This window comes from Hypanus sabinus, chromosome 2 (assembly GCF_030144855.1).
Source record: "Hypanus sabinus isolate sHypSab1 chromosome 2, sHypSab1.hap1, whole genome shotgun sequence".
Classification (NCBI taxonomy): domain Eukaryota; kingdom Metazoa; phylum Chordata; class Chondrichthyes; order Myliobatiformes; family Dasyatidae; genus Hypanus; species Hypanus sabinus.
In genome coordinates, this window is record NC_082707.1 from 43008585 (window position 1) to 43525264 (window position 516680).

Sequence of the window (516680 nt, forward strand, 5' to 3'; positions counted from 1 at the left end):
CAAATGCAACACATCCATTTGGGATCTCATGTATGTCTTTCACTCCATGTAGAGATTACCATTCTGATCTTCCAGAGGATCAATTTTGTTCCTTACTTTACTATTGCTCTGAATGTATCTGTAGGCCTTAGGATTCTCCTTTACCTTGTCTTCTGGAGCAACCACTTTCTTTTAGCCCTCTTGATTTCCCTCTTAAGTGTTCTCTTGCATTTCTAATACTCCAAGTACCTCATTTGTTCCTTCCTGCCTATAAATGATATGCACCTCCTTCTTCTTCTTAGCAAGGGTCTCAATATCCCCTGAACACCAACCTTCCCTAAACCTGTTGTTATTTATTCTGACAAGAACATAAAAACCCCGTACTCTCAGAACTTCACTTTTGAAGGCCTCCCACTTACCAAGTGCACCTTTGCCAGAAAACAGCCTGTCCCAATCCACACTTACCAGATCCTTTCTGATACCATCAAAATTGGCCTTTCTCCAATTTAGAATCCCAACTCCTGGACCAGATCCACCCTTTTCCATAATTATGTTGAAACAAATGCCATTGTGATCACTGGATGCAAAGAGTTCCCCTACACAAACTTCCCTATCCTGTCTCATTCCAGTAGTTATCACACTCTCTCTAACTGGGAAACTGATTAAGAAAACTTTCCTGAACTCATCTGACAAATTCTTTCCCACCCAGCCCTTTCACATCACGGGAGTGCCAATTAATACGTGGAAAGTTAAAATCACCTACTATCAGAACCTCATGTTTCTTGCAATAGTCTGCAATCTCTCTACAAATTTGCTCCTCTGAATACCGCGGACTGTTGGGTGATTTATAATATAATTCTATTAACATGGTCATACCTTTCTTTCTCCTCAGTTCTACCCTCTAATCACAAGCTCTCTAGTCTGTTCTGTCGTATCATTTTCCCTGACTTGCAACACCATCCCTCCCCCTTTAATCCCTCCCGCTCTATCACATCCAAAACAATGGAATCCCAGAACATTGAGCTGCCAGTCCTGCTCCTCCTGCAAACAAGTCTTACTAACTGCTAAATATCATAATTCCGCCTTCTGATCCATTTCATAAGCTCATCCGCCTTTCCTACAATACTCCTTGCATTGAAATACGTAGGTCCAGCTAGGAACATTAGCTCCATGACGCTGAACCTTTTGATCCCTAACTTTGATGTAGGTTTAAAAACATCATTCTTCACAACCACTCTGCTATCTTTCCTGGCACTTTGGTTCCCATTCCCCTGCAACTCTGGTTTAGCTCTCCCCCCACCCCCCACTTTCTGTGCAGCACTAGCAGACCTTCCTGAGAGGATATTAGTTCCCCCCCCCCCCCATTTCAGCTGCAAACAGCCCCTTATGTACAGGTCCCACCTTCACTGGAAAGGAGCCCAATGATCCAAATATCTGAAGCTCTCCCTCCTGCACCATCTCCTTATCAACGTGTTTAACTGTGTAATCTTCCTATTTCGGGCCTCACTATCAAGTGGCACAGGTAGCAATCCTGAGATCATAACCCGAGGCCCTGTCCTTTTATTTAGCACCTAACTCCCTGAACTCACTTTGTAGGACCTCATCACCTCGCCTACCCATGTCAATGGTACTAACGTGGGCCATGACCTCTGGCTGCTCACCCTCTCACTTAAGAATGCTGTTTACTTGATCTGAGATATCCCAGACCCTGGCACCCAGGAGGCAACATACCATCTGGGAACCTCAGTCTCGTCCACAGAACCTCCTTTCTGTTTCCCCTAACCAATGCATCCCCTATCACTACAGTTTGCCTCTTCCCTTCTGAGCCACACAGCCAGACACAGTGCCAGAGACTTGACCAGTTGTGCTTTCCTCTGCTAGGTTATTTCCTTCCAAGCAGTATACCTTCTGTTAAGGGGAACAGCTCTGGGGCACTCTTCACTGGACGCCCATCAGCATTCCCCCTCCTGATGGACCCTGCAGTAAAGCATAACATATATGATACCTTCCCCTTTACCAATACAAATCTTTATTTTCCATCTTTCTCCATCCCCTCCCTCCAAATTTTGATGGATATTTTGAGCAAATGCAACAATTTCTTGCCACGTCAGGTTAATCTTTCAGAATTGTTTGTTCTTCTTTGCCTTATTATTAAATTTCTCTTTATTAAAAATGCAGGCCCAATCCAAGGCAATGTCATGAGGATTAATAATAATAAAGGTTGACCAACAGAATGTCACATAGAGCACCGCAGCACATTGCAGGCCCTTCAGCATAACTAGGCCATGATGACCTGATAGTCTGCCTAGTCCATAGGTGTCAAACTCAAGGCCTGTGGGCCATATCCGGCCCGGCGTACAATTATATCCGGCATGAGAGATCATTTTAGATAGATCTATTATTTTAATTATTAATGGCCCGGCGATATGAAGCCTATGATTGTAAGTTAATACCAATCATAAAAATAATGCTTGCTCAGCAGTCTTCTTCATAAGAAACGGAATTTGTGAAGTGAAACACTTTGTAGTTATAACAGAGACTGAGACACATGAGAACAGGCTGAAAAAACGGTAGCAATGAAAACTGCGTTCGCACACGCCCGACTGATCCGGCCCGCATGAAGCTGCATTTTGCCCAATCCGGCCCATGACCTAAAATGAGTTTGACACCCCTGGCCTAGTCCCATCGACTTGCATCTAGACCACAGCTCTTCATACCCTTCCCATCCATGTACTTAACCAAACTTCTCTTAAATATTACAATTGATCCTACTTCCACCACTTCCGCTGGCAGCTCCTTCTACATTCACACTACTCTTGGAGTGAAGAAATTCCCCCCTCAGTTTCCTCTGAAATATTTCACATTTTACCTTACCCTCTAGTTGTAGTCTCACTGGAAAAAGCCTGCTTGCATTTACCTTATCTTAACCCCTTGTAATTTTGTATACATCTTCAAATATCTCCTCATTTCCCCTTGCTGCAAGGGATAAAATCCAGTCCACACAATCTTTCCCTATAGCTGAAGTCCTGACAACATCCTTGTAAATTTTCTCCCTATGCTTTCAATCTTATTGATATTGTTCTTGTACATTACTGACCAAGACTTTACCAGTACACCAAATTAGGTCTCACCAGTCACTTATACAGCTTGAACTTAACATCCCCACTCCTGGACTCAATACTCTGAAGGCCAATGTGCCCAAAGCTCTTTGTATGACCCCGTCTACCTGCTATACTTCCAAGGAATCTTGAAATTGGCTCTGTATTCCTAGGTCCATTCGTTCTACCACTCAACACCCCTCCATTCACTGTGTAATCTTTACATTGTGTATTTGTGTCACACATCTTTACACAAACAGTTTAACCAAAACAACTTCAAAGAAAACTCTTCATGCTTATTCAGAATCACAATCAGGCTTAATATCACTGGCATATATCATGACATTTGTTAACTTCATAGCAGCAGTACAATGAAACGTGATAAATATAGAGAAATAAAACAGAATTACTGTAAGTATATATAAAATATGTCATTAAATGGTTACGTTAAAGTAAGTAGTTAAAAAAAAAAGAAATAAAAAAGTAGTGAGGTAGAGTTCATGGGTTCAATGTTCGTTTAGAGATCAGATGGCGAAAGGGATCTTTTCCCGAATCACTGAGTGTGTGCCTTCAGGCTTCCATACCTCCTTATCGTAGGGTTCTGTTTTCTGACCAATTCAATTTGACAGACAACCTGGTGCAACTCAAGGAGCAGACTTCTTTAATTGCTTGACTTGTGATGAGAATGCTCCACAATGCTAATGGATGCCTTAAAATGGAGCTTGAGACTAACAAACTCACATTGATTCTTAAATACTTTGAGACATGCATCAACAAAAAGTACTATAAAAAATACAACTCCAAATGTCCCCAAGATATTTATAGAGCACTGACTCAATCAGCAAATTATGTAGTGATTACAATGCTTGAAGTGAACTGTTACCTAACATCAAAGAAATGCATTGCATTAGGACCTGCGGAGAAAATTTAAAATGCTCACGAACCTGTCTGCCACTGGATAAAAAAATGCTTCCATAAACGGCTGAGATATTGGTTAAAAAAGAAAAAAGAGATTTCTGCTGACTTCTTTCAAGTGCCAAGGCTTACCACAGCATTTCAGATGACTGTATAACCACAAGAGTGCTTAAGCCCTTTAGTTTACTTTAAGCATCCAGTAAGGCAATTTGGATAGAAATGACTCTATAACAGAGTTTGGCACCATTTGTTTCTCAACAACTACTTTTGCTACATTAATAAACAGGATTGAGGAATTGGCTCGCCAGCAATCCGCAGAGAATCAATGGAATTGGTGGTACTACGTGCATCAGTGTGTTCCGGGCTTTTGAGCTTGTGCACTGGACTATGCAATAGAGATCAGACACAGGTGCATATGGCATCCCACTCCAGTACTGGGCTCAGTAATGCTGTCAGAATGCTGGAGGGGAGGGGAAGAGCTTGCCTTCTGTCACTTACAGCTGAGTTCTCCTAGTATAACCCAGGCAGCAAAGTTGGCAACTCCGTGAGGGACATGAAGCTGAAAACCCTTAGCACATCCACGAAGTATGAGCTGGGTTGACTATTGTCTGGTTCATCACTTTTAGGATATAAAAATCAGTTCAGCCCAAGCATTACTAGTTAGTATACCATTCTGACCACTGATCCTCACATGTCAGGTTCTTTCAAAAAATGGCTTGAGTTTGAAATTTTGAAATTTAGACACATATTCAATGCCCCTCTTCTGGCAGAACTTGAAGATGTCTCCTGAAGATGGCATGGCATGGCAGGAGAGTTCAGATTGCTGAGGTTGCAAAACGTTTTCTAAAATGATATCAGAAATGGCATTGGATGTTTCTCAGAGTGAGTAGATGATGGTGACATTACTCCAACCACAGAAATTAAAGTGTTTTGGTCATAGGAATGTAAAACAGCTAGAGTGTGTGCCTTCTCCTTCATGTGCCCCTGCCCAATTCTTTCCCCACAGCTTCAAATGGAGGCATTGCACTTGTAACTGAGATCCATAGACCAAAAATAAGCAAATAAATACAAAACTGAAGAAACCTCTAAAAGGCATATCATTTTCCCCCAATCATTAAACTGTTATAGTTAATATAAAGAAGTATACTGCATCAGTTAGAAAGAGAAATCTCCACATCCTGGAAAGCAGCTGGTGTTGTGCTTCTCCCAGCCCCTAGTTACATCATTACACCAAAATCAATTCTGCAAACATACAGTTGCAAAAGTATATACAGAAACAAATCTATCCAATTCAGATCCTGAATATGACCTCTGAACAAAAGAAAGCTGAAAAATGTCAAAAAAGGTGAAATAATTCCATTTAAGTGAGTAAAGCACAATAAAAGACACAATTTTGAAACAGAGCAAGGTAGCAAATGTACAATCACCCTGGTTGTTCATATTAGAAATTTTATGCAGGTGCAGATTCAAAAGATAAAAGAGTCTGATGAAAACCCTTTGACCTGATTGCTCTTTTCATAGATGTTGCCTGACCTGCTGAGTGTTTCCAGCATTTTCTATTTTTATTTCAGGTTTCCAGCACTAGCAGTTTTTGATTTTCAAAAGGAGAAATGGCAGTCTCGACTACTTGTGGAGACTTAAATCAATCTTCTTGTTTAGATGCTGTCTAAATTGTGACGTTGATTGTACAGTTGCCACATTGGTCTCAGCAAGCTTTGCTTCTCACAAATGAAATTTTGCAGAACTTTAATTCTCATTTGCATTGAAAGAATCCATCTTACAACCAAGTTAAAATATTCCATGAAAATTTATCTGAATATATTTTGTTCAGAATCATCTAGTTGTTGAATACACAAAAGGTTATCTGTTAATTTAAAACTATCAGGTTCCGTAATAAAAATAAAGAAACAATGAGCAGTTCCAATTTTCACCTTCAGAGCAGTAGACATGTATCGACATAGGCTAGGTTGTGCTGTGTAACTTGACCTTGTATGGTACATGGATCAAGAAGAGGGAAGAACAGGTATGTTTCAGGGATGAGGGAAGTAAAGTACAATAAAAGCCATGTTTTCCTCTCTAAATAGTTGAACTGAAATACATGTAGGGAGCATGCTTAAGGTTGCTGCGGTAGAATCAGACATAACCAGCGTGCTTTACATAAGATCAGCCACATCTGGCAGCAACTTCATCAAGACTCTCAGATTGTGGACAGGCTCTGGAGAATGGGCTGATGCAGAAATGAATGATTTTGAAAGAGTGGAAGAAGAAAGAATCGATGGAAAATAAAAACTAACAAATCCAAGCACAGTAATGAAAAAAATGAAGCGATGACAAAAGGTGTCACCTTTGAATGCTTCATAAGAGCAAAATACTAGAAGACACATTCCTTTTATTTAACATTTACTCCCACCTATTAACTCTTGTGCAGCACTTTTGACAATATTCATTTGTACATCTTAGTTTAATAAATGTCTGAAAAATTAATAAACAATCTATTCATTGGTGAGAACTTCTGCCATTCATTTAAATATACAGTATCAATTTTATCTAACAAGAATTTCTGAATTAAGACTCGAATGTGGCCATTCGTGAAAAGGAAAAGGCGACTCACTGTGAAATTAGATAGATAGATGCTTTATTGATTTCAAAGGAAATTACAGTGTCACAGTAGCATTACAAGTGTAGGGATATAAATATTCAAAGGAAAGTAGAAAGAATAAAAATTAGTTACCACAAACAGTCTATTGGGGGGGGGGGGGTATAGGTTGACTCATTACAGAGCCTAATGGCTCAGGGGTAAGAACAACATCATTCAGTGCTCTTCAGAGCAGTGCAGTTGTCTTAGTCCATTACCAAAAGTGTTCAGCCAAGGTGGCTTGCAGAGGGTGAGAAACAGAATTGCCAGGATTTTCCGGATTGCCTTTGTTCTACCACAGCCTCCAGTGTGACCAGTTTGACTCCTATAACAGTGCCAGGCTTTCTAATCAGTTTATTGGGCCTATTGGCATCTCCAGGGTTGCTGGTACTGTCCCAACACCTAACCGGATAGAAGATTGTACTGACAACAACAGACAGGTAGAACATGTGAAGGAGATGACTGCATACTCCAAAGGACCTCAGTCTCCCCAGGAGTTAGAGGGAGCTCTGGGCCTTCTTATTGGTGCTCCTCTCATCCAGGTGCACCCCCAGGTACTTGTGGGTCTTCACCACATCCACGTCCTCACTATCAAGAGGAATAGGGAGCAGTGCAGGCTTAGTCTTCCGAAAGACTAAATTAGAGAGACAATGGGATGCACGGCAGCTGTGGCAGGGTATGTGTGCTATTACTTCCTACTTGGTGAAACACCAGCAAAACAGACAGTGATGCTTCACTCCTCGATAAGCACAATGTGTCTCATGCACGCATTGAAAGGGAGGATAGCACTATATCTGTGTAAATCCCCACTGTCAAGTCGTCACTTTTATTGTCATTTCAACCATAATTGCTGTGTACAGTACATAATAAGAATGAAACAACATTTTTCAGGACCATGGTGTTAAATGACACAGTACAAAAACTAGACTGAACTATGTAAAAAACAACACAGAGAGAAAAAAAACAACTACGCTAGACTACAGACCTACCCAGGACTGCATAAAGTGAACAAAACAGCGCAGGCATTACAATAAATAATAAACAGGACAATAAGGCAGTAAGGTGTCAGTCCAGGCTCTGGGAATTGAGGAGTCTGATAGTTTGGGGGAAGAAACTGTTACATAGTCTGGTCGTGAGAGCCCGAATGCTTTGGTGCCTTATCCCAGATGGCAGGAGGGAGAAGAGTTTGTATGAGGGGTGCGTGGGGTCCTTCATAATGCTGTCTCCTTTGCGGATGCAGCGTGTAGTGTAAATGTCCGTGATGGTGGGAAGAGAGACCCCGATGATCTTCTTAGCTGACCTCACTATCTGCTGCAGGGTCTTGCGATCCAAGATGATGCAATTTCTGAACCAGGCAGTGATGCAGCCACTCAGGATGCTCTCAATACAACCCCTATAGAATGTGATGAGGATGCGGGGGTGGGAGATGGACTTTCCCCAGCCTTCGCAGAAAGTAGAGACGCTGCTGGCCTTTCTTTGCTATGAAGCTGGTGTTGAGGGACCAGGTGAGATTCTCCGTCAGGTGAACATCAAGAAGTTTGGTGCTCTTAACAACAGTCGGTGACCCTATGATCTCCATCTCAGAGGCCAATGTCAGGACATCTTTCAGGAGGGTGAATTCTCTCAAGGTGTCAGGCCCTGATGGTCTACCTGGCCAGGCACTGAAAACCTATGCTGACCAACTGGCTAGGAGGGTTCAAGGACATATTCAACCTCTCATTGGTGCTGCCTGAGCTTCCACCTGTTTCAAAAGAAGAGCAGTCATATTGGTGCCGAAGAACAGCAGGTGAGCCACCTCAACAACTGTCAGCAGTAGCACATCGGTTGGCAAGAATTAACTCCTGCCTGAGCAAGGACCTGGGTGCACTACAATTCACCTATCACCACAACAGGTCCACAGGGATGCAATCTCACAGGTTCTCCACTCTGCAAGGATCTGTTCTGGGACTTCTGTTTGTTGTGATTTTTTAAAACGACTTGGATGAGGACGTGGAAGGGTGGGTTAGTAAGTCTGCAGATGACACAAAGGTTGGTTATATTGTGGAGCATGTGGAAGGTTGTTGAGGGTTAAACTGACATATTGGCAGGATGCAGAACTGGGTTGAGAAATGGCCGATGGAGTTCCACCTTGAAAAATATGAAGTGATTCACTTTGAAAGGCAGAATTTGAAGGCAGATTACAGAGTTAGTGACAGAATTATTAACAGTGTAGAGAAATAGAAGGTTTTGGGGGTCCACGTCAAGATTCCTCAAAGGTGCAGCACAAATTGATAGACCATAAGATATAGGAACAGAATTAGGCCATTTGACCCATCTATTCTGCTCCATCATTTCATCAGGGCTGAGCCATTTCCTTCTCAGCCCCAATCTCCTACCTTCTCCCCATAACCCTTCATGCCCTGAATAATCAAGAGCCTATCAGTCTCTGCCATAAATATATCCAATTATTTGGCTTCCACAGCTGCCTGTGGCAACTGATTCCACAGATTCACAACTTTCTGGCTAAAGAAATTCCTGCTCATCTCTGTTCAAATAGACACCCCTGTACTCTGAGGCTGTGTCCTTTGGTCCTAGACTCCCCCACCATAGGAAACATTCTCTCCACATCTATTCTACTGAAGCCTTTTGACATTCGATAGGTTTCAATGAGATTTCCCCCCCCCCCCCCATTCCTCTGAATTCCAGTGACTACAGACCCAGCACAATTAATCAGTCCTCATATGATAATCCTTTCATTCCTGGAATTACCATTGTGAACCTCCTCTGCACCTTCTCCAATGTCATCACATCCTTTCTTAGATGCGGCCCAAAACTGCTCACAATACTCCAAGTGAGACCTCACCAGTGCCTTGAAAAGCATCAGCATTACATGCTTGTTTGTATATTTTAATCCTCTCAAAATGAATGCTAACATTGCATTTGCCTTCCTCACCACCAACTCAACCTGTACATTAACTTTCAGGGAATCCTGCAAGAGGACTCCCAGGTCCCCTTGCACCTCAGATTTTTGAATTTTCACTCCATTTAGAGAATATTCTATGCTTTTATTTCTTCTACCATACCCTTCTTGACAGTGTATTTCACCTGTCACTTCTTTGCCCATTCTCCTAATCTGTTTAAGTCCTTCTGCAGTCTGTCTGTTTCATCAACAGTAGCTGTCTTTCCACCTACCTTCGTATCATCAATTTCATCAAGCCATCAATTTCATCAACTAACTCATTGATACATAACATAAAAACAAGCGGTCTGAACACTGGTCCCTGTGGAATGCCACTATTTAATGGCAGCCAACCAGAAAAGGCTCCCTTATTTCCTGCTCTTTGCCTCCTGCCAACCAGCCAATGCTCTATCCATGCTAGCGTCTTTCCTTGTAATTCCATGGGCTCATAGCTTGTTAAACAGCTTCATGTGTGGCACCTTGTCAAAGGCCTTCTGAAAATCCAAGTACACAATATCCACTGATTCTCTTTTGTCTATCCTACACATTATTTCCTCAAAGAAATTTAACAGATATATCAGGCAAGATTTTTCCTTAAGGAAACCATGCTGACTTCAGCCTATTTTATCATGTGCCTTCAAGTAGCTCGATCCTTAATAATCAACTCCAACATCTTCCCAACCACTGTGGTCAGACTAACTGGCCTATAACTTCCTTTCTTCTGCCTCTCTCCCTTCTTGAAGACTAGAATGATATTTGCAATTTTGTAGTCCTTTGGAACCATGCCAGAACCTATTGATTTTTGACAGATCATTACTAATGCCTCCACAATCTCTTCAGCTACCACTGTCAGAACCCTGGGGCGTAGTCCATCTTGCCCAGGTGATTTATCCACCTTCAGACTTTTAAGTTTTCTAAGAACCTTCTCCCTAGAAATGGGAATTTCACTCATTTCTGCCCCCTGAAACTCTCAAACTTCCGGTATATTGCCAGTGTCGTCCATAGTGAAGACTGACGCAAAATGCTTATTTAATTCATCCATCATTTCCTTGTCTCCCATTACTACTTTTCCAGCATCATTTTCCAGTGGTCCAATATCCACACTCGACTCTTGTTTGCCCTTTATATATCTGAAGAAACTTTTGGTACCCTCTTTAATACCATTGGCTGACTTAGCTTCATATTTCATCTTTTCCCTTCATGTGGGTTTGTTAATTGCATTCTGGTGGCTTTTAAAAGGTTCCCAATCCTCCAACTTCCCACTAATTTTTGTGCTATTATATGCTCCCTTCTTTGCTTTTATGTTGGCTTTGACTTTCCTTGTCAGCCACAGTTACATCATCCTGCCTTTAGAATACTTATTTTTCTTTGGGATCCATCTATGCTGTGTCTTCCAAATTGCTCCCAAATCTCCAGCTCTGCCGTCATCCCTGCTAGTGTCCCATTCCAATCAACTTTGGCCAGCTACTCACTCATGCCTCTTTAGTCCACTGTAATCAGAATCAGAATCAGACTTTAATCGCCAAGTACCTGTGCACATACAAGGAATTTACTTCCGGCAGATGTTGTCTCTCTGCTCATAACAATACTGATACATCTGACTTTATCATCTCAAATTGTAGAGTCAGTTCTATTCTATTATGATCGCCCCCTAAGGGTTTCTTTACCTTAAACTCTCTAATCAATTCTGGTCATTGCACAACACCCTATCCAGAATAGCAGATACCATAGTGGGCTCAACCACAAGCAGCTCTAAAAAGCCATCTTTTAGGCATTTTACAAATTACCCTATCTTGCGATCCAGCATCAAGCTGATTTTCCCAATTTACCTGCATTTTGAAATCACCCCATGACTGTCAATAGATAATAGGTGCAGGAGTAGGCCATTCAGCCCTTTGAGCCAGTACCGCCATTCAATGTGATCATGGCTGATCATTCACAATCAGTACCCCGTTCCTGCCTTCTCCCCATATCCCTTGACTCCACTATTTTTAAGAGCTCTATCTAACACTTTCTTAAAAGCATCCAGAGAATTGGCCTCCAATGCCTTCTGAGGCAGAGCATTCCACATATCCACAACTCTCTGGGTGAAAAAGTTTTTCCTCAACTCTGTTCTAAATGGCCTACCCCTTATTCTTAAACTGTGGCCTCTGGTTCTGGATTCCCCAACATCAGGAACATGTTTCCTGCCTCTAGTGTGTCCAATCCCTTAATAATCTTATATTTTTCAATCAGATCCCCTCTCATCCTTCTAAATTTCAGTGTATACAAGCCCAGTCGCTCCAATCTTTCAACATATGACATTCCCGCCTTCCCGGGAATTAACTTGTATCATTGCCCTGTCATCTATCATTGTAATTTGGAGCCCACATCCTGGCAATTGTTTGGAGGCCTGTATATAACACACATCAGGTTCTTTTTACTCTTGCAGTTTCTTAACGCTACCCACAAGGATTCTACACCTTCCAGTCACTTTTCTAAGGATTTGGTTTTTCTTTACCAGAGGAGCCATCCCAACCCCCTCTGCCTACCTCCCTGTCCTTTTGATACAATCTGTATCCATCCTTGGGTGTTGACCTCCCAACTATAATCTTCACAACCATAACTTGGTGATACCCACAAAGTCATACCTGCCAATTTTTATCTGTGCTACATGTTCATCTTCCTTATTCCGTGTACTGCGTGCATTTCAAAATAATACCTGCAGTCCTGTATTTATCACTTTTCGATTTTGTCTCCCCTTTTAGTCATAGAAAAGTACAGCACAGAAACAAGCCATTTGGCCCATCTAACCTAAGCCAAAACCCTTTAAAGTTAACAAACCTCACGACCCAAGTCAGTAATAATAAACCTGATTCTGATTCTAAACTGCTTACTTCCATTAACCTGCACTGGGACCATAGCCCTCCATATCCCTACCATCCATGTACCTATCCAAACTTCTCCTAAACATTGAAATTGAGCTTGCATGCACTACTTGTGCTGGCAACTCATTCTATGCTCTTTACGTCTCTTCTCACTGACTACAATTTTGCCCTATCATTAGCCTCTGCTTGCTAGCAGTCTCACTACACAGTGCTTTGGTTTGTAAACTAACAGCCCCATCCTCTGCCCTACCACTCCAGTTTCCACCCCCCTGCCCAATTAGTTTAAACCCCCCTGAACAGTTCTAGCAAACCTACTTGCAAGAATAGTAGTCCTCCCAGGTTCAAACGTAACCCATCCCTTTTGTATAGGTTATATCTTCCCCAGAAGAGATCCCAATGGCCCAGAAATTGGAACCTCTGCCCCCTGCACCAGTTCCTCAGCCACACATTATCTGCCAAATGCTCCTAGTCTTACCCTCACTGGGCAGCCAACCAGAGGTGTCTATCCTGGAAGTCCTGCTTTTCAGCTTTCTACCTAGCTCCATAAAATCTCTCTTCAGGACCACCTCCCCTTTCCTACCTATGTCATTGGTGCCAATATGTAACACGACTTCTAGGCCTGCTCACCATCTCCCTTTAGAATGTTGTGGACCCAATCCAAGACATCCCTGACCCTGGCACCTGGGAGGCAACATACCATCTGGGTGTCTTTATCATTTCCACAGATTCTCATCTCTATTCCTCTAACTATGGAATCTCCTACCACGACTGCAGTCCTCATCACCTCTCGTTTTCCGAGCCACTGCGCCAGACTCAGTGCCATAGACCCAGTCATTGCAGCTCCTCCCTGGTAGGTCATCCCCCTCAACACTGTCTAAAACAATATATTCATGATTCAGGGGAATGGCTACTCTTTACTGTCTGCCCATTTCCCTTCCTTCTTCTGACAGTCACCCAGTTAACTGCCTCCTCCTACTGCTGCCCCTGCCTCATTTTTGTTCATCCTTGCTAATGAATCTGATTCACTGACTGGCCACGATTCAAACTGCTGTGAAGCACTACTTTTTCAATCTTCAATCGTGGACCTGCGTAAAGTTGTCTCTTCTTCGCATGCTCCCATTCACTGATTAGCTGTGGTTCAAACTCCAAAAACTGCCACGAGGCGCTGCTTTTTAAAAAATCTTCGTTCACAGACCTGTGTGAAGTCGCCTCTTCTCATGCTCCCATCCAGTGTCTGGCCACAGTTCGCAATTGATAGGGTGGTTAAGGTGTTTTGGCCTTCAATAGTTGGCGGATTGCATTCTGGAGGTAATGCTGCAGCCCTATAACAAGTTGGTTCAACCACACAAGCACTGTGTTCAGTTCCAGTTGCATCATTAAAGGAAGGATGTGGAAGCTTTTGAGAGGGTACAGAGGAGATTTAACTGGATACTGCCTGGATTGGAGGATATGTGATAGGCTGAGTGAGCTAGGGCTTTTTTCTTTGGAGCAAAGAATGACAGGTGGCTTGATGGAAGAATTACTAACCCACCCCACCACATCTCCTTTACCATTTCCTGTCAGTCACTTTATGTAAGACACATCTGTACTTAGTGTCACTTTATGTACATATGATCGATCTATGTATATAGCTATCTTATATATTTATATTTATTCTATTTTTTTTATGCTGCATTGTATCAAGTGTAACAATGCTTGGATTTACATTTGTGTACTGGAAATGACATGAAACAACCCTGAATTTTGAAGAGGTGTACAGGAAGTTAAGAGACACAGATCCAGTGGGCAGCCAGCGACTTTTTCCCCAGTGCAGAAATGGCTAAGATATGAAGACATAATTTTAAGGTGATTGGAAAAAAATATAGGGGGAATGTTAGAGGCAAGTGATTTTTTTTTTTACACAGAGGATGATGGCTGCATGGAACGCACCGCCAGGGGTGATGGTTGAGGTAGATACATTAAGGATAGATAAGAGACTCTTAGACAGGCACATGGATGATAGAAAAATGAAGGAACGTGGGAGGAGAGGGTTAAAAGGTTGGCACAACATCAAGTCCGAAGAGCTTGCTCTGTGCTCTAATATCTTTATGCTCTATGAATAAATTTCATGTTAAATAACTCTCATCTTGCATTTGCTTCTATTCCCAACTTACAAAAAAGTAGCTTCATTCGTTACTTAGAGAGTCAAGATCAATGAGGAAAAAATGAGTTTAATTTCAACATAACTTGTAAACATACAGAATAGCAAAACCTAATTCACTAATGCTGGCGGAACCGGGGATTTGATTGTGGACTTCGAGAGGGGCAAGTCGGGAGCACACTAGGTTGGCATGGTGGTACAGTGGATAGCATAATGCTATTACAACATTGGCAAACCGGTTCAATTCCACCTCTGTCTATAAGGAATTTGTGACCATGTGTGTTTAGTCCAGGTTCTCTGCTTTCCTCCCAAATTCCAAAGATGCACAAGTTAGTAGGTTCACAAACACGAGAAAATCTTCAGATGCTGGAAATCCAAAGCAGTACACACAAAATGCTGGAGGAACTCAGCAGGCCCGGCTGAATCTATGGAAAAGAGTCGACGTTTCGGGCCATAACCCTTTCCCATAGATGCTGCCTGGTCTGTTGAGTTCCTCCAGCATTTTGTGTGTGTAGCTCTGAAGTTAGGAGGTTAATTGGTCACACGGGTGGAATTGGATGGCATGGGCTCATTTACCCAGAAGGGTCATGCCATACCTCGAAATAAAAATATTTAAAAATAAATCTACACCTATTCCTGTTACTGAATAACGCCCATGAATATTTTTCTATGACTAGTTAGCTTTATTTTTTAAATAAGTCCCTCTAGCAGCTTCCCCTTTCCAGGCTGTTGCTTTCACCTCTTTAATTGTTGGCTGCATTGGAAATCACTAACTTGACTTCTGACTCATCCAAGCAGCCAAAGAACTTCCCTGAATTCCTTGATGAATGTTCCATCGGATTCTCTCTACATTATGGATCTGAATAGCCCAGAGGAAATGAGCAGCATTCAATTCAACGTTATCTATATAGGTAGTGCTAATGGCATAAAATATCACTATCGTAAGTAGTTCAATTAATTTCTAAGAGCATGCAAACTCTTTAATGATAACTTGACTCTCTGGGGCATTTTTTTCTGTCTCTAGCACTTTGTGCTGAACCAATCAAATAAAAATCAAAAGGTTTTTATAATGGTCAGATGCTCTGGTCATAGAATGTATTAAACATATGCAACAAAGATAAAAATCATCCCCTTACCTCAAGTTAAAGTGGAGTACAAGTAGTAACATTGAGAAAAGAAGTTTTTGTACATATTTCCAAAGTTAAAGATTTAAGATTAAATTTAGCATGGTAACATTTACATCGATTCAAAAAATTACTAACAGTTAGAAATCCTGTAGTGTGACAAGCCAATTAACATAATATATAATGGCTATTATAAATACGTTTTCTGTCAGAAGTTAAAGGCAGTCATCAGATCACAATAGAACACTATTTTCCCAGGTATCCAAGATTCAGTTGATCAAGTATTTTTATTATCAAAATCCATTGTCAAATTACCATGCAACTAACAAATGCTACCTACTGTTGCAATCTGGGTATTATTGTAGATTGTTCTGACTACGGCTTATAAATTTTGCTTATTGGAAATGGTCCAAATAACATATGGAATAAAACAAACTACAAACATACTCCAGGCACAGGAAACAGAAGGTATTTGTAAAACACAGTTTTTGCAGCATATTAATCAAAAGAAACCGAGCTGAATTCATTGAGAGTCGACTTCTTCCATAAATTTTACCAGTGGGGCATGTCGGTTAGCTTGAGAGCCTTCTTTGTACAGGATTTTCTCAATCACGCCAGCCTTTGGTGCTTTTATTGTATGCTGCAAAAATAAAATGAAACAATTCATTATCGCCATTCTCTGAAATTTGCAGAGTAAAAATGCCTTTCATCCTGCCCACGATCATCCACCCAGGTACATTACACTTTTAACTGTGTTCCAGATGCTCATTTCCACTACTCCATTCACAATACACCTGTCTGTCTAAATGATGACACGTTGGTGTGAATCCTCAATGAGCTACCCATTAGGCTGAGCTTGTGCCTTCTCATCTGCTGCTGTAATTTGGCCCTAACTGTATTGTAGCTTTGCTATTTCCATTAAATTTACTATCCTTTATACCAGTAAACACTTTAAATACCGATACATTTCACACTTGTTCACTAGTGTTGTCATACAATTTATCATTCTATTTGCCTCAATTGCTGCTTTGTAGTCAGAAAGACTGAAATAGTAAGTAGCAATCTCAATTTAATCTATTTCCATTTCAAAACAAATACGTATGTCACCTATTTTCTTTTTAAATGCAGTCACTTTCGTTTGTTCTGTTGCTTCTATAAATATGTTAAAATGCTTATTTTGTAAAGTATGCTTTCCCCAATGTTAAAAAAAAACAGTAATGTGGCAAGACAGATGAATGACTACAACTTAGACCCAGCATATCATACTTTAGAAATATCCAGGTTATGTTTGCTATCATGACCATAAAACTTTTTTGTTGTTATTCTTTCCTTGATTTTTCTTAGGAAAGTTTTGCAAAAACAGAAAACTGAGGGGGTGGTTTGGAGAATTTATAAAACTTATAGAATTTATCATGATGTAACCAGATGTTGTTGAAACTCAAGATGTTTCAATTAATTCATGATTAAACTTTGTACGTGTTGACTTAAACATCCAATTCCTTCATTGCACCTCTAAAGATCTGATTTATGTTACTGGGCTTCTCCCAAGGAAGAAAAAGTATTCAAAGAGTAAATAGACAGCATCTATTTCTGTAGGTTGCACAGACTGTTGGGCAGTTTTAGAATTGGAGACACATCTTTCAGCAGTGGATGGAGGAAACATACAGGGTTGCAGACATTAAACTCCAGAACTGTGGTTGATGCAGGATAATTTATTAATCTGATATCTGAGATTTGGAAATTATGTTATCTAAAGCATTAAACAAATGTGTACAGACCTGAGGGGACAAATGGGCTACTGCAATTCTTATGCTCCTAACCCCAGATATAGTCTGGATGTAAACCCTCCATCACAGCATACAAGATAATATTTGCTTGCAATGTAACCAATTATAGAATTACATGCAGTAATCAGTAACAATTAAGGAATTAACATTCCAAAGTCTGAATACAATGAAATACTACTGAGGAAATAGGTACTGTTTGGGAACTCAGAATCTCCCCTTGGAACTGGATGCTTGGCTTCCTATTCAACAAACTAGCAAGAAGGTTGATGAAGGAAAGGCAGTGGACATTGTCAACATTGACTTTAGCAAAGCCTTTGAGAAAGCTCCAGGTGGGAAGCAGGTCCAGAAGGTTAGGTTACTTGGCATTTAGGATGAAGTCATCAATTGGATTCATAAATGACATAGCAGGTTAAGCTTGAAAATGGTAGTGGATTGTTGTCTCTCTAACTTAACTGATAATGTAATAAACTGAATCAGCAAATCTGAGGGTGACACCACAGTGAGGAAGGCTATCAAAGCTTGCAAAGTGATCTGGACCAGCTGGGAAAGTGGGCTGAAAATGGCAGATGAAATTTAATGCAGACAAGCGTGAAGTTTTTCATTCTGGCAGGACAAACCAGGGTAAGACTTACAGTGGATGGTAAGGCACTGAGGTATGCAGTGGAACAAAGGGATCTGGGAATACAGATCCAAAGTGGCATCACAGGTAGATAGAGCTGTAAAGAGAATGTTTGGCATATTGGCTTTCATAAATCAGGGCATTAAGTTGGTTATTATGCTAAAGTTGTATAAAATGTTGGTGAGGTCAAATTTGAAGCATTGTATGTAGTTTTGGTCATATACCTACAGGAAAGATATCAACAAGCTTGACAGTGTGTAGAGAAAACGTGATCAGTAAGGACAGGCGGCAACACCTCCATCATGATTATCCTCAACACTAGTCCCTTAGTTTATCCCCGATATACTGTGTGGCAAGATTCTGCTCTAACTCCATCTGAGTTTACAGATGTCACAGCCGTAGTGAACCAGATCTCAAACAATGATGACCCAGAGTACAGGAAGGAGACAGAAGCCTAGCATTATGTCAAGACAACTTTACACACAATGTCAAAACAAAAGAACTGGTCATTGACTTTAGGAAGCAGGGCAGAGTACATGCCCCAGTGTATTTCAATGATGCTTAGGTAGAAATTATTGAGAGTTTCAAGTTCCTAGATGAAAATATCTCCAATAGCTTGTTCTGATCCAACCATGGCCAAGAAAACACACCAGCACCTCGACATTCACAGAAAGCTGAAGAAATATGGCAGGTCCTTGGTGACCTTCATTAATTTTTACAGATGCACCTTAGAAAGTATCCTCCTGGATGCTTCACAGCTTGGTATAGCAACTGCTCTGCCCAGGACCACAAGAGTTATGGTCACAGCCCAGTCAATGGCAAAAACCAACCTCCCCTCTAATGACCACATCCACACTTCCAGTTGCCCCAGGTCGGTAACCAACATAATCCAGGAACCTGCCCACTTGCATCATTCTCTTTTCTCTCCCCTGCCATCTGGCAGAAGATACAAAAATTTGAAAACCAATATCTCCAGGCTTAAGGACGACTTCCATCCCACTGTTATAAGAACACTTGAATAGACCTCTTGTACAGTGTCTCTTGTGTGGTGGAGAGTATATTGTCAAGTTTGCATCATGGCCTGGTTGGAAACACCAGTGCCCTTGAACAGAAAATCCTATAAAAAGTAGTAGACATGGCCCAGGTCATCATTGGTAACACAGATAACTGTTGCTGAAAAGCAGCATCCACCATCAAAGATCCACACCACCCACCCATGCTCTACTCTTGCTGCTGCCACCAGTAAAATAGTACAGGAGCCTCAGGACCATCTTCACCAGGTTCAAGAACAGTTATTAATGCTCAGTCATCAGGCTCTTAAACCAGTGGGTATAACTTCACTCTCCCCATCAATGAACTGTTCCCATAATGAATGGACTCACTTTCATCTCATGTTCTCAATATTTATTGCATATTTATTATTATTTCTTATGTAGGTGCACAGTTAGTTGTCTTTTTCACATTGTTTGTTTATCCGTTCCGTTGGGTGTGGTCTTCCATTGATTCTATTATATTTCTTGAATTTACTGTACATGCCCGCAAGAAAATGAGTCTCAGGGTTGTATATGGTGACATGCATATGTACTTTAAGAATAAATTTACTTTTAACCTTGAAGTTTGTATAATAAAGTTGAACTCTCGATCTGTCAATCTCACCATAGCTTTTGCACTTCATTTGTCTACAGGTAGACAATGCACTGCACTTCCTCTGTAACTGTACTACCATATTCTGTGTTGTTATTGTTCTTCCCTTTCTCCAATCTCAATGCACCTTTGTTTGGAATGATTTACAGGAATAGCATGCAAAACCAAGTTCTTAACCGTGTCTCAGTACAGGTGACAATAATAAACGGAAACAAAGATGGCAGGATTCCTCACCTCCATTTTCATGGCTATCATTACCATTAACGGATCTCCAGCTTGCACATGGTCACCTTCTTTAACAAGTACCTGTAAAACACGAACAGCGATTTAGCCAGAAGTGTCTGTGTCCACAGCGCAGAATGCAACTGGAGGACCAGTTTGAAATGTGTTATTTGTTCTTCCACTCAGTATATCCACAGATGTTATATTGCATTCCAAAAGTCTGAATCTTTCAGAGGTCTCTTACCAAAGCATGAAACCTTACCAGGACCATAATACTGTTGTGAGCTAATCTAAGACATTGTGAGTACTCACCCAGAAATGCCATTGTCTTATGCAGACTGATAAAGTCTGTACATCTCTCTATGAAGTTGCAGGATATGATACATTGTGCCAGTCTGTTATTATCTTTGTTAAAATGAAACACAACATCACCCCATCCTCATTCCCTGAGGGAATTAACCATATAACCATATAACAATTACAGCATGGAAACAGGTCATCTCGGCCCTTCAAACACACCTCCCCCCCCCCCCCCCCCGTTCAAAAAAGAAAGGCACCCCGATCATCAAACCCCTGAAACAAACCTTCCTTCCCCTGCATAAAACTGAACAGGAACATCGACCACCCAAAAAAATCCCTCCCCCGCACAAAACTAACAGAATACCAACCCCAAATGCCTTCCCCTCGCACAACAAAACTGATTTGATCACAGTTTACAAAGTGTGACGGTAGAACCTGAAGAAAATCCAACACAATGGTAATCTTTCTTCATAATATATTTATTTTTTTACAGATTGGAGTGAACATGTTTCACTATAGCACTCATTACAATAGGACAAATCTGCAAATACACAATAGCAGTCAACAAACAAGGCAATTATTCTTTCATATCTGTTAACAATTATAATGTTTTGAGATGAATGTCAGGAATTAGCCTGTCATTTAATCTCAATTGGAAACAACAACCACTACATGTACAAAATCAACAAACTAATTCACTCATTAACAACTACTATTTGCATAGAACTTTTCCCTTTATGATATGTTGCTAGGCATTTTATAGGATAGGTGGTGAATAAACAGGACCAAAAATAGCTGGCCATAAAAACTACTGGACCATTGCAAAAGCTAATTATTTCCCAATAACTTCCTCCTGAGAAGTAAGGCTGCAAATTTCATGACCTTTGCATGACTTTTATTCATATAAAGTAGCTGACTAACACTCCACAAGCACTTAGGAAGGATGGGGGATGGGAAATGTAGTCATGCTAAGTGTTAATCAAATGCTGAAGACAAATAAAAAGAGTGAAGATCAAGGTAGAGAATTAATCAAAGGAAATATCACAAGAAATTGTGGTAAAATTAGTTCAAGTTACGGCACAGGAATAGAATTATCAGAAGTTTCTATGGAAGGGCAACCAACCCACCTTTTCCCAACACCCCTTCATTTCTAAAGTTCACATAACTGAAAGTGAGTTTAAACCCACTTTTGGCAAATGCTGGGAATGCTAAAAAGACTCAATAGCTAACTTCACTTACGGACCTTGGACACAATTTGTCACCTTGACCAAAATTAAAGATGTTTAGTATTTTTATCAAATTCTTTTAAAAACACACAGTTCTGCCCATGTGACTCTAATAACTGCATTTTATCTGATTCCAGTATAAGCAACTAATCATAAATTAATTTTTATTTTATTAAGTCTAGCTACTTCCACCACCGCAATGTCTAGTTCAAGTATTACTCCTCAACTTTAATATTTGCACTCTTGTTTTCAAATCACTTCATTCCCTCATCTTTCACAATGACCCTCTGCACTTCTATCTACCTTCCTCCAACTTCAGCCTCAAGCTCATCCCTGATTTTGGACATTGCACTGAAAGTGGGTGTGCATCCGGCTGCAAAGGGATATAAACCATAATGTTCACTACCTTTAGCTAATGCTTTCTTGAAATTGCTCCTTAAAACCTACTATTTTGATTTAGTCATTTGCCTTAATAGCTCATTATGTGATTTGATATAAAATTCTGTTACCATTCTTATAAAATATTTAGGTCATTTTGCTCTGTTAAAGAGTTCAAAAGGCTCTCAGATGGACACGTAAGTATGCAGAGGTTTTACTGACTTGTATAGGCAGAAGGGACTCTTTTAGTTAGGGTTTTAACTAGCTTGGCACAACATCCTGGGTTAGAGGGTCTTTTCCAGAGTTGCATATATAGTACACTACGTTCTATATAGAATCATAGAGTCATTTAACACTACAGTACAGAAACAGGCCATTTGGCCAGTCCAGACCGTGCCAAACTATTAATCTGCCTAATCCCATCAACCTGCACCCAGGCCATAGACATCCATACCCTTCCCAACCATGTACTTATCCAAATTTCTCTTAAATGTTGAAATTGAACCCAGATCCACCATTTCCGCTGGCAGCTTGTTCCACACTCTCACCATCCTGTGAGCGAAGCTTTAAACATTGTACCTTTCACTCTTAACCTATAACCTCTAGTTCTAGTCTCACCCAATCTCAGTGGAAAAAGCCTTCTAGCATTTACCCTGTCTATACCCCTCAAAATTTTGTATACCTCTATCAAATATACCCCCCACCGCCCCCATTCTCCTAAGCTCCAGGCAATTAAGATTTAAACTATTCAACCCTTCTCGAAAACTCAGGTCCTCAAGTCGTAGCAACAACTTTGTAAATTTTCTATGGACTTTCAATCTTATTGATATCTTTCTAGAACAGCACACAATACTCCAAATTATGGCCTCACCAATGTCTTATTCAACTAAACATAACATCTCAACTCCTGTACTCAATACATTGATCTGTGAAAGCCAATGTGCCAAAAGCTGTCTTCCTGACCATATCTGCCTGTGGCGCCACTTCCAAGGAATTATGGATCTGTATTCCCAGATCCCTCTGTTCTAACACACACCTCAGCTGCCTCCATCCACTGTGTAAATCTTACCCTGCTCTTATTCCTGCTAAAGTGCAACACCTCAACATTTGCCTGCATTAAAATCTGCCATTTTTCAGCCCATTTTGCCAGCAGATCCAGATCACTTTGAAAGCTTTGACAGCCTTCCTTACTGTCACTATGGCCCCAGTCTTGGTTGAATCCTCAAATTTGGTGATCCAGTTCACCACATGATCATCTAAGTCATTAATACCGATAACAAAAAACAACACACCCAGCACTGATCCCAGTGGCACACTACTTGTCACAAGCCTCCAGTCAGGGAGGTAACTATCTACTACCACTCTCTGGCTAATCCTGATAAGCCAATGTCTAATCCAATTTACTAGTCCATCTGAATGCCAAGTGACTGAAACTTCCTTACCAACCTCCCATGAAGCACCTTGTCAAAGGCCTTGCTAAAGTCCATGCAGACAACATCCACTGCCTTGCCTTTATACACTTTCCTGGTAACTTACTCGAAAGGCTTCCCAAGGTTGTTAGACACGACCCACAAAGCCATGTTGACTACCGCTGATCAGTCCATGTCTATCCAAATACTTACATATCTGTTCCCTCAGAATACTTCCCAATATATTATAGAAATTGCTTGCTTCATACCTTGCAGTTTCTAGAGGAACCAATTCATAAAGGGAATTAGTTTCAGGAGCCAACAGCTCTTCATAATAACTTTGTGGCCAGTTCTGGAAACTAGTCTAGAAAATATATTTTTCCTGGCAGTTCGGTATGGAAAGTAATGTAGATCATCCTAACCCTGTTCTCACCCAAACATCTAACTTTTCTTAAATGATAGTCAGAGAACAACTTTATCAATTCAAAGTCATAACATTACCTTTTCAATAGTTCCAGTCATTGGTGCCACTGCTGCTCCCTCGGCTCCAGAGGCATCAATTCCAACTAAATATTTGGGCACAGGTCTACTGAACTCTGCAGTCCCTTCCTAAAATAAAGATCAAAAATGATCAAACATACGTTGCAATAATTATATCTGGAATACAGAATTGGAACTTGGCAAGTTGTGCTCTCTCTCTCTCTCTCGTTGGTGGGTGAGAGACTGTTGCTGATTCTCAAATCACGAAACTCGGGGAAAAAAAGTGGCACGACAGATTTTTAACACAATAAATCAGCGAGTTGTTTTGTTATATCTCCCCACTCACTGTGAAAGGGGTCATCTCATTTTCTCATTGTTAGGGAGAGCCTGTAGCATGTAGAATTGTCAGGAGAATGATTAGTTTTTGTTATACTGCAGATCATGATCTTTATTGGAGGTCTTACTATTGCTCGCTTGGCAGGTGGACGGTGCGGATGCTTTTTAGCGGAAGTGGGTGGGGGAGGATTGTTGCTTTACTGCTGCTTGTGCGTAGGTGGGGGGGGGTGTAGAGGCATTTGGGGTTCTAACATTTTTACTGTCACTCAATCTTTGGGAAACTCTTCTGTTTTCATGGATGTCTGCAAAGAAAAAGAATTTCAGGATGCATATTGTATACATTTCTCTGATATTAAATGGAACTATTGAACTATTAAATCAGAACCAGAATCAAGTTTAATATCACTGATATATGTCATAAAATGTATTAACGTGCAGCAGCAATACAATACAATACATGATAATATCGAAAAACAAAAATAAGTAAATCAATTACACAGTAGATATATTATATATACACATAAATAATTAGAGAGGAGAGAGGGAAGGGGAGAGAGGGGGAGAGAGGGAGAGAAAGAGAGACTGTAGCATGTTGAATTGTCGGGTGAATGATTAGTTTTTGTTGTACTACAAATCATGGTCTTTATTGGGGGCTTTGCTAATCTACGCTTGGTAGGTGGAGGGTGCTGATGCCTTTTTGTGGAGTTGGGTGGGCTGGGAGAATATTTAGACTAGAATTGAAAGAAATAGCTCTTACCATTGAAAACAAGTGAATGCTGTTGTTTGTGATCACCACTTTAGATCTTGAAAGAATCCCATTTACTGAAGACTCCAAATATGTGGCAACTTCCTCTGTGTTAAGTTTCCCAAATACATGGAAAACCTGTCCATCAATCTGAGGTACAAGCAAAATTTCAAACTTAAATCTAACCTCTTATGTTTCAAGAGAATGATACAACAAACCATTTAACAATTCCAATTTTATCTTGAATTAATCCACAAATCTCATTTGTTCTTACATTTTGATAGTGATTCATTCGCTCACAGAATCAGAAGAGTCTGAGTTTGAATTATTCTAGCAAAGAGTCATCACATTTAAAGCATGACAAATGGTTCTTTCTACAATATGTGATTACATGGCTGCTACTGGATCCCAATGCTGCATTCTTCAGTACTTCCCTATCCATCTAAAATCATAAGTATAAAAATAAAATCATTTTCTAATTCTAAAAGGAAGGTTAATGCACTTATCAAAAATAATGATTACATTAGGATAATGGATGGTTGAACAGTTGCCAAAACTCTTAGCAAAATATTGCTGTTTCTTGCTGGTATGTTTAACTATACAACTGGCAATCTAACTTTAGATAGATAACAAACAACTTTAACTAAAACCCCAAATTCCATTACAATTTTAAAATTATTAATTTTAGATTTAAAAGATTTTGGGAGAGGAGATCAAAGTGAAGATTCTCTAATATCTAAAAATGACACCAATTAACTTTGGCCCCAGATTTGACATCAATTCTACAAGGAAAGTCATAATCACTACATAAAGAATTAAAGTAAACAACAAAAATATAATCAACTTAATTCTCGGAATAATTATTCAACGACAAATTGCAGCTCCAAAACCTCAAAGCTGCTTTAAGTTGTCCCATTGGGTAAATTCAACACTTGTATTATCATAATCTTAAATAGCAGGAAGATTCAAAATCTACACTTCATTTGTACTATATTGATTAGTCAGTGCTAACACTGTATAACTTGACTTATTTGAAAGTTCATTTATGTATGCCGTATTAATGGCTCCCAGGGTGGGGCAGATCATTCCACCAATGCTCATTGTCTATCTATACACTAAAAAATAACTACACAAGTGTGGCTCGAGAATTAGCCTTGACCACTCTCAGAATGGGAAGAATGAGAAAACTATAAGGCCTCTCCGGAAGATAGAGAAATGGAATGGGTAAATGCAAAGTGAAAGAAGCACTTTATACCCATCAACTGTACCAACTGAAGAAAAATCTGTCTAACTTGACACTGCTTTTCAAAAACTCTCAATTATAAGCTCACCTGAATACTATAAGTCCCATCATTGTTATATGCAACTTCAATATTCATCTCTTGTTTAGGATGTTGGGGGGAAGAAAGCCAGAAGAAACAAACACAAATATTAAACTCTGCAATGGTAATGCATTTTAAAATTATATATGTCAGGCTAATGCTCATTGAATCAAAGCTATCTTTTCTAATAAAGTACTGCACTTTTAGATTCAGCTATATGGAGTTGTAATATTTGTACATTGTAGGTAATGTGATTACAACTACTAGGGTGTGTATTTTATCTTCATCCTGTAGCATGTATTGTATGTACAAACCCCATTTCCAGAAAAGTTGTGATATTTTCCAAAAAGCAATAAAAACAAAAATCTGTGATATGTTAATTCACGTGAACCCTTACTTAACTGACAAAAGTACAAAGAAAAGATTTTCAATAATTTTACTGACCAACTTAATTGTATTTTGTAAATATACACAAATTTAGAATTTGATGGCTGCAACACACTCAACAAAAGTTGGGATAGAGGCATGTTTACCATTGTGTTACATCACCTTTCCTTTTAATAACACTTTTTAATCGTTTTGGAACTGAGGATACTAATTGTAGTAGATTTGCAATTGGAAATTTTGTCCATTCTTGCTTGATATAAGACTTCAGCTGCTCAACAGTCAGTGGTCTGATTCTCCTCTTCATGATACGCCATACATTTTCAATAGGAGATAGATCTGGACTGGCAGCAGGCCAGTCAAGCACACGCACTCTGTGTCTACAAAGCCACGTTGTTGTAGCCCGTGCAGAATGTGGTCCGGCATTGTCCTGCTGAAATAAGCATGGACGTCCCAGGAAGAGACGTCACCTTGATGGCAACATATGTCTCTCTAAAATCCTAATATACGCCTCAGAGTCAATGGTACCTTCACATACATGCAACTCACCCATGCCGTGGGCACTGAAGCACCCCCATACCCTCACAGTTGCTGGCTTTTGCACCTTTCGCTGATAACGATCAGGATGGTCGTTTTCATCTTTGGCACGGAGAACTCAATGCCCGTTTTTTCCGAAAACTAGCTGAAATGTGGACTCATCTGACCACAGCACATGGTTCCACAGTCTTTCAGTCCATCTGAGATGAGCTCAGGCCCAGAGAACTCACCGGCGTTTCTACATAGAGTTGATGTATGGCTTCCCCCTTGCATAATACAGTTTCAAGTTGCACTTCTGGATGCAGCGACGGACTGTGTTAAGTGACAATGGTTTTCCGAAGTACTCCCGAGCCCGGGTGGCTATAATTGTCACAGTAGCAAGACGGTTTCTTAGGCAGTGCCGCCTGAGGGCTCGAAGATCATGCGCATTCAACAGTGGTTTCCGACCTTGCCCTTTATGCACTGAGATGTCTCTGAATTCTCTGAATCTTTTCACAATATTATGTACTGTAGATGTTGAAAGACCAAAATTCTCTGCAATCTTGCGTTGGGAAATGTTCCTTTTGAACTGACTAATAATTCTCTCATGAATTTTGGTACAAAGGGGTGAGCCACGACCCATCCTTGCTTGCAAAGACTGAGCCTTTGATGGACGCTACTTTTATACCCAGTCATGATACCTCACCTGCTACCAATTAGCCTGCTTAATGTGGAGTCTTCCAAACCGGTGTTACTTGAATATTCTGTGCACTTTTCAATCTTATTTTAACTCTGTCCCAACTTTTGTTGAGTGTGTTGCAGCCATCAAATTCTAATTTTGTGTATATTTACAAAATACAATTAAGTTGGTCAGTAAAACTATTGAAAATCTTTTCTTTGTACTTTTGTCAGTTAAGTAAGGGTTCACGTGAATTAACTTATCACAGATTTTTGTTTTTATTGCATTTTGGAAAATATCCCAACTTTTCTGGAAATGGGCTTTGTAGTTTAAACTTGTTTTTATATCCCAGAGTTTTGAAACAGATGACTTATTATACTGATAGTGGAGGTCATTTTACATAATCCAAGATTCTGGAATTGCAGATTAGAAAGTAGTGAATATGACTCCCCTATTTATGAAAAGAAGGAAAAATAAACAGTGAGCTATTGACCTGTTAGTCAAATCTCATAGTAGGGAAAATAATGTAATCTATAAGAAACACATAGAAAACACTGGAGGAATGGCAGGTCAGGAAGTATCTGTGGAAATGAATAAACTATAAATGTTTTGGGCCGAGACCGTTCATCGCGACCTGATGTCAGTGTAATCTCAGTGTAATTCATACCCAAGGATGTAACAGCAAATACCATGAGAAGTAGGTCTGGACAGAGTCAACATGTGTTTATGAAAGGAAAATCATGTCAGATTATTGAGAATGCGAATAGTAGGATTGCTGATGAGGAAACGAGCAGACATGGTGCATTTAACGTTTCAAAAGGTTTTTAATAAAGTCCCAACAGGAGGTTGGTCAATAAGGTTCGAGCAGGCGGAATTAGGGAAGTATATAAGAAACAAGAAAGCCAAGACTGGGAATGCATATTTCTCCGTGTTGTATGCTGCGACTCCTGAAGTACTGCTGGAATTGTTAAGTGGACTCCAGTACTCCAGTAGTAACAGCATATGACTAAAATCAATGAGCGGACCAAATGGTTTACTTATAAGTTTTCCAATAATATTAAACTAGATGGGAATGTCAGTATGGAGGATGGAAAGGTGCTTGGGAATGTAGGGAAGCCGAATGATTGGACGAGAATGTAGAAGATGTAATATAATGTGGAAAGATGTAAATTAATATGGAAATATGTAAGATCATCTACCCCAGAGCATAAAACAGTATTTTTCAAATGGTGAAAGACTGAGTAATGTTGATATTCAAAGAGCCCAGATATGTTTGGACACATTCACGGAAAGCAAACAAGCAGGAAAGTAAATGATGTCTTAGCCTTCGTTGTGAGAGTATTTGAGGAAAGGTGACCACTGTGCTGGGAGAACATGGGCGGTGTGCATTCCCAGATAAGTGGTTAGATTGAATTTTTTCCAATATGTGAAGCCTAATCATCTGCATATGCTCCAAGTTTTGGGTCAAAGATCCTGTTGATTTTTTTTACCTGTTTTTTGTGACAGCAAATTTTATTCTGTGCCTCAAATTTTTGGGTAGTGATTTGTGAATTCTATAATCCTAAATTTCCATAACTGTATCAAAATCAGCATCAGGTTTATTATCACTATCTTACATGGTGAGAATGCACAGGATTGGAAAAAGCTGCAGAGGGCTATAAGCTTAGCCAGCTCCATCGTCCCCACCAACAAGGACAGCTTTAAAAGGCAAGGGCTCAAGAAGATGGCATCTGACATCTATCGTTAAAGACCCTCATCATCAGGAATGTGCCCTCTTCTCATTACTACAGGATCGTGAAGGTGATGAGCAGGTACAGGATCCTGAAGACCCACACTCAATGAAACAGGAACAGCTTCTTTCCCTTTGTCATCAGATTTCCAGACAGTCCATGAACACTACTTCATTATTCCTTTTCGTTTGCACTATGTATTTATTTTGTAATTTATAGTAATAGTTTATCTTTGCACTCTACAGCTGCTGCAAACAAAAAATTTCATGCAACACACACAAAATGCTGGAGAAAATCAGCAGGGCAGGCAGCATCTACAGAAATGAATAAAGTATCGAAGTATTGGGCTGAGACCCTTCTTCAGGGTGAAATGGAAGGGGGAAGATGCCAGAATGAAAAAAATATAAGGGGGATGGCAAGAAGGATAGTTAGAAGGTAACAGGTGAAGTCAGGTGGGTAGGAAAGGTAAAGGGCTGTAGCAGAAGGAATCTGATAAGAGGAGAGTAAAGCATTGGAGAAAAGGAAGGAGGAGTGGAAGGTGGAAGGACTGTTTAAGGCTCTGGAGGAGGTGAATGCAGGTGTTACACTTCAGCTGTTTGCAGGGTTAAGTGTAGGGAAGGAGATGAATAGACAAGGGAATCACAGAGAGGGACCGATCCCTGGGGAAAGTGGGGGTGGGGAGGGAAGGTAAAGACAGGTTTAGTGTCAGGACTCCTTTGCAGATGGTGGAAGTTGCGAAGGATGTTTTGGATGCGGAGATTCATGGACTGGACCAAGAGGAACTCTATCAGCCAGAAGATGGGATGAGCACGGATGTTTAGGAAATGGAGGAGATCCGAGTGGGGGTAGCATCAATGGTGGAGGAAGGAAAACTTCATTTGTTGAAGAAGGAAGAGATCGCTGATGTCCTGGAAAGGAAGGGGGCATCCTGGGAATAGATAAAGTGGAGATAAAGGAAGATAGAAAAGGGAATAGTATTTTTACAGGAGATAGGGTTGAAATTGGTAGGTTTATAAAAGACGTTGGTTGACAGCTTGTCTCCAGAGATGGAGTCAGAGATATCGAGACGGGAAGGAAGTGTCAGAAATGGGCCAAGTGAATTTAAGGAAGTTAGTGGCAATGTTGATCAAATTGACGAGCTCAGTATGGGTGCATGAAGCAGCACCAATGCAGTCGCCACTGTAGGGCAGGAAGAGTTGGGGAGTATTGCTGTTTAAAACAGTGACAATAAAACTGATTCTGATTTTACACTCTAATTGAACTACCAAAGATTTTGACAGTACAATGTGCCCACTAAACCTATGTCTAGCCAGACATTTCAGATAAATGGACAGGAATGGCTCTACACTGCTATGGTGCCCATTTCTGAGCACAAGCAATTGTATCAGGATTATTTCTTATAATGCTGTTTTGAACCTTGACTAACTCTAATACAATAAAGTATTATTTTATTACGTCCTTTAGGGTCTTCTACCCTTAGGGAGCAGACAATCTGAAAATTATCTGCAAAAATGATAACTAATGATCTGACAGTAAAGAATCTACACCCCACAGTTATGCTGGCCAGATATTACTTACTGTTCTGTTCTTCAAGCAATGTAAGATTTCGTCTGTGCACAATATTTAACCTTCTTCCACTGCTGTGTGCAAATGGTGAAAACGGATCTGTAAAATTATTCAGAAAATAGTATCTGTAAGCATGATAAAATTTTATCTAAGTTTCAACATGCAAATTACAAGATGCTCTTACCATGTGAAAGTGCTCTGAAAGTATTTGTTTGAATCCTTTCTTGTAGTATTAGAGCAAGTGTTGCTTGACAGAGAGCAGTTTTACTTGTAGCTCCCTTTGCTGGGAACAGTCCATCATAATGTTGAGGGATAAAATTTGTGTGTACATTTCCCGCCTCAAATTCCGGATGAGCAGCCAGGTTGAACAAGAAATCTATATTTGTGTTTAAGCCCACGATCTGTCAAAAACAGAATCAATCAACACTCACTGGACTTGTGCATCCAGAACTTCCAGTCATTCATAAACAGGAAAATTTGAAATGACTGAATTCTCTGATGGAGTTTCAATCTGAATGACAAATAGAATTAAAACACAGCAGCAATAGTTCAGTGAATAAAATCAGTATAGTTGTAGATCCAACCTTGGTTTAAAAAGAGAAATTAAAATATAACGTAAAAATATAAATTCCATAAAATATAGAGCAAAGTATAAACAAAATGCTGCAGGAACTCAGGTCATAAAAACACAACAAGTGACAATCATCCAACTTCTAAATAAATTCAAAAAGAGATGAATTATAACTTTTGTACTAATTCTTCAGATTATAGATTTTCATGCTAATATGAACTCCAAAATTCAGATACAATGCTACTTAAAAACAGAACTTCGGTCTGTAGAGTACAGGGGGCAGAATGAGTCCTTTCAGTCTGCTCTGCCATTTGATTATGGCTAATTTATGTTTCCTTCTTAATTCCATTCTCTGATCTTCACCGCATAACTTTGTTACACTTACTAACTTATCAAACTCCACTTTAAATATACCTATTCACCTGGCTTCCACAGTGGCCGTGGCAATTAATTCAACACCCTCTGGCTAAAGACATTTCTCCTCATTACCATTCTGAAGGGACATCCTTTTATTCTGAGGTTGTGTGCTCTGGTGCTAGACTCTCCCACAAATGGAAACATCCTGTTCACATCCACTATATCCAGGCCTTCCGGTGTTTGGTAGGATTCGCTAGGATAACCTCTCAACCTTCTAAGTTCCGGTACGTACTGGCCTAAAGCCATCAAGCACTCCTCACATTATGAGGTTCTTCATCTTTGGGATCATTCTTGTAAACTGCCTCTGGACTCTCTCCAACGTCAATAAATCGTCCCTTAGATATAGGGCACAACACTGCTCACAATATTTTAAAGCCTGTGTCATTCTATTAACCCAAGAAACATGGCTTATTATTTACGTCATATTTAAGCCAAATTCAGAGAACAAAAATATCCACGTTTTTCTCTAGGTCCTTTCGCACAGGTCTAAGTTATACATTTGGAGCATGTTACCCCAAATCTAGTTTTTTGTAGAGTAGTTCATCAAGATAAACAAAATTATTTACTAACATTTGTTAAATCCACACAATGTCAAGGCCCAGTATTTCTTTTAAAGTGATATTTGTTTATACTAGTACAACCAAATTAATAGACAGATTGAGCTGAAAATCAGCTGAAGAATTCATTGGGAACCATCTATCAGCCATTCAGACCTTTTCACCTTTAAGATTTCTGCACAATATCAAAATCTGAGACAAGCCGGAAGTCACTTGCCTTTGCCTCCACCATTGACTCATCAATACACTTTGCATCTTGGTCCTCAGTTTTCCACCAATCATACAGATGTAGAAATATAAAACTGGTGACTATTCTACACCATCATCCTAAGCCATAAAATTCAATCACTTCAGAATTTTTAAAATCCAGGATTTGCTATGTTTTGATAACTAAATTTAAAAGCTGTGAAGAGATTTGTCATTGCTAAATTATGCATCAAACTGTACACTGACTTACAGCTCTACCGTACTTTCTGGCAATTACACAGAATTCATACTTTGACGCTGCTGTGAAGTGAAATGGGGAAATGATGTGAACCACTGGTAAAAAGATAGGGATTGCAATTAAGTCTTTGTCTAAAAGTTATTCCTCTTTCTCTTTTTAAAACCATAGTATGAACAAGTGGGTTTGTATAATTGAGATCTCACACCAAATTATCTTCCCCTAGCAGTGATCAAAGCATACCAATGATCACGGTGGTCTCTCACAGCAAAAACTGCCAGAATACTTACGTTGTACTGACGCAAACAATACTTTAATTTATGTAGTGCTGCTGTGCGGTCATGTCCCCAAACCACCAGTTTAGCAATCATTGGATCATAATGCACAGAAACCTCATCACCTGAAAAAAGACATGAATAAAAACACCTATCACTTTCAAAACAGACTTACAAGATTCTGTAATAAAGACAGTGCTTGGAATATTCAAGTCGGCCAGTATTTGTGTACAAATATATTATATCATCTGTGTATTTCCAATACCTTGTCGGACTCCAGTCTCAATTCTTGTAAAAGCATCTGGTACAGGTGTGGACAGATGCAGCAAAGGGCCTGCTCCTGGCATGAAGTTGTTGTTTGGATCTTCAGCATAGATTCTTGCTTCAAATGAATGACCTCTGACAGAGAGTTCTTCCTGTGACATAGGAAGCTTTTCACCAGCAGCAACCTGAAGATAAATCAATGGATTGTTATTCCATTATTAATTTCACTACATACAACTATCCATTACAAGTAAGCTAAAGGCTCTGGCATCATGCAATGCCTCTGTGCAAACTGAAGCACATATTAAAGATCACATGTCAGACTGAATTCCTTACATCAATTTCTCTCACATTTTTCAAGATCCAGTGGTATAGTACTCTATTCATTGTGTCATCCTGCAATCTAGATAATCTTGTCAATTCAATTTAAGTGTGGTGGTTTGTATAAATTACATCATCACTATTCTAAAATCCAAAAATTTCATTCTATAAATGCACTATAGGGAAGTGGACTTGCCTCCTTTATCTGGTCTGGGTTACCAGTGCCCCCAAATGTACAGAGCAATGTTTCTCACTCAATGAATTCTGAATTGGCTTAAAGTGACGCAGTTTTAAACAACTGAAATCAAAATGTGGAACTGAATACCCATCGTTTTTACATTTTCTATCAAGACATGCTAATTTGAATACAAAATTTTATCTTGCAATTTCAGCCCTACAGTTAACTTGAATTAAACTTGTAGCAGAGATTCACAGAAATTCAAATCAACAAGTTAAAATTCAACACAGAGTACGAAGATCACAATATGAGAATGAGATAAACTGGATTTTGCAGTTCGGACTTATATTTCACATTACATGGTTAAAATAATAACATTTCAGACCATAAGACATCGGAGCAGAATTGGCCATTCAGCCCACTGAGTCTGCCCCAGCATTCCATCATGGTCTATTTTATTACCCCGTTCTCCTGCCTTTGCTGCACAGTTTCTGACATCCTTAAATAATCAAGAACCTATAAACTTCCATTTTAAATATCACCCAATGGCTCGTCCTCTACAGATGTCCTTGACAACGAGTTTCACAGATTCACTGTCCTCTGGCTAAAGGAATCCCTCCTCATCTCTGTTCTAAAGGGACGTCCTTAGGTCATGCCACTCTGGTCCCAGAATCCCTCACTACAAGAAACATCCTCTCCATGTCCACTCTGTGTGGCCTTTCAATATCCAATAGATTTCAATGAGATCCCACTCCCCATTCTTCTTTCATTCCAGTCAGTAAAGGCCTGGAGCCATTGGATAGTCTTCATATATTAAATCTTTCATTCCCAGAAACATTCTCGTGATCCTCCTGTAGACCCTCTCCAATGCCAGCACATACTTCTTAGATAGGAGCCCATAACTGCTCACGATGTTATTTAAGGCTATTTTACATCAATTTAATAGTTGCCTTTAAAGTGGGGTTAAAAAAAAGTAAACTTTTTTTCTTGTTGGATGATATACAGAAATTGCTACTTTGGAATTTCTTATAAAATGCTAGTTTACATCCACACAGAACTATTTTACTTGAATCCACAAGTAAAAAGGGTTTTTGTTTGTAATTGACAGGATTGGAGAGTTATGAAAGCTATTCCCTTAGTGAAACAAATACAGAATAAAAAAAACTTGAGATACTTCGAAAGGTTTCGTGATGAGAGACTAATGTTGAAAAAGTACATTCTAAAGCAATCTGCAGTGGAGAGTTATCATTATCAACTATTGTTGAACATGTTAGCAAAAATGGTTCCTGGAGAAAAGTATTATTGCTTGATATTACAAACATGTAATTGCTTGAATTGCAAACATGTAATTAACAAATTCAGTCTCTTTCTTACAAGTCTGAATCTTCAAGGTGTTATAACTTCTTTGAATACTTGATACCACCATATCAATGGCTGATTACGTGAGACAAATGTGTGTGCGTGACACTGTATTGAATAGACAAAGCACTTTGACTGCAAAACAACAATGAAACCAGAAACCTTTGGATATTTAGAGCATGTCCAGTTCATTGATATAGCCATGCTTTAAGACCAAAACATTTAACTATCATTCCTCTCAGCTCTACTGTAGTCTTGACCTTTAGGTTTAAGCCCAACAGAATGTTGACCAAGAGACCAACTGTTCTCACCTACCCGGAGCTGCCATTCAACAAGGTCAGTTCCTGTTATCATCTCAGTGACCGGATGCTCCACCTGTAGTCTCGTGTTCATCTCCATGAAATAAAAATTATGCTGAGAATCCATAATGAATTCCACTGTCCCTGTAAACCAAAAATAAGGATTAAAATGCATTTCCAGACAATTCAGTATCTGATGTTGACCACTGCTTGCAAAAGAAGCACATGACTCTCATTAGCACTTACTCATTATGCTAATAAATATTTTGTAAATAATGCACTTTGATCTAAAAAGTAACACAGTATCTTCAGTTTACTTAGATTCATATTTGCATTAGCAATAGCAATAATCATTATTTTCCACAATTAATATCACACCAGCTTGCAGAAATGTGTAAGCAGGCAGAATAATATTTATGAAGATGAAATAAGGCTGAAGAGCAGCAGACAAATGGAGGATTTTTTAAGGAATACGTTGAGATATTGTAAATTAGGAGTAGATTGCATGTGCTTGTTTTGCAATATTTTAACTTCTCGTTTTTGTATTCAACAAAAACTTATCAAATAACAAATGGCAAAGAGAAGATCCATCAAAGGGAACAACGTTGACTAATATAACCCCATGTCATCAATTGATCTAATTGTTGAACGCAGGCTCACACAGAGAAATGTATAAATGAAGTTAATTGAACATAATTTTATCTGACTCATTCAGTGTGCTTGTTATTTAACTGCATAACTAAATAAAGTATGTTTTCCTGCCTGTGAAGTGCTGTTAAACATGTACAGCAAATCTCAGCAAAGTGTTTTTGTTGGGAACTATCCAAGAGTTGTGAGACGTGAGATCCTTTGGCGTGATTTCACTGTTGTGTAGAATACCATGTATAATCCAGTCCGTCAAAAGGGGCAGTGCATGCATAAAACTTTAACATCAAAGCAGATATTGCTGGAATATTCAACATCAGGTTTAATATCACAAGCATATGTCGTGAAATTTGATTAAAATGTCTTCAACTTGAAATATTAACTCATACTTCTCTTTCCACAGTTGTTTTTAACTTGCTGAATGTTTCCAACATTCTGTTTTACTTGCAGATTTTCAGTGTCTGTTGCTTTTTGACTTTAACCTCCTGTACCCCTGTTCAGTCAGTCAAAATTCATTTTGCAGGTCATATTTTCATATCAATGAAATATTTCAATTTCCCCTCAGCGCAGAATTTAATGCAAAACATTCACCCTTATACCTTAAGATTTTTAATTTAATTTTCTGTACTATATCTCATAAAGAAACAGCAGATGAATTTTTTTTAAATAAATGAACAAAATTTTATTTCAGTCAGTACAAACATAACAAAAAGCATAATTTTCAAAGATGATTTCATAAGACAAAATTAAATAATAAAAATCTTTAAAACAGACCGAAAGTGTGTAAGCTAAAGCTACATCATAATGGAATAAGCCTCAAGAAAAAAATGAACCACAGTTTCACCATTCCAATTTGTTAGCTAAGAATCCCCATCTCTGGAACAGTTAGAAAACATTTCTGTTCCCTCTATTAGATTTTCATGCAGCGGAATTGTAATTATATTCCCGCCATTACCTCATTATTTTACAGGTTAGCACATCTGTGCTTTTCTACCCTGATTCTATTTATAAATCTGAGATCCTATATGCATTAGCAACCACTCTGAACATGCCATTCCATAGACCACAAAACATAGCAGAATTAAGCCATTCAGCCCATCGATTCTGCTCCACTATTTCATCGTGGCTGATCCATTTCCTCTCAACCCCATTCTTCTGCCTTCTCCCCAAAACCTTTCATGCCCTGAATAAGACCATAAGATAAAGGGGTAATTTCAACTTACAAAAATTACAGCACATGTGCTCCCAATTACTTCTACACCTGCCTTTGACCTCCAAGGTACACTGCTCTCTATTGTACTACAATACGGGGAAAAAAACCCTAATCCTAATCCTAATATCCCTAATCCACACTTTCTGTCCTTGAGCCAATTTGCTACCCTTGCATATCCTGTGATGTGATTGGTGGGATGGACTGTACTCTCCAAAGCAGATTAATTTTGAAAATAGGTACAATTTGAGTCCCAACATTCAAAAGCTAACATAAATTCATCAGCAGTTGTATATTCGTGATCCACTTTACAAATATAACTGATAAACAGGTATAATCTTTAAAAGATACAAGAGTCTATTAATTTTCAAGTTTAAAAGTGCCATAATTTCAACACTAGTTTGCCACAAATGTGTCTTCCATGGAAATTATATAATGGGGTGCGTTACTGACCTGGACAGGAAGAATTAATTAATGGAAGCAGTGTAAATTCTAAATTATTTTCCCCAGTTACCAGATATGCATTATATAGATGAAATTCCCTGCTAATACTATATCATTGTTGAAAAATTATTATAAAGTCAAGCTTTTGTGCACGATAATGTGCACTTCATTCTTACAAAAGTAAAAGTGAAAAGATACTACATTGGGTGCAATTGATTGAATGATCAACCTCAGACCTCTCAGCAGAGTGATGAGTCCAGAAGGAAGAAAAACCTACTTGAGTTACCACAGTTGTAAAGTACCGGAGAAAGTACAAAACGGTTTAATCTTAATTTCAACACACTTAATGACATCCAATAGTATATTTGTAAGTCGGATCATTAAGGGTAGAGATTTCAAGGAGCAGTAAACACAGCCGTCACGTTAACTGGAGGACTTCAGCTGGTGATGGAACTTGGATGCCAATTTAAGATTGTTCATCAGAAGGTGAAACTTCACGAGAATTTTAGCCAAGAGAGTGAGAAAAAGGCAGCAGAGGTTCCAAGACGTGGAAAAATATTCCACTGGGTGGCTCAGTGGTATAAACAGAAAGTTAGTTACTGGTACTTAAATTTATATGGGTCACTGGTTTTCTAGACTGGATTTCAAAGTTATTTATCTTCATCTTTGAATTTGATGCCCCTACTTATGTCTTGTTTAAATACTCTGTCATAAAAACAATGCTGACTAAACATTTAAACAGAAGGGAATTCCAGAGCTACATTTATTTCTCAAGCCTTTCATTTTTGCATGAATATTACACAAGCAATGCAGTCAGAACAAAATCTCTCGTTTATCCAGTAACCTTAAGGTAGTCAACCTGTCAGATAATTAATGATATCTAATACCTCACAAAGACAACTCCCCACAAGCAACAATAGGAGTCCCCTTGTCCTTGTTTTCCATACCAATAGCCTTTACATTCAGTAATGTTCGAACATCTTTACCTCCTACAATGAGATGCCATCAGATATCCTTTCATTTTTTGTCCTTTCCTAGTGCCAAAGCCTCCTCCAGCTCTACATCTCTGGAAAAGAGCTGCCATTCTTCAGCCCCTGTCTCTTGCTCATCCTGACTTTGCTGTCCTCAGCTGTCCACACCTTTAGCTGCCTAGTGTCCAAGTTAAGGAATACCCTTCCCTAACCTTCCCTCTGTTTTCTTCTTGATCTATAACCTCTTTATTTAGCTTAGAGTCATATGTTCATTGATAATGTCCCCGAGAAGCCACATGGAATGTAAAAGGCATTACCTAAACGCGAGCTGAAATTGTTCATATTCATCTCTGCTCAGTTCCTAAACAGAGTTGTATGAACAGGAAATTTAACTGAATGATGCAGAAGGATACCAGCAAGGTTTGGGGCGCAGACTTTTGATTACATCTATGTTGGCTCTACATTCCTTCTAGTTAAGCAACAGACTGGTCAGCATTGTAAACTTTGATGTTTACTTACCAGCTCCAACGTAATTAACAGCTTTAGCTGCCTGGACTGCAGCTTCACCAAGTCTTCTCCTCACTTCAGGACTAATTCCAGGCTACAATTTTAAAACAGCAAATGCCAGAAAATGTCTTTATATTTTTCTATCCATAGAGACTCTTAAAGAGAAACTTTATACTCGTAGACTTTGCCTAAACAAAAGTTCACACACAGGTACAATAGTACAATAGAAAAACATAAAGCTGCAGAAGCTGTTTCCCCGAAACATTATTTCTCTTTTCTCAAATTGTGTTGTCTGCCAAGTATTTTTGATATGTTTTTATTTTAAGATAAAGTAATACTATTCTTCTGAGCTAGTAATGCAGAAGACCCATCTAACAACTCAGTGGAACTGAGGCCAAATCACATGGGGAGCTTGAGAATTTGAACAGCATTTAAAAAGAAACTTGACAATAAATAATTAAGTACTGCCAGTAGAGCTGACCATTAAAGAATTACATTGAATTTCATGTGTTTGCAGTGCCACATTAACAAAGTTGACCTAATTCTGAAAAGGATTAATAACCAACTGTGCTGAAGGACACCATTCAGGAGTTCAAGAAATTACCTTCTCCAGAAGCAATGCAATCTTCCTGCATGTAGGGATAGACCTTTGCTGGACTTTCCAGCATTGGTAACAGTGTAAAAATATAGATTAGAACTATAATGAATTACTTCAAAACACATTACAATGCAGAATCTCATGGAGTTTGAGTACATGAATAATTTCTCTGCAAAACATCCATAATAAAACATTGTACTTAAAAACAACTTAGAGAACTAGTATTGTCATTTTTAAAACATTCTTTTGTGAGGATGCAGTTCCTTTAATAGGTATTTTTTTCTTAACTGACTTTATTTTCCACACCCAGGATTTGTAGAGTAAGGAATGCAGATTGACCGATCACAAGCCTGCAGTTGAGACTATTCCATGGCAAGTGAACCGTAAAGATTGTACCTTCCACTTCGCTTTCCTTTAATGGGACAGAAACTGGTTTCCCCCGAGGGCACAACAACATTCTGTGGAATTTTTGTTACTTGTAAGAATTCTGCAGAAATTATTCTGCAGTTCTGAGAAGTGTGCTTTTGCCCTCAAGTTTCTGGTCACAAAGCAGCAGCTTGTTGAACAGAAAATCCAGCAATAATATCAGGGCAACGCGATAAAAGATAAAATATGCATTCAAAAATATTTCTTGATATATTTAAGAGTGATAGTTTAAATAACAGAGCAGAATTTGAATTTATCATAATAAAATTATAGACAGTATGAATAACTTGTTTCTAAAGAATTGAAAATATGTAAAATCTAGTAGGTACAATATTTGAGTTTTAATGTGTTCTTTTCCATATTTTAAATAATCTGAAACAGCTCTTTAAGTGCCTCTGTGCCTAAAACAAAATTGCTTTCTCTAATGCTGCAAAGGGGTGTAGTTAATGGAAACTCCCAATGGTGATTACCTCAACCGAGGCTGGCTACTTCCACAGGCTGGGCCACATTAATCTGTGATTTAATGATTGAGAAAGATTCCAGCAACTCTATTTTATTTAATATAAACTGTGCTTAAAACTTAGTGAACATGTTCCATTGGTCTGGCTGATTTTCAATGTAATTCCACTGAAAAATACAATGTAATCTAACTAAAGTGTCACCCTGTGATTAGTAAACTGCTTAGAGAGAAATTTCCATTTACAGAAATAATTTACCCCAGGTGCTTCTTCAATGATTTTTTGATGCCTCCTTTGTACACTGCAGTCTCTTTCAAACAAATAAACAGCGTTGCCGTACTGGTCCCCAAACACCTGTACTTCTACGTGTCTACAGCAAACAGAAAACCAAAATCTTATCAGCCACAAGAACACAATACATGAATCACATACATCCACTGTACGTTTCCACAGATGTTATACTAGTTTTGAATATTTGCTAGATTTAACTCCATTTTTTTACAAGAATGCTAACGATGTCTAATATTTAAAATCTAAACTGAACAGTACTGAACAAAGGTAGCACACAAATATATTATTTCTAAATGAAAGCCACATACCTTGGATTTTCTACAAACTTTTCTAGCAACATAATATCATCGTTGAAGGATTTCTGTGCTTCTCTTCGTGCAGATTCCAGTTGCTCAAGGAATTCAGCCTTTGTCTGAGCAATGCGCATACCCTGAACATAAATATCAAACGAACATTCAAAGAATAAATCTGGTATTTATTCAGATTACTTAAAAAGTAACACATTTCACTAGTGACAGAGTGTATTTTCATTTTTACTTGTATAATGTCCCTTAAATGAGGTACAAGGAGGTAATTTCCCATCAATAAATCACAAATAACATGAATGAAAGAACCAGCTGCAACATTAATCCAAAGAGAACATGACTTATGCCACAGTAAGACTAGACAACTCAGCGATACTTCACTGTACAAAAATGATTTTCACTTTGTGCAATAAACATTGCAGACCTTAAATGTATCTAGTGTCAAGAAGTGGAGCAGAGGACTTCTTATAGATTTAATGCTCAGTATTGCAACTTGTGATGGGTACAGATGAATTAGTTTCAGAATATGAAATCACAGCTCTATTGAAACTTATACATGATTCTTTACAATCTACCTAGGATTACCAAGATAAAGATAAAGCAAACTGCACCTCTCAGCTAACTCATTATTCCACAGAGACCCTCACTGAAGTCTCCATCAAAGAAATGTTGTCTCTGCTCTTCAGATTAACATATGCACAAAACTCCTTATGTACAGAATTGCTTCAATGTACAAGTCCTAACTTGCCTTTACTGGGTTTATATCTATGTTCTGTTGTCTTGCAGTTGCATCTTAATTCAAAGTGCTACTGAAGAATAATTTCTATTCAGCATCTTACAAGGTAACTTTTCCAGGACAGGAAGGGTCCTGTTTAATGTCATTATTCACCTTTCACATGCTTGGGGACTCAGAGAGTGACTGAAACTGAATGCAATATTCAGATTCAGCTCCGCTAGATTAGATTTTTATATCTGTACCTAAAAATCCTGCCTGATCCTTTCCAATGATCAAAAACAGTTAAGTGCTGACTTTTAGACTCTACGAGATTGTTTTCTCCGCTCCATCGTTCCAGCACCATACGTTCCATTTCTAATTTATACCTTCAAAACAATGGCATATTGGACTTCTTGGATCATAATTCTAATCAAATGAAAACATTGTCTAAGAAATCAAGCACATGATCTAAATGATGCCTTAACTAGAATTCTATGGAGTCTTGTGCATAAGCATGAGTTTAAAACTCACGATGAATTAATAGCATTTGGTTTCTGCAGAACCTAACTATTAGGCGTACAAAGAATAAATAGAAATGGCACACTCTTGCTTTCTTATGTAACCAATACTTCATTTCCAAAGAAAACACAATATGACAGCTAAATATAGAGATAAATATTCGCTTGGTTTTCAGTTAATCAATCCCCCTTCTTTTGCAGTTTATAAGTTCTGAAGCTCGTCCAATTTAAGGATTTTTAAAAAATCTAGATACTACATTACAGGTAATCGATGCAAATACGTTTATAACTTAAACCTGTCTGATATCAGTTGGTGCTTTTGCAACAATGGGACAGATGACAGTTATACCAGACAGGCTCGTTTACAACTTCACAACTGGAATACAAACAACAGAGAGCAGCAGATTACTCCAAACGCAAATAGTGACCCTGAGCTTGCTCTGCAGACAAATTAACTAACATTTAATGAACAACTTTGCTACACTAAATATAACATTTTTAATAAATTATCATTGAATGTAACTATAGGGGTATGGCAGCATATTGGTTAAGTTATTGGAGGTCTAGATGAATGTTCCAGAGGCACGTGTTCATAGCATTAGAAATTAAGTAAATCTGAAGTAAAAAAAACTACGTATCTTCACTGACAGCATGAATGAAATTGACACACTGTCATAAAAACCTATCTACTGTCACAGAGAATACCTGCAACCGTATTCCAGTGTGGTCCATGTGTCGCTGCAGACTTACCAACATAGATGACCCTGAATTGCCCTCTGGAGCTGTCCAGAAAGCCCTTTGGTTCCTGAACAAACTAAAACATTCCAGCCAATGACAAGCATATTCTCTTCATAAATGCATTTTAAAATTGTATTTATTGCACTTCCAACATTTGCAGATCTAAATGATCAGGCCTGAAACATTAGTAAGGTTATTCCATTCATGCAAGTTGCAAACGTCTTACCTTGCCACCTCCTCCCCGGACTGCTTTTATCATCACAGGGTAGCCAATACGACTGGCCTCTTCCATTAACTGTTGATCCGATTGATTATCACCATGATAACCTTCAACTATAGGCACTCCTGCAGCTGACATTATGGCCTTTGATGTACTAAATTAAAATTATTAAAAGGAAAATTAGATTATGCATTATATCTCAATAAAGACTTCCCAGATCATTTTAATGTGAAGGCAATCGTAAATAATGGAACATTATATGATGAATTTGTGCAATTCATTGCCACAGTTGGCTGCAGAGGCCAAATCTTTGGTTATATTTAAAGCAGAGGTTGATAGGTTCTTGTCAAAGGCTACGGGGAGAAGGCAGCAGGATGGGTTGAGAGGAATAATAAATCAGCCATGATGGAACGGCGGAGAAGACTCAACAGACCAAAAGGCCTAATTCAGCTCCTCCGTACTGTGAACTTAGTACATTGTGCTTTCACTGTGAGGTTACAGAAATGAGGTAGCCCTACCTCAAAATTTTCTTTCAGCTTTTCATTAGATTCATACATTTTATTTTTCCAGACAAAAAATATTATTGTTAGAGAAATAAAACCTTTCTCATTAAACTCACCCCAAATCAGCAACAAGCATTTTTAGGTCAGAGCTATTCTTTCTAACTCCAAAACCATCTCCTCATTCCCATATCTGAAGAGTGTCCTGATGGTATCAAGGAACATTTTCTACCTCTTCATCTGGATATTAATTGCTTGCTTATTTGTTTGTTTATTTATTCATTCATTAGTCTGTCAGTCCATCTATTTATTTATTATCCATTTCCCCATTTATTTATTTATTCTTTTGTATTGTTCCGAACCCCGTAACTGGGTCACTTACCAGCAAAGATAGAGAGGTCCGTTGAAGTCTGATGATACGATTTTTAACAGTATTTATTAGTAAAAATACACAAAAATAATATCAATGCAAACATACAGATAATATACGTCGTCAATACTAAATCTAAAAGTGCAGGTATAATGATAATCAATAAGAAATAAGCTCTATCGTTGTCTGGGGATAATGCATTATCCGATGGAAATACAAAGTTCACTCAGTTCATGCAGGCTGCAGCCTTTGGGGACCGCTGTGTGGCAATGGTTGGGGAGAGAGAGAGAGAGAGAGAGAGATTTTGAGAAACTTGCCAGTTTTCCTTTTATGATTTCGATCCATCAGGAGTCCCGTTGGTGTGGCCATTCACTTGTGGCCTCTCCTTTAGCTAAGCCGTTCTTCCATGATGAGCCCGCCAACCCAGGCAAGGGAGGACACACACGAGCTCTCACCGGCGTTCGCTATAAAACGCTGTCACTGGATTTCCAGTGTTTCTCCTGGTGCGTCTAAAGGGGTTGTTCCCCAGACCCTCTTTTATCCTTACTCACGGGGTCTCAGATGTCAATCAGGTTGGGACAATGCAATCTCTCAACCAGCCCACTCTGGTCGTCCCCTGAGGGCTTCAATGAATAGTACAGTACTCAATACACAATTCCATCTCCAAGAGACAATAGCCGTTATCAATGGTTCCATTTTCGCTAAGGCCAGGACACATTCCAAACCTTGTGGATTCTGCGTGTCTCTCTCTCATTTCCTGGGTCCCAGATCCAAACTAATAGCGATTTTGCGATTCTCAAAAAGGAGGGGGCGACTTTGTACCCTTCGGCCCCTCAGAGTTGTGGCACATTCGTAACACCCCCTTCCTTCTAAGATTTTCACCACCGGTAAAAATGAATTAATACAGAGTCTTACAGGATTTTCAGAATCTAACACAATACAAAAGAGTTTTTTTTTCACTACAGAGTAATGCAGTTATACATTCAATTCAGCATCTAAACAGTTAGCGTTTACATTTTCACTTCCTTTAATATCTTAACATCTTGTACCTTAATAAATTCTTGTAGCATCAGACTCTTCTTTTTTATTCCTTTCCTTCAGCAAACAAAAACTAAAGAGTTGTGATCTTAGCTTATGTGTATACTACAAAAGTTCATGCAAATACTAATCTTTGTTACTTTCAAACTTAACAATCTTCCATGGGGTTGTCTTTATTATTCACATGCTTTTTCAAAATCCCTTAAAACCGGATCCTGTTATTTAAAGTGGCATCCCGTCAACCCTCGCCCCTTTTCCAGTTAACTCTCACGGGTTTAACTTGTATACTAATGTGGAATAGGCTTTTGCATGCTCCTTTCATAGGAGTTATTTTATCAACAATGTGTTCCAAACAGACCATTTTCCGAATTTCCACACAATTCTTTGATTTTAAGCAAGTTGTTAGTTTTATCTTCAGGAGCCTTTATGCTATTAGTTTTCAGTTTAAACTCTGCAAGCGATCCCTCTTTGTCCAAACAGCATTTCAAATTCTGCCTCTTCACAGCACTCTCTTGAATAACAATAGCGTGTGGGGCACCTTTACATTCCAAATCAACATGTAATTGATTCGCAGGCACCATGTTACCAAGCATTTGTCTCTGTAGCCTGGTTGCTGCTTCTGACATCAATCCAGACTTTAAATTTTATTCATTCAATTTAGGAACTACACTTTTCCCTTTTCCTTCAATAATAATATTCACCTCATCACCTTTTATCTCCTCACTAACTTTTAACACACCTTCAAACACAAACGACTAGGAATTCTCACTTCCCACTATTACCAAGGTTAACCCTTTCTTCACTGAACCAAGTCCATCTGACCCACAAGGACTGCAGTCCTTTTCAACTGAATCAAATACCTCAGACTTTTTCTGAGCTCCAGTACCACGTGCATCCACATCTTGAACACACTCAAATGGGACATCTGCCTCTTCCAGGCTTTCAATACCTGTACCCTTTACAAATTCTAAGTTCCCCTGATCCTCCCAGTTACTCTGTGGGCAACTCCCTTCCGGAGTAAACTCAACCCCGCGGGCTGAAACAACCTCATCTGCCAACCCAGCATACTTCTTCAAGGTAATAGCATCCTTTTCATCTAGGACTGCCTTCATTTCATTATCAGGAACACATTTAAAATTTTCAACTTCTTCAAACAGTTCTGCCAAACCAGACAGATCATCCATGTCCAACCCTGGACCTTCTAACAGCCTTATCTGTTTCTCATCTTTACTCCGTGCCTCTATAAATTTCCTCCTGGTTAAGGGCAGGTCTACTTCCTTTCCCTTACTCTCGTTCACTTTCCTATTCTCCGTTTTTCCACCCTCTAACCCCTCGTGGTACAGGGTCGGTAAAAACATCTCAGCCAAATCGATACTGGCCGGATTTAAACTGGTCTCGTTCTCAGCTGCCTTTCTCGACACGCTGCGAGTGATCGCGCATTCGGGATATATCTTGGAATCTAGGGGCGGGTCCTCAACACTTACAGGCTGGCTTGTCAGCTCCATGGCCGACCAAATGTCACCACCAGCTAAATCGTTACCCAGAAGGATGTCTACATCAGTTCTCGGAAATTCTGATCGCACCCCTATTTCAACTGGTCCAGATACCAGGTCACAATTTATAATGATCCTATGCAAGGGCACCGCTTCTGTCCCTTTTCCTATCAAAGCTACCTCTCCAGTCTCACAACCCAAAATCTAGTACCGTACTGCGAATCAATGACAGCTCAGCTCCCGTGTCTCTTCAGATCCGCACTGGAACTGGTGTGTCTCCCTCTCTCACAGACACGGTTCCTTCTGAAATACATTTCTCAGACCCCTCTCGTATTCTGTCTACCTGGGGCTTTCTCATCGATCTACTGATCACCACAATACATCCTGTAGGGATTGCTGCTTTCCCTTTTCCTGTCTCCTTCCTCGGAGCAAGGCACTTAGATGCAATATGACCCACCTTTCCACAATTAAAACAGGTCAAGCCAGGACCTCTCCTGCCATCTTGCCTTTCCTCCTCCTTAATTTTACCGCTAGCTCCTGGCTGAATCTCTGCCTCAGCCGGCGAGCTTTCTCTGCCGTTCCCATGGTCTGTCTGGTAACTTTTATTCGAGGAAAACTTTGTCTTGTGGGTTAGGGCATATTCATCTGCCAACCTAGCAAATTCGGATATGGACTTATTCGGCTTCTCGTTCAAATACATCTGGATATCATCCGAAACACAACCTTTAAATTCCTCAATCAGAATTAACTCCCTGAGACGCCAAAAATCTTCTTCCACCATTTCTGCTGCACACCAACGATCCAAGAGCACACCCTTCTCATAGGCAAACTCTGCATACGTCTGATTCCACCCTTTCTTTAAATTTCTGAACTTTTATCGATACGCTTCAGGTACCAATTCATATGTCCAAAGAATGGCCTCCTTTACTTTCTCATAATTCTCAGACTCCTTCTACTCCATGGACAAAGCCGCATATGCCCGTTGTGCCTTCCCTTTTAACGCACTTTGTAACAATGCCACCCACTGATCTTTGGGCCACTTCCGACTCACTGCCACCTTTTCAAAATGCAAGAACTAACTATCAACATCCATCTCCTCAAACGGAGGTACTAACCTAAACTCCCTGCTAACATTAAATCTCTCCTCTCGGTCTGACCCTTGAGCTCTTCGCTCTTGCCTTAACTTCTCCATCTCCAAGTCATGTTGCCTCTGTTTCTCTTTCTCCTCATACGCCCTCTCCTTTTCGGCCCTTTCCTTCTCTTTTTCAGCTGCTTCCAGCTTTTTAACATAATTTCATGTTCCAAACTTAATTTTTCCAACTCTAACTGAACCGTCCCACTAGCGGGTCCCTTTTCAGGGATATTTTCCAATACCTCAGCTGAAAACACATTCTTCACAATATAATACTGAGTTATGGCCCTCCGCACCTCCCGCTTTTTCATCGACAACCTCACCTCTGCGAGATTTAGTCCTTTCACAATATTTATCAAGTCCGACTTTGTGGCAGCTTCTATTACCTCCAGAGTTGGGTTTTCTATAAATTCGTCAACGTCCATCTTTGCTGGTTTCCCGTCTGGTTACCCGGGCAACCAGACCCACGTTTGGACTTAAAAGCCTGATTCACTGGCCCTTCAATTTGGTATCAAATCTCAAGACGAAGCCTCACGTTGTTACAAACCCCGTAACTGGGTCACTTACCAGCAAAGATAGAGAGGTCTGTTGAAGTCTGATGATATGATTTTTAACAGTATTTATTAGTAAAAATACACAAAAATAATATCAATGCAAACATACAGATAATATACGTCGTCAATACTAAATCTAAAAGTGCTGGTATAATAATAATCAATAAGAAATAAGCTCTATCGTTGTCTGGGGATAATGCATTGTCCGATGGAAATACAAAGTTCACTCAGTTCATGCAGGCTGCAGCCTTTGGGGACCGCTGTGTGGCAATGGTTGGAGAGAGAGAGAGAGAGAGATTTTGAGAAACTTGCCGGCTTTCCTTTTATGATTTCGATTCATCAGGAGTCTTGTTGGTGTGGCCGTTCACTTGTGGCCTCTCCTTTCGCTAAGCCGTTCTTCCATGATGAGCCCGCCACCCTGGCAAGGGAGGACGCACACGAGCCCCCCACCGGCGTTCGCTATAAAATGCTGTCAGTGGATTTCCAGCGTTTCTCCTGGTGCGTCTAAAGGGGTTGTTCCCCAGACCCTCTTTTATCCTTACTCACGAGGTCTCAGATGTCAATCAGGTTGGGATGATGCAATCCCTCAACCAGCCCACTCTGGTCGTCTCCTGAGGGGCTTTAATGAATAGTACAGTACTCAATACACAATTCCTTCTCCAAGAGACAATAGCCGTTATCAATGGTTCCGTTTTCGCCGAGGCCAGGACACATTCCAAACCTTGTGGATTCTGCGTGTCTCTCTCTCATTTCCTGGGTCCCAGACCCGAATTAATAGCGATCTTGCGATTCTCAAAAAGGAGGGGGCGACTTTGTACCCTTCGGCCCCTCAGAGCTGTGGCACATTCGTAACAGTATTTGCACAGTTTGTTATCTTATGCACATTGGTTGTTTGTAAATCCCATAATGTGTGGTCTTTCATTGATTCTGTTGTGTTTCCTGCATGAAAATTAATCTCAGGGTTGTATATGGTGACACACGCACACACACACACGTAATAAAGTTACTTCGAACTTTCACACCAGTACAAGCTGCAGTATCTCTTCTAAATAACGAGTCGGGGAAAAATTGGTTTGGGTTTACAGTTGCTTTTTCTCTGCAATCATTCATGGGTTATCTGCACCTTAGGGAGGTGACAGTGCATCACTCTTTGAACTGCTGCAGCCTTTGTACTGAACGTGTTCCCAAGTTGTGGCTTGGGTCAGGAGTTTTAGAATTTTGATCCAGCAACAGGGAAAAATTATACATTTCCAAATTGAGATGATGTACAACCTAGAAGTAGGAATTGTTTCGACATGACTGCTGCCCATGTCCTTCTAGGTAGGAGAAATCTCAAGCAGCCAATAAAGCTAATAATTAAATTGAGGACTCCAGTTGTTAGCAAGCATCCCCATCCATGTTTGATCATATGTTGAAGGGAAGGTCATTGATGAGTTACTGGGCCTATCAGATTCCCTTGAGGAATTCATACAGAAATACCCTTTGGCAGAGAGGAGAGGACAATCCTCCAGAAACCATTACCATTTAGTTTTGTGCATGGTACGGCTTTGGCGAGTGGATTTCTACTGATTTTCAACTTTAATAAAGCTAATTGATGCAACACTCAATAAATTCACCTCAGGTCACTTCCTCTCTGGAACTTAGAGGTTTGAACTAAATCCAAATTACGAGTGTTTTGATTGACCTAAGAATGGTTACTCTCCCAGTTTACTGTAACAGTGGAATTGTGAGGTGCTAATTAGACAGATCAGATTTGTTGCACAATTTGCCATTCGGGCATATGTTGGCAATTTTTGATTTTATCTGCTTGGCTTGTATTTCAGCTAATGAGCAAACCTTCTGCATCACGGAAGAAATTAGTCAGTGACTTTGCAGTGCAGTTAGTCGTTTCATGTGAAGAGAATCCAGTTGACTGAAGGATAACCTCTGTGATTGCAATAACCTCAGGAGGAATACAAGATCGATAATCTACTCAACACTTCTGGCTGAAGATGATTGCAAATACATTTTCTTTGATATTCATGCTGGGTTCACTGAGAAGGGTAAAGTTCATGTAGTGCCCCCAGGTAGTTGTTCAATTATCTACTATCAGTTATGAGTGAACTTGGGACGACAACGGAGCTCTGCACTGATTGATCATTTGTGACATGGCTTAGTCTACATCCAGTCCTGTGTTGTAGCTTCAACAAACTAGTAACCTTATTCATAGAAGTGCCTGGTATGCTCCCAGCACTCCTTTTTACATACTTCATCAACAGAAAATTGATCTCCTGTTTAGAAAGAGGTGCCTTATATTACACATTGAAATATAATTCTAGTACTGCTACTGTGTCTGAGTACTCAATGGTACGCACGTTCTGAGCTGCTAGTTTGGGTCCGAATGTCTCATTTCCTAAAATTAAATGGTGTCTAATTCCCTGAACACATTGAGTTCAATATCGTTCTATTCAGTTCAATGGTCTTGATCTGAATCCAGCTTTTATCAATAATAATGAAAATCTCTGTTTGCTGAAAGAGATTTCATGCAGAATTACTTTATGCACCCACAATACAAAGCTTCAGAATGACGGAGATCTCACCCAATTTTATTTTGCTGGTTTTATGTTTCAGATGATTATCTTCTCCAACCTGTACGCCCTTCTGTTCTTCTCTCTCAGAGACTTACCCAGTTCACCCTAATTACATCCATGTTATTTGCTTCAACTATTCCCTGTTCCAAGTTCTCATAACTCTGTCAGCGAAGGAAAGTTTCATCTAAATTTCTTACAAGATGTTTGCAGGATTATCTTTGACTTATGACTCCTCTTTTTGGATTGACCATCACAGAAACCTAGAAATGGGAACTTTTGTAGCCAATTATTAACTGTTTTGGCACAAACAACAATGAGTGAACTTCTGTTATCTCCATTAGGGTGGCTGAATTCATTTGGAAAATTATCAACTGTTGCAGCAGGTGGCGCTCTTCTATACCCAAGGAACTAAGTTGCCTTTGGGCACCAGTGCTTAAAGGGTATGGAAGTAGAATGCTTTCTGTTCCGCAGAAAACATATCATCCATCTTCATAAACATGAGAAAGTCTGCAAATGCGGGAAATCCAAACAACACACTGGAGGAACCTAGCAGATCAGGCAGCATCAATGGAAATGAATAAACAGTCGATACTTTGGGCTGAGTCACTTCTTCAGGACTGGGGGGGAAGGGGAAAGATGCCAGAGTAAAAAGGTGAGTGAGGGAAAGGAGGATAGCCACTATAAGGTGATAGGTGAAGCCAAGTGGGTGGGAAAAGCAAAGGGCTGGAAAAAAAGGAATCTGACCAGAGGGGAGAGTGGGCCATAGCAGAAAGGAAAGGAGGGCTGGACCAGGGGGAGGTGATAGGCAGGTGAAAAGTGGTAAAGGGCCAGATTGGGGAATAGAAGGAGAGAGGAGGGGGAGGGAAATAATTTCACTGGAAGGAGAAATTGATATTCATGGCATCATGTTGAAGGCTACCCTGATGTAATATAAGGTGTCGCTCATCCAACCTGAGGAAGGCTTCATTGTGGCAGAAGAGGAGGCCATGGACTGACATGCCGGAATGGGAATCGGAGTTAAAATATTTGGCCACCAGGAAATTCCACTTTTGGCGGATGAGGCAGAGGTGCTTGATGATGTGGTCCCCGAATTTACAACGGGTCTCACTGATGTAGAGGAGGCTGCATCGCAACCACTGAACACAATGGTGACCCCAGGAGATTCACAGGTGAAGTGTTGCCTCACCTGGAAGGGCTGTTTGGGGCAAATGAGGAAGTGAATGGTCAGGTGTAGTACTTGAGCTGCCTGCAAGGTTAAGTGCTGGGTGGGAGATTAGTGGGGAGGGATGAATGGATAAGGGAATAACAGAGGGAGCAGAGGGAGAAGAGTAGGTAAACATATGTTTGATGGTAGAGTCCCTTTGGAGATGGTGGAAATTGTGGAGAATGGTGTGTTGGATGTGGAGGCTCATGGGGTGGTAGGTAAGGACAAGTGGAATTTTACCACAATTAAGGTAGCGGGAAGTCGGGGTGAGCTCAAATGTATGAGGAATGGAAGGGATTCGGGAGAGCAACATCAATGGTGGAGGAAGGGAACCCCCATTCTTTGAAATCCATCTTCATTATCTCAAAAGTTATTGTTAAATGTATTAATACTAAATGGAGATGATTATTGACTTCAGGAGGAAGAAGACGGTGGTCCATGAGCCAGTCCTCATTGGGGGATCAGGAGAGGGTCAGAAACTTTAAATTCCTTGGTGTAATAATCTCGTGTTGTCTTTGGCCCAGGATGTAAGTGCAATTATGAAGAAAACATAGCAGCACCTCTACTTCCTTGTAAGTTTGCAAAGATTCAGCATGACATCTAAAACTTTGACAAACTTCTATAGATGTGTGGTGGAGAGGATATTGACTGGTTGCATTACAGCCTGGTATAGAAACACCAATGTTCTTGAATGGAGAACCATATAAGAGGTAGTGGATACGGCCCATTCCATCATGGGTAAAGCCCTCCTCACTACTGAGCACATTGACACAGAGTGCAGTTGCTGGAAAGCAGCACCCATCATCAAGGATCCCCATCATCCTGGTCATGTTCTCTTCTCATCAGGAAGAAGGTGCAGGAGCCGCAGGACTCAGACCACCAGGTTCAGGAACAATTCTTACCCCTCAACCATCAGGCTCTTGAACCAGAGGGAATAACTTCATTCAACTATGGACTATGGACTCACTTTTAAGGACTCTTCATCTCATGTTTTTGTCACAATATGTTTATTTGCATTTTAATACCACGAAATACAGCTTTTACCTTCCTATACTTTCTTATATTATTCAGAAAATACAGAAGTTGCTGTATTAACACAACAAACACACACAAAAAAAACACAAAAAAATGCTTCTCCTATTTCAACAAGTGGTAATCTATATACATAAAAAAGTGTAAAATTTAACAGGTATTTATAATACAATTCAAAAATCAATAAGTAAATAATATAACTTTTCTACAAATTTTGGAAGCTGCATTGTCTACAGAAGGTAATACTCTTTTAGTCCAAATCCTTGACATAGTTAATGAAGGGTCACCATATATTCTCAAATATCTGCTGTTTAGACCTTAATATCCTTTCCAATGGGAGACTTCATAACATCTGCCTTATCCATTGAGTAGCGCTTGGTCTATAAGTACTTTTCCATAATTGTGCAATACATTTTTTAGCATGAAGTAAGCTGAGATCTATAAATGCTTGTTAATTTTTACTGTAATTATATTTCTCTAGGTACAAACCCAACAGAAAGAGTTTAGGGTCCAACGAAACTTGTTTTGAAATAATTTTCTCGATTATAGCTCGTACCTCTTCCCAGAATGCTCCAGTCTCTCTACATTGCCACATACAATGAAACAATGTACCTCTAGCTTCTGTACATTTTGTGCATATGTCTGATATGTTTTTGATGTATCGGTTTAATTCCACTGGTGTGACATATGTCAACATTAACCATTTGTACTGTATCAATATAAGGCGAGTGTTTATTGACTTAGTATGAGCATTGGTCCAAGTTGTTTTCCACTCTTCGTCCGAAATTTTAAGCTGCAAATTTTCCTCCCAAGTTTTCAACTTGTATTGTGAATTTTCAGATGAGCAAGATACCAGCAAATTATAAAATTCCGAAATGATACCCTCTCTCAAACTGTCCTTCATCATGATTTTTTCCCCCCTAGTGTGAATGTAGGGGTGTGGTAAGTGTGTGTAGTTTTGGTTTACCTTAACAAAACTTCTTAACTGGAGGTATTTGTAGAAATGTTTACTATTGAGGTCAAAGGTACACCTCAGCTCCTCAAAAGGCATCATAATGTCTCCGAGTCTGCTAAATAAAGGTTTTGAATCATTTGAAGTCCCTTGGATTTCCATTCTTTAAATGTCACATCTGTTCTTCCTGGTACTTGATTGCCCCATATTGGACTATGTTGTGAATATAAAGAAGATCTGGAATTAGCCAGCAACAAAGAAGAAGTTGGGCATCCCATTGATAATTTGAAATCAGGGAAAAGGGCAGGACCAGATGGCCTTCCAATTGATCTGTATAAAAAATTCAAGAATAAATTGCTAACTCCACTTTGGAAATGTTTCTAGAGGGATTTCAGAATGGTAGTCTTCCACCCTCTATGAATAACGCTTTGATTACCTTACTGCCAAAACCAGATAAACCTCCAAACAGGTGTGAGAACATGAGACCCATTAGTTTGTTAAATTCTGATCTTAAGATAATCTGTAAACTTTTAGCAAAACATCTACAAAACTTGCTGCCTAATATCATAAGTAGAGATCAAAATGGATTTATAATGGGAAGGCAAGGTTTCCATTATGTAAGAAGGGTATTGAATATTATCCACAATAACAAAGAAGCATCAGATGCAGCACTTCTATCATTGGATGCCAAAAAGGCCTTTGCTAGGGTTGAATGGCCTTATCTTTTCAATGTCTTAGAAAGACTTGGGTGTGGAAATAACTTCATAAAATGGGTTCGGGTAATATACAAAAAATCTACACCAGAAATCTTAACAAATAGAAACATTTCAAAACCAATAACAATCAGTAAAGGTTGCCGACAAGGTTGTCCATTCTCGCCCTTATTATTTACAATGGCAATTGAACCTTTAGCAATAGCAATGCGTTCACACCTTCAGTTCTGTGGAATAACAACAGGACAGATAGAACACAGAATTGCCTTGTATGCTGATGATATAATTTTATTTATATCCAATTTAAATAACTCAATCCCAACCTTGCTACAGCTAATTAAATCACTTGGTGAGATTTCAGGATATAAAGTGAATAATACTAAATCCTCTATATTACTGCTCAATGCTAATGAAAGAAGGGATTCAATTTCGGAGGTAATCCAACTTAATGTTGTACAACAATTTAAGTATTTGGGAGTAGAGATTCTGCCAAGGTTGGAACATATTGTTAATGCTAAATATGACCCCTTAATGTTAGATATTAATAAGTCAATTGAAAGATGGGTGGCTCTACCAATAACTGCAATTGGGAGAATCAACATTCTAAAAATGAATATACTACCAAAGCTGCTCTAGCTATTCCAAAATATTCCTTTGCCACCACCTTTAGACCTGTTCTCAAAAATCAAAACGATATTTCTGAGATTTATATGGAACAATAGGAGAGCAAGACTTTGTTTATCTTTATTGTATTTGCCATTTGATCGAGGGGGGGGGGGGGTCTAAAATGTCCAAACATCATGTGGTATTATTGGGCTGTACAGCTGAGAACTATTATGTTCTAGTTTTCAACAGATGATTCTCCTCATTGGATAGAAATGGAATCTCATGGTCTAAAATTACCTCTTCCTTTATACATATACTCAGATACAGTTAAAACATTACAGAAGCAAACTAAAAATCCAATTGTAAAGCACATGATAAAGGTATGGTATGATATTTAAAGGAACCATCTCATGTTTTTGATATTTATTATTATTCTTTTTTCTTTAGTATTTGCACAATTTGTCATCTTTTGCACTTTAGTTGTTTGTCCATTCTCTGTTGGATGTGGTCTTTCATTAATTCTATTATGCCTCGGATTTACTGAATACGTTTGTAAGAAAACAAATCTCAGTACAAAATATGTACTTTGAACTTTGAAGAGAAAATATGGTGAATGTTAAGCAATCAATTTATTTTTTGGAAAATAGTTAGATTTTTTAAAATCTTTCCAATATCAAAACAATTGTGTCAAACAACAATTACCTACTGACCATTTTACATTCATTTCATTTGCTATAAAAGGCAAAGCAATAAACACAAATTCCTGTTCCCTTGTTACAGAAATTTAATTGCATCTTGTTCTTACTTTTAATCAACATTGTTACTATAAGCTTCTAAAATAAAATTGTACAGGTATCACTTAGCCACCAAAGTTTTTGTCCTAATAACTTAAAGAAACACGAAGAAATTAATTCATTACCTCTTGATTCCCATGTCTCTAATAGCTGTGGAAGGAGGGCCAATAAAAATGATGCCTTCTTTTTTACACCATTCTGCAAACTCTGTGTTTTCTGAAAGGAATCCGTAGCCTGGGTGGATGGCCTTCAAGAAACAGTCAGATCACAACACAACATTGTGTAAAAATTCAAAACTGGCGATATTAAAAAACATCATTAAACAAATAATGAAGATCAAAATGAATGGGCATTTTTACATAATTAAGATTTTATGAGCTTGAAGCTAGCAGAACAGAGGGATCATTGCAATGAAGAGTGCCATTCAATACAGAATGGCTAATACATAAGGCAATTCCATTCATCTAAGCCTGTTGATCTACTATAAATCTATTGCAATTACAAAGACACAGGGGCCATAGAATGGCAGGACTGAAAACAATAACAGATGATAAAGTATTACAAGTACAGAGCCAGCACAGTGCAGACAGACAAAAAAGGTGCAAGGCAATGAAGAGGTAGGCTAGAGGTCAAGCGTCCATTTTACTTTACAAGGGAACCATTCAAAAGTCTCATAACAGTGGGATAGAAGCTGTCCTTGAACATGACAGTACACACTTTTACACTTTTGTATCTTCTGCCTGATTTGGGAGGGGTGAAGGCGAGAGAAGAGAGAAAGGCCGGGGTAGGAGGATCTTTGATTATGATGACTGCTTTACCGGAATACCAAGAAGTAGAGATGGAGGGGTGGCTCATTTCTGTGATACTTTGCGCTGTGTCCACAACTCTATCGACAGCACAGTTTTTGGCAGTTTTGGACATAGCTGTTGCCATACCAAGCTCTGATGCATCTGCTTAGGATGATTTCTATGTTGCATCTATAAACAAGTGGAGACAGTCAATAGGATCGTGTCAAATTTCTTTAGCCTCCTGAGAAAGAAGAGGTGTCTGGAATGCACTGCCAGGGTGGTGAAGAGTCAGATATGATAACAATGCTTGAGGCGTAGCTAGGGACAGAATACTATGAACCATGTGCAAGCAGATAGGATTAATTAGATTGGCATCATAATACGTCAAAAGGACTGGTCATGTGCTGAACTCTTCAATGTTCTACATTTTAAAGCAAGGAATACATGAATTTCAAACATTCCTTCTCAATGGTAACCAAACCATAATTTAACAAGATTACCTGTGCTTCTGTTAGCTTGGCGACTTGGATGATCTTTTCCATATTTAGATAGCTCTGCTGTGATGCTGCAGGACCTATATGGTATGCTTCATCAGCCTAAACAATCATAAAAGATCATACAGTCAAATATCTGTAGTGTATTCTATTGTAACCACTAGTACTTCTGAGTTGTCCAAACATGTTTGCTCAGCAGTTTCTATGTCATTCCCTAACACTTGGTTGTAAATCATTCTGGCAAAAATAGTTTCCTTTTTCTTTGCTTAATAGCTTCATTGAAGCAGAAATGACCAATAGTCAATTTACACGAACTCTTAAAAACACAGTTGTCCAAAACTTCAAAAAAATTAAAATTAATTAAAACTATTGGTGCTTTCTAAGGTTTTAGTTTCTTCAGAAGCTCGCTTGCCTCAATCAAAGAAAGAACATCTAGTAACAATAACACGTACTGCAGAATTAGGAAATAAAAGAGCATAAGATATAGGAGCAGAATTCGGCCAGTCGACCTGTCAATTCTGCTCCACCAAATACATGTATGGATTTCGGTCCAATATTTCTTTACATCATGTGCAAAGCCAAAGGCACTCAAACAAGGAGATGACTTTTTTTTTTAATACTGTGGCGACCCACTTCTTAGCACACTCGAACAGGCTCACAAATAGCCAGTGCGCCGGCACAAAGGCCAGTCCCAAAAGGGCACCAGGTCTGCTTCACCAACAAGGGGAAAAGCCTGCGGGGGATTGTGAGTACGTGCCCCTACAGCATCCGCGCCCGGGGATCTGGGATCAGGGAGGCTTTAAAGCAAGGCTGTGAAGTTCGAATAAAATCTTTCTTTAACTGCAGTTTACTGACTCCGTGTCGTTATTTTAGCGCTGCGTGTAGCACACCGCTACAATCGGTGACCTCGACGATCCAAATGATATTTGGACCGGAGATGACCGACGCCACATCTGTTCATGCGGTTTTGTTGAAACTGCCAAGCTTCTGGACGCTGCGACCTCACCTATGGTTCCAGCAAACAGAAGCCCAATTCCACATTCGGCAGATAACCTCAGAGGACACACGTTACTACTACGTGGTGAGCTCCCTCAACCAGGACACAGCAGCCCAGGTTGAGGAGTTCTTACAGTCTCCCCCAGCGGACGGCAAGTACACGGAATTCAAAGCCCTGCTCATAAGGACTTTCGGACTCTCACAGCACGAGCGGGCTGCCCGTTTATTGCACCTGGATGGCTTGGGAGACAGACCTCCATCGGCTTTAATGAATGAGATGTTGTCTCTGGCCGGCGGACACAAACCCTGCCTCATGTTTGAGCAGGCATTCCTGGAGCAGCTGCCCGAGGACATACGACTGCTGCTGTCCGACGCGGACATTACCTCTGACAGAGGCACCCAGTTCACCTCCAGCCTGTGGTCAGCTATGGCCAGCCTTTTGGGGACACAGCTGCACCACACCACTGCCTACCACCCACAGTCGAACGGCCTGGTGGAGCGTTTCCACCGTCACCTAAAGTCGGCTCTCATGGCCCGCCTGAAAGGAGCTAACTGGGTTGTCATGCTTCCCTGGGACCTACTCAGCATCCGCACGGCGCCCAAAGACGACCTGCATGCCTCGTCGGCCGAGTTGGTATACAGCGCACCCCTGGTCGTCCCCGGGGAGTTCATACCAGCCCCAAGGGGGCAAGAGGAAGAACCCGCAGCAGTCCTGGGCAGACTACGCGAGAGGCTCGGTGACCTGGCCCCCATACCCACTTCGCAGCATGGGCAGAACCCGACCTGCGTACCCAAAGACCTGCAGAACTGTAAATTTGTGTTTGTACGAAGGGGCGGGCATCGGCCACTGCTGCAACGGCCCTACGAGGGGCCATTTACGGTGCTCAGGAACAATGGGTCCACGTTCGTGCTGGACGTTGGGGGGAGAGAGGAGGTTTTCACGGTGGTCCGACTCAAACCGGCCCATGTGGACTTGGCGCAACCAGTCGAGTTTCCGGCACTGCGGCGCAGAGGCCAACCTCCCAAACAGGTTCCGGCCCAGACTGTGGACATGGGGGTGTGTATCGCCAGTTCTGGGGGGAGGGGGGGGGGTTATGTGGCAACCCACTTCCTAGCACACTCGAGCTGGCTCACAAATAGCCAGCGCGCCGGCACAAAGGCCAGTCCCAAAAGGGCACCAGGTCTGCTTCACCAACAAAGGGAAAAGCCTGCGGGGGATTGTGAGTACGTGCCCCTACAGCATCCGCGCCCGGGGAGGGCGGGATCAGGGAGGCTTTAAAGCAAGGCTGTGAAGTTCGAATAAAATCTTTCTCTAACTGCAGTTTACCAACTCCATGTCGTTATTTTAGCGCTGCGTGTAGCACACCGCTACAATACTTTATTTTCAAAATTTTCAAAAAACAATATAATCAACAAGAACATAAAAGCTCAGACATGTATGAAAACAAAATGAGCTAAAAAAAAAGGACATAACATTAGAGTGATGCCTGCTGTACAAAGTGCTCAAAAGTGCTAAACATTAAGTCTCAAATGAGGGCCATGAAAGATTAGCTGAGAGGAAATTGTTCATCTGCCCCCAGCCTTGTCTAGGTAGGCAGAAATGGATCCCAGATAGCCGAAAATGTTTTAATTGAATTGTTTCTCAAGAACCTGAGTCTCTCCATCTGTATGACTGAGATCATGTCAGCCATCCATCTCTGGAAAGATGGGGGAGAGGGTGATTTCCATTCCCTCAGGATAAGTTGTTTAGTGACAGTCATCCCCAGCATTCGAGACTGTTGTATGGCTGTAGGGAAGTGTAGAGTTGGTTGCGAACAGCCAAAGATGACGAGACCAGCTTCCAAGGGGAAGGATCTTTTATAGGCCTTTGAGTACCAGTCAAATATTTTGGACCAAAATCCAGTCAGTGAAGGGCAAAACCAAGAGGTGTGTGATGATGTGCCCTCCATCCCTTGATTGTTAAAACTCGAACTATTGTAATGAGAATTTTAAATAAAATTTAAGATTATTAATCTCTTTGTTTGCTAAGTGAAAATCTACAATGGCAGAATTAAATGTATCGTTCACACCAACTGCATAATCAAAGGAGACACGGAGCAAATGAAATTCTGAATGACCTATCTAATGAGGTATATTATTTACAAAATTTTATTTTATACTCACACGTCTGACTCATTAAAAGGAACATGTACTAATAGAAAATGTTAATTTGTTCTCACTGATGACCAGATTAGATATTCAAAATAATTTTGAATAGTCTATTATAAGATTATGAGAAAAAAATGAAAAATAATTTGAAAGGCAGCATTCTGAATCAGTAAGGGGTTCCAATATATAATTTCTCACCAGAAACTAAAAGTCAATAAATCCCAAAAGCCCAAAAATCCATGTCCCCAAGTTCTGAAACAGTTGTCTATGGAGATAGTGAATGCTCTGGTTATAACCTTCCCAAACTCTATAGGTGCTAGAATTATTCTTGATGTAACCCCTCTAATAAAGAAAGGAGTGGGAGAAAGCAGACAACTGCCTTGTCAGTCTAACATTAGTAGCAGGTTGAATGCTGGAATCTACCATGTGAACACTGAAAAAATAGGACCGAGCACAATCAGTGTGATTTATGTAAGAAAAATCATGTTTGACTAACTTAGAGTTCTTTTGAGAACATGACTCGTACTGAAAAAGGGGAAGCAGCAGATGTGGTGCATTTGGGAGGTCCCAGCCAAAAGATTGGTCAATAAATTTAGAGACAAAAAGCTGGGAGGTAACATAATGACAGGAATTTAGAATGGGTTATTGGAGAGAGGGAATAAAAGGATCTTTCTCAGGTTGCTGGCTGTGATTGATAGGATATTGCAGCTATTCACAATCTACATCCATGATATAGCTGAGGGGACCTAATGTTACTATATATATATATCCATGTTTGCAGAATTTGGGATTGTAAATAGAGCAGATGATGTATATAGACAAGCTGAGTGAGTTAACATGAACATGACAGATGCAATATAACGTGCCAAAAGTGAAATTATATGCTCTGCTGCACAAACAGAAAAGCAAAATATTTTTTATAATGATGAAATCAAAATGACCTTGTACAAAGAAGTCTCTGAAAGCCAATATGCAGATACAGATAGTCACCGAGTTACGAACGTCCGACTTAAGGACAACTCGTACTTACGAACAGAGGACGGAGAACGCCATCCGCCATTTTAAGTCATTGCTGTTGACACTGTGTTGAGTGTTTAAACTTTGCATTTGGCTTAAATTTTTCTTAGTAAGACTCACCCTGACCCCGACCCTGACCCTGACCCCCCCCCCATCCCCGTTCCGGTTGGCTGGTAGCGCAGTCAGATCAGCACCGGGCTAGAGAATGGAGGTTCCCGAGTTCGATTTAGTGACAGACCGCTCCTGTGCCAGTTTGATGTTGATCCAGTGACCCCCAGACCATCTGTGCCAGGTTGATGCTGAGCTCACAACTCGACCTCGTTAAAAAAAACACTGCCACCTCCAGTTTAAATTCCCACGTGGAATATTGTGGAGGATCAAATACCCAAACCCAGCACAGCCTCCACTTGTCCCATTTAACCTGTCTCAGTGCAGTGGTCCTTAGGACCCAGGGAATTCAGTGCGGTGGTCCTTAGGACCCAGCGGACCTCGGGAGCTGGTGGAGCTTGGGACCCGCCGCCCGCTCTGTTTCTGTTCCAGTGACGGGAAGCGATCGCGATTGAAAATAAAGTGGAAATAATAAAGCATTTGGAAAGAGGTGAAACACCATCGGTCATTGGAAAAGCGTTAGTCTACAGTCGGTCAACGATTGGAACAATTTTAAAGAATAACGGATAAAGTGAGAATAATGGAGCATGTGAAAGGCCCTGTCCTGATGAAAACTACAATTATTACTAAGCAGCACAGTGGTTTAATTTTTGGAATACATACGTTTCTTAAGTGTTTTATGTGCATAGAAAGGTAAAATATATACTATATACTAAGACAAACATTTGACTAACTGACGCTAAATAATACCGGATGTACTTACGTACAAATCCAATTTAAAGACGGACTCAGGAACAGAACTTGTACGAACATTAGGAGATTGTTGAATATTGTTTATACTCCCTCACATAACACTTCAGAATGCATGATTTCATTAGATGTGGAGAAAGCATTTGATAGAGTTGAATGGCCTTACTTATTTAATGTGTTGGAGAAGTTTAATTTTAGTCCGATATTTATATCATGGATTAAATTGATTTATCATACTCCAGTAGCCTCAGTGTTTACCAATAATCAAAGATCTCCCTTTTTTCGCCTATTTTGGGGCACTAGACAAGGATGTCCTCTTAGTCCATTACTATTTAACATTGCCTTAGAACCTTTGGCAATTGCCATCAGACAATCACAGGATATTTTGGGTATTAATCGTGGGACAGACATTCATAAGTTATCTTTGTATGCAGATGATTTATTACTATTCATTTCTAACCCGGTGAAATCCATCCCAGCAGTTTTATCACTAAACGGGTCCCAATTTATGGAAATTTACCTTTTAAATTAGTTAATGATTCTTTTACTTATTTAGGAATCAAAATCACAAAAAACCATAAAGATTTATTTAGATTTAATTTTTTACCCTTAATTGATCAGATTAAAGGTTTGTTTACTAAATGGTCACCTTTATCTTTATCCCTAATAGGTAGGATTAATGCTATTAAGATGGTTATTTTACCTAAGTTTTTATATATTTTTCAAGCGATACCAATTTTTATCCCGAAATCTTTTTTTACTAATGTTGAATCTAAAATTTCTTCATATATATGGCAGAATAAAAATCCCAGGTTAGGTAAAATATATTAACAGAAGACAAAAAAGGAAGGCGGGTTAGCATTACCTAATTTCAGATTTTACTATTGGGCAGTTAATATTAGATATTTGTTATGTTGGTTGAAAGATGGGGGTGGATCTTTCGGCCCTCGGGTGAGTTTAGAAACTAAATCTGTATCAGCTTATGCTCTGGGTTCTATTTTAGGGACTTCTTTCCCTTTTGCTCTTTCTAAATTGCCGAAACGAATTGACAACCCGATAGTTAAACATACTTTGCGTATATGGTTTCAATTTCGGAGATTTTTTGGGTTGACTCAATTTGTTTTAAATAGTCCTATTGTATCTAATTGTTTTTTCCACCCTTCCATTATAGATCAAGCTTATTCGGCTTGGAAAACTAAGGGATTACTAAGATTTTCTGATTTATTTTTGGACAATTGTTTCATGTCTTTTGAGCAATTATCCAACAAATATAACTTGCCTAGATTTCATTTTTTTAGATATTTACAGATTAGACATTTTTTAAGTTCTGTACTCCCTACGTTTCCAAATTTTGTGCCTTCAGATATTTTGGAGAGTTTATTTGAATTAGACCCTTTTCAAAAAGGGCTTATTTCAAAACTTTATAATATAATTATGAAGATACGTTCAGAGCCACTTTATAAGATTAAAAAGGATTGGGAAAGAGAGCTTAGTCTTATTATTTCTAGTGAGAATTGGGATAGAATTCCTCAATCAGTTAATACATCATCGTTATGTGCCAAACATTCATTAATACAATTTAAGGTCGTACATAGGGCCCATATGTCCAAGGATAAATTAGCTCATTTTTACTCTCACATTAGTCCTATTTGTGATAGATGTCAATCTGAAATTGCGTCTTTAACTCATATGTTTTGGTCTTGTTCATTTTTGGAGAAAGATTGGAAAGATATTTTTGATATTATTTCTGCGGTTTTGAATATTGATTTACAACCTCATCCTATTACCACAATTTTTGGTTTACCAATGTTAGACTCACTGCATTTATCTTCTTCTGCCCGTCGAATGATCGCATTTCTAACTCTGATGGCTAGAAGATCTATATTGTTGAATTGGAAGGAAATTAATCCTCCCACTGTATTTAATTGGTTCTCTCAAACAACGTTATGTTTAAATTTAGAAAAAATTAGAAGTGGTGCTTTTGAGACCTATTAAATTTGAAAAGTTATGGAGACCATTTATTCAACATTTTCATATGATGTAATATGACCCTGTGCCAAGTTCATTTGATTTCCCAGCTTTTAGTTTATGTATGTTGAGAGGACCGGAAGTGACGGCATTGATGAATATTTATTTTTGTTGCTTCTTTTTTCTTCTATATTAGTTATTAGATTAGTAGATTAGCTAGTTTTGCATAATATATATATTTTTTATTTTTTTTCTTTCTTTTTTCTTTTTTTTATATCATATATTATGAAATATTTAAGACTTACCATGTTCATACATATATTTTAAGGCTTATGTCTTGGTAAACTCATTTATATTGTAACTATTATGTATATTTTTTTTCATATGTAATGGAATTTGTATGTTGGTAATTTCTTTATCAATATATCATTTGTATTCTGTCCATATTACTAATAATAATAAAAAGATTTAGAAAGAAAGAAAGAATAGAACTTGTACGTAACCCGGGGACAGCCTGTATAACAAGCAGGTAGGGATGTTGGACTTCCTACTGAAAGATTTTGAGTACAGGATAAAGATGCCTCTCTGCAATAACATAAAGTGGGAATCCACCTGCAGTACCTATAAACTTTTGGCCACCTTACCTAAAGGAAGTTATATTTGCCATAGAGGGGAATGGGCACAAAAGAGGCACTGAAGACAGTGTTGATTAGTGGTGGTCTTATGCTGAATGGCAGCGAAGCTGAGGGCATGGCGACCTACGGCTGCTCCTATCTTCTTGTGAATTTGTGAGAGAGATTGTAGCAGAAGTTTCTCTGGACTGGTTCTGTTTAGTCGTGGTAGTGTGAGCACTCGAGTCGAGTAAGATCTTCTCCTATTGTTGAGTCCTCAGGTGGCTCTAGAGGCTGATCCAGGATCCACATGTTCTGGTGCAGTGTGGACACGAGCAAGTGGTGGCTGTGGTCAGTGGTTGGGTCTTTTGGTTGTTCATTCCCTCCTTTCACAGCTCCTGCTTCTTCTCTGAGGCACAGTGGAGGTCGCTCTCAAGTAGCGCTGCTCCCTCTTGAACAGATTTCTTCCTATTGAGTGCAATGTCTTCTCAGCAATGTAATGTTGAATTTCTTCAGGCTGATTTTTACATTATCTTTCAAGCATTTCCTTTCCCCACCAGGGGCTCACAGACCTTCCTTCTACAGGGGGTAAAGGATCTGTTTAGGAAGATGTAAGTTAGGCACCTGAATTACACGACCTATCCAACAGAGTTGGTAAGCACAAAGTACACTGCAGATGCTGTGGTCAAATCAAGACGTACAAAAAAGCTGGCTGAACTCAGCAGGTCGGGCAGCATCCATTGAAATGAGCAGTCAACGTTTCGGGCCGAGACCCTTCGACAGGACTTGAGTTGGTGTTGCTTTATCATGGTGGAAATACTGTTCATGTTGGCCTCTTCCAGTACGTTGGTGTCAGCGTGTTTGTCCTTCCAGATGATCCTCAAAATTTTTCATAAGGTTCTTTGGTAGTATTGTTCTAGGCCTTTCACATGTCTACTGTAATTGGTCCATGATTCAGCTCCGTACAGTAATGTATGGTTCTGATTATGGTGAATAACTGAATAGACCAGGCATGTGTTGTCTGGACATCAGTTGGATGAGAGGAGATTTAACTGAAACTTACATAATTATTACACTTGATAGGCTAAATATAAGGAGCATGGCTCTACTGGTGGAGAGGCCCAGAACCAGGGGTCCATTACAGTTTGAGATGAGGAGAAATTTCTTCACACAGAGTACAATGAACCTTTGGAATTTTTACCCTGTAAGGTGATGCACCATCAATAACTCTCGGAGACGTAAGGCGAGATATAGGCTTTTATTGGCTGTGTTACGAAATCCCATAACTGGATCACTTACCAGCAAAGATAGAGAAGTCCGTTGAAGTCTAATGGTACTATTTTTAAAAGTTTTTATTTATAAAGAGGCACAAAAGTAAGATTAATACAAACAGTCAGATAATATACGTCGTCACTACTCAATCTAAAAGCGCGGGTCTAATAATAACTATTAATAAGAAACAGCTCGATCGTTTGTCTAGGGAATAGTATATTGTCCGATGGAAATATAAAAGTCACTCAGTTCCTGCAGGCTTCAGCCTTTGGGGACCGCTGGGTTTTCACTTGTTGGAGAGAGAGAGAGATTGGTGAGAAAAGAAACTTGCCCGGGTCTTTTATGAAGTGAATCCGTTGAATCAGGGGAGCGGGCTTCCCCGTTGTTAGCTAAAAACTGGTTTCTGTGGTACCAGCGACCGATTCCAGCTGCGGAATCGAACGCACGTGGCTACCTTCAAATGGCTTCCCGCTACTACGGCATCGTTAGTGTTTCTTCTGGTGCGTCTGAAGGGGTTGTTCCCCCAGACCCTCTTTTATACTTCCTCACGGGGTCTCAGACGTCAATCAGGTTGGGATGATGCAATCTCTCTCTCAACCAGTCCACTTTGCCCGAGGGCTTGCACGTAGCATAGTCCCCAATCCCCAAACGTGGTCTCCAGGAGACAATGGTCAATGTCGCGTTATTTTGCATCGCTGTGGAACGAGGAATTCGGCACGTCTCTCTCCCCCATTTCCTGGGTCTACTGACCGCCCCCCCCCCCCCCCTTCAACTAGTGCTCTTGCGATCCTCACAAAGGAGAAGGCTGCGGGCATAACAGCTGGAAGAAAGAACAAGCATGCGAAATGACCACCACACTACATCCTGGAGACTGAGCCCGGGGCTGTGTCTCCAATCGCCTTTATATCGGGGTTCGTGGGAGGAGCCACAGGAGCAGTCAGCAGGGGGGCGTGTCCAGACAGGTACATGTAGTTCACTACATAAGGTTGTGGTCTCAATCATAGAATTAATTTAAAACACAGACTCCTGGATTTTTGCATATTAAGGTAATCAAGAGATACATGGATGATAGGGAAATGGTACTGGACTAGAAGACCTGTCATGTTCTTGATAAATGACATAGTAGGTTTGAAGGCGGAATAGCCTATTCCTACTATTGCTTATTAATTTCAACATCAGAATAAGCGCAAGTGCTTTACCCGTTACTAATAGAATCAGAGAGTCATAGAGTACTACAACACAAAAACAGGCCTTCCACCATGCCGAGCTGTTATTCTATCTAGTCTCATAGACCCATACTTGGACCAGAGATATCCATACCCCTCCTATCTCCAAACCTATCCAAGCTTCTCTTAAATGTTGCAATCACACCCACATCCACCACTTCCCTCCACACTTGCAAAACTCTCTGTGAAAAAGTTTTCCCTCAGGATCTTAAATATGTCACCTTTCATCCTGAGACCCCTAGTTCCAGTCTTCCTCAACCTCTGTGGGAAAAAGTCCGCTGGCATTTACGCTGTCTATATCCCTCTTGGTTTTATATACCGCTGTTGAATCTCCCCTCATTCTCCTACACACCAGGAAGTAAATTCCTCACCTCTAACCTTTCCCTATAACTCAGGTCCTCAAGTCCCAGCAAAATCCTGGTAAATTTTCTCTGTACTCTTTCAATCTTATTGACGTCTTTAGGTAAGTGACCAGCAACAGTATACAATACTCCAAATCAGGCCTCGCCAGCATCTTACAAAACTTCAACATAACAACCCAACTCCTGTACTCAGTACTTTGTTTAATGAAGGCAATGTGCCAAAAGCTCGTTTTACAACCCCATATACCTGTGACACCACATTCAAGGGATTATGGATCTCAATTCCCAGATCCCTTTATTCTACTGCACCCCTCTGTGCCCTCCTTTTCACTGGTTTGTCCTCCCAAAGTGCAACACCTCACACTTGTCTGCATTAAATTCCATCTGCTATTTTTCAAGCTCATCCAGATCCCTCTGCTTCAATAGACTTCCTAACTGTCCACTACTACCCCAATCTTGGTGTCAACCATAAATTTGCTGATCCAGTTAACCACATTTATCATCCAGATTATTTATATAGATGACAAACAAATCAGACCCAGCACCAGTCCCTGTGGAACTCCACTAGTCACAGGCTTCCAGTCAGACAGGCAACAATCTACAACCACTCTCATGTAGACAACATCCACTGCCTTTCCTCATCAACTTTCCTGATAACCTCCTTAAAAAAACTCTAAAGATCAGTTTGACATAACCTACCACACAGACTATCCCTAATCAGGCCCTATTTACTTACATATACTGTCCTTTAGAATACATTGCAATAATTTACCCATTACTGGTGTCAGGCTTACCAGTCTATAATTTCACAGCTTATTCTTTGAGCCTAGCTTAAACAACAGAACAATATTAGCTATTATCCAGCCCTCCAGCAACTTATCCGTGGCTAAGGGCATTCTAAATACCTCTGCCAGGGCTCCCACACATTCAATAGTTCAATTTAATATCAGAGAAATGTATGCAATATACATCCTGAAATTCTTTTTCTTTGTAGACATCCATGAAACAGAAGGGAGCCACAAAGAATGAATGACAGTTAAACATTATAACCCCAAAGCCCCCCCACTCCCCCTTCCCACGCACAAGCAGCAGAAATCAACGGCCCTCCTTCAGCCCCACCCACTTCCGCAAAAAAGCATCTGTATCGTCCACCCGCCAAGCAAGCAACAACATAGCCCTCAATAAAGACTGTGATCTGCAGTACAACAAAAACTAATCATTCACCAGGCTCTCTCTCCCTTCCTAATAAAGGGAAAAGGAAGTGTCTCCTTTCACAGCGAGAGGGGAGACGTAACAAAACAACTCACAGATTTACAGTGCTAAAAGACTGTCACGCCACTTTCTCTCCCAAGTTCAGTGACCCGAAAATCGGCAACGTCTCACCCACCGAGAGAGAGAGAGCGAGAGCACAACTTGCCGAGTACACAGCCTCCGATGTTCTGTTTTCTCCTGTGATGCTTCAGGCGGTGGCACCAGTACAAAATCAGCCTGTCCTCGGGGCCACAAAAGCTCAGAACCCCGAAGATGCACTCATCGTCCAGGCTGTGTCCTCGGGGTATCGAAAAGCCGGCTGTGAGTCTTCGGGAGCGGTCCCACCACCACAAAGAACCAAAAAGTGAGTGTAACTCCAAGTCAGGGTCTTCCGAACTAGCCTCCTCCAAGATCCAACAGGACATCTTTTCTGGCCCCTGGTGCTAATTTGTCTGAAGACAGCAACCACGTCCTCTTTTGCAGTCCAGGTATAGTCCGTGGTCTCATTATTCTTTTGCCTTAGCTCTATAGATTCTGTGTCAGTCTCCAGAATAAATACAAATGCAAAACATCCACTGAAGATCTCCATCACCTCCTTCAGCTCCATGAATAGCTGATAACGCAGATCTTCAAGTGGACCAATTTTGTTCCTTACTATCCTTTTGCTCTTAATATCTCCAAGTAGGATATAAATTAATATATCCATGGGATTCTCCTTCACCTTGTCTGCCAAACTATCATCATGCTTCTTTTAGCCCTCCTGACCTCCCTCTTATGTTCTCTCGTATTTCTCGTATTGAAGTGCCTCAATTGTCCCTTGCTGCCTATACTTGCTATACACCTCCTTCTCTACTTAACCACTACCCACAACTCACCTCTTCTCCCCTCTTCCCTTCCAAGTCACAGAACCAGAAACCTGACTACTGTGGTTTTCCTCTGCTAGGTCAGTACTCATCATGTTTTAATTTCTCCTGTTTATAGTTGACTGTTTATATCACAAGGTACCGGGCATTAGGGATAACGGAGTAGAGGGCAGACTATTCAGGCGAGGTACATTGTTAACTAACATATGATATGTTTCTTTGGATGGGTTCAGTATAGGAATACAGGGATTCAGACCTGAAATTATCCTAGGTAATTTCTAAAGTAAGTACATGTTCTGAAGGGCCTGCGTTGTGCTCTAGGTTTTCTATGTTTCTATCATTCCAACTCATGAATGCAGCAGCTAATATCATTACTGTAAATACCTTATACCATCAGCTGTCAAAATAATTTGCAAATAATTCTGACTAGAATATTCGTCTTCTGTGTTACTGCACGGTCATAGTGGCTAATCATTAAACACCTTTTAGTATTAACTAGATTAAAAGTGAATCGTGCAATGGACTGATTGAAAGAGTCCATTTTGTAACTCCAGTACTGTGAATTTTAAGTCCTTCTTTCTCCCAGCAATAGGATCCTACATTCTGACGAGCAGATGTAACTCTGGTTTACTGGATTCATGCAAAATAAGCATAAGTGGCTGCGTGAAGCATCCTCATGCTCTGTGTGGTCTAATATCATGCCTTACCATTGAGACGTGCATGGAATTTTTGTCCGCTTCACTGTAAACCGCCACAGAACGCACACCCATCTTCTTCGCTGTCCTCATGACCCTGCAGGCAATCTCGCCTCGATTTGCAATGAGGACTTTCTCTATTCTGCAACAGCCTATTTAACAGATTAAGAATCAGTTTAGTTTTAAGGGGCTTTCTTGTATAATATATTTAAATATAGAGTAGATAGATGTCACACTATTAAGAAAAAGATCATTTTGGGTCACTAGGCATTATCTTGAATCCGAATGTCTATGAATGACAATGTGACAGGTTAGACTTCAACCTCAGAGATTATTTCACAACAATCACTTACAATTTCTATGAAGAAAGCAACACATGCTGTCATCAAAAGAAAATTGAAATCACTTAATTTTGGTAATTACTGTGAATTGAAACCGACTGGCTGATCTCAGGGCTGTTATCTAGTGTTACCTGATAGCTACAAACAATAACTAGGTATTTACACAGTGGATAGTGCCACTCCAGTCACAACAATGCTGAATGTTCAGATTAGATACTAATAATACATTTCATTTCAGCTCCACACAATTCCTTCCCCAACATCTGACAAAGAAATGCAATACTTGACGGGATTGACACTACTAACAAGACTTAATTGAAAAAAGATGTGAAAGTGAATTCTGTTAAAGTCAGACATGAGTGATAATGTTACATCAGCAAGCAGATATTAAAATACTGTTGGAACTGCCATGTGGCAATCAGGTTCTTACAAGGGTCCACTGCACTTGAACGTAAATCTGTTTGCCCTAAAGAGATTTCTAGAATGTACCCAAAATTCTCATGATATCTATTCACAATGCTTATAATAAAATCTATCAACTGTTGCAATACCTTTTATCAACATTTCTAACAATTTCTCATTTTGCTCATTCATCGACACAATGAATGTTTACACCTTTTACTATTGACTACATTAACTGTGAATCATGCAATGGGCTGAGTTGAAAGAGTCCATTTCGTACCTCCATTAATGTGAATTTCTTCTGCATAATACGGAGTTGACATTGATAACTGAAATATGAGCTACGTATTATTCAGGAAGACAGACATAAACTACAAATGGGTGTAAACTTGAATTAGCAGTGATGGAGGTGAGCACAAAAGAAAAAAGATACCTGTTGCAGCATTCCTTACACATGTTCGTGCACAAGACCATTGCCTGCAAAATTTCAAGGAGAAAAGTTAATAGACTTACTTAAAGTTACAGCTTCTTAAATTGTCTGACTAATTAAAATCCTTTATTTAGAAAGTTATATGACTGCATTTAACCAATAACAAAACAACAAATTCACGAGTACAATAATGGAAAAAATTGTTGATTTGCACAAACTCTTCATACAAGCAGTCAGTTTGACTAGATATCGTAAAAATATAAGCTTCTTCAATCTACCTAATTTCATTATAAATGATTGTTAAAAGTATTGCTACTACAGAAAACCAGCAAAGTAATACAAAAAAAAGTTGTGCAAGAGATTCTGCAGATGCTGGAAATCCTGAGAACACACACAAAGTGCTGGAGGAAGGGCAGAGTCTTGGAACATTACAAAAGTGAAAATAAGCTGAATTGTTTATGGTAGGATTATGATCATGGACTTTATGGAAAAGCCTATAAAAAGTAGCAGATAATGTACAGTCCATTCATGGGTAAAGCCTTCCCCAATATTGAACACATCTACAAGACGCACGCTGTCGTAGGAAAGCAGCATCGATCAACAAGCAACCCCACCATCCAGGCTATGCTCTCGTCTCAATAATGCCATCAGGAAGGAGGGACAGGGGCCTCAGGTCCCACACTACCAGGTTCAATCCTCAGGCTCTGGAACTAAAGGCGATAACTTCACTCACCCCAGCACGGAACTGTTTCCACAACCTATGGACTCACTTTCATGGACTCTATAAATCACATTCTTGATATTTATTGATTTATTTATTTATTATTATTATTATTATTATTTTGTGTTTTATTCTTTTTTATATTTGCACAGTTTGTTGTCTTTTGCAGATTGGTTGTTTGTCTTTGCTGTGTGTGGTTTCCATTGATTCTATTGTGTTTCTTTGTATTTACTGTGAATGCCTGGAAGAAAATTAATCTCAGGGTTGTATATGGTGACATTTGAACATTGGCTGGTCTGGAGTACTCGATGTTCCAAACACGTGATCCCTGTCCAAGCAGAATTCACCAAAAGATAGTAGGGCATTGGACTTTTCGCCTTTTGTTAAACGTTTTACTAAATACTTTTCTTTTGTTGGTAACTTAGTTATAATTACTATGTGAGCCATTTCTCTTATTTAACATCTTCCCTGATCTAAAACAGCCTCTGAATCAGGATATTTTGGTAGAGTTTCAGTAGGAGAAAGGCTAATTTTGATGGCATCAGAAAGGGTCTGGCAGGCATGGACTGAGACAGGTTTTCGACAAAAGGAATGCTTGGTAAGTGGAAGGCCTTCGAAAGTGAAATTTTGAGAGTACAGAGCTTGTAGGTCCCTGTTAGAATAAAAGGCAAGTTTAACTGGCTTAGGAAACTTTGGTTTTCGAGGTATGTTGAGGCAATAATTACGAAGAAGGAGGTGTATAGGCAGCAAGGAACAAATGAGGTACTTGAGAAGTATAAGAAATGCAAAAGAACACTTACAAGGGAAATCAGGACTAAAAGAGGTTGTTCTGACAGACATGGTGAAGGAGAAGCTCAAGGGCTTTTTATATTAAGAGCAGAAGGATAGTAGGTGACAAAATTGGTCCACTTGAAGATTAGCGTGGTCATCTATGCATTGATCCAAAAGAGGGTGGGGAGATCTTAAATGGAATTTTTTGCATCAGGGGATGGACACAGAGACGATAGAACTGTGGCAAACCAGCAGTGAGTTCATGGACCAAACACGGACTACAGAAGAGGAGGTGTTGCTGTCTTGAGCCAAATTATAGTGCAAAAATCCCTGACGAGGTGTCCCCACGGACCCTGTGGGAGGCTAATGCAGAAATTACAGGGGCCTTGGCATGGATATTTAAAATGCCCTTAGCCACAGGAAAGGTGCTGGAGGACAGCTAAAATTGTTCCATTGTTCAAGAAAAGCTCGAAGAATAAGTGAGGAAATAATAGGCTGGTGAGCCTGATATCAGTACTGAGTAACTTAATGGAAGGTATTTAAGGGACAGACTGGACACCTGTGGACACCTGGGACTGTTGCTTCTTCCATTGCTTGTCATCCATATCAATGGTCAGGATGATAATGCAAGTGAGACTAAAATTCAATCAGCAAATATGCAGATGACACTAAGATTGGGGATATAGTGGACAGCGAGGAAGGCTATCAAAACTTACGGGGATATAACGGGGATGTGGGAATACAAATCCATAATTCCTTGCAAGTGGCATAACAGGTAGATAGAGCCTAAGGAGAGCTTTTCAGACCAGATTCATTTATTTGTCACGTGTACATTGAAACATACAGTTGCTTGTGTTAACAGCCAACAGAACCTAAAGACGCGCTGGGGGCAGCCCACAAGTGGTGCCAAGATGGCAAAGCTACAATGTTCAACGGAACAACACAAGCAACACAACAAAGACACCAGCACTCCCTCACTTCTCGCTGCTGCCATCAGGAAGGAGGTACAGGAGCCTCAGGATCCGTACCACCAGATTCAGGAACAGAGATTACCCCTCAAGCATCAGACTCTTGAATCAGAAGGAATAACTTCACTCACCAAGACACTTTGAAGCTGTATAAGTTATTGGTGAGGCCTAATTTGGAGAGTTATGTGCAGTTCTGGTCACTCACCTACAGGAAAGATGTAAATAAGATTGAAAGAGTGCAGAGAAAGGATGTTGCCAGGACTTGAGGATCTGAGTTTTAGGGAAAGGTTGAATGGGGCGAGATTTGATAGAGATATACAAAACTATGAGGGTATAGATAGGGTAAATATGAGCAGGCTTTTTTCACTGAGGTTGGGTGAGACTAGAACCAGAGGTCATAGGTTAAGGACAAAAGATGAAATATTTAAAAGGAACCTGAGAGATAACTTCTTCACTCATTAACAGAAGAGGAGCGGAGCTACGATGGTGCCAGACAGCAGACCCTTCGAGCTCATCTGCGGAAACAGTTTGATGTCTACCTTTAACATCTCTCTTTCTCCTTTGCAAGGTGGATGGGACTCTTTGGTTCTTCATGACGCAGGTTCCCGCTCTTGGGGCTCACCGACCGGCTGTTGCTCAATATCTTAAAGTCATGGCCTAGAAGACAAATGCGCCTTCAGGGCTCTGAGGCTTTGCGGCCCTGGGGACGAACCGCTTCTCTGCTGGCACTGCCAACCAAAGCATTGCAGGAGAAAACGGAGTACCAACAACATCGGATCAGCTGTCGGAGGGGTTTGTACTCAGATTGCTCTTTCTCTTGCAGGTGGCAGAGAGTTTGTCGCCAATTCTCAAGTTGGAGAACTTGGGGAAAGAAACGTGTTGCAGCAGACTTTAACACCGCAAATCAGTAATTTTCATTGTCTTGCTGGTCTCCCCTCACATTGTGTGACACCTCTTTGTTCCTTCGTTAGGCAGGGGGGAGAGATGGGGAGGGGGTAGGGAGGGGAGGGGAGAAGAGAGGGGGGAGAAGAGAGGGGGAGAAGAGAGGGGGAGAAGAGAGGGGGGAGAAGAGAGGGGGGAGAAGAGAGGGGGGAGAAGAGAGGGGGGAGAAGAGAGGGGGGAGAAGAGAGGGGGGAGAAGAGAGGGGGGAGAAGAGAGGGGGGAGAAGAGAGGGGGGAGAAGAGAGGGGGGAGAAGAGAGGGGGGAGAAGAGAGGGGGGAGAAGAGAGGGGGGAGAAGAGAGGGGGGAGAAGAGAGGGGGGAGAAGAGAGGGGGGAGAAGAGAGGGGGGAGAAGAGAGGGGGGAGAAGAGAGGGGGGAGAAGAGAGGGGGGAGAAGAGAGGGGGGAGAAGAGAGGGGGGAGAAGAGAGGGGGGAGAAGAGAGGGGGGAGAAGAGAGGGGGGAGAAGAGAGGGGGGAGAAGAGAGGGGGGAGAAGAGAGGGGGGAGAAGAGAGGGGGGAGAAGAGAGGGGGGAGGGGGGAGAAGAGAGGGGGGAGAAGAGAGGGGGGAGAAGAGAGGGGGGAGAAGAGAGGGGGGAGAAGAGAGGGGGGAGAAGAGAGGGGGGAGAAGAGAGGGGGGAGAAGAGAGGGGGGAGAAGAGAGGGGGGAGAAGAGAGGGGGGAGAAGAGAGGGGGGAGAAGAGAGGGGGAAGAGAGGGGGAAGAGAGGGGGGAGAAGAGAGGGGGAGAAGAGAGGGGGGAGAAGAGAGGGGGGAGAAGAGAGGGGGGAGAAGAGAGGGGGGAGAAGAGAGGGGGGAGAAGAGAGGGGGGAGAAGAGAGGGGGGAGAAGAGAGGGGGGAGAAGAGAGGGGGGAGAAGAGAGGGGGGAGAAGAGAGGGGGGAGAAGAGAGGGGGGAGAAGAGAGGGGGGAGAAGAGAGGGGGGAGAAGAGAGGGGGGAGAAGAGAGGGGGGAGAAGAGAGGGGGGAGAAGAGAGGGGGGAGAAGAGAGGGGGGAGAAGAGAGGGGGGAGAAGAGAGGGGGGAGAAGAGAGGGGGGAGAAGAGAGGGGGGAGAAGAGAGGGGGGAGAAGAGAGGGGGAGAAGAGAGGGGGGAGAAGAGAGGGGGAAGAGAGGGGGGAGAAGAGAGGGGGGAGAAGAGAGGGGGGAGAAGAGAGGGGGGAGAAGAGAGGGGGGAGAAGAGAGGGGGGAGAAGAGAGGGGGGAGAAGAGAGGGGGGAGAAGAGAGGGGGGAGAAGAGAGGGGGGAGAAGAGAGGGGGGAGAAGAGAGGGGGGAGAAGAGAGGGGGGAGAAGAGAGGGGGAGAAGAGAGGGGGAGAAGAGAGGGGGAGAAGAGAGGGGGAGAAGAGAGGGGGAGAAGAGAGGGGGAGAAGAGAGGGGGAGAAGAGAGGGGGAGAAGAGAGGGGGAGAAGAGAGGGGGAGAAGAGAGGGGGAGAAGAGAGGGGGAGAAGAGAGGGGGAGAAGAGAGGGGAAAGGGGAGAATGAGGGCGCGCGCCTGTGGTACGTCAAATTGTCAGGTGAATGATTAGTTTGTTGTACTGCAGAACATAATCTTTATCAGGGGCTTTCCTATTGCATGCTTGGTGGGCGGCGGGTGCTGATGCGTTTTGCTGAAGTAAGTGGGGGAGGGGTAGGGTTGAAGCTTTGCTGTTGCTTGTGTGTATGGGGGTAAGGGGCTTTGGGGTTCTGACATTTTTACTGTCACTCATTCCTTCTGTTTTCCTGGTTGTCTATGAAGAACAAGGATTTCAGGTTGTATATTGATTACATTCTCAGGTATTAGATGGAGCTATTGAACTCAGAGGGTGGTGAGCGTGTGGCACGAGCTGCTCGTGCATTCAATTTCAACATTTCTAAGATCGCATTGGATAAGTACATGCACGGGAGGTGTATGGAGGGATATGGTCCAGGTGCTGGTTGATGGGACTAAGCAGAATAGCAGTTCAGCATGGACTAGAAGGGCCGAAGGGTTGTTTCTCTGGTGTAGAGCTCTGCGACTGTAAGTCAAGAGAAGTGATGCTGTGGTAAAGTTTGCTGCTTTCAGCATACTGTACATAAGGAAACCAGCTCCTGGTGCGGGTGTGATGCTTCTGACGACAAGCACATTGATGTGAAATAGGAGAGACAAGGCTGTGTTTCTGCATGACACTAAATATATCACAGCAATCCCAGGAAGAGATGCCCCAGAGTCACAGAGTCGTAGGGAAATGCCAGAGAGAAACAGGTCCTTCAGCCCACAACAATTGTCATCCGTCCATTTACATTAATTCCACATTAAACCCATTCTTTATTCTCCCCACATTATCAACTAACTCACCCACACACTGGAGACAATTTAGAATGGCCAACTAACATACTCCAGATGCATGAGGAAAGTGGATCCCCTGAAGGAAACTCACGTGAACACAGGGAGAAAAGGCAAATTCAACACTTGGCAAAGAGATGCAAAGACTCTACCAGCTACATCGCTGTACCACACAAATGACAATTCTGTAGGTGGGACTGGGTAGCTAGGGAAAGAACCAAGCAAATGCAGTGTGATCCAGTGCAGAGAATAACATTGGGCAGTATGACCGGTTTTAAAAGGCAAGAAAGCCAAAGAGTAATAGATTATCTTTGTTAAAGATCACTGTGGATGCCATTAGTAACTTTGATCAAAGTAGCTCTGATAATGTTACTGGCACAGAAGTTCAGTTTGTGAGGTTCAAGTATCTCCCCGGTATAATAATTGGGATGTCACTTATTCCTGAGAACTCAGCAAGGAACAGGAGATGTTATAATAGTCACAAAGGAATGCATAGGACAGAGAGATCAAATGAATTTTCTTTGCTGAGGACAGGTAATGATAATAGGCTCTAAGAATATAGCACAATCCACAGTTTTTTTAATATGTGTTAATGTTCAATATTTCATGCTTTTGAATGCTAAAATGCCAATTAATTTTGCCCTAGACTGTTTTAGGCTCAATGCCCATCTTTGTCAGATTTATCCTCACTCTTTCTTTAAACGAATGGTATAACTTTAGTGATCTTGCAGGTCTCTGGCACCTGAAGGGTAAGATATTGGCCCGAGTCTCCGCAACATCTACACTTTCAAGGTTTAGAATGCATCCAATCTGAGCCAGGTCATCTTTCTACTTTAAAGACTGTCAAGTTTTTTTTTAAGAACCTTCCTATTATCTATTTCTGTCCTATAAAATTATTATAAATTTTTTTAAATTGTCATGACTCTTAATATAAGTAAAATATCAGAGATTGATAAGGAATAGTCTTTTTTGGTACAAATAACCACTTGTAATTAAGGATTATATTCTCTCCTATTTTAGAGCAAAATTATACCATACATTTACAGATAATCCACATTTATTTAGAATACATTATTGACCCCTTTCAGTTGAAGGTACTTCTGTGGATTTTTACTTTCATAAATAACAATCTCTTTAACTACGTAAGGTCTATTTGTTCTTTCACATAATCAAAGTACAATTATTATTAAAGTATGTAAACTATACAACCTTGAGATTCATCTCCCTACAGGCAGCCACAAAACAAAGAAACCCAATAGAACTTATTAAAAGAAAAGAAGAATGTCAAACACCTGACGTCCAGAGAGAAAAACACAAATTGCGCAAACAATAAAAGCAAATAGTATTAGACTTGAAGTTCACGAAAGTGAGTTGGCAATCAGTCAGTTGCAGCCTCTGTTTAATGCAGATGAATAAATCTCACAGAGCAGCAAGAATCAAGTTTCTTTACAAATCCTAAAGATTCTGCATTTGCAACACTCTGTATTTCACACAGCATACTATAAGTACATTTAGATAGCTATTTGAAGAAATTATAGGTAACCTGCTTTGACAGTCACAGGATTGTTCCAGCTGTCAAAAATCTTATGATTGGTAAAAGTAAAGCATATTTCCAGTAACTTACACATAATAAAACTATCAGAAATGGCAAGAGACTGTCCCAGTCCAAAGTCAAGTTGCAACCAGCTGTCAGTTGTTGCAGGGATTACGTTCTATAATGAGCTACATAACTAAGTCAGGCAGCATCGCTGATAACAACACATCCCGATGATCTTGCATGCTCTGAACATAACAGGATTGGCATGTCACCACCCACCCTGACAGCCTCCAGTGCAACTGAACCCACAGCAACCATTGTGGATGCAAGATCAGTCTGCTGGAGAGTCTGCTGCATGGAAAGCATCCGGCCCAGATGACGTTCCTGGCCAAGTCCTTAGATCCTGTGCAGATGCTGATTATTTGCAGACATCTTTAATCCCTCCGCTTCAGTATGAGGTTGCCCCCTGTTTTTAGAAGGCCACTACCATCCCGGTGCCTAAGAAAAACAAGAAAAACACCCTAATGACTTCTGCCCAGTGGCTCTTGCATCTACCATCATGAAGTGCTTCGAGAGGCTGGTTATGGCATGCATTCCAGCCTTCTAGACAATTAGACAACCGCTTCCAGAGTGGCATGGTAGTGTGGTGGTTAGCACAACACTTTACAGTACAGGTGACCCAGGTTCAATTCCCACCACTACCTGTAACGACCGCATGGGTTTCCTCGGGTTCTCCGGTTTCCTCCCACAGTCCGAAGACGTACCGGTTGGTCGGTTAAGTGGTCATTATAAATTGTCCTGTGATTATGCCAGGGATTAAATTGGGGACTGCTGGGTGGCACAGCTTGAGAGGCCGAAGGGTAGACGCCATCTCCCTGGCCCTACACTCAGCTCTGGAGCAGGTATCTCTGTAGACCTACTGCCAAAACAGGTCTACAGCAGATGCCATCTCCCTGGCCCTACACTCAGCTCTGGAGCAGGTATCTCTGTAGACCTACTGCCAAAACAGGTCTACAGCAGATGCCATCTCCCTGGCCCTACACTCAGCTCTGGAGCAGGTATCTCTGTAGACCTACTGCCAAAACAGGTCTACAGCAGATGCCATCTCCCTGGCCCTACACTCAGCTCTGGAGCAGGTATCTCTGTAGACCTACTGCCAAAACAAGTCTACAGCAGATGCCATCTCCCTGGCCCTACACTCAGCTCTGGAGCAGGTGGACAATAAAGACACCTATATCAGACTATAGTTTACCGACAACTGCTCTGCCCTCAATTCTATAATTCAACCCCAAACTCCAAGACCTGGAAGTGAATAATTCACTCTGTAACTGGATCCTCGATTTCCTGACCAATAGTCTGCAAACTGTAAGGAATATCTCCACCACAATTATTCTCAACAATGGTGCCCTACAAGACTGCATCCTGAGCCCTCTACTCTACTCTCAGCACATTCATGACTGCGTGGCTAGATTCTGCTTTAAGTCTATCTATGAGTTTACAGATAATACACCATAGTAGGCCAGCTTCAAGTTGTAACAGTCAGAGTACAGTAAAGGTATAGAGAGCTTAGTGACATGGTGTCATGATAACAAACTTTCTATCAATGTCAGCAAAAAATAAATGCTGGTCATTGACTTCAGGAAGAAGGGGATTTCACATGCTCCTGTTTCCATCAACAGGTCGAGAGCTTAAAGTTCCTAGGAGTGAACATCATCAATAATATATCCCGGTTCAACCATGTAGACACCAAAAGCAGGAAAGTTCACCAATGCCTCTGCATCCTCAGGAGGGTAAGAAACGTGGCAAGTCCCCGCTGACCCTTACCAACTTTTATCAAACCACCACAGAAAGCATCCCAACTTGACATGGCAACTGCCCGTGACTGCAGAGAGTTGTGGATGCAGCTCACCACGTTACAGAAACCATGCTTTCTATTGCTGCCTCAGTGCAGCATAATCAAAGACTCCTCTCACCCCAGACATTCCCTCTTCCCCCATCGGGCAAAAGATACAAAAGCCTGAAGGGAAGTATGTATCTCTAAGCTGGAGGAGAACTTCCACCCCACTTTTATAAGAGATTGAAAGGTGTCCTTGTACAATCAACCTTGTTATGACCTTGCACATTACTGTCTACCTGCACTGCACTTTATCCTGCATTCCGTTATTTCTTTACCTTGATCTGCTTCAATGTACGGTGCAATGAATTAATCTGTGTGAACAGGGTGCAAGACAAGCTTTTCACTGTACCTCAGTGCATGAGACAATAATAAACTCCTTTCAATTCGAGAGAGCGAGTTCACTTGCTTAACTTTACTGAATGATGCAACTTTGACTAATGTGATCCCCATAGCTCTGATTTATTGGGTGCCCCCACACTGCCAACACAAACTTGACAACATCAACTAGACAAATAGCTTGGTCCAGTATTAATACCATACTACGATGGCCCATTGCTCTACTGGCTAATTTACTGCTAATATTGTGAGGAAACATTAAACCAGATTTCCACCAACCCTATTATATGAATATATTTGGAAAAAAGCAAGAAATTCTCCATTACTATTACCTAGTCTATTTTTCTGGCATAATGTAAGACCAGCAGAAGAAGATACTTGCCCATGATGTGGTGAACCCACAGATCTCAGCAAAAACCTCCAGTTAGGGAAACTTAAAAGTTCCCGAGGTGTCTTGACCGGAAAGGGGAATTTTTAAAACCCCCCTCTAAAAACCATGTCTTTGAAATTTCCTTCCCCAGAGGGAACAGAAACTTTTGAATATGAAGGCAGAAGTTGAAAGATTATTGATAAATCTGAAGCGAAAGATTACCATAGCTAAGTTTGAAATGTAGAGTTGAGGTCATTAAATGATAAAGCAGGTTTAAGGGGTTGAATAGTTTACCCCATTTCCATTACATTTGTTTTTATGTATACACCAATGATTTTAGTTTTTTTTATTTTAATAAAAACAAAATACAGTAAACAAGAAACAGTCTTAAAACCAATGCCTCAATGTCACCGAAGACACTTACAAATTTCTACAGCTGAATGGTAGTGAGCATTCTGACAGGGTGCTTCACAGCCTGGATCACAAGAGTCCACAGAACTCCGTACTGCGTATTCAGAAAGTCCATTATGGACACAACACACTCAACCACTGAGGGCATCCTCAATGGGCAGTGCCTCAAAAAGGCAGCATCCATCACTAAGGGCCCTTATCTCACTACTACCATCAAGAAAGTACAGGAGCATGAAAACCCACACTCAAAAGATTCAGAAAGAGCTTCCTCCATCTGCCATCAGATTTCTGAATAGTCCACGACACCCTGCACAGGCCCAGCTAATTCTCCCCACCCCTCAATCAGGGCAAGGAAGCTTTAGTGTTTGTTTCACTGCCATGCACCAATGTTAACCAATGCAAACCCACCATATTGCAATGAAAATCAGAGGCAGCGCCCAAGAATCCTGAAGACCTGGAGGCTTACGGTGTGGTATATTGAGAACCTGCAGTACAGCACCCAGAGCCTGGGAACCCCACAGCCTAGTACTGAGGCTAATCCAAAGCCTGACACTTCAGCAACTTGGGGAAGTTACAACTTAGACCCCAAGATATAGGAGCAGAATAAGGCCATTCAGCCCATCGAGTCTGTTCTGCCATATCACCATGGCTGATCCAATTTTCTCTCTCAGCCCCAATCTCCTGCCCTCCCCCTGTATCCCTTCATGTCCTGACCAATCAAGAATCAATCAATCTCTGCCTTAAATATACATAAAGACTTGGCTCCACAGCTGCTGTGGCAGCGAATTCCAGAGATTCACCACTGTCTAGCTAAAGAAGTTCCTCCTCATCTTCATTCTAAAGTGACGCCCCACTATTCTGAGGCTGTGTCCTCTAGTCTTAGACTCTCCCATCATAGGGAACATCCTCTCTACATCCACTTTATCCTTTCTCCATTCGATATGTTTCAATGAGGTCACCCCTCATTCTTCTGAATTCTAGTGAATACAGGCCCAGAGCCATCAAACACTCTTCACATGACAAGCCGCTTAGTCCTGGAATATTTTTGTGAACCGCCTTTGAAACCACTCCAGCTTCAGCACATCCTTTCTAAAGGTGCCCAAAACTGCTCACAATATTCCACGTGAGGCCTCACCAGTGCTTTATAAAGCTTCAACATTACATCCTTGCTTTTATATTCTGGTCCTCTTGAAACGAATGCTGACATTGCATTTGCTTTCCTTACCACTGACTCAACCTGCAAATTAACCTTTAGGGAATCCTGCAGAAGGACCCCCAAGTCCCTTTGCATCTCAGGTTTTTGCATTTTTTCTCTTTTTAGAAAACAGTAAACCCTTTCATTTCTTCTACCAAAGTGCATGACCATACACTTCCCAACACTGTATTACATGTCACTTCTTTGCCCGTCCTCCTAATCTAGTCCTTCTGTAGCCGCTCTACTTCCTCAAAATTACCTGCTCCTCCACGTCTTTGTTATCATTGCAAAATTTGCAACAAAACCATCAATTCCATCATCCAAATTGTTGATATATAATGTAAAAAAGATTCAGTCCCAACACTGACCCCTCTGGAACATCAATAGTCACCAGCAGCCAACCAGGAAAGGCTCCCTTTATTCCCACTCTTGCCTCCTGCTAATCAGCCACTGCTTTATCCATGCTAGAATCTTTCCTGTAATACCATGGGCTTGTAGCTTGTTAAGCCACCTCATGTGTGGCACCTTGTCAAAGGTCTTCTGAAAATCCAAGTACGCAACATCAACTGATTTTCCTTTGTCTATCCTGCTTGTTATTCCAGCAGATTTGTCAGACAAGATTTTCCCTGAGGAAACCAATGCAGACTACAGCCTATTTTATCATATACCTCCAAGTACCCTGAAACCATATCCTTAACAATTGACTCAATATCTTCCCAACCACTGCGGTCAGACTAACTGATCTATAATTTCCTTTCTTCAGACTTGGCCCAAGGCAAGTCCCAACCAAACATCTGGGCAAGCCGCAGCCTAGCATCTAAGAAACCCAGAACCAACACTAGGTTGACCTGCAACCTGGTACCCAAGCACATGAGAGCAATGGTAAGGAAATCTGCAGCTCACACAAAATGCTGGGCAACAACTTTGCAGAGAAACAAAACAAGACCTCATGACCTACCCAGAACCTCCCTCTGGTTTCCCACCCCCTTCTCTTTATTCCACGATCCACTGTCCTCTCCTATCAAAAACAAGAGATTCTGTAGCTGCTAGAAATCTTGATCAACACACACAAAATGCTGGAGGAACTCAGCAGATCAGGCAGCATCTATGGAGGGGAATAAACAGACTACACTTCAGTTTGAGGTCCTTCATCAGGACCGGAAAGGAAATGGGAAGAAGTTGAAAGGAGGGGAAGAAGTGCAAGCCAGCAGGTGATAGGTGAAGCCAGGTGAGTGGGCTGGGGGAAGGGGGGGGGAATGAAGTAAGAAGGTGAGAGATGATAGGTAGAAAAGGCTGAAGAAGAAGTAATTTTATAGGAGAGGAGAGTGAATCATGGGAGATAGTGAAGGAGAAGGGGAACCAGAGGGAGGTAATGGACAGGTGAGAAGAGGGGATGTAAAAGGGGAGCCAGAATGGGGAATGGAAAGAAGCAGGAACAATTACTGGAAGTTATACAAATTGATGTTCCTGCTGTCAGGTTGTAGGCTACCCAGACGGTGAGACTTTCCTCCTCCAACTTGAGAGTGGCCTCTTCATGGTAGTAGAGGCGGCCATGGGCTGACATGTCAGAAAGGGAATGGGAGGTAGAATTAAAAAGGCTGGCCACCAGGAAACCCTGCCTGCTGTGGCAGACAGAGTGAAATTGCTTGACAAAGTGCCCCCCACCAATCTACATCAGGTTGCAACAATGTTGAGAAGGCTGCACCAGGAGCACCCAGTACAGGAGAAAACCCTGCCAGATTTGCAGGTGAGGTGTCACCTTACCTGGAAGGGCTGTTTGTAGCCTGAATGATGGTGAGGGAGGAGGTGAAATGTGTTTCCCCATGGCCACACATTTTAATTGTACATCCCAATATCACTGCCATTCTCAGGTTGGAGGAACTACAGCTCATAATCGATCTGGGTAACTTCCAAACTGACAGCATCAACATTAATCTATCTAACTTCCAGTAAATGCTTCAGCCTCATCTTCTCTCCTTTTCTATTTCCTCATTCTGTCTCCCTTTGTACACCTTCTTCTCTCCTTACCTGCCCATCATTTCCCTTTAGTACCCCTCCTCCTTCCCTTTCTCCAATGGTCACTCTCCTATCCTACCAGATTTCTACTTCACCCCTTTACCTTTTCCACCTATCATCTCTCAGCTTCCACTTCATTCCTCCACTTTCCCCCTTACCTGGTTCTCCCCCTCCCTCCATCTTCTTATTCTGGCTCCTTCGCCCTTCCAGATGAAGGGTCTCGGCCCGAGATGTCGCCTGTTTATTCCCCTCCGCAGATACTGCCTGGCCTGCTGAGCACCTCCAGCACTTTTGTGTTGCTCAGGATTAAATTCCAACATCTGCAGAATCTCTGACCTGCAGCTGTGTCAGTCACTCATACTGCGGCTGGAGCCTCTCCCAGCTCCGCTGGCCGATCACACCCCTCAGCGAGCCCCGGACACTCACTTTTTCAGGTTCCTCCTCAGCCAGCGCAGCAGTAGCTCATTCACTAGCACCGCCGCCATGCTCGAAACTTGATAGGGAGGGACAAAGAGAAGAGGACCTCCTGTTGCAATCCCAAATTAAAGATATCTGAAACCAAATTGCTCCGTGCTTATGATGCTGTGGTTATCAAGAGTTGATTATTGTCTGAAACCGAAAAATAAATGTACGAATTTGTGCTTATTTTACACTCAAACTTCCCGACGGTGTTCTAGTCCCTCTAGCCGACCCGTAGCGCGGTCACTGGGAACGAGCCAATCGCTTTCCAACAACAGAAACCATGCAGCCAATCGGATTTGGAGGGACTCGCTTAAAGGGCCGAAAGCCCGCCTGGTTTGACGTCAGCAGGTAACGCGACCTTCAGTTGGCGCGGCGGAGGTGACCGAGCGAGGAGGGAGGAGGAGGAGCGAGGGAGGAGGAGGAGCGAGGGAGGTGGGGGGGGAGGAGGAGCGAGGGGGAGGGGGAGGGAGGAGGAGCGAGGGGGAGGGGGAGGGAGGAGGAGCGAGGGAGGAGGAGAGAGGGAGGTGGGGGAGGAGGAGAGAGGGAGGTGGGGGAGGAGGAGCGAGGGGGGAGGAGGAGCGAGGGGGGAGGGAGGAGGAGGAGAGAGGGAGGTGGGGGAGGAGAGAGGGAGGTGGGGGAGGAGGAGGAGGAGCAGCGAGGGGAGGAGGGAGGGAGGAGGAGGAGAGAGAGGAGGAGGGGGGAGTGGCGAGCAGGGAAGAGTGCGCAGTGTCTAATACCCGAGGACAGGTATTTAAGGTGAGGGGGGATGATTTCAAAGGCGATGTACTTTACACCAACTGGAGTGGCGGTGGAGACCGATACTTCAGGTGCTTTCAAGAGACGTTTATATAGGCTACGAATGTGAGGACAGAGATATTGTGTTGGCATGAGGGGTTAGTGTACCATTTGATTAATTTATTTTGACGTGTATATTCTTCTCAGGTTCGATTTTAACAACATTTCGATGAGAAGTCCGCCATCCTCATCAGGGATGATGCCTGGACGTCTAGTCCGATGGTATATATACTCCCTAAGGCTAGAGAATAAGAATTTTAACAGATTAAGGTCTCGCTCTAATTAAGAACTACAATATGATTTTAAACAACGTCGGACAGTGGGAATCTCACTGATTGAGGACTAAGCATCGGGAGGAATGGACGACGGGAGTTGTGTATATAACTACCACCGGACTAGACGTGCCCAGGCATCATCCCTGATGAAGATGGGGGAGTTTGTCATGAAAACGGCGGCTAAAATCTAAACCTAGAAGCCAGAGAAGAGTTGTACGTCATATATGCACTAGATCCTTTTCCATTAATTTATTGGGATCGATCTTTGTGGACCGAAGGGCTTTTCCCTGTGCTCTACTGGTCTATGTAAAAGCGTATTGTAGCAGCATCACAGGCACACAACATCATTAAGCAACATTCATAAGAAAAAATCTGATGTGAAAATTGTACACAGCACGATGACCTCCACGAGGGACAGCTGGGCATATATGGTGGCAGAGCCCAAATCTGATCAGAAGTTGTCAAGCAGAAACTTTTATGACAAAAGCAAACTCTTGAATGTATGGAGTCATAGAGCACAACAGCACAGAAACAGCCCCTTTGGCTGCTCTAGTCCATTCCAATCCAATCCACCTACTTGCACCTGGACCATATCCATCCAAACACCTCTCATCCATGTACCTACCTAAACTTACACTTGAACCCACAACTATGACTTCTGTTTGCAGCTCATTCCAAACTTGTGGCATCTTCTGAGTGAAGAGGTTTACCCCAGATTTCCCTTCAATTTTTCACCTTTCACCCTACTTCTAGTCTCACCCAATTTAAGGGGAAAAAGCTTGCATATCTTAACAACTTCATTTTGTATACCTCTATAAGATCTTCCCTCATTCTCCAGTGATCCAGGGAATAAAGTCCTAACCTTATCAGCTTTTTCTTATAACTCACTCCCTCAAGTCCTGGCAACATCCTTGTTAATTTTCTCTGCACTCTTTCAAGCTTATTTACATCTTTTCTGTAGGTGTGACTAGGACTGCACACAGTACTCTAAATTTGGCTCAATAATGTCGTGTACGACTTCAAAATAAAGGCTGATTTATACTTCTGTGTAGTAGGCCACGCCTTAGCCTCTGTAAGTGGCCTGTGCCATTGTGAGCATTTATACCTATGTGTTAGTGTGTCTGCGTCACTCTGCAATTCATCGCCAAAACGCTAGTTGGTGGTGGGGTTTCTATGCCACTGTGTAGAGTTCCTTTGTATACTTCAAACAATGGTGACTGAGCACATCATGTTGGAGCTAATAAATGTTGAATAAGGGTTACTTTTATTGAAATTACTGCAACGAAGAAAAGAGAGAAGATGTCACAGGAGATGCTGTATACAACCATTGAACGGATTGAGGCAAAAGGAGGGTGAATTTTCTTTGCTTGTCCTGCCACTGAGAGACATGGACGAGGAAGTGCATTTCAGCAGATAGATTTGATGATTTGGTTCATTGTCTCCAACCATTTATTTTGCATCAGTGTATGCACAGTATGCCTGTAGACAGGAGGAAATGCGATGCTGCCATGCTGACCAATTACAGTTGTTGCAGTCTACGTCGCTGTGATGCACAGTTACATTTTTGGAGAGGTGTGCGTCAGGCTATGGCGTAGGGTACAGCGTAGGTTATGTGGCTACGTCATACCTACGCCGTTCATTTGATGCAGAAGTATAAATCAGCCTTAACACCCTGTACTAAATGGCCTCATTTGTGAAGGTCATTGTGCTAAAAGCTCTCTTTACTAACCCATCTAAGTGATACCTCTTTCAAGGAATTATGGAACTGATTTCCCAGGTCCATGGGTTTTACCACACATCCCAGAGCCCTACCATTCACTATATAAGTCTTACCTTAGTTTCTCCTCCGAAAGTTCAACAACTCACACTTCCATCTTTCAGCCTATTTTCCCTTGTGGTCAAGAACACACTGCAAGCTTTAATAGTTTTCCTTGTTTTCCAATATGCTTCCAATTTTGGTTACCATAGTTTACCATATTAACATCTAAATTATTAATTATAGATGAGCAACAGCAGGCCCACCACCAATCTCTGTGGCAGCCACTGGTCATTCATGTGTCTCCAGTCAAAGACAACCATCTACTACCAGTGTCATATCCAATTGATTACTTCAATCTGAATGCTAAATGACTTAACTTCTGGTCCCAAATGGGATTTGTAAAAGGCCTTGTAGACAATATCTGCCCACTTTCCTTCATCTGCCTTATTGGTAACCTCTTTGTATAAAGTTTGGTTAGACATGATGTATTGCCTTACTGACTGTTGTGAAGTCACCAGAGGCAAGTACTGTTAGATGTAAAGCAGCCTAATTATTTGACAGAACAAGATACAGCAGGCATTCTGTACCAGGAAAGACCAACCTTAAGCAGATTGTACTGAAATAGGACAGCAGAAATTCCCAGTTCCAGAATCCTCCAAGTTACTCTATGTGCATCTACATCTACCCTATCATTCATAATGACTTCCTGCGAAATGCTAACCAGTGATTGCTCCAGAAATTTGAACAACACTTTTTAGAAATGCAGCTTCATTTGTATAGCTGTTGGCTCTTCCTGTGCCGGCCAATTGCTGCTTTAAGTACATTCTTTGTCTTTACCCCTTTGTTCTCTCGTAGCTAAAACTCTCTTTCCAGGGGCACCAGCAAGGTAAATGTATTAGGCTCACAGGCCTTCTCATCGATCTACAGGAAGGGGTTGGTGACTGCAAGGATGTCTCCCATTGGCACCCCATCCAAACTGTCCAGTCGATGACTGTCGGCCACCACTGTAAGGGCCCAGCTCACTTGTATTCACTCACCATTCAGGCTGGGGTGACTCTTCAGATGCCATGTGTAATCTTTCTCGATCTGCCATGCTATTGAAATTGTGGAACCTGCTCTCTCTATCTTAAACCCCTCCCCATCTATTTTCCCCAGTATCTGTTCTTTTACCATTACACTTCAGCATGCTTTTCACAGGTTTCTGTCATGCTCTTGATGTCTGCTGCCCTTATGTTTGCTGTGGGTGTGTTTTCATCAACTATGGTCAGGTCTGGTGTGGCCAGCTGGTGTTCATCTCTTAGGTTCTCTATACTTACATGGTTACTGGGTACACTTGATCCCACGTTCTGTCTGTGGGAGCAACAGGAAGGTGAGTTGTATGGTTTTCACCGGCTGCCTTGCCAAGTCTGCACACAAAGAGTCACTTGTTAAGAGCACTGTCTGTGGTCCTATCCATCTGGGAACAAACCCTGCCCTTTCAGGTAGCACCCTCACCATGACTTGGTCACCCGGCTTTGGGAGCACTATCTCCTTTCCCTCAGGCTCCCTCTGATCAGCAATATGCTTTTGTTGTTTTGCTAAGTCCTTCAACACTTTAAGTTGGTTATCAAGGTCTTTCACGTACTATGTCATTCTATCCTTTTAAGTCCTAGGCTCACCACAACCTGTAATTACCCCATAAGGGAATCACATTCCTTGTTGCATCAATAATTAATAAAGGCTGAGACCCAGTGTGCAGTTTGAGGTTGTTTGCAATCCCATCAGGATTCCTGGTAATGCATCAACCCATGTCTTTCCTGTCTCAGCTAGAGCTTTGGTTAAGACATTTTTATTTGTTCAGTTCACCTTTTCTACCACTGCTTCTGGCGGTGCAGTCCCTTGTTGGGAAAGCCTCTACCCACCGTGTGAAGTGATCCACAATTACTAGACTGTAGCTTTTCCTCCTGTTTTTGGCAGGGGCCCCATGAAGTCCATCTAGATGTTTACTCAGGATCTTCTGGCTGGGTTTGCCAGCTGTAGCTTTATGCCCTTACCAGGGTTATGCCTGGCACAGATGATACAGGGACAGTAGGATTTCTCAATGTCCCTGGCCGTCACCAGTCCTGCTGAAGGGACACAGTCATGCTCTGCCTTCCCTGATGCATCACTCCATGATGTTTCTGTTTTCACCATTTTTCCTACTACACCTGTAACATAAATAGCCTGTCTGGATGTTGGCAAGGATAGGTCAGTTATCAATAACAATGCCCATGTCCACTAATATATTGCATTACCAGCTCCCAAACAATGCTGTTGCTGCCATATATTTTCCTGACCTAGAAGCTATCTTTACCTGCTCTGTGATATGACTGAGTCAGATTGGTCAAACTAGGCAATAATGGAGTGAGAGATTATGTGTCTGCCATGACTTTCACTTGTTTTTCTTTCCTTTTTATCGGACATTGCCTCCAACTATGTTCTGATAGGCCACAGCTGTAGCATATCAACTCCTTTACTGTTTTATGCCTGGTCTGGCAGTCCTTTGCTAGTTGTACTGGTTGCTGGCACACAAAGCATACCCTCTGTGAGGTCTTAACAGCTGCACCCACTACAGTCACTTTACGATTTCTCTTGCACACCTAGTTTCCATGAAACTATCGCAGAGTAGGTCGACCCCACCGCTGTCTCTAAATCTAAAACTTCCTGGTGGGCTGAGCTCAGGCCTTCCTTCATCATTTTCAGGAAGACTTGGTCATCCCTCCCTGGATTATCCAATCCTGAATACTGAATATTTATGTTCTGCATAATCCATGGCTGTCTCATCAGCTCTTTGAATCACTGCCATTATTATTCCCCAGTCACTCTCCCCTCCCACCCAGGCACTGCCTCACTTCCTCTTTAAAAGCGTGATATCTATCTCCATTGCTGACATTCCCAGTAGTTGCTCATGTACCATCCTGCACCCCCTGGACTATACTGTCCCACATATTGGGGAGATCTAATGAATTTCAACCATTTCCTCGAGCTTGCACCAGAATTCCAAATTCCAACATGTGACTTTAAGTGAGGGCAACTCTGACAAAATACTCTATTTCTCCCTGGGGGTGAAGAGCTTATGAATATTTATAACTAGAGTCAAGGGCTGGCTTGGATCATCAGGGTTCTCAACCTGACATTGCCTGACTTTAGTGGGTGGCATCTTGACAGATATATCTGGGTAAACTTCTCCCTGAAATGTCTGCACACAATGCAAAACATAAATGACAGATACAAGTTAAACAGTACCCGCCTAGAACCGCAGAGTATGTACTCTGCAATCTGCCACTTAAGTGCACCTAATTTCATATTCCTTTGCATCACACTTGCAAAACGCATATGCTAAAATGTAACTCTCCAAATGAGTATGCACACCTCCACTCTGGCATCCCGAACCATCAGTAACCACCCTTTGCAACTGGTGGCTTCATCTCACCAAATTAACAGAGTTTTGTCTCTTACACGAGACTTGCACACTACTTTTATACCTACCAGTTCAGCTCTCCGCGTTTGTGTTACCTTGTGTTCCCATGGACCACCGACCTGAGCAGACCCAAGTGTGAGTGTTAATTTTTAAAATACTCGCCCACTTAGACTGCGAAGATTGCTGGCCACATGGTGGGTTGCAAGAAGGTATCCCACTTCTGACGCAATTGTTGCGTGAATGAAGTCACTGGAGAAAAGTACTGGTAGAATTGAAGCAGCCTCTTTATTTGACAAAACAAGATACAGCAGGCATCATATTGAGACCCTTTTGAATGTTAAAATTGTACAAGGCCAAATTTGGAATATTGCGTCCAGTTCTGGTCACCGAATTATAGGAAAGATATCAATAAATTAGAGAGAGTGCAGAGACAATTTACTAGGATGTTACCTGGGTTTCAGCAATTAAGTTACAGAGAAAGGTTGAACAAGTTAGGTCTCTATTCATTGGAGTGTAGAAGGTTGAGGGGGGATTTGATCAAGGTATTTAAAATTTTGAGAGGGATAGATAGAGTTGACGTGAATAGGCTGTTTCCATTGAGAGTAGGGGGGATTCAAACGAGAGGACATGATTTGAGAGTTAGGGGGCAAAAGTTTAAGGGAAACACGAGGGGGTATTTCTTTACTCAGAGAGTGATAGCTGTGTGGAATGAGCTTCCTGTAGAAGTGGTAGAGGCCAGTTCAGTTGTGTCATTTAAGGTAAAATTGGATAGGTATATGGACAGGAAAGGAGTGGAGGGTTATGGGCTGAGTGCGGGTAGGTGGGACTAGGTGAGATTAAGAGTTCGGCACAGACTAGGAGGGCCAAGATGGCCTGTTTCCGTGCTGTGATTGTTATATGGTTTTGAGGGTAAAGATTTGGCTGGCCCAATGCTACCTGACATTTATGTGCATGACATCAAGGGACAATTCCATATTTACAATGCATCCATAATGCTTTCTTTGAAACTACACACAATCATCACACATCCTGATTCGCACCCAGACCACAGACTTCTAAATTAATTGTAATCAGCATTGTCTGGTCTGTGATTCATGTCTTTTAGGAATCTATTGTTCAGAACTACATTTTTAATGTAATCTACAATCTATATTTAGATTTGAAGGGTTGTGGCTAAAGTTATTTGCTATATGTGCTAAGCCTAAAAATCATTCTAACACTGACATCCCCTAATCAGGCCCTGTCTATCTTGTCCTTTGGAATGCCTTTCAATCATTTATCCAGGATTGCTGTCAAGCTCACTGACCTATAATTTCCTGGCTTAGAGCCTTTCCTAAACAGTGGAATAACAGTAGCTAGCCTCCAGTCCTCCAGCACTTCATCCATGGCTAATATCTGTGCCAGAGCCCCTGCAATTTCCACACTAGCCTCCATCAAAGACTGTCAGGACATGTTGTCAGACCCTGGCAACATCCTAATTTGCCTCTAGACAGCAAGCACCTCTTCTGCTGTCATCTAGAAATGGTTCATGACCTCATTACTCTTTTGCCTCAGTTGTATAATCTTTGTTTTTATCCCCCAAGTAAGAACAGTTGCAAAAGTGATATTAGATCTTCATTTCTTTTGGCCCCATCCAGCGGTAATCTTCAAGAGGATTAATTTTGTCATTTGCTGTTAATCTACCTGTAGAAACTGTTGGGAGGTCAGGCTACACCTATGGAGAGAGAAAAAGCTAATGTTTCAGGTCTGAGATCCTCAGTTGGGGAGGAGAGAAATCAATTTTCAGTTGTAGAGAAGGTGGGTGAGGGATAGGTGGAGCCAAGTGATTTAGAATCAGATTGAAAAATTGAGCTTAAATTACACTGATGTGTTAATTACAGAAACAGCTAGTTCTGACATGGATAGGGTAGAAAATGTCAAATTATCTGATCAAAGAACATTTGATATAAAACAGTACAGCACAGGAACAGACCCTTCAGTCTACATGGTCTGTGGTAAACATGATACTGAATTAAACTAATTACCCTCTGCCTGTTCAGGATTCGTATCTCTCCATATTCATGGGTCTAAGGGCTTCTTGAGCACTACTATCATACCTGCTACCACCATTCCACCAGGAAGCCAGTTCCAGTCACCTAATATTCTCTGGCAAAAAATAAAATCGATTCTCACGTCAATTTCCCTTTTTGTCCTGTAGATTAACACTACTCCAGCAGTGGAACAGATGAGAAAGATAGAAAGCAATATTCAGAGATGATGCAGCCGTATTTGATACCAGGATTCTTCCACTAAATCATGGCTTGCATCTCATTGTGTGGCAGATGGAAATGAGTTTCTGCAGCCAACAGAATTGAAAAGATATTCTATTGTGAATCTCACTTTTCAGTGTTAAAGATTTGGGGAGCAGCACCACCACTTTTGCCATCAAGAGGAGGACCTTGGTGATGACTTCCCCTTTGAATGTTAGTAGGGTGATACCTCAGTAGTCGCCATGATGAGATTTGCCTCATTTTTCTGAAAATCTTTGGGATTCAAGTCTCTTAACATGTCTACCTCCTCGTAGACTTATCAAATTGTAAATTTGTGTCTGGCATCCATTTTTTTCCCAGTTTTATAACAAATGTAAGATTTTCTGGTCCAGAGTCTTCTTGTCTTTTGGTTGTTACCAGCATCTCAGATGACTTGTCTGTCTGGGGTGGCAGTGACTGGACCAGATATTTTGCTCTGGGTTGAAGACAAGGTGCTCCCAAGTCCAGAATCCTTCTCCAGTTTATCAAAGTTTTACCCACACCTCATGCAGTAGCACTTACAAAATGCTGAGCAAAGTCATCAAGTCAAGCACCATCAATGGAAGGGAATAAAGAGTCAGTGTTTTGGCTTCCTGAGTCCTGCATTTGACCAACTCAGTGTCTTTTATGAGGTAACCTCACTCTTGGACCTCAGCAGAATAAGACTTTAGGTCATAGGTGGCACTGAAGAACTTGAGAATGTTGTGTTTATCAGAGAGCTTCCAGACCTCTTGCATTGTTCCCAGCCTCTATCTTGTCTGCAGCTCACAGGTTTTCTGTTGGACATTATACACCCATGCACCTGTTACTTACACCTCCATCCACATTGGGGTGGACTTTCTAAACCAAGGACACTTGTGTTTCCAGTTAATTAAGAGGTTCCCAGTTATTATGAGTGAACAAATCATGGTTCTTTGGACAGAGAGGCCAGGGTTCATTATTGCCAATAACAGCCGGTATTAGGGTAGTCCAGGTGTTGAAGAGACTCTGCAGCCTCTTTTGGATGAAGGTTGTCAGCTTGTCAGTGAGGTGCTGCTTTAACAGATCCTCATAGCCTCAGGTATGTGTTTTTCTGTGTCAGTATCTTCATTTTGAGACCAGCCTGACTGAAAATGAGGAACCTTACCAGGCTGCAAGGCACGGAATGAGGGAATGACGTCCAGAAGCCAAATGACACCTTACCCCGAGTTTCGGTATCCATCATCAGGGGGCCAGATGAAAGCTTGAGGAATTGAAGCACGGTGGACTCCCCGCCCCCCTCCCCCCCAATGCTTCGGCAGCAGAGGGCCTGGTTGCCAGTGATGAAATGAGTAAAAGGGATGTTCAAGAGGCAGAATTAGAGATTCTATCCCTCATTGTTGAAGGCTGACTTGCTGAGTAATTTTTAACAATTTATTTTTTAAAATTTGAGATTGTTTTCCAGCTTCTACATTCAAGCAATTCCGAAACAAACAAGCTAAAGAGTTTCAATCAGCAATTTTAAACAACAACAGCAAACTGACTGAAACATGGCCATTTCAAAATGCATAAAATAATTACTGAAGTTTGACATTTTTGATAGATCTGAATTCAATATTATTTACAATGCATTTTTCTAAAAGAAATTTTGTATTGAAACATAAGACAGTTTGATCAGTTATTAATTTTAACATTTTAGCAATTAGTACATGAAAATTTTCAAAATGCATATTAATAAAATTGGTTTCAAACAGAGAAAGACCAAGTTGCAACAAACAAAGGCATTAAGCTACATGATATTAATTACTAATCATCTCTGAAGCTAGAAATGCAGAAAGTATAAAGCACAACAGTTGAAAATCCCAGCCAATATTTCTGTATGCACATCTATGGCAATCACCAGGTGCACTGAATGGGGCAAAAATCTGTTTTTTGGCCAAGATGCACACCATCTATGTTAATGAGAGGCAAAGTAAACCAAAAAGCATCATTTCTCTCTTCAGATTCGCTGATAGCCTGCAGCTTGAATCCGTCGATTGATCAAATACACAGCGATCATAATAACGATCAGCACAGCAAGAACTACTCCAAAGACGATAGGAAGTACACTCTTATAGTCCACGAAACATTCCTCTGCTATAAAAAGAAAAGGGACAAGTAAAGCACCATTCTATTATTTCTTTAAAACACAAGTGATTTATGAAGTAAACACAAAGTATACTGCAGATACTGTGGTCAAATCAAGACGTGCAAACAAGCTGGATGAACTCAGCAGGTCAGGCAGCATCCGTTGAAATGAGTAGTCAACGTTTCGGGCCGATACCCTTCGTCAGGACTGAAGAAGGAGGGGGCAGGGGCCCTATAAAGAAGGTGGGGGGAGGGTGGAAGGTGCCAGGTGAAAGATCAATCGGGGAAAGATCAAGGGGTGGGGGAGGGGAAGCAGGGCGGGGGTAGGCTGGAGAGGTGAAGAAGGAATGAAAGGGGAAAGCACTGGGTAGTAAAAGAAGGCAGAATCATGAGAGGTGATAAGCAGTTAGAAGAGGAGGCAGAGTGAAAGTTGGATGGTGGAAGGGAGAGGGAGGGAATTACCGGAAGTTGGAGAATTCGATGTTCATACCAAGGGGCTGGAGACTACCCAGACGGTATATGAGGTGTTGCTCCTCCAACCTGAGTTTGGCCTCATCATGGCAGTAGAGGAGGCCATGTATGGACATACCCAAATGGGAATGTGAAGCAGAGTTGAAGTGGGTGGCAACCGGGAGATCCTGTCTGTTGTGGTGGACTGAGCAGAGGTGCTCGACGAAGCGGTCCCCCATACTCTGTCGGGTCTCGCTAATGCAGAGGAGGCTGCACCGGGAGCACCGGATGCAATAGATTACCCCAACAGACACACAAGTGTTGCCTCACCTGGAAGGATTGTTTGGGATCCTGAATGGTGGTAAGAGAGGAGGTGTAAGGACAGGTGTAGCACTTACACTTGCAGGGATAAGTACCAAGTGGGAGATCTGTGGGGAGGGATGTGTGGACCAGGCAGTCCCCGAGGGAATGATTTATGAAGTATATGTGTTGGTTTAAGGGACCTTCGCAAATGCACCAACCTGATACACTGGGCCTAGATATCGCTGAGTAGGATACTCATCACATGGGTTGTCCATAAGCCAGGCAAGCTAATCCTTGAGGCGAACTACTACTTACTGTGTTGCAATGAGCTTCAGTATCCCAAAACGCTCTTGCAGTAGACTTATAATTCATTTTCAAACCTTTGATCTTTGGCTAAACCCTGGACCTTGTCTGCAGCCTGCTTTACATCTCTCGAAACAAAAACAGAACTCATGAGAACTCCCTGAATTGAAAATATTCTCTATTTCTCTCTCCACAGATACTGCCTGATATTCTGAGTGTCTCCAGCTTTTTTTGTTTTTTATTCTTAGTAGAATTTTCAGTCTTTTGATTCCTTTTCTTTCAAAGATTTATAACCATGAAAATCAAATAGTACGTACCTTTCCAAAAAATGAAGAAAATACACACGCTTTAAAACATTGAAAATATTAAAGCAAAGCCCCAAATTTAAAACTTATACCATTTTTCTGCTCTTTTCCCATGGGGCTTACATACTGTGCCAGATTCCAATCAGAAGCTAGCATGCACACTGATGAATCTCAACAAGCTCCTCCACTAACCAGATTGTGACTTCTGCATTTATACTGGAGTCCCAAATTTCCTGGTGCTCAAGCTAGAATGGGTCCACCGTGTAAAAAAGTTTGGGAACTCATGATGTAGAATTCCAGAAAATGAGAAATATCCTTGCTTCACAGCCACTGCCTAATGGACAGAACATTTCCAGCATTTTCTGCTTTTACTTAAGATTTCCAGTATCTGGAGTATTTTACTTTTGAACTTTCGTGTAATTGCATATTTAATTCATCAGAAATGCAATGTTTGGGGAAAAAGAACATCTGGAAAATGCTATAACCTGAAGTTTTATAATTGATTAATCTGCATACCATTCCCCCCCCCCAACAAAATTACAGATGTAATTTCAGCCAGAGTGATTAGATCTGAATGTGAACTTAAATTTCCTGATACCCCATATTACCTATGCTGTAATTTGACTTCAAGTAATGGGGAATAACTCTCAAGTCAAACTCACTGTATCTTTTTGTTTAAGGTTATGACATTTATTCTTTATAGTATTAATTTCCTCTATTTTTCCCTTTTAGCTGGAATCCTTTGCATCCATTTATTTTTAGAAGCCTTAATTCATCCCAAAGTTAGCCCATAAGAGGTCCAGCCTGGTTTTTAATCGGTCTGCTGGGAAGCTTCATGGTAACATTGTAGTTAGCGCAATACTTTACAGTGCCAGAATTAGGGTTCAATTTCCCACCACTTCAGAGGGTTTGCACATTCTCCCTGTGACCACACGGATTTCTTTGGGTGCTCCAGCTTCCTCCCATATTCTAAAGATGTTCTGGTTAGTGTGAGTCAGCTGGGAACATGTTATTGTTGGTATCAGGACTGTCGGATACTTGCAGACTTTGATGCCCCCCCCCCCCCCAAGCACATTCTCAGACTGTATTAGTGGTTGTTTTTTACATATAGGACATATGACGAATAAAGCAAATCTCTTTCTCCCTATGAACATGTGATTTAGGAACAGGCATAGACCACTTAGCCCGCTGTACTTGCTCCAGCATTTACTAAGATCGTGGCTGATCTGACGAAAGCTTCACTGCCATTCAATCTTAAACCTTCATCCATAGCTTATCAAAACTCCATCTACAATAGCCTTAAAAATATTCTAAAACTTTTTCCTTTGAGAAGGATCTTCAACACACACAATTCTCAGGAATAAAATTGTCCTTTTTGCCTTGAATGAATGCGTGCCATTCTTAAAGAGCAACTCAGGGTAACCCATGCATTACGGACAGGCTGTGTTCCTTGAAAACTGTCTGTCTTGTACCAACACTTTCCCCCACCCCCACCCCTTTCAATCCCAGGAACAGACCTCTTCCTACAGGAACCTCCCTCAAAAATGATGTTCTTGAAGGTGGCGAGTCTACAGACAAGATAATCCTAATTTTATCATAGGCAGGAAAGAAATGGTTATTGTTCAAATTAACCAGAAACATATCAATTAATAAATGTAACATTATACAAGAATCAATACAAGAGACTTTCATCAGATTCCAAATCAAAATTCTTTAAGTAGTCTCCCACAATGAGCTGATCGTTTGGAATCACTGTAAACAAGTTTAATTCTCTCTACATTTGTGTCCCCAGATTTGGAATACCTGACTGTGGACACTCTGCATATGAATGCTACTAAATTCATAAATCCTGCACATGTATAAACAGCAGAACTCACTTCCTGTCTCCATTTTATTAAGGATATTGTAGGTTAATTGATCATTTAGTTCAACCTATCCATCACCCACCTTCTCTGCAACTGAAAATTGTTTTCTTTCTTCCACAACTGAGGGTCTCAGACCTGAAACATCAGCTTTTTCTCTTTCCATAGGTGACACCTTGCCCTACTGTCCTGTTTATTATTTATTGTAATGCCTGCACTGTTTTTGTGCACTTTATGCAGTCCAGTGTAGGACTGTAGTCTAGTGTAGCTTTCACTCTGTTGATTTTTTTTTTACGTCTTTCAGTCTAGTTTTTTTGTACTGTGCCATGTAACAGCATGGTCCTGAGAAACGTTGTCTCATTTTTACTATGCACTGTACCAGAAGTTATGGTCGAAATGACAATAAAAGGTGACTTGACGATGACGATATGCCGGGGGTGGTGATGATATGCCGGGGGGTGATGATGATATGCCAGGTGTGTGAAGATGATATGCCAGGTGGGGGGTGATGAAGATATGCCGGGGGCCTTGCTGGGGTCAATATAGACAATGTCCACTACCTTTCCATCATCTAGCTTGTGGTAACCTCCTTAAAAAAATTTGGTTAGACACAACATGTTTCCTTACTGACTGCCAGTAATCAAGTCCTGTCCATCTGGATACCTATATATCTTGTCCCTTGTATTACATTCGAATAACACTGATGAATGATGTAAAGCTCACTGACCTGTAATTTCCTGGTTTATTCTTAACAGCCTTTGAGCAAATCTCCATCACCTCATCCATGGCTAGTATCTCTGCCAGAGCCCCTGAAATTTCCACACTAGCCTCCCACGAGGACTGACAGGACACGTTGTCAGGCCCTGGGGGTTTTTTCACCTTAATTTGCCCCTAGAAAGTGAGCACCGTTTCTTTGGCAAAAACAAGGAAAACCCCCCAGACATATCATCAGCCCCCCCCCCCCGACATATCATCCCAATGGAGAAAATTAGGGATAGCCTTTTTTTTGATGAAAAGAGTATTAAGGCCTTTTTGTGCTGAGGCCCTTCATCAAAGTGTTGTTTCCTATGTTACAATACCATCTTAAAAATATGGAGGGTAACAGTACATCATTATTTACATAAATTGGCCTTAAGTAGAAATACTTTTAATTTCTGTATTCCAAAGTTGTCAGTAGTTACCTCTGCTCTCAGTTCTACGAAATGTCAAGGTGCTAATTTAATTGTATTGACCCAATCAAAAATTGGGATATAATTGGACAAGTTTTTAGTCAAGTTGGTTTCTGGGAAATTAGTATGTGGAGTATCTGATTCATATAGGATTTTGCTTTTCAACAAGATCTTTGTTAATGGATTACAGTAACTTTGCTAAAGTGTGCAGCCACGTGCAAATCAAATGTGCTTAGCAGTGTGCTAGTTGGAGCTACTACCTCTGCTCCAGGGTCCCAGGTTTGATCTGTCTGAGGGCCAGTGGACTTTGCAAATATGACCAAGGAAAAGGTAAGGCAAGAAAGAATTAGCTGAATATCAAAATACCCTGATCCTGGAAACTTGAAATAGAAACAATAATGGAACCCTTCAGCATATACAACAACATCTGTGGAAAGAGTATTCCTCAGCATTGTGGGTCAAAAATGTCTATGCTTTGAAGTACATGAGAAATAAAGCTAGTCTTTACCTCTTTAACTCAACCTTGGAATTTGATCAGAATTTATCAAAATTATATTTTGTTACAATCTACAACCTGCTATTCCAGTATATCTCTCACTGTAAAATCACCATCAAGGCAAAGAAATGCAGCAGAACTTGCCAGGAGCAGCAGCAGGCACATCTGAGGGACTATTATGGATGCTACAATGTAAAATATGGTGGAGAAACTCAGCAGAAATGGCAGCATCTATGGAAAAGAGCAAAGAGTCAATGTTTTGGGCCGAGACCCTTCATCAGGAATGGGAAGGAAGTGAAGTCAGAGTATGAAGGTGGAGGAAGTGAAGAGCTGTTGGCAAAAGAAATAAAGGGCTAGAGATGATGGAATCTGACAGGAGAGGATGGAAAGCCATGGAAGAAAGGGAAGGGGGAGGAGCATCAGACAGAGGTGATGGACAGGTAAGGAGATAAGGTGAGAGAGGGAAACAGAAATAGGGAAAGGTGGGGAGGGCAATTACCGGAAATCCAAGAAATCGATGTTCATGCCATCAGGTTAGAGCCTACCCAGATGGTATATAAGGTGTTGCCTTGAGGCGGTAGAGGCGGCTTTTACATGTCGGAATGGGAATTAGAATTGAAATGGGTGGCCACTGAGAGATCCTGTTCTTTGTGGCAGGCAGAGTGAATGTGTTCTGCCAAGTTTTCTCCCAGGTCTACACTGGGGATCACCAATGTACAGGAGGCACTCCCTCTCCCTTTCTGTCCCCCTTCTCTACCCCTTTATCTCTTTCACTAATCAACTTCCCAGCTCTTTACTTCACCCCTACCTCTGCTGGTTTAACCTGTCACCTGCCACACTGTACTTCTTTCCTCTCCCCCCCCCCCCCCCCCCAACCACTTTCTTAGTCTGACTTTTCCTCTCTTTCCGGTCCTGATGAAGGGTCCTTGTCCAAAATGTCGAAAGTCTACTCTTTTCCATAAATGCTGCCTGGCTTGTTGAATTCCTCCAGCATTTTGGGTGTATTACTTTGGATTTCCAGCATTCACCAGTTTTCTTGTGTTTGCTATGTAAAATAAGTGCTTGTTAAACAGGAAAAGCATCATGCTTCAGCTAGATGTAAACAATTCCAGAACCAAGATATCAGATTAAAACTCGTTAGTCTTGTCATGTTCAGTCATGATTAGTGCTGAGCAGACAAGACAGTTGTAAAGCCCTGATTAAAATTTCTACTGTTATGCTGTAGGTATTTCAGTTTAGCAGCTTGTGCAAAAGCAGTGTGTCCTGCTGCTAAAGTGTTTTGGTTTCAGCTAGAAATAAGAAGCCCTGCTGCTCAACTTAAGAATGTTGTGTTAGCCAATCAGGATGGCGGAATCAAGAGAAAGTTTGAGAGCTGGGTGGAGAGAGATTTGTGACAGACCTTAGGGTGGTTCGAAGTTTTCTGGCGGGAGCTGTGGAGAGGACAGGAGGGAAGATGGCTGCAAATGCACTGGAAAGGAGCATCCCCATTGCACAAAGTGCTTTCTGCAGATAAATGGCTTTAAGGACCAATACTACTGAGAGTATTACTCAAGGGGCCGAATGGTCTACTTCTGCTCCTATTGTCTATTGAGAGAGAGCCCGTTTGTTCAAGATGGCTTTTGAGGTTCAGAATGTGGTGTGTACTTTCATGCAGACCATGTTAGTAAAAAGACAACTCCAGAATAAACACCAACTTTATGTGCATATTTGGACTGGTGTATTATAATGGACCCTTTTAATCTTTTTCTTTTCGTTTGCCTACTTACTGTTCGATAAAGCTGAAATTTGTAATTACTCTTTTTTTGTCATTTTATGTAGTGTATGATGTTATTTCTTGCTGACTGGCAATTGTGTTTTTGCAGTATTTTCACAGCATTTACTGAAATCAAGGTTTCTTTAACTTTAAGAACATCATGATGGTCCTGTTTGGTTGAACCCCAAATCACGTTGACCCGAAACATATATTGTTTATGAAAGCTGGCCTTCTCACTGAGTCCCGCGGCTGTTAGTGGAGCCAGCTGATGAGTGAAGGGGGTGATGATGAAGTTACTCTGTCCAAGACCATCACTATGCATGACAACTAGAAGCCATGGATGACCGCAGAGGTGTGTGCGCTGCTGAGGTCCCGCGACTCCGCCTTCAGAGCAGGCGACAAGGCAGCTCTAACAACAGCAAGGGCCAAACTGCCCTGAGCCATCAGAGGGGCAAAGCGTGCACATGCCCAGCTAAACCACAGTCACTTCCAGGACATCAGTGACAAGTGGTGCATGTGGAAGGGCATCCAGGACATCACCAATTACAAGACAACATCACCTGACTGTGCAGGTGATGCCTCCCTCCCAAATGCGCTGAACAACTTCTACGCCCGGTTTCAGGCGGAAAATGACATGGCAGCGAGGAAGTCCACCCCTCCTACAAATGACCAGGTGCTGTGTCTCTCTGTAGCCGACGTGAGAAGAACCCTGTGCAGGGTCAACCCACGGAAGGCTGCTGAACCAGACAATATCCCCAGTAGAGTGCTCAGAGGATGTGCAGACCAGCTAGCAGATGTTCTCACTGACACTTTCAACATCTCCCTGAGCAGTGCCACCATTCCAACGTGCTTCAAGGCCGCCACCATCGTCCCCATGCCGAAGAAGTCTTCAGTGTCCTGCCTAAATGACTACCGTCCCATTGCACTTACATCCATCATCATGAAGTGTTTTGAGAGGCTCGTCATGAGGCACATCAAGACCCTGCTGCCCCCCTCACTGGACCCCCTGCAGTTTGTGTACCATCCCAACTGCTCAACAGATGACGCCATTGCCACCACCTGGACAAAAAAGACACATGCGTTCAGATGCTGTTCATAGACTTCAGTTCAGCATTCAACACAATCATCCCTCAGAAACTGATTGGAAAACTGAGCCTACTGGGCCTGAACACCTCCCTCTGCAACTGGATCCTAGACTTCCTGACTGGGAGCCCTCAGTCAGTCCGGATCGGGAGCAGCAATTCCAACACCACCACATTGGGCACGGGGGCTCCCCAGGGTTGCGTGCTCAGTCCACTGCTGTTCACTCTGCTGACCCACGACTGTGCTGCAACACACAGCTCAAACCACATCATCGTTCGCCGATGACACGACCGTGGTGGGTCTCATCAGCAAGAACGACGAGTCAGCTTACAGAGGATATGCAGCGGCTAACGGACTGGTGCAGAGCCAACAACCTGTCTCAATGTGAACAAAAGAGATGGTTGTTGACTTCAGGAGGGCACAGAGTGACCACTCCCCACTGAACATCGACGGCTCTTCGGTGGAGATCATTAAGAGCACTAAATTTCTTGGTGTTCACCAGACAGAGAATCTCACCTGGTCCCTCAACACCAGCTCCATTGCAAAGAAAGCCCAGCAGCATCTCTACTTTCTGTGAAAGCTGAGGAAAGTCCATCTCCCACCCCCCAACCTCATCTCATTCTACAGGGGTTGTATTGAGAGCATCCTGAGCAACTGCATCACTGCCTGGTTCGGAAATTGCAACATCTCAGATCGCAAGACCCTGCAGCGGATAGTGAGGTCAGCTGAGATGATCATTGGGGTCTCTCTTCCTGCCATCACGGACACTTACACTACACGCTGCATCCACAAAGGAAACAGCCTTATGAAGGACCCCATGCACCCCTCATACAATCTCTTCTCCCTCCTGCCGTCTGAGAAAAGTCTCCGAAGCATTTGGGCTCCCACGATCAGACTATGTAACAGTTTCTTCCCCCAAGCGATCAGTCTCCTCAATAACCGAAGCCTGGACTGACACCTTGCCCTATTGTCCTGTTTATTATTTATTGTAATGCCTGCACTGTTTTTGTGCACTTTATGCAGTCCAGTGTAGCGATGAGTCAGCTTACAGAGAGGAGGTGCAGCGGCTAACGGACTGGTGCAGAGCCAACAACCTGTCTCTTAATGTGAACAAAACAAAAGAGATGATCGTTGACTTCAGGAGGGCACAGAGTGACCACTCCCCACTGAACATCGACGGCTCCTTGATAGAGATCGTTAAGAGTACCATATTTCTGGTTTTCACCTTGCCCATCATCAGGGGGCCAAATGAAAGCTTGAGGAATTGAGGCACAGTGGGCAACAGTGCCCTCCAGCCACCCCTCCCCCCCCAACACTTTGGCAGCAGAAGGCCTGGGTTGCCAGTAAAAGGGATGTTCAAGCGGCAGAATTAGAGATTCTATCCCTCATAGTTAAAGGCTGACTTGCTAAGTATTTTTCAACAATTCATTTTTTTTTTAAATTTGAGATTGTTTTCCAGCTTCTACATTCAAGCAATTCCGAAACAAACAAGCTAAAGAGTTTCAATCAGCAATTTTAAACAACAAACAGCAAACTGACTGAAACATGGCCATTTCAAAATGCATAAAATAATTACTGGAGTTTGACATTTCTGATAGTTCTGGATTCAATATTATTTACAATGCATTTTTCTAAAAGAAATTTTTTGATCAGTTATTAATTTTAACATTTTAGCAATTATACATGAAAATGTTCAAAATGCATACCAATGCAACAAAGGCATTAAGCTACATGATATTAATTACTAATCATTTCTGAAGCTAGAAATGCAGTAAGTATAAAGCACAACAGTTGAAAATCTCAGCCAATATTTCTGTATGCACATCTATGGCAATCTCCAGGTGCACTGAATGGGGCAAAAATCTGTTTTTTGGCCACGACGCACACCATCTATGTTAATGAGAGGCAAAGTAAACCAAAAAGCATCATTTCTCTCTTCAGATTCGCTGATAGCCTGCAGCTTGAATCCGTCGACCGATCAAATACACAGCAATCGTAATAACGATCAGCACAGCAAGAACTACTCCAAAGATGATAGGAAGTACACTCTTATAGTCCACGAAACATTCCTCTGCTATAAAAAGAAAAGGGACAAGTAAAGCACTACAAGTAAAGAAAGGAGCTAGAAGCCAGCAGCTAGAAGAGGAGGCAGAGTGGAAGTGGGTGGTGAGAGGGAGGGAATTACCAGAAGTTGGAGAATTCGATGTTCATACCAAGGGGCTGGAGGCTACCCAGACAGTATATGAGGTGTTGCTCCTCCAACCCGAGTTTGGCCGCAACATGGTAGTATGGACATATCCAAATGGGAATGTGAAGCAGAGCTGAAGTGGGTGGCAACCGGGCGATCCTGTCTGTTGTTGCGGACGGAGCGGAGGTGCTCAGCAAAGCAGTCCCCCAATCCCGCCGATGTAGAGGAGGCTGCACCGGGAGCACCGAATGCAACAGATTACCCCAACAGACACACAAGTGAAGTGTTGCCTCATCTGGAAGGACTGTTTGGGATCCTGAGAGTAAGAGAGGAGATGTAGGGACAGGTGAAGCACTTACGCTTGCAGCGATAAGTATCAACTTGACTAAAAGCTCGTCCCAATTAATGATCAGGTCAACACAATCAAATTAGCACCTTGACATTTTGTAGAACTGAGAACAGAGATAACTACTGACAACTTTGGAATACAGAAGTTAAAGTATTTCAACTTAAAGCCAATTTCTGTAAATAATGACACACTGTTACCCTTGATTTTTTAAGATGTTTTTTTTTGAAGAAGGCTTTTTTTGTACTGAGGCCCTTCATTAGAATGTTGTTTCCTATGTTATAATAGCCTTTCTTTTCAGCACAAAAAAGCCTTAATACTTTCTTTTCTTCAAAAAAATAATAGGATATCCCCAATTTTCCCCAATGAGATATGTCTTGGGGGGGGGGGGGGGGGTGAGATGGTGATAATGTCCTGGGGGTGAGGGAGGAAAGGGGGTTTAAACCATGAAAACTGCAATGCAGGAAATGTTCAAGTTTCTTACCTTTACCAAAGGTTCCTCCAGAGATGTTGAACGCCTGGACTTGAGTATTAACCATTAAAATCTGCAAAGAATCAGTTGAAAAATGTACAACCCTCTTGCTTTTGCACTTGTAGGAGTGTCCAAGTTCAGCATTAAACAACTCCATATTCTTTGCAATACCATGGTAAGTTTTGTCTGTAAAACAAGAACAAAAATAGCATAAAATGGCCTAATACTGGCAACAATATAATGTAGCTACAGTATTACAGAAATCCAGATGAGAAAATTCATGTTATGTCTACTAAATGTGCCATGCTTTAATATCAATTCTGCCATTAACTTTAAAATTGACCCAAAAATTCAGTGTATTTAACTACTTAATAGAGAATGTCTGCATCCTATACATTCCCTTAAGCCAGGTGTTCCCAACCTGGGGAACACGGACCTCTTGCTTAGTGGTAGGGGTCCACGGCATTTAAAAAAATTAGGAACCCCTAACATACGTTTAAAGAGAATATTAAACCAAATCCAAAATCAAGCTCAGTGAAGCTAGCTGAATTCAGTTGATTAATTTTCAAGTTTTTACAAAACAATTTAGAAAAATATTCTATACTTTACTGCCTTAGCTAAGATGCCAACATAATTAATCTCCCCCCACCAAAGAGATTCACTCTCCTCCCCTCAGGCAAAAGATACAAAAGCCTGAAAGTACGTTTTACCAGGTTCAAGGTCTGCTTCTACACCACTGCTATAAGACTATTGAATTGTTCTCTAGTACAATAATACACCCCATCTACCTCATCATGATCATGCATCTTTTTGCTTACCTGCAGTTCCTGTTCTTTTGCACTTTATTCTGATTATTGTTTCCCCGTTTTGCCTGAATGCACTTTGTAATTATTTGATCTGAATGCAGTTTGCAAGATACACTTTCACAGCATCTTGTAGTTCAAACTAACTGCGGTTCACATTCAGTTCTATTTTTGTGTTCATGCCAATTTGTTCTTTTTGCCGATTGGCAGGATGGGGATTAGGAGATCTGTTAGTTTGTGTGCGAGGAAGGGGTTGGGGTTTGCAAGTTTTTGTTTCTTTTTTGGGGGGGTTGATGTTTTTCAACTGCTTCTATGATTTTCTGTATTCTATGGCTGTCTGGAGAAGACAAATTTCAGAGTTGTATTCTGCATACATTAAAATGAACCTTTTCATGTTGGCAATAAATTATATTCAAGTATAAAGAGCTGAAGCAAAACGCTCTACCAAAGCTACAAAATATGAAATCTGAATGAATTTCTGAGACCACTTGGCTCTGACAGGCACTTGACAGGTTCAGCTGGGATTATTGTTGGATCGACAGCTACTCCTTCAGTTGGAGAGCTTAAACCATTTGCAAGTGATTTTTTTAAAAAATGGATGAGATTATAATCAAACATTTCCTTTCCTAGCTGGAATTCAGTCAACTACCTACCCTACTTGAACCTTCCAGCCATCCTAATGTCAGGGCAAATTCAAAGCAGAGGATGAAGACTCAGTGTAACAAAACAGTGCAATTTACAAAGAATTAACTTTACATTATAAACAAAATCTTATTTCAAATATTCAAGTTTCACAGTAATTAAAACAGCTAGTTACCCATGTTATTCGCTGAATGCAGAGTAACTCTTATTTCACTGATGTAATACTGCTTCCCATCCTGCAAGCAGATGATAGTTATTGAAAGGTTTAAAACAATACAGTTAGCACACGTATCTCTACATACAGGGACAATTAGGCCTATAGAACCAATACCATCAGTCATTGGTCAGTCCAGGTCTGTCTTCTACGTGGAGTTAAGCCTCACCCAATTCATTCAACCATTTGTGTGGCGGGAGGGGGAGGGGGAGGATATATATATATATATATAAATAAATATAAGAGTACACAGGGAAATCTTTTCTATGTAATGGATTTGTTCACTGACTTTTATGAATACTGCACAGTGGGGGCCCTCAACTCACAAGTAGGATGGGTTATCCCCCACAGCTAGACATTTCCTCTAGCTCAACACAGAGTCATCTACTAGAGACCTCAACCTTGGAATCACACGTTCATTGCCATTTTTGTTATTATTTGGGTTTCTTGGTTCTTATTTGTTCAGGGAGTAGATCAATTAAGTTTTATTCTAATTTCAATGATACATTGACAGATAAATACAGAGAATTTTATCAAAAATGAAAAAAGAATGAGCCCATGTAGTATATTTACAGGAAACTCATTTAAGTGATAATGAGCATAAAAAACTAAAGAGAATGGGCTTCACTAATCTGTTTTTCTCCTCATAAATCAGGACATAGGAGAGGAGTTGCTATTCTTATCTCTTTTCAATCTCTTTATTGAATTTCATATATATATATATATATAAAAACATAACATAATAATGAATAGGTTATGAATACAATAGACTTGAAATTACATTGGTAATAAGATAATATCCTACTAAACATCAACAGAAAAGAGTACATTAATCAATCAAGTCTATATAACTATATATGAAAAAAACAAAAAAAAATCATCAAAAGAAAAAAAATTGAAAATATGTAAAAGAAAATATATATTGAGAAAAAAAACTAAACTAAAACTAACATGGGCAATAATAACAGTTTATAAGTATATGATAGTGTCAAAGAACTCCGGAACTCCATACCTGAACAAGAACAAGCAGAAAGAAGGTCTGGAAAAGGCCAAATTAATTCATATGAAAATGTCGAATAAACGGTCCCCAAGTTTCTTCAAATTTAATTGATGAGTCAAAAATAGTGCTTCTAATTTTTTCCAAACTCAGATATGAAATAGTTTGGGAAAACCACTGAGACGTGGTAGGAGGATTTACTTCTTTCCAGTTTTGTAATATAGACCTTCTGGCCATTAATGTTACAAAAGCAATCATTCGGCTGATTGAAGGGGAGAACTGGTTACCATCCTCAATTGGTATACCAAAAATTGCAGTAATAAAATGAGGTTGTAAATCGATATTCCAAATTGAGGAAATGGTAACAAATATGTCCTTCCAATAGTTATGTAAAGTGGGACATGACCAAAACATGTGGGTCAATGAAGCCACTTCTAAATGACACCTGTCACATTGAGGGTTAATATGAGAGTAGAATCGAGCAAGCTTATCTTTAGACATATAAGCTCTGTGTACAATTTTAAATTGTATTAAAGCATGTTTAGCACATATAGAAGAGGAATTAACCATTTGTAAAATTTTTTCCCATTTATCTGTTGATATATATCGAAGTTCTTTTTCCCATTCTTGTTTAATTCTATCTGTTTAATTGTTTAATTCTATTCTTCATCAGATTCAACAACTTACTACAAGATGGTCTCCCTTATTCCTATCATTAATTGGTCAGATTAATGCTATTAAAATGATGATTTTACTGAAATTTTTATATTTATTTCAAGCCTTACCAATTTTTATTCCTAAATCTTTTTTTGACAACATTGACTCAAAAATTTCCTCATTTGTGTGGCAAAATAAAAACCCCAGGTTAAGTAAAAGGCAATTACAAAAATCTAAAAAAGATGGTGGTTTAGCTTTACCTAACTTTAGATTTTACTATTGGGCAAATAATATTCGTAACCTAATGTATTGGAAATTAGATTTGGATTCACCATTGTGCCCGCAATGGGTAAATTTGGAATGCAGTGAGGTAAAGGGATATTCTCTATTCTCTGTTCTTGGTTCTTTTCTTCCTGCTGATTTAGTTAAATCCAATAAACAGATATCTAATCCTGTTATCAAACATACATTACGAATTTGGTTTCAATTTCGTAAGTTTTTTACTCTGAAAAACTTTGTTCTTGATAGCCCTATCTTATTTAATTTTTTTTTTCAAACCTTCCTTGACAGATCAAGCTTTTAGCATATGGAAAAGGAAAGGTATAAAATGTTTTCGTGATCTTTTTTTTGAAGATACTTTGATGTCTTTTGACCAACTTTCCAACAAATTTAAATTACCTAAATCTAATTTTTTCAGATATCTACAAATCAGAAATTTCTTACATGAAGTTCTACCATCTTTTCCCAATTCAACTTCAATAGATTTCCCAGATTTGATTTTTACCTTAAATCCTTGTCAGAAGGGATTAGTAGCTTTTATTTATAATATGATTATGAAGATACAACCAGAAATATCAGATAGAATTAAACAAGTATTCTTATCTCAAGTAAGCTAAATTTTCAGAAGTATTCAAAATGGGAGATAAAGAGGGCAGATATATTCTGGTAAGGGGAATATAGACATGAATTCAGTTACTCTATTGAATATATATACACACCCCCGGGAAGTGATACTGGTTTCTTGCAGAAAATTACTGATATTATGGTAACAGAAACAGAAGGTCTCCTGATATGTGGGGGAGACTTAACTTTACAATTACAACCGAACTTAGACTCTTCCAATAGAAAAACCTATGAAACAAAATCTTTACATAAGATAGTTAATACACTTTTTGAGGATGTTGGTTTAATTGATATATGGAGGGACTTTTTCCCTGACAGAAGGGATTACACTCATTATTCTGCTCCCCATTCTGTATATACAGGAATAGACTATTTCATAACATTTGGAAAAGACAAAGACAAAATAAACACCTGTGGAATTGGGACAATAGATGCAAGTGACCATGCACCTATATATTTATCTGTTGATTTTGACCTACAACCAAAGAATACTATTTGGAAACTAAATTCAAGTCTACTCAATGATCTGTAATTTAAGGAACAAATTAAAAAAGCAATTGGTCTCTACTTAGAATTTAATGATAATGGAGAGGTTTCACCTCCCATTTTAAGGGATACTCTGAAGGCAGTCTTAAGGAGGAAAATTATAGCGATATCTTCATATAAGAAAGAAATAAAGAATAAAACAGTACAGGAATTACAAAATAGGCTGAAGGAACTAGAGAAAAGACACAAATTGAATTTGGCACAGGATGCATTAGAGGAAATTAAAAGAATTAGGAATTAAATAAATAGTTTGGCTATGCAAGAAATCAGGAAAAACTTAATGTTTCTGAAACAGACACATTATGAAAGTAGATCTAAATCTATGAAAATACTGGCATGGAAACTGAAAAAAAAAATAGCAGAAAATACAATTCATAGAATTAGGGATCCAAGAACAAAAATGATTAAAAAAAATAAGCTAAGTGAAATTCAAGAAGCTTTTGAAGTGTTTTACAAAAGTCGATATTCCAAAGTGCCGGGGGAAGCATAACCCAAATTGACACCTTCTTGAATTCTCTAGTTACCTACTTAAGCGAAGAACAAAATAGAACGATGACTGCTGACATAACTGAAGTTGAATTAAAAGCTGCAATTAAATTAAGCAAGTCACCAGGATCAGATGGGTATATGGCAGAGTGGTACAAAGAATTTTAAAATGAGTTAACTCCTGTTTTACTCCCCACACTGAACACCTAAAAAAAGGCACAAATGCCACCCAGTTGGAAGGAAGCGATAATCTCAGCTATACCAAAAGAAGGCCAGGATAAAATGGAATGCAGGTCATTTAGACAAATATCCGTTCTTAATGTAGATTATAGGTTATTTACCTCCATCATGGCCAGACAATTAGAGGAGTTTCTACCCATATACTGATACATAACGATGAGACAGGTTTTATACAACAATGAAGGACACTTCACATTATGGGTCATATACAAAAAAATTAAATCAAAGCAATAGTGATAAGCGTGGATGCTGAAAAAGCATTTGATTTGGTTAATTGGAATTTTCTTTACAGACTTTTACATAGATTTAGTTTCCAAGACACAATTATTAAAACTATACAGACACTATATGACAATCCTACTGCTAGGATTAAAATCAATGGATATTTATCAAATAGTCTTAACCTAGAAAGGGGCATGAGACAGGGTTGTGCATGGTCACCACTTCGTGTTATATCTGGAACCATTAGCTCAATACATCAGACAAAATGAAGATATCAGGGAATTACTATTAAAGGGACAGAGCATAAATTGGCTTGTTATGGTATGACATTTTGATCTATCTAGGGCAACCAACATACTCTTTACCTAAGTTGATGCAATCCTTTGAACAATATGGTCAATTATCAGGATACAAGATCAAAATAGATAAAATCCAATTAGTTTCATATTACTATAGCCCACCAAGAGAAATTGAAAGTCAGTATCCCTGGGCATGGCACACAGTCTTTCAAATATTTGGGCATCATTATGCCAAAAGACTTGACAAAATTAGTAGCCTTTATATTAAAAAAATTAAGGAAGATGTGGCAAGATGGAACCTGATTCCTTCTTTCAGTCTCAGTTCAAGGATTGAGTCTATTAAAATGAATATACTGCCCAGACTGTTATATCTCTTTCAGACCCTACCAATACAGATTAATCAAAATCAACTCAATGAATGGAACAAGATGCTAGCAAGGTATATTTGACAGGGTAAAAGGCCTAGAATTTGTCTCAAAACTTTGCAATTAGCAAAGGAAAAGGGGGGATGGGGCTTGCCTTCTCTTAGAGATTATTATTTTGCAGCACAGTTGAGAGCTGTGATATGTTGGTGCAACCCATCATATGACGCTCAATGGAAAAACATTGAGGAGGGGGTACTTCCCATCCCCATACAAGCAATTTTAGCTGATGATAACCTGCAAAGGTACCAATATACCAAAGTTATCAACATACTATTGATAACCCATGGGTGATATTGACTATTAAGATATGGAAAACTACTATAAAAGAATACAATCTAGAGGGAGATATTGCAATTCTTAAATGGTGTGCATATGACTCGGATTTTACACCAAATAAATTGGATGCTAGATTTAAGGACAGGGCAGCTAAAGGAATAACAGTTCTTTGTAACATAATGAAAGAAGGAACACTGTTCAGTTTTGAAATGCTTAAAGAGAAACACTTATTAGAAAAACAAGATTTTTATTGGTATTTACAGATGTGACAATGTCAATAATATGCTTAAAAATGTAAGCGAGGCAAGTACATGCCTGAGAGCTCTTTAGAAAAGCATATAATTCAGATAATGGTAGCAGAATCATTTCAAGCATGTATAAGGGGTTGTCAAATCTTAAAACACATTCAACTTCATACATTAAAACAAAATGGGAGAAGGAAGGAGGGATAATTATATCTGAGGAAGAATGGACAATAATATGGAGGTATCAATGGAAGTGTACCAGTTCACAGAAATGGAGGGAGTTTGGATAGAAAAACTTGATATTTTATTACACCTTCTCAGAAATCCCATTATGATAGTAACCTCCCTGTTTGCTGGAGAAATTGTGGAAATCAAAATGCAAATCATTATCATATTTTTTGGGACTGCCCTGTTATCAAAACTATTGGAGGGGGATACACAATGCCCTACAAGACATCTTTAAATGTGAAATACCCTTAGAGAGTGTAAAGGGGGTTTGTTCTTTTTTCTTTGTTACTGTTAATGTAATCAAAAGGGTTTTTTTTTGTTTTGTTAACTAGCAGGAATGTTTCTTTGTTGTGAGAGAGTGCTGGAAGCTTGTTTGGGTTAAAATTTACTGATAACGAGAATTGTATTTCTTTGTAAACCAAATGGGGATTAATGTTCTTTCTTCTGAGTCTGCAAGCTTTTGTTGACGGGCTTTTGGGCAGATCGGCGCGAGGGGGTGGAGAGAGAGGATGCAATGCTGTAAGCTGGGCGAGGAACGGACCCCAAGCGGGGGTCCGAGGCCAGGAGGTACTCCGAGGAGAGGAGATGAAGCTAGATGTGCTTTGTTGACCACTCGGAGGGTCCTGAGCTGCGAGTTGAGGAGTTCGGAGGGGATCGAATGGTGGCCAGAAGACTTCAGTAATTGAGCTCCAACGGTTGTGCACGAAGTGGTTTGGACTTTGATAAGTTTGGCGCCTTTTCTTTATTTTTTTCTTCATATATACTGTATCATTATTAATCACTTAGTTATAGTAACCTTTATAAATTGTACTCATTTAATCACATATGGTGTACTGTCTGTTTCTGGGCGAGGCGGGACATCACACAGCATCCACACCAGCTGATTACCCAGTTTGGCGGGGCCGAAGGCTGCTCCCCCTAGACAAGAACGAGCTGAGCGAGCCTGAGGCGACCCAGGGGGTTACAAGAGTAAGACCATATATTTTAGATATATACCTCAAGAATGGTTGAAAAGAGATAAATATTTAATGAATATACTGTTGGTGGCTGGTAAAAAGACTCCTACTAGGTAATGGTTATCACAGGAGAGCCCAACTTTAAATACATGGATGGAAATTACAACGGACATTTACAAAATGGAGAAGATAACAGCATCTGTTAATCATAAGCTGGAACAATTTGATTCATACTGGGAAAAATGGTTTAACTACATAATGCCTCATAGGCCTGATTTTATTCTCACAAATCAATGAATCTGTTGTAAAAAAAAATCACTCCCTACTTGTACATAGTTCTTTCCTTTTGCTTGTTTTTTCTTTCCACTCTTTTCTACAAGTGTATACCTCAGATAAACAATTTGTGGAGATTTGTGATATATGATTATATGACATATATGTACAATATCTGAAATACATCTTATGGAAATGTTTGCTTCATGAACTTCAATTAAAAAATGACATTACAAAAAAAACAGTGAGATGTGGTTTCCGCTTTTGCTATTGCTGGGGCAAACTCTCTTTTGCCCCCTTGTGGGGGGAGGGTGTGGGGAGCCTGACATACCAAAATGCTGGGTTATGGACTAGTTGATGATTGACTCTAGATCAAGGTCTGGTGGGGGGTGAAGAAGGGGGGTGCTTTTGCTATTGCTTGCATTGTGAGGATTGAGCAAGAGAAGGAGTGCTTTGGGATTCTGATGTTTATCTTCATTCTATGGAGTTTCTTGTTTTGAGGATGCCTGTGCAGACTAAGAATTTCAGGGTTATGCTGTATACATTCTAATATTAAATTGAACCATTTGTAAGACCATTGCTATCACAAGACATACTATGCAAGCCCATCACTTGAACTGCTAAAGCCATGACCTACAATACCTCTTAGACTAGAATCTAGGAGTCACAAAATTAATTAAAGCTTGCACTTCAACTCTTCCATGGCCTTTCTGGAACATACCTGCAAATAAATTCAGAAGTTTAACATTCAGAAATATTCTCACATCCTTCAATGGACCACCATCTCTCCTTGGCCCACTAAAGTCAGAGGGATTCAATTACATTAACTTACCTTCCTAAAGGTGAAGTTTACAAATCCATAATTAAACTGCAAATTAATCCAAGTAGTAGTATTTCCACACTTCCCTGAAACTGTTGTTCTGCTTGGCGGAACATTGAAGTACAAATTCTGTGACAAAAAGACAATTATTGCAGTTTGGCATTGTTTCATTGGCATTTCTGTTCAAAAAAAAATTGAAGTTAACATACCAGGATACTATAGAGATAAATACAGACTAGGGTAACAATGTGAAAATATTTTGTATTGTTAGTTTAATTAGAACTATATTCATATAAACCAACTGGAATTATACAGAAACTTCTATTTTAGATTAGTGCCATGGTTGCTCAGCCTTTCATTGGACTTGGAACACTCTCTTAAGCTTTTTAGGAGGGTTTTTAAATTGTAGCAATAAATTTCAGTGAGCACCCTTTGCAATTCTGTTAATTTATCATTAGCTTTGTGATATTGCAATTACAAAATTTCATGGGTGCACTGCTGTAGAGTTAAGTGAGCACTACAAAATAATGCAGTGGTAAAAAGACCCTAATGGGTGTTGTGTACAGGCCCCCAAACAGTAGGGTGGATATTGGGTACAAGTTGATTAGGGAGTTAACATTGGCATGTGCTAAAGGTAATGTAGTCGTTATGGGAGATTTCAACATGCAGGTGAACTGGGAGAATCAGGTAGGTGCTGGACCCCAGGATTGGGAGTTTGTGGAGTGTCTAAGGGATGTATTTTTGGAACAGCTTGTGCTTGAGCCAACCAGGAACGAGGCTATTTTGGACTTGGTGATGTGTAATGAACAGGAATTGATAAGTGATCTTGAAGTAAAGGAGCCATTAGGAAGTAGTGATCATAACATGATAAGTTTTTATCTACAACTTGAGAGGGATAAGGGCAGATCAGAGGTGTCAGTGTTGCAATTAAATAAAGGAGACTATGGAGCCATGAGGGAAGAGCTGGCCAAAGTTAAATGGGCGGATGCCCTGGCAGGAAAGACAATGGATCAGCAGTGGCAGATATTCTTGGGCATAATACAAAAGATGCAAAAGCAGTTCATTCCAATGAGAAGGAAGGATTCAAAGAGGGGGAAGGGGCCACAGTGGTTGACAAAGGAAGTCAGAGATTGTATAGCATTAAAGAAAAAGAAGTATGACAGGGCTAAGATGAGTGGGAATACAGATGATTGGGAAAGTTTTAAGGAGCAGCAGATCTTAACTAAAAAAGCAATACGGAGAGAAAAAAATCAGGTATGAGCTCAGTCTAGCCAGGAATATAAAAGGGGATAGCAAAAGCTTTTTTAGCTATGTGAAGAGAAAGAAGATAGTTAAGAACAATGTTGGCCCCTTGAAGAATGAATTGGGAGAAATTGTTATGGGAAACAGGGAAATGGCAACAGAATTTAATGCGTACTTTAGATCTGTCTTCACCAGGGAGGACACAAGCAATCTCCCAGATGTATGGATGGGCCAGGGTCATAAGATATCAGAGGAATTGAGACAGATTGACATTAGGAAAGAAACTGTGATGAGTAGACTGGTAGGACTGAAGGCTAATAAATCCCCGGGTCCAGATGGTCTGCATCCGAGGGTTCTAAAAGAGGTGGCTCAGGAAATTGCGGATACATTGGTAATCATTTTCCAATGTTCCTTAGATTCAGGATCAGTTCCTGAAGGTTGGAGAGTGGCTAATGTTATCCCACTTTTCAAGAAGGGAGGGAAGGAGAAAACAGAACTATCGCCCTGTTAGCCTAACGTCAGTCGTGGGGAAGATGCTTGAGTCCATTATTAAGGACGAAATAGTGGCACATCTAGATGGCAGAAATAGGATTAGGCCGAGCCAGCATGGATTTACCAAGGGCAAATCATGCTTGACTAATCTGTTGGAGTTTTTTGAGGGTGTAACAAGGATGTTAGACGAGGGTAAGCCAGTGGATGTTGTATACCTAGATTTTCAGAAGGCATTCGATAAGGTGCCACATAGGAGATTGGTGAGTAAAATCAGAGCTCATGGCATTGGGGGCAGGGTTTTAACATGGATAGAAAACTGGTTGGCAGATAGAAAGCAAAGGGTAGCAGTGAATGGGTGTTTCTCGGACTGGCTGGAGGTGACTAGTGGGGTACCACAGGGCTCTGTATTGGGACCACAGCTCTTTACGATTTATGTCAATGATTTAGATGAGGGCATTGAAAACTATATCAGCAAGTTTGCTGACGATACTAAACTGGGTGGCAGTGTGACATGCGAAGAGGATGTTAGGAGAATACAGGGAGACTTGGATAGGCTGGGTGAGTGGGCAGATACTTGGCAGATGTCATTCAATGTGAATAAATGTGAAGTTATCCACTTTGGAAGCAGGAACAAGAGGGCAGAGTATTGTCTGAACGGAGTAGAGTTAGGTAAGGGAGAAATGCAAAGAGACCTAGGAGTCCTAGTTCACCAGTCAATGAAGGTGAATGAGCAAGTGCAACAGGCAGTGAAGAGGGCAAATGGAATGTTGGCCTTTGTTACAAGGGGAATTGAATACAAGAGCAAGGATGTCCTTTTGCATTTGTACAGGGCCCTGGTGAGACCACACCTGGAATATTGTGTACAGTTTTGGTCTCCAGGTTTAAGGAAGGACATTCTGGCAGTTGAGGAAGTGCAGCGTAGATTCACCAGGTTGATTCCTGGGATGGCAGGGCTGTCTTACGCAGAGAGATTGGAGAGATTGGGCTTGTACACGCTGGAATTGAGGAGATTGAGAGGGGATCTGATTGAAACGTTTAAGATAATTAAAGGATTTGATAGGATTGAGGCAGGAAATATGTTCCAGATGTTGGGAGAGTCCAGTACCAGAGGGCATGGATTGAGAATAAGAGGTCAGTTATTTAAAACAGAGTTGAGGAAGAGCTTCTTCTCCCAGAGAGTTGTGCAGGTGTGGAATGCACTACCTCGGAAGACGGTGGAGGCCAATTCTCTGGATGCTTTCAAGAAGGAGCTAGATAGATATCTGATGGATAGGGGAATCAAGGGATATGGGGACAAGGCAGGGACTGGGTATTGATCGTGAATGATCAGCCATGATCTCAGAATGGCGGTGCAGACTCGAGGGGCCGAATGGTCTACTTCTGCACCTATTGTCTATTGACAAGATAATCAGCTCCTTGCAGAGACCAGGTTGGCACACAGAGCTATGGTTACCCGCATCCAGAGCCAACTCAAACTGCAAAGTTCAACGAAGGAGTCTGCACAAAGTGGATCTGAGCATCTTATTCATGATGTTAGCATGATTTAAAAACCACAGTAATTTCAGGGGACATACAAACTTTACGATTGATTTTTGACATGCTTGTCATGGGAAAAATAACAAGTATCAAGAAAATTAGCATTTTAGTCTTTATCAAATGTGAATTTGCAAAATTTTTTCCCATTGAACAGTTTAACCACAGGCCTTTAAAACAGAAGCATAAAACACTCCCTAACTAGGAGACCACAATCTGTGTGGATGAGAAATATCACCATCTCGCTGATAATCAACACTGGCGCACCTCAAGGATGCGCTTAGCCCACTGCGCTACTCTCTACATCCATGACTCAGCTCAAATGCCATCTACAGTTGCTGTTAACACATCTATTGGCACAATTCCAGATGATGAGAAGGCATGCCGGAGCAAGAAATCAGCTAGCTGAGTGGTGTCACAGCAACAATCTTGCACTCGGTGTCAGTAAGACCAAACAATTGACTGTGGACCATAGAAGGGCAAGCCGAGGAACACATGCCAGTCCTCCAAGGGAACAGAACTCAAAGAAGTCAGCAGTTTCCTGGGTGTCAACATGGAGGATTTGTCTTGGGCCTAACTTATCAAGGTAGGTACAAAGGCACGATAGCAGCAATACTTCATTTTGAGTTGAGCAGATTTGGTATGTCACTAAAGGCTTGTGGTAAACTATGTATATCTATCTGGACACACCCCTCGGCTGACTGCTCCTGTGGCTCCTCCCATAGAGCCCTGTATAAAGGCGATTGGGGCACTGCTCCTCCCTCAGTCTCCGAGATGTCGTGCTCTCTTTTGCTGTTATTAAAAGCCTATTGTTCACTTCCTGTCTCTGAGAGTTATTGATGGTACATCAAGGCTCTCACACATTTCTACAGAAAGTCGAAATTGTGGAGAGTATTCCAACTGGTTGCATCACCACCTGATACAAAGGAAGAGGGCACCGCACAGGATCAAAGTAAGCCACAGAAAGTTGCAAATTCAGTTAGCGCCGTCATGGGCACTCGCCTTCCAGCATCCTGGACATCAACGAGCAATGAGCAGACTCAAAAAGTCACCCAAGACATGCCCACTTCTTATTGTTACCACCAGGGAGGAGGCACAGAAGCCTGAAGACACTCAATGATTCAGGAACAGCTTCTTCCCCTCTGCAATTGGACACTGAATCCATGAATGTTACCTTTCTTGCACTACTTTAATATAATTTTAATGTATACTTATTGTAATTCAGTTTTTATGTATTGCAATGTGCAACAAATTTCACAACACATGCTGATGATGTTGAACCTGATACTGATTCTAACACAGCAGCCGACTCTTCCAGGAGACAAAGAGCTCCTTCTGAGTATGTTAGGCTCAGAACCAATATTCCTTGCTCAGTGTCTTGGTGTAAACAAGAATCAAATTAAAGGACAACTCTGCAAGCAAAGAGCACAGTCTATAGAGCATACACTACTGGCCCACAGCACAGGGTTAGGCTACTCTGAAGATGGAGTGCAGGACAATGGTGTTTTGTTAATTGGGTTTACATCAAACCAGACAACACTGGCTAAGTTATTTAGCTCAAGGAAGCTTACAGACCAGACTAATACTATCACTTAGCACATCAAATAGCTGATCTATCAATAATTGGGAGATCTGTGTACTTAGTCAGCCCTCAAAAAGCATTAATGTTGGGTGTTTAGGATCTGTTCTCAGAAGCTTTTGGACCATGTGTGGGAATTTCCCCCAAAGGTATCTGAAAAATATGTGTGAAGTCACCAAGTAGCAAAAACAGTACAAATGTAAGAGCAAACAGGGTTGTTAGGAATGGTCAAGGGATAAGAAGAATGACAGAAAGATGGGGTGATCAGAATCTATTCTTCTGCCTTCCATTTCTGCGATAGACAACACATTCTTCTGCAAATGTTGACATGTCTTTAGCTTAAAGGAATTGTACCCATGTTTGGGAAATAATTTGCTTTAGAAATTGTTTGTAGCACAAGATTGAAGACCTGAGCTTTAAATGTGTTTTAAGAATTTTATCTAAATTTAAATGTATCACACAAAATAAATGAACCGTATGTTTAAGCTATTTTGTTAGCTGGAAGTGTCTCCTTGTTGGTGGTTGGGGGGGGGGGGGGGAAGGAGAGAGAAAGAGAGAACCACTCAAATAGTGGGTATTGACTGCTGAGCTTGCCGAAGAAAATAAACAGGGAAATGATCTAGCCTGGATGCAGAATAACCTCTTTACTGAGGGTACATGCAACAACCGGCATCAGATAGAGGCTTAAAATCTTCATTTAAGTTTAGAGCTTCACAAACAGCAAACCTGACACCACCACAATAAAAGAACGCTATTGGAGACAACTAATACCAATCAATAAATTCACCAATATCAGCCTTGTTGGTTCAATTCACCTTCAGCATACTCCATTTAAAAGGAAGCAGGCAACTACATGTGCTAAACAGGCAATCAGCCAAGTGAGAAACTAGTCTCATTTCCTGCTTCATTATCACTGCTACAATTGGTATTGAAATCTGCTGCAGTACAAAGTTGGGAAAACCATTACCAACCCATAAAACTAGTTAAGTTGTCCCTTCCAACTGGATTTTCAACAGCCTGATTATGGGAGGTATATGTTAGAATTATGTATTTGAACTTGCAGTAGTTTGACTTGTAGAGCAACTCGATTTCAGATGCAATTACTTTTCTCATTGTCTCAGCAAATTCCAGCTCTTGGTCTTTATGGAATTTGGTTCTAACTTGTAGTTAGACAGATGATCTCGGGAAGGATCTCAATTCATTAGGTTGAAGAAAGGTAGCATTGCTTACACCGTCTACACTCCACTGGGCGCGGGGGGGGGGGGGGGGGGAGCAAAAATGTATGTGGAAAGGTGAAGGAAGATGACAAGTTCCTCTGCAAGTTGCAAGGATTCACAAGGATTTTACCAGAACTGTAGGGCTCAAGATTGAGTAGCAGGATAGGTCTTTAGCAGACTTATTTCCCCAGAGTGTAGGGGAAGTGTTATTGAGGTATAAAGTTGTGAGGGCATCAGTAAGGTGAATGGTCAGCCTTTTTCCTAGTACAAAGGAGTTGAAAACTAGAAGGCATGGTCTCAAAATGAGGAAACAATTTTAAAGGGAATACATGGCCAAAACATCTCACACACAGCGTGATAGATGGAACAAGCTGCCAATGGAAGTGGTAGAGGCAGGTACAATTATAAAGGTTAAGAGACAAGCAAGTACACAGATATAAAAGATTTGGATGTGGATAAACAGAACCAGCTCAGATAGGCAAACTTGCTTCACATGGATGTTGTGGGCCCATTACTGTACTAAACCATGATTAGTCTGTTAAGAACTTAAGCAGCGTTGACTGGCTAACTCCTCTGCTTAACACATCCAATCTGCACTAATCATTTGTTTCAAGGAACTCCTTTCAACTTCTGGTAAAAGAATAGAGGCATTAAATGAATGGAACTTACTTTAGACTTTGTGCCAACAATTAATTGAATTCCAATAGCCATCTTGATGCAAAGAGTGTTCTTCAAAGAAACATTGTAGAATCCAGTTACTGGGAATGTAACAGTCGGTGATAGTGTAGGGAGTTCAGTTGGTGTACTTGTTATATTATGCTTTGCAGCAGTTGTGTTGGTCACAGGTGCCATCGTCGTATGGTTTGCAGAGGTCGCATTGGTCACAGGCACAGTTGTCGTATGGTTTGCAAAGGTTGTGTTGGTCACAGATGCGATCGTCGTATGGTTTGCAGAGGTCGCATTGGTCACAGGCACAGTTGTCGTATGGTTTGCAAAGGTTGTGTTGGTCACAGATGCGATCGTCGTATGCCTTGCAGAGGTCGCATTGGTCACAGGCACAGTTGTCGTATGCTTTGCAGTGGTTGTGTTGGTCACAGATGCGATCGTCGTATGGTTTGCAGCGGTCAAACTGGTCACAGGCATAGCTGTTGTATAAAATTAACTTTGGTTAAATGTTGTCTGAACCGGATTTGTCACAAACATCACTTTCTGCACAACTTATAAATGGCACTGCAAGAGGAAACAAAAATTAATCGCTGTTGTACACAAGTTTGTTGTTACAGAACTGCTCCCAAACTGGAAGCTTCAGAATGTTATGTAACACTTACCCACAGGCTGGTATATGTCTAGGGGAAAAAGGGATCCAGCCACTCTCCAATCCACCTCCCGTACACGCAGGTGCTGTGAGAATCGAGTTTACGCCTCGAGCCCGCCAACAGTATCAAATCCACAACAAATACCGTTATGAAATACACTTTAAAGAGTTTACTAAAATTAAAAAGAGTAGTAAGCAATACAATATATATACACAAGGAAAAAAACAAAAGGCGCCACTTATCAAAGTTCAGTCTGTTTAGTGCACTCGTTGGAGCTCAATCAACGAACCAATCGACCCATCCGGCCATCGCACCTGGGACCACCCCGGTGGTCTTACGAGCAGTCCAGCACACGTCCACCTTCTTCCATGTCTTCCTCGGCCTCTCCCAAAAAACCCGCGAAAACCCCTCCCCCAAGTTCCCAGCATCACAAGACACAATGACATTCCCCATTGATTAACAAATGAATACAATTACCATATCAGCCATTCTAAAGTGAAACAACGGCTAGAGAAACACTTATCTGACAAAGAAACATTCCTACTTGTAACAAACCAAAGAGGCCATTTTGAGTAACATACCCAGGACATTGTACATTCTCTCCCCACCAGCAAATGTCATGCCCTCATGGCATTACTAGAGGTCCCCAAAGCTTCTTGCAACACACAAAACCCAACCCAGGTGCAGAAGGCAATGACATAACTACCCAGAGCAGTAGAAATCACACTCGGTTCTCCCGGTACCACATATGTCAACCGCTCCGGGGGGCGCCTAATCCTCTGAGATCTCCATACCCCTTCTGCCCCACTGGGCTCCCTCGTCACCTGCGAACCCACTGTCTCGGACACCCCAGGTCTACCTGACAGACCCGCACCCCCTTCCTCACAGGGGTCCTCCCTCACCCGAGATCTCTCCGGCTCACGCTCAGATTCCACCCTCTCTCCCACCAATGTAGGCTGCCTCTCCATCTGACCCTCAAGACCTTCCCTCCTCTCACCCAATTCAGTATGGGAAGGGCCAGGAGCCTCCTCTCCTGGTACTGGAGCACTAGCGAATGGGAACAGGACCCACTCATCTGAGTCGTCCTCCTCTGAATTGGTAGCCATTCCCGAGTGAGGGACCCGTCCCCGCTCTTCAGCAGCGGGCTCTTCCCGTTCTCCGCTCCCTCGCAGAGTCCTTGTACTGGGCGTAACCTCCCACTCGGGCTCCTTATCCACCTGCACCGCTTGACCCAGTGGCAGCAGGTGATTCCTATGGAGTACCTTGATAGGCCCTTTTCCATCCTCGGGTTTCACCCGGTAAACTGGCAGGTTCGGCATCTGGCTCTCTATTACATAGGGGCTGGCCGCCCATCGATCTGCCAACTTGTGCTTACCAGGGAGTCCCAAATTCCGTAAAAGGACCCGGTCGCCCGGTAATAATTGTACAGTTATCTAGCAATTCCTGCTGGGCAAGGACTGAATTCACCCCCAAGCTGATAAAAACCTCAGCAGTTGAGTAGTACACCAACACTACAACCCAAAACAGTTCAAAAACCTTCCTAAATATTGGTGTAGCATAGACATTTTACGAACCAGCAGAGTACAGGTTGAAATTCTTCTGGCTGGCAAACTTGTGACCCATTGATGCCAGACCAGAAATTGTTCCTCTAATTATAAGACCACAAGACATAGGAGAAGAATTAGGCCATTGGCCCATTGAGTCTGCTCCGCCATTCAATTTTGGCTGATCCTTTTATCCCCTCCTCAGTGCCAATCACCCTCTTTTGAAAAGCACTTAAAAAAAAATTAAGTACACAAATAGTACATTGGTTGGTGAAGATTCCACTCCTGAGGAATGTCACTAACCCAAAGTTTCCAGCAAAAAGCTGTACTGGTGCTTTAACTCATACTTTGTTCATTTACAATGAAATTGCTACAGTTTGAAAATTAGATGTTTAAAAATTTTATTGCAGTCTGATTAAGCCCTTATTAATAATATGGAGCCTAAAATATTGGGATGGTCATAGACCAAGTAATTTGAAGGCCAAGCATCCAGTTTCTAGTCTTGTGTACTGCAGTCACAATTTAACCATTTGCTTTTTCCAACCACCGGCAGTCAATGATCTGCTCTGCCAAAGCACTGAAAGGTGTTACAAGATGTTACTCTAATTCCTAAAACCCTAAAGGTCTTCAAAACAGATTCATTTCCAGACAGATTTAGTGTAATTCACAGCAATTAATCTTCCTTGCTACACAACTCTCGAGAAAAAGGTTCGGTGAGTACTAAGCAAGAATGAGACCTTTGATACAATGGCTGCTGTCTATAGCCAAGGGCTAAAGTTTACAACAGCTAGATCATTGGGAGTATCCTTATTCGGGGAACAGAGGGCAACAAGAGGCAAGTCCTTGTGCACATTACTATGATCATACTGAGAGGTCTATGTCCGCTCCCACCATGAATTATTAGTTATAGTTTTCTCTTAAGAAACAGACACACAGATGGTCAGAAAAGAAAGAAATGAAAGGAAGACATAAAGAGCACCAAATAGGAAAGTGAATGCAAGAAAGCATTAGGAAAGTAGCTGCATCTCAAATTTATTACAGAAAACTGAGATGGCAAATCTTTAAAGCAGAGGAAAATGAAACCTGCATTTAATGTCAGATAAATATGGGATTACAATTCTGTTAAATCTACCCTATAAATCCAAAAATTGCTGTACCACATATTACTGAACCAGTTGTTAACCCATTTTATAATGAAATTACTTCTGTTCCAAAAAATTAGATGATTAGACAATGTCATCCTGGGTTAAGGGTTTAAACAGACAATCTGTTGAAGTTATACTAAATGCTACTGAATTGCAATTATCTTTAAGATTACAGAGGGAAAGCAGCAGCAAGGGAATAGAAATGGGTAGCTGCATCTGTGTTAAAAAAATAACCATCTTACACAATGAGTATGCAGTCAAGGTTATGTAAATACAAATGTACTGTTGATTAAAATAAAGGTTTGCACAAGCAGAGAAAAAGGTCACGAGCTGCAGAGAAAGGACGGATCACAAGCTACAAGGAGTGTGGTAGGAAACAAAATTTCACAACCAAATCAGGACGGTGCAGTTAGCATCTGTTCCCTTAGCAGCTATCATGGTATAATGAGCAGAAGCAATTGTACAGATGGTGGATATCCAGAGCAACACACATAAAATGCTGGAGGAACTGTGCAGGACAGGCAGCATCTGCGGAGAAGAATAAACTGTTGATGTTTCAGTCCAAGATTTTTCATCAGGACTGGATAAGTTGGGGGGGAGGGGAGAGAGAGAGAAGAGAAGGTAAGCCTGAAATCAGTGCGATATAAACTGGCAGGTAATGGATGAAATCAGGTGAGGGAGAAGGTGGGTAGGTAGTTAGGTCAGGAAAGGGAGTGGGGGAAGAAGAGATGAAGTAGAAAACCTGGAGATGATAGGTGGCAGTAGTAAGGGCTGAAGAAGGAATCTGACAGGAGAGGGGAGTGGACAGTGGGAGAAAGGGAAGGAAGAAGGGCACTGCAGAGAGGTGATAGGCGAGAGGAGGCAGCAATGGGGCAAGAGGGGAACCAGAATGGGGAATGGAATCAAGGGAGGAGGCAGAAATGAACATAAATTAGCTTGTACTCCTCCCCCAATCTTCTCATTCTGGTATTACCCCCACCCCTTCTTTTTCAGTCCGAAACATTTATTTTGCCCCTCTTCACAGGTACCGCCTGATCTGCTGAGTTCCTCCAGCAATTTGTGTGTTTCATAGTACAATTAATTAGGAAAAGTGGCTTTGTCAGGGAAGTAAAAGTAAAAGTGCTGCCATGGATGCTGATTCAGTAAATACTATTTCAAACTTTAAAATAGTTCCTTGGTAAAGAGGAAATTACTTTTGCCCCTAAATGTGCAGGGGTGGAGAATTAAAAACACTCAACCAAGATAAAATTGGAAGTTAATTCAAGATCTTATGTAAACGTTACAGATACAAGTACAATACACTGAACCTGTTCATAAACAAAGACTGAACAGCAGATTACTTCTAAATCATTATTGTAATTGACTAAATTGAACAAGGGATTTAACTTCTGGAAGCGACTGTGAAGACGACCTTGACCGAATTGAACAGACTTGTATTTCTATAAACAGAAGGATGAAGTGTGTTTATTATTAATTTGTTCACCTAGAACCACACCACCGACCCACCGTCTAGACGAAGACTTGAGTCTGGAAAAAGGCTGCCGGGTTCGTGGAAATAATTTTCGGCAGCGATACGTTAACGGCTCCTTCACCACACAAAAATACATTACTTTCTTAGAAGGTTTTTCGGTGACTCATAAAATGTCGTGCAGACCAATTTGAGGGAGGTGAGGAGCCTCCAAAGGTTGGTGGTTTCCGCATTCCTTCACTAAAACTGGCCCAAGTCCTCCCTGGCGCTACGACTTCAGTCCAGCAGACAATGAACAAGTTGCACCTTTCGGGATTTTCACCTCGAGCCGCTGCTGCCGCCACCCCACCCCAATCACCAAAGAAATCGAGCAACCTGTTTACCCCGGCGAGGGCCGCCTCTACCGATCCCACGGCCACAGTACTCAAAAAAATAAGAGGGAACTTAAAGCAGCTCGAATCGACTCACCTAACAGAGCCAAGGCGGCAATTGCAACCAAGTTCTTCATAATGTTCAGGTACAAGTTAGTTGTATCAAAAACTCCCGTTTGCAACCCACTCTCTCTTAACTACTTGCGTAGCAATAAGTCACGAGGTAATGAAAGGGTGGGGACAGGTAGGAAATGAGGTCGAATACGAGCCAGCCAATTCTCACTTGCTGTGGTTGCATCACTGAAATAAACAAGCAACTGGTCGACAACGAATTTATCCAATTTACCTACTATCTTTAACTGTGTCTTACTAAACCTACTTCCTTCCAGCGTTATTTTACATTAGTTTCTTGTCATGTACGCCAGGGTATATTAACATGGAATTGGTTTATCGCTGTGTGTACTGGGACCCAGTGAAAAGTTTGTCATGCATACTGTTCATACGATCAGATTATTACACAGTGCATTGACGTAGAACAAGGTAAAACAAAAACAATGCAGAATAAAGTGTCACAGCTACAGAGAAATTGCGGTGCGGATAAACAATAAGGTGCAAGATCACAACCAGGTAGATGGTGAAGTCTTATACCAGGGAATTATTCAATAGTCTTATATCATTAGGGTGGAAACAGTTCTTGAACCTGTGTTTTTACTCTAATTAAATAAAGGCATAATTTTATTTGGAGCTTTAAAGAGATATGAATAATTCTTGCAATTATTTGTCACTTTTTAATTTGCATTTCCTATTTTCTTTCTTTGTGCATCATAAATAAAAAATCTTTATAGCTTCTATGCAATGGCCAGATGGGGACCTGGTCTGGAATCCAAGATGGTATCCCAAAAAAATTTGGACCTACTGCCGAGACGGAGTCCATAGAAGCTCAAACAAATTCTTTGTTTACATGAAGCTCACAGGAGTAGCATGTATACATGGTAGTAATAAGTAGTAGCAATAAATATAATAACAAGCTCAAAACAAAATGATGGACAGCTTGCAATTGCAATTTGAAACAATTCAAAACAAAATGCTAGAGTGTCAATAACAGAATAACCAGGAAAGGTAGAGTTAAGAGGATGGATAGGTGGTGGCACCTCATGGAAGAGTGTGTGAAAGAGGTGATTATTTCAGAAGTCTGAAAGCAGTGGGGACTTAACTCTTCTTAATTGTGGGTGGGCAGGCTCTCAAACTAATAGGAACCAAATAAGTCGAGGGATTGAGAAGCTAGATGTTATGTCCTGTAAATATATAAAGAAGGACAGACAGGAACATGGGATAGATAGGGTGACGTGTATTTATTTTAAGGAGATTAAGAGTAAGGGAAATAAACTTCAAGCATTGATCAGTTCCTGGAACTATGATGTTGAGGCCAAGACAGAGACATGGTTGAGAGAGGGAAAGGTTTAGATGATTAATATCACAAACAAGAGAATATCTGCAGATGCTGAAATGATTAATATTCCCAGTTTCAAATGTTTTGGAAGAGAGAGGGAGATTTTAAGAAAAGACCATAAGATATAGCAGCAGAATTTGGCCATTTGGCCGATCGAGTCTGCTGATCCATTTTCCCTCTCAGCCCCAATTTCCTGTCTTCTCCACATATCACTTCATGCCCTGACTATTCAAGTATTTATCAACCTCTGCCTTCCATATACCCAACGACTTGGCCTGCACAGCCACCTGTGGCAATAAGTCACAGGTGACATCATGGAGGGCTTTTCTGCTGAGTATAATGAAGGGTATAATCGCTCAAAAGCACTTTAGAGCTTCCAGAAGCCACTGCAACATTGAGCACTGGATATACCAGCAAATCTGGGGAAACGTGCAAAACGAACAGGGCTGCCGTTGGGCAAGACTTCAGCTTCCTTAGATAGACATTATATGACATCCTTCAGAAAGAAGGACAAGAATTGCAAAGTAAGGAAAACGGATGCTGAGATTGGCAATAAGCCGAATCAAGAAGAGAAGGGAGAAGAGAGTTAGGAATGCTGTAGGTACTTACAGAGCAAATAGGACCACTCAAGGCAATAGGAGAGAACATCTGCTAGGAAGCAGAGGATATGGACGAGGTCTTAACTGAGTACTTTGTAGCAGTATTCACTAAGGACAACAGCATGGATGATAATGGGATCAGCATGGAGAGAGCTAATATGCCTGGGCATCTTGAAATAAAGAGAGGTAGTGTTGGGTCTCTTGAAAACTTTGCAGTGGATATGTTCCTGAAGTCTGGTGGGGTATACTGCCTGTTATTGAGTGAGGAAAAAGAGATAACATTGCAGGGTCTTTGACAAAGAAAATATGGAGCTTCTGTGAAAATGCAGACGGGAAAATCATGCCTTAATCTCTCAATCAAGCATATAACCTGTTCTTAAGACTTCATCCAAAGATAGTGTAAATACAACTTGAAATCCATTCATATGGTGCAGTGAATTACCTACCTGTTGTCAAAAATTTACTTGTCTTGCTGTAAGGAATAGAACAGAATAAAAGATTATAGTTTGGGGTAAACGGAATGCTCCTATTAACACTGAAAACAGGACACAGAATGACATCATCAAATGTCCTATCCTAGGACATTCATATTGAGAAGTGACTTCAATCAAAAGTTGCATCCTTGTTCATATGATGAGGCTGATAGAGTTCAAATGAATGTGGACAAATGAGTGTTTTTTTGATCAGATATCTTTATTCAGTGGAGATCCACAAGGAACCACACTTGGCGCCTTGCTTTATGTGGAGCATATGAGTGACGTGGATTTAAATACAATGGCTACCATTACCATTTTTCTGTGATAAAAGTTTGATAGTTGAGGGAGAGCAGGTTCTTGTCTGCAAGCTGATATCAAACAACTGCTATGAGTAGTCACACAAAATATGACTCGTGATAGAATATTAAGACACACATTCATAGAATCACAGAGACAATTCTGCACAGAAACTATATTGAAAGTGGCAGGTGGAGTTCAATCCAGAAAAGTGTGAAGTGATACATTCTGGAAGGTCAAACTTGATGGCAGAGTACAAGGTTCATGGAAGGATTCTTAGCAGTGTGGAGAAACAGAAGGATTTGGGGTCCACACCCATAATTCCCTCAGAGTTGCTCTGCAATTTGATAGGGTAATAAATAATGCACAGGGTGTGTTGGTCTTCATTAGTTGGGGGGATTGAATTCAAGAGCCACAAAGTTATTTTGCAGCCCTACTGGTTAGATTACTCCTAGAATATTGTGTTAATTTCTAGGAAGGATGTGGAAGTTTTCGAGAGGGTGCTGAAGAGATTTGCCAGGATGCTCCCTGGATCAGAGAATATGTCTTATGAAGAAAGGCTGAGTAAGCTAGGGCTTTTCTATTTGGAGTGAAAGAGGATGAGAGGCAATTTGATATAGACATAGAAGATGATAGGAGGCAAAGATCAGTAAACAGCAAACACCTTTTCTCCAGGAGGGCAATGACTAATATGACTTACTTTTAAGGTGATTAAAAGATATCAGAGTTTTTTTATATATATACATAGAATATAATGTCAGGGGTGTTGGTAGAAGCAAATATATTTGGCCCATTTAAGAAACTCTTAGATAGGCATATGGATGAAAGAAAATTGGAGGGCTATTTGAGAGGGATGGTTAGATTGATTCTAGAGTAGTTTAAAAGGTCAACACCACACAGTGAGCTGGAGGACCTGTGTTGTGCTGCACTGCTCAATGTTCTATGTTCTCCCAGAAGATAGAAGTGAGAAAAGGGAGACTTGCAGGCACCTTTGATGATACCAACACATGAAATCCTCAATCTCAACAGAAGAGCTTCAGTCACAAAGCTGCAATCCTATTGTCCATATCTGGGAAATGGAGGAGATACCACAGACCTCAGAGCTACATAATCCTGACCACCTTCCAGAAAGGTGATAAATCTGAATGGTAACATCACCAACATTGAAGCTCAAGAAGCTTAATCTGCTCTTTGACACTCTCCCACTGCTCTCCCTCCGTGGTCTTTGCTGCACTCCATGTGCTCATGCAGACTCGCTTTCACATCATTCCTCATCCCCTACCCTCCCCCATGCACCTTCAGTTGGCTTCATCACCTGCTAGAACTCCTTCCCTTCACCTTATTCTGGATTCTTCAGCCTTCCTTTCCAGTCCTGAAGAAGTGTCTTAGCCTGACATATCAACTGTTTATTCCTCTCCATAGATGCTACCTGACCTGCCGAGTTCTTCCAGGATTTTAAGTGTGTTGCTCAGGAATTCCATCATCTGCAGAATCTCTTGTTTTCCTGAGGTAGATATTGTGTTCTAGGCTCTCTCATGGCAGATTACCTAATGGCAGAATAAATACCCATGGGTGTGCTCAAAGCTGCTTTCTCAGGGACCTGAGAATCTTCGGTCTCTGTTCAAGCAGAATGGTATTGAGAAACTTGAGGCCATGTATCAGAATCACACAGAAGTGCTTTGTCAAAGAAGGAAGGAGTGCTCCAGCTCCTAACCTACCCACCCATCTGCCACCTTTGCTAGCCACCAGCTGCCCTCATGTAGAAGAAGCAACGGCCTCATTAGAACTGAAAAATCAGATTAGAAGCACATTATCGTCAAACCTGAGGGACTGTCTTAAAAGTAGAAGGACGTAATGCATTGGCCTGTTCATTGCGTAGATTTGAAAAGAGCATATGATGAAAATATGAGTAGAAAAATGTTGGTATTTTTCAGTAGGCCAGGCAGCGTTTATGGAGAGTGAAATAATTAGCATTTTATGAAAAGTTGTCTACAAGTGAAGTCCACCTTTAGTGTATGTGGAGCATTTGCAGCATTTTCTGCTGTTATTTAAGATTTCCAGTATCTGTAAGGCTTTCTCATGAATAAGTTTGCAGGGAGCCAAAGACAAATTTGTGCTTATTTTGATATTAATTTGACCAACACATTTAAGGATGACGAGAAATACAATGGTGTAGTAAGTGTTGTCCTGAGATTAGGCCTTTATACTTATCTTGGCAAAGATATACCTGCATCAGGTAGATAGAATGTAAAGTATTCCATTCACTAGATATTTTCTCCAAGACATCGGGCCAATTTAATGAGTTTTAAATTCATATATTTCTATGAGCATGTTTTCACCAGTTTTATGGTTTTGCTTGTGTGATTTCTTGAATATGAGGTAGTCTTTATGTGGCAGCTACTAGGAAAATTTGCGGAAGTGAGGTTTTGATCCATTGACAGGGAGAATTCAGACTATAGGATTAAACTCTACAACACACACACACACACCTGCAAGTGGCTCACAGGACTGATGCCAAGGAACACACTACTTCACAAGCGGTTTCCTTATCAGTCCCATTGCCCACCATATTCTTCCTCTTCCATTTGTGGTAGAGCCTGTGGTTCCAACTTGCCCTCATCAATCACTTCTCATTTCACAGAACTGGAGTGTAACCAAGTCATTTTGATTGTGAAGGACCACCTAAGATATGAAGTATTTTGATAATGAATTAGGCGATGCATTAGCAGTATTACCTGCTCTTGGATACTTTGGAATATATTGATGTCAGCTGGGTATTTGTTGATGTGTTCATGAGTAATGTCCCTGGGAACTCACCATCAAATAACATGTATTTTATGAGCTAAATTTAATCACTATTTTTATAATTGTTCTTAGAACTTATCAGCAAATTGCCTGATGCAGATGAATAAGTAATAAACAAACCATCTTCTGCCATCATACATGATCATTTATCAAAGGATGTATCCCAATTATTTGACTAGTTTGAACACATTCTGTTGTGACTCAGCATTCTTATTTGGAAGCTTGAAAGACAAATACGCCCATCCTTGTTTTTTACCCTTTCAATGCACATCACATGCATAAGCTAAAAATTGCAAACCAAGAATTAAATTATAACTAAAGTACGTTCACAAGAGCTCATATCAGCTTTTGAAATCTATTAATAAAACACAGTAAGATATTCTGGAATAATACCTCAAACTAATTAAAACCTAATGGCTGATATGAAAACAGCGCATGGCTTTACCATTGTTCTCCAGGATAAGAGATCCATTACCATTTCTATTTACAATTTTTTGGGAGCTTTGAAAATCTGCAAAGATGTAAACTGAACCTCATTGCTACAATTTCATTGACTTATCCATCTTACATTTGCACTAAGGAAAATGATGGGCCAAGGTTCAATTCACTGTTTTATCAGTGACACTTGATTGCTGTAATCTTAAACCTTGTTCACTTTGCTGAATAAACATGCTTCAGTTTTGATTATGTCACACTGAATTAGTTGGTCACAAAATAAGGTACCTGGCAAGTTAAATGTGAGTCTTTTGTTATGATGCTACTGCATTTCAATGGTGATTTTATAAGGTCAGCATTTGCATGGTGCATGCACAAACCCAGGAGGTGAATAGAATAAGGGAAGTACTTACTTATTTTCTACTGTAGCTGTAATATTTAAGCCTGATTATTATACAAAAGCAGAGCTGTAAGGCCTAATTACGGATCTTCTAGGAAACAATATTCTGGGAACTCTTTTACACCAGTTACTTATCATGGGTCTGCAGCAACATCAGAAAAGTAAGGACTTTGAAGATTGGTGGCAAGGTGCTTATTTCAGATACCAAATACTTAATGTGTAAACCCAGCAGCAATGAAAATTTTTAATGGAAATACAGTCAGCGGCTACTTTATTAGGTACCCCCTGTAGTTAATAAAGTGGCCATTGAGTGTATGTTTGTGGCCTTCTGGTGCTGTAGCCCATCCACTTCACGGTTCCACTTGTAGTGTGTACAGAGATGCTGTTTCATATGTCTCTGTTATAATGTGTGGTTATTTGAGTTGCCGTCGCCCCTGTTAGCTCGAACCAGTCTGGCCTTTCTCCTCTGTCCTCTCTCATTAGCAAGGAGTTCTTGCCCCCAGAAATGCCACTCACTGGATTTTTGATTTTTGGGTTTTCTGCAAGCTCTGGGGACTGTTGTGTGTGCAAATCCCAGGAGATCAGCAGTTTCTGAGATACTCAAACCACTCCATGTGACACCAACAATCAATACACGGTCAAAGTCACTTAGATAACTTTTCTTCTTCATTCTGATGTTCGGTTGGTACGGCAGCTGAACCTCTTCACTATATCTGCATGCTTTTATGCATTGATTTGCTGCTTCATGATTGGCTGATGAGATATTTGCATTAATAAGCAGGTGTACAGTTGTACCAGATAAAGTGGTCACTGAGTGTATTTAGGCTTCAAACATCCAAATATCAATAACTGTTGGAACCAATTTCTTTCACTGACATTTTTCAGAGTGGAAATCATGCATTTTAGAGAATTTCAGCTTTGGCTCTAGATGTTGTCACAGAAAGGGAGAACTGCACTTTTACAAAATAAATTTGCATAAATGTTGCCTTTTGCAAAGGTTTCTTGTAGCTGGAAAATTAGAATCGAAGCCACTTACACTAGATCACTACTCATAAACATTGGTTCAGATATTCTAGGATAGTACTCATGAAGAATGCCAACCATGAAAAGTACTCAGCTTTGTGGAATAAATTATGACTTCTCAAATATAGTCATGGCATCAAAATTTGCCATCACAATTTGACACATCCTGCAATCTTCCCATTGCTATGTGCAGCTGATTTTACTGTATGCAATTTCCAGCCACCGATACTGGAGAAAAGAGAAGCCAGTGAGCAGCAGCAGTTAAGAAGTTTTGAGCCTGAAGATTTGTATCGAGTTTTGTTTTCTTCAATTTGGAATTTTAATTCAATTTTAATCTTTCAAGGCGATTGGCAAAAGAAACAGGATCTGTACTGGATCCAGGCTCTGCATTCAATTCATTGTACCAATGCCAGCCTTACATCAGGCATGGAACACACCAGTTTCATCGTCATAACATGGAGTCTGCACTGGGTTCCTTGCACTGCCCTCTGATGCACCATCTTCAGTTAATGCTTAATGCATGGGTGTCGGGCACTCTGTGTGTAAATTTGCAAATGACATGAAACCATGTGCTCAGTTAGGACTGCGGGGGATGCTTATCTATGTCAAACAGATTTTGATGTTTTTGTGAAATGCATCTGTATCTTGGAAATTATATTTTATTTGAATAAGTATGTTGTTATTGGACAGAAGGAAAACTATGGCTACGGTTAAAAGCTTGCAAGAAGCAGAATTATAGTCTTCTACGAATGGAAAAGAATTGATTAATGTGGCGAAAAAGTAAGACACATAGGGCTGAAACAGAAGATATTGTAAGAGGAATCATGAAAATCATCATCATAGTAAAAGTGGATGACGTCTTCTTTTTTGTTTTATGGGTATATTATCTCAATGCTTAGTGCTTTTCATATCATCTGCCTTCTGTGTTGCAAGATATAGTAAAATAAGAGGGAAGAAGTAAAAATAAACATAACCTTCTAGGAATAGAAACTACAGAAATAATTATAGTGTTCCTTCAAAATATTCCCATGTCACCAAGTATAACACCTCCGATGACGGCGACAGTGCATCATCTCCAACTCCAAAGCCTGCACCTTTTACTGGTCGTTGAGCATTAGAGATCTATCTGTTTCTCTGCATTGCAGACACACTCAGACAAATCAAGGCTACAAGGAAAGCATGTAAGTGGTGAGCTGGGAATGCGATATCTTCTCACATTAAATGACTTTCTCGATTGTCGTTACTCCCATTTTCTGTGACTCTGAGATCACCAACCCTAGATCCACACACTTACCTGCCAGCTTCCTGCTGCAATCTTCTCAATGCAACTCCCTGCCCTCCATCTACCAATGATTCACTCTGACACCACACTGAGCCCCACTGAATGAAATAAAACTGTTACTGTTTTGTATGGCGGGTGTTTTTCTCTTAGTGGATCACCCATGCTGAGTTCATTCATTTCATCAACTTTGCCTCTGACTTCCACTCTGAAATTCACTTGGTCCACCTCTGGCACCTTCCCCCCTTTCTCGATCTCTCTGTCTCCATCACTGGAGACAAACTGTCTACCGATATCTTTTATCAACCCACTAATTCCCACAGCTATCTCGACTCTTGCTCTGTTTCCTGTAAAAATGAAGTACTGCACCTGCCCATTCTCCATCTCCCTCATCTCCATTCAGGGCCCCAAACAGTCCTTCCAAGTGAGAGAGCAATTCATATGTAATTCTGTTGGGGTTGTCTACTGTACCCAGTTTTCCCCATGCCCCCTCCTCTACATTGATGGGACTCGACGTAAATTGGGGGAACCACTATGCTGAGCACCTCAGCTCCATCCACAAAAAGCAGAATTTCTTGGTGGCCATCCATTTCAATTCCCATCCCTGTTCCCATTCCAACATGTCAGTTCCATGGCCTCCCCTTCTGCCACTCACAGGGTGGAGGAGCAAACCTCATATTCAGCCTTAGTAATCTTAAACCTGATGGCCTGAACATCAACTCCCCAGCTTCTAATCATTTTCCCCCTCCCTCTTCCCTCTTTTCCATTTCCCTACTCTGGCCTCTTACCTCTTATCCTCATCTGTCTATCAGCACCCCTGGTGCCCCTTCTCCTTCCCTTTCTCCTGTTACACCTGTGCCCAACTCTGAGGGGCCGAAGGGTCCCAAAGTAGCCCCCTCCTTTTTGAGAATTGCAAGATCGCTATTAATTCAGGTCAGGAGACCCAGGAAATGAGAGAGAGACGTTTGGAATGTCCTGGCCCCTCAGCGATACAAAGACGGGAAACGGCCATTGTCTCTTGGAGACGGAATTGTGTATTGAGTACTGTACTATTTATTTGAAGCCCTCAGGGAATGACCAAAAGTGGGCTGGTTGAGGGGAGGCATCCCTCCACCCTGATTGACACCTGAGACCCTGTGAGTCAGGGTAAAAGAGGGTCTGGGGAACAGCCCCTTGAGAGGCACCCGGAGAAACGCTAGAAATCCTGTGACAGCATTTAATAGCGACAGCCGGTGGGGCCCGCGTGCGTCCTTTTCCTTGGCCTAGGAATTGGCGGGCTTCCATGGAACGGCTTAGCTAAAGGACCGACTACAAAAACGGAACTCTCGAAGGATCGATATCGTAAAAAGGAAAAGCTGGCAAGTTTAAACATCTGTCTCTCTTGACTCCAACCAAAGGCCGCAGCCTGAATGAGCTAATGACTTTTATATTTCCATCGGACAATACATTACCCCTAGACAACGATAGAGCTATTTCTTATTGATTATTATCATACCCGCACTGTTAGAGTTAGTATTGACGATGTATATTATCTGTATGTTTGCATTAATATTATTTTTGTGTATTTTTACCAATAAATACTGTTAAAAATAGTACCATCAGACTTCAACGGACCTCTCTATCTTTGCTGGTAAGTGACCCAGTTACGGGGTACGTAACAATTGGGGTTCTCATCTCGGGATTTGACACCAAATTGGGAGGCCAGTGAATCGGGCTTGTAAGTCCAAACTTGAATCTGGTTGCGCGGGTAACCAGACGGGAAACCAATAAAGATGGACGTGGATGAATTTATAGAAAGCCCGACTCTGGAGGCGCTAGAGGCGGCCACCAAATCAGACTTGATAAATATGGCGAAGGGGCTAAACCTCGCAGAGGTGAGGTTGTCAATGAAAAAGTGGGAGGTGCGAAGGGCAATAACTCAGTATTATATTGGGAAGAATGTGTTTGCAGCTGAGGTATTGGAAAATATCCCTAAAAGGGTACCAGCTAGTGGGACGGCTCAGTTAGAGTTGGAGAAATTAAGGTTGGAACATGAAATTAAGTTAAAGCAGCTGGAAGCGGCTGAGAAAGAAAAGGAAAGGGTCGACAAGCAAAGGGAGCATGAGCTCCAGCTAAAGCAGCTGGAAGCAGCTGAAAAAGAGAGGGAGAGAACTGAGAAAGAAAAGGAAAGAGCTGAGGAGAGAAACAGAGGAAACATGACTTGGAGATGGAGAAGTTAAGGCAAGAGCAAAGAGCTCAAGGGCCAGACTGAGAGGAGCGGTTTAATGTTAGTCGGGAGTTGAGGTTAGTACCTCCGTTCGAGGAGACGGATGTTGATAGTTATTTCTTGCTTTTTGAAAAGGTGGCAGTGAATCAGAAGTGGCCCAAAGAGCAGTGGGTGGCGTTGTTACAAAGTGTGTTAAAAGGGAAGGCACAGTGGGCATATATAGCATTTTCCATGGAGGAGGAAGAGGAGGAGAGTTATGACAAAGTAAAGGCGGCCATTCTCCGGAGTTATGAGTTAGTACCTGAAGCGTATAAGTCAAAAGTTCAGAACTTTAAAAAATGGGTGGAATCAGATGTATACCGAGTTTGCCAATGAGAAGGGTGTGCTCTTGGACCGTTGGTGCACAGCAGAGATAGTGGAAGAGGATTATTGGCGTCTCAGGGAGTTAATTCTGATTGAGGAATTTAAAGGTTGTGTTTTGGAGGATATCCGGATGTATTTGAATGAGAAGCCGAATAAGTCCATCTCCGAATTTGCTAGGTTCGCAGATGAATATGCCCTAACCCACAAGACAAAGTTTTTCTCGAATAAAGGTTCCCAGAGAGACCGTGAGAACGATAGAGAAAGCCCGCCGGCTGAGGCAGAGGTCCAGCTGGGAGCTAGAGGTAAGATTGAGGGGGAGAGGCAAGACGGCCAGAGATTTCCAGGCTTGACCTGTTTTAATTGTGGAAAGGGGGGACATATTGCATCTAGGTGCTTTGCTCCGAGGAAGGAGACAGGAAAAGGGAAAGCAGCAGACCCTATCGGATGTGCCGTGGTAATCGGTAAATCGACAAGAGATCCCCGGATAGACAGAGTACGAGAAGGGTCTGAGACTTGTATGTCAAATGGAACCGTGTCTGTGAGGGAGGGAGACCCACCAGTTCGTGTGGATCTGGAGAGACACGGGAGCTGAACTGTCATTGATCAGCAGTAAGGTGCTGGATTTTGGTCGCAAGACGGGAATGGTAGCTGTGAAAGGAATAGGAAACGGGACGGAAATGGTGTTCTTGCATAGGATCATTATGAATTGTGAGCTGGTATCTGGACCAGTTGAAATGGGGGTGCGATCAGAATTCCCGAGAACTGACGCGGACGTCCTTCTGGGCAATGATTTAGCCGGTGGTGAGGTTTGGGCATCAATGACGCTGGAGCCGGCCGGTGAGCGTTGCGGTTCCGCCCCTAGATTCCAAGATCTATCCCGCATGCGCGGTCACTCGCAGCATGTCGAGAAAGACAGCTGAGAACGAGAGCAGTTTAAATCCGGCCACTATCGATTTGGCCAAGACGTTTTTACCGACCCTGTACCACGAGGGTTTAGAGGGTGGAAAAACGGAGAATAGGAAAGTGAAAGAGAGTAAGGGAGAGGAGGTAGACCTGCCCTTAGCGAGGAGAAAAGTTCTAGAGGCACGAAATAAAGATGAGAAACAGATAAAGCTGTTAAAAGGTCCAGAGTTGGACATGGATGATCTGTCTGGTTTGGCAGAACTGTTTGAAGAAGTTGAAAATTCTAAAGGTGTTCCCGATAATGAAATGAGGGCAGTCCTAGATGAAAAGGATGCCATTACCTTGAAGAAGTCTGCTGGGTTGGCAGATGAGTTTGTTTCAGCCCGCGGGGTTGAGTTTACTCCGGAAGGGAGTTGCCCAGAGAGTAGCTGGGAGGATCAGAGGAATTTAGAATTTGAACCGGGTATGGGTATTGAAAGCCTGGAAGAGGCAAATGTCCCGTTTGAGTGTGTCCCAGATGTGGATGCACGTGGTACTGAACCTAGTAATGGAACTCAGAAAAAGTCTGAGGTATTTGATTCAGTTGAAAAGGAATGCAGTCCTTGGGTCAGATGGACTTGGTTCAGTGAAGAAAGGGTTAACCTTGATTATAGTGGGAAGTGAGAGTTCCCAGGTGTTTGTGCTCTAAGGTGTGTTAAAAGTTAGTGAGGAGATAACAGGTGGGGCAGTGAATATTATTATTGAAGGAAAAGGGAAATATGTAGTTCCCAAATTGAATGAAGGAAATTTAAAGGCTGGACTGATGTCCGAAGCAGCAACCAGACTACAGAGACAATGGCGTGGTACCCCAAAGCCTGTGAATCAAGTACAGGTTGAGTTGGAAGGTAAAGGGGCCCCACATGCTATTGTTATTCCAGAGTGTGGTGTGAAACCGCAGAATTCGAAATGCTGTTTGAACAAAGAGGGATCGCTGGCATTAAGACCTAATAGCCTGAAGGGTCCTGAAGAGAAAACTAGCACCTTGTATAAAATTAAAGAATTGTGTGGAAATTCGGAAAATGGTCTAAGTTTGGAACACATTGTTGATAAAATAACTCCTACGAAAGGAGCAGGCGAAAGCCTATTTCGCCAGGGTGCACAAGCTCCCCACGTGGGAATTAACCGGAAAAGCGGCGAGGGTTAAGGGGACGCCATTTTTAAATAGCAGAAGCCGGTTTTACGGGATTTCGACAAAGCATGTGAATAATAAAGACAACCCCATGGAAGCTTGACTGTTAAGTTTGAAAGTAACATAAGGATTAGTATTTTGCCTGAACTTTTGTAGTATACACGTAAGCTAAGATCACGACTCTTTAGTTTTTGTTGGCTGAAGGGAAAAAAAAGTGGTTATTAAATTGGTGTCTGATGCTACAAGACTTTAGTAAGGTACAAGATGTTAAGGTATTAAAGGAAGTGACAATGTAATCATTAACTGTTTAGATGCTGAATTGAATGTATATCTGTATTACTCTGTAGTGAAAAAAAACTTTCTATTGTGTTAGATTCTAAAATCCTGTAAGACTCTGTATTACTTCTTTTTTACTGATGATAAAAACGCATTGAAGAAAGGGGGTGTTACGCCTGTGCCCAACTCTGAGGGGCCGAAGGGTCCCAAAGTAGCCCCCTCCTTTTTGAGAATTGCAAGATCGCTATTAATTCAGGTCAGGAGACCCAGGAAATGAGAGAGAGAGACGTTTGGAATATCCTGGCCCCTCAGCGATACAAAGACGGGAAACAGCCATTGTCTCTTGGAGACGGAATTGTGTATTGAGTACTGTACGATTTATTTGAAGCCCTCAGGGAATGACCAAAAGTGGGCTGGTTGAGGGGAGGCATCCCTCCACCCTGATTGACACCTGAGACCCTGTGAGTCAGGGTAAAAGAGGGTCTGGGGAACAGCCCCTTGAGAGGCACCTGGAGAAACGCTAGAAATCCCGTGACAGCATTTAATAGCGACAGCCGGTGGGGCCCGCGTGCGTCCTTTTCCTTGGCCTAGGAATTGGCGGGCGTCCACGGAACGGCTTAGCTAAAAGGACCGACTACAAAAACGGAACTCTCGAAGGATCGACATCGTAAAAAGGAAAAGCTGGCAAGTTTAAACATCTGTCTCTCTCGACTCCAACCAAAGGCTGAAGCCTGAATGAGCTAATGACTTTTATATTTCCATCGGACAATACATTACCCCTAGACAACGAAAGAGCTTATTTCTTATTGATTATTATCATACCCGCACTGTTAGATTTAGTAGTGATGACGTATATTATCTGTATGTTTGCATTGATATTATTTTTGTGTACTTTTACCAATAAATACCGTTAAAAATAGCACCATCAGACTTCAACGGACCTCTCTATCTTTGCTGGTAAGTGACCCAGTTACGGGGTACATAACACTCCCATGATGCACTCTCCTCTTCTATCGGACTCTTTCCTCTCCTGTCCTTTGCCTTTTCCACTTATAACCTCCTGGCTTCTTATGTCATCCCCCTCCGCCTCCCGCTTGTCTTCACCTATTACTTTCTAGCTTGTCCTCCTCCCTCTCCCCCCGGCTTCTTACTGCCGCTTCTTCTCCCTTTCTTTCCAGTCCTGGTGAAGATGTCAGCTTAAAATGTCAACTGTATATCGATTTCCATTGATGAAGACTGGCCCACTGAGTGCTGACACTATTTTGTGTGTGTTTCTCCATGCTCTGTGCACAAACAGAGAATCTGGAGTTTATTCTGATAATAAATGTAATAATTTAATACTATAATGTGTAATGTAATCATATTAAAATTAACAAGGGAAGAGAATTGTGTGTGAAGCTCGGTCTGCTTTGAAGTAGGATCTGTAAAGAGATTCTGTTCCATGGAAACTTAAACAGTATAATCATAAAACTCTTTCCATCTTTCCTGCTGCTCTACCTGGATCAACACGTTGACATCGTGTGGAGGCTTGTGTGCTTCAAGGGCTCCATCAGGCTTTGGCAGCTCAAGACCACCCATGTCGGGAAGGCTGTGGACGAGATGCCAGTCCAAGATTGATGCAACCCTGGCTCCCGAACAGCCAGACTTGCACCTGCCCCTCCCTGGCCATACTCCACCGTGTGCCCTCTCACCAAGATCCGAGATGGCTGTGCCGCGGTCCATCAATGGGGCCACGAGCTGGAGGAGTGGCTTGACGCAAAACAAGTAGGAGAGTGCAGGTGAAGGTGCAGGACAGTCCTTCCAGATGAGGGAAACTTCAGCTGAGGGTTTGCTGGGGCAATCTACTGTACCCAATGCTCCTGGTGCAGTCCCCTCAGCATTGGTGAGACCTGATGTAGATTGGGGGACCCGTTCATCGAGCATCTAAGCTCCATCTGCATCCCTGTGGCCAGCCATTTCAATTTCTACCCCCATTCCCAATCCTCGGCCTCCCCTTCTGCCACGATGAGACCACACTCAGGCTGGTGGAGCAACTCCTCATACCTTGTCTAGGTAACTTCCATCCTGATGGCACGCACATCAATTTCTCCAACTTCTGCTAATTTGTTTCCCCTCCCACTTCTTGATTTTCTCTCTCTGGCCTCTTACCTCTTCTCCTTAACTGCCTATCACCTCATTCACTTCCTCCATGATCCACTCTCCTGTCCTATCAGACTCCTTCTTCTCCATCCTTTTGTCCTTTCCACTTACCAATTCCCAGCTTCTTACTTCATCCCCCCCACCCCACAATCCCTGGCTTCACCTATGACCTTTCGGCTTGTCCTCCTCCCTCTCCCCCCTTATTCTGGCTTCATCCCTTTTCCTTTCTGTTGTATATTTAATATTTAGGTAATGTTTGACTAATCTGGTATATATATATATTGGTTGATTAAGTATTCTTAATAGTTTAAACAATTCATTACAGGTTTTATATATATAAACGTGGGAATTGCATTGTCATCACATTACATGCACCTTGATTAATGTAAACCTGCGGCTAGACTGACGTTTCAGACTCCTGTGTCTTCCTTTGAATTAGTTTAGTGCTTTGAAGTTACAACACATGACGCTGGAGTCAAGGTATTGTTAAAAGGGAAATGGAAGTGTTGGCTCAAAGCTTTGTCCGGTGGCCTGGGACAGATCAGCAGATAGAGTAGCTTGCCTTGCCAACATAAGCGGCACCCCTCCATCCCCAGGAATGGCCTGCTTTTCCCTGATAAATGTGTTCATGTGCATTCTGCCGGACCATTCACAAGCACAAATCTCTCAGTAGTAGTGGATGCAGCTAGAGTGGCCAGAAGTGTTCCCAATGGCCTCCATTCCAGACTCACACACTGCTGATGTGTTGAGCAGCCTCTTCTCAAGGACTGGTGTTCCAGAACACTCAGTCTGTGACAATGGACCACAGTTTGCTGCGGAACAGTTTCAGTCATTCCTGACAATGAATGGAATAAGACATATTATATCCGCGCAGTACCACCCAGCTACAAATGGCTTTGTTGAAAGGTTTTTCCAGAGGCTGAAGAACGCACTGTGAGCAATGTCAACAGGACACACTGAATCAGAAGCTCACCACTTTCCTCCTTGCATATCACAATACAGCACGCTCCACAACCAGCCACTCTCCAGATTTGCTGTTGCTGGGTCATCTCTTACACTCGTTCTTGGATCTCCTCAAATCCAATCTAAGGAGTATACAGGGCAAACAGCTGAGACAAATTGTGGGCTCCTCAGACATGGAGGTTCGATCAGAAGTGGGTAATTGGAAAGATTAAGGACAGAACAGGACCACCCTCCGGCACAGTGGAGACTGTGCTTGATGTCATCCGGAGACAACCCATCGATCATCGATCAGTTGAGAAGAGCAGAGTGAATTGCTGAAAAAGCAAGTTGGATACCGCTATCAGAACCACTATAGTGGTGTCAGAGTCGACTCCTACAACTACAGTAGAGCAGGCCTCAGAACCTGAGATTGTTTCACAGCCGCAAGTCTCAGCTGCCGAGCAGAGCATGCCCCACCCCCACCCTTGTCAGGAAAGATACTATCCCACAAGAGTAAGAAAATCTCCACTGCGATTAACCATTGGACCGGAATGGGGCAATTTAAATTTACTATATAGTATGTAGTCTGAATATAGTAGCATAATATATACAGACTATATATTGTAATCTATTATATAGCTTATGTCTATATAGTTGAAATGTCAACTGTTTAATTATTTCCATAGCTGCTGCCTGATCTGCTGAATTATGCCAGAATTTTGTGTTTGTTACTCTGGATTTCCAGCATCTGCAGGATCTCTTGTTCACAAAGTTTGGAGAAAACATTAACGGTGTACCTACAGATCATCCCTGCTGAACAGTAAGTTTCTTTTTTTATAGATGTCCATAAGTCAATTTTGTTCATTAGTTGGAAAGTACATAAATTCACTTGAGGTGGTCACCACATCTCCACAGTCTTGTAATGAATGACATCGAAAGCACGGGAGAGTGATAAGAAAGACCAAATACTAAAAGTGGAGAGAGACAAGGAAAGATGATGTTCATAGGTACCAAAGTACTGTATGGTGGACCTTTTAATTTAATGACATTATGGAAGGTCATTCGTTTTTAAAGGGACTCATGTCATGTGCTCATAACCTGGGACAGTCTGTATTGATATAATACCCATTTGTATTGTCTGTTTTAACCTGGATGCAAGCAGTGAAGTTCTAGTTTGTGGGTAAGTGATGACATGACTCCAGGATCCAAGAAGTTAATCAGATTGAAATTCTGCTTCTCATTCCATAGATGCATCTCACTGAGTGTATTCATCATTTTTTGGTTTTATTTTCTTTGTTTTAGATTTCCAGCTAAAACTAAGATTTTTTTAATCTTCATTAACCAGGTCCACCTGGGCCTTGGTTTCATTAAATCTGGAACACTGATACAAACATTGGAACAATGAAATTCCCTATTAATATTCCCTACATGACTCCCTTGTCCATTCATCCTTCCCTACTGATCTCCCTCCTAGCACTTATTCATGCAAGTGGAACAAGTTCTCCCTGTCCTCCCTCACTGCCAGTCAGGGCCCCAAACTGTCTTTCCAGGTGGGTGACACTTCACCTGTGAGTCTGCTGGGGTCAGTACTGTATCCAGTGCTCCTGGTGTGGCCTCCTGTATATCGGTGAGATCCAATGTGGATTGGGAGATTGTGTCACCAAGCACCTACACTCTGTCTACCAGAAAAAGCAGGATCTCCTAGCAGCCATCCATTTCAATTCTACTTCCCATTCTGCAGGTGCAGGTCAGTCCATGGCCTGCTCTACTTATGCAGTGAGGCCACACTCTGGTTGGAGGAGCAACACCTTATCTTCTGTCTGTATAGCTTCCAACCTGATGGCATGAGCATCAATTTTTCAAACTACTGGTAACTCCCCCCCTCCTTTCCTTCCCCATTCCCCATTCCCATTTCCTTCACTCACCTTATCTCCTTACCTGCCCATCACCTCCCTCTGGTGCTCCTCCGTCTTCCCTTTCTTCCATGGACTTCTGTCTTCCCCTATCAGATTCTTCTTTCTCCAGCCCTTTACCTCTTTCACCAACTGATCCCAGCTCTTTACTTCCTCCCTCCCCCCCAAAACCTAGTTTCACCTATCACCTACCACCTTGTACTTCTTCCTCGCCCCCCCCCCCCTCACCTTCCTACTCTAACTTCTGATCTCTTTTTTCCAATTTTGATGAAGGGGCTGCTTTGGATTTCCAGCAACTGTAGATTTTCTTGAGTTTAAAATTAGCACTTGCCCTTTCCAAGCTATTTTGAATTGCTTCATGCTTTTCTTCCCTTCAATTTCTACCCGATGGTGGGACATTGCAATATTCCCCCACACAGCTTTTAATAAATTGCTGAAGAGATATGTTTCTATTGTAGGGGTGTATTTGTTGTATCAGAATTATACAAAGCATATCAATAGATTTTTTTTGTTCTCGTTTGGCTTTGTTTTAAATTGAGTCACAAGCAAGCTAAATAATCAGAATTTATTTACTATTAATGTTACAATGTTTGGCTTAAAAATGTAGACATGTAAATTCTTTAACAATGATTTGTATTTGGTGTCAATATAGATTAGATATACAAAAAAACAGATTGTACGACTTGAAGATTGCAAAGAAAACCTTGAGATTGTCAAGGTGATAAACACGTCACCATTTCGACAGCAGGATTCCAGGCTGTCAAAGTATTACATCCAATTCAGAAAGTATTAAAGTATCTAATAACATACAAATGCTTAAACATACATGTACAAATGTTGTGGAAAATGGTGCAGTTTTCAGTTTAAGATGAATAACAGAGGTATTAAATGCACAAATAAACATCAACAAACATGGGTTCTCTTCATATCATGAGATCCCTTTTGAAAAATTATTGATCACCAATATCTTTAATAAATCTGGTTGACATATAAACATCTCATTAGTTTAATACATTTGAATCAGACAGACAACACAAGAAATTGTTGCATAATAATATAACTGAACTAGTAAAAATCTCAGAGACACAAGAGACTGCAGATACTGGAGTCAGAAGTTCTGCAGAACATTTTGAGCCTAAATTACTCTGAATGATATAGCATAAAAAAACTTGTGCAAAGTTGAGTGAAGTGGTGATATTTGCATAATTAAACATTTATCATATAAATAAAGGATGATAGTAAATGCTGCGGATGTTTAATAACATTTTCTGACGGTCAGAAGTATTGTAATAACTAATAAGCAGGGAAAGCATTGGGCACTGTTGATTTTATGCTGTAAGGATGAACTTGGTTTAAAAAAATGGCAGTACTTTGGTCAGAGCCAGTTGGTCGGCATTTTTATTTGGAAATGAGTGACAAGTTGTAACATAGCAACCAGATCTATAAAATTTCATTGAGTTTAGGGCTACACTTTGGGATAATTCCATGCTGGGACATTTGGATTATGTGGAGACTCGAGCCCGTTTCATAAAGTGAAACCAAAAAGCATCCATGTTTCTGCCACCCACAGCTGCATGTAGCAAATGCTTCCCAAACTGTCAATACCTTGATCAGATTGGAATACACTCAAAAATGCCAACAGATGTTACAGCGTTTGTGTGCTACTGTATCATTTCATGCAAATAAATAAGGCATCTAACCAATTAAATATTCTTATTATGTAGTGTAAAATTAGCTCTTAACCATTTCCTTATAGTTTTATTTGTTTCACACATTCCTTCCTTTCACTTTGCCCCTAGTGGTGGGATTTCTCCGTATTCTCCCACCTAGCCTCTATGAGATCACTACAGGGACAGAATTGTCCAGGCATTCATGGTAAAGGTTAATTTGTTGGTCAAACGTATATAGAGGATGAGGTAGAAATTCACCCTTGATTGGTCACACTTACTAAGAACCAGAGTATTGATTACCTATCGTCCTCTCCTCAATGAATTTGGTTTTCCTGACAAAAAATAGAATCAGGTTTGTAAAGGAAATAAAGTAAGATGCCAACTGTACCATAACTGATACTGACACAGTGTCTGTGCCAAAATGACACAGGCAAATCTACAGTTTTCTTTTCTCTCTAGGTGCTGATTAACTGCCTTTAAAATGTTTCCTACTGTGTTCCTTGCTGTCTTGGATGAAAGATCAAGATGCAAACTATCACCACTGCGCAGCCTGTTCAAGTAAGACATTTCAACAGGGCATTTCAAGGCCTAAGGTGGCAATCAGGGAAACTTGAAAGGTCACAATGACATGTTACTAGGTGTCATTAGTACTCACCTTGGATTTAAAGAGACCAAGTATCAGTAGGTGGCCAATTGCTTCATATTGCTGTCCTGTAAGCAATCAAAACCATATTTCTCATCCACTTCTCCTGGATACTGTAGGACCTGCAATTACTCACCTGGTTACAAGTGAAAGAAAAATTTATGCAGAAGTTGGAATATTGCCAGTCAAACATGCAAAGTATCTGTGGCATAGGACCAAATCATTTGGAGTAATCAATTCATACAAAATGCTGGAGGAACTCAGCAGGCCAGGCAGCATCTATGGGAAATCTCTTCCGTAAACACTGCCGGGCCTGCTGAGTTCCTCCAGCATTTTGTGAGTGTTACTTGGATTTCCAGCATCTGCAGATTTTCTGTTTGTGTTTGAGTAATCAACACTCTTTCCAGGATAAACGATAATGGAAATACTATATGTATCTTGGAGAAAACACATGAAAGCAAACTGAAAATTATTTTAATTGCAAGTAAGTTGCACAAGTTAGTCTGCTTGTTAATGGGTGACATTCCTGAAAGGTACATAAATTATTCATTTGTTCAGATCACGCACGAGGCTGCTCCAGATCGCATCACAGTTAGATTAATATTCATCATTCAATCACCATTAAAGGCAGAATCCCTCCAACAAGATTATACAACATTTTAATCCATGAGGGAGAGCATTCCCTTAGCAGAGATGCCAATATGGGGATGCAAGAGACTGTAGATGGTGGAATCTGAGCAAAAAAAACCCCAATCTCCTGGACGGACACTGGATTGAGCAGTATCTGTGGGAGGAAAGGAATTGTTGTTTCACATCAAACCCTGCATTAGGAGGTCATTTCCCGAAATCTCCACTCCTCACCACAAACTATATTCCCTAGTCCATCAGCTCCCTCTACCTTATAGTCACTTGACTAAGGATGGACCATATTGATTGGACCCCTGCACCAAATTTCATTTTGAGCTTCACTTACAACTATAAACCCAAGCCATCAGTTTTGATCTCCATAACTTCAGCTGACTCTGCCCTCTTCATTTCATCTGTTGCTGAAATCCTCATCCATACCTTATTACTCCAATGTTGCCTGGCGGACTTTATAGTGATGCCTGAGGCTGTCAAGAAGCCAATTCCCCTTGCCCTGGTTTATGCTCATCCTTCATCCCTTTGCTTCCCAATCTGCACCAGCTCTGAGAAGCAATCCCTACAACTTCAAAAGCTCATTCCTTTTTAAAATCCCTCTGTTACCTTGGTTCTTCTTACCTCCTCCAGCCCTTTAATTCTCTCATCTGTTCTTATGCAACTGGAAACACTTATAAGTCCTGATTTTAATTGCTGCATTATTCAACTTTCAATTCAACTGCCAAAGTCTAAAATTGTGGAATTTCCCACCTAATCCTCTGAGCTTCCTAAAGACAAGACTTTGTTTTGACCTCTGATTATCCCTGTATGGCTCAGTGTCACTTGAAGCTTTGTTTAATCTCCCAGGTTTAGTGATGTTAAATACCATTTCAATACAAAAGAAAACTTCATTCTAATCAAAGCATTTAACAAAAAGGATGCATGTGTTTTAAATTATTTATTTACTCCATTCTTCATTATTATCCTGACTTTTCCAAATGATTCTAGAAACAAACTTCTATTTTTATTTGGAGGAGATATTTGAGATATGTCAAATATAAGAGAGATCAGTGCCTATTAGGAAAGTGGAGCTTTAAGTAGATTTTATTTTATCTTTAAAATTATGGAATTCTAGTGATATGATAGGATTAAAATCTAAAAATGAAACTTTTTAACTTTGCAGCAATGATAAATATCCACTCTAAATGTTGGCACTTGTGTGAGTTAACAGCCCAGTGACATGAAGACACAGGTGTAAGAAATCTCATCCAGTTTGGATTTTGTTGTAGTTCTTATGTTTAGAAAAAATGGTTGGCAGCATCTGCGGGGTACTTCTTTAAAATTAGATTGTTGATTTAAATGTTTATGAAATGCAGATATTCCATTCACGTTCTGAAGTTATATAAAAATGTGAATGCTGTGTTTCAAGGCACATGGTAGAACCAAAATACCAGAAGGTCTGGAAACTTCTGATCACAGACTGCAGGATGAGATGGTTCTGTGTCAAGGAGCTTTCACTGAAAATTGTCATGATTTTGCAATTTTTCACAATAAAATGTGTATACGTTCAAAAGTTATATTTATAAATGAAGCATGATTGCACCTTACAAACACCTGAAAAAATGGAGAAAGCCATGTGAGGTCATGTGCAAATTGAATAATAGGTTGATCGACTACGGGTTAATACTGTTTGATACTCAGTAGTAAGCGTGGACTGATAAATGCAAGAGATAGAGTTGTTGCCTTTGTAAAAGTAGCACGTACTGAATCTAAAAGAGAACCTAAGGCAATCCCTAAATTAATTACAGTAGGTGTTAGTTATATATATGTGAGCATTAGATGAGAAGAAGCACTGTCCATCTTAATTTATGATCCAAACAATTACTATGAAAAATTGTAATAAAATTGCATAAATATTTTAGCAAGTTCTGATGCAGTATGAACTTAATGTGTAAAAATTGGAAATGAAAATAGGGAAACATTTTAAAGTGGTTAGACTTTTAAAAGGTGTAAAACAGCATTAGCTTGGAGGAGGATTGCACAGCATTTCAAAACGCTGTGATAAGAGTGATTAGCAAGCAAAACAAATATTAGTACAAAATCAAAATGCTGTTGAGTGTAGCTTTTCAAATGCAAACCAAATGATTAGCAGTGTAGGCTATTAAATGGAAACTGAAGATATTGTTCAAATGCGTGGAGCTGTGCTAGATGAACTAGAAATTGTTATGTACTAAAAATTGTGCAAGGCAACTGTGTTTTAGAAACGTCCTTTCCTTCATATCTCCCATCATGATTGGGAGATCAAGATTTTCCAGAGTTGAGATAATGGAATAATGTATGGGAGGATGGTGGTGGTGTAGAGTGAGCGCATAGGATTGATTGCAGGGAATAGTGAAATTGGAGGGAAGACCATGAAGAGTCAGGAAGATCATTGGAACTGGATTTGGGTGAGCACATGAATGGTGAATGGAAATTACAGGCACTTTGGGAAAAATACCAAGATTTCCCGTGGACATTGGAAGTGCGGAATGTGGGACAATCAGTGATAAGCACACACATCAAGAAGAAAATTGACACCTGAGATTTTATGAGCCCGCTAGAGTTCAGGTCTTTCAACTAAAGCCAAAGCAGGGCTTGGCCTTCTAGCTAACACCATTTCCAGTGCTTGAAATCCATGCCCATCACATGCAGCAAAGTTAAACAAATGAATTCACATTTCCAGAGGCCCTGCTGTCTATATGTACAACGGACTTGCATTAACCTTTTGGATCACAGAACTGGCAAATGATACTGTTGTGCTTAACAACAGAGCTTTTGAAATATATAAAAACACAATTATATAGAAGCAAATTGTATGAGGCATAGGGTTTTGTTTTCCCTACAATTTTATATTTCAACAGCAGATGGCTCCAAACTCTGTCATACACTCAGAAACAATGGGCTCCTGGGACCTCGCTGTTTTAATTGATCACATGAAGGAAGCCAAGAGTAAGCGCGCAAATACCTTGTGTGAAACCGTTAAAGCCCCAGGAGGCCAGAGAACTAAGTGAGGCAACAAACATGCAGTTTGAATGCTGGCCTTTTAACTAGGTGGTTAAAGAAAGCTGACTTTCAGTGAATAACTAAGAGCTATTCATTTTGAAGTAAGATAAGAAATGTCTCAATGCATACAAGCCTAATGTATTGTTATATTGCTGATGTTCTTTACCAGTTGAGGGAGAATAAGAATCCTACAGAAAAAAAATGAGGAAGTGAATTTCCTTCCCAATAGTGAGTAACACATCACTCATTTACAATAATGCAGGCAACCACATTTGTGTGTCAACATTAACAGCAGTGCAGAGCTTTGTTGGAGGTCTGTAAAATAATTTACTTCTACAGAGCCAGTTAAACTTTCAATCCCTCACAAGAAGACATGGAGCAGATTAAGTCAGTTTCCACTATGAGTAATATTAATGTGTATAAACAGAGAATGAAAAACCGTGGCAGTGCTTTTCTTTCATGTTTTTATATTCAAATTCCTGTTGGCAAACTCAAATGTACATGTGGATATCAGATCACTAAAAACAAAGAAAATGCTGTTTAGCTTAATATGTCACTATTAAAGAATGATAAAAATACCTCCTGCAGCACCACCTGCAAATGAACAAGTGAAACCACAGAGAAGAATTGTTGTTGGCCATGCTTTAGAACTGTTGTGACAGTTACTGTCTTTGAAAGTGTGTGAAATTGGACTGTGTGATAACTTGCCTATCCCTACACACGATTAGATTAAACTATTCCAAATTAATTACATATATCTATATATGATGCCTTGAGAATGTGATGTTATGATTCAAGTAAAGCATTATCATAACTGAATATGTATAAAGGATCATTGGAAAATTCCTTAATATTTGCTGACGATCATAGTTGATGTTGGCAAGCCTAACATAACTTCTGTTAGCAATCCAGACACAATCTCTTGAACCAGCGATGTTGACTTAAACTCTTTAGCAGTCCAGACTTAATACAATAGCTTCCATATTCAAATTCATGAAATTTCAGCTCTGATGTTTACTACACTTAGTATGGAGATACTTGATGTAACCATAATATATTAGACATTTCTCTCATGGGCAAATGGTTTCCTGTTAATGCTAATGTAACCCAGGTTAATTTAACCCAAATATGTAATGTTAGAAAGCTCCACCTGTGCAGGGATGAAAATTAGGTTTACCGAACTTTTAAAAAAAGATAATTTGGAGGGGAGAAAGTTATGCAAGTACGAGGTGTGGTTGACACAGGGATGGACAAGCAAGAAAAATGCAGCAAACTATCAGAAACTAAAGATATAAACTGTTAAAAGTGGAATTAATGGTGTGTATTTACTTGAAAACCTCAGGGTGAAATCCCTGGAGGAGAGATGATATTGATAAAAGATATATTGAAGCTACAGCTATTACAAGCAGCAGCTGTAATGAGACAATTTCGTTACATGGTGTGTGTCCAAGATCTCTACCGTGTAACCAGGTATTAATTCTGTTAAATCATACCAAGGGATTTGGTCAGGATTTTTCCTGTATAAGTTTGTGAATCAACTTTCCATGGATGATCAACTATTTCATCAAACGGATCAAGAAACAAAACGGCAAGCAACACACACAAAATGCTGGTGGAATGCAGCAGGCCAGGCAGCAACTACAGGGAGAAGCACTGTCGACGCTTCGGGCCGAGACCCTTCGTCTGGACTAACTGAAAAGAAAGATACTAAGAGATTTGAAAGTAGGAGGGGGAGGGTGGAATGTGAAATGATAGGAGAAGACCAGAGGCACTACCTAGCCGAGGCACGGCGACAGCTCTCTGATACCTCTTCTTATTTACCCCTTGATCATGACCCCACTAAGGAGCACCAGGCCACTGTCTCCTATTCCATCACCAACCTTATCAGCTCTGGGGATCTCCCATCCACTGCCACCAACCTCATAGTTCCTACACCCCGCACTTCCTGTTTCTAGCTCCTACCCAAGATCCACAAACCTGGCTGTCCAGGGAGACCCATTGTCTCAGCTTGCTCCTGCCCCACCGAACTCATTTCTCCATACCTTGACACTGTTTTATCCCCCCTGGTTCAATCCCTTCCCACCTATTTTCATGACACTTCTCACACTTTGAATTTTTTCAATAATTTTAAGTTCCCTGGCCCCCACCGCATTATTTTCCCCATGGATGTCCAGTCTCTATATACCTCCATACCCCACCTGGACAGTATCAAAGCTCTTCGCTTCTTTTTGGATTCCAGACCTAGCCAATTCCCCTCTACCACCACTCTCCTCCGTCTAGCGGAATTAGTTCTTACTCTCAATAATTTCTCCTTTGGTTCCTCCCACTTCCTTCAAACCAAGGGTGTAGCCATGGGCACCCGTATGGATCCCAGTTATGCCTGCCTTTTTGTTGGCTTTGTGAAACAGTCCACGTTCCAAGTCTATACGGGTTTCCGTCACCTCTTTTCCTTCGCTACATCGACAACTGCATTGGCGCTGCCTCCTGCACGCATGCTGAGCTCATTGACTTCATTAACTTTGCCTCCAACTTTCACCCTGCCCTCAAATTTACCTGGTCCACTTCCAACACCTCCCTCCCCTTTCTTGATCTTTCTGTCTCCATCTTTGGAGACGACTTATCTACTGTTATCTATTATAAGCCTACAGACTCTCACAGCTACCTGGACTATTCCTCTTCCCACCCTGTCTCTTGCAAAAATGCTATCTCCCTCTCACAATTCCTCCATCTCTGCCGCATCTTCTCCCAGGATGAGGCTTTTCATTCCAGGACGAAGTGATGTCTTCCTTTCTTTAAACAAAGGGGCTTCCCTTCTTCCACCATCAACTCTGCTCTCAAACGCATCTCTCCCATTTCCCGCACATGTGCCCTCATCCCATCTGCCCACGACCCCACTTGGGATAGGGTTCCCCTTGTCCTCACCTACCATCCCACCAGCCTCCAGGTCCAACGTATAATTCTCTGTAACTTCCGCTCCCTCCTACGGGATCCCACTACCAAACACATCTTCCCCCCCCCCCCTTTCTGCTTTCTGCAGGGATCGCTCCCTATGCAACTCCCTTGTCCATTCGTCCCCCTCATCCCTTCCCACCAATCTCCTTCCTGGCACTTATCCTTGTAAACAGAACAAGTGCTACACCTGCCCTTACTCTTCCTCCCTCACCACCATTCAGGGCCCCAGACAGTCCTTTCAGGTGAGGTGACACTTCACCTGTGAGTCGGCTGGTGTGGTATACTGCGTCCGGTGCTCCCGGTGTGGCCTTTTATATACTGGTGAGACCCAGCGCAGACTGGGAGACTGTTTCGCTGAACACCTACACTCTGTCCGCCAGAGAAAGCAGGATCTCCCAGTGGCCACACATTTTAATTCCACGTCCCATTCCCATTCTGATATGTCTATCCATGGCCTCCTCTACTGTCAAGATGAAGCCACAGTCAGATTGGAGGAACAACACCTTATATACCATTTGGGTAGCATCCAACCTGATGGCATGAACATTGACTTCTCTAACTTCCGTTAATGCCCCTCCTCCCCTTCTTAACCCATCCCTGACACATTTAGTTTTTTTCTCTCTCTGCCCATCACTCTGCTTGTTCTCCATCTCCTTCTGGTGCTCCCCTCCCCCTTTCTTTCTCCCGAGGCCTCCTGTCCCATCATCCTTTCCCTTCTCCAGCTCTGTATCACTTTTGCCAATCACCTTTCCAGCTCTTAGCTTCATCCCACCCCTCTGGTCTTCTCCTGTCATTTCGCATTTCCTCCTCCCCCTCTACTTTCAAATCTCTTAGTATCTTTCCTCTCGGTTAGTCCTGACGAAGGGTCTCGGCCCGAAACATCGACAGTGCTTCTCCTATAGTTGCTGCCTGGCCTGCTGTGTTCCACAGCATTTTGTGTGTGTTGCTTGAATTACCAGCATCTTGCAGATTTCCTTGTGTTTGCCTAACAAGATGGCAAGCCACCCAGGATCAAAGAACCATCATGGGAAGGAAATGTTTAATGACATAGAGGATTTAATACGGTTGAATGAACAAATTCTTTTCATTTGAAGGATCTGAATTTGATTTTCAGCAAGAACTGATTATTTTTGCAAAGAATTTAATGAGATTAAGTTTGTTTAAAAGTTGTGATGTTGGGGAATTGTCATGAAAGGAGTAAAGATATATGCTTAATTTAGATTTGTGGACATACTAACTGGAACTGAAGTTAACAATAATACTTTAGAATAGGAATTCAATTTGTTTTGTAACATACTGGAGATAAGTAAAAAGGAAAGGTTAGTCTGTAAACCTTTAAATATGGAATAACTAGATCTAATTAGAGAAATTGGAGTAATAAAGGTTATTCTAATGAATCTCACTGATTCTAACTAAAAAGGAATTTGGTTTTTCTTTGATAGCAGACTTGGAATCCAAACAGAACGATTCAATTTTGAAATGCTCATACTCATATAAATATTCTGTATTTATTATTTTTTTAAAATATAAACAGAACTTACCTCCAGAAGTGTGTGTTTTCTATTCACTGACTCCTTCCAATACCTAGAGTTTTTGACGGCCTGCTAGCACCTAGTGTAGTACCATGTAATTTGATTTTCTCGTAAAGAGTTTGACGACCAGTCACACAAGATAGGACAAACGCTACACAGGTATTAAACATACTTTCTTCCTTACTTTAGAAATCACAATACAGGGACCACATTTGCTAGTGAGAAAAATTCACTTATTACAATCATAGAAATATTATACCCCTGGAATTATTAGCGGTTGCTTCACTTCCACTTTTATCTTTGAGGACCAGGTGGATATCTGTTTTTTTTCCGAATTTCTACTGTTTAGCACACTGCTGGGTTGAGTACAACAGCTTCTAAGCTAAAGAAAGACAGGAGAAGTGGCTAATGTTATGAAGCCTTATGAAGCTACACTAGGTAAGGATTGCAGAGTTCCTTCTTTTATCAAGGTAAGTGCAGAAACTTAATCGCGAACATACTTGTTTCTCGCTTTGAGTTTATGTACTTGAATTTCACTGTAGTGGAATTTGACAGCTTACTTCCAGACATTTAATTCAGCTTTCTGGGTTACTGGTTTGGTAACATGATTACATGCACTTGTAAAATTCAGCATTTTTATAAATAAAATGCTGAACTTACTGAAATTAAAAAAATAATTCCACTTGCAAGCTAATCACTTCAATTTCAACTGAAACTAAATGCTCTTTATTCTTATCTTAAAGCTGTCAATGCAAAGAAATGTGTTTTTCTAACCTGCCCATAATCAGAGGTTATTTTTGGACAAATAGCCCATAATATGTGTTGAAATATTTCCCTTAAAATGGCGGTAAATGTGACCAATATATAATACAGTACAGCCCGGATATAGCGACCTTGGGTATTCACAGCCTAATGGGTTAAGTGCTCAAAGCAGCTCATCCTCATCAGCACTTTCATTCCTTATTTCTCCATCACAGTCATGCTGAACAGATGTTTAAACTACACAAAAAGCAGACTTACTGAAAGCCTGACCCTTTGTTACACGAGGTTTATATGCATCTTTAATGGAACGCCAATTCATTCTGACAGCTTAACAAACTATGTGGCATTAAAAACACCTGATTTTATATGTTCCTTAAATGAACATTCCAAAACATATAGGTTTTTAATCGTTGGTTGTCAGAAGTCTGTTTGAGAATTCAAGAGTTAGGAGCATGCAGCCAACATTTCTGCCTGTTCTTCATAATGGGTGTCACAGTAGCATAGCAGTTAGCACAATGCTGTTCTAGTTCAGGGTGTCAGTGTTCACATTTCAATACCAGTGCCTTCTGTAAGGAGTTTGTATGTTCTCCACGTGAACACGTGGGTTTCCTCCAGGTGCTCCAGTTTCCTCCCACAGTCCAAAGACATACGGGTTAGTAGATTAATTGGTCCTGTGATTAGGCTAGAGTTAAATAGGCTGGGTGCTTCTGTGCTGTATCTCTAAATAAATAAATAAAACTTGATCTTTCAAAATTTCATCTTAACCAGAGGTGATACAAGCCAGTATGGTACAACGGTGGGAAGCTTGCAGGAAAAGCTGAATTTCTGATGTTATCTCAGCCTTGGCCATATTTAATGCTTTAGCCTGAGAAGACATTCATCCTCAACTGCCTCATAAATTGCTCAGTTATTTTGAGTAAATGACCCTTAATTTTAGACTTTGTCATTTGCCAAAACAGCCGCTCAGCATCTATCCTATCTTCACGAGGTTTTAATTTTAATTGCATGTGTGCATTCCAAACTTTAACTGGTTCTCTGCATAATGTCTTAAAGCTAACTAGTTCATGTGGAATGTTAATATGTCTGTCTTCGCAGCTAGCTTCGTAGATAGCGACACTAGCCAAAAAAGGGGATGTGTCAAAAGAGTGCTCCTGTGATAGAGTAGGAAGTACCGTGTGAATGTAATTCTGGAGGGTTTGCCAAGCAGTCAATATGATTTATTATTCCATCAAAATGCATTAAAAATCCTACCTATCAAAAGTCGGGATACTTTCAGGTAAAACTAATCTGTATTGCAATTTAAATTTTATCAGCATCCATTTGCTTGCTGAGTAAGAGACAACCTACAGCAGCGAACTCCCCCACTGGTACATTTTCAACAGGTGCAACGTGGCCAGAGCATGCAGGGGAAATCCACACTATCGAGAGGAGAAGGTATATTGTTGGCAGCATTGGAAAGCGGAATCAAATCTAGTCACGGACCAGTGAGACAGCCGGGCAGGTTGCTGCTCATGCTACCGACTACTCACGGCTTTCGCTTGTGACCAGAGCTTGGATCAATATCACCAGAAGTTATAAACAAAACAAAAAATTCCAGCAGATTGAGTTGATGCATCAACATGCTGCCCGTGAGCTGACGAGAGTCCAGGCTGCGTTTGCACTGGGTTTGTTAGTGAACAGTGAGTGACCCAAGCACAAACAGGTGGAGAAGATATTCACACACTGCTGCTTCTACATTGCCTCATCTCATCTAATATGATATTAGAGCTGATATTTTAGGTTGAAAATTCTGTAGCAGAATCGGGGAAGAACACAAGTTAAAGGTGCCGAGAAGATGGGGAGAGGGGAGGAGGGGGCGAATAGAACAAACAGAATATCTCTGCTAGGGTTGGGCCTATCAAATCTCCCAACCCCCTACTCCTGTCCAAATTCCATAAATAGGACAGTCTAGGAAAACCCACTGTTATTGCCTGGTCCTACCCACCAAACTTCTTTGTTTTCATCCTTCCTACTTGATCCATTTTCTTCCCACTCATCTCAGTGACATTTTGCCTGCCCTCTGACAATTTGAAAGTTTCCTGTCTCTTAACTATAAATGTCTTATCTTCACCATGGATGAACAATCCCTCAGTACCTCCATCCCAAAATAGGATAATGTGAGTTCCTTGAGCTGAGGTCTAACACATTTATTTCCACCGATGCACTCATTCATCTTTCAGAAATATTCCTTTTCTCCCATCTGTCCATCCCTCGTCCTCTCTCTAACCTAAAATTGACTTTCTTCCCCCCTCTCATTTCCTATTCTGATCAAAGGGTTTCAGCCTGAAACATGTACTTTATTTCTCTTTCTACACACGCTGTTCAGACTACGGAGTATTTCTAGCACTTTGTTTTTTTATTTCAGAGTTCCAGGTTCATGATCTTCATCATCTTTCAGAGGTCACTGCATGTTTTCTAGATTTAACTCCCATGTTAACCTTGCTTCAAAGAAGCTTTTCAATGTATGCTGTTGACATGGGCCGCTCTGAAATATTGAGAATAAACTGCAGAGTGTGACCACAAACGGCAAACTGGAAGGGAAATACTATCTACTGATTAAAAACGTAAGTGTTTCCATTGCAAAACAGCACTTCCTTGTAATGAAAATTATAACTGCCTACCTTTCTGGACACAACATCCTCAATAAACACCAACTGCAGTCTCTTATGCTCTGGTATTTTTATTATTGAGATTCTGTGTGGAGTAGGCCCTTCTGGCGCTTCGATATACACTGCTCAGCAATCCCACAACTAAGTGCTAACCTAATCAGAGGACAATCTTACAACGACCAATGAATCTATCAACTGGTGAGCCTTTGCAATGTGGGAGCACCCGGAGGAAACCCACACAGCCATGGGGAGAACGTACAGGTCATGGTGAGAATTGAGCCCCCCCCCAGTTTGCCTGTATTGGAAAGCGTCATGCTAATCACTATGCTCCTGTGCCAATTTATGGCGGAGATGTGATGAAATTTCATCTTTTCTCCATACTTTATCTCAACAAGATCAAATAATCTGGTTATTTCATTGTCTGAACTTTATAGTAAACCAATGCTCCCTTCTTTTTATTCACGTTTAGTCATAATCAAACATTAGCCTCCAATCCTGCAAATCATACAGTAAGCAAAAACATCCCTCACATAAATTTACACCTGTCTCTGATAAAGGTACACAAAACATTTCACATTGATCAATCTTTAGAAGATTCATTATACCTTTCAAATTAAGTAAGTTTGCCTTAAAGTATAAGGATCCTGTTGAAATATTCAATAAAATACAATTACAGCATGCAGCATGGACCATCCTACTGCTTTCATACAGTACCTTTAAATGAAGTATCATCAGCAGTTTGAACATCTTTTACTGGCTGTATTGTGTCACTTTTCATGCAAATCTTTAGGTTTTCTTTCTCACCACAGTGGTTGTCTCAAAGGTGTAGCTAAAGGCCACTATTAGTTGAGCAGAAGTTGCACGACAGCACAGCCATCTAACAAAGTACAGACCAGCACACATCCTCTGAGGAGTGGAAACTATTTCCTGAGAAAATTCTTTTCACTTGCGTCATCAGTGTACCCACCTATGATGATGTTTAGCCCCTTGATACCTCTGTACTTGCTCACATCATGTAACTTGAAATACCACAGGGCTCAGATCAAACAGATTATCTGTGTGCTTGTGGAAGCACTGTAACAAAAGTTAAAGCATGAAGTACTGGCTTGGTTTATCATGACATGTCAAAAGCCTCCAAATTGGATTTATTAACTGCATTTGAACTGCATTTAATTTAGTTTGTTCCATCAAGCAATATAGATTAGTGGAAGGCCAAAACATTAACTGCATAAAACAGATTTGCATATGTCTTCAGAACATGATCCCTGCTAACACTCATCCTGTTATACCACTGAGGAGCACTTGTCATGAACAAATGAATTCATTACAAACAAAGCAACTCAATTCTTTACACACAGCTATGCAATTCTTCAGCAGTAACACGGTACTTTCTCACTTCATGTGCCCAGCGACTGAGGTATTCCAAGAACCTTCATTGTTGTAGGCCTGACAGAAGCCCGAAGTTTGAGGGACAAAGTAAGGTTACAGCAAGATCAGCTTTCGGTCCTGGTCCCTGAAGTATAGCTTTCGAGGTGCACACTCTCCTTGTCTTCACTATCAGCGAGTGCTGCTGTACACATGTCACTGTAAAAATCTAAAAAAGGAAGATGTCAGTTAATGCTTCATCGAAAGGACTTTTGTTGCCATTTACATTGCCTGTACTGTAGCAGCTGGGCCGCAGCTCCTCTGACCAAACACAGGGTAGGGTGTGTCGAGAGGGGATGTAGTGGAGGAGTTCAAGGAAGTTGTAAGCAATCAAAAATTAAAGCGATCTTATGAAAAAAGAACGTGTTTTTCTATTCTTAATCAGCACACACTAAGGTATGGAGGAATTCAGCAGGCCAGGCAGCACTTATGGATGAAAATAAAAAGTCAATGTTTTGGGCTGAGAACCTGATCAGGACTGAAAAGGAAGAGGGCAGAAACTAGAATAATGGGTAAAGGGAGGGGGAGAAGCACGAGTTGGCAGATGGTAGGTGATTGCAGGTGAGAGGAGGAAGGCAGGAAGGTGCTAGAAGGGGAAAAGGAAACATTACAACCTATCACCTCCCAGTTTCTCACATTATCACCTTCTCCAGATTCACCTACAACTGCCAGCTCATGCTCCGTCCCCTTCCCCACCTTTGGAATTGCTGAAAGATAGAGAACGCCGTTAAGAAAATTGCAGCAGGGGCCAGACAGGATGTTGGGGGCAGAAACCACCACAGTGTTTAAAACATATGCAGATGAACACCGGAAGAGTTATAACCTGCAGGGCAATGGGTTAACCTCACTTTCATTCTTCCAAAATGTAGAATTTCTATGACTATCAGTGCACATCTCCTGGACACTGCCTATCCAATCTCCTGCCATCTGGTAGGAGATACAGAAACACCTTAACCAAGACAGTAAGGCTGAGAAACAGCCTCTTCCCAAGGGCTGTTGTGCAGCTGAATAATGCTACACACTGGTTTGCCAGTGGCCTTTGAGTGTTTGGGACGAACGAAGTCACGTTGCATGTAAATATGGGGCTTTTTAAAAATTACAAATGTCTTCTTCTCACAGACTGAAGTAGTATTGCAAACTTGTTGTCTTGAGCAATGACAATGAAGTTCTATTCTATTCTAAACTGAAATTAGATAGTAAAGCAGGGAAATGTGGTATACATTTCTTATAGTCTCTGGATTTATTCCCCTTTGCCCCTCATATAATGTACATTTTCATGAATGCGTAGTATTGTTGCACCCAATGATATTCTCACCTAACGTCTGTAGTGAGAGATTCTTAGAACAGTAATTATATTTTCCCCACATGCAGCATCAGCTAAAGTATCTCAACAGGAGTTCCAGTGGTAACTATCTGATTTAGGACAGACCTGTGACGAAACCTGGGACTAAGTGGGTTGACTGGGAAGGTAACTAGGATGGTACTTTTACTTACTATGCTACTGGAAGAGGGGAAAGTGCAAAGAAGTTGGATGTGTGCCAATCCCATTGAATTTCCAGGGTCATGTAAACAATTTTAACGTGTTCACTTCCTTCTGCCTGCAATGCTGTCTTGGCACAGCCAGAGAATGGCATATTGCCACTTAGCTTGGCTTGTTCAATAGCTTATTAATTAGGCACTCATCAATTAAATAGGTCTCCTGACTCTTGGTCCCTCACAGGAACCATTGCAGGAGAGGAAAACAAGAACACACTAGCTTTCCTTTGATCCACATAGCAAGGGTCCATTAACAAGAATAAAACCCACATCTAATGCTAATTCTGGATCTAGACAACAAGGAGATGGTTGGGCAACTCCTTCATTAATCAAGTTTGATGCTTATATAGTGGCAAATAACTTGGACTGATTTCATGCACCCAATTCATACTTTTCTGCAGAATCTTATCCTGTTTTTTTTTTAGGGGGTTGTAGTTCCTGGGCCTTCTGCTCATTACATAAACTCTCCTTCTTAAGCGAGTTAACTTTGCTTGCTTTTAATAAACTTTATGTATCAATCATTGTCTTTGGTCTATCCCCAACCCATTGACAGTGAAGTCAATAAATTGGGGAAAAATCTTGCAATATACAGTATTTCAGTTAGTTGCCACTGTCGGGTGGAATGTGGCAAATGATATAACTCCAAAAGAATTGCCAAACCTTTTCCAGTGAAATCATTCAAGCAGAAAATGAAGATACAGGAATTTCTTTGTCACCTCTTCTGTTTATGGTAAAATTTCAGAAGCAACATAAGCGGGGGAGGGGGAGGGCTGTTGCTTCTGGTGTGATGGGGGGAGTGGTTCTGATGTTTCTAGCATTAAATCCATAGGGTTTCTTGTTTTGTGGATGTCGGCAAAAAGTAAGAATTTCAGGTTGTATACTATATACATTCTCTGATATTAAATTGAACCATTTCAAATTTGAATTTGAAGATAATCTCAAGGAAGTTTTCAACCTAGATCTAAGTTAAATACACAAGCCTTACCTGATACAAATAATCCAGTGCACAATATCAAAGTCAGCACCATGGAACCCTGTTAGTCACCATAAAGTTAATATATTAACTTGTTTTAACATTACATTTGATCATTAAGTGAATTAACTCCCTAAACATTATTAACTGTATTCTGAAGGCATGATCCCCCTAACAAATTAAATAAGAACTCTGGTTCTGACCTGAATTATTATCAGTCTGATCCGGGTTTAGTTCTGAGCCAACTGGCTGTAGAAAGCTGGAAGCAATCCACCCTGCTTTATAAGTTACCAGACTTCTTACTTGACTGAAACACACAAAACACAGAGACAATTGCTGCAACCTATTTGGAAATACTTTGAAACAAAGTAAATAATTTTGGTTACTTGATTGTACCTGCTATTTACTTATTTTGCAGCAGAATTTTATTTTCAATCACTGGCCTGGCTAATCATTGTCACTCGCTTTCCCGGTTCTCTTTTGAGCTCCAGATAATGCATCTGAATGAGACTGTACTAGAGGCCTCGGACACAAAGAGCATTTGTCATTTATCTCACTCCAGAGAGAGCACTTGGAAGAGTTAGTGGTGTTCTCTTGCCTCCTCTGCCCCTGTCCACTTTGGTGAGGTAGAGAGTTTGGGAGAGGCTGTCAGTGCGCTGTAACAAGGGTGTATTCTGTAGGCGATGGAGGGAAGGAATGTTTAGGGCGATGGGTGGGTGCTAGTCAAGAATGCTGCATTGCCTGAATATGACACCGAGCTACCTGAAATGCTTTAGTAATGCACTCGTCCTGGTATGTGAAAGTATTCCATCAAATGATGCAGCTGTGGCTGACAAGTGAAGTGTAAGTCAGCAGAGATGCAAAAGGACGGGATATAAAACAGCAAAAATTAGTGGGAAGCTAGAGGAATGGGAACCTTTTAAAACCAACAAGCCAATTAACAAAACCATGAGGAAGGAAAAAATGAAATATGAAAGTAAGCTAGCCAATAATAGCAAGAGGATAATCACAATTTTTTTTCAGATACATAACGAGTAAGAGAGAGACTGGAGTAGATATTCAACTGCTGGAAAATGATGCTGGAGAGGCAGAAATGAGGGAACAAGGAAATGGTGAATGAATTGAATACGTATTTTGCATCAGTCTTCACTATGCAAGATGCTAGCAGTATCCTGGAAGTTTGAGAGTGTCAGGGGGCAGAAGAGAGTGTAGTTGCTATTACTAGGGAGAAGGTTCTTGGGAAGCTGAAAGGTCTGAAAGTTGATAAATGACCTGGAGCAAATGGACTACACTCCAGGGTTCTGAAAGAGGTGGCTGAAGTGATCATGGAGGCATTAGTAATGATCTTTCAAGAATTGCTAGATTCAGGCGTGCTTCTGGAGGACTGGAAAATTGCAAATGCCACTCCACTCTTCAAGAAGGGAGGAAGGCAGAAGAAATGAAATTATAGGCCAGTTATCCTGGCCTCAGTGGTTGGGAAGATGTTGGAGTTGATTGTTAAGGATGAGGTTTTAGGGTACAGAGGCACATGATAAAATAGGCCAAAGTCAGCATTGTTTCCTTAAGGGAAAACCTTACCTGACAAATTTGTTGGAATACTTTGAGAAAGTAACAAGCAGGATAGACAAAGGAAAATTGGTGGATGTTGTGTACTTGATTTTCAGAAGGCCTTTGACAAGGTGCCGCAAGTGATGCTGCTTAGCAAGGTAAGAGCCCGTGGTATTAAAGGAAAGATACTAGCATGGATGGAGTATTTGCTAAATGGCAGGAGGCAAAGAGTGGGAATAAAGGAGCTTTCTCTGATTGGCTGCCAGTGACTAGTGGTGTTCAGCAGGGATTAATGTTGTAACTGCTTCTTTTCAAGTGTTATGTTAATGATCTGGATGGTGGAATTGTGGGTTTGTGGCCAAGTCTGCAGATGGTATGAAGATAGGTGGAGGGGCAGTTAGTGGTGAGAAAGCAGGGAGTCTGCAGAAGGACAGGTAGATCAGGAGAATGGGAAAAGTAGTGGCAGATGGAATAAAGTGTCTGGAAGTTTATGATCATCCACTTTGGTAGAAGGAATATAAGTGTAGACTATTTTCTATATGATGAGAAAATTCAAAAATCTGAGATGCAAAGGGACTTGGGAGTTCTCATGCAGGAGTTTCTAAAAATTAACCTGTAGATTAAGTCAGTGGTGAGGAAAGCAAACGCAATGTTAGCACTCATTTTGAGAGAACTAGAATATAAAAGCAAGGATGTAATGCAAAGGCTTTATAAGGCATTGGTGAGGCCTAACTTGGAGTATTGTGAGGGGTTTTGGACCTCTTATTTTAGAAAAGATGTGCTGACATTGGAGAGGGTTCAAAGGCAGTTCATAAAAATGATTCTGGGCATGAAAGGCTTATCATATGAGGAGTGTTTGATGGGTCTGGGTCTGTACTTGCTGGAATTTAGAAGAATGGGGGGGGGCAGGTGTCTCACTGAAGTCTATCAAATGTTGAAAGGCCTAGATAGAGTGAATGTGGAGAGGAGGTTTCCTATAGTGGAGGAGTCTAGAATCAGAGGGCACAGAAAGGAGGGTCGTCCTTTTACAGTGGAGATGAGTAGGGATTTCATTAACCAGAGAATGGTGAATCTGAGGAATTAATCGCAACAGGCACCCGTGGAGGTCAGGTCCTTGGCTGTACTGAAGGTGGAGGTTGATATATTCTCAATATGTCAGGCGATGAAAGGTTATGGGGAAAAGGCAGGAGACAAGGGTTGAGAGGGAAATGGATCAGCCATGATCAAATGGCAGAGCAGATTCGATGGGCCAAATGGCCTAATTCTGCTCCTGTGTCTTACGGCCTTATGGTCTGATGTTCTGGGTAAGTTACTTCATAAGGATAGTTAAGTGACCACTTTCAGTTAACTGCTCTTCAGTGTAAACGTAGCTGGCCTCAGGATTTCTTTCTCCTCTCCACCTCCTCCAATAAGATCTCAAAGTTCAATTCCACTCTTCATCCCTTTTGCTCTCTAACTGTCTAGCCCTTCAGAATCAGAATCACTTTATTGCCGGTATGTGAAACATACCAGAATTGATCATGGTTTGGTGCCAAGCATAAAACGACAGGACAATACCATAACAGACAACACTATAGCAACCAATTATTTACAAGACAATAGTGCAAACAGCCGTAAGCAATCAGCAAAATGGTCACATGCACAAATGTTAATAATCAAACTTAAATAAACATGAACACATGAACAGACTCAATAATCATCAACAGAACAAGGAGAGCAGGAAAGAACACTTAATGGATGTTGTGTGGGGACAGTTAGGGTATTACACCAGAGTTAGTTTTGTTGAGAAGCTGAATAGCTACAGGAAGGTAGCTTTGGAGATTCTGAGTAGTCCTGGTGGTGATGGACTTGTCGCATCTCCCCGATGGCAATTTGGTGAACTTCTAGGGTGGATGGAGTGAGCAGTATTTTTTTCAGCCAGCAATGAACTGGTCTTTTAACATCAGTAGCTGACAGCCAATGATCTTCTCCACTGAATGAACCACTCACTGTAACATGGATCTGGAGAGGGAAACGAGGTGGCTACACCACTCTTAGTGATGGCCAAGTAACAGTTCATCAGGATAGGCCCTGAGATGTTAAATTTCCCAAGCTGGTGCAAGAAGAACAGTCTCTGCTGGATTTCCTAGTGAAGAGCGTAATGCGTTTTCCCCACTTAAACGTATAGTCCCCATGAATTTGAATGACTCGACCCACAGACACAGCCTGGGCATTAATTTCCAAAGGGGAGCAGGTAGGGGTTGTTGTTAGAAGTCAATCCTCATTTCCACTCTTGATAGCATTAAGCTCCAAGTTGTTATGAGCACACCAGCCTGCAAGACACTCTACCTCTGTATGATAACAGGTCACATCATTATTAGAGATGAGACCAACTACAGCCGCATCATCCACAAGCTTTTGGATTTTAATGGATTTGCCTGTGGAGGTATGGTCACTTGTAGGAAGTGAGAACAGGAGGGGTGACAGAACTCAGCCCTGGGAAAAGCTTGTGATTATTGACATTAGTTTGGACAAGTAGGACTCCAGCCTTACACGCTGCTCCCTTCTTGTCAGGAGCTTCATAATCCACTGACAGCTACTGTAGGGTACAGCTAGCTGTGGAGCAACCCCAGAACAATAGTGTCAAAGATGGAGCTAAAATCCACAAACAAGGTCCTCACGTAGGTGTTGGGGGAGTCCAAATGTTCAAGAAGGCACAGATTAACTACATTCTTAACTGAGTGATTTGCTTTATAACCAAACTGTAGTTGGTCACGAACAGGATCAGTAACACACCTGAGGTAGACCAACATCAGACATTCAAAGGCTTTCATAACTACTGAAATCAGAGCGACTGGCCTATAATCATAAAGTCCAGTGATTTTCTATTTCTTGGGAACTGGAATGATTGCAGCAACTTTAAAGCAATTCGGAATGCTACATAATTTCAGGGAGGAGCAGGAAAGTGCCAGCAGGTATATTGAACTTAATTTTTAATTGCTATGACTGATGCTGCTATGTATATTGTAGCACTGTCCAGTGAAATCTGTTTGGATAAATGCACAGAAAAGAACCACGGGGTGCTAAATGAGTGCTCTATTCAGAGGACCATAGGAAATCAAAACAGGAAAATTATTCTACCATTCTATAATACCATAGCTGATCTTTTACCATGCTTCTGCACTAATTCTACTTTTCTTGTTTTCCTTTATATCGAAAAACATACCAGTCTCCACCTTGAACATATTCAGCTTCAAAACCTCCATGGTTTCCCTTGCATAAGTGATTTCAAAGATTGGTGACCCTTTGTGGGAAGATATCCATTCCCATTTTTGTCCTGACGTGCCGGCTCATTTTACTGAGACTGTAATCTTTGGTTCTAAACAGCCCTGCCAGGGTATGTATCAAAAGTATATCCACCCTGCCAAAACCTATTAGAATTTTGTATGCTTCGATGAGGCTGACCCTTTTAAACTCAAGAAGGGATAGGCCCAGTATGTAAAACATATCCTGAGGTTTAACAGAATCTCTAGTCACTGCACAGCATCCATTCCTTCTTCTAGTTCTGGTTGAACTCACCACTGTCCCTCTTCTCCCTCTTGCAGCATCTCAACCACTTCACCATTCTGTACTGCAAGTTCCTCAGTGGAATTGGATTCACAGATGCCCTCTACCCGGAATAGACTTGGAATCTGAAACAAAAAAATATATAAACAGGCAAATAGAACCCAAACTGTCAGATTTAAAAACTTCAAATCTAATGTGTAACATCAAGAAAATAGAATGGAATTTTATAAACGGTTACACAAACTATTCAGCTTAATAACAGAAAATAATGCTAGCCATTCAAGAACATTTCAAATGAAGTCATTAAAAAATGACATTTTTTCCAATAAATGCCACAATAAGTAAACTATTCAACCTTGCTTTCTACTGAGTTAAAAGATTCTTACAGTTTTACTTGATATTTCTTCATCTATATCTGACGAGTTGGAAAGTTCATCCATACTTGAAGGAATCGTTTCAAAATCCTCTGTGGTGTCCAATGATGGGATTGTTTTACATGGCCAGCCTGAAGTTACAAGCAAAATTAAAATCCAAATTCTTGTTTGTCGATACAGTCAATAATGACTTGCACTTTATAAACATCTTTATAATATAAAATACATATTTCTGAGAACTTGCCATTTGAGGCCCATGCAGATCCTGCACTTCCTTTGGCTCACACAGTTTCCTGAACCTTTCTTTCCTCCTCAAGTTTTATGTTATTTATTCATTTATGGGATGGTGGTACCAGTAGTTGGGCCAACAATTATTCCCTATCCCTAAATCAGCTGAACATAGAATGCTGGACCATTTAAGAGGACAGTTAAGAGACTGTTGTTTGGGAATCACAATCTAAAAAGGACCGCTGGGGATCCCACATTTCCAACCCCAAACTAATGACAGACTGGTAGTTCTCATTATCATCATTAATTACACCAGTATTTTATTTCAGATGGATTTAATTAAAATCTTTAGTTGCTATGATGGGGATTTTAAATGTCTCAAGATAAACAGTCCAGGTCTTTTGAAACTAATTTAGTAATTTAACTCTCAGCTGCCACACCCATAAAGCTTTAATGTTTGACAAAGCAATTGGTCTCCTACCGTTCTCCTTAGTTACAAGTTTTGGAGACAATTCACCTGTGAAATTCCCTTGTTATATCACAATACGAAAGAGGCAACATAAATGCATTTTGCTGAATTGCTGACAGTCCCAATACTACAGAGGAACTCCCAAAAACTGTAAAACTTAATTTGAATTGAGGTTTTAGGATTGAGGATGTACTATTTATAGCCATCAACAATACAGCAAGGGCCAACTTACTAATTTATTTTTGAAGCCGAGTTTAAAGTGTTCACACTGAGTCCAAAAATGTGGTCAATTTCCTTGGCATACAATGCTCTATCAAAGGAGTTCTGCGAATTGAGTGTGGGAGAAAGGAAGCAAAACCAAAAAAACACAGAACAGTTGAGATGGAATGTAAAATAATCAGAGAGAGTAACAGTCTGTACCTAGCCAATTGATGTCATTACTCCATTCCTCAGCTTTGTAAATTGATTTTAAAATGTTAAAACCAAATGTAACAGAGCCTTGTAAGAGTATTCAACCTCCAACCCTTTGTTCTCATAAATGAGTATTATAACCAGGGATCCTGATCAATTTAACTGAGAACTTTTATTGGTTAATCACATGCTCCTTTTTTCGCAGTACAGCCCCAAAACAGGGAAAGTTATAAAACATGAACAGTTAAGAATTCAAAAACCGAATGTCAGCAGATCAAAAGTATTCATCCCCTCCTTTACTTAGCTGAAACACTTCTCACAGCTATTACAGCCAGTAGTCTTTTTGGCCAAGTCTCTTTTAGCTTTGCACAATACGATGCAACAATATTTGCCCGTTCCTCCTTGCAAAATGCTCAGACTGTGCCAAGTTAGTTGGGAAGTGGTGGTGAGCTCTTGGCAGAGATATTCGATTGGGTTAAGGTCGGGACTCCTGACTAAGCCACATCAATTTTCTTCATTTGATGATGATTATAAATATTTTATTGATCCTGAGTGGGAAATTCCTTCGTTATTGCAGCAACATTTAAAAACACACTGAGCAGTGTGCAGACTTAATTAATGATAAAGTACAGAATAATAATATGCACAATAATAATTTACCAATGTGCAATAATAATGTACAAAACAATAAAACAGAGACCATTGTACTATGATGTGTGTTCTCCTGGTGCACAGAGATGAACTATTGCATATGTTTATTGCATTTGGTAGGAAGGATCTTCTGTAATGATATTTGTTCTGGTAGTATGAGTTTCATTGTCCTGCTGAAAGACAGACTTCACAGTTTAAATTTTCTGGCAGAGGCTAGCAGGTTTTTAAATCAAAGAGCTCTGTATTTAACAACATTCATCTTCTCATCAATCCACACCAGGTTTCCAGTCCCTGCTACTGAAAAGCACCCCCACAGCACGATGCTATCTCCTCCATACTTTACAGTAGGGATGATTTTACTTGGCTGATGTGCAGTATGAGATTTATATCACACATACCGCTTAGTCTTGAGGCTCCAAAGTTCCACTTTAGTCTCATCCGACCTCAAGACCTGACCCTATTGTTAGGTCTTTAAGGGGGGGGGGGGGGTTACTCTTTTTTTTAGCTAGAGATTCTCTTCTTCTTGCCACTCTTCCATAAAAACCCTTTTTGTTCAAGGCCTTGGAGATTGTGGAGCCATGAACTTCATCTCCAGTTGCAGCCACTGATCCCTGCAGCTCACTCAGTGTGATTGTTGGCATCACAGTAGCCTCTCCTACAAGTGCCATTCTTCTCTGGCGACTAAGTTTAGAGGGGTGGCTGTGGTTTTGTATTTTTTTCGCTTTTTCTTGATGGACTGCACTGAGCTCTGAGGTATGTTTAGCGTCTTTGAGCCTGTCTTGTACCTGCCCCAGATTTGAGCTTCTCCATTATAATTTCCTTGACTTGTCTTGAATGCTCTTTCATCTTCATTTTGGTTTGGACTGTTGAAAATCTACCATACTGTTGGACCTTACAGAGAAATCAATTCTTTCGATTTGACATGATACAAACTGTTTTGTAGATTAGTTCAAAAATCTAACTTCAATATATTTAAAATTTATTCTTAAGAATTAATTGAAACCAGGTGATCCTATTTTCTACATCACCAAATTGGGTGAGTTGGTAAGGTAATATACAGTATTACACCTGAGGAAAGTTAGCATAGTAATTACAAAGGGGACAAATACTACTTCAGCCTCACAATTTTAGTTTTTAATTTTTAATAAATTGTTGACAGCATTTAGAACTTTTCTTTTGATTTGAAGTAATGCATAATTAGCTCAACTTCAATATATTTTAAATTTAGAAAGTGAGACTGTAAAATGTGGGGCTGAATATTTTTTCAAGGCACTGTATTCGTACTGAGATCCATGATGCTTGTAATGAGTGAGTAGGTCGAATCACTTCCAGTGATTGACAAGGATGAGATAAACCGATGGAGCAGCAACTTACAAAAATGGGAATCATAGGCAACAGCTCAGCATAGCACCCAGCCAAACATACTTACACAAGGCAATGGATTTTTAGTGAAGGCAACACGTACAACAAGCTGGGGGAACTCAGCAGGTCGGGCAGCATCCGTGGAAACAAACAGTCAACGTTTCGGGCCGAGACCCTTTGTCAGGACTGAAGAAGGAGGGGGCAGGGGCCCTATAAAGAAGTTGGGGGGAGGGTGGAAGGTGCCAGGTGAAAAACCAATCAGAGGAAAGATCAAGGGGTGGGGGAGGGGAAACAGAGAGGGGGTAGGCCGGAGAGGTGAAGAAGGAATGAAAGGGGAAAGCACTATGGGTAATAGAAGAAGGCAGAGTCATGAGAGGTGATAGGCAGCTAGAAGAGGAGGCAGAGTGAAACTGGGATGGGGGAGGGGAGAGGAGAGGGAGGGAATTACCAGAAGTTGGAGAATTCGATGTTCATACCAAGGGGCTGGAGACTACCCAGACGGTATATGAGATGTTGCTCCTCCAACCTGAGTTTGGCCTCATCATGGCAGTAGAGGAGGCCATGTATGGACATATCCGAATGGGAATGTGAAGCAGAGTTGAAGTGGGTGGCAACCGGGAGATCCTGTCTGTTGTGGTGGACGGAGCGGAGGTGCTCGACGAAGCTGTCCCCCCAATTTGCGTCGGGTCTCGCTGATGTAGAGGAGGCCGCACCGGGAGCACCGGATGCAATAGATGACTGCAACAGACTCACAATTGAAGTGTTGCCTCACCTGGAGGGACTGTTTGGGGCCCTGAATGGTGGTAAGAGAAGAGGTGTAGGGACAGGTGTAGCACTTACACTTGCAGGGATAAGTGCCAGGTGGGAGATCTGTGAGGAGGGGTGTGTGGACAAGGCAGTCGCGGAGGGAACTGTCCCTGTGAAAAGTGGAGAGGGGTAGAGAGGGAAAGATATGCTTAGTGGTGGGGTCCTGTTGAAGGTGGCAGAAGTTGCGGAGGATAATATGCTGGATCCAGAGGCTGGTGAGGTGGTAGGTGAGGACAAGGGGAACACGGTCCCTGTTGTGGTGACGGGAGGATGGGGTGAGGGTCAAAGTGGGGGAAATGGAGGAGATGCAGGTGAGGGCATCGTTGATGACGGCAGAAGGGAAACCATGATCCTTAAAGAAAGAGGACATTTGAGATGTCCCAGAATGGAAAGCCTCATCCTGGGAGCAGATGTGGCAGAGACAGTGGAACTGGGAATAGGGAATAGCATTTTTGCACTTGGCAGGGTGGGAAGAGGTATAGTCAAGGTAGTTATGGGAGTCAGTGGGTTTATAGAAGATGTCAATGAAGATGTCTCCAAAGATGGAGACTGAGAGATCGAGAAAGGGGAGAGAAGTGTCCGAGATGAACCAAGAGAATTTGAGGGCTGGGCGGAAGTTAGAGGCAAAGTTGATGAAATTGACGAGCTCAGCATGGGCAAAGGAAGCAGCACCAATGCAGTCGTCAATGTAGCTAAGGAAAAGTTGGGGAGCAGTACCAGTATAGATTTGGAGCATAGACTGTTCCACATAACCCACGAAGAGGCAGGCATAGCTGGGGCCCATGCAAGTGCCCATAGCTACACCCTTGGTCTGAAGAAAGTGGGAAGAGCCAAAAGAGAAGTTATTAAGTGTGAGTACCAGTTCCGCCAACCGGAGGAGTGTGGTGGTGTTGGGGAACTGGTGAGGTCTACTGTCAAGAAAGTAGTGGAGGGCTTTGAGGCCTTCTTGATGGGGAATGGAGGTGTATAAGGATTGGACATCCATAGTGAAAGTGAAGTGGTCGGGACCAGGGAACTGGAAGTTATTGAAAAGGTGGATGGCATGGGATGTATCCCGGATGTAGGTGGGGAGGCACTGAACTATGGGTGACAAAATGGCGTCCAGGTAGGCAGATTCAAGTTCGATTGGGCAGGAGCAGGCCGAAACTATAGGACTACCGGGATAGTCAGGCTTGTGGATCTTGGGGAGGAGGCAAAACTGAGCAGTGCGGGGTGTGTGAATTATGAGTTTTTTGGCTGAGGATGGAGGGTCTCTGGAGTTGATAAAGGCAGTGATGATACGGGAGACAATGGTTTGATGTTTTTGGTGGGGTCCTGTTCCAGGGGTAAGTAAGAGGAGGTGTCTTCATGGACACCCCGCTCTGGTCTTCTGCCTGCTCTGGATCTCTTTATTGCTAATTGCTGATGGGACATCAACCATCTCAACTTCACCACACCGTGTTCCAATTCCAACCTTACTCCTTCCGAATGCTCTGCTCTCTGCTCCCTCCGCACCAATCCCAACCTCACTATAAAACCTGCTGATAAGGGGGGAAGCTGTAGTAGTCTGGTGTACTGAACTCTACCTGGCCGAGGCACAGCGACAACTCTCTGATACCTCCTCTTATTTACCCCTTGATCATGACCCCACTAAGGAGCACCAGGCCACTGTCTCCTATACTATCACCAACCTTATCAGCTCTGGGGATCTCCCATCCACTGCCACCAACCTCATCGTTCCCACACCCCGCACTTCCTGTTTCTACCTCCTACCCAAGATCCACAAACCTGCCTGTCCAGGGAGACCCATTGTCTCAGCTTGCTCCTGCCCCACCAAACTCATTTCTGCATACCTTGACACTGTTTTATCCCCCCTGGTTCAATCCCTTCCCACCTATTTTCATGACACTTCTCACACTTTGAATTTTTTCAATCATTTTAAGTTCCCTGGCCCCCACTGCCTTATTTTCACCATGGACATCCAGTCCCTGTATACCTCCATCCCCCACCAGGAAGGTCTCAAAGCTCTTCGCTTCATTTTGGATTCCAGACCTAACCAATTCCCCTCTACCACCACTCTCTTCCATCTAGTGGAATTAGTTCTTACTCTCAATAATTTCTCCTTTGGCTCCTCCCACTTCCTTCAAACCAAAGGTTTGGCCATGGGCATCTGCATGGGTCCCAGTTATGCCTGCCTTTTTGTTGGCTTTGTGGAACAGTCCATGTTCCAAGCCTATTCGGGTATCCGTGCCCCTCTTTTCCTTCGCTACATCGACGACTGCATTGGCGCTGCCTCCTGCACGTATGCTGAGCTCGTTGACTTCATTAACTTTGCCTTCAACTTTCACCCTGCCCTCAAATTTACCTGGTCCATTTCCGTCACCTCCCTCCCCTTTCTTGATCTTTCTGTCTCCATCTCTGGAGTCGGCTTATCTACTGATATCTACTATAAGCCTACAGACTCTCACAGCTACCTGGACTATTCCTCTTCCCACCCTGTCTCTTGTAAAAATGCTATCCCCCTTCTTGCAATTCCTCCGTCTCCGCCGCATCTGCTCTCAGAATGAGGCTTTTCATTCTAGGACAAAGGAGATGTCTTCCTTTTTTAAACAAAGTGTCTTCCCTTCTTCCACCACCAAATCTGCTCTCAAACGCATCTCTCCTATTTCCCGCACATCTGTCCTCACCCCATCTGCCCGCCACCCCACTCGGGATAGGGTTCCCCTTGTCCTCACCTACCACCCCACCAGCCACCGGGTCCAATGTATGATTCTCTGTAACTTCCGCCACCTCCAACGGGATCCCACTACCAAGTACATCTTTCCCTTCCCCCCTTTCTGCTTTCTGCAGGGATCGCTCCCTACGCAACTCCCTTGTCCGTTCGTCCCCCCCATCCCTTCCCACCGATCTCCCTCCTGGCACTTATCCTTGTTAGCGGAACAAGTGCTACACCTGCCCTTACACTTCCTCCCTCACCACCATTCAGGGCCCCAGACAGTCCTTCCAGGTGAGGCGACACTTCACTTGTGAGTTGGCTGGTGTGGTATACTGCATCCGGTGCTCCCGGTGTGGCCTTTTATGTATTGGTGAGACCCGACGCAGACTGGGAGACCGTTTCGCTGAACACCTACGCTCTGTCCACCAGAGAAAGCAGGATCTCCCAGTGGCCACACATTTTAATTCCATGTCCCATTCCCATTCTGATATGTCTATCCATGGCCTCCTCTACTGTCAAGATGAAGCCACAGTCAGATTGGAGGAACAACACCTTATATACCGGCTGGGTAGCCTCCAACCTGATGGCATGAATATTGACTTCTCTAACTTCCGTTAATGCCCCTCCTCCCCTTCTTAACCCATCCTGATATATTTAGTCCCCCCCCCTCTTTTTTTTTCTCTCTTTCTGCCCATCACTGCCTGTTCTCCATCTCCCTCTGGTGCTCCCCTCCCTCTTTCTTTCTCCCTAGGCCTCCTATCCCATGATCCTTTCCCTTCTCCAGCTCTGTATCCCTTGCCAATCACCTTTCTGGCTCTCCCCTTCACCACCACCCCCCCCCCCCCCCCCAGGTCTTCTCCTATCATTTCACATTTCCCCCTCCCCCACTTACTATCAAATCTCTATCTTTCCTTTCAGTTAGCCCTGATGAAGGGTCTCAGCCTGAAACGTCAACAGCCCTTCTCCCTGTAGATGCTGCCTGGCCTGCTGTGTTCCAGCATTTTGCGTGTGTTGCTAGGTGTCAGAGAGCTGTTGTTCGGCCTCAGTGAGGTAGAGGTTCGTCTGCCAGACTACTACGGCACCACCTTTGTCTGCGGGTTTGATGGTGAGGTTAGGATTAGTGCGGAGAGAGTGGAGAGCAGTGCGGTCAGAGGGAGTGAGGTTGGAACAGGTTCTTCACCTTTCCTGCCTATCCCCTTCCTGCTTCCCCTCCCCTACCCCTTGATCTTTCCTCTGATTGGTTTTTCACCTGGCACCTACCAGCCTTCTTCCCACCCTGCCCCTCCCTCTTCAGCTCTGACGAAGGGTCTCGGCCTGAAACGTTGACTGCTCGTTTCCACGGATGCTGCCCGACCTGCTGAGTTCCTCCAGAATGTTGTACGTGTTACTTTGACCACAGCACCTGCAGAGTATTTTGTGTTTAATATTCTTAGTGAAGTCTTTAATGCTTTGCTGCATGGAGCATTTAAGCATTAATGTGTGGCAGATTCTTTACAATGCCCTCCAATGCATCAATCTTGACCTATCCTGCAAATAGTCACCATAAGTCATTGCATTAACACAGCTCACTTTAAATATTGTCAGAAATTGGTTACATATTACAGAACAGGTATATTGTTCATTCAATATACATTGAACTATGTAATTTATATTACATCAGCAGATCAATGTGTGTGTATTCCATGAAGTTGCATCCACCAGTACTGAAGCCTTTAGAACATAGAACAATACAGCACAGTACAGGCCCTTTGGCCCACAATGCTGTGCCGACCCTCCCATATAACCCTCCACCTTAAATTCCTCCATATACCCATCTAGTAGTCTCTTAAATTTCACTGGTGTATCTGCCTCCACCACTGACTCAGGCAGTGCATTCCATGCACCAACCATTCTCTGAGTAAAAAACCTTCCTCTAATATCCCCCTTGAACTTCCCTCCCCTTACCTTAAAGCCATGTCCTCCTGTACTGAGCAGTGGTGCCCTGGGGAAGAGGCGCTGGCTGTCCACTCAATTTATTCCTGTTAATATCTTGTATACCTCTATTATGTTTCCTCTCATCCTTCTCTCCAAAGAGTAAAGCCCTAGCTCCCTTAATCTCTGATCATAATGCACACTCTCTAAACCAGGCAGCTTCCTGGTAAATCTCCTCTGTACCCTTTCCAGTGCTTCCCCATCCTTCCTATAGTGAGGCGACCAGAACAGGACACTGTACTCCAAGTGTGGCCTAACCAGAGTTTTATAGAGCTGCATCATTACCCCAAGACTCTTAATCTCTATCCCTCGACTTATAAAAGCTAACACTCCATAAGATTTCTTAACTACCCTGTCTATCTGTGAGGCAACTTTCAGGGATCTGTGGACATGTACCCCCAGATCCCTCTGCTCCTCCACACTTCCAGTATTCTGCCATTTACTTTGTACTCTGCCTTGGAGTTCGTCCTTCCAAAGTGTACCACCTCACATTTCTCCAGGTTGAACTCCATCTACCACTTCTGAGCCCACTCCTGCATCCTATCAATGTCTCTCTACAATCTTTGACAATCTTCAACACTATCCACAACAACACCAACCTTTGTGTCATCTGCAAACTTTCCAACCCACCTTTCTACCCCCAGATCCAGGTCGTTAATAAAAATCACGAAAAGTAGAGGTCCCAGAACCGATCCTTGTGGGACACCACTAGTCACAACCCTCCAATCTGAATGTATTCCCTCCACCACAACCCTCTGCTTTCTGCAGGCAAGCCAATTCTGAATCCACCTGGCCAAACTTCCCTGGATCCCATGCCTTCTGACTTTCTGAATAAGCCTACTGTGTGGAACCTTGTCAAATGCCTTACTAAAATCCATGTAGATCACATCCACTGCACTACCCTCATCTATATGCCTGCTCACCTCCTCAAAGAACTCTATCAGGCTCGCTAGACACGATCTGCCCTTCACAAAGCCATGCTGACTGTCCCTGATCAGACCATGATTGTCTGAATGCCCATAGATCCTGTCTCTAAGAATCTTTTCCAACAGCTTTCCCACCACAGATGTAAGGCTCACTGATCTATAATTACCCGGACTATCCCTACTACCGTTTTTGAACAAGGAGACAACATTCGCCTCCCTCCAATCCTCCGGTACCATTCCGTGGACAACGAGGACATAAAGATCCTAGCCAGAGGCTCAGTAATCTCTTCCCTTGCCTCGTAGAACAACCTGGGGAATATTACGTCAGGCCGCGGGGAGTTATCCGTCCAAATGTATTTTAACAACTCCAACACCTCCTTTCCCTTAATATCAACATGCTCCAGAAGATCAACCTCACTCATATTGTCCTCACCATCTCAAGTTCCCTCTCATTGGTGAATACCGAAGAAAAGTATTCATTGAGGACCTCGCTCACTTCCACAGCCTCCAGGCACATCTTCCCACCATTATCTCTAATCAGTCCTATCTTCATTCCTGTCAACCTTTTGTTCTTCATATAATTGAAGAATGCCTTGGGGTTTTCTTTACCCTACTCACCAAGGCCTTCTCATGCCCCCTTCTTTCTCTTCAGCCCCTTCTTAAGTTCCTTTCTTGCTACCCTATATTCCTCAATAGACCCATCTGGTCCTTGCTTCCTAAACTTCATTTATGCTGCCTTCTTCCACCTGACTAGATTTTCCACCTCACTTGTCACCCATGGTTCCTTCACCCTACCATTCTTTATCTTCCTTACCAGGACAAATTTATCCCTAACATCCTACAAGAGATCCTTAAACATCGACCATATGTCCATAGTACATTTCCCTGCAAAAAACATCTCAATTCACACCCGCAAATTCTAGCCTTATAGCCTCAAAATTTGCCCTTCCCCAATTAAAATTTTTCCTTTCCTCTCTGATTCTATCCTTTTCCATGATAATGTTAAAGGCCAGGGAGTGGTGATCACTGTTCCCCCAGATGCTCACCCACTGAGAGATCTGTGACCTGACCTGGTTCATTACCTAATACTAGATCTAGTATGGCATTCCCCTAGTCGGCCTGTCAACAAACTGTGACAGGGATCCATCCTGGACACACTTAACAAATTCTGCCCCGTCTAAACCATTGGAACTAATCAGGTGCCAATCAATATTAGGGAAGTTAAAGTCACCCATGATAACAACCCTATTATTTTTGCACTTTTCCAAAATCTGCCTCCCAATCTGCTCCTCGGTATCTCTGCTGCTACCAGGGGGCCTATAGAATACCCCCAATAGAGTAACTGCTCTCTTCCTGTTCCTGACTTCCACCCATACTGACTCAAAAGAGGATCCTGCTATATTATCCCTGACCAGTAATGCCACCCCTCCTCGACTTTACCCCCCCCCCCCCCTAAATCCCTTTTAAAACACTGAAATCCAGGAATATTGAGAATCCATTCCTGCCCTGGTACCAGCCAAGTCTCTGTAATGGCCACTATGTCATAATTCCATGTATGTATCCAAGCTCTCAGTTCATCACCTTTGTTCCTGATGCTTCTTGCATTGAAGTACACACACTTTACCCCTTCTACCTTACTACCTTTACACCCTTTATTCTGCTTCTCTTTCCTCAAAGCCTCTCTATATGTTAGATCTGGCTTTACTCCATGCACTATACTTGCAACTCTCTCATGACCTTTATCCTCCTCCACCTCACTATCTGCTCTAATACTCTGGTTCCCCTCCCCCTGCAAATCTAGATTAAACGCCCTCCCCCCCCTCCCCCAGAGCAGCACTAGCAAACCTTTCCTCAAGGATGTTAGTCCCCCTCCAGTTCAGGTGCAACCCATCCTGTCGGAACAGGTCCCACCTTCCCTGGAACAAAGCCCAATTGTCCAGAAACATGAAGCCTTCCCTCCTGCACCAACTCCTTAGCCACTTATTTAGCTGCATTATCTTTCTGAGATTGCAACCCTGGAGGTCCTGTCCTTCAACTTTGCACCTAACTCCCTAAATTCTCTTTGAAGGACCTCCTCCTTCTTTCTATCCACGTCATTGGTCCCTACGTGGACTTCGTGTGTGTGCTGCAACACACAGCTCGAACCACATCATCAAGTTCGCCGATGACACGACCGTGGTGAGTCTCATCAGCAAGAACGACGAGTCAGCTTACAGAGAGGAGATACAGTGGCTAACGGACTGGTGAAGAGCCAACAACTTGTCTCTTAATGTGAACAAAACAAAAGAGATGGTTGTTGTCTTCAGGAGGGCACGGAGCAACCACTCCCCGCTGAACATTGATGGCTCCTCGGTAGAGACTATAAAGAGCACCAAATTTCTTGGTGTTCACCTGACAGAGAATCTCACCTGGTCCCTCAGCACCAGCTCCATTGCAAAGAAAGCCCAGCAGCATCTCTACTTTCTGCGAAGGCTGAGGAAAGTCCATCTCCCACCCCACATCCTCATCACATTCTACAGGGGTTGTATTGAGAGCATCCTGAGCAGCTGCATCACTGCCTGGTTCGGAAATTGCACCATCTCGGATCGCAAGACCCTGCAGCGGATAGTGAGGTCAGCTGAGAAGATCATCGGGGTCTCTCTTCCCGCCATCATGGACATTTACACTACATGCTGCATCCGCAAAGGAAACAGCATTATGAAGGACCCCATGAACCCCTCATACAATCTCTTCTCCCTCCTGCCATCTGGGAAAAGGCACTGAAGCATTCGGGCTCTCATGGCCTGACTATGTAACAGTTTCTTCCCCCAAGCTATCAGACTCCTCAATACCCGAAGCCTGGACTGACACCTTGCCCTACTGTCCTGTTTATTATTTATTTTAATGCCTGCAGTTTTTGTGCACTTTATGTAGTCCTGTGTAGGTCTGTAGTCTAGTGTAGCTTTCTCTGTGTTTTTTGTACGTAGTTCAGTCTAGTTTTTGTACTGTGTCATGTAACATCATGGTCCTGAAAAATGTCTCACTGTACCAGCAGTTATGGTCGAAATGACAATAAAAGTGACTTGACTTGACTTGACGACATCTGGCTGCTCACCCTCCCTCTTGAGAATACTAAAATCTCGATCTGAGATATCTCTTTCTCTTGAGCAACAGTATCTGATTGTCTGAGAACAAATATGCCTCACTGGCTTCTCTTCTAGCTCTCTGTAGTTCAAAAGTGACAAGATTAATGTGCCAAAACATCCTCAAAACTGCTGACTGCGAGCAGCAAACTGTGAAATGCTTGTCTACACCATTTTGAGGAAGAGGCAAAACAGCAACGGTGGAGAAAGGAGGAAGTGACTATTTTTCTACAGTAGCAAGTTTAATTGCACCAGTTACTGTGGTAACATTTTCAGTAATAATGTTAATTACTACTTCATTAGTACATTTGCAAGAGTTGACATCCAAATTTTAAAATAAAAAGGAAAAAAGAAAATAATGAGCTTCTGAAACACACTTCTATATGATCATGTGCAGAAACTAGCTGCCCACTCATGTTCCTGGGTCTGCTTTACCTGTTTGTGAAACTGATCTTGTTACAGAGCTGGTTGTGCTGTGACGCTTTGCTGCCGTCATGAAAGGGTCGGACAGTGGATCTGCAAGAGGAGCAGATGCATTGTTATAAAGCTAATGTTTATCGTAAGTTACTATAACAGCATCAGAGTAATAGGTAAACTGGCACAGAGAGATAAGTCTGTCACATAACTTGAACAGTGAATTTATGCCACCTTGATACTGAAACAAAGCATTTAGATTGAAGCAGATGCACATGCTAATTTAAAATGAATCGACATTTTATCCAGTTGACATTTATATTAGTGGGTTGATCATTTTTACACATTTTAAAATACTGCTAAACTTTCAGAGACTAGATTCAGATTTTACTCGTTGAAGTTGGCAGCTAATTGCTGGATACACTACAACAATTCTGAAGACCATATCAATTATATTGTCCAGGAAGTTTTCTAAAATCTTCTATTTTTTTAAGCAAGAAGTTTAAAGCAGTTCACAGTTGTCAGGATGGAGTTGAAACTTGTTTTTTAAATATTTTTATCTGTTCTATGCATCACCCAATAGGATACGAGGAGTGAAACTGAACACTTTTGGTAGCTGTAGTTTACATGAATGGAGAAATTGGTTCCACAGGAGCTCATGAAATCACAGTTGTTGGAAAAATAAAACTGTTAACTATTTAGTATCTGCAGAGATGCATTGGATGGTACAATGCAAAAGAAGGAATACACTACGTTTTCATGACTTTCATGACACAAGACATTAGGGCCACTGTAAGGAGTGGCACTGGGACAAATGAAACATCAAAAATAGCCCAGAGGATGTGTGAATTGGGTTTTGTCATGCTAATTTTCCTCTTTGATCTACCTGAGATTATCCTTTGACACTCTTGCCAAGAAGTTTGATGAAAACATTTCGAATAGTAGTTAATTGTGCAGCTGGACACACTGTAGCCCTACAATCTCAACTGTGTAAATTTCTACCATTCCATTTGTCCTGCTGTTCACTAACTGCACGTAAGTGTAATTATGAGGAAAGCAGGGCAGCGCCTCTACTTCTTTAGAGTTTGCAAAGGTTCAGCACGACATCTAAAACGTTGACAAACCTATATAGATGAGTTGTGGAGAGTATTTTGACTTGCTGCATCACAGCCTGGTAGGGAAACACCAAAGCCCTTGAACTGAAAATTCTACAAAAAGTAGTGGATACATTCCAGTCCATCACCGGTAAAGCCCTCCCCACTACTAAGCACATCTACATGAAATGTTACACGAAAGCAGCTTCCATCAACAGGGACCCCCACCATCCATGACAAGTTCCCTTCCCACTGCTGCCATCAGAAAGAAGGTATAGGAGCCTCTGGACTCACACCACCAGGATCAGGAACAGTTACAGCTTCTTGAGCCAAAGTGAATAACTTCATTCAACTTCACTTGCCCCATCTTTGAGATATTCCCACAATCTCTGAATTCACTTTCAAGGATGCTTCATCTCATGTTCTCAATATTTATTGTTTATTTATTTATGATTTTTACTTCTTTCTTTTTGTATTTGCACAGCTTGTTGTCTCTTGCACACTGGTTAAATGCCCAAGTTGCCGTGTATTTATCTTACACTGATTCCACTATAGTTATTTTTCTATTACAGATTTATTTAGTATGTCCATAAGAAAATTAATCTCAGGATGATATATAAATACTTTGAGAATAAATTCACTTTGAACTTTGAAAAAAATAAACAAAATATTTGTTGCTCCTGTTTGACTCTTTTAAAAAATCTCTAAAGGTAATAATATATCTAACCTTATTTTTGCAAAAATTAATTCACCAGGTCTCTGGAAATTTTTGTTATCATGTTATCTTTAAACTGTAAGGGCATGCTGTGGAATTCAAACCAAGCAGAGTCAAGTTTAGAGCAACTTCATCATTTTTCAACAGAGTATGCATTTCAGCAGGGTTTGTTTTCCTCAGCATGTATGAAAAATTTCCAGACTCTTGTATGTAATTATGTGTCTCAGTGAAATAGATATACAATAAATGTTGTCCGGTAAGATCTTCTGAAGATGATTTATTCATCCAAATAAATGATTAACTGCATGTTTAAACTGCAAGTGAGAGACTATAAACTGTTTTAGAATTTGAACAATGTAGTTAAAGTAGTTCACCATGCTTTTCAAAATATTTTTTTCTGCTGATAGTATGATTAAGCTGGAATTACTTATGTAAATGAGACTCACATACAGCAAATTCGGCTGATTAAACCACCCAATTCAAGAACTGAGAGAGACAGTCATAAGAAAATGGCACAAACACCCAAAACACAACATAGCATGCAAAAGTTAACTCTTCCATGATCACGACACAAACGAAATGGAGAACTCCGACCAAAATAAGAACATAAGCTCAATATGCAGCATGCACTTCCCCACATTAAATGCAGCTGTACCTTCAAACCCCAGTGGGGTTGGATCACTCTTTATTTCATATCTTTTAGCTTTAACATCTGGGCCAGAAAGTGATCCTGTTGCAGAGGCATGAAAACATGTTAAAAACAGTCTAAAATAATCACTCCAGAGTCTATTCCATTATTATTTATTCCTTCAAACAAATAAATCAACAATATGTATTTAAGTTGGTTGACATAGAACTAAGAGAGATATCCGTTTGAATGCCTGTGCATTATGTTTGAAATTTATTTCTTCATGAAGATTTTTCAAACGTTAAAAGGTCTAGATGTGGAAAGAATGTTTCCCATGGTGGGGGAGTCTAGGACAAGAGGGCACAGCCTCAGGGTAGAGGGGCGTCCATTTAAAACAGAGAGGTGAGGAAATTTCTTTAGCCAGAGAGTGGTGTATTTGTGAAATTTATTATCACATGCAGCTGGGGAGGCCAGGTCATTGGGTATATTTAAGGCAGAGCTTGATAGGTTCTTGATTGGAAAGGTTATGGGGAGAAGGCTGGGGAGAGGGGCTGAGGAGGGTAAAAAAGGATCAACCATGATTGAATGGTGGAGCAGACCCAGTGGACCGATGGCCTAATTCTGCTCCAATGTCTTAAGATCTTAATTTTCAGTCAAGATTGACAGCAGTGGCAAATTACATCTTCTCACCTCAGTTACATAGCTGTAAAAGCAGGCATAGTATCATCTGCTGCAGCAAAAAATGTCTTTTAAATTTGCATACTGTTCATATTCATGCACTGTTCAGCTGTTGTAGCTTAATACAGGCACCTAGTAGGAAAAGTTCATGGGAGATTTGGAGACCATTTATTATCTCAGCTGTAAAAATCTTCTGCAATCGAAGACGTACTTTATGGCTATCTGGAGAAGTTGAATCTCAGAGTTATATTCTGCGTGCATAAATTATAAAATGAACCTATGAACCAATGTAATTGTTCACAAATACATTCCTATCTCCAACTCTTTGTTACTTTTATTGTTCAAAGAATAACTCAGCAAATCAAATAAATGGCAAATCCCTGTCATCGTTTCTAATGCTCCACCAAGAGTTAAGAAATTGGTAGCACGGTAGAAGCAGTTATCAGAAAAGTCACATACCCACAACTCAAGCTCACTGGAAACTAAACCTTGGACACCAACCACAATACAGATGAATTGTGACGTTGGTACACTGATAATATCAGTGAAACAAGGGTAAACCACCAATGCCAATATTATAAAGAGAAAATGTGTTCCTGTTGATCCTGGCTCCTCAGTGTTAAGAACATAGGCTGACCATGCTTGACAATCAATGATTCGATAAAAATCAGAAATATCAGAAAATACACTGTATTTAGTATCAAAATCTTATAGTAGATGAGGAGGCACACCTCTGGTTTGTATATTCAAGGCACTTAATTCCTGTTTTAAGTGGATGTCTTTAGCTTAGGAATGGGTTAGGTACAGACATTTGTGAACTCATGACAATTTTTTGGCATGGATGTGAGAAGGGTACTTCCAGAACTTCACCCAACTCTCACATCCAGACTAAAAGGAATGGCAGAATTAAGAGAGCTTTTTTAAACATTGTTTTATCTTTTTTATATTTTGAATCTCTTCTGCTTCAATACTGAGGATCATAAAACTATGGAAATCTCTTCCTCATTGGGTGCTGACATGAGAACCTTTGAAGTTGTTTGATTCCTGATACACAAGGAAATGAAAGGTTTTTGTAGGTCAACATGAATGAGGTCCTGTTATAACAATGAGAGTTATTACATGTTTAAATAAGCCTGTGGGGACCAGTTGGCCTACCCTTGTTACAAATTAATTTGCAAACAATAATTAAGGGCACCTGTTTGGATAATCCGGCATTGAGATTTAAATGTTTATGTTTTGGCTGGTCACCAGCTACAGGCTATTTAATTCAAATATCAGACTCAGATGATAAATAGTATAGCTTTACAGAAGTGTATTTGACCATAACAGCCAGATAATGTTGAGGCAAAGCTCGGGTTAAGCTTTATGGTAGGTCAAGCCTTAGAGATAAAAATAGGGCATTAATATTGCATCAAATCTTGTATGAGTAGAACAGGAATAAAATTCACGATGCCAGTTGACCTGAGATGTGCAAATTTGGGTGACAGAAGTTGGCTTCAATCTTGACTTATGCGTTTTAACACTGGATTCTGTGCAGTTACTAAGTGTACAGCTCATACAACAGTGTTGTGAATGCCTGTATTTAGTTCCACAAATTACTGCCAACAGTAATGTTCGAAATGTAATGCATATTGTCACAGAACAATACAGCACAGCCAGACCCTTCTGCCCACAATGTTGTGCTGAACCAATTCAATTAGAAATCAAATGGCTCACTAAACTAGCTCATGTCTGCCTACACAATGCCCATATCCTTCTATTTTCCCTCACATTCATGTGCCTATCTAAATATCTCTTAAAAGCCTCAAATGTTTCTGCCCCTAGCACCACCCCATACTGTGCATTGCAGGCACTCAATATTCTCTTTGCGAAGAAATGCCCCTTACATCTCCTTTGAAATTACCCCCTCACCTTAAATGCATGCCCTCTGGTATTAGACATTTCAAAACTTGGAAAAGATATTGTCTCTCTACTCTATCTATGCTTCTTATAAACTTATAATCCTCCAATCTCCAGCACTCCAGAGAAAACAACTCATATTTGTCCAACCTCTGCTTAAAGCACAAGCTGCAGATAAAGCCCCTGACATAACAAGACTCTAGCACAGTTTATACCAGTCTTATTAACAACTTTATGTGTGAAATTCTGAATTCAAATTTGGATACATTTAAAACCCAAATAAAAGAGCATCTGGTTTAGCTGATCTAAAATAGAATAACAATTGGAATTGAATATTTAAATTCAAAGTTGAGTGTGAATGTAGAAAGCGGGTGAAATCCCTCTCGGATCCGTGATGCCTGTGATGAGCAAGGAGAGGAGATAATCTAATGGCAAAATTACTAAATTCACAGTCTTAATTCTGGAGTGTTGATCCAGAGGAACAAACTTAACTGTATAATGGAATAAATCAAGTATCTCACTAAGAGATAAAAAAGCTGGTGATGAAAATAATTTGATTCATAATCCCCTTTTGGAAAGGAAATGTGCATTCCCTTAGCAAGTCTAGTCTACATGTGACTCCAGACTCACCCGGTTGGTTGACACATAGTTGTTGGGTCGGAAGCAAATAAACTTGGCCAATAAATGCCACCATTGCCAGTAACATAAGACCATAAGATATAGGAACAGAATTAGGCTATTTGGCCCATTGAGTTTGCTCCTTTTCATCATAGCTGATCTATTTCCCTCTCAGCCCCAATCTCTTACCTTTTCCCCATATCCCTTCATGCCTTGTCTAATTAGGAATCTACCAGTCTCTGCTTTAAATATACCCACTGACTTGGCCTTCACAGTGTGTACATCCTTTAAATGAAAAAAGGAAAAAGGAAAAAACCCAGAAAGTGGTTTATTGATTATAGCCGTAAGGTGTTAATTTTATTTAGGCAATGTGTTCAGGATTCTTGTAGTCATTACATTGGAGAAGGCTCACAGGAGATAGCCATGAATTTGTCTATGGTTTGACTATATGGAACGTGTATCCATGAGTAAATAACTGTGAGCATTTAATGACTTAAATCTAATTTCCAATTCTTCTTCATCTATGTTATCTGACCCAAACAGTTGTTGCTGCAACTGATTTGATTGTCAAAGTGAAGAAAGCGCTAAACTGAGCAAAAATCTGATGTGTATTTTAAAATTCTATTTGTGAAAAGGTAAAGACACAAGTTCATTAAGAGTGTATGAGACTGGGTTAATGAATACAATCTGGGTCTTTGTATCAAATGTATTTATATTTTCCCGACACTGTAGGTCACTCAGTTCATTATTAAACTGCAGGTGACTGGACTGAGGAACTAGACAACATATTTGATAACAATTTTCTTCAACTGACAGGTTGATTTGATTGATTAAGGTTCAATTCAGTTTTAGCAAACAGACAAATCATATTGCACTTTCTCAATCTGACCAACAGCCACTCATTCAAAGTCTCAGCTAACACACACTGAGAGACTGGTTTCCGGCATTTGAACTTTACAACAGGAACTGGATTTTAATATAAGCAAACTTGTGTTCTGCTCAGGGGATTGTCCTACCGATTATACATTGATCTAGTAAGACAGAGCAAGATACACGAAGACATAGAAAACATGTTATGGCAAAAGTAAGAAACAGTTTAGCATTCGCTTGTAAAGTTTATACTGGATTTTAGAAGTCATTATAAATTAATATATTCTAAATCTCGGAATACAAGTACGCAATGGTAATTATAACATACCTTTGCTTTGTGAAGCACTGATGGAGGAAGCTAAGGAAATACGACGGATTACTGTTGGTTCCTTAGACTGTGATTCTGGGAACACAGAACATCAATGCATGTTGAAATTAGAAGAGAATCAGGTTAGAAACAGCAGCAGGAATATAATTATAAAACAGTGTTTGGATACACCATGTCAAATTGCAAAACTTGGTCTGGACTCTTTCCAGTTGATCAACAAAAGGCATTTCGTCTTCCCCGCTAGTTTTAGAATCCTGCTTGAAATTTCAAAACCCATATTTTACAAAATTTTCCTTTGCCACAATAGATTTATTTCTCTCAAATACAGTTGTTTCTTTTAACATTTTACTTTGACAAAGGAGAACTTGATCGAGCTAAATCTTTTCACAGAAATTAATAATATAATTGCTACTTTCTAGCATTAGACTCTTCACACAACGTAGACTCAACATTTGAAAGATATAATTTCAAACCAAAGAAAACAATAGATAGATCTATTAAATGAGGGTTCACATTGAGAAAATCCTTGTGAGCTATAGAACTAACTGCTTTTCCTGGAGTTCGCTAATGAACTTTCTTTTTGACCTTGACAGTGAAGATAATGAAATGATTGTACATCTATTAATACTCATCAAGGTTTAAATAACAAAGTAAATTGATAACTAAACAAAGAATGATTCTGATGAAATGCTGAAGAAATCCTGGAAATGGCAAATACATTGTTAAGATAACCCAATATGATAGGTAGGTCTCAGGACTTGCTAACGTGTTTCACTAAGAGGAGCCAGGACTTGGAGCAATAGGCACAGGAGTTTAAAAGAGGGAGGTCTTGGAACTTGCTGGCCAGTTTCATTTCGAAAAACTCTAAAAGAGACACTTGTAAATTGTTTGTTAGTAATTGAATGTCTAATGAGCTAATTAACAACAGCCAATAGAAAGAAATCTGGGTCAGGCACAGCACCCATTGTTGTAGTAGGCCAGTGTAATTGTGAGGAGATGCGGTTTTGATGTGAAGAGGTGGAGCAAGTCATCTGGATGTGGGGAGTGAGAGCAGTTCCTTATAAAATGCTTCTGTGAGCAGGAATAGGTAAGGTTTTATTCTGTTGTTTATACTTAGTCCTTGATTCAACGTAGGCAGAATGGTAGTTGAGACAATGGAATATTCCTCCTGAAAGTTGTGGGAAGTCAGGGAACCTCATGGTCTCCCTGATGACTACACCTGTGGTCAAGGAACTAGAGCTGGACCTTGAGATATTCGGGGTTATCCAGGAAGCTGAGGGATTCATGGATGAGAATTTTACTGCTGTGGTCACTCCCAGGGTTCAAGCTTCAGATGGTCACCATCGGGAGAGGTGTGGGAAGTAGGTATTAGTGTGGGATCCTTCTGTGGCCACAAGTATGTCCTGTTGGATACTGCAGGGGGGAAGCTAACCTAGCGGGGCAGAGTAGTAACAACCAGGTCTGATGTCTCTGAAACTCAGCAGGAAAGGGTGAAGTTGGGCAGAGCCATCGTGATGGGAGACTTGTTGGGTTAGGGGGACAGACAGGAAAGACACACAAGAATGGTGTGTTGCTTTCCATGTGGTGGTGGCAAATACAATAGGGCTTTCAAGAGACTCTTAGGCACATAAATGTGAAGGAAATGAAATAAAGTGGACTGCAAAAGTTTGGGCACCCCTAGTCAAAATTTCTGTTACTGCGAATAGTTAAGCGAGTAAACTGTGACTTGATTTCCAAAAGGCATAAAGTTAAAGATGACACATTTCTTTGATATTTTAAGCAAGATTACTTTTTTATTTCCATCTTTTACAGTTTCAAAATAACAAAAAGGAAAAGGGCCCAAAACAAATGTTTGAGCACCCTGCATGGTCAGTACTTAGTAACACCACTTGTAAATGCTTCCTGCAGCCAGCTAAGGTTCTTTCAATTCTTGTTTGGGGGATTTTTGCCCATTCTTCCTTGCAAAAGGCTTCTAGTTCTGTGAGATTCTTGGGCCGTCTTGCACGTACTGCTCTTCTGAGGTCTATCCAGATTTCCGATGATGTTTAGGCCAGGGAACCGTGAGGGCCATGGCAAAACCTTCAGCTTGCCCCTCTTGAGGTAGTCCACTGTGGATTTTGAGGTGTGTTTAGGATCATTATCCTGTTGTAGAAGCCATCCTCTTTTCATCTTCAGCTCTTTTTTTTTTACAGACGGTGTGATGTTTGCTTCCAAAATTTGCTGGTATTTAATTGAATTCATTCTTCCCTCTACCAGTGAAATGTTCCCTGTGCCACTGGCTGCAACACAAGCCCAAAGCATGATCGATCCACCCCTGTGCTTACTAGTTGGAGAGGTATTCTTTTCAAGAAATTCTGCACCCTTTTTCCTCCAAACATACCTTTGTTCATTGCGGCCATAAAGTTCTATTTTAACTTCATCAGTCCACAGACCACAACCTGTTAACTGCCATTTCTTAATTACATTATGAATAGAGGAAATAACTACCTGAAAATACTTTGCTATCTTCTTACAGCCTTCTCCTGCTTTGTGAGCATCATTTATTTTAATTTTCAGAGTGTTAGGCAGCTCAGAGGAGCCCATGGCTGCTGATTGTTGGGACAAGGTTTGAGGAGTCAGGGTATTTATAAAGCTTTGAAATTTGCATCACCTGGCCTTTCCTCATGATGAATGTGAACAAGCCATAGCCCTAACAAGCTAATTAAGGTCTGAGACCTTGGTTAAAGTTATCTGAGAACCCAAATCTTTTGGGGTGCCCCAACTTCTGCATGGTGCTCCTTTCCTTTTTTCCCCCACTCTAAAATTGTACAGAACAAAAATAATACACTAATCTTGCTTAAAATGTTGAAAAGACTGTTTCATCTTTAACTTTATGACTTTTGGAGATCAGTTCATCTTCTATTCACTTACCTATGCACAGTAACAGAAATTTTGACCAGGGGTGCCCAAACTTTTGCATACCACTGTTATATGGACAATATGTAGGTGAAGAGATTAGCTTAGTTGGCATTCGATGACCAATTTAATTAGTTTAATATAAAATCATGGGCTGATGAATCTATTCCCGTGCGGTAATGTTCTACGTTCTTGTCAAGTGGAGAATGACAGACAAGAATATTTTCCAGTCAAGAATCACAGATGATGAGGAACACATACGGATTTGGTTTCAGTCCTACCACTTAATCTTGCACAGCTGAACATACAGTATGTAGTCAATGCTCATGTTTTACTTAAACACCATGCCCCTTGCCACATGCATCAGTTCAAACTAACCACTGCAATGGACTTCCATTGATGAAATGCTATATGACTCTGGTGCACAACATGTGTTCATCTGCACATGATACATACAATGAGAACAAAGATGTCACAAGATCTTTAAAAGAGCACTCCTTGATGTTGTGAATCCATACTTCTCTACCTAGACTGTTTCAGAAAATCTTTTGCATCTTCAACACGCCCGAAGTATATTATTGCATGACTTGCACTATCATGAGGTGAAAAAGAACTTGTAAACACGAATAAGCAGAGGCCCAGGAGAGAAGAACAGAAGCAGGGGAAGGCGAGGAATGAAGGAAGAAAAGTAGACAGCTGTAACCCAAGTCAAATGCAACCCAGTAACCATATCTTAAATTCCTCAATAATCTGTATCCTACCACCACTGTATCCTATAACTTACAATCCTTGTCCCTAAAAATAAAAGCTGCCATAAAATAAATATTTCAAGCTAAATTATAAAAATATAAAATGAACACTGGGGATTTATTTTCTAAATGTGAAATAATTAAGAACATATGTGGCACTTTGTTTTAAGTTTACATTTTTCTGGAGATAAAATCATGTTCCTAAAGCCTAACATGTAAATTAACAAGTAGGATGTGTCCTTCATCCAGCTCTGAAGCAGATGATTGTACATGTAATCAAAGAGTAAATCCTCTGTCAGGTCTGATTTGAAAAATGCTGTGTCTGAGTTAATTAATACAAAGTGTGGCTTAAATCAATGAAAAGTAATGAAAGCCTAGAAAATATCTTAACAAATGCATTTTCCAGCTTGTGACGTTGGTTAATATTACCCTTTCAAATTAAATTGCAGAAAATTATTATCAGATAAGCAGCTGTATCCAACCAGACCTTGAGCGATCACTTCTATATAATAGCAAGAGTTCAAAGGTTTCCTTTGTTATTCAAGAATGCTTTATCTATTGTTTTTGTCAAATTATCTTCAAGAGTATTTTTGGAATGTGTATTTTCTTCCAAAGCTATAATTTTTAAAAAGAAACGTGAATAAATAAAATTGCATTTATAAAGTGCCTGTTGTGGAAAATATTTATCATTATTCCATCATACCTATTGACTATGAAGAGAATTACTTAATAGACTTTTCAAAAAAATTTGTACTGTGAAATATACGGTAGTTCTGAGATGACGACAACTACTGATGTAAGACAAAATCACAACTACCATTAAACTAACTTTTTAATATGCAAAGGTGATGTGAAAATGCAAATATGAGAATAAGGCAGGAGGGGCATACACAAAAATATGAATGATCCTTTAGGCAGGAAATAAAAGGATCTGAAAAATCACAATCTATCTAGAGATCTCCTATGTCTTGGGGATTATCAATGATTCGCAATTCAGTATTGGAGGGTTATCCAGGTATCTCCATTTTCCCTTCCATTTGCCAACATCTGCATCCCTTGTTTGTCTTATCTATCTATTCCATACACCCAAAGGCCACTACCTCTGAGAATAGCAAGGGCTGCTATTGTAACATGTACTCCATTAGTAAATCTGAGTCAGGCAGGGCCAATTTTTAAATATTTTATCAACTTTTTACAAATGGCTCATAGCCATGGTATTTTTATACCATGAAAATTGAATTGTTAATATTAACATACTGACTGATTTGTGAATTGGCTCTGAGACAAAATGCGAAAGAGTATTTTGTTCTTTCTAAAAAAACAACATGAAAAATGTAATAAAGTACCATAATTGTGCTTTTTCTCTAAAAAAAAATACACAGGTGTCTATATCTGAATTTAAGTTTTAAAGCAGAGCACAAATAAATAAAGCCCACAGACATACCAGTAGCTGAAAGTTAATTTAGCTGCATACTAAATTGGTTGTTGTATAAGGAACTATCCGGTCTCAAAATATTTAGGCAGGACAATGGGCTGATTCACAAAGACTGTTCGTATTGGAACTGGCAGCCTGGTTTGTCATCAACAGGAGACTTGCCAGATGAGCTCCCAAGTCCACAATTTAAGACTTTTGGCTTTGGCTCTTCGATCATCATCATCATATTTTGACACAACAACACTTTGTCATGCCTCATTGCTGCCAGTGGAAATGATAGGACTATTGGAATGCTTAAGTAAGGAGTGTGGATGTAATATTTAAATATTTGACCTGCCTCATTGGCATTGGGCAGATTGTGCAATTCATAAACGTTTTCATATCTTTAGTGTTTTTCTAATGCTATAATCCTTCATTTACTTAGTCTTGTGATTCACAACTAACTTTCACGGAGGTTCAATTCACCGTTTGGTTCTGTTGTGTGACCACCCATGGAAAGACATGAGCCACCAGCCCCAATTTAAAAAGGGAAAGATTTGTTTGTTTTTAGCATATACCCTGCAGCTGAATAGAATGGACGTTTGTTACTTTGAGTTAAAATGAAGAACACCACCTAGATTGCATAAATTACATGGTAGATGTTGAAATATTCAACCAACTGATACATGCCTCCCAGAGGAAATGGCTTTCAACATCCAGACTATTTTCTAAATGACTGAAATTGAATTGTCTTCAAAATTGCTCTGAAATTTCAAAAAATGGTACTTTGTAAATAAGTGAAAATCTGGAAAAGATGGAAAGGTGCTGCAAACACTTGCAGGATAGAAAGTCCCGAAGAGCCCGGGGAGGAAGAGGCCTGTTGGCCCTTCAAGCTCCACTGCCCAGCAACGTTCAACAGCACCCGATTTAACCCCCTACCCTGATCACAATTTGCAATGACCAATTAACCTACTAAATGGTACAACTTTGGATGGTGTGTGGGGCGGGGAGGAACCAGAGCATCCCACGGGGAGGGTGTACAGACAACACCAGAATTGAACTCAAAACTCGGACACCCTGAGCCATCATAGTATTACGCTAACTGCTACGTTACTGTGATGCCCCAATGTAGATTGCCTGGCTTTTTGTACTTTAATGAGATAGTATTTCTACATCTGCTTTTGCCTCAGTCTATCTTCCTAGATCAGTGCTTCCAGTAGCAGAGAGCCTGGTTGCAATCAATGAGGAACTGCAAGGGACACAGCACCAGAAGATCAGCAAATGGTTGAGGAGTAGGAGTGACCAAATAGCCTGAACAAGGCTGAATAAATGTGGCAGAGAGAAATGAATTGTGTAATGCTTCAATCCCACCTCATGCAGTGTGACAGGAAAGGTTTGATCTTTGACAGTCCAGCTGGTTTGCTTTGTGAAAAGAGAGATGTCTACTTTGTTAGCAAGGCATTAGCATCCACACATTCCATCATTCTGCACAACTATCTCAACTTATTTTGAAAATTTCTTCCATAAATGTTCATCAACTAAAGCAAAACAAAAGATTGCTGAGAAATCTGTACACACAACACTACTTTTGCATTGTTCCATTTAGCTAGTATCAATGGAGAGAAAGTACCAAGATTAACAGTCAATTGTTTAATGTTTAGAACACACAGTAGCAATGCTCACTGTGGAGATATTTGAAAACAATCAATAGAAGTCGGATGGAAATTGGATGACAAAATTAAGCACACACACACCTTAGACACGAAACACAATTCAATATTTCAGAAACTACACATGGAGATAGCATGGAATAAGAACAAGTTGTTTGCTTGGAATGACGGAGAACCATGAAAAATAGGATGGACAGTGAAGTTAAACTGGTTGCACTTATTTGTTTTACCTGGCTGCAGAGATCTGCGATTGGAAAGGCCCTGCAATGTAAATCTCTTTTTAGCAAGAGATGAACGGTCAAGGTTATGACCAGAAGGGACATCAGCTAGGAAAGAGGAAGAGGAAGAGATAAGGTGGAAAACTGAATTATCCGTAAGTGCACAATACAAGTCTTTTCCTAGTTGAGTAATTCTTATACATTTCTCAAGCATTTCTTAGTCCCTTCCAGATCAGTAAATCAGCAGCAGCACATGAACAAAAAAAAAGTTAAGTTTGCTTTGAAAGTAACTGCCGAAAGTACAGGTCACAGGTCAGTATGGCTCATATTTTGTGCTGTGTGTTGTTTTATCTAGCATATCAATTCATATTTTAAAAATGGGGATGAACATATAAATTGTAAGTGAGCTGTGAATAAATAGAGGAGATTAATTTTTTAAGATACTAATATTAATGTGGATTTCTGATTTAAGTCACAAGAAAATATCACTAGTTGAAGGAATTATGAACTTTTAATAAAAAATAAACCCATCTTTTTACAGTCAAGAATTCAATTTGAATTGCTCTAATATTTTTTGTAATTGCATGGTAACAATTCACCTACCAGTCAACTACAAATGTATACTTTTTAAAAATCACAACAGAAGACAGAATGGATTGAAAAGTTCACAAAAAGGAAGCTTCACTCTTTCCACCCTACTCCTATTCAATTTTTTTTTAGCTGGATATGAATGTGTGTTCTTTGCAGTGCAAGGTGCTTTGGCAGAATCGTCATGTAGATCATGAGGCATAGGAGTAGAATTAGGCCTTTGGGCCCATCCAGTCTGCCTCACCATCCATCATGCCTTACTTATATCCTTCTCAACCCTGTTCTCCTGCCTTCTCTCTGGAAACCTTTGACGTCCTGACTAATCAAGAACCTATCAACCTCTGCTTTAAGTATACCCGATGACTTGGCCTGCAACATATCCCACAGATTCATCACACTCTGGCTAAAGAAATCCTTCCTCATCTCTGTTCAAAATGGATGTCCCTCTATTCTGAGACTGTGCCTTATGATCCTAGATTCCCTAACTATAGGAAACATCTCTTCACATTCAAATTATCTAGGCCTTTCAATATTCGATAGGTTTCTCAATGAGATGCCATCTCATTCTTCTAAACACCAGTAAGTACTGGTCCAGACCTCCTCATACATTAACCCTTTCATTCCTGGAATCATTCTTGTGAGCCTCCTCTGGACTCTCCAATGCCTGCACATCTATTCTTAGATAAGGAGCCCAAAACTGCTCAGAATACTCCAATAACTGACCAGTGCCTTATCAAGACTCAGCAATACATCCTTGCTTTTATATTCTAATCCACTTGAAATGAAAGCTACCATTGCATTTGCCTTCCTCATCACTGACTCAACCTGCAAGTTAACCTTCAAGGAATCCTGCATGAGGACTCCCAAGTCCATTTGCACCTCTGAGTTTTGAATTTGTTCCCCATTTTGAAAGTAATCTGCACCGTTATTGCTTCTATCAAAGTGCATGACCATACACCTCCCTACACTGTATTCCCTCTGACACTTCTTTGCCCATTCTCCTAATCTTTCTAAATAGTTTTGCAGTCCCCTGTTTCCTCAACATTATCTGCCCCGCAACCAGTCTTTGTATCATCTTTAATTTTGGCTCCAAAGTCATCAATTCCATCATACAAATTGTTGATATATAACATGAAAAGAAACAATCCCAGCACAGACCCCTGTGGTACAACACTCGTCACCGACGGACAACCAGAATACATGTCTTTATTCTGACTTTTTCCCTCCTGCAGTCAGCCAATCTTCTATCCATGCTAGTATCTTTCCTGTAATACCACGGGCTCTTATCTTGTTAAGCACCCTCGTGTGCTAACTTATCAAAGGCCTTCTGTAAATCTATGTAAATTATCATCCACTGACTCTTCTTTGTTTATCCTGACTGCTATTTCCTCAAAGAATTCCAAGACATTTGTCAGGCAAGATTTCCCCTTATGGAAATCATGCTGACTTTAGTCTACTCATGTACAGCTAAGTGCCCTGAAACCTCATCCCGAATAAAAAGAATCTCCAACATCTTCCCAACTACTGAAGTCAGGCTAACAGGCCTAAAATTTCCTTTCTTCTACTTTCCTCCCTTCTTGAGGAGTGGAGTGACATTTTCAATTTTCCAGTCTTCTAGAACCATTCCAGAATCTAGTACTTTTTGAAAGATCAGTATTAATGCCTTCGTTATCTTCAGCTACCTCTTTCAGGGCCCTGGGGTGTAGCTCACCTGGTTCAACTGACTTGTCCATCTTCAGACCTTTCAGCTTCCCAAGCACCCTCCTGATGAAGGGTTTCGGCCCAAAACGTCGTCACTACCTCCTCCCATAGATTCAGTCTGGCCTGCTGAGTTCTGCCAGCATTTTGTGTTTTTATCTATTTCCAGCATCTGCCGATTCACTCGTGTTGCCTTCTTTATGAAGATGGTTCACCAACCGGCAGTTTTTTGATAGCCCAAGCATGCAGCCAAGGAAACGCACACTTTTGGGGTGGGGCCCTGCGACCCTGTGGATAGGCAGATTCCAGGGCAGTGCACTGGCTGAAACATCGCAGGAGAAACAGCAGATCAGCTGTTGGAGGCCTTTGTACCTGGGTGATCTCGGTCTCTCTCTCTCTCGATGGCGAGGAAGAGTTCGCTGCTGACTCTCAAGTCGGAGAACTTGGAACAAAAGCGACACAGCAGACTGTAACATCATAACAGCAGCTCTTTTTGTTGGTCTCCTCTGTCACTGTGGTGATACCTCCATTTTTTGTTTGTGGGAGAGAGAGCAAGCCTGTGGATGTTGAATTGTCGGGCGAACAATAGTTTTAATTGGACTGCAGCTCATGGTCTCTTGTTTGGGGCTTTAATATTGTCTGCTTGGTGGGTGGTGTGTGCTGATCCTTCCTGGGGGAGGGCTGATGTTTTCCTGCTGCTTGTGTGTGGGAGGGGGCTTTGTGGTTCAAATATTTTTCTGTCATTCATTCTTTCGGGTTCTCTTCTGTTTTCGTGGATGTCGGTGAAGAGTATGAATTTCAGTTGTATACGGCATACATTCTCTGATATTAAATGGAAACATTGAACCAGTGACTACAGTCAAGGTTCTGCTGTCCCATCTTGCTTACAATCTAATTCCAGTTCTGAGAGCAAGACATGTGCCTTTGTTAAAGTCCTTTTCCTCTAGTTTTATTTCAATATTGGTCCCAGATGGTCCCAAAAACCACTGGCAAGGCACAGTAGTTTTGTGCTGTTGAAGTCAATCCTATGACCATTGCGAATGCAGTGTTCTGACACTGCCAACTTTCTCCAGGTAATCCAAACTGATATACCTCTTGTGTTCCTTGATGCAGGTTTCCACTGTATGTATGTATCATCCTACTATTTCTGGCCTCATCAGCACGTGACATAGGTAGCAATCCTGAGATCACAACCCCACAGGTCCTGCCCTTTAAATTAGCACCTAACTCCCTGAACTCATTCTTTCTACCCATGTCACTGGTACCTACATGGACCATGCCCTCTCGCCATTCACCCTCCCACTTACAAATGCTGAGGACTCGACCTGAGATGTTCCAGACTTAAAACCTGGGAGGCAACATGCCATCTTGTTCTTGCCCACAGAATCTGCTTTCTGTTCCCCTAACTAATGAATCTCCTATCACTACAGTATGCCTCTTCTCTTTTCTTACCCCCCTCCCCCACTTCCCTTCTGAGTCAGAGAGCCAGGTTCAGTGGCAGAAAATTTGGAATGAAATTGAAAAATCACAGACTTTTCATTTTATTGTTAATTGAAAGGTATAATAAAATATGGTACAACAAAAGTTTTTCAGCAGGCTGGCCAATGAGCTAAGGGTTTCCATTCCGAGTTTATTATCACTATTGTAACAGTATTATAACTTGAAACACTGACAATATCAATACAGTTAAGCTCTAAAGTGTTTCAAAGTAAAGGTTGTGGTATATTTATTATTCAGAAAATTTATGGTTCATATTCATTAACATAATTACAGGATACTTCATAATTATATTAACATTGATTTCAAATTATATTAACAATTTCAAAATTATATAAACATTACATAAAAGATAATTCCAGCTGCACAGCAACAATGTCTATGTGTGTGGGAGCGTTTCAGTTATTGTGCAGACATGCATTTTAAAGAGAACAGTGGCGACAATCCAGTTGTACTGCCAACATCTTACTTACCAATTTCTAACTGCGCTTCAAAATAATTTGCCGTATTGTGTATACTGTGTGCATTCAAATATAATGCCTTCAGTCCTGTATTCATTACTCTTTTCTGCATTGCTTCCACGTTACACTTCAACTGATTGCAATTTTGCCCTATCATCTGCCTGTCTTTCCTTACAGTCTCAGTACACACTGTATCTACTGTCTCACACTCAGCCTATCACTCCGGTTCCCACCTGCCTGCCAAAATAGTTTGAACCTTCCCCAATAATATATTGATGCATTACATTACACTACTGTGATCCAAATGGATACCAAGCAAGGCTTAAGTGACAAAACCAGTTCAGAATCTTGTGATCCAGGCCCCCAAAGTAAGTGAAAATTTCTACTTTGTGGAGCTAAAATGAGATATGTGGAGAGGTGAAGAATCACCGATTTCTCCTTCCCCCACTTCTGCTTGCTTGCCCACTGCCAACAACAGCTTTCTGCCAACTGTAGACCACAAGCTGAGCGCCAACATCCAAAACAGAAAAGAAAATGGCACGCACCTCAGGGCTGTGTGCTTGGCCCACTACTCTACTCTCTGTATACACATGACTGTGTGGCTAGGCATTGCTCAAATACCATCCACAAATTTGCTCACAATACAACCATTGTTGATAGAATCTCAGGTGGTGATGAGAGGGTGTACAGGAGTGAGATATGCCAACTAGTGGAATGCTGTCGCAGCAACAACCTGGCACTCAACATCAGAAAGACGAAAGAGCTGATTGTGTACTTCAGGAAGGGTAAGACAAAGGAACACATACCAATCCTCATGGAGGGATCAGAAGTGGAGAGAGTGAGCAGCTTCAAGTTCCTGGGTGTCAAGATCTCTGAGGATCTAACCTGGTCTCAATATATTGATGTAGTCATAAAGAAGGCAAGACTACAACTATACTTTATTGGGAGTTTGAAGACATTTGGCATGTCAACAAATACACTCAAAAACTTCTATAGTTGTACCGTGAGAGTATTCTGAGAGGCTGCATCACTGTCTGGTATGGTGGGGGGGGGGGGGGTGGTGTGGGGCTTCTGCACAGGACCGAAAAAAGCTGCAGAAGATTGTAAATCTAGTCAGCTTCATCTTGGGCACTAGCCTACAAAGTACCCGACATCTTTAGGGAGTGGTGGCTCAGAAAGGCAGCATCCATTATTAAGGACCTCCAGTACCCAGGGCATGCCCTTTTCTCACTGTTACCATCAGGTAGGAGGTACAGAAGCCTGGAGGCACACACTTAGTGACTCAGGAACAGCTTCTTCCCCTCTGTCATCCGATTCCTAAATGGACACTGAACCCTTGCACACTACCTCATTTTTAAAAAAATATACAGTATTTCTGTTTTTGCACATTTTTAATAATCTATTCAATATACATAATTGACTTACTTGTTTATTTATTATGTTATTTTATTTATTTTATTTTTTTCTCTCTCTCTCTGCTAGATTATGTATTGCATTGAACTGTTGCTGCTAAGTTAACAAATTTCACATCACGTGCCGGTGATAATAAACCTGATTCTGATGTTTCTCCCTCCTAGAATGCTGCCAGACCTGCTGAGTGCTTTCACAATTTTATATTTCTGCTTTATGGAATTTACAACAGCAGCTGGACACAAGCTCAAATCTTTGGGCAAATATTATTAAGCAATTCAATCTTTGTTCTTGCGTTGCATGCAGAATGAACATCTCATCCCACTAATTCTGATTTAAGAAGTATAGATATTTAAGGAAATATCAATCCTCAAACCCAAGATCTTCATTCGCACTGGTTAGCAAGATCACTGTTCTGTGAGAATATACTACATCCTGAAAAAATCAACCTGTATGGAGGTTTGCAGGTTGGAAACTGTCTATTCTGTTCACTACTGTCATTGGAATTTCTATCTTTAATCCCATAGAGGGAAACACCAGGTTATTCCAATAAGATTTCCTTAATACTAGTTTGCCAATATTCAGGTGATCGTTGAAAAGGGAAAAAGATCTCTGCTGCTCCAAATACAAAATGTCATGACAACTTGCTCACGATTCACAGCTTGCCTTTGGGTGCTCTGGTTCACCCATGGTGGCAAATGAAGAGCTGCCCCATCAGCAATATAGCCTGTTCCTCCTGTCAACACCCCATTTTTATGCTTTGTCTCTGAGAATCATTGGGCACAAAGTTATTCCTTTTTGTGAGATGGAATGAAGCGGTTCAAACCAAGCAAGTGAAGGACTGATATCAAAAATGTGACTTCATTTTAACAAAAGGGAGGAAGGAGTTTAACAATTCTGCAAATGACACAGCTGCTTTCTATTTTCTCCAGTTCTGATGAAGCACCCTTGACATAAACATCAGCTTAATTTCTCTTCCCACATATGCTACCGAACTTGCTAAGCATTTCCACCATTTTTCTATTCTTGTTTTGGGTAAGTAAGGTAGGTAGGTAATGCCCATGAAAGACATTAGTGAACTTGATGGGTTTTTACAGCAATCCAAGCGTTTCTCTGTTGCTAGCTTTAATTTCAGATTTCTTTTAATCATTTAAATGTTTAATTTGTATGCTCATTGATTTCTTAGAGAGCCTTGACTTACATTCATCGAACTGACTGAGTCATCTCATAGTTTCACAATGATTCATTAATATGTTTTTATTTTATTTCGAGATACAGCACGGTAACAGACCCTTTTGCTCCTACAAGCCATGTGACCAATTCACCTGTACATCTTTGCAGTGTGGGCGGAAACCAGAGAACCTGAAGGAAAGCACGCAGTCACAGGGAGAACATACTAATTCCCTACGGACAGCGATGGAATTGTACTTGGGTTACAGGTGCTATGACGGCGTTATGCTAACTTCTACTCTACTGTGCCACCTCTTTATTATATTTTGTTACTGATCTCATTCTCCATTTGGATTGATATAATTCTTTTGTTTATTTTACACTTAGCTTCTTGCTTTCTAATATCGTCAAAGATCTTGCTGATGCACGGCAAATAAAAGAATGGCAATAAATCCAGTGCTGTCGGCAAACAAAGCTTACTGGAGACCGTCAGTACTGAATACATTGCCATCAGCATATTCTCCATGTAGGTGCATTGAAGCAGACTTAATGAACAACATAGCAACTCAATATAAGCTTCCAATCAACTGTAGCAAGCCAAATTTGAATACAGGAAGGGAGATAATCAAAGTTAGATTCATCCACAATGCACATTTGAATTTGAATTCTGTACTCTTCCGGATATCCACTCTAGTTTCATAAGCACGTTATCTGATTTTCAATAACATAACTTAATCCTTAAAACATAGGAACAATAGTGGGTTTGCTATTAACTGTGGAAAAATACTAGTGCACGATTAGTTAACAGTTAGAAATAGTTCTTCACATCTTGTAAGAGAAAATAACTACATGGAAATATATTTTAGATGTGCAAATAATATTCATAAACCTCTCTGAAGTCTCTCCCAATTTATTTAATTAGTTTGAATTTCTCTTCTTGTGCAAACTTAAATCATTCATTGTTTTTGCACTGGAACCAAGATTGGGGGCCCATATAACTTTACCTGATATCATTAGTTATATAACATCGACAGACCGAAACACTTAACAACAGGTTCATCAAGAAGCGCTTAAGTATTATATGATCTCAGAATTACAAGCCAATGCAGATGCCCAAGGATCATGAGTTTAATGACAAACAGTCTGCAGTGATCAGGAGTGGAAGGGGTGAGCAGTTTCAAGTTGTTGGTGTTAACATCTCGGAGAATTTATCTGGGCTCAACATACTGATACAATTACAAAGAAGGCACGACAGCATCTATATTTCATTAGGAGTTTGAGGAGACCTGGTACGTTGCCAAAGACTCTTGCAAATTTCTATAGATGGACCGAAGAGAGTATTCTACCTGGGTGCATCACCATCTAGTATGGAGGGGCCACTGCACAGGATTGGGAAAAGCTGCTGCAAGTTGCCAACTCATCCAGCTCAGTCATGGGCACTTGCCTGCCAGCATCGAGGACCCCTTCAAAAGATGCCTCAAAATATAGCAACCCATGAAGGGCCCCCATCACCCAGAACATGCCTTGTTCTCATTTATAACCATATAACAATCACAGCATGGAAACAGGCCATCTCGGCCCTCCTAGTCCATGCCAAACTCTTAATCTCACCTAGTCCCACCTACCTGCACTCAGCCCATAACCCTCCACTCCTTTCCTGTCCATATACCTATCCAATTTTACCTTAAATGTCACAACTGAACTGGCCTCTACTACTTCTACAGGAAGCTCATTCCACACAGAAATACCCCCTCGTGTTTCCCTTAAACTTCTGCCCCCTAACTCTCAAATCATGTCCTCTCGTTTGAATCTCCCCTACTCTCAATGGAAACAGCCTGTTCACGTCAACTCTATCTATCCCTCTCAAAATTTTAAATACCTTGATCAAATCCCCCCTCAACCTTCTACGCTCCAATGAATAGAGACCTAACTTGTTCAACCTTTCTCTGTAACTTAAGTGCTGAAACCCAGGTAACATCCTAGTAAATCGTCTCTGCACTCTCTCTAATTTATTGATATCTTTCCTATAATTCGGTGACCAGAACTGTACACAATTTCTATCATCAAGAAAACGGTACAGGAGCTTGAAGACGCACACTCAGTGTTTTAGGAACAGCTTCTTCCTCTCTGTTATCAGATTTCTGAATGGACAATGAACCAATGTACACTACCTCATTTTTCTCTTTTTTTGCTCTTTTGCACTACTTAATTATACATGCATTTCATTTTCTTATTGTAATTTGTAGTTTTTTTATGTATTGCTTTGTTCTGCTGCCTAAAAACAACAAATTTCATGACACATGCTCATGATATTAAACCTGATTCAATAAGTCTGATTGCATTAATTGTTCAAGAAGAGCAAGAATAAAATTCTGTGGAACTGGTTGACCTCTGAAGGACTTTTATTTGAAGTTGAAAACTCCCAGTTACTGGGTTTATCTAGAACTTCCACTTGCAGACCTGCAGTGAGAAACATTAATCAGATTTCCTGCTCCTCCCCACCCAGTGCTTAATGACAGTTAGTCCCTGATAAAATCTGCAGTGGGAAATTGGATTGAAGTGGGGCCAAAAAAAAGAGAGAAGCAACTGAGATGAAGTAAGAGGCCGTAAGTCATCAGTGGGAGATCTGTCCCTGAACACTGTGTCTGATCACTGAAGATCTGCACTCCAGAATGACTTTTCCTATATGGTTATAAAACAGGCATTTAATCATCAATGTGGAAAATTTGCCAGGTCACTTAATAACTGGGACAAGCCTGATTAGTTTGTTCTCAGTCATTGGCAAAGTGATGGAAACCACAACAGCCTCATAGGTATACCACTACCTCCTAGTTCTCTTTGAAGTTCCTCTGCCCTGACTTGAAACAATCTCTGCTCCTACGTCATCATTGGCTCTTAATTCAGCATCGGAGCACACAGGTACATTCACCATCAGACAGGATATGCCTAGTAGCCACTTTCTTGAGGGCCAGGCAGTAATGCTGGCTTTGCCAATAACATCCAGATCTTGAAAGTTTATGTAGGAGGGATGGGTTAGATTGGCCTTAGAGCAGGTTGAAAGGTTGGCACAGTATCGTGAGTTGAAGGGCCTGTATTATGCTATACTGTTTTCTGTCCTATGTGAAGCACATTTGAAGTACAGTCAGCCCTCCTTATCCGCAGGGGATTGGTTCCGGGACCCTCCCGTGGAGACCCAAGTCCCTTATTAAACCTGTCTCAGTGTGGTGGTTTGCAGCTCTGAATCCTCAGTGTTTCTGTTCACGAAAATAATCACGATCGCGATTAAAAATAAAGTGGAAGTAATAAAGCGATCGGAAAGAGGTGAAACACCATTGGTCACTGGAAAAGCGTTAGGCTACAGTCAGTCAATGATCGGAACAGTTTTAATGGAGCATGTGTGATGCACCATCAATAACTCACACTGAGACGTAGGCGAGATATCGGCTTTTATTGACTGGAAGAAGGAACCAGGAGTGAGTGTCTATCATACAAGGTCCTGGAGACTGAGGCCGATCTTCAGGCCGCAGGTCTCCTTTATACAGGGGCCTGTGGGAGGAGCCACAGGAGCAGTCAGCAGGGGCGTGTCCCGACAGGCACATAGTTCACCACAATGTGAAAGGCCCTGCCCCGCTGAAAGCTACAATTATTACTGAGCAACACAGTGGTTTAATTATTGAAATACGTATGTTTCTTAAGTGTTTTATATGCATAGAAAGATAAAATATATACTACATACTAAGAAAAACGTTTTACTAGCTGACGCTAAATAATACCGGATGTACCTGTTCCGACCTCAGATCCAACTTAAAGACGGACTCAGGAATGGAACTTCTTCATAACCCGGGGACTGCCTGTACTTTTAATTCATCTCTAGATTACTTATAATACCTAATACAATGTAAATGCTATGTAAATAGTTGTTATACTGTACTGTTTAGGGAATAATGACAAGAAAGAATAGTCTGTACATGCTCAAACAACGAGTGCTGGAGAGAACTTCCGGGTTTTCCTGATCTGTGGTTGGTGGAGCCCGCGGATAAGGAGGGCCGACTGTACAGTGGAACGGCATCTTATCTGCTAGCTGATCAGAGAGAGGGGGGTGGGGAGGTCAGAAGAGCATGCATGTTGAACAGCACTGTAATGTGAGTCGAACATCAGGGTCTGGTCACTGATGGGGGGAATACCGGCTGGATTTTTCAAAAAATCATTTTTCAATTGCAAGGATGGAACTAGCTGAACTTTGTGATCAGGTACGGGGCAAAAACTTCTGGATGTATGCACAAACTGTGCTGCAGTACTTCCCTGAAGGATCCAGTTCTTCTCAGCTCTCTTCAGCTGCCAGCTATTATAAAGTCTAGAATAACTCTAATCCCTCCAGGCCAGTTAACACATTATTAAAATACTTCAACATTGAATTTTATCCTGAAGACAGATCATTTGTTAGTTCACCAAACCAAGGAAGTACTGCAGGACAGTGAGCTTCTTCACAAATTGCCAGACAACCTTGATGGTTACAACCCCTCCCCTCAAATACTGCTCATGTTTCAAAGATTTTAGCTACACTGAGACACTTAATACAATATCAAAAATCATTGTTTGAAGCAGTCTGTCCTGTATGTCTTTCTGAAAAAAGGACGGTTTTTACAAAAGTGTATTTTCTTACGTTCAGATGCAGTTCACATTCAGAAATCGGTCCACGTGTGAGAGAAATTCCAAGTGACTGCTCTAAGCAGGCAAACTTCAATTGTAATGCTGCAGAGCCTGTACATGAAACTACAGGTTTCCGGTCAAGCTAAATATCAGCAGAAACTGTGGTCTAATATCAAATCACTATGTAAAATGTTTTTTTTTACAAAGTCTATAAAACACTATAAGTAACTACAGTTCAATAAATACTTGCAGATGTGTACTACTTTTTTATATGTAGGATTACAATGAACTCAGAGAAGTAGAAAGGCTATTAACCAAACTAAAATCCAGCTGTAGAAACATTATTTGATATTCATGACCCCAGGTTACAATACAGAGAATTATCAGTCATTATAATCTTAAAAAGCACTGAGATCAGAAAATGTGGTCTCTTTTAGTGAATGCTGACTAATACATAAACTTACAATGCAAATGTAACTCTCCATTTGGCTAGCGGCTTATACACACATACTGTTCAGAGACTGTTTCTTGGTTGTGGGGTTTTCGTTTTGTTCTTTCTGTCTAGTGCGCATGCGCACAGCTCCCCCCCCCCCCCCCCGTACTACGCACTGTACTTCAGTGGTCCCCAACCACCGGGCCGCGAGGAAACGATATGAATCAGTTGCACCTTTCCTCATTCCCTGTCACGACCACTGTTGAACTTGAAACCACTCGAGGTCATCAGTCGCCTAAGCGCAGTGACACCCTCGCGCGGCCGGCGGGAACTGCCGATGCTACTGGCTGGGAGCACGGCCGGCGGGAAGTGCCGATGCTACTGGCCCGGAGCGCGGCTGGCGGGAAGTGCTGTTGGTACCAGCCGGGAGCGCAGACAGATGGGCGCTGCCTCTGAGCCTGTTTAGCACACCTAATGTTCATGGGCAACCTGGTGCTAAAATATTCACAGATGACCTAATTCGGGCTCAAGGTTTCGAAAGTAGCAGAGCAGCTACCACACTGCGATCTGCTGAAACAAATATTTGTCGGCCGATAGATCCTACAAGGGGTCGGATGGGCGGGCGTCCTGTCACACTCCTCGCTCGGTCGGTCACTCTCTCTGGACTGTGGCTGCCGCAGCCCTGGCACCGGAACCTCAGGCCCTTACCTTGTCCTCTCACCCCACCCACGACCAGCCGCATTTGGCCAGGGTGTCTGGCGGTGGGTGGGCGGAGGCTGGAGTTCAGGCCCGGAGGCTGTCTAATGAGGCAATGAAGCCCTCAAAACTGCTTCGGTACCCTGAGTCCAAGCACCCTGCACTTAAAGATGAACCCACTGAGTTTTTCCAGCGGAGAAAATGTGAGCAGCGTGGGACAGCAGCTAAGTGCTGAGAGCTGTGAAAACTAAATTGCAGAATAGACTGGACATAAGGAACCTGCTTCGAGTATCGCTGTATTCCTGTCGTGTTTAACACCACCCCCTCCCCCCATCGGCCGGTCCGCAAGAATATTGTCAATATTAAGCCGGTCCGCGGTGCAAAAAAACTGGTGGGTACCCCTGGTGTTTATGCATTATTTCTACTTCCGGGTTGTGGGGTATTACTTCCGGTCTTTTCTGGCCCAGTGCACATGCGCGTAACTAATCGCACGGCGTCTTCGGGCAAGACGAGGGGAGGTGGAGTCTGCCTATGATCAACACTACATGGTGCTTGGACACAGTGGCACTGACAAGCTCCTGCAGTCCGGACCTGGAACACCTGTCGGTGAAGTGTCGTCCCTATTATCTGCCACGGGAATTCACCTCGGTCATACTGACAGCGGCCTACATTCCCCCCCCCAGGCGGACGTGGAGTGGGCTGTGAATACACTGGATGCCAGCATCAGTGAACTTGAGACCAGGTATCCGGAGGCTTTGCTCATTACAGCCAGGGACTTTAACCAGGCCAACCTCAGAAAAACACTGCCGAAGTTATACCAACATGTCTCCTGCTCCACTAGAGGTCCGGATATACTTGACCACTGCTACACAGCGGTCAAGGATGCCTACCGTTCAGTCCAAAGACCTTACTTTGGAAAATCGGACCATCAGACCGTACTCCTCCTCCCGGCTTACAAACAGAAACTGAAGCAGGAGGCCACGGTGTCAAAAGTGGTGTCGTGTTGGACAGAGGAAACGGATGAGGTCCTCCGTGACTGCTTTGAATCGGTGAACTGGTTAGTATTCAAGGACTCAGCAGCTAACCTCTGAGTATGCCTCAGCTGTCACGGACTTTACCTGGAAATGCACAGAGGACTGTGTGTCTCGCAAGACGATCTGGGTATTCCCTAACCGGAAACCTTGGATGAATGATGAGATCCAGTCCCTTTTGAAGGCTAGATCTGCGGCTTTTAGGTCCGGGGATATCAGTCGCTACTTGGAATCCAGGCCTGAACTCTGGAAAGCCATTAAGGGCGCCAAGAGGCAATATCAAGCCAAGTTGGAAGCCCAGGCTAACCAGAGGGATGCCAGTAGACTATGGCAAGGTCTAAATGAGATCACTGGGCGCAAAGAAAAGGCTGGGAATATCAATAACTGTAGCGCTTCTCCTCCTGATGAACTTAATGTATTCTACGCAAGATTCCAACAGAAGAGGAATGTCTCGTCCCCACTGGATGAACTGGACCTGGTGGCATCGAGATTCATCGTCACCGAGGAAGACGTTAGAAGAGCCTCCCTGAAGATAAATCCAAGAAAGGCAACGGGCCAAGATGGCATCCTGGGACGGGTTCTCCGGGCCTGTGCAAGCGAGCTAGCTGGAGTGTTTACTGACATCTTCAACTGCTCCCTGCTTCAGTCTAAGATCCCATCGTGTTTTAAGAAGGCAATGATAATCCCGGTGCTGAAGAAAAGCAAGGTGGCATGCCTGAATGACTATCGACCTGTGGCTCTAACATCAATTGCTATGAAGTGCTTCGAGCGATTAGTTATGGCACACATCAACCATAACCTATCAGTCAAACTCGACGTTTTGCAATTCGCCTACCGGAGCAATAGGTCAACAGCAGATGCCATCTCTCTGGCACTACATTCTTCCTTAGAACACCTGAAGAATAAAGACGCATATGTAAGGCTCCTTTTCATCGACTACAGCTCTGCCTTTAATACCATCATTCTAAATAAACTGATTCCTAAGCTCCGGAACCTTGGTCTTAGTACTCAGATCTGCAGCTGGATCTTCAACTTCCTCACAGACAGGACCCAGGCTGTAAAGATAGGGGACAAGCTCTCCTCTACAATCACTCTGAGCACCGGTGCCCCACAAGGCTGTGTACTCAGCCCCCTGCTGTACTCACTGTACACCCATGATTGTGTAGCCAAATTTCCATCGAACTCAATATATAAGTTTGCTGATGACACCACAATTGTAGGCCGCATCTTGGGTAATGATGAGTCTGAGTACAGAGAGGAAATTAAGAACCTGGTGGCATGGTGCAAAGACAATAACCTATCCCTCAACGTCAGCAAAACGAAGGAATTGGTTGTTGACTTCAGAAGGAGTAGCGGACTGCATGACCCCATCTACATTGGTGGTGCACAGGTGGAACAGGTCAAAAGCTTTAAGTTCCTCAGGGTGAATATCATCCATGACCTGACTTGATCTAACCAAGCAGAGTCCACTGCCAAGAAGGCCCACCAGCGCCTTTACTTCCTGAGAAAGCTGAAGAAATTTGGCCTGTACCCTAAGACTCACACTAATTTTTATAGATGCACCGTAGAAAGCAATCTTCTAGGGTGCATCACAACCTGGTATGGAAGTTGTCCTGTCCAAGACCGGAAGAAACTGCAGAAGATTGTGAGCACAGCCCAGCACATCACACAAACCAATCTTCCATCCTTGGACTCACTTTACACCACACGCTGTCGGAGCAGTGCTGCCAGGTTAATCAAGGATAAGTCCCACCCAGCCAGCACACTTTTGTCCCACTTCCCTCCGGGAGAAGGTTCAGGAGCATGAAGATACATACGGCCAGATTTGGGAACAGCTTCTTTCCGACTGCGATAAGACTGCTGAACAGATCCTGACCCGGATCTGGGCCGTACCTTCCAAATATCCGGACCTGACTCGCACTACCGTACTTTCCCTTTTCTATTTTCTAATTATGATTTATAATTTAAATTTTTATTATATTTACTTTGATTTGTACTTCATGGAGCGTGAAGCGTAGAAACAAATATCACTATGATGATTGTACGCTCTAGTATCAATTGTTTGGTGACAATAAGGTATTTGTATATACCACACATTTAGATCTTCAATCTCCCTCTCAGGGTTGGGAACCAGCCTAACCTCTCCTGCTGTGGGCCCTGCAGTCGCTCTGTATTTCTGCAGGGTCCTCTTACTAGGTGTAGGCTCCAAGTTGTGCTCTGGGCTTACCTGCACCTTTTGTCCTAGGCTGGAAAAAGTTCCGATGGAGAATCTTAACAGGCCCGTTCCCATTGTCTGCTTTCACCCGGAAAACTGGTAGGTTTGGCATTTGACTCTCCACCACATAGGGCTTAGCCGTCCAACGGTCTGCCAACTTATGTTTCCCAGGTAGCCCCAAATTCCTTATGAGGACCCAATCATAGCTCCTCTTATTTCCTTGATTCTGCTTGGCAGCCGCGACCCCAGCTAATTCATAAGCCCTTTTCAGCTCTCTTCTCATCTCAGACACATACCTCAGATAAGTCTTCGGTGGTAAGTCACACTCATCAGTCCTGAAATAAAGGTCAATGGGCAACTTCGCCTCGCGCCCAAACATCAGATAGTATGGCGAGTACCCGGTAGCTTCATTTTGGATACAGTTGTAACTGTGAACCAGATGCCCAATATGTCAACCACCTGCTCTTCTTGCTGATCTCCAACGTCCCGAGCATGTCTAGCAAGGTCCGATTAAACTTCTTGGGCTGGGGATCACCCTGTGGATGATGGGGTGTGGTCCTTGACTTCTCGACTCCAAGCATGCCCAGTAACTCATGGATGAGCCTGCTCAGGAAATCCCATCCCTGATCCCTATGTATCTGCCAGGGGAGGCCATAATAAATGAAGTGCTTCTCCCATAGGAAAAGCCTGTGCATATCTGGTGTAGTGGTCCGTGATGATTAAGACATTTGCTGTATTGCTGGCATCAGGTTGTATTGACAGGAAATCCACGCACACCAGGTCTGGGGTTCACTCTGCAAGTGGGACAATGGAGCTGCCCGCAGCATCTTCCGCCGTATGCATCGAATACACGACTTGCAGTATTCATCGACTTCTGACTTCATCTGAGGGCAGTAAAACCGGTCTCTGAGCAATCCATAGGTCTTTTCCACCCCCTAATCCAGAATCATCATGATGTGACTTCAATGCCATCCTCCGATACTTCTCAGACAGAACCAACTGGCAACGCCGGGGTCGGTCAGGGGGTGACGTGACCCGGTATAAGATCTGGTTCCGCAATGCCAACCGAGGCCATTCTCTCAGTAATGGAGGCACCACTGCGTGTTTTGTCTTCTCTGCCTGAGCCACGTCTCCCTTTTAGACCACTGACCAAATGATACCAATGGCTGGGCCAACTCGCTGAGCAGCTGCCACTTTCCCAGAACTCAGTTCTGGCAGCTGATTTGTCTTCACAGCAGTCAGGTTACAGTAAACTTGGGGGGGATGGCATCATCAGAAGCTGCCAATTGATCCACCGCTCAGTCCTGCCCCTGCTTTCCCTCTGCCTTCACAGTGATGGCAAACTGACACTTGGCCTTCACCCCAGGGGCAGGAACGTTCTCCCACACCTCATCTCTGACCAGTCCCTCATGCACCCGTCCGGACAAAGCATCAGCATCAATGTTCCGGCTCCCCGGCTGGTACTTCGGGCTGAAATCATAGGCAGACAACGCTGCCAACCACCAGTGGCCTGTGGCATCCAGTTTCGCTGAGGTCAGGATATAATTTAGGGGGCTGTTGTCCATTCTCACCTCAAACTTGGCCCCCTAGAGGTCGTCACTCAGCTTATCCACCACCGCCCATTGCAATGCCAGAAATTCCAACTTGTGCGTGGGATAGCTTTCTCGGAGGGCGACGGACTCCGGCTGACAAAAGCAACAGGCCTCAACCCAGTGCCCTGATTCTGAAACAGGATGCCCCCTAAACCCTCTCAGCTGGCATCCGTGTGCAGTACGTACGGCAATCGGGATTCCGCAAAAGCCAGGGTCAGCAGCTCCTTCAGTGACTGAAAGACCTCCTCACATTTCCCATCCCACCTCGGCTAAGATACTCTCCACCCTCCTGCCCCTTTCTCACTCTCCCTTTCTTCCCCAAGGGAGAGTAACCACACAGAAGCTGATTCAATGGGTGATTCACTTACACGTAGCCTTTTCCTGTTATGAATGTACCAGAGCTCTGAGGGGCTGAAGGATGCGGGGTAGCCCCCTTCTTTGTGAGAATCGCAAGATCAGGAGACCCAGGAAATGAGAGAAAGACATGCAGAATTCACAAAGATTGGAATGTGACCTGGCCTCCGAGAGGGGACCCATTGATACCGGCTATGGTCTCTTGGAGATGGACTTGGGTATTGCATCCTGTACGATGCATCGAAGCCCCAGGCAATGAACCGAGGGGGAGGTTGGTGGAGAGGTTGCATCATCTCAACCTGATTGACATCTGAAACCCTATGAGTCAGGATAAAAGAGGGTCTTTGGGAACAGCCCCTCCAGACGCACCAGAAGAAACGCTAGCGATCCCGTAATAGCAAAAGCCAGTGGGAAGGCCACGTGCGTTCGTTTCTATTTGCCCCGGAATCGGTGTGCCTTTACCACGGAAGAATGGTTTTTAGCTAACAACGGGAAAATCAACTCCCAATGACTCTCGAAGGATTGACATCATAAAAGGACTGGGCAAGTTTAACCCGTCTTTCTCTCAAACCAAAAACACTGCAGCTTGAACGAACTAACAGTGACTTTTATATTTCCATCGGACAATACATTATCCCCTAGACAACGATAGAGCTATTTCTTATCGATTATTATTATACCCGCGCTTTTAGATTTAGTATTGATGACGTATATTATCTGTATGTTTGCATTGATATTATTTTGTGCATTTTTATCAATAAATACTGTTAAAAATAGTACCATCAGACTTCAACGGACCTCTCTATCTTTGCTGGTAAGTGATCCAGTTACGGGGTTCGTAACATTACAAACCTCCAAAAGTAACCACAGAACCTGAGGAACGAGCGCAGAGCACTCATAGTCTGGGGTTTTGGACAAGTGGTTACCACCTCTATCTTAACCAGATATGTAGCTACTGCAAACAATGAGACTACGTGCCCAACATAGCTAACAGACATTTGGCAGAACTAGTTTTAACCCGTCAGCTTTCAGGCGGCCCAGCACCTTCAGCAGCCTCACTTCATGTTCTTCCAAGGTGAATCCAGACACTATGAGGTCATCCAGATATACCAATACCTCAAGCAAGTTCATATACCCCACCATCTCCTCCATGACCCACTGGAAGGTTGCAGGGGCTCCTGACATGTCCTGGGGCATCCTTTCTCTTTGTTGGCCTCACTCATGGGGATCTGGTCATATCCACCCCTGAAGTCCAGAACACTGAACACTTCACACCACTCAGACGGGCCAGCGTGTCTTTGATCCTTGGGACAGTATACTGGTCAGGGACGGTACGCCTGTTCAGAGCCCTGTAGTCCACACAGATCCGTACCTTCCCATTCTTCTTTCAGGCCACTGCTATTGGGGACACAAAGGGGCTTCGGGACTCAGTGATGATCCCAGCTTCCTTCAACTTACACAAATGCTGCCGAGCGTCCTCCACCTCTGCAGTGACCTCTCTCTGTACTATGTGTCCTCGGTCACCCGGATAGTGTGACGAGTGCTCTTGGAACAACCCACATCAAACTCGTCAGTGGAAAAGACACATTCCAGTTTCAACATCTTCTCTACCAGCCTCCTCTTCCAACCCGCAGGAACCAGGGAGTCCCCGAAGTTGAATGACTCAGCAGTCAACTTACCCCCTTTTTCCAGTAGTTTCTTCCCAGCTTGTCCCACTGGGACACTAGACATTACCGTCACTGGAAACAGATAAACCACAGGCACCCCTGCTTGAAGGTGACCTCCCTCTTCACAGTGTTCCTGACAATCACTGCCATGCTGCTCTCCTGTACAACCGAGGGCTTCTGCAATTCAGGCCTCACCAGTACCCCAGCAGGAAATCCTGACTCGCCCTTGTGGTCTTCCAGAGCATCCACTAAAAGGCCTTGCCTTCAGGCACTCCAGAAAATTTACGGGACTCCATTACTGTTGGTACTTCCCCGGGCCTTAATACAATTGGCTTCGACTGGGTGAACCACACAGTCCCTCGTCTAAACTCATTATCTGGCCCAATGCTGCCACACTCTTCCTCAAAAGCAGCTCAAAACACAGGGTGTCCCCAGAAAGCTCTCCCCAGCCTTCTTGCAGCCCCCATGAGCCTCCTCACCAGAGGGGTGTTGGTCCCCACCAGGATTGAAACACTACCCTTCTCAATGGGGTCCGGACAAACCTGCACTAATGTATCAAGGACCTCAGACACTCCCATATCGGCCTCCGAGAGCTCCAACTTCACTGACAAATTACCATTGTATGGATAATCACCAGGACTAAGCCCCCAGATCTCCAGTGCACTTAATGGGGTCAATGGTAAATGCTTCAGATACCAGTTGTAAAACAAACAGTACAACAACGTGACCTGCGACCTGGTGTTGAGTATGGCTTTAGCATAAATACCCTCTGTTTGTAGCGACACACTAGAGTATGGACCCACTAAGCCTTCAGGAACAGGGTCTTTCACTTTCGGGGAGAGTGGGGGGGGGGTCCTTGGTACATTGCTGGGAACGTGCTCCCCCAGAGACACCAGGCCACTCCCTCACTGGGTCCCCTCTAAGTCTTCCCAGCGACTCTCTCTGCTGAGGTACCCAGGAGCTCACTCTCCTTCTGGCGTGACACTTGCTGCCAGCAGCCCTCCGCATTGTTCGTCCCCTTGGGGAATCCGCCCCCCCTCCCAACAGCTCCATCATATGGGGGGGGGTGTCACACCCACGTATCTCAGTTCTCAACTCTGCCACGATCTTTACTGCTCCCCGGGGTCACCTCACCGCAGGGGACCACTACCGAGGACTGTACCCTGCTGACTGAGTCCTCCCGTGCTTCTGCCACGTTCTCCTCTTCCTTCAACAAAAGATGGAGTGGGCACACCTTACGAGACTGTTGGAGACCCCAAGCAATCAGGTCATGGGACTGGGCGCCCCTGACTATTTGGCCCACTCTTAACTGACCCACCTCAGCCACCTGAATGACCCCTCTGCACCGCAGGCTATTTAGCTGCCTCTCTGGCCAAAAAATAAAAGCAGAAAGCTTCTCCTCCTGCTTCTGACGCACGTTCTGAAACCCCATCCTGAGCTCCACTGGGCTTCCTGTCGTGCCAAAGGCATTGTCCAGTGCTTGCATTTATTTGACAGATGTCGCTACGGGATACCACAACCTGACGGCTCTCATGCCCGCCCACTCAAACTCTCAACCAATCCCTGTCACTTTACGTCATCAGAGCACTGCCACTCATCTAACCACTGAGCTCCGCCCAAGTCTCATACTGCTCTTTCCTTTTAGGGGTGGGCGTTGTTCCAGAGAACAGGCAGAGCCTACCACAGCTGGGACTTTGAACCTGAGCATTTCCATTTATTTGCCAGAGTGGTAAGGACGGATACTAACTCAGAATTCTCACTCTTCACTGGGGGACAGGGTCTAATTAGACATTCTAAATCCGACCACTCTTTCCCCTTCACTTCTCAGAAACAATAAAACCCTGTCTTTGAAATCTCTGCCCCCAGCTACCAATATGTCAGCGCTTGTCTGCATTAAAATGAGAGCTGCGACCACCGTTTTATCAAACCTCCACCCACAATCGCAACTTTAACTACTTAACAGGTGAATTAACAACTCATCCACAGTACAAATATCTACCCCACTAGTCCAATGCTCACAGTAATCACACAGTATAACAAAATCAATCCTGGACCAGCCCCCACAATTGTAACTCTCGATTCGGCTAGCGGCTTAATCTAGGGGAAGACAGCCCTTGGCCCAGCCAAACCTAAGAAATCTTGTTTCGGTGAATGCTGCGCAATGTGTCCTGTTACAAATCAGTACCGTGAAATAACAAACAGTACACAATATGAAATTAAATGATTGAGCTTTATAATTCTTAATTTGATTATATGGTTAGTAAAGAAGCAAAAAAAAGGGCCCATCCTCATGAAACAGTCTAATACGCAACGTAGGAGCTCACTGATAAGGACGTTCATCCACCATCGACCTCATCCAAGTGTCACTGACCTTCGGACCCCCACTCCAAGTCCATTCCATCCAGTGGTCTACCAACCTCTCTTCATTCACATCTTCTCTCCTCATCTCTCCCCAGCAAAGGACCGTGAAATTCCTGTTCCCAGACCCACAAGAATGAACAGCATCCTCTTTCCAAAGCCTTGTTATCTCTTGTCATAACCCAAACATTGCTGCTACAGAGAAACCATTACATTAGCAGTGAAACCCTACAGCATGCTACACAAATATTAAGTAAGCTTATAATTATCTTTATGTTTTGTTATTTTTATTTTAATTCAAAACACAGGTTAAGCAATTTTGGTTCCACTGATGTTTGCTAAATTGATTAGTGTAATGTCTAATTTTTAATTGAGCTCATTTGCAGTTAATCAATATCACATCATTTGATAGTCTAAGGTAGATTTTCATCCTCAATGTAATTTGTAAGGGGAAACATTTGCTTCCTATTATAGAACTCCACCTATTTCCATTTAATAGCTTTTAACAAAATAAAAATCATGAAGGTTTCAAAGGAATGCAGTCTGCCTTGCCATGTCACAATCCAGACAGTGAAAACAAAACCCCGCAGATTTTAAATCCTAAGAGCTAAGAGAGCTCACAAAGCTTGATCATTTCTAGTATATTAAACAGTAACTTGTTTTGTTTCACTAAATACATATTTGCAAAGGCAAACTGCAGCTTTGTATTTGCTGAGTTCAATGTGGTTGGTTGGCAGCAGTGGCTGAAGAGAGGAAAATGCTCAACTACATGGAACGGTTATTGTCTGTATCTCACAACCACTACAAACGTGATTAACAGAAAAGCCACAACAATGATGGCTGGCTACACCCTGCATATTTTGCAACCGCCTGTACGTAGTTCTCAGGCTTTCTTAATTTGATCTTTCCATATACAGACTTTGCAATGATGGAAAAATAAGTCCTACTAACAAAATGATGGTAAAGAAATCTTTGACAGGCAGCTCAGCCTGGAAGTGATCATCAGACTAGACTCTGCACCATCAATTCAGGAAGTTGCTGTGTGCATATTTTCTACTGTGCATTGGAGTTTACGACTAAAACAACTAACAGCTGTTAGCAAGCTTACTGTGCTCACATATTCATTTTGTAAATCTTGAATTTGCTGGCAGTTATACATACAATGGATGGCAATTATATGCAAAACCGCCAACACCTCCCTGCAAAATCCATCCTTTTGATTTTGCTTGTAATCAGGAACAAATCTTTGCGCCATGAACATACGCTGAATTAGAGCGACTCCGAGATGGGCAGATGTAGGCCTTAGAATATTCATGATGTCATTGGGGCCTGTGTCAGAGTGCACAGGCAGATCAAAGGAAATGCTTTCGCACCCAGAGGATAGTCTGTGGTTGGTTCTCTAGCAGCCACTTCCCTATTTCATACCCATTGCCCTCATATATTCAAAATGAAGAACCATGTACTAAATGTCGGCTGATAAACAGGAAATTTGATTAAGATGCTTTTTGTGGATTCAGATATCCAATTCCAATAAATTAAATGGTTCATTATTTGAACAGTGAAAATGGGAAACATAAGCATGTTAATTAAGTAGTTTAAATTTTTGGTGAGTCAGGAATTCTTTGTTAGAGTCATAGAGTCACACAATGCTTAAAAAGGCCTTTCAACCCATTGAGTCTATACTAACCACCAGGCACCCATTAACACAAATCCCATTTTATTCTCCCTATATACTCAACAACTTTACCCAGATTCTACTATTCATCTACTTACAGGAGCAACTCACAGTGGAAAATGAACCAAACAACCAACATGTCTTGGAACCTCGGGGGTGGGGTGGGGTGGAGGGGGGAGCAGAGCAGCTGAGAGAATCCCATGTGGTCATACAAAAAAAATGTATGAACTCCACACAGACCATCAGAACTCCAGACTGAACCTGGGTCACTGGTGCTGAGAAGCAGCAGTTCTGCCACAATAACCTAATCACTCAAGTACTATGGTTCAGTACACATTCACACTACCAATTTTCCACTGGGAAAAGGGTTGTGCAAAGCATATTGTTGAGTATACTCTGAATAAACCAATGCAGTAGCTCAATTTTAAATGCCATTTCTACCATTGAGTGTAGAATGAATCATTGTCCCTGAAAATAAAAAAATTACAAGGAAGTACATAAACGGTCAATACTTTAACCATAAGCAGCTGCCATTACATTCCACAATTCACCCCAGTGAAATGTGTTGAAGTGATAATGATATGAAGGGTAAACTCATGGGTTAACTTGTTCCAATCATTCCAGGAAGAAAGGTAGGATAACGTATCTGAGTTTTCTTAGCTTAATCCCAGAAGTAATAGAATTAAACAAAATAGGGTTCATCTGAAAGTTCAAAATTCAGTAATGGTGCTGAACGTAGAACAGTCTAAAAGTTTGCAAGTTAAGATTTACAGGATGCAAACACGCATATTCTCAACAAAACTAGAGGCCGCTTGGCTCATTGTGCAACCTATTCTCTCTCATTAATCTCCCTTGACCCTCCTGCCACCAGTGTGCACTGGGATAAATATACAGTGAACCTACCAGCATATGTTAGGATACGGAAGGAAGTGGTGGGGTTGGGGATGGGGTAATGCACTCAGTCACCGAGAGAGTATGCAGATTCCAAGCAGACAGCAGCTGAGGTTGTGTGGCAGTATCAGTGTGCCATCCATTCATCTGCTAAGTAATTACGTGATGAACTTTCAGGTCCAGACTTGAAATTCTGCATCTCTCTCCCCCCACCCCACCATTTACTCACAGCAGTTCAAAGTTATTCAAACTCTGGATAACTTCCACGATAATTAAAATGAAACATGTAAAATGTATTACCTCTCTTTTGTCTGTTATTGAAGCTGCAGTTCTCTTGTTGCTTGTTTAGTTCTGAACTGGATGTTTCACCCTTGTTGTCTTGTTGCTGTAAAGATGATTTCCTCATGTATCTGTGAGAAGGAAGTATGTAACTTACTGAAAGCTGAATGTTGTAAGGACTGTAAATAGGATTAAAGATGGTCATTACAACTGAATTTGCAAGCTCATCGGGTATTCTGTTCTCCGTTCTCTGGCCCTGTCATCCTGATATTTAGGAATCTGAAAGGTACTGACCCCGCTAGACTGACACACTGATGATGAGGCTAAGACTCACAGGCACTAACCTGGTCAATTGCATTCGGGGCTTGCAATGTGGCCTTCTTTACACTGGCAAGACCAAGACTAGGCGACTGTCTTGCAGTGCACCTACACTCTGCAACAACCACCTTGAGCTGCGGGTTGTATGTCACTTCAACACCCCCACCTTCCTACCCCCAGACCAATCTGTTTGTCTGCAGCCTCCTCCACTGCCATGCTGAGGCTCAGCACAATTGAGAAGAACAACACTACATATTCCACTTCTGCAATCTGCAACACAATGGTATGAGCACCCAATACCTACAAGCCCCTGTCTTTACATTTACCCCTACCTACCCTCTCCCACCAGACTATATTTTTCACTTACCTGTTTCCACCTATCGGCCTTTGTCTCAACATTTCACCTCTTTCCCCCCCATCCCACCACCTAGCTCCATCTGCATATTACCCCCTCTTCACCTCCACCCTTATCTGGTTTTACCCATCACCTAAAAAGACCCTACCCTTCTATATAATAGCCCAATCTCTAAAAGAGTCTCAGTTCCAATGCAGGAATTTGACCCAAAATGCCAACCAGCCCACAGACGTTGTTTGATTTGCAAGATTCTTCCAGCAGTTTGTTATTTGATCCAGATTCCAGCATCTGCAGTCTCTGCTTACATATAGATTACCACCGGACTCCTATGGCAGTTCGTTGTTTTATAGGATACCTGGTAATTTGAGCATTGGCTTGAGTAAGTTGCATCTCACCACTCACTCCAAAACATATATAATTCTGAGAGGAATATAGCATCCTCAAAAATTCTGCTAGGAATTATAATATTCTTCAAGACATGGAATGCAGATTTACATCTGACATTTCATGGGTTCAAAATTTAAGGTTATTTTCAAGTGGAAAAGACTAGAGAACTCATGGACGAATGAGAACCACATCTCTGTTCAAATAAATAAGGTTGGTCTTATATTGAAAACAGAAATGAGGAGGAATCTCGTTCGCCAGAGGGGGGTGAATTTGTGGAATTCATTGCCACAGATGACTGTGGAGGCCCAAGAGACTGGGTATTTTTAAAGCAGAGGTTGATAGAATTCTTGGTTAGTCAGCGCATCCAGGATTACAGGGAGAAGGCAGAGAAATGCAGTAAATCAGCCATGATGGAATGGTGGGCAATGGGCCCCCAAATCCTAAGAACTTTCTACAGGGGCACAATTGACAGTATCCTGACTGGCTGCATCACTGCCTGGTATGGGACACGGTACCTCCCTTAATCGGACTCTGCAGAGAGTGGTGCAGACAGCCCAGCACATCTGTAGTTGTGAACTTACCATGGTTCAGGACACTTACAAAGACAGGTGTGTAAAAAGGGCCCGAAGGATCACTGGGGACCCAAGTCATCCCAACCACAAATTGTTCCAGCTGCTACCATCCGGGAAACGGTACTGCAGCATAAAAGCCAGGACCAACAGGCTCAGGGACAGCTTTTTCCACCAGGACATCAGACTGATTAACTCACACTGATTTGAGTGTATTTCTATATTATATTGACTGTTCTATTTATTATAAATTATTATAAATTACTACGATTGCACATTTAGACAGCGATGTAATGTAAAGATTTTTACTCCTCATGTATGTGAAGGGTGTAAGAAATAAAGTCAATTCAGTTCAATGATCCAGGAACAGCTTCTTCCTCTCTGCCATCTGATTTCTGAATGGACATTGAACCCATGAACATGACCTCTCCACTTTTTAAAATTCCTATTCTTGCACTACTTCATTTAATATGTATATTTACTGTAGTTCATTGTTTTCCTGGTATTACGTATTGCATTGTACTACTGCCAAAGAGACTACAAAAATTGCAACATATGCCAGTGATATAAAACCTGGTTCTGATTTGAAAACAATTTAAGGTAAACAGCAAGACATAATATACAAGTAATTTGCATCTTATATCGAGTTGAGGTACAGGAAACCATCCACTTAATTTTTTTTGTAATTTATTTATTTATATTGAAGTTCATCATCAAACATTTCCATAAGATGTATTTCAGACATTGTACATATATATCATATAATCATATATGTCACAAATCTTCACATAGTATTTATCTGAGGTATACACTTATAGAAAAGAGTGGAAGGAAAAAACTATGTACAAGTAGGGAGTGATCTTTTTTTACAACATATTCATTGATTTGTGAGAATAAAATCAGGCCTATAAGACATTATGTAGTTAAACCATTTTTCCCAGTATGAATCAAATTGTTCCAGCTTATGGTTAACAGATGCTGTTATCTTCTCTATTTTGTAAATGTCCATTGTAATTTTCATCCATGTATTTAAAGTTGGGCTCTCCTGTGATAACCATTTCCTAGTAAGAGTCTTTTTACCAGACACCAACAGTATATTCATTAAATATTTATCTCTTTTCAACCATTCTTGAGGTATATATCCAAAATGTATGGTCTTACTCTCTAAGGGTATTTCATATTTAACGATGTCTTGTAGGGCATTATGTATCCCCCTCCAATAGTCTTTGATAACAGGGCAGTCCCAAAAAATATGATAATGATTCACATTTTGATTTCCATAATTTCTCCAGCAAACAGGGAGGTTACTATCATAATGGGATTTCTGAGAGGGTGTAATAAAATTACTTATCAAGTTTTTCCATCCAAACTCCCTCCATTTCTGTGAACTAGTACACTCCCATTGATACCTCCATATTATTGTCCATTCTTCCTCAGATATAATTATCTGAGATATAATTATATAATTATCCCTCCTTTCTCCCATTTTGTTTTAATGTATGAAGTCAAATGTGTTTTAAGATTTGACAAACCCTTATACATGCTTGAAATGATTATACTACCATTATCTGAATTATATGCTTTTCTAAATAGCTCCATCAAGCATGTAATTGCCTTGGTTACATTTTTAAGTGTCGTATTAACATACTGTCACATCTGTAAATAACAAAAAAATTTTGTTTTTCTAATAAGTGTTTCTCTTTAAGCATTTCAAAACTGAACAGTGTTCCTTCTTTCATTATGTTACAAAGGACTGTTATTCCTTTAGCTGTCCAGTCTTTAAATCTAGCATCCAGTTTATTCGGCGTAAAATCCAAGTCATATGCATACCATTTAAGAATTGCAATATCTCCCTCTAGATTATATTCTTTCATAGTAGTTTTCCATATTTTAAGAGTCAATTTCACCCATGGGTTATCAATAGTATTTATGTATCTTTGCGGGTTGTTATCAGCCAAAATTGCTTGTATGGGGATGGGAAGTACGCGCTCCTCAATGTTTTTCCATTGAGTGTCATATGATGGGTTGCACCAACATATCACAGCTCTCAACTGTGCTGCAAAATAATAATCTCTAAGAGAAGGTAGGCCCCATCCCCCCTGTTCCTTGGCTAATTGCAAAGTTTTGAGACAAACTCTGGGCCTTTTACCCTGCCAGATATACCTTGATAGCATCTTGTTCCATTCATTGAATTGATTTTGATTAATCTCTATTGGTAGGGTCTGAAAGAGATATAACAGTCTGGGCAGTATATTCATTATAATAGACTCAATCCTTGAACAAGACTAAAAAAAGGAATCAGGTTCTATCTTGCCATATCTTCCTTAATTGTTTTTTAATATAAAGGCTGATCATTGCATTCTGATAATTTTGCCAAATCTTTTGGCATAATGATGCCCAGATATTTGAAAGACTCTGTTTGCTATGCCCAGGGAAATCTACTTTCAATTTCTCTTAGTTATACGAAAGTAACTGGGTTTTATCTATTTCGACCTTGTATCCTGATAATTGACCATATTGTTCAAAGGATTCCATCAATTTAAGTAAAGAGTATGTTGGTTGCCCTAGATAGATCAAAATGTCATCCATGTAAAAAGTCAATTTATGGTCTGTCCCTTTAATAGTAATTCCCTGATATCTTCATTTTGTCTGATGTATTGAGCTAATGGTTCCAGATATAATGTGAAGAGTAGCAGTGACCATGCACAACCCTGTCTCGTGCCCCTTTCTAGGGTAAGACTATTTGATAAATATCCATTGATCTTAATCCTAGCAGTAGGGTTGTCATATAGTGTGTATAGTTTTAATAATTGTGTTTTGGAAAACAAATCTATGTAAAACACTGTAAAGAAAATTCCAATTAACCAGATCAAATGCCTTTTCAGCATCCACACTTATCACTATTACTTCTATTTTATTTTGTTGTATATGATCCATAATGTGAAGTGTCCTTCGTATATTGTCTTATGTTTGGCGTTGTCGTATAAAACCTGTCTGATAGTTATGCATCAGTATGGGTAGAAACTCTTCTAATTGTTTGGCCATGATGGAGGTAAATAATCTATAATCTACATTAACAAAGGATATTGGTCTAAATGACCCGCATTCCATTTTATCCTGGCCTTCTTTCGGTATAGCTGAGATTATCGCTTCCTTCCAACTGGGTGGCATTTGTGCCTTTTTTTAGGTGTTCAGTGTGGGGAGTAAAACAGGAATTAACTCATTTTTAAATTCTTTTTACCACTCTGCCATATACCCATCTGATCCTGGTGACTTGCTTAATTTAAGCCTACCAATTGCAGCTTTTAATTCTTCAGTTATGTCAGCAGTCATCATTCTATTTTGTTCTTCGCCTAAAGTGGGTAACTCTAGAGAATTAAGGAAGGTGTCAATTTGGGTTATGCTTCCCCCTGGAACTTTAGAATATAGAGTTTTGTAAAACACTTCAAAAGCTTCTTGAATTTCACTTAGCTTTTTTTTTTATCATTTTTGTTCTTGGATCCCTAATTCTATGAATAGTATTTTCTGCTTTTTTTTTTCAGTTTCCATGTCAGTATTTTCATAGACTTAGATCTACTTTCATAATGTGTCTGTTTCAGAAACATTAAGTTTTTCCTGATTTCTTGCATAGCCAAACTATTTATTTCATTCCTAATTCTTTTAATTTCCTCTAATGCATCCTGTGCCAAATTCAATTTGTGTTTTTTCTCTAGTTCCTTTATATCGCTATAATTTTCCTCCTTAAGACAGCCTTCAGAGTATCCCATAGAATGGGAGGTGAAACCTCTCCATTATCATTGAATTCTAAGTAGAGACCAATTTCTTTTTTAAAGTACGGATCATTGAGTAGACTTGAATTTAGTTTCCAAATAATATTCTTTGGTTGTAGGTCAAAATCAACAGATAAATATATAGGTGCATGGTCACTTACATCTATTGTCCCAATTCCACAGGTGTTTAATTTGTCTTTGTCTTTTCCAAATGTTATGTAATAGTCTATTCTTGTATATACAGAATGGGGAGCAGAATAATGAGTATAATCCCTTCTGCTGGGGAAAAGGTCCCTCAATATATTAATTAGACCAACATCCTCAAAAAGCGTATTAACTTTCTTATGTAAGGATTTTATTTCATAGGTTTTTCTATTGGAAGAGTCTAACTTTGGTTGTAATTGTAAATTTAGGTCTCCCCCACATATCAGGAGACCTTCTGTTTCCGCTATCATTATATCAGTAATTTTCTGAAAGAAACCAATATCATTTCCCGGGGGTTCGTATGTATTCAACAGAGTAACTGAATTTCCGTCTATATTCCCCCTTACCAGAATATATCTGCCCTTCTTATCTCCCATTTCGAATACTTTTTCAAAATTTAGCTTACTTGAGATGAGAATAGCAACTCCTCTCCTATGTCCTTATTTATATGAGGAGAAAAACAAATTAGTGAAGCCCATTTTCTTTAGTTTTCCATGCTCATTATCACTTAAGTGAGTTTCCTGTGAATATACTACACGGGCTTGTTCTTTTTTCATTTTAGATAGAAATCTATTACGTTTGATTGGATTTAATAATTATTGACATTAAAAGAAATGAATTTTACCTTGTCCTTAGCCATCTGTATTTATCTGTCAATGTATCATTGAAATTAGCAGAATAAAACTTAATCGATCTCCTCCCTGAACAAATAAGAACCAAGAAACGCAAATAATAACAAAAAAAGGCAACAAAGGTGTGATTCCAAGGCTGAGGTCTCCAGTAGATGACCCTGCATTGAGCTAGAGGAAATGTCTAGCTGTGGAGGATTGCCCCTCATACCTGTGAGTTGAGGGCCCCCATTGCAGTATCCATAAAAGTCAGTGAACAAATCCATTACACAGAAAAGATTTCCCTGTGTACTATATATGTATATATATCTATATATATATATATATATATATACACACACACACACACACACACACACACACACACACACACACACATATATATATATATATATATTCTCATTTTGGTGGGGAAAAAGTGAGTGAGTGAATAAAAAAGAATAACTGAGTAATATAAAATCCACATTATAATAAGTATTTCTCAAGATAGGTATATCACCGTCTAGTTTTGCTTCCGTTTAGCTTTTCAACACTTTTAAAGTTAGCCAAACCTTATGGCTCTTCTGGAGGGGGTGAGGGCTGTCTTTGGAAAACTCCCAGTCGCTTCCTAATACAGTTCTCTCGCCCTCCTCCCATCTCCTGCCTTCTTGATTCTTGCACTATTTCCCAAGCAGAGCAGGATAATTCCTCTGCCAGGCTTTCCCTCAGTTCGATCACGCTGACAGGTAACCCTCTGGCCTTCATGTCTGTAGTCGCCTCTTCCACTGTCTGATACAGTTGGATTCCATTTTGATAAAACACTCGAAGTCTAGCAGGGTATTGAGTTTGAAATCTAATCCTTTCTTGCTTTAGTATTCGCTTCACTTCAGAGTATTCTTTACATTTCTGCAGGACCATGGGGGGGGGATAATTTTCATCGAAACATATTAAGTTACCATCTAAAAACACCCTCTTCTTACCCCAGGCCCTTCGTAGAATCTCCGCCTTGGTACTGTATCGAAGGAATTTAATTACTATTGAGCACCATCCACTTAATTTGATAAACAATATACTTTGGATCAGTAGGTAAAGCAGAGGATATTCATCACGCCTCTGCATCAGTGAGTCCTGAGGCAGAGTCCCCACATGAAATGTTGACCATTCCTTTGCCTTCACAGGTGCTGTTTTGCCCATCGAATTCTTTCAGCATTTTGATTTTACTCCAGGTTCCAGCACCTGCAGTGACTTGTGTGTGTATATTCATTGGATGTTTAGCTTAGTGAGAAGAATAGATCAAATAAGTTGCACCAGATCAAAAAAGAACCAAAAGCGTTATACAACAAAATAAGAAACCGCCCACAATAGAGACAGAGAGCTTCCAGTTGCCTCTCATTTTAATCCCTTACAACATTATCTTTGATGCTGGGTTCATACGTTCTTTCAACTAAACTTAATACAAGCTTGAGGAGCAGAACTTCACCTCTGGTGTGCCACATAATCACTTCAGGTTCGACGCTTCAATTTCAGATGATAAGCCAGCTGATTGCTTACATTTCTAGTTCTTTTGTGCTTTGTACTTCTAGTACTTCAAACACCCTGCATGTCCACCAGCTTGCAGCTCCTTGAAACACAACATTTGTTCTGAGCTATTCCTCTCACCTCGTTCAGCAATTCTTCAATCTCTCCATCTCTACCACTTTGCAGACTGTTCCTTCAGTTCTGAGCTCTCCAACCCTTTCTCCCTTTAACTTAAACCTGCTTCTTTTCTAGTCTTTCTCAGTTTATAGGTTCAAACACATGCCAGTTATCTCTTTGATTATAACAGAACACAGACATCCCACTAATGCTGCTGCAGCGAACCTAGAACCATAGTTATTTCTGCACGCCCTCCTTGGAAATCTCAACCATCCAGTGATCCAGCAATCATACAGCTTTACCTTTTTTTGAACGAACCAATCAATTATCAGTACCTCCAGCTGAACCCAGTCTTTTTGTGGGTTTCCCTCTAGCTGTCAGTCTGTGGTTTTGTATTGCCCTGTGCTCCTGTCCCTGCTCTTCTCCGGCCCCTGTATCACTGAGTAGTCCGTCTCTCATCTGCTTCTCATTATTACCTGTATTGCTGCCACTTCTGTCTCATTGCTCCACCTATCATCTGCCTCCCTGTTTATTGCTCAGTGTATTTCAGTCCTGTGTTTTCAGCTGTTTGTTTCCAGATTGTGTCAGTGAATTTCCTGAGCATTTCCAGCATTTGTATCTATACTCTGTCTGTCTCACTATTGACTCTGCCTATTTCCTGATTCTGGTTTTTGGATTTCTCTGGACGTTTTGATCTCTGCCTGAACTTTGACACCGACTTTGTTTGCACCTTAGGGTTTGTTACTCAATTAATATCACTGTGCACAGTACTGGGTCTGTGATTGGATCTGTATTACTCAAGAATACAGGGGCCGGAGTAGAGCAGGAGCACATGGTAAGACAAAACCACAGATTAACAGCTGGGGGAAACACACAAAGAGACAGTTCAACTGGAGATACTGACATCAACACAACATTAATCAATCTCAGTGAGGTCACTGAACGAACCTCGTGGCCTGAGTGGACGAAAAAAAAGACTGTCAATCAATTTCTCATCTTTTAGCTCTGGGACACAGCTTAGGTTTTATTTCAGGTTCCTGAAAAATAGAGTTTAGTTTATTTTGATTTTAGCCTCAAATAATTGTTTTGAAATATAGAATATTAAATTTAATGAGGAAAATATGAGCAGCAAACACATTTTTGCATGTAATTGCTTTCAGGAAGCAGTGGCTGATAATCTGAGGTAAAATCTACACATGTTAGCTGTTCACATTCATCCAAAAGAATAAAGAATTTGGACATCTGACAATAAAAATATAAAAATAAATGAACATCATGTTTTCAAAAAGTATTTTTGTTGCTGAATTTCAAAATCAACAAGGTTTTAGGAAAGTCGTGTTAGAATTCTTATGTAACAAACAGGTCAGTTTCTAATTCAATTTTAAAGGCTACTGAACATGATTTGGGGGGCAATATATTGGAAAGGATACGGAATGGCAAAATAAATGGAAGTAGATTTGGGATAAATGATTCACTTTCAGATTAATGAAGCGAGTCCTACAGCTCAAATTACTGGTGACACTGAGATAGATGGGCGAGCATCATGGGGAAGATACAAAATCCTACAATGGGTCACATAGAGATATGTGAACATGTGTGAAATCGCAAACGCAGCATGATGTGGGAAAATGGGAGGCATCAACCTTGAAATAAATAAATAAAAACTAAAATTGGAATAAGACCACAAGTGGAATGAAGGAAGGTATCAGCAGGCACTAATATATAAAGCACAAAAAGATAATTCTGTAGGAACAAGTAATTGACTTGTTGAATTTTACTGCAAAGGATATGCATTATACAAGTAGGAATGTTTTGGTCCAGTTTGTCGGGGCTCTAGTGAGGTCACATTCATTTGAGGTGCAGCATATAGTTCTGATTGTCTCCATATTTGTGGAAGGATATACTTGCGTTGAAGGCAGGAACAGAGAAGACTTACTAGTTTGAAAAAGATTTGATGAAAGGTTAGACAGGCTGGCCCTATCCTCATTGGAGTTTTAAATAAAGATGAGAGAGATGAGAAGGAACTTCTTTCAGAGGATCATGAATCTTTGATTCACTTACTCCAAGGAACACTGCAGGTGGAGTCATTGAATATGTTCATAGACATTGACAGACATTTAAAGTCTACGGGGAATGGGGGAAAGTAAGAAAATTATGTTGAAACCGTGATTGGATCATGCATGATCTTAGTCAGCGGTGAATACAATTCAAAGGACTGATTGATCTACATCTGTTTTATATCATCTTATGTTCTTGTGCAGTATCAGTGATTAGGTGGATGCCAATCAGCTTTCAGTTTGTAATTGGGTGGAAATGTTTCTTCAGCTTTGCTTTTTTATTGTTCCTTTTAGTTCAAATTCAGAGATCAAAGTTTTCTGGTGCTTTGTTTCATAATTTAGCATGCACATGGCCATGCCCAGAGAGCCAAGAATGTTTTCGAACATTACGCGAATAGAACTGGAATATGTTAAAATCAGCTGTTCTGCTTCAACTGATGTGACTTCAGCAGGAAGTACAAAATGTCTGCTTTCTGTCAGAACTAGGTTATGCAGTGTGCTTAATGTAACCTTGTCTATCCCGAAAGAGAGCATAAACTAATCCTCATGATAAGTTGTATTTAGCACAAAGCTCTTTTGTAATAGAACATAGAAAAATACATCACAGTACAGGCCCTTCGGCCCACATAGTTGTACTGACCATTTAACCTATTTGTATGCTGTTCATAGACATCAGTTCAGCATTCAACACAATCATCCCTCAGAAACTGATTGGAAAACTGAGCCTACTGGGCCTGAACACCTCCCTCTGCAACTGGATCCTAGATTTCCTGACTGGGAGACCTCAGTCAGTCTGGATCGGGAGCAGCATCTCCAACACCATCACACTGAGCACGAGGCCCCCCAGGGCTGTGTGCTCAGTCCATTGCTGTTCACTCTGCTGACCCACGACTGTGCTGCAACACACAGCTCGAACCACATCATCAAGTTTGCCGATGACACGACCATGGTGGGTCTCATCAGCAAGAACGACGAGTCAGCTTACAGAGAGGAGATACAGTGGCTAACGGACTGGTGAAGAGCCAACAACCTGTTTCTTAATGTGAACAAAACAAAAGAGATGGTTGTTGACTTCAGGAGGGCACAGAGTGACCACTCCTCACTGAACATCGACAGCACCTCGGTAGAGATCGTTAAGAGCATCAAATTTGCTTGTGCTCACCTGGTGGAGAATCTCACCTGGTCCCTCAACACCAGCTCCGTAGCAAAGAAAGCCCAGCAGCGTCTCTACTTTCTGCGAAGGCTGAGGAAAGTCCATCTCCCACCCCCCCATCCTCATCACATTCTTCAGGGGTTGTATTGAGTGCATCCTGAGCAGCTGCATCACTGCCTGGTTCGGAAATTGCACCATCTCAGATCGCAAGACCTTGTGGTGGATAACTGAGAAGATTATCAGCTGAGAAGATCATTGGGGTGTCTCTTCCCGCCATCACGGACATTTACACTACACGCTGCATCCGCAAAGCAAACAGCATTATGAGGGACCCCATGCACTCCTCATACAATCTCTTCTCCCTCCTGCCATCTGGGAAAAGGCTCCGAAGCATTCAGGCTCTCACGACCAGACTATGTGACAGTTTCTTCTCCCAAGCCATCAGACTCCTCAATACCCAGAGCCTGGACTGACACCAACTTACTGTCCTCTACTGTGCCTATTGTCTTGTTTATTATTTATTGTAATGTCTGCACTGTTTTGTGCACTTTATGCAGTCTGGGTAGGTCTGTAGTCTAGTGTAGTTTTTTTTTTCCCTATGTTGTTTTTACATAGTTCAGTGTAGTTTTTGTACTGTTTCACACAGCACCATGGTCCTGAAAAACAGTGTCTCATTTTTACTATGTATAGTACCAGCAGTTATAGTTGAAATGACAATAAAAAGTGACTTGACTTGACTTACTCTAAGGTCAATCTAACCCCTCTATATTTTTTTCAGTTATTTCATCTTCAGTATACAGTATTACACAATCTTTGAAAGTTCTATTTTAGTGTAGTCATAGAAACAGGCTCTTTGGCCCATCCAGTCCGTGCTAAGCCATTCAAACTACCTAGTCCTATCAACCTGCATCCGGACCATACCCTTACTACCCATGTACTGCATTTGGGTCTCAAAATGTGACCTCTTCTATACCAGAAAACAAAATACACTTTTGTAGTCACTTTGCAGAACATCTCTGTTCAGTAATTGTGCATTGAGCTTCTAAGTGCCTAATACTCTAATTCTCCATCCAGTCCCCTCTCTGAGCTTTCCATCTTTGCCAATTTACAGTCTTCCAACAAAGTTCAGAATGGTTTTGAAAATGAGCATCTCAGTTTCCAAAATAGACACGAGATAACATTTAAACCACCGAGTAACCAGCCTTTCAAGTTTGTATTAAACTGGTTAAATTCATCAATCTGTAAAATTAGCAACAAACAATCTGCAGGAGAAACTCAGCAGCTCAAGTAACATCTGTGTGAGGAAAGGAGTTGGCAATGTTTTGGGTCAAAATCCTGCAACAGGACCAGAGTTTCTGTTATGTTGTGTAACTCCAAACATAAAACTAATTGAAAGAAAAACACAGAGCCAGGTTTAACATGTACTAGTGTCGTTTTACCTTTTAGTGAGCCATGTACATATGACACAGTGGCATAATGACTTGTGCCATTCACATACTTTTACATATAACATGCTATAAATTATGTAAACAAGAATGCATAATTTACAATATTACTGAAATATTAAATACACAACTCTTTTCCACTTAGTTATAAACTCCAACTCAATACAGAATACATCTCAAATTATATAGTGCCTATAAAAAGTATTCACCCTCCCCCCCCCCCGAAGTTTTAAAACAACTACTATACAGACATGCACAACATAGTAAATATTAAGTTGTCCCATTCAGGCCTGAAGATTTAATTGCTGAAATGCATTTTTTACTCTTGAGAGATAACATCTTTCCCATCAGGTGGGGTGGGGGGGCATGAGGGAGGTCACTCTGTTTGGTAGGTAAGACCTGTGGCTGTGAAACAATCTCAGGTTCTGGGGCCTCCTCCGTGGTTGTTGTAGGAGTTGATTCTGAGACAGCAGGAAGTGGTTCTGACAGCTCTGGACACCTTTCTTCTGAACATGTTGGCATCCCCTGCAGTGCATGGCAATCTGTTCGATCTGATCTATCCTAGCTCACCAGATAAAGCTCCAGGCTAATTGTTTCATTTTGACCTTGCCTAGATAATTGGCATGTAGCTTCTCCAACAAGTCAGCTCTCAGCTTGGATGGTACAACTGTCAATCCTCACACAAGACAACTCCTGTCAAGGGCAAGTTCATCCTGGTGCTGGTAAAAACAGGAAAACTGGGATTTCTGCTGCACATTCCAGCCATTTTGTGATACCATGTAGACCTGAAACAATGTGGGATCTTTGTCTGATTTCCCTATGGTTCATCTCTGCCATAATAGTGAGACTTCCAATTTTGCACTAAGGAGAATACATCTAAAGGTGTGTCCTCTTTTGTTAATTTTTCAGGTATGTCCTTTTCCAAAGATAAACAGGACAACCCATCAGCATTTCCATGATTAGTTGTTCTCTTGAATTTGATCTTGTAATTGTGTCCTCCAGGAAACACAGCCCTTCTCTGCATTCCTGTTGCTGCTGTTAGTGGAACACCCTTCTGTGGATTGAAGACGGACACTAGTGCTTGATCAGTAATAAGGATAAACTCTCTCCTGTACAAATACTGGCGGAAATGTTTTACACCCCAAACCAGACTCAAAGCTCTCTGTCAATATGTGCATCTTTTTTTCTCTGCAGCAGTAAGGGACCATGACACAAAGGCTAAGTGTCATTCACTTCCATCACGCATAACATGTGACAGGACTGCAGCTAAACCACAAAGTGAGATAGCTTCACTAGATGATGTGGTTCATATTGTTTGAGTATGGTGTCTGCTATCACCATTTCCTTTACCTTTTGGAAAAACACTTCACAATGCTCTGTTCATTGCCATTTCTTCCTAATCTGTAATAATGAGTTCAAAGGGTGGAGCACAGCAGCCAGGTTTGGCAGGAACCTGGTATAGTGATTGATAAATTCTAAAAAGGACTGCAACTACTGTGAGACATTCTTTCACCTCTGCTTGAATTTTCTTGGCATACTTGCGTAATCTTTGTGCATCAGTCATATGGCCACAGTAAGTGAAGCTTGGTTGAAATAACTCACATTTGATGCATCATGCTCTGAGCATATAATCTTCTAATCTCTTTAACACTGTTTTGAAATTTTGGAGATGTTCCTTGTCATCCCCACTAGTAACAATGATGGCATCCAGGCAACACCTGATCCATAGATTTCTGCCAGAGTGCAGGTGCAGATGTTACTCCAAAAATAAGGTTATAGCAATGAAGCCCTTTGAGTATTTATGGTGAGAAGCACTTTGGACTCTTCTTCCATTTCCATCTGTAGGTAGACCTCAGTTAAATCCATTTTGCTGCAGGATTTCCCTCCAGGTAGGTTTGCAAAGATATTCTCTATCCTGGGAAGAGGGTATTGATCTCCTTTCAGTACTGGGTCGATGATTACCTTAAAATCACCAGAGTTCCTGACAGTCCCATTCTTCTTGGCTTCTGGGGCCACAGGCATTGTCCATGGGCTTCACTTAAACTTGGAAAAAATTTGTTCAACTTCCATGCAATCAAGGTCAGTACTTTATCATGGGCGGGCGTTATAAAACTTGCATGTGGCATTTTGATTTAACACTATTTTACCCTTGATATATTTGAGATTTCCAATGCTATCTTTTAACACTACTGTGGCATAATCCAGTATCTTTCTTAATTCACTTGCAGTTAACTCTGTTGCTGGTGATGTGGCATGCAATAAGTGGATGGATCTGTAATCATGTTGTTGCCTCAGCCAATCACGTGCCCACAACACTGTCCCTCTTAACTACATACAAGCCCAATGTAGCTTCTTGGTTGTTATATTTCACTGTTATGAACTTCTCCAGTACAGATTCTTAGATATCTGTAGACTTCAATTTAGTATCTTTGAAATGCCATTTAAACCCATTTTGTGAAACAGCTGAGCCAGTGTCCAATTCCACTTTAATTAATCTATTGTTCATTTCTTGTGCAAGCCATATTGCATGCCCCTGTTAATTTTCACATTATGTATCTCAAGGCTACCCAGTCCTGTGTCATTCTCATCAGATTTTTCCATCAACAGCATGCAGATTAGTGGTCTTTCTGAAACTGCAACTTCACTTCCTCTTTCTCTTCACTGTGCAGTCCATTTATTTTTGTCTGCCCAGCACGCGCTTTGTATATGTCCTTCTTTATTACATTTTCTGCAAGTTTTGTCCTTAAGCCTGCATTGGTCTGGTGTATGTCAGCCCCTGCCTCAATCGTAACATCATTTGTTCACCCAAGTTGGTTTCTGTTTAGACATTACAATTTTCTTCACACTCTTTCATTCCTTACTGCAACTCAATCTGCAATGCTGTCTGCTCTTTCCAATGATACATTTATTTCAATTGATTTTTAAAATATGTATTAGACTTCAGTTAGAAGCCATTTTCAAATGCTTTCTTGTAAGATTCCACAAATTAAAATGATCTCTCATCATAAAGCCAATCACTGAACTGACAATGCTCAGCCAACTTCAATTGAACCACGCAAGATGAAATGGGCTCCACTACCTTTTGATTCTGCTTATGAGACCTAAAACATTTTGCAATCAACAACGCTTTTGGTTCTACATGATCCTGCATTACTTTCATGATATTAGCAAAGCTCATTTTGGTTGGTTTGGTTGGAGCAGTCAAACTTCTTCAACCTATTGCACTCTGCAAAACTGGCATTCAGTTCTCATTGGTTATTTCATTTGCTTTAAAATACTACTCAATTTGCACAGAATACAAAATCCAGTTATCCACTGTGCAATTGAATGCATCTAACTTTCCAATGTAGCCAGCCATTTTTGTGTTTTTTAAATGAATGTTCTCACCTTGAACTCACTATGAACCTGTGAATTTCATCCATTTTCTGCCTTCTTTTTGTAAAACTTAGCTGTCTCTGTCCCTTCCCAAAGAAGCACATATTGTGCTCTTTTTTTAAAAAAATTCAAACGTCTCACTGTGCTTCAACAGGTAGGTAGTTGTCTTGGGTTCGTTTAAAACGTCGTCATCGCCACCATCATGCTTTGTAACTCCAAACATAAAACTAAAACTAATTGAAAGAAAAAACATGGAGCTGGGAAATAATGTGTACTAGTTTTGCTTTACATTTTAGTGAGGCATGTGCTATACACTCATTTTACATATAACCCATAATGAATTACGCAAAGACTGCTTAATCAAACAATGTTTACAATATTACTCAAATATCACTGAAATATTAAATACAGAATAGCTTCAATAATTCCTTTACCCCCACAGATACCACTAAACTCACTGAGTTCCTCCAGCAGATTTATTGTTGCTCCAGATTCTACACTGTGATACCTTGTGTCTCAATTTGTCATGTTATCTTTGCCTTTTCCTCGCTTCATAAATGCAGCCTGTGTTGAAGCGTATTTCCTGCTTTCCTTCTTTCATTTAAGATTCCAGCAATGTCAGGTCCTCTGTAATTTCTATTTTTCTCCCTCTCCTTCATGTTTTCTAACTATCTAGAAGACCTTGTAACTCATTTGCCACCCTCATTCGTGTCATTTAGCCTCCTTTGGTCCATGTTCCACCACAGAAGTTCCTTGTATTCTCCTCTATCTCTGCAACTAAAGCTCTATTTGATTTCTAAATGTTCCCTGTTCTCCTGATTGATCACTGACCTGAAACATTATCTTTGCTTCCCTGCACAAATGCTGCCCGAGTATTGCGAACATTTTCTGTTTTTATTAGCATTAAATGTGCCCCAGATAAGGTTGTTATCATCAGCTTAAACTAAGCCTCTAATTTGTTGGTGATGCTGGTGTTTAAGGAATTTAACAGAATAATTCAGAACTACGTTCCGTTGAACAAAGGATGATAAGTGAATACTTGGGTTTTGAGGGATTCTGAATTATGTCCCTTCAAATAATTAATGACATTTTTAATCACTCTTCAAAATATTGTGGTAATAATGAACTTATTTTCAAGGCACTCCTTTGCATAGCAGCTGTGATTGTGATCTGCATACTAAATATCACCATTTGAGAAAGCTTGTCACTTGGAAAGATAAAAAAAACAATGGCAGTGTTAAATACCTGTTCGGAGTGGTCAATGGAGCTTGATAAACATGTTCCTGGATCCTCTGGTTTAGCTGGCTTGCTTCTGTCACACAGGTAAGAAAAAGAAATGTAATTATATGTACGTTATGATTTTAAACAAATGTTCTTGGCATCTTTTAGTTTTCCATCCATAGTCCAGATTTTCCTGCTCCTGCAACAATAACTATTGGCTATAGAGGATTGAATAGAACTGGACAAGACGCCTACCTCTATATGGAAGGGACCTGATTTTCTGCTTTTTGGCTACAACAACTGAGCATGTTTTGCCAAGGGGTATGCATGTTCCCCTGCTTTGCACCTCTACTATAACTGTACCCAGTCAGATCAAGTCAAACTATAATTACAGGTATCTCATTTAGATTGTGACAATAGAACTAGAGTAAACACTGCAGTTCTGAAGTTAAAGCTCTGTTTATTCCTGGTCACTTGACAACTGTTGACATTGGAATTTCTGCACACATTGAAATGTAATGATAAATAATAGGAAGGATTAGAAGAAATATCTGGTATTATACGGGTAACTAGGGTTGAACATTTTTAAATACATGTCAATAGCCTGGTTGGCACTATAATTTACCTCGGTAGGCTTGCAATTGTCCTGTTAGTACTTTCCGTATTTCAGAAACCCATAGATTCTTCAGTTCTACCGATGATGCCTGTAAGCAGGTATTCATTTCAAATTAGAGTCCAACGTTAATAACAAACAAATGGCTTGAAAACTGTGCACAAGATTTTCTAATTGGGTTATGCCTGTTTTATTGCACATCACTGGCAGATTGGGATGGAAATCATTTGGGAACTACTTTTCCAGGGGCTCACACTCTGTCGGCCATTTTTAAAAATCCACATATTAATAATGCACTCACCTAACATGGCCAAACTTCCACAGTAGTGTCCACCCCAACTCTGACACCAACCCCTCCCCCAGTTCCTCCTAAATAATATCTGTTCATCTATGTTAATTTAAGTACACAGAAGGTATATAAGATTTAGAACATAGAATAGTACAGCACATTACAGGCCCTTCAGCCCACAATGTTGTGCCGACCCTCAAACTCTGCCTCCCACATAACCCCCCACCTTAAATTCCTCCATATACTTGTCTAGTATTCTCTTAAACTTCACTAGTGTGTCTGCCTCCACCACTGACTCAGGCAGTGCATTCCATGTACCAACTACTCTCTGAGTGAAAAACCTTCCTCTAATATCCCCCTTGAACTTCCCTCCCCTTAACTTAAAGCCATGTACTGAGCAGTGGTGCCCTGGGGAAGAGGCGCTGGCTGTCCACTCTGTCTATTCCTCTTAATATCTTGTACACCTCTATCATGTCTCCTCTCATCCTCCTCCTCTCCAAAGAGTAAAGCCCTAGCTCCCTTAATCTCTGATCATAATCCATACTCTCTAAACCAGGCAGCATCCTGGTAAATCTCCTCTGTATCCTTTCCAATGCTTCCACATCCTTCCTATAGTGAGGCAATCAGAACTGGACACAGTACTCCAAGTGTGGCCTCATCACATCGCATCTCTTAAACTCTATTTCTCGACTTATGAAAGCTAACACCCCATAAGCTTTCTTAACAACCCTATCTACCTGTGAGGCAACTTTCAGGGATCCATGGACATGTACCCCCAGATCCCTCTGTTCCTCTACACTACCAAGTATCCTGCCATTTACTTTGTACTCTGCCTTGGAGTTTGTCCTTCCAAGGTGTACCACCTCACACTTCTCTTGGTTGAACTCCATCTGCCACTGCTCAACCCACTTCTGTATCCTATCAATGTCTCTCTGCAATCTTTGACAATCCTCTACACTATCTACAACACCACCAATCTTTGTGTCATCTGCAAACTTGCCAACCCACCCTTTTACCCCCACATCCAGGTCGTTAATAAAAATCACAAAAAGTAGAGGTCCCAGAAGAGATCCTTGTGGGACACCACTAGTCACAACCCTCCAATCTGAATGTACTCCCTCCACCACAACCCTCTGCCTTCTGCAGGCAAGCCAATTCTGAATCCACCTGGCCAAACGTCCCTGGATCCCATGCCTTCTGACTTTCTGAATAAGCCTACCGTGTGGAACCTTGTCAAATGCCTTACTAAAATCCATGTAGATCACATCCACTGCACTACCCTCATCTATATGCCTGGTCACCTCCTCAAAGAACTCTATCAGACTTGTTAGGCATGATCTGCCCTTCACAAAGCCATGCTGACTGTCCCTGATCACACAATGATTCTCTAAGTGCCCATAGATCCTATCTCTAAGAATCTGTTCCAACAGCTTTCCCACCACAGATGTAAGGCTCACTGGTCTATAATTACCCGGACTATCCCTACTGCCTTTTTTGAACAAGGGGACAACATTCACCTCCCTCCAATCCTCCGGTATCATTCCCGTGGACAACAAGGACATGAAGATCCTAGCCGGAGGCTCAGCAATCTCTTCCCTCGCCTCGTGGAGCAGCCTGGGGAATATTCCGTCAAGCCCCTGGGACTTATCCGTTCTAATGTATTTTAACAACTCCAACACCTCCTCTCCCTTAATATCAATATGCTCCAGAACATTAACCTCACTCATACTGTCCTCACCATCATTAAGTTCCCTCTCATTGGTGAACACCGAAGAGAAATATTCATTGAGGACCTCACTCACTTCCACAGCCTCCAGGCTTCCAGGCACTTTTATCTTACCTTCACTCCCATCATCATTTCATCTCTTTTCAAATAAATTATTCAAAAGCTCAAGGTATATTAAAATCTGAAATTTTTAATTTATTTAAATGCAACAACTACAAATTGACAATTGATCTACAGCAAATTGTACCTGTCCTTACATTCTTTTGGCATATGCTTTATCAAGATCTGTGCTGTGGCCAATATCCCTGTTTTCTCTTCAAGCCTCACCATCCAGGGTCAGGCTGAGGACGCCAGGATTACTCATAGCATCATTGACAGTCTGTAACCCATTACTTACAGTGGAAGAGAAGTAGATTCCCAGTGTGCCCCGATTTCTTATAGTGTAGGGGAGTGTATGGCAATGCACTTTGTTAGAAGGAATAAAGGCATAGACTATTTTCTAAACGGGGAGCGATTTCTGAAATCAGAGGTACAAAGGAACTTGGAAGCCCTGGTGCAGGATTTCCTAAAAGCTAATTTGCAGATCGAGTCAGTAATAAGGCAAATGGAACACTAGCATTCATTTTGAGAGGACTAGACTATAAAAGCCAAGATGTAAAGCTGAGACTTTTACCGAGGCATTGGTCAGACCACATTTGTAGTATTGTGAGTAGTTTTGAGCCTCATCTAAAAAAGGATGTGCTGGCATTAGAGAGGGACTGGAGGAATGTTCACGAGAATAATCCTCGGAATGAAAGGATTAACGTATGAGAGTCTAGGACAGGCATGGGCAAACTACGGCCCGCGGGCCATATGTGGCCCGTTAAGCTTTTTAATCCGGCCTGCAGAACTTGATGAAATTATATTAATAAACCTTGTTAACATTTTTCCCCGCAATTCTGGCGTTTTCCCAATAGATGACGCACTCTATATACATTTGTGGCGACCCATTTCCTGGCACATCCGAACCGGCACAATTAGCCAGCGTTCCGGGTAAGGGAGATAGCCTGCGAGGATTTGCAAGCACAGAGCTTTGGAGCCTCTGCGCAGGGGGGGCAGGTTGAGGGAGGCTTAAAAGTGAGGCTGGGGATTTCGAATAAAGTTTTTTTCTTCGACTGCAGTTACCGACTCCGTGTCGTAATTTTAGCGCTGCATGTAACACACTGCTACACATTGACCTTTGTTGAGGTGCAGCGTATTACTCCACATTTGCACTTTACTCTTTGTTTGGCTCGACCTATTTGTGTGAACAGGCGTTCAGCGTCATGAACATCAACAAAGCCAGCCACAGATCCAAGTTAACTGACCAACACCTCAGATCCATCCTGAGAATCGCCACAACAAAACTAAATCCAGACTTTGATGCGCTGGCTAAAAAGGGAGACCAACAACACTGTTCCCACTGAAATTAAAAATAAGTTACTTTGTTGTGTTATGTAAAAAATGCATTTGAAAATATTTTTTTCAATAAGCCTTACATGTTACATGTCATTTCTGTTAAGTGATGGACATGAGTAGTGCGCAGGTGCACGTACGTTCTCAAAATAAAAAATGCGCTCCAGATCAAATAACGCGCTCCGCATACTGGCACGCTCTCACTGTTCTGTCATTGTGCGGGTCGTTGTTGAGTTTTGGCACAGGGGACAATTGAATAAGAAGGAGCAGGACAAGTAGACGTGCATCTCCTACCATTTTTGAAATAAAGACAGTCAGGAGGAGAGTGATGATGATAATATCTTGAAGGATAACAGAATTTTCAGTGCTTTAAAATAATAACTGTTACTATTTAAAAAAGCTGTATTTTATTCATTTAATTTTCAGTGTTTTAAAAGTCATTTCAATAAATAGCTGAATACCATGGGACTTCAAAGACAGATATTTTGTTGTAATGCATTTGTTCATTTTCAATTGAAATTAAAGCACATATTTTCTACATATCCCATGATATTTTATTTTCTCTTATGAGGTGTATTACCAAAACACTCCGTCCATCTGCTCCTGGTCCGGCCCCCCTGTCAAATTTTAGAACCCTTTGTGGCCCTCAAGTCAAAAAGTTTGCCCACCCCTGATCTAGGACCAGAGAGCAGGGCCTCAGAACAGGAGGATGCCTCTTTAGTTTCTGTTTATTTAGAGATACAGCACAGCAACAGCCTTTTTCTGCCGGCACAGCCCAATCTCACCCATGTGACCAATTAGCCCGAATGTCTTTGGGACAAGATGAGGAGAAAATTCTTCATGTAAAAGGTGGTGAATCTGTGGAATTCATTGCCACAGACGTCTGTGGAGGCCAGCCCATTAGGTATATTTAAAATGCAGATTGATATGTTCTTGGTTTGTAAGAGGATTACAGGGAGAAGGCAGGAGAAATTAATCAGCCATGATCAAATAGAGGAGCAGAGGCAACGTACTGAAAGGCCTAATTCTGCTCCTGTGTCCTAGGTCTTATTTGTTATAAAGACATCATTGACATAATAACAGTGAGTTTGCCTCATTGCAATTCAACACTAACTGAGAGAACACATAGCTCTGCTGCCTGGCTAAACTACGGCAAAATTTCCAAGTCCAAGTCCAGAAAAGTGAATTATAATTTTTGAAGCACAAACACGAGAAAATCTGCAGATGCTGGGAATCCAAGCAACACAAACAAAATGCTGGAGGAATTCAGAAGTCCAGGCTGCATCTGTGAAAAAGCGTAAACAGTCCACATCTGGGCTGAGACCTTTCATCAGGATTCATGAAGGGTCTGATGACCTGATGAAGTCCCAAAAGTCCTGACGGAGTGTCTTGGCTTAAAACAGCAACTGTTTACTGTTTTCCATAGATGCTGCCTGGCATTCTGAGCTCATTTTGTGTGTGTTGCTATAATTTTTGAAGAATTGTTTTCTGATGTGTTAGGAAGGGTGGAACTGATGATCCAGACTTGCACAAGTCTTAGACCTCTCCTCCCTCTCAGTTATGCATATCATCCAATTATACTCAGGGTTAAAGGCCATTATTCAAATCCAACCTTCTGCCTTCAAGATTTCACTTCCTTTGTCTGTCTGCCCTGGTTTAAGCAGAGGGATTGAGCATACTTAGAAGAGATTTTGGAATATTTTCAGGATTTGTACTATAACGAACAGCATGGTGTTCCATCGATTTCAACCTTCACTCAAGTTCTTTTGGTGTCGAAATTAGCATGAAAGTTATTCTCTAGCTCTAAATAATATAACACAAACAAAATGCAAATTTTAACGTTGCTTATTATTACCTGAATAATGTATACTTCTTCTCTGCCATTGTACCAAATCTCAAATTTCTTAATATCACCTTTAACATTTTCTGTGATACCAACAGCACTCATCTGAAAGCATAACATGTAAATTATTAGCTGCAGGACTAATTAGAGCTATCAAAGTCATGATAGATCATGATAGAATTTTTTCTTTCCCTTCTGTAATAACTTTTGTAGTTATGATTCTTTCATTCTAACATCAGTTGTAGCATTGTGAAATCAGATGGAAAGATCTGGTTAGCATATATGGCATGTTATTGTTGAGAAAATTGTGGATTCCCATTCCAGACCCATGACAGCAGGAAGCCTGGGAATTAGACAGGACTTGATTACACAAAGCCTCAGTCACTGCTTTGAGCTTTACCAACTTATACAATGACTACTTTGGTACTCCATAAGACAGTATCAGGAGAGGGGAATTTCATGCACAAAATGTCCTCTACCTCATGTTGAGCTCAAGCAACCGACTAATTGACAATTTAAGAAAGTACCGGGAGCACAGACAAATGGATACTTAGGCTCAGGGAATGTGTAGAGCTTAATATAATGGACTGGTAGTAGAGGATGAACATACTAGTAATTTTACCCAGACTCCAATGCCATTGAGTACCTTTAGCGAATGTTTAAAGCTGTATGAGGGAGACTTCTCATGCCCATCTGCATTCTCCTCTCTTTTCTTGCAGAACAACAGTAATTTTGTGTATAGGAACAAATGCCTTTGCATTGGTTTGAACCGTGCCAAGTCTTTGACCTTGCTGTGAACCTTCTTGTGGTCTGTCCACACGTTAAAGGATCCTTGCATCAAGAGTTTCCCAAGATCATTTAAATTGCCCTGTGAAAATAACACATTTCCAAAGCAGAATCTTAATCAATACAGGACAGTACATGATAACTTCAGAAAATTCAGCAAGATAAAATGAAGGAGAACACTGTGATAGCTTTTGATGAGATTGCCAAGCACCAAGTTCTGACTGGCATGCTGCCTAGGTAGAAATCTTGCTGATGTAATTGTTCATACAATGCCAAGAGTTCAGCCTTGTAAGTAAATAAGAATGAAATAAAATAACCAGCGATATCAATAGGATAAAGTATGCAATCAGCCATTAACATTAGGATAACATTTATGATGACAGCAATTTATTAGCAGACTGGATGGACTGGAGGAGCACTAATTCACTTGACTGTAGTGATGTTTACGGTTGAATGACAATTAAACTTGAACTTGCAAAGGAAAGGATAGAAGACATGGTGGAGATGAACACAAATTTCACAACCACTTTGGTCTAACTGACCTCCAACAAATGAAGAACAAGTCAGCTGCATATTGACAAAATGCCAATTTTGTTATTACAGAGACCAGCATAATATTACTGACAATAGAAGAGACAATCTGACTTTTGTTGTAATTACGTGTAATGTGCATTTAACTTTTTGCTAATTACTAGAGGATCTCAGAATCCACATAAAGATGCACACTCTTGTACAGCAGGATTAATCACATCCTGTGTGAATAAACATTTGTTTTGATAATGATATTCATATTTGACCTCAAGAGGAACTTTGAACCACATGAGCACACCAGCAGTAAAATAATTAGTTTCATAACATTGCCTGACTGAACCTTTACCTCAAGGTATCTGCAATCAAAGCTCTAAAGCTGACTATTCTACTCTTAATATGCATGTGTTATCTGAAACAGCCCAAGTCCTTACATGGCCTTTTTGCCTGATATCTGTGTTTACAGACCATTATCTGCCCAGTTAAGTAGCACCTTGATTTTAATTTTCACAAATCCTTCTGTGTCATCACCCACATCTGTAATCTCTATTGGCTCTACTACCTTCAGAAATCGCCCAATTCTTCACCATATTTAAGTTTATTTTCTCCACCATTTGGGGCCATACCTTTAACCATCAGCTCTGCTGTAACTCCCCCACCACTCTGTCTCCCAAACTTTGAGTTCTTTTCCTCCTTTAAACTGCTCCCTGAGAGCTACATCTTCAACAAGTTCTTTGTCACCAACCTTAATATTCCCATCTCAGTATCAATTTTGTTTTGAAAACATTCCTGTTAAGCACTTTGCAATGTGTTACAAAGCATTCTACCCAAATGGAGATTGTTGTTATTATTTGAGCATTAAATACTTCACAGCAGATTAGTCATCTTATATCTAATGTGTTATAAACTGGATTACTCTAAAACCCCAGAACCTCCTCCTATAATAGATCCTTCAGCACTTAAACACTCACTGCAAATGATTCTAAACAGGCTCTGCAGTTTTCCAATATATAGAAAGAATTAAATCAACTATTGGGTGCACCTGCAATTAAGGATAAGCTGTGAGAGCTACAAGAAGTTAACCTCCAGATTCCCATAATTGGGAAAAGATCTGTTCCATTGACAACATCGAAGCATTATTATTAAAGGGGTTTCAAATTAACACATTGTTGGGAAATAACTAATGTGATTAGTACTATAATTGCAATTAATCAAACCTGCTGGGAGTTCTACTTGTTAAGTATAAACATACAGGTGGAAGTTAATCAGTGTGCATCACAACCCAGTTGTTCACTCATTCAAATGACTGTATTCATGACAGTAGCCAAAGGTAATGTAGATGAACTCTTAACCCTAGCTGTTGAAGACCTGAAAATGATTAGATTCTAAACGTCTCCAAAATAATTCTCACTTGACTAAAATCCCTACTGTTAGCCCCACTCAATCATTGGACTACAGCTTAGTACTACTGATGATTTCATCAGGGAGGGGAAAATCGATGCTGAGGACTTGGAATGCACTGACCCAGGACAAATTCAATGGCAGCTTTCCAAAGTGAGCTGGATAACTTCTAAAAGGATAGAATTTGCAGAGCTAGGGGAAGTGAGTGGGGGAACAGCATGCACTGGATTACTGTTGCATGGAGCTAGTAGGGATTCAGAGGGCCAAATGCCTCCTCCATCTTGTGACTATTCTATGACTGTGTGGTATATGATGTGATTAAGATTTGAATTATTCAATAATTACAAGTAAATAATGCAAATAACCAAACAGGTGGAAGCTCAGTATTCACAGTTATGACTGATCAGATATTTCTAATAGTAAATGTTAGAAACAGACAGCAAAGGATACTACATAATTTTATATCTGGCATTTTGTACCAAAAAAGTAACTAATTGTTTGTGAAGTAATTGCATCAGTGATCAATCAATAACAGAATATCAACTATGGGGCAATGGTCAGGATTACATAAAGTACTCAAAACTGAAATAAACTGGGTATCATTTTCTCTTACCTCAAATCCTGTAATGGCAATTTGATGCATTGAGTCATTCACTGATTTAATTATACTAATCATTGTCTCTAGTGCTTCCTCCAATTCAGCAGTGCCTTCTGAATTCTTACTGCACTTCAGCATTTCCTGGTAAAAATCAATCAGTTAATCTTAATAGACAGTCATAACTAAGTGCATCAGTTGTTGGACATGATACAAGAAAATAAGAACATAAGAAATAAGAGCAAGGGTAGGCCATTTTGGATGGCAATTTGTCAGGATCACAGTAACTTATAACTTCATTGTCATTTCCTTGTACTATTCCACATTTCCTCATTCTCTTAAAATACAGAGCTCCATAAATCTTCAAGGCAGAGAATGCTGAAATGCCAGTCCCCTCTGCAAAGAGAAATTTCTCCTTCTCTGAACCCCAATAGTTTAGGTCGTTCTGAGACAGTGACTCCTGGTTCCAGACTCTTCGGCCAGAGGAAGCCTCCATGCAGCCAGTCCTTAGAGCCATGTTGAAATTTTGTAAGATTCAATTGGATCTCCATACATTCGTCTAAACTCTGGAATATTTGGGCATAGTCTGTCATCCCTGGTACCAGTTTACTGAATGTTTGCTGCACCCTCAACGGCAAATACCTCCGAGTTAGGTAAGGAGAGCAAAATTCTACACAGTACTCCAGGTGCTGCCTCACTAAGGCTTTATGTAAATACAATAAGGCATCTTTGCTCCTGCATCAAGTCAATTTGCAACAAAACCAACATTCCATTCATCTTCCTAATCACTTGGACCTCTACATGGCCTTTTTAGTGAAATATATACAGATGACCCAGGTCCCTTTAAATATCATCATCTAATTTAGACCATGGAGCAGAGATAGGTCATGAAGTCTGCTCTATCATTTGATCACAGCTTATTTATTTTCATGCTCAAACCTATTTTCCGGCCTTCACCCCATAACCTTTGACACCCTTACCAATCAAGAAACTACCAATTTCCAGTTTAAATAAACCCAGTGACTTAGCCTCCACAGTCACCTGCGGTAATAAATTCCACAGATTCACCAATGTCTGTTAAGTTTTTTAGCCTTTAAAAATACCCTGCTTTTTTTTGTACACAAAAACGAATGGCCTTTTTTAAAAACATCCTATCCACTCACTCAGCTTGTCAGTATCACTTTGAAGCCTCACTTTATTCTCCTTGCTTCTCACAAGCTCAAAGAGCTTTGTCATATTAGCAGTCTTTTATCATATCTTGTTCCTCGTGTTGATGTAGATTTTGATGAGCTGAACCCAAACACCTGTCCTTGTGACCCCACAAGTTAGAGCCAGCCAAACTATGAAAGATCCATTTATTCCCTCAATGGTTTCTGTCTTAAGAGAGTGGTTTAGAGTGCATAAGTAACTTCTGTTTTGGAAGCAGTATGCCTCCACAGGAAGGGCTTGAAGCAACTGCTTAGCCCACTGCTCTGCTCTCTCTACAAATCATGCGCAGTGGCTAGGTACAGCTCAAACACCACCTATAATTTCAATGAACACACCACTGCTGATGGCTGAACCTCAGATGGCAACAAGGAGCCATATGGAAGTGAGATAGCTCAGCTGGTTGAGTGGTGTCACAATAACAATCTTGCACTCAGTATCAGTGAGACCAAGGAATTGACTGTGGACTTCAGGAAGGGGAAGGTGGGAGAACACACACTAGTCCTCATTTAGGGGTCAACAGTGGGAAGGATAAGTTGCTTTAAGTTCCTGGGCATCAACATCTCAGAGGATCTACCCTGGGCCCAACATATTAACGCAGCCATATTTCTTCAGGAGTTTGAGCAGATTTGATATGTCACCAAAGTCTCTTGCAAATTTTGTACAGATGTATGAAGGAGCACATTCTGACTGGTATGGAGACTCCAGGATCTCAAGAGGCTGCACTGCTCATTTCGGCAACTTAACGGAAATTCTTGCCTTTCACCAAACTGCTGCCGCAGGACAAGTTTCACAACATCCAGCCTGCTGGTGATAATAAACCTGATATCTTAGATGCCTTCAAAGGAAACTAGATGATCACAGTAAATGAAGTAGAAGGCTGTGCTGAGAAAATGAAGATGAGGCACTTGGAATGGGAGTGGCATTCTGCGTATCCTAAACAATGGTAAGCATTAGTTAGGACAAATTGTCTACTTCTAAAATATGTATTTTGTATTTCTAAAAGGAAGTCATTCAGTCTACTGAGTCTATAGCTGCTCTCAGAGCAATTGTATGAATCCCCATCCTACACTTGTTATTCTGCAACTTCTTCCCTCTCACCTGCCAGTGAGCTTTCACTCTCCCTCTCCTCCTACTTTCCCACCATGCATTGGTAATGAGCAATTTACAGTCACTCACGAGCCAACCAGTACCTCATTTGAGACACAGGAGAAAACTAGAGCACATGAAGGAAACACACATGGTCTCCGGGGAAATGTGTAAACTGCACATAAACAATACCGAAGGTTCAGAGTGAGCGCAGTTCCTGAAGCTCTGAGGTAGCAAATCTATCTCGACACATATCAGCAATGCAGCAAACCACATATGCATCATTTGCATTTGCACCTGCTCCAATGGTAAACTTCTCTCACAATTATTCTAATAACAAATCATGTACAAATGTATTAATTTTCATAAACAACAAAAATATTAACATTTGTTAACAGTGGAAAAATACATACATAACATATTAAAAATAAAGAAAATCTTTAGTACAGATCATGTAATATCCTAAATTCCAGGAAAATAAACTCTCCACAAGGTTTACTCATTAATAAAAAGCTTGTGCCTTTGTTTGTTGTTGTGTTTTCTTCTATTTTCTTATGAAATGGAAGGAGACCATTTGGCCCATTGAGTTAAAGCTAGCACTTTGAATAATTCCATCAATCCCTTTCTCCCACTAATTTTCTTGCAACCAAGTCTCTCACATGTCCATCAACTCAAACCTGATTCTCCTATCGGGCACCTGCAATAGGGTTAAATTACAGTTGCCAACTAATGTACTGACCAGCATGCAATTGGCTTCTGAGAGATACCCAGAGCAACTGGGAAAAGTCCAGCGATGATGTATAAACCGCAGAAACTTCATGTGAGTTCTGGACCGATCCCAGACTGTGGGATAGCCACATTATAACCCCAGGTTCATCACCATTCATCAGGAAAATAAAATCTTAAAAGTCAGGAAAAAAAAGCCGAAAGTCAGAAAGAGGGAGCACACAAAAAGTCTGTGTGATAGAGTGAAGGTTAAGAGAAATTAAATTACAAAATGAGTGATGGAGCTTTGTGACAGAAATTCCTCTCTTTCCCTTTGGAACTATTTATTTATTTTTTGTGACTTATAGTAATTTTAATGTCTTGTACAATAAATTTCATGATGTATGTAACTGATAATAATCTTGATTTCGATGGTAATAGCATAACGGAATGAAAAGATTGCTTTAGAGAAAGTATAAAAACGCAATATTGAATAAATATTTATTTCCTTATGCCCTTCTCTACTACCTCTTTATTTTAAAGTGGGCTCCCGATCTATTTGTTTAATGAAAAACAATTTGCCTGAGATGTTAATTCTTTTCCCCTCCACAATTGCTGGTCAATCTAGTAAATATTTCCAGCATATTTATTAATTCAGACTTTCCACATCTGCCACATATTAATGTAGGGTGTCTAAAGAGAAGTTAGATAAACTTTCAACTGAGATGAAATAGTGTTAAAGATTAGTAGCATTAGATAAAGTCACAAAATAGTTTTGGTCAATGGTATAGACTGAATAGTGGAGAACTACAGATAGACAAGTGTGATAAAGAGTGCCTTGGTCAAAGAGTTACAGCATAGACACAGACTCGGCAGTCTAACTGATTCATACCGACTGTGCTACCAGCAAGTCAGTCCCCTCTGTCTGTGTTTGTCCCATAGTTCTGTAAACCTCTCCTTTCAATGCTGCAAATTTGCCTGCCTTAATCACTATTTCTGGCAACTCATTCTAAATTCACACCATCTTTCGTGTAAGAAGCTGCTCCTGATATCTCTTGCGTCTGATCTTAAACTCTTGTCTTTAGCACCCCACTTCTGGGAAAAATACTATGTGCTTTCATCCTGTCTATATCCCTGATGATCTTAAACACCTCTGTCAGGTCACCCCTCAAGTTCCTACGTTCCAGAGAGCGTAGTCCTTGTCTACACAACCTCCCAGGCCCAAAGTCTACACAACATCTGGGTAAATCTTCTGTTTGCACCCTTTCTAGTTTAATTACACCTTTCTCATAACGTGGTGGGCAAAACTGCACAGTATCCCTCCAAGTGAAGTCTCACCAACTGCAACATAACTTCCCAAATCTGATATTCAGTGTCCTGAATGATGAAGACCAGCATGCTGAATGCCTTCTGCAGCACCCTTTCTGCCCGAGACACCTCTTTCAGGGAACTGTGCACTTGTATTTCCATATCCTTCTGTTCCATGACCCTCTCCACTGAAGTCCTGACCTGGTTTAGCCTCCTAAAACCAAATACCTCACATTTATCTGGATTGAAACGTACATACGTCACTGATCAAGATCAACCCCCCTGTAGTTTTTCGTAATATTCTGTACTGTCTACAACACCAGCTAGTTTAGTTGTATTGTGCCTTGTAGACTTACATCCAAATCATTTATAGAAATTACAAATAACAAAGTCCAAATACCAACTCCTGTTGCACACCACTAGATACAGATCTCCAGTCCGAGAAACAGTCTTCTCACCCGCCCGTCAATTATTGCCAGTTATAATCTAATCAGTCATCTCCTCCAGGATCCCATGCAATCTGGACCAGCCTGCCATGAGGGACCTCATTAAAGATCTTAAAAAAGCCACTACCCTACTCCCATCTACCCTCTTGATTATCTCCTCAATGAACTCCAAAGGATTTGTCAGACACAATGTTTCACACACAAAGCAATACTGACAGTCCTGAATCAGATCCTGTCTCTTCAAATGTTTGTAGAGCCTGCCCCGTTAGCGTCCCCTCCAGCAATTTACCCACCACCGGTATCAGACTCACTGGCAACCAAAATTCCCTGGCTTGCTTGACTATCTTTTTTAAACAATAGTATCACATTAGACACCCGCATGGGCTTCCACAATTTGTTTTCTAACTTTCCACAAGGTTCAAGAATGCACTGGGTCAGCCCCTGGGGATTTTATCTACTTTAATGCACTTTAAGGCTTCCAATACCTCCTCCCAATTAATTTGTATAGTGATTCATGGCAAATCTTTAACTACAGTACTTGCAGTAGGAAGTCAAAAATCTTTTAATCATTCCCTTGTATTATTAATGTGAAATTTATGTGCATTCAACATATACTGAAGGCACAGTACACAAGATCCTAATGTTATCCACAATGGCATACATCGTCCTTCAGCAGGTACTGTCCAAAATTGGGTGCCCTGAGGAATATCTCAGGATCCTGCAGCTCTTACACAATGATACAAGTGCAAGAGTCATCAGCAACTGCTTCTCTGAAACAGCGCCTTTTAAGATTGAGACCAGGGTCAAACAGGGATGCATCATTACCCTAACGCTATTTGCCATTTTCATTGGAACCATTCTGCACCCCGCAGGCCAAGACCTCCCACAAGGAGTCCAGATTCTCTACAGAACAGATGGATATGGGGGCTCTTTAACCTTAACAGGTTCAAGGCAAAGAGCAAGGTGTCAACTACTTCCATCAAGGGGCTCCAAGGTGCAGACGACAACTCCACTGTAGCTCACTCTGAGATGGACCTGCAGTGCATAATGGATGCTTGCCAGCACGTACGAGCTGCTGGGACTTCATCTAAACATCAAGAAAATCTAAGTCCTGCACTAACCTGCTCCAGATCAAGCTCCTAAACCTCCAAGTTGTCAACATCCTGCTGGAGAGCACTGATCATTTCCCATGCCTTGGCAGCCTTCTTTCTTCAAGAGCCAACATTGACCTTGAAATAAATTGCAGAATAGGCTGTGCGAGCGGAGCTTTTGCCAGACTGAGAAAGAGGGCTTTTGAAGATCGGAATATCAAGACCAACACTAGGCTTCTGGTCTATTCAGCTATAGTCCTCCCCTCCTTGCAATATGGAGTGGAGTCATGGACAATATACAGTAGGCACACAAATCTCTTGAAACTTACCATCAAAGATGCCTCTGAAAGATTCTGAGAGTTAGCTGGAAGAACAGGCGTACTAACTCCAGCATCCTGGAGGAAGCTAACATTAACTCCATAGCCACAGCCATGACTCATCAACATTTGCAATGGGTTGGCCACATCATCCATATGCCTGACTTCCACCTCCTGAAACAACTCCTGTTCGGCCAACTCAAGGATGCAAAGCGCACTCCCCAAGGGCAGAAAAAGTGGTTCAAGGACAATATCAGGACCCACTTGAGGAAGTGCCACATCAACCTGAATGGATGGGAGACATTAACACAGAATAGAGAAAGCTGGAGAAGGACTGTCTTGGAGGGGGACTGCACAGCTCAAAGAATACCTCCACTGTGCCGCCGAGACGAAGCAGTTTCAATGGAAGGAGAGACTGGGAAAGACCCAAACAGCTACATCCACGACCTACACCTGCCAACACTGCAATAGGACTCGTGGATCACGGAACAGCCTCTTCAGTCATCTCAAGACCCACAAGTGACCAGATCAACCACCAGCGGAAGAATCATACTCAGCTACGAGTGATCACTGATTTCAGCTTGTTAATCTTCCCACTTTTCAAGAATCCTGATTACCTTTAAGAGAAGTTGATACTTTGTAATCCTCTGAACAGGTTTTAAAAGGTAGGCATCCAATGACAGTTTATGATCCAGTTTTTGCTGGCACTCCTGATAAAAAAAAATACAAAATAATTAACCATTAAAGACACTCTGTTACATTTAAGATTGCCTACTTAGCCTTATTTTATATGACATATTAAGAATCTACACACTGCCATGTACAGAATAAGAAACAGAATTTAAAGAAGGATCATTAGATCTTTAAAATGAAAAGGGGATTACAATGATGGCTATTGTTCACTTATGACTTGAACTGATAATGAAGAGAACAAGTGCTCAGCCAATCAGGTTTAAGGAAAATAAGAACATAAATAGTAACAGGAGTCGGCCATCTTGTCTGTTGAGCCTGCTCCACCATCCAATAACATCGTGGCTGATCTGACTGTGCTCTCAGCTCCACCTATCTGCCCTTTTCCCCATAAATCTTAATTCCCCTAATATGCAAAAGTTTCTAACTGTGTCTTAAGTATATTTAGTGAGGTAACATCTGTTGCTTGGTTGGGCAGGGAATTTCACAGATTCACTACTGTCTGGGAAAAGCATCTCTGTCCTGTTCTCCTGTATCTTGAGGCAAAGTCTCCTAGGCTCATTTACCATTCGTATCTATCTTTCTAAAAGTCCCCTGCCATACTTCTGAATTCCAGTGAGTATAGTCCCAGGCAACTCAATCTCTTCTCATAGCTTAACCCCCTCAGTTCCATAATCAACATCATGAACCTCCTCTGCAGATTTACTAATCATACAACCAGATCATTAATATATATGACAAACAGCAGGAGACCCAGCACAACTCAGAGAAACGCAGTAGATACCATTTCGGTTTGCACAAAAACTAATGTCTTGTTTTGAATATGTTTCTGTGTTTAAAAAAATAATGAATAATGTAGAATTCAGACCTGAAAGAATTGGCAATCTCCACACTGTCTCCAGAGGGCTTCTGAACGGGGCTTGTTCTGACAATATTTTTCATAAATTTGTAACTCCTCTTTCTACAAAAGAAATAGAAACATTAACTAAGTTTGAGAAAAAGTAGTCTGTTACTTAATTTGAATAATTACTGAAGAAAAGTAACTTAGATACAGAGTAGCAACAGCATTCTCCTTTGACAAGAATTTTGAGATTTTTGTTCTATTCTTCATTAGTTCATCTTGGCTATCTTGAGATGGATCTGCTCCCTTGTATCTGAAAGTACTTCTGTATTCTCCATCCTCTACAGTTGCAAACACGTTCCAATTTTTCATTATCTACTTATTGATTTAATGCAGACAAAGTCAACAATTTTGCTGATAATAGTGTTGAGATTGGAGTCTACAGATTTGTTTGCCCTGACAAATATGGAAGTTCAGGCATTAGGTTAGGCATTTTCAGCATGGTGTTAGCGTTTCACCAATGACAGAATTACTGAGCTTGGCAGGGCTGTCCTCTTCCGCTACCAAGGACGTAGGTTGGACAAGGCTACAACAGGATCAATGGCTATCGTGATCAGATCCTCTAGATTTTGCTATAATTGAGCAGCAGGAAGGGATTCAGTGCTGAAGCTCTTTGAGAAAGTTGCAAATAAACACCATAAGTAATTGTTCCAGGCCCTGTTTCGTACTACTGCTTATGATCCCAGATCCTCCATAACAACATACAAAGTAGGAGCAGGACTAGGCTCTTTTGGCCTTCAAGACTGCTCTGCGATAATGTCATTTTCCAGAACTACACTGATATCCCTTCATTCCCTTAATACCCAGAAAACCATTGATCACTATTTTTAATGAACATTAAGGATAAAGAATTCTAAAGATGCACCATCTTCTGAATGAAGAAAGTTCTCCTCACCTCAGTTCTAAGAGGCCTTTCCAGTACAGCCAGGAGAAATATCCTCCCTACATTTAGCCAGTGGTATTTCATCAGTGGTATTTGTCAAATTATTGATATTGGTTTTGAGAAGCATCAATATCTCTCGTACTTCTCTAGTCATAGCCTACCTGGCTGAGAAGGTTACACTTATTCTTGCTTTTTACTGTCTGTCGAATAACCAATTCTCAATGCATGTTGGGCCATCATGGCTGGTTCGGCAGAGCACTGTGGGCTGAATGGCCTGCTCCTGAGCTGCACTGTTCTATCATGCTTGTTTCCATGCGCTGCAACCTACTTCCTGTGAAGACTTTATTAAACAACTTCACAAAGTCTAACATAGTACATCCATTGGTTCTTCCTTAACTATTTGATTAGCCTTATCCTAACTGACCACAAACAGATTAATCAGATGTATTCTTTCCTTTATAAATTCATAATGATTTTGTTCAAACTGAACACTGTTCTTTTTTAAAATCTTCATTATAGATTCCAGCATTTCCTCCATCACTGCCAGAATGCTAACATTATAGTTTCCTCTTCTCTCTCTCTCCTCTTTAATTGGGGGTCACATTTGCTACTGTTCAATCCATAGAACAACTCCAACATCTGTTGAACCTTGGACAATGATAACCAGAGCTTTCCCTACCACTAAACTCAACTCTTTCAAAACTTTGTGTTATAAACCTTACAAACTGGGACAGGTCCTTACTAATTATCAGCCATCAAGTTCACTAACTTCTCTAGCAATATTTCTTCACTGATACTTCTGTTCTTTCAATTTCTCTTTCCCACTGGACCCTTAATACTTTAATATATCTTGCTTATTTTGTGCAGATCATCCAGTTGCTATACAATTACTTAATGTAACATTTATTTCTTAACTCACCATTTTAGGTTTGTTTGTTTCTTTTATAACGAGTCCGCAATTGGCCTTATTAGATGTTCAAAAATATTTTATGTACACATAAAAGCTCTTGCGGACTGTTTTTCTGTATTTGCCAGTCTACAGCTACATTCTATCTTGCCTCTAATAATAAATTTCTTGGTCTTCCTCTACAAATTCTAGAACGTTAATAATCTTCAGACCTTCTGTTATTTATGAAAGTGTTCTAACCTTTTTTTAATGTAAAATTATCTTCATTTTCTCTGGTCAGCAAGATAAATAAACTTTCCTTTGGGTTTTTGTGTTGTAGGTAATTTTTTTTTGCAACTTGTTCCCATCTTTGTATGTAAACTAATCCCTGTATATCAGTTAGTCCTGACGAAGGGTCTTGGCCCAAAATGTCGTCAGTGCTCCCTGCTGATGCTGCCTGGCCTGCTGTGTTGCACCAGCATTTTGTGTGTGTTGTTTCCTGTATATCATGCTTTTCAATGTATTTTCACAAACAACTGCAGCCAACTCCCCTCTCAACTCTCCATGGTTTCCTTTGTTTAGCTTTTAAGATCTGTTTCAATATTGAGTCATGCATAAAACTGTGTAAAGTTCTGCCATACTGAGATCATTCTTCCCAAAAGGCCCTGACATCAAGACTGTCGATCAACCACTTTCGAAGATTTAGAACCAGCTCGAAAACTGCCTTTCCATAGTTCTTCTCTGAGCATATTGATTTAGAAAAGCATGTTGAATTATTGCAGTAAATTTGATTTTCCCTGTCTATATATGGGTTAAGATCTCCATAATAATTACATCACTCCTATTACTCATGTCTCATTTCCTGATTTTTCCACATATATGACAGCTGTGATTTAATGGCCCATAAGTAAGTTCTATTAATATTTTTTGCCCTTTGTTGTTTCTAAGCTTGACCCAGATTATTTCAACTATACAACTTGATGTCAGACTTAGATCACTTCTCTCTATTACATCACCCCAGTGCAGTAAACTAATGAAAGCACTGCCCCCACTTCCCAGAATCCCAGCAACTGTACTTTAGTCTGCATTTCTATTTCCTGACTTCTACACTGAGGATGAGGTTTACTCCATGGAATTCAATCTCTCTTTTTTGGCACACTTTAAAATAGAGAATTGCACTCACAAATAAAATAAATCATGGGAAGTTTGAGAAAATATGAGTTTTGTACCATTTTAGTAGAATCAGAAAATTGTTATGAACCAATGGAAAGGAAAACCAAGGAGGTTCTACACCAAATGGGCAATCTATTGCCAGTTTCCTGCATGCATAGACCACAGAACTGCACCGTACAGAAACAGACCATTCGGCCCACTTAAGGAGAAAGTATCCAACATTATTCAGCTAATTAACATACATTATGCATCATACATGATTCAATATTATCTGCCAGAATCTAAAATGCTTTACTTACTCGCTTTAAAAAACATGTTCCTACTAGCTCAGGATTCTCCACGCAATTTTCAAGCTCTTTCAAAAATATCCTTAAAATGAATAAAAATTGTGAAATGATAAAGGCTTAAAGATCATCTCACAGTGGTTTCATTTATATTCTAAACAGAGGAATGTCACCTACGAAATGCATTAGGCTCAGTTAAACCATAAACTTTTTGAAAAATTTTCCCAGGTATTGTTGAGAAATTTCAGATTTCATATTTTATCTTAGGTTTTTTAACTTTCCTTTATATTAAAAAAATAGTGTTGTAGTATTTAGTCGTGATCTGGGAGGAATCTGTCAAAATGAATTGCTGTATGTATCCTTTGTAGAATGTATCTCATTTACATTGGGCTCCATGAGGAGGGGTAGTCCTCTCCATCGGAAGTTGAAAATCTATTCCATATAGCTCGGGTGCCTCAAACCTTTGCACTGTACTGTATAGTGGTTAAAACGGGAAGGTGATTGGGAAACAGAAATAAGAGTACTTAGCTTTGTATTAGTTCAGTAGTATGAAGTGTTATTTGGTAACTGGACATATATGTTACTATATAATACAGGCTATATAGTACTAGGGGTGCAGCTTGGGAGACGATGGCACCTAACGGCTACTCCTTTGTTTGCATCTTTGGAAACAGCTCTGTTTCCATCTTTAATATCTCTATTTTTCCCTTTCAGGGTTCTTTTGAAGACCCTGACCTGGAGTTACACGCTGACTTCGGTTCTTTGCAGGAATGGGACCTGCTTTCGGGGTCTCACGACTGGCCATTACTCGATATACCAAAGACATGACCAAGAAGGCTAGCTCACCTTCGGAGCGCCGGGATTTTGCGGCTCTGGAGGCGGGTGGACTCGGGGTCGGTGCCTCCGCGGGGAATGGGTGTGTTGTGGGAGATGCTAGATCAATAGCAGCGAGCTGGCTGCTGGCTGTGTGTCCAGAGACCCGAGTTCTTTGGACACAGAGCTTGGAAAAAGCAACGCAACAGACTTTTAACATTGTAAATCAGTGAATTGTTTGTTATGTCTCCCCTTCCACTGTGAAACAGGGACACCTCTTTTTCCCTTATTAGGGAGATGGAAAGCCTGTGGTATGTTGAATATCGGGTGAATGAGTAGTCTTTGGGGTACTGCAAGTCTGTGTCTTTATTGATGCTTTGCTGCATGTTTGAGTGGTCAGTGGGGGGCACTGATGCTTTTTTGCTGATGTTGGGGGGGATCGCTGCTTTGCTGCTGCTTACAGATGGGAGGGGAAGCTGGGAGGGGTGCTTTTGGGTTCTAACATTTAACTGTCATGCTTCAGGGCACTGCTCTGTTTTCATGCATGGTTGTGCAGGACTTAGGATTGGTGCAGGGAGAACTGTTCGTTCACAGTCCTGCTGAAGGGTCTCGGCCCAAAATATCGATTGTACTGGTTTCCACAGATGCTGCCTGGCCTGCTGAGTTCCTCCAGCATTTTGTGTCTGTTGTTTAGAGTTCCAGCATCTTCAGATTTTCTGTTAGTGATAGGATTCGCAGGTCATGCTTGGATTCCAAACTCAGAAATGAGGTTTCCAAATTTGTAAATAAGAACAAATTTAGAATCTGAATCAGAATCATATTTACTATCCCGGATGTAAGGCCCAACAATGGTTGTGTTGTGGAAGCAAAATAATGCTAGACATACACATTTCTGTAAGTTACAAACACAGATTAACAGTGCAAAAGAGGAAAACGTGGTTTCGTCTGTGGGTTCATGGACTATTCAGAAATCTGATAATGGAGGGGAAGAAGTTGTTCCTAAATTGTTGTGCGTAGGTCCTCAGGCCCCTTTGCTTTCTCCCCACTGGTAGTAATGAGAAGAGGACATGATGGTGAGGGTTCTTAATGATGGATGCTGTGGGTATGGCTAAACTTGAGGATAGATATCAGGTATAATAACTTGTGGATAAACGTTCAAAATGAGCATGTAATTGGTAAATGAATATCATATAAGTAAGTGTGAAATGGTGTAATTTGGTGGCTATACACTCTTTGGACAACATGACTACTTTGAAACAGAGTCATGAAGGGATTAAGGGATCACAAATGTACAGATAATAAGCTAATATGAAAGCAACCAAAATACTGAATTTTATTTCAAATTTTTTTTTCCCTTTTAGGCATCTACCACTGTCTGTGTTTAAGAAGAAAACTTGTCCCATACATCTCTTTTGAATTGATCCTTTCTCATCTTAATTGCATGACTTCTAGTATTAGGCATTTCTGGAAAAAGATACCAGCTGCTGTCAACTCTGTTCGTGCTGCTCAGGATCTTATATTAGGGTCCTCAGTGGTGCCACCAGAATTCAATGCAATATTCCAAATGAGGCCTGATGAGAGCTTTATAAAGCTGCAACATGTCTCCCCGACTCTTGGACTTGATCAGTTATACCAGGGGTCGGCAACCCGCGGCTCCGGAGCCGCATGCGACTCTTTCATCTCTGTGCTGCGGCTCCCCGTGGCTTTGGAAAATAAATGATGAGTATTTAATTAAAATGTATTTTATGTTAGTTTGTTAGTTTTTTAAATGTAATTCTAAATTTGAAGATTATGGTGATCTTGTACAATCTAAATAAAACGTTGTGGTGACCCATTTCCTGGCACATCCGAACCGGCTCACAATTAGCCAGCGTTCCAGCTAAGGGAGATAACCTACGGGGGTTTGTGAGTACGTGTCTTTTGGAGCATCCGCGCCCATGGGGGGGGGGGGCGGGTTGAGGGAGGCTTAAAAGCAAGGCTGTTTAGTTCGAATAAAGTTATCTTTGACTGCAGTTTACCGACTCCGTGTCGTTATTTTAGCGCTGCGTGTAGCACACCGCTACAACGTGTTTTTTATCGCTATTAATATACGTCACCACTGCCAATGCCTGACACCCGCCAGTGCGCGATTTCTTTTAATTTTTTGATCCAAGGTAGGCTAACTATGGAGTAACCTTCAACCCAACGTCTTTTTTTCGGAGTTCAAAATGTTTTTGTTGCATACAGAAATGTAATTTCATTTTCTCTGCAGGAGTTCATCAATTTCATAAATGCAACACATTATAGTTTGTTTATACATAGCATAAAGGCAAAAAAAACCGTTGTATGCAGTGTTATTTCATTTTAAATGTCAAACAGGTTTTGTGGCTCCCAGTGTTTTCTTTTCTGTGGGAAATGGGTCAATATGGCTCTTTCAGTGGTAAAGGTTGCTGACCCCTGAGTTATACCATATGCTTTTTAACCCTACCAACCTGTGTAGTCATTTCAGGGAGCTCTGGACTCAGGCCCCAACACCTCTCTGCACATGAACACTGATAAGGAAAGTGTCATTAATAATATACAGTTGATTTGATTTAATCTCCCAAAGTGAAACACCTCACATTCGGCAGTCAGGCTAAAAGCATTTCCACTAATACCCACTGGCTTCTTTGGCAAAGTGAATTTTGAATCCAATCTTATCAAATCATTCTTGATTCCATGAATCTTAATCTTCAAGATCAGTCTACTATGAAAGACATTGTCAAATGACTTACTAAACTCCATTTTGATTATATCCAGTGCCTTACCTTCATCAATCATCTTCACACCTCCTGAAAAAACTCAAACAAGTTTGTAAGACATGACATGCCTCTCACAAAGCCATTCCAACTATCTCTAATAAACTCCTGCTTTTCCGAATACGAGTAAATACCATCCCTAAGCATCCTCTCCTCTAGTTTCCCTACCATTGATGTGAGGCTCAGCAGTCTATAATTTCCAAGATTTTTTCAGGGAAAATGGATCAGCCATGATGAAATGGTAGAGTAGACTCAATGAGCCAAATGCCCTAATTCTTCTCCTATATTTTCTGGTTTTTATAGTCTTTATTATCCCTATTGCCCTTCTTAAACAAAGGACAAACATTGGCTACCCTTCAATCCTCTTGGTCCTCACCTGTGCCTAGGTCATAAGACCATAGGATATAGCAGCAGAATTAGGCCATTTGCATGGTTGAGTATGCTCTGCTATTCCATCATGGCTGATTTATTTTCCCACTCAACCACACTCTCCTGCCCTGCCTCATAACCTTTGACACCCTTACTCATCAAGAACCTATCAAACTTCACTTTGAATATACCCACTGACTTGGCCTTTGCAGACATCTGGAAAATTTCACAGATTCACTGCCCTCTGACTATATAAATTTCTCTTCTCTGTTATAAGGGGACATCCTTCTATTGTGTCAACTGGTCATAGACTATCCCACTATAGGAGACATCCTCTCCATGTCCACCTTATCTAGGCCTTTCAATATTCGGTAGGTTTCAATGAGATCCCCACTTATTCTTCGAAACTCTTGTTAACCCATAGCCGTCAAACATTCATCATACTTTAACCCTTACATTCCCAGATCACTTTCATGAACCTCCTATGGACCCGCTCCAATATAAGCACATCTTTTCTTACATTTGGGGATTAAAACTGCTCGGAATACTCCAAATGCAGTCTGACTAATGCTTTATAAAGCCTCAGCATTCAAACCTTGCTTTTATATTCCAGCCTTCCTTATCATTGACTCTACTCCTAAGTTAAGCTTGAGGGAATTTGCACTAGGACTCCCAAGTCCCTTTGCATCTCAATTTTCTGAATTTCCTCCCTGTTTAGAAAATAGCCTGTGCTTATCGACTGTCCTTCTACCAAAGTGCACGACCATACGCTTCCCTACATTGTGCTCCATCTGCCACTCCTTTCCCCATGCTCCTAATCTGTTCAAATCCTGCAGACAACCTGCTTCATCAACATGACCTGCCCCTGCATCTATCTTTCTAGCAAAACTTATAACTGTCATGATACCTTATGAGTAGAACAATCAGAAGTTATTTCACTTTACAATTACAGACATAATGTACTATACTGTAAATGAATTTTGCCTTCTGAATTTTTGCATTCATATTTTGAAATAAGGCACAACTTAGTTTTATCATTCGCTTAGATCTGGGGTAGGCAACCTTAAGCATGAATGACTTTCTAGCTTGCATTATTCATTAATTTGAGGCAAAACATAACTAGATGTATTTAAATGGATAATTCCCATATTTCAAGTTTTTTATGGCATTTATCTGGCCTACCGTACACTCATTAATACACAATCTGGCCCACAGGGGCAAATAGGTTGCCGGTCCCTGGCTTAGATATTCATATAGAATAAAAAAATGGTGCTCACCTATTATGAAAATCATAGATTTCTGGAAGATTTCCAAATAGGATTTCCTTTTTATTCTTAAGTGCAGCTGGGATCAGATGAGCCAGCTCTTGATTGTCCATTTCTGTAGCATAACCCTGCAAAGGAAATAAATGAATGAAATAATTACCAATATACAGTGAACCATAATACTGTATTAATTATACAGTCATTAAAAAAATTCAACCCTGGCAATGGAATTTTATCTGATAATCTGATCATTTGTGGGCTGGCACCAGATGATAAGAAAGACAGATTCCAGGCTGTCAAAAAATGTAATGTTCTGCAGGGAATTAGATCTTAAACATTTATTGCCTATAATTTCAGTATGTATATTTTTAATGTATTTAACTGCCATGTCAATTTTCTGGAGTGTCAGCTCATCCAGTTGTATTTGAAATAGTTCCAGCATGTCTGTCTGCTCCACTCAGTTGCTAATCCTGCCTGGTATTTTCTATGCATCAGAACGATCTGATGGAAAGTAATTAATCTAAAACATTAATTCTGTTGTTCTTTCCACAGAAACCAAACAGGACAAGCATTTTCTGTTTCTTTTCAGATCTTAACCATCTGCAGAAGTTTCATTTCTGAATATGTGATATTTTCGTCCTTCACTATTTTGAATCTATGATGCATTGTTCTATTCACACAATATGCTCTGAAGAACTTTTTTAGATTTATCTTTTCTGTATTGTTAGCTCCTCTACATACTTTGTGACAGTTCTAACAGAATCTACCTATGTTTAAGTTCTGTGCCTCAGCAATAAAGGAAAACATTAAATACTTCCTATGCATATGATCCCTCTATAAAATTCTCACATTTATAATTTGACAGATTATTAATGGTAGTAAGCTTGTTTTATCCCAAAAAAATAAAACAGTGGTGCATGATGTACCTAAATAGCACAGTATTTGAAAAGTACACGATAAGGAAGACCTTAATTTACAACCCGAACAAGTGTTCAAAAGTTCAAAGTTCGAAGTAAATTTATTATTAAAATACATATATGTCACCATATACAACCCTGAGATTCATTTTATTCCACTCATTTATTCAATAAATCCAATGACTATAATAAAATCAGTGAAAGACCACACTAACAGGGCGGACAACCTGTGTTCAAAAGACAACAAACTGAGCAAATATATAAAGAAAGAAAGAATAATAATAGTGATAAATAAATAAGCAATAAATATCAAGAACATGAGAAAAGGGGTCCTTGAGGTGAGTCCACAGGTTGTGGGAACATTCCTGTGATGGGGCAAGTTACCCCTTTTGGTTCAAGAGCCTGATGGTTGAGGGGTAATAACTGTTTCTGAACCTGGTGGTGTGAGTACTGAGGCTCCTGTAACTCCTTCCCAATGTCAGCAGTGATAACGGAGCATGACTTGAGTGGTGAAGATCCTTGATGATGGTTGCTACCTTCCTGCAACAACACTACATGTAGATGTTCTCAGTGGTGGGGAGGATTTACCAGTGATGGACTGGGCCTCATCCACCACTTCTTGTAAGATTTTCCATTCAAGGGCACTGGTGTTTCCATACCAGGCTGTGACGCAGCCAGTCAATATACTCTCTACCACACGTCTATCGAGGTTTGTGAAAGTTTTAGATGTCATGCTGAATCTTTGCAAACTCCTGAGGAAGAGGAGGTGCTGCCTTGATTTTTCCCTAATTGCACTTACATGCTTGGCCCAGGACAGATCCTCTGAAATGATAACACTGAGGAATTTAAAGTTGCTGAGCCACTCTTCCTCTGATCCACCAATGAAGACTGGCTTATGGACACCTGGTTTTGTCCTCCTGATCAGCTCCTTGATCTTGCTGACATTGAGTAAGAGGTTGCTGCGGCACCACTCAGCCAGATTTTCAGTCTCTCTCCTATATGTTGATTCATCATCACCTTTGGACGTCTGCAAACCAATATGGCTTTGGAGCTGAGCTTAGCCACTCAGTCCCAAGTGTAAAGTGTACAGAGCAGGAGGCTAAGTATACAGTTTTGTAACGCACCTCCAAATTAATTTAAAAAAAGAACCTCCATTGACTAGACATTGGTAGCACCTGTAAATATATATTAAATGTCTGTCTCTGACAAGTCAAAAAATGTTCTATTTGTGTTCTTGCCTCTGGGAAATAACAAGTCCAAAGATTTATCTGTTACTGGGCAACTCTTCGTGTGCAGACCTTTCCAGAGTTCATCTGGTCAGCATGAACCAAATATTTTCAATTTTTATTTTATATTCCTTTACACTAAAATATGCCATAATAGAATGAAAGTGAAATAAACAAACAATAATTGAAGAGATTTCAAAATTTTGAACAGCACAATTTCCTCACCTCAATGATGCTCTGGAGTTCTTCTACATATGCCCGTTCTGTGTCAATCAGTTCATTCATGATATGCCTAAGGAATAAAAGCTTTGCATTAACTTTCAGCTTTATCATTTGTGTATCATAGGTATATTTTGTTACTTTAGCTACAAGCTCTAGTTATTGCTACATTACATATTGCTTCTCATTGAACAAATTAAATGTAAAGTCAAATTAAAAGATTTTACATTAAAATTCAGCGCTATTATATAGATTCAATGAAATAAACCCATTTCAAGGTATAATTTTTTAACAATTTACAAAAATATGTTGGTCAGATTGATTTATAAATAGATATGGTCAGAAACTGGCCTTTTTAACAGAAATGGTAACTTCCTTAAATCTTATTTCAGATACAGGCTTAGCATTTAATCTTTAACCTCTCTTCAGATAGTTCTTTTTCTTACAAACTGATACAGTATGTAACAATAGAAATGGGCACTAAATGCATACTCCTGTCACCAGAAGTGATTTCATTCACCCTCATTATGACAATGAGAGTTAAAGGAAATCCTATATCTGACCTTAGAAAATGAAACAAAAGCAATAGATAGCAAAATATATTTATTAAATAATAGTGCATTTTTATCTCTAATGCTCAACAATTGAATGTAATTAGTAACTTCACTCTTTTCTGTATAATGTAGTAAAACATTTTAAAAGTTACTTTCTCTTTGTAATCATATGGGAACGTTGCAAACTGTATGTTCTATTTCATGTCAACTTGACTTGGAGATGAATCACATTTTCTTTTGTTGTCATTAAGTCTAAATTGTGGAATTCTTTACCTAATGGATCATGAACGTCCACTTAAATAACGGTTGTAGCAGGAGTTATCATATGCTGCCATCAGACTCCCTCTCCCCACTCTACCATGGGAGTGTTTCACCAGATTGACTGCAGTTCAAGGAAGTGATCTGCTGGGTCAGTAAAGGCTGGGTCAATAAGTCCATTCTGGATAATGAGTGACCCAAATCACACTCTTTTCATTCTCCTTTTGTGTCTCTGCCTCTATCCTTGTAAGTGCCTGTGATGCGCGTTCAATGCCTTTGTCTCCCTCCCCTGGCTATTGCTACTGTGAATCCTCCATTTTCACTCTTCCAGGCTTAGATTTATAAAGGCTATTCAATTACAGTAAGAAAAAAAATGTTTGAAACATTAAAAACTGTGTTAAATGTTAACACATAAATGGAATGGAATTGAAAGAATCCATGAACTTTTGATTTTTCTACAGATCAATGCCCCCATTCAAAAGAGTTGGATTGCTGTTCATGGTTGCCATCATTGCATTCATCTAATTCTTGTAATCAAATAATCCTTGAGAAAATTCAAATGGATCTCCCTATTCTGGATTCCAGTGGCAAAATATAACTTGGGATACAGGTTTAAGTATTACTGATACATAGACTCATTGAGTCATAGGCACTACAGTATGGTTCTGTAGTGTAGCATAAACCATGGAACATTACAGCACTGGAGCAAAGGGGCTGGCTGTCAACTACACCTACAGTGTATTACACACATTTATCTAATCCTCTAATCCTCCTTCACTCCAAAGAGGAAAAAAACCCCGCTTGCTCAACATTTCCTCATAAGACACGTTTTCTAATCCAGCCCGCATGCTTCTTAATTTCCTCCGCACCCTCTCTAAAACTCTCACATCTTTCCTCTGTTGTGACACTCTAACTGTGGTGTAACTAGAGTTTTATGGAGTTGCAACGTAACCTCACGGCTCTTTAACTCAATTCCCTGACTAATGAACATATCACACCATATGCCTTCTGTGGTAACTTCTACTTTACAAAAAGACCACTCGTCAATTTGATGGCCAAAAGAACATCTTTATCTGGGACGGCAAATGATATTTACAATACAGAGGCTTCCAGGCACCTCGTGCGGCATGGGTGGAGGAACTACATACAATGCATACCGGGAGTAAAAGAAGAGCAGAAGTAAAGACCCCGCCAATCCCGGATCCCGTCTCTTGCTACCAACAGCTTCCCGAATAGTATTAGCTTACTTTTAATAATATTCACATTACAATACCTTCTTAACCACCCTGTCAATTTGCACGTCAGTTCAGATTTTTTGTAGTAACATGCCATAATGGAGTTTGTAGACATAGGCTGCTGATATTAAGCCTGATTCTGATATGTAACAAGCAGGAGATATCAATATTTAACTAATCATTCACATTGCTCAAGTGTTAGTACCTGCTCCAAAGTTGAAAAATAGGCCTTCGTGGGTTGATGGACTTTTATAATTGTGTCTTTAATATACATTTTATTGGTCATACAAAACTGAGTGGGTTATGAGGAAAAGCTGCATGGAGATACAGTGCCTATAAAAAGTATTCACACCCCCCAAAAAAAGTCTTCATGTTTTATTGTTTTACAACATTGAATCACAGTGGATTTAATTTGGCTTTTTTGATACCCATGTCCAAGTAAAAATAGATCTCTACAATGTGATCCAAATTAATTACAAACATATAACACAAAATAATTGATTGCATAATGGCAGCAATTTAGCCTTGAATCTGTGTGGATAGGTCTCCATCTGGACCTATCCTGCACAACTGGACACTGCAATTTTTCCCTTTCTTCTTTACAAAACTGCTCATGCTCTGTCAAATTGCATGGGAATTTTGAGTGAACGGTTTTTAAGTCCAGATAAAAATTCTCAATTGGATTGAGGTCTGGACTCTGACTTGGCCACACCAGGACATTAACATTGATGTTCTTAAGCCATTCCTGTGTAGCTTTGGCTTTATGCTTGGGGTCATTGCTTTGCTGGAAAACATCTTCTCTCAAGTCACAGTTCTCTTGCAGGCTGCATCAGGTTTTCCTCCAGGATTTCCCTGTAATTTGCAGCATCATTTTATCCTCTACCTTCACAAGCCTTCCAGGGCCTGGTGCAGTGAAGCAACCCACAACCTGATGCAGCCATGCTTCATGGTAGGGATGGTGTGTATTTGATGAAGGGGAAGACCTTGGGAGTAAAATCCAGAACTGGAGTCCTTAAGGCAGTCGTACATTGAGTTCAAAGCTGACTGGCAACTCCTGCGATACTGCTGGTACCAAACTGTAGCGGAGAACCCAAGTGCAGGACACTGGCATGTCAACTCAGTTGGAGAGGCTGTCATAGACTTGAACGCACAGCAGAAAACCAGGGGGATCTTGACAAGGAGCTGGGATTCACAGGGATTCTCTAGAACTAGGGCAGAACTTAGAATTGCCAATTCCAATCAAAATAAGGAACAAAGTATCACACAAGGATTGACCAATGAACTGGCAACCTGTGATAGGGTCGTCCTGGTTTTTATTTCCCATTCTCTGATTGAAAGCCAGATGTACGGAAGTTGGGTAACTAGCTGCAATTAACTGAAATTGGAGCATGATCAGGGAGAAAGGAGTGTTAAAGGGGAACGGCCAACCAGAACCATGACATGTATAGGCAAAAAAAGTGAACAGGCAAGAACAAGGCACGTGGTTAAAAATGTGAGGCCATCCACTTTTGTGGAAAAGTTTGAAAGGCAGTGGATGATTTTTTTTAATGGGAGGAGTTTGGAAGTTGTGTTCAGTAGTGACAGAGTATTCTTGGGTACAGCATGTAAGTGCCATTACAAAGAAAGCACAGCAGTGACTCTACTTCCTTAGGAATTTGCAAAGATTCAGCATGACATCTAAAACTTTGACAAACTTCTATAGATGTGTGGTGGAGAGTACATTGACTGGTTGCACCATAGCCCAGTGTGGAAACACCAATGCCCTTGAACAGAATATCCTACAAAAAGTAGTGGATACAGCCCAGCCCATCACAGGTAAGACCTCCCCCACCACTGAGCACATCCGCATGGAGAGCTGTGGCAGGAAAGCACTATCTATCATTAAAGACCCCCACCATCCAGACCATGCTGTCTTCTCACTGCTGCCATCAGGAAGAAGGTACAGGAGCCTCAGGACCTGCACCACTAGGTTTAGGAATATTTATTACCCCTCAACCATCAGGCTTTTAAACTACATGGGATAATTTCACTCAACTTCACTCACCCCATCACTAGACTATTCCCATGGCCAATTGGCTCACTTACAATGTCTCTTCATCTCATATTCTCAATATTCACTCTTTTGTATTTACATATTAGTCGTTTGTCTGTCCTGTTGGGTGTAGTCTAACATTGATTCTATTATGTTTCTTGGAATTACTGTGTCGAGCTGCAAGAAAATGAATCGGGGTTGTTTATGGTGATGTGTATGTCTTTTGAGTATAAATTTACTTATAACTTTGATTTGCTAGTACAAAAAACAATTAGGAAGACAAGTGGTGTGTTGATTTTTAGTGAAAAATAATTTGTACAAGAATAATGACAGCTTACTGGAATTATTTACGAACTTAAATGAACAGGTTTGTCACATTGGGAAAAGTGAAATGTGCAGAATCCTAATTTGGCTGGTCGAAGTAATGTAGGTGGTGAGTTTACTACCAGAGGCTAGTCCCAGAATAAAAGTACCGGCTTTCGGAAAAGTGCTGAGAAGAAGGTGTGGAGGTCACGCACAGGAAAGATTTTTTCATTTACTTGGGGGAGTGAAGCCAATGGGGCCTTTGCAGGGAAGCAGCACTGAGATAGAGGTCAGCCACGGGCGCCGAGGCACGGTTGTCGGCGCTGAACCGGATCTCGGTCCGGGACCGCAAACCGGAGCCGGCCGATTGGCCGCGGCCGCGCATGCTCCGTCGAGCGGCCGGAGCCATTTTCCCCCGTGGCGCCGAGAGCGGCGCTTCACTCGCTGGCAGCCGGGAGGATGGCGCTCGGTCAGCAGTTCCAGTCGGCTCCGGAGTACAGATTTAACTTCATTTCCTTGTCCCGGGACCCGCCTTTCCTCTCTCTCTCGTGTTGAAACGGAAGGTGCTTGTCAGAGTTGCTGCGATTGTATGGAAACCTCGAAGTTAACTGAGGCGAGATCGTCGCGAATGGTGACAGTACTGCATTCACTCCAGAGTTTTGGTATGCCTCTATGTTATTACGGGAATTTCGCGGTTGGCGGAGATTGGAATAATAGAGCGCACAGTAATTTTAATACTTAATTCGTGGTAAATTCCTTGTACCAAATTATAATACATTTTTTTCCGTAAATTCGTGAAAGAAAATTCCACCGCAACTATAACATTCACTTAGTTTCAGTATAAATGGTCTTAAACCAGACTGTAATCCCATCTGGCGAACATAGTCTGAGTGAAGAAAATCTGCCGTCCTTAACTTGATCTAGTGGATGTGAATTCCAAGTTCGCGTCGTTAACTGCTTTCTGAATTAATGCAATCAGCAACTTTATATTAAGCTACTATAAACAAATATGTAGCCATTGGATTTTAATGTTGTACGCAGTTTAGTGAACACTGTGAAAATTTGTGAGAACTTTTGCGTCAATTTAGTAAACTGCGTTATACGTTTAGCATCGGACGATCAGTACTGTGTCTCCACAGTACTACATTCTTTCAGTGATCATTCTTCGAAATCTCCTGGTATATTCTATCCCACAGGACTTAGATCTGCAATGCCATATAGATGATGAGGAGAGTCCCGTGGAGACCAGAACTTTGACTGGATTCCAACATATCTTACTCGTTAGTTGGTACAATAATAGGCAAGTAGATCAGCCGATGACCCCAAATCCTATGATTCAGTCGTTTGGCTCCTTAAAGTAGTGTTCAACATGAACCCAAAGTGTATACTATGTTTGTGGTTTCATTATCCATTGGTGAGAGCGTTGAACCTTGAACGAGAATCTTATCAAAGTTGTGGAGTCTTAAATATAGTTGCCTGATAAGGCCTATGCAATGATATGAGTACCACTGTAAAAGAAAGTCCACTTTTTGGCCTTATTCTGGGCTGTGTTTTCCCAAATGCTCATCTATCCTATCCCAAACCTTCAAAAATTTTTTAAACTGGATGGTGGTGGAGGCAAATGCTATAGAGGTTTAAGAGGCTTTTAGGTAGGCAGAAGGGATTAGTTAGACATTTGATTACAAATTTAATTTCACCACAGAGCCCGTTCCTGTGCTGTATCGTACTGTGCTCTAAGAATCATCTTCAGAAGCTTCCCTACCACAGTTATGAGATCCACAAGTCTATAATTTGTAGCATTATCCCGTTTTGTCTTAAATATGGAACAATACAAGCGACTTGCAAATCCTCTGGGATACAGAGGGAAACCTTAATCTTGGTCAAGGCTCCGGAAATCTCACTACTTGTCATTATCAATAACTAGGGATATATACCATCAGGCACTGGGAACTCAGCCACCTTGATGTTCTTCAAGAGACCCAACAGTACCCCGTTATTCATCTCAAAATGCTGTGGCATATTAGCATGCTTCACACTGAACGTGCTGTCCTCCAAATTTTTCTCCTTTATTAGTGATTCTCATTTATTACCACAATCTAATCCTCCTCCAATGACATGTTCCTTCATTCATCCTTGAGTGTTCCTACCCTCGCCCTTGAGTGTTCCTACCCTTACCCTAGTTACATTCTTGCTCTTAGTGTATGTATAGAATGCCTTGGGAACCTCTTTAATCCTACTTGCCAAAGACTTCAAGGCCAACTAAGATCTCTGAGTTCTCGAGTTTTTTTGGCTTCCTTATAGTAATCGAGCTCCTGTGGCTTTGCTTACCTTGCCACCCTTGCCTTTACTGGAACATGCCTGTCCTGTACTCTGTTCAGTTGGCCTTTAAGCACCTTCCAAATCTCAGGTGTGGACTTGTTCAAGGATAGATTTGGAAGAATCTAGAATATGGGTTTAAATTAATGGCTTGCACATTTTAAGTTAGATGAAGTGTTTTTTTTCCCCCTGAAAAATGTGAAGTTTTAGGAAATCTCCTTGAATATTACTGGAAGTTGAGATGGGTAGATGTTAAAAAAGGGTTGAAATGCTACAGGAGAAAAATGTGAACGTGGAGTTGAGTTAGATCAGCTGTGTTCCTGATGAATAGCACAGCAAGATTGAGGGGTGGAGTGGCCTATTCTTGCTCTAAATTCATGTGTTTAATAAGTTAACATAGAACGGTACAGCACAGTATGAATCCTTTTGGTCCACAATGTTGTGCTGACCTTTTAACCTATTCCAAGATCAATGTAACCCTTCCCTTCCACGTAGTCCTTTATTCTTTTTCACTTTCATCTGTGTGCCTATCTACATGTCTCTTAAATTTCCCTAATGAATCTGCTTCTGTGACCACCCTTGGCAGTGCACTCCATAGACCTGTCACTCAGTGTATACAAAAAAAACTAACTCTAACATCAACTATAGCTTCCTCCAATCACCTTGAAAGTATATCCTCTCATATTAGCCACTGTCACTCTGGTGGAAACAGGCACATGCTGTCCATTCTATTTATGCTTTTATGGTGTTATACACCTCTATTAAGTCGCCTTGGTTCCTCCTTGGCTCCAAAGAGTAAAGCTCTAGTTCACTCAACCTTTCCTCATAAAACATGTTCCTTATTCCAGGCAGCATCCTGATAAAACTCATCTGCACCCTCTCTAAAGCTTCCATATCTTTCCTATAATGAAGCAACCAGAACTAAGCACAACACTCAGTGTGGTCTAAGCAGAGTTGTATAGAGCTATAACATTACCTTGTAGCTTTTGAACTCAATCCCACAACTAACGAAGGTAAACGCACCATGTGCCTTTTTTTTTAATTGGATTTTCAAATAGGTTACAGAAGGGAAAAAAAATTATCAACCCTTCCCCCTTAACATATCCCCATAGAAAAAAAAAGAAGAGAAAGAAGGAAAGAAAGAATGCCTGGATATCGGAAGGTCCCCACATGCTCCATGGAGTTCATAATAGCTTTAATATGTATATTTATTTATTTCCCCAGATAACCAATAATTTTATCTTCGGAGCACCTAGATATTCCTATTTTTTGTAAATAAGGGGCGCCAAATTTTCAGAAATATTTCATATTTATATCTTAAATTATAAGTAATTTTTTTCAAGTGGAATGCAGCTAAAAATTTCATTCTTCCAACGATCTATACTTGAGTATGAATCCGATTTCCAAGTAACTGCAATAGCCTTTTTGGCTAATGCCAATGCAATTTTTATGAATTCTTTCTGATATTTATTCAATTTGGATTTTGATTTTATCCCTTCAATATCACCTAGTAAAAATAATATTGGATTATGTGGAAGTTGTATTCCAATAATTTGTTCCAGTAAAACTCTTAAATTTGTCCAAAAAGGTTGCATTTTAGAACAAGACCAAGTAGAGTGTAAAAAAAGTACCAATTTCTTGATTACATCGGAAACATTGATCAGATAAGTTTGAGTTTAATCTATTTATTTTTTGTGGTGTAATATATATTTGATGTAAAAAGTTATATTGTACTAATCTTAGTTGAACATTTATTGTATTTGTCATACTGTCAAGACAATCTTGACCAACTTGTTTAATCAATTTTAATATTCAAATTAGTTTCCCATTTTTGTCTTGACTTATGAATTTTTTGTTTAATTGCCTGTTTTTGAATCAAATTATACATACCAGAAATATATTTTTTAATTTTTCCTTTATGAATTAAAGTTTCCATTTCATTAGGTTGTTTGACCCAGTTTATCTCTTAAATAAGCCCTTAATTGGAAATAACAGAAAAGAGTGTTATTTGATATTTTATATTTAATCTATAATTGGTCAAATGACATTAATATACCTCCTTCAAAACAGTCTCCTATATATCTAATCCCTTTGCGTAACCAGTTATATAAAAGTTGATTATCCATTGTAAAAGGTATACGTTTATTTTGAATTAAAGGTCTCTTTGCTAATAAAGATTTCTTTATCTCATCATCAACATTTATCTTATTCCATATATCAATCAAATGTTTTAGTATAGGAGATTCTTTCTTTTCCCGTATCCATTTAGATTCCCCTTTATATATAAAATCTTCTGGTATATTTTCTCCTATTTTGTCTAATTCTATTCTAATCCATGCCGAATTATCTTCATCAAAAAAAGATGCAATAAATCTAAGTTGATTTGCTTTGTAATAATTCTTAAAATTTGGTAATTGTAACCCTTCTAGGTCAAATTTCCATGTCAATTTTTCCAACGATATTCTTGACATCTTACCTTTCCAAAGGAATTACCTCACACATTTACTTAACTTTTGAAAAAATTTCAGCGGTAATTGTATTGGTAATGTTTGGAATAAATATTGTAATCTAGGGAATATATTCAATTTTACAGCATTGACTCTACCTATTAATGTTATTGGTAACATCATCCATTTATCAAGATCCTCTTGAATTTTTTTCAATAATGGCAAATAATTTAATTTATATAAATTCTTTATATCATTATCAACTTACACCTAAATACTTTATACCATTTATTGGCCATCTAAATTGAGTTATTAATCGACATTGACTATAATCTCCTTTAGTAGGGGGTAGAATTTCACTTTTATCCAAATTTATTTTGTACCCTGATATTTTCCCATATTCTTCCAATCTAGAAGATAATTTACGCAATGAATGCAATGGGTTAGTTAGGTAAATCAGAACATCATCAGCAAATAAGTTAATCTTATATTCCTCCTGATTAACTCTGAAACCCATAATACCTGAGTCAGTTCTAATTAATTCAGCTAATGGTTCTATCACCAACACAAATAAAGCAGGTGATAATGGACAACCTTGTCTAGTTGACCTTGTTAACTGAAATGATGTTGAAATTTGGCCATTTGTCACCACTTTAGCTTTGGGGTTAGTATTTAAGGTTTTAATCCATTTTATAAAAGATACCCCAAATCCATATTTTTCCAATACCTTAAATAAAAAATCTCATTCCAATCTATCAAAATGCTTTTTCTGCATCCAAAGCAACTGCCACACTCATTTCTTCCCTCCTTTATGCCAAGTGAATTATACTAAGTAACTGAGTTACGTTATCAGCCAATTGTCTATTTTTAATAAATCCTGTTTGGTCCATGTGTATTAATTTTGGTGAGTATTTAGATAATCTATTAGATAAAATCTTTGCTATTGTTTTATAGTCCGTGTTCAACAAAGAAATAGGTCCATATGATGTTGGCTTTAAAAGATCTGTCTTTTTTTCGCAATACTATTAAAAAAGCTGTCGAAAAAGATTCTGGAAGTTTATGTGTTCTTTCTGCTTGGTGTATTAGCTCCATAAAAGGAGGAATTAATAAATCTTTAAACTTTTTGTAAAATTCAGGCAGAAAACCATCTTCTGGAGATTTATTACTCTGAAGTGATCCTAGAGCTTCTTCGACCTCTTTTAATGTAAAAGGCACATCTAATCCCTTCTGTTCTTCCGAATTCAATTTTGGGAGAGTTATTTGTGATTAAAAACCTTTCTATTTCAACAATATCATTTTGTGATTCTGATTGATACAAATCAGAATAAAAAAATTTTAAAGTTTCATTGATTTCTAAAGGTTTATAAATAATTTTATTTACACTTGTTCTAATTGCATTTATCGTTTTGGAAGCCTGACCTGTTTTTAACTGCCAAGCAAGAATCTTGTGTGATCTTTCACCTAGTTCATAATATCTCTGTTTAGTTCTCATAATTGCTTTTTCCATTCGATATGTCTGAAGTGTATTATATTATAGCTTCTTATTAACAAGTTGTCTTTGTTTTTCTTATGTCTTATATCTTTGAGATTTTTCTAATTTTGTAATCTCTTTTTCCAATTGATCTATTTCTACCATATATTCCTTCTTAATTTTAGAAGTATAACTTATTATCTGGCCTCTCAAATATGCCTTCATCGCTTCCCATAATATAAATTTATCATCAACTGAATGAGTTTGTATCTTAAAAAAAACAATGTTTTTTCATAAAATCACAAAAATCTTTATGTTTTAATAATATTGAATTAAATCTCCATCTGTAAATTGATTCCTCCTTATCCATCATTATCATTGTCATTATCAAGGGGAATGATCTGACAATATTCTTGCTTTATATTCCATACTTTTCATTCTGTCTTGAATATTCGCCAATAGTAAGAAAAAATCTATCCTTGAATAAGTTTTATGTCTATTTGACCAAAATGAATAGTCTCTTTCTCTTGGGTTAACTTTTCTCCATATATCAATCAAATTTAAATCTTTCATCAGTGATAAAGTTAATTTTGCTACTTTTGGTTTTGTAACAACCTTTGTTGACCTAAGACTGGGTCTAGACAAAAGTTAAAGTCTCCACCTATTAATATTTTATCGTGTGCGTCAGACAAATTCAAAAAAGCCTCTTGTATAAATTTTACATCGTTTTCATTTGGTGCATAAATATTCATAAGAGTCCGTAGTTCTGAAAAGATTTGGCAATGTATAATTACATATCTTCCCGCAGAATCAATTAATACATTTTGTATTTTAATTGGTGAAGTTTTATTGACTAAAATTGTAACTCCCCTCGCTTTTGAATTAAATGAAGCTGCTATAACATTTCCGACTTAATCTCTCTTTAATTTCTGATGTTCTATCTCTGTTAAATGTGTTTCTTGTATAAAAGCTATATCTATTTTAATTTTCTTAATGTATGTTAAAATTCTTTTTCTTTTCACCGGTCCATTAAGCCCAGTAACATTAAAACTTTAAAAATTCAGTAAATTAGTCATTATTTTTAACGGGGTTACTCCAGTCTATAATAATACATAATATTTCAACTCTCATAGTACCTTGGGGAATTATTTTAAAATTCTCCATGTTGCTATGTGTCTCTCCTCCGATCATTCAGGCAAAGAAAGAAAGATAAAAGAAAAATAGATTATAAAGAAAAAAAAACAAAAACAACCCTGCTAATGTTGTGAATGGGAAAAAAAACACAACATTACCCCCCTCCATTGTGCGGGTCATGGAAAACACTATGATTACACACGTGAATCCCGTAGCGATTGATCCGAAGTTCCCCCAGCTCCCCCGTAACATGAAAAAAGTATATATATGATAGGAAAAAATAATATCACTACTCTCGATTTAATATTTCTCAAATTTTTACCTTTCTCCCCCTGTATCATATAATTAAAAGTATATTTAAATATTCTCCTGTCCTTAATGTCCATCAACTCACTTCAGTGTCCCCGGCTTCATCTTTAATCTGTTTCACTTTTAAATCTTTACTGTGTCTACCGAATATTTGGGAGTTCTTGTGCAAACTGCTCTGCATCCCGATGATCAGTAAAAAATCTTCTTTTTCCGTCATCCAAAAATATTCAGTGTTGCCGGGTGGCGCAATATAAATTTATAACCCTTTTCCCATTAAACTTTTTTTGCTGGGTTAAATTCTTTCTTTCTCTTCAAATGGTCATAACTTATATCAGGATAGAAAAGAACTGCTTTCCCTTCTATCATCAATGGCTCATTTTTCTTTCTGGCACATTGGGCAGCCGCCTTAAGGATCTTTTCTTTATCTTGATATCTTAAGCATTTTATCAAGATTGGTCGTGGGTTTTGATTAGGTTGGGGTTTTGATCTTAAGGCTCTGTGGACCCTTTCAATTTCAATCAACTGAGTTCCTTCTTCCATTTCCAAATTTTCTGGGATCCATTTTTGAAAAAAATTTATTGGATCCTCTCCCTCTATCCCTTCTTTAAGACCAACAATTTTAATACTATTTCGTCTACTAAAATTTTCAAGCACGTCTATTTTTTCCAACAGTCATTTTCTTTCTGATGTCCAGGCAAGAATATTATCTTTCATTTTATTCACTCTCTCAATAGTGTCTCCCATTATTTCTTCCAGCTTTTTAACTTTCTTGTCCATTTTCTCCTGTTTTTTCACCATTTATCAAACATGGCCTTCATATTTTTAATATCTTACTATTTTTAATATTTTTAATTCTTTTAATTCATGCATTATTTGCGCCAAAGCTTCTCTTGTGTCTCCAGAATATCTTCCACCTCCAATCTCTTCCTGTTCTTCCTTTGCCTCCTCATCTTCATCTGTATGTTCCAGAGAATCCGAATCCACCTCGGGTTCATTTTCACTTCCACTTCCAATCGTAGCTGGTTGGGGACTGTTGATGTTGTGGCTGATTCCTGTTCTATATCACCGGAGGTAAGATGCACTTGAGTCCGAGGCTTCTTCATGGTGGCCGGCTCAGCTTGTACTATCTTCAAAGTAGAAGTTTTCTTCTTTGTCTGTTTAGGAGGCATATCTAAGAAAAATCCTGAGTAGTTTAGACGTAGTTTTTAGAAAATATTTACTAACTTTTCTTCACTTAAACATTAATTTATTAGTTTTTTTTTACAGGAGAGCTGGATTTCCACGTCTCGACCCTACATCATCATGTGACGTCCCCCATCCCCATATGCCTTCTTAACCACTCTGTCAACTTGCACAACAACTTTGAGGGATCTATGGATTCTAAGAAATCTGCCATTAATCTACTACTCTGCCTTTATGCTTGACCTGCAAAAGTGTATCACTTCACACTATTACAGATTGAGTTACATCAACCATTTCTAGCTGTTCTGCATCCTCCCTATGTCCAGTTTCTAACCTATGACAATGCTTTACACTATTCAGAACACCAAAAGTCTTTGTCATCTGTAGACTTGCTAACACCCTTCCACTTCCCCATCCAAATCGTTCATAAAATTATAAAGAGCAGGGTCCCAGAACAGATCCCTGAAGAACATCACTAGTCACAGACCTACAAGCAGTATACGCTCCATCTACTACCATCCCATTTTTGTTTTGTCATTTCCTCAAAAAACATCAGGTTTGTGAGGCATGACCTGATCAAAGCCATGTTAATTGCCCCAATAAGATTATACTTCTCCAACTACATCTAGATCCTGTCCAAAAGCATCCATTCCAATATTTTGCCTGCAACTGACATAAGACTTGCTGGTCTGCAATTCCCAGGATTATCTCTATTAACTTTAATGAACAAGGGTACAAAATTGGCCATCCTTCAGTCCTCTGGTACTACTCCTGTGACAAGCGAGGACACAGATCGTGATCAATGCTCCAGCAAGCTCTTCCTGTAGTAACCTAGATTATATCCTCTTCGAACCCAGGGATATATCTATCCTGATGTTTTTGAAAAATCACCCACTTTCTTATTGTTGGTCTGTTGCAGCATATTATCCTGTTCTAGGCTACCTCTCGTCTGCCACAGCCCCTGTCACTAGTGAAAACATCCTGTTCTTTATGTATCTGTAGAATGCCTTGGGCATTTTCCTTAATCCTAATTGCCAAGGTCATCTCATGTCTCGTTCCATTCCTAAGTCCCTTCTTAAGCTCCTTCCTGGCTATCCTCTAACTCTCAAAAGCCCTTTATGATTTTTCCTTCCTATACCTTAAGTATATATCTTCCTCTTGACTAAATGTTTTCTTGTCAGACGTGGTTCATTCACCCTACTATCCCTTCTCTTGTCTCAATGAGACCAACCAATCCAGACCCTACGCAAGTGCTCTCCAAACAATCTCCACATTTCTGCTTTGGGTGTCCCTGCCAATATCTGCTCCTATTTCTGCTAATACCATTGTAATTATCCCTGTCCCAATTAAATATTCTCCCATACAACCTCCTCTAACCTTGACATTGGCTGTGATTTCTTATTAATAATATGCATGTACCCCATTCATTTTATTTTTTTCACCTAAAGTCTATTTCTTTTTGGGTTGAGCCTTTATTTCACCAACAGCGAATTATCCCTTTCCTTATCCCTAATTTTCTTTGGACCCGCTTTTATCAATGTCTGATTCTACTTTTGTGAGGCATATTAGGAACCATCCTAGAAGTTAAATAATTTTTCTGATAATGTCAGTTTGGGATTTGAAAATGTTTAGTCAAATGGAGAAATCTTGAGTATTTTTTTGCTTGTTTGTAGGAAGCGTTATATATGATTGCACAGTTGTGAACATGAGACCATAAGACATAGGAGCAGAATTAGGCCATTTGGTCCATCAAGTCTGCTCTGCCATTTCACCATGGCTGATCCATTTTTCCTCTCAGCTGTAATCTCCTGCCACCGTGCCCCCCGCCCCCCAAATCCCTTCATGCTCTGGCCAATCAAGAATCTATCAACCTCTACCATATATATATATTTAAAAAAAAGACTTGGGCCTCCACAACCGCCTGTGGCAATGAACTCTGCAGATTCATCACTTACTGGCTAAAGAAATTCCTCCTCATCTCCATTCTGAAATGACGCCCCACTATTCTGAAGCTGTGTCCTCTGGTCTTACTCTCCCAGCATAGGAAATATCCATTCCACATCCATTCTATCAAGGCCTTTCACATTCAATAGGGTTCAATGAGGTCACCCCTCATTTTTCTGAATTCTAGTGAGTATAGGCCCAGAGCCATCAAACACTCTTCATATCACAAGCCATTCAATACTGGAATCATTTTTGTGAACCCCCTTGAAACACACTCCAGTTTCAGCACATCCTTTCTGTGATAAAGTAAACCTGCTCACAATACTCCAAGTGAGTCCTCATCACTGCTTTATAAAGTCTCAACATAACATCCTTGCTTTTATATTCTAGTCCTCTTGAACTGAATGCTAACATTGCATTTGAGTTCCTCACCACAGAATCAACCTGCAAATTAACCTTTAGCGAATCACAAGGACTCCCTTTGCACCTCAGTTTTTTTGTATTTACTTCCTGTTTAGAATATAGTCATTTCTTCTACCAAAGTGCATGACCAAACACTTTCTGACACTGTATTTCATCTGCTACTTCTTTGTTCATTCTCCTAATCTGTCTGTCTGTAGCCCCTCTACTTCCTCAAAACTACCTGCCCTTCTACCTACCTTCATATCATCTGCAAATTTGCAACAAAGCCATCAATTCTATCATCCAAGTCATTTACATACAACATGCAAAGAATCTGTCCCAAAACAGACACCTGTGGAATACCATTAGTCACTGGCAGCCAACCCAAAACAGCTTCCTTTACTCCCACTCATTGCCTCTTGCCAATCAGCCACTGCTTTATTCTTTCTTTTTCATAACATATAAAGTTGTAATTTGTTTGGGATTGAGTAGTTTTTTTTTGGTAGGGTTTTTATTTTCATTCTCTGAATGCTGAATCTGTCAGGGAAAATGTCCCATTTGGACCTATGGTATTAATATAGATGTATGGATATTTAAGTGTGAATTATATTTTCTGTGTATTCAGTTATTGTCAACATTTGGCTGATGCAAGAGCATTAAATTCGACAGGTGCTTTGAGTGACATCTGAATTGAGTACAGTAGCTGTAAGGGATCATGTTTTGAAGGTATTTAAGGCAGTGGCAGAAATTGGCAACCCTAGGATGGAGCTCTGAAGGGAATCATCAGAATTGGTCCAAAATCGGACCCCAGTCTAACCATGAGGACTTGCGTGCTTTAATGGGCTACATAACAAATCTGGCAACATCACCAACAAAAGCACATCCCTTCCCAATGAGCTTAACTCATTCTGTGCACCTTTTGAACAGAAGAGAAGGTGTATGTCACCACTCAATCCGAGAGTCTCCAGTGCACCTGAACCCACAGTTATAGCGAATTTAAAAGTTTTCCATATCTGCTGGTGGGGTTATTTGTATTCATTTTGAGCTCTTTCTGCTTCAATCTGTGGTTCCCACTTGCTTTAAGAAGGCAACTATCATCCTAGTATCTAAGAATAATGATAATGTGCATAATGACTATTATTCAGCGGCTATGACATCTGTCCTCGTGAAGTGCTTTGAAAGGTTGATCATGACATACATCAACTTCAGCCTTCCAGACAACCTCAATCTACTACAGTCTGCCTGCTACTGGAAGAGATGTATCGTTATTCGCATTTCCCCTAGCTCCATATTCATCTGTGGAGCACCTGGACAGTAAAGACACCTGTTTATTTTCTACAGCCCTGCCATTGAATACTATTAGTCAACAGTTCCCTCTGCTGCTGGATCCTTGGATTCTTGACCAATAGACCAGTCAGTAAGGATAGCTAGCAAAATTTCACCGAGATTGTTCTGTAGAACAGTGCCTTACAGGGCTGGGTCTTCAACCTTTACTCCAAGTATGACCAGATTCTGCTCCAACTCCCATCTATAAGTTTGCAGATGATACCAACATAGTGGGCCATATCTCAAATAACAATAAGGCAGACTACAGGAAGAAGATAGAGCCCAGTAACATGGTGACATAACAACAACCTTTCTCGCAGTGTCAGCAAAACAGAAGACCTGGTCATTGATTTCAGGAAGGGAATAGTGCTCACTTATTGTCTACAGCAACAGTGAGAGCTTCAAGTTCCTAAAAGTGAACATCACCGATGGCCTGTTCTGATCCAACCACTTCACTACAGCTAAGAATGCTCATCAAGGCCTCTATACTTTCTCAGGAAACTGAAGAAATTTGGCATGCCTCTACCAACCCTTGGCAGCTTAATAGGCAACTGCTCTGCAAGTGGCTACAAGAAACTGCAAGGAGTTGTGGACACAGCACAAACTTCTATGGACTCTGTCCATACTTCTCACCTCCTCAGAAAAGCAGCCAGCATAATCAAAGACCCTACCCACCCTGAATATTCTTGCAAAATGTTCAAAGTACTTGTATGTCACCATTTACTATGAGATTAATTTTCTTGCAAGTATTCACAGGACAAAAATACAATTGTTTTTTTTTTAAAACTACATATAAAGACTAATAAACGATGTGCAAAAGACAAACTGCAAATACCAAAAAAAAGTAATAATTAAATAAATGGTAAATAAACAATACTAAGACCATGAGTTGTAGAGTCCTTGCAAGTGAGTCCATAGGTTGTGGAATCAGTTCAGTGTTGAGGTGAGTGAAGTTATCCAGACTGGTTCATGATTCTGATGGTTGAAGGTTGTTCCTGAACCTGGTGGTATGGGTCCTAATGTTTCTGTACCTCCCTGATGGCAGTAGTGAGAAGAGAGTATGGCCTGGATGGTTGGAACTCTTGATGGATGCTGCTTTCTTGTGGTAGCACTCCTTGTAGGTGTGCTCAATGATGAGGACAAGTTTTGCTGTGCTAGACTGTGCTGTATCCACTACTTTTTGTAGGATTTTCTGTCCTTGGGCAGTTTGTTTCCATACCATACTGTGAAGCAACCAGTTGGGATATTCTCCATTGTGCAGCTGTAGAAGTTTAAGGTTTTTATGAGATGCTGAATCTGTGCAAATTTTTTTTTTAAGCAAAGGTCTGCTTTTGTGATGGCACACGTGCTAGTCCCAGGACAGATCCTCTGAATTGTTTATAAGGAATTTAAAATTACTGACCCTCTCTACCTCTGATCCCCTAACGAGGACTGGCTTCATGGACCTTTGGTTTCCTCCTTCTGTAGTTAGTCAGCTCTTCGGTTTTGCTGATGTTAAGTGAGAGGTTGTTGTGGCACCATTTGACCAGATTTTCATTATCCCTTCTATATACACTGATATAGTCAACAACAGTGGTGTTGTGGCGACCCACTGCCCAGTGCACTCGAACTGGCTCACAAAGCGGCGCGCGCCGGCATTGAGGCAGGTCCCAAAGAGGGCGGCAAGCCTGTTTCACCAGCAAGGGGAAAAGCCCGTGCGCGGGACGGGACTGTGAATACGCACCCCCTACAGCATTCCCGCCCGTGGAGAGTGGGATCAGGAAGGCCTTAAAGCGAGGCCGTGAAGTTTGAATAAATCTCTTTTGTAACTGCAGCTCACCGACCGATGTGTTGTTATTGCAGTGCTGCATGTAGCACACCACTACAATTGATGACCTCGATGGCTCAAATGATATTTGGACCAGAGATGAAGGACGCCGCATCTGTTCATGCAGTGTTGTTGAAACTGCCAAGCTTCTGGATGCTGCGACCTCACCTATGGTTCCAGCAAGCAGAAGCCCAGTTCCACATTTGGCAGATAACCTCGGATGCCACACGTTACTACTACGTGGTGAGCTCCCTCGACCAGGAGACAGTCACCCGCCCAGGTTGAGGAGTTCATACAATCACCCCCAGCGGATGTCAAATACACAGAATTCAAAGCCTTGCTCATAAGGACTTTCGGACTCTCACGGCGCGAGTGAGCTACCCGCTTACTGCACCTGGATGGTTTGGGGGACAGGCCACCGTCGGCTTTGACGAACAAGATGCTGTACCTGGCCGGAGGTCACAAGCCCTGCCTCATGTTTGAGCAGGCATTCCCGGAGCAGCTGCCCGACGCTGATTTCAGCAACCCCCGGAAGGTGGTGGCCCGGGTGGACGTGCTGTGGAAAGCTAAGAAGGAGAGTGGGGTGTCCGTCGCACAGATCACCAGGCCACGCTCCCAGCAGCAAACCAGACCAGGCCCAGCCACAGAGCCTGCTAACCCCAGAGGCAGGGGTGAGGAGACCAATGGTGCTTCTATCACCAGCGGTGGGGCGCTGTAGCCCACCCTGCAAGTTCCCGGGAAAGGCCAGGGCCAGCTGCCGCTGATGGCTACGGCAGCTGGCCATCGGGATAGCCCCCTGTATGTCTGGGACAAGCAGTCGGGATGCTGCTTTTTGGTCGACACTGGAGCCAAGCGGGGGTGTATCTGACAGAGGCGCCCAGTTCACCTCCAGCCTGTGGTCAGCTATGGCCAGCCTTTTGGGGACTCAGCTGCACCACACAACGGCCTACCACCCACAGTTGAACGGACTAATGGAGCGTTTCCACTGTCACCTGCAGTCAGCTCTCATGGCCCGCCTCAAAGGGCCTAACTGAGTGGACAAGCTCCCCTGGGTCGTGCTCGGAAACCGCACGGCACCCAAAGAGGATCTGCACACCTTGTCGGCCGAGTTGGTGTACGGCGCACCCCTGGTCATCCCAGGAGAGTTCATACTAGCCCCAAGAGGGCAAGAGGAAGAACCCGCAGCAGTCCTGGGCAGACTACGCGAGAGGCTCAGTAACCTGGCCTCCATACCCACTTCACAGCATAGGCAGAACCCGACCTGCATACCCAAAGACCTGCAAAACTGTAAGTTCGTTTTTGTACCAGCGGCCCTACGAGGGGCCGTTTACGGTGATCAGAAACAATGGGTCCACATTCGTGCTGGACATTGTGGGGGGGGGGGGGGGGAGGTGTTTTTCAGGGTGGACTGACTCAAACTGGCCCATGTGGACGGCGCAGCCGGTCGAGATTCAGGCACCGTGGCACAGAGGCAGACCTCCCAAACAGAGTCCGACCCAGACTGTGGACATTGGGGGGTGTATCGCCGGTTCTGGGGGGGGTTATGTGGCGACCCACTTCCTAGCACACTGGAACCGGCTCACGAAGCGGCGTGCGCCGGCATTGAGGCAGGTCCCAAAGAGGGCGCCAAGCCTGCTTCACCAGCAAGGGGAAAAGCCCCCATGCGGGACGGGACTGTGAATACGCATTCCCACCCGGGGAGGGCGGGATCAGGAAGGCTTTAAAACGAGGCCGCGAAGTTTGAATAAATTTCTTTTGTAACTGCAGCTCACCGACTCTGTTGTTATTGCAGCGCTGCGTGTAGCACACTGCTAGTGTTGTCAAAAAACAGTGGAATTGGAGCTATACGTACATAGTCTTGTGGTGCACCTGTGCTGATAGTGACTGTGGAGATGTTATTGCCAATCCAAACTGACTGGAGTTTGCAAATTAGGATCCATTTGCACAAGGAGGTAATAAGCTCTAGGTCTCAGTGATTCGTTTTAAAGGGATGATGGTGTTGAAAGCTGCGCCGTGGTCAACGAGGAGCTTCTTGACGTATGCAACTTTTATTGTCCAAATTTTCCAGGGCTGAGCTAAGACCCAATGAAATAGCATCTACTGTTGACCTGTTGTGACAGGCAAATTGGAGCAAATCCAGGTCACTCTTCAGAAAGGAGTTGATATGTTCTCTCCTCCTCCATCAGCCAGTGAAACAGAAGCCTGAAGGCATGTAACACAAAACTCAAGGAGAGTTTCTGTCATGCTGTTATAAGGCTATTAAATGGTTCTCTAGTATTCAGAGACTCTGACTTCACAATCCATCTTATGATCTTGCACCTGATTGTTTAGCTACACTGCACTTCCTCTGCAGCTGTTTCACTTTATTCTGCTTTGTTTTACATTGGTCCACCTCAAAGCGCTGTGTACATTAGGTATTAACAGTATTGAAGATTAGCTTTTCACTTTAATTTGGTACATCTGACAATAATAAACCATTTCTGATTTGTCTGTGTCATGTTATTAATGTATATTAATCCAAAAAAGCTGCAGAATGGCACCAGCAATTATATAGTGTTAATGATTATTGGGATTGTTAATTCTAGTCTGTTCTAGCCTTTGGGATGTCATAGTGCAGTGACAACTTTGGAAACCAGTTTCAATTTTTTTTTTACCCGAGTGGCAGGACCCATCCATCAGTTGTGATGAATGAGCCTGGAATATTGATATTTATCCCATTTTCTGTTTGATTTTCAAAATTGCTGTTACATTATGATGGAATAAAGGGATAGGTAAATAGGGGTATAGATTAAAAGACAATGATTAGCTAATGATCAGTTACCTTAAAGGTACCTTATGTTGGTTGCTGGACAGCCAAAAAGAACCTTACCCAGCAACAATGATGTACCAGACATTTTTCCCTAATAGTGTTAGACAAAGGTCTGAATAAAGAATTGTCTGGTCACACAAAGCATTTTGAAGTGTAACTTAACTAAATAGGGGAAGGATAATGTAAGAGGGTGGGGGAGTAGAACATTCGAGAGTAGGGGCAGGTATCAGAATAAGGAACTGAGATTGTATCCATGCTGGCCTTGGCAGAAATAATTATAACTAACCAATAATGATTTTACATCTAATTGTATCTTAGCATGTGATCAAAACTATTCTAAAACTGTATTAACTCACATAATTATAATATTTCCTGTAATGATCAAATTGTGTGGAACTGTGTTTGGGGGAGGGCAGTGTCCGGACTGTCTCTTTGGGAGATCAGCCTGTAACTTCCCCCATAGCATGCTATGAATAAAAGTGAAGTTTGACAAAGTACCGCTTGTTTTATGGTTTTATTGAATTCGTGGTACCTTGCGTTATTGCATCGGGTTGATCTGCCTTTGACAATTACAGCTTTGTAGCAGTTTTACATCCCATTATTTCCATGGTATGGCCAAACAATGACAACTGTAATCCAGCTATTTCAGCAGCACTTCCTGAACAATCCCAAGTAGTTCAGTTTGGTTCAATTCTTCTGGTGAACTCGCTTACCAGTTTGCTATGCTAAAATGGAACTCTCCTATTTATTTAGTTCCCTTTTTGTGGATAAATATTCAAGATATTTCTCTGCAATTTCATGGACTTAAAAAAGGACTAAAATAAAATTACTACAAAGCAGTAGGCTAGATTATGCTGACAGCTAACAGGTAGAACAAAGTAAAAAGGAAGGCATGTAAAGCACTGTCATCAGCCATTATTTTCTATTTTTGGTTTTTTTCAGTGTGCCTTATCTAAATATGGGTTTATTTTAAAGTTAAACATGGAAGTATAGATAGATCTCTTGTGTGTAACCTTCCTTGTGGTGAATGAGCATTGCTGTAATTGCATGTAATAGATACTGAAATAGGGAAAAAAAACTGAAGCTTTGTTCATTTGTAATGGGTCAGAATCTGCTCTGACCTACTTTTTCCCAGTAGTCCATAAGACATAGGAGCAGAATTCGGCCATCTGGCCCATCGAGTTTGCTAAGCCATTCTATCATAGCTGACCTTTTTTTCTCTCTCCTCCTCAACCCCAGTTCCCAGCCTTCTCCCCGTAACCTTTGATGTCATGTCCAATCAAGAACCTATCAATGTCTGCCTTAAATACACCCAACGACCTGACCTCCACAGCTGCATGTGGCAACAAATTCCACAAATTCACCACCTTCTGAAGAAAGAAATTTCTCCATATCTGTTTTGAAAGGGTGCCCATCTATCCTGAGGCTGTACCCTCTTGTCTAGACTCTCCCACCATGGGAAGCATTCTTTCCACAGCTACTCTATCTAGGCCTTTTAACATTTGAAAGGTTTCAATGAGATTTTACCCCCCTCACCCCATCCTTCTGAATTCCAGAGAGTACAGACCCAGAGCCATCAAATGTTCCTTGTATGATAACTTTCATTCCTGGAATCTATCCAACTTGTAATCTCCTCAAAGAACTCCGATAGGTTTGTCAGGCAGGATTTTCCCTGAAGGAAACCATGTTGACTTTGTCTTATCTTGTCCTGTGTCAACATGTGCTCCATCACCTCATCCTTAACAGTTGACTCTAACATCTTCCCAACCACTAAGGTCAGACTAACTGGTCTATAGTTTCCTTTCTGCTACTTTCCTCCTTTCTTAAAGAGTGGAGTGACATTTGCAATTTTCCAGTCCTCTGGCACCATGTCAGAGTCCAGTGATCTTTTTTAAAGATCACTTCTATTTCTGCCACAATCTCTAACACTACCTCTTTCAGAACCCTAAGGTGCAGTTCATCTGGTCCGGGTGACTTGTGTACCTTTAGGTGTTTCAGCTTTTTGAGCATCTTCTCTCTTACAATAGTAACAGCATCCACTTCTCTTCCTCCACACATTACAACATCAGGCAGATTGCTAGTGTCTTCAGTATAGGTGGTATTTCAACTTTTTTTGAGTTTTTCTTTCTTTTCAAATCTTATTATTATTAAACAAAATAACAAGAGTACATTGAAGTAGGTAACACAATGTCTCAAAGGAAAAAAAAACAATGTTTTAAAGATTGAAAAATATGGTGACACAAAAAAGAAAAAACCCTACTAAAGCAAAGAAAAGTGAGGAAAAAGAACACATTAGTTTTAACCCTGGAGCTATGCGTCATACAAAAAGCTTCTAAAGATAAACATCAAACCGCCAGCAAAAAAAAACAAAATTTACAGTTAGATCGTGGAGGAAATCTATCAATTAACTCAAATGGTACTAACGAGCAAATGAACCCCATCTTTTCTCAATATCAAACATAGGTTCGAAACTTCGACTTGTAATTTTCTCCAAACTAAGACATAACATCACTTGAGAGAACCATTGTGACAGAGTGGGAGCTGACGTATCCTTCCACTTCAACAGAATGGCCCTCCTTGCTATCAATGTAACAAATGCAATAACATGTTGGTCAGACGAAGAAATACTGCAGATATTTTGAGGAATTATTCCAAACAGCACAGTTAATTTGTTAGGTTGTAAATTAATTTTAAGTGCTTTAGAAATTGTAGAAAAAACTGCCTTCCAAAGCTGTTCCAGTGTAGAACAAGACCAAAACATGTGTGTCAGTGTAGCTGTCTCAGTTTTACATCTATCACAATAACTACCAACATTAGGAAAGATTTTAGACAATCTCTCCTTCCTCAAATAGTAACAATGTACAATTTTAAATTGAATCAGTGAATGACTAGCACAGATCGGAGAAAAGTTAACCAACTTCAGAATCTGCATCCAGTCCTCTGTCATAAAAGTCAAATTAAGTTCCTTTTCCCAATCTTGTTTAATCTTAAAGGACATTTATCCCATTGTAATAATAAATTATAAATTCTTCCAATGGAACCAAGTTCTTTAATCAAATGAATTTGTGTTGATCTTTACTTGACAGGTTCAATGATGTGTTGGAATAAGCAAGAAGAATAATGTAGTCATTAAAATAACAACCATAGATGAAGATTATGGATTTGGATGATCTTTGATTTCCTCCCACATTCTATCACATAGCCACGTTACTGCCTGGGAGAAGCACTGGAATTTGAAATCTGCTATAATAGAAAGTTGCCTCATTGATTTTTACAAGTCAAACATCTAATTTTGTGTATTGGGTAACATTCTCACAGTAGATCTGTTTAGTTATATCGGCTATCCAAGACGGCATCAAAAGCTTAAGAAACAAAGAGCACAAGTCTTGAATTCTGCTTGACTATCAAATAAAATTTTCAAGATGACTACAGTGTACAGAAGAAGAAAGCGCCAGTTTGTTCAGTTAATTGTCACTTGTTTTTCCTGCTGCTTTGTTCTACTATATTGGGAGCAGTTAGATGCAAATATCATTAGTCATTTGAGGTCTTATTCTTACAGATATCTCATCAATAGATACAATTTTTTGAATGACAGCTTGACTCTAAACAAGAAGGCAGCAGCTGATCTTCATAAGTACCAGTACTTGATCACCCATGAAAACAAATGCAAAGATCAGGATGTTTTACTCCTTTTGTTTGTGAAAAGCTCTCCTGAAAACCGTCCTCGGCGGGATGCTATTCGTCAGACATGGGGCAATGAACAATATATAAATTCAGAGCTGAAGGTCACCATTAAAGTCATTTTTGTTTTGGGAGTACATAAAGATCTCTCCCAAAGAGAGACTGTGCAACATAAGTTATTGATAGAAGATCGGCAGTATTCTGACCTTATCCAACAGGACTTTGTTGATGATTTTCATAACCTTACATTGAAATTAATATTCCAGTTCAAGTGGGCAAATACTTTCTGCCAAAATGCTAAATTTGTCATGTCCTGCGATGATGATGTTTTTGTACACACTCCGAATCTCGCAAACTACCTACAACAGCTGGATAAAGAAACAAGTAATTTCTGGATAGGTCGAGTACACAGGGGTGCACCCCCTGTCAGAAACAAAGGAAGTAAATACTATGTTCCATATGAAATGTATCAGTGGCCTTCATATCCAGATTATACAGCAGGTGCTGCCTATGTTGTGTCCCAGGATGTTGCAGCCAAAGTCTATGAGGCCTTAATGACTCTAAACACCAGCCTTTATATTGATGATGTTTTTATGGGGATTTGTGCCAAAAAGATGGGAATATCACCACAACCTCATGTATATTTTGCTGGTGAAGGGAAGACCCCATATCATCCATGTATTTATAACCAAATGATGACCTCCCATGGGCATGTAGAAGATATGCACCATTTGTGGAGGGAGGCCACACATGCAAAAGTGACTTCTCTCACCTCTGGATTCTGGGGACGACTTTACTGTCGACTGATCAAAGTGTTCCTTCTCTGCAAACCTTACTATGTAGACACATATCCTTGTATTGCTGCGTTTTCCTGATGCAGTTATTCACATTAAGTAAAAACAGCACTGAATTTGTTATGGTTGAATGGGATAGGGTAAGAGTAAAGAAATTGAAAACATCAAATAGAAGAGTTTAATTGAGAACAAATTGACTTATAACTAGGAACATTTTATGACTGGTCGTTTAGATTTTCAGTAAGTGTAAGTTACCATAATCAGTTTACAAAATAAGAAATCAAAAAGATACATGAAGTAAATGGAGACTTTTACCAATACCTGCTGGTGCAATTCTCCAGAAGCATGTATACAGAGATCCAGTTGGGGGAAATGGTGAGCAGTGATCAAATGCAGACAAATATAGCATCTAGCCAGCTTTGATTACTCTGCCATGAAGCATTTTGCCAACTAGTTCACAAATTCTTAAATACATGTTCACAGTTTTAACATGTTTAATTAGAATTTAATATTGTTTAATGATATGAAAGGTACAATATAACATTTGGCTGTTCCTACATTTTGCACCTCATAGCAATTTCCTAAGCAGGAAATACTCTTGGAGATTGGTATGAAATAAGCATCTATTTTCACGTAGTTTTTTTCTTGAAATGGAAGTTTACTGTTGAGACAATTTTACATGAAATCAAACCTTCTCCCCTTCCACAATGTTTTTCAACCATTTTGGTACCTTGAGAAAATGCTATAATTTTTATTAAAGTAAAATTTATTTAATCTTTCAGGTATATCAACATCCATCAAATATATCTTGGAAAAGAAATGCAATCCAAACTAGTATTCAAATGAATTGCATGGCATTTACAAATCAGGGCTTTTAAGATATAGAAAAAAAAAATTCTAAAATTTCTAAATATTCTGCTGCCCTTGTTGCTGTTGCTCAAATGCAGTAAAATGATAGCTAAATATTTCTGATAAGTCTCTGAATCTTTTGTTTGCAAATTTGAGCCAGTGGTTTACATGTGAAGATGAAATTTAACTTTTGTCTCAACTAAAAGGAATTACTTTTTAAGAAAATGAGTATTCAGTAACTCTGCTAGTTTTCTTCCATATATCACTTCTATTATATCACTGATCCCTCCTCATTGATGAGAAAATAAATCATTCACTTCATCTCAAATGCCATCAATCCTGTGCGGTTGATAATGGCAGAAGAGCTGTGGTTTGAATTGAGCTGGTTTTAGTCTATATAGCCAAGTGTATGTGCATTCAAAGTAATGCACATCCCAGGAATGTGAACTAAATTTTTGAAAAAAGTGTGGAAATTGTTAAACAGCCACACTGTCTAGTTTATTGTATTGCTTGTTTTGCATATCTTAGCTTGTTTTTTAAAATTTTGCCACAATTTTTGCTTTGATTTTGTGTGTATACAATAAGATTGCATGCTCTACATCAAATTAATTTAAAATCTGATCTCTTTTGAAGTTCAAACATAGTGTGATTACACAAGTAACTATGCTGATTAAAAGCCCTATGTTTCGATTTTACGTACAATTCTTAATATATTATACATTAGATATGAACTAATACCCATTAATTATCTCAACCCTACACTGGCACCAAGCTCCTTCCAGATCAAAATTTGATTTCTGTAGCTCCAATTAACAGAATCTGTATCTAGTTCTGATAAATATACACCCTTCCTCTCATATACACCCTTTATCCTCCATCCTGTTACTGTAATTTTTGTCTTCCATTTTCAGTGTGATGAAATAGAGTTCAGTAAAATGTCAGCTTGGCTCCGTGCATAAACAATATAAATTAGTCTAATGATTTTCTGCACTTTAAAGCATGAAATGATGAATCCCTGCTTTTCCAAAAGCACAATTCATTTGCAAGCATTCAACACCTTCTAAGGTATAAATTAGCATGTCGCTGTTCATTTTAGTAGCTTTGCACAAGTCTTCAGAAATTTAAACTAAATCATACTTTTTTGGATTCTGCTTTGCTGCAGCTGTAGATTTTATAGAATATTGATAAATACTGTATTTAATAAGCCAACTTAACACTTAAAAGAATGTTAAAATTTCCTTTTATAAACCTTAAATACTGGTTTGTCCCAATGCTGGGTTTTGCATTTGGTCAAGTGAAGTTGGGTGGCATTATTCAACCTGACACACCAATGAGTCAGTTAACTGGACTGACTGCCACATTTATAAACCTGGAGGACTAATGTGCAATTTGCTAGCTTGACAAAGTTTGCTTCATTAGAACATTTATTTTAGCTCCAGGAGACCAGTACCTTGCATTTGTGCTACTGGGCTTGGCTTCTTATCACAGCATCAGCTTTGTACCCCAAATATTAAATGGTTTGCAAATGTAATCTTTAAGGGGAAAAAAGTCAGCAGATTAAATGCTTAGAGTTGATCCTCTTGAATCAAAAGAGAACTGTAGCTTAAGGCATGTGAGCTTTAAGCAATCCTTATATATTATTTGCAGATTATTTATACAATAAAATCTTAATTAGGACATGCTACCCACTGGCATTGGGATTCTGAACAATTGATAATTATGATTCCATGAACTGCAGTGAGAAAATCTGAAGAGACTGTGTACTAAGGAATTCCCCCCACCACCACCCACTAAAATATCCAACATTCATATTTTGTATAATTAAAAGTACTGTGGATTAGTTTTAAAGCTAGTAGTAGTTGATTTAAGAATTTGTGCTTTGTACCTGCATAAAAAGTTTATTTAAAATTATTTGGATGTAGTTTCTCAAAGCTTGGATGGGAGTGTAGAGGAGAAATTTCATCTTCGTCTAGAAATGATTCAGAAATAAACGCCTGTATTTACTAAAGAAAATAATCATTAATTTTCTTGATTTTTAAAAACAAACTCACTTGACCAACTACAATTGATTTTCTTTTTTAGGAAATTTATTAAGAATGCTTGTTTAAATGAATATGGACAGACTTCACCCACTCATTGTACAGTAATTCAATCTTTCAAACTTGCCATTAATTGCATATGAATTGGCATTTTCACTTGGGACATGAAGTTAAGGTAGTTATAGGAAAACACATTTGTCTATAATGGATGAACTTTGAGTTGGGCAGTTTTGAGGAAATGCTGCAGTGTTGTTTCATGTCTTTTCAAATACCAAAGGTTGCCAGAACAATTTAGTTCTTCAGAATTGCTCATATATTCATCTAGTGGATGTTACATTATGTAAGTTTACATTGTTTTCCCAGATTATCATTTTCTAGCTCTGAATTGCCATATGTCACAATCATTTACACATGCTCAGCATAACACTTTGAATAGATCATAAATACAATACAAAAGAAAAATCACAAGTTCTGTTAGGATGGTATCCTGTTTCTTCGTGTCCCCCCCCCCCCACCCCATACATTAATAGGATTTATTCTGAATTTTTAATATGAATACATTTGAGGTGCCATTAAAGTAACAATTTTACCATTTTCTAAAATATCACCATAAATGTTTTTTTTTAAATTAAACTATTGAAAACTTTGTCCTTCAAGACTTGAATATCATACTTTGCAGTGTACATTCTTAATATATCTTGCTGTTAAAGGAATAGGGTTTTCTGTACCTTAAACTATAGCTAGAAAGGGCTAGAGGTTGCACTATTAATGAAATTGGTTACACCTCTTAATTTTGTACTTACAACCTATCTTGCACAAACTGTTTCACCATTCAGGTTAAAATAGCTAATTTTGAGTTTTTAAGCCAAAGCAGTTTTTGTAGTCACTTAAATTATCTGAAATGCAGTGCACATATTTAAAGGTTTGTATAGCTATGTTTGGAAATGTGTACTTTACCTCACAGAATTTTTACTCAATTATAAGCCTTGTATTTATGAAAGGGTTTGATGTTTTGTTAAGCCCTTTTTGGAATCCTCATGCTAGTTTTGCACCTGTTTAAATTTTCTAGCTCAGCTAGAAAATATATTTTTGTATTTTGACATTTTTCAAATGTTATGAATAACTGGACATAAATAAAAGTTGTATAAAATATCAAATTTTGTTTTAATTAATAATTCAGAGTTCTGCATAAATAGCTAATGCTGAACAAATAATAATGCATGTTTTCTCTCCAGTTAAGTGGACATAAAATATTTTATTATTTTAAAGTGAGTTTTAGGGAAGGAAAACATGTTGTCTAACAGGAATGGGAATGCTGACAAATGCTCCAACTTTTGAAGATGGGTAAATGGGAGGGAACAACAGTTGGGGAAACAACTGCACTATAACAAAGGAACCAGTGGTAGCAGAATTGAGATCTGGATGTTGTGGTCAATTTAATGGAGAAACTGAACAGGTGCTGTTGGATTTTAGAAACAGTAATGTAAATGAAAGGGAGATTCTATTTTGAGGTACAATTATTGCAAGGGTAGACAATAGTCAATTTAAGTGCCATAAATGAATCTTTTGAGAACAGATTAGCTTTGTTTTACCTTAATCACAGTGCCTTTAAAGCAGAGAACCATGTCTAGATATGCTACCAAATTAAGTTTAATACCAAGCACAGCATTACTATGAGCTGGGGAGTGAGTGTTTAGTCTGAGGCTGAGAGATGTTGAGGGGCGAAGGAGTTTAAGCCAGGAGCCCAGGCTGGTGGAGTGGGGACTGTCACTAGCCATTTTTAAAATTGGGAATTGCCATGCATCTGAAATTGGTATAGATAATTGGATGGTTAGAATGATTTCTAGGAATTGGAAGGCAAGAGTCGTGCAGGTACTTAGTGTAATGAGGAAGCAAATTTTAAAATTTGGTTCCAGAGAAACAATGCATCAATATATATAAACTGCTGAGTAAATGGGGATAGATGATTGTAGCCAAGTTCTCTCCAGCAACTTCCTCTTCTCACCCCACTATCCAGCACACCAGGGGGGAAAAAACTAAAGCTGAATAAGTCTATGCAAAATGTGAAATTCTAAAGAGTAGTATCTGACCAATTTAGATCTTCTTTAATATCTTCATTGTTTTTGCTCTGTTACATGACCCTCATGCTGCAAGTGCTGGGCAGTCAAGAGTTTACAATAAATAATTTGAAGTGTCTGGTTTTAAGATTTAGCTTTGTAATTGTGGCTGCAGGTTTGTCATCACAACATTGTTGCTACATATTGATACGCTTATGAGCCCTTTTTAAAGTATGAGGTGATGTGTTCTAAACATCCTTATGATTACTGTGGTGTTCAAATTAAAAACAATTTTGATAATGATTCTTTATTAATAAAGCTAATTAAAAAGACTTGTATTTCTATCACATGACTTCACTATGACCCAAAGCACTTCAGTCCATGAAGTGCTTTCTCCTCTCTGCCATCAGATCTCTGAATGGCCCATGAAACCACAAGCACTACTCTTTTTGCACAGTTTTGTTGTAACTTAGGTTATGTGTCTTGCACAAAACAAAAAAAAAATCAGAACATATGCCAGTGATGATAAGCCTGATTGCTTATTATGCTGTTGCAGAAACAGCAATATGGTCGTGGTCAAAATTCTGTTGCTTTAATGTGAAATTGTGTTTTCAGACTACACGTTTGGCCTAAATTTAACATCTCATCTAAAATGTGGCAATCTTATCACGTAGTCATTTAAACACTGGTACATTAGCCCAGATTCTTGTCGGGAAACTAGAGCAGAAGTTGAAATTGGAATCATCTTATTTGGATTAAGAACTGAAAGAAATCAAGTCTAACATTTGAAAAGATAAGAAATAGTTCTTTGCATGTTTTGTTTGTAAAGGGGATCTTTCTCCTAAATATTTTCTCATCTGCCTTTTGTGTACTGTTGCACAAAATATTTGCAAATGCCTTTTTTTTTGCAACGCACATGAATGTAGAAACAGCAAAAAGCACAAATAGACCTTGCACCTTTTCCAACTTGTCCTTCAATTTCAATACCAACACATTATTATTCAATACAATATTCCTGCTCTCTCCTTATGTTTACTGTCCAGGAATCTATCCATCTCCTCAAATATATTGAAATACTTGGCCTTCACAGCCTTATGAAGTAAAGGATACCAGTCCTCAGAAGCATTGCCTTCTCAGTTTTAAATGTTTTATCTAATCAAGAAAAGCTCCCTTTCTACATCCAGTTTATCAGAAATCTGTACCTTTCAATGAGATCAGCTGTGATTCATCTGTGTAGACCTTGACTCCTTGTATAACAATCTTGGTATACTGGAATTGATCAAAGGCTAAATTCATAGTCATAGAGCTCTATAGCACAGAAACAGACCCTTAATCCCATGTAGTCCATGCCAACCCACCTACCTACACCCAGGCCATAGCTCTCCATACATCTCTCATCCATGTACCTATCCAAACTTCTCTCAAGTGCTATGATTGAACTCATTTCTACCCCTCCCGCTAGCAGTTCACTTGCGCTGTCTTTGAATGAAGAAGTTCCTCCTTGGATTCCCCTTAAATCTTTCACCTTAAACCTATGACCTCTAGTTCTAGTCTCACCCAACATGAGGGGGAAAATAACTGCAAGCAGTCACCTATCTATACCAGTTTATAATTTTGTATACCTCTAAGGTATTCTATCATTCTCCTGTGCTCCAGGGAATAAAGTCCTAACCTATTCAAACTTTCCCTATGCCTCTGGTCCTCAAGTCCCAGCAAAATCCTTGTAATTTTTCTCTGCACTTTTTCAATCTTCATAATATCTTGTAGGTAGGTGACCAGAACTGTACATCAATGGGGACATAAGAAGTTCCAGAGGATTGGAGGGTTGCAGATGTTGTTCCCTTATTCAAGAAAGGGAGTTGAGATGGAAAAGATCCTGAGAAGCAAGATTTATAAACATTTGGAGAGACATAATATGATTTGGAATAATCAGCATGGCTTTGTCAAAGGCAGGTTGTGCCTAACGAGCCTGATGGAATTTTTTGAGGATGTGACTAAACACATTGAAGGTAAAGCAGTAGCAAGGTATTTGATAAGGTACCCCATGTAAGGCTTATTGAGAAAGTAAGGAGGCATGAGATCCAAGTGGACATTGTTTTGTGGATCCAGAACTGGCTTGCCCACAGAAGGCAAAGAGTGGTTGTAGATGGGTCATATTCTGCATGGAGGTCAGTGACCAGTGGTGTACTTCAGGGATCTGTTCTGGGACCCCTACTCTTTGTGATTTTTATAAATGACCTGGATGAGGAAGTGGAGGGATGGGTTAGTAAATCTGATGACACAAAGGTTGGGGGTATTGTGGAGAGTGTGCAGGGCTGTCAGTGATTACAGTGGAACATTGATAGGATGCAAAACTGGGCTGAGAAGTGGCAGATGGAGCTCAACCCAGATAAGTGTGAGGTGGATAATTTTAGTAGGTCAAATATGATGGCAGAATATTGTATTAATGGTAAAACTCTTGGTAGTGTGGAGGATCAGAGGGATCTTGGGGTCCGAGTCCATAGGACACTCAAAGCTGCTGTGCAGGTTGACTCTGTGGTTAAGAAGGCATATGGATTCAGAAGGATTGAGTTTAGGAGACAAGAGGTAATGTTGCAGCTATAAAGGACCCTGATCAGACCCCACTTGGAGTACCGTGCTCAGTTCTCAGTTTAAGAGACTCCTGGATAGGTACATGGAGCTTAGAAAAATAGAGGGCTATGTGTAACCCTAGGTAATTTCTCAAGTAAGGATATGTTCGGCACAGCTTTGTGGGCCGAAGGGCCTGCATTGTGCTGTAGGCTTTGTTGAATCCAATGTTGAATCCAATTGACTACTCCACTCTGAATTACAAGCAACTTAACCTTATGAACTACCCTCTCATGCGGGATTTTGACAAAGGCCTTGCTAAAATCCATACAACAACCTCCGCTGCCTTTCTTTCATCAACATTCTTGGTAACCTTGCAAAACTTTGAGACTGGTTAGACATGACCTGCCATGCACAAAGCCATGTTGACTGTCTCTAATCTGGACCTGTCTATACAAATACGTGTCCTTTGGAATGGCATTGAATAATTGACCCATGATTGACATCAGGCTCACAAGCCTATAATTTCCTGGCTTATTCTTACAGACTTTCTTGAATAGCAGAACAACATGAATTACCATCCAGTCCTCTGGTACCTCACCTGTGACTACGGACATTTTAAATATCTTTGCCATGGCCCCTTGCTTTCTCTGCACTAGCCTCCCATAAGGTCTGAGGTAACATCTCATCAGAGCTTGGGATTTATTCCGCCCTAATTCACCTCATGACAACATGCACCTCCTCTTCTGTAATCCAGACACAATCCATGACTACTTCAGTCTTTTGCATCAGTTTCATAGTCCCTGTGTCTGTCTCCCAACTAAATACAGAAGCAAAAAATTCACTTAAGATCTTCTGCGTTGCTTCTGGCTCCATGCATAGATGATCACACTGATTTTCAAGTAGACCAATGTTGTCCCTTACTATCCTTTTGCTCTTAATATATCTATAAGAAGTCCTTGGGATTCTCCTGCAGCATATCTGTCAGAGCAACTTCACGCTTTCTTTTCGCCCTCCTGATTTCCCTCTTAGGTGTTCTCTTGCATTTTTTTAAATACTCTACAAGTACCACATTTGTTTGTTGCTGCCTATACCTGTTATGTACCTCATTCTTAATCAGGGTCTCAGTATCCCTCAAAAACCAAGGTCCCTAAACCCATGAGGTTTGCCTTTTATTTTAACAAACTCTGTGCTTTCAATATTCCACTTTTGAAGGCCTGGCTCTTACCAAGCATTCCTTTGCCGGAAAACAACTTATCCCAATCCACATCCTCCAGATCCTTTCTGGTGCCATCAGAATGGGCCTTTCTCCAAATATAATCTTAATCCTAGGACTTAGTCTATCTTTCTTATCCTATTCTTCCCCATAATTACCATTAAATTAATGGAATTACAATCACTAGATCCTAAATGCTCCCCTACACTTGTTACCTGCCCTGTCTCATCCCCTAAGAGGAGGTCTAGTATTATTCTCCCTCTAGATGTTGATTATACTGAACACATTTTACAAACCCTACCCCATCAAGCTCTCTTCCAGTATGGGAAGTCCCAGTCAATATGTGGAAAGTTATAATCACCAAATATTGCAACATTATACGTATTTCCTGCAATTGTCTGCAATCTCCCTACAAACCCACTGTCTCTTGTCCCATTAGTCCCATCAAAATGGTCATCCTTTTATTATTCCTGTGTTCCACCCAAATTGCCTCAGTAGATAAACCCTCAAGTATGTCCTCTCTGACATTTTCCCTGCCTAGTAATGCCACCCCACTCTCTTTAATCACTCCTGCTCTATCCTGTCAAAAACAATGTAACCCAGAACATTGAGCTGACCCTCCTGCAGCCAAGTCTCAGTAATGGCTACAATAACGTATAGTATGGATCGCCAGCACATTGAATCAAGTTTGCTTGCCTTACCTACAGTACTTATTGCCCTGAAATACACAATTCAGAACATTACTCCATCATGCTCAACTTTCCATTTTCCATCTTTATTTGTAGGACATGATTCTAGGGCAAGTATGTACATTGTTAGGCAAGGGTGTCGGTAATTCGTCTGCAGACATAAAGAACCGTGAGCAGGCATCTTACCTCCTCCTTGTAGACAGGTTCTCTTCACTTTCAGTTGTCACTTGGATGGGACTGGATCCCCCTTGACTGGCTTCAAGCATCACCTCAATCTAAAATGAAAGGAGTGGGAAAAGCAAAATATGTGACTGCACAAAAATGCAGTGAAATCTTTGCAAGCCATTCATCTAATATCACTGCATTCAATGAGCAGTGAACTTCAACTAATGCCTTATGCTGTTGAAATTAATTTAGAAAATTTCTAAATTATTTTCAACAACATAAGGCATGAATGTGAAATAATTCAGAAAATAAATGAGTATTTGGATAGACATGGACTGATTAAGTACAGTCAGCATAGCTTGTGTGTGGTAGGTAATTTCTAATCAATTTTAAAGTTTTTCAAGTAAGATACCAGGAAAGTGGATGTAGGCAAGGCAGTGGATGTTGTCCAGGTCCCACATAGGAAATTGGTCAAGAAGGCTCAGTTGCTTGGCATTCAGGATGAGGTAGTAAATTAGGTTAGACATTTGCTTCGTGGGAGAAGCCAGAGAGTGTGAGTAGAGGGTTACCTCTCTGAATGGAGGTCTGTCTGTGACTAGAGGAGTGCTGCAGGAATCTATGCTGGGTCCATTGTCGTTTGTCATCCATGTCTACGATCTGGATAATTACATGTTAATTGGATCAGCAGATGACACCAAGATTGGGGGTGTAGTGGACAGCAAGGAAGGTTATCAAAGCTTGCAAAGTGATCTGGACCAGCTGGAAAAATATAGACTGAAAAACTCGCAGATGGAATTTAATGTAGACAAATGCAAGGTGTTGCACTTTGGTAGGACCAACCTCAGTAGGTCTTAAACTGTGAATAATAGGGCAGTGAGGAGTGCAGTGGAATATGGGAATACAGATCTGCCATTCATTGAAAAAGGTGTCACAGGTGGAGAAGGTTGTAAAGAAAGCTTTAAGCACATTGGCCTTCAAAAATCAAAGTGTTTGAGTACAGAAGTTGAGATGTTGAAGTTATATAAGACATTGGTGAAGCCCTGTTTTGAGTAATGTGCAGTTTTGTTCACACTCTACAGGAAAGGCTGAAAGAGTACACAGAAAACTTACAAGGATGTTGCTGGGTCTGGAGGGCCTGAGTTATAAGGAAAGATTGTATAGTTTGGGACATAGAAGCTTGACAGGAGATTTGATAGAGGTATACAAAATTACGAAGGGTGTAGATAGGGTAAATGCAAGCAGGCTTTTTTCTACTGAGGTTGGGTGGGACTGTAACTGGAGGTCATGGGTTAAAGGTGAAAGGTGAAAAGTTTAAGGGGAACATGAGGGGAAAACTATTTCACTCAAGAGGGCTGTGAGAGTGTGGAATGAGCCACTCAGGGACTTGTGCTAATATTATTTTGTGACTAGATGTGCTATTGTAACTATATTTGCTGGGTGTAACCGCATGCACTGTGTTTTGTACATTTGGCTGCAGAGGAATGACATTTCATTTAGCTATATATGTGTTTGGTTGAATGACAATTGAACATGAAATGAAATGCTGAAGGTTACTGTTATTATCTAACACTTCCCCAAACCTCCCCCTAAATCCTAGAATGACCTTACCACCAAGGCAAATGAAAATTCTCTTTAAAAAAAGATTTAGCTACAGTCTGCATTGAAATAGTCAGTCTCTAGATAATATATTTGCATATCTGATACAGGCTTGTCGAGAAGTATACTTATATTTTTCTACAACTGGAAACTAAATGCGCAGCTAAAGGAATCAAATCAACAACCGGGAGTTTGATAAATCAAAGGGAATTGTGAATAATAAGAGCTATTGCTCTGATCTACTTAGCCTATAGTAGCAATAATTAGTACTGCATCAAAAATTCCTCTTCACAGCACCTTGCTCAAAATAAAATTCAAGATATCTTGAGTTTAAACAGAAGATAACATTTAAACAACTTTATCACATTCTTTCATGCATGTTTAAATATACGTCCATTAGGTGCATGTGATTATGACTATAACTCATGTAAAGGCAAACTTGTATTTGCTTACCTTTAAGTTTCCTTTTGGTTTCTTTATGTTTCGTTTCTTCGCTAATTCTGTGTCAATTGGCAGCTTTGTGTTGCTAATGTTATCTAAACTCCTTCTACTGGGAGCTGTGGAAAAATTGAGTGGCAGTGAGGATGGAGTTCCTGTCATATTGGCAAATGTAAGATGGAGATGATTTGTTCTTTACATAGATATAACAGTGCCCTTGTCTTTAAAAAAAAATAGCATGCAAAGTGGTCTTCATCTGATATATAGTTATATGACAGGTGTAAATAAAGGACTTTATGTGGACAGCTCTTGTCACCTGTGTTTGGCAGCTCATCGAGGAGAAGGAAAACTCGGATCTCAAATTCCACCGCCTTGCAGTGATACCCACTGATAGGGAAGGTTTTGAGAGTAAACACTGAGCAAAACATCTGGAGCCAGAGTCGCTAACGCAGTTATATGTTGAGTTCAACACCGACTGGTGGCTACTGTGATGCCTCTGGTGCCAAACTGTATCAGTATCATCAATCAATACTGTGATGATCAGAAACATCACAAAGTGATCATTCAATACGCATTTGATTACAGTATTGTAGAAGAGAATACCAAGTGCTTACACTATATTGGAAGAAATGCAAGTCAATTGCTGCTGAATTGTCCAACTTGAGGTAACTCTTCCCTGTGTGTATCAGAGCATGCAAGACAATCCACTTGTGATATAGGCCTGGAATTTTTTTTCTCTCTATTAGTACCAACTGACATGCTGAATATGTCTGTAGTTTGCAACTATGCTATTCCTTTGTTCATATTTTCACTTTCTAATTGTCCTCATTTCATCACTTTTATGAACACATGACCACATTCTCTCTTTACTCCCTGTTTAATTACTAAAGAGATTACCCTGCTGACAGCATTTTCCCAGGGTAGCACTAATCTTGCAACATGGAAGAAATCTTTGTCCTATGCATCCCTCCCTCCCTCCCTTGACATGAACTTGCTCCTCCCCCCTTCCCAGTCCTGAAGGGTTTTTAATCTGAAATGTTAATTAACCATGTTCCATTAGCACAGACACTGTCTGATCTGCCGAGAGTGTAAAGTGTTTTGTGTTTTATGTTTTCTAAATTCTAGTACCTGCAGATTCACTTTGATTTTAATTTTAATCAAAGATGTTTCAGGCTTTTTAAAAAAGAAAGATGGGAAGAAGCAAGAAGGACAAAGAGAGTGTCTGTGATTGGATACAGACATGAAGTCACATCCAAATGGGTATTCCCTTCAGTCACTCTAGTGCAACTTGAAGATCATCAATCTGCCGCAATAACTCTCCACAGATGCTGCCGAACATGCTGAGTATTTTCAGGGTTTTCTTAGCTGATTTTCAGCATCTGAACTCATCCGGTTTTTTTGGGTGTAACCATATAACCATATAACAATCACAGCACGGAAACAGGCCATCTCGGCCCTCCTAGTCCGTGCCGAACTCTTAATCTCACCTAGTCCCACCTACCCGCACTCAGCCCATAACCCTCCACTCCTTTCCTGTCCATATACCTATCCAATTTTACCTTAAATGACACAACTGAACTGGCCTCTACTACTTCTACAGGAAGCTCATTCCACACAGCTATCACTCTTTGAGTAAAGAAATACCCCCTCGTGTTTCCCTTAAACTTCTGCCCCCTAACTCTCAAATCATGTCCTCTCGTTTGAATCTCCCCTACTCTCAATGGAAACAGCCTATTCACGTCAACTCTATCTATCCCTCTCAAAATTTTAAATACCTCGATCAAATCCCCCCTCAAACTTCTACGCTCCAGTGAATAGAGACCTAACTTGTTCAACCTTTCTCTGTAACTTAAGTTCTGAAACCCAGGTAACATCCTAGTAAATCGTCTCTGCACCCTCTCTAATTTATTGATATCTTTCCTATAATTCGGTGACCAGAACTGCACACAATATTCTAAATTTGGCCTTACCAATGCCTTGTACAATTTTAACATTACATCCCAACTTCTGTACTCAATGCTCTGATTTATAAAGGCCAGCGTTCCAAAAGCCTTCTTCACCACCCTATCTACATGAGACTCCACCTTCAGGGAACTATGCACTGTTATTCCTAGATCTCTCTGTTCCACTGCATTCCTCAATGCCCTACCATTTACCCTGTATGTTCTATTTGGATTATTCCTGCCAAAATGTAGAACCTCACACTGCTCAGCATTAAACTCCATCTGCAAACATTCAGCCCATTCTTCTAACCGGCATAAATCTCCCTGCAAGCTTTGAAAACCCACCTCATTATCCACAACACCTACCTTAGTATCATCGGCATACTTACTAATCCAATTTACCACCCCATCATCCAGATCATTTATGTATATTACAAACAACATTGGGCCCAAAACAGATCCCTGAGGCACCCCGCTAGTCACCGGCCTCCATCCCGATAAACAATTATCCACCACTACTCTCTGGCATCTCCCATCTAGCCACTGTTGAATCCATTTTATTACTCCAGCATTATTACCTAACGACTGAACCTTCTTAACTAACCTTCCATGTGGAACTTCGTCAAAGGCTTTGCTGAAGTCCATATAGACTACATCCACTGCCTTACCCTCATCAACATTCCTCGTAACTTCTTCAAAAAATTCAATAAGGTTTGTCAAACATGACCTTTCACGCACAAATCCATGCTGGCTACTCCTAATCAGATCCTGTCTATCCAGATAATTATTAATACTATCTCTAAGAATACTTTCCATTAATTTACCCACCACTGATGTCAAACTGACAGGTCTATAATTGCTAGGCTTACTTCTAGAACCCTTTTTAAACAATGGAACCACATGAGCAATACGCCAATCCTCCAGCACAATCCCTGTTTCTAATGACATCTTAAAGATCTCAGTCAGAGCTCCTGCTATTTCTACACAAATTTCCCTCAAGGTCCTGGGGAATATCCTGTCAGGACCCGGAGATTTATCCACTTTTAAATTTCTTTAAAGCGCCAGTACTTCCACCTCTTTAATTGTCATAGGTTCCATAACTCCCTTACTTGTTTCCCACACCTTACACAATTCAATATCCTTCTCCTTAGTGAATACCGAAGAGAAGAAATCGTTCAAAATCTCTCCCATCTCCCTCGGCTCCACACATAGCTGACAGCTCTGATTCTCTAAGGGGCCAATTTTATCCCTCACTATCCTCTTGCTTTTAATATAACTGTAGAAACCTTTCAGATTTACTTTCACCTTATTTGCCAAACCAACCTCGTATCTTCTTTTAGCTTTTCTAATCTCTTTCTTAAGATTCCTTTTACACTCTTTATATTCCTCGAGCAATTCCTTTACTCCATGCTGCCTATATCTATTGTAGACATCCCTCTTTTTCCGAACCAAATTTCTAATATCCCTTGAAAACCATGGTGCTTTCAAACCTTTAACCTTTCCTTTCAACCTAACAGGAACATAAAGATTCTGTACCCTCATAATTTCACCCTTAAATGACCTCCATTTCTCTATTACATCCTTCCCATAAAACAACTTGACCCAATCCACTCTCTCTAAATCCCTTCGCATCTCCTCAAAGTTAGCCTTTCTCCAATCAAAAATCTCAACTCTAGGTCCTGTCCTGTCCTTCTCCATAATTATATTGAAGCTAATACTATTGTGATCACTGGACCCGAAGTGCTCCCCAACACATACATCTGTCAGCTGACCTATCGCATTCCCTAACAGGGGATCCAACACTGCCCCATCTCTCGTCGGTACTTCTATGTATTGTTGCAAAAAACTATCCTGCACACATTTCACAAACACTAAACCATCCAGCCCTTTTACAGAATGAGCTTCCCAGTCTACGTGTGGAAAATTAAAATCTCCCACAATCACCACCTTGTGTTTACTACAAATATCTGCTATCTCCTTACACATTTGCTCTTCCAACTCACGCTCCCCATTAGGTGGCCTATAATACACTCCTATCAGTGTTACTACACCTTTCCCATTCCTCAATTCCATCCAAATAGCCTCCCTAGAGGAGCTCTCTAATCTATCCTTCCAAAGCACTGCCATAAGATTTTCTCGGACAAGCAATGCAACACTTCCTCCTCTGGCCCCTCCTACTCTATCACACCTGAAGCAAATAAATCCAGGAATATTTAGTTGCCAATCACACTCTTCCTGCAACCATGTTTCACTAATAGCTACAACATCATAATTCCAGGTATCAATCCACGCTTTAAGCTCATCCACCTTTCTTACAATGCTCCTAGCATTAAAATAGATACATTTAAGATACTCTCCACCCCCTCCTCTCTTTTCATCCCTAACAATGCATTCAAATTTATTATCCTTTTCTTTCTTTTCCCCTACATCTTCGGGCTGAGCGCATCCCTTCTCCATCACCTGCCTTTCCTCCCTCACACACTGTCTATTTACTTGCTCTACTGGTGATTCCCGCCCCCCCCATCTTACTAGTTTAAAGTCTGTCCTGTAGCCCTAGCAAACCTCCCCGCTAGGATATTGGTCCCCCCAGGATTCAAGTGTAACCCGTCCTTCTTGAACAGGTCACGCCTGCCCCAGAAGAGGTCCCAATGATCCAGAAACTTGAATCCCTGCCCCCTGCTCCAATCCTACAGCCACGCATTCATCCTCCACCTAATTCTATTCCTACTCTCACTGTTGCGTGGCACAGGCAGTAATCCCAAGATTACTACCTTTGCGGTCCTTCTTCTTAACTGCCTTCCTAACTCACTATACTCTCGTTTCAGGACCTCTTCCCCTTTCTTACCTATGTCATTGGTACCTACATGTACCATGACCTCTGGCTCCTCACCCTCCCACTTCAGGATATCTTGGACGCGATCAGAAACGTCCCGAACCCTGGCACCAGGGAGGCAAATTACCATCCGGGACTCCCAATCACCTCCACAGAACCGCCTGTCTGAACCCCTGACTATCGAGTCCCCTATTACTATGGTCCTCTTTCTTCTATCCCTACCCTTCTGAGCTACAGGGCCGTCCTCTGTGCCGGAGGCCCGGCCACTGCCACTTCCACCAGGAAGGCTGTCCCCCCCAACAGTACTCAAACATGAGTACTTATTGTCAAGGGGTACAGCCACTGGGGTACTCTCTAGTACCTGCCTCTTCCCCTTCCTGACCGTGACCCACCTATCTGCCTCCCGTGGCCCCGGAGTGACCACCTGCCTGTAACTCCTCTCTATCACCTCCTCACTCTCCCTGACCAGGCGAAGGTCATCGAGCTGCAGCTCCACAGAGATAACAGAGATAACATTGTCACAGCACAAAGTTGCGAAGCTAAAGTTGAAGACTGTATTCCAGATAAAGTTAAATAATTCTTGTATGTTGCAGGTAATCTAAAATATTCTTTAAATAAGTTCACTGAGTAAAATAACTAGCTATTCATTAACATTCATTTTCTGCTCATTAGAGGGGTAAAAGACCATGTGCAAGTGGGTATACAGGAATTTAAATTCCTATTTTTGGAGGGGCACTTAGAGGACATTACACACAAATGCATTACACACAAATGCACTCACCCTTCAGTGATTTTGCACTCAGAGAGGGTGTAGCCTGTACCTACCACCCTTGTGTGTGTCCTGACCCTGTAGCTTTAAATAAAATCATAATGCTAACTTGCTGGAAAGTGTCCTTGTACTGAATACAGACATTATGCTTATAGGATATGAAAGCAATCAGCTATTTCACTTAATTTCATTTGTTAATCAGATAGTGGAATTGAATGTCAAAATTCATGTTGTTTATAAGCCTTTAGTTCACTGTTTTTGAACTCTACACAATTACTGTACATTAGTCAATTGGCAAAATTTGACAGCATAGGACTTGTTCACTTACTGAGTACAGGTGCCTTAACTGGTTTTGGTGAGGAACGTTTTGGAGATGATTCAGGTCGTGGGGCAACAGGTTGAACTGGACGAGTCTGTTTCGCTGCTAGTTTCTTTAAACTAGCTTGACGTTTTTCAAACATTTCATAAACATTTTCTAGCTTTTCGAGATGTGCCTGTATTTTAGCCTGGAACAGAAATACAATATTAAAGTTGTGATTATTGCTTTCTATCAGGAACTTTGTGCCTGTTTCACATTTGGCTCCTTTTCTTCCCATACTCTATTTTCATCCTCAAACCACTCCAATAAGCTAATTTCCATAATGTTCCATATTTATGTTCCATAATTATGGAACATCCTGGGATGTTCCATAATTTCCATAATTCTGATTTCCATAATGTTTTCCACAGTTTATCAATCAGGCATTTTTCCTTTGAGCTTTGAAATCTTAATCCCTTAATTAACAAAGGCATCTCTTCCTACTTCTTTGTTCTTGTCACCATCCTGTCAACACATCATGCATTTAATTGCTGATTTCCTTTTCCATTTCCTCATTACCTAAGATTATATCTGACTTTTATTCCTCTACTTTGGCACAGCTCCATAGGGTTGGTCTTCACTTTCACATCTTCATCACCACTACCTATTTTGTTAGTTTTTTTTTGGGGCAAACCTTCATAGTTGCTTCAAACCCACAGTTCAATATAATGTACTAGACTGGTAATAGCAGGCCAATTCCAGTGTGGCACATGGCACTGCAGTTAGTGCTGCTGCCTCTTAACTCTAGGGACAGGATGGTAATCCTGACCTCATCCACGTGGAGACTCCACATTCTGATGATACTTTGTGGGATTCCTCCACATCCCAAAGATAAATAGGATAATGCAAGTGGCTTCTAGGTCCATGTGCATAGCAATTAGAATCAAAAGAATCAATGGGTATATGTGAAGAAAAAATAAAATGCAGAGATACAGAGAAATGAGAAGAGTTGAACTAATATCAAACAGTAGTAAATCAAGGCAACTGGACTTGCTCTGTTGTCTAGGAGACATTTCGCCACTCATCCAAGAGGCTTTTTCAGTTCTAATCCATGGTGAGTAATTTTCCCATTTATAAACCTGGTGAGTTGTTTAAATGGACAGCAATCACATTAAGAGTCGTAGAAGTAATTATATCATTCTTACTCAGCACACGATCCACTCGAAGTAACACTGGCTTATCTTTTTTCTGCTTCCTCATCATGGACTTGCACGGTAAATTAGTTCATTGGGTGTAACTTTATCTGAAGTGCCTTCAGTTAGGATCACACTCTCACCACTAGGTTCACTAATTTCTCTGACGTTAAATTGAAGAACAGTTACTACCCCACAACCGTTATTAGATATTTGAATAGAAGGGGACAACTGCACTCAATTAGCCCATCATTCAAATGTTACCACAACCAATGCTCTCACTTTAAGGACTGTATCTCATAATCTCATGTTACCGTTATTTATTGCAATTTATTTGTATTTGCATTTGTACAGTTGTATTCTGTACTCTGGTTGAACTTTCATTGATCCTGTTATAGTTACTATTCTATAAATTTGTTGAGTATGCCAGCAGGAAAATAAACCTCAGGGTTGTATATGGTGATATATATGTACTTTGATATTAAAATTTACAAACCCCATTTCCAGAAAAGTTAGGATATTTTCCAAAATGCAATAAAACAAAAATCTGTGATATGTTAATTCACGTGAACCTTTATTTAACTGACAAAAGTACAAAGAAAAAATTTTCAATAGTTTTACTGACCAACTTAATTGTATTTTGTAAATATACACAAATTTAGAATTTGATGGCTGCAACACACTCAACAAAGTTGGGATAGAGTTAAAATAAGATTGAAAAGTGCACAGAATATTCAGGTAACACCGGTTTGGAAGACTCCACATTAAGCAGGCTAATTGGTAGCAGATGAGGTATCATGACTGGGTATAAAAGTAGAGTCCATCAAAAGCTCAGTCTTTGCAAGCAAGGATGGGTCGTGGCACACCCCCTTGTGCCAAAATTCATGAGAGAATTGTTAGTCAGTTCAAAAGGAACATTTCCCAACGCAACATTGCAGAGAATTTAGGTCTTTCAACATCTACGGTACATAATATTGTGAAAAGATTCAGAGAATTCAGAGACATCTCAGTGCGTAACGGGCAAGGTCAGAAACCACTGTTGAATGCACGTGATCTTCGAGCCCTCAGGTGGCACTGCCGAAGAAACTGTCATGCTACTGTGACAATTATAGCCACCTGGGCTCGGAAGTACTTCGGAAAACCATTGTCACTTAACACAGTCCGTCACTGCATCCAGAAGTGCAACTTGAAACTGTATTACACAAGGAGGAAGCCATACATCAACTCTATGCAGAAATGCCAGTGAGTTCTCTGGGCCCAAGCTCATCTCAGATGGACCGAAAGACTGTGGAACCATGTGCTGTGGTCAGATGAGTCCACATTTCAGCTAGTTTTCAGAAAAAACGGGCATTGAGTTCTCCGTTTTCATCTCCAAAGATGAAAACGACCATCCTGATTGTTATCAGTGAAAAGTGCAAAAGCCAGCATCTGTGATGGTATGGGGGTGCATCAGTGCCCACGGCATGGGTGAGTTGCATGTAATTGAAGGCGTATATTAGGATTGACTCAGGCATATATTAGGATTTTAGAGAGACATATGTTGCCATCAAGGTGATGTCTCTTCCCGGGACGTCCATGCTTATTTCAGCAGGACAATGCCAGACCACATTCTGCACGGCCTACAACAGCATAGCTTTGTAGACACAGAGTGCGTGTGCTTGACTGACCTGCTGCCAGACCAGATCTATCTCCTATTGAAAATGTATAGCGCATCATGAAGAGGAGAATCAGACAACGGAGACCACGGACTGTTGAGCAACTGAAGTCTTATATCAAGCAAGAATGGACAAAATTTCCAATTGCAAATCTACACAATTAGTATCCTCAGTTCCAAAACAATTAAAAAGTGTTATTAAAAGGAAAGGTGATGTAACAGAATGGTAAACATGCCTCTATCCCAACTTTTGTTGAGTGTGTTGCAGCCATCAAATTCTAAATTTGTGTATATTTACCAAATACAATTAAGTTGGTCAGTAAAACTATTGAAAATCTTTTCTTTGTACTTTTGTCAGCTAAATAAAGGTTCACGTGAATTAACATATTACAGATTTTTGTTTTATTGCGTTTTGGAAAATATCCCAACTTTTCTGGAAATGGGGTTTGTACTTTGAACTGCTGTAAGAAAGCAAACTAAAATGTGCAAAGACTCAGACAGACAAAATGGACGTCACTGTGTAGAAAGGTGACTTGTAGCTGAGAATAATTTCCTAATGAGAGTTTAGGAGTAGTTGGAGAAAAGGCATGACGTTTATCCACATGCCCACACTACAGAAACATACAGCTTATACTCATGTACAAAAAAAAGCCTGTAGAATATTGGCCTCTAGTTAAAGGAGACTGGATTACAAATGTGAGGAATTATAGGAATCAAATTTTAAATAAAGTTTCATTGGAACCAGGTATTGAAGCATAATAGTCACTTATAATGACTTGATCTGTATAGATCGGGGGTCGGCAACCCGCGGCTCCGGAGCCACATGTGGCTCTTTTACGTCTGTGCTGCGGCTCCCTGTTACTTTGGGAAATAATTGGTTGTGGCGACCCTTTTCCTGGCACATCCGAACCGACTCACAATTAGATAGCCTACGGGGGTTTGCGAGCACAGAGCTTTGGAGCCTCTGCGCCATGGGGAGCAGGTTGAGGGAGGCTTAAAAGTGAGGCTGAAGATTTCGAATAAGGTTTTTTCCTTCGACTGCAGTTACCGACTCCGTGTCGTAATTTTAGCGCTGCGTGTAGCACACCGCTACATGGTCAGTATTTAATTAAAATGTATTTTATGTTAGTTTGTTAGTTTTTGAAATGTAAATCTAAATTTGAAGATTATGGTGATCTTGTACAATCTAAATAAGATGTTGTGGCGACCCATTTCCTGACACATCCGAACCGGCTCACAATTAGCCAGCGTTCAGGCTAAGGGAGATAGCCTACGGGGGTTTGTGAGTACGTGTCTTTTGCAGCATCCGCGCCCATGGAGGGCAGGTTGAGGGAGGCTTAAAAGCAAGGCTGTTTAGTTCGAATAAAGCTATCTTTGACTGCAGTTTACTGACTGCGTGTAGCAACCGCTACGTGTTTTTATCGCTGGCTGTCCAGAGGGGAGGTGCTGAAACGCTTTGTCGCGTGTCTGGAAGAAGTGAAAACTTTCCTGGGCAGCAAAGGGCTCAACTTTCCTGAGCTGGAACAGCCAGAGTGGCTGGAAAAGCTACACTTCATGGTAGACATGACAGCGCACCTGAACACGCTGAACACAGCTCTTCAACGGGGTAAGGACGTACAGCCCTGCACATGTTGGAGGATGTTTTGGCATTCGAGCGCAAGTTGACGTTGCTTGCCAGAGATTTACAGAAAGGCACATTGTCTCACTTGCCCAATTTGAGAGAGTTCAAACAATGTCACGACATGATAAATTCGGAGTATTTACATTCTGCAATCATCACAATGCAAACATCGTTTGGGAAACGCTTCTGTGAGTTCAGAGAGGAAAAAAACACATTATCCTTCCCGGTCACTCCCCTAAGCATCGATCCATCCCTACTGAATACGACTGCATTGTCAGGTGTGAGTCAACCTGAACAAGTATGATAAATATTTTAATTGCCTATTATTTTACGTATATTCATATGTTTTCATTGTTCAGTGAAATAGTCCTTTTATTTTTCAGGCTGACAGCTGGCTGATGTTATTTTTGATTTGCTGCTGGCGGCAAATTTAAGTTTGGCGTTTTTCATAAATACAAGAAGGACTCAAATAGACGTTGAGTATTTTACTTAAAAGTAACCTTTAACCTAACGTCTTTTTTTGGAGTTCAAAATGTTTCTGTTGCATGCAGAAATGTAATTTCGTTTTCTCTGCAGGAGTTCATCAATTTCATAAATGCAACACATTATAGTTTGTTTATACATAGCATAAAGGCAAAACAAAACGTTGTATGCAGTGTTATTTCATTTTAAATGTCAAACGGGTTTTGCGGCTCCCAGTGTTTTCTTTTCTGTGGGAAACGGGTCCAAGTGGCTCTTTCAGTGGTAAAGGTTGCTGACCCCTGGTATAGATGGTATACGAGTTTTCATTGTACTTTGGTACATGTGACAATAATGAACCAATTTACCATTAATCCTTGGGTATATTTGTCAGAGTTTTAATTACTTAGCAATTTAAGAAATAATGGCTTAATGTCTGTAATAACCTATGAAATGCACAGAAATCGCTCCTGTTCTTTTTGGTCTTGAAACTCTTGTTACTGATTTTCATATTTTCTGCTATACTGGTGTGTCATTATTTTTTCTGCTGTTCTCTCCCAAAGCAAGAACAGTAACATCACTTATTTTTGTAGAAACCTTCAATATCTATTGTTGCTATTTTCCCTTTCAATAATCCAGGCTAATACGAAGAAATTTCCCTCAACTGTCAAACTCTCTTCTCTCAGACACTGTTTATAGATGCAATTATTCAAAACAACTGTTTGAGCCTTTGTGCTCATTCTTTTCAAGCATTCAATTTCCTGTGAACACTAATGACGGTGCCACTGATCAAACACAAAATATCCTACAGATTTGTATTGTATTGGACATTTTATATTCAGAACTAAAATGTGTTGTCTTAGATTGATTTATGTCAATGTTCAGAAGGATAAAAAACACTCTTTGGACAAAATAGGTCTTTATCTTTTAATTTTTCCCAGAATCTTCTATTTAATGCCCCGTTTTGTATTATTCAAATCAATGGCATTTCGAGTTTACCTTAATTTCTGAGGTAAGAAAGAGTTCAAATTGTTTATGCAACTCCTTGGGGTTAGTTAGTTTGTGGTGTGCAGCAGTTTCCAGAAAACCCTCGATGTCCTGGAGTGCTGCCTCTGCTCCTTCTTGTGACTGGCATTTATCCACTGCTTGAGATGCTAGGAGATAGATCCCTGTTTCACACCATTCCTTTGCCTTTAAAAGGAAAATGTATACGTAACTGAGGAAGGAATATCAATAAAGAATGAAGTGCTTAATTATTGAACATTGGAACAAACAAAATTACACTATCCAATTGCCTATGGACTTCAAGTGATTTTCCAAGAACATCATGTTTTTTCTTCATTTCATTGGTAAAATCATCACATATACGTCTAAGTTCATTGCACTTTGGTCGGATGGAATCGATGGCATAGTGGTTGCTTTGGATAAGCTGGTCTCCGTGCTGAGCTAAAGATTGTGCCTTTCTTAAGGATTCCTGTAAAGGTAAGCAGCAAATAAAATAACAAGTCACAGCATATGAGATTTTAAAAGCAGATTTATTAAAACAATTTAATTTCATGTGATAGAAATAGAAAAATGATCCATATGTTTGTATAATGCTCTAACTTTATCATAGAAATGAAAGAAGTTCACTTTAAAGTTTTTATTTTGTCATTGATAGGGCATTTATTTCTAACATGCTTATGATAGAAATTTCTTCCTGGAGTATTGCAAAGGATTGCACTGAATACTTGATTTGATAAGTCATTCAATATGTTTTGCAAATGACTTGTACCGACTGATTAAAAGGAATTATTTGCAACCTGAAACTGGGGATCTATTTTTGTTATGTTGAAAAGAAGAAAGTTTGTAAAGGGTTTCCAAAGAACTATGGTTATTGTTCAATAGGATTTCTCCATTGAACAGATATAATTGGGGAAAACTAACTACCTCAACTTCAATTCTTAAAAGGAGACAAATTACCTTTGAAAGGAATGGCAACGGATAGATTCGTGCCTTAAGAGTTTACTCTTATTATAATGCAATATTTGCAGAGTTTAAAAGCATTATATAAAAAGAAATGTGAAAAGTAGGAGACGTTTATGATAGTATTAGTGGGATTTAATGTAGCATTTCTACGTATCATTATAATAATGACAACATTTAACAAGCTTGAAACAAATGTGGGATTCTAAACTGCTGCCAGAGAAAATTATTGGAACGTTAAGTACTTTTCCAGCCTGCGAACACATGAATGCTGCAAATTTAGTGAATCAATGGCTACTAGACTGATTTTTATTTTCAAAAAAATGTATGTGATTTGTGTATGAATTATAGATTTCATAAGAGTAATTATCAGAGAGAAAGTTCACTTGATTCTGAAGGGTATTTTACCTGTGCGTATCATTTACCTGTGCGTTCTCCTCCTGAAGTTGCAGTTCCTTTAGGAGGTGTTCCACACACGCTACACTGTCGCCAATATCAGTGAATGTTGCCTGTGTTTCCATCAGACAATCCAGAATGGTCTTCACCTGCAAGAAGATGACAATTTTATCTAAATTCCTGCTCTTCATTGCAATTTTGTAAGAATAATTAGAAAACATATTAAATGCTTTTCTGATTCACAGTGGCCCACGGGATGAGTTGGGATCTCCAAGTTGATATCTCATTGAATCTCTGTATTCACAGAAAATGTTTAGTATTTAAATAATACTACATGGTTAGCTAGGTTAATAATCTCATATTTTAATATCTGTAACTTCAAGGTAAAAACCCAGGTTGCAGTTATAGTAATAGGGAGAAGAGACAACTGGTGTTCAATACATTATAAAAGTGTAAAATTTTAACAAGTCTGTGTTGTAATAAAATACAATGCTACTTAATCAAACATAGGTTTCTGGTACTCTACTTGTATTCCCTACTTTTGGAATCCCCTTGCAAAAAATAGGGAACATAGAACAGTTAAGCTCAGAAACGTCATGAAATTGTCAGCCTACAATATCTGAGCCGAATATTATGCCGATATAAATGAATTAACCAGATCACCTGTATCTGATCCATGTCCCTCGTCCCTCTGTGTATTCATGTATCTAACAACTCTTTAAAAACCACTATCAATTTCCACTTCTACTCCTGGCCGTGCTCTCCAAGTCACGTACCTGCATGCATGTGTTCATATTAAAAAACAGTGCTGTGGACAAAACTTGCCTCGCCTTCATGCTCTTAACTGCATGTCTCCTGGTAATTTTATTGTTTACCCCGAGATTAAATTTTCTGACTCTCTACCCTATCTATGCTCTCAATTTTATAAACTTCTCATGTCTCCCCTCAGCCTCCAATACTTCACAGAAAACAGCCTCTCCCTACAGCTCATACCATCTAACCCAGTCAGTATCCTGATAAAACTTCTCTCCAACCTTTCCAACAAACTTGTCACATCTTTTTGTAATGGGGTAAACACAAACGTAAAATACCCCAAGAGCAAAACTGACCAAAGTTTTAAAGTTCCAACATAACTTCCTTACTCTTACACTCAGTCCTGTCAAATGAAGGCAGGCTTGCCATGTGCCACTTTTACAACCCTCTCTACATGCATAGGCACTCTGTACATAATGCTCCTTAGTGTCCTGCTATCAACAATACACATTCCCCTTACACTTACCCTCCCAAGTGCAACATCACATACTTGCTCAGATTAAACTCTATCTGCCGTTTCACCATCCATATCTGAAAAATGATCAATTTTCTGCATCTTTTGATAGCCCTGCACACTGTCCCCGGACTCTACTGATCTTTGGGTTGCCTGAAAATGTACTTCCCCATCCATCTGCATTTCCATCCAATTTATTTATATCCTTGTCTTTGTTGCACTAATGGATTATTTAGAATTAGTTGGAAAGCCTAACAGATGATAACAAAATCATCACCTGGAACTTCAAATTGTCATGTATAGTGTTCACTTGAAAGCAAACTTATTTTCATCAATTACAGTAATGCTTTGACTGTCATTCAAAATAAAGGGAAAAAGCAAAGTTCCATTTGTATTAAAAATGTCTGAGGTAAGCAAAGGAACTGAGTAGATGGATATGCATTTTGTTTCTTTTTCTATTGTTAAAATTTCCACTTGTATCTTTGCCTTCTGAAACTGTATGTACATTATGGCATTTAAGAGACCTAGCCACATGGATGATAGAAAAATGGAGCACTGTAGGAGGGAAAGATTAGATTGATCTTAGTAGGTTAAAAGGTCAGCACAGCATCATGGGCCAAAGGGCCTGGACTGTGCTGTAGTGTTTTATGTAATCTTGCATTTTGTGCAAAACTTTGTGTAATTAAAAGTGTAAAGTCAAAATAAATTTATAAAAAGCATAACAATGCATTTTACAGTCATGCAAGCTTCCCAATATGCATTTTTGCTTCACAGCAGGAATCAAGAGGTTAAACAGTTTGCATTAACATACTGAAGTATAAGAATGTAAGAAATAAGAGCAGGAGTAGGCCATTTGGCCCATTGAGCCTGATCCGCCATTCAATAAGGTCATGGCTGACCTGGCCATAGGCTTACCTTCACCTACCTGCCTTTTCCTCATAACCTTTAATTCCCCTACTATGCAAAAATCTATCCAACCTTGTCCTAAATATATTTAGGACCCTACTGGCTGTAGCTCCACTGAAGACTCCACTGCTTCATTGGGCAGAGAATTCCACAGGTTCACCACTCTCTGGGAAAAACAGCTCCTCCTCATCTCTGTCCTAAATCTACTCCGCCTAATGTTCAGGCCATGTCCCCTAGTTCTAGTCTCACCTACCAGTAGAAACAACTTTCCTGTCTCTCTTATCTACCCCTTTTCATAAATTTCATAATCACATAAAACTCCTTTTATTAAACTATTAAACATAGATTGGATGGGGTGGAGGAAGTTGCAAGTTCTTTGCTGGGTTAAAGACTTAAATAGTAATAAAAACAATAAATATAAATTACTAGAGTTTATTTGATTCATAAAACTTTTTGATATATTTTTAGGAAAGGTGGGGAAAATTTAGACGTTAGAAATGCAGAATGTTCTTGGTAGTATATTAAAACTGAATCTTTGTGAATGTATTAAGCACATGGACACAAAAGCCCTACTTATTGAATGTAAAATTGGTCAGAACTCTTCAGGTTCAAGTAGAAAATGAGGATGCTGCTCCCTTTAGAGATTTGCATGTATTAGCTTATTATATTTTGCAGTGTCTAAAGCCTTCAAGCAGGTGCCGGCTCGTAATTGCTGACTCAATCATGCAGATAATTAGTTCTAATCCAGCCAATTTATTAAATGTCCTTTGATAAAGACCTGGGCATATTTATTCTCTCTGGTGTGTGAAGTTCTAGTTACTGCCTCTGAATCCTTTGAAATCAGGTATTTGTTGGTTCCTGTTTTATTTGCACTATTTAACTGCCTAAGCAACATTGCCTACTTGTGTTATCCAACAACTTAAAGAGCACTTGTTATATTTATCCTGAAAGTGATAGCTTGCTATGAAATGTGATAGCTTAATAATTAAATGTTCTAAAGGTTTAACAATCGGATGACATTTTTTTAATTGACATCTGATTTTCCAGGGAATGTGAAAAAGAATCATGAAACTGGAACATAGAATGCTACAACGCAGTACAGGCTCACTATGCTCTGCTGACCTCTTAACCTACTCTAAAATCAATCCAACATAGATGGACAACCACTACCAATATGTGGGATAACAGGTTTGTGAGTCCAACCATGACCACTCTGGCTGAAGACTTTCATCATACTGGAAAATGATAGTCTGCAAAGAAAGATCTGGATAAGCATTTGACACTGATTCGATTTTCAAGCAGAGGTCTAGATGGAAATCCAACACTTCCCAAAATGACCCTGTGTGAAGAGCTTCTGGAATTGGAAACTAGGTAACCAGTGGTGAGTTTCTTGTTTTCTAGCTACCTTTGAAGCCTGTTATTGATTTGTGACTGATCAATCCAAGTTTCTGATTTATGGTGACCCCAGGAAGATGGCAATGGGGCACGTGGTGATGTCACTGTACATTGAGATGGTTAGATACGCTTTGAAGATTGTCGTTGCTTGGTATTTCTGCATCAAGTTTTTGTTGCATGTTGGTATATACTACTTCCTTATTGAATGAGTTGAAAATGGAATTGAACACTGAAAACTATCAAACATTCCCTTTGATTTTCCCACTGATACATCAGCAGTGGGGCTGAGGATCTTCTCTAGCAAGATCCTGAAATTGAGATGGTTGGTCTTCAACAACTTCAACCATCTTCTTTAGAGTCACACACAGTAGAGACTCTTTCCCTTGATTTAACATTAACTTTGACAGGGTTCTATGATGCCACGGGAAGTCACTTTCATCTCTCATCCTGAATTCTGTTTTTTTGTTAATGTTTGAATGTTAATTGAGAGATGACACTCCTGTTTCAAATAAAGCTAAGGAATCTTTTGTGTCTAGCTGAGATAGCAGAAATAATTTTCCTTATGGGATCTCTTGTGTTCCAGCAGCCTCCTCAGTGGTTGACTGGCGTGCCAATCTAGACCAATGAGCTCATGTCACTGGAACTGAAAGTGTCGACCTTCTGAGATGTAAGCTTCTGGTCCTTTCCTGTACTTCATTTGAAATTAAATAAATTGATGTTTGAACTCTGCATAAATCACCATGCAATAAATGCACATGCTGAAAAGTACCTCTCGAAAGTCTTGTTCAAAATGTCGTAACTGTAGGCATTGTTCAAGCTTGAGATGGTGTTTGGACCAAAACTGGTCAAAAGCATTTTCAGTTTCTTCCAGTTGTATCAGTAACCTATTGTGCAGAGTTTAACAATTCAAAATAAAATTACAACTTGGGCATCAATAAACTTTGAATATATCACAAATTATTGAATACACCCTAGCTCTCTTCTCATTACTACCATCAGGCAAAAGGTACAGGAGCCTTTGGTCCCAAACCACCAGATTCAGGAGCAGCTGTTACAATTGGGCTCCTGAACTGATGTAGATAACTTCACTCACCACAACTCTGAAGCGGTCCCACAACCTAGACTCGCTTTCAATGACTGCACAACACCAGTCTACAACTCAACTTTCAGTATTATTTATTCTTCTTATTTGCATAACCTATCTCCCTTTGCACGCTGTTTGCCAGGTTTTGTTTATGTATTTCATAAATCTCTATTGTATTTCTTATTTTGCATGTAAATGCCTGCAAGAAAATGAATCAAAATGCAGTCCCATATGGAAAATATACATACTTTGAACTCCAGTGTAAAATTAGGAATAACATTTAAAAGCTGCTTTAAAAAAAATGCAAGCAAATTAAAGTAAGATCAGAATACAGGCGTCTCCTGCTTTACGAATGTTCGCTTTATGCCATTCTCTTACAAAAGACCTACATTAGTAACCTGCTTTTGCATTACAAAGAGGATTTTTGCTTTTATGAAAATTTTTCCCATATAAATCAATGGTTCTTCGCTTTATGCCATTTCGGCTTAAGAAAGGTTTCATGGGAATACTCTACCTTCGTAAAGGTGGGGGGGGGGGGGAGGCATTTCTGTCAATTGGCAAGACTTTTATCCACGATCCCAGTGTGCAGAGTAAAGAGCACTATTTAAATAGTTTTCATGCATGATTGTTAAGTTTTGGATTGTGGTGGGCTGAAAATTAGTCAATCATTTTGCAAGTCCATGATATGCTGAAAAGGACATGAGGATGTGTTTAATGACTAACAGGATTAGTTCTGGCTTTGATGCTTGTATTGGTTGAGATGCTTATTAACACACACCATCTGGCATTACATACTGAGAACGTTCTATCATGTGATACTGCCAGGCATCATTGACCCATTTGAATTGGTTTTTTAAGCAAAATAGCACCTACTGCATCAGATCTTACTAATGTAAGGCTCTCAGTACCAGTAACTGTGGTGTAAACTGTTCAGGCTAACAAAATGGCTTCTCTATAATGTTACTTAATGCTGTAATGGGTTTCTGCGTCTGGAATGTTTGGGTTATGACTGCAGATAAGGGGGGAACTAACCATTGGAGAATTGTTATGCTAACTTGTATGTGTGAGCTGAGTTCATGGTCTTTTTCGGGAGGCGAGCGAGGAGGACGGATGTGTGAGGAGCGGACAGCGGATACTGGACGGCGGCGGTTCGGACAGTGGCCGAAGGCTCAGAAGGTCATTGTGAATGGAACCAGAGGCATGAGCTCCAGCGTATTAAAATATTTTGTGCACAGACTGATAAACTTACTGATTTGGTGTCTTTAGGCTATTTCTACTAACCCACCACTAAGAAATAACTATAAAGTTGCAATTATTTACTCGCCTTTGGTGTATTGTCTGGTATTTCTGTTGCAAGCGTGTACTGGGGGGGGGGGGCATTACACCGTATTTACACCGAAGTATTGCACTATTGGCAGGGCGACAGCAGTTCACCTTAGGCGAACGGGGGTAAATTGGGGGCACGGATGCTACACTAATGTTAATATTTTCAGCTGAAGGGAGGCAGGATATCTTCATTAAAGAGAACAAAATATACCACTGAACCAGTGTAGGGTCAAGAAAAATTGATCTACTTAATATTATCATGAAATGACGGAGCTGGTGCCTCACAGAGACAGTGCATAGGTCAATCCTTAGACCTGCTGCTGTCGCCTGTGTAAAGTTGGCATGTTTTCTGTTAACTGGCCATTATAAATTGCCCCCAGTGTGTAGATAGGTGGTTGTATCTGTAAAGAGTCAATTTTGAATGTGGGGGAATACATGGGATTAGTGTCATTGGTGCTTGATGGTTGTTATAAACTCAGTGGGTGGATGGACCTGCTTCCATGCTCTGTATCCATTAAGTTTGAAATCTATATATGCTTTACATATATAGATTAAAGTGTGTATGTATATATAGTCAGTGTATATATATGTTTCATATATAGATTACAGTGTGTAGAAGAGTGGTTGTAATGTACATTTCAAAAACATATAATGAGGTACTACATCAATAGAACAGCCACAATAAATATTAAAGAAAATAAACTGAAAAATAATGCGATTGACATTTGGAGTTTTTCCATAAATTCCTTTGCAAAAAGAAAATGATTTTGCTTGTAAAGTTCAAACTCTTCAGTGAGCAGAATACTTGCCAAAGTTGTTAGATTCTTGATTAGTAGGGGTATCAAAGGTTTGGGGAGAAGGCAGGAGAATGGGGTGGAGAGGGAATAAGTCAGCCCTGATCGAATGGTGGAGCAAACTCGATGGGCCAAATGCCATAATTCTGCTCCTATGTCTTTGTGGTCTTGCAATTCTTGTTCTGAGCTGCCACTTAAACAAAATCCTCCAGAGAAAAATATATTGATGAAAAGAAGTTTTATGCTATGATTAATGTAATTTCATACAATACTATTGGGCTTCAGTAGTCTAAGAACCTTCACTATTAACAACTGAGACAGCATTGGGGAAAAAAACCAGGAAAATGATAACTACAAGAATGTCCAACACTTGCTTTTCCCATTTAAGCAGCATTATACTATTTTCACCCTGTCCTGCCTCCCTGAATGGAATCTCTCTGTTGTCTAAATTCCATTATGTTGTAGGTCTTGCGTAAATTCTCCATTCCTGGGCCTGAGATTTTCCCACGTCTCCACTTGACATCTTTACCATAATTAACTAATGGAAGGAGTCTAATATAACTTTCAATTTCTCAGCATGAAATTACAGAAAGATAAGACTAATCCATAAATTTAATTCCTAAAGTGGGACAAGGCAAATTTTGAAGACAAGAAGTTGCAAACGTAGAGTCAGTGAAGCAGTTTGCAGCTAAAGGGACATCTGGCAAGTGGGAGGCTTTTAAAAATGAGATGGGGAGTGTTGTGTTTGTTATTGAGGGAGGGTGCAGAGCACACCAGGACAACAGCATGCAGGATACTCAACTGAACTTTATTGACAACCCTGTTTGTGCAGTATGTGAACTCCTCCCACGGGAGAGTGGCTAACAGAGTGACATAGGAATAACACTATTAACTCCCTCTACATCTTCCCTTCTGGGAAAACTAGGTATGTACCTCTTGTCTATAGAACGGCATTGAAATTATAATCGCTGAGGTAGGATCAGAAGGATCTTGGGGTCCGAGTCCATAGGACGCTCAAAGCAGCTGTGTAGGTTGACTCTGTGGTTAACAAGGCATACAGTGTATTGGCCTTCATCAATTGTGGAATTGAATTTAGGAGCTGAGAAGTAATGTTGCAGCTATATAGGACCCTGGTCAGACCCCACTTGGAGTACTGTGCTCAGTTCTGGTCGCCTCACTACAGGAAGGATGTGGAAGCCATAGAAAGGGTGCAGAGGAGATTTACAAGGATGTTGCCTGGATTGGGGAGCATGCCTTATGAAAACAGGTTGAGTGAACTCAGCCTTTTCTCCTTGGAGCGACAAAGGGTGAGAGGTGACCCGATAGAGGTGTATAAGATGATGAGTGGCATTCATTGTGTGGATAGTCAGAGGCTTTTCCCCAGGGCTGAAACGGTTGCCACAAGAGGACACAGGTTTAAGGTGCTGGGGAGTAGGTAGAGAGGAGATGTCAGGGGTAAATATTTTTATGCAGAGTGGCGAGTGTGTGGAATGGGCTGCCAGCAACGGTGGTAGAGGCGGATGCGAAAGGGTCTTTTAAGAGACTTTTGAATGGGTACATGGAGCTTAGTAAAATAGAGAGCTACAGGTAACCCTAGTAATTTCTGAGGTAGGGACATGTTCGGCAAAACTTTGTGGGCCGAAGGGCCTGTATTGCGCTGTAGGTTTTCTAATTCTGTTTATTTTACCCATCGCATGTAACTTGTGCTCCTCACATAAATATAAAAAAGAATTGCCAACATTATAACAAACTTTCTTTGTTTTTAATGGTCTCTCTGTACTTCTCTCCTTTTTTTCACCAATTGTTTTTTTTTAAATAAGAACCCTCTCATTTTGTGAAATGTTTAGAACTCCTCGGAAATCACTAAATCTAATGGAGATCAGGGCAGACTACCTGAGCACTCTGGCAAAGTGAGAGGGTTATTCTGCCCCTTTGGTCACTTGCCCTAAGATATTAGACCATGGAGAATACCTCTGTGGTGGGACAGATAAATGTTCCTTTGGTGAGTTGGTCTGAAACCCAAACAGCAGTGACAAAGATTTTGCTCTGTGTCTGAGATCACGCATGCTCTTCATTTTCTCACGCAGTGTTGTGTCAAAATTTCTCACTTTGTCTAAATCCGGTAAGTGAGGTTGGAGAAGAGAAGGAAGAACGGGCAGGCTTGTTCTCAGTTGACAGCTCTGGACTGTAAATATTCACAAGAGGTGTGAAGCGATAAGCTAGCAGTGTTTTGTAGGGGTCTTTTGCCTTCAGTAGGAGACTCTTAACAGTTTGCGTTTGCACTTCTCCATTTGCCTGTGGGTACTGTGAACTGCTTGTCTGGTGTCTGAACTCACAGTCCCAAGCAAGAGCTTTGAATTCTGAGCAGCTGCATTGCAGACTGTCTCTGGTATTCTGTGGTGAGGGAATACAGCTTTCAGGTGCTGTATAACTGCGACTGAGGATGTAGAAAGCAGCATTCCATGAGTAGTATCCACATTGAGATGATATTTGTCTCTTTCCAGCTGGAAATTGTCTGTGCCTGCAATTTGCCATGTAAAGTCTGCGAACTCTGTGGGGCAGAGAGATTCAGCATGACCTTAATGCAGCTTACCACATGCTTCATATTGCTTTACATAATCTTCCAGCGGTGTGCTCAGACCAGGCCATCACACTGACCACCTCGCTCTTAGGCGAAATGCTTTGGTATCTCAATGTCCTTGGTGGACTTAACTAATAACGTTGGCGTGCATAGAAGCAGGGACGACAAACCTGGAGCCCTTTAGCAGCAAGAATAGTGAGCTTCTCTCTTTCTAGCCAGTAAGGTTTGAAGCCATGAGCTCCTTTTAGAACAGCTGGCCATCCATGCTCACAGATTTGGACCTTTTTCAACTTGGCCTGAGTTTCATGCCGTTTACTCTGTGATGCAGGAAAGCTGTCGCCTACCTGAGCTATTAGATGTTGATATTTTCCATGGGGATGGAGTCAACTTCTGTCCACTCGCTTTTGCATGGCATCCTCGACAGTGTCTGGGTTTGTGAAAGACTTGCCGAGGACATGCTCAAAGTCATAACAGTATCACAGAAGACTCATTCTGAATGTGGAGGCAAGTCAGCCAAGTGTTCTGAGCTGAAGAGGCTGACGAGAGGTTTGTGATCTGTTTCTAGTAGGAACATGAATTTAGTGCCTAGCTAGCAGCGACTGAAGCATTCAGAAGCCCACACAAGAGCTGGTGTCTCCTTTCAGCTTGGGTGTACACTGTTCAGTAAGAGTCGGTACTTTTGATACATATGCTTACGATTTCCATTCACCTCTGCAGTTTTACGTGAGCACTTCCAACTAGGCCAAAGGAAGAGGTGTCTGCTGAGACCTTGGCTATTTTGTTCTGATCCAAGAATGCCAATGTTGGTGGAGAGATGAGCTGTGCTTTAACTGATGAGAATGTCTTCTCCTGTTCTGCGTCCCAGATCCAAATGTTTCTCTGAGAGAGGTGGCCATGTAGTGGCTTAGTTTTCTCTGCCAAGTCTGGAATGAACTTCCCCAGCTGGTTTACCATGCCAAGGAAACCACAAATCTCTGACACATTCGTAGGTTGTTCCATGGTCCGAACTCCTGCCAATTTGTCGGAATCTGGTTGCACTCCCTCTGAGGAGAGTTGGTGGCCTAAGAACTTCACCTCCAATTTTGCAAATTTGCATTGTTTTGGTTCAGGGTGATTCCAGCCTGGTTCAGTTTCTCCAAGGTGCTCTTTTGTCATGTTCCTTGAGCCTCTGAAGATCAGTATATCATCCATGTGGCAGGCTACTCCTTTCAGTCCCTCCAGAACTTCTTTCTTCCTCATCTGAAAGAATTCAGGGCTGATGAGTCCCTTGGAGGCACAGTGTCCATATGGTGTGATAGAGTTTGGGAGCATCTGTGATTCAGGAGATAGACAGGTCAGCCAGAACCCTGACTTTGTCTCTAGTTTGGTGAAGAACTTTGCTCCACCCAGCATACCCAAGGTATGTTCAAAAGAAGGCAGAATAAACTTCTCTCACCTCATTGCATTCATTAATTTTGTTAGATCAACACTGATCCTCTCTGTATCTGATGCAGCATCAATATCTCTCAGAGATGGGAGGTGAACGATAGGCAAGGGAGCACAGCATCTCGGAAACTGGGGGAGGAGAAGTGCCTCCAATCACCTTTATACAGGGGTCTGTGGGAGGAGCCACAGGAGCAGTCAGCAGAGGGGCGTGTCCAGACAGGTATACCCATAGTTTACCACATTCACCCCCCGTTTGTTTTAAATGAGAGTCCCCACGGGGCGAAGTTTCTTACAAGTATATTTACAGGTTAAGTCTATCAGGCGGTCAAGTCTGTCGCTGCGATCTACGTAGCACCGGTGGTGATTGCACCGGAGACGGTGGTTGTGCTGGCTCCGGCCTGACTTGAGGTGCCAGCCCGTTAGGCATCAGTAATCCCTCGTGTGTGTGCGTCGTGCCCTGTATGGGAGTGTCGTGAGGAGTCTGTGTAGGGCTTGGCGTGCACGGTGTCTCGTGGGTATATACATTGGTGGGTAGGGGGTTCAGAGTCATCATGGAGTGTTCGGGGTAGGGGTTTGGTGCTCCTGCGGGCGCCAGGTCGAGGACGGAGACCGTGTCCTCCTGCCCATCAGGTAAGACCACGTAGGCATACTAGGGGTTTGCACGAAGTAGGTGAACCCTCTCGACCATTGGGGAGTATTTATTGCTCCTCACATGTTTCTGGAGCAGCACTGGCCCTGGGGACTTCAGCCAAACCAGTAGGGTGGTCCCAGATGCAGACTTCCTGGGAAAAGAAAAGTCGTTCATAAGGGGTGGCATTGGTGGACGTGCATAACAGGGAGCGGATGGAGTGGAGTGCCTCGGGGAAGACTTCCTGCCAGCGAGAGACCGGCAATCCCTTTGACCTAAGGGCTAAGAGTGTGGCCTTCCACACAGTGGCATTTGCCCTCTCCACCTGTCCATTCCCCCGGGGATTATAGCTCGTGGTCCTACTAGTAGCAATACCCCTAGCCAGCAGGTACTGGCGCAGCTCGTCACTCATAAACGAGGACCCTCTATCACTGTGGATATAGCAGGGATATCCGAACAGAGTGAAGAGCTGGCGCAGGGCTTTTATGATGGATGTGGCAGTGGTATCAGGGCAGGGGATGGCAAAGGGGAACCGCGAGTACTCGTCGATTATGTTGAGAAAGTAGACATTGCGGTTGGTGGAGGGAAGGGGGCCCTTAAAGTCGACACTCAGTCGCTCAAAGGGGCGGGTGGCCTTGATAAGTTGTGCCTTTTCAGGACGGTAGAAGTGCGGTTTGCACTCAGCGCAGACTTGACAGTCCTTGGTCACTGTCCTGATTTTCTCAAGGGAGGAAGGCAGTTTCCGGGCTTTCATGAAATGGTAAAGTCGGGTGACCCCCCGGGTGGCAAAGATGTGCATGGAGGGCATATAGCTGGTCGAGCTGCCCGCTGGCACACGCTCCCCGGGATAGGGCATCAGGGGGCTCATTGAGCCTTCCAGGCCGGTACAGGATGTCATAGTTGTAGGTGGAGAGTTTGATTCTCCACCTCAAAATTTTATCATTTTTGATTTTGCCCCGCTGTTGGTTGCTGAACATGAACACAACTGAGCACTGGTTGGTCCGCAAGGAGAACCTTTTGCCGGCGAGATAGTGTCTCCAGTGCCTAATAGCTTCCACTATGGCCTGGGCTTCTTTCTCCACCGCGGAGTGCCGAATTTCAGGGCCCTGAAGGGTACGAGAGAAGAATGCTACCGGCCTTCCTGCCTGATTGAGGGTAGCAGCCAGCGCGAAGTCGGAGGCGTCACTCTCTACTTGGAAGGGAATGGTCTCGTCCACCGCATGCATCGCTGCTTTGGCAATGTCCCCTTTAATGCAGCTGAAGGCCGCGCGGGCCTCGACTGAGAGGGGAAATGTGGTGGACTTGATCAGGGGGCGGGCCTTGTCTGCATAGGGGGCGATCCCCTCCCTGAGCAGCTGCTGCACCTCTGACTTGATGAAGGCTCTGTCCCCCGCGCTGTACCTCCTGCTTTTAGTTGCCACAGGTTTACAGTTGGGGGTCAGGCTAGGGAACAGCGGTGGGGGAGGGATCTTGAGGGTGGAGAGGCTGCAAGTGGTGTCAGTAGCATGGCCGTTGGCATGGTGTTGGGTGGGATGTGCGGGTCGATGTGTGTGTGTGGTCAGTAGCGGGGTATATGATGAAATCCCACAAAGCTAAGGATTTCTGACAGTGATTGGTGGGAGAGGCCCATCATACTCCATTGTCACACTTTTCAGGTGGCTCTGGAAGTCGAGCCCCAATAGCACAGGGGCACACAGTTGAGGCATGACCAGTAATGCAAAGTTCCGATATTCTGTGCCCTGCACCACCAATGTCACTACACAACCCCCCCAGATGTCTGTGGAATGCAACCCAGAAGCCAGGGTGACCCTCTGGCTTACCAGCCGTGTCACGAGTCCACAGCGTTGCACCGTGTCCGGGTGAATAAAACTCTCAATGCTGCCCGTGTCAAACAGGCAGCTAGTCCTGTGCCCCTCCACCAGGATGTCCATCATTGACCTTGCGAGCTGGTGTGGGGCGCTTTGGTCGAGGGTCACGGAGCCCAGAGTTGAATCGCCACCTTGGTGCCCGGTAAGCACCCGTGGGTCGGAGGTGGGGTGAGGTGGAGCCGACAAAGATGACCGCCCCCATGTCTCGCACGCGGCGGGCAGGCAAGATGGTGACCCCCATGACTCGCACGCGGCGCTGATCAACCCCGCTTGTGGTTTGGACTTACAGGCCTTGGCGAAGTGGCCCTTCTTTCCGCGGCTGGAGCAGGCAGCTTCTCAGGCCAGGCAGCGTTTTCAGGGGTGCTTTTCGAGTCCACAGAAGTAACACTGCGCGGACTTGCGACTGGCAGCAGCCGAGGTCGATTTGCCGGCGGGTTGCGGGGACTTCACGGACTCATGACTGGCAGCAGCTGAGGTCAATTCGCCGGCGGGTTGCGGGGTCTGCAGTGTCCACGGGGCCGGCGGGAGATCGCACGCCTGGACAGCGTCAGCGTTGCGCAGAGCGGCCTCCAGCGTGTCGGCCAGCTTGATGGCCGAATGTAAGGTAAGATCGGCGCATTCCAGCAGCCGCTGGCGCACGTACACTGACCTGATCCCCGTAACAAAGGCATCTCTTACTAGCAGCTCTGCATGCTGTTCCACCATCAGTCCCCTGCAGTTGTAGGCCCGCACGAGTGTCTGAGGGGCCCGAACAAACTCAGTGCTCAAATCTCTGGCCCACTGCCGCCGTGTCACTAAGCGATGTTCACCGGCTGCCAATATTGTCTTTTGAGGGCATCCATCACACCCTGGTAGTCCGTTTGGTCTCTGATCATGGAGTAGACCCTTGCACTGACTCTGGAGAGGAGAACGCTGTGCATCGTGGCAGGGTCGGTCACATGAATCTCCTCCAGGTACGATTCAAAGCATTGCTAGCCAGAGTTTGAAAGCATCGCCAGCTTCCTGATATTGAGGGTCGAGATCCAATCTGTCCGGTCATAAAATGCTCTCCACGTTTTAAAATTGCTGCTAATAAAATTGATGCACCATCAATAACTCTTGGAGACGGGAGGTGAATGATAGGCTTTTATTAGCAGCAAAACGGAGCACGGCATCTCGGAGACTGAGGGAGGAGCAGTGCCTCCAATCGCCTTTATACAGGGGTCTGTGGGAGGAGCCACAGGAGCAGTCAGCAGAGGGGCGTGTCCAGACAGGTATACCCATAGTTTACCACAGTATCATCTGGCTTGGGAACAAGAACCACGGCTGCCCACCAGCCAGAAGGTCCATTCATTCTAATTATGATATCAAGTGCCTCCATTCTCTCAAGTTCAGCTTTGATTTTGTTCATCAATGGGACGGTGGTATATGCTTCATTGTGGTCAAACAGTAGAGCATTATTCCTAGCCTCAGCTGGATAAGGTACAGCTCTTTCAGTATCCCCAGGTCCGTGAACAATTCCGGGTGCTTCTCCAGTGACTGAACATTGTTTAGTGAATCCACCCTTACAGTGAGGTTCGGATTCTCAACGGCACGTCATCCCAGCAGTGGTGAGAAGTGATTCTGTACAGGACACTCAACTGAACTTTGTTGCTAACCCAACTTGTACCGTTTGTGAACTCCTCCCACGTGAGCGTGGCTAACCGAGTGGCAGAGGAATAACACTATTCACTACCACTACAGGGCGGCTGAAGTACAACCTCTTCCTGCTAGAGTGAAGGGCAAAGCAACTATGATTAAGGAGCTCTTGCTGATGAGGGCTGTTGACCCACTGGTCAGGAAAAAGAAGACAGCATATGTCAGGTACAGGCCGCTGAGATCAAGCGACTCCCTTGCCGTATTAGAGATGTAGGAATACGCTTATGAATGGAATCAGGAATGCAAAATGAGGACATGTGATAGCTTTGGTGACAAGGTCATGGAGAATCCTAAGAGACTCTGCAAGTGTATAAAGGGCAAAGGGCTAACTACAGAGAGAATAGGTCCCTTTAAACTACAAAGTTGTCATTTATGTGTGGAGCCATAGGAAACAAATAAGGTGTTAAATGAATATTTTTTTGTTTGTATTTACTGTGGAGAGGTTAATGGAGGATAAGGAATTAAGGGAGATGAATAATGATCTATGAAATAGATTCACTTTACAAAAGAGGTGTTGGCAGTGTGAAGGCAGATTAAAGTAGTTAAATTTCCAAGGCCTGATAAGCGTATCCTAGGATACCATGAGAAGGCAGGGAAGAAATTGCAGATCTCTGGCAGAGATATCATATTTACATCATCTTTAGCCATAGGTGAGGTTCTGAGTACTGGAAGTAGTTAATGCTATGCCTTTAGTTACAGACTGGGGAGTCTAACATCAGTGGTTTGAAAGTTAATGGAGTTAATCCTAAACTAAGGCAAGGACTGATAACGATTAGTCATCACGGGTTTGTGTACGGGAAATTGTGTCATAAATTTGACTATCTACTTGACTTTAGCAGGGCTTTTGACAAGATGCCACGTAATAGGCTAGTCTAAAAGATCAGATCACATGGGATGCAGGATCATCCATCCAAATGCATACAAATTGGCTTAATGGAAGGAGTCAGAGGATTATTGTTCAGGTTAGAGAGCTGTGGCCAGGTATACATGCCACAGCGATCGATGCAGGATCCATTGCTGTTTAGCATCTATATTAACAATTTGATGACTATGTTGTGGATGACACCAAAAGTGGTGGTGTAGTGAACAATGATAAACATTACAACAGGACCTTGATTATTTGGGGGGTGGGGGAAGGAATGGAAAATGGAATTTAACTTGGCCAAATGCACGGTGTTGTATTTTGGTCAGTTAAACCGGGGCTGGATTTGCACAGTAGTTGGGTTGTAACAGAGCAACCCAGGGTGCAGGGACATAGTTCTCTGAAAGCGCTGCCATACCCTTCTGGTTACCTTTTTCAAGTTTTGGATTTGATCAAAAGGTTTTTTCTTTTTTCCTACTTTTAATCTCAAGATGAACTGCCTAGTTTTTCTTTCTTCTTTTTTTGTGTTTTGGGTTTTTTTCGATGTACACTTCAATTATAGAGGTTCCTTTATCTTTTTTCTTCTTATTATGGGTAAGAGGAGAATCAATTATCTCTTTTTATTATATACTATTAGATTAATTCTATGTATGATTGTGATAATTTGTATTTTTCTTCCTATTTGAATTGTTATTGATAGAGATTTTTGAGACAATTCTCCTCTTGTTTATTTATATGTTCCTTTTGTATTTAACTACTAAAAAGATTGATAAAAAACAAAGTGCTGCCACAGATAGACAGGATGGTGAGAAGGGCATTTGGTACGCTTGCTTTATCAGTTAGGGTACTGAGTACAAGAGCTGGAACATTGAGTTACAACCGTACAAGTACTTACTGTGATGTATTCTGTGTGGCTCTGATAGGGAGGAAATCATCCAGCCAGAAAGGGTGCAGAGAAGATTCACAAGAATATTATTGGGTGGAGGGCTTGAGTTCTGAAGAGGGGCTTGATAAGCGGGAACTTTTTTCCCTGGAGGGTTGGAGGCCGAGGCGAGACTTTATAGACAGTTATTAAGGCAGAAGTGGAGTAGATAAGATGAGTAGTCAGTCTTTCTTCAGAGTAGTGGAGTCTAAAACTCGGGGGCATGAGTTAAGTTGAGAAGGGGAAATTTACAAGGGGGTTGAAGGGCAACTTTTTTCACACAGGGTGGTGGGCATATGGAACACGCTGCCAGAGGCTGGTACAGTTACAATGTTTAAAGGGCATTTGGATGGGAAAAGTCTAGAGAGATATGGGACAAATAAAGATAAATGGGATGAGTGCTGTTTGACATGTTGGTTGACCAAAGAGCATGTTACCATGCTGTATAACTCCGACTCTTGGAATTTTAGTAATAGGTCAAAATACACAAGGAAGACTAATGTTAACATTGACATTTTATCTTAAAAAAATTAATGTTGGATAGCTATTTCTAACGTGGAGTCATTTGAGGCATCCTGATTATCTAGTCTGCTGTGTAAAACAGTAACCAATTTTACATAAACACGATCAGTTCAAGTTCACTGATAGTTACTTATATCGCTTATATCATGCATTTTTATGAAATTGTGTTGTAAAGAAAAAAAATCTGATGTGAGGTCTCCCACTAACCTTTCAACAGTAGCCATATTTTCCAGTTCATCAGAATTCAGATTATAATTAGGATTTTTAGTAACTGGCTCCTTAATATGTACCAGTAAAGTATTACCTTCTGTAACTGCCGATTTTAGTTTATCCTGAAAAACAAGAACAGCTTATTAATCATTGCTTTATCTTAGCAAATGAGGTCTTGTGATCATTAGCAACAAAGGATACTGCACATGACTGAATACATTTCTTGCAGTTTTTGTGATGTGTACAGTGGAACGTACAGTAAATAGTATGACACTAAACACAAGACAGCAAAGTGTTACCAATTACTTTTTTTAAGAATTGTTGAATGTTTGGATTTGTTATTTTTTTTAATATCCACTTACATGGCTTTACATTATTAACTTCCTATCAAGATTAAATTAAACAAATTAAATTAATGACTTTGTATCATCCTCCCTGAGGCCTGACATGGTCATTCTGTTAGAAATCTCAAAGCAGGTGCTAGAACAGACAATTCCTTGGGCATTCGAGTGCAAGAAGGCCAGATACCAGCTAGAGTAGTGTCAGAGGTGGATAGAGGGCATAACCAGGCTATAGGGGTGGGGTGTAGAGGGTTTGCTGGCAGCTGACTCTGCACAATCCACTTTCTCCTTGGTGTCAAGGAGGGTTGCAAAGGGAAGAGTCATCAGGACCATCACAAAGACTGCTGAGCGAGCCTCCAAATGACTATGGATCCAGAGGTGTGACCCATGGACCAATGGCACCAGATGACTATGGGTCCAGAGTGAGACCCATGGATCGATGATACCAGATGACTATGGGTCCAGAGGTGTGACCCCTGGACCGATGATACCAGAAGACTATGGATCCAGAGGTGAGACCCCTGGACCAATGGCACCAGATGACTATGGATCCAGAGGTGAGACCCCTGGACCAATGATACCAGATGACTATGGGTCCAGAGGTGTGACCCCTGGACCGATGATACCAGAAGACTATGGATCCAGAAGCGTGACCCATTGACTGATGATACCAGATGACTATGGGCCCAGAGGTGTGACCCATGGACCGATGATACCAGAAGACTATGGGCCCAGAGGTGTGACCCCTGGACCGATGATACCAGAAGACTATGGATCCAGAGGTGAGACCCCTGGACCGATGGCACCAGATGACTACGGATCCAGAGGTGAGACCCCTGGACCAATGATACCAGATGACTATGGGTCCAGAGGTGTGACCCCTGGACCGATGATACCAGATGACTATGGATCCAGAGGTGAGACCCCTGGACCAATGATACCAGAAGACTATGGGCCCAGAGGTGTGACCCATTGACTGATGATACCAGATGACTATGGGCCCAGAGGTGTGACCCATGGACCGATGATACCAGAAGACTATGGGCCCAGAGGTGTGACCCATGGACCGATGATACCAGAAGACTATGGGCCCAGAGGTGTGACCCATGGACCGATGATACCAGAAGAATATGGGCCCAGAGGTGTGACCCATTGACTGATGATACCAGAAGACTATGGGCCCAGAGGTGTGACCCATTGACTGATGATACCAGAAGACTATGGGCCCAGAAGTGTGACCCGTGGACCGATGGCACCAGATGACTATGGGTCCAGAAGTGTGACTCATGGACTGATGGCACCAGATGACAATGGGTCCAGATGTGTTGTCCATGTACCGTTGGTACCAGATGACTCTGAATCAAGAGGTGTCATGTGGACTGATGCTGATGGTACACAAGCCAGGGCCTGATCATCCCTGCCTGAGTCACCTGGATGGGAGTGTCTGATGTTGAAAGATCTGAAACTCCTGATGACCCATGGTTATATCACTGATGATGTGTCCCAGCACTAACTAGGATGTATCTCAGCATCTGGTAATGTCAAAATCTGTAGGCTTTGAAATGAGGTGGGGTCTAGGCTTTGCAGGATCTGGGTTCACATACCAAGCACCAAATGGTGCTTAAGATGTGTCTTTTTTTCAGGAATGGGTGTGTGTGTGTGTGTGTGTGTGTGTGTCTGTCTGTCTGTCTGTCTGTGTGTGTGTGTGTGTGTGTGTGTGTGTGTGTGTTGTTTGATGTTTTTCTCTGAACGATTTTCATGTTCTTCCTTTGAAATTTGTCTTCTCCAGATAGCCATGAAACAGAGTTGTATATGGATACATGTTTTGAACCTTTTGATGTTAAATAGATTATTACTCATTCATTGTTTAAGAAACAATTACTAATTTTCAAAACAGAACTACATTCCATGGCCACTTTATTAAGAGCCTCCTATAATGTATGGTCGTGGCCATCTGCTGCTGTAGTCCATGCACTTTGAGATTTAATGCATTGTGCATTCAGAGATGCACGTCTGCACACTGTTGTGAAGCCTGGTTTTTGAGTTCCTCTCAGCTTGAACCAGTCTGGCCATTCTCCTCTGACCTCACTCATTAACAAGGCATTTTCCTGCTGCTTACCAGATTTTTTTTTTGTTTTCACACCATTCTCAGTTAACTCCAGAGACTGTTATGTGTGAAAATCCCAGGTGATCAGCAGTTTCTGAGATACTCAAACCACCCTGACAGGCACCAACGATCAATCCATGGTCAAAATCACTTAGATTATAGTTCTTGCCCCTTCTGATGCTTGGTCTGAACAAAAACTGAACCTCTTGACCATGTCCGCATGCTTTCATGTACTGAGTTGCTGATTAGATATTTGCATTAACGAGCAGGTGTACAGGTTTACTTCAAAGCACACAATGTCCAATTCATTCAACAGTTTACCTTTTCCTAAATACTATTTAAAAGGTATGTGCATGGACCGCAAGATAGCACTGAATGCCTACCCCTAATTGCCCTCAGCAAAGCACTGTAATATTTTAGAAATGAGGGTCAACCAAGTGGTTGTGGACATGAAGTCACATTTTGGCTGAATGGATGAAAACTTCAGTCTCTGAGTAATTTGGCTCCATGGTACTCTGCTATCAATTATTAGTTGAAGGCATAAGCATTGGAATGTAACAATTCCTGTAAAATTGCCAAATGAGATAACAATTCCACTAAGTGTTACCTTGTCCATGTGCACATCCTCCCAAGTTATTACTATTAGCTCCCAACCTGTATCATTGATACTGAAGTATATTAATAAGTACATAATGATGATAATAATATCTACCTTGAGATCATTGTGTTTTTCTGAGTGAGTGGTGAGCAGCAATTTTGTACACTGGACATCATTGGGTAATTCCGTTTCTGCAAGCTCAGTGCCGAACGACTGTAACAACTGTGCTGTCACCTTTACAGTCATTGCAAAGTTTTCAATGGCCTGAAAACAAATATTTCAGAATTTGTAGAAATCATAAACCCAATACATATTAAAAACCAAGAATGTGTAGATACACACACCCTTAATATTGCAACCTAACTGCTTAACAACTCATTAACTGAAAATTAATCTTGGGTTATTGTAGCAACCGAGTTAAAACAACATGCAGAATAACAAATAACAAAATGAACTGGGATTTTCATTCGCAGCTGGTGCAATTAACAGGAGCAAAGTGGCGACATCTTGCACAGTAGTGGAATATTAATGCTTCTGCCTGCCAGTACTTTTTCCTGCAAGTTAAAGTGACAGGTCACTAAGAAACAAACACGAGGAAATCTGCAGATGCTGGAAATTCAAACAACACACACAAAATGCTGGTGGAACACAGCGGGCCAGGCAGCATCTATAGGGAGAAGCGATGTCGACGTTTCGGGCCAAGACCCTTCATCAGGACTAACCAAAAGGAAAGATAGTAAGAGATTTGAAAGTAGTGGGGGTAGGGGGAAATGCGAAATGATAGGAGAAGACCAGAGGGGTGGGTTGAAGCTAAGAGCTGGAAAGGTGATTGGCGAAAGTGATACAGAGCTGGAGAAGGGAAAGGATCATGGGACAGGAGGCCTCAGGAGAAAGAAAGGAGGTGGGGAGCACCAGAGGGAGATGGAGAACAGGCAAACAACTAAATATGTCAGGGATGGGGTAAGAAGGGGAGGAGGGGCATTAACGGAAGTTAGAGAAGTCAATGTTCATGCCATCAGGTTGGAGGCTACCCAGCCGGTATATAAGGTGTTGTTCCTCCAACCTGAGTTTGGACTCATTTTGACAATAGAGGAGGCCATGGATAGACATATCAGAATGGGATGCGGAACTAAAATGTGAGGCCACTGGGAGATCCTGCTTTTTCTGGCGGACCGAGCGTAGGTGTTCCACGAAACAGTCTCCCAGTCTGCGTCAGGTCTCGCCTATAAAAGGCCACACCGGGAGCACCGGACGCAGTATACCACACCAGCCGACTCACAGGTGAAGTGTCTCCTCACCTGGAAGGACTGTCTGGGGCCCTGAATGGTGGTGAGGGAGGAAGAGTAAGGGCGGGTGTAGCACTTGTTCCGTTTACAAGGATAAGTGCCAGGAGGGAGTTCGGTGGGAAGGGATTTTCCCACCAGCATTTTGTGTGTGCGTCACTAAGAAAGATGCCTGAATACAAACTGGGAAATGGAAACAAGCTGCCATTCTTCCACAATCCAGTTTACATGATGTGTGCCTCTGGAGCAGCTTGGTATTAATCAATATTTTATCCAAGATAATGAAAAATTCAGCCACAATTTTGCATTTAAAATGATAAGGCAAGTGCAGTATGATGTTATTTGTAGGTAAGGACCAAGAACACAGTCAAATGAAAATATTCATAAGATTCTGGCTACCTACCTCATTCCATTAACTTTACAAAAATGGCATTTACCCTTTTTTGAGGAATTTGCTATATTAGCCTAATCATTGCCTATTAAACCTGAAGAAAATTCTGTCCTGTTGTCTAACCATGCTAAGTGTGATAAACAATCTAAACATTTTATCATTGAAAATTAACTTAAAATTACAGAATCTAAATTTTCATATATACATGGCATATTTGTTGTAAATAGTATACAGTTTAAAGTGAATTGGATGTTGAATACAGCTGAAGCCTTTACTAGGTACGATCTCAGACAAACCGTAGCCCTATTATAAAATTATTCTGTATGACATTTGTAACTTTTATTAAACATTCACCATTATTGTCAACATACTTGATTTTTCATGAGAACAGATTTAAATATTCCATTTGAAATTTACTTTAATTAAGATAATGGTGAGAATATTCTCAGTAACAGAACAAAGAAAGACACATGACAAATAATGCAGATATTCTCAGCATGGACATTCTGCTGGTGCTTCCTAAACTAGTGGGCCTGAGACCAAGAAACAGGACATGATGGTTCAGAGTACTGCTTTCTAAGTTGCTGACTGTGACAACGATCACCCTTATTTACAAATTCAAACTACTGGTACTTTGGCCAGTTTATTAGAATACAGTTTTATTAGTAGATTTCATATTTTGGGAAAATTTGCTGATAAGTTGCAATTAGCAATTCTAATACCTCCAATTTAATAATCAATAGCTCAGATAGACAATTAAAAATAGATGGATGAACGGTTGTAAAAAAAAATGGTTATTGCACTTACAGTTCGATGGTGAATCCACTGATTATGACAATATTCCAGAGTACCTCCCAAGTCCTTTGTTAACTGACTTTTCTCAATGTAGTTGTGCAAGTCCGCTATAGTATTTAACATGATGATCTGGAACAGATTCAGCAGAGAGCTTTTTGAGCTATCAATTCACCCTTACCTGTGCCTAGAGTATCGTAACAATGAATATCCCATGTGATTATCAGATGAATGTTATACAATTATAACAGTAATTTATAGCAAATAAATTAAATATTATACAGACCTGTAATTCTACATTGAACTTCGAAGTACACAGAAAACCATAAATATTTGTCCAGGTTTATGAAAGATAAAAGATCCAAGACACCAATGACCAGAAGGTATAAATTCTGTTTATCATTCTTAACTGTTAAGGTTATTTTAGTAAGTCTGTGTGTATACCAGATATCGATAATGTCCCTGAATTACATGAGCATGCAGTAAAATACAGATAATCTTTGCTCATGCTAACATTCTATGTCCTGATGAAGGGTCTCGGCCCGAAACATCAACAGTGCTTCTCCCTATAGGTGCTGCCTGGCCTGCTGTGTTCCACCAGCATTTTGTGTGTGTTATTCTATGTTTATTCTTGCTTGTTCAGGTCAGATTATTTCTTTTGGGAGGTTGCAGTCAGCTCAAACAATAATGTGCAAAGATCTAATAGTATTCTTCAGAGATGTATTTTAGGGTTTTAAAATAATATATTTTATTTCCGACATTTTACAAGGGGGTGAAAATTCAACCAACTTCCTGAAAAATTAAATACTTTGAGAAATAATATGCGGTCATGTGCATTTCCACACTGAAAATGTTATTTACAACTTGGAATAAACCCAAAGGAATCTAAACCTGAACTAAAATAGAAACAAAGTTCCCTTTCATATCTTATCAAATGTGTTGTTTGCCATGTGATTCTATGAAAGACATTTTAACTGATAGCGTTTAAAGTCATTACCAATTGAGCAAGTTTCCGCAGAACTTGTGATGAGCTTTTGACAAAAAATACTTCTATTGTCCATACTACTTGCCCTGAAAAGATGATGATAAATTGCTTTCTTGAATTACCACAGTGTATGTGGTAAGATACTCCAACGATGCTGTTAGTTATGAAGTTCCAAAATATTGAAAAGATGGCAATATACACTCAGAAGCCACTTTATTAGGTACCTCCTGTATGTTCATGGTCTTCTGCTGCTGTAGCCCATCCACTTTAAGGTTTAATATGCTGTGCATTCAGAGATGCTCTCCTGCACACCACTGTTGAAATTGTAATGTGTAGTTATTTGAGTTACAGTCGCCTTCAAGTCAGCTTGAAACAGTTTGGCTATTCTCCTTTGATCTCTCTCATTAACAAGGCATTTTTGCCCACAGAACTGCCGCTCACTGGATGCTTCTTGTTTTTCACACCAGTCACTGTAAACTCCGGAATCCGCTGAGCGTGAAAATCCCAGGAGATCAGCAGTTTCTGAGGTGTTCAAACCATCTCGTCTGGCACCAACAATCATTCCACAGTCAAAGTCACGTAGGTCACCTTTCCTCCCCATTCTGATGTTTGGTTTGAATGACAATTGAACTTCCTGACCATGTCAGCATGCTTGAGTTACTGCCACCTGATTGGCAAATATCTTAACAAACTTGTGTACAGTGTACACCTACAGTAACAACCTTGCATCCAACATCGGCAAGACCAATGAATTGATTATGGACCTAGGAAACGGGAAAGCAAGAGAACACACACCACCCTCATCGAGGGATCAATAGTGGAAAGGATGAGCGGTCCACAACAGCAGTTACATTTCATCAGGAGTTTGAGGTGATCTGGTATATCACCAATGACACTTGTAACTTTTTTTTACAGATGTACCGTGGAAAGCGTCCTGACTGGTTGCATCACCATCTGGTGCGGAAATTAGAAAAAGGTGCAGAAAGTTGTCAACTCAGCCAGCACCATCATGGATACCAGCCTCCCCTGCATCCAGGCCACCATCAAAAAGGCGGCATCCATCATTAAAGACCCCCATCACCCAGAATATGCCCTCTTCTCATTGCTCCCATCAAAGAGGAAGTAAAGGAGTATGAAGACACATACTCAATGTTTCAGGAACAACCTCTTCCCTTGCACCATATTTCCAAATTGACAAAGAACCCTTGAACACAACCTCAGTATTTTTGCCTCTTTTCTGCACTACTTATTTAATTTTCTTCTTATATGTACCTACTGTCACTTATTATTGTGTATTGCAATGTAATGCTGCTGAATAACAACAAATTTCACAACATATGCCAGTGATATAAACCCAGATTCTGATCCAGTAAAGTGGCCATTGAGTGTACGTGGAAGTCAGGCTGGTGCGTGAAATGGATGGGAGCTTGAGGACGGTAGTGTGCTTGTGCTGCTCTTTGCAGATGTTTTCCTATTCTCCCATTGTAGAAGGTGGAGTTTGTGATTTGCAAATCCTTGCTGGAATAGACTGATGAGTTGCTGTGACATGCTCTTTCCACGGTGCATGCTGTTCGCTGCATTGATTTGTGAATGAACGGCTGATCAATTGAACTGCTTAGTACAATGTTTCTTACAGTACTCCCCATTCAAGCAAGTTCGTTTGTGCCGCCTCATTTGTGACATGCCTTGGGTGACAGAAGAGTTTTGGGAGACACTCATTATACAACATCTGGCCTTTAGCTATCTTAATGGCTGGGATGGGATAGGCTGGTCTTGTGTTTGTCGAAAGGCAGCTTCACTTGAATATGTTGTCTAAAGTTACATAGCTCAGACACTCTTAGCCTGTTTATGCTGTGCCCTGTTGCACTTCTGTTAAATTGGCAGTTTATTATAGGTACTTCACCCTTGGCATGTTCACTTGTGTGTCTCATAGTAGGTCACCAAGATGAAGGAGGATCGAAGACCATACCCTGCCCAATTTTTAATGTCAAAATTGGAATGGATACTACAATAGGATTCACTTCCACTAGTTCCACCTCGTGACAAGTTGGGCTGCTTCTCTTGGTGTATACAACACAATTGTACAGTAATAATCTTTTTTTCTGATGTTTGCTAGCATCAAAAGATCATTTCCCCTCTGGTATAAAGTTTAAGGATTTTAAGCTTTGCATATAGAAGCTAATTGCTGACTCCATAAAATATCCCTTACAAATCAAGTTTATATGAATTTCACCCAACACAAAAAATAGACATTTTTCTAGTTTTTTTATTAGTCATCTTGGGTTTTATGAATATCACAAAAATATCCACAAGATAATTGACCATATGGATTATATTAAGGTATACCTAGTTTTGACAATTAAGATGACATCAATGAAGTAGCCAGCAATGATTCTTAAACTTAATGATATCATGTAAAGTGTTTATTCTTTCATTTTTCCTTATATGGTTTTATTCTCAATGAACACAATAAAAGGTCCTTTGGCCCGCAATGCCAGTGCCAAGCATGATACTAATGCAAACTAATGCCATCTATGTGCTGATGGTCTGTATCCCTCCATTCCTGACTCATCAATGTGCTGATGGTATGTATCCCTCCATTCCTGACTCATCAATCTTCTGATGGTCTGTATCCCTCCATTCCTGACTCATCAATCTGCTGATGGTCTGTATCCCTCCATTCCTGACTCATCAATGTGCTGATGGTCTGCATCCTTCCATTCATATTTTTATGTCAGCCTCCTATGCGTTGCTATCAGCTGTGCCTCCATCACTTACTCTGGCAGCGCACCCAAGCCACCAAACACCGTGTTTAAAAAAACATTTGCCAAGTAAATCATCTTTAGACTTTCCCTTCTCACCCTAGAGCTATTTCCCTTTGGTATCTTGATTTTTCCATCCTGCAATGAAGAATAGCTACCCCATCTATGCCTCTGATAGGATTATGCATCCCTATCAGGTCACCCCTCAGCCTTCAGTGCTCTGAAAAAAATATTCCAAGTTTGTCAAACTTCTTACAGCTAAAACACTCTACTTTAGGTGACATCTTGATTAACTACTCCTGCACCCTATCTAAAGCCTTACATTCTTCTTGTAATGTGGTGATCAGAGCGAGACTCCAACCATTCCCTAACTAAAGTTTTATGCAGCTCAAACGTGACCTGCTGGCTTTTATGATCAACATCCCAGCCGATGAAGGCAAGTATGCCATTCACCTTCTTTATCACTCTGTCTACTTGGGCACCCCTTCCAGGGAGCTACGTGCATGAACCCCAATATCTTCCTGCATCAATAAATAATCCTATGCGTACACCATTAACTTTTTCCTTTCCTCTTACATTTGAAATCCCAAACTGCAATACCTTCCATTTGTAAGGTTTAAACTCCATCTACCATTTCTCCACTCACAGCTCTAACTTGTCTATATCCTACTGTGTCCTTTCACAATCATCTTCACTATCCACAATTCTGCCAATATGATCACAAACGACAGAGGTCCCAAACACTGATCACTGCAGAGCACCAATGGTTACAGACTTCCAGTCATGACTTCAATGGCCAAGCCAATTTTCCATCCAACCTATCAAGTCCCCAATGTTTCCCATGTGCCATAATCTTCTGGATCATCAGCATCCTTGTCTAAAGCTTTACTAAAGTCAATGTTATCACTGTCCTAGTCTCATCAATCACATTTGCAGGCTGTATTGACAATCCCTAATATGTTTACGCTTTACCAGATGTGAGTAGACTCTATCCTCAAGAATCTTCTCCAATAATTTTGCAACCACTGATATAAGGCTTACTGGCCCATAATTTGTTCGTTTTTATTGGTTTCTTAAAGTGCAGAACAACATTAGCTATACTTCAGTTCTCTTGGCCTGTGGATAATGAGGATACAAAGATCTGTGTCAAAGCCCTCTCTTGCTTCTCTCAAGTACTTGAGATAGGTACAATCAGGCCCTGGGACTTATCCATTTTAATGTTATTGAACAGACCCAAAGTTGCCACCTTTTTGGCAACAACATGGCCCAGATTGTTAACATACCTCTCCCTGCTCTTGCCCCTCTCCTTGGTGAATACTACCATGAAATACTTGTTTAGCACCTCACCCACTTCCTCTAGCTCCAGGCATTTTTTCCCTTTGTCCTCTCCCTTCCCTAATTACCCTTTTGTTTTTAATGTATGCATAAAAAGCTTTGAGATTCTCACTAATCTGACTCTCTAACATAATTATTATGGCTCCTTTTAGACTTCCCAATTCCCTGTTTGTTTTATATTCCTCAAAGGCCCTGTTCGATTTCTTTCCTAAACTTACATATGATTCCTGCTCCTTTCTCACTAAATTTGTAACATCTAATGTGCATAAATGCATATACTGTATGTGCATGTTGCCTTCAAGGTATGCTTAATAATTGAGCAGATTACTAAGTTGATCATCTATCATGCAGAGATGTATTTTGGATTACTTGTATAGAATGACTATTTCTGACAAGACATTATCACAATGCTGATATACTGTAAATAATAATATTTTGAACAGATTATAGATTGTCAAATAATTGTAATTTTTCAATGATACATCAAATAAAATTGTAACTATAGATGGCAAGTTAATCAAATTGGGCCTCTGTTCCCATTTAGTCCATTGCAATATAATAATTTTATTCATTTCTAATTTTATATAAGTGTCTTGCCTAAAATAAACTTGCATATAAAGTTTTGCCCATCAGTAGTTTAATTTATGAAACTCTGTTATTAATGAATCTAAGCATGTTCATTTATTTATCCTTTTTGATGCCTCAAACATATTCATCATTGGCTTACATAATGACAGTTTTCCACTACAGTATTTTAAAAGTAACTGAAGTTTAGGGCAACAGTTGTTTGATCAATATAAATTAAAAGCCTGGACTCTTTTATTATCATATGGACTATTATTCTCCTGAGCTCTAATCAACATAATAAGAAGAAAAAGAATAACTAGACAACTAAATGTGCCCTTTGGGGAAAGTTAGGTAGGTACATTAGGGAAAGGGATAAAAGTAAATACAGACAGGGTTGGATATAGATACAGTGGCAGCCAGTTCATGAGAAGCAGTAATCACAGCCACAGACTGAGTGGTCCAAGTGGATTATTTCTGTGCTGTACTTTCTATGCAAGACCTCCAACTGCCACAATTATCACACTTGTGAGTTTATAGGAATAAAAATTAAAATCTATGCTTACCGGTACCTTCATTTTAAAGTCATCTTGCTGAAACTTGATAACAAAATCTGCAATGGTCCGCTGGATGAACCGGGAAGGCCGTAGCACAAACACAAGCTGCAGGTTCCCTGGGAATGCTCCCTGAAGGAGAATGAGAGAGACACCAAAACCTCAGTCACCATAGCTTTATGAATGCCTAACGTTGGTACTGGGCCAACATTTGCCAATGAAGTCAACAGGATCAGAGCTATTTGGATGCTTCCAGTCCTCATTCTCATCTACAACATAAAGGTCTTGCAATCACGTTGGGTGGAGAGGGATGAAGTCCAGCCTATTCATATGTAAACTCATGATAGGACCCGTGAAAACACACAAGAGAAAAGTAATAGGTTGATGTGGGTGCAAGTGCCATGTGAAATGCACATGAAAGTGGTAGGGGTGGATGAAGTGTTTTCCTTCAAGCCTTGTTAACCTTTTGAAGGCTTCACTTAATATTTGAAAATCAAAACAAGGTAGACACTGTAAACCCATGAAAGAAGATTTTCAAAATACTCAGCAAGTCAGGTAGCAACTGTGGAAAAGCGTTTCCGACTGATGACTTTTCATCACTGAGTATTTGTTGGTTTTCTAATACTGGGAGGCTGCTTAGCAAGAAAGATACCATGACGGAAGTTCCACTGTTAAAAATCGCCAAGAAAAACATGCTGAATCGTGTTCAATTTCCTATTAATTCAATTCTATAAAGTGTATAGATACAAAAATGTAACACAATATATTATGCACCCTGAGCCAATAGGCTGGTCCTGGACTTATCTCCACTTGGCATGATTAACTTATTATCATTTAATTATTTATGATTTTATATTGCTATATTTCTTCACTATTCTTGGTTGGTGTGGCTGCAACAAAACCCAGTTTCCCTCAGGGTCAATAAAATATGTCTGCCTGTCTTTAAGTTCTCAGTTATAGAAATATGAAGTTTAATGGTTTTACATTAATGTAAATTTAAACATAGACCCAATATATTTGAATATTACAATAAATCTTGATTTGTTGTAACAGTTCTATTTCAATGATGTATCATTATGACATTCATGCAAATCACATTTATGAAAAATGGTTAACAAGTAAGGAAAATTTTTATACTAGTCCAAATAGACTTGATCACACCAGGTTGAAAACAACTCAATGTGGCTTTGAACTTATGTGTTTCTTGTTAATGTGCTGCTTTCTGACTAATTTGTCTATTTCTAGTCAATTATGGAAAGAATTCAGCAGTTTAAGCAATAAACCCAGAAAAAAGGGAAACACAATAAAAGGAAATGACAATAATAAAGTGAATGATATAAAGGAAGTTCAGGTAAAAAGAGAACTGCAAAAGGTAAGAGAATGACTCTACTGGGGGAAAAATTCGATACAAATGACACAAATTTTTGTTTCAAATAATATAACTCTCTTTGCTAATTAAAGCCCTAAAATATAGCAGAAAAACATGCCCACTGTTGAGTTAAAAATATGGAAACTTACATAAGAAGCCATTAGATGGTGTCCATTTTTCTCAAATATTCCTAATATCATTATGCCATGCCAATCTAATCTTATTTTGGCATCTTGATCAATTTTTCACTTTTCACAACTTTTTGAAACCATCCATTCATATTCTTGAATACTACAACATTCTTGTTCATTACTTTATTTACGCGGCTTTCTGATTATCACTACGTTGCAGTATGTATTAATATCGCATAGAAAATACAGCAAAAATCTGAAGGCAAGTATGAATATTATCAAATAACAAATTAACATCAAGCTATAGTGATGTATCAGCCAGCTGGTAGTGTGGTGGCATTCACACTAGGCTTCAACGTGAGCGGTCCTGGGTTTGAATCCAGCCTGCTTCATGCACACTTTCCATTCATGTGGCACTTATTGTATCTCACCACATTTCAATGCTTGGTAGACTTAACCATATCATTCCTTTCCCTTCCCTTTTTTTTGTCAATCCTCAGAATGAGACAATTTGGTTCTTCCTCAGTCTATCAGTCACTTCCTCATCTTACCATCTCCCACCACTATCTCACAAATCAGTCATTAGCATCAACATGGAATCAGTTTCTTCAAATAAACAATTGTCACACTGCTTCTCCACCAACTGGCCTTAAACCAGTGTTTCCAACCTGTTCTATGCCCCACACCCCTAATGTTCGCACCCCCTACAAAAGTAATATCACATTTGAAGATGAAGAAGTCTAATTTCTAACTTTTGAACCACAAATTGAACCACATACAATACTGCGGGTGAATAAATTGAACTTAAAAAAATAAGCTTTTAACTCAGTGCATAAAATGCAAATATAAATTGAGCAATTAGATTCTAATTTATTCAGAAAAAATTGTAAACAGTAAGATCAATCCCAATTGTGAACATAAAATTCAATGACTTCTTTGCTCCTACTTCTCATTCATGATTTTGTCAAAACGTGGAACTTTCTTGCTGACTGCGATCCGCAGGTCTGCCTGTGGATTCAGGTGATTCCTCGATCTTGTCTTGATTGACAAAAGAGAACTGAATCCAGATTCACACAAGTATGTTGTTGCAAATGGAATGAGGACACGGAGAGCTTTTCCATCAAATCTTGAGAACATATCCAGTGCTGCACACCAAAACTTCTCCAAAGTCTTGCTTTCAAATTGCATTTCAAGAGCTCGATTTGTCCGCGAATCACTAAGATCTTCCTTCAGCTCTTCATCATCTGACATTTTCTCCAAATTGTAGGAATATGAATTCATGATCCATTGTTCTGAAATCTTCAGGTCTCCAGCAGCAAAATATCCATCAAACGATTCTGACAGTATTTCCAAAAGAGCCACAATTTCTTCACACACAGTAGGAGTTATGGATCCAGCATCATCAACCATCTCTTCTAGTGAAGGAAAATTTGAAAGACTGCCTCTTTCCATCCTTCGATGCCAAAGACGTAACTCTTCTTTGAAGACATTCAACTTTTCACAAGCCTTCAATATGTTTATCCCTTTTCCTTGAAGAGAAACACTCAGGTCATTCATATGAATTAAAATGTCAGCTAAATAAGCCAGCATTTGGGCGAATTCCTGTGATTCCATTGCCCCATCCAGATCACATCCACGCTCCTCCAGAAAAACTTTGATTTCTTCCCGCAGTTCAAAGAAGCGGGTTAAAGCTTGTCCTTATGACAACCAATGGACTTCTGTGTGGAAAAGCAAAACTGAATGCTCACTTCCCAGATCCCCATAAAATGATTTGAAGATGCGATGGTTCAAAGCACACCCCCGATCCAGTTGATGATCTTCACACAAGTATCAAGGACTTTCTTCAAACTTTGAGGCAATATTTTTGATGCCAAAGCACACCGATGAAGAAAACATTGGGTAACTTGCAAGTCTGGAATCTCCTTTTTCATCAATGAAGAAAAGCCAGATTTATTTCCAAGCATTGCAGGTGCCCCGTCAGTGCACACAGAACCAATGACTTTGATATCTAAATCATGTTTGGCAAAGAAGTCTTTCACCAGCTGCATCACATCCTTTACAGTTGGGTTTGTTTTCAGACAAAACAGGAAATCTTCCTTCACAGCACCATCATTGACATACCTCACTGATGTGATGAGTTGACTACAACTGGAGACATCAGTTGACTCATCCAACTGAATAGAGATTTTAAGAGGACTAACTCTGACATCTGAGATGACTTGGTCCAAAACATCTTCACTCAAACCACTGATTCGGTTGTGAATGACATTATTTGATAGGGGCACCTGTTCAAATTTTTTTCTTGCTTCTTTGCCCAGGATAATTGTTGCCATTTCTAGTGCACATAGCTTGATGAGATCTTCTGCAGTTGTATGGGGCTTCTTGGAGTTGGCCACTTTATATGCCACTTGGTATGGAGCAAGAAGTAGTGGTTTTTCAACAGAGACAAAACCTAATTTTGGAAGAGTTCCTTGTGAATCAAAACGAGCTCTTTCAATGACCCAACATCATGTCCTTTAACATCAGCTCCGCCATGCTTGTTCTTGAAGTGCTCTTGAAGCTTGGATGGCTTCAGATTTGAGTTGGAAAACACAACAATACAAAGAATGCACTGGGGTTTTTGCAAGCCATCATTTCCTGTTGTGCAAGTGAAATCAAAGTACACATAGTCATCATTCCATTTCCTTCTTTTTGACATGATGAAAGATTAATGAAGGTAAAAATATGAGCTAATATGAGAAAAAATATCTGACTAAGTCAGGGATGACCACTTTACTCAACCAGGCACACCTATAGCAAAGTATCGCGAGAAATACGCTTTCAAATATTATATTACAATATTATCTGCAGTTACGCCAAGGTAAATTGTCAGGTGAAAATGCCACGGCGACGCGATGCGACTTATTAGGCTACTCTCTACTGAATTTACACACCTGTTTCCGATGATTACTGGAGATATGAACTCCCATCACATGATTCAAAGTCCTCTGTGCTAACCATGATACCTCCGCAACTAACACAATTCAAAATGATCAACAATTCAAGAAAAAATCCTTTGAAATTCAAAAACTTCTTTAATGCATTGCAACAAATACGAATGAATGACTTCAGCTGCTTTTTATCAAAATGCAGTTTTTAAAAATTTTATAATTGAATAATTTACCTACTGTCTGCGGGTTTGGTTTTAACGCAAAGTCGTTACTCGATGGTTGATTCGGGATGTATAAAGATTTTGACATTATGAGATGATTTTTTAACTCTTGGGTGTAACCTTCTAGCTAACATTGACGAGACTCCTCGACTCTGAGGTGTAACTCCCAGGTAACACTGATGAGAATCCTCAACGCTGACTTGGGCAGCGGGAGACTGGAGTGTGCTTGGGACAAACATTACTACCACTTCTCAAGGCACACTCCTCAACGCTGACTTGGGCAGTGGGAGACTGGAGTGAGTTTACGTCTCTCTCGACTCGGGCAGCGGGAGACTGGAGTGTGCTTGGGACAAACGTTACTACCACTTCTCAAGGCACACTCCTCAATGCTGACTCGGGCAGCGGGAGACTGGAGTGTGCTTGGGACAAACGTTACTACCACTTCTCAAGGCACACTCCTCAATGCTGACTCGGGCAGCGGGAGACTGGAGTGTGCTTGGGACAAACGTTACTACCACTTCTCAAGGCACACTGGCAGCTGGCTGAGTGATGACTCGTGACTCAAGGACACAAGCCACTCTTTGTCGCACCCTCTGAAATTCCATCTTGCCACCCCTGAGGGTGCGGGCATCCCAGGTTGGGAATCCCTGCCTTAAATAAACAACATTTAAGCCTAGCAAGGCCAAAGCTGCTATTTTCAGATTTTTCTATGCAAGTTCAGTGCCTGTCTGTATCCCCTTACTGACTTCAGCTTTCAACTGACTCATGCTCCCTGCATCAGCATTGGCAATACATCGCCTATCAATCACAAGGCAACCCACTTCCATCTTTGAAACATTCCCCTACTACTGTTCTGCATCAGCCATTCACCACTTCAACTCTCACCCATACCTTTGTTCAATTGATTTATCTATTCCAAGCTGCCTTGGTAGGACTCCAATTCCACAACTTCAACAAGTCAACAATCATAAACAATGATGTACACATGCTATCTTGCTCAAATTATTTCAGAGGGCCTGTCCTGGGACCAGCACACACATGCAATTACAAAGAAAGCACAGCAGCACCTCTACTTCCTTTGAAGTCTGCGAAGATTCAGCATAATGTCTAAAACTTTGCCAAACTTCTATAGATGTGTGGTGGAGATATTTAGCAGTTGTATCATGGCCTGGTATGGAAATACCAATGCCCTTGAATGGAAAATGCTACAAGAAGTAGTGGATAGAGCCAAGTCCATTACAGGAAAAGTCCTCCATACCATTGAGCACATTCACACAGAGCACTGTCACAAGAAAGCAGCATCCGTCGACAAGGAGCCCCACCACCTAGGTTATGGTCTTTGCTCACTGCTACCGACAGGAAGAAGGTGCAAGAGCCTCAGGATCATTACCACCAGATTCAGGGACGCTATTACCCCTGATCCATCAGGCTCCTGAAGCAGCGGGGATAACTTCACATGCCCCATCACTCTACTCTTTCCACAACCTATGGGCTCATCTTCATCTCATCTTCTCAGAATTTATTTATTGATAATTATTTCTCTTTTCTTATTTGCACAGTTTGTTCTCCTCAGCACATTTGTTTGTCTGCCCTGTTGGGTGTGGTCTTTCATTGATTCTACTGTCTTGCTTGTACCTACTGATTATGGCTGCAAGAAAATGAATATGGTGACATGTATGCACTCCTATAATAAATTTCCTTTGAACTTGGAACTTAACAATGCAAAGCAGCTCAATTCCCATCACTATAGTAATAAATATAAGCTCCAAAAATAGTATTTGACCGTTATGTGGAATACAAGCTTTATGAATTAAATTATAAATAGGAGCAAAATTTAATAAGGATGTACCCGCTCATTTTTATATACTTAATTATCATGTTAGCTTGTTGATTAACAAATAGTGATAATAATTTGGATATCTTTTTATTATACCTGAATGTTAAACAAAATTATAGTTTCTTTAAAATAAAGAATTGCTTTAGAAATAGGCCTTTACTTATTTCTGGGAAAACTGCAAGCTCTTGAAATAAATGTAATGGATAATTTGAATTAATTTAAATAATGGAAATTCTACTCACCGCTATACGCATTAATGATGCTTTGACTGAACTCCATTTGTCTCTTCTTCTGTCAATAATTATGATAAATCCAATACTGGCAGCATCCAGACTACAATAAAACCATCACAGATTATCAGAGTTATCACGGGTCTTTAAAAGTGTACAGAATATAATTAGCCAAATTGCTTTAAAATGTTTTGAATTACTTCACAACAATGAACATTTGACAAAACATTTAGAGATGCGTACAGATTAGGAATGATCAGAAAACAAGAATCTATATTTAGGCATGGATCATGTTCTCTCATCAGTTCTCCAGTTCAATTATACTTCAGCAAAATAGCACTGTCAACCATGCAATTATCTTCTTGTCAAACATCTCTCCTGCCCTCTCCCTCCTTCCCTGGAGGCATTGACATCTTACTGGGATACAATTCCATGTGTGCTCTGTGGTAACTCAACGCTAGCACCCAGCTTTGATGAATGACAATGAATATTGGCAAAAAATAATTTTAGTGGCAAGAGATGTATATAGGAGCATCTATAACACATACAAATAATCAACTGAAGAGAATATAACTGAGGCAATTTGGCTTTAATATGATTATTATATTTTTGAAATGGTGAGAAGCATTTCTGACAATCAGTTTTCTTGTCTTTGATTAAAGCTTTGACTTGAACATAAAATGTTCATATATTCAGATCACTCAAATACATAACTGATTTAAATCTCTTTTTGTCAATTTCTATAAATTTAATTGCACATCTTGATAAAAACCTCTTTTCCCCTTATTAGGGAGAAAGAGAGCCTGTAGTGTGTTGAATTACTGGGTGAACGAGTAGTCTTTGGGGTACTGCAAGTCTTTATTGATGCTTTGCTGCACACTTGAGTGCTTGGTGGGGGGAGGGGGGAATAGTGCCTTTGCTTTTTAGTTGGTGGGGGGGTTCTTTTGCTGCTGCTTATGCATGGAAGAGTGGAGTTGGTGGAGGGCTTTGGGGTTCTAATACTTAACTGTCATTTATTCTTTGGGGCACTCCTCTGTTTTCATGGATGTTTGTGAAGAAGAATTTCAGGGTGTATATTGTATACATTTCTCTGACATTCAATGTACCTATTGAAAAATGGAAATTTAATTTAGGGCGGCACAGCTAGCACAATGCCTTACAGTGCGGGTGACCCAGGTTCAATTCCTGCCGCTGCCTATAAGTTTGTACGTGCTCCCAGCAACTGCCCGGATTTTCTGGTTTCCTCCCACATTCCATAGACCACTGGTTGGTAGGTCATTGCAAATTGTCCCATGATTAGGCTAGGATTAAATTGGGAGGTTGATGGGCAGCATGGCTCAAAGGGCCAGAAGGAACTACTCAATAAATAAATAAACAGATAGATGAGCTTTTGTCAATCCTTTTTGGTTTCCAATTTGTTCTCATTATCCTCTTTTTCTATTGATTTCCCCTGCCTTAGCAAGTGTTAAGGTGTTAATTCTTCCTCAGTTTACAATTCTGAGAGAGAAACTCATACTAAAGGTAAGTTAAAGGTACGCAGCCCCAGTGAAGGTTCTCAGTCCAAAACACCAACTGTTTACTCCCCTCTATAGCTGCTGATTGACCTGTGGAGTTCCAGCCACACTGTGTGTGTTGCTAAAGGTAGGCTTTCTAATTTCCTTTTCAACTGTTGTAGTGTATTTCTTGGCAAAACAGGCAGACATATCCTTACTCAAAAGCAAAGGTTTGGGATAATTTTTCTTGAGATTCGCCTCACCAGCTCTTATTACTTATAAGTCGGATGTAGCAAACAGTCTTGGGGATACGGTTAATATTGTCATCATCGGTTCTTGGCCAATTAGCTCTTCCTCTTTGAAACATTGCAAAACAAAGTTCCCTCTCATAATGATCACTTAATGCTCTATGTGAACATAAAGCTCAACAACTTCATACTAACTCAAAATTTATTTTTAACTAAAAAACTACAATCTTTAATCAAAATGATTAAAAATGTACATGAAAATTAAAGCCTATTTTTATTCAACTCACAAAAGAATATCCTTAATCCTTGGATTAAAAATAAAATAAGCATTGTGACTCAGACAAGAGAGAATCAGGTACAATTATTTCCATACATTGCTTGTTTTACTGTTAATTCAAGAAAAATAGGAAGATTTTCAATCTGTATTGTTCTGTAGCAAAGCAACACCTGAATTTTTGCAGCGCTGCTGCCAATAGTGCTATTACATTAAATGGAAGGCTTTTTTTCACAGCCAACTCTAAATTTTTGAACTTTTCCAAAATTATTTAGATGTAATGAACATATTCAATGATTAGGGAGTTGTGGTTGCTGGCCATATTTACCAAGAGTTCACAGCACAAAGGGGGGTACTTAATCTCTTTTGTTCTTTAAGGTAAGTAAATCATGAAGAACTGTGAAGTTACAAGCAATATATTCAAAACCATAGGTCTGAGAGCCCTTCCCACACATAAAACTGTAATCCTGTTGTATGACTGAAAGAAATGGTAAACAGACTTGGTGATTGTGATGCACACCTAACATGACTATTGATCCACAAGCAAGCAACTTGTCAATTAATAATATCATTACACTGGAAGGAGATGAGAGAAGGACTATTTTTGCCAGGTCCAGAAGGTTCTTCGCTGAATTTCACTAATCCTATAGAAATGGTCAAGTTCAGTGGTTTTAAAGGTATTATATATGAATGCACTAAGTATAAGAAATAAAGTGGATGAGCTTGAGGTTCAGCTGGAAACTGGCTAGTATGATGTTGTAGGAATAAAAGAGACATGGCTGCAAGAGGACCAGGGCTGGGAAATGAATATTCAAGGTATACGTCCTATCAAAAGGACAGACTGGTGGGCAGAGGGGGTAGGGTAGCTCTGCTGGTGAGGAACGAAATTCAGTCCCTTGCGAGGTGTGATATAGAATCAGGAGATGTAGAATCAGTACGGATAGAACTGAGAAATTGTAAGGGCAAAAAGACCCTAATGGAAGTTATCTACAGGCCCCCAAATAGTAGCCTGGATATAGGGTGCAAGTTGAATCAAGAGCTAAAATCAGCATGCCGCAAAGGTAATGGGGGATTTCAACATGCAGGTAGACTGGGAAAATCAGGTTGGTACTGGACCCCAAGAAAGGGAGTTTCTGAAGTGCCTCTGAGATGATTCTTAGAGTAGCTTGTACTGGAGTCTACCAGGGAGAAGGCAATTCTGGATCTAGTGTTGTGCAATGAACCGGATTTGATAAGGGAACTCGAGGTAAAGGAGCCATTAGGAGGTAGTGACCGTAATATGATAAATTTTAATCTACAATTTGAGAAGGAGAAGGGAAAATCGGAAGAGTCAGCATTACAGTTGAACAAAGGGGACTATGGAGCCACGAGGGAGGAACTAGCCAAAGTTGACTGAAGGATACCCTAGCAGGGATGACAGTGGAACAACAATGGCAAGTATTTCTGGGAGTAATACAGAAGGTGCAGGATCAGTTCATTCCAAAGAGGAAGAAAGATTCTAAGGGCCGTGGCTGACAAGGGAAGTCAAGGACAGCTTAAAAATAAAAGAGAAGTATAGCATAGCAATGATGAGCGGGAAGTCAGAGGATTGGGAAACTTTTAAAGAGCAACAGAAGATTACTAAAAAGGCAATACGGAGTGAAAAGATGAGATACGAAGGTAAGCTAGCCAGGAATATAAAGGAGGATAGTAAAAGCTTCTTTTAGGAAAAATCTTTTAGGAGGAAAAAATTAGTTAAGACCAAAGTTGGGCCCTTGAAGGCAGAAACGGGTGAATTTATTGTGGGGAACAAGGCAATGGCAGATGAGTTGAACAGATAGTTTGGATCTGTCTTCACTAGGGAAGACACAGACAATCTCCCAGGTGCAATAGTGGCCAGAGGACCTAGGATAAAGGAGGAACTGAAGGAAATTCACATTGGGCAGAAAATGGTGTTGGGTAGACTGATGGGACTGAAGGCTGATAAATCCACAGGGCCTGATGGTCTGCATCCCAGGACACTTAAGGAGGTGGCTCTAGAAATCGTGTACGCATTGGTAATTATTTTCCAATGTTCCATAGATTCAGGATCAGTTCCTGAGGATTGGAGGATAGCTGATGTTATCCCACTTTTTAAGAAAGGAGGAGGAGAGAAAATGGGGAATTATAGACCAGTTAGCCTGACATCAGTGGTGGGGAAGATGCTGGAGTCAATTATAAAAGATGAAATAGTGGCACATTTGGTTAGCAGTAACAGGATCGGTCCTAATCAGCATGGATTTACGAAGGGGAAATCATGCTTGACTAATCTTATGGAATTTTTTGAAGATGTACTTGTGAAAATGGACAAGGGAGAGCCAGTGGATGTAGTGTACCTGGACTTCCAGAAAGCCTTTGATAAGGTCCCACACAGGAGATTAGTGGGCAAAATTAGAGCACATGGTATTGGGGGTAGGATACTAACATGGATAGAAAATTGGTTGGCAGACAGGAAACAAAGAGTAGGGATTAATGGGTCCTTTACAGAATGGCAGGCAGTGACTAGTGGGGTACCACAAGGCTCAGTGCTGGGATCGCAGCTATTTACAATATACATTAATGATTTAGATGGAGGGATTAAAAGTAACATTAGCAAATTTGTAGATGACACAAAGCTGGGTGGCAGTGTAAAATATGAGGAGGATGTTAGGAGAATGCAGGGTGACTTGGACAGGTTGGGTGAGTGGGCAGATGTATGGCAGATGCAGTTTAATGTGGATAAATGTGAGGTCATCCACTTTGGTGGCAAGAACAGGAAGGCAGATTACTATCTTAACGGTGTCAAGTTAGGAAAAGGGGAAGTACAACCAGATCTAGGTGTCCTTGTTCACCAGTCACTGAAAGTAAGTGTGTTGCCTTTATGGCAGTTATTTAGTTTATAATATTTTCACTTACTAATTCGTTTGTTAGCATTTTAGTTAAAGTTAGGATTGTTTAAAGTAAATTCGTTGTCTGTGATATATCGCGGCATGTGATGACATCACATCCGGTTTCGCTGTGTCTTATGGGAAAATACCAGTTTGGAGAAACTGGAAGGTGGGGGCCACACATGTGCGAGTCCAGCGCAAGAAAAGTTGTCTTCCTATGCATTAGGAACATAGTGAGAGCAATGCCGTAAGTCATGAGATAATCGATATGTTGAATTAAAATGTTAACGCCGATCCTGTTAAAACTAACGACGGTCGATAAGGTTTATGTTTCCGTTAGTTAAAGAGTTGCGGATAGTTTGCATTGAAGTGATTATTTAAAGCAGTCAATGGTGTAGGTAGATTCTGACTGTATGCTGCACTTTAACGTAATGTAGTTGTTGTAGTTTTACCTTTGCAAGTATTTACGATGTAAATGTAATATCAAGAAGGAAACATATGCTGTACAAATCTTGTATTGTTTTATCAACAGTTTTCACCATACGTTAATGAGGAAGAGCGAAAAGTAAATGGTTAATCTTACTGCAACCCTGTTTTCATTGACTATGGTTTATCTCGGTGTTTAGTTCAGCGTTATCTTACACGCCGAGCGAGAACACCACAGTAAGCATGCAGGTACATTAGGCAGTGAAGAAAGCTGATGGCATGTTGGCCTTCATAACAAGGGGAGTTGAGTATAGGAGCAAAGAGGTCCTTCTGCAGTTGTACAGGGTCCTGGTGAGACCACACCTGGTATTGTGTTCAGTTTTGGTCTCTAAATCTGAGGAAGGACATTCATGCTATTGAGGGAGTACAGTGTAGGTTCACGAGGTTGATTCCTGGGATGGCGGGACTGTCATATGTTGAAAGATTGGAGCTACTGGGCTTGTATACACTGGAATTTAGGATGGGAGAGGATCTGATTGAAACATAAGATTATTAAGGGATTGGACACGCTAGAGGCAGGAAACATGTTCCCGATGTTGGGGGAGTCCAGAACCAGAGGCCACAGTGTGAGAATAAGGGGTAGGCCATTTAGAACGAAGTTCAGGAAAAACTTTTTCACCAGAGTTGTGAATCTATGGAATGCTCTGCCTCAGAAGGCAGTGGAGACCAATTCTTTGGATGCTTTCAAGAAAGAGTTAGATAGAGCTCTTAAAGATAGTGGAGTCAAGGGATATGGGGAAAACGCAGGTACAGGGTACTGATTGTGGATGATCAGCCATGATCACGGTGACTGGTGGAGTTGGCTCGAAGGCCCAAATGGCCTACTCCTGCACTTATTGTCTATTGTTTTATTATCAAATATACCTTCCTATTTACCCCGGGTTGAGTGCCACTTAATGCATTGTATCAACACCTCAGACCTCTAATGTGGAGTGGTAGGACCACAGCAGCTACATCACCAAGATTATTCACAGCTATTGACCTACTAGTCATCTATTGCATGACAAGTTGTTGCAAAGTTGATGACTGCAGGAGCCAAGTAAATGTTCTAAACCCCTCAGAAACAATGGCGTTGGTTCCGGGAATGCCCATTGTTGAGGGCTTGGCTAGCCACATATCTGAAATCATTGAAAACAGTAGCATTTTCATGTTCCACAACCACCCTACACCTGCTTACCAAAGATTTACGTTCAGGACCTCGCCACTAATAGCTTTATCTGTCTGACCAAACTTCTTGCCCTCAACAACTTCTCTTTCAATTCCTCCCAATTTCTACAAATGAAAGGTGTAGCCATGGACACGTGTACAGGCCCCAGCTACACCAGTATTTTATAGACAATAGACAATAGGTGCAGGAGTAGGCCATTCACTGTGATCATGGCTGATCATACACAATCAGTACCCCGTTCCTGCCCTCTCCCCATATCCCTTGACCCCGCTATCTATAAGAGCTCTATCTAACTCAAATTTTGGTTGCTACAAGGAACTTTTACTTGGCTCCTGCAGTCATCAACTTCACAACACCTTGTCATGCAATAGATGACTAGTAGGTCAATAGCTGTGAATAATCTTGGTGATGTAGCTGCTGTGGTCCTACCAGTCCACATTAGAGGTCTGAGGTTTTGATACAATGCATTAAATGGCACTCAACCCGGGGTTAATAGGAAGGTATAATTGATAATAATAAAATTAGACAATAGACAAGGAACTGCTCTACTCTGGCATCCTAATTCTTTTTTTATTTGCCATACTGATGCTGTTTCCTGCACTTCTGTGGAGCTCATCAGTTTTATCACCTTTGCTACCAATTTCCACCCTGTCCACAAATTCACCTGGATTATTCCTCTTCCTCACTGGACAAGTTATCCACTAATATCTACTACAAACTCTCAGCTCGCCAGAATATATTCCATCCCACCCTGCTTTCGATAAGACCACCATCCTATCCTTTCAGTTTCTCCATCTCCACTGTCTCTGTTCCCAAGAAGCTCTTGGATTTCTCAAATGCCCTTCTTGTCAGAAAATATGGCTTTCCCTTTTCTATAGCTGATAGAGTTCAGGCACTTATATGCATTTACTCCATTTTTTGCATGTCTGATTTGACTGTGCCTCTTTTCCCCAGACAAAACAGAGAGAGTTTCCTTGATTCTCACTTTTCACCCCAACGCATTCTGTATATCACCCTTCATCATTTCTACCAGCTCCAACAGGGTCCCATCACCTGTCACAACTTCCTTCTGGTTTCCCGCGAGATCATCCTCTCTTTATCTCCCTGGACCGCTCTTCATCTCTTACCCCAACCCTTCATGTCCTCTGGAACTTTCCTCATCACCATTCAGCAACCTAAACAGGAAGGGAAGAGATTCACATGTATTTTCTCCAACCCGGAGGCGATGCAGGTGATTCTCCCCCTTGTATATAGTGCTGGCCATATAACCTCCACCACACCCAAGCACAGACCAGGTGAAATTTTGCACAGCGCCAGCTCTCCATTCACAATGGCCAGTGGGTGCTCCCAATTATATGTCATTTCACCTCCACTTACCCTTCCCATTCGCACACTGACTTGCCTGTCCTCTGCCTTCTCCCCTACCAGGGTCAGGCCAGTCGAATTTCAGTTAACAATGAGTCCCCATCTTCTTTTCTCACTTCCAGAGTCCACGCACCTTTGTTGACCTCCCCCCCCCCCCCGCCGCCATTACCTTCCAGTGCCTGATTCTATCTAGCAACCACATGCCTATCTACCCGAGTTTCTTCTTTCTTCTCCTTTTGCTCACCTTTCCTATTCCCTCTCCTACCTGCTTCACCTGCTCACCATCCCTCCATTATCTGGTTCTACCTGTCACCTTCTGCCCTCTATCTCTATCCCTCCCTCTGGCTTCTAAAAACTGGCCGTCTTCCCTCTAAACTCTCAGTCCTGGTGCAGGATTTGTACCCAAAACATTGACCATCCCTTCACCTTCACTGATGTTGCTTGACCCACAGAATTTTATTTCTGCTCTTCATACCTAGTTCTTTTCCAAAATCTCATTTCTCTCTCAATCCATACTGTGTCCTGCTTTATGAGATGAAAGACAAGAGGGATAATTTTCTTATTTCCCCCTCTCTCTCCACCGCCACATAATGTTTACCCTATTTTGGATAAGAACCACAATCCAACAGGTAATGTAAGAAAACCAAGGAAAGGCTGGTGAAAAGAGTATATAGTAACCAGACTTCAGATTCTCAGCCACTGGTTCAGAAGCTGACAGCACTTACCTTTGGAAGGAGGTGACACATAAGAGAGAATTGTCACCTTAAGTCAATGGTAGGAAAGTCCTACAGCTTTTGTATCACCAGTGGCAGAAAATAATGCAAATCACTGCCAATCCCTGCCAATGCCAACCTGCATTCAACACACTTTCACTTTAAATGCTGTGCCAACTGTGTTCCACCAGGCAGAGAAAAGTCAAATGGTGGTTACAGGCAGCAAAGGCTTTTGACTCTCACACAGCTAATGATCCCCTGCACGGCCAATGCTCACGTTCACAGGTTGTATATCGTGAAATCCGTGCCGTCACATTCCTGCCAATCGGACGGTGAACGTGTACTCAATGGGACAACAGTCAGCATTTGTTTTCTAGTGTATGTTTCAGAACCTGAGCATCAAGAGTTGCCTCCACCTCTACAGGAAAGAGCTGACGACCTGGAGCAGGACCGTGGTAAAAGAAGAGAACACACGGAGGGCGAGCTGGTCAGAGTTGTCTGCAAGGGTCCTTCACAAGAAACCTGTTCAAGTGTGTTACGGGGATCTGCAACTCCACTTCCACCTCCTCCTACAATCCAACACCCTAATCTTCCTTCCCTCATTTACCATCACACACCCTTAAGAATGAGTATTTTCTTGGTAAACCATACAGTAAACTACTCCCATTTTAATTATCCTGGCAACACAAGAGATTGCAGAATTTGTCAAGTGGAGCGTGAATCAATCAATGAAACAATCTACTGGAAGATCTGAGTGGATCAGGCAGCAGCTGTGGAGGTAGAGAGATAGTTAACATTCTCGGTTAAGACTTTGTGCTGATAGGCTGGGATTCCCCAGGAGTCATGATGTGAATAGTCCCGTAGTATAATAATTAACATATTAGCTCAAAGCTATCATTTAGGGTGCAAATTACAAGGTATTATATGATTATATTATTTACATCTTAGCATACCTTGGAATGCTGGTCAAGTATGTTACAACATTAAGAAAATCCTCATCAGAAAGGTCCCCAAAGTCAGTGTGTTCGGGAAAAGTGATGATTGGTGCGCCATCTCTGCTTCGTCCTCCTGTGTAAGCAATATTTGGGTTAGAGAGTATATGGCAGAAAAAAATTGCAATGATTCACATAATAAAGAGAATCACATAAATCATTGTCATTCTCCCAGTGATTCCCTCGTAAACCATAATGATCAGCAGATTACAACTTCAGCTCTCAGTCTGCAATTATTTAGTTAACTCAGCAGAAACTTCAGTCAATTTCTACTAATTGGCCTGCAGTTCTGTGGGCTAGAAACAAGAAAATTAGTCAGTTTCTGTTTAGCTTGCTGTTGTCTGGCCCATATTAAAAATACATGATTTGATTTAGCTTTAGCATAGTCAAACATCCTGCCTCAGGCAGCAAGTCTGGACAGCTGCTACCCACAAGAAAACAGTGTGATCTGCAGACGGGCTTCATTGGCCCGGAACCACCCGAGAGATCAGCGTGTTTGTAGACTGAGCAGCCCGGCAACCACTCTGTTCTTCAGAGGAGGGCTCACTCTTCAGCCTCTTCCAGACACACAAGAAGAACGTCAAGTGGATGAGAGACTAGATGGGAACTGACAACCACAAAACTGTGCTTAATGACACAGCAGTGATTAACATAGGATTTTAGAAGCCCAAGCACAATGTTTGTGGTAGTACCCTGAGAGAACAATTAAAAACCAAGGTGAAGGCTTATATAGCAGCTGGATCATAATAGGAAAGATTGTGTCATGGTTCTCACAAATTAAAAAATATTGCCATTATTTTCTACAGAGTGTGGACAGTAAATCAAGATTTATCTGCTTCCACGATTTTCTTCTGATGCTGTCTGCCGGGTCAGAGTATTTCAAACTTTCAATTTGACAAAACTGGTGAGAAACTTTACCTGACAGTAGTTGTCGGCACAAACCTATTTTAGGAAAGCAGAGCCGTTACAATAAAATAATGATCCCATCATAAAGGTAATGATGTAAAGGCAGTCTGTGATTATCCTGCATCTCCTTAGTGCATGGTGCCAGCACAAAATACAGAAACATCATCCGATAAGATGTGGAATCCCTCATTGTACAACACCCCCAATGTGCATTGCTGCTGTAGAATTCTGTGCTCATCAACAAAACCTGGCACCGTATCTGCAGAATTCCTGCATCCAGCTGCTTTACAACATCTGGTGCTGGATGCACGCCTTGCTGGCAAGAACAGGACTGGATCTGAACAAGGTACCCTTCCAGTTTGATGCCTCTCTGGCCTAACATTTCAGCAATGGGCACTTGCAATGGGAATGTACCCGAGTGAGAACATAAGGCAGGTAGTTGTTTGGGTCTCTAAACAATACATGGCTGACCTTCCACCTCACCTGTACCTTCGATTTTCTCGATACACACGTTTCTAGTAATGACTGAGCACCCACAGAACTCTCAAGTTGAGATTTCGTAAGATTGACAAACTGTGAAGAGATAAATGAGTTTAAAGCATATATCAGTACATTATTGAGGGGAGGGCAGGTCTGGTAGCTCACTGTCCCAGGGATAGAAGTTTTAGATATGACAGAGGGGAATGCAAAAGAGTGGGGGGGGGAGTTGAACTACTGATTAAGGAGAACATCACAGCAATGCTAAGAGATGATATTCTGGAGAAATTATCTAACAAGGCCATGTGGATTGAATTTGGAGTAAAAGAGAGGCAGTCAGTTTGCTGGGATCACCAAGAGAAACAAGATGGAGTTGACATCCAAGGATACGAGTTCAGTAGGACAGGAGCAGGCAGACATCCATGAGTATACTGGGGCAGTAAGGTTTGTAGATCTTGGGTCAGAGGTAGAAATGGCCAATGCAGGACTAGAGAACAATTGGCTTGCATGTTGTAGTGGAGAGGACTCTGGAGGTGCTGAGATCAGTAATGGTGTGGGAGACAATAGCCTAATGCTTCTCAGCGGGGTCCTGTTTCAGGAGTAAGCAAGAGGGGGTGCCTGAGCGCTACTGCCTGGCCTCTGCAAGTTAGAGGGAACTTGTATCTCAACTTCATCTTGTCCCTCTTGGTTCAATCTCTTCTAACCTATATCCATAGCATTTCGCATGTTCTCTATGATTTCCACAACTTGCAGTTCCTTGGCCCCAACTACCTAATTTTCACTACAGATGAGTATTCCGTATACTTCCACCCCACCAAGAAAGGCCTCCAGGTTCTCTGCTTCTTTCTGGATAATAGACCCAACTAGCTCCTCTCCACCATCCTCCACTACAGGTGTTCATCCTCAACAACTTTTCTTACAGCTGCTCCCACTTTCTTTAGACTAAGGGTGTAGCCATGGGCACCAACATGGGCCCCAGTCATGCTTGCCTTTTCATTGGCTATGCAGAGCAACCAATGTTCCACATCTACACACGCAACATTCCCCAACTCAATCTCTGGTACATTATAATGACTCAATTGCTGCTGCTTCCTGCACCAACTAAGAGCTCGTCAATTTCAACAACTTCACTACCAATTTCCACCCTGCCCTCAAATTCAATTGGTCCGTCTCTGACACATTTCTCCCATTCTTTTTATTTCTCTATCTCCATCTCAAGAAGCAGATTATTCACTGACATCTTCTACAAAACCACTGACCTCCATGGTTATCTTGACTACATCTCTTCCCTCCCTGTACACTTGCAAGGATGCCATTCCTTTCATTTAGTTCCTCCACCACATCTGTTCTTACGAAGAGGCTTTCCATTGTAGGACTAATTAAATAGCCTTTAATTTTTTCCAGAAAATGAGTTTTGACCTCCACTACTATGCATGAGAAGAGCCTTCATTGAGATCTCTTCTATTTCTCACATCTATCCTAACACCATCCATCTCATCAAACAGAAGAGATGCAGAAGGATAATTCTCTTTTCTCCTCTCCATCACCACACAACAGTTGTCTCCAGACAAAGTAGAAAAAGCAATGTTGATGAAGACAGCACACAGTAACTAAATTTGCCTGGGGTTTAGATTTGACAATAGACAATAGGTGCAGAAGTAGACCATTTGGCCCTTCGAGCCTGCACCGCCATTCTGAGATCATGGCTGATCATCTACTATCAATACCCGGTTCCTGCCTTGTCCCCATATCCCTTGATTCCCCTAACCATAAGATACCTATCTAGCTCCTTCTTGAAAGCATCCAGAGAATTGGCCTCCACTGCCTTCCGAGGCAGTGCATTCCACACCCCCACAACTCTCTGGGAGAAGAAGTTTTTCCTTAACTCTGTCCTAAATGACCTACCCCTTATTCTCAAACCATGCCCTCTGGTACTGGACTCTCCCCGCATCTGGAACATATTTCCTACCTCTATCTTGTCCAATCCCTTAATAATCTTATATGTTGCAATCAGATCCCCTCTCAATCTCCTTAATTCCAGCGTGTACAAGCCCAGTCTCTCTAACCTCTCTGCATAAGACAGTCCGGACATCCCAGGAATTAACCTCGTGAATCTACGCTGCACTTCCTCTACAGCCAGGATGTCCTTCCTTAACCCTGGAGACCAAAGCTGTACGCAATACTCCAGGTGTGATCTCACCAGGGCCCTGTACAAATGCAAAAGGATTTCCTTGCTCTCGTACTCAATTCCCTTTGTAATAAAGGCCAACATTCTATTAGCCTTCTTCACTGCCTGCTGCACTTGCTCATTCACCTTCAGTGACTGATGAACAAGGACTCCTAGATCTCTTTGTATTTCTCCCTTACCTAACTCTACATCATTCAGATAATAATCTGCCTTCCTGTTCTTACTCCCAAAGTGGATAACCTCACACTTATTCACATTAAACGTTACCTGCCAAGTATCTGCCCACTCACTCAGCCTATCCAAGTCACCCTGAATTCTCCTAACATCCTCATCACATGTCACACTGCCACCCAGCTTAGTATCATCAGCAAACTTGCTGATGTTATTCTCAATGCCTTCATCTAAATCGTTGATGTAAATCGTAAACAGCTGTGGTCCCAATACAGAGCCCTGTGGCACCCCACTAGTCACTACCTGCCATTCCGAGAAACACCCATTCATTGTTACCCTTTGCATTCTATCTGCCAACCAGTTTTCTATCCATATCAATATCTTACCCCCAAAGCCATGAGCTCTGATTTTACCCACCAATCTCCTATGTGGGACCTTCTGAAAATCGAGGTTCACTACATCCACAGGATCTCCCTTGTCTAACTTCCTGGTTACATCCTCGAAAAACTCCAATAGATTAGTCAAGCATGATTTGCCCTTGGTAAATCCATGCTGGCTCGGCTCAATCCTATCACTGCTATCTAGATATGCCACTATTTCATCTTTAATAATGGACTCTAGCATCTTCCCCACTACTGATGTTAGGCTGACAGGATGATAGTTCTCTGTTTTCTCCCTCCTTCCTTTCTTAAAAAGTGGGATAACATTAGCCATTCTCCAATCCTCAGGAACTGATCCTGAATCTAAAGAACATTGGAAAATGATTACCAATGCATCCGTAATTTCCAGAGCCACCTCCTTTAGTACCCTAGGATGCAGACCATCTGGACCTGGGGATTTGTCAGCCTTCAGTCCCATCAATCTACTCATCACCGTTTCCTTCCTAATGTCAATCTGTTTCATTTCCTCTGTTACCCTATGTCCTTGGCCCATCCGTACATCTGGAAGATTGCTTGTGTCTTCCCTAGTGAAGACAGATCTAAAGTACTTATTAAATTCTTCTGCCATTTCTCTGTTTCCCATAACAATTTCACCCAATTCATTCTTCAAGGGCCCAACATTGTTCTTAACTATCTTCTTTCTCTTCACATAGCTAAAAAAGCTTTTGCTATCCTCCTTTATATTCCTGGCTAGCTTGCGTTTGTACCTCATTTTTTCTCCCAGTATTGCCTTTTTAGTTAAGTTCTGTTGTTCCTTAAAAATTTCCCAATTATCTGTCCTCCCACTCACCTTAGCTCTGTCATACTTTCTTTTTTTTATGCAATCTCTGACTTCCTTTGTCAACCACTGTGGCCCCTTTCCCCCCTTTGAATCCTTCCTTCTCCGGGGGAGGAACTGATTTTGCACCTTGTGCATTATTCCCAAGAATACCTGCCATTGCTGTTCCACTGTCTTTTCTGCTGGGATATCCGTCCAGTTAACTTTGGCCAGCTCCTCCCTCATGGCTCCATAGTTTCCTTTGTTCAACTGCAACACTGACACCTCCGATCTGCCCTTATCCTTCTCAAACTGCAGATAAAAACTTATCATATTATGGTCACTACTTCCTAATGGCTCCTTTACTTCAAGATCGCTTATCAAATCCTGTTCATTACATAACACTAAATCCAGAATAGTCTTGTCCCTGGTCGGCTCTCGTACAAGAATGCATCCCGTAGGCACTCTACAAACTCCCTATCCTGGGGTCCAGCACCAACCTGATTCTCCCAGTTCACCTGCATGCTGAAATCCCCCATAACTACTGCGACATTACCTTTGCCACATGCCAATGTTAACTCCCTATTCAACTTGCACCCAATATCCATGCTACTGTTTGGTGGCCTGTAGACAACACCCATTAGGGTCTTTTTGCCCTTACTGTTCCTCAGTTCTATCCACACAGACCCTACTTCTCCTGATCCTATGCACGCAAAGCCGCAGGGCCAGTCAACATACTTGCTCAGGTGCAGACGGATTGTGCGGCCCAGCTAAAAGAACATCTTTAACAATCATGAGCAGTGTCACAGCAATAACCTTGCACTCAACATCAGCAAGACCAAGCAATTGTTTGTGGACTTTAGGAAGGAAAAGTCGAGGAAGCACACATCAGTCCTCATTGAGGAATCAGAAGTGGAAAAGGTGAGGAGTTTCAAGTTGCTGGGTGTCAACGTCTCTGAGGATCTATCCTGGGTCCAACATGTTGATGCAGCTATATTTCATCAGGAGTTTGAGGAGGTTTGATGTGTCACCAAAGACACTCACAAATTTCCACAGATGTATCATGGAGAGCATCCTAACTGGTTGTGTTACCAACTGGTACAGAGGGTATGCACAGAATCAGAAAGAGCTGCACAAATTGTAAACTCAGCCAGCTCCATCATGGGCACTAGCCTCCCAGCATCCAGGACACTTTCAAAGGGTGACGCCTCAAAAAGGTGGCATCCATCAGTAAGAACCCCCATCACCAGGACACCACTTCTTCACTGCTTCTATCAAAGAGGAGGAACAGGAGCCCGAAGACAACTTCAGGAACAGCTTCTTCCTCTTCACCATCAGATCTCTGAATGGACAAACACTACTTCAGTAATTTTCCTCTCTTTTTGCACTATTCACTTAATTTTTAATGTATCTCAGTGCAATTTTTAGTTTTTATTATGTATTACAGTGTAATGCTGCCACAAAATAACAAATGTCATGACATCTGCCAGAGATACTAAACCTGATTCTGATTCAGAGGATAGCAAAAGCCCTGCCCCCTATTTGAGTCATTTACCAGGGGTGCTGCAGACAAAGTGCTTGAAACATTGTTGAGGATCCCCACCACCCATCCCACAGTCTCTTTGACCCACTACTGTTAGGATGGAGGTACAGGGTAACAGCTTCTTCCCTTGGCCTGTGAGATTGATGAATACCCTGCCATCACTGAGGTCTCGTCACTAGGACGGTGTGCTGTTTACTGCTTACCTGTGCTGCACACTTCACATGCATTTTGAATAATATTTTTTTTTACCTATTGTGGTAAGATTTTGTTTCATGTGCTGTGTGTGATATACGTATTGTGGGTGCACTGTAGTCCGGAGGAATGTTCACATGTACACAGAGTAACATCCATCTCATTAAAAACTACGGTGGACTATTCTAGGGGAGTCGCATGGTCATCGGGGGGCAACTGTCAGAATTTGTGGTGTTCTGTTGTACGGTTCATAGTCTGGCCATTAAAAGAGGCAGCCCTTGCTTACAGCTCTGTGGAAAAGCCCTGAAAGCGTGGGGCAGGACCACAGTAGAAGGAAGACAAAAGCAAGCTAGCAGGAGCTTCTACCCAGGTTCTTCACAAGGAATCTGTCTTCCACCTTCCCCTTCCACCTACAATTCCACACCTTCCTTCCATCACATCATTCTCTTTCCTAATCAGCAATGGGTATATTATCAATGCTGATTTGTTTGTGCAGAGCTGTGTGTCAGACATGGCTATAAGAAACACTGGGACACTGGGCCCCACAGAGGCCTGTACTGGCTCCCTTCCTGTTTACCCTGTATACCTCAGACTTTAGATACAACACTTGAGTCATGTCATAGGCAGAAATTCTCTGTTGACTCAGCAACAGTTGGGCGTATAAGGGGAGGACGGGAGGATGAACACAGGGCCCTGGAGGAGGACTTTGTCAAACGGTGCAAGATGAATTGTCTGCAGCTCTATACATCTGTAAGACAAGGGAGATGGTGATGGATTTTAGGAAAACCAAGCCTGCGCTGCCCCCTGTTACTAGTGATGGTGAGAATGTGGGTGTGGAGGACCTACAAGTACCTGGGGATGACAGACTTGAGTAGAGCACCAACACAGAGGCTGTGTAAAAGGGCCAAAGTCACCACTACTTCCTGAGGAGACTGAGGTCCTTTGGAGTATGCAGGCTTCTCCTTCACTTTTCTACCAGTCTGTTGTTGCTGGTACAAACTTCTATGTGGTGGTGTGCTGGGGCAATGGCATCAACACGGGTGATGCCAACAGGCTCAAAAATAAACTGATTAGAAAGGCTGGCTCTGTTATAGGCATCAAACTGGACACACTAGAGGCTGTGGTAGAACAAAGGACCCTGCGGAAAACCCTGGCAATGCGAGACAATGTTTCTCATGCCACTTTAGCTGAACAGAGGAGCACTTATAGTAATAGACAAAGATAACTTTGATGCTCCAAAGTGCACTATAAGAGGACATTCTTACTCTTGGCCATCAGGCTCTGTAATGAGTCAACCTATAGCCAGGGAAATGATGACCCCCCCCCCCCCCCAACCTCCTGTTAGACTGTTAAGGGTAACTTATTTTTTATTCTTTCGTACTTCTAATATTTGTTACCTTGTAATGCTACTGTGTCACTGTAATTTCCTTTGGGCTCAGTAAAGTATCTATCTAACATACATGACCACCCTCATAATGTAAATGAAACTCAGAGCACGTTAGAAGATGGAATATAATCCCGCTAAGAGCAAGGCAATGCATTTTGGAAGACAAATAAGGGTTGGACATCTACAATAAATGGAAAGGACCTAATGAATGTAGGTGAAGAAAGAGATGCTGAGATACAAGTTAAGTTCTCTGAAAGTTACATCAGAGTTCAATAGCCTGGTGAAGAAGGCAGTCACACTGTGCCCGACTTCATAGAACAGGCTATAGAATATAAAATTGGGGATATCATGTTGCAACTTGTAAAACATTGGTTAGTCAAATCCTGGAGTTCATGTGGAAATTCAGGTTGGATGTGGTTGCAAATTTATTGAACATTCACAAGGCAGAAAGTGACAGGCATTTAAAGTATTATAGGATCAGGGATTATGGAGAAGGAATAGGAAACTCTTGATCTTAGGAAATTGGCCTCCTCCTGATCCCATTCATTTCTTTTGCTTGTATATTTTTATAAGCGAGTTAGCACAGAGTTGAATGGGCTTTGTGCAAGTTAGGACACTGACAGCAGAGCTTTGTCCAGTCAAAGTTCAGCATACATTTATTATCAAAGTATGTATACATTATACAACCTTGAGATTTGTCTCGTTACAGGCAGCTACAAAACAGATAAACCCTAATAGAACCCATTTTAAAAATGATCATCAAACACCAAATGGGCAGAGGGAAAGAAAAATATATTGTGCAAACAATAAAAGTAAGCAAGTAGCATTCAGAGCTGAAATTCTATGAAAAACAAAACCAGGCACCGCTGCCGTAGGTCAGCACAGAGCTGAGTAAACGTCACGAGAAATGAAACAGACATGAAACCAGGGATCACTGCAGCCAGAGCAGGCCACAGCCACAGTTCAGCGATGAGTCGAGTAAATATCATGGAGTTGCACACAGAACCAGCCCAACCCTCACCTCCGGTTCCAACACCCTGACTTTTGTAATCTTGCCCAGCACTCAACTCATCCAAACATTGGGTTGTTTCTCACTCTTGGGCTGCTCTGAGGCCTGGACCCCACCACCATGAATCAGCCCACACCCAACCTTTCCAATTCAGTCTGGTACTTAAACTGATCAAAAGTCGGGACACGCCTCGCCTTCGGGGACCCCTTGACTTTGCCTCAACCCTGCCTCTGTGCACCTCTCCATTGTTAGCGGTGATCGTTATAAATAAAGCATTATTAATAAGGTATTCAGTAGTTTTCGTTGTTTGGTTTGCTGTCACTCAGATTGACCGGTGCTACCTTAAACCAAACATAACACAGTTGTGAAGGATGGAAAGTTCAGGAATTGGGCCGACCACGGGGTAAACGTTTAGCTACTCAGCAGAGGGATGAGTTGGAAGTTCTTTGGAAATCTCGAATCAAGAGTGCTGTGGAGGCTGAACACATTCAAGGCAGTAACTGATGGATTGTTCAGTGTTATGGGGTTAGTCAGCTACGGTAAATGACTCCAGCCCCCACCCCGACCCCCACATTCCTTATGGCTGTAGTAAGCATGAAGGGTTGAATGTCCTGGTCGTGTAGGAATGAGCACCAGGCGAACTGAAGCCAGGGAGGAGTTTGACATTGGTGGGAAATGGTAGTCCAACATTTCATTATTTGTTTGTGTGTCATCTCCAGCAAGGCTAGCATTGATTGTACAATGTACATTGCCCCTGGGAAATTGGCAGTCAGTGTGTGTTTATTACTTCCATCGTGCTGTTGGGTGGGGGATTTCAACAATTTGATTCAGTGACACTGAAGGATCAATGTACTTAACAAGTGAGGTTTTGGAGTAGTTTTCAGGTTCTGACATGCTTGCTCATTAATTTATGAGATGCTGTCAACACAGTCTTCTCAAAACTTTGTTGCGCCTTCCTGGAGATGACATACGCTGGATTTGCAGAGCAACAGTCCATTAAGTAAATACTGTACGTAGGGTACCGAATACTAATCGGGTGAGCTGCTCCAGACAAGTTGGTGAACTTCCTAATACAGCAAAGTACGATATAGGAACAGCACCTTCAGCGCACCATGGCTGTATGAATCAATGTCAAGCTTAAATCATCCTGCTACCTGCACAAGCACCATCCCCCTCCATTTCCGGCCTCTCTGAACATTGTTACCGCATCTCCTTCTGCCACCTCCCCTCGGAGCATGATCCAGGCCTCACAGATCTCCCTTAAACTTCCCCCTCTCATCTTCAACCTATGTCCACTAATATTTGACATTGTCACCCTGGGGGAAAAAATTAATCTGACTCTGCCCTGTCTTGAACCTCTTATAATTTCATGTTGGAGCCGCATTTTCAAATGAAGGGAGTCTATTCCAACTTGTAAAGGAGAGGTTTTGAGAGACAAAGGTATGAGATATTCACTACAAAATGTCAGCCTTTGACCTACTCTTGTAGCTGGCTGGTAACTGATCACCTGCTTACATCAGTAATGGACAGCTGCTAGGGAGAGGGATGGTGTTAGTGGCTAGGAAGTGGAATTTGCAGTATATTCTTGGAAGAAATATCTACTTGTCCAGTCCTAGATTTCCTAATGCTTAGAAGGAAGGAACTCAGCTCATCTGGTACCAGATGTTGCAAAGAGATTGAAAGGAGAGCTGGGTATCTCCAGGTAGTTGGCATTGAGTAATTGTACCTATTACTCTTCAGAAGATGGTCAAAAATGACAACAGAAAGAGAAACAAAAGAACCCAAAGTGATTTATTTCAACTGCTACTCAAATGTATTTTTTCTGAGAATTTATTTTTCATTTCTCTACTTAATCCTAGATTCCTTTCAGTAATTTATATAAATCATACATCCATCCCATAAGTTGAGGAAGTAAAAATCTAAGCATTATGACTCTGTTGCAATACACAGACATGTGAATTAATAAGTCTATTGGCTTGTAGAAAGAAGCTGTCCTGTGGCCTGTTGGTCGTGGTGTTAGTGCTGCAGTACTGTATGCCAGACGGAAGCAGCTGAAACAGTTTATGATTGGGGTGACTGGTGTCCCCAATAATTTTCCAGACCTTCTTTCTGCACCAGCTGCTGTAAAGTCCTCAATGCAGTTAAGTTCTCATCCACAGATGTGCTGGGCTGTCTGTACCACTCTCTACAGCGCCCAGCGATCGAGGTTGGTGCAGTTCCTGTACCAGGCGGTGATACAGCCAGTCAGGATGCTCTCAGTGGTGCCCTGTAGGAGGTTTTGAGGATTTGAGGGATCATGCCGAACTTCTTCAGTTGCCTGAGGTAGAAGAGACACAGCTGTCCTTTTTTAGCTATGTAGTCGGTGAACATATTGCTTAATATGATTTGTAATCCCATCTGCACCTTAGATTGACTACGCAGATACCAAACTTTGTCTAGACCTGTATGTTAAATTCCTTGACCTTAACTTGCATTTTGTTGCATCATAACCTAGCAGGAAGGCTCCAAAGCACAGGAATGCAAGAGGCTACAGAGGGCACTGGACTCTTTCGTGTTATGTCAATTTCCATGGCCCTACGTATGTATGCCTATGACAGCGATAAGCATAAGTTTAAAAGGTCTCACACAAGGTTAGTTCAATGTCAGGATGTCATTAGAACTACCACACTCACTGTTCTAATCCACAAATATCACTACCAATAATTATTCATTTACATTTTAATTTGAAACGGTAGGAAAATCAGTCAATGGAAATACTGAATAGCAGCACAATGGTTCGAACTGTTGTCTCATGGTTCAGAAGCTCAGTTTGAGTTCTGATCACTGGTCTGGCTTATGTGGAGTTTGTACCTTCTCCCTTGTTCAAATGGATGCTCAGGTTCACGTTAGTAGGGTAACTGGTGGTCACTGTAAATTATTCCTGGTGTGTAAATCTTGGTGGAAGATGATGACAGGTTTTTGGGAATGTGGGGAAGAATAAAAACAGTTGGATTAGTATAAAAAAATGGCTGTCAGCTGAAGAGCAAGTTTCTGTGTTGTAGTCTGTGTGACTAAATTTAGTTTGCTTGAGATGAACAGATAAGTTTGGGTCTCTGGTTTCAAAAGGCCTAGATGGAGTGGGTAGGTGACAGGGTGGAGACACATCTCTACCAAAGGAGGTGTGAGGCACCCCTTCCCTCTGCTAGCTTGCTGGTCACCCCTGGGCAGAGTGTAGAACCTGCTCGGCCCTCCAATTGGGGTCACATGAAACCATGGGAGCAGCTGGTGCATTTCACGTCCGGGTTATACGATGACTGACGCCAGGCACACCATCACTGAAGAGTATTGATAATGGCTGAAGTCACCTGTCTTGTAAAGACACTGCCCAGAAGGCAACAACAAACCACTTCTGTAGAAAAATTTGCTAAGAGCAATCATGGTCAAAGACCATGATAGTGATGATGATGAGATAGAGAGGATGTGGGAGTCTAGGACCAGAGGGCACAGCCTCAAAAGAGAAGGATATCCCTTTAGAACAGAGATGAGGAGGGTATTTTTTGCCAGAGGGTGGAGAATCTGTGAAATTCAAAGCAGCAGGTGTCTACGGAGGCAGAAACATTTGGTATATTTAAAAGAGGTTGATATGTTCTTGATTTATAAGGACATCAAAAGGTTATGGGGAGAAGGAAGGAGAATAGGGTTGGGAGGGAAAATATATTAGCCATAACTGAATGGCACAGAAGACTCAATGGGTCAATTGGCCCAATTCTACTCCTATGACTTATAATCTTAAAAGACTTCTACAGTGAATATATACACACAAAATACTGGAGGAACTTAGCAGGTCAGATAGCATCAATGGAAAAGAGTAAACAGTTGACATTTTGGATGCAAATTTTTCTTCCACTCAAGAGTGGTGGATGCCTGGGATGTGCTGCCTGGTCTGGTGGTAGAGGCAAATTCATTAGAGGCTTTTAAGAGATGTTAGGATAAGCACATGGACGTATGGAAGATGGAGGGATATGGAGATGTGTAGGTAGATGGCATTAGTGTTAGGGTGTTTTTGAATTGCTTTTTAGCTGGTTCAGTACAACATTGTAGGCTGAATGGTCTGTTCCTGAGCTATATTGTTCTGTCTATGAGTTCAGCAGGAAAATGACTGAGAGCAAAGATGACAATTTTTATTATCTTAGAATTTATTCAAAATATTTGTGTTTTAATGTTTTAGTAATCTTTAATAACTCTTGACACTTTATGAAAGCCAGAAACAATTAAAGATTTTGACAAATCTGGCCAAGCCAAATGGTGATTTAACTAAACATAGCTTTACCACCAACCATAGAATCTTCACCATTATTTAAACTCCAGCTGTGATGTTGTCTGCCAATAATCACCTTCAATAGGGGCAATTTTAAACACAGCAATTACAAATACCGTATTTGAAGAGAACCAAGAGTTCAAGGCATCATAAAGATCAGAAAAATGGCAATCACACAGTGAAAAAATTTTGTTTTCCAAAGTAATTTTCACTCAAAAATTCCAACTGCTTTGAAAACACTCGCTGCAATAACAATAAAACTAACAGGCAGAGCTGGGGAATTCCAGAATTCCTAGAATCTCACCAGACAAGTGTCAAATTTCTTCTTTCTGTGCCAAAGCAGAACTTGTAAGTTTGATGATGTTAGTACAATGTCTGATGCCACCATTTCCTTTACTTTTTTGAAAGTTATCTCACACTACTTCGTCCACTGCCACTTCTTCCCGATCTGTAATAATGAGTTCCGGGGTGGATCACGGTAGCCAGGTTTGGCAGGAACCTGGTATAGCAGTTAACAAATCCTAAAAAGTACTGCAACTGTAACACATCCCTCAGCCTTGGGGCATCCAAGGCTTGAATTTTCTCAGTACACTTGTGCGTCAATCGTATCACCACAGTAAGGTTTAAAGAATTCACACTTGTCACAGCATGCTCTGAGTACATGACCTTCTAATCTATTGAACACTGTCTTGAGGTTTTGGAGACATTCCTTATCGTCCTTACCAGTAACAATGATGTCATCCAGGCAGCACTGAGTGCCTGGGCAGCCCTGCAGCACATGGTCCATAGCAGGGGTCGGCAACCCGCGGCTCCGGAGCTGCATGCGACTCTTTCATCTCTGTGCTGCGGCTCCCCGTGGTTTGTTAGTTTTTGAAATGTAATTCGAAATTTGAAGATTATGGTGATCTTGTACAATCTAAATAAAACGTTGTGGCGACCCCATTTCCTGGCACATCTGAACCGGCTCACAATTAGCCACCGTTCCGGCTAAGGGAGATAGCCTACGGGGGTTTGTGAGTATGTGTCTTTTGGAGCATCCGCGCCCACGGGGGGCGGGTTGAGGGAGGCTTAAAAGCAAGGCTGTTTAGTTCGAATAAAGTTATCTTTGACTGTAGTGTCGTTATTTTAGCGCTGCGTTTAGCACACCGCTACAACGTGTTTTTTAATCGCTATTAATATACGTCACAACTGCCAATGCCTGACACCCGCCAGTGCGCGATTTCTTTTAATTTTTCGATCCAAGGTAGGCTAACTATGGAGTAACCTTCAATCCAACGTCTTTTTATCGTTCAAAATGTTTTTGTTGCATGCAGAAATGTAATTTCGTTTTCTCTGCAGGAGTTCATCAATTTCATAAATGCAACACATTATAGTTTGTTTATACATAGCATAAAGGCAAAAAAAAACCGTTGTATGCAGTGTTATTTCATTTTAAATGTCAAACGGGTTTTGTGGCTCCCAGTGTTTTCTTTTCTGTGGGAAATGGGTCCATATGGCTCTTTCAGTGGTAAACGTTGCTGACCCCTGGTCCATGGCTTTCTGCCAGAATGCAGGCACAGATGCCACTCCAAAAATAAGCCTATTATAGTGATAAAGATTTGAGAGTGTTTATGGTGAGAAGCACTTCAGACTCTTCTTCCATCTCCACTTGCAAGTGGGCCTCAGCTAAGTGCACTTTACTGAAGTGTTTTCCTCCAAAACGTTTTGCAAAGGTATCCTATTTCCTGGACAGAGAGTATTGATCTACTTTCAGTACTGGGTTGATGGTAACTTGATATCACTGCAGATCCTAACAGACCCATTCTTCTTGGCTACTGTGACCACTGGCATTGCCCTAGGGTTCTACTCAACCTTGGAGAGAATCCCTTCAGCTTCCGTGGGATCTAGCTCACTGGCTACTTTATCATGATGGTATAAAGAACAGGATGGGCTTTGTAAAACTTGGGTGTTGCATTTTCATTTAAGTCTATTTTACTCTTGATATGATTGAGTTTTCCAATGTCATCCTTGAATACTGTTGTAATCTTCCTTAATTCACTTTTATCTGGCTTCACTGCAGGTGATGTAGCATGCAAATTGTGGGTGGATCTTCAATCAACTGTAGTTGCCTCAGGCAGTCATGGCCCTCCTGTTTTTAAACCATATACAAACCCAATGTGGCTTGTTGGTATTTCACTGTTATGAATATCTTTCGCACAGGAGTTTTTTTCCCTCCAATGCAAGTTCTTAGTTGGATATCTCCAGGCTTCAGATTAATACCCTTGAAATACTACTCAAACTCATTTTGTGGAATGACTGAAACAGTGTCTAATTTCATTTTAAGTAATACGCTGATCACCTCTGGCATAAGTCATATTGCCGGTCTATTTTCACACTGCTAATCTCAAGTCTATGCAGTCCTGTGTCACTCTCATCACTACCAGATTTTTCATCAACATAATGCAGGTTAATGCCTTTTTGAAACTGCAACTTGAACTTTCATCTTTTTCTCTTCCCTGTGCAGTCCATTTATTTTAGTCTGCCCAACATGCAACCTACTTTGGTGTATTTTCTGCAAGTTTCACCTTTAAATCGGCATTTGTTTAGTGTACATGAGCCCCTGCCACAATGGTAACAACTTGTTACACCAGATCCATTTCCATTTAGATGTTACAATTTTGTTCACACTCACTTTCATGCCTGACTGCAACTCAATTGCTTCTCTGTCAGCTGTTTCCATTGGAACAGTGGTTTCCACTGCTCTTTAAATGCAGGTTGTGCTTCAGTTAGGAGACATTTTTGTACGCTTTCTTGTAAGATTCCACAAACTAAACAATCTTATTGTGTCATTAACCCCATACAGAACTGACAATGCTCAGATAATCTCTCAAATTCAACCACATACACTGAAATCGACTCCCCTTCCTTTTCACTCAACTTATGAAACAAAGCGTTCTGCAATTAACAACGGCTTTAGTGCTAAATGTTCCTGAATTACTTTCACAATAGCAACAATGCTCACTTCCGATGGTTTTGTTGGAGCAGCCAAATTTCAAGGCAAACTACATGCCTTTAAACCCAGTGCACTTAGCAAAATTGGCAATCACCTTTCATTGGCTATTTCATTTGCTTTAGAATACAGTAGTTCAGTACATATGAGCCAATTACCCATTGTGTAATCACACTCACCAATCTTTCTGATGTAGCCAGCCATTTCTGATTTTTTTTTTGTGTGATTATCATCCAGTACCCACTCTTTATGAACCCTGAATTCTTCTGTTTAAGGCCTTTTTTTAAAAAAAAAACTCCACTTCTGTATGTGTTTCCTTCCAAATCAACCATTCCTCACAGCTTTATTTTTTTAAATTTTGAACGTCTCGCTCCACTTTAATAGGTGAGCAGCCATCTCAGGTTCATTTTAAAATACCTGGTCACCAATGTCATTTGTAGCTTCAAAGCATTACTTAATTCAAAGGAAGACACAAGAGCCCGAATGCAGGTGCAACTTTGATGTTAAGTGAAGTGTGCACGTATCACATGCTAGTGTGATGTATGGAAATCACGTACTTATACTTGTAACCCAAAATGCATTATGTAAAAGAATAAGAATGCTTAATCAAACAGTATAAATTTGTAAGAGCAACTTCCTCACAGGGGTTCGTACACAGACTTGCTTGTTAGCTAACTCTGCTAGCAGCATCATGACTCAATGGTGAGAAGGGCTCCTTTCATAAGAAATACATGTCTAGGGTCAGTGTGATTTGGGGTTCAACTGAACAGAAACGTCGGGATGTTCTCAATTTAAGCAAATGCTGTATAAATACGGTCCATACAAAGTTATCAGTAGCCTAGAAATGACTGATCCTACACCCGCATAAAATTATAAAGAAAGCATATTTATCAGTGTTCAACTTTATCACACAGCTGAGAAAGAAAAAGAAATGTAATGGGCCCATTACGGTTAAACCAGTCTAAGTATGCACATAAATGTTGGAGCTCATTTCTGTAGTTTCTGGTGTTTTGCTTTATTCATGGCACTGAATTCTCATCACCAACCACAGGTAGAACTTCCCTTCTTAGAATCTTCTGGCTCACAATTCACTCCTTGCAATTGGATCTCCCCTTCAGATGGTCTCCTCCAGGCATCTGCCCGGGTGGTCTTCTCTCTGCACCTCCCACCAAAAGACCCTAAACCAGACTACAGTACTTCAGAAAACTCTTCCCCCACTCCATCCCCCAGCTCTCCAGAGCTTTCTCTCGCATCCCACAATCCTGATTGGCTGATGCAACTTTCCTAAGTTGGACAACATGGCTCCTCATCTTCAGCTGAAGCCAAAGCACTCTTTTCAGCAGGACACATCGCTTTTACAGAAAACTGCTGAAATAAAACCCCTCACAGCATAGCAGTAGATATCTTAAGCAGGGCTATATACAAGATTACTTAAATATTATTAAAATATCAAGTACACAACAGATGCTGTGGCACATCAGAATGGATACAAGAGCCAGAAGTTAATTTACATGTTGTACACAGCGTGTTTAGTTAAATGTTCTTGTATTTAGTAATGTTTTCATTTTTAATCTGGTTTAAACATTTTAAAATTGTTGGACTGATATTTAATTGCTTTTAAATGTTTTTTAAGGCAGTTTTTGACATGTTTGCAGCTGCCCAAGGTTGAACTTCCAGTGATTTCAACCTCCTCCCTCTTCTCTCCTTTTCTATTTCCCATTCTGGCTCTCCTCTTACCCATCTATTCTCCTCACCTGCCCATCACCTCATCCCCTTACTCCACTCCCCTCTACAGTCAGATTCCTCCTCCTTCAGCCCTTTACTTCTTCCACCCACCACCTTGCAGCTTCTCACATCATAGCCTCCTCCTCCTCACCTACAAGATAAAATCTGCAGATGCTGGAAATCCAAGCAACACACACAAAATGCTGGAGGAACTCAGCAGGCCCGGCAGTGTCCATGGAAAAGATGATATTTCAGTCTGAGACACTTCAGCAGGGTCAGTAGGAGTTCAGCGGTGAGTCCTGCTGAAGTGTCTCAGCCTGAAACATCATCTTTTCCATAGACGCTGCCTGGCCTGCTGAGCTCCCCCAGCATTTTGTGTGTGTTCCTTCACCTATCACCTTTCAGCTTGCACTTCTTCCCCGCCCTCTTATTGAGGTTTCTTCCCACTTCCTTTGCAAGCCTGATGCAGGATTTTGCCCAAAACATTAACTCTTTATTCCCCTTCCATATTTGGTGCCTGACCTACTGAGTTCCTCTAGCATCTTGTGCATGTTACCCTGGATTTCCAGTCTCTGAAGAATCTTGTGTTTAAGCTAAGTTTAGCTGGTGGTCAAATCTTCCTCATCTGTTTCATTATTCTACATCCTCATCTCCCACTAATATGCCAATGCTGAGCACATCACCATTTTGTATTCAACGCCCGGATACCGTAGGTCTGCTCACTACAAATAAGCATGTGGTGAGCACAGGACACTTAACACTGGCAGGAAGTCCTGGCCCATTGAACATTACTACAAGCATGTTTGTGGGACACGTGTTCAGATTGTTTAATGTCATTTCCTATACACAAGTGTAAGGAGAACAAAATCATTGTTTCTCTGAATCTGGTGCAGCACACAAAAAAATACAAAAGATAAACAAGAGAAAATTTGCAGATGCTGGAAATCCAAGCAATACACACAAAATGCTGGAGGAACTCAGCAGGTCAGGCAGCACCTGTGGAAAAGAGTACACAGTCAATGTTTCAGGCTGAGACTCTTCATGACTGGAGAGAAAAAAAGACGAGGAGTCAGATTTAGAAGGTGGGGGAGGACAGCAAGAAACACCAGGTGACCCGTGAAACCAGGAAGGGGGAGAGGGTGAAGTAAAGAGCTGGTGTAGGGGCAGGTGTAGCACTTATTCCACTTGCAAGAATAAGTGGCAGATGGGACTCGGTGGGGGAGGGACAATTGGACAAAGGATTCACATATGGAGGGATCCCTCTGGAAGGCAAAAAGCTGGAGGGGGAGGGAAAGATGTACCTGGAGGTGGGTTCCCATTATAGATGGTGAAAGTTACAGAGAATTATGTGCTGCATGTGGAGGCTGTGGGGTGGTAGGTGAGGACAAGAGGAACCCTAACCCTGGTAGGGTGGCAGGAGGATCGGATGGGTATAGATGTGCACGAGATATGCATGAAGACATCTAAAGATAATGAACACAATAATAAAAAGCACATAAATATAAATATACAAGATAGCTGATATACATAAACTGATTGTATGTCCAAAAAGTGTCTCTAGGATGAACACAAGATGACAAATGGGAAATCACAATGTAGTGGTAGAGGTAGTGGGTGGAGGTGTTGATCAACCGTATTGTTTGGGGAAAGAAACTGTTTCTGAGCCTGGTAATCCTGTGTGGATGCTGTGTAGACCTCTTCATGTAGAAGAAACAGTCAAGGAGCAATATGCGTGCAATCCTTCATGACAAAACTGGCCCTTTTCCGGCACCTTTTTGTATATACCACATGAATTGATGACATGAAGGTTGATGCCAATGTTACATCGGGCAGTTTTGACTACCTGTGTAGAGCCTTTCTGTCTGCTGCAGTGCAGTTTCCACACGAAGCAGTGATGCAGCTTGTTAGGACGCTCCCTGCAGTGCATCTCTGGTACGACAGGAGTACGAAGGTACAGAATCCTGCTCTTTTCAGAAAGGTGAGACATTGGTGAGCTTTCTTGACTGTGTGGGATGTGTTCTGGAACCATGAGAGGTTTTGTGTGACATACACTCCCAGGACTGAACAAGTCTCCCAAAGATTTTATTGTAGCATAAACAATGAAATATTAACAAAAATAGGGAAGAAAACATCCATGGCTTTTCAATTTCACTTCTAGTTGGGTTTTGAGATTACTGAAAAAGCTCTTACAGAATCTGCATCATTCATATTTTTTCTTGCAACAAACTGATTTCATTTGCATTCTGAGATATAGTGCATTTACCATGTTGACAGCCACAGAAACTTGACCAAGTTTGAAAATAAAATGGGTTTGGTTCTTAAAAATGCATGTGATCAGCTTAAATACTTCTAGTTTTCCTTCTCCACCTAACAACTTGAGACCCTGGTAACTCAGTGAAGCTGTGAAATAATCCACCATGTGTTGATCAACAAATAAAATCTCAGTTTTATTGCTGGTTTTTACAGCAGGTCTCACATTAAAATTGCACATTACCACAGAATAAAAACAAAATAAATGTATTCACATGGCAAATTTGAGATGTTCAATATGCTTATAGCCATGGAACATAGAACGGTTTTGCGATACAGGATCAGCTACAAATAGCCGATGACTGTGTTAATAATGATCACATTCATGGTTACATTGACTGAGCAATATATATTGAGCCACAGAGTTGTGCAGAACTGAAACAAGCCCTTCAGCCCAACAAGCCTACTTCAACCATGATACCCATTTACACTAATCCTGTTTGCCCATACTGGGTCATTACATCTATGGCCTTTCTGCCCATCATCCCATGACTCGCTGCCTACATCACATACTCCAGAACTCTGTTTGCTAAATCTTCACACTCCTGCACATACTTTCCAATCCTCACAAGGGAAAAATCAATTCGTTTCCTAGTTTCAACACATGGTTCTAAAACGTTTTATTTTTAGAATCCACAGGATGTGATTTTGACTGAGTCAATGTTCTGTATCACCCACCTCATTGACTAATAACTTGGTCATCACTCCTAATATTTTTCGGCTTAAGTTTTGCTTCCATTTTATTCATGCCCTGGAACAGTCAGAGACGTCTCCATGTTAAAGCCGCCATGTGGCTGCTACAGGCATTGCTGTTACATTACAGAAGTGAATGGTAGCCCTTCTAAATAACTGGCCTCAAAATTCTGGGCCAATAAATGTGTCATTTGAAAAAAAATTTTCAAACGCTAGAAATCCAGAGTTATGCAAGGCTGACTTTGACGGCTTTTGTTTTAGATTAGCTTTATTCGTCATATGTGTATCAAAATACACTGTGAAAGGCGTTGTTTGTGTCTGAAAATGTGCTGGGGGCGACCCACGAGTGTTAACATGCTTCCAACACCAACACAACATGCCTACAATTGATTAACCCTAAACATGTGCTTCTGGAATGTGAGGGTAAATCCATGCAGTCACAGGGAGAACGTACAAATTCCTTTCAGGCAGTGGCGGGAATTGAACCCAAGTCACTGGTGCTGTAAAACCTTGTGCTAACTGGTACACAACTGGCTACCTTCCCATGGATTTAGATGCATCCAGGAGGATTTTTTGAAACAATATATGCTTGGGCTTCAGGGGATGTTTACTTTGCTGATGACAGATAATGTTTCTATACAGATATTCCAAACAGAGACATATGGATAAGGTTATCATTTCTATATAGATATTCCAACCAGGGACATATGAAAAGGGATATCATTTCCATATAGATATTCCAACCTAATGCAAGGTACTGGACCTCGTACTGGGAAAGGAATCTCATCAGGTTATCAGATTTTCAGTGGGACAGCCTTTTGGGAATAGTGAAGATTATTCCACAAGTTTTCAGATAGCTCTAGATAAGATGGAATCTCAGCAGTGGGGTTTGGGGGCCAAGCACTAAATTTGGGGAGGGCTCAATTACAACAATATTGGACTAGAACTGGGGAGAGGAGATTGGATGCCAAGGTTATCTGGTTAATCCATGTCTGATGTGCGGGAATCATTTAAAGGCTAGCCAGCGTGAACCCAGGACCAGCGTGTTCCTATGAAGACAGAAAAGGACGGCAATATTTAGGAATCCTGGACGATGATACGAGACGTTAGAAATTGAGTCAGAAAGGAAAAGGGATCTAAAGGAAGCAGGAAAGAAACAAGAAATCATAAGAGTTAACAGTGACCTCAAAATGATGTTGCCGAGCAGGACAAAGGAAAATCGTACCACAACATTCAATGTGTATGATAAAAATAAGAGAGTACCGAGGAAAGGGTTGGACCAAAGGAGGGCGTTAATGCCTGGAACCAGAGCAAATGGTCCAGGTACAAAGCAAATCTAGTAAATTATAGGTTGGTGAGCCTTACATCAGCGTGTGGCAAGTCATTGGAGAAGATTCGTAGGATTAAGATTTACTCAGGTATACAAAAGCATAGACTTATAAGGATTGCCAGAGCTTCATGTAGAGAAGTTATGTCTAATTAATCTAACTGACTTTATTTTTCAGGTGACAAAGCTGATTGAGGAAAATAAAGCAATCCATGTTGTCTTCATGGTCTTCAGTGATCCAGAGAGTTATGGCACATAGTGACTTGGCAGATTGGATTCAAAACTGCCTTGGGTCATAGACAACCAAGGCTAGTGGTGGTAGGATGTTACTCTGACTGAAGGTCTGTAAGCAATGGTGTTCTGCAAAAATCACCACTCAGGCCTCTTTTGTATCTCTTGGATGAAAAATGTAGGTAAGTTGACTAGTGAGCTTGGAGGCAACAGAAAAGTTAGTGGCTGTAGATAGTAAGGAAGGTGTTATGTATTCAGGCAACAATAAATACATGAGTTCGGCAAGGGTTTTATATAACAAACAACACGTTTATTAAACACAGAAAACAAACCCCCAAAAGTAAACAAACACTAACGTAACCGGAAACAGCTGCTGTGCGGCAGCTTAAATAGTTCTTAAAGCGATATTGCAAAAACAGTTCTTTAAAGTGGTGTTGCCAAAAGTTCGATATGCTCACAGTCCATTTAAAAAAGGAGAGACTTTATAAGACTCAAATTCTCTTTCACGTCGCTTGCTTCGATCCCCGACGTCGAACTTCCCACGAAGAATTTACGAAACGAAACGGCTTAAAGACACTGACCTTTCCTTCCTCACTACCTTCAATCCTTTCTGGTAAACCCAGGGATTAACACGAAGATAGTCAACGAAATCCTTCCAAATAAGGATCAAACAAAGGTCGAAACCCGTTTCACCATAGAAAGCGATTCTCCTCGATCTTTAACTCCCAAACTTTGAACTTCACTCTCCACTAATTTCTTGAACTAGCAGAATCGTAAAGAACCTGCTGGCAATGACCTTTTAAACTTTAGGCATTAGATAAAAACGTCATCCTTCAACTAAACTGCGTCATCACTTAAATCACGCAGTGGCATGAAGTCAACTTGGCAAATCCAGCCACGAACTGCCCCTCCTCACAGGGTGGGGGTCTTCCTTTTATAACCTGTAAAAAAAACCTGTCACATGATCTCTACTGGTGGGAAAATGACATCACTCCACCATCACAAGACCATCACCTCAAGTCCTGTACAGCTTCAACCCCAGTCACGTGACAAGGGCACCACTGTTATGTGTCATGAGTACGTAACAAAGGTTGTCAGTGGATATAGTCTGATATAGATCAATTGTAAATATAGGCAGAGAAAGAGCAGATTAATACAGATACATGCATTTTTTTTCACTTTAGGAAGTCAAATGCAATGGTAATGTACGTAGTCAATGGTAGGACCCTATGAAGTATTGATGTACACAGAGGGATCTTAAAGTACAGGTCCATGCTCCTTGAAAGTGGCAACACAGTAGATAGAGTGATAAAGTCAGTTTATGGCATGCTTTTCTTCATTAGCTGGAGTACCAACCAAAAAAATCAGGAAGTCTTGCTGCAACTGTATAAAACTTCAGTTAAGCCGTACCTGGTCTACCGTGCACAGTTGCATTTGTCACATTACTGGACAGATAAGCAAACTTTGGTGAGGATGCAGATGAGGCTGGTGGAAACAGATACTGTAAGCAACATTAAAGAGGCATTTAGACAAGCAGAGGTAAGGAATAGAGTGATGTGTGTAGGTAAATGTGGGATTTAATTTGACGTTATGGTTGGCACAGGTATCATGAGCCATAGGGCCTGCTCCTGTGTTTTATTGTTCTATGAGACAGAGATTGTTATTTTACCCATCGGCAGAAGCTGATTGTTCAGAGTACGGAGTTCAGTGGGAATTCTTAATCTTATATACAGTACCTATAAAAAGTATCTCCTCTCCCTACCCCCACCCCACCCAGAATTTTTCACATTTGATTGTTTTACAACACTGAATCACAATAGATTTGCTTGGCTTTTTTGACACTGATCAACCAAGAAAGGCTTTTCATGTCCAAGTGAAAACAGATCTCTGCAAAGTGATCTAAATTAATTACATATAAGATGCAAAATAATTGACTGCATAAGTATTCACCTCCTTTAATATGACACACCAAGTCATCACTGGGGCAGCCAATTGGTTTTAGAAGTCACATAATTAGTTAAATTGAGATCTGTTTTTAAAACCCCTGTGCAGTCAGTGTGTTTCAATTGATTGTAGTAAAAATACACCTGTATCTGGAAGGCTCAACTTGCTGATGAGCCAGTATCCTGGCAAAAACTACACCATGAAGGCAATTAACACTCCAAGCAATTTTGCAAAAAGGTTATTTAAAAGAACAAGTCAGGAGATGGATACAAGAAAATTTCCAAGTCACTGAATATCCCTTGGAGTACAGTTAAGTCAATCAACAAGAAATGGAAAGAATACGGCACAGCTGTAAATCTGCCTAAAGCAGGCTGTCCACAAAAACTGAGTGACCGTGCAAGGAGGGGGACGAGTGAAGGAGGCCACTAAGAGACACCATGACAACTCTGGAGGAGGTATAAGCTTCAGTGGCTGAGATGGAAGAGACTGCACGTACAATAACTGTTTGCCCAGGTGCTTCACCAGTCGCAGTTTTATGGGAGAGAAGCAAAGAGAAAGCCACTGTTGAAAAAACTCACATGAAATCTCAACTAGAGTTTGCCTGAGGCATGTGGGAGACTCTGAAGTCAGCTGGAAAAAGGTTCTATGGTCTGATGAAACCAAAAAATTGAGCTTTTTACATCAGACTAAACACTATGTTTGACATAAGCCAAAGACCACCCTTTGTCAAAAACACACCCTCCCTACCATGAAGCATGGTGGTGGCTGGGCCATGCTGTGGGGATGCTTCACTGCAGCAGGGCCTAGAAGGCTTGTGAAGGTAGAGGGTAAAATGAACACAGCTAAATACAGGGAATTCCTGATGCAGTCTGCAAGAGAACTGTGACTTGGGAGAAGACTGGTTTTCCAGCAAGACAATGACCCAAAGCATGAAGCCAAAGTTACACAGCAATTGCTTAAAAACAACATAGTGGCGAAGTCAGAGTTCAGACCTCATTCCAATTGAGAATTTGTGGCTGGACTTGAAAAGGGCTGTTCACACACAATCCCCATGCAATCTGACAGAGTTTAAGTAGCTTTGTAAAGAAGAATGGGGAAAAATTGCAGTGACCAGATGTGCAAAGCTGATAGAGACCTATCCACACAGACTCAAGGCTGTAATCACTGCCAAAGGTGCATCTACTAAATACTGACTCGATGGGGGTGAATACTTGTGCAAACAATTATTTTGTGTTTTATATTTGTAATTAATTTGGATCACTTTGTAGAGATCTGTTTTCACTTTGACACAAAAGTCTTTTTCTGTTGACCTGTGTCAAACTGTTATTCAATGTTGTAGAACAACAAAACATGAAAACTTTCAGGGGTGGGGGGGGGGGGGTGAATACTTTTTATAGGCACTGTGGATCAATTTTCTACCCACTACTGAACCACCACTTGTCAAGGAAAAAAAATCCATAGTTAAATTGAGACACCAGGGACAATATAAACTTGAAAGAAAAATACATATTCATGATAATTGGAAAAGATTAAAAAATCTGGGGGATAATGCAAAATTATTAAATATTAAAAGAAACTTAATGTAGAATATAATAGAGAGAAATGGGATGACAGTCAAATTGACAGGATATGACTGTACTAAGGCAGCAAATATTTAAAATATTATTTGATGAGGTGGCTGATGGGTCAGAAAACCACTGACCTAGTTTTGGCAATGGTGAAAAATATTCACTGAAAATTGGGCAATTAGAACTATTATGTATGAATTGTAGATTGTGTGAATGAGCTAAAATGTAGCAAATTAAGTTTCAGTGCAAATAAATGTGAAGCCATTTGATTTAAACCCAAGAAAAAGTTTGTTACTTAGAACAGTAGAGCACAGGAACAGGCCATTCGGCCCACAATGTTGTGCTGAACCAGCTAAAAATCAAATCAAAAACCCCCAAACACTAATCCCTCCTACCTACATATCCCTCCATCTTCCTGACATCCATGTGCCTATCCAAATGTCTCTTACAAGTCTCTAAGGTGTTTGCCTCTAGCACCATACCAAGCATCCACGGCTCTCTGAATTTACCTCTGATATCGGTCTTGAACCTACTGCCTCGCACCTTCAATGCACACCTTCTGGTATTAGACATTTCAACCCTGGGAAACATACCCTGTCCACAATCTATGCCTCTCATAATCTTGTAAACCTCTATCAGGTCTCAACACAGCCTCTGGCACTCCCGAGAAAATAACCACATTGACCCAGCCTCTCATGCTAGCACATGCCCTCGAAACCAGGCAGCAGCTCGGTCAACTTCTTCTGCACCCTCCACAAAACCTCAACATCTTTCCATACATAAACCATATAATCAAATATAACAATTTCAGCACGGAAACAGGCCACCTCAGCCCTTATAGTCCGTGCCGAACGCTTACTCTCACTTAGTCCCACCAACCTGCACTGAGCCCATAACCCTCCATTCCCTTCCTGTCCACATACCTATATTCAGACAGTGGGGCAACCAGAACTGTACACAGTACTCCAGTGCGGCCTAATGGCGGGATGCTGGAAGGAGTAAAAGTCCCAAGAGACTTGGGTTTGATGAACATAACTCATTAAAATATGTGCAAGTACAGAAAATAATCAGGTGTTAATGGAATGTTCCAGAGTTATACTAGAACTGTGAGGGTTAACTACAAGGACGGAAGACAAGAACTTCTGTATTTGCTGTAATTCAGTTAGTTAAGCAATGGTCATTTTATATGTTAATTGGGATAACAATGTAAATGACAAAATAGGATACAATTACAGCAGAGTTAGCACAGTCCAGTCTTCATTATATTTTCATTACGTACAAATAAATACAACCGCCTTCAAGAGTTGACCATTGAGGAAAAGCAAGTCATGAAATTCGCTAAAAGCTATTAACACCCAAAGTTAAGAAATATTTCCTATATGCCAGGCAACAACATGTACTTTAAAAAAAAAGAAAAAAAAAGCTAATTTCCTACCTGATAGGATAGCAAACTGTTTATGTAGTTGCTCGATGATATCAACTGCAAGTAGGGGCCTTATTTCTTGTTGCATAATCTCATCTGCAGAGTAACAGAGTAATCCAGTGAGTCAAATTCAGAACTGAAACAAAGTTATATTGTTGAGTAATTGGAATACTCAGCACTATATCTGGTATGGAACCCAAGATGCTGCTTAGCTTTCAGTCACAAGATTCTCACACTGCTCAAGAGTTTGGTTATGAAAGCTGTGGAATCTTCAGTTCATTCAACCTCATACACTGAAGTTATTTTGGAATTAGGTCAGCTTTAGTAAATCAACTTTAGTTTTACCACTAATTCTACGATGAAAACAAACACCATCCTTTATTCTCAGTTAAATTGTAATTAACATTTGTTCTCCATACTATAAGAATTTGCTTTCTTCATAAGATCAGATTTTTTAAAATCCTGTATCTATTTTCCAATTTTCCATCTGTAGCCATTTTATCCCAGGCAGAAAAGCGCTCTGAGTAACATTAAAAGTTAGAGTACGGCTATGCCTTTTAAAATGTACATACAAATTAATATCCATCCATACATAATGACAAACACTACAATTATGGGTTCCTCACATGAATAATTCAACACAGCCCGACAAGTCACTACTGTTGTCTCAGTTCTTAATTCTAACTGTGCTGGAAATCAACATAATTACCCTGATGACTAGTTAGGACCAAGAGTGTGATTATATGAAGAGCAGTACAAAGACTATACTGTGCTACCTTGTGATTTAAACTTCAGCAAAATTGAGATTCAAAGCGGCGAAGCGTGACAGCCACAGCAACTTGCTTTGTTCAGCGTCGCCAACAGAATGCAACATCACAAGGCACTTTACCACAAGTCATCCCAGGATGGATGGACCGAGGCAGATCGAGAGGCTAAGGAAGCCTAGGTGGTTGAAAGCAAGCCCTTAAAGAGAGATGATAAACTCAGGAGTGCACAACAAAACAGATGAACCAGTGCAGAGATCTTGAGGGACACTAATATGAGATGGGAGGAAGGTCATGGAGATGAGGAGAATTTTGACATGCAGCCGGTGCTCAAATATACAGCTAGCCCCACTTAAGTAAAGAAGCTGCAATAACTGCAACAAGCAGCAGGTGCTGTAGGGAAAAGATGAGAGATAGGCCAGCACGACATTGGCAATGTTAGTTGTAGAATAACAGAGGGGTGGACCATAGGTTCTGCAGAAAATAAACCAACACTGTGACAGAGCTGGCCAATGTTACAGAGGTGGGAATAAGCCCCCAGAAATACTTCAATAGATGGCAGCAGAACACTAGAACTGTTACAGAATTGTTGGAGACCCATGACCCAGTGCATCCATGTTGGAAATGTCACTGTACAGGAACCCACACCAGTGTTCAACAAGGCCTAGTGACTGACATTCTACCATGCCAGCCCTTTGCAAAATGTACAAACCAATAGAGTTTACACAGGCACACACAAAGTCCAGTCCTCCACAATCTCCTGTCCTTTCAGAGAGGAATCCTTTGGGGAGTGCAAAGGAGATATTAAAACAGAAACTGTTGGAAACTCCGAGCAGTTTGGGAGAAATCTGAACAGGGAGAAACAGAGGCAAGCAACACAGAACACAGCAGAGTCAAATGATGGGCAAAACTGGCTTCAATTGGGAAGTTTGAGATAATGAGACTAGTAGAGGGTACAGAAACAATAAGCATTAGGAAATGATTGGCTAAAAAACTGGCATAGAAGAAAGGAATCAGGAGTGGTCAGTGAATGATACGAGAAACCATGATAGGGAGAGGGATGGCAAGGGCAGGGCAATAACCAAGAATGAAAAAGTAACAAAAAAATTTCTTAATTTCTAATAGATTGCTGCCTCAGATATATTACAGACACCTTTAAACCCTTTAGCACCTCAGTGCAGCTCTTTAAAATTTGGTTAAGAATACCCCATGCTCAGAGCAGACCATTACCAGGTCCCTCTCCTCTTTCATTCCCCAGAAATGATGCAGTTTCTCAACCTAAAATGTTGACTGTTTACTTCCCTCCATATTTGCTGCCTGAACTGCTGAATTTCTCCACTATTTTGGGCATTACTTCCGATTTTCAGCATCTACAGTCTTTTTCTCAATTTTCATGCTTGACATCTTCAGTGAAACATCCCAACCAATCACAATTGACCTTTGACACTATCACACACCAGCAGCCTTCATTACGATCGCAGAAGTACACAAAGAGAATCTTAATTAAACATCCAGCACATACCAAATGTTTAATTGGACATGATGTGGTGTAGGAGCCATGTATCAATTTTCTGACTGACTGTATTGTATTTTGTTGCATGTTTATTATGGGTAATTTGTCAAGTGGGTTGGGGTGTAGAAGAAGAGAACAATATAGCAATGCATTCATGCTTTGGTCAGTTTTAATCTGGTCAGAGCAGGGAGGTGGTCAGGGGAATGATATTTGTTATTGACCATTTAACACTAATGTTTAAAATCTAACACTCAAGTACATTTAAGTATGCTTAGCCTGCTTATTTTGTTGTTTGTAGTTATGTTCGTTTTATAGTTACAAGATTGTTCATCTTTGCTGATTTTTTAATAAAGGATTGAACATACTTCCTCCGACTTTGAACTTGGTTATTTGTGGAGTGTGACATACAGTGTAAAGTGCACCCCCCCCCCCCCCACCCGTGCTTAGTGGTTTGGTTGTTTTAAAGTAAATGCTACATTTTGTCAACAGAATAGTTACACCAAACAAACACCATAGACGAATGATTGCCTCGGACCTGTTGGCAAAATTGGAATCACAATACCAAGAGGCCAGGGCAGCTTGCAGCAAGTGATGATTGGTGCTGAGTATTTGTGGCTTGAACACAGTCTGGAGTGGTCAGCACTGCTCAGCCACTGGGAACCATTTGCTCAACGGTGTGTGGTTTGACCAAGAGTTTCTCAATTTGTTTTACTGAAGTGCTGAAATATCCCGATTGCCAACATTTGAATTGAACGCTGTTTGTTTGGTCTGGTGTAAGCGCTATGGATGCGTGGACAGCCTTGAATTGAAATATGGCTGGTGCTCCAAGCGGGTGGTGCAGCTAGAAAAGTAGTATGAGTGAATCCAAGTTTAGACTGTTTTGGTAATAAGCAGGTTCAGAACCTTTATTACTAACAAGAGTTTCAGAAATTCTTAAGGTCTCACAAACATCTCAATAGAGGTATGTAAACACTTCAAGTAACCCTGCAGATTTGGTCTCTGGGGGGCTGAAGGTGAACGCTTCCCTTAAAAATAAGACAGGAGTGTCAGGAGCTCTGTATTTTCTTCAGCCTGAAAGAGAATGGCTTGTGAATCCTGATGGTTCTGGAGAACTTCTGCCAGACGATCCAGAAGTCTAGAGGATTTTTTTTTAAAAGAGTGAAGAGGAGTTGGACGTGGTAACACACACAATCCATCATTTCTCTTATTGGACCTATTTGAGGAAGACAGCAGTGGCCAGTTAAGAAACTGCTCTTTTTTTTTAGTCATAAGAATTGAATTTCATTCTTGCTCAATCTGACTTGGATGAAGGGTATTCTTTGGGGAGAGAGACTGAGAAGGTCAAAGTTCAGAATGGCTGTAATTGCCTCTCAGTGGAGACGCCTAGAAAGGCTGAAATGGAAATCAGTGTTTTTGCCAAGGAAAGAGATTTCCAGATGAATTAGAGATTGCAAAGGGGAGAAGGTGTAAAAAGGAATAATTATATTTTCAAGCTCAATCCAGTACTTGAAGATTGTGTCCTGTGAGTTGGTGGATGGCATGTTAGGTCAGCTGTGCTTGAAGTGTCTAAACATCTGTAACACTAGCAAAGGGATAGCTACAGGAATGTCAGAAATAATCATGTTCAAAACGCAATTTCTTCCCAGGAGGTATCGCTGACTACACAGTGCCTAGAAACTCAAGTGTCATTCAAGTCTTTCCAGACAGAAGAGGATTTCTGTGGCAGGTGTGCATCAAGAATAAGACCGGTTGTCCCGACAGGTCTACAACCAAGATCTGAGGTTTGTGGCACTACAGCTCCATGAACTTCACAATTTTGACTTGACTTACTGACTGAACAGAGAGTGGTGATAAAGATCACTCTATACTGGGCTGCGTGCTGGGAACCTCTGACCTAGATGACAACTGTGTTTGCTGGAAGAAAAAAAGAGGAGATTTGTATAAATGTTAATTTTATGTCTTCTACTTTTAGCAGCATGTACTTGTAATTATTATTGTGCAATAATGAAAGGGCTGGGATATAGGAGCTACGTATCAATGTTCAATCTGTCTATATTGTATTTTGTGTTGTCTGTTTATTATGGGTAATTGTCACGTGGGTTGGGGTGTGGTAGAAGTGGGGAGTATAATTACGTATTCATGCTTTGCATCTTGTGAACCTTAATGCTACACTGAAATATTCACAATTTGCAGCATTTACTGAAGCTAGACCTTTGCCATCAGTTTGTCTATTTGCAATCACACTCATGATCTGAAACAAAATTGCTGTCAGTCACAAACTTATATTTTTTAATTCCATTACAAAGTCAATGAAGCACCTATCCTGGGTGTGAAATAACACAAGCACTTGCACAACTACCCCAATGCACCTTGTAACATTTGTCATCACTGACTCTCAGAAACAAATGATCTATTGCCGGATGAGGCTAGACCTTTGGAACAGCCGGAATAAAAATTTCTTGGCAAGATAAATACCTATGTCAGGATGTTGTTTATTGACTACAGCTCAGCATTTAACACATTATTCCTATAGTCTTGATTGAGGAGTTACAGAACCTGAGCCTCTGTACCTCCCTCTTCAACTGGATCCTCGACTTCTAACCCGAAGACCATAAACTGTACTGATTGGAAATAACATCTCCACCTCATTGACAATCAACACTAGTGCACCTCAGGGGTGTGTGCTCAGCCCACTGGTCTACTCTCTCTGCACCCATGACTGTGTGGCTTGGCACAGCTCAACTGCCATCTATGAAATTGCTAATGATACAACCATTGTTGGCAGAATCTCAGATGGAGAAGAAAGGGGACGCAGGAGCGAGATATACCAGCCAGTTAAGTGGTGTGGCAGCAACAACCTTCCACTCAACACCAGTAAGACCAAAAAGCCGATTATGGACTTCAGAAAGGATAAGATGAGGGAACTCACACCAGTCCTCAGAGGGATCGGAAATGGAGAGAGTGAGCAATTTCAAGTTCATGGGTGTTAATATCTCTGAAGACCTAACCTGGTCCTGATATATCGATGCAGCTACAAAGAAGGTAAGACAACAGCTATATTTCATTAGGAGTTTGAGGAGATTTGGTATGTCACCTAAAACACTCATAGATTTCTACAGATATATCACAGAGTGCTCATCTGGCTCAACTGGTGGCATCACTGTTTGGTATTTGGGGGGGGGGGGGGGGTCGCTATTGCACAGGATCGAAGTAAGCTGCAGGAAGCTGTAAAATTAGTCATTTCCATCATGGGCACTTGCTTCCACAGTATTCAAGACATCTTCTAGAGTGGTGCCTCAAAAAAGCCAGGGTCCATCGCTGGGACCCCCACCATCTAGGACATGATCTTTTCTCATTGTTACTATCAGGAAGGGGTGTAGAAGCCTGCTCCTGTACTGCTGCCACAAGTTAACAAATGTCACACATACTGGTAATGTTAAACCTGATTCTGATTCATTAAATCTGTATTTTCCATGTACTAGCTCAAATCCTTTGAAAGCTATACTAAATGTCTCTATCCACAGATTCAGCCCAACTTACTGGTAATTTTCAGCATTGTTTCAGATTTCCTAAAATGTTTCCTTTTGTTCCATTAAAATATGTTGCATCGTAATGTCATAATATACAACACATTTATTCTTAGCAAGGATACACTTTACAAGCATTCAACTAACAATCAAGGCCCTTTACTTACAAACTAGTGTTAAGTGATATTTCCATTATGATTCAAGCAATGATTATGTAGGACAAGGATGCCCCTGCTGTGAAGAGGTTAGGCATTTTACTGACTGGCTGTGACTGGACTGCCATTGTTCTTGAATCAAAGCCAGACAACAATGGATTCTTATCCAGCCTGTGGGGAAACTGTCTGAAGGTAGAGGGGCCCAAACTGTAGGAGAAATGGTTCATCACAATGCTGCTGAAATTACTGGCATAATGAAGCACAACCAAGTAACATTTTTGTACCCTTGTACAGCTTCCAAATTTCTGCCTTTTCCAGGACCATGCAGTGAGGCAGCTTCTTAAACAGTGTGGTGAACTATGTGCCTGTCGGGACACGCCCCTGCTGACTGCTCCTGTGGCTCCTCCCACAGGCCCCTGTATAAAGGAGACCTGCGGCCTGAAGCTCGGCCTCAGTCTCCAAGACCTTGTATGATAGACACTCACTCCTGGTTCCTTCTTCCAGTCAATAAAAGCCAATATCTCGCCTACGTCTCAGTGTGAGTTATTGACGGTGCATCAAACAGAAAGGCAAATTAAAGGCCTTCGTCTTCACTAACCAATCAAGTGAAAAGATGAGCAATATTACCACAGAGTTACAGTCATTATTGCTTTATCTGTCATTTACATCTTTTTTTTAAAAAAAAGACTGTTTAACGTCATTTCCAGTTCACAAATGGGATGTGGGATTATTTTTTTTTAAAGAAACATAGTTGATTGTAGACTTTGGGTTGAGGAATCTGGCGAAATGGATCCTCTCTGAAATCCCCATCATTTAACAGGCTGGAACTGCAATGGGATTGGAAAAGCACACCATCCACACGTTTTAATTCCACGTCCCATTCCCATTCTGAAATCCCCATCATTTAACAGGCTGGAACTGCAATGGAATTGGAAAAGCACACCATCCACACGTTTTAATTCCACGTCCCATTCCCATTCTGAAATCCCCATCATTTAACAGGCTGGAACTGCAATGGGATTGGAAAAGCACACCATCCACATGTTTTAATTCCACATCCCATTCCCATTCTGATATGTCTATCCATGGCCTCCTCTACTGTCAAAATGAAGCCACACTCAGGTTGGAGGAACAACACCTCATATTCCATCTGGGTAGCCTCCAACCTGATGGCATGAACGTTGATTTCTAACTTCTGTTAATGCCCCCCTCCCCTTCTTACCCCATCCCTCATTTATTTTCCCCTTTTTTTCCTTTTCTTTCTTTTATCTCTCTCTGCCCCACTCACAATCACTCCTTGCCTGCTCTCCACCTCCCTCAGGTGCTCCCCTCCCCCTTTCTTTCTCCCTAGGCCTCCCATCCTATGATCCTCTCCCTTCTCCAGCTGTGTATCCCTTTTCCCAATCAGCTTTCCAGCTCTTAGTTTCACCCCTCCCCCTCCTCCTATCATTTTGGACCTCCCCCCCCCCCTTCAAATCTCTTACTATCTCCTCTTTCAGTTAGTCCTGATGAAGGGTCTTAGCCCAAAAATCAACTTCCCCCTATAGGTGCTGCCTGACCTACTGTGTTCCACCAGCATTTTGTGTGTGTTGTTTGAATTTCCAGCATCTGCAGATCTCCTCATGTTTGCACCATCCCCCGCTATTGTTTGCTTATTTGTTTGTTTCCCTTCACCTTAACAGTTTTTATAAATTGTTATTCCACTTAACATGGATCCCTATAAGCAGAGCTGTAATTGGCAGAAAACCACTCACAAGTACATCCAACACCCAAGAATGGGAATCCAATTTGCTAATTTTCAGGATTGTGAGCTACAAATAGGCTTTATTCGTGCATTTTAACGTGATATTTATGAAATGCTTTTAACAGTGCTGACAACTTACATTTCAAAAATTTCTGTGGTGTTTTTTAATTTTAGTTAAAAGAGTAAAAATACTTTAAGAAGCATTTTTAATGCTGGAGCATCTCAGCAAATCAGGCAGCATCTATGGTAGGGAATAAACAATACCACATTTCTCCCTCTTCCTTTCCAGCTCTTCATCAGGATTGCAAAGGAAGAGGGCAAGAACCAGGATAAGGTGAGGATGAAGGAGAGGGAGGAGCACAAGCTGGTAGGCAATAGGGAAAGGCTGGTGTGTGGGAGAGAGGGCAATGAAGCAAGAAGCTGGGAGGTGATAAGTGAAAGAGCTCAGAGGCTGAAGGAGGATTCTTTTCATCAACTTACTACAAGATGGTCTCCCTTGTTTTTATCATTAATTGGTCGGATTAATGCTGTCAAAATGATGATTTTACCGAAATTTTTATATTTATTTCAAGCCCTACCAGTTTTTATTCCTAAATCTTTTTTTGATAACATTGATTCAAAAATTTCTTCATTTGTGTGGCAAAATAAAAACCCTAGGTTAAGTAAAAAGCAATTACAAAAATCAAAAAAAGATGGTGGTTTAGCTTTACCTAATTTTAGATTTTATTATTGGGCAAATAATATTCGTAATTTATTGTATTGGAAATTAGATTTGGATTCACCACTGTGCCCACAGTGGGTAAATTTGGAATGTAATGAGGTAAAGGGATATTCTCTATTCTCTGTTCTTGGTTCTTGTCTTCCTGCGGATTTAGTTAAATTTAATAACCAAATATTTAATCCTGTTATTAAACATACATTACGAATTTGGTTTCAATTTCGTAAGTTTTTTATTTTGAAAAACTTTGTTCTTGATAGCCCTATCTTATTTAATTTCTTTTTCAAACCCTCCTGGACAGATCAAGCTTTTAACATATGGAAAAGGAAAGGTATAAAATGTTTTCGTGATCTCTTTTTTGAAGATACTTTGATGTCATTTGATCAACTTTCTAATAAATTTGAATTACCTAAATCTAATTTTTTCAGATATTTACAAATTAGAAATTTTTTACATAAAGTTTTACCATCTTTTCCTAATTCAACTTTGATGGACACTACAGATTTGATCTTTACCTTAAATCCTTGTCAGAAGGGATTAGTAGCTTTTATTTATAATATGATTATGAAGATACAACCAGAAATATCAGTTAGAATTAAACAAGAATGGGAAAAAGAACTTCAATACAACATATCAACAGATAAATGGGAAAAAATTTTGCAAATGGTTAATTCTTCTTCTATATGTGCTAAACATGCTTTAATACAATTTAAAATTGTACATAGAGCTCATATGTCTAAAGATAAACTTGCTCGATTCTATTCTCATATTAACCCTCTATGTGACAGATGTCATTTAGAAGTGGCCTCATTGACCCATATGTTTTGGTCATGTCCCACTTTACATAATTATTGGAAGGATATATTTACTACTATTTCCTCAATTTGGAATATAGATTTACAACCTCATTTTATTACTGCAATTTTTGGCATACCAAATGAAGATGGTAATCAGTTTTCCCCCTCAATCAGACGAATGATTGCTTTTGTAACATTAATGGCCAGAAGGTCTATACTACAAAATTGGAAAGAAGTAATTCCTCCTACTACATTTCAATGGCTTTCTCAAACTATTTCTTATCTGAGTTTGGAAAAAATTAGAAGCACTATTTTTGACTCATCAATTAAATTTGAAGAAACTTGGAGACCGTTTATTCGACATTTTCATATGAATTAATTTGGCCTTCTCCAGACCTTTCTGCTTATTCATGTTCAGGTATGGAGTTCCGGAGTTCTTTGACACTATCTTATACTTGTAAACTGTTATTATTGCCTATGTTAGTTTAGTTTAGTGTTTTATTTTTTTTAATATATATTTTTTTTCTCACATATTTTTTAATATTTTTTTTTCTTTTTTAATGGTTATTTCTGTTTTTTTTTCATATAATCATGTGGACTTGATTAAGGTATTTTCTTTTGTTGATGTTTAGTAGGATATTATTATCTTATTATCAATGTGATTTCAAGTCTATTGTATTTATAATTTACTTATTACTATGTTATTTTTTTGTGTATATGTGAAAATCAATAAAAAGATTGAAAAAAGGAGGATTCTAATAGGAGGGAGCAGTAGAACATAGAAGGAAGGGAAGGTGGTGGGGAACCAGAGAGATTTGATGGGTAGGTCATGACAGCAGGGAGGAGGGGGGTAATTATGCACTCCTCAACCTTTTCTTTTTCTATTCTGGTTATCCTCTCACTTCTTTTGCTCTCTTCACCTCCCTCTGGTTCCCCACCTCCTTCCCATTCTTCCATGGCCCATTTCCCTCTATTACATTCCTCCTTCTTCAGCTTTTTACCCCTTCCAACCATCAACTCTCAGCTTCTTACTTCGTCCTTCCTACTGCCCTCCCCCCTCACCTGGTCTCAACTACCACCCACCAACTTGTACTTCCCCCCTCCTCCCCCACCTTTTTACTGGTTTCTGCCCCCATCGTTTCCAATTCTGATGAAGGGTCTTGGCCTGAAATGTCAAAGGTTTATTGCCCTCCATAGGCGCTCCTCCAGCATTTTGCACATGTTGCTCAAAGTTTCCAGCATCTGCAGATTCTAGTGTTTATACTTCAAGAATTCAGCTGATTTCTGCACAGGCTAAGATTTTAAGTCAACCTCTCAGGCATGCTTGTTGTGGAAGAATTATGTAAATTTGTTTGCATCATTATTTTGATTTTCTATCTTAGATATTCCTTTACCCCCATTAGTTTTCATTTTCAAAATCGTTTCCTGGTTAACATTACAGAGAAGCTATTCCTTCCCTTTGTTTATCATTTGTCATATTCTTCATAAATTATTATATGTTTTAGCATGGCTACTGCCTCACCTTGCCCATGCATGATAACGTCATTTGGATCTCTCACTGCTTGCCTTTGCAAAGCATATGTGACTGCTATCAGCGTTAGAGGGCCCAAATAGATTTACGCTTTCCAAGGCAGATGTAGATTGGAAGGGGCTCCTTCAGTAATGACAGGAAACCTATATACTCTCATACTGAGCATGAAAAATATTCAAGAGTATGAAGAAAAATCTTATATGCGTCTGTGAGAAATTATCAAAGCAGTCTAAACACTTGTAACATATATAGCATGTTACAAAAATTAGTAGAGACATTTCTAATTATGATGCCATATTGCAGACCACAAGATGATCCTCTTCTGAGATAATACATCTTAGAAGACAAAAATCTCTTTCATAACAAGTATTTACAAAATAATAATGTTAAGCATTTAAGTTAGACTCGAGTATTAAATTATAATCCGCACGTAGTACACAGAATTACAGAAAGTACGAAGTTAATTTAGCATCTTGGTAATTGTTGAATCTTTCAAGGTAAAACCATTTATAATTTGTATTACTGATTCTGGTTTTGCTTGTCTTGAAAGTATAAGGATGGAGTTGTGTGAAATAGTTGGTTTTGAAATATAGGCTCTGAATTCAACTTGGAAGTCAAAATTTAATATCCTCGTAAACCCAACAGATTTGCCTCAATGACCATCAGCCAGAGTAACACAAACATCCACAGTAATGAAGTGCTTCAAGAAGTCGGTGATGAAACACATCAACCCCTGCCTGAGAAGCAACTTGGATTCACTCCAATTTGCCTACCGTCACAACAGGTCAACAGCAGATGCCATTTCATTGGCTCTTCACTCAATCCTGGAACATCTGGACAGCAAAGATACATACGTCAGGATGTTCTTCATTGACTACAGCTCAGCCCTCAATACCACCATCTCCTCAAACCTAATTTAGTCCTAGAGCTCATTACCTCCTTGTACAACTGGATCCTCGATCTCCTCATTTGCAGACCCCAGTCAGTCCAAATTGGTAACATCTCCTCCACAATTTTCCTCAGCATCCTATCTGCTTTATACTTATGGCAGTAAAGCTAAGCACAGCTCCATGCCATATTTAACACCACCGTCGCTGGCCAAATCAAAGGTGGTGACAAGTTAGCATACAGGAGTGAGACTGAAAATCTGACTGAGTGGTGCCATAGCAAAACCTCACACTAATCGTCAGCAAGAACAAGGAGCTGGTTATTGAGCTGGTTATTATAAGAGGAGGAAACCACATGCCCATGATCTGGCCATCGTCAGGGGGAATCAGAGGTGGAGAGGGTCAGCAACTTTAAATTTCTCAGTGTTATCATCTCCTGAGCACAGTACTTAAGTGCAGTTATGAAGAAAACACAGTAGCACCTCTACTTCCTTAGAGGTTAGCAAAGATTTGGCATGATATCTAAAACATTAACAAACTTTTATAGATGTGTGATATCAGGCCTTGATGCAACCAGTCTATAAGAAAACACTAATGCCCCTGAATAGGAAACCCTACAAAAAGTAGTGGATACAGCCCAGTCCAATTCGGATAAAGCCCTCCCCACCATTGAGCAAATCTACATTAAACGCTGTTGCAGGAAACAGCATCAAGGGCACCCACCACCCCGGCCATTCTCTCACTGCTGCCATCAAGAGGAAAGTACAGGAGCCTCAGGACTCACAGCTCCAGGTTCAGGAATAATTATTATCCCTCAGCCATCAGGCTCTTGAACCAGAGGAGATATTTTCAATTGCCGCATCACTGAAGTGTTCTCACAACCGATGGACTTACTTTCAAGGACTCATGTCATGTTCTCAATATTCATTGCTTATTTATTTACTTTTTATGCATTTGCACAGTTTGTTGTTTTTTTTGCACATTGCTATTGTCCATGGTCCTTCATTGATTCAATTGTGGTTCTTGTATTTACTATGATTGCCTGCAAAGAAAATGAATCTCAGGGTTATATATGATGACGTTTCAGTACTTTCATAATAAATTTTCTTTGAATTCTGTCTTCTGGTTTATATTATCCAAAATTACATTGTTGAAAGACAAGTATCACATTGCAGATTGATCAGATCTAGCAGGTAGTTCAGGGAGAGAACCACACAGAATTTCCAAATGGATGCCCCTTCCCCATAACTAGGCCACTGAAATAAAGAAACTTGCTAGACAGTTTGGCCTGTTGTACTAATTGTACAAAAGCACACAGGTCAACAATTTGTCAGTGACAGCAGTAAAATGCACCAACTAGACAGAAACCACAGAAAGGTGCTTGGTTCCTGTGATGTGCTGAGCTGTGAATACAACTGTGCTGTCTTTACGACAGTTATTTAGTTTATAATATTTTCGCTTAGTAATTCATTCGATAGTATTTTCTAGTTAGAATTAGAAGTGTTTAAAGTATATTCATTGCATGTAAAATATATCGGCATGCGATGACGTCACATCCGGTTTCGCCGCGTCTTGTGGGAAAATACTGGTTTGAAATTAGCGCGAGGGTGGGGGCTTACCACGAGGCAGACCCGAGCAGAAGTTGTTTTGCAGGCATGAGAAATCAGTGAGAGCAACGCTGTAAGTTAATAGATAATCGATATATTGAACTAAGATGTTAATGCCGATCCTGTTAGAAGTAACGACGGTAGATAATGTTTATGCTTTCGTTAGTTAAAGAGTCGCGGATAGTTTGCATGGAAGTGTATTTAAAGTAGTCAATGGAGCAGGTAAACTCTCCCTGTATACTGCACCTTAGTGTAATGTAGTTATAGTCACCTTTGCAAGTATTTACACTTGAAATGTGATATTAAGGAAGGAACAAATACTGTATCAATCTTGTATTGTTTTATCAACAGTTTTCACCATATGTTAATGTGAAGAGTGAACAGTAAATGGTTAATCTTGCTGCGATCTGGTTCTTATTAACTGTGGTTTATCTCGACGTTAAATTCGGCGTTCGTGACACGCGAAGGAGAACGTTACAACAACCTTCTGCAGTTTTGTTTTTGCAGTCGCAAGCAGGGCAGTTGCCAAATCAAGCTACTATGGATCCAGACAGAATGCTTTCTATGGTGCATCAATAAAAATTGGTTAGATTCAACATGGACAGGCCAAATTTCTTTAGCCTGCTAAGGAAGTAAAGGCATCAGCGAGCTGTCTTGCCGGTGATATCCCTGTGATTGAGCTAGGGCAGAATATTGGTGATCTTCAAACCTTGCAACCTTAAGTTCTCAATGCTCCAACCCTCAACTGTTGTGGTAGACCGAAGCACGCGCACCACCTCTCCTTCTGAAGTAAATAACCACCTCTGTCTTTTTGTTGACACAGAGAGGCTGTTGCCATGTCACCAAGTTCTCCACTTCCTTCCTGTACTCAGACATATCGTTCCTGGAGGGGTGGGGGAGGTGGAGAGAGGCCAGGGGGAGGGAATTAGGGATTTGGGCTCCGATGTTCGTAATTGAGTTTTTCCTGTGTAGACTAGCTGTTAGGTTTGTATGTGAGGGAGGGGGTTTGATGCTATTGTCAGTGCTCTTTTCTGTGAGGGAGGGGGCTGGCAGTTTGATATTATTGTTGCTGTTTCTTTTTCGAGTGAGGAGTTTGGTGGTTTTGATGGTCTAGCTGCCATTTTCCAAGTGGGTAATCTGCAAGTTTTTTGTGCAAGGGAGGGGTGTGGGGAGGTGGTTTGGGGTTTGCGAGTTTTGTTTCCTTTTTCATGCTGGGGGTTGGGGGAGTCAATGTCTTTACTTCCAGCAACGTCTATGGTTTTTCTGTATTTAATGACCAACTGGAGAAGACGAATATCAGAATTGTATCATATATACATAGTTTGGCAATAAAATGAACCTTTGAAATCTCATGTGATGCATATAAATCCACAGAACTGCCAGAAAAGAAATGATACACATGTTGCACTTAAGGACATGTGGAACTTCTAATGTATTTATAAAGATACAAGTTAGGAATTAAGGGTTTTGAAGGTGGATACATTTCCACACAAGTTACATCAAATATACGTACAGTGGGATACAAATAAGAGTGCTAAGTTGGATCCAAAAATAAGCCTACTGAAAGGAGAGGGTGGTGTTTGAGAGATGGTTTGTCAGTCAAAAATTGCAATTTGTAAGATCCCATTAATGCATGTACAGTCGGCCCTCCATATCCACGAGTTCTGCACCTGCGAATTCAACCAACCGCAGATCAGGATTGAAAAATACCCCCAGAAGTTCTCTCTCCAGCACTCGTTTGGGCATGATTTGCCTCGCGTCTCGTTCAATTGCTACTTGTGATATGTGCACACTTTGTTTCTGTGAAAAAATGGCTCCTAAAAAGCAATTAAGTGGTCAAAGCAATTCTCCAAAGCCCAAGAGAGACTGTAAAGTACTGTAATCTAGATATGACTAAAAGTATTACTCATTGTTTGAGTATTGTTTGCCTCGTGTCTCGTTCGTTCACTACTTGTGTTGTGAGCAAGAGGAAAGAGCTTAAGGCCAGTAAGGGATGGCTGGCTAGCTATGTAAAGCGCTACAGCCTCAAGAACTTAGGGATCACGAGAGAATCGGGATTGGCTGATGCCGAGGCAGCATCAGCGTTCCCAGAAGAGCTATCATGGTTGCATGTGTACTGAACATGTACAGTTTTTTTTCTTGTCATTATTCCCCAAATACAGTATAAAAACTATTTACGTAGCATTTACATTGTATTAGGTACTATAAATAATCTAGAGATGATTTAAAGTATACAGGAGGATGTGCATAGGTTATATGCAAATACTACATCATTTCATATACGAGATTTGAGCATCTGCGGAATTTGGTATCCGCGGGGGGTCCCGGAACCAAACCCCCACAGATATGGAGGGCTGACTGTGAAGAAGTTTGCAGATGATGCTAAGAAAATGGTCGTGTAGTTCAATGCCAGTACAGTTTAGGCTGTACAAAGATAATATACTGATAGAATTTTGTATATTAAACCAATAATAGGAAAAGTGGGGCTGAGCAGCAGATCAGCTGTCATTTTCCTGAAGAGAGCCAGGCAGGAACAAGATGCAGAGCCGACTCCTACTCCATTTCTTATGTCTGGTCATTTGACACTACAAGGGTACCCATTAGTGCAGATAGATAAGGGAATATGCATCGCACAGTACTTTACAGAGCGACCTGGAGGGGCAAAGGGACCTCAGAGTGTACATCTACACATCCTTCAAAGGTAGCACAGCAGGTGAGTAAGAGATTAAAATGACACATGGGAGCCTTCCTTTGTCAGTCCTGGAGGTAAGTGCCAGAAATACACAGCAGTTCAGTTGCTATAGTCACCATATTACCGGGCGGATATGATTGAACTGGAGACAGTCATTCAGGCACACAAGGGGATGATGCCAAGACTGGAAAAATTAAGCTCCAGCACAGGCACAGCCCTCCCCATCATCAAGGACTTATTCAAGAAGCAGTAGCTCAAGAGGTGGCAACCAGCATTCAGGACACCAACAATCTGGAACATGCCCTCTTCTCATTACTACCATCAAAGAGGAGGTACAAGAGCCCAAATACCCACACGCAATGATTTTTAGAACAGCTTCCTCCCCTTCACCATCATATTTCTGAACAGTCCAAGAATCCACAAACACTTCCCCATTACTCTAATTTTTTTGCACAATTCCTTTTTGTAATTTATAGATTTTATATCCATGTATTGAACTGCTGATACTAAACAACTGGCTCCATACCCTATGTCAGTGACAATAATTTTGATTCTCCAAGTTTTTCTGTAGAAACTTCATTAGTAATCTGGAATAAAACTGGAATGTCAGTTGATTCTACAGGCAATTTCCTAAATATTTTTATTGATAGTTTAAATTATTTTTCTTTTCTAGCATCATTGAGAATGAGTTGAAGACATAAATTAAATAAAATCTCTCGCATCTCCAAGCTTTAGAGATACTGCATCATACTTCAATCCAGCTGGTAAATTCTTGTGCCATTGGCGCTTTGCAAGAAATAGTTTGTGTGGAAAACCAGCTGCTGTGCACAATGCAAAGACAACTTCCTACAAATACCGTGTGTGTGCCACTAACATCGCGGTACACTCATGTCACCTACAGATGGAGCAGCTATAGAGAAAATGATGCAGCCAACCAGAAGCAACCCCTCAAAAGGCAAATTTTCAAACAGTTTCTCAGAAGCCACTGCTGGAGTCTGTGCTTTCAGATTCATTGTCCAGCTTTGCATCCTGTCTACGTCCTGTTATAACCTACGGCAAACTTCCTCGTTGTCCACAACACCACCAACCTTCCTGTCATCTGCAGATTTACTAACCAACCCTTCCACTTCCTTTTCCAAGTCATTCATATATATATTTTTTAAAAAAACACTAAGAACAGAGGTCCCAGAGCAGATCCCTGTGGAACGCCACTGGGCACAAACTCCACGCTGATTAGACTCCATCTTCAATTACCCTCTGCCTTCTGTGAGCGAGTCAATTCTGACTCCACACCACCAAGTTTCCATGGATCCTGTGTCTCAGCCTTCTGCATGAAACATGCAACACATTTCACTCAAACTTCTAAGTCACCAATTTTCTGTAAGGTTAAATAGACTGCAGTTGAAAGCATCAAGCCAATACTGAATTTTCAATCAATCCAAAAACAATAAAACTCATCCTACCTGGAACACTTTGAGAATCTGAATACAAACAGATCCATAAATGTGGCTACTTAAATATTTTCCTTACATGGAATGGTGACAAAAAATAATAATGTCACAGATGAGCACAGTCAGCACAATTATGCTACTTTACAGGAGGCTGATTGAAAACAAAAATAATCCAGAAGATTCAGAAGTATTTACTTGGAGTTATTTAAAAGCCAAAGTTTTTTTTTCCTCTCTGAACTTAAAGAAAAGCTGACCTGGTTTTCTGTGTTTTTTTCCCCCAAGTTGGAAGCAAAATCATAATTTTAAGTTTCCTTCCTCTGCTTCAATACATCCTTGGCAGTATGTCTGCAGAATACATTGACAGGAAAACAGATACAATCGTTTTTGGTATATAATAGTTGTGGTAGCAGTTCAGCGTTATTATTCCAGCCTTCCATTGTAACATATCAGTGACAGGATGCAGCATCTGTAAAGCATCCAGAATTTAATCTTGGATATTTAAAATGACACTGTTTAGCAAAGTGCTGCACAAGTATTTTATAATTCAATATGCTGCCTGGAAACTCACACCAGAGATCCACGTATGTGCAACTCAGATCACTGTTGATCCAAACCCAATTTAACCACAACCAATGCAAGCCTGGAGTTGAACTTATAACAGTCAGCTCTTGTCAGTTTTCCTGGCTCTAAGTGTAGGAGTAAGTGCTAGCACTTAGCATATACTGCATTATTAAAGCGCCAATTTGGCCCGAGAACTTCACTTTGTCATTCTCTCCAACCTGACTAGAAGTCAAAACAAGGTCGGGTCCTGTTTTTAGAATTCAGTAGCCAGGATATAAATCATGTGTGTTGTCTGCACATCCTGAAACCATTTACTAAATAGAAGTCATATAATGCACAAGCAGGCCAAAAGTTCTACTGTGAAATTAAAGAACAATGATCATAGAACAAGCTTGCTTCAAAGTAAAGCCATAATTTGCTCGTTTGTTGTCATATTAAATTTTTAGCTTTGAATCCTGAGCTATATACATCAACTTTACAAACTGTTTCCAAGCTCCACCGAGCCATGAAGGGATCCCAGGGGTCCTGACGGTCAACTCAATTCACCTATTTTAAATCACAAACAAGAGAAAACCTGCAGATGCTGTAAATCGAAAGCAACACACACAGAAAATGGTGGAGGAACTCAGCAGGTCGGGCAGTGATGCACTATCATTAACTCTCGGAGACTGGAAGTGAACGATAGGCTTTTATTGGCAGCAAAAGGGACCATGACATCTCGGAGACTGAGGGAGCAGCAGTGCCCCAATCGCCTTTATACAGGGGTCTGTGGGAGGAGCCACAGGAGCAGTCAGCAGAGGGAAGTGTCCAGACAGGTATACATAGTTTACCACAGGCAGCAAGATAAAGACCTTTCATCAGGGCTGGAAAGAAAAAGTCAGAGTGGGGGGGGGGGGGGGGGAGGGTTGAGAGGAGGAAGTAGTACGAGGCAGTAGGTGTTAAGTGAAACGAAATGGGGAGGGGGTGAAGAGCTGGGAAGTTGAAGGAGGGGGAATCTTCCCGTTCTTCCGTGGCTTTCCGTCCCTCCCCCTTTCCTTTCTTCCATTATCTTGTCTTCTCCTATCAGATTCCCCTTCTTCAGCCCTTTATCTCTTTACTTCACCCCCTCTCACAGCTTCACCTATCACCGTGTACTTCTCATTCCCCTTCCCCCCCCCCCCCCAACCTTACTCTGACTTTTCCCTCTTTCCAGTTCTGATGAAGGGTCTCGGCCCAAAACGCCGACTGCTTATTCTTTTCTATAGAAGCTGCCTGGCCTGCTGAGTTCCTCCAGCATCGTGTGTGTGTCGCCCATCTCTACACTACAATTTTCCCTCTAGCTCCATTGAAACTGGTAGGATGGGGGGGGAAGGGGTCGGTAAGTGGGATGATCAGGGAGAACTGTGAATATGGAAACCCCTTCACTGCAATGGGAGGTCCCGCAAAGGTAAGCTCTGTGAATCAATGGAGTCGGTCTCAAATATATTCAGTCACCTCGGAATTTCCTGCAATTATAACAACACGGATTATTTTTCAATTTTTATTCTCTTCTCTGGTATCTGAGCACTGTTGCACCCTAATTGCACTCAGAAGATTATAGTTTACTGCATTAACCATTATGGTCCTCCAAGAGCTATGAAGGTGTTCCAGTATTCAGAACCAGCAACTATATTTCAAACTTAAGATGGCATACAACTCTGTGAGGCACCTACAGGGGACAGTGTCTCCATACTCTAGGTGACCTTGCCCTCCTTGAAGGGATCTAGTCAGAGAAGCATAGTGGGTGGAGAAATGAATGTTTACAGATGCCCTGCAAGTTTAGGAATGGCATGGAAGACAGGCCCTGACAGTTTAGAGCCAATGGATATATTGAGAGATAATGGCAACCAGACCACTGGGACCCACAGGGCATTGGAGAAATTATATCAAACAGAGCCAAGCTTATGATAATGGTGCCGAACGGCGATTCCTTTGCTTACATATTTGGAATCAGCTCTATTTCTATATTTAGTATCTCCTTTTCCTTTTCAGGGTTCTTTTGAAGACCCTGACCTGGAGTTGCAGGCAGACTTTGTGGAAATGGGACCCACTCTCAAGGCCTCATGACCAGCCGCTTTCCAATACACCAAGGACGTGGCCTTCGAGGTCGGTGCCTCCGCCTGATGTGTTGGAGTACACAGAAGGTCAAAAGCTGCGAGCTGGCTGTGTGCCCAGATACCCAAGTTCGTTAGACAGAGAGCTTGGAAAAAGTGACGCAACAGACATCTAACACCATAAGTCGGTGAGTTGTTGGTTATATCCCCCCCTCTCGCTGTGAAACGGGGACACCTCTTTTTCCTTTATTGGGGAGAAAGAGATCCTGTGGTATGTCAAACCACAGGTGAATGAGCAGTTTTTGGGGTACTGCAAGTCTGCGTCTTTATTGATGCTCGAGTGCTTGGCAGAGAGTGCAGATGCTCTTTTGCTGGGTTCTGAACTGTCAATCATTCTATGGGACACTCCTCTGTTTCCGTGGATGTTTGTGAAGAAGAATTTCAGGGTGTATATTGTATACATTTCTATTACGTTAAATGTACCCACTCAAACAGCACCAGGCATCCAGCTGAAGATCATCAGAAGGCTTTCTGACATCTTGACTAGGTTGCAGGCTTTAGCGAGCATCCCTGCTGGGACCGGGGAGCATAGGGAGGGATGATAAGTATTCAGAGTGCAGCCCGGACGAAGGTGAGTACAAGCTGGCTTCACTCTAGGAGGGTGAGGTAGGAGAGTGTGGAAATGAGGGTTAGAGAGCACAGGAAATTCGGTAATTCCATACTAAAGACAGCTGAAAAGGTTGGGGCAAATACACTTAGCAATGAGTGTCTTAAACAGCATAATTAACAATTACTGCTGAACTACCTCTCTGGCTTTGAGATTTTCCATATTAAAAGAGTGGTACTTCAATTCCTTTTAAGGATGCTAATGTAATAGATTTATACAAAAATATGAAAATCTCTTAACCCTTTTTTCTACATTAAAAATCATTAGATAAATTAAACAGCATTTGCATTTCCTGTCCTTGGCTTCCTTGTTTGCAGATGGGAGTTCCACTGGGCTTATTCTCTATCTGTACGATTGAAGCCATACTGTTGCCGACAAATGACACAGACTTCCACAAGAGAGTGCCAGAGGAAAACAACTTCCATTTATAGCAACCGCATCACAAAGTGCTTCAGAGAATCATGATAAAAGATAATCATTTACGAGCTCAGCAGATGAGCTCATAAAACATTTACGGCCTTCCTTCATGTGGTGAACAAAACGAACTGCCTTCAGTGTTGAGAGCAAAATTTGGTTATAAAACAGCTTATTCTAAACAAAAATCAATGTAATAAAACATGCACTTATCATGAAAAGTCAAAATGTACCTCTAATTTGAAAAAAAATGCCAAAATACCCATTTATCAATTTACTTCATAAAATGGAGAATACCAATTTAGTTTATTCAATATACCAAGGGTGTAGCTATGGGCACTCGCATGGGCCCCAGCTATGCCTGCCTCTTCGTGACTTATGTGGAACAGTCTGTGCTCCAAATCTATACTGGTACTGCTCCCTAACTTCTCCTTCGATACATCGATGACTATATTGGTGCACTATATTCCTGCACCCATGCTGAGCTCGTCAATTTCATTGACTTTGCCTGTAACTTTCACCCAGCCCTCAAACTCACTTGGTACATCTTGGACACTTATCCCCTTTCTCGTTTTCTCAGTCTCTGGAGATAGACTGTCCACTGACATCTTCTATAAACCCACTGACTCCCATAACTACCCTGATTATACCTCTTCCCACCCTGCCAAATGCAAAAATTCTATTCCCTATTCCCAGTTCCTCCATCTCTGCCGCATCTGCTCCAATGATGAGGCTTTCCGTTCCAGGACATCCCAAATGTCCTCTTTCTTTAAGAATCGTGGTTTCACTTCTGCCATCATCAATGATGCCCTCACCCACATCTTCTCCATTTCCCGCACTTCAGCCCTTACCCCATCCTCCCGACACCACAACAGGGACCGTGTCCCCCTTGTCCTCACCTATCACCCCACCAGCCTCTGGATCCAGCATATTATCCTCCGCAACTTCCGCCACCTTCAACAGGACCCCACCACTAAGGACATCTTGCCCTCTCTACACCTCTCTGCTTTTCGCAGGGATCGTTCCCTCCGCAACTGCCTGGTCCACACATCCCTCCCACAGATCTCCCACTTGGCACTTATCCCTGCAAGCATAAGTGCTAAACCTGTCCCTACACCTCCTCTCTTACCACCATTCAGGGCCCCAAACAGTCCTTCCAGGTGAGGCAACACTTCACGTGTGTCTGTTGGGGTAATCTATTGCATCCGGTGCTCCCGGTGTGGCCTCCTCTACATCGGCGGCGAGACCCGATGCTGATTGGGGGACCACTTCGTCGAGCACCTCCGCTCCATCCACCACAACAGACAGGATCTACCAGTTACCACTCACTTCAACTCTGCTTCACATTCCCATTCAGATATGTCCATACATGGCCTCCTCTACTGCCATGATGACGCCAAATTTCGGTTAGAGCAGTGGTTCCCAACCTTTTTTTGGCCATGCCCCACCTAATCACCTCTAAAATCCTGATGCCCCCTGTGGTGATATATAATTCTTATTATTCAAAAAGTGAACTCCTATTCACCTGGAGGAAGCCTAAAAGACCATTAACTTGGTTTAAACAAGCTTCCAAAGAACATGGCATTCATGAAAGAGAAAAATAAAAGAACCAAAGGACTGTTAAAGTTCTGAGGAAGAAATTACTAAGAAATTGTAAAAAAAACATTAAGTGATATTAAAATAATAATAACAAGTAAATAAAACAATGCCGATTCGTTTCTACAGCATACAAAGATAGATACACCATTTAAAAGAGATGACGCAATGTACACACCTTCACACCACCAAGAACCGAAAGCTACTGCAAAAAGCAGCATTGGCGCAACCTCGTACGAGTTTCTTACGCATTTGGACTTGTTCATTCGTTCCTTCCTACATCGGTCAATTCATTAATTTAATTATGAAAGCCATTTGATGGTTGTAATGATGGTGATACACTATATATACAGTACATACGCAATTACACATGTACATACACACAAGTATTTTTATGTATGCATACTGTATATACACATATGTATTAACTCGCACACGCACTCATACTCACACAGACTTACTAGAAAAAATTCACTGTTAATAACTCATTCTCGAATTGCCCCCCTTAAAAATCAAATTACCCCCGTGGGGCATACGCCCCACAATGGGAACCACTGGGTTAGAGGAACAACATCTCATATACTGTCTGGGTAGCCTCCAACCCCTTGGTATGAACATCGAATTCTCCAATTTCCGGTAATTCCCTCCCTCCCCTCCCATTTTCACTCTGCCTCCTCTTCTAGCTGCCTATCACCTCTCTCATGATTCTGCCTTCTTCTAATCCCCATAGAGCTTTCCCCTTGGATTCCTTCTTCACCTCTCCTGCCTATCCCTTCCCTGCTTCCCCTGCCCCACCCCTTGATCTTTCCTCTGATTGGTTTTTCACCCTCCCCCATCTTCTTTATGGGGCCCCTGCCCCCTCCTTCTTTAGTCCTGATGAAGGGTCTCGACCCGAAACACTGACTGCTTCTTTCAACGGATGCTGCCCGACCTGCTGAGTTCATCCAGCTTTTTTGTACGTACCGATTTAGTTAAAGCTGCAACTCAAACATCAGGTCAACAAAACAACTTGAATTGTACGTAGTGTCTAGTAATTTTTTTTTTAAACTTCCTTGCCATCAATATTTAAAATTAAACTTAAATATGCATCTGGATGCTTTCCCAAAGGCCAACACTCCCAAATCCATTCTGTAAACTGATAAAATATTTCACAATTCATCTTGCTCAGAATTTTAATTTGACAGGTGTACCTTCCCCGATCCCACTTTCAGAACTGCAGAGAATGACTCACCCCTGATTATCCCAGCACAGTTTTATTTTGAAAACTAATACCGAGGAGCTCAGCCTAAACTAGGACAAAAGAAGTTGCATTGTAATCAGGTCTTGAGCTGTTAATGTGCAGCACTTTTCAAACGAGCAGTCCTCAGACCAAAGCAACTCATGCAGAAGATTGTAACCATAACTGTACCAATCCCAAAAATAGCAAGCTTTGTCTGCGCCTGTGTGAATCCAATTCATAGTTTCAGTGCACGATGATGTTAGTAAACAAGATAACTAAACATTCGCAGTTTAGGGCACTAGCACTAGAGCCGTCTCTATTTCCTGAGGGGACTGAGGTCCTTTAACATCTGCCGGACGATGCTGAGGATGTCCTACGAGTCTGTGGTGGCCAGTGCTATCATGTTTGCTGTTGTGTGCTGGGGCAGCCCACTGAGGGTAGCAGACACCAATAGAATCAACAAACTCATTCGTAAGGCCAGTGATGTTGTTGGGGTGGAACTGGACTCTCTGACGGTGGTGTCTGAAAAGAGGATGCTGTCCAAGTTGCATGCCATCTTGGACAATGACTCCCATCCACTCCATAATGTACTGGTTAGGCACAGGAGTACATTCAGCCAGAGACTCATTCCACCGAGATGTAACAATGAGCGTCATAGGAAGTCATTCCTACCTGTGGCCATCAAACTTTACAACTCCTCCCTCAGTGTCAGACACCCTGAGCCAATAGGCTGGTCCTGGACTAATTTCCACTTGGCGTAATTTACTTATTATTATTTAATTATTTATGGTTTTATATTGCTATATTTCTACACTGTTCTTGGTTGGTGCGGCTGTAACTAAACCCAATTTCCCTCGGGATCAATAAAGTCTGTCTGTCTGTTTAAAAACTACATTGTGGAAAAAACCTGGAAAAAAGTCTACAGTTTTGTAAAAACATTGGTTGGGTTTTTAAATAAGTATAATGGACAGTTTTAAAAAATCAGGTGTACAATCTGTTACTCCGACAGTTTCTGAGCGGCTAGATTATCCCGTTGAGTGAGTATTCTTGAGCAATCGCCTAACATTTTGATTTCCCTGACAGGACTTTTCCGACTTTCTTTCCTTGAATCCCCCGACGCACTCTGGGATCACTCACATTATTACTTAATTTCCTGAAATAGAAACTGATGGCATTGTGTACGACAAAATCTTTCCAGCATCTCTCCAAATAGAACAATAGAATCTAATCATAAAGGTAACTGTATCAAATCATTCGGCACAATTGAGACTACTCAGCATCTGTTTTTTTTAAACTTAATTTCGCGAGGGTTAATTGAACATTTGCCAAGAACAAAGCTAGATTTATAACAAAAACTTACTTTTTCTGGAAAAAAAAATGCATCATGGAGTTGTTGCTGATAATTTTTAAATTAATTTTATTAGTGCATCTGTACACCTACATTTTGCGCAGCTGATCCCAATAGAGTTCATGTCCACCTCTGGCCAGCAGTTCCACAGAGAAAAGCCAGCTAGTGTCTTCACTCCCATTAGCAAATGTTAAACTCAGACACTGTGCCAGAGGTCTCAGACCTCTTACTACACAATGGATCGCCACAGTTCCACGATGAAGCACCCATCCGGAGGAGCCAAAAGTCACGAGCCCATTGACTTGATTGATCACTGTCCCAGAGCAAGCCAGATTGTTTATATAACTTTATTGTTAGTTAAAATTCTTAGGAAGGCTTATTCCTGTTTTTAGGGGCCCTATGATATGCATTTTAGAACAGTTCAGAAATCAAGATTAAATTCTGCGGAAAATCCAGCCCAGTGCATTAAAGAACTGGAAAACTTCCAAGGTTTTGATGCAGATTTGAACTCCCCATTAGGATGTGATATCAAAGAACTGTTAACAACTTATCATTATTATACAATTACAGCCAATTTAACTTGGATGGGAAAATTATTTGTCTCAATTTTAAGGTATGTACAACTATTCAGAAGCATTCGAAGCTGTTCAACGTAGAGAATTCTGAATGTTCACAACTCTCCCGAAAATCCTGCTTATCTCAGTCTTACATTGATGTTCTCTCACTCTGAAGCCGTGCCTTTGTTCTAGGTAATTAAGGGTCTGGGTCCGAAAAACATCAACTGTGTATTCCTCTCCATAGATACTGCCTGACTCATGGGGTTCCTCCATTATTTTGACCGGTGTGCAGGAGCACGAGAAGCAGCGTCAATTTCTCCCAGGTTCGCAGCTGAAGATTAAAAAAGCACAATGCTTCACGACAGTTTTCGGAGTTGGACTGCACTCAGTGAACGGGATTCATTAGAAAAGGCAAATAAGTATGAGGCGGGGCAAGCAAGGAGGCCATTATGTGAGTGGGTGGCTTTAGCTCATCAGACTTGGGGAAGTATGTGGTAAGTGTCTTCTTTATTCTTCATTCCTCATATGTTAGGGCAATTGGTGTAGTGAGAATGGCTCCAGGGGCTAGGTTTTGTTCTGAGTGCGAGATGTGGCAATTCTGTGAGACACCCAGCATCCTGGAGAGCTACCTCTGCACCAAGCCGCAGCTCCTTGGAGACTGCAGCCCGATTACCATTGGCTGATACGGGAGACCGAGGAAGAGAAAGGTAGGAGCTCCAAGGGGGTGCTCACCCTTGGCTTACAGGAGGTGGGTAACTGGGCAGTCAGTGCAGAGTACCCCTGTCGCTGTTCTGCTCAATAATGAGTACACAATCGTGGATACTATTGAAGAGAACACGCTACCAGGAGAGAACCAGAGACCAGGTCTCTGGCACTGAGGTTGGTGCTGTGGTCAGGCGACAAGGACTGCAGTAACGATAGGAGATTCCATAGTCAGAGGAATAGAGATGAGAATCTGTGGAAGCGATAGAGACACCTGGATGGTACGTTGCCTCCCAGGTGCCAGGGTCGGGTCCGCAGGATGCTGAAGGTGGGGGCAGGGTGTGAGCAACCAGAAGTCTTGGTACATATTGGCACCTGTGACATAGCTAGGAAAGGTGAGGAGGTCCTGAAAAGAAATTTTAGAGAACGTGGTAGAAAGCTGAAAAGCGGGATCTCTAGGGCAGTATTCCCTGGATTGCACCTGTGCCACACACAAGTAAGGGTACGAACAGGATGATTTGGCAGATGAATGAGTGGCTGAGGAACTGGTGCAGGGGGCAGGGGCTCAGATTTCTGGATCATTGGGATCTCTTCTGGGGAAGGTATGACCTGTACAAAAGGGACAGATTACATCTGAACCCGAAGGGGACCAACATCCTTGCGGGCAGGTTTGCTGGAGCTGTTCAGGAGGATTTAAACTAATTTGGCAGGGGAATGAAACCCGGAGTGATAGGGTTGAGGATGGGGTAGTTGGCTTACAAACAGGAGCAATGTGTGGTGAGACTGCTAGCAAGGAGAGACTGGTGACAGAGCAAAATTGCAGACAATGGGGTGAGCTGAAACTCAAAGGTGGGACAAAAATTGAAAAAGCTGATGAATACAGGACTGATGTGTTGTATTTGAATGCACACAGTATACGGATTAAGGTAGATTAACTTGTAGCATGGTTACAGACTGGCATGTACGATGTTGTGGGTATCACTGAATCATAACTGAATGATGATTATATCTGGGAGATTAAAGTCGAAAGTATCGAAAGAACAGACAGGTAGGCTGAGGCGTTGGGGTGGCTCTGCTGGTAAAAAGTGAAATCATATCATTAGAAAAAGGTGACATAGGATCAAAAGGTGTAGATTCATTATGGGTAGGGTTAAACTGCTAAGATTAAACACCCTGTTGGGAGTCATATACAGACTTCCAAACAGTAGCAAATCACAATGCAAGATAGAAAATGGATATCAAAAGGGCAAAGTTACGATGGTCATGGGGGGATTTCAATCTGCAGGTAGATTGAGAAAATTAGAATGACTCTGAACATCGAGAGGATTTGTAGAATGCTTACAAGATGGCTTTTTAGAGTGGCTTGTGGTTGAGCCCACTGGAGGAATCAGCTATTCTGGATCCAGAATTGTGCAATGAACTGGATTTGATTAGGGAGCTTAAGGTAATGGAACCCTTAGGAAAGGAGGAATATAATATGAAAGAAGTTACCCTACAATTTGAGGGGAAGAAACTAAACTCAGATGCATCAGCATTACAGTGGAGTAAAAGGAATTACAGAGGAATGAGAGAGGAGTTGGCCAAAATTGATTGGAAAAAAACACTGGCAGGGATGATAGAGCAGCAATGGCTGGAACTTCTGAGTGCAATTTGGAAGGCATGGGGTAGATACATCCTGAGGAGGTAGTATTACAAAAGCAGGATGTTGTAGCCATGGTTGACAAGTCAAAACCAACATAAAACCAGAGGGTATATAATAGCACAAAAATAAGTGGGAAGTTAGAGGATTGGGGGGCTTTTAAAAAAACTAACAGAAGACAACTAAAAAAAAAGTACAGGAGGAAAAGATGGAATACAAAGGTAATCTAGCCAATAATATTAAAGTGGATACTAAACGTTTTTTTCCAATACACAAAGTGCAAAAGAGAGTTGGAAGTAGATATTGGACCACCAGAAAAGGATGCTGGAGAGGTAGTAGTGAGGGACAAGGAAATGGCAGATGAACGGAATAAGTATTTTGCATCAGTTTTCACTGTGGAAGACACCAGCAGTATGCAGGAGTGTCAGGGGTGAAGTTACCATTACTGGGGAGAAGGTGCTTGGAAAGATGAAAGGTCTGAAGGTAGGCAAGTCACCTGGACAAGATGGTCTACACTCCAGGGTTCTGAAAGACATGGCACAAGAGACTGTGGAGACATGGGTAATAATTTTTCAAGAATCAATGGATTTTTAAATGGTTCTGGAGGACTTGAATACAATCGGCCCTCCTTATCCGTGACGGATTGGTTCTGGGACCCCTCGGGGATACCAAAAAACGCGGATGCTCAAGTCCCTTATTTAACCTGTTTTGGTGCAGTGGACTTTAGGACCCAGCGAAACCCCTGACCTTATTTAACCTGTGTTAGAGCGGTGGTCTTTAGGAACCAGCAAAGCTCTGAATCCACAGTGTTTCTGTTCACAAAAATAATCACAATCATGATTGAAAATAAAGTGGAAATAATAAAGTGATCGGAAAGAGGTGAAACATCATTGGTCATCGGAAAAGCGTTAGGCTACAGTTTGTCAACGATCAGAACAATTTTAAAGGATAAAGTGAGAAAGGCCCTGCCCCAATGAAAGCTACAATTATTACTAAGCAACACAGTGGTTTAATTATTGAAATACATACATTTAAGTGTTTTATATGCATAAAGGTAAAATATATACTATTTTCTAAGACAAACGTTTGACTAACTGATGCTAAATAATACTAAATGTAGCTGTTCCAACTTTCCTGGTAAGAGAACTTCTGATTTTTTCGATCCCAATCCACAATAACCTACACACATCCTCCAATATACTTTAAATCATCTCTACATTACTTATAATACAAAGTAAATGTTATGTAACTAGTTGTTATAGGGCATTGTTTAGGGAATAATGACAAGGAAAAAAGTCTCTACGTGCTTGAACAACAAGTGCTGGAAGAGCACTTCCGGGTTTTCTCGATTCGCGGTTGGTTAAATTCACGCATGTGGAGCTTGCGGATAAAAAGGGCTGACTGTATTGCAAATGTAACCCCACACTTGAAGGGAGGGAGACAGGAAATTATAAACCAGTTAGTTTAACCTCTGAGGTTGGAAAGATGTTGGATTTCAACTGGTATGGGTGGGGGTTCGGGTGCTTGGAGACACTTGATAAAATAAGCCAAAGGCAGCACGATTTCCTCAAGGGAGTATCTTGCCTGAAAAATCTGTTGAAAAAAAGATTCAATTCAATTCAAACAAATAACAAACAAGTTAGACGAAGGAGAATCGCTTGAAGGTGTGTACTTGGATTTTCAGAAGGCCCACACATGAGGTTGCTTAATAAGTTCAGATCCATAGCATTACAGCAGATATACTAGCATAGATAGAGCATTGGCTGAATGGCAGAAGGCAAAGGGTGGGAATAAAGTGAGTCTTTTCTGGTTGGCTGCCGGTGACTAGTGGTGTTCTGCAGGGGTCTGTGTTGGAATTGCTTTCTCTTTTACATTATATGTCAATGATCTGGATGACAGAATTGTTGGCTTTGTGGCCAAGTTTATGGACTTAGTAGAGGGACAGGTAGTGTTGAGAAAACAAAGACTACAGAAGGACTTGGATTAGAAGAACAGGCAAAGGAGCTGCAGATGGAATAGTGCAGGAAAGTGTATGACCATGCACTTTGAGAGAGAAAATTCAAAAATATAAGGTGCAAAGGGACTTGGGAATCCTTGTGCTGGATTCCCTAAAGGTTAAGTTGCAGTTTGAGTCAGTGGTGAGGCAGGCAAATGTGATGTTAGCATTCTTTTCAAGAAGACCATAATAGAAAAGCAAGGTTGACTATTTATAAGACACTGGTGAGGCCTCACATGGAGTTCTGCAAGCAGTTTTGGGCCCCAATCTAAAAGATGTACTGTTCGTGAAGAGGGTTCAAAGGAGGTTCACAAGAATCATTCCAGGATTGAAAGGGTTTTCACGAGGAGCAGTTGATAGCTCTGGGCCTCTACCCACTGGAATTCAGAAGAATGATAGGGGATCTCACTGAAGCCTATCAAATGTTGAAAGGCCCAGATAGAGTGGATGTAGAGAGAATGTTTTCTTGTGTGGGAGGGTCCAAGACCAGAGGACATAGACTCGTAATAGAGTAAGGTAGATTTAGAACGGAGATGAGGAAGAATTTCTTTAGCCAGAGAGTGGTAAATCTGTGGAATTTGTTGCCACAGGTGGCTGTGGAGACTACATCCTTGGGTAGTCATTGCAGAGGTTGATAGAATCATGATCAGTCTGGGCATGAAGAGATATGGGGAATGGGGTTGTGAGGGAAATGGCTCAGCCATGATGAAATGGCAGAGCAGACTCAATGGGTTGAACGGTGCAAGCTGCTCCTATATTTTAGTGATAAATTCAATTGGGGGAAAACAGTATTTTTATCTTTTTGACAAACCCCCTGAAGACCTTAAATAAAAACAAATTCCGGCAGCAATCCACAGGACAGACAGCGTCTGTGATAAACCAAAGGGATTGACATTCTGTATCAAAGTTCAAACCCTGAAATATTAAGCAAGACACTCAAAATGCTGGAGGAACTGAGCAGGTCAGGCAGCATCTATGGAAAGGAATGATGACATTTCTGGATGAGACCCTTCTTCAGGACTTACGAAATATCAGTTTGTTTTCTCTTTCCACAAGTGCTATCCGATTTGTTGAGGTTTTCTGGCATCTTTTGTTTTATTTCAGATTTTCTGCATCTGCATTGTTTATACTCCTCAGCTGAACTACACGAGTTCTCCTCAACTACAAGTGATTAAACGCCCAGTTTGATCACTCTTCCCCTCATCTCATCGAAAGTATTGACTTTTAAAAATATATAGTCTCCTTTAAAACAAAATTATCAAGCTTATACCCAAACCCCAGAGAAATCACTGTCAGTTTTGAAGTAGATCACAAACATGGTGTCAGCCTTTTCACATTGGGAGGAAAAACATCTAATTCTAATCACTGCCAATGCATAGTCTCTCCCAGGAAACGTGCAGATGCAACAGTTTGCTTTGGTCACTTGCCTCTCCAGATTTTCAGCAGCAAGACTCAGCTAGGGCTAGGAAATGAGAGGCCATCTCATTACAAAATAGAAAATGAGGGGGTCTACATGGCTGTGATCTTGTTTTTAAGTGTTAGCAGTTTGAATACTAGTAACTTCAGAACTTCCGGAAATCCGGAACATTTAATTTGCCAGTTCGCTCTGGTGGTGGATTTCACAAGGCATGTGTGTTGGGATCTTCCTGCATGACCTTTGGGAAATCACCGCTTGTATCCTGATGTAGGACATACATGGTAGAGCACACGAGACCCCAATCGGTTTCAAAGTGGATTGTGGGTCTGCAAAAAGAAAACAAAAGGGGAAAGCAAGTTTCTTTCTCACCTTACCTGTTTTGTTTTACTTTAACATTTTAAATTTATTTTAGCTTGCCTCTAAATTAACTGTATAGTTTAAGAAGTATTAAAATATTTTTAAATGTTTTGGAAGGACTGAAATTTAGAAAATATTAAAAATTTGGAGAAAGGGCTCTGCCAGCTGTCAAGGCTTGCAATAGTGTTTTGGGGCCAGGATTCCTCATTATTAAAGCTGTCAGCTCAACTGCCACTCAGCCAGCTGGGGTCAGGGATGCTTCAGGCCAGCAAGGCAGCTGTCCCACATTTGGACTAGAAAAGAGACTGTGGGCAGTAAGAATTCGACTAATCCTTCCACTAGCTTGAGATTGTAGAATTGTGACTCAGGGTCTTGAAATATGGGTTTGGTCATTTTAGATGGAGGGAAATGTCTTAATTAACACATCAGCAAATCTTCAGAAACTTCTGCGGAGAGTTGTGGAAATTTGTGTATGTTTACTACAGAACTGACTTTCACTATTTCAAGGGGGGATAATGTGTAAGTAGATAATATTACTGAGCAGCCAACAAGTTTCAAATGGTCAAATAGATGGCTGAGGCTGCAGTCACGTTCAGTCTCAGATGGTAGCAAAAGAGGGCGTGAAATTGATAGCTTCCAACCCATGGTTGCAGGACTTCCTGATTGTTTTGTTCTTGCTGATACTTAACTAGTGTCATCTAACATTGGACATTAAACATTTAACAAGGCAAACTTTGTGTATTGGAATAGGTGGAAGATGGAGGACAAAGGGAAAAGAAATCACAGTTCCTGAACAATTAACAATAGAATCACAAGTAACAATCGGTTTCTATTACTATCACTATTTTCATTTCTTATAAAACTAATGTAGCATTTACCCATATTAAAAAGGAGTCTTTTTGCTGTTTTGTTACATATGGAAACTGCTATTGGGAAAAGTTAATTGGAAATTTATCAATAATACAAGCTGACACAATTTAAATCTACAATTTCAATGTAGATGCTAATAAGCAAGTCAAAGCTAAACATCATTACTAAGACCATCAGACATTACCACCCAACCACAGATTATTCTGCACATCTGAATAACTTTGCAAATCCCATTCAAAGGTTTCAAAAGGTACATTTAATGTCAGACAGATGTATACAATATATATCCTGAAATGCTTTTTCTTTGCAACCATCCATGAAAACAGCAGTGCCCCGCAAAGAATGAACGACAGTTAAATGTTAGAACCCCAAAGTCCCCCCCCCAGCTCCCCCCTCCCGCACGTAAGCGGCAGCAAAGCAACAATACCCCCTCCCCACCAGCAAAAAGAGAGCATCGGCACCCACCACTGAGCACTCGAGTGCAACAGAGCAACAGCAAAGACACAGACTTAATCTTCCTAGTATTGTTGGTGCAGAAATTCACAGATTATTTGAGAGCCATAGGCAAAACCTTCCCTTACCTATTCACACAATTTAATTTCAGCTCCAAGGTTGCAACATAAATAAACGGCTTCAATCATTCTTTTCTTATACCTCACAAAGTTACATTTCTAAAACTTCCAATACAAATCCATTCATTGTAATTTACAAAATTCAACACAATACACCACAAGAGAGCTTTTAAACAAATGTGTAAATACATACAGTTTTGCGTGCATGCCAGATGTCGGCACGTTTGTACAAAGTGGAAATAAGACTTCATTTCCCCTTCAGAAATCCGGACAACATTACAAGGCAAGGCCTCAATTACATGATCATGTTGGCAATATTGGTAGGTCATTAATACCTCCCAGAGTTTACATCCTTGCTTATTGTGACCATTTGAGGGAAATGCTCACAATCCTTCACAGGCATCTGATTTCTCACTACCTTACCCAAGGTCAGGTATTATACTAGAAATCTCACCAACAGCTTATTGGTTAGTGCTGTGGGGATAATTAGCTGTTCTCCTGCATACTTCTATCTCTTTCTAAAAGATTAGAGCCATTTTTTCCCCACAAGAAGTTTTGCAAGTTATTTATGGTCAATTTGGACTTCCAATATTGAGCTATTTCACAATTCTAAGCATATAATTCATTGATAAAATGCAACTACGTTAAAATATTTTAACCAATTTAAATTCAGATGTCGATTTACCATTACTAAGTGCTTGAATTATCAAATGCCATCACTTTGGACTTACAAAAAGCATGTTCAAATTTTATTAAAGTGTTATCCATCACTAATACTTGCAGAGCCAATAGATTTTTAATAAATGTATACTGTCAGAATTGAAGCTTTGTTAATCAAGTTGAACGAAAGTAATTTAAAAATGTACAGTGATTTTGACAATGTAAAATAGTGAATGCTTCCGCATTATTTTTGGCTCCCCTTTCTGAATTGTAATCTGCTGTGCCACTATTCCAACAGCTGCTTATCAGACAACACAGATGGCCAGCTTCCTGCTAATACAGATGGCACGTTAATACAATCTTATCGCTCGTAGATTAAAACTACCTGAAGGATACAATTCCTTGGCTTTTCCCTATAATTTAATTTCATTGGCATATTCACAAATTATTTCAATTTCATCTTCCAATATTTTAGAATCACCAAAATCTTTCCTGGTGTTATGCGAAGTACTGAGGAAAACAAAGGGTCATTAGATTAAAGTATTAAGATAAGCCTCTTTGGTTTACTAGGACAGCTTTTCATCTCTGCTGTAGGTGGCAGTGCAACCATTTCTTACAGGAATGAATGTTGGTGGGATGGGACAGCAGATGAATTTGATAGTGCATTGGTTATTTAGCTTCGTAGTCATATTTTAATCTCATGACATGATTCCAATCTCTCCTCAGCACACACACACACACACACACACCCCCCCCCCCCAGGGTATTGCAAGATTCATTCCATTATCTTCAATGCATTGACTAACATCAGCATCATATTTCTAAGTGCGCATCTCTAAAGAAAATATCTATTTATGCCAACTGATTTTGTTCTCCAAAAGCACTTGATTCATAAAACTGGGCATTCATTTGTTGTAATCCACTATGTCTTTAATATTTGCCTTTAACATCCAGTTGCCTTTAACATTTATATTGTATCAATGTGGCATCAATTTTTTCCTGCCAGCAATACATCTGAGAGGTTTATGTACTTTACCCAGCCTCTCCAGTAATGGGACGGACCTACAGAACCTTGGCAGAAGCCGCACCATCTTCAACAGGTCCATGAGCAGGAACTACTGCACTTTGAAATATGCCAATCTGAAAAATAAATTAGTTGTGGGCAGGCTCTTGCATTGGAGGCCAGCTAGGTTTGAGCAGACCAAAGTACAGTACATCCTTCTGAGTGGATGATCTCGCAGTGGCAGTAGGTGTTTGTCTCAATAGGGCTCCCGAGGAACAGCCCATAGAGCACAGAGGTTTCTGTCATTTAGTTGTGAACCTCAACAAAAGCCACTGCATTTCTTTAAGAGCACTTTGGCAAAAGCACACTCCGTCCGGAAGGAGACATAAATTGGTCCCATCCCCACTCCAATCTCAAGGGCAAATTAGGAGTGTGACAACACACTGGCTCTGTGTAAAAACTCTGATAAGGAGGATCCTTCTCAACGCTAGCACGTATTAACAGATAAGTAATTACACTGAAATAGGGATTAGACCAAAAAAGAAATTGAAGGAATTTGGTATCTTTTGGAGTTTATAATGGTGTCAAAGGTTTGCAATGATACTGCGGGCCACCCTTTCAAGTAAAACCAAATGTTCAAAGCAATCAATTCAGTGAAATGCACTTGCAGTTTTAGAAATTAATTAGCACTGTTGCTATTCTTCTTTATAATAGAGTATTAGAAAAAGTTATGTTCAAATAATTAATAACAATCTGTGAAATCCAGGCAAAACATAATATTTAAATTTATCTGCATCTTAAATCAAAAGAAGGTGGAACTTAGGAGAATTAATGGTGCCTAACGGCGACTCCTTTGCTAGCATCTTTGGAAACAGTTCTATTTCCACCTTTAATATCTCTGTTTCACTCTTTCAGGATTCTTTTGAACACCATGACCTGGAGTTGCACTTTAACTAGGGCCCCTTGCAGGAATGGGACCCGCTCTCGGGGTTTCATAACTGGTCATTGTTCCAGATGCCAAGGACGCAGCCTAACAGCTTCACTCACCTTTGGAGGACCGGGATCTTGTGGCTCTGGAGGCGGTGGGATCGAAAGTCAGTGTCCGAGCAGAAGACTGGCAAGTCGTGGGAGATGCAAGATCTTTGGGCACGGAGCTCGGAAAAAGCGACGCAATGGACCTTTAACATCATAAACCAGCGAGTTGTTTATGTCTCCCCTCTCGCTGTGAAATGGAGACACCTCTCTCCCCATTATTGGGGTGAGAGAGAGCCTGTGGTATGACAAATGCTGGGTGACAAATGTAGTCTTTGGAGTACTTGGCAAGTCTGTGTCTTTTGCTCACGCTTGAGTGCTCCGTGGTGGCTGCCGATGTTTCTTTTGCCGGTTGAGGAAGGGGGATAGTTGCTTGCTGCCGCTTACACGCGGGAGGGAGGGGAGCTGGGGGGGGGACTTTGGGGTTCTTACATTTAACTGTCATTCATTCTTTGGGGCACTCCTCTGTTTTCGTGCATGGTTGTGTATTGTATACATTTCTCCGACATTAAATGTACCTTTGAAATCTTTGAAATGAGGAAACTCATGAGCCAAGTTCCTATGCCCAGCTTTCTTTAAAGGAATTGCCAAAACTAACAGATGAACAATTCTCAGAAGGGAATTAACAAGCCGACTTTCATCTGTCTGGGAAACATGTAGGTGGCCTGATCTAGAATATCAAACTTGCCTCCACATAATTTCTGGTTGGTCAAAACCATGATCAAATCAAAATGGACAGAATCATGTATCTAATCAATCTTTTGTATAATCTTTGCAAAGATATTTAACAAGCTATTTCAAGGTATAACAGATAGCAAAATAATATTAGCAGCCTTGTGCATGATTTGGAAGTAGATGCCTCTGTCAGCATTATAGTGCATAAAATATGTTTCTGATTGATGGTCTGAATTATTCACCATCTCCAGCATTTACATGCTACTAGTTAACTACTTCAGCCCAAGAAGCTTTATCCAAATGTAGTCCACGCATTTTAGCAGAACTGGTTTGTTCTTCCAGTGCAGCCCTTTGGGATTAGTTTCTTTTTGAAAATAACTTTTACATTTATACAGAACCCAAAGAAATGATGGGGACATTAGTTTAAATTTATCTGTTATTGTGAGTTTAGAACAAATGTGTCATTCTTATCTCAGCTGCAGTTATGATCAAGTTTGAATTGCCAAACTAAGTACCAAACTATGATGGAAAACAGAATGACTCACTCAGTGGCACACTCATGCACCCACTCATGAGTGGGTAACATCATTTTTGACAGAACTAATCAAGTTTCTAGGTCATATTGCCCACAGAACACAGAACAATACAGCACAGGAACAGGCTCTTCAGCTAATAATTTCTATCAAACACCATGCCAAATTAAACTACATCCCTGCACGTGATCCACATGTGCTTCCACCACTACCCCAGGCAGCCTGTTCCAGGTGCCAACGACTCTCTGCAAGAACAAATATTAACCTGCACATTCCCACTAAACTTTCCCCCTTTTGATTTAATTGCATCCCTAGTATCTGACATTTCTATCCTGGGGGGAGAATTCTGATTGTGTAATTCAGCCAAGAAATGAAATGTATTTAGAGGAGAATTAATTCACGATATCAAAACCCCCCGAGACAGCAAGGTGTACAAGGCCAGAACAAAAATCCCAGATGTAGTGCCGAGTTCATGTTCCAGAACTAGCTGTGTGTTCTGGAATAACCTTCCCCATTGACAGAGTAGAAAACTGCCCAGTCCTATCCACAAGGATCAAAGCAATTCCTATCCAGCTAATTAGTGATTGGTGAGGGTTGAGATATCACAAGTTAACAGCTCAGAGAAAATGGGTAAGCAATGCTGTGGAGAGTGGGCACAGGCCTGAAGGATGAACTCAAGTTATTGTCTTATCTAGCAGTGTCCAACTACATCGGATCCCTTACAATATTGTCCCGTGTTACATCCATTGTGACCCTGATGTGGAAGATGTTTCACAGGTACAAGGATGACTCACAGTCTGAAGTGCTTAGTCAAAATTCCCTCCCTCCCCCCCAAAAAAAAAACACAAGCAGCTGGGAGATGGTCATTATTACTCTTCATCCTGTAAAACATAGGGTTTTTAACTGCAATAATTCTGCAAAATAAAACACGGTATTTCTGGGCAACATTAGGTGTACTTAACTGCAGTGGTTGTACCAAGCTGTTCATGGTTGAGTATTTTTATTTCCAGCCATTCCCCAACCAGAAAAGGGAATGGATGCAAAGGAACTTATGTGTATTAGATTGAATTTCTAGTGGCTGATGACATGATATTGCAGATCACCATTCACTTCAGCACTTTGCAAGTGTGGATGCATTCTCCATCCCCCCCAAGAATGTAGCAACATTTCATCATCATTTTGCAGCATTTTAGAAACTTGGGTGAAGGAAAACAAAAACTGATAATGATAGCACATCTAACCTGCTTTCTGCAACTAGATAGGCTTCAAACAATTCTACAGGTCTTTTCAGAAAATTCAATGCTGGGGAAATCAGAAGAGCACAAAAACCATACAGCCTTTCAGTCCATGATGGCTCTGTTAACCATTATAATAATCTAAAGTGCACATAATCCAAATCCTGCAATTTCCAGCTTGTTCATTTGCCTATCTAGATGCCATCTAAACATGACTTGGATGTAGAGTATACCCACTTAATATCCTATAGAGGAGTACGCCTCCTCTAGCAGCACGTTCCAGGCATGCTGTGTTTAAAATAAAGCTTGCAGAGTAAATCTCCTTTGAATGTTTGCCCTCTCACCTTAAAGCTTTTTCCATCCTGGGAAAAAGACCGTTTACCCTATCTATGCTTCTCATGATCTTACACAATTCTATCAAACCTCCATTGCTACTTCAAGTGCCAGGTTTTAGATTTTACAGAAGGGACAGGGAGGGAGGCAGAAGAGGTGGGGGCATGGCACTGTTGATCAGAGATAGTGTCACAGCTGCAGAAAAGGTGGACGCCATGGAGGGATTGACTACAGAGTCTCTGTGGGTGGAAGTTAGGAACAGGAAGGGGTCAATAATATATATATACATACATATACACATACACACACACACACACACACATACATATATACCAAGCAGTATTGGGTTGCAAGCTTATAGGTCCTTGAAAGCAGCAACACCAGTGATAAAGAAGGAGTGTGGCATAGTTTCTTCCATCAGTTAGGTGCTGAGAATGTAAGTTGGAAAGTTATGTTGCAACAATATAAAACATTGGCTAGACTATATTGGAGTATCGTGCGCCACATTACAAGAAGGATATATATAGGTGTAATAATAACAGAGTTGTTGTGATGGGAGATTTTAATTTCCCAAATATTAATTGGCATCTCCCTAGAGCAAGGGGTTTAGACGGGGTGGAGTTTGTTAGGTGTTCAGGAAGGTTTCTTCACACAGTATGTAGATAAGCCTACAAGAGGAGAGGCTGCACTTGATTTGATATTGAGAGATGAACCTGGTTAGGTGTCAGATCTCTCAGTGGGAGAGCATATTAGAGATAGTGATCATAATTCTATCTCCTTTACAATAGCATTGGAGAAGGATAGGAACAGACAAGTTAGAAAAGCGTTTAATTGGCGCAAGGGGAATTATGAGGTTATCAGGCAGGAAATTGGAAGCTTAAATTGAAAACAGATGTTCTCAGGGAAAAGTACAAAGAAATGTGGCAAATGTTCAGGGGATATTTGTGTGGAGTTCTGCATAGGTATGTTCCAACAAGACAGGGAAGTTATGGTATACATGAACCATGGTGTACAAAGGCTGTATAAATCTAGTCTAGAAGAAAAGAAAAGCTTGCAAAAGGTTCAGAGAGCTAGGTAATGTTAGAGATCTAGAAGATTATAAAAGGAAATTAGGAAAGCCAGAAGGGGCCACGAGAAGGGTTTGGCGGGCAGGATTAAGGAAAGCCCCAAGGCATTCTGTTAAGAGCAAGAGGATAAGACATGAGAGATTAGGACCTATCAAGTGTGACAGTGGAAAAATGTGTATGGAACCAGAGGGGATGGCAGAGGTACTTAATGTTTAAAAAAATCAATTCAAGTTTGCCCAAGATTTTCTTATAGTTAATACTCTCCATTAAAAACTATATCATCGTGAACCTCTTGTAAAGCTCCCCAAAGCTTCCACATCCTTCTTGTAATGTGGCGCACAATACTCCAATATGGTCCAGCCAATGTTTTATATCGTTGCAACATAACTTTCCAACTTACATTCTCAGCACCTAACTGATGGAAGAAACTATGCCACACTCCTTCTTTATCACTGGTGTTGCTGCTTTCAAGGACCTATAAGCTTGCAACCCAAGACTGCTTGGTATATCAACACTCCTAAGGGTCCTTCCATTTATTAAATAATTTACACTTAAATTAGACTTCCCAAAGTGCAGCAAGTCAAACATATCCATAATACACTCAATCTGCCATTTCCCTGCCAACATTTCCAACTGGTCTATATTTGTTGAATCCTTTGGCAATTTTCCTCACTATACACAACTCTGCCAATGTTTATGCAAACTTATTAATTATCCCATCTACATTTTTTGTCCAAATAATTTACTTAAGTGCATTACAAACAAAGGTAACAGCACTGATCCCTGCAGAACACCACTGGTCACAAAATTGCAGTCAGAATAATAGTCCTCTTTTGTATTCTATGGCCAAGCCAATTTTGAATCCTATCTACCAAGTTTCCAAAGATCCCATATCCCTTAATCTTTTTTTTTGGTTAGTCTACCATACGGGATCTTTTCAAAAGATTTACTTAAGTCCATGTACACAATACTCACTGCCTGACCCTCATCACCCATCTTCATTACCTTCTTTAAATGTTTTTAATACTTTTCTAGATGCAAGTATATTCTATCACTAAGAATTTTCTCCAATAATTTCAAGGCTCAACAGCTGATAATTCCCTAGTTTGTCTCTACTGTCTTTCTTAAACAGGAATTCATTGGCTATTCTAAAGTTTTTTTTTTGGCACCTTGCCTGCAGCTGAAGAGGACACAAAGATCTGTCAGACCCAGAAATTTTTTCATTTGCCTCTCTCAACAACTTGACCCAACAAGTTCCCAAGATATCTTAATGCTCTTCAATAGCCGCTCTTTGATATAGACATGTCATATAACATCAGCATACCGCATCTTGAGCTTGCTATCGTCCATGTCCTTCTCCTGCCTCTACAAGGACCTGGAGCCACTGCAATTTGCCTATCACCACAACAGGTCTATGGCAGATGTGATCTGTGATCTCTATGGCTCTTCACAGCTTTAGATTACATGGACAATACAAACACCTCTGGCAGGTTGCTGTTCACTAACCGTGGCTCAGCATTTAACACCATCATTTCCACAGTTCTGATTGATAAGCAACAAACCTGGGCCTCCATATCTCCCTCTCAACTGGAAGACCACAATCTGTGTGGATTGGTGACAATACCTCCTTCTCGCTGACTATCAATACTGGCACACCTCAGGTATGTGTTTAGCCCTCTGCTCTACTCCCTCTATAACCATGACTGTGTGGCTGGGTATAGCTCAAATGCCATCTACAAATTTTCTGATTATACAACCATTGCTGGTAGAATCTCAGGTGGCGACAAGAGGGCGTACAGGAGCGAGATATACCGGCTAGTTGAGTGGTGTCACAGCAACAACCTTGTGCTCAATATTAGTGTAACCCTTACCCCACAGGCTGGTATATGTCTCGGGGAAAAAGGAGATCCAGCCACTCTCCAACCCACCTCCCGTACACGCAGGTGCTGTGAGAATCGAGTTAATGCCTCGCGCCCGCCAATAGTATCAAACCCACAACAAATACCATTATGAAATACACTTTAAAGAGTTTACTAAAATTAAAAAAACAGTAGGCAATACTATATATATTATATACACACACACACACATACAAGGAAAAAAACAAAAGGCGCCAACTTATCAAAGTTCAGTCTGTTTAGTGCACTCGTTGGAGCTCAATCAACGAACCAATCGACCCATCTGGCCGTCGCACCTAGGACCACCCTGGTGGTCTTACGAGCAGTCCAGCACACGTCCACCTTCCTCAGCGTCTTCCTCGGCCTCCCCAAAAAAACCTGCGAAAACCCCTCCCCCAAGTTCCCAGCATCACAAGACACAATGACATTCCCCATTGATTAACAAATGAATACAATTACCATATCAGCCATTCTAAAGTGAAACAACGGCGAGAGAAACACTTATCCGACAAAGAAACATTCCTACTTGTAACAAACCAAAGAGGCCATTTTGAGTAACATACCCAGGACATTGTACATTAGTAAGACAAAAGAGCAGATTGTGGACTTCAGGACGAGTAAGACAAGGGGACACGCACAATCCTCAGAGGGATCAGAAGTGGAGAGAGTGAGTAATTTCAAGTTCCTGGGTGTCAAGATCTCTGAGGATCTAATCTGGTTGCAACATAGTGTTATAGCTATAAAAGGCGGCAAGATAGCGGCTTTGTTTCATTAGGAGTTTGAAGAGGTTTGTCACCTAAAACACTCAAAAACTCCTCTCGATGTATCGTGGAGAACATTCTGACAGGCTGCACCACTGTCCAATGGGGGGGGGGGGGTGTCTGGGGGTGGGCTAGTGCACAGGACTGAAAGAAGCTACAGAAAGTTATAAAATTAGTCAGCTTCACCTTGGGCGCTAGCCTCCATAGTATCCAAGACACCTTCAAGGAGCCATGCCTAGGAAAGACGGTGTCCATTATTAAGGACCCCCCCATCACCCAGGACATGCCCTCTTCTTAATGTTACCGCCAGAACGGAGGTACAGAAGCCTAAAGGCACACACTCAGTGATTCAGGAACAGCTTCTTCCCCTCTGCCATCCAAATCCTAAATGAACATTGAACCCATGAACACTACCTCAATTTTTTAAATATATTATTTGTTTTTGTACTGTTTTTAATTGACTTATATATTTACTATAATTGATGTACTTCATTATTTTCTTTCTATATTATCTTGTATTGCATTGTACTGCTGCTGAGTTAACAAATTTCATGAAATAATAAAACCAATTCTGATCATTATTGCTATTGGTTCATTGATAATCTCTAGACAACATTTTCATGGCATTCAAGAGAATTTTGTTAGATTATCCCCAATTTGGGCACACACTCTCAGAAAAGTCTGCCTCTAATTCTAACAATATTTTAAAATTTCTCTCAGAAAATTAATTTTTTAGATACTACTTTAAAAATTCATCCAGGACATAAAAATTAATCACCTGCTCAAGCACTATTTTAAAAGTGCTATGATAAATATTTCACCTCCATCAAGTCTAACCATGGTGAGGACATCTTTCCATGATTAATCAAAGGGTACATTTTGTAAGCTTTCTGGTAAAAGTAACATAAAGAGGCAACTGTGAAAACTGTAGAGGCCTCCAATTGATTTTCATTGGCAAGTGGATTATTATCTCACTTTATATCAAGTTATTCTCCTTGCATTATCACTTCAGGTAACAAAATGCAGTTATTGACCACTTTATAAGGTACACCTGTACACGTACTTGTTAATGCAAATATTCAAATCAGCCAATCATGTGGCAGCAACAGAGTAGTGTAAAAGAGGGGAAAAGTACTGAGGTAGTGTACACGGGTTCATTGTCCATTCAGAAATCTGATGGCAGAGGGGATAAAGGTGTACCTGAAATGGAGTTAGTGTGTGTCTTCAGGCTCCTGTATCTTTTTCTTGATGGTGGTAATGAGAAGAGGGCATTCCTCGGGTGATGGAGACCCTTAATGAATAATGCCTCCTTTTTGAGGGTGTCCAGGATGCTGGGGCAGCTAGTGCCATGATAGAGCTGGCAGAATTTACAACTTTCTGCACCTTTTTCTGAACTTCAGCAATGGCCCCTCCATGCCAGATGTTGACCAACCAGTTAGAATACTCTCCATGGTACATCTATGGAAATTTGAGCATCTTTGGTGACATACCAATTCTGCTCAAACCTCCTAATGAAATATAGCTACTGTAGTATCTTTTCTTTGTAATTGTGTCAATACGTGTTGGGCCCAGGATAGAACTTCAGAGATGTTGACATCGAGGAACGCAAAACTGCTCACCCTTTCCACAACTGATCCATCAACAAGAACTGGTGTGTGTTCCCTCAACTTGCTCTTCCTGAAGTCCACAGTCAATTTCCTGGCACTTACTAATGTTGAGTACAAGATTGTTGCTGTGACACCACCCAACCAGCAGATCTATCTTGCTCCTGTATTTGCTGTAGGCCTATTGTGGCAGTAGGCAAATAGCAGTGGGCCCAAGTGCTTGCTAAGGCAGGAGTTGATTCCAGCCATGACCAACCTCTCAAAGCACTTCATCACCGTAAGTGAGTGACACTGGACAACAGTCATTGGAGCAGCTTGCCCTGCTCTTCTTGGGCACATACGATTGTTGCCCTTTTGAAGCAGGTGGGAACCTCCAACTGCAGTAGTGAAAGACTGAAGATGTCCTTGAACACTCCTGTCAGTTAGCTGATACAAGCGTAAAAGATGCAGACATGGTCATGGGGTTCAGTTGTGCAGACCAAACATCAGAATGGGGAAAGAAATGCGATCCAAGTCACTTTGACAGTGGAATGATTGCTGGTGCCAGACGGAATGGCTTGAGTATCTCAAAAAATGCTGATCTCCTGGGGTTTCTCCACACACAGACTACAGAGTTTACAAAGAATAGTGCAAAAAAAATACATAAACAGAAGACAGCCAGTGAGCAGCAGTCCTGTGGGCAAAAATGCCTTGTTAATGAAAGATGTCAGTTGAGAATGCCAGTTTGGTTCATTGACAGGAAGGCAACAGTGAATTAGATAACTGCATGTTACAACAGTGGTGTGCAGAAAAGCATCTCTGAATGCACAACACGTTGGACCTTGAAGTGAATGGGCCACAGCAGCAGAAGACCAAAACAGGTACAACTCCTGTACCTGAAAGTGGCATCTGAGTGTTCAATTAAAAATGCTTTTTCCTTAGAAAAATTCCTCAAACCCAAACAGGCATTTTTATGTGAAAGTGCACTGCGATATTTAGTTAACTTCCAAATACTTGCATTCTCAGTGAAGTGTCTCAATTGCAATTAAACAAAGATCCCTTATTGTCTCTTTATTGGCCAAGGATATTAAAGCTAGTTAAAAATATCGAAATGTGAAATTACTTGTGTCATGTTCAAGCCCGATTTTAGCACCCAATCTGCTTTTACTTCCACCAACAAAGTGAAGATCACACTGATGCACCAAAAGCAATACACTCATTTGGAGGAAGAGTAGGGAAATGTCTGCATCTCCTGTGAGCCCTTCTTAAATGGCAGGAAGTAGCAGAAGGATTTGTACTGTAGTCCAACTGTTGCGTGGAATAACGCTGTGAAAGGGGGAGTGGCTGGTGGAAGTGGTGAATGAGGAAACTGCAGAGGGAACTTTTCCCATTGGAATGCTGAAAGGGGAGGTGAAGGTGTCAGGCAGTGGAATTCTGATGAAGGTGAAAGAAGCTATGGAGGATAATCCAAGGAACGGAAGGCTTTCCGTATGAGGAACGTCTGGCAGCTCTTGGGCTGTATTCCCTGAAGTTCAGGAGAATGAGGGGGGGATCTCAGAAACATTCCATATGTTAAAAAAGGCTGAACAGATTAGATTTAGCAAAGTTAGTTCCCATGGTAAAGGATTCTAGGACAAGAGGGCACAACTTCAGGATTGAAGGACGTCCTTTTAGAACTGAAATAAGGAGAAATTACTTTAGTCAGAGGGTGGAAAATCTGTGGAGGCCAAGTCACTGGGTTTATTTAAGGCAGAGATAGATAGGTTCTTGATTAGACAAGGGAAAGGGTATGAGATGAAGGCAGGGGAGTGGGGATGACTGGAAGAATCGGATCAGCCCATGATTGAATAGTGGGGCAGACTCGATGGGCCAAATGGCTTACTTCTGCTCCTCCATCCTATGGAATATGGAAGTTGGTGTGGTAAAAGTCGAGGACCAGTGATGAGAGAGCTGAAAGTAGATGGGGACTGGTCAGCCCTTTCTTCAAGGAAGAAGAAAACACCCTCAGTATAAACAGGCTCTACACTGTTAATGTCATGACCTTTAAACAGTGTTAATGTACAGAAAGATCCTGGGATTCATGTCCATAGCTCCATGGAAGTGCTACACAGATGGATAGGATGGCGGAAAAGGCTCACAGCACACTTAAAGTCATTAGTCAAGCAGTTGAGTTCAAAGTTCAGGAAGTTATGTTGTAGCTTTGTAAAACTCTAAATAGGCCAGGTCTGGAGTTCTTGTTGCCCAATATAGGAAGGATGTCAAGGTTTTGGAGAAGGAACAGAAGAGGCTTACCAGGATGCTGTTGGATTAGAGGGCATGTGCTCAAGGCAAGGTTAGACAAATTGGAGTCGCTTTTTTCTGGAGCAGTGGAGGCTGAGGGGAGATCTGATAAAGGTTTATAAAATTATGAGAGGCATTGATAAGAGTGAACATACAATCTTTTCCCAGGTTTGAAATGTCTACTACAGTCGGCCCTCCTTATCCACGAGGGATTGGTTACGGGACCTCCCTCAGATACCAAAAAACGCGGATGCTCAAGTCCCTTATATAAAATGGCGTAGTATTTGCATATAACCTATGCACATCCTCCTGTGTACTTGAAATCATCTCTAGATTACTTATAAAACCTAATACAATGTAAATGCTATGTAAACAGCTGTTATACTGTAATGTTTAGGGAATATTGACAAGAACTGTACATGTTCCTTTCGCTCACAACACAAGCAACGAATGAATAAGACATGAGGCGAACAATGATCAGACAACAAGTAAAACTTTTAATCATCTCTGATTACAGAACTTAACACCCAATACAATGGAAATGCAATGTGAATACTTGTTACACTATCTTGTTTAGGGAATATCGACAAGAAAACGGAACATGTTCCTCTTGCTCACAACACAAGCAGCGAAAGAACAAGATGCCGATTCTCCCATGATCTTTACATTCTTGAGGCTGTAGCGCTTTACATAGCCAGTCAGCCATTCCTTACTAACCTTAAACTCTTTTCTCCTGCTCTCATCAACCCCATCACAGTAGCGTTCATAGAGACTAAGAGCTTTTTCCCGTATAATTTGGCCATCAACAGGGACTTGCTTCTGTGACATGTCCTCTAGCCACGCACTTAATGCTTTCTCAGTCTTTGCAAGCACTTTATCACGTACCAGAGAGACCATTTTTGCCATTGTAGGGGCAGCACTAACACTTCCATGAACTTCAGCTTCTTTCTGCTTTATTGTGCGAATGCTCGATTCGTTCTTACCAATCTTACAGCCCACTTCAGCAAGCGACATGCCACTTTTCAAAAGATCTAATATTTCTACTTTCTCAGCGAGAGACAGCACTTTATGTTCCCTCAGCCTTGAAGGAATTGCTTTGACCACGTAATGCTTTTTAGGAGCCATTTTTTCACAGAAACAAGTAGTGAATGAACGAGACATGAGGCGAACAATGCTCGAGCAAGAAGTGCTGGAAGAGCACTTCCGGATTTTCTCAATTCATGGTTGGTTGAATTCACGTGAGAATGTGAAGAGGGTAAGGGGTATGTGTAGAGGGGGTGGGCGAGGGGTAAGTGTAGCAAAATATGTAGACAGGACAAGAGAGAGGCACGTCATTGGGGAAGTAAGGAGAGGTAGCTAAAATAAGGTGCCAGGCCAGATGTGGAGACCACAAGGAAAAGGGAACCTATGGTGTTTTTCCTCAACTGAGCAGGTAACAGTTACAGGTTGACACATGCATGTGGAACTCACGTTTAAGGAGGGCCGACTGTACTAGAAAGCATGCATTTAAATTTGAGAGGGTGCAAGTTCTAAGGAGATGTTCAAGACGAGTCTTTTTTTTTTAAAAAAAAAAGTGGTGGATACCTGGAATGTGTTGTTTGGGGCAGTATGGGGGCAAATCCAATGGAGGTGTGCAGGAGGCTTTTAAATAGACACATGAATGTGTAGGAAATGGAAATATATGGATCTTGTGTAGGGAGAAGCAATTAGTTTAATTGGGCAGCTAATTACTAATTCACTTAGTTCAGTGCAACATTGTGGGTTAAAAGTCCAGTTCCTGTGCTGTACTGTTCCAGTTTTGTCTGGAGAGATAGAGTAGCAAGAGTTCCATAATGCAGAGCTGGAAATGGCCCAAATTGGTGGAGAGCATCAGTGGTGTCAAGGATGGAAAGTAGTAAGGTGTTATTTCTCTATTTTTCTTTCACTACATCTAGAGATCGATGCTAAATACCACATAGATACTCTTAACTGCTCTCTGCAATACCACCAAATCATTCTATTTCAAAGCTGCCCTGACTCAGAGCTCCACTTTTTCCTTTCACAATATTTGATGCTTCAACAAAAACATTTCAGATTTCAAGAGCTCAAATTCAATAATGATTCCTCCAATCCCATTTCTTCCTGCACTTTCCTCTGAGCCAAGACTCCTTAAATCTGCACAGGCAAGCAGATGTTTCAGAATCCTACAACAGGAAGGTAGGGAAAGATGGTCTGTATAAAGAGGAGAATGAGACGAGCAAGGCAAGCAATGGATTTGCATTAATTTTTATCTGTCCATTGGCCCCTGTCCAAGTGAAGAGGAGCTGATTGACAGGGAGAGCCAGGCTGAATAGGAAAGGGTTGAGATAAATAACGGACACGGGGAGATGACTGGTAGAGTCAAAGGGTTTTCTAAGTAATCTAAGGGATAAACCTTATTAGGGAGAGATGATGGGCAGATAGGAACAGCAACTAGAAAGCATCCTTTCTGGATGCACCACAGCTTGGAATGGTAATTGTTCTTCCCAAGACAGCAAGAAATTGCAGAGAGTTCGGAACATTCATTCCGGCTAACACGAAAACCAACCTCCCCTCAACTACCGAATCTGTATGCTTGCAGCTGGTTCGGAAAAGCAGCCAACATAATGAAAGACCACTACCACCAAGGTTATTCCCACTTCTTTCCCTTCCACTGGGCAGAACACTGAAAATCTCAAAAACACAAATACCAGCAGGCTCATGCTATTCTGCATCAGTTACTGATTTTCCTTGTGTACTGTCTTAACGTACTTGGGTATTGAACGATCTGTTGGGAAGACATGCACACAAAGTTTTTCACTATTTTGTGGTACATGTGACAATAACAAACCAGTGGGAGGAGGGCATTTAAAATTAATGCTATGCAATAGCATGACTTCTACTGTATGGTAGACATTTGGTAAATTAGCCAAGGTAATTATCCAAATCCAGAATTTTCAATTGCTTCATACAAGTCAGACCCAGAGAGCGCCGAACTCTGACACATTGCGGCTGAGGAATTATTGGCTTTTGCTGACATCCATAGTCCTTCAAAACCCTACTCAAACTAGCATTGTGCGTGTTTGAAGCTCAACAGTGAGGTCAGTCAATCAACAGCCAACATGAAAAAACTGAACTCTCCATTTAATACTTCATAAAAATAATGGCACTAAATCCTAAAATTGTTAACAAAATCCAGAATTTTGCCTTCTGTCATTGTAAACCCCCTAACATTTTATCATCACATTTCTGTTCCCAGAGAGTGGACCATGCTCTCTTGATGATATCGGCATTAATGGACTTATCTGCCCCAAATACTCCTTTGTATGAGCTGATAGTTGAATGATAGCCAGTTTTGTCAACTTCCTTGGTGTTTTTTTTTTGGACAAAACTATTTTTCTGATATAAAATTATAAAGCCATCAGATACCCTAAACACTATAAATCAAACAATATGCTACAAATTGATTGCATGCACCAAAAAGCTGAGGTAATCACGTATACTCAATATATTAGCTGAAATGCAAGGCAAGTCTATCTCCAGTGTCACTAATGATTCATCACTGGATAAAGTGCTAAAATAATGTTATAACACAATAACAAATATCATGCATTACTGGATTGGAGAGGCAATCTAATTCTTAATATATGCATACAATTCGTTACTCAGGTCACAGAATCAGTACAGTTCACTACTGTGAAAGGGGTAAAGAAATTATCTCGTACAATGTAACTCCATACTAGGTTCAACAAGGTGACATGGTAATTAATATTTATAGATTTTACTAAAAATCATTCACCTTGTTCTCTTACACCCATCATGCAATTGAACTTTATTTGAATAATATTAAACGATGGAAATAATTTGCGGGAGAAAATTTATCATCTGAAACCACAAAGCTATGTAACGTGCAGCAGATCCCCACAAAGACTGACACGAGGCCAGCTACATACTGAAGGATGACTTCAGTATTTATCCTGTGAAATGTTTTTTTTTTTAAAAAAACTTAGTGGAAGAACAGATCTTGTTTAATTGGTGCCTTGCTTGTGTTATATATTTTTCCCCCTCACAATATGGCAGGCATATTAGAGGGCAATGAACTCTGTCAAGCACAGTGCTAAAAGAGATTAATAATATAGGGAGAAAGAACACGTATTGCTGGTTAGTGAAGAAGGTTTAAGGGCCGAATGGCCTACTCCTGCTCCATTTTTACAAGACTTTGCCAGCTCTTCATGCCAATTCCACTTACTCCCCTGTAGCCTAGTGTTACGATGCTATCGGATAGACCCCGATTCTCCTACAACCCACTCGCTCTAGGGATAATTTCCAGTAGCCTATACAGTAAATCTACCAAATAGCATATCAGAAGGATGTCAAAAGAAAAGAAAGCATCCTTGGTCCTGGGGAAAATGTGGGTTTCCACACAAGAACAGTACCAGAGATCGCAATCAATCACAGGTCAGTGAAGATAAAAGACGTGAAAGGTTACTGGTTAAAGTCAGGAAAATGATGTTGAAAGGGATAATAAATCAGCCATGACGGAGTGGCAGAATAGACTCAACGGGCCAAATGGCCTAATTCTGCTCCGATGATGTCTTAAGAAATAAGGGAGTGGCACAACTTTGTGGCATTGTTCTGCCACGCTGTCCAGAGAAAGTGCATAAAATTACTGTCAGAGATGGAGGAAATGGAATTCTTCATCTTTTCATTCTGACGCTACAGCTGGACCAGTTCAACAAAATGCTTAAAAAGAGGCACAGCCCCCAGCAGCAAAGGATCCTGCCTCATTTTCACGGCTAAATTTGAAAATCTCGGCTGCTTAGTTCAAACACTGATATAGAGTTTATACCCAAATTCATCTGGTGTGCAGATGGGATTTACCAAAACCATGAAAAATAACCCAAACCAGCTACACTGAGGGGGAGAAACAATTTAATTAACTGATTGTATCTATTGCTCTTATAAAGAGTCAAATAACTCCAGTCATCAAGGCCTATTTTAATAGCATACATACTCTATATGTTGAACCAGCTGAACACTTCCACAGCGTTTTACTTTTTGTCTGCATCTACACAATGAGGACCAATTGCCTTTCAGAACCTAAAACAAACACATACCACTCAGGATTTCAGAATTACAGGCAGATGAGGTTAGTAATGATATTATAGAGTATGTTACCATTTTATTTTATCTAGTCTACTTTTGCTCACAAAGTTTATTTTCATTTCTGAAGAAGTGATATATTTATTTATTTATTAGAATCTGAACTGAAATTATATCAAGTAGCTTCATTTTTGCAGTCATTTCAAACATTCATTTTTCAGCCTACAGACTCTGGTGCCTTCACAGCATTTAAAGTTTTGAATGTAATTGAGTATTATATTTTTCTCATCAAATAGAGTATCTCATTCCCATTGGATTCAATTAGGAAATATAAAATGCAATCAGGAAGCACAAATTCAATCAAGGCATAGACAGTTGACTAAATGGGGAGCAAATTCAGCAACTGGAGACGCAGTGGGACTTGAAAGTTTAGTGCACGATTCCTTAAAGGTCAACTCGCAGGTCGAGGGCGTTGGTAAGGAAGGCAAATGCAATGTAAGCGTTCGTTGAGAGAGGACTAGAATATGAAAAAGAGGACGTAATGCTGAGGCTCTATAAGGCATTGGTCAGACCACACGGAGTACGGCAAGTAGGTTTGGGCCCCAAGAAAGGATGTACTGGCATGTGCCCTCTCTGCAGAGGGTCCATAGGTTCACAAATGATCCTGGGAATGAAAGGGTTAACACAGGGACCATTTGATGGCTGTGGGCCTGTACTCACTGGAGTTGAAAAGAATTGAGGGCGGGGGGGGGGGGCAGAAACTCATTGAAATTAATCAAATATTGAAAGGCCTGGATAGAATGCACTTGGAGAGGATGTTTGCAAAGTGAGAGATCTCGGTCCAGAGGGCACAGCCTGCAAGTACGAGGACATCCCTTTAGAACAGAAATGAGGATTTGAGGAATTCATTGACACAAAGAGCTGTGATCGCCAAAACATTTAAAGCAGGGGTTGATTAGAAAGAGCGTCAAAGTTACTGGAGAAGGCAGGAGAATGGGATTCAGAGGGATAATAAATCATCCATTATCAAACAGTATAGCAGACGATGGACCAAATGGCCTAATAGTGCTCCTAACATCTTATGTTCTAATCCAAAGTAACTGAAGTATTAATATTTGTACAAATTAGGAGCAGGAAACAAGCCACTAGCAGCCACCCTCCCTGTTGTGCCACTTAACAAATCGATGGGCGATCACAGTGTAAACTCAACTTCACATTCTGCTGACCCCAGTAACTTTACACCCTTTGCTTAGAGTCCAGCATCTGCGTTCAAAATACTCACCTATTTTACACCTGCCACCCCATGAGGATAAAGATTTCCAAGGACACACAGCCCTCTGGTAGAAAATATAATCATGAGCTTAAGAAAATTAATTGGTTTTAGACTCCAAAATGGAAAACAATTGCATATAAGCAAAGTTCAGAGGAATTCAGGTGTTCTTGTGGACAAATCCCAACAAAACACTAGCAGGCAGATCCACAGAAAGCAAATGGCATTATTGGCTTTATTGCAAGAGGGGTGGAATTGAGAAATAGGGAAGCATTGTTAAAACTGTACAGGGTGCTGGCGAGGCCACGTCTGGAGTATTGTGTGCAGTTCTTGCTCTTTTATTCAAGGAAGAATAGACCTATACTCTCATATTACTTGAAATTCAATTAACTTAACAAATACTTCCAGAGAAACAAGTTCTAAGCTCTGATCTCCGAACATTGTCCTATACTCCCCATAACCAAACATCTATTCCCCATACCAAGCATGTGGTCAGATATTTGCAATAATAATGGAATACATTTGGAGTCACCTTTTAGTACATCAGTCCATTCTTTACTTGACAGTGCTTGGTGAGATATCCATTCATATGGAAATCCACATTCAGTCATTTTTGATAAAAACATATTTGAAAAGCATTAGTTATGGGCAGAAACACTGATCAATGTACTCCTGGCTAAACCAGCAATGGTGAAGCAACACCCATCTTTCTCAGCTAATCAGATGACTTGGCAATTGTCAAAATGTTCTAATGTACTTGGGTAGAATTTTCACAAAGCTTGTGCTGGTTTGAGTTGTTCTTTCACACAAGGATAATGAAGGAAAGTCTTGCAGCAGCTCCTTGGAAACATCTGAACAATGCTGAAGAAAAATTTGATCTTCTTAATCTGTCATGCCTCAGGATTGAGGACGACTTGCTTCCACCTGCATGTTGGACTCGCAGGTGACTCATGAGGTCAATGTGGGACATGGCTAAATGGGTGGGGGGGGGGGAAATCTTGATTTATGAAGTGGTGCATTCTCTCCATCATTGATTCTGGGCTTCTGTATTTCCAGTGCAACTACATCAGCATTACTGCATTGGCAGACAAGGACTGAAGAACTCACTGAAATGTGACTGCAATCATCTCCATGGAAACAGCAAGATATCTGAGACAAAACTAATGATCTCTGCCCATGGAATATGCATGATTTGCATACAAATCATGGAAAATGTTATCCAAATCTCTACATAAAGCCTTGTAGCACAAATTCAAGGAATACAGGAAGTAAATACAATTTCAATTAGAAAGAATAACTTAAATAATTAAAATGTTAACATTATAAAGCACTCCATTTAAAGCCACTATATTCAAGAGATATATAGGATGCTAGACAAAAAAAATTGTATATTACAGAAATTCTCTTTCACTGCTCTGACTATGTTTACAGTTATAAGAAACATCACAAAATGTACAAAGATGATATAGGAGGAATTCATTGTCATAATTCAGAATTTTATGACTACTTTTACACAGAAAATTATTCAATTCAAAATATAAAAAACAGCACAAAGTAAAAATAATTAACAAGAGTCCAAGTTGAGGAATCATGGTGATTCCTATATATAGCCACTATAAACTGTTCTCAAATGTGCTATGATTTTTATGAAACATTGATTACATTAAAGAGTAGAATTAATTAACTCCAGAAGGAAGATTCAAAGTGTACTATTGAAGCTTGTTCATGCTAGACTATAGGCATTAAACAAAAGATAATTTATATATTAAACAGATGTACATTAGAATAGATAACCTTTAGTTACTTAATACAAATTGAAAAAAAATTTTACTCAGCATGTTGGAAATCCACTGTGCACCAATCTCTGTAAGATACAAAGGTAGGTATCTTGATTAGGGTCAAAGAGTGAGCTTTGCTGGAAAATCAGAAATCTTTAGGGATATTCTTTCAACAAGGGCCATCTTTATACAAAAGTTGTTCAATCCCAGATTAAAAATGGACTATTTTATATCTTACTTCGTTTCGTGAAAAGTCTGTGCATTGGAACCACATCCAAGCTCCTGCACTTTCTGTGGAATAAAGGTGTCAACCAATTTATACCAAGGTTTTACTTATTCAAATTCAATTCTTTCTATTTTGCAAATGTAGATCACAGTGTTTCATTTTCACTAGGAGAACACAGTTAAGTACCTGACACTGTAACCCAAATCATAAGAGCTATAGACTGATGCCACTCCATCCAAATGAACGAGGCATTGGTGGCAGATCTGAATTCCTCAAAGATTTACTAACACATCCAAACAGTACGCTGAGAATTCAACCGACTTCAAAGATATTGTGAGAACAAGGCCAAAATTGCAATAGCAACCATCTTTCAAAACTAGAATTCAAAAAGAGAACTAAATAACATTCCTTTATTAGTTTTTCATGTTATCTAAAATGTATTCAATGTTTTGTTAATAGTTAATAATTGGTCAGTAACCCAGCAGCGGGGCTGTGGCTTCACATGCATCAAATTGATAGTGTCTCACTTGCTGCCCTCTGAATGTCCTGATGTTATGTGGCTTTTGAACATTCCACAAGCCTGCTTGATTTAAGAGCTATTGCCGCCAGGCGTAAGGAGGCCTGTTGTTACAAGGCCTATGGGTTAATAGCAGCATTTTTGCAGAGTGCAATCTGCAATTCAGCCAAGAAAAATGAGTCGTCAGAGAATGCAGCTGAAGCAAAAATGCTGCCGACACTGGAACTCTGAAATTAAAATATGAATTTGAGGAAATATTCCACAGATCCACAGAAATGAAGCTAACATTGAAGGTCAACCTTCAGAGAATTCCAACTGTTTCAGCTGACTGGATGCACAAGCTGATGCACACACCTTCATTATTTGCCCAGGGTCTGGTTTTACTCATAACAGATGGCTTGCTGCCTAACTGCTACGCAAAAGCTGTGAGCAATGCTGATCAACAATCTGTCTATGGGAGAAAATCCATGATGTTTTCCAGCTCTAATTTTGCTATAACCAGTCATCGGACTCAACAAACAAATCAGCACAAAATGCAAGTTTCTCTTACTATCAACAGGATTTTGTCAGAAGCAAGAGAATTAAATGAGGATAGAATTGAGAGAGAAGTTGAGCCACAATCTTAGCCTACAGTGGAGCAGATTGATTGGACAGCACCATCCATATCAGTGAAGTCTGCTATTAACGCAACAACAGGAACATTTGTTTTGTTTTTACATCATCCGCTTCTTCAAGAATCTGCAGAGATTTGGCATGTCATGTAAAACCTTGGCAGACTTCTGAAGTGCAAAGTGTGCCAGCTGACTACATCACAGACTGGCATGGGAACACCAATGCCTTTGAGCTGCAAGTCCTACAAAAGGCAGAGGATTCATAGGAAAACCCTCCCAACCACTGAGCACATCTACACGAATTGTAGTCATAGGAAAGCAGCATCCATCATCAAAGATCCTCACCACCCAAGGCCATGCTCTTTTCTCACTGCTGTCAGCAGATAGAAGGTACAGGACTCACACCACCAGGTTCAAGAACAGTTACTACCCCTCAACTATTAGGCTCTTGAACAAAAGGGGATAATTACACTCATTTAAGGATACTTATCTTGTTATTTCATGCTCATTATTGATTGCAATTTATTTATATTTGCATAGTTTATTGTCCATTGATCCTGTTTACAGTTATTGTTCTATAGATTTGTCAAGTATGCCCTTGAAAAAAGGATCTCAGGGTTGTATGTCTGTGGTCCCCAACCACAAGGAAATGGCCGCAAGGAAATGATACAAGTCAGCTGCACCTTTCCTCATTCCCTGTCACAGCCACTGTTGAACTTGAACGCACGCAGTTGCCTAAATGCAGCGATACCCTCATGCCAGGAATCACTGGTTGGCCTCACACGGCCGGTGGGAACTGCTGTTGCTCCTGGCCTGGAGCGCGGACGGACGGGTGCCACCTCTAAACCTGCTTAGCACACCGAACGTTGGTGGGGAACCCAGTGACCTAATTCAGGCTCAGCGTTTCATAAGTAGCAGAGCAGCTACCTCACTGCTATCTGCTGAGAGTCATCCCTCAAGCCAAACTTTTGTCGGCCGATAGATCCTACCTACAGGGGGGGGGGGGGGGCCACACCGTCACACTCCTCGCTCAGTCAGTCGCTCTCTCCGGACTGCGACCATCGCGGCCCCGGCACCAGGACCTCCGGCCCTTACCTTGTCCTCTCACCCCACCCACAACCAGCCACACCTGGCCAAGGTGTCTGGCAGCAGGTGGGCAGGAAGCTGGAGTTTGGGCCTGGAGGCTGTCTAGAGGCAATGAAGCCCTCAAAACTGCTTCGGTACCCTGAGTCCAAGCACCCCGCACTTAAAGACAAACCCACTGAGTTTTTTTTTTGAGCGGAAAAAACATGAACAAGTGGGACGGAAGTTAAGTGTTGATAGCCACGTAAACTAAATTGTGGAATAGACTGGACATAAGGAACCTCCTTCGAGTATCACTGTATTCCCGTTGTGATTAACATCCCCCCCCGCCGGTCCACAAAAATATTGTCAATATTAAACTGGTCCACGGTGCAAAAGAGGTTGGTGACCCCTGTTGTATGTGGTGACATTTATGTACTCTGATATTAAATTTTACTCAGACTTTGAGATACGTACACTGCTAAGTAGGCTGCTTTGCTAATGTGCACTATTAAACTGAATCATTTTAAAGAATATTGGGTCAGGGATTTATAGTGTAACTCAAGGTACAAAGCAGTTCAGCTAAAAAAGGATAATTCATCTGAAGGACAATAATGAATCAGTCAGTATTCACAACATTGAGTTAGGGTCTGGTCTCTGAAATTAACACTATGGAGAAAGTCAGCCTCATCCATCTCCTTGCTACTGAAATATGATAAACTTGATATTCACAAGTCTTAAATTACTATAACCCTCAAGATACATTTCCTTAGTCTATTAGACTATAGAAATCACATTATGCCAATTTAATTTTATTAAATTGCCCTCCAAGACCGATATGCCCAAATCCCTGATAATATGCTCTTAGGAAGTATAGCTGACAGAACTGTAACTTCACAGATAGCCTTACTCTTCCTGTCTGTGTGCAGCACCCTGACTGATGACCTCCTGCTAATATGGTTGACAGATAAACATCCCTTCTGGGAAAACCTGTAGCAGGTTCAAAACAGATGGGTCTTAATGGGTCAGACAGACAGTCGAGATATGGAGCACATCTCAAAATGGTATTGAGTTTCCAAAAGCTTTTTGCATACATAATGACTAGAGGCTGTTATTTTCAAACCAATTTTTCAGTTATTTTCTTTGTCCTAAGTGACAGTAATGCATAAGCAATTTCTCGTCCACATTATCCGCACTTCAGAAGAATTCTACTGATTCTAAAAATGATTTGGTATGTCCCAAGTTCCCACATAAATCCACAACTTTGTAAAAAAATTTTGCAAATATATTTTAAGTAACACATAAAGCTCGCTAAGAATGCCATAGATTAAAAATGCAGGAGAGATTATTCTTCATGAATAACAGTGGTTATGGAAATCATGATTAATCAGCTGCAGCTTTTACTCACATTGTTGTTACAACTGTAAAGCAAAAGCTGCTTATAACAGAAATGAACAAGTTTATTTATTACTGTTTATTTAGAGATACAGCACAGTAACAGGCCCTTCTGGCCTAAGGAGCCCACACCGCCTATTTACACCCATGTGACTAATTAACCTACCAACCTCTACGCGAGAGGAAACCAGAGCACCCGGAGGAAACCCACGCGGACACAGGGAGAACGCACAAACTCCCCATGGTCAGCAGCAAGATTGAACTCTGGTCACCAGTGCTGTTAAGCCAGTTGCTGCACGACTGTGCCACCCTCAAATATCTTACACGGAAGGCTTGAGAATTCAACTCATTTATTTTGAAGTCAAAAAAAAACTGCAAAACAGACAAATTCTCTGAAATTTAGGAAATGCCATTTTATTGAGCTCAGAAACCAAAGCGGAGATATTCTTGCCAATTTCCTGCTGCTGCCTCGACAAAGCAAAGCTAGGATTCTGTACAGAGAAATGTGAAGGGCCTCCTATGGAGGAGAACTGGCAGTTACCTTGCAAGGAGCATTTAGCGTAATACTCCTTTGCCTTAAATCAGCAACTATGCTTTAATGGCTGTCATTGTTTTCATGGTAATTGATATCAATGCTCCCTCTGTAAGGATGGCAGGAAAGTACCTTAGCCAGCATTGATAGCTCCACAGCATCATAAAGTCTAATTATTTATATAGTTACCAAAGTCCCAGTCATGCCTGCATTATTCTGAATGTGGCATGGCTATCTTTCTCTACATATATCATGCATCTCAGACAAATGTTCATTTTACTGACATGTTTTGGAATCATGGATCTTGTGCAACAATTATAAAAGTCAGTGCTTGTGAAATTCTTGTTCACTTTACATGGTATTTAATAACTCTGGCAGCCATTGCTGTCGTCTTGCTGACACAACTGCAAAGGTATTTATATGCTGTTGTTTAATTGGGTTCAAGCTCCAGGACACCAGCATTGGGAAGGTAGCTCCCAATAATTACTAAATGTTACTCAAAATACAAAAACAATATGCTAAAAGCAATACAGTTAATGCTTCCATGATTCTTGTGCCTTGATAGGGGAGTTGCAATTATTACTGTAAATGGGGAGAGCTAGGTTTGAAGCTGAAAGGAGTTTGGTTTGACCTTGGATGCCAGTCTAGAACTCTAATTGAAGGTATAAAAATGTCTGTTTTCATATAAATATTGTACAGATCAGTGCTGAAGGACACATCACAAATTCAGACTGGTGTGGCAGAACTTTGCTGTGTATACAATTTGATAATACGCCTTATATCTTTGCTTCTTTGAGTACTCCTTAATTTGATACGCAGATTAGCATGAACCATTATCTTGAAAATAAACCAGGACTTTGTTACAATGGAGACAGAGTGGTAAACAAAAAGAGAGAAAAAGGCTGGGTGTTGATTTTCACTGGAGGTTACAAGAAAATAACATGATGGCAGAAATATTACAAGTGGTTAAAATTTGGATCCACGAGGAATTAAGGTCTCCAAGTATGACAGGCATTGAAGGAGATGGTCCTGTGGGTAGGGAACTGGATATGGAAGGTGGATTTATTGAAGTGACGAGAGTGTCAATTTTTGAGAAGGCATGATATGTTGAATCTTTAAAGAGCCTAATATATCCAACCACAAGGAAAATCTTCCTGCAGTGATCGAGGCAGACTAAAGTGGCACCTTGATAAGGTAGTGTCCATAATTAAGGACCCCCACCACTCAGGACATGCCCTCTTCTCATTGTTACCATCAGGTAGAAGATAGAACATTCCTGAAGGCACACACTCAGCAATTCAGCAGCAGCTTCTTCCCCTCTGCCATCCGATTCTTAAATGGACATTGAACCCATGAACACGACTTCACTGTTTATTTATTTCTGTTTTCTGCACTACTTATTTAAAAATTTTAATATATGTAATTAAATACAATTTATATTTTATATATTTATCTTGCATTGTATTGCTGCCACAACTTTAACAAATTTCATGACATATGCCAGTGATAGTAAACCAGGTTCTGATAGATGTCATATTAAAGTAGTAATTGCACTATGCCAAATTCCTTGTAGGAAAAGGATCAGGAATTTATAAAACTGCATGTAAGTTTAAGGTGATTATTTAGTTATTTATTTTTAAATGGTAAACGGAAAGAATCATGATCCAAGCAAACAAAGAAAAATGTTAGGTTAAGACTTTAGTCTGACAATTAATCTTTAAAGGCTTTTTGGTATATATACTTACCAATATGCATATTTATGTGTTTTCGACAGGAAAAAAAAAATCCCTGAAGTAAAATGTACACAAGATAAAACTGAAATTGGAATGGAGAGATAACGAGCAATAAATTCTTCCAGATCAACTGCTGGCTCAGTCAATGTATGGATGAATGCTTTAATAAAATAGTTTAAATCGGAAAACTGCAAGAATAAGATCCTTTCTTAACAGCCCCAGTACATTAAACCATTGAAAGCCAGGCCAGCTTCGTACTTCACTGGTTAGACAATGAGGAACTACAAACAAAAAAAAAATTTGCAAATGCTGGAAATCCAAAGCAATGCACGAAGTCCCTTCTCCCCTTCCTTTCCAGTCCTGATGAAGGGTCTTGGCCTGAGACATCAGCTGTTTACTCTTTTCCATATATGCTACGTGACCTGCTGAGTTCCTCCAGCATTTTTGTGTGTGTTGCTAATGAGGAACTAATCAACATATTAATCTATGATTATTAACTACACAGGAAACCTTTCCTTGGATGTCATGGGGATGCTGTATTCTTTCAATCATTTCAGTTAAAAAAAATAGGTAACAAAGGATTCTTGGGTGAGATTTAAAAACACAGAGTAGCTTTACATTCCATGGTAGGATCCAGGAGGCTTGTACTCCATTGACAATATGGACAAGAATAGGTTTAGGCCTTCAGTTCAAGGTTAATGTGTTGCATTTGTGCTATGAGGAATATAAAGTTATTCTGAGTATTACCATAAAACCGGCAATATCAAATCAGCTACCTTCTTTTCAGCCCAAATTGCTTATTTGACCATGGCTACACAGATATTTATTCCACAAAGTTCATTTGCCCTTTTGATCAGGAGTTCCCTCAGTTAATGGTAGGGGTTCATGGCATAAAGGTTGAGAACCCCTGCTCTAGATTCATTATTCATTTGCACTACATTCAGTAGCTTCCTTATCAAAATCTCTTCATTTCCAATTTCCCCTACTTGAACAAGCATTTCCATGACCTTCCAATGCATTATGAAAATAGTTGTTTTTCCTTAAACCAGGAACATAGATGTGTAATCCTTTTCTTCTGAAAGTAAGGAACAGCGTTTCCTTTGAAACATAAAAAAAATATTATGAAAAACATTTAGTTTTAGGAGTCATGCAGGTGTTTGGTAAGAAAAAGCTTCCTGGGCAATGAGAAAGAAGCTACAATAAACTCACTGGGCTGAATGGTCCATTCTGCATCAGGACATTTCTATAATTTATTTGTCTTGCAACTAAGCCACACAATAGAGACATGAGAGACCACAAATGCTTGAAACTGGAGCACAGTAAATCAGGTAACCTTCAAAATGCTATTTTTTTCCCATAATGGACCCAAGAAATAAAAGCAGGAGATGGCTGCTTGGCTCTCGTGCCTGATCCACCGTTCAATAAAATCACTGCAGTACCTCAGTGCTCATTTCTTTTCCTTATCCCATACCCCTTAATGGAAGTAATACCAAAAATACACTACCTACAAGAAGCAAATACAACAATCTGTCCTGCAATTTTGTAATAACTGCAACAATTAGAATTAAATTAATCCTCTAACAAAACCCAGAGGTATAAGCCATAAACTTCAAGTCCAGAAGAAACTTAACAAACTTAACTTCCAGTGCTTTGTGGTACAGGAGATCTGGATTCAATTCCTGCCACTGAAAGGAGTTTATGTGTGGGTTTCCTCCAGGTGCTACAGTTTTCTCCCACAGTCCAAAGGTGTACCAGTTAGTAGGTTAATTGGTCTTTGTAAATTGTCCTATGATTGGATTAGGATTAAATTGTGGAATTGCTGGGCAGCGCGACTCATAAGGCTAGAAGGGCCTATTCTGCATCTCAATAAATATCTCAAGAAACATAGAAACACAAATCTACGGCACATTACAGGCCCTTCCACCCACAATGTTGTGCCAACCATGTAACCTACTCTAGAAACTGCCTTATATATATTTGTGGGCATGCCAATTCTGGATCCACAAAGCAAGATCTCCTTGGATCCCATGCCTCCTTACTTTCTGAATGAGCCTGGCATGGGGAACCTTATCAAATGCCTTACTGAAATCTATATACACTACATCCACTGCTGTACCTTAATCAATGTTTTCTTACATCCTCAAAGAATTCAATCTGGTTCATAAGGCATAACTTGCCTTTGACAAAGCCATGCTGACTATCCCTAATCAGATTATGACTCTAAATGCTCCATAAATCCTGCCACTGAGGATCTTCACCAACACCTTGCCCACTGCTGAAATAAGACTCACTGATCTGGAATTTCCTGGGTACTTAACACATATTATAACACAGTAGTGCTACAAAGTTTGTGAACCATGTAGAGTTTTCATATTTCTGCACAAATGGACCAGCTGGAATAAATTGATTCAGAATATTAAGCAAAACATTAAAAATCTACCTTCCTTTCTCACCGAGATGGCAACCCCTATCATTTGGGTACCCCTGGGGTAAAGCTAAGATGCCAAACAGGATGCATCCAGTCCTTCAGGGCTCAGGGCATTAGTGCCTCCTGCCTGACGCAGTGCTGAGCCAACACGGCAACACAAGATCATGTGTGCTGCCATCTGGCCTCCAGAATGTTCTGTACACCCATGTTGCAGTACATGGGTACAGAAATAAACAAAAAAATAAAGCTCCTTCTACCAGGACTGGTCTCTTCTAAACCATCAGCACGTTATAACTTTTGGATAACTAACACAAGTTGCCATCAGGAATGACCAACTCTTTATTGTGTTACTACTATAATTACAGCATTATTTGGGTGTTATATGCTGTGTTAATTGGGCTTTTCCCCATTCCTAAAGCCTTTTATAAACAATGTGGGACAGCAGACACTTGATTGGATGAGGACTAACCAATCAGGAGAGACAGTGAATGGGGGGGGGGGGTGGAATGTTATAAATAGCACCAAACAAGACATGCCCAAGCATCATCCCTGATGAAGGTGGCATAGTTTGTCATCTAACCTCAGTTATAATTGATATCTGTACCTGGCTAGAAGCCCAAAAAGAGTTTGTACTCTATTTGTTTCCCATGTACTCTGGGAAAGCCTAGATTCTTTTCCAACCACAAATCAAACTCTTGATTTTAATTAGCCGTACTCCTAGGAAAAAGTAATTTTGTTGGATTAAGTCATGTGACAAATATTGAAATAGTTTTAAAAATGCATAATGACCTAGATAGCGATATCTCAACACTCAATCCTTTCTCCTCACAATTTCTTCAGTCCCCTCCTCTCTGATATTACAAATCAGTAAGATTTCAAAACTAAAAGGTTTATAAATACTGATTAAAGAAGAATAATCAGAAGAGCAGGCAGTGGTTTTTACTTATTGAACACAGGTATTCCAATATCGACTAATAATCTAGAGAATGTTAGTTGAAATCCCATTGTGCCATTTTGACATACAAATGGAAACTGAGAAACAGTGGGCAGATTAGGCAACATTTATATTAACAAAAATGTGTTTCTCTCATAATTCTGCATAACCTGCCAACAACTTCTAGCACTTTCTATTTTAATCTTAAATTTCCAGGATCTGCAGCATATTGCTTCTGGCATTTTAAGAATTTGAAATAAAGATTAAAAAATATGAAGAATAAATGTGAACATTGGTTAAAAAAAGCGATAATAATGGATTAATGTTAAACAGTTCACCAATACCCTTTTAAAGAATACTCGATCCAATCTCTATTGCCAGTTGATTACAGCCAATTTTATTAACTGCTTAAAAAAACTGAACTAAAACAGATAGCTTAAATGTAGGTCACAATTTAAATTCAAAAGACAAAATTTAATTAATATGCAGCTAACAGTTTAATACCAGTAAACAACCTACTGGATCTGATAAATGGACTTTGACTGGAAATGTTAACCCTTTGTCATCATCTGTTGATACTGCCTGACCTGCAGAGTGTTTCCAAAACTACCAGGAAGAAATGTAACTTCCCCACTGGTTCCTGGGATACTCTGACCCATGATCATTTAAAAATTGAGATGGAGCAGTCAGGGTAGTATTGAATCCCTTAAGACTATGGATCAGAGTGCACAGATGCCCTGTGGAACCAGTGGAAAGTGTAGGGGACACAGTTGGTGGAAATGTACATAATTCACAACTACGACATTGAGTTAGTGTTTCGCTTTAAGAGGCTGGTCTGATCTAATGATGCAATTATGTAAAGGGTTTTTAAGCATGCTTTGAGTTCAGCTTCTGGTCTTCAATAAATGAGTTGGTACGGCTTTTCTGAAATATAAAATGTCTCCACCGATTTATTGGTGAAAGCCTACTGATAAAACCTACCTAGAAGTAGCATACCATCCCAGAAACTTTGCACCTCCATAACCCATCAGCTGCCTCCTCTCACATTCTTTTAACACAAGTAAATGCCCATCTCCTTCAGTCAAGGTTCTAACACAGACAGATCGCAGCTCCAGGAATTTTGGTCTGTGAATGCGAAGAAATGATAAACTCACTTGTTATGTTGTAGCTCAGCCCAAAAAGGAATTTTTTCCTCGTGGTGTATTAACTAGTGTATTTAGGAGTGAACTAAATTTAAAATTTCTAAAGAGACATCACATTCAATGAAAGTGAGACTCAGTTGTCAACATTTGTTTCATCTTTAGATTGTATTCAAGTAACCTGTTAGGAAATGATTATTTATCTCCCCGTGTCTCAGGGACACATAAGTGTTCACAACAGTGGCCAGATTGTGGAAATAATTAGTTTAAAATACATTGAAATGTCTGGAACAGAGAGCAAAGTGCTGGCTGTTTACTATTTTTCAGCAACTGTTGAACTTTGGTATAAATATTAACAAAATTGGCCCCAATTTACTTGGATTACAGCATGTAATACCAATATTGTAACATTTACAGTAAACATCTGTGAACACAGACCATAACAGTCAAGCCGATTTGTGATTCAGTTGTTCGGTTACACTATTTACAATTCACAGGTGAAAATTACTTTCTTCATTTTGCTGTTTTCTAGTGTTCAGTGTGCTATAATTACACAGCATGATTCAAAATCTTACTGCTACTCAGATATTAATGTGTTACTTTAAACTATCCGTGATAAATATTGTGAAAGGCATCCTTAGTTCCAAACCTCCGAGGTTCTATGTTAAAGACCATCAAAGACAGTGCTACTATTCTGATACGATGTTAACTTTTTAGTCGTGACCAAGTGTTGGATAATCATCTTAGTAGAGATTTTATTTTTGTTTTGAGTCTTTATTCCTTTCCAAATAGCCCAAAATATAATGCAGTGGTCACAACTTTGTACAAATACAAAAGCAAAAAAAAACTGCAGATGCTGGAAGTCTTACACAAAACTCATTACCCAGAAAACCTCTTACACAATCCACGCAGCTGAACATTGACACATTTCTGAGCGTAACGACGGTGTGCCCAAATCCGTTGGGAAATTTGACTCAGATTTTTTTTAAATTTGTGCTTGCATCCATTTTGTAGTACAAGATTTCCATACATATATCAAGAGTGTTGTTCCCTTCCACACCTTGTGGCACAATGAGAAGCATTGTTTGCCACTTCCTTAGCATTTGTTCTTCTTTTTAAAATCAGCTCAATGCCCTACCCAGCATGGCTGAAAAGCGTGCAAGGGATCAGCCGGATTCGAACCCAGGACCATTCGCCTCAAAGTCCTGTGCTGATGCCATTTCACAACTGACATGTCAAGAGTAGTGCCCCAGATTTACCTCCAGCATGGCCTGAAGTAGATGGCTGTTCTACGAGTACATTTCACTAATGGCTCATGCTCCTCCCACATTCTAAAAGGTCAATGCTCAGGCTATATTCCTCGTCTTCCTTGAAGCCTACGGCTTCATGTGGCTTGTAACATAACCTCACGAGTGAGTGTCACATCACTCTCAACTTTCTAACTCCAAGACCATTGCAAGGCTGCAGTGATCTACGCCACATTAACAGTTTTTACTTGCTGTGGACACTTCCTTACTCTTGTGGGATAATGTTTTTTTTCTGATGGGGGGAGTGCGAGGAAGAAAAATCACTGCTTGGCAGGTGAGATGTGGCTGTGAAGGAACCTCAGGTTCTGGGGTTGGTGGTTGTTGGAGTTGACTCTGGGACTGCAGGAAATTGATCTGAAAGCTCAGGCCATTTTTTTCTCCTTTTCTTGCCTTTCCTTTCTCAGTCACACTCCCTTTCCTTATCCTTCGTTCTCACACAATTTCTATCACATTCTAAAATTCAGTCCTGATCCCACATCACACTCTCATTCCTGCCCTTTTTCGTGCACACGTTTCTTCTCTGTATCTCTCCTCTCCTTTTCAACTCGTCCTTCTCCTAGTTTCATGTGTGCTTCCTGTCAGCACTTATGTCATCCTCCTCTTTCTTCCTGTGCACCTTGATCATGGGATGGTACATTTAATTCTCTGGAGTATTGTTTTATTAATCCTTCTATTGCTCCCTTTACGATCTGATCTCTCCTCTTGGTTTCCCCATCCACAACATCTGACAAATCCTGATTTGTACCTCCATCAGCTCTTTTTGGCCTTCCATTCATCCAACTAGGCTTTGGTCTTTGTATCTTTCACAAACAGCTGTTTTGCCTCCCACTTGAAGTTCACGCAATAACCTCAATGCCTGCAAAAGTAGATTCTGGTTCTTTACACTCACAAAAACCAAGTACTTGCAACTTTCCTGAAGCTCCTTAAACACTCTTCCACTTAAAAACAAGCCACATTTCATAAGTAACTGCCTGGATTAACATATCTGGAGCTTCCTCAGATACATTGCCTACAAAAGCTGTTGGAGACAGACCACAGATTTCATTACTTTCATGATTTCTCTGAGCAGCACGGTCCTTCCTTGGTCCAATATACTTTCCAACCAGAGGCACAGACGGTGGTACCCACACCTGTTTGCACTGTTGAGCAACAACTCATGGTGTTCACCTGGCGGGGAATCTCACCTGGTCCCTCAACACCAGCTCCATAACAAAGAAGGCCCAGCAGAGTCTCTACTTTCTTCGAAGGCTGGGTTAAGTCCATCTCCCCACCCCACTCCCCCGCCCCCGCATCCTCATCACATTCTACAGAGGTTGTATTGACAGCATCCTGAGCAGGGTCTCTCTTGCCACTATTACAGCACACGCTGCATCTGCAAAGCAAACAGCATTATGAAAGACCCCATGCACCTCTCACACAAACTCTGCTCCCTCCTGCCATCTGGCAAAAGGCACCGAAACATTCCGGCTCTCACGACCAGACTGTGTAACAGTTTCTTCCCCCAAGCCACCAGACTCCTCAATACCCAGAGTTTAGACTGACACCAACCTACTGCCCTCAGTGCCTATTGTCTTTATTGTACTGCCTGCACTGTTTTGTGCACTTTATACAGTCCTATGTAGGTCTGTAGTCTAGAGTAGTTTTTGTGTTGTTTTACATAGTTTCAGTGTAGCTTTTGTATTGTTTCATGTAGCACCATGGTCCTAAGAAACGCTGTCTCATTTTTACTGTGTACTGTCCCAGCAGTTATGGTCGAAATGGCAATAAAATGTGACTTGTATACAGCATGGAGACAGCTGCAGCATCATCCAGTATCTTACTTAAATCACATTCACTTGGCCCCGTTACAGGGGATGCAGCATGTAAATGGATGAATCTGCAATCAGGTTGTAGTTGTCTCAACCATTCATGTACCCACAATGCTGGCCCTCTGTTTATAACCACATACAAGCCCAATGTGGTTTGTCAGTAGATGTATTTCACTCTTAGAAATGTCATTTCCACAAGAGTTAATTTTCCTCCTGGAGTTACCTTTTCTGCTGTATAAGTTTTTAGCTGGATATCTGTAGGCTTCACTTAGTATCTCTGAAGTACCAAATCCATTTTCTGGAATGACAGAAACAGCAGAGTCAGAGTCCAGTTCTATTTAATTAATTTGCCATTTTCTGCTAGTGAGTTCCAAATAGCTTGTCTATTGTTAGTTTACACATTGTAAATCTCAAAGCTATCCAGTCCTGTGTCAGTCTCATTGTTATCAGATTTTTTATTATCTGCATGTAGATTAGCACTTTTTTTAAAAACTGCAACTATTTATCTTTTTCTCCTCCTGTGTAGTCCAGTTATTTTTGTCTGTACCGCATGCTCTTTGTATGTGTCCTAATTTGTTGCATTTTATGCTAGTTTTGCCCTTAAACCTGATGACGCAAGCCCCTTCCACAACGATAACACAATTTGTTTGACCAGGCAGGTTTCTGTTTAGATGTTGCAACTTTATTCATGCTCACTTTCACTCCTGACTACAACTCAATTGCCTCCTGGTTTGCATTGATACAGAGATTTCAACTGCTCTTTTAAATGCAAGTTGTGCTTCAGTTAGGAGCCATTTTTAAATACTTTATTGGAAGATTCCACAAATAAATCTCTCAGTGCATCATTGAGCTCATCACTGAACAGACAATGTTCAGACAATTTCTTTAATTCAGCCACATATGGTGAAATGGATTCCCTTACTTTTTATTCCACTTGCGGAACACTTGGTAATGGTTTTGGTTCTAAATGTTCCTGAATTACTTTCACAATATCAGAACAGCTAATTTCAGCTGGTTTGGTTGGATCAGTTAAACTTCTAAGCAAACTGTATGCCTTTAAACCCAATGCACTCAGCAAAACTGGCACTCACTTCTCATTGGCTATTTCATTAGCTTTAAAGTACTGCTCAATTTGCTCAGCATACATGAACCAGTTATCAGTTATGCAATTAAATGTGTCTATCTTTCTGATATAGCCAGCCATTTCTGCTCTTTTTTTATATATAAATAAAAGTTTATGGTTATCATCACCCAGTACTCACCATTAATGAACCTGTGAATTTGTCTGGTTTTTGCCTTTATTTAACTCAATCATTTCTCTCTTGCAAATAAAACATGCTGTACTTGTTTTTAAAATGCTAACATCTCACAGCACTTTCAACTCTGTTTGCTCTTTGGTTTTGTAACTAAAACATAAAACTAGTCAAAATAAATAAAACATGGTACCGGGAAATAACGTGTACATTTGTTTTTAACCTTAAAAGGGGTGCCCACTATTGACACGGTGGCATGATGACGCATGCCATTCACAAACTTCATACATACAACCATAAAAAATTATGTAAAGTATGCAGAATCAAACAATTTACATTATTCAAATGTTGCTGAAATACTAAATAGTTATTCAAAGAATCTAGAACAAATGAGGCAGAAATATCTAACTCCAGATCATTATTTTGAATGTTTTAAAATTATTTATTTTTCCAAATTATTTAACAATTGGTTATTTCATACTTGTTTTGATTAAAAATAATTTGAAGACACATGAAACTCATCTCCTAACTCAGACCTAGGACTCAACACCCCCTTTGCTACCTGATCCTTGACTTCCTGACCCAGAAACTGCAATCGACAAGGATAGACAATTATCTTCTACCGTGGTGCCCACAAGCCTGCATCCTCATCCTATTTTATTCCACGTACACTCACGACTGCATGGCCAGATTCTATGCTAACACCATCTAGGAGTTTGCAGGTGAGACCTCCAAGGTGAACCACTTTTCAAATAAGAATGTGTCAGAGTACAGGAAGGAGATAGAGCCTCATGAAATGGCATCATGACAAAAGTCTTTCACTCAATGTCAGCAAAACAATAGAATTGGTTATTGACTTTGGGAAGTGGGAGTGTGCAGCGTTCATACTCCTTATTTACATCAATAATGTTAAGGTCAAAAGGGCTGAGAGCTTCAGGTTCTTGGGAGTGAACATCCTAATAGTGTTTCCTCATCGAAGGCACAGTTAAGAAAGCACACCCATGCCTCTCCTTCCCCAAGGGGCTAAAGAAACTTGATAGATCCTCTTTGACACTCAAACTTTTTTTAAAAAAAAATATAAATAAATCTATGTAACCACAGGAAGCATCCAAACCAAATGCATTACAGTTTTGTAAGGCAAAGCTCTGCCCTTGACCTAAAGACACCGAAAAAAAAGTTGTGGCCACAGCTCAGCACATCACGGAAACCAACCACCTCTCAATGGACCTCGTCTACGCTTCTTACTGCCTCCGTAAAGCAGCCAATGCAATTAAATACCTCCCACACCCTGGATATTCTATCTTCTCTCCCTCCCATCCGGCAGCAGATATAAAAGCTTGAAAACACGTACCCACGGTTAGAAGGTTATTTCATGGTTCCCTAGTACAAGATAATGGGATCTTGACATCACAAGTAACTTGTTATGACTTTGCACCTTGCTCCCTACCTGCACCACACTTTCTCTGTAATTATAACTCATTATTCTGCACTATTATTGTTTTGCTTTGTATTACCCAAATGTGCTGTTGTAATGAACTGATGTATTAACAGTGAGCACGTTTTTCATATTTCCTCAGTACATAATGACAATTACAAAGTGTTCTGTTTGAAACACCATCGTTGTATCCCTGAAATATGTAAATTAATTTAGGAGATTTGACTCTAATGTCACTATTCAACTATGTAACAGATGCATTATATCACCCCTATGGCCTCCCCCAAGGAAAATAAACTTGTTCCCAACATGTTATTGCTAGATTATGGAAAAATAACTGAGAATGCTTCTTTTTCTTAGTATTTTCTATTCCAACTGTTTAGACTATCATGCCAATAATTAAAATTAATGAAATCTTGATGCTACATTTCAAGAGCACTATTGAAGAGAATAGTTAATCACCTATGTCCAATAACATTGAAGTATTTGAAGAAATGATGGGACCATAATGGTGTTGCAGGTATTGTTGCATTACCTGCAGAATGTGTGGGATCCAAGGACACAGATGGCAACACTAGCCAGATGTTTTCCACGGGTTCGCTCTTTGGAAGACTGAACTCACATCCGTGTCTGTGGGTTCAGGTGCACTGGAAAGTGTCGGAGTGGGTGGTGACATTCCAATCCCCTTGGTTTTTTTTTTATTTTTGAAAAAAGGTATATAGAATGCATGAGGTGTATCGATGATACTGCCTGACTTTACTTTGTAGCCCATTATACCATATCACAACTGATGGCTAATCTAGAACTTGGTTTTGGACGTGCCTTGTCTTTTGGCATCCCAGAGAGCTCAATCCTTGTGAAGGTCAGGATTGTCTGATTTGACCACCTCAGTGCCAGACTTCAGCGGGGAGTGGACCCCCTAGTTCATCCCAAGTGTCCAGTCTTAGAACACCCAGGTTATCCTCAACACATTTGCAGATAAGGTCCATGATGGTGGTCACACACTCGTCTAAGGTGACTGCTGAGTCTTTACATGTGGGCCAGTCAACCAACTCATAAAACTGCTGCATAGAAGCTCATTTATTTCCTCAGACCAGCATTGTGCATCTTTCTGTACTGGGTCATCAGTTATTTGAAAGTTTTTTTGTTTGCAGAGATGAAGAACAGAATCTGATGCAGGCAGAGGACTGGCTCAGTAGGCATATTTGATGGGTGTATAGCAATAGTCAAGGGTAGTTGAACCCCAGTAGAGATAGGAGACATGCTGGTACTATTTTGCTAACACACTCTTGAAGATGGTCTCATTGAAGCCACTAGCAATGATGAAGAGGGCCAATTCAGTTTCAAGGCTGTTGGAATATACGTCATTCACTGATGTAGGCTTCATGTCTTCCTGGGGTGGGATGTGGAGTGCCACCAGAATAGCTGAAGTGAAATCCCACAGCAGGTAGTATAGGCAACACTTCACCATTACATAATTCAAGCTGGCCGAGAAGGAACTCACCAGAACAGTTGTATCCAAGCACCACAATGAAGCAGGAAGCAGACTTTTTAAAACCATCTTATTTATTCAAGTTGATACAGCAGATAAGAAAGTATAATAGCACTTAGCTTTGTAAAATTAGTACTGAAACAAAGAAAGTCTGGGACTGCACTTCGGCATTTTTCTTAAACAATACGCAAAGAATTTTACAGATTTGGAAAGGATGCAGGGAAGATTGCCAAGATTGAGGGATTTCAACTATAGGAAATTAGAAAGGCTGTGGTTGATCCCCTCACAGCAGAGAAGGCAAAGGAAAAAAAAATAATAATTGGGAGGTTCTTAAATATAAAGGATTTGAAAGAGAAAGTCAGAGAAGTGGATTTCTACATCAAGTGGAAAGGAACCAGTGCATGGATGGAAATGTCAAAATCCTTAACAATTTAATAGAAAAATACAAAATGTTTAGCCACATTTTGGGTATACTCATTTGGTCTGAATGCAATAATATTGAGGCATTACAACTGTGGCAGCTTTCTGAAAAGACACCGATTCCCATTTCCCCATCTTTTATTACAGCTTTCCAAATGTTGCATTTCAATGAAGTTACCTATAAACTTAAGAACAGTTGTAACGTCTGCAACAATCAGCTTCTGATTTATCAAACTTGCCAGGGTGCTGGTGCCAGCTGGGTATTAGACTGGCACCTACAGCTCAAGCACACCACTGGAATACACAGGTACATATTTCCAACAGAGTCAACAGGGAGAGGAATGCCAGGTGCTAAAGACAGACTTTAGGTAATACTGTGTTAGTTGGTGTTCCTAATGTAGGATTGTTTGGAGGGGATGCAGATCAGGGAAGCTGCTGGAAGAGAAGGGATGAGAGAGGTATGGAGGGATATGGTCCAGGTGCAGGTCAGTGGGACTAGGCAGAAAAATGGTTCAACACAGCCAAGAAGGGCCAAAGGGCCTGTTGCTGTGCTGTAATGCTCTATGGTTCTAAGGATAAAGGTTATTAGTAACCACATGTCTATTCATCTTGGGTGTTAAGGGAGAAATTCTCCTGTGTGAAGCCCAGGTAAGAAGTTATGGGAGAAATGTGTGTATGCTTCACAGCAAAGCCTACACTGAAATCTCCCTACTGCAGCAGTCACAACCATAAACGTAGAACGGCCCAGATGACTGGCACCTCAATTGCAATCTAGATGACTGCAGCAATAAACTTTGATCCACCTGGCTTACTGCAAACTGGAGCTGGAGGTGTTTGCAATAACTTGCAGGTTGCCAAACACAATTAAAAGATACGGATGATGCTCTCAGATTTGAGTGGATTTTAAATTTGCAGCAAAACAAGAAGTGACTGAAGCTAATGGTACATTTTAAGATCCAATCTCTGATACCATCCCGGTGAGACTGTTGAACTTCTTTTTGGCCTTGCATTAGGAACTTCAAATCTTGACTCCTGATATTGGCTTCCTGGTGTTGGTTGCTCTCTACCTACTGAGAACAAATCTACAGAATTCACTGATTTCTTATTGAAAAAGGATATTTTTCTCTGTTCACATCCTGTAAGACAAGCCCCAAAGATTTTAGAGACTGCTCTCTCCCAGCCTGCACTGTTCTTTATTATTCAAATAAGAATGATTTGTAAAATGGCTGCCAGCATCTCCTCCTTTAAATAAGATACTGGTTAGCGTTCAAACTGAACAGACAAGCTTCAGATGAGTCCAGCCAATCGCAATAATGGCCAGTTGAAGAAAGGCATAATTACACAACAGAACAAATTGTACGAGCTGAACATTAATCATGTTAATTACCACAAATTGACATGCTTATTGCATTCATTGGCATGGATTAATCACAAAATGCAATTTTGAATTCAGCTCTCTTCTCATCATCACATTCTGACAATCCTTTCTAGGAATTATGCTGAGAGCTAGATATTAAAACAATGTTTCATTTGCAGTTAGCAGCAGTCCGAGAAAAAGCTAATGCTGAACCGAATAAGCAAGCTCAGAAGACGTAGCTTGAGATCTTTAGTTACGTTTCTGAAAAGATGAGAATTTGACCCAAGTAAGTGCAATTTACTTTAACACAGAATGAACGTCTAACCTTCCTGTGAAAATTATTTTAGACTCGGGTCACATTATTGTAGGTACACCTGCAAAACAATTAGCAAAAGACACTCTCAGCTGGGAGGCAGTCCTTACACTATAAACTGCATTGTCAAAATTTAGTTCAATTAAATCAACTGGAACCAGATTTCAGATTCAAAATTATTGCACATTTAGTACAGCTGAGAACGAATCTCCTGGGATTAAGGGCAAAAAGTTCCTTATGATCATAACATTAAATATGTGTGAGAATTTTGTCCATCAACTGCACTCACCTCCCACACATTAGATTTCAATGAATTCAAATCTCTGTGGCAAGTACAACCAGCTGCTGAAAGTGTTCACCTTGCAGTCAAAGATAACTTTCTTCCCTTTGCACTGTTTCTGATCTGTGTCCCTATACCAGACAGAAAATGAACAGCAGATCCTACATTTCTAATAATTGTTTAACAGTTAAATGAAAAACTGATTTTCCCCAATTCTGAAGATGAAGCGAGGAAATATTTTAAATTTAAGATGTCAGCTGTGTGATGAAACTTAAGAATTGAAATGAACAGTAATTGGGCTTTAGTTTGCAATTTGAACTGTCAAGCTGGTCAGATTTGAAACTTAGATGTTTCTGCCTCCAGTTTAATAGACAATAGGTGCAGAAGTAGACCATTTGGCCCCTCGAGTCTGCACCGCCATTCTGAGATCATGGCTGATCATTCACTAGCAATACCCAGTCCCTGCCTTGTCCCCATATCCCTTGATTCCCCTATCCATCAGATATCTATCCAGCTCCTTCTTGAAAGCATCCAGAGAATTGGCCTCCACCGTCTTCCGAGGCAGTGCATTCCACACCTCCACAACTCTCTGGGAGAAGAAGCTCTTCCTCAACTCTGTTTTAAATAACTGACCTCTTATTCTCAATCCATGCCCTCTGGTACTGGACTCTCCCAACATCTGGAACATATTTTCTGCCTCAATCCTATCAAATCCTTTAATTATCTTAAACGTTTCAATCAGATCCCCTCTCAATCTCCTCAATTCCAGCGTGTACAAGCCCAATCTCTCCAATCTCTCTGCGTAAGACAGCCCTGCCATCCCAGGAATCAACCTAGTGAATCTATGCTGCACTTCCTCAATTGCCAGAATGTCCTTCCTTAAACCTGGAGACCAAAACTGTACACAATATTCCAGGTGTGGTCTCACCAGGGCCCTGTACAAATGCAAAAGAACATCCTTGCTCTTGTATTCAATTCCCCTTGTAACAAAGGCCAACATTCCATTTGCCCTCTTCACTGCCTGTTGCACTTGGTCATTCACCTTCATTGACTGGTGAACTAGGACTCCTAGGTCTCTTTGCATTTCTCCCTTACCTAACTCGACACCGTTCAGACAATACTCTGCCCTCTTGTTCCAGCTTCCAAAATGGATAACTTCTCATTCTTTCGACCCAAGTTGAAGACGCACCATTTCTTGTATTAACTGGTACCTACCAACCCATTCCACCACCCCATCTATATCCTCCCCATTGTTCACCATGCTCCAAATTCTGTTTAGACAATTTCGCTCTGTATATCCATACAAATCCTTATTTTAAAAAGGCAGAAGGCCTCAAACCAACTGCTAGAGAACTCCATTGTTGTACTTACTTCCAGTATCAAAGCAAACTTCATTCCTACTTCCTTTCTCCCTATGTTGCTACACCTCATTTCATTCCATATCCTTCATTTTTGATGCAAGGCTATTACACTACATCTTCTCAAATACCCTTTGAAAGAGCATACTGTCTATACTCATCATCTACATCTTTCTCACTGGTCCTCTGTCACCTCACTTTTAAAAACTACCAAGTTAATTAGGTATAATTTGTCATTAGCAATTCCGTGCTAATCAATCAATCTGCACAGAAAAGTGACTGCCCCCACTTTGTTCCCAGAACTTCTCTTTCACTGAGACTGGTCTCTAACTAATGGGTTTATAGCTAGATAATATTTTGAACAACTTTTCAATCCTCAAACACCACCCCTTAATCTGTCAGCAGACTCCCTGCATTTTTCTCTCTTTATTCAGCAACCCAGGGTACATCCATCTGGATTAGATGCTTTTCCTCATTCAGTTTATTTTTCTAGAATCTTCCACTTATCAGTTTTCAGCCAATCCAGAATCTCAACCTCATTTTCTTTCACTAAAAGAATCCCACTGCTAAAGACCTGCTCACTTATGTAGTCTGATCCCATCAGATTCTCACAGCGTGGCCAACCGGTACTTACCCTGTGCTCATTTTCTCTGATCTGGTTCACTTGCTGATGGTGGTAGTTTGACCCCTTTAAGATCTCCTCACAATCGTAAATCAGGCACATTTAATAGAGTGGCAAGTCATTCACTGCTTCAAGATAATAGAATTCCAACAGGTTGCCACGCTGCCACAACCACATGAAGTAGGGGTATTGTGAATGGCCACAGAGTATGCGACTCCAAAGTTCAACTGGAGTACTTTAAGGATGTGCCACCAAGTGGGAGTTCCTTCAACTATTACCCTTCCACTTTCTGCATTTCTGAAAATCCAGCATCTTGGATGGTAGAAGTGAAACTGAGAAAAGTGAAGGGCTTGTTCTTTGATTGTTCCTTTGCACATGACGCTATGTGGCTCAACAATTTGCGTGTGGTCTCTAATATCTCCTCCTTACTATTGAAGGTGCACCTATGAAAAGCACTGCTCAGAACATGACTCATGCTGTTAGACTCATGGTTTGTGTCATCACACACAGTTATAAAATCTATTTCACTACAGTATTGAAAATGGAAAAAACTAAGACACAAGATATTATCTACAATAGTCATTACTGATAAAATCCTGGGAAACTTGTGCTTGGTGAATAATGCCGACATTTTTCCAATAATTTCAGGGAGGTTTCGTGGCATTTTCTTGATACTCTGCCAATCATTCAAAGCAGGAACAATCACAAAACTGATTTGTGTGAGTTTTCTCACATGCGGGTGAACCATAAAGTCAGACAATAACTGCCTCTAAAGTGTTAACTCTTAGCTCAGGAAAGAGTATTGACCAATTTGTTCTACTATATTACAATAAACAGATGTTGAAGAATAGATTAGTATGGGCAACAGATTCAAGTTATTTGTAGATGGCATCGTTGGTAACCCCATTTTAACATCTTGCCGATCCATGATTGAAATAAACTACAACTGTTTCAGATTGACACAGAGGATAATTATAAAATGGGGCACCACAATTTATAGAGAGATTGTTAAGTTCTTGGTTAGACAGCATGTCAAAAGTTACAGGGACAAGGCAGGATACTGGGGTTCAGAGGGATAATAAATCAGCCATGATGGAATGGAGGAGCAGACTCAATGGGCCAAATGGCATAATTCTGCCCCTAAATCTATATTTTCCAGTAAGAGATTGGCTACCACATCCAGTGTTGTGAGGGAGAGTTGCAGCTATTACAGGATATTCAGCAGGATGGTTAGTTAGCTTTCCAACAGAACTAACAAGTTCTGCTTGTAATAATCACTGATATTGTTTCATTATGATTCAGTATTAACCATTTGTCAGAATTGTAGTTAGAAATTCTTTCCTTTAATGTCAGAGTCAGCCAGGTAGTGAAGGATGTGGTCCCTCTGTGCCCTAGACATCTCACAGCTGCCTGAACTGAGTAACTGATAAAGATACTCACAGTGGGCCCCTAAAGTAAAATTCAAGCATCACCCCCACTTCCCCAACATGAGAAACTAGCTTGAGTTTCAGCAAATAAGGCAGAGTGAAAGCATGCAACAGAGTGAAATCATAGTGATTTGATTCCTATTGCCAATAACTGCGTGGACTAAATAATATGGTGAATGAGGGTGCATATTAATTTCCAAACTTGCCATTCAGGTCAGAGGAATATCCACGTAGCTCCTTAAACTTTATGCTCAAACTATTTAGTATTACATTCAGTGGCCACCTTATTAGATATCTCCTGTACCTAATAAAGTGGCCACTGAGTGTATGTTCATGGTCTTCTGCTGCTGTAGCCCGTCCACTTCAAGGTCCGACGTTGTGCATTCACACTACTGTTGCAATGTATGGTTCATTTGAGTTACTGTCAGCTTGAACCAGTCTGGCCATTCTACTCTGCCTTGTTAATGAGGGATGTCAATCTCACCCACAGAACTATCACTCACTGGATGTTTTTTTGTTTATCGCACATTTCTCTGTAAACTATAGAGACTGCTGTGCAAGAAAATCCTAGGAGAATCAGTAGTTTCTTAGGTACTAAAACCACCACAGTGTTTACTGGGAACAACAACTGAACCTCTTGACCATGTCTGCATGATTTTATGCAGGAGTTGCTGCCACATGATTATTAATTAGGTATTTGCATTAACAATTAGAAGCACAGGTCTACCTGATAAAGTGGTCACTGAGTGCATATTCAGGCTAAGAGCAAATAATAATTCTGGAAAAAGCATCATCCAGTGTTCACTTAAAATCACCAAACTTTAATCTATGTTTTCACCTCCACACAATGCACAGCTTGAATTAATCAAACATGCTCAAGAACCCCTTACTTATCTCATCAAATTTATCACTTTTTTTTAGGTTTCAATTTTAAGGCAAGGTACTTGACAAATTCCTATAACACTTGTAAATAAATTTTAAAATATTTGAACCATTTTTTTCAGGTAAAAAAAAAAGTGCAGTTTAAAAGTGTAAATATAAATCATTTCTACCATGCATGACCAGTTACAACACCAAATAAGTTACCTGCAAAAATATGATTCAATCTTTCAGGCAGATTTTCATGCAGCTCATTTGCTTTTAAAGAACCAGCAATGGCATCTGCAGATTACTGTACTTTGGTACACATACTGTAGACCAACAGTTGTTAGAAACTGGATGGGGACACAAAGCAATACCTATCATTTCAGAATTTCTGGCTCTTTCATACTGAAAGAGCATTATCATTGGATTATATTGAAGTTTCATTTGGAGGAAAATAATTTTGACAGGTTTAAAAAGACAAATCTGTTATTTTGTATAGAAAATGGAAAAATATATGTATCATATGTCTACTTAGCACCTTAGTGTTAGCTTTGATTGCATCATTCAGCATGAAAAGTGCAGTAAAAGCCCTCTTCAACCAGCTGAGAAAGACAGATTTCAAAAATAATAATAAGAGAAATGGTAGTGTTGGTATCTGGCTTTGTGCTAGGGTTGGGTATTTGATAAAATATGCTGTGGCTAATCCAGTGATATACTGTTTTCAAGCATTTCCATTTTATATAAGTTGCTCATTTATTTTGAATCATGATCTTTTCAAAATGCAAATCATCATATTTTTGGGACCGCCCTGTTATCAAAAACTATTGGAGGGGGATACACAATGCCCTACAAGACATCTTTAAATGTGAAATACCCTTAGAGAGTAAGACCATATATTTTAGATATATACCTCAAGAATGGTTGAAAAGAGATAAATATTTAATGAATATACTGTTGGTGGCTGGAAAAAAAAATTACTAGGATATGGTTATCACAGGAGAGCCCAACTTTAAATACATGGATGGAAATTACAATGGACATTTACAAAATGGAGAAGATAACAGCATCTGTTAATCATAAGCTGGAACAATTTGATTCATACTGGGAAAAATGGTTTAACTACATAATGCCTCATAGGCCTGATTTTATTCTCACAAATCAATGAATCTGTTGTAAAAAAAAAAGATCACTCCCTACTTGTACATAGTTCTTTCCTTTTGCTTGTTTTTTTCTTTCCACTCTTTTCTACAAGTGTATACCCCAGATAAATACTTTGTGGAGATTTTGTGATACATATGATTATATATATATGTACAATGTCTGAAATACATCTTATAGAAAAGTTTGTTTTTTTGAACTTCAATAAAAAATTACAAAAAAAAGAAAAATTTTTTGTGTGTAAAAAGAGAAACACCTGCTATGACACGGGTTATCAGAAAGTACATAACAAGTACCAGGTAAAGTGAATAAAAGAGCTGACAAGATCATTTTAGTGATGCTGCCGATTCAGGAATGGGTGTTATTAAGATAACCGTGGAAATTCTCCAGTTCCTCTTCAGAATGATCCATGTTCTTTTCACCTCATACAGAAGAATTTACAATAGTATTGTACACCTTCAGTACTACAATGAACTCCTAGCATAAAATATGCACTTCAGTCTCTGGAGCAAAGCTTGAAACCAAAACCTTCTAGCTCAAGGGTGTGGATTTTAAACACTGCACCTCATGCTGTTGCAGAGGTAGCCAGAGCCTCCTTTTAAAATGCCCTCTCAAACATTTTCTACTAATTATTTACTCCTTGCTACAATCCGAAGAAGATTGTGCCATTTTTCTCTCAGAAACCCAACTGCGAAATGAATAAACAAACAGCAGCAACCTTGCATTATGGACATGCAAAAGTAATTCCTTGTATGATAAACTCTACATTATCTCATTTAAACACCGAATATGCCTCCAGGTCAGTAACATATACAAGTCACCTATATGACTATGGTCTATGGGATGAAATTCCCCAGCTGAGACAGGATTTCATAACTCTGTTTTACTATGGGCAAGCTACTGGATGATTTAATGATCAGTAAACTATTGGAGACCTTTTCAAACAGCACTCTTAACATCCTCAGAAGTTGTCAGCATAATCACAAATTATTAAATCTTAACCATGATCTTCCCACACCATAGACAAAAGGAACAAGGTACAGTTCACAAAAATAATTTCAGCAACAGAAGGAAATTTATGGGAAGGTTGCATTATTGACTACATTTCCTCTGATTGTGTATGAACATATATTGCCTTTTTAATTCATGTTAGTGAACAGAAAAAATATACAAATTGTAACAGGTGCTACTGACCATATTCCAATATTACAACTCAAAGGACAGTGCAATAAGTGACTTATCTCATATGACATCATTTGAATTGCCTGATGAGGTAATTGTCTTCGGATTATTAGCAACCATCTATTGTTCTGTTTCAGGAAACAGGAAAACTAACAACTGAACTAATTAGGTGTTACCTTAATAAATAAAATTAAATGCAAACTTCTTTTTACTCAATTAATATCATTTGAAGGACAAATGAAACTAAACACAAAACAAAATTTCTTTAAAAATTCTTTATGTGCTTGTTCATTATTGAGAAAAAAAACTAGTAACCAGGACATATTTCTCCCTTAAATCCAATAATATAATGAACTACAAAATCAAAGCAAACAAAGATCAGATATCTAATCTCTCATCACATAGATGGTACAACCATGATCTCACTCACAGGCATCAGTGTAACGTTCATCTTTTATCTATTCTGTCCCTGTGGTCCCTCTCGACTAAGTGCAGATTAATAATGAAACCAAAGCAGTTTTCTTTTGTGAATACTGTCCACTAACAACTGGGATTTGTGAACCTAATACCTCAGTCATAAATCTTTACTCTGTTGGAACAAGTTGCTTGAAATGGCAGGAAGTATTTCAATAATTAACCAGAAATTACTAACCAGAACGTTTTTTCCCCTCTGTGATGTTATACCAGATAGACTAATTTTAAAAATTATTCCAACCACATTTACTCGTCTTCCAAATACTTCCCAACGTTCTCCCCGACCATATAATTTCACAAATGTTGCAGAAAAATTATTTTTCAGCCTACATATAGGTTTGAAATACATTTATCTGTGACGCTCCTGTAGACACTTTGCCATAGAGCTGAATACATTTAAACAATTCAATTGTTTCTTACCAACATGAGTGATGACATTGACCAGTCGCTGTGTGAGTTCTTGATGTGACATTTCTTCTTCCCTTAGACAGAGGAGCATCTCAGTCCTCAGGTCCAAATCTACAGCCGCTCCCGTGGAGGCGTCTCAAACACACAAAGCCAAGTGCCACTCCCAGCAGCAATATTCCATTCAAGATACAGGAGCTGATGCAGATATTTCAGACAAGATTATTTCTATATCTTCAATACATTCCTATTTTCAAAGAGAAAAAAAAATATAGGGTTAGGCCAGGAAAACTTAGCATCTAGGTTTTTTTTTCTTGAAATGGGAGGACAAAGCACATGAAATTCTGCATTAAAGCTGCTTGCTGCTCATTTCTACTAATACTGAGTCAGGCTCAAGTAGCAAATCAGTGTGCAGCTACCTGCCTCACGGGAGATGCTGGGTGACAGGACTTCAAATCAAATCCCGGAGCAATGGATTCACCGGACTGGAACTGCAAAAAGCATTTAAAAAGCTATTGGCTTGCAGGTTTAGTTGTGTTCATTTAAACAGTCTGCTTTACAGCTGGATTGGAATTAAATTCTTGTTTACACTGGACTCACTAAAAATAAGCTTTTTAGTCTTAGGTAATCTTCCATCAACTTAACATATTGTTTTCCCTCTGGACTCTCCTTTTTATGATCAACAATTAAACATTTTCTGCTAACAAGTGCTACTTTGCTGCTGCTTTTGTTGAATGCTGAAATAACCAGTATTATTTGGGTATCCCTTACCTGTCAGAGTCCAAGTGGAAGAGCTACGCAAAGCCACAAAAGTCAAGGCCTCCGAGAAGAATAGATGTCGCTGAGGGTTTTCCGACTGTCCCAGAGAAACAGCTGCTACCTGACTCTAATACCCTGGGGCTTTGTTTTTGAAATGACAGCAGAAATCAATGCATCAGTCACTGATGTGCCAATTAGCATACCAGCGTGTGATTTAAATAACAGAAATGCAAACAGATGTTGTAAAGTTGGTCAGGAAGTAGATGCAACTAGCCTACAAAAGTCCTGAGGTTGAGTGGCTCTGAAGGCAAGAAGGATTTATAGTTGAAATCCCTGTGTGAAATGATGCTGACCAAGGGAGGGAGAACAAATCTGTGCTGGAGTGAGCAATTTTAAATCTTTGCTGTTGAAATTCAGACACAGACATTTTAAGCAGTACACAATTGCGTCCTATCTTAAGAGAGATTTCAAAAGGCCATTGTGACCTGATAGCCTGTCTAACATATAATGCATGAAGCAGAATTAGGCTGTTCAGCCCATTGAATGCCCACTGACATTCCATCATGGCTGATTTTTTTTAATCCCTCTCAACCCCATTCTCCTGCCTTCTCCCCATAACCTTTGACATTCTTACTAATTAAGAACTTATAAACATCAGTCTTAAATATGTCTTGGCCTCCACAGCCATCTGTGACAATGAATTCCTCAATCTGGCTGAGGAAATTCTGCCCTGTCTCTGTTCTAAACAGACGTCCTATTTTAGAGGCTGTGCCCTCTGTCAAGACTCCCTAAGTAAAGGAAACATCTTCTCCATATCCACTCCATCTAGACCATTCAATATTCAATAAGTTTCAATGAGATCACCACCACCCCACCATTTTTGTGAACTCCAGCGAGATCAGACCCAGAGCCATCTAACTCTCCTCAAATGTGAATCCTGTCATTCCTGGGGTCATCCTCTTAGACTTCCTCTGGATGCCCTCCCAAGCCAACACATCCTTTCTTAGATAAGGGGTCCAAAATTACCCACAATACTTCGTGCAATCTGACCAATGCCTTATTAAGCCTTAGTAAGACTCCAGTCATGTTTCCAGTCATAATAACAAGACTCTCATGTTCCCATACATGTCAACCACCCAGGCACAGGATACATAGAACATGCACAATGGATATCAACTTACACTCATTGTCAAATTGATGCCTGCTCTGATTAATTCATAGACACCTACAAACTTTCTGAGTGGACCATGCACTAGGAAGCACATCCACTACACCTATGTTATTTAAGAGGGATCCACAACTACCTGCAGGTTCTTTGGGAATGGGTATCATCTGAAAATGTAGACAACAGACCTCCTAACACTAAATCCAAATCACTGATGTTCATATTACCAGAAGAACTAAGCAAACTACCTTGTCAAACCAGAATCCATCTTTCACTGCTATTTAATTTCAACCCTCCTGAAATTCCAAGACACTTAATCTTCCCCCACTGTCTTCTAAATAGTCCTTTCTCACAACCACGCTGGAAAACTAAAGATAAACATTGGCTTTGTTTGTCACATACGTCAAAACATACAGCAAAATGCATCAAATCAAGTCAGTGAGGATTACGCAGGGCAGTCCGCAAGTGTTACCATGCTTCCAGCACCAGCATAGCTTCCCCACAACTCACTAAACCTGACCGTCTTTGGAATGTGGGAGGAAACTGCAGCACCTGGAGGAAACCCACGCTGTACAAACTCCTTACAGACAGCGATAGGAACTGAATCCCGATCTTACAGCTAACCCATATGCTACTGTGCTGTCCCTACTTATATAATTGTGACCTGTTTCCATGCTCTATAACCCGATGATAATTCCACCATTTCTTTTGCTATCCTCAGAGCAACACTGTTTGAACACAGGTACTAATTACGTCTCTGCACTTGTGGTGAGGATGTGTTTTCCCTCCTTGTCTTCTCCATTATGCTTGATACAATATCCTTCTGCATCATTTCTTTTTTGTAAATGCAGATTTGGAAATTTACAGTCCAAACTGAGCAACTCGCTAGGGACATAAAAGTGGACTATACAAACTTCGATCCATGTGTGAAATGAAAAAGATGAGTGTGGGTCTCCTATAGCTAGAAATGAGTGAATTTACAACAGGGAACAGGAAATTGATGGAGCAATTAAATCTTCCTTGAAAGATGATAGAGTGGGTGATTGGGTGGATGGGAAGGATGAGCAATAGTTTTATTTTGTTGTTGCTGCTTTGTGTTGTTCTGTGGAATATTGTGGGCATGCTATGTTGGCGCCAGAATGTGTGGCAACATTTGCAGGCTGCCCCCAACACGTGCTTACATGTGCAGGTTTTTAACACAAATCTCACATTTCACTGTATGTTTCGATGTACATGTGATAAATAAATCTGAATCTGAACAGTACGGCACAGGAGCAAGTAACCCAGCCCACCTTGCCTGTGTTGACCGTAACGCCAAACTAAATTCATTCCATGGTTCCTAACCCTCTATTCCCTGCCTGATCATATGCCTGCCTAAATGCCTCTGAAGTGTTGCTGTCGCATCTCCAGTGCACTCTGGGTACATATCACCTATCATACTCTGTGTAAAAAAAAGACTCATAAATTTCCTTTCGACTTTCTCACACTCTCCTTAAACCTATGCCCTCCGGCACTTGATATTTCCAGAAATGTTAAGAAAGCAATAATCTACTAAAAGTGAGGAATGAAAGGAAATTAATATTACTAAGAAAATAGTGCCAGTGAAATTAGTGGCACAGAAAGGCAATAAATTGCACCATTAGTAATGATTCAAGTTCAAGTTCAGTTTATTGTCATTCAATAGTACACATGTATACCACCAAATGAAGGTGCACAACACAGTACGTATAATTCACACACATAACACATAAAGTAATATTACCAGAAATAAATCAACAAATAGTAAGGTGCGTGCATGATACAAGTTGAAAAGTAAACAGTATAACACTAAGGGCACCTCATACATGATGATCAGATTCATACATGGTGGCAGGGACTTCAGTAGTCTTACAGCCTGGGGGAAGCAGTTGTTTCCCAATCTAACATCCTGAGACTATTTTTTAAAATTCTATGTGCTTTTCTATTTGAACCTTTGGTGAATGGATACCGGTTCTTTCTATTTACTCTCTCTAGTTCTTCATAACTCTACGCACATCATTTGCCTATCTTCGGTTAACCCTGTCCAAGGTAAAGAGCCGCCGTGTATGCAGTCTTCTCTGTTAGCTGCTACAACATCCGCATGACTTTCCACTGCTCCCTCTTCAATGCAATCACATCTGCCCTGTACGGTAGTGACAGGAATTCTATGTAGTTCCAACATTCAATACAGTTCCAGCATGGCACCTCTGCTTTTATACTTTTTGTCTCCATTGAAAAAGGGTGGCCATGCCTTTTTAAGCATATGACCTACCCTGTCATCTTTAAAGAAATATTGATGTACAATTCAAGGTGACTGTTTTTTTCATTTATGATATATTCCCTTGCCCTTGTTGCACCTCCCCAGATGCAGTGCCTCACACTTCATTGGATTAGATTGCATTTGACCTTTTCTGCTCAATATTTCTTCCATCTGCAAAATTCTTTACAGAGTCCATTAAATTTAAACTATATATTACAAAAAGCAAGGGACTGAATAAGAAGCATACCTTAACAACCCTGCAGTCACAAAGTTCAGGTTCAAGTCTAATTATCATTCAGCTTTATATTAATATAACCAAACAAAACAGCGTTCCTCCAGGGCCAAGCTGCAAAACACATCACCAACAAAGAACACATGTGATTATGATTTCAGAAAAACCTGCAGTCACAAAGAGAAAAGAAATAATAAGTCATAAGCTAAAGTCCCTGTGTGGCATGACTGGATCAACGGTAAATTGTCTTGGTCCAGCTTGTACTTCCAGCAAGTGAAAACTGGAGGGCAGCACTAAGCAACCACTGGAAGGCAGCTCTGAGTGAACTCTGGAGCATCATCGAGCAAGCACTGGAGGGCAGCACTAAGCAACCACTGGAAGGCAGCTCTGAGTGAACTCTGGAGCATCATCGAGCAAGCACTGGAGGGCAGCACCACCTCATTGTCTCCTCTCCTGGATGACTGCAATAGGTGACTCCACAGCCTAGACCTTGTCCTTGACACAACCAAGGCAAAGCAGCTCTCTGCCATTGGTCTCGGTCGTGAACCAGTGAATCAGACTTGCAGTACTTTACATGACTGTGTCCAACAGGGTCTTGCAACCACAATAGAAATTTCCAAGATAGACAGTCGCACTGTGTACCGTCTAATGGTACACAACAAGTCCAGGTGACAGCACAACAATGGGACGCAATATGTCCTGCTCCACTGCTACTGAGCGACTCATTGATGGGATAGTCCTGCAGAACTTGATGTTGTTAGTATCCAGCAGTGACTTGCGATTGTAAACAAAAAGACATACAAGATGAACAAATGCACCTTTGATTGGGCCCAGTGTGGCTGCTGCATCTAAGTGTGCAGTTATCTTACTGGAATGCACTCAGATTAGCTGGGAAATGAATTATTAACAGGAAATACATAAAAGGAAGGTTATCCAGTATTTCTATCATCTCTAATGGTTGTAAATTCCATCTCCACTTCTATTCTCACAAGTAAGACCATATTTAGTATCCTGCTGCCAGATTCACTACATTGCTCACTTTACTCCTTTTCATATCTTGTGTGTCAATTACTATTTATGATTTATTGTTCTCATTTACTTTTTGTATTTTATTTTTTGTGTAGTCTCTGCAGTCCTAATGTCAGCTTAATTTCTTTCCTAAACTGATCTTATTCCTCATGCCACCCTCTCTCTATTACTTACATTATCAGAGTGCTTTTACTTAACATTATATTTTATGCTTGATTTCTTGTAATCCATGGTATATCATTACTAGCTAATTTGTTCTGATTGATTGATTGATTAAATTGATCTACTTTATTATTAAAGTAGATCAATATTAAATTATTATCCACTTTAGTTTCAATGTTTTTCTGTCAATATTTTTCCATCTTACCATTGTTGGCTCCAGCCTCATTCCATCACAACTGGCCTTGTTCCATTCTACACCTTTAGCATCTATAGTAATGCTATCCTTCTGGATTAATAACCATTATTATAATGACTGCTATATGCTGGACACTCCTCTGCTCCAGTATTCCCATGGAACTTCAATTCTTTTTTGGATTTCAGGAAAGTTACCTTCTAAATTGTGGGTCTGGAATTTGAGAAAGGAAAGAAATTGCCCAAAGTAATTAAGAAGGGTGCATCTCCACTGATACAAAAACAGAGTTGGATTGAAAATAAATACAAAACTGCAGAAGGTGGAAATCTGAAGTGAAGCAGAAAGTGCTGTAAGCACACAGCAGGTTAAGCAGCATCTGCAGGAAAAGATAGAGTCAATGTTTCAGGTCTGGGGTCTTTTGACTAAACTGGGAAATTGTTGCATTAATGCAATTTCAAAAGGAAAATCAAATTGTCTGCACAGATCGCTAAAGGGACTGAGACGTTGAAAGATCTTTGTGGAAAGATGGAAGTCAGGCTAATTACTGCCCAATCTGTCTGCTTTCAGTCATTAGCTAAGAGCTACTTTACCAATAACCAATCTCTAATGTGGGTTTTGCCAGCCCGCTCCATTCCCCACCTTATCACTTCCAGTTCAGCATCATAATCTACCTTCTTGATTATCTTGCAAAAGCAATACAGTGGGTTATCATGTTGGGAGCTCTGGATAGCTAGCCTCTGGGCTGACATAATAATAAATGTAATGCTCTGATTCTGTACTTACACCCACTGGTATATTGCCCACATACGCTGACATTATGATATTAGAGGCTGTGAAATTAAACCTTAAAGTATTATTTCAAGATATAACAACTGTGGTGCAGCTGGTAGTACTCCTATCTCACATGGCCAGTGAACCACGTTTGATCCTGACTTGCTGACAGCAGACTCAAAACACGTTAACAGATCAGTAGGAAGACAAGGATACCCTCAAAATATGCTTTAAAAAAGGATATAAAACCCTCATGTAATCATTGATTCACTGCCCAATCACCAACCAAAACAGAAGAAGAGAATCCAGGATGATACTGAAAATGGTGGAAGGAACACATTAGCTCTCACAGAACCTATGGTCCTCCTGTCAAGCATCTCCGGTTGCAACTATAGTCAAACCTGCAGAAGCTTCATTTGTCACCTCATAACCCACAGAGCACAGTGGAAGTCCTGAATTTATGCTGTGTTTGGATCTCAAGCACTCTTACTCATTATAAAGTGATGATGAATTCTTTTGTTGATCTCAGCCTTCGGAGAAACGGATCCAGAGATATGGGAAGCGGTCTGTATTTTCCAACATCTAGCCTACATTTTTATTATCGAGGCAGTATTGTACAGTGAGTGGTGAGTGTAAGGTTTGTAGAGGACCTTGGTCTTGCAGGTGTTAACTGTAAGGACTATTCTCATGTGCTTCAGCCAAAGGTCAGCAACGTCTTGGAACACAGCCTTCCAATGTCCATGTGGGCAAGTGTCCCTAGAAGACGGCAATGCAAAAGTTGAGATAACCTTTGTCCTAGAGAGCAAGTACGATGAATAATTCCACATTTATCTGCTAGATTGGCTCAGTTTTAGCAAGAAACAACTCGGAAATAAAGTGCAGAACCATAGCAAAAACAACTGAGGAAACTACTGGCAATGAAGCAGGTTACTTGAACACAGGCAAGTACTGAGATTAGATCTGCTTTGAGCCCATTGGTTAAGGTTACAGTGTGTGTGTGAAGAAGGTGCAGGATGAATACTTGGGCAGCAAGTTTTAGAAAAGATGTTGCAGAAATCCCTTCCACTCTTGCAGTCAAAGATCTCTGTGAAATTTCAGAAAGCAATGTACAGTGGTTGATGCTCTTCCAGCATTTTTCTTGGAGTTATAGCAGTAGCAGTGTAGTTCGATCACTTGAGTCAACTAAGATGTTCTAAGCAGATGGATATTTGTGGGTCCTCAGGTGGCTCTAGAGGCTGATCCAGGATCCACATGTTCTGGTGCAGTGTGGACACGAGTAAGTGGTGGCTGTGGTCAGCGGTTGGGTCTTTTGGTTGTTCATTCTCTCCTTTCACAGCTCCTGCTTCTTCTCTGAGGCACAGTGGAGGTCGCTCTCAAATAGCGCTGCTCCCTCTTGAACAGATTTCTTCCTATTGAGTGCAATGTCTTCTCAGCAATGTAATGTTGAATTTCTTCAGGCTGATTTTTACGTTATCTTTCAAGCATTTCCTTTCCCCACCAGAGGCGGTGTTGGTGTTGCTTTATCGTGGTGGAAATACTGTTCATGTTGGCCTCTTCCGGTACGTTGGTGTCAGTGAGTTTGTCCTTCCAGCAGATCCTCAAAATCTTTCATAAGGTTTCAGGTGTCTACTGTAGGTGGTTCATGATTCACTCCCAGATAGTAATGTAGAAAGGACGACTGCTCTATAGACCACAAGTTTTGTTTAGACCTGTAGGTCAGGATCTTGAAGGACTCTTTTCTTTAATCATGCATATTGCATAGGTTCCCCTGGCAATGGTCAGGTGGTGATTGATCTCTGAGTCAATGTCTCATCTTAAAGAGAGAATGCTGCCAAGATCCATACAAAATGCTGGAGGAACTCAGCAGGCCAAGCCGCATCTACGGAAAAGAGTACAGTCAACATTTCGGGCTGAGACTCTTCATCAGGACTATAGCATCCTGAAGAAGGGTCTTGGCCCAAAACGTTAACTGTTTACTCTTTTCCATATGTACTGCCTGGCCTGCTGAGTTCCTCCAGAATCTTGTGCGTGTTGCTTGGATTTCCAGCAACTGCAGGTTTTCCCTTGTTTGGGGTAAGTGATTTACATTTTCAAGAGTGATATCATGAACTTTTACAAAGGGCTGGATAATTGGCTGGATGGAGGGTGACTGATAGAGGACATGTGTCTCTTTTATATTCAAAACAAGATCCAGGGCTCTATGCCTTGGCAAAGGCACATGGGATACTTTGAAGGTCTTCTTCACAGTGGGTTGTGATGCCATTGTCATCCACATAATAAAGCTCCATGATAGTTATAGTACAGTAAACATCATGTCTTCGTACAAATTTGCATGTCTTTTTGTCAATAAATAATTCTTATTCGAATTCAAAGATTCAAAGTACAGTTATTACCAAAGAATGTATAAATTATACAACCATGAGATTTGCTTGCTCACAGGTAGCCACAGAGAAAGAAACCCAAAAGAACCCAATTAAAGAAAAAAAATAAAAAAAGAAATACCCAAAGTGCAAAAAAATGGTAAAGAAAAACTCAAATCATGCAAACAATTGAAGCGAACAACAATTACAAACCAAATTGAGTCCTCAGATCCAAACCCCGGAGTAGGCCCAAATCCTCACTTATCTTAAGACCATAAGACATAGAGTAGAATTAGGCCATTCAGTCCATCAAGTCTGCTTGGACATTCCAACATGACTGAACCCAAATTCCACTCAACCCCACACACCTGCCCTCTCACCATATCCTTTGATGCCCTGACCAAACAGGAAACTATCAACTTCTGCCTTAAATATACCCATGGTCTTGGCCTCCACCACAGTCTGTGGCAAAGCATTCCACAGATTCACTACTCTCTGGCCAAAAAAAAATCCTCTTACCTCTGTTCTAAAAGCTCACCCCTCAATTTTCAGACTGTGCCCTCTAGTTCCGGATACCCCCGTCCCCCCACAAAGGAAACATCTTCTCTACGTTCACCCTATCTAGTCCTTTCAACATTCAGTAAATTTCAATGAGATCCCCCCCACATTCTTCTAAGTTCCAGAGAGTACAGTCCCAAAGCTCCCAAACGCTCCTCATATATTAAACCCTTCATTCCCAGAATCATCCTCCTGAACCTCATCTGGACTCTTATCAGTTCATCATAGTAGGGGACAAAATATGATTGGGGGCTACCAGTGATCACAATATGATTGAGTTCAACTTGAAATTTGATAGGGAGAAAGTAAAGTCTGATGCAGCAGTATTTCAGTGGAGTGTATTTCAGGCAAGTCAAAGCTATTGTAAAAGCAAAAGAGAGGACATACAACAAAGTAAAAATTAGTGGGTAGACAGAGGATTGGGAAGTTCTCAAAAACTACAGAGAGCAACTAAAAAAATAATTAAAAGGGAAAGATGAAATATAAAAGCAATCTAGTAAATAATATCAAAGTAGATAGTAAAAATTTTTCATGTTAATAATAAAAGAGAAATGAGAGGGGATGTAGACTGCCAGAAAATGAGGCAGTAGAAATAATAATGGGGGCCAAGGAGATGGCAGCTGAACTAAATGAGTATTTTGCATCGATCTTCACTGTGGAAGACACTAGCAGTATGCCTGATATTGTAGTGTGTGAAGGAAGAGAAGTGGGTGCAGTTACTGTTACAAGGGAGAAGCTGAAAGACCTAAAGGTACATAAGTCACCCAGACCAGATGAACTGCACCCTAGGATTTGAAAGGAGGTAGCATAAGAGATTGTGGTGGAATTAGAAATGATCTTTCAAAAATCATTGGACTCTGGCGTGCTACCAGGAGACTGGAAAATTACAGATGTCACTCTACTGCTTAAAAAAGGAGGAAGGCAGCAGAAAGGAAATTATTGACCAGTTATTCTGACCTCTGTGGTTGGGAAGATGTTAGAGTCAATTGTTAAGGATGAGGTGATGGAGTACTTGTTGACACAGGACAAGATAGTACAAAGTCAGCATGGTTTCCTTCAGGGAAAATCCTGCCTGACAAACTTGTTGGAATTCTTTGAGGAGATTACAAGTAGGATAGATAAAGGGGATGCAGTGGATGTTGTTTAGTTGGACTTTCAGAAGGCCTTTGACAAGGTGCCACACATGAGACTGCTTACCAAGTTAAGAGCCCATGGTATTACAGGAAAGTTACTAACATGATTAGAGCATTGACTGATTGGTAGGAGGCAGCAAATGAGAATAAAAGGATCCTTTTCTGGTTGGCTGCCAGTGGTGTTCTGCAGGGGTCGGTGTTTTTATGCTGTATATAAATGATTTAGATGATGGAATAGATGGCTTTGTTCCAAATTTATAGATGATACAAAGATTGGTGGAGGGACAGGTAGTGTTGAGGAAACGGGTAGGATGCAGAAGGACTTAGACAGATTAGGAGAATGGACAAGAAAATGGCAAATAAAGCACAATGTTGGAAAATGCATGGTCTTGCACTTTGGTCCCTCAACACCAGCTCCATTGCAAAGAAAGCTCAGCAGCGTCTCTACTTTCTGCGAAGGCTGAGGGAAGTCCATCTCCCAGCACCCCCATCCTCATCACATTCTACAGGGGTTGTATTGAGAGCATCCTGAGCAGCTGCATCACTGCCTGGTTCGGAAATTGCACCATCTCGGATCGCAAGACCCTGCAGTGGATAGTGAGGTCAGCTGAGAAGATCATCGGGGTCTCTCTTCCCACCATCATGGACATTTACACTACATGCTGCATCCGCAAAGCAAACAGCATTATGAAGGACCCCTCATACAATCTCTTCTCCCTCCTGCCATCTGGGAAAAGGCTCTGAAGCATTTGGGCTCTCACAACCAGACTATGTAACAGTTTCTTCCCCCAAGCTATCAGACTCCTCAATACCCGAAGCCTGGACTGACACCTTGCCCTACTTTCCTGTTTATTATTTATTGTAATGCCGGCACTGTTTTTGTGCACTTTATGCAGTCCAGTGTAGGTCTGTAGTCTAGTGTAGCTTTCTCTGTGTTGTTTTTTTTTTACGTAGTTCAGTCTAGTTTTTTGTACTGTGTCATGTAAACCATGGTCCTGAAAAACGTTGTCTCATTTTTACTATGCACTGTACCAGCAGTTATGGTCGAAATGACAGTAAAAGTTGACTTGACTTGACTTGAGAAATAAATGTGCGGACTATTTTCTAAATGGGGAGAAAATCCGAAAATCTGAGATGCAAAGGGACTTGGGAGTCCTTGTGCAGAACACCCTAAAGGATAACTTGCAGGTTGAGTTGGTGGTGAGGAAGGCAAATGCCATGTTAGCATTCATTTCAAGAGATCTAGAATACAAAAGCAAGGATGTGATGCTAAAACTTCATAAGGCACTGGTGAGACCTCACCTTAAGTACTGTGAACAGGTTTGGGCCCCTCATCATAGAAAAGATGTGCTGGCATTGGAGAGGGTCCAGAAGAGGTTCACAAGGATGATCCTAGGAATGAAAGGGTTACCATACGATGGCTCTGGGTCTGTACTTGCTGGAATTCAGAAGGATGAGGGGAATCTCATTGAAACCTTTTGAATGTTGAAAAACCTAGACAGAGTCAATGTGGAAAGGATGCTTCCCATGGTGGGGGAGTCTACGTCAAGAGGGCACAGCCTCAGGATAGAGGGGCACCCTTTCAAAACAGAGTTGCAGAGAGATTTCTTTAGCCAAAGGGTGGTGAATTTGTGGAATTTGTTGCCACATGCAGCTGTGGAGGTCAGGTCGTTGGGTGTATTTAAGGCAGAGCTTGATAGGTTCTTGATTGGACAGGGCATCAAAGGATATGGGGAGAAGGCCGGGAACTGGGATTGAGGAGGAGAAGAAAAAAAGGATCAGCCATGATTGAATGTCGGAGCAAACTCGATGGGCCAGATGGCCTAGTTCTGCTCCTATGTCTTATGGACACAGAGCACAGCAGCTGGGGCAGTCTTCATAGTCATGGAGAGCAGATTGATCGTCGCAGAGAGCGAGTGAAATCAGTTCTTGTGCTGAATCCCAACACCCTGTATTTTCATTCTAGGCTGGTGATTAAACTAACCAAACAATGGTATAGTGACAGGCTCCAGTGCCCTGCAGAGAGGAGTGAACATCACAGGCAATGAGTGAAATCTGATCTCACCTCTGAATTGCTACAAATAAAATCTTATTTGTAACAATTACTGTAAGTTGATGCTAATTTATTTCTAATGGTATTATTTTCTTTACTCTATCCCATCCTAACAGTCTGAGAACAATCAGTATCACAGGAAATAATTGTACCTGTACCGTGGATACTGAATGTCAGTACGATGGAAGCATGAGGTTACGTGTGATCTTCCCAAAATGATGATGCAGATGGGACTCAGGGAGCAAAACGTTCTGGGTTCCTTCTTCTGTTTCCAGTTTTGTGCTCAGTTCTTCCATTACCTCAGTGAAATGATACAACGTACAACCATCTCCTCTCCCCTTCCCACATTTCTCTTTTGTTAAAGCGTGGTATCGACATTAGACAGTTCAACCCACAAGCCATAATTTTTAGACACGATGTAATGTCACTGGTTTGAGAAATGTGTTAAACAAATAAAGAACCCATACAAATACAGATTGAGATTCTGATTTAAGTACATATCTTTAAGAATAAAGAGAGATCTCAGGTGTTAGACGTGAGGAATGATAGGGCTAAAAGTACACCCACATATCCTTTGCTCATGTACCATTGACTGTTAATCCATGTTATTCATCCAATGTTTGCAAGTAACTTTAAAAACATTATCACCAGTTAGTCACCATTAGTTTCTACTATTTACTTCAAAAAAATTTTTTAATCTATTTTATATGTATATACACACACAACAATAAAAATTAGTAACTCATTTACAGTGGTAGAATCATGTTGAACCAATTATGGTCAATATTTTTCTAAAACATTAATTAATTATGCATTAGTTAAACATCTCATTGTCTACAAACAATTCACTTGCAATTGGATGCAGGGAGCACACTGCACTGAGCTTTTTGTTTCACAGACCGTTTCATAAAGAGAACAATCACTCAATAACAATATGTTTGATGCAACTGTTAGCCAGCATTATTTTCCCTCACTTCCTTTAATATCTAAAAATCAGTTCAATGAAGTCAATGATTGAGCTTCCACTGTCCTGTAGAGAAATCCAAAAATTCACCACCCTTCACGTGAACTATTTTTTTCTTCTTCTCTTTGCTGATTTAAACACAAGATTGCAGTACAAATGCTGCATTAGAGAAGGCTGTTCCTTACCTGTCAGCTTTGGATTGGAAAATGATGAGTCATGAATCCTTTTCTGCAGTCTCATCCACCAACTGTGCATCTGGTAGCAATTATTGCTTGCTGATGGTTTATCGAAGTCTACACAGGTTCTCCTTCTTCCTGGACTGTCCTTTGTGCTGAACGATGGTTTGCTCTGGCTCATGTTCCCTCGGGGTCTGTGGCAACTGAAGGGTTTTGGGCAGGATCTGCAGTCTCTGCTGGGGTAGGAGTTACTCCACGAAGAGAATGGGTGGGCTGTCTGTGATAGAAACTTCTCCTCTCATGAAAACTTAAGATGATTAATATCTTCCTGAAGGTTTTTTTTCCATTTGGAGCATTCAGGGGCCATGGATTCCCATATATTAGTAAATGTATTTTCTCAAGGAGGTAATGTGACTATCCTCAAAATGTTTTCCTTGTCCTCCTAGAAATCTCTAAAAAAAATTTGGAGTTTTGGAGTCTAGCTTTGATCATGCAAATAATGTGACTGGCCCACCAGAACTGGCTGATCCTGATTAGATGCGGGGTTATGGGATTGGCTGGCGACAATGACATTGGTCTAACTTCTCTTCCAATCAACTTAGAGGATTTTGCATAGCGCTCTGATGACATGCCTCCAACTCTCTGTGATGCTTATAGTGGATTATTCATAATGCAGGAATTACTGCAGCTTGGTAGATCATGAACTTGGTGCCAGGTTTGAGGGATTGTTCGCGGTTCTCTATCAGCTGAATGCTAAGTTGATATACTGAGAGCTGTGGTGAATTTCGTCATCACAGTCGGCCTTTGTTGAGAGGTTGCGCCTAAGATCTATGTTTTCCAAGATTTTTCCAAAATTGTGGAGAGTCATTGACAGGTCGTTAGATTACCTTTATGAAGGCAAGGAAGTGGAAGTTGCCTAGATGGACTTTAGCAAGGCATTTGACAAGAAGGTTGGTCAAGAAGGTTAAGTCACTTGGCATTCAAGATGAGGTAATAAAATAGATCAGACATTGGCTTTGTGGAAGAAGCCCATGAGTGGTTTAGATGGTTGCCTCCTTGACTGGAGGCCTATGACTAGTGATGAGCCGCTGTTGCTTGTCATCTATGTCAATGATCTGGATGATAATGTAGTAAAGTGGTTCAGCAAATTTGTAGATGACACCAAAATTGGGGGGGCATGGGTATAGTGGATAGTAAGGAAGACTTTCAAAGCTTTCAATGGTATCTGGACCAGAAAGAAAAGTTGGCTGAGAAAGAAAGGCAAAGGGAATTTAATGCAGACAAGTGTGAGATTAGCACTTTGGGAGGATCAATCAAGATAGGAATTACACCATGAGCAGCTGAGCACTGAGGAGAGTGGTAGAACAGATGGATCTGGGAATACAGATCCATAATTCCTTTAGAATGGCATCAAAGATTGGCAGTGTCATCAAGAAGGCTTCTGGCACATTGGGCTTCATAAATTGATGTATTGAGTACAGGAGCAGAGAAATTATGTTGAAATTGTATAAGACTTTGGTGAGGCCTAATTTGAAGTATTGTATGTGGTCACCTATCTACAGGAAAGATGTAAATAAGATTGAAAAAGTGCAGAGAAACTTTACAAAGATGTTGCCAGGACTTGAGGACCTGAGGTTTAGGGAAAGGTTGAACAGGTCAAGACTTTATTCCCTAGACCATACAATGATTAAGAGGAGATTTCGATGGTTCAAAGTGTATTTATCACCAAAGTTTGCATGCAGTATCCAACCCTAAGATTCATCTCCCCACAGGCAGCCACAGAATGAAAAAACACCCTGGAACCCATTCAAAATAAAAATGAAACATCTAACAAACAAAAAAAAAAGAACAAATCATGTAAACAGCAAAAACGAGCAAATAACACACCGAATAGTAAACATCAAACCACAGAGGCCTTGAAGCAGTCTAGCAAAGTTCAGTTTAGTTTAGTTTAGTTCAGTCCAATTTAGCACTGTGTTGTTTGTTGACTGCAGGCCACAGAGTTCGTCCGCGTCAAAGCGCCCTGCTCAAAATCACACAAATAGCAATAAAAAACCCAGAAACTCAGATAACATGAAACACAGAGTTCTCTAAAAATGAGTCCAATCCATGAGAAGCACTGAGTGAACTTTGCCTAAGACTCCCACCCCTTCCTCCAGCAGAGTGAGGACAGGCCAAACACAGGCAAGTGGCGCTGAACACCTGCTCATCTTACGCTCTTGTCCTCATCAGTTACAATCTTGTTCATTGTTTTAATCAGTGAGTAATGGAGCCAATCATGGGGTTGCGCTCCGCCATTAGGCTGCATGCTCCATTCACAACCTTGCTCTCAACTTTGCAGAATTCACCTCACAGACAACAGAAGCGCCAGACTGGTCAGTCATCCCGAAAACTCATCATCAATATGTAAATTACTGACTCCAACTGCATGCAGTTTAGTAGTAGAAGCATATTTAGAGGGAGAAGGAGAAGTAGTTTCATGAACTGTCTGCAGGACATTACCATTCATCACTTTGCTCAATGGTGCCATCTTGACTTCACTTGATTTGATAAAGGTATACAAAGTTATGAGGGATATAGATAGGGTAAATAAAAGCAGGCTTTTTCACTGAGGTTGGGTGAGACCACAACTAGAGCTCATGGGGTTAAGGGTAAAAGGTGAAATGGTTAAGGGGAGCACAAGGGGAGAAGGGTGGAATGAGCTGCCAGTGCACATGCTGGATGCAGGGTCAATTTCAACATTCAAGAGAAATTTGAAGAGCTACAAAGATGAGATAGGCATTGAAGGCTGTGGTGTGGGTGCAGGTCAATGGGGCTAGGCATGTAATGGTTCAGCACAGACCAGTTGGGCCAAAGGGCCTGTTTCTGTTCTGTAGCGATCTATGATTCTACAACTCTATCTTTTGGATTTGTAATGTAAGTGTCATCCTTTTGACCAATGAAGGAGTCAACTATGACTTGGCACTTGGTTTCAAAATAGGTACACATATAGGCATCACCTGCATGCTTCAATTTCATGACTAGGGTTTATGTGATCTTAATTCTGGAGTGGAGAAAGTTTTCACTTCAATGTGGGGGAAGGAGTTATTGACAGAATTGATTAATAAAAACATCACAAGTGCAGAATGCAGAGTTGTATATAACAATTAGTTTTTTTTGTGGGCGAGGTTCCAAAATTTGCGAACGCCATAAAAGTTGAAGGAGTGAGGAGGATGCAGGAAAGGTAGGTAGGCTTATAGATTGCACAAATAGGTGGAGGCGAGGTACAGAGAAGGATGAAGCAATGCATTGTGATAGAGAAAAAATTAAAAGGGGCAACACAGATTAAAGTGGTGAGCACGAACAGTATCCTTGCGGAGCGCATATGTGCATAAATCTTGGGAAATTGCTGGGTTGCAAGGGTTCATAGATAGAGCTGTTCATTACCAAATCACAAAGGTGATATTGAACCATCTATTTTTAAATTACTGATTGAGCACCTAATGCTGATGCGTTTTGTTGTGCTGCTGTAAGCATTATAGCTGTATTGCTGCAGTATTGCTAAAGCATCAGCAGGCAGCAATAGAACCATGAACAGAGATTCCTTCAATGAAGGCTGTAATTTTCAATTAAACATCAGTGTCTGGATACAACAGCTAGCACATTATACAAACTAATGAAGCCTAAACATATGCACTAAATGGCTTCAATATATAAAGGAAGTAAAGCCAGCACGAGACTTAAATTATTCGCATATAGCTTTTGATGAAGTCAAGGCACTGGGCATTGTCTAGATGGATTTTAGCAAGGTCTTTGGCAAAGGTTGGTCACCTGGCATTCAGTATGAGCTAGTAAATTGGATTTGACATTGCTTCATGGGAGAGACCAGAGAGTGGTAGTAGATGGCCGCCTCTCCAACAAGCGGCCTGTGACTAGCAAAGTGTCGTAGGGATCAGTGCTGAGTTTGTCATCTATATCAACAATCTGGATGATAATGTGGTAAACTGGATCAGCAAATTTGTAGATGACACTGAGATTGGGAGTGTAATGGATCGCAAAGGAGGCTATCAAAGCTTGCAGCAGGATCTGGACCAGCTGGAAAATGGGTTGAAAATGGCAGATGGAATTTAATGCAGACAAATGTGAGGTGTTGTCCTTTGGGAGGACAAACCAGAGTAGGGCATACACGATGATCAGTAGGGCACTAAGGAGTGTGGTAGAACAGAAGGATCTGGGAATACAGGTACATAATTCTTTTAAAATAACTTCACAGGTAAACAGGCTCATAAAGAGAGCTTTTGGCATGTTAGCCTTCATAAATCAAAGTACTGAGTACAGGAGTTATGTTGAAGTTGTATAAGACATTGGTGAGGCATAATTTGGAGTACAGTCGGCCCTCCTTATCCGTGGGGGATTGGTTCCAGGACCCCCCACAGATACCAAAAAACACAGATACTCAAGTCCCTTATTTAACCTGTCTCAATGCAGTGAATCTTAGGACCCAGCAGAACCCCAGACTTTATTTAACCTGTCTCAGTGCGGTGGTCTTTAGGACCCAGTGCAGTTCTGAATCTGCAGTGTTTCTGTTCACGAAAATGATCACGATCACGATTGAAAATAAAGTGGAAATAATAAAGCAATTGGCAAGAGGTGAAATGCCATTGGAAAAGCGTTAAGCTACAGTCAGTTAACAATTGGAACAATTTTAATGGAGCATGTGAAAGGCCCTGCCCTGATGAAAGCTACAATTATTACTAAGCAACGCAGTGGTTTAATTATTGGAATACATACGTTTCTTGAGTGTTTTATATGCATAGAAAGGTAAAATATATACTATATACTAAGACAAACATTTGACTAACTGACACTAAATAAACTGGATTTACCTGTTCCGACTTCAAATCCATTTTAAAAACGGACTCAGGAACGGAACTCCTTCATAACCCGGGGACTGCCTACTTATTACTTATAATACCTAATACAATGTAAATACTATGTAAATAATTGTTATACTGTATTGTTTAGGGAATAATCACAAGAAAAAAATAGTCCGTACATGCTCAAGCAACAAGTGCTGTAGAGAGAACTTCCAGGTTTTCCCAATCCGCGGTTGGATAAGTCCGCGCATGTGGAATCCGTGGATAAGGAGGTGTGAAATAGAACACAAGAAATAGGAGCATCTGGCCCGACAAGCCTGCTCTGCCATTCAATAAGATCATGGCTGATTTGACCATGGACTCACCTCCACCTACCTGCCTTTTCCCCATAACTCTTAATTCCCTTACTATACAAAAATCTAACCAAACTTGTCTTTAATATATTCACTAAGGTAGCCTCATATGTATTTACAGAGGTACAGATTTGGTCATCTACCTACAGGAAGGACATCAATTGAAAGAGTACAGAGATAATTTACTAGGATGTTGCCAAGACTTGGGGACTTGAGTTAGAAGGAGAAGTTGAATAGGTTAGGGTTTTATTTCCTGAAGATTTATTAAAGGTCTACAAAATTACAAGGGTAGAGATAGGGTAAATGAAGGCAGGCTTGTTCCACTGAGGTTGGGGGAGACTAGAACTTGAGATCATAGGTTAAGGATATAAGGAGAAATATTTAGGGAGAACCTGAGGGGCAGCTTCTTCACTCGGAGGGTGGTGAGGGTGTGGAACGAGTTACCAGCAAAAGTGATGGATGTGGGTTCAACTTCAATATTTAAGAGAAGTTTGGTCCAGGTGTAGGATGAGGGGACATGTCAGAATAACAGCTAAACAAGTTCTAGATGTGCCAAGAGACCTGTTTCTGTGCTGTGTATGACTCCACATGAAGTTATACAATCAGTTGAGCTTTAAAATTAACATTCAAAGGTAAGTTCAGTGTCTTATGAATTTACTCATTTCTTGGTCTCTCCTTTCACCAACCTCTTCAATGCAAATCACGCCTGACATCTCTGAAGAAACTATGCCAAGCACCACTGGTACAGCAGATCACTTCACCGGGTAGTAGACATGTGTGTCTGCCTTCACTGGTTGATCTATCATTGCCTGCTCTGCACAATTGTCTTTATGACTTTCAATACATTGCATCTGTTTTCTACAACACTATCTTGTTGGCATTGCTTGTATGCCTGAACTAGCAGTAATTCATAACGAACATTAAAAACCATATAAACAGAAACTAGTGTGAAATGTGAGACATTTTGTGACAAGAGTTCTGGCATTCACGATTCATGTCTTATTTTCACAATACTATTTTTTCCCAAAATATATACAGTACAATTTTAACACTTTGAGGTATCTTAATTAATCTATGTGTTAAATATTAAATATTGTTATTTTATAAATATACATTGTACCGTATAGCCTACAGTATAGTAAGGAACTACTTTATGTTTTAGTAACACATCGTTGAATGCACTATTAGGCGCATATTGATCTGTATGTGTGTGCTGGGTTCGGTTTCTGCCAGTAAAGAACCATGAACCTTAGCTCCCGTCTTCAGCGTTTTTATTAATAGCGTTGTTGTGTAACCAGGCCACATACACAACAAACATTAATAACAACACAGCATTAATTTTCTACTGCTCAGGAAGAGGATATAAATGTACATCTAGTCCAGGGGTCGGCAACCCACAGCTCTGGAGCCGCATGCGCCTCTTTCATCTCTGTGCTGCGGCTCCCCATGGCTTTGGAAAATAAATGATGAGTATTTAATTAAAATGTATTTTATGTTACTTTGTTAGTTTTTGAAATGTAATTCGAAATTTGAAGATTATGGTGATCTTGTACAATCTAAATAAAACGTTGTGGCGACCCCATTTCCTGGCACATCCGAACCGGCTCACAATTAGTCACCGTTCCGGCTAAGGGAGATAGCCTACGGGGGTTTGTGAGTACGTGTCTTTTGGAGCATCCGCGCCCACGGGGGGCGGGTTGAGGGAGGCTTTAAAGCAAGGCTGTTTATTTCGAATAAAGTTATCTTTGACTGCAGTTTACCGACTCTGTGTCATTATCTTAGCGCTGCGTTTAGCACACCGCTACAACGTGTTTTTTATCACTATTAATATACGTCACCACTGCCAATGCCTGACACCCGCCAGTGCGTGATTTCTTTCAATTTTTCGATCCAAGGTAGGCTAACTATGGAGTAACCTTCAACCCAACATCTTTTTCTCGGAGTTCAAAATGTTTTTGTTGCATGCAGAAATGTAATTTCGTTTTCCCTGCAGGAGTTCATCAATTTCATAAATGCAACACATTATAGTTTGTTTATACATAGCATAAAGGCAAAAAAAAAACGTTGTATGCAGTGTTATTTCATTTTAAATGTCAAACGGGTTTTGTAGCTCCCAGTGTTTTCTTTTCTATGGGAAACGGGTCCATATGGCTCTTTCAGTGGTAAACGTTGCCGACCCCTGATCTAGTCACAGTTCATATCATGCTTGCCTTGTGGCCAACATGATAGGACCTAGGAACAGAGTGTGGCACAAAGTGCATGGTCTGTGCTTTAATAGGGGGCATAATAGCTATGAAGTGTAATATGCAGTAGGTTGAGCCAGAGAGAAAGCATATCAATCAAAATTTTTCTTATATTGTGGCATTTTATCTTAATGGCAGTGAAAAGTCTTTACACATTTCAATAACATTTTTTTTCTTTCTGGAAGACTGTCTGGTCAGTCAACTTTTAAGTGGAAATATGTAGGGCAGGTGATAGGGCAAAATAGCTGTCTGTGGGATGAGTTGCAGAATAAAATAGGAACAAAATCAAAAAGGTTGACAGATCCAGGACTGAAGATATATTTGAGTGCACACAGTATATGGAATAAGGTAGATGATCTTGTAGCATAGTAGAGATTGGCAGGAATGACGTCATGGACATCACTGAGTTTTGGCTCAAAAAAGATTATAGTTGGGAGCTTAACATCCAAAGATGCGCAATGTATCAAAAGGACAGGCAGGTAGGCAGAGGAGGCAGCATGGCTTTATTGGTAAAAATGAAATCAAATCTTTAGAAAGAAGTGTCATAGAATCGGAAAATGTAGAACCCTTGTGAGTACAGTTAAGAAACTGCAAGGATAAAAAGAACCTGATGAGAATTATATATAGGCCTCCAAACAGTAGCCAGGATATGGGCTCTAAATTATAATGGGAGAGAGAAAAGGCATGGGAAAAGGGTAATGTTACAAGTCATGGGGGAATTTCAATATGCAGGTAGATTGGGAAAATTAGGTTGGTGCTGGATCACAAGACAGAGAATTTGTAGAATGCCTACAAGATGGCTTTTTAGAACAGCTTGTGGTTGAGCCCACTAGAGGATCAGCTATGCTGGATTGGGTGTGTGTAGTGAACCGGTTTTGATTAGGGAACTTAAGGTAATGGAACCTTTAAGAGTCAGTGATCATAATATGATAGAATTCACCCTACAATTTGAGAGGGAGAAGCTAAAGTCAGATGTATCAGTATTAGAAGTGGAGTAAAGGGGATTTCAGAGACTTGAGGGAGGAACTGGCCAAAGTTGATTGGAAATGGACACTAGCAGGGGTGAAGGCAGAAAAGCAATTGCAGAGTTTCCATTTTCTTAGCATTTTCCAAAAAAAAACATGAGAGAAAAGATGAAATATGAAGATAAGGTAACCAGTAATACCAAAGAGGATACAAAAAGCATTTTTAGATATATAAAGAGTAAAAGAGAGGTGAGAGTAGATATAAGACCACTGGAAAATGATGCTGGAGAGGTAGTAGTGGGGGCAAGGATGAACTGAATAAGTATTTTGCATCAGTCTTCACTGTGGAAGTCATTAGCAGTATGCCAAATACTCAAGAATGCCAGGGGGCAAAAGTGAGTGCAGTTGCTATTAATAGGGAGAAGCTGCATGGGAAACTGAAAGGTCTGAAGGTAAATAAGTCATCTGGACAAGATGAACTACACCTGTAAGTTCTGAAAGAGGTAATTGAAGAGATTGTACAGGCATTAGTAATGATCTCTTAAGAATCACTAGATTCTGGAATGGTTCCGGAGGATAGGGAAGTTACAAATATCAATCCTCTATTCTAAAAGGGAGGGAAGCAGAGGAAAGGAAATTATAGGCCAGTTAGACTGACCTCTGAGGTTGGGAAGATGTTGGAGTTAATTGTTAATGATGTGGTTTCAGGTTACTTGGAGGGACATGATAAAATAAGCTGAAGTCAGCATGGTTTCCAAAAGGGGAAATCTTGCTTGAGAAATCTGTTAAAGTTCTTTGAAGAAATACCAAGCATGAGACACAAAGGAGGATAGCTTGATGTTGTGTACTTGGATTTTCAGAAGGCCTTTGACAAGGTGCCACAATGAGGCTGCATAACAAGATACTGGTATAGGCTAGATTGTCAGAAGGCAAAGAGTGAGAATAAAGGGAGCATTTTTTGATTGGCTGCTGGTGACTAATGGTGTTCTGCAGAGCTCAGGACTGCTTCTTTTTAGGTTGTATGTTAATAATCTGGATGACGGAATTAATAGCTCTGTGGCTAAGTTTGTGGATGATATGAAGATAAGGTGGTGGGGCAGGTAGTGATGAGGAAAGATTTGTTCAGATTTGGCAAATGGAATACAGTGTTGGGAAGTGTATGGTCATGCACTTTGGTAGAAGATATAAAAGTGTAGACTATTTTCTAAAAGGGGAGAAAATTTAAAAATCCAGGTGCAAAGGGTCTTGGAAGTTGTCCTGCAGAATTTGCAGGTTGAGCCAATCAATGGTGAGGAAGACAAAATGCAATGTTAGCATTCATCTCTAGAGAACTAGAATATAAAAGCAAGAATGTAATGCTGAGTCTTTATAAAGCACTGGTGAGGCCTCACTTGGAGTATTGTGAGAAATTTTGGGACTCTTATTTAAGAAAGGATGTGCTGACATTGGAAAGGGTTCAAAGGAGGTTCCAGCATTGGAATGCTTTGGGCTTTTGGCTGTTTAATTTCTGGAATTTAGAGGAATGGAGGGGGGATCTCAATGAACCCTATTGAATGTTGAAAGGCCCAGATAGAGTGAATGTTCCCTATGGTGGGGGAATCTAGGACCAGAGGGCACAGCCTCAGAATAGAAAGATGTCCATTTAGAATGGAGATGTGGGGAATTTCTTTAGCCAGGCAGTGGTGAACCTGTGGAATTTGTTGCTACAGGCGGCTGTGGAGGCCAAGTCATTGGGTGTATTTAAGGTAGAGGCATTTTCCCTCTCAACCCCATTCTCCTGCCTTCTCCCTGTAACTTTTGATGCCCTTACTAATCAAGAACTTATCAACCTCCACTTTAAATACACCCAATGACTTGGCCTCCACAACCATCTGTGGCAATGAATTCCATGGATTTCCACCCTCTGGCTAAAGAAATTCCTCTTCATCTCTGTTCTAAAGAGATGTCCTAGTATTCTGATACTGTGCCCTCTGGCTCTAGACTGAAAACTGCTGGAAGCATCCTCTCCACATTCACTCTATGGAGACCTTTGAATGACAGGAGGCAATTAAAGTTAGATTGAGCCTTTTTCTCTGTGTAACGTATTGCTGGTGGCCTGCTGGACATGTCCCAGAACCTTACAATTAGCCCATTGACATAAAATTACATGGAATGATAGAGAAAATTTCAGTTCATTTTATAGCATGCTATCTTTTTCAGCATGCCATCCACTGTGGGAATTTTTTTTTATCCAGAATGCCCTTGACTATCCTGTGACCGTCATTAAAATACTCCAAAATCTGACTGTCTGGACCAGTGATCCCAAGGGAACAGTTGCTTTACGTGATAGATGGCACCACCGTAATTGTGTTATAACACCATTCTGAGTCTTTTGAGGCAGAGAGGACGAGCAAATGAGAAGAAAGACTGTACATTCACACAGGGGTAACACTTTGCAGTCATGAGACTGACATAGAGAGAAACAGATTTCTCCAGCAGAAACTTCAGGTAAAAATCATCAGAGTGCACAGAATCCTGTTGAGGAAGGGTAGTGAGAGAAAACAGGCATTTCAGAGCAGCTCACCTCCTGAATATCGAACATAGCAGCCGGTAAGTTCCAGACAGGAAGAGTTCTTTTTGGAAAAGCAACAGCCAAGGTTACCTATGAGCAGGTCAGATTGTTTCTGCGCAGTTCAAAGGAATGACGATCCTCTTTCAGATCAACGGAAAACAGAGGAAAACCTCCCATTTTCCGAGTCACCAATAGAAACTGATGAATATGCAGTTATATCCTGAAATGTGCCAGGTGGGATCCTGATTTATATATTATGAGAACTCACAACCAATCTCAGTGAGTACTTTGACCTGCCAGCAGGAAGACATTGGGTAAATCACGTCCAGCATAGCATCAAGGCGAGGGAAATCATTCCTCATTGTTTTGGACAGCCACCTCTCTATTGCCACTAGCCAGGATGTATCAAAGTGCCTAACTATTCAAGTATTGACTGGACAGCTCCTTGAAGCAAAAGCATACTGCTTCTCGGAGCCCCCACCATTTTCTGGATTCAAGAAGGTTGAAATAAATGGTAAGAGCATTAAACAGAAAGACCGGAAATATAAGTTTATACCTCACCCAGGGGGTGCGGAGAGCGAGTAATGGCAAGGTACAGCAATGTATTTTTTTTCCATTTGCTCAAGTCTCCCAAAAGGGGACAGTACTGGCAGTCAGTGAAATGGTATGCTCCTCCTGTGAGAGGTGGCAGAGCAAGGTATGGTCAAGAACACCTGATGATTCTGTCTGCAGGAAGTGTGTCCATTTGCCGCTCTACTCATACCTCATGGACTGACTGGACAGCAGTTGGACTCACTGAGGAGCAGAAAGAGGCAGAGAATATTATCAACAGGGGTTTCATGGAGGTGATTACACCAAAGGCTGAGGCAGATAGATGACGGGCAGTGGTAGTGCCTAATTCTCCTTTGGCATCTAATTGCCAGGTGGCCTTGTGAGCAAGGTTATCTCCTGTTGTTTCTCCATGTGATGATGCCCTGCATGGATCAGATTATATTTAACAATATTATCATTAATTGACTTACTTGTGACATTACAGAATCTAACTACAAACCAAATTCAATCCTTATAACTTAGTTCATTGAGAAAATTAGTAAAATTGATGGAAGAAATCAGAAACAAGTTGCCATGAAGCATGCAGCAAGTTGAACAAATATCAGGTATAGCTAAAAAGTAAATAGACATGTAACAAGAATAATTTTTTCAAGTGCATTTTTATCAAAGAATTTTTGCAAAGTGAAGCTTACACAGTTAAAATAGATATTAAGAGCAGCCTTTTTTTCTACTGTCCAAATTTGTTTGGTAATATTCTAAAATTTTATTTTTAATATCAAATTGAAAGAAACGTACACCGGTGTATTTCAACTGCAGTCTCCTCAGTCCAACATTCAGACAAAGTAACCAGTAATCACTTTTGGTCACCTAAGAACAGACATTGTCATGGATATTTTCTGTGCCAAAACAGGGCCAGTTGTAACTATGCTAGTCAAGAATAGAGCCATAGTAAAACACTACCTGATTTTTGGAACTGACCATAGATTAGCATCAGGCTCATCAGCACCCATTTCCAGAACTCTCTTTAGAACTCCATAGGAAGGGTCCCAAGTCGTGTGCTCTTTAAGCGTACCTGCGCTCCATTTTGCACTCTCTCTAAGCTCACCAGAGCCCTGTTCCCCATGGTCTCTGTAAACATATCAGTAACTTATTTCCTGTTCTCTTTAAAAACAGCAGGGCCCGCTTGCCACCGCTCCCTTTAAACTCACATCGTGCCTTTCCCTGCATTCCTTTCAAACATATCAAGGCCCTGTTTCCTGTGCTCCCCTTACATTGACCAGAGCCTGTGTCTCACATTCTCCATAAACTCTCCATAAGTTCCCTGGAGAATTCATCAAACAACTGTGTAATAGCTTTACAGAAGACATGTTAAAGTGTTTTATAGTACTAAATGGAGTAATACCTAATAGTCTGGAAAAGCCACAAGTCCAGTAGCGCTAATGTCCCGGGGGTCTGAAGTGACGGAGGTCTGTTGTATTTACATTATTTAACTCTCAGTCTGTAGCCTTTCAAATGCTCATCCAGGTACAAATTCAACGTACAGCATTTTGCTGCCACTTCTGTCCCACCACTCTTTCAGGCAGAGAGTTCCAGACACCCATTATTCCTTGGGTGATTGTTTACCTCAACTGCTCTCTAATCTTTCTGCCTAGTAACTTAAATCCATGGTCACTACTTATCAATTGTTTAGTCAAGTGAAATCCATTACTTTCTTTTGAATTGAAGGTTTCACCTACTGGCATTGTATCCCACTAAAGCTCCCCCATTCTGTAAACAAACTGGTCAAGCTGTTTTGTTTGAAATATAACAAGTTAGTATCTGTCAGTACAGGGAATTCATCTACCCACAGAAGTATTCATAGAAGGACTCCTCTAGTTGAAGCCAGAACAGATCTTTTTACAATACGTAATGTTCAGTGTTCATCCAAGTTACAGATTTATTGAATCTGCAATATATTTTGCTTTTCACAGCAATTAGTGTTACTGATTTATAATATGCAAATAATAATTATATATATTGAAATCACCTTCCTAAACTGATTTCTCAAAGATCAATGTTGTGATAACCATTAGCAGAATAAATTTGATTAAATTGATTTTAATGCAGTTGCTCTTAATTCCACATTCAAATTTTTAAAACACCTTTTAAAAAAATGGTAGGCACTTAAAAGGAAATAGGTTACTTCAAAGTTCGGCTTGTGAAATGTCAGAAATACATTCACAATAGGTAGTACACTCATAAATTAATTCCATGCAGATTAATTTGGGCAATTATTCCATTACAGCCTGCAATTTGTCCTCCATGCTTTTGCAAATAACATATGCTGAATAACCATCTTAAATGAATATTAGACACATTTCCATACTGATTTGAGTTTTTAAGCATAAAACATTTCAGTTCCAATCCAGCATAGTTTGATTCTGGGGCAGACAATGGAACTGTATCTGAACCCACGAACAATATACAGAAATGCTAGAAATCCTCAGCCAGCGTGAAGAGAAAAACAGACAGTATGTTTCAGCTGGATGCCATTTTGTCATAAAATTTTAATGAAAATTCATCAACCTGAAATGTCAGCTTTCTTTCCGTCTCTGCTAATGCTGCCTGATCTGCTGACTGTTAGTGAAAATTTTTGTTCATTTATTTCCATCATTTTAAATTTTTTCCTTTGGATTTTGTATCCAATATACAGAGCTGGTAATCCAGGGATATCAATGCTGATGGCAAGGCAAGAAAGGGAGTGAGTGTTCAGGGTGGTGAATTAGCCAGGGCAGAAGTAGGCTGGTGTGAATAAATGCCAAGGGGTGACAAGGGGTACAAGTAAACGAAAAGGGAATGAGAGTGGAAGAAAAAAAGATGGAAGTTCAGGACACAATGGTAGAGTCGAAGTTGACCACCATGAAGAGGGCAGGGAATGCAGGATAAGGAGGGAGAGAGAGGGAGAGAGCACGGCGTACATTGAAGAGGAAAAGCTAGACGGTGAGAAGAAATAATGTGCACGTGAAAGGTGTGCTGATGGTGAAAGCGATAAGTAAAAATAATGGTATCTTTTCAATGAAAATCTCTTTAAATGAGAACAGTGGGGGAAAAGGGAAAATGGATTTCACAGCATCTGTCAGTGATAATAAACCTGATTCTGATTCCAATTCAGATAGTAAAATATAAACCAAAAGGAGAATACAGCTGTGATGCTTTAGGATGTATTAGAGACCGTGGATGACGTCACAAGGCATCCATTAGATGACACAAACATGTGGTCTAAGGGAGAAGATCCCAGAGGTTTGGGAGCAAGAAGGAAACCAAATCTTAACCAAAGTAGTTATTGGAGGGAGACAAAGAGAAGATACAGTGGCTGACCACTGGCAAAGAGGCAAAGAGGTAAATATAAAGCATGCTAACTTTGTAACAATTCAGAGAACATGACTTAGATTTTATGGTTGGGGCAGAATCTTTCAGAAACCACTGTTGATTGCCTTAGTGCATGTACGGTAAATAATCACTGCTGGATGTAGCTAACAGATTCTGGAATTTCCCTCTGTTCAATCTTTCCCATGAGCTATGAAGTCTGAGGGACAATTTTATTACTTTTTTTACACACTTCATTACTGGACAGCCTTTTTTTTATTTGAGCTCTGGAACTTAGCTGCAAACTCTGCAGCCATTCTTGTTGACCTGCAGAACATTTTCAGTTTCAAAGGAGGAAATGTGTTTCATTAGGAAAGGAATTCCAAATCAGGCCAATATGCCATAGTTTGCCGGCTTTTTCAATGTTTCCAAATGTCTTTGATCATGGGGCACTTGAAAAAAATGTAAATATTCACGAAAAGTAAACTATAAGTTTAAAAACAATGAAGTCACTTAAAATATTTAATTAATAAATTAACTTTTAAAAACTATCAATTGACATAAAGTAAAAAACCAAACCACTTACCATCATTTATCTTCTTAATGAAGGTCAGAGGCCCCTTTATATGGATGGAGCTGGGCTAGATGGGCCAACAATGGCAGGTCAAAGTTCATGGGTCTGATATGAAGCATATCCCCTTCCTCAATAATTTATGGAATGCCCCTGGATTCAACGGTGAGCCCAGAGTGGAACAAGAGATTAAATGTAACTACATCTGACCAGGATTCTGTGTTCTGTGGAAGACTGGAATGTGTTGATACATTCCCTGCAGGTAACTAGCTGTTTAGTATGGTTCAGCTATGTAGCAGTTAATGTGATCTGAGCCTTGAGTTTTCCATTCAATCTTCCAAAGGTAGAAAAGGGAACCAAAAATAATAATTCAATAAACAGTTTTGCATTTTTAAAGAACTGCTTTTTTATTTATTTAATGATCAGGGCTAAAGGAGAACGATTAAAATCATCTCAGTTTCTAATAGGGAATGAAGCAGAAAAGGATTAACTTAGTTACAGCACATTGCTCAAAATGCTGGAGGAACTCAGCAGGCCAGAGCACCTTTGGAAAAGAGTAGAGTTGACGTTTCGGAATGAGACTCTTCATCAGGACTTCCTGATGAAGAGTCGAAGGGTCTCGGTCCAAAATGTCAACTGTTTACTCTTTTCCATAGATGCTGCCTGGCTTGCTGAGTTCCTCCAGCATTTTGAGTGTGTTAGTTGTGTGATGCATGGATCTATTTCTTTTAGAGCAATGACTCCCATCACACCCCCCCCCCCCTTGGCAATACGTATTGATCTGTTGTTTGCGCATGCACATTGTGCTCTCTCTCTCTCTCTCTCTCTCTCTCTCGCTGCAAGGTTAATACACTAGTTAAAGCCATCTCCCGTGTGCTTTTATTTAATCGACACATAGTTGTGCACAGACACAAAAAATTGGTGACGAGTACAAACCTGAATGTCAGAAAATATCACAAAGTGCATCGATAGCTACGGGACGAAACAGCGAGAGTTAAGCAGCATGAGAAAGCCGAAGGACGTGTGAGTAACAGTGAAAGACACGCTGAACTCAAAGTGGAAATTATGTGGCTAGGGCTTCATTCAGGAAAATTGACGAATTTGATAGTGCTACTGAAGGCTGGGAGTCATACATCGAGAGGGTTGAACTGTATTGTAATGCCAACGGAGGAGCAAATAAAAGCACCTACAATACTTAGCTTAATGGGCCCAAGGGCGTACAGTCTCTTATACAACTTAGCAACCTCTGAAATGCCAGTAAGCAAGAGTTCGACGAAATTATTGCAATTTTACAAAATCACTTGAGCCCTCACTTGAGCTCTCAGTAATAGCTGAGAGATTTAGATTTTACAAAAGGAACCAGTCAGGTTCCGGTGATGTCATTGTCAAGAATGGCAGCTTAAGTTATTAGCTCCTCCAGAAAAACGCGTATTAAGCCCCGTTAGCCCGACAAATATAATATTTTTCGAAAAATATTTGAACTGAAAAGAGGGGCAAGAATGGAAATAAAAAAAGTGACACTGCAGAGCCTGCGGCCGAGAGGAGTGCAGCAAGTGGCTCTCCTACCCGACCGCGTGCTAGCGAGGCGGATGCTGGGCCTCATTCAGGCGAAGCAGTAAATATGTTTGAAATCCTGAAAGAGATAAGGGAGTTCCAGAAAGAAACAGAGCAGCAGCTCCGTGATATTAAGTCAGAGCTCGCCAGCGTTAATCAAAAAATAGCGGTGACAGAGACTCAAATTGAGAAGGTGGAAGATCGCGTTCAAAACGTGGAACGGATACTGAGCAAGACAATAAAAATAATACATCACCAAGAAGGTAAACTGCTTGACCTGGAGGGAGGGTCAGAATCTACAACGTTCCCGAAGGAGCAGAGGGTGTATCTATGACGGAGTTTGTTGGAAAGTTACTGCGGGACGCGCTGGATCTTCCCCCGGCTATGGAACTGGAAATCGAAAGAGCCCACCACACGCTCGTCCCAAAACCTACCCAGGATAGAAAGCCACGCTCAATAATAATAAAATTCCTTCGGTACAACACCAAGGCGGAGATTCTACGAAGGGCCTGGGGTAAGAAGAGAGTGTTTTTAGAGAATAAATTAATATATTTCGACCAAGATTACCCCTCCCAGAAACACAAAGAATACTCTGAAGCAAAGTGAGTACTAAAGCAAAATAAGATTAGATTTCAAACTCCGTACCCTGCTAAACTTTGAGTGTTTTATGACAACGGGACACAGTTGTACCAGACAGTGGAAGAGGCGACTACAGACATGAAGGCCAGAGGGTTGCCTGTCAGCTTGACCAAAATGAGGGAAAGCCTAGCTGAGGAATTATCCCACTCCGCTTGGGAAATAGTGCAAGAATTGAGAAGGCAGGAGACTGGAGGAGGCCGAGAGAAATATATCAGGAAGAGACCAGGAGTTTCCCAAAGACAGTCCTCACCTCCTTCAGAAGAGCCATAAGGCTTGGCTAACTTTTAAAATGTTGAGAAGCTAAACAGAAGCAAAAGTACACGGTGATATACCAATCCCGAGAAATATTTATTATAATGTGGATTTTATATTACCTAGTTGTTATTCTTTATTCGCTCACTTACTCCTTTTTCCCCACCAAAATGAGAATATATATATGTGTGCATATATGTGGATGTGTGTAATGTGAGCAGATAGAACTCAGGGTCCCCAGGTAGCAGCAATGGGAGAACCAGGTCCGGGTTTGATCACCACCCCAGCAGGGTCGGTGAGCTCAGGTACAGGTTCCCAGTCGGATAGAGCTCAGGGTCCCCAGGTAGCAGCAATGGGAGAAACACATTTGACTTCATACATTAAAACAAAATGGGAGAAGGAAGGAGGGATGATTATATCTGAGGAAGAATGGACAACAATATGGAGGTATCAATGGAAGTGTACCAGTTCACAGAAATGGAGGGAATTTGGATGGAAAAACTTGATAAGATATTTTATTACACCCTCTTAGAAATCCCATTATGATAGTAACCTCCCTGTTTGCTGGAGAAATTGTGGAAATCAAAATGCAAATCATTATCATATTTTTTGGGACCGCCCTGTTATCAAAAACTATTGGAGTGGGATACACAATGCCCTACAAGACATCTTTAAATTTGAAGTACCCTTAGAGAGTAAGACTACGGTATATATTTTGGATATATAGCTCAAGAATGGTTGAAAAGAGATAAATATTTAATGAATATACTGTTGGTGGCTGGTATAAAGACTCTTACTAGGAAACGGTTATCACAGGAGAGCCCAACTTTAAATACATGGATCGAAATTACAATGGACATTTACAAAATGGAGAAGATAACAGCATCTGTTAACCATAAGCTGGAACAATTTGATTCATATTGGGAAAAAATATTTAACTACATAATGCCTCATAGGCCTGATTTTATTCTCACAAATCAATGAATCTGTTGTAAAAAAAAAGATCACTCCCTACTTGTACATAGTTCTTTCCTTTTGCTTGTTTTTTCTTTCCACTCTTTTCTATAAGTGTATACCTCAGATAAATACTTTGTGGAGATTTGTGACATATATGATTATATGAAAGATATGTATAATGTCTGAAATACATCTTATGGAAATGTTTGTTTGATGATGAACTTCAATAAAAAAATAAATTACAAAAAAAAACAAAAGGAACCAGTCAAAAGATGAAAACATTTCTGAATACACTGCAGAAATGCACAAACATTCCCGGTACTGTGACTTTAGAGACGGACTTTCTGATGCATTAAGGGACGGCATGTATGTGGCATGCAGAGCCAAGGCACCCAAACAAGGCGACTGCCTGAAAGAGACCTAACCTTAGAATAAGCATTGACCATTGCAACATCATTAGAGACTGCAGCAAAGGATGCAGCAGAGCTCCAGAAAAGGAGGTTAGAATGTGAAATGCATAAAATGTCCCTGAACGGTGCAAAAAGCCAAAGATGTTATCAATATGACCAGAACTTTTAAGACATGAATGGTTAAGAAAAATCCAACTAGACTGGCACTCAATCAAAGCTCTCAATGTGACATCAACAGGCAAGGGCAGCCCAAATGGAAGCACTAACCAGAGACTGTCACAGATGCCTAATGTTAATGAGAAAGTATTTGAGAAGGGGATTGGTAAACTCAAAGGCACGAAGGTCAGAACTGGATGAAGCAGCAACACCAAGATTCCATAAAGCACATCCGGGGTGCCTTACGCACTATGTCCTAAAGTGGATGCTCAACTGCAGAGCCTGGCGTCATTTGGAATTCTCTCCAGGGTTGAGTGGAGCAATTAGGCCATGCCCATTGTCCGAGTAATTAAGAAAAGGAAAGCCAGAACTATTTGCATATGTGGGGATTTCAAAGTGGGCATCAACCTGTTCTGTGTACTTTGCAGAATCCCCTGCCATGAATAAGAGACATTTTTGCATCTTTGGCAGGCAGGGAGATGTTTTCAAAGGCTGATTTATCACAAGCTGATCTGCAAGTGGAGATTGATGAGTCAAGCAGGAAGCTCCTCACAATCAACACTCACAAGGGACTGGCCCAGTATAATCGTCTCGTCTTTGGCATCGTATCAGCTCCAGCAATCTGGAGTAATGGACGAAGTGCTCCAAAATAGCCCAGGAACACAATGTTACCTTGATGACACCATTATGCTGGCAAGAATGATGAAGATCACCTCCCAAACCTTGGTAAAGTGCTTATCAGGCTGAGTGAGTATGGTCTGCGCACAAAGAGAGAGAAACATGAATTTTCATAAATGAAATCTCATACTGTGGACATGTCATTGATAAGCAGGGTTACATAAGTCACAAGAGAAGACTGAAGCAGTGCTACAGGCACCCAAACTGGAAAATGTGTCACAACTCACGTCTTACTTGGACCTTGTAAACTATAATCACCAGTTTCTCCCAAACATTTCTAAGGTTCTGCATCCATTGAACAGACTGTTACAGACAGGAGCAAAGCGGGAATGGTCAGAAGGATGTGAAAAAGCATTCAAAGAAACAAAGAAACTAATAACATCTGCTGAACTGCTCACCCATCTTTGCCCATCAGACAGGTGTGTGATGCATCCCCTTATGGTATTGGAACCATTTTGTCACACACTATGAAAGATGGATCCGAATGCCCAATTGTGTTTGCTTCAAGATCACTGACGAGCACGGAATGCAACTATGCACAGATTGACCGAGAGGCCCTTAGTCTAGTATGGGGAGTAAAGTACCTCTACAGACAAAAGTTTATGCTCATGACAGATCACCAGTCCCTTGTGTCCATTTTGAATCCCAGAAAGGGAATTCCAGTGATGACTGCTACCCAGTTACAACATTGGGCACTTTTCCTAGGAACCCACTCTTATGACATGGACTTCAAAATTACCAAACAACACAGCAACAGCAATGGCTTGATGCATCTTCCACTATTGGTAACTTGAGAAAACGAAGTCTTTATACTGTGACCCAGCAGAAGTGTTCCACACCTCAAAGGCAGATCAGTTGCTGGTAACAAATTCCAAATTCCAAGTGGAAACAAGAGGTGACCTGACACTCTATGAAATCACCATGCAAGGATGGCCAGCTCATGATAACCCTATGTTTCCAGAGTTCTCAGCAAGACAAGACCAACTCTCAATATGTCAAAGACCACTGATGCGTGGATCTCATGTTGTGGTTTCCTCTAAACTGTGCACCAAAGCATTAGCGAATCTGCGTGAAGGACAGTCAAGATGAAGAGTCTTTTCCAGAGCTATGTGTGGTTGTCAGGAATAGATGAATAGATTGAACTCTGCTTCACCTTGAGACTTTTCTGGGCTATTCATGGACTCCATGTTTCTGATTGCCGTGGATGCTCATTCGAAGTGGCCGGGGGTTATACCAAAGAAGTCAACCATCTCAGCAAAGATTGTGTCCACTCTGAGGACTATCGTCACCAGAAACAGCTTACCAGAACAAATTATGAGTGACAACAGACCACATTGCACGTCAGAAGACATCCGACTGTTCATAAAGAAAAATGGCATCAGACATTTCAAGTCAGGTCCTCACCACCCAGCAATGAATGGGTTGGCTGAAAGGTTTATCCAAACATTGAACAAGTCCATTAAAGTGAAAGACAAGGAGGAGATTTCTCTACAGCATAAGGTGGACAACTTCCTGTTTGGGTATTGGAACTCTATTTATGCAACAGCAAATCAAACACCTGCAATGCTGTTCATGAGCAGGAGTCTGAGATCTCACATAGACCTCCTGAAATCAGATCTCCAGGGGGAAGTGCAGAAGAAACAGTTCAGCCAGTTGCCAAGTGAAGCAGCAAGGAGATTCAAGATTGGACAGGAAGTCCTAGCGTGTGATTTCTGAGAAGACAAGCAGACACCCAGTAGGATAGCAACAGAAACTGGACCACTGATGTACACAGTGGATGCTGAGTCGATTGCATCCAACGAGATGGGCACATTACAGTCACCGGATTCACCTCTCAGTGATGATCGTGTCACTGACAACAATGTAATGCAAGAAACCGAGACCACTGTCTTAGACCTGATGCCACTCCACAGGTCCAGGGGCACTATCCTGAAAGAAACAGCGCCACCCAAAAGACTGAACCTTTATAACTGTGAGGTTAGTTATGGACTGTTATTGTGAAACCTTGTTTACTAGCAATATGGGTTTATGAAAGGGAAATTGAATGTTTTATTATATATACAGTTATATGTTGTGTTAATCTAAAGAGGGAGGAAGTGTAATGTATGGATCCATTTCTTTTAGAGCAATGTGCACTATGTATTGATCTGTTGTCAGCCCAGGCACTGTTGACTACACATGCGGATTGTTCTCTCTCCCTCTCTCGCTGCAATGTGAATACACCAGTTAAAGCCGGCTCCCACTTTTATTTAATCAACATGTAGTTGTGCACAGACACAACAGCTTGGATTTCCAGCCTCTGCTGATTTTCTCTCGTACAGTACGTTGCTCCTCATTAATCTTTTAGGTTACTGTGCTTAGCCTCAATTGTGGTTAATTGTCCCAAAAAGTTAACTGCTAAGGTAGTCTGCATGCTTTGAGGTTAGTTAGATGGTTATTGTTGAAAGATGTTCCTGTAAAGCACACTATATAGCAGTCCACAGCTTCTGACACACTGAAATCAAGTGAATACAGGCCTAGAGCCATCAAACTGTTGCAGCTATATAGGACCCTGGTCAGACCCCACTTGGAGTACTGTGCTCAGTTCTGGTCGCCTCACTGCAGGAAGGATGTGGAAACCATAGAAAGAGTGCAGAGGAGATTTACAAGGATGTTGCCTGGATTGGGGAGCATGCCTTATGAGAATAGGTTGAGCCAACCCAGCCTTTTCTCCTTGGAGCAACAAAGGATGAGAGGTGACCTGATAGAGGTGTACAAGATGATGAGAGGCATTGATCGTGTGGATAGTCAGAGGCTTTTTCCCAGGGCTGAAACAGTTGCCACAAGAGGACACAGGTTTGAGGTGCCGGGGAGTAGGTACAGAGGAGATGTCAGGGGTAAGTTTTTTCACTCGGAGAGTGGTGAGTGTGTGGAATGGGCTGCCGGCAACAGTGGTGGAGGTGGATACGATAGGGTCTTTTAAGAGACTTTTGGATAGGTACATGGAGCTTAGAAAAATAGAGGGCTATGGGTAAGCCTAGTAATTGATAAGGTAGGGACACGTTTGGCACAACTTTGTGGGTCAAAGGACCTGTATTGTGCTGTAGGTTTTCTATGTTTCTAAACTCTTCATATGCTGAGCCATTCAATGCTGGACTCATTTTTGCGAACCTCCTTTGAACCCTGTCAAAAGGCGAAACAGTTAAGGGGTATCTGATGGGCAACTTCTTCACTCAGAGGGTGGCGTAAGTGTGGAACAAGTTGCCAGTGGAGCAATACACACAAAATATTGGAGGAACTTGGTAGGTCAGACAACACGTGTGGAAATGACAAATTTTTGGGCAGAGATCCTTCATCAGGACTGGAAATGAAAAGGGATGATTGCAGAATAAAAAGATGAGGGAGGGGGAGGAGGGCAAGCAAGAAGTAATAGGTGAAGACAAATGGGTGGGAAAGGCAAAAGGGCTGGAGAAGAAGGAATCTGATTGGAGAGGAGAGTGGACCTTGGGAGAAAGGGAAGAAGGAATGGCACGAGGGGAGATGATAGGCTGGTGAGAAGAGATAAGAGGCCAGAGTGATGAGTTGAGGAAGAGGGAAGAAGGAGGGGAAAAGAAAAATAAATATGCTGGATGGAGAAATTAATGTCCACACTAGCAGGTTGAAGGCTACCTAGAAAGAATGTGAGGTGTTGCTCCTCCACCCTGAGAGTGGCCACAGTGTGGCAAAAGAAGCGGCATGGACCAACATGATGGAACAGGAATGGGGATAGAAAGTAAAATGGTTGGCCACCAGGATAGAAGATGGAGTGGAGATCTCGATGAAGTGTCCCCCAGTTTATGTCGGGTCTAACCTTTGTAGATGAAGCCACATCGGGAGCACCTGAAACAGATTCACAGGTGAAGTGTTGCCTCACCTGGAAGTACTAAATGGGGGTGAGGGAGGAGTGAATGGGCAGGTGTCCAGGAAAGAATTAGCTCATTCAGAGGAGATGAAGGACTGAGAAAAGGGAATAGCATTTTTACAGAAGGCAGGGTGGGAAGAGGGACAGTCAGGATAGGTTTATAAAAAATGTCAGTAGAGAGTTTGTCTCCAGAGAAGGAGACAGAGAGATTTGAAAAAGGAGAGAGAGGTGTTAGAAATAGACCAAGTAAATTCTAGGGCAGGGTGCAAGTTGAAGGCAAACTTGATGAAATTGACGAGCTCAACATGGATGCATGAAGCAACACCAATGAAGTGCTGGGGAGTTGGAGGCATTACAAGGAAAGGCTTGGAACATGGACATTTCTACATAGTTAACAAAATGACAGGCATAGCTGGGACCCTTGCAGGTGCCCATGGCTACAGCTTGATTTTGGAGAAAGTGGGAGGAGCTGAAAGAGAAATTGTTGAACGTGAGGACCAGTTCTGCCAGACCAAAGACGGTGGTAGTGGAGTGGAGTTGGTTGGGCCTTCAGTCAAGAAAGAAGTGGAGAACTTTAAGGCCTTCTTGAGGAGGGTAGAATTGTTTAGGGTCTGGATATCCATGGTGAAAATGAGGCGGTCAGGGCCAGAGAATTGAAAGTTGTTGAGGAGATGGAGAGAGAGCATGTGAAGTGTCACAGCTGTACATAGAAAGGGACTGAACCAGGGGGTATAAAATTGAATCAAGGTATGCAGACACAAAAATCAATGGGGCAGGAGTATGCAGAAGCAATAAGCCAATTCAGATACAGGTAGTCAGGTTTGTGGATCTTTGGTGGGAGGTAGAAATGAGCAGTGCTATAAGTTTGGTGGCAGTGGATGGGAGATCTCCAGAGTTGATGAGGGTAGCGATGGTGCAGGAGATAGTCACCTTATGGTCCAGAGTGGGATCCTTTTCAAGGGGTAAGAAAGCGGAGGCATTGGCGTCTGGCCTCGGCAAGGTAGAGATCAATCCACCACACTACAGTAGACCCCTTTACTGTGGTAGATGTGGGTTCAACTGGAACATTTAAGAGAAGCTTGGACAGGAACATGAGAAAGGTATGGAGAGTTACAGTATGGTCTGGTGCATGTACATGGGACTAGACAGAAGACCAGACAGCAGACCAGACGGGACACAAGACCTGTTTTCGTGTTGTAGTTTTCTATGATTCCACGACTCTGACATTCTGAAAAGCAAAGGGAAGGGTCATGAAAAATGAGAAAGGATGGATGGGAGGAAAAATATTGTATACCCATTGGTGGAAATTGTGGAGAATGATCATTAAAATACAGAGGGCAACATCAGGTAACTCTATCCTTGTCTCAAAGGACAGAGGATAACAACAGAGGGCTGAGAGGTTGATGAGATGTCATCACAGCTTTGCTAACAATACTAAAGGAGAGGACATGGAAAGATTTCAAGGCATCTGTATGAAAAGTTTCCTCAGAGCAAATACAATGGAGACATGGGAAGAGAAAGGAGTAGACTCGTTACAGGTCCAGATGAAGGGTCTTGGCCCGAAGTGTTAGTTGTTTATGCCTTTCCATACATGCTGTCTGACTGGCTGAGCAACTCCGGCATTTTTTTAGGGTTGTTCTGGATTTCCAGCACCTGTACAATCTCTTGTGTGTCTGTGTTCCTGACAAGAGGCAGGGTGTGTTACTCAGCAGATTATTCCACACAACTTGCCTTATTCAGAGACTTGAGAAACAGGCACATCTTTTTGCTCTTCTCCTCTTTCAGCAGCTCATGGGGACCATTCCCTTCGTGACTCCATGGTCCACTCTTCCATTCCCAGCTACCACCCTCCTCCTTACAGCATTTTCCCTTGCAATGGCAGATGGTGCCACACACATCCTTCCATTTCTTCCCTTCACATTATCCGAGGTCCCAAAGAACATTTCCAAGTGAAGCACTGATTCACTAGTATAGTCTCCTCTACGTTAGAGGAGAATGCAGATTGGGTAACTGCTTTAAGGATCACCTGTATTAGGTCCCCAGAGGATGTGCCCAGCCTGATTTGGCAGTCACATCTTCTTATTCTGCATTTCACAGTTCCTATATTCTTTCCTCACTCTCCATTTGCTCCCATTGATCAGATAACCCTTTTTACAACGTATCCTCATTGTCACCCTGGTTTAACCCTATCAGAGATATCCCCTCCTCCACCTCCATGTATTTTAAAGCTTCTGTTTTATCTCCTTCCCATTTCAGAAAAGTGCCTTCGCTCTGAAATTTAACTGTTTCTCTGCTCACAGATGTGTCCTCATCTGCTGAATATTTCCAGCGTCTGGTGTTTTCATATTTCTTTGTAATTGCTTAAATGTCCACCAGAGGGCTACAGCATCAAACATTCAAATGTCTCAAGTTATTGACGTAGCATTCCTAATGGATTTTAAGCACCAACAATATTTAGTCCATTAGTTAATATTAAGTAATTTTACTGTAAAGTAAGATTAATTCCATTATCTCTTTTAAAACATTATCTCTTTTATTCAAGAAAACAATGTTTTACTACGCCAGCAAAAATAAACTGCAAGTAATAGAAATCGGAAATTTAATCAGAAAATGCAGGCAAAAAAAAAACTCAGCAAAACAGGAAATGGAATATTTTGGATAAGATCAGGTTGAGTGGTAAATATGTTAGTTAAGAGGGATTATATCTCTTTGTGTTACCCAAGAAAATAAAATCAACCTCAGTGAGGCAAAATCAACCCCTAACTGCATGATTAACTAATTTGACCATGTGCCAGCCTACTACACATTTCCCATTTTCTCCATCACCTTGTGTCATAAAATTACTTTTTTTCATCTCTTTCCTAGTTCCAACAAAGCATCTTCATTTTGAAGGATTAACCATTGGTTCTCTTCAATGGATGCTAAACGACTTGCTAAACGCTTTCAGTACTTTTGATTTCATTGTGTCAGAGAATACTTCTAAATTTACTGTCACGAGCAGTGGAAGAATATTTTGCCGCAACAATAACATGTTGGTACCAACGACATAGACAGGAAGAGGGACGAGGTCCTGAAGAGTGAGTTTCGGGAACTAGGCAGAAGGCTGAGGAACAGGACCTCAAGGGTGGCGTTCTCAGGGTTGTTGCCAGTGCTACGTGATAGTGATGGTAAGAATTGGAGGAGATGGCAGTTAAATGCATGGCTGAGGAGTTGGTGCAGGGGGCAGGGTTTTAGGTTTATGGATCAATGGGATCTCTTCTGGGGAAGGTGAGACCTGTACTGATTGGATGGGTTGCACCTGACCTCCAGGGGAAGCAATATCCTTGCAGGTAGGTTTGCTGGCATGCTTCGGGAGGGTTTAAACTAATTTGCAAGGGGGATGGGACCCGGAGCAATAGAGCAGTACATGGAGTAAAGCCAGATCTAACATATAGAGAGGCTTTGAGGAAAGAGAAGCAGAATAAAGGGTGTAAAGGTAGTAGGGTAGAAGGGCTAAAGTGTGTGTACTTCAATGCAAGAAGCATCAGGAACAAAGGTGATAAACTGAGAGCTTGGATACATACATGGAATTATGACGTAGTGGCCATTACGGAGACTTGGCTGGCACCAGGGCAGGAATGGATTCTCAATATTCCTGGATTTCAGTGCTTTAAAAGGGATAGAGAGGGGGGAAAGGGGGAGAGGGGGGAAAGGGGAGGAGGGGTGGCATTACTAGTCAGGGATACTATTAAAGCTGCAGAAAGGGTGGGTAATGTAGCAGGATCCTCTTTTGAGTCAGTATGGGTGGAAGTCAGGAAAAGGAATGGAGCAGTTATTCTACTGGGGGTATTCTATAGGCCCCCTGGTAGCAGCAGAGATACCGAGGAGCAGATTTTGGAAAGGTACAAAAATAACAGGGTTGTTATCATGGATGACTTTAACTTCCCTAATATTGATTGGTACCTGATTAGTTCCAAGGATTTAGATGAGGCAGAGTTTGTTAAGTGTGTCCAGGATGGATCCCTGTCACAGTTTGTTGACAGGCCGACTAGGGGATTGCCATACTAGATCTAGTATTAGGTAACGAAATGGGTCAGGTCACAGATCTCTCAGTGGGTGAGCATCTGGGGGACAGTGATCACCACTCCCTGGCCTTTAGCATTATCATGGAGAAGGATAGAATCAGAGAGGACAGGAAAATTTTTAATTGGGGAAGGGCAAATTATGAGGCTTTAAGGCTAGAACTTGCGGGTGTGAATTGGGATGATGTTTTTCCAGGGAAATGTACTATGGACATGTGGTCGATGTTTAGGGATCTCTTGCAGGATGTTAGGGATAAATTTGTCCGGTGAGGAAGATAAAGAATGGTAGGGTGAAGGAACCATGGGTGACAAGTGAGGTGGAAAATCTGGTCAGTTGGAAGAAGGCAGCATACATGAGGTTTAGGAAGCAAGGATCAGATGGGTCTATTGAGGAATATAGGGTAGCAAGAAAGGAGCTTAAGAAGGGGCTGAGAAGAGCAAGAAGGGGGCATGAGAAGGCCTTGGCGAGTAGGGTAAAGGAAAACCCCAAGACATTCTTCAATTATGTGAAGAACAAAAGGATGACAGGAGTGAAGATAGGACTGATTAGAGATAAAAGTGGGAAGATGTGCATGGAGGCTGTGGAAGTGAGCGAGGTCCTCAATGAATACTTCTCTTCAGTATTCACCAATGAGAGGGTACTTGATGACAGTGAGGACAATATGAGTGAGATTGATGTTCTGGAGCATGTTGATATTAAGGAAGAGGTGGTGTTGGAGTTGTTAAAATACATTAGGACAGATAAATCCCTGGGGCCTGAGGGAATATTCCCCAGGCTGCTCCACGAGGCGAGGGAAGAGATTGCTGCACCTCTGGCTAGGACCTTTATGTTCTCGTTGTCCACAGGAATGGTACCGGAGGATTGGAGGGAGGCGAATGTTGTCCCCTTGTTCAAAAATGGTAGTAGGGATAGTCCGGGTAATTATAGACCAGTGAGCTTTACGTCTGTGGTGGGAAAGCTGTTGGAAAAGATTCTTAGAGATAGGATCGATGGGCATTTAGAGAATCATGGTCTGATCAGGGACAGTCAGCATGGCTTTGTGAAGGGCAGATCGTGTCTAGCGAGCCTGATAGAGTTCTTTGAGGAGGTGAGCAGGCATATAGATGAGGGTAGTGCAGTGGATGTGATCTACATGAATTTTAGTAAGGCATTTGACAAGGTTCCACACAGTAGGCTTATTCAGAAAGTCAGAAGGCATGGGGTCTAGGGAAGTTTGGCCAGGTGGATTCAGAATTGGCTTGCCTGCAGAAGGCAGAGGGTTGTGGTGGAGGGAGTACATTCAGATTGGAGGGTTGTGACCTGGTGGTGTTCCACAAGGATCTGTTCTGGGACCTCTACTTTTCGTGATTTTTATTAACAACCTGGATGTGTAGAAGGGTAGGGTGGCAAGTCTGCAGACGACACAAAGGTTGGTGGTGTTGTAGCTAGTGTAGATGATAGTCAAAGATT

The 516680-nt window shown here is 40.9% G+C and overlaps 4 protein-coding genes and 2 long non-coding RNA genes across 18 annotated transcripts; 3 read left to right on the plus strand and 3 right to left on the minus strand.

Moving 5' to 3' along the window:
* Positions 1-6610: 6610 nt before the first annotated feature.
* On the minus strand, positions 6611-86637 carry mccc1 (methylcrotonyl-CoA carboxylase subunit). 3 transcript variants are annotated; one of them, XM_059944901.1, is made up of 20 exons: positions 86349-86637; positions 72452-72495; positions 71288-71427; positions 58015-58110; positions 56852-56973; positions 43775-43922; positions 41581-41702; positions 41240-41351; positions 39512-39593; positions 35739-35866; positions 33567-33750; positions 33317-33426; positions 31224-31440; positions 31052-31138; positions 26174-26223; positions 24855-24992; positions 23783-23890; positions 19981-20052; positions 16253-16336; positions 6611-8368 (listed from the first exon to the last, which is right to left on the minus strand). In XM_059944901.1, exons 1-20 carry the CDS (start codon positions 86405-86407, stop codon positions 8336-8338), a joined length of 2136 nt encoding a protein of 711 aa, XP_059800884.1. In that variant the 5' UTR covers positions 86408-86637; the 3' UTR covers positions 6611-8335. The 3 variants fall into 3 exon arrangements, with proteins under 3 accessions (XP_059800884.1, XP_059800877.1, XP_059800890.1); XM_059944894.1 differs by lacking the exon at positions 6611-8368 and having other exon boundaries at positions 14625-16336; positions 86349-86634; XM_059944907.1 differs by lacking the exons at positions 6611-8368; positions 86349-86637 and adding an exon at positions 82725-82957 and having other exon boundaries at positions 14625-16336.
* A 9681-nt stretch (positions 86638-96318) lies between these two features.
* lamp3 (lysosomal associated membrane protein 3) lies at positions 96319-129187 on the minus strand. 5 transcript variants are annotated; one of them, XM_059944913.1, is made up of 7 exons: positions 128992-129187; positions 124165-124195; positions 123720-124080; positions 117000-117116; positions 109376-109436; positions 107768-107941; positions 106835-107253 (listed from the first exon to the last, which is right to left on the minus strand). In XM_059944913.1, exons 1-7 carry the CDS (start codon positions 129029-129031, stop codon positions 106931-106933), a joined length of 1107 nt encoding a protein of 368 aa, XP_059800896.1. In that variant the 5' UTR covers positions 129032-129187; the 3' UTR covers positions 106835-106930. The 5 variants fall into 5 exon arrangements, with proteins under 5 accessions (XP_059800907.1, XP_059800902.1, XP_059800896.1 ...); XM_059944924.1 differs by lacking the exon at positions 106835-107253 and adding an exon at positions 96319-97034 and having other exon boundaries at positions 123720-124195; positions 128992-129149; XM_059944919.1 differs by lacking the exon at positions 106835-107253 and adding an exon at positions 106172-106823 and having other exon boundaries at positions 123720-124195; positions 128992-129147.
* A 32469-nt stretch (positions 129188-161656) lies between these two features.
* Positions 161657-474178, minus strand: mcf2l2 (MCF.2 cell line derived transforming sequence-like 2). The gene is made up of 35 exons (XM_059944935.1): positions 474146-474178; positions 473390-473621; positions 459558-459632; positions 391074-391157; positions 363446-363560; positions 353873-353963; positions 347155-347274; positions 340958-341074; positions 338591-338740; positions 335428-335552; positions 322301-322415; positions 317993-318112; positions 316885-317076; positions 316602-316793; positions 310706-310883; positions 304848-304951; positions 302820-302908; positions 267218-267284; positions 264862-264977; positions 259641-259710; positions 256367-256459; positions 255426-255518; positions 248665-248790; positions 245983-246204; positions 245349-245441; positions 240057-240135; positions 239456-239522; positions 222356-222465; positions 190724-190798; positions 186358-186432; positions 183915-183995; positions 170850-170968; positions 170476-170588; positions 165573-165676; positions 161657-163029 (listed from the first exon to the last, which is right to left on the minus strand). The coding sequence occupies exons 2-35, from the start codon at positions 473466-473468 to the stop codon at positions 162929-162931; spliced, it is 3750 nt and encodes a 1249-aa protein (XP_059800918.1). The 5' UTR covers positions 473469-473621; positions 474146-474178; the 3' UTR covers positions 161657-162928.
* b3gnt5a (UDP-GlcNAc:betaGal beta-1,3-N-acetylglucosaminyltransferase 5a) lies at positions 271861-347052 on the plus strand. Of its 7 annotated transcripts, none has more exons than XR_009506933.1 (4): positions 271861-272255; positions 321184-321517; positions 322118-322198; positions 342356-347052. XR_009506933.1 is itself a non-coding variant. In XM_059944948.1 (2 exons), the coding sequence occupies exon 2, from the start codon at positions 292163-292165 to the stop codon at positions 293294-293296; it is 1134 nt and encodes a 377-aa protein (XP_059800931.1). In that variant the 5' UTR covers positions 271868-272255; positions 291827-292162; the 3' UTR covers positions 293297-299012. The 7 variants fall into 7 exon arrangements, 1 of the variants encoding a protein (XP_059800931.1); XR_009506929.1 differs by having other exon boundaries at positions 271862-272255; positions 322115-322198; XR_009506935.1 differs by lacking the exons at positions 271861-272255; positions 342356-347052 and adding exons at positions 316953-317084; positions 318014-318163 and having other exon boundaries at positions 322115-322248.
* LOC132378245 (uncharacterized) lies at positions 394572-403864 on the plus strand. The gene is made up of 4 exons (XR_009506941.1): positions 394572-395119; positions 396124-396380; positions 399054-399098; positions 402456-403864. It is a non-coding gene; the product is annotated as an uncharacterized LOC132378245 (long non-coding RNA).
* LOC132378250 (uncharacterized) lies at positions 410373-417228 on the plus strand. Its single transcript, XR_009506942.1, has 3 exons — positions 410373-410434; positions 411019-411268; positions 417126-417228. It is a non-coding gene; the product is annotated as an uncharacterized LOC132378250 (long non-coding RNA).
* Positions 474179-516680: the final 42502 nt, after the last annotated feature.

Bases quoted from the DNA above. Each gene is read 5' to 3' on its own strand.
- mccc1 (XM_059944901.1), bottom strand. From the start codon at position 86,407: ATGGCGGCGGTGCTAGTGAATGAGCTACTGCTGCGCTGGCTGAGGAGG. The intron at 72,496-86,348 runs GTGAGTGTCCGG...GAAATTTTGCAG, and splicing joins CTGAGGAGGAACCTGAAAAA to GCAATGGTCTTGTGCACGAA. The intron at 8,369-16,252 runs GTAAAATTTATG...CTTTTGAAACAG, and splicing joins CTAACCGACATGCCCCACTG to GTGGAAGCTCAGGCAGCACC.
- lamp3 (XM_059944911.1), bottom strand. From the start codon at position 129,031: ATGAAGAACTTGGTTGCAATTGCCGCCTTGGCTCTGTTAG. The intron at 117,117-123,719 runs GTAAGTTCCATT...TTTTTGTCACAG, and splicing joins TTGTTGGCACAAAGTCTAAA to AATTTGTACTTCAATGTTCC. The intron at 109,437-116,999 runs GTAAGTTAATGT...ATCTGCTTGCAG, and splicing joins TAAACTTCACCTTTAGGAAG to GATGGGAAGCAGTATTACAT.
- b3gnt5a (XM_059944948.1), top strand. From the start codon at position 292,163: ATGACTACAGTGTACAGAAGAAGAAAGCGCCAGTTTGTTCAGTTAATT.
- mcf2l2 (XM_059944935.1), bottom strand. From the start codon at position 473,468: ATGCTCCTCTGTCTAAGGGAAGAAGAAATGTCACATCAAGAACTCACA. The intron at 190,799-222,355 runs GTAATACATTTT...CTGTGTTCCCAG, and splicing joins CAATAACAGACAAAAGAGAG to AATCACAGTCTAAGGAACCA. The intron at 170,589-170,849 runs GTAAGAATCTTT...TTTTTGTTTCAG, and splicing joins AAGAAATATCAAGTAAAACT to ATTCCAAGTCTATTCCGGGT.